The sequence below is a fragment of the Delphinapterus leucas genome, chromosome 11 (genome assembly GCF_059928025.1).
Source record: "Delphinapterus leucas isolate spDelLeu-1000000601 "Yukka" chromosome 11, BTC_Dleu_Yukka2, whole genome shotgun sequence".
Classification (NCBI taxonomy): Eukaryota; Metazoa; Chordata; class Mammalia; order Artiodactyla; family Monodontidae; genus Delphinapterus; species Delphinapterus leucas.
Window position 1 is genome coordinate 11,425,200 of NC_143139.1, and position 522,154 is coordinate 11,947,353.

At 38.5% G+C, this 522,154-nt stretch overlaps 10 protein-coding genes, 2 long non-coding RNA genes and 3 pseudogenes across 21 annotated transcripts; 5 read left to right on the plus strand and 10 right to left on the minus strand.

Moving 5' to 3' along the window:
- Positions 1-45,594: 45,594 nt before the first annotated feature.
- ATF7IP (activating transcription factor 7 interacting protein) lies at positions 45,595-173,352 on the plus strand. Of its 5 annotated transcripts, XM_089920342.1 has the most exons (16): positions 45,595-45,742; positions 73,802-73,863; positions 94,494-96,043; positions 103,239-103,319; positions 111,049-111,194; positions 112,879-113,016; positions 123,439-123,504; positions 144,025-144,098; positions 144,648-144,736; positions 147,563-148,201; positions 153,383-153,447; positions 161,658-161,736; positions 163,315-163,470; positions 165,647-165,829; positions 167,449-167,561; positions 168,752-173,352. In XM_089920342.1, the coding sequence occupies exons 3-16, from the start codon at positions 94,501-94,503 to the stop codon at positions 169,172-169,174; spliced, it is 3,795 nt and encodes a 1,264-aa protein (XP_089776468.1). In that variant the 5' UTR covers positions 45,595-45,742; positions 73,802-73,863; positions 94,494-94,500; the 3' UTR covers positions 169,175-173,352. The 5 variants fall into 5 exon arrangements, with proteins under 5 accessions (XP_089776468.1, XP_022433349.1, XP_022433348.1 ...); XM_022577641.2 differs by lacking the exon at positions 73,802-73,863; XM_022577640.3 differs by lacking the exons at positions 45,595-45,742; positions 73,802-73,863 and adding an exon at positions 59,460-62,969.
- Positions 172,917-241,825, minus strand: PLBD1 (phospholipase B domain containing 1). 2 transcript variants are annotated; one of them, XM_022577648.3, is made up of 11 exons: positions 241,615-241,825; positions 222,959-223,178; positions 210,981-211,064; positions 209,506-209,644; positions 207,231-207,371; positions 206,674-206,818; positions 181,914-182,114; positions 181,666-181,806; positions 177,131-177,316; positions 176,343-176,449; positions 172,917-174,318 (listed from the first exon to the last, which is right to left on the minus strand). In XM_022577648.3, the coding sequence occupies exons 1-11, from the start codon at positions 241,712-241,714 to the stop codon at positions 174,151-174,153; spliced, it is 1,632 nt and encodes a 543-aa protein (XP_022433356.1). In that variant the 5' UTR covers positions 241,715-241,825; the 3' UTR covers positions 172,917-174,150. The 2 variants fall into 2 exon arrangements, with proteins under 2 accessions (XP_022433356.1, XP_089776472.1); XM_089920346.1 differs by lacking the exons at positions 222,959-223,178; positions 241,615-241,825 and adding an exon at positions 220,171-220,511.
- LOC111176792 (hyaluronan synthase 2 pseudogene) lies at positions 225,161-226,581 on the minus strand (annotated as a pseudogene).
- LOC149747956 (hyaluronan synthase 2 pseudogene) lies at positions 226,735-227,610 on the minus strand (annotated as a pseudogene).
- On the plus strand, positions 227,885-294,522 carry LOC149747957 (uncharacterized). The gene is made up of 3 exons (XR_016394876.1): positions 227,885-228,070; positions 285,027-285,132; positions 287,480-294,522. It is a non-coding gene; the product is annotated as an uncharacterized LOC149747957 (long non-coding RNA).
- On the minus strand, positions 272,877-362,727 carry GUCY2C (guanylate cyclase 2C). Of its 5 annotated transcripts, none has more exons than XM_022577646.3 (27): positions 362,555-362,701; positions 350,797-350,909; positions 349,156-349,220; positions 346,129-346,344; positions 343,687-343,808; positions 342,144-342,240; positions 340,018-340,135; positions 337,814-337,946; positions 333,227-333,312; positions 330,769-330,880; positions 324,333-324,414; positions 320,906-321,011; positions 317,650-317,712; positions 316,965-317,036; positions 316,401-316,505; positions 312,429-312,515; positions 311,162-311,294; positions 308,985-309,122; positions 308,095-308,183; positions 305,351-305,442; positions 302,851-303,009; positions 298,684-298,876; positions 294,869-295,043; positions 291,126-291,224; positions 288,798-288,892; positions 287,133-287,209; positions 272,877-273,038 (listed from the first exon to the last, which is right to left on the minus strand). In XM_022577646.3, exons 1-27 carry the CDS (start codon positions 362,580-362,582, stop codon positions 272,960-272,962), a joined length of 2,934 nt encoding a protein of 977 aa, XP_022433354.1. In that variant the 5' UTR covers positions 362,583-362,701; the 3' UTR covers positions 272,877-272,959. The 5 variants fall into 5 exon arrangements, with proteins under 5 accessions (XP_022433354.1, XP_022433352.1, XP_022433355.1 ...); XM_022577644.3 differs by lacking the exon at positions 272,877-273,038 and adding an exon at positions 283,965-286,019; XM_022577647.3 differs by lacking the exon at positions 272,877-273,038 and adding an exon at positions 283,965-286,019 and having other exon boundaries at positions 353,939-362,640.
- On the plus strand, positions 297,345-306,323 carry LOC111176793 (uncharacterized). Its single transcript, XR_002645152.3, has 2 exons — positions 297,345-302,978; positions 306,133-306,323. It is a non-coding gene; the product is annotated as an uncharacterized LOC111176793 (long non-coding RNA).
- A 32,681-nt stretch (positions 362,728-395,408) lies between the features above and the next one.
- H4C16 (H4 histone 16) lies at positions 395,409-398,197 on the minus strand. Its single transcript, XM_089920347.1, has one exon. It carries the CDS (start codon positions 395,725-395,727, stop codon positions 395,416-395,418), a length of 312 nt encoding a protein of 103 aa, XP_089776473.1. The 5' UTR covers positions 395,728-398,197; the 3' UTR covers positions 395,409-395,415.
- H2AJ (H2A.J histone) lies at positions 398,120-398,804 on the plus strand. Its single transcript, XM_022577651.3, has one exon. The coding sequence runs from the start codon at positions 398,245-398,247 to the stop codon at positions 398,632-398,634; it is 390 nt and encodes a 129-aa protein (XP_022433359.1). The 5' UTR covers positions 398,120-398,244; the 3' UTR covers positions 398,635-398,804.
- A 19,198-nt stretch (positions 398,805-418,002) lies between these two features.
- Positions 418,003-433,102, minus strand: WBP11 (WW domain binding protein 11). The gene is made up of 12 exons (XM_022577652.3): positions 432,977-433,102; positions 431,107-431,233; positions 430,558-430,589; positions 429,594-429,687; positions 426,558-426,754; positions 425,513-425,646; positions 425,104-425,303; positions 424,316-424,507; positions 422,226-422,330; positions 421,503-421,793; positions 420,187-420,369; positions 418,003-419,018 (listed from the first exon to the last, which is right to left on the minus strand). Exons 2-12 carry the CDS (start codon positions 431,168-431,170, stop codon positions 418,585-418,587), a joined length of 1,926 nt encoding a protein of 641 aa, XP_022433360.1. The 5' UTR covers positions 431,171-431,233; positions 432,977-433,102; the 3' UTR covers positions 418,003-418,584.
- A 963-nt stretch (positions 433,103-434,065) lies between these two features.
- SMCO3 (single-pass membrane protein with coiled-coil domains 3) lies at positions 434,066-436,540 on the minus strand. The gene has a single exon (XM_022577657.2). It carries the CDS (start codon positions 436,447-436,449, stop codon positions 435,772-435,774), a length of 678 nt encoding a protein of 225 aa, XP_022433365.1. The 5' UTR covers positions 436,450-436,540; the 3' UTR covers positions 434,066-435,771.
- A 9,916-nt stretch (positions 436,541-446,456) lies between these two features.
- On the plus strand, positions 446,457-448,183 carry C11H12orf60 (chromosome 11 C12orf60 homolog). The gene has a single exon (XM_022577654.3). The coding sequence runs from the start codon at positions 447,185-447,187 to the stop codon at positions 447,914-447,916; it is 732 nt and encodes a 243-aa protein (XP_022433362.1). The 5' UTR covers positions 446,457-447,184; the 3' UTR covers positions 447,917-448,183.
- A 2,752-nt stretch (positions 448,184-450,935) lies between these two features.
- Positions 450,936-463,771, minus strand: ART4 (ADP-ribosyltransferase 4 (inactive) (Dombrock blood group)). The gene is made up of 4 exons (XM_089920348.1): positions 461,869-463,771; positions 459,765-459,776; positions 458,730-459,438; positions 450,936-451,560 (listed from the first exon to the last, which is right to left on the minus strand). The coding sequence occupies exons 1-4, from the start codon at positions 462,037-462,039 to the stop codon at positions 451,469-451,471; spliced, it is 984 nt and encodes a 327-aa protein (XP_089776474.1). The 5' UTR covers positions 462,040-463,771; the 3' UTR covers positions 450,936-451,468.
- Positions 463,772-492,054: 28,283 nt separating this feature from the next.
- On the minus strand, positions 492,055-495,292 carry MGP (matrix Gla protein). Its single transcript, XM_022577074.3, has 4 exons — positions 495,130-495,292; positions 493,646-493,678; positions 492,841-492,916; positions 492,055-492,431 (listed from the first exon to the last, which is right to left on the minus strand). Exons 1-4 carry the CDS (start codon positions 495,188-495,190, stop codon positions 492,290-492,292), a joined length of 312 nt encoding a protein of 103 aa, XP_022432782.1. The 5' UTR covers positions 495,191-495,292; the 3' UTR covers positions 492,055-492,289.
- A 9,167-nt stretch (positions 495,293-504,459) lies between these two features.
- Positions 504,460-505,398, minus strand: LOC111176557 (mitochondrial intermembrane space import and assembly protein 40 pseudogene; annotated as a pseudogene).
- Positions 505,399-522,154: the final 16,756 nt, after the last annotated feature.

Below are 522,154 nucleotides of genomic sequence, written 5' to 3' on the forward strand. Positions count from 1 at the left end.
TGGCTGACATAAAATGAGCTGGCTTGCTGAAATAGAAATTACAGAGGGGAGGAGGACAGATAAGGCAATTCAGATGAGATTTTTTAATCTCACTGTTTTAATATGACATATTGGTTTTTAAAAAAGTACTATATTTTTGTTTGACTGGAATGAGAGTTTGTGTGGAAGATAAGGTGCTAAAGGCAACTGGAGCTCAACAGTGAGGGATTGTGAATAGCAGGCTGATGACTTTTGGAAACTTATCCTGTTGGTAGGGTGTTTCATCAAGGAGGGGAGTAAGTATCATAAATGGTATTTTAGGAAGAGCAGACTGACAGCAGAATGTAATTTGAATAAGAATAGGAAAATCAGAGAAGCTATTAGGGAGTGTCAAAGTATTACTTTATTTTAGTTTTTTAATTGTCATTCTCATTTAATATTGTTCTTGAGGTATTAGCCCAAGGAAGCATTCAAAAGGAAATTAACAGGGCTTCCCTGGTGGCGCAGTGGTTGAGAGTCTGCCTGCCGATGCAGGGAACACGGGTTCGTGCCCCGGTCCGGGAAGATCCCATATGCCGCAGAGCGGCTAGGCCCGTGAGCCATGGCCACTGAGCCTGCGTGTCTGGAGCCTGTGCTCCGCAACGGGAGAGGCCGCAACAGTGAGAGGCCCGCGTACGGCAAAAAAAAAAAAAAAAAAAAAAGGAAATTAACAGATATAAAATAGGAAAGAAGGTAAAGTTATCATTATATTCAAACAATATGATTACACATCTGGAGCACCCAAATAAATTGTATTACAAAAAATAAGAGAATTTCATACAATATCTGGGTACAAAATAAATATACAGAATCAAAAATCTTCATGTATACAAACAACAAGCAGTTAACAGATATGGAAATGGGGAACTCCCATTTACATTAGAAACAAAAAAGGAAAAAGAAAAAACCTAGTTACCAACATAGCAAGAATGTGAAATATTTATTGAAGAAAACTTTAAAATATTACTGGAAGATACAAAAATAAACTTTAATAAATATAAAGGCATACCATGAACTTGGATAGGAAGACTTAACATCATAAAATATAAAGGTCCTAAAAATATATATATATATATATATATATATGTAAAGGCCCTTAAACTAATCTATAAATTTAACATGATGAATAAAATCACCAGTGAGTTTTGGTGGAAGAGGATATGGAATTAGATAAGCTGGTTTTAAAGTTCACATGAAATATGAACAAACTTGGACAGCCAGGAAACTTCTGAAGAAGAAGGCAATGAGGTGGGACTAACTCTACTAGATATTAAAAGCTAATATAAAGCTACAATAATTCAAACAGTGTGGTACATTAAATGGACAGACAAATTTATGGATCAGTCTAGGGAGTCCAGAGATAGAACTAAATATTTGTGAGAATTTAGTATATGCTAAGAGATGTGGGGAAAAAGAAAGTAGATGATATACCAGATCTGTCTCTCCATGGGAGCACAGAGGAAAAGGCCATGTGAAGACACAGCCAGAAGGTAGCCATCTGCAAGCCAAGGAGAGAGGCCTCAGTAGAAACCAACCTTGTTGCCTCCTCAATCTTGGATTTCTAGCCTCCAGAAAATAAATTTCCATTGTTTAAGCCACCCAGTCTGTGGTATTTTGTTACGGCAGCCTGAGCTGACTAATCCACCGGTGTTCAATGCAGTTCAGTAAGTGGTATATACTGAGTACCCACTGTGTGCTTGGCACTGCCATGCATGCTGTGAATTCAAAAATGACTGAGACATGGTCCTTGCCCTTGGGACCTGCCCTGTCTTTGAAGAGCTCATGGTCAGGTTAGGGACACTTATCTACTAATAATTTGAATGTCATATGGTAAGGTTAGAGGTCAACCCAGGATGTAATGAGAGCTTAAATGAACCAGTAACCTCTAAGGAGAGGATCTATAAGTGATGAAGGAAGGCATCAGTTGTGTCTGAACTGATTTTTGAAATGGTTAGGTCAGCAAAGAGGGAAGGAAGCGTTTTCCCAGGAGAGGAAATAGAATGCTCAAAAGCCTGGAGAGGAGATACAGGATGGTGTGGGTGGAGAACTATGATGCCACAGCTCCTTCCATGTGGAATGTGGAAAGCAGAGCATGTCCCTCTCTCCCATTTTGGAATCTTTGGTCAGGATGGATATTGGGGGAATTTCTTCTCTTAGTTTTTGAAGCTGGCAGGATAATACAGCTTTCTAAAACAGGACCAGGACTAGTGTGCACAAGCAGGAAATTCATCCTAAGTCTGCTCCTTCCTGACTTTTGCCCTGGAGCAGGAGTGTGGTGAGGATGGGGCAACTGCAGGTTGGCAGTTATGGATTAGAGCAGGACACTGCAAACTTTTTCTGTAAAGGGCCAGATAATATATTTTTTTCACTTAGTTATCATTTTTTGTAATAGTTTTGCCCGGCCAGATAATATTTCAGACTTTGAGAACTATATGGTCTCTTTCTGCAACTGCTCGACTCTGCCAATATAGCAGAATGCCAATCTACTGACGCTGGGTTGTGGTGAAGGAAAGTACAGCGTTTATTGCAGGGTGACAAGGAGAATGGGCAGCTAGTGTTCAAAACACTCATTCCCTAATGGCTTTCAGCGCAACATTAGGGTGAGGGTCCCAGGGTGTGTGATCAGCTCCTGGACATTCTTCTGATTGGTTAGTGGTGAGGTAACAGGGTGAAGTTTCAGGAATCTCAGTCATCAAATCTCTGGCTCCAGCCAGTCTATGGTTTAGCATTTACGGTCAGCAGTTTCCATCTGGTAGGGGTCCTGGTTTCAGTCTTTGCTGAAGTTATGGTCACTGAAACTCAGCCAGTTCTGGTCCTGCATTGGGTGCGTAGGCGGGGGGAGGGTGGTGAGAGCAAGCTGAGAAGGGTGGGTCACACAGGGCAGAGCGCACAGCCTCCCCATGTAGGGTCAAAGGCAGCGCTGTCGCTCTGGTGACGGTTTCCCAGCTCCGTGCCACCAGGAGCTAAGCCTTCTTCAGGAGAAATACAGGGCCAAGAAGCTTAGGCCATGTTGGTCATCACGTCCTTCTCTAGGGGTGTGCCCTTCTCTGTGGTCGAAGGGTTGTCTGAGACTGAGGAGAACGCTGGGGAGTCTGAGGATACCTATATTCTGTGGCCCATTTTCCAGCAAAGGCGGGAAGCAGACGGGTTGTGGCTGGGCCCACCTGTGAGACTGCTGCTTCCCGCAGGCAGAGCTTGCCTGATAGCGTGCGCGTCCAAAGTATAATTTTAAAAGAGCATAATTTCTTAAGATATGACTTTTATACAAATATAGAATGAACACGTGTCAATGATTATTATTTAACTCATTAATGAGTTATTTAACTCATTAATGAGTTAAATGGTAAGTTAGTTCAAAGAAGAATTAGAATAATGGAGGATATATAACAGTCCATCTGAAAAGTCATACAGAAATGCATTTGTTAGGTTTGGGAATAAATTTTGGAGTGTTTTTGGGTTTTTTTGTTTGTTTTGTTTTTTTTGTTTGTTTTCGTATGGGAAAGAAATAATTTGCATCTTTCCCTGAAAAAATTTACAACTTAATGAGCAACTTCACAAAGTCTGGGGTCTAATCAAGTATTAAGTCACACAAAAGCATATTCCCTAGAAAATTAAATAATCCTGGATGGGGGGGCTGGGGAAGTTTGTTAGACATTAAAGGGACATGCAGTCATTTTTTAATCTTGTTTCTGAGTTTTGGATAATTTTTCTCAATAGTCCTCCTTACGATCATAAAAAAATTCTGAAAATTAGACTTGATAACACACATTTTTAAAAGCTGGACTCGTATTGCAACCTGATTCATTTATGTGTATGGTTTCCACAGATTAAGAACCCCACCAGTTTCTTCATGGTAGGCTTTTCACACCTAATGAAATGAGATTCATTCTGTAAAATATACTCCAGTATAGACCTGATAGGACAATTGATTTAACTGTATCTTCATAGAAAGTAGGACAGATTCTTATTGAATGTATGCAAATTATTATGTTGGCAAGAAAAATAAAGTGACTCAGCAGAAGTATTTATTCTTGAATGCCAAGGCATCAGGGAGAACAAAACACCATTTAAAGAATGTTTAATTTCAGTTTGCAAAAGCATAGTCTGCAGGGGGTGGGGGTGGGGGGGTGGGATGAACTGGGAAATTGGGATTGACATATATACACTAATATGTATAAAATAGATAACAAAATAAAAAGCATAGCCTACTATATTTAGGGTTGGAGATAGAATTTGAAGAAAGAGAAAAAGGGCTTCCTGATATATCTATCAGAAAATAGAACACTATGAGTAATACAATATACTCCCCACCCCAAATAAATGTCCATTATTATTATTAGTTTTTTCTCATCAGTTCACTCAGTTCTATGTAGATCTTGGGTTACTAGGTTTTCACAAAGTCATGACTTTTGATCTGAAAATCACAGTTCAGTCCTCCAGCACAGTATGACAAGGTATAAATAACGCTGGCTCAGAAGCCAATACTGATGAGTCTATTCATTGTTGACAGAGTACCTGGTACAGTCCTGTTCATGAGGCTCTAAAGCTGTCCTTTGCTGAAGATTCAATTTGTGCTAGGAGTTTATGGCAAGGCTCTTAGACAAGCATGAGAGGAAAGCAGAAACCACATGTTGATAATGCTGAATGGCTCTGATTAATAACACTAGCCAATAAAATGGAGAAAAAAATTCTTTATAGGATAAAATACATAACAATTTTATTAAATATTTATCAGTGTTTTCCTGAAGATAACATATTAGGGGCAGTAAGAACACTGACAAATCTTCCTCCAGATAAAGTATACACAGTATCTGAAACATATTTATATTAATAATATTTTACCTGTTCAAAATTAATCAAGTGAAAGGCACTCAACAGCACTACTCAGGAAAATGCAAATCAAAACCACAATGAGATATCACCTCACACCTGTTAGGATGGCTATTACCAAAGACAAAAGATAATAAGTGTTGGCAAGGATGTGGAGAGAAGAAACCCCTGTACACTGTTGGTAGGAATGTAAATTGGTGCAGCCACTATGGAAAACAGTATGGAAGTTCCTCAGAAAATTAAAAATAGACCTACCATATGATTCAGAAATCATTTTTCTTGATATATAGATAGATAGATAGATAGATAGATAGATATAGAATGAAATCAGCATCTCAAAGAGATATCTGTGATCTCATGCTCATTACAGCATTATTCACAATAAGCAAAATACGGAAACAATTTGTGTCTATCAACAGATAACTGAATAAAAAAACTGGCATATGCACATACACACACAAAATAGACTATTATTCAGCCTTAAAAAATTAAGAAATCTTGCCATTTCAACAGTACTATACAACATGGATGAACCTGGAGGACATTATGCTAAGACAAAGAAAGAAGCTAGACACAGAGAGAAAAATACCGCATGATTGCACTGATAAGTGGAATCTAAAAAAGTCAAAATTTCAGAAGCAGAGAGTAGAATGGTAGTTACCAGGGGCAGGGAGGTAGGGGGCAGGGGGGAGATGTAGTCAATGGATAACAAGTTTTTGTTGTACAGGATGAATTAGTTCTAGAGATATAATGTATTACATGGTGACTATAGTTAATAATACTGTATTGCATACTTGAAATTTGCTAAGCAAGTAGATATCAGGTATTTATAATACACACACACACACACACACACACACACATAAAAGTAACTGTGTGAGGAGGTGGATATCTTAATTAGCTTGCTGTTGTAATAATTTTATTATGTATTGTATATCAAAACATCATGTTGTACACCTTAAATATACACAATTTTAATTTTAAAAATGTTTAACTACAATTAAACAAGGAAAGTTATGTTTCTATATTGACTGGGAAGTTCTTTCTATGCACCTTTTAAAATAGTGTTGAAATAATTAAAAAATATAGAGCATACCAAACAAACTTCATTTTCAGCTTTTTATTTTTTTTTAATAAGGTAACAGAACAAATCATTTTGATCACCAAGGGGATCTCTGGAAAACCCCTAAGTGTAAAAGATATCTTAAGTTTTATCCCTAAATTTAAGTTCTAATTTTGGATGGAAAAAAATAAAAAAAATATAAGAGGAGATATGGTCATGATTAAGATAGGATCATATATGCCTTAGAACAATAAATGGTTAGAGCTTAGCTGTCTATTAATCAAAATGTCAATAAGGTAATTTAAAAAACATACCAGAGAGTAACACAATTACAAGGAACCTTAGCTTTTTCAGAAGTGAAACCCTGAAAAATAAAGTACAGTAGAAGGCACAGAACATTATTTTAGTGAGAAAACAAATCTTTTCTATATGAGCAGAAAGTAAAATATAATGTTCTATTTTTGCAGAAATAGAAAAAATTCCATCCTAAAATTTACATGGAATCTCAAGGGACTTCGAATAGCCAAAACAATCTGAAAAAGAACATAATTGGAGGTCTCACACACTTCCAGATTTCAAAACTTATTACAAAGCTACAGTAATCAAAACAGTGTGGTCTTGGCATAAAGACATATAAGAAACAATAGAATAGACAACTCAGAAATAAACCCTCACATATTTGCTCAAATGATTTTTGACAAGGATGCTAAGCCACTCAATAGAGAAAGGACAGTCTTTTCATCAAATAGTGTTGAGGAAACTGGATATGCAAAAGAATGAAGTTACACCATACACAAAAATTGACTCAAAAAGAATCAAAGATCTGAGAGCTAGAACTGTATAACTCTTAGAAGAATATATGGGGAAAAAGCTCATGACGTTGGATTTGGCCATAATTTCATGCATATATACCAAAACATAGACAACAAAAGAAAAAATAAATTGGACTACATCAGAATTTTAAACATCTGTGCACCAAAGGAAACAACAGAATGAAAAGGCAACCAATGTAATAAGAGAAAATATTTGCAAATCATATATCTGATTAGTAAATACCCTGGATATATAAAGAATTCCTACAACACAAAACCAGCCATAACAAAGCAAATAACTCAAAAAATAGGCAAAGGACTTGAAAAGACATTTCTCCAAATAAGATACACAAATGGCCAACAAGCATATGAAAAGACACTCAACATCACTAATCATTAGAGAAATGTAAATGAAAAAATAAAAGCCACTGAGATATCACCTTACACCTATTAGGATGGTTGCTATCAGAAATAAACAAAAAACTGAAAATAACCAATCTTAGCAAGGATGCGGAGAAATTCGAATCTTTGTGTTGGTTGGAAGGTAAAAAGGTACAGCTGCTATGGAAAACAGTATGGTGGTTCCTCAAAAACAGTTATGATATAATCCAGCAATACCACTTCTGGGTATATATCCCAAAGAATTGAAAGCAGGATCTTGAAGAGAAGTTTGTCCACTCATGTTCACAGCAACATTATTCACAACAGCCAAAATGTGGAAGCAACCTAAATATTCACTGATGGTGGAATTGATAAACTAATGTGGTATATACATACAATGAAATATTATTTAGCCTGGAAAAGGAAGGGAATTCCGACATATGCAACAACATGAATTATGCTAAGTGAAATAAGCCAGTGACAAAAAGACAAATGCTGTATGATTTCACTTATATGAGGTATCTAGAGTAGTCAAATTCATAGAAACAATAATTAGAATGGTGATTGCCAGGAGGTGGGGAAAAGGCAGAAGGAGGGACTTTTAATGGGTTTCAGTTTTGCATAATGAAAAAGTTCTGAAGATTGGTTACACAAAAATATGATATATTTAACACTACTAAACTACACACTTAAATATGGTTGATGAGGGACTTCCCTGGTGGTGCAGTGGTTAAGAATCTACTTGCCAATGCAGGGGACACGGGTTTGAGCCCTGGTCGGGGAAGATTCCATGTGCCACAGAGCAACTAAGCCCATGCACCACAACTACTGAGCCTGAGCTCTAGAGCCCATGAGCCACAACTACTGAGCCCGTGTGCCACAACTACTGAAGCCTACGTGCCTAGAGCTTGTGCTCCACAACAAAGACAAGCCACCACAACGAAGAGTAGCCCCCGCTCACCACAACCAGAGAAAGTTGCACACAGCAATGAAGACCCAAGGCCGCCAAGAAATAAATAAACAAATAAATAAATTTATTTAAAAAAATGGCTGATGGTAAATTTTATGTTATGTGTATTTATCACAATTAAAATTTTAAAACATTAAATAACATTTTACTACCTCTCTATCTGCCAAGACTAAACTTTGCCATTTTAATAGAAAGAAAACCAAATTCTACGTTCATTAATATTTGGCAGAAAATGAGTAATAAGCTCTTTTAAAAATTTTGTTTATGGATAGGTACATCAAAAGTGAGGAAACAGGCTTCCCTGGTGGCGCAGTGGTTGAGAGTCTGCCTGCCGATGCAGGGGACACGGGTTCGTGCCCCGGGCTGGAAAGATCCCACGTGCCGCGGAGGGGCTTGGCCCATGAGCCATGGCCGCTGAGCCTGCGCATCCGGAGCCTGTGCTCCACAACGGGAGAGGCCACAACAGTGAGAGGCCCGCGTACTGCAAAAAAAAAAAAAAAAAACCTGAGCAAACTTTGCAGAACTTTTTAAAAAATTTTCATTTTATTTTTTTATACAGCAGGTTCTTATTAGTCATCAATTTTGTACACATCAGTGTATACATGTCAATCCCAATAGCCCAATTCATACCACCACCACCACCACCCCCCGCCACTTCTTCTCTCTTGGTGTCCATACGTTTGTTCTCTACATCTGTGTCTCAATTTCTGCCCTGCAAACTGGTTCATCTGTACCATTTTTCTAGGTTCCACATACATGCATTAATATACGATATTTGTTTTTCTCTTTCTGACTTACTTCACTGTGTACGACAGTTTCTAGTTCCATCCACGTCTCAACACATGACCAAATTTCGTTCCTTTTTATGGCTGAGTAATATTCCATTGTATATATGTGCCACATCTTCTTTATCCATTCATCCGATGATGGGCACTTAAGTTGTTTCCATCTCCGGGCTATTGTAAATAGAGCTGCAATGAACATTTTGGTACATGACTCTTTTTGAATTTTGGTTTTCTCAGGGTATATGACCAGTAGTGGAATTTCTGGGTCATATGGTAGTTCTATTTGTAGTTTTTTAAGGAACCTCCATACTGTTCTCCATAGTAGCTGTATCAATTTACATTCCCACCAACAGTGCAAGAGGGTTCCCTTTTCTCCACACCCTCTCCAGCATTTGTTGTTTGTAGATTTTCTGATGATGCCCATTCTTACTGGTGTGAGGTGATACCTCATTGTAGTTTTGATTTGTATTTCTCTAATAATCAGTGATGTTGAGCAGCTTTTCATGTACTTCTTGGCCATCTGTATGTCTTCTTTGGAGAAATGTCTATTTAGGTCTTCTGCCCATTTTTGGATTGGGTTGTTTGCTTTTTTAATATTGAGCTGCATGAGCTGTTTATATATTTTGGAGATTAAGCCTTTGTCCATTGATTCATTTGGAAATATTTTCTCCCATTCTGAGGGTTGTCTTTTCGTCTTGTTTATGGTTTCCTTTGCTGTGCAAAAGCTTTAAAGTTTCATTAGGTCCCATTTGTTTATTTTTGGTTTTGTTTCCATTACTCTAGGAGGTGGATCAAAAAAGATCTTGCTGTGATTTATGTCAAAGAGTGTTCTCCTATGTTTTCCTCTAAGAGTTTTATAGTGTCCGGTCTTACATTTAGATCTCTAATCCATTCTGAGTTTATTTTTGTGTATGGTGTTAGGGAGTGTTATAATTTCATTCTTTTACATGTAGCTGTCCAGTTTTCCCAGCACCACTTATTGAAGAGACTGTCTTTTCTCCATTGTGTGTCCTTGCCTCCTTTGTCATACATTAGTTGACCATAGGTGCATGGTTTTATCTCTGGGCTTTCTATCCTGTTGCATTGATCTATGTTTCTGTTTTTGTGCCAGTACCATATTGTCTTGATTACTGTAACTTTATAGTATAGTCTGAAGTCAGGGAGTCTGATTCCTCCAGCTCCGTTTTTTTCCCTCAAGACTCCTTTGGCTATTCAGGGTCTTTTGTGTCTGCATACAAATTTTAAGATTTTTTTTCTAGTTCCATAAAAAATGCCATTGGTAATCTGATAGGGATTGCACTGAATCTGTAGATTGCTTTGGGTAGTATAGTCATTTTCACAATATTGATTCTTCCAATCCAAGAACATGGTATATCTCTCTGTCTACTGGTATTTTCTTTAATTTCTTTCATCAGTGTCTTATAGTTTTCTGCATACGGGTCTTTTGTCTCCCTAGGTAGGTTTATTCCTAGGTATTTTATTCTTTTTGTTGCAATGGTAAATGGGAGTGTTTCCTTAATTTATGTTTCAGATTTTTCGTCATTAGTGTATAGGAATGCAAGAGATTTCTATGCATTAATTTTGTATCCTGCAACTTTACCAAATTCATTGATTAGCTCTAGTATTTTTCTGGTGGCATCTTTAGGATTCTCTATGTATAGTATCATGTCATCTGCAAACAGTGACAGTTTTACTTTTCCAATTTGTATTCCTTTTATTTCTTTTTCTTCTCTGATTGCCATGGCTAGGACTTCCAAAACTATGTTGAATAACAGTGGCCAGAGTGGACAACCTTGTCTTGTTCCTGATCTTACAGGAAATGCTTTCAGTTTTTCACCATTGAGAATGATGTTTGCTGTGGGTTTGTTGTATATGGCCTTTATTATGTTGAGGTAGGTTCCCTCTGTGCCCACTTTCTGGAGAGCTTTTATCATAAATGAGTGTTGAATTTTGTCAAAAGCTTTTTCTATATCTATTGAGATGATCATATGGTTTTTATTCTTCAGTTTGTTAATATGGTGTATCACATTGATTTATTTGTGTATATTGAAGAATCCTTGCATCCCTCGGATAAATCCCACTTGATCATGGTGTATAATCCTGTTAATGTGTTGTTGGATTCTGTTTGCTAGTATTTTGTTGAGGATTCTTGCATCTTTATTCATCAGTGATATCGGTCTGTAATTTTCTTTTTTTGTAGTATCGTCTGGTTTTGGTATCAGGGTGATGGTGGCCTCATAGAATGGGTTTGGGAGTGTTCCTTCCTCTGCAATTTTTTAGAGGAGTTTCAGAAGGATGGGTGTTAGCTATTCTCTAAATGTTTGATAGAATTCGCCTATGAAGCCATCTGGTCCTGGACTTTTGTTTGTTGGAAGATTTTTAATCACAGTTTCAATTTCATTACTTGTGATTGGTCTGTTCATATTTTCTATTTCTTCCTGGTTCAGTCTTGGAAGGTTATACCTTTCTAAGAATTTGTCCATTTCTTCCAGGTTGTCCATTTTATTGGCATAGAGTTGCTTGTAGTATTCTTTTATGATGCTTTTTATTTCTGTGGTGTTTGTTGTAACTTCTCCTTTTTCATTTCTAATTTTATTGATTTGAGTCCTCTCCCTCTTTTTTTTGATGATCTGGGTAATGGTTTATCAATTTTGTTTATCTTCTCAAAGAAGCAGCTTTTAGTTTTATTGATCTTTGCTATTGTTTTCTTTGTTTCTATTTCATTTACTTCTGCTCTGATCTTTATGATTTCTTTCCTTCTGCTAACTTTGGGCTTTGTTTGTTCTTTCTCTAGTTCCTTTAGGTGTAAGGTTAGATTGTTTATTTGAGATTTTTCTTGTTTCTTGAGGTAGGCTTGTATAGCTATAAACTTCCCTCTTAGACCTGCTTTTGTTGCATCCCATAGGTTTTGGATCGTCGTGTTTTCATTGTCATTTGTCTCTAGGTATTTTTTGATTTCCTTTTTGATTTCTTCAGTGGTCTCTTGGTTATTTTGTAACATATCGTTTAGCCTCCATGTGTTTGTTTTTTTTACGTTTTTTTCCCCTGTATTTTAAAAAACATATTCATTACTGTTTTTCAGACTCATTCCTTCTTTTCAGATATTGCAGGCATTAGAAGCCACAGAAAATAAAGTCCACATTCTGCATATCATTTACAATTTTCTATAATCATTTAAGTTTCATCATTAGCTCTCTTTTTATAGTCTCAATCAACAAGGGACATTAGCCCAAAACTATTCGCAATTTCCCTTGATAAATAAAATACAACCCATTACCTTGCATACCTGGTTATATTTCTCTGCCACTATTGCCTCTAGAATCGTGCACCAGTTATTAAGTTACTGTCTTCTAGCTCCAAACCCACCATTCCATATTTTGCACTGTGATAGTAAAGCTAAGATTCTTCATACAACATATCTGCTTTGCCAGATGGCTCCATTTTATGCTCTCTCCATAAGGGATGTTAGAGGGAGACTGCAAGGCTAGAGGACTGCGTCCTGTCTGCGTCCTGTCTCCTTGTGGTTCCTATAAGCATCGCCCTGGCAGTGCTTCTTCACCATGGCAGCAGCAGTTCCTTCTTGTAGCAGCAGTTGAATATAGTTTGCAGTTTTTCCACCAGCGGCCGGATGAACTTTAGTGTGCCTCCAATACCCTTAGAGACACCAGCAGTGACTGATGCCCCCTCAGGACCTATCTGATTCCTCAGAAGTCTAGGTTTTAGCGTCACGAGAACTTTCCTCTATATTTCTAAGTTTTAATCATTCCAACTGCTTCTCTTTGTTGCTTTAGTACTAAGGAAGGGTGTTTGCTGCTTATTGCAAATTGCTACTTCCATGATATGCACAGTGGTCAGTCACCGACAGACCTTGAAAGAAGTGACATCGGTCGCTGACCATATTTACATAGTGATTTTTGTGTTAAAAGATGAACTGAATCATCTTAAAAATTTTAAGAGTTTTTTGAGCAAAAACTGATTTGAATCGGGCAGCGTGCAATTTAGCAGGTAAAAAGGAGATCCGAGGACCTGTATTTGATGAAAGACTTTATAAGCAGGAGAGAGCAGAAGCAAGGAATTTATACTTGGCAAAAAAGCAAGTTGGTTATGGCGAAGTTGCTTTCCTTTAGAGGATCACAGGGGTCTATCAGATTAGTAACCAGTGCTGATGAGGTAATTCCTAATTGACTGGTTTAAGATTCCATTTCTGGGAGAGCAGAAACTGTAACCCGAGGTTTATTAGCATAAGCAACTCCATTTGGGGTCTGTTGTCTTGTTTTTTAATAAGACCTATAGCAAAGTTTTTACTTTATGCAATTACTTACAATTAATATACCATGATAATTGAAATTTGAAACATGTTATTGGGGGATTGGTGTTATTTAACTAAATGATGGTGTTATAAGTTGAATGATGATCCTAAAAAATAATTTGAAGTCATAACCCCTTGTATTTTAGAATGTGACCTTATTTGGAAATAAGAGTTTTTGCAGATGTAATTGATTAAGATGAGGTCATACTGAAATTAGTCCAGTATGACTGGTGTCCTTATAAGAAGATGACGTGAAGATAGGAGGGAAGAAAATCATGTGAAGATGGAGGCAGAGGTTGGAGTTATGCAGCTGTAAACCAAGGGACACCTGGGGCTACCAGAAGTGGAAGAGGCAAGGAATGACGGAGCTGCAACATCAGACTTCTGGCTTCCAGAATAAATTTCTGTTGTTTTAAGCCACCCAGTTTATAGTACTTTGTTACAGCAGCCCTAGGAAACTAATACACATTGTAACTATATTGGAAAAGCTACATTTCTCCTCCTGGGTCTTTCTCCTTTACTTTCACACAGAACATATCATTTCTGACACTTCTGGTCACCAAATGTTTGGGTTTTGTTTGTTTGTTTGTTTTTTCTTTTTTCCCCACACCAAGCAATTCTGCAACACCAGCTGGGTGTTGTCCTGCATTTTAGCTTAATTCTGACACTATGGCCCTGGAGATAGTATCACATCCCATAGGTTCACCACATAGGCATGATCGATCATTGACTCCGTTTTCAGCCTTTCTCTGTTCTCAAGAGAATGAGGTGGGGTGGGACAGAGCTGACAATTCCAAGTTTCTAATCATGGCTTGGTCTTTCCAGTGACCAGCCCTCACCTGGGAGTCATCACATTAGAACAAAAGACACTTATCACCCAGGAAATTACAAGTGTTTCAGGAGCCCTGTGCCAGGAACTGGGGGACAGAGACCAATACATATTTTCTACTCTCTCACAGTAACTAAAATTATAAAATGATACAGATGGTAAAATAAAATGTGGTAACTAAAATTCATGCATGTCAGAACTGTGCAAAGTGGGGACTACCTGTAGCCTTAATTACCCATATTGCATATACATTTTAAACAAATTAACTAACTGCTATTTCACAAAAAGACCCAGGAGATAGGATATTGATACTTGTCATATGTAAGCATTTTAGCACGTCATTGGAGCGTATCTATGATGACCCTCATAACCACATACACACATCACTTAAACACTTTCTTAAGATTGCAAAAATGAACACTTACAGCTGTTTAATAATGTATAAACATAAGAATGAAAAGCATATATGAAAATACATGTATGCTTTATATATACATGCATGCTTAATATAATATATATATATATATTTTATATAATGACCAATTCTCAGTATTCTATCATATTTAGAAATTTTCCAGGTAATCAAAGATGAACCTTTAATTAGCCAATATTAGCATCTTAAAATTAACTAGGGATCTTGGAGATTTTGTTTAAGTTGACATGCTATGGAACATAATTACTATTGATATGAAGAACTTTATTAGAACTATAATTCAATTTAATTGAATATATAATTTTACATATTTCATAATCTTAAATTCTTATATTATACTCTCTATTGATTAAATCAAGAAGACAGTTTTTTTTTAAAACCAAAACTATTAAACTAGTCCCATATGTCCAAGGACTCACCATAGTCCTGTGAACTTGGATTTTTATATATAAATGCATCTGAGTTAGAAGTTTTCAATGAGAAGATTTGTTTCTTCTTGAAAGGCCAATACATTTAGAGTCTTAGAAATTCAGGGGTTTTCCCCTGGAATTCTTATGCTCTTTATAGGTTGTAAGATTTTTTTAGTCTCTATAAACCAACAAAATTGGAGCTCCTTTAACTTTAGAGGCTTTATAATCTAATTTGTGAACAGATTCCAAAAGTAATATATTACCTTGTACTCATGCAATGGGATGTGTATGCTATTTTTAATAACAGTCATAAAGACACACTGAGAGCCCGAAGATTCTCTTCTACAACCTTACCCATGGGCAAAAAGTAAACCCAGAACACAAAAACTCACCAGTCCACATAGCCAAAGACACGTTTTCTTTCCAGTGGGCACAAAACATTTGCTTAATTCATTTGGATTCACAAATCGTCAAATAAGTGAGCAAAATGACGAATAAGGCAAAATTCTCCGCCATATCCCATTAAACAAAGAATAGATTCCCACCAAATCAATAGAGATCACCAAAGACTCATATCATAAAATCAGATTTCTAATCCTTGTTGCTACCAATGGGAAACAATTTATCAGCTATGTGCACACCAAAACTGGAACCAAACCTGGCCAAGAACCAAAAATAAAAACAAAACAGGGCTTCCCGGGTGGCGCAGTGGTTGGGAGCCTGCCTGCCGATGCAGGGGACACGGGTTCGAGCCCTGGTCTGGGAGGATCCCACATGCCGCGGAGCAACTGGGCCCATGAGCCACAACTACTGAGCCTGCGTATCTGGAGCCTGTGCTCCGCAACAGGAGAGGCCGCGACAGTGAGGCCCGCGCACCGCGATGAAGAGTGGCCCCTGCTCGCTGCAAACAGAGAAAGCCCTCGCACAGAAACGAAGACCCAATGCAGCCAAATAAATAAATAAATAACGAATTAAAACAAACAAACAAAAAAACAAAACAAAACAGAGTCGCACAAAAAAGGAGATACAGGAGAGTCAATGAAAGTAAAATTATATTGCTGCCTAGAATTCACTCCAAAGGCCAAAAAGAGAAATGCCTTGAGTATTCCATGTGGTATACTTCCTCAGTTTCACTGGCTGTAGTTGGGTGAGTCCAGGTTGGCATCTAGGTGGAATAGCTTCCATAACTGTGAAAGTATAATTTTATTTCTAAAACGTTTAAAACGACTCAACCACACATAGAATGACACCATCAACAATTTTCATTAATGAGGGGACTAGCAGGATTGTAAAGTTGATTTAAAGGAGAATTAGAGAAATTAAGGACTATTAAAACCTTCAAGAAAGACATACAGAAAAAAATTTGTTACATTTGGTACAAAAGTGATTCAAATCCGACTGGTCCATAATGCTATAACCTATGATGATATCTTTTTATACAACATTTATTACTTATATATCTGCCAGAAAAAAAAAAAAATCTGCATGGTGATATGTACCTCTACAGTCCTAAACCATAGTACTTAATCTTAGAACTAGAGACAACCTGTTAACAGGATGAAGTATAACATTGAAAGGACATACATTAACCTTTTGCTTTAGTTCCAAGTGTTGGATAAATTTTCTTAACAAGAATGAGAGTAAAGTGAAAAAAATTAGTTCAAATTTACTTCATCTCTAGACTTTCATTTATTTCTCAGTTACTTCTGCCACATTTTTGCATTTTGCTGCGATCCCAAGCCAGGGGGCCCTGCAGGTCACCTAAAACTGCTTTCACTGAGAATTTTTCCCTAATTTATTAGCAAAAGCAAGAATTCTAATACCTTTACTTTCCTTTTAAGCAAATAAATGCTAATATTTCTTTAATAGGAACACTTTTAGCTGAGTTTCTAAAAATGGAGAAATGGAGTTTGAAGCAGATCAAGTTCTAATATAACTTCCACATTTCAGGCCGCCTCACAAATAATTATGAATAATTTTTTTACATTTATTTATGCCTGTATAATATGCAAAACTTACTTTTGGCTCTTCCACTCAATTACAACTTAGTTATATGTTTTGAGGTATTTATTCTGTGGTCTACTCCAAGACCTTATGTCTGTTGCATAGAACAGGGGTTTAAGAAAGCAGCATAACTCCTTCTAGCTTGTGATCTTAGATAAATACATTAACTCTTTTTGCCTCACTTTCTTTATCTGGTTTTATGTTGAAAGGAAATATAAATTCTTTCCCGATATTTTACTGGTTCTTCACTGCCCCAACCAATTCATCAATCAAGATTCAATTACCTACCCATCTCTCTATCCATTAGGATTCAATTGATAAGAGAAGGCCAACCAGGCAATGGTTCTTATTGTACATAAGACTTACCTAAAAAGCTTGTTAAAATGAAGATTCCTGGCCTTGTACTCAGATATTCTGATTCTATAGAACTGAGATCAGCTCAGGAGTCTGAATTTTTACTCAAGACCTCCCAGGGAATTCTTAAGCACAAGGTCCTTAGAACACATTTTGAAAATAGGCTTTGAAAGCTAATTTTCCATACCAACTGATATGGAGGCAAAACCCAAAATACAATTGGTAACTACAGTGTTAGGAGAAATTGGGGTTGACCTAGACCAAGTGGCAACTATTAAGAAAATAAAACGGGTGTAGTGGTCCAGGCACAGCAATCGCAGAAGTTAAAAGAAAAGCAGTGGGTAATTAGACACTGTAATATGAGTCCTGCCAAAAGATGCCTCACTCCAGATATCAATGGTTTTAACTTTAGAGCAGTGGGATTTGCAAGAAAAATCTGACAACCAGCTTACTAAGAGGTTGCTTAATGTGTACTTCAGAAAAACACTAGACATAACAAAGAATCGTTTAAACCACAGTAATAGAATTACAGGCAGTTGGGCAGTTCTCTGACAAGTTTAAAAGTGAAATATCTGAATATATGTGAGATGAGAAACCCCACAGAAAGGATGATATAACATCACATAGCGGGAGAGGGCAAATAGCAAAACTTTTTGATATTGGCTGTGACCTAACATACCAAGTTCTTAGGACCCAGGACATCACTAATTCCACTTGTCAGAATGTGGGCTTAGAGACATGAGAGTTGGCAATGAATTTGTTGCCCAGTTGGCTCAGTCAGATTCTGAACTCATTCTTGCTTAAAACATGACGGCTAATTATTTAGCTGGATGATACGACCCATATTGTGATTGTCAATCATCCTTGGCCTTGTTCTTGCTCAATGGGCCCATAAGCAAAGCAGCAATGGTGGCAGTGAAGGAGGCCATCATGCGTTTATCACCTGGACTTCACTTCACCAAGGCTAATTCATCTGCTAGCACTGCTAAGGATTTAATTGGCAAGCCACAGTGATCAGTGAACAATTAAGAGGAAAATAGAGAGAGAGCCCATCCATGCTTTAAGGGGAAGCAGTCTACCTGATTATAAGTCAACTTCATCAAGCTCTCCTGACAAGTAGAGGACAATGTCTTGTTCTCACCTAGACTCACTCTGGTTGTGTATTCAGTTCCACAGTTATAGTGACATCATATATAAAGTTATTGGATGCATTATGCATCATTATGACACTCCATCCACATTGTCTCAGACAGTTCTTCACAGCAAAAGAAATGAGGCTGAAGCCCAGAGTATTTATTGTTATCATAATTTGTTGTGCCCACACGTTGGCTTTAGAAGAAAGAAGAATATTTTATTGAAAATCCAACCAGGGTATCAAATTGGGAACCTCATTTTGAAAAGTTAGAGTCCTGTCTTGTAGAATGTGATAAATGTACTGAACCAGTGACCAACAAAGATACTTTCTCTCCTATAATGAAGAATGAATCTAGGAAACAAGCAGTGTACTTGAGAGTGGCACTGCTCATGATGGCACCTAATAATTGTTTCAGAATTTTTGTTTCCTGAGCTTGAAACAATGGACTTCTCAGCTCTCAAGCCTTAGTGACCAAGGAGATGGGATGTAGTAATAGTGGAAATAAGTTTGAAGAAGAAGCTACCATCTGGCTAATTCAGGCTCCTTATGACACCAAAGCAAGAGACAGAAAAGGGGGTAATGACTTTAGCTGGATGATGGATCATGATTATAAAGGAGAAATGAAGAGTACAGCAAGAATCCTGGGGAACTCCTGGGGACATCTCCACTCACTGTTATCTAGTGGTACCAGAGTACCAGAGACATGCACAGGCAGGATCACAAATGATTCATTGCTCTCAGAATTAAAGCTTTGAATCACTCAACTGTGGGTTGGGTGAGTAGGCGAGGGAGGAGAGGGAAAGGAGGAGTAGAACCCTACAAGCTGAGGTGCCGCCAGAAGGCAAAGCACACACAGTCTAGGTAAAGGGAGGGGTCAGTTACTAAGCGTCAATACTAGCTAGTGCCTCATGACCAGTTGCAGACATGACAGCTTTAGCCATAGTCTCTACATCATATTTATTATTATTGCTACTTTGTCTTTTTACTAATTGTAATAGAAATAACAAATTTTCCTTCACTATTCCTTTCTTCCTTTGTAACAGAACATTCAGTTTTTATCTAGGTACATGACTACTCAAAATAAAGACTGCTTTTCCTCATCTCTCTTTAAGCTAGGTATGTGCATGTGACCCCAGTCTCACCAGTGGAATATAAGGAGAAATGCTGTTTGTGAAAGTCCTTAAGTGGGGGTAGTAGGGACATACCATTTTCACTTCCTTCTTTTTCCTGCTGACTGAAAGAATGTATGTGTGTCATCTTATTTGAGAATATTCAATTCTTACATTCAGGATAAGACAAACAAATGAGATATTTGAAACTCCTAAGAAGTACTAAGCCTAAACACCAGGTAAGCTAGTAGCCTATGAAATACAGGTGAAACTTGTGGAGGGTGTTAACTACAGGTAATGTGTAAGCACGTAGCTTGTGAGACATAGGCAGAATTTATAAAATGTGTTAAATACAGATTTTAGGTAAGTTAGTAATTTGTAAAACATTTTGAAGTTACATATAATAAATAGAGTATAGGGACTTCCCTGGTGGTCCAGTGCTTAAGACTCCACGTTTCCACTGCAGGGGGAGTGGGTTCCATCCCTGTTGGGGGAACTAAGATCCCACATGCCGCATGGTGTGGCCAAAAAAATGGAGTGTATGACAGGACAAACAAGAATGCTAGTCACAGGTAGAAAGGGGTAAAAAGGTCAAGTCACAAGGTGTAGATACCTCTCTAGGCTAACAGCTAGGCCATCCTTCAGGTGGCTGCTGTGGTAGGCGGAATTGTAAAATGGCCCCCCAAATTTGTGGCCCCTGGTTATCTACACATCTTCACTTAGTTATTCATCAAACATTGATTTAGGTGTTGCTGTGAAGGGATTTTGCTGATGTATTTGAGATCCTCAATCAGTTGACCTTGAGATAGGGGGACTATTCAGGTGGGCCTGACCTATAACTACTAGAGCCCTTTACACACAGGCCTAGGGATCAGAGACGGAAAGCCAGAGATTCAAAGCAAGAGGAATTGATGCACCATTCCTGCCTTGAAGATGGAAGGGGGACACGTTGCCAAGAACGTCAGCAGCCTGCTGGAGCCACGAGCAGCCCCTAGCTCACAGTTGCTGAGGAAAGGGGACCCCAGTCCTGCAACTTCAGGAACTGAATTCTGTCAACAAGAAGAATGAGATTGTAAGTGGTTTTGTCCACAGAGCCTCAGACAAGAACTTAGCCCCGCTGAAACTTGACTTCAGCCTTGTGAGGCCTTGAGCAGAGAACCTAGTCATGCGGTGCCAGACCTCTAACCTACAGAGCTGTGACTACTAAATGGGTATTGTTTTAAGCTGCCAAATTGGTGGTAATTTGAGACACAACAATAGGAAAGGAATACAGCTACTCATTAGTGATATTCATTATGGTATCATTCTGGCCTCACATGTGCTCTACCCTACAAACGTAGATAACACGCATAATTGTTCAGCAGGCTAATTAGGGAGCTACACTGGTAGCCAGGCATACTCACCCATTTCTTGCTGATAGAACACATGAGTGTGTTGATTCCAGACACCTCCTGTCTGCCAAGCTCCCTTGCTCAAATCCTAGCTCTGCTCGTCAAAATCACACCATCAAAGGGGAAGATATGTGTGGTGGAGAGAAAAAGAGAATATATGAACATTATGTAACCCAGGGTTCAGATAATGTGGTCCTTCCATCCCACTTGCATCCTATCTTAAGTGTGCAAAACTGTTATCCCATTTCTTTTTCCTTGTTTTTCATTCTGTTTTAAATTGATTTAATAAACCATATAATTTGAGCATCTTTACTTGGTCTGCAGACCTTTTTGTTTCATGACTTCTGTGATAGCTTGCATGGAGTGTACTTAGAGTCTACTGTTGCATCAAGGTAATTTCCCATAGGACAAATGTGGACATAATGGCTGGCACTCAAGCAGCCATTTTGGTACCATGAGGCAAAAGGTCCATGCTGAGGATGATATTGCTGTCAGATACAAGGAGAAACAATTTAGAAGAAGACTGAATTTCTTATATAATGGAGGGCTGTGACAGCCCTGGATTGCCTACCTCTGGCTATTTTTTATGTGTGCAAGAAATAAACTTCTATCTTTTAAAAGTCAGTATTATTGATTTTCCATCACTCACAGCTGAGCCTGACTTTATGTAGTAATGTTTCATGTTTCCTCCACTATTTCAAATAATTGGTTTTTTAAATGTGGTCTGGGCTTCCCTGGTGGTCCAGTGGTTAAGACTCTACACTTCCATTGCAGGGGGCATGGGTCTGATCCCTGGTCAGGGAAGTTCCGCGTGCCGTGAGGTGTGGCAAAAAATAAAAATAAAAATAAAATGTGGTCCAAAGCCTATCAAAATGATCTGTGCTACTTGTCAAAAAATTTAGTTTCTTAGATGCTTATGTTCTTAGATTCTAAAGACTACGGTAGAGTCCAAGAATCTGCATTAGTGATGAGTGCAGATGGGGTATTCCTATGCCACCAGTATTTGTAAACCACTGATCAACAGGGAATGTTTGTGGTATTTACATTTAGAATTTAGTCCAAAGACTAAAGAATAGCAAGGAGTAAAACTTGGAGAGGTCCCCAAAGGAATCAGAGGGCTAATATTAAATGTCTGGAGATTTCGAACTGAAGGGAAAAACCAACTTTGAAAATTACACCTTGTATTAGTTTAGTGTGGCTGCCATAAAAAAATCACCACAAATTTGGTGGCTTAAAACAAACACACCTTTATTCTCTCATAGTTCTGGGGTTCAGAAGTGCAAAATCAGAGTGTTAGCAGGGTCACACTCCCTCCAAAGGCTCGGGGGGAGATTTGATTCCTTGCCTTGTTTTGCTACTCGTGGTTGCCTGCCATTCCTTGGCATTCCTTGGCTCTTGGCCACATCACTCTGAACCCTGCCTCTGTTTTCACATTGCCTTCTCCTCTGTGTGTCTTTCTAATATCCCTCTACCTCTCTCTTATAAGGATACATTTGATTGTATTTCAGGCCCACCCAGATAACACAGGATAAACTCTTCCTTTGAAGATCCTTAATTTAATCACATCTTTTGCCATACATGGTAATATTCATTCTTTGGTCATATAAGGTAGTATTAACAGGTTCTGGGGGTTAGGAAGTAAATACACCTTTTAGGGGAGGGGACATTTTTTCTCCTACTACACGTCTTAATATCACTTTTTAAAAAAAATTAATTAATTAATTAATTTTTGGCTGTGTTGGGTCTTTGCTGCTGCATGTGGGTTTTCTCTAGTTTCTCTAGTGGCCAGTGGGGGCTACTCTTCATTGTGGTGTGCGGGCTTCTCTTTGCGGTGGCTTCTCTTGTTGTGGAGCACTGGCTCTAGGTGTGCGGGCTTCAGTAGTTGTGGCACGCTGGCTCAGCAGTTGTGGCTTACAGGCTCTAGAGCGCAGGATCAGTAGTTGTGGCACACAGGCTTAGTTGCTCCGCGGCATGTGGGATCTTCCCGGACCAGGGCTCTAACCCGTGTCCCCTGCATTGGCAGGCGGATTCTTGACCACTGTCCCACCAGGGAAGTCCAATATCACTTTTTGATAGAGTAATTAAACCGTGTATTAACAACAATTTGAATACATTTATAGTTTTTCACGCGATAGATCATAAGGAGGCGTTTCATGCATTACACCCAAAAAGTGAAATATACTGGACATAAAGTCATACTAGCTACTACACCCACTACCCTCTTTTAACTCAAGCCCTACTCAGGGAAGCCACCTTGAACTGCATTCCAGGGTTAATGATTAGATCAGGGTAGGTACATGATTGGAGGGAATCTAGTTTATAACCTATGAGATTACCTTAAACATGTGATTGTAAACATCTAAGACAAACACCCTAGCTTCCTCTGTAATTTTGACTAAGGAGTTTGAAATGTGGCGAAGATTACCAGTTAGCAGAGAGATTTGGATTTAATAGTCTGGGGTGGCGGGGCTGAGATTTTTTTCTCTCTCTTTTTTTAATCAGCTTTCTACTAGTTCCTTTGTACTTCATAATTGGAGATCTCAGTTGTATTGAAAAGATTATGGTATATTGAGTCAAGTATTTAAATCTTGTCCTTACCACTTACTAGCTCTGTGGTTGTCACTTAATCTCTCTGATCCCTAATTTCCTCCACTATGAAGGTTATGTCTACCTATCATGGTTGTAAAGACTGCAGGACACAAAATATTTAAAATACCTGGCACAGTACTAGGCACACTGGAAACCCTCAGTAAATGGAATGTACTAAGGGCTTTAAGGCAGTAAAGAAACAGATAAGGTGACTAAAACTACAAACATGGTCAAGTCACAAATTTTAAGGAATTTGACAAAGTTCTCACGGTCTTTTGCATCTCTCTATATGAAATGTTATCAGGAGCCCACTGGATACCTGTACACCAGATTCAGTCTAGCTTAACATATGTAATTTTGTTAAAATTTCTCTTCCTACCATATGTGATTATATCATGATAATAAGGGATAATTAACTTTTGTTCAGAAATCTCTTTATCTCTGGTTAGAAATTTGCATTTCTGACCATCTGTAGATTGCAGGCCCCATGAGACTGTATCCTGGTCCTACTGGGGCATTTCTTGTTTATATATGGTAATGATGTTATATTTCAACACTAATTGACATTAACAAGACTATTTTCATATAGTGGGAAGGTATATTCACATGAGTCTGGCAAAATGGAAGTCTTCAAAGATAGGCAGAGTTCAACATCACTAATTATCAGAGAAATGCAAATCAAAACTACAATGAGTTATAGCCTCATACCTGCTAGAACGACAGTGCACTGTTGCTGGGAATGTGAGTTGGTACAGCCAATATGGAAAACAATATGGAGATTCCTCAAAAAATTAAAAATAGAACTACCATATGATCCAGCAATTCCACTTCTGGGTATTTATCTGAAGAAAACAAAAACACTTGAAAAGATATATGCACCCCATGTTCACTGTAGAATTATTTACAATAGCCAAGATATGCAAACAACCTAAGTGTCCATCCACAGATGAACGATAAAGAAAATTTGGTATGTACAAACAACAGAAAATTATTCGGCCATAACAAAGTATGAAATCTAGCTATTTATGACAACATGAATGGACCTCAAGGGCGTTATGCTAAGTGAAATAAGTCAGACAGAGAAAGACAAATACCATATGATCTCTCCTATATGTGGAAGCTAAAAAACAAAAAGAAAATGAAACTTATAGATATAGGGAACAGATTGCTGGGTGCCAGAGACAGGAGGGTGGAGAGGGTGGGCTAAATGGGTGAAGGGAGTCAAAAAGTACAAACTTCCAGTTTAAAAAAAAAAAATCGATAATCCCTGCCTCCCTTTTCCTCCTTTTGCCATTTGTTTGCTTAAAAAGCTGGTTTATTTGTCATGTAGAATTTCCCATTTTATAGATTTTGCTAATTGCAAACATGTTCTTCTATTCCTTGTATTTCCTGTAAACTTGTTAAATCTAGAAATTTTATTAGATTAGGGTTCAATATTCTTTGGCAAGCATGTGTCAGAGATGATGCTGTATACTTCATATTGTATTGCATCATGAGTCAAATAATGTCCTTTTTTGTGTGGACAAGATTGGCTTTGAGTTCAGGTATTGTTAGCCTAATTCATTCATCATCAAGTTTCCTAACAATATTTCAGCTAATGCCATAGTTTTCAAATTGTAGTCCATAAACTCTGGGGATCTCTGAAATTCTTCCAGGGAGTCTGCAAGGTCAAAAATATTTCAAAATAATAATAGACATTATTTGCTTTTCCTCTTTATATTCTCACAAGTGTACAGCAGAGTTTTTCAGACACTACATGACATTCTTGTGTTTTAAATTTTTCTCAGTTTTTATTTCTAGTGTAATTAATATTGAGATATATAACTTTCAAAAAGAAAACCTCCTTGTGGTGTCCAATAATTTTTAAAAGTGTGAGGCATCCCTGAGAAAAAGTTGGAGAACAACTGAGCCTATGAATTTAGTAGCCATTGATGATTATTCCCTGAATTTATTATTTCATTAGAGGTTGTAAAATATTAATATTAAAATGTAAATCTGATCTTCTCCCTCTTCTGCTTAAATCAGTTCTTCTGCTTGTTCTTCAGTTAAAGTGAAACATCTGAGGGATATGATAGAGTATCCTATTATAGATTGATGATGTCTATTGGTGCTTTTGCACTGAGGAAGTTTCTATTTCTGGACACAAAGCAAGAGATTGATATTCCAGGATTTACCCAGAGAGCCAATACTGGAGAACAGAGAAATTAACAGAGCTTTGTCACAGTTTTTGCTAGAGAAACACAATTGAAGGCATGAGGAGCTAAGATGCCAGTAAGAAGAGAGGAATGGAGAATTGAGGTTGACATGCAGAGAGTTTCCCCTTGTCGTTTGCTAAATTCTTAAGTTGTACAATTCTTAAGCTAAGAAACAAAGTAGAGTGCTTCCAAAAATTAGAGTGGAGAGTTTTGCAATCTCAAGGTACTAAGGAGGTAAAGATTAGAATTTAGAACTTTCTGGGGAAGGGCTCAGGGTAACATATCAGGCATTTCGTTGAAAGCCCTGGAGAAGTATACCATAAGCATAGGGGAAAAAACAAGGGCAGACAAAAATCCTTACCCAAATGATGGCCCCTTGATTAAAGGAGCACCTACTGTCTTCAAAGAAAAAGGAAGGGTAAATCTTCTCTGAAGGAAACAATATCATCTGGAGATTTTACAACTTCTATACATGATATCTAGCATCCAGTCAAAAATTACTAGGTATGTCAAGAGACAAGAACATAAAATAGATAAGTGAAGACAAAATAGAGGACAGAAATAGATCCACAGCTGATCCAGATATTGAAAACAGCAGACAAGAACTTTAATGTGTTCAAGAAAATCACAGTAGAGATGGACAAAACTGATGAAAGAATGGAGAATTTAATCAGAAAACTGGAATCTATATAAGGGAATCAAATGGAATTTCTAATTCTAAACTGTAAAATCTCACCTCAGTGGTAACTGAACTTAACAACTTAATGGAAGGGTCCCACAGTAGATTAGCACAAAAGAGATCATTAGTGAACTGAAAACAGAAAAATTTTCTGAAGCGCAGAAAGAAAAAAAGAATGAAAAATACAGAAAAGAGCATAAGAGAAATGTTAGCACAATGAAAAAGTCTAATATGAATCTAAATGGTGTTTCAGAAGAAGTAAGTGTCTGAAGAAATATTTGAAGAGATAACAGCAGAGAATTTTCCAAAATTCTTCCAATTGTTCTCTTCTCCTTTACTTCTTCCAACTCTCTCATCTCTCTTTTTTTTTTTTGTGGTACGTGGGCCTCTCACTGTTGTGGCCTCTCCCGTTGCAGAGCACAGGCTCCAGACGCACAGGCTCAGTGGCCATGGCTCATGGGCCCAGCTGCTTCGTGGCATGTGGGATCTTTCCGGACCGGGGCATGAACCCGTGTCCCCTGCATTGGCAGGCAGACTCTCAACCACTGCGCCACCAGGGAAGCCCTATTTTAACTGTTTTATATGTCTTTTCCCCTGTTTTCCTTAACACATTCCTAATACTAATTTAAAAGTTATTGTTTGCCAATTCCAACATCTGGGTAATCTATGGTTCTGCTTTTAATGGCTATGTTTTCCCTGTTGACAAGTCACACTTTCCTTCATATTTGCATGTCTCATTTCTTTTTTTTATTGTATGCAGAGCATTAAATATCTAAAAATTTATGGGAACTGAAGTATTATTTTGTCCCAGAGAGTGCATGTATTTTCCACTGTCAGGAAGCTAGACTGAGAAACATTACTTTGATCCAATCAGGATTATGCTCTGTTGGGTTTAGATTACAAGTTTATTTTGTTTGAGTTCACCTCAGGTTTCAAACATCTTGAGGGTGAAATTTGGAGTTCTCTCCTGTGTGTATAACATATTCATTCCTCTGGCAGGACTTTTAGACTAGGCATTGTGAGACTGGCTACATCTTACCTGGAAGCATAACTCCTGCAATTAACAAATTTATTATTGCCTTTGAAAGACAATGTGGAAAATAATTCCAAATAGAAAGACAAAACTCAATCAAAATGCCATCACTTCAATAAAGCTACATCATTATTTTGATGTATTTTCTTACAGAAATTATCCTGGGGCTAGATAGTTTATAATTATTTCATTATTTAATTGAAATTCTAAAAGTTTGAGGTGAGGTTACCTAAAAAATATTTTTTTTTGTCAAATCCTAAAGGAAAATAATATTTATAATGAGACTGCTTGCTTTTAAATTTTGTCCAATTTTCTTTGAGAAGGAGGCATCCACATTTTTGCATTCTTGCAAGATCATTAGGATGGTAAAGTCAATTCATTGTGGCTTCTTAAATTATTATTCTCAGAATTTTTGTTGGGAATTGTGTGCTGTGCCTATAAATAGTTCTTTTAAACAAATCTTTTTAACTAATACCCAAACCTTCTAATTCTGGAGCTATTAATTTTGGTGACTCTCTTAGATAGATAGGTCTATAACTGTCAGTAGCTCTTCTAAAAGGGTAGATAGGTCATATATTTTCTGAACCTTTGCATATCAAAGAATAAAATTTGTTACTTTTCTACATGAAAGACAATTTAAACATAATTTCTAATGGCCCATCCTTTCCCTCCCAAAACTCTTATGATATTGCTCAATTAAGTATTTGGTATTTAATATAACAGAGGAGAAGTCTGATGTTAATTTGATTTTTGTTCTTTGGAATATAGCATATTGTGTCTCCATTTTTCATCCACCCACCAAATACCCACCACGGCATATATACCCTCTTAAGCCCATACCAAGCTGAAGTGAAGCACTGGCCATTGCTCTCTGAAGGTCATCTTAGTCAAATGTGGTGATGAACAGACAAAGAGGTCATATATTGACCTTGACAAGTTCCAGATGGTCCTCACTCTCCTTCACTTCACCTCCAACTTGTCTTCCTATCTGTCAAACCTGTTGATGAGCTACAGACACTTGGTTTAAACACAGAGGCAATAACTAACTACGCAGAGGCAATAGCTTTCCCTTTGCAGTCCCACTTAGGCAGCTATATATGCTTTACTTTTCTGATTAGTTAGTTGGTGACTCTCTGTTCCTTCAACTAGCCTTCTCTGGCTGTTACTTCCCCAGTTCCTACTATAGGTGTAGAAGGTTTAAATCCTATAGTAAATCTCTTATTCCATAAGACTTATTAAGATCTCTGCTTCTCTTACTAAACCCAGCTGATATTGTTGTTGGTACTGAAAATTGTTCCAGGGGAACAGAAACATGATGATGGGACTTTAGAATTGATTCTCTGATCTACCTAAATTCGGGATTAATGACCCTGTTGCCAGTAATAAAATGGTAGCCTATTGCATGAAGTGGCAAAATAGTTACTTAAATTATAACACATGGTCTGCCTATAGAAATAGCTGATATCATAGATTATCTTAGGGGAAAAACAATAGCATTGGTTGATTGCTTCCAGATGCACTATAGAACTTGAAGGAAGAAAATGATGAGTTCAGAACTTTAAATTCCCAGTTTTAGATCCAGGTAAGGAACAAGATGGCTTCTATGACTGCCCTAATTTCTTTTAGCTGCCTTTATTTCTTTTAGCTGCAGAGTGGCAAGGTTTCTGACCAAGCCCAAAGTCTAGTCATGTGGATGGCTAGGTTACAATGCAAATTAAAATTATAACATCAAATGGTCTCTTATATTAATGTTAGAACACTGATTGGAAGGAGTGAGAGAATTGGGGTGGGAACATAGAGGAGACTCAATTTAGGCTAAGAACCCAAATTTTGTCAAGCATCTTTTGCATCAGAAATAGCCTTTTGTATTCTGTCTCTGTAAATTAGCCTTCCCTTGTCTGAAGAACCAGTAATGACCTTTCCTGAATTGGTTGCTTTATAGGGTCCAGTGATCCAGGGTATGGACTTGGAAGGTACCCCTTCCAAGATAAAGTACAAGTTGTTTCATCTGATTCTTCCTACCAGTAAGGATGCCTATTGGGCCTCTTTGGATTTTAGAGACAACATACTCTGATCCACTTACTGGATAAACCAAAAGGCTGCTGGTTTGGTGTGGATCCTGGAAGAATCTCAGCATCAGATTGAGGCTTCTGCACAACCTGCTCTGTCATTTGGGCCATATAACTCAGCAGATGTGATTGTGCTTGTTCTTTCTTTGGTATGGATGGGGATACTGTATGAAGCCTTTGGCAGGCTCCTATAGGATTTTGAAACAGAGCTATGCCATCTTCTGCAGATGACTACTGTCCTTTGAGAAATAGTTCTGTCCTGCTACTGGCCCTAATACAGACTGATAGCTTGACCACAAGCCACTAAGTTACCATGTGACCTCAGCTGCCCATCATGAACTGAGTATTGTATGACACATAAAACCCTAAAATTAAGTATGCACAGCAGCACTCTATCATCAGTCTAGATTGGTCTTGAGAAACTCCTACAGAAAGTAGTTTTATGAGTCTGGTTCCATCTCCTGCTACATTGCCTCTTCTCTCTCTTGCCCCTGTGAATGCACTGAAAATTCCTATAACTAAGAAAAATTTGGGCCTGGTTTAAAGATGGTTCTGAATTATATGCTGGCACCAACTGAAATTGGATGGCTGCAGTCCCACAGCCACACCCTGGGGTGGACCTGAAGAATACTGGTGAAGGAAAAACCTCATTGGGCAGGATTTCAAGTGGTACATTTAGCTGTCTACTGTATCTGGACCAAAGAGTTGGCCAGAAGTATGGATCTACATTCATGGGCATTTGCTGACATCTGGCTGGATGGTCAGGGATGATACAGAATTGGAAGACTGATGACACAGCGTCTGGGGTAGAGGTATGTGAATGGACCTCTCCAAATGAGCACAGGGTATGGAGATATTTGCGTCCCATGTGAATATCACCAAAGGGCAACCTCAACAAAAGAGGATATTTATAATAAGGTAGAAAAGATGACCCATTCTGCAGATGTCAGGGATCATTTTTCCTCAGACATCCCTGTCCTTGTTAAATGGGCTTTTGCACAAAGTGGTCATGTGGTCAGGGATGGAGGTTATGCATAGACTTAGCAACATGAATTTCCACTGACCAAAACCATTGCAGTGAGCCCAAGCTACAACAGTGGAGATCAACAATGACCCTCCTGCTTTAGAACCATTCCTGGAGGATAAGCCAGCCTTGGTAGGAGGATAATTACATTAGATTAATTCCATCATTCAAAGGGTACACACTGTTCTCACTGAAACAGACTATTTCAGACTAATATAATTTGGAAGCATATTTACCTTCCCTGCCTACAGTACTTCTGCCAAAATCACTACAACCTGTGGATTTACAGAATGCCTTCATCATAATATTCCAAAGAATAGCATTTCCAACCAAGGAACTCATTTTACAGCAAATGAAGTATGGTGATAGGCTGATCTCAGAATTCACTAGTCTTACCATGTCCCCATCACCTAAAACAACTGTCCTAATAGAATGGTAGAATGGCCTTTTGCTTTAAAGACTAAGTTGTCTTTTAGAGTAATTGAAAATATTTTCTTTTACCTTCATTTACTGATTTCTGATACTCTTTACTGCTTTATGTTGATCCATGTTTCTCACCTATCTAATATTCTTTCTCCCTGAGAACTTCTTTAACATTTCTTTTAGAGTAGTTCTATTGACAGTGAATTCCCTCAGTTCTGATTTGTCTGAGAACATTTTTATTTCCTCTTCATTTTTAAGGATAACTTTTGCCAGGTATAGAATTATGGGTTGATTTTTTTTTCTTTCAGCACTTGAAAGATGTCACTTTATTGTCTTCTTGCTTGCATAGTCTTTTTTTTAAATTAATTAATTAATTTATTTTTGGCTGCATTGGGTCTTCGTTGCTGCGCGTGGGCTTTCTCTAGTTGTCGCGAGTGGGGGCTACTCTGTGTCATGGTGCGTGGGCTTCTCGTTGTGGTGGCTTCTCTTGTTGTGGAGCATGGGCTCTAGGCACACGGGCTTCAGTAGTTGTGGCACACGGTCTCTAGAGCGCAGGCTCAGTAGCCGTGGCACACAGGCCCAGTATCTCCACCGCATGTGGGATCTTCCCGGACCAGGGCTTGAACCCGTGTCCCCTGCATTGGCAGGCAGATTCTTAACCACTGCGCCACCAGGGAACCCCACTTGCATAGTTTTTGATGAGACATATGTTATAATTCTAAGCCTTGCTCCTCTGTAAGTAATGTATCTTTTTCTCTGGATGCCTTCAAGGTTTTTGTTTGTCTGGTTTGCAGCTCTTTCAATATGTCTAAGTTATGGGGTTTTGGTATTTATCCTACTTGGTTCTCATATGACTTATTGTCTGTCATTAATTTTGGAAAAATTTTGCCCATTATTTAGTCAAATATTCTGCCTTGTTCTTTCTTCTCCTTCTGGGATTATAATTATGTATATATCACACCATTTGATACTATCTCACATCTCTTGGTTATTCTGTTCTGTTTGTTCATTCATTCTTGTTTTTCTTTTTGCATTTTACTTTGGGTAATTTCTGTTGGCTTATCTTCAAGTTTATTGGTTCTTTGCTTACCTATGTCGAGTCTACTGATAAGCTCATTTACAGCATTCTTCACCTCCACTACTGTGTTTTTTGTTTAGCTCTCCCAGCCATATTGTACTGTTATTTTAAAAGTCAAATCATTTTAGCATGAGGTGGTGGGGAAGGGTGGGGGATATAATGTGGAGATTAAGTCATAGCTTTAAGCAGGCACTGTAAACTTGGGTCTTGGGGTATGGATTTCATAAGTGTTCTGTGTCTCTTGCAAATATATACTAGGCCTAGCGTGTCTTCCTGCTCCTCCTATAGGGGTAGAGCATTCTTTTTGTCCTACAGTTAGTTTTTGTTGCTTTTTTCACTGCAAATTAAGGTTTTTGTTCCACAGAGGAGATAGGAGAGACAGGTTTCAGCAGTGGCTGTGTTCCCCTCTCCCAGCCGGCACTGTGAAGCAATCTTTCTCAGGATTCCCCCACTCTTCCTCATGGGAGTGGTTGGATTCCTGGAGGAAAAGCCTGAAAGAGTGTGCAATCCCCTGCATGTCTATGTCCCTCAGAACCCTCACACTCATTTTAGCCCATACCTGGACTTTAGCAATTTGGTAAAAAATTGCTAGCTGCATCTTCTTACTGGCTTAAATGATATCTGGAAGCATCTGCCAAGGTAAAAAAGTGCTCAGACCTTGTTTTTCTCTGTCCCTCTCCAGATTTCAGGTTAGTTGTTTGCCCCATAGCTGCAGTTCTCAAACGGGTTCAAGAAAAGTCATTAATTTGCACAGATAATTTATTTTGCTGTAAGGGTGACACTCTTTTCAGCTTTCTGAGCTAAATCTGGAAGCCAAGAATGGCCTTTTGAAGGCTTAGTTATGATGTCAACTGGGTGGCAACACTTTGTGGGGCCGAGATAATGTTCTCCAGTTTGTGACATATACTCTGATTCAGTGACAGAAGTAGGATTCATGAGTCTCAAAATCAAAGGCTGGATATGCGAGTGCCTCCTTTTGCAATTACACTTAATGTTCCACTAGTGAATTCTTTGCTTCCTATCCCACAACTTTAGGCTCTGCTGATCTGGAGGTATTTGTTCCCAAGTGAAGACTGTTCCACCAGCAAATATATTGATTTTATTAAACTAGAAATTACCTGGTTTTTAGGCAACTCATGCCAGTGAATGATACTGTACTGGTTGGGGGTAATTAATACTATTAAGGAGAAATTAGGTTGTTGCTACATAATGGACATAAAGAGAAGTATGTCTGGAACACAGGAGATACTCTGGGGGTGTCTCTTAGTACACCCATATCCTGTGATAAAATTAATGGGAACACTACAAAAAAACAGTAAAATCAGGACCATTAATGGAACAAACCCTTCAGAAACAAAAGTTTGGATCATCACAGGTAGGGAAACAGAACCATTTGAGGGGAATAGCAACATGTAATGAGTAGTAGAAAAATTCAGTTATAAATACCACTTACAACCGTGTGATCAGCTGTTATCACTTGAAAGCATGTGACCAATTGTTATCCTATTCTAACACTTATTAGTGATTATTCTCCCTTCACTGAACCCAGAATGATGTACTTCTCTAACCAGAAGGAGCAGAAATGTCTGTGGACATACAAAAACAACTATTGTGGGGCTTCCCTGGTGGTGCAGTGGTTGAGAGTCCGCCTGCCGATGCAGGGGACACGGGTTCGTGCCCTGGTCCGGGAAGATCCCACATGCCGTGGAGCGGCTGGGCCCGTGAGCCATGGCCGCTGAGCCTGCGCGTCCGGAGCCTGTGCTCCGCAACGGGAGAGGCCACAACAGTGAGAGGCCCGCGTACGGCAAAAAAACAAAACAAAAAAAACAACAACAACTATTGTGAACTTTAGGAATTTTCATTAGAAGGGATATGGACTGGCTGGCTTTGTGCTTAATATCTCTAATTCAACCTTACAGTCATACAGATTCAAATTACCACATAAATGCTTATGTTATTTTACCTTGGAAACTAAATGTTTATTATTTTAAATTAGGATAATATCTATTATGTATAATTTGTTATAATTTTTAAAAGCACCCTATATAGGGCCCAGCATATAGCATATTATTTTCTTCATTGCTTCCCCTTTCTAAAAATACTTCCTTGGGCTTCCGTGGTGGCACAGTGGTTAAGAATCTGCCTGCCAATGCGGGGTACACGGGTTCGAGCCCTGGTCCGGGAAGATCCCACATGCCATGGAGCAACTAAGCCCGTGTGCCACAACTACTGAGACTGTGTGCCACAACTACTGAAGCCTCCGCGCCTAGAGCCCATGCTCCACAACAAGAGAAGCCATGGCAATGAGAAGCCCGCACACCGCAACAAAGAGTAGCCCTTGCTCCCCACAGCTAGAGAAAGCCCGTGCACAGCAACAAAGATCCAACGCAGACAAAAATAAAATAAAAATTAAAAAAGAAATAAATTAAAAATACTTCCTTGCTGAATGTATGTATTACCCTCTTTAACATCCCTGAAAACCTTCTTTTTCCCCCTCTAGTTTCCTTTCTTCTCCAACAAACTTTAAATACAGGTCTTCCACTTTTTAGAAAAAAATATTAATTTGGGTCTTGTAGACTAGAGCTTCCTAACTGAGGTACCAAGGTACAATGATATGCTAAGGTTCATTGACGTGCCATGTGTGGGTTACAGATGTATAGATACACTGATCCTCTCAGCTATCAGTACAGTCAGCTTGGGTCTGGGGCAGCTGGAACCCCAGTTATCTTTGTTCTTCACAGACCATAAGCAGCTTCTTTCATTTATCACAGTGTTCCTTCCATACAAAAGCAGTACTGTCATTTTAAAATTTATACTGTGACTGAAAACACTATAATTCTACAAAGGGGGATTAGAGAGATTGATTTCAGGAATTAATTTTCTAAAAGTGATTTTATCAGTGCAGATTGAATGAGACCTGGCATATGAAAATTAGGGACAAGATACTTTGATAATTATTCTATATTCTTCAACTCAATATAATTAATCAAGAATACTGCTTAGCATGTATAAAAGGAAAGAACTAGAAAGATTCTGCTTTAAGAAATTCTTCCCACCAAAGGGTAACTGCTGCATACATAATTTACTGCAGTTCTGTCATTTTACTAGTGATTGTAGAAGCTCTATATTTGTTGATAGCTGAACATTTAATAGTTTTTTTTTTTTGTTTTTTTTTTGCGGTACGCGGGCCTCTCACTGTTGTGGCCTCTCCCGTTGTGGAGCACAGGCTCCGGACGCGCAGGCCATGGCTCACGGGCCCACCCGCTCCGCCGCATGTGGGATCTTCCCGGACCGGGGCACGAACCCGTGTCCCCTGCATCGGCAGGTGGACCCTCAACCACTGTGCCACCAGGGAGACCCCATTTAATGGTTTTATTCTTTTTTATTCTATCCTATTTATTCTTTTTATCCTATCCTATCCTATCCTATCCTTTTTATCCTATCCTATCCTATCTTTTTTATCCTATCCTATCCTATCTTTTTATCATATTACCATATTTATCCTTTTATTTGCTGAAGTTATTTATTAACATATTCATTTTAATTTTTACCAAATACAGGTCTATAGTTTAAAAAATCAAATAGTGTTAAAAGTCTTATAGTAAAAAAAGCACTCTACTATTCCTCCTTTCCCTACTCTAACCCTTTCTCCAAAAACAACCACTTACAATTTTGATGCTCTATTCTTCTGTTTTTTTGGCCACATGTTTCTAAGTGACATTCATATATCACTATCTCTTTGTTCACCCATTGACTAATAACCTACTGGTATGGTAGATCAGAATTAACCTCACTTACATCCCATTCCTCCAAACTACCCTTCCCTTTATTCTCTCAATATAGCTAAAGCATTATGAATTGAACATCCAGTATTTACATTATTAAGACCAGGTAAATATTATTTGTTGTTGAACCAAATAGTACCCTATGATTATATATCCTTGTCTAAGTTAATTTTTCTTATGAATAGTAATTGCCCTGCTTTTCATTTTTTGGTAAGCAGTTTTTTATCGAGGATTATCTTACCCCATCTTTTTTTTTTTTTCTTACCCCATCTTTAAACATCCTCTAAAGATAATTTTTCACATGGTTCAATGTATCAGATTATCTAATATTTCCAGTATTTCTCTCTCAAGACCTCTCTCAAGCAGTCTCCTGTCCTGCTCCAATCATGACTTCTTTTCCTTTTTAATGCATCCTCTGAATTTTCTTTGTCTCTCTACTATATTGGGATCTCTTTCCTGGAACCTACTCACTTCTTTTTGGTTAATGTCCTCTTTTTGGTAGATGGCATCCTTGATTAAGATTCCTGTGTAATTGCATATGAGAGGTAAAGTTTTGACATTTTGCATGTCTGAAAATGTCTCTATCCTAGCTTCATATTTGATTGATAGCTTAGTTATAAAATTAAATGTTGAGAAGCAGTTTCACTCAGAAATTTTAAGATAATACTTCAAAATTTTCTCTGGCTTCCAATATAGAAGAAGACTAATATCACTTTTATTTATTTTAATATGTGGCCTATTATCCCCCTACACCCACCCTGACATAAGCTTTTACGATCTTTCCTCTCTTCCCAAGATCTTGACATTTCAAAGTGAAGGGCCTAGGTACATGTTCTATGTTTTGTACTGAATTGCAATGAACACTATGAATTAGGACTCTTGTATCCTTTAGTTCTGGGAAATTCTTTCTTCATATATCTTGAAAACGTCCTCCCCTCTCTTGGATCTTTTCTCTCTCTTTTGAACTATTAGTTAGATGCTGGACCTTCTGGAGCAATCCTTTTTTAAAGAATTCTTTTTCTCCTATTTTCCACTGTTTTTCTTTCTTGAACTTGACAACTTATTCCAAAAACACTTTAATTTTTAAAAGTTTGGTGATGATATTTATAATATCCAAGATAGTGTTTTGTCCTCTGTTCTTTTATTTTTTCTATCATGGGAAAATATACATAACATAAAATTTACAATTTTAACCATTTTTAAGTATACAATTCAGTGGCACTAAATACATCCACAATTTTGTGCAACCATCACCACTATCAATTTCCAGAACATTTATCATCATCCCCAAAGAGAAACTCTGAACTCATTAAATAGTAACTCTCCATTCCCCACTTCCCCAAGTCCCTGGTAACCCTTTATTCTACTTTCTATCTCCATGAATTTGCCAAGTTTAGGTACTTCATATAGGTGGAATTATACAGTATTTGTCCTTTTGTGTCTGGCTTATTTGACTTAGCATAAAGTTTTCAAGGCTTACCTATATTGTAGCATGTATCAGAGTTTCCTTCCTTTTTTATGGGTGAATACTATTCCACTGTATGTATATACCATGTCTTGTTTATCTGTTAACCTGTTGATGGACACTTTTTTTTTCTCCACCATTCATCTGCTGTGACAAATGCTACTATGAACATGGGTGTACAAACATCTCTTTGATTCCCTCTATCCATTCTTTTGGGTTTATATCCCAGGAATGGAATTGCTGGATCCTATGGTAATTCTACGTTTAACTTTTTGAGGAAATGTCAACCTGTTTTCCACAGAGGATATACCATTTTACATTCCCACCAGCAATGCATGAGAGTTCCAATTTCTTCACATTCTTGTCAACCCTTGTTATTATTATTTGTTTGTTTTTGGTGATAGCCCTCCTAATTGCTATAATGTGGTATGTCATTGTGATTTTAATTTGCATTTTCCTAATGATTAATGGTGTTGAGCATCTTTTCACGTGCTCATTGGCTATTTGTATATCTTTTTTGGAGATGTGTCTATTCAAGTCCCTTGCCCATTTTTGAATTGGGTATGGTTGTTGTCATTGTTGTGAGTTATAGGAATTCTTTATAAATTCTAGATTTTCATTCAGATTTTCAAAGATTTTGTCCCATTAGGTGGGTTGTCTTCCTAATCTCTTGATATTGTCCTTTGATGCAAAAAAGTTTTAATTTAAAAACATTGAGAAATAATTGACATATAATATTTCATTAGTTTCAGATATACAACATAATTCAATATTTGTATATCTTGCAAAATGAACACCACAATAAGTCTAGTTAACATCCATCACCACACATAGTTACAAATATCTTCTTATGGTGAGAACTTTTAAGATTTCTCTATTATCAACTTTCAAATACATAATACAGTGTTTTAAACCATAGTCACAAAGCCATACACTACATACACATGACTTATTTATAACTGGAAGTTTGTACCTTTTGACCCCTTTCACTCACCTCCTTACCCCATACCTTTGGCAACTACTTTTTTTTTTTTTTTTTTGTGGTATGCGGGTCTCTCACTGCCGTGGCCTGTCCCGTTGTGGAGCACAGGCTCCGGACGCGCAGGCTCAGCAGCCATGGTTCACGGGCCCAGCTGCTCTGTGGCATGTGGGATCTTCCCGGACCGGGGCACAAATCTGTGTCCCCTGCATTGGCAGGTGGACTCTCAACCACTGCGCCACCAGGGAAGCCCTACTTTGCTTTTTTGTTGTTTTTTAGATTCCACATGTAAGCGAGATCATATGGTATTTGTCTTTCTCTGACTTATTTCACTTAGCCAAATGCTCTCAGGATCCATCCATGTTGTTGCAAATGGCAGGATTTCATTCGTTTTTTTTTTATGGCTGAATAATATTTTGTTCTCTCTATATATACCACATCTTCTTTATTCATTCAGCCATTGATGGGCACTTAGGGTTGCTTCCATATCTTGGCTATTGTAAATAATGTTATAAGGAACATGGGGGTGCATATATCTTCTTGAGTTAGTATTTGAATTTCCTTTGGATAAATACCTAAAAGTGTAATTGCTGGATCATATGGTAGTTCTATTTTTAATTTTTTGAGAAATCTCCATACTGTTTTTCATGGTGGCTGCACCAATTTACATTCCCAGCAACAGTGCACAAGGGTTCCCTTTTTCTCCACAACCTTGTCAACACTTGTTATCTCTTGTCCTTTTGGTAATAGCCATTCTAATAAGAGTGAGGTGATATCTCATTGTGGTCTTGATTTGCATTTCCCTGATGATTAGTGATTTGATCACCTTTTCATGTACCGTTGGCCATTTGTATGTCTTCATGGAAAAATGTCTATTTAGTTATGGTGCCCTTTTTTCAATTGGATTTTTTTTTTTTTTTTTGGCTATCGAGTGTATGAGTTCTTTATATATTTTGAATATTAGCTCATTATCAATTATGAAATTGCAAATATTTTCTCCCATTCTGTAGGTTGCCTTTTCATTTGGTTGATGGTTTCCTTTGCTGTGCAGAAGCTTTTTAGTTTGATATACTCCCACTTATTTATTTTTGCTTTTGTTGCCTTTGCTTTTGGTGTCAAGTCCAAAAAAATCATCACTAAGACTAATGTCAATGAGTTTAAAACCTAGGTTTTTTTCTAGGAGTTTTATGATTTCAGTTCTTACACTTAAGTTTTTAATCTATTTTGAGTTAATTTTTATATATGGTGTAAGACAGTGATCCAGCTTCATTCCTTTGCATGCGGCTATCCAGATTTCCCAACACCATGTATTGAAGAGACTTTCCTTTCCCCATTGTATATTCCTGGCTCCCTTGTTGTAAATTAATTTACTCTATATTTATGGATTTATTTCTGGGATCTCTATTCTGTTCCACTAGCCTATATGTCTGTTTTTATGCCAGTACCATACTATTTTGATCACTATGGCTTTGTAATATAGTTTGAAATCAGGGGCGATGATGCTTCCAGATTTGTTCTTTCTCAAGGTTGCTTTGGTTATTCAGGTGTGTGAGTGTGTGTGTATGTGTGTGATTCTTTGTGACTCTTTAGGGTTTTCTGTATATCATATCATGTCATCTACATAAAACTGTCATAATGACAGTTTTACTGTTTTCTTTCTGATCTGTACGACTTTTATTTCTTTTTCTTGTCTAATTGCTCTGGTTAGGGCTTCCAATACAGTGTTAATAAAAAAGGCCAGAGTGGGCATTCTTGTATTGTTCTTGATCTTAGAGGAAAAGCTTTTAGCTTTTTACCCTTGAGGGTGATAGTAATTGTGGGCTTGTCATATATGGCCTTTATTATGTTGAGGTATGTTCCCTCTACACCCACTTTGTTGAGAGCTTTTATCATAAATAGATGTTGAATTTTGTCAAACATTTTTTCTGCATCTGTTGAGCTGACCATATGATTTTTATCCTTAATTTTTTTAATGTGGTGTATCACATTGATTGATTTGCAGATGTTGAACCATCTTTACATACCTGAAATAAGTTCCACTTTATCATGGTCTATGGTTCTTTTAATGTGTTGTTTGCTTATTGAATTCAGTTTGTTAATATTTTGTTGAAGATTTTGCATCTATGTTCATCAGGGATGTTAGTCTGTTATTTTCTTTGCTGGTGGCATCCTTTTCTGGTTTTGGTATCAGGGTAATGCTGTCCTCCTAAAATGAATTTGAATGTGTTCCTTCTTTTCTATTTTTTTGGAAGATTTTGAAGAGAACTGGAATTAGCTTGCCTTTATATGTTTGGTAGAATTCACCAGTGAAACTATCTGGTCCTGGACTTTTGTTGTTGGAAAATTTTTGATTACTAATTCAACCTCCTTACTAGTTAATTGGTGTGTTCAGATTTTCTATTTCTTCATGCTTCAGTCTTGGTAGGTTGTAATTTCTCCTCTTTCATTTCTGATTTTACTTGTTTGAGTCTTTTGGTGAGTCTAGCTAAAGGTTTGTCAATTTTTTTTATCTTTTCAAAAAACTACCTCTTAGTTTCAGTGATCTTTTAAATATTTTTTTTTTTAGCCTCTATTTTAATTATTTTTGCTCTGATCTCTGTTATTCCCTCCCTTCTACAAACTTTGGGCTTCATTTGTTCATGTTTTTCTAGTTCCTTGTGGTATAAAGTTAGGTTGTATGAAATTTTTCTTGTTTCTTTTAATTAATTTATTTTTAACATCTTTATTGAAGTATAATTGCTTTACAATGTTGTGTTAGTTTCTTGTTTCTTGATGTAGGCATTTATAACTATGAATTTGCCTCTTAGAAAATCCTTTTGTTGCATTCCATAAGTTTTGGTATGTTTTGTTTCCTTTTTCATTTGTCTCAATGTATTTTTTGATTTCTCTTTGATTTCTTTTTTTGACCCATTGCTCAGGAATGAAGTATTTTTATGAAAACAGAATTATTTATAATTCTAGAACTTAGTGTAATTTAGTTGCTAATTTAAAAACTGAATATCATGTTTCATATATGTTCCATCAACATCTACATGTACGGTATACAAATATAAGAATAACATGGATTAGTTAATATTAAATTTTTTCCCCAAATGTTAGGAATACTGCGATAAATTCTGAGTATCTACAGAACCACAAACTGGAACATTCAAAAAAGCAAGAAAATGGAGGTTTGACACTATTGGCAAGTGAATTCACTGTGCAAAAATCTATTAAGTCTGCACTAATAGCAGAGAAGCATCTGAGAAGTTAAAGTTTTTTTCTTACCTATCTTGCTGCTCGAATATTTGCATACTCTAAAGCTGTGTGTGTATCTCTACTCCCTAACCTTCACAACATTCTGATAGTTTCCTTTTGTTTTTGAGGACACAGAGCAAGAAATATGGGGAATCATTCCCCTGAGGCCTTGAAAAGTATTAGGAGAGCAGATATTTAAGATCACAGTTCCCCATGTGGTACTGCTGATTGTCATATTCTGAGTGACAAAGGCATTCATGTGTTCTTTTAAATGTGTGTGTGTATGTTTATTATATGTAGGGGCCTTCTAAAATATGAGGACCCAAACACAGATCCCTCTTGCCCAGCTATAATTACAGTACTAGTTCTAGCCTTTTTATGAATGCCAGGCAATATCTTTTACTTAGGACCCATTTTATCCATTTAGGTCACCTATCTACCTTTGAAGATTTTAAGGTATCCCTTCCCTGCTTTGATGACTTCCTGTATTCGTTTTCTATTGCCAAGTAACAAATTACCACAAATTCAGTAACTTAAAATAATGGCACTTATTATCTCAGTTTGTGTGGGTCAGGAGTTTGAGTCTGACTTAGATGGGTCCTCTGCTCAGAGTCTCATAAGGCTATAATCAAGGTGTTATTTGGGCTGAATTTTCATCTGAGAGCTTGACTGGTAAAGAATCTACTTCCAAATTCATTTGGTTTGTTGGCAGAATTCATTTCCTTATGGCTATATGATTGAGAGTCTTGGCTTTTTTGCTCACTGTTGGCTAATGCCCACCCTCAGGTTCTAGAGGCTATCCAAAGATTCTATAGGACACTTGTAGTAACTTTCCATGTGGGCTTCTTCAACATGGCTGCTTACTTCATCAAACCATTAAAGAGAACCTCTCTCCTCAGGAAAGGCCCAGTTCCTTTTTAAAGGGCTTTTTCCAGTTTAAGTCAGGCCCATCCAAGATAATCTCTCTTTTAGTTATCCATAATCAATTTTTATGAGACCTTAATTACATCTGAAAAATTCATTCACCTTTGCCATATTCTATTGGTTAGAAGTAAGTCATGGGTTCTGTCCACAGTCAAGGGGAGAGGATTATACAGGGTGTGAATGCAAAGGGGTGGAGATCATCTTAGAATTCTTTTTATCACACTTCCTATTCCAGAAAGTTATTTCTTAAGTTTTCCCAGGTCTGCCTACTTAACACCTCAGTAAACTTCTCTGAGAAATGTAGGATAATAATAAGAATTATCAGGTTATGGTTAATTCATTTTCTTTCTTAATGGTAGTATAGGATGTACAGATAGAAACTGCTCAAGCTGATCTATGCCTGTACCATTACTACTCTGACAAGTACTACTACTACTATTACTATGATTACTATTAGCTAACACTTATCAAAGTATTACTATATACCCAGTATTCCTCGAAGTGTTTTACCAGAATTTAATCTTTGTAAAAACCTTACCAGATAAGGGCTATTTTTTTCATGTGCATTTGATATTTCTGGAACCATTTGGTTAGAGAAGTTTAGAACAGGCAGTAAGTAAGAAGTAGAAAAAAATTTTTAATTCAGGTAGTAAATCTTCAGAGCCCATTTTTGTAATCACTAAATTAGACTGTCTCATATTATAGTGCTTAGAAACTTCAGTTGTTCCTTTTTCAAGTTTATACTGTTTTTCAAAAGTTCAGTTTTCCTTGCTCAATTGCTACAACTGAAATTCATTTAAAACTGTTTATTATTTTAGGATTTTTTGCTTTTTGCTTTTGGATTTTTTTTTTTGTGATACTGCTTTACTCCAGCACTTTTTTTCTAGAAGTCTATTCAGCCTGTATATATAAATAAGCCCACAATGGTGGGTAAAATATGGAAATCCTTCAGTACTGATTGGTAAGTAGCCACCCTACCGTGAATACCCCTCCTACCAGCCAGTCTGTCTTGGTGCCCAGCTGAAGAACCCCTGGGTTCTCCACAATCCTACAACTAGAGGATTAACATTTGACAAAATAGGGGGTCTTCAAACCTTCTTGTATTCTAATGGACCAGTGTCTGGTACCACAAGGATTGATAAACATTCTGAATATCATCCCACCTATAAATTGAAGCCATGCCTTTTTCTTTTTTCAGTGTCTTTGCATTTCTGTTTTACCTAATTTGAATTCTCCTTCTTTTGTACCTATTCTGACAGCCACTTTAAGTTCTACATTGTAAGTCAGATCAAGCATCACCTGTTCTGTGAAATTTTCCTATATTCCAAGAGGAAGTTTTAGGTTCTTTTGTTTTACATTTCTTTTATACTTAGTATATACTTAGTATATACCTCTATGATAGTAATGATCTCATAATGTATATCTGTATATATGACTCTTTCCCTACCAGAGGCAGTGTCATTTCCTCTGGGTATCCCCAATGTTTAGAACAGTGTGTGAATAAATAATAAAGGCTGTACTTGTTGAATGAAACAATGAATGATTGGTTAGATTAACCAGCAGGTAGACAGCTAAAGAGACTGTAAACACATGGTTGAGGATATTTAAGGAGATTCAAACACAATAAAACTGTCTAACTGGAGTTTTAGGGAGGCAAGTCTAGAATATGAGCAAGAAAGAAAATTGATCAGTTGGAGTTCATGTTCAATTACTTTCCCTTTGCCATTAGCCAAGACAATTGAGAGTGAACTATTATAAAAATGATTCCTTTCTATTTGCTTATAGAAGACAAAGAGAAACCTAATGAACTCTGTTATTCCTATCCCATTTCTCTTTTTATAGAATGGAACTTTAAATATTGATATTATTTATAATTTGCTGATCATCTATTTTATAATTGAGCACTATGTACTAAATAAATTACAATACATAATTTGTTATAACTGAGCCTCTATTTGTAATTTATTGAGCACCCATGTACTATGTTCTGTGCTAAGGACTTTACAAAGCTTAGCAATTAAGCAATGCAAATCTAATTGTGTTATTTCCTAACTTAAAACCTTTTAAGTGATTCCTCATTGCTTTCACAATGAAGTCCAGCTTTTAGGCAAGAAATCTATTAAATCAGCTCTCATGTTAGAGATTACTTCTTCTAGGAAGGCATTACTGATTCTCCAAGTCTAGATTAGGTGATCCTCCTAAAAGCCACGCAGTATTTCAACTAAGTTGAAAGCCCCAAATTATAGAAATAAGTATTAACCACCCTGCACTAATTTCTTATTACTTACAAAAATTTCCTGTTTACTTTTCTGTCTCCTTCACTGTAGTAGAGATTTCTTGAGGACAGGCACCTAATATAGGTCTGGAACACCGGCATTGCTAAATAAATATTGAACGAATAGATTAATTTAAGGGAGAAATGATGTTAAAAAACGACAACCAAACCTCACCATATATTTGCTAGGCTGCTTTTGCTTTGCAAAACACACTTATATTTATCCTATCATTTAGCCCTCTCAACTGATTTGAATTATAGCCATTATCACCATTTTAGAGAAGAGAAAACTGAGTAACACACTTATTTCAAGGAACAGGCACATAAGCAGGAGTCCTTGGACGTAAGCCCAGATATCCCAACAAATACAGAGGCACCTTTTTCATTACACTCTGTGGCCCTCATGAAGGGTTGGCTCCCTAAATAAAACTGAATAACAGGGATACAACAGGTGGAAGGATATGACTGGAAGCGCTTGCTCTGGCACCGGACCGAAAGAAAAGATGTGTTTGTGCCACTCCCTCGTGACTTACACAGTTTGAAGTATATTTTCTGACTTTTTAATATAAACGATAAACAACCTAACATACTCCAGCCTTTTTCGAAAATCCTTACCTCAGCTCTTTAACTTTCACCTAACTATTTCCTTCCTTCCTTCCTTCCTTCCTCCCTTCCTCCCTTCCTTCCTTCCTGAGGCTCATAGAGGGCGCTCACAAAGCGCTACTCACTGGTTGGGCAAGGCTCCACTCAAAAAACACACCTCACTGCAACTGAAAGGCGCAGCGCCACCACCTCAGACTTCCTTCTCTTTTCCACGGCAGGAGGCGGGGCCAATTTTTCTCATTCAAATAAAAAACCAGAAGATTTGCATGGGGAACGGCCAGTCCGTGAGCCCATTGGCTAAAAGCATGGTGGGCGTGACCAATATTACGACCGCCGAGCCCCGCCTACGATAATTTGCATAACGGCCCCGGCGCGTGCAAGGGAGAAGCGGGTTTGTTTTTGAATCTGCGGAGGCGGCGGCGGCGGCGGCAGCGGCGGCGGCGCGGCGACTGGAGCGCGCGAGACTGAGGCTGCAGCGGAGGGGACGGAGGCGCGGGACGGCTCTGTAGGAAGGAATTTGGTTCCCCCTCCCTCCTCTCCCACCTCGAAAGGTATATGTGAGTCCCAGGGTCTATTATAACCACATTTTGTTAAATTATTATTGTATTTCTTTAGAGTCAAGACCGCATTATGGCGACTGCGGGAGCTGTGTTTGCGCCTGCGCGGTTGCGGAGCTGCGGGCGGGCGCTGCATGGGAGCACGTGATCTTGCGGGGTCGGGCTCTAGCTGCAGTTGTGCAGCTGGCGGGGCGGTGGCTGCGCAAGCGCAATATTCATTTTCAAGATCTAATGTTCTTGTTGGACGCCATTCGGGTTCTAGATTTAATTTTCCTCATTCTTGAGGGGTTTCGTTTTGTTACGCTCGAATTCCTATATTTTAAATGGAAAACATTTCTCTTATGTTGTATTCCCGTACCGACCTCAAACTCCTTTCTTGTATTTCTCCGATTCTCTGAGAAGCTGTGGACTTAATTTTGTGTAAAAATGATTGTCCCCTTGTGGTTCTCGATTTTTATTTCACTTTAAGGGTATTGCTGGATTCAAGTTTATATTTAGGGAGCGGAAGATCAGCACCTAGTGGTGTTCTCACGGGAAGTGCAATTATTTGAACTGCATATTTGCAAATACATTTTTAACCCTATCTTTACCAGTTCTGTTGGAATGTTTTCAAACTAGAAACAATTTGAGTTTTGGAAAAATGAGGGGGAGGGGGCATTGGAAGAATCTGTATAATGTCATTTAAAAAGAAATCTCAATCTCCTTGGGTATTTATTTTTTAAAAAAATATTTGATCCTCAGTCGGTGAAGTTTTAATTTAATCAGTGTGTGCCTCTGATCTTGCTTGCATTTGAGTTTTACATTTTTTCTGTCTCTGATCACTTGTCCATTACTGCTTCAGTTAGATTATTTTTGGTACCTTGACTTTTAAAATTAATCATTTCCTTACCATTTTGTTTGTAATGATATATAAAGTATAGTACTTAAACTTGGTAAATTTTTCTGATAAAGAATTCTACAAAGAACTCCCAACTACACTGAGGCCTTTATGAGGAAATTGTGAATTATTGATAAATCAGTTGATTAAAAAAAAACAAACTGCCATATATACATGTGTGTAAGATACAATTGTGTTAGATTTTTAAAAATTGTATGTTCCTGGTTTTAGTTTCTTAAAGTAGTTATAAGTATGTTACTGATTATTTTACTTTAAAATGGTAGTGTCACTATATTTAAATCTTATATAAACCTCTGGGAGAAGTTTTATACGATTTGATATAATTCTACCATTGTGTAAATTATTTCTTACTGGGCTGAAAACTTGTAAATGGTTGTCATAAATTTCATCTGTGGTTTGTATACACAACAGTTGTTTTCTTGGTTGGTTATGTAACTCTGAGTTTAAGTCAGTCACTTGTCAGATGAAGAAGTGGCTATTGCTTTATAATCTTGGTTGGTTTAGGGACTTTATTGCCTACAAGAACGGTTAAGTATCAAATAGATGTAATTGAAGGGAGTACTTTTGGTTGGTGGAGTTTTAAAAAATGACATCACAAAGGAGATAGAATGAAGTGATGGGAATAATTCTTTTTTTCTCAACAGAAAATTTGTTGATATAATTTTTGAACCCCTGAAGTCTTCTACAGAGAAATATATTTAGAGGGCAGTTGTGTAATCTTTTCCCTTTTATGCTTCCAGGGTAATTACCCAGCACACCGCCTCCACCCTCCAGACATTATTTCAGGTGTTGTAGAGTTGGAAATACATTGTATTTTCTGTATCTACGTCTATGTCTGTGTGTATGTGTTAGGTTAAGAAAAGAACTTTGATCATAGGGCATGGTTCATTCTGCACTTCCAAAAAAGTGAAATATTTTGGTTTATATATTTAAGCTTATGTTTTCATTTGCATATACAAATGATTGCCTCTTAGGTTAATGTGGAAGATCATAAGAGGCACTTGAAACACTGAAGAACATAATGTACTATGTAAATATGTATTGGTAGGACAGTTTTGCTGTTACATTTGTTAGAAAGGCAAATATAGTTCTATAAATTTAAAACTAAGATTAATGAATTGTCTGAACATCTACTGTTTGTTCATTGGTACTCTATCAATAACAAGCATGTTGTGGAATTTCAGTTAATATTAAGACTAGGTTACCGGATGAATACCAAGTTACTGGGAGTCATTTAAAATCTTTTTCACTATAGCACATTTGGAAAGTATTGAAAATTAATTAGAAATAAACACTTTTTTGGTGATTTTTGTGACATTTCCATTTATTGATTGATCAGTTAGTTTATCATTTGGATCATAATTTCATTCCTGCCCTTTTAACTTAGTATTTTATTGTGGATATTTATCCATTTCATTATTCTTTTGAAATTTTTTTTTAATGATTACATAATAGTTATTTTGTGAAAAATCCCAAATAATCAAATGTTCTTGAAATATATTTTTAAATGGCTATGTAATATTGGTGTCTTTAATAAGAATGTACTGTGACTTACTAAATCTTTCTTTCCTTATTGAACATTTTGTTGCCCATTTCTCTATTATAAATAAAGCTGCAGTGAACATCCTTGTACATGAGTCATGATCTACATCTCAATATTTTTTTGAAATTACTGTTACAAAGGACTTTTAAAGTAATTTACAAAACTGATAAAAACTTAGTTTTATTGAAAAGCATTTCCTATACCACCATCAATTTGGTGGTTAGCATTTTTTCTGATAACTAGTGAAATTGAACTTTTAAATATTTAATATATATGCAACTTTCTCATTTTTTGTGACTTTGCTGTTTGAGGTTATTTTGTGTATCTTTTTCTGTGGTAAATGTTAATGTCTTCCTGAGTGCACATATGTGCTTTTTTTTTTTCTGGGGAAAGAGTTACAGTTTTATCAGCTTCTCACAAGAATATGTAATGTAAAATCTAAAAGCAGGTTAACAACCCTGGAACTGGGCCTTGTTTATATAGCAGTACTGCATTGTCTTATTTGCTGTAGTGCTATAGACTATATAAATATATGAAGGGGCAGTAGATATCATTCCTTTTCACAATTTTCTAAGCTAATTTTCCCTCCTTTTGTACATACATTTGGCAAAGTTTAAAAACCAACTATTTGAAGTTTTGTTTAGAATTGCATAAAACCTAAATTAGGGTATGTTTACATCTTTATACTGTTAGTTTTTTTTTTAAATTCAAGAATATGATGCATTTTCTGTAGATCCCACAAAAATGTATTGTTTTTAGGAACTCTGAGAAAAATTGTGGTACTGTTACTTTCTATTAAGGTGTTATCTTACTGGTTTCCTATAATGGTATAATGTTAATAGGGATGACATGGTAGAGGATATAGGACAACATTTCCAGTTTTAATCTGCTTTAGAATATAGCATCATGAAAATAGTGCAAGTATGAAGTTAGAAATGAGAAAAATAGGTTGCCAGGATAGTGTTCTACAGTATTTGAAAACAGAATTTTTCTTGTGTATTTAACGTAGACCTTTTTTTTTTTTCCCAAATTTATTTATTTAATTTATTTTTGGCTGTGTTGGGTCTTCGTTGCTGTGTGTGGGCTTTCTCTAGTTGCGGCGATTGGGGGCTACTCTTCATTGTGGTGCACAGGCTTCTCATTGTGGTGGCTTCTCTTTTTGCATAGCATGGGCTCGGCGCATGGGCTTCAGTAGCTGTAGCATGCAGGCTCAGTAGTTGTGGCTTGCTGGCTCTAGAGTGCAGGCTCAGTAGTTGTGGTGCATGGGCTTAGTTGCTTCGTGGAATGTGGGATCTTCCTGGACCAGGGCTCGAACCCGTGTCCCTTGCATTGGCAGGTGGATTCTTTTTTTTTAACATCTTGATTGGAGTATAATTGCTTTACAATGTTGTGTTGGTTTTTGCTTTATAACAAATTGAATCAGCTACACATATACATATATCCCCATATCTCCTCCTTCTTGCGTCTCCCTCCCACCCTCCCTATCCCACCCCTCTAGGTGGTCACAAAGCACTGAGTTGATCTCTGTGTGCTACGTGGCTGCTTCCCACTAGCTATCTGTTTTACATTTGGTAGTGTATATATGTCCATGCCTCTCTCTCACTTTGTCACAGCTTACCCTTCCCCCTCCCCATGTCCTCAAGTCCATTCTCTATGCCTGTGTCTTTATTCCTGTCCTGCCCCTACGTTCTTCAGAACCATTTTTTTTTAGACTCCATATATATGTGTTAGCATACGGTATTTGTTTTTCTCTTTCCGACTTACTTCACTCTGTATGACAGTCTCTGGGTCCATCCACCTCACTACAGATAACTCAATTGCATTTATTTTGATGGCTGAGTAATATTCCATTGTATATCTGTGCCACATTTTCTTTATCCATGCATCTGTTGATGGACACTTAGGTTGCTTCCATGTCCTGACAATTGTAAATAGAGCTGCTGAACATTGTGGTACATGACTCTTTTTGAATTATGGTTTTCTCAGGGTATATGCCCAGTAGTGGGATTGCTGGGTCGTGTGGTAGTTCTATTTTTAGTTTTTTAAGGAACCTCCATACTGTTCTCCATAGTGGCTGTATCAATTTACATTCCCACCAACAGTGCAAGAGGGTTCCCTTTTCTTCACACCCTCTCCAGTGTTTATTGTTTGTAGATTTTTTGATGATGGCCATTCTGACTGGTGTGAGATGATATCTCATTGTAGTTTTGATTTGCATTTCTCTAATGATTAGTGATGTTGAGCATTCTTTCATGTGTTTGTTGGAAATCTGTATATCTTCTTTGGAGAAATGTGTATTTAGGTCTTCTGGCAGGTGGATTCTTAACCACTGTGCCACTAGGGAAGCCCGACCTTTTTTTTTTTTAAACAGAGAAAATTTGAAAAGTTATCTGATTCATTTTTTGGCCAGTGTGGAGCCTAATAAATAATATATAATTGAGGTAAAAAATTTTCATTTTAGTCTCTTTCGGTAACATTAAATATTCCTCTCCTAAGGATGTTTCCCTAAGTATTAGTATACATTCATTCTCTATTAAATCTATTCTTTGTGCTGATTGCAGTGAAAAGTATAATCTTGATTGATAGTGTATTTTAGTTGTAATCCTACTTTTTAAAAATTATTTTTATATTAGGTACAGGAAAGAATGTCAGATTATTGTAAAAATATTTTTGTTGAATATAGTTAAACTTGAAAAATTGGTGGTTGCATGTAAAGAAGAAATCAAGGAAGTTAAAGATAGAAATCAAATGGTAAAATATTATTGGCTTTATAAAAATAACTCTAGGAAATAGGTAGAAATTGTGTTAAGATATTATTGGCTTTTCTTCAGCATTTTCTTTCTAATGAAAAAATTTTGTCTTTGGATATTTTTCAAGCAAATCCACTTATAGCAGTTTGCATTTTTTAATTTTTTTGTGTATGACCTTTGCCCTTACCTGAGAACTTTTCATACTTCTGATGTATTGTGGTATCAGTGTTTTCAGAGTATAATAATTAGGGACAGGAGAAATGCTACTAGAAAAATGCATATTGATAGGGGCAAGAAGAGATGGCTGGCATCTTGATAGAGAAGAGCTGTCAGATTCCAAGTGTTAGAACAAGAATTAAAAAACTTAGTTTTGAGGTTACTTAATTTGGGAATTGTTATTCTTAAAGACACATTATTTATAGCACGTTCATTATGGTAATAGATGATCTTATTATGATTCTGAATTATAGGAATATTTAATTATGCTAAATTTGTTCAAGAAGACAAAGAGGTGTATGATTTGGTTTAGAAAGATTTCTATTATACTTTTTGTTTTTAAGTTTTGAGGTATATGGAAAATTCATACATTATCATACCAGGTTTTTCAAAGGAGTCACATGTAGAAAGAAGTTTGAGAGTAAAGTTCTTGCTTTTGAGTTCCTAACAGCTGTAGGGCATTATAAATAAAAATAAGGCGATATTTTAACAGTAGATTACAAAAAATATCAAGTAGCTCTGGGGAGCATTGTCCTTGTTAGTTTCTTATAGTATCTAGAAACTACCTATCCATTAGTGGAGCTTCTTTTTTTAAAAATCCTTGCCCATTTGATCTTGTTATGTTCTTTAGAGAGTCCAAGACTAAAAATTACTTCTCAATGTTCTTAGATTGTCATGCAATCTGCAGAGGAATTCAGTGATTTTTTTCTGTTATTTTACTTTTTTCAAAACAGAAGTGAATTCCACAAAATTAAACTGTTTATATATGCTTCAAGTTGTATGGTGGAATCCATCTTGTATTGGAGACACTATGATTGCTGGGCAGCATTTCCAGTTTTTTAAGTGCTGCAAAGTGAGAAAACCAGGGCGCTAGTGTTTATTTATACAGTGTGAACATTTTCAGTTTTGAATTTTGATCTTTGGGTTTTTGAGTCTTTAAGAGAATGACCCGGGCATCTCCTTGGTCACCTTCCAAAAAATGTGGCAGGCCTAAGGGTACAGTTGATACTATCTTCCTGAGAGTCTTTATAATTGGACCTATGTAAACATGAATGTCTGGGAAATGAAGATGACCTTTACCATCAGAAATATTAACTTTACCATCAGAAATATTCACTTATTCATGTCTGCAATTTTTCATTGTTTAGAATATTATTAAGAATTTTGTGTTACTTTTTGTTATACAAAATAACAATTATCAGTTATAGTTCTAGTAACTAGGAATAACTAGATATATTCCCTTTAGTTTGGGAGAGAGACCCCTTTTTATGATGATGATGTGAGGTAGTAGTGTTATTATGTCAAACCGTATAATCCTTTCTCCCTTTCTTTGTTGTTTGTGTAGCCCTGTGTTACTTTGGGAACTATTGTCTTGGTAGGTACCCAGGAATTATGTGTATGGCACTTTTACATTCTAATAAGGAACTTGAATTGTATGTTGGAATAGTGGTTCTGAGAACTGACAGGGCTGTAAAAGGATCTCTCCTTGAGCCAGTAATTGTCCAAGATGATGTCTTCCATTTTGTGGAAAGGTAAACTTAGAAGGTAGGAAGAGTTTCTGCTGTTCTGAGGACCAGGAGCAAAAGAAAAAGATTTTGGTGAAACAATAACGAATGACTTGACTGCTTCAGCTCATTTGCAACTAAGACTTGCCAGCTTAGGAGTGTACCTGACCTGTTACCATTATTAGATTAAATGTCTCAAGAGAAGGAAGAAATGGGGAAGAGTATGGAAAAGAGACTGTTTTTGAACTTCTTTTATTTCCTTTTAGGTAGTCAATGTCAGGAGCTGATTGGATTACAGTAAAGGCTAAACTGCTCTGAGACACTCTGTTACTGTTAAGGATGATGTTTATTTCTCTTGTGTAATAATACAGAGGAAAACTCTTCAGGTTTGTAAGTGGCTTTGGCTTAATGTATGGTTTCCATATGTTGAACATGGTTTCTGGGTTGAACATGGCTGCTTTCACCAGCCAGGGGCAAGGGAGAAAGAACAATGGGAGTGCACGCTCATTGTTTTGAGAGCCTCATCTGGAAGTAGTACTATCATTTAGATTCATGTGTTATGGGTGAGAATTTAATCACTGGAACATACTTAGCTGGGAAATGTAGTATCTGGCTGGACAACCATGTGTTCAGCTAAAATTAGAAAATTTTATAAAAGAAGGAGAGAAATGGGTATTAGAGAACAGTTAGCCTTTTCTGCTACTAGAGGCAGCTGGAGAAGTGGTCTCTAATTAATTCATAATTTGATATTGAAAACTGGTTTTCTGTTTTAAGAATTAGATCCAGTTGTAACTATATATCTTCCTTTAAAATGGAATTTTGAGAGCTTTGTAATCATGATTCCTGACAGATTGTAGTTACTATAAATATTTACCTTATTAGGCAGAGTTTTTCCTCTTTCTGCTTGCTTTTGAAAACATTAAATCATGATTAGTTTTGCAAGAATTCAGTGTACTATCTTTGAATCTTGCCAGTTAACTTACTTTAAAAGGATGAAGGACTGTAGGTAAACTCTGACAATTGTTTGAACTGCTTCTTTTAGTTTCAAAGTTGAGTTTATGATTTCTCAAGATGGAAAATGTGATTTTTGAGGGCCTTGTAATATACACAGGTAAAAACTAACTGTGGTCATAAATTCTTTGCTTACAAGTAAAACTTATCTGATAAGTAAGTAATAAGTAACTAATTAAAAACAGCTCTTTGTAGATGATAAGTGTAACACAATAGATATCTGTGTAAGGCACAGAAAGTGGGACTCTGTTGGGGGGAGGTCAAGGAAAACTTAGAAGAGTTGTATTTAAAAAATTAAAAAAAAAATTATTTATTTATTTGGCTGCACTGGGTCTCTGTTGCGGCACGTGGGATCTTCAGTTGCGGCATGTGGGATCTAGTTCCCTGACCAGGGATCAAACCTGGACCCCCGGCATTGGGAGCTTAGAGTCTTACCACTGGACCACCAGGGAAATCCCAGAAGAGTTGTATTTTAAAAGAAGAATTACAAGGATATTCTTAGTAAAGGGAATAAAGAGGGTATTCAAAATCTCAGAGGTGGGAAAGAAAGTATTACGTTTAGGAGAACATATTCTGATATAAATCCTTGATTTTTGTAAATAAAAAATCATTGATGCCATGGTGCCTACATAATGTACCTAATAAAGGATATTGTTATCCTCAGCTGGAAGTTCTCTAATTTCTCTTTTTACTTTGTATCTCTTTTAAAGGCATTTATTCCTTTCAACTTTTATGTTTATAGTTATTTGTGTAGTACTTTATAAGCTTCCTGCAGTTAGGAATTTTATCTTACCGATGTATCTGGCAAATGTCGCATTTTAAGGACAAACCCTTTCTAATTAGGTATAATAAGACTGCTAATAAAAGTATAAAATTGCGTTCCACAATACCTACCTTAATATTCAATAAATATTTGCTTATTGAAAGAATAGAACCCCTTTGTTTTAGGTGCAAAAAAAAAAAGGGTAAGATGTTCTAGCTCCTTTCATTTAATGCATGATAATCTACACGTCAGAACTTTTAGTTGTTGTTGTTTTAAAATAATTAACCATGAAGTTTACTTAAGCAAGCATCCACTGGGTAAATTGTCAAAAGATTTGACAGGTACTTTGCATCTGGAAAATTATAAATAGTAAAATAACTTGGAAAAAATTCCTCAATCCCATTCATTAAGAAATAGAAAAAATTTAAAAAACACCATTGCTTACCTATTAATAAGAAGTTTCTAAAATATAGTTCTGAAGGACATATGTATGAAATTAATAAGGGTTTGATGAAAAGATGGAATGACATAATTATTTTGAGTTGTGTAATTCTCTTCTCCATCAAACGTATTTTAAGTGATATAATCGTTGGCAGATTAAAAATATGCAAGCAAATTGACAGAAGAAAAAGAAAGAACAAAAGAGAAGACAAAGAATTTTCCTAAAACCAGTTAGTAATATCATGAAGTGGAAAGTATAGTAATTTTGTATTGGAACCTGGCCAATTTGTGTTTCCCAGCAGTATTTCTTACATATAAAATGGTGATACCACCTACCTGGTAGGCTTATTTTGAGAGATTAAATGAGATTAATTATATAAAATGTTAGCATTTGTTCCTGACACACTTTTCATCTCTGACTTCAACCAATTGATGAATCTATTAGTAAGACATGAATATTTACTAAGAGGCAGCTACGTGAAGCTTTAGGGAGCCCTGCAGTACAAGGAGATATATGGAAAATGACAGTATTCTTCCTTACTGGAGTTAGAACTTATATACATTTAAAAAGCAACTTAGAAAAGTAGGTTTAATCATGCCCCTTACTAGTAGGAAAAATATGAATTTAGAAACGTAGTTTATTTGCAAAGGTTTGTGAGAGAGTCCAGCTTTAGGACTTATTCGTTAAATTAAAACAAAAACAAAAAACACCACCAGAGTATTTAAGAATAAAAACCCCTCAAAGATTACTAAGTCTCTGAGCCTCATCATGGTGAAAAAGCAGCCATTTTCTCACATTAATTATTTATCTGCAAGGTTTGTCATAATTCTTCAGACTGTCATTATTGCCAAAGTTAGAGATGAAGTCATTTATTTTGGGAGCTAGATCCACATAGAATTATCCTGTTTTCTTTTTGTAATTTTAGGGTGCAGGGTGATCCCTCACCCCTTTTTTACCCTTCAGCTATGGAACTTGCTGGGCATGCTCACTTAAAATTGAGGCAAAACAAAGTGTCAGTTTTCTTCCATAACCCTTCCCGTGGCCAAGTTTCTGCCCCTTAAGGTACAGATTTGATCATATAAGTTTGTTTAATAATTTTCTGATTCTTTATTTCGATGTTTTGTTTGACTCATTTTTTGAACTAATGACGTATTGTTAAGCATAGAAAGGCTTCTCTTTGTCTGCTTAACAAAACTATGTCCATTTGATATAAGAGTTAAGTTCTATCTAGTTTTATAAAGCATAATAATTTACTTATTTATTTGCTTGATTACAAGATTAGGAACCAAGAGCCATTTAATTTATCTCAATGAAATTTTGCCTGCATTACTTAAAACTGTATGGTATCATGGTTCTCTAAGAGTCCCACATTTGTCAGTGTTCCTTGTCTGTCAGGAAGTGATATTCTTTATTCCTCTTAAAGCTGGGAATCCATAAGTTATGAAAGAGATACTGTATTGATTTCCTGTGAAGACCTAGAAGGCATCATTTCTACATTTGAGATGCAGTCCTTGTTCCCTGTCATAGCTAATTAAAAGAGATTTGTTTTTAAACGTTGCATTTTTCTGTGGTCATGGTTACAAATTTGATTTATCCATTTTATTCTGAAAGGAAGGAAAACAGATTCTCATTGAAACTATGTAAGTGGGTTCATAAAAAGTAGAGAGACTCAGTTATGATACTTTATACAAGATTTAATCATTCTTCTAAGTAGTTTTTAAACAAGGCCAATCAATATATTCAGTATTTTTTTATAGAATTGTTCTTAAAATATTCTCATAGATTATTAACTTAAAACCTGTAGTAAGGTCTTTCATAGGATATTCTGCCGCCCCCCCCCCCCGGAATTCTGAGGGTATTGGATCAAGATACTATTTAAATTACTATTTATACAAAATATATCTTAAATTGAGGGTTAAAGGTAGATTAAGAAGAAAGTATTTTTCTTATATGACCATTAAAAAGAAAATGTTAACCACAATTAAATCATTTCATTTAGTCCTAAATAATTCTTATCCTCCTGATCTAGAGTTAAGTAATCTACTTACACAAAGTTGTCTGCCCTGAACTATAACAGAATTATGGAAATCATGACTCATTCTCTTGATACAGTTATGACAGAGGTCCATCCGTGAAGGTAATTTTATACCAGGATGCCTGTATCCATGAATCTCATCCATGTAATAGTAATAGTTGAGATGATTTGGTACAATCCTTTACTAAGGATTTTTTAATGTTTATTTAGAAGACACTTTTTGTCCGCCTCAGGTACAGTGGCAGCAAGGATCATGACTCATTTTTGTTTCTTGATTTTCATTTTTCCAGGCTAGCCTACTTGCTTTCTATATCTGGTATACCGCTTTCATCCTTAGAATTTTATTCACCATTGTGGGGATTTCTCTCACCCCTCTTCTGTGTAGGACCTTTGTTTTCCATGTGCTATGTCTTTTTATTGACTTATTCTGTCATTAGGGGGAGTGGACCACATTCTCTAGTAGCTTTTTGAGAAAGAATATATAGGAGATATGTTCTTTGAGACTTATGTGTGTCTGAAAATTGTCATTTTATATTTTAATGCTTGATTGATAGTTTGGCTAGGTATACAAAGCTAGGTTGGAAATCATTTTTCTTTAGAATTTTAAAGGCACTGCTCCATTAGCTTTTTGCTTCTGTTACTAGTGAGAAATCTGAAGCCGTGCTTATTTTTGACTTTTTCCCTCAATGGAAGCATGTAGAATCTGTTATTAGTTTCCAGGTGTTCCGAAATTTCACTTTAATTCCTTCATATGGATCTATTTATTATTGTTTGCTGGAATTCATCAGGCCCTTTCAATTTAGCAGCTGTTGCCTTTCAGTCCTGGAATTTTTCTTAAATGATTTCATTGGTGATATTCTCTGCCATTCTATCATTCCAATGTGAATTTTTGGATGGATACTCAAATTTTCTTCTCTCTCTTGTTTACAGCTTTGTCGTTTTGCTCAGGTAGTTTTTTTTTTTTTTTTTCGCGGTACGCGGGCCTCTCACTGTTGTGGCCTCTCCCGTTGCGGAGCACAGGCTCCGGACGTGCAGGCTTAGCGGCCATGGCTCATGGGCCTAGCCACTCTGCAGCATGTGGGATCTTCCCGGACCGGGGCACGAACCCGTGTCCCCTGCATCGGCAGGCGGACTCTCAACCACTGCGCCACCAGGGAAGCCCTCAGGTAGATTTCTTATCATCAGGTCCTTTTATTGAGTTTTTCATTTTTTACTATCATATTCCTAGTTTCTGTTTTGTAATCCTTGCCTGTAGTATTCTATTCTTGACAAATGAATGCAGCATCTTTTGATATATATAGATATTAATTTATTTTTGAAGTTTTCTCCCTGTGTAGTCTGTTGCTTTGTGTTTTTTTTTTATTTCTGTCTTCCATCTTAGACTCTTAGACTTTTCTTAGTTGCCTTTCTCTTCCTTGCCTGACTGTATATAATATGTTGTGGAAGAGTAAAAAGTTGATTAGCATATCTAAATTTGTCAGTTTTGGACTTCATTATAGAGGCTGATCTGGGTGGGCTGTTTTTGGAGAGCTCCCAAGACCTTAAGGCCTTGTGTCTTGTGCTTGTTAACTACCCTCAGAGAGTAGTCTTACATTTTCATACATAGTAAGGATCGGATTGCTAGCATTCTGGGAGATTAATGGAGGAAGAGGATTGGATTCTCTTCAGTGAGTACTCAGTCCGTCTTTTTGGTATGCTACTCTCATTTTTAACTGTGGATATTGTTTTCAGACCTCTGCTAGGATTGGGGAGAGCAGGCATTCAGTGGAATGTGATGAGGGACATTTAGGGTATCTTACTGCTTCACAAACAGCTTTCACTGGTATTCTCTTTTTTAGTCATACAATCCTACTATTTGCTCCCTTCACCCCAATTTCCAAAGTGCTTAGTTCTTCTAGTTTCTATGTCTTTTGAAGTTTCTGCCATGTAAATCAAACTGGTTCTTAATTTATCCCCAATGCAGCTTAGAATATAGTGTTTTGGGAACTGCTGACTTAGTTACCAGTGGTTCTGCTTATTTTCCAGCTCTGCAAATCATGTAGCTATTGTCCCTTTTACTTTTCTCTTTGTTCTTGAGGATTTATGCCTTCAAAAAATACCTCCACTGTAGTTTTAGTGGGATTTGAGGGAGTGAAGTTAGGTGTTTTCAGTTTATCATCTTAGTAACCTTCTAATGTTCCTTTTCTCTTTATATATATATATATATATAAAATGTTGATAGTAACTTGTGTAATTAAAGTGTATTAACTAATGAAAAGTGTATTTACTTTCTACTTAATACACTGAAACCATTTATTTAGGTTCCATGGAATTTTCAATATTCTGCATGTACAAAGTTTTTTTTCTCTTTTTTAAAAAATTTATTTATTTATTTATTTATTTTTGGTTGCATTGGGTCTTCGTTGCTGAGCGCAGGCTTTCTCAAGTTGCTCCAAGTGGGGGCTACTCTTTGTTGTGTGCGGGCTTCTCACTGTGGTGGTTTCTCTCCTTGTGGAGCACGGGCTCTAGGGCACGTGGACTTCAGCAGTTGTGGCTCGCAGGCTCAGTAGTTGTGGTGCCTGGCCTTAGTTGCTCTGTGGCATGTGGGATCTTCCCGGACCAGGGCTCAAACCCATGTTCCCTGCATTGGCAGGCGGGTTCTTAACCACTGCGCCACCAGGGAAGCCCCAGAGTTTTCTAATAGTGTGATATATGATATATAAAAAGTGTAGTAGTTGACTAAACTTAATTCTCCTATAGTTCTTTTTCATTACTACTTGTGTGACCCCTGGCAAATGATTACATTCTCTGGTCGTGAAAAATTTGAGATTATAGCACTGTTATTTTACATGGTCATTGTAAGAGTGAAATGAAAAAATTATATGAAAAGGGCTAGTTTTATTTAGGAAGAGGTAAAACATTGAGTAATCATGGAGATGTTTACCTTACATTAGAAATGCCTTCCAAATGTGTTTGCTTTCACAAATAAGCAATGATTGGGTTTACTGACTAACCCTTCCAAAAACAAATTTCTTTTAATCTATGACATTATATAATCAAGCTGTACTCTTTCTTAGTAATGTTAAAAACTTTTTAAAGTAAATAATATATTTCTATAATTTTTATAGACATTTTTCAGACTTTATTCTAACACATATTAGCTCCTATTGTAGTGCCTCTAAAAACACTTTAAAAACTGAAAAATGCCCTGCAAAAGGTATTTTTTTCCACGTTGGGTTTTGAAGTACAGAGCTGTTTAGGTCAAGACTAAAAACTTAGCTGACTTCTTCTTCTTGCTGGAAAGTAAGAGTTGAGATCCTAAAAATGAAGGTTCCTAAGGATGTAGAATTTTCGGAGATTTTTGTGGTAGAAATGCAAACACAGGGAATTACTTTCAACTCACCATCTATTGAGCAAATAAATACTCTTTCACACTATGAAAGTGAGTGGAAAGTGAATTAAGTTGTTTCTGTCCTTTAAGAACTCATATATAAAGATATAAATAATGAAATATGCTAAGTGTAATGGTGGTATATATAAAAGACCTTTAGAGAGCAAGTACACCTGGTTTGTGGGTTGGGCATAGTAAGGGGAAAGGAGAGCAAGGAAGAGATTGTCAGTGATAAGATAATTTAGGTTGAATCATGAGTAGGGTTTATTGGGTGAACCGGGATAGTCTCTTTGGGATAAAGAGTGAATGAAACATTGGCAGTGACACCGCTTACCTGACTAACAGCCTAACCGTTATTCTTTCCTAAGCTGTTTCCGTGATGCACAGAAACAGAACCAGCGTGGGAAGGGACAGACAAAGCTCCAGTAGGCTTGGGGTGAGTGTAGTCTAGGATGTATCTTAGCTATCAGCACTTCCGTGAAGTTATTTAATTTCTGAGCATGTTTCCTCGATCACGAATTGGAGATAAAACCTATCTTGTAGGGTTAATGTGAGAATTAGTTTAAACAATGTGTATAAAAACGTATATGAAGGCTTGATTTACATTAATGGACTTCCCTACTCCTTTGTCTTCTAAAGCCCCTTGCATGAAATAGGCAATCATTATATTGATTTGACTTACGTGCCTTGGGATAATAGAGAGGATATAGTAAATTAGTAGTAAAATGATTGTAGTGGCTGAAGGAGGATTGGTATAAGGAGGGAACTTAGATTATGTCTCTTATTGTGAAGTCTAAATTGGGTGAAAAGGTAGATCTCATAGCCAATAGCCAGCATCTTAGCTTGCCCGGGAAAGCTTAGACTGAGAAAAAAGTATTTAGTATTTACATTGGAAGGTGTCTGGCGAGACGGGGGAGGCTGAGGGAGGTGTGGGGAGCATCACACGTTTGAAGGTATATTACATAATTTAAACCTTTGTGGAACAGGCTTCCGAAAGAATCTGCTTTTTGAATATCACCTGCTCTGCATCAGGCAGCTCTAAATGTTTTGGTTGGTTGTCTCTCCGTTAACCTTAGCCACATTCTAGTGCTCCAGTAATGTCTATCCTGTTCGAATCTTTCCCAGTTTACCTCTTGCTTTTAACAAATAGATTCAAGCCACCCTCAGAGAATCCATTATATTTTTGAAAAATTAATATGGCTTAGATCAACTATAAACTTTTTTTCCCCTCATACAGTACTTAAAGCAGTTTACGTTATCTGGTTTACCTCAGGGAGAATAAATAAAGACTTGAAAAGCTGAGTATTTTTTTTTTAACTTTTATTATGGAAAAATGTCAAATATATACAGAAATAGAATGAAATAATGAGCTCCATGTGCCCATCACTCAGCTTGAACAATCATCAATTTATGGGGCCAATCTCCGTTTTGCTATACCCCTACCACCCCCTTACACCCTTAATGTGTTTTAATAAATACCTACATCTAGTGGTGGATAGAGACAAAATAGCACAAGGCAGCTAAATTTTAGGATGGTAAACCAAGTAAGACAAAAGGAAAAGATGGATTTCCTAGCTGATGTGAGCTATCAAGCAAACAGGTTCTTTCTGTGCTTTTGTCCTTCTCTTGATGGTTGGTTACTGTTAAAACAAATTTGTCTTCTTAATACACCCACTTTCAGACTGAATTTTACTCTTTTGTTCTTCCTATTTGTTTTTTCCCCCGGGGGTGTCTACATTCTTTATTTTATTTGCTTTTCACCCATGTCAGAATGTTGGGAGGTCTGAGCCGTGGCATGAAATTTAATTTGCCCTGGGACCAACCACTCACCTGGAGATGTCTTTGTGACCATCTGGACTACAGAAGAGAAGAAATTGTTTTTTATCTTTATGGCAGATTACTCAAAATAAGCTTTGTTGCCACTATAGCTCTAATGTCTCTAGTCTTCCCCAGCAGTTATTTAAAATTATTGTCAAGATTCAATAATTTGATTGCAAGCTTTAACCATTCGGCTAGATTTGAGCACTTTGGGGCTTAGATTCTGTGGGAAAAACCTTTAATTAGCCTTCTATAAATGGAAATTGATTATCAGGATTTAAACAACTTAACTTTCTAGAAATTATAAAAATTGGCACTCTTTTCATGTAAAAAGTACTATAAAAGAGTAAAAAAAAAAAAAAGGACCTTGAGCATAGTTTGACTTTTTTTTTTTTCTGGACTGAAATGGAGGCTTTCTTTCAAGCAAATTCCCTGATGTTTGCTGTGTGTGATTTGGCTCTATCTCTGTAACTGCTAATATGTGGCATGGACTTCAAGCTGTCTGGGATCAGGATGTGCCCAAACTCTGTATTGCAAGTCGGGATTCACAGGCATTATGTTACAAAACTGGCTTGCTGCCTTCTCTGTTTGCTGTGTTGTGAGTAGCTGCATTGTTTGTTGCAGTATATGCATTAGCTGTTGTCAGTGTTCAGTTTCCTGCAGGCTGACAAAGTGGGAGGGGCTTTGTTTGATACATAGCTGAGTTTCCACTGTGTGAGTTCTTGAGTGCACACTGGAGCCATCTTAATTACACTTTAGTGCAACTGAGACAGTGCAGCTGTCTCAAAATGGCTGCTAACCTAGTCTTTGTAGCTGCTTAGGCAGCTACTATGCCACTGAGGAGATTTGTCACATGCATCAGGACCAGAGGTAAGAACCACATTACTCTTTATCTCTGAACATTTTAATTAAAAAACATTTGAATTTTACTAAGTTTATATAGGAAGGCGAACTAAGAGCTTGCTTGCTAAGAAGTTGAAATGTTTGCTGATAGAACATTGAAGCCTCTGTTATGGAAACAGTACATAGGATGGTGAGGTCAAAGGTTAAATTCCTGTAATTTCTCACCGTCTTATGTTCTGACATTGCCAGAACAATTGATCACCACAGTAGTGCTTTTCTGGCCCTGATTAACTTAATGTTCCTTTTATGTTGGATATTTTAGTTTGCTTGATATTTATTTGTAGAAATTAAAAACAATATATTATCTCAGTAGATTTTTTTAAAAAGAAGCCATAAGTAAGCCGTGTTTTGCATGAAGATTGTGATTTTTCTGGGGGTGTGTGTGTGTGTGTGTGTGTGTGTGTGTTTTGGAGGTATTGTTTGATAGCTTTTTGGGAAGAATGTTAATTCTCTGGATGTAAATCACAGTTACAAAAATAAATTTTTAACATTGTTAGATTTTTTTTTTTTTTTTTTTTAACTGGGTTTCATTTCTTTCTGATTATGCTGCCTCCTCCCAGCCATCCAATTCTTTCACATTTTTGATGGGGCTAACTTTTCATCCTAACTATTTTTTGCTTAAATTGGCATTCAGATTCAGATTTTGAATTTAGAAATAATTCACATCTTCTAGGTCTGGATACCCTTTTTCTTTGTATCTAATGTATGCTTATACAACAGGGCTGAAGTAAATCTCGGTTTTTTAGTTAAGTGATATGAACTGTTGATGTCCACCTTATCTTAGTTAAAATCTGTGATATATTTAAAAGTAATGACTCAATAATTTTGTAAATTTAGTTTCAAAATTTTCAAAAAGCTTTCTTAACATTGTTCTGAAGTATCAATAGAAAAGTTTATTGAGATATTGTAAGTCCATAGTGACCCAGAAAGTAGGAGAATGAAATTTTTAGTCACATATTATTTCAGATAGCAGAACAGTTAGTTATAATTAAAGCACTGATGTTTGAATCGCAGTACTTAATAAAATTTTTTCTAAATAGTATTGTGCATTCCTCTAGCTTTGTCAATAGAGTATTATGAATATATCCCTGACTAATATGACATAGAACAGTAAGTTTTGATCTTTCTAAATACAGAAACTTTTAAAAGACAGCAACTTTTTGCACCTTAAATTCTTATGAAGGACCCCAGAATATTAAAGGGATATATGTATGGTATTTTATTATTGTGTAATTATTTTATAATGTAAAATTATAACATTTACTTATTAATTTTCTTAATAAAATGAGAACAATTAGGCTGTTACGATGAAAATAAAGGTTTGAAACCAGATCATGTATGACAATTATGATCTTATTATTAGTGTCAGGATCTAGGTCACTTAATTGTAGACATCCAGGCGCTAAGGGACTATGGAATTCAGTTTGAGAAGTATTCTAGAACATATATTCTTCATGTTCTTTTTTGACTTACAAATTTTCATGAAGGTAGTATATAAGTTCTATATTTACATGATTTAACAGTTTAAAATTGCTGCCTTGCCCCAAAATTGTGTTTTTACTTGTTCTTATTTTAAAATTCTTTTAGCAACATTATTGTTTTTCCTAAGTTAATCAGTATTTATTTGTTCAGTGGCCTAAAATGTTTTTGGAATAATTAGCTCAGTTTTATCAACAGCTGTAGTATGCTTATTTTACTTCCATTAACTTATTACTTTGTGACATTGTTAGGACTATTTTATGTGATATAATGGATTCTCATAATCTGAACATTTCTTTATGTAAATGTATATAGGAGCTTGCTCCTGAAAGGGAAAAAGAATGACAAATCCAATATATGTGAGAGGTTCTATCCATCGTGCATTTCACTTCAGTAAGGTTGTGCCCTAGAGTGAGTGTGACATAGGAAAGTGAATGTGCTGTGACTCTAATCACTCTTATTTTTTTTTGCCTCTCATAGTATGAACAGCTCACTGGATTTCAAAAATTGCATACCATGTAAACCAGCTACTTGGTTTGATATTCTTTATTGCTGGAGAGAAACTGGCCAGGTTGAAATTATTGAGCAATTTATGTTAACCTTCAGAGTAGGACCTCAGGGAAATTTTAATGATCCATTCTTCTTGCCTTCTATTGTGGACTGTAATATTTACATCCACCCTCCCCTCCACAAGATGAATCCACTGATTATTACTTATACATGGGGAAACACCAACAGTCTGTGGTTACTCAGGATGTTATTGCTAATTCTTTCAGTGCCATGTTGCATTTTTGCAACTATAAACATAAACTAGACCTCACTGGGATTATTACTTTTGGGGTTGGTGACAGTTTTCAAATTTTCTATGCTGAATTCCAGGTTAGCTATTACGCTGAATAATTGAGGGCATAATAAATCTGGGTGCTGGGTAATTGAGGTGTTATGTTATTATTTTGTCACTTCTTGTCCTCCCCATTTGTTTACCCTTTTTCACAAGCCATTTCACTAGCATAAACCTTTAAGAGAAATGTTGAGGTAGTGAAAAGAACACTGACCAAGAGTTCAAATCAAAATTTGAATTCTGTTTTTGCTACCCTTTTCTTATATTGGCCAACTCATTCCATTTTCTGACTCTCATTTCCTTATGTACAAAATGGAGGAAAAAAATCCTATCTATTTGGCAAGGATATGTTGATGATTAGTTTATATAATGTTTCTGAATAGTACCAGGAAATACTCTACAAATATCTGGCATGCTAATTTTCCAGTAGTATTTGAATGCTCTTCAGTTTCTTTGCTTCTCAGATGTCATATAATTTATCAAATGTGATTGGATCAGGGAATGTGGTATGTTTAGAAAGAATGGGAAATTTCTCATAGAACTCATGCTCAGAAGCAAGAAGTAGCAAGAAGCAGAACTCATGCTTAGAAGCAAGAAGTAATTACCAAGCATCCACTTGGTAATTGATATATTCATGTTTGCACTCCTGGGTTCTACTCTGTTAAATAAATTAGCCATCCTTTGCTGTATGTGGGTAGTGGCAGATGTGTTTATTAAGTAAAGCCAATATAGAATGTTGTCATTACAGAATCAGAGTAGGAGAAATGTTTCAGTTCTAGTCTGGCTGAGTAGTCCAAATATGCAGTGAGAAAATAACTTCTCTAAAGGGATGATGTGAATTTAGGGCCTAGAGTTTTATATGTTTCAGTACAAATGAGAATCTTTACAGTATAGTTCTCTTTCACTGGCCACAAACTGGCAGCCAGCAGACTTCTTTGGTCCTTTAACCACTGCCGTATTCCTCTAGTTAACATTTAAAGTTGTCAGATTTTACACAAAAATCTGCATGTCTCATCTTTCAGAAAATAGAATATTGGGCAGTGCTAGAAATGTATTTTTGCTTGAGAAAAATAACCTACAGTTGAGTAGCTACTGTCTCCTCCAGATAGGGCCTACTCCACACAGCTGGTCCTCTTCATTGATTCTGGGCCCCTGAGAGCTGTTCCTTTTCAATCCCTATTCTACTTACTTGACAGATTGTTGGCAACCTTTAATATCTAAAATACAGCTTCTCATCCAGAAGAAAGTAAACATAAGTAAAATCTAACCTACTTCACTTGGTAGGAGAGATAGCATATATAAAGTCAGCTTACTCTTTAGAGGATATGGCACATTGCTAACGTTTTTCTTGTCCTGATTTTTATATTAGAGTACCATTGGTGGCTGATTGAAGGAGATCCAGTGACATCAGGAAAAACTGACAATTGGTTGAAAGTGAGGCGATTAAAAAAATACAAACTAGAAACATACAAGTTCCTTGAGGTCTTTTAATGTGATAATAAATTCTCATTTCTTTACATGTTATCACTATTAAAGACATCACTATTTGTTGACTTGATGTTCTTAGTGATGATATTGAATAAAAAATGTTAAATTATATTCAAGATGTGCAGTTTCCTGAACAGGTAAATGAAATGAGCTTTATAAAAGATTTTTGCCTAAATTGATTGAGCTAAGAAATTTTAGCACTTAAAATGAGTAAGTTCCTAAAAGAAAGTGTTCTTAACTGCACTAGACTAGATAATTTCAGAGGCTGTTATTTTTGTTAAAATTTCACTTCTGTTTACAAAACATTGACCATCTCAACTATGTGAAGACTACCTTCATGATCTGTGAAACGTTGGCGGTGTATAATAATGATCTGATTTAAATTTGAATTCCACATTTTCCAGAGTAAAAGCCAGCTTCTTAGCATTCATGTAATACCATGACATAGGTAACTCTAGGGAAGTGCTAAAAGAAATTTACTCATTTTTGGAAAATGGCTTTCAAATTAGAGAGAAAGCTTTAGCAAAAATTGAAAAACCGGTCAACTTGCATAGGAAACACTGATGGGCTCCCCTGTTTTCCACTTCTTACACTCCCGAAAGAGAAAGTGATTTGGGAGAAAGCTTAAAGTTTATTCAAAGAAGGGATTTTTAATAAATTGCTCAGGTTAGAACTTTCACTAAGTGTTCTCATTAGTAATTTGTAACAGTCTGTTATTGGACATTAATGTGTGAATATGGAGATGATGAAAATAGTGCTTATTGACTCAACGAATCTTTGAGTTTAATGAAGGAGGGAGTTTTCTTTGAGTTTAATGAAGGGGGGAGTTTAACACCGGAGAAAAGAGTTGCTTCTGCATCTTCCTGAGGGCTTCTACCTTCCCTGCTGAAGTAAACCAGGCACTGCTGCCCAGTGGAGTCATCTGACTGGTGTTTCTTTTGCTGACATACAAGTATCATCGCATGCACAGTGGCAAGTATTAGTATAGAAGTGATAGTTCTGGTGCTGCTAGTGAGTAGTTGTATAGTTTGGATAAATTATTTAAGCTCTTACTGCCATTCTGTGACCATTAAACAAGGGAGGTGGTTAGACTACAGGGAAGAACACGAACTTTGGAGTCAAGGTGAATTCATGTTCTTCCACTCACTAGTTAGAAGTTTATATGAAAAGCGTATAATAGTGCTCAAAGTATAATGGCTATTTACAGTAAGTGCTCAATAGGTCTTATGCATTATTTTTTAATGGGATGAGGCTAGTTGCTTATTTTCAGAACTTTAGCTTTCTTATCTTTAAAATGGGAATAAAGTACCATACAGAGTTGATACTGGGATTTAAATGGGCATAACAAAGTACCTAGTGTATGTGTGATACAAATTAAGTGTGAGTAAGATTGGTTATTTTTCCTCACAAGGTTTCCTCCAGCACAGATTTTTTTTTCTCTGTTTCTTTTTTCAATCATTATGAAATTGGGGGGGAAATCTGGGGTACTGGATACTTTAGAAAAGGATCTTTAGGGAGAGGGGATTGTTAGGGACCTGGCTGATAATACAGTAAAAATGCCTGAGAGCAAGGTGTTTAAATCTCAAATTGAAGACTTTAAAGAACCTAAAGGGGACAAAACAAGCATTCTTATTTGTGCTAGGGCAGCATGATAGAGTGAGAACAAAAATGGACTGTGAATTGATCAATTGATTCAACAAATTTAACAAATATTTATTATGCCCCTGTTATTTGCCAGACACTGTTTTGATTGCAGGCACACAATATCCCTTGCCCTCAAGGAGTGTACATTGGGGCAGGGAAAAAAGGAAGAGAGAAGTAAACATGAGATGCTTAACATGCTGAGAGATTGAGAATGCCGGGGGTAGGATGGGATAAGTAGTGCCTAGGTGAGCCCTACTCAGAATGTGTTCTGTGGATCAGTTCAAGGTCAGTTCTCATCAGTTCATCTGTTCCTGGTTCTCCATTAGATAACTGAAATTAAGAGTGTCTAGGAAAAAAAAAAGTGTCTAGAAATTTCACATCAGTCTAATAAAATAATTTTATATCAGATCAAATAAGAAAAAGGCTTAATTTATATGCCTTTTTTCCCCAAATAATTCATTTTCATTGTATTTTACAAGAATATTGGTATGTAATGGATTGGAAATAAAACATTGGGTCTTTACCATTGTTAGTTTGAGAAACGCTCAGCTAGATTGGTAACTTCCATTGTTGGCACTTAAGCAGAGGCTGTAGAGGATTTGAGCTTCTTATGATTAATTCATTGTGAGGGGATTGTTTAACTTATTTGACTTTCAAAAACAGTATCTAAATACTTGTTATTAACATTATATTTTCTGATGGACTAAAGGATTTTAGGTCCTTTGATTTTAAAGTACTTTTACTCAAATAGTTGGGTGTATAAAGTAGAAAGAGAGAAGGAGGAAGCAAAATTAAAAATGGAAGGAATACAATACTTAGATGATTTCCAACTCTGAGATTTTATGATCAATTGTTGTTTTGGTATAAGACCTTTCCTCCCACAAAGTGTTGCTTATACAGGGTCTACTATGTGAAGTTACACCATCTTATTATGCATTTGTCCCTGTACCTTCATCTGCCGCTGGTGGGGGCACAGATCCTAAGAAGAGAGTATAGTTGTTTGAGGAAATCTACTACTGCTTATCAAAGATAATGTGGGTAACATTTAAGATTATCCACATATTAGAAGTCCACCAATTCCTGTTGATATGTAATTTTATCATTCCCCTATCTAGGGCCTTATTATCCTTACTGTGTAATCGGAAATCTACTACTGCTTATCAAAGATAATGTGGGTAACATTTAAGATTATCCACATATAAGAAGTCCACCAATTCCTGTTGATATGTAACTTTATCATTCCCCTATCTAGGGCCTTATTATCCTTACTGTGTAATAGGGATAATTTAAGACCTATGTTTTAAGACAGCTGAAAATAAGATTAAAAAATAAGGAACATATTTTGGATAACCCAAGTTAGCGTATTAAATACTTTTCATTTTATTACCATTTTAGATGTGGCACTAAACTAGTTTCGCATTTATTATTTGAAAATGAAATTTAATATATTTAAACTCAATAAAGTAGTGGAAAAATAGAAGTGGAGGTATAGAACTATTTATTAGTAGGTCATAAAGTAACTATAAAAAAATTTTAAACAGAGGACTTTCATAGATAATGATTCAACTCTTGCCCAGTCAGATCTGGCCAATTAAAACAATACACAAATGATTTAGGTTCAAAAAAGAATATACCACACAAAATATGTTCTTGTGTAGATATTTGTAATATAACATGCCTGAGTTTTGATATTCAGTGCATGCTTTAGTAGTATTAACTAGTGGTAAATATGTTGAATTATTTAAACATCACAACAGTGATACCTGAAGATGTATTGTCCTGTTATATTTGGTGAAACATAAAGCAATTTGGTTCTAAGAACACATCTATTTAATGATCATTTACTATTTTAGTGATTAGTTAAATTTGAAAGGCAGCTGTAGAGTAGAATGAGGACAGCTTTTAGCTAATATGAATTATAGTTTATATTTTTAATGATTGTTAAAAATAGCGGTCATTGGATTTATGTAATTATAGTGGCCCATGCCACAAATAAACTAAGGCTTTTGAATATCTCTGGGGGTTAAAAATATTTTTGGTGGGGTGGAGGTGGGATTTCAGTTATATAAGAACTACAAGTTGATTTTTTCTTATTACCTGGATTTTAATCATATTAATAAATAGATAACTAGATATATTCTAGAACCAGTCAGTGCCTGTTGGGGAACGAATGGGGGAGGGTTTACTCAGCAGTATTCTTCTCTAGTTTGGTCATGAAATGAGGACTGCTTTATGTAAATTGTTCTTTCTGGCGCCAGCTAGCTGTAACTGCAGTCTGGCTGTACTAGGGCAGCAAATAATATGTGTCATGGATTTTCTGTTTGGAATGTATAAGAATGCAGCCTTTTGGACTGAAAGAGCAGAGTTGATGCATTAGAATAGGAATACTGAGACCTGAACAATTGCCAGTGAATATGTGGAATAGTAAGAAGCTATAAGCCTTTTAAGTTTCTATTCTGCTTTTACAGATTCATGCCTATTGATACTATTGGGTAATATGTGGGAGGTACCTAACTGCACACAGTTGCTGCAGACCTAATAGTTGGCAGCATAGAAAGCCATACAAAAGAATTCTGATTCTAGGCATCTTCACTTGCAACAGTCCTTTGGAAGATGTATGTTAAGTGTTCTGTGAGCTTCATTGACACGCTGTCTGATGTCTTCTGGCTTTTGTGGCTGATGGGATGTTTGCTGCACAAACTACATAACAGATGTGAACCACTGTTTGAAAGGAATTTTAATATGTAGCCAATCTACTGTATTCCTATTATTATTATTATTTTTAATGAATATGTACCAAAAGAGGAATTCAGGCTCAAAAAGGCTGATCTAGAAATCTGCATTAGCTTTTAATGCTTATACAGATGAACTGAGTAGCAGTGGTTAACAGAAGAGGAAATCTTTTTCACAGTATCAAGCTGCCCACAGGTAAGAGATTCAGGTCCTTTTTCTGTGATAACCCTCCTGCCTCCCCTCCCTCCTCAGGCCTTACATCTGTCTCTCACCTTTGGGAAGTGTTTCTTTGTTTGTTTTAGTTTTAGTAATACCAGGATTACTAGACTGTTTAATGTTAATTTTCAGGAGATTCTGAATGTCATATTTGGATTTGATTTTTAAAAAAATATTATTTTCACCTTCTCTAATTTTCCTCAGGTTCGAATTGAAATTAACAGTGGGTGTTATATGTGAACATTACTCATGCATACAATATATTCACATTACATAGAAATCAGTTTTAGGTCTCTCATCATTATAGTCCTGTTACTGTGTTCTCCGTTGTAGTGACACCAACTGGTACATACGGAGCGATGACATTTTGTAACCTTACTAAACTATAAAGTTTTAGTTTAAATGTAGCCCTTTGACTTCATCAAAATCAGAATGCTTATGTTTTTACAAGGGGCTCATTGGCATACATTAGATAATGTATATTTATTTATATATATATATATATATATATATATAAAACATGGTCAAGTTTTCTCTACCACCCTCATCGTTTCCATTTCCACATATTTAAATGTATCACCATTTTACAAAGTGAATTTAAGAATTTAAAACTAACATGAGTGTATTAATTAGAAATTCCATTGAGTCTAATATTTTATTTCTTAAGGTAGGTGAAAGGTACATAGGCATTTGTTATATTATTCTTTTTTTGTATGTCTGAAAAATTGCATACAAAAAATCTCATTGAAATAAAAAACTATATAAAATAAAGAATATATAATCGTTACTGTAAAGATATGAAGATTTATGTTTATAAAGAAATGCATACTGATATCAGTATGGCCAATGATAAAATATGTTACTGATTGATCTAATAATAATTTTAGGGGGATGAGAGTGGGGAGGTGAGGAAGTTGGATGAAACGAAGGATGGTAGTTTAGAGGCTACCACTCTAGTGGTAGTTTAGAGGCTACCACTCTAGTGGTAGTTTAGAGAGGCTAGTTTAGAGAAGTGGAGGAAATGAATTAGATTAGGCAGTTCTCTGCCTTTGCCTTCTCTGGGAGTTAAATAGCAGGTTCTTTCTGCAAACTGAAAGTGTTAGTTTTAGGTGGGACTTCAGTTCTCTAGATTCTGAAAGGTAGCTCGTCATTTGTTACTACTGTGTAGTTGAGTACTTAAAAAAAACTGGAGGCCAGCTGTGATAGAAGGCACACTCATGTTTCAGGGGCATGAACTATTTCCTGTCGCCCTTTGACAATATTGCTTGGGATTTTTAAAATGATTGTTTTGATGTATGTTCTGTTGAAGTATAAAAGTGTATGTTTGTGGGTGTATTTCCTCTAAGTAAACAAATTCACTAGGATTGGAGAAATGCTGATAGTAGAAATATATAAATTTCGATTAATGTGCTTGAGGTTGGATGGAAGAATGAGGTTGGATGTGTTCTCCTGGTGTGGAGAGCATGGTTGGGAAATATTTTCAGACTTTTCTTGAGCCATTGTTTAGGAGAATATTGGGCTGGGAAGATGGTGGAAATAGACTGACTGGTTTATATATATATAGGTAAAGAGGCAAGGAGTTGTTAGACCAAAAAACAGAGGAATTTATTGATTGGTATTAGAGTTGGGGGTCATGGAAGAGAAAGATGATGGAAAGTAAGACAGAGGAGTATTCTGTCTATAGAGAAATAAACCTAAAAGGAAGCAGGTAAGACAAAAAAATAAAGGCCATGAGCATAAAGATGTGTAATCTTTGAGACTGCTGAGGTTGGGTGTGCGTGATCCAAAAATCTGGGGGATAAAATTTGAATTTTTAGTTTTTGTGTTCCTCTTAGGCAACAAAATTTATTTAGCAAGCAGTGTAGACTTATGAAATCTTCAAAGTGAAATGGGCCTAAGTGATCTAGTAGTTCTAACATCACACTTTGCATGGGAGTCTACTGTTTGGTATTTCTGGCAGGTAATTATCTAGTTTCTGCGTCAACCTTTCTAATGACAGAAGAGAGAGGCTCTGATTTCTTAAGGCAGTTCCTTCTTTTGTTGGATATCTGGAAAAAAATTAACATTTGCAGATTTTGAGACAAAATTGGCCTTTCATTGTTTTGTTCCTGCCCTCTACCTTGTGTCTGTCTCTTTCTCTGTGTATCTATCTTTTTTACATGACAGATCTGCACTATTTAAAGAAAGCCATTAAAATTCCCTTGTGTTTTCTAGGCTAAATATCCTCTGTTTTCCAACGTTTCCTCATACACTACATTGTTCTAGGCCCTTCTTTAGCCTGGTCATCCACTTGTTTATCCTGCTGTTCTTAAAAGCCTCTCTTTATCTGTGATGCTCATAAGTAAATGTATTACTAAAAAATATCCCTTTCCTCTGACTGTGTACTTCTCTTCTGCAGTTTAACTTTGCATTGACATTTTTGGCAGCCTCCTCCCACTGTTGAATTTTACTGAGTTTGCGGTAAGTTAAAATCCCTCAGTCTTTTTCATGTATTCCATTGATAACATTTAATATACTTAAATATTTGAACCAAGAGTATTACCTTATATTTGTAGTTATATTTTCTTCATGATTTCTAGTATTGTTTATTATGCTTTCTTTAGATTCTCCTTGCAATATTTTCCCCCTTTTAGTAGTCTTTTCAAAGAACTGGCTTTTGGTTTCATTGATTGCTTGCTGTTTTATTGAGTTTCCCATCATAATTTTCCATTTTTATTGTAATTACTTGCTTTGGGTTTATAACTTTTACTAGCATTTTTGAGTTTGTGCTTTTTTATTAATACGTGCATTTAAGGTTTTCTCCAGAGTATCATTTTAGTTGAATTCCCTGGGTTGTATTTTGTTAATACTTTGTCGTTTTTATTATTTTTACCACTGATTTCCTCCTTAATCCAAAGTTGTTTTGTTTTTCTTTTTTTTTTTAATTTATAAGGAGATAACTTTCCCTCTCATTTCATTATTATCTAAATGTATTATGTTATGGCCAGAGAATGTGGCCTTGTGGGAATTTTTTTTGGGGGGGTGGTCTTGGAATTTATGACTTCCTTGTCACCACATGCACAGTCAATATTAATGTATGTTGGTTTTGTTCATAAAAAATTCATATTCTGGGTTTTTTGATATACAATTCTATTTATTTTTCTGTTTTTCTAGCATGTTAATTGAGAAATGCATTTTTTAATATTACTTTTGATTTTATCTGTAGATTTTAGAAAAAGGTGTGTCTTTGTGGATTTATTAGTCTTTTCCTGAATTTTTAAAAACGTGTTTTTTCTTTATGTTATTCGAAGCGATATTATTTAGATACATCAAAGATAATGTTTCTAGTGGATTGTACCATTTATTAATTAGAAATATCTTTTTTGTCCCATTACTTGATCTTCAATTTGAACTTTTTTTTAATATGTTACATATAGGCTTTATATGTATACTTAACTTTTTTTTTTGTATTTTTGGTTAGCATTTGCCTCATGTATCATTTTTCACCTCTTAGTTCTCAACGTTTTATGCTCTTTTAAGGTATGTCTCTTTTTTATAGCACATATTTGATGATATTTATATTTTACCCAGCTTGAAACCTAAGTTATTTTTAGATGATAGTTCTTTTTATTTTTGTGCCATATTCCACAATCTCTAAGTCCATTAACTCCCATTTTGTAATTATCTTGGATTTTGATTCCAGAATATTTGTTTTAAAGATGGTGGGTCCTCAGTTATTTCGGTCTGCCCATGAGTTTTACTTGTTTTATGGAGCATTGCTGTTTCCCTTATCTGAGTTTCTTCCTAGGGCCTTTTGCTGTCTTGAGTCTGTAGTATATCTTTATATAATTATGTTAGCAATAATCTGTTTCCTCAGACTTTGCTCAGAAGTAATACCTTTAGTTTTTCTATCCTTGTTGATTTTCTGGCAATAGGATTTTAGGCTAAAAATAACTTTTCCCCTGAACTTTGAGGATATTGTTGTTTCTTTTAGCATTCAGTATTGCTGATGACAAGTCTGATGTCAGTTTAATTCTTATTCCTTTGTAGTTAAAAATGATTTTTTAAAAAACTCTAAGATATTAGTATTTATTCATATTGGTTTTCTGAAATCTTAACACAGTATGTCTGAGTGTTAAAAACTTTTTTTTTTCTTATTTTAATTTAGTCTGTTTTGGTAATTAGTAGGCCTTTTCTATGGAAAACTTTTTTTTGGGAGGGGGGATCTGTGAATTTTTTTCTTCTCTCCTTTTTTTCTCAGTTCTTTTTTTCTATAAATCCTCTTTGGTGAAAGTTGTTGCTTCTGGGTGTATCCCCTATGCTTCCTTTCTTTCTGTTTTTCCTTTGTATAATCCTTACCCACCCCCCCACCCTGAATTTTTAATTGATTGTACTCATTTTTGTGTTTGAGTTTCCCTATTTTATGTTGGGTAGATGCTGACCCAAGTGATTGTGAAGGAGGTGGTACTTGCTGCTCATGGCATATGCTGGGAATTTGTGTTTTGAATGGTAGCCTTCCTTCCCTGTCTCTTCTGGGTTTGTGTGGGTCACTACCCTTTCCACATTCATAAATGTCACTGCTGCCCTGGTTTAGCATTAGCATTAAAGAGATTGGGGGAAGTGGAATGAGCTTAACTGTTAAGATAAAAATCACATGAATGTGTTTTCATTTTAAAATTGAAACTGATATAGCAAGTCCAAGTGAAAGTCTATGTATTCTACTGTCTTCTCCCTAAGTGAACTGCTGTAACTAGTTTGGCATTTATCCTTCCAGACTTTGAAATATCACTTGAGATATTTCAGAGATTATATATTGAGATATATAAATGTTTAGAAGTATATTATTTTGCATTTTAAAACATAATTGCATAAAAACTGGAAACACTTATTGACTACTTATATGTCTGAGAACTTTCTACTTACGTTCTCATTTAATCCCCATAACATTTTTATGAGGACAGGCATTATAATAGTCTCAGTTTCGTAGATGAGGATACTGAGGCAAGGAGAGAATAAGTATCTTGGACAGGTAACTTAACAAGGGAGTGATCATACCATATTCAAAGAGGTATGTCTGGTTTCAGTGTTTGTACTGTTAAGTACTGTGAATTCTGTAGCTGCTTGTACACTTAATATTCATGCCTTTAAAAGAGATCTACCACATTCTTTACTTTTCTTAGTGTTCTTTATTCTTTTTTTTTTTGCGGTACGTGGGCCTCTCACTGTTGTGGCCTCTCCCGCTGCGGAGCACAGGCTCCGGATGCGCAGGCCCAGCGGCCATGGCTCACGGGCCCAGCCATTCTGCAGCATGTGGGACCTTCCCGGACCGGGGCACGAACCCGTGTCCCCTGCATCGGCAAGTGGACTCCCAACCACTGCGCCACCAGGGAAGCCCAGTGTTCTTTATTCTTTACTGTGGATGCTGAAGTATTTTTTTTTTTTTTTTAACTATTAGTGATGGCTGTTAAATTTGATTGTTTGCTAGTACAGTGCAGCAGTAGGTATCCTGATACATTACCTTTTTAAAACATATTATTAGTGTATTTAAGATACATCTCAAAGTGTCTTTGGTGTGTCAAAGTGATGCACAGTTCCTGCTTATTTGCTCCTGAAAATAGTTATGACAGTGAAGTCTTCTACCAGCAGTGTATGGTGCTACTCATTGCTGTACATTATTGCTAACAATAAGTAGTTGCCAATCTGATGTAAAAAAAAAAAAAAAAAAAAAAGTATTTTCTCTTTGTTTTGTCTTTCCCTGATTATTTTGAAGTTGAACATTTTTTCTAACTTAATGAGTTACTTGTTTGATTCTTTTTTTACTTTTCTTTTGAATTTTTTGTCCTTTTTATTCACTAATAGATGTTCTTTTTTATTCTGGGAACTAATTCCATACCACTACGCTATTTTTTTTTTTTTTTTAAACTGGGAGCGGCTCCTCTGCCACTGCGCTGTGCAGTAGACCCGCCTCCCAACCCCGGGCCGCAAGCCCCGGCTGTTTGGTGGCGCAGCCTGGAGCTGCCACCTGCAGCCCACCAGCACGTGCGAGGCACCCTGACTGAGTGCAGTGCCTGGTGTGCACGGAAGATCTGAAGATCAGCAGATCAGCACTCACAGAAGACAGGGCGAGCAGAGGAGGGAAGGAAGGTCCAGCTGGGAAGGGCTGGAGTGCAACCCCACTATGTTTTTTATCTTTCACGTATTTCTCAAAACGTGTGGTTACTTGTAGTACTTTTCTGTGCCTTTGATATTTTTCTACATTGAGTCATATACCCAACATAGTTCTAATATTTCACATATTTTCATAGCTTCATGAATCTTTTTCTTATATGTTAATGTTTCTAGATACCTTTTTTTCTTGCTGTTCTGAATTAAATGTTTTCTTCTTTATATCTTTTTTGTTTGAACTCTTACTGTTTTGGTCAGGATTTCTACAACAATAAATGTGTGAATATAGTATTACACTTTCGTTTTTGCCTTTAGTGGAAATGCCTATGGTGTTTTACTACTAAATGTGAAGTTTCCTGTTGGTTTGAAGTAGCCACTATCAGCTAAAGGAGCAGTCTTTATGTTCTTAATTTTCATTTTTATCAGTAAATGAGTCTTGAAACATATTCAGTGCCTTTTTAGGTTCTGTTGAAAAATGACAGTTAATTTTTAGGTTGTTAATACATTTCTGAATATGCTTAAGTTTTTAATTATTAGAGGTGTTTAAAATGGAAAAACAGTGCAGTTTGGGGTAGAAAATTTCTCATTTAGTATTTAACCAGGCCTACAGGGATAGAGTACTTTGATGAGAACCTATAGTTTTTTGTCTCTGGGCCTTCAAGATCGAGCGTAGGAAGTCTCAGTCATTTTCCTACAGACTGGGGCTACTCTTTGCACAGTATATTATTGAGTCAGTTGTTATGCCATTAACAGTGAGGTGGCTAATCACATTTCTTCTGTTCTCCAGTAGAATAGCTCCAGACTCTTTATTCCAACATTTAAAAGATGATAAAACATTTCCTAGAGAAATATAACAAATATTTGAAAATACCAAAATAAGGTCTTTGATTCTGAATTTGTGAACCCTTGAAAAGAGCTTGGTGGTGTATTGCATTTATCATTGTATTTCTTTGGGCTTTTTTTAATCCCCCACCTCCTTTTTTTTCCCCCTTTCTTTCCTTTCTTCTTTTTTAAATTCTGGAGGCTCTAGGCTCAGTTAAATATTTTAATGTGGCAGACAGCCAGATTTCCAGTAGCCCTGAACTCAGCATGTTGCTGTTTCTAAGCAACTACTTGTGAAGTCTTGTGGATGTAACTAACTGAATTATAAATAGGGTTATGAGCAGAAGTGCAATTGAAATTGAGATTGGTAAGAAAGGCATACTCTTTTTTTCCCTTCCATTTAAATTTGAGTTATTCTTTATGCAGAGTCAGTTTTTAGAAATCTGGCTCATAAAACTTGGGTGTACTAACCCTATCAGGAAGACAGTAAGGGCTCTGTAGAGGTCTTATTTGTAATCACACATCTGAAAGCCTTTTTTTGATTATTAGGATTGAATAGTCTATACTGGAGAGATGGTAGTTAATGGAAAATAGAGTACTTCTCCTAAGTTTCATGGTCATTCATGTGGAAAGATGACCACACATAGTATTACTGCCTATATTTTTTTCCCACATTTATGTTAAAATCTACATGTTGTAACAGTTAAATTTTGGCTATATTTTTATACTTTTAATCACATTGTTTCTTTAGTGTCTTAAAAATTGTCCTTTAATAGTGACCATGTAGACATTTGATAAATGCATGAATACACCGAGCTATCTTCGCCATTTCTCAGTAGAGCAGTGGACTTTAGAGTGGAATTTATTAAAATTTTATTTAAGAATCAAAATATAAGTATTCTCGCAGGTCTTCTAATTTGTTTTCCATTTATTCCAGATGGAAAACTTTAGACCTAAAGATTTTAAATGATTTGCCTAACCCAAATCTCTCCAATCTGTGTTTTTTCTGCATTATTCTCTTACTGATACAGATCTAACAGCTTTTTTTTTTTTTTTTGCATTCATCTTTCATCAGTTTATACGAAGTTTAATTGTATTCTGTAATTTAAAGTAGAAACATACAACTGAATTCAGTAACAAGCACAACTAATATGAACAGATTTAGATGAGAGTAGAAGAACATGAGATCTCAGTATGTTTGTGGTTATCAATTGTATGTTCATAGAATGTGTGGAAAACATCAGCTCATTTGGTCTGATGGTTAAGAGGAGAGAGGCTAAGAGAGTTTCCAAAGTATAGTGTTTTTTGGTGAGATCTGCAGATTTTTTTTAGGTTCTGAAAGAGGAAACAAAGTGATAATCCTTGGTTTGGGGTAAAGGAACTCTGTATTTTCTTAAAATACATTACAAACTTTTGATAGTAGCTTCTGATAGCCCAACCTGTATTAACTCAGCTTTTTAGGAACATTTGCCTGAAGCAAGTAGATTATATTCTCACGTATTGTTTGCCAGAAAGATTTCAGACTGGGAACGTAATTTTTCTTTTTTTGCTCCCTGGGGGGTGGGGGGTGCTGGTCCATTCTGAGTTGTATGCCCAGGAGAGATCTTGTTATCAAAAGCATAGCTTTTTTTTTCTGAAATTCTAACTGAAGAAAGATACAGATTTGCAGATAAGATCAGCTCAAAAAGTTGTGGTAAATACAATTTTAGTTAGAGCTGCAAAGGGATAACATACTAGCAATATTGCTTTGCTACAGAAGAGAAAAATTATAGGTACAAAGAAGAATTCGAGTTTCCTCTGGGATATGAAAGAAGATTAGGTTTCTTCTTTTAGTTTAGTTATATTTGTTATTAAAGTTAGACTTCTGTACCCATAGGCTAGGGCCACAAGAACATCTGGTTCTCAGCTGACATTTTAAATTCCTGTGGGTTGTTGGAGGGGAGGGTCTACAGATGGGGCAGAGAATGGAGAGATGGAGGGTGATGTTTCTGGAACGCATCTAAACTTGTCCAGGGCATTTTAGTTGCTGTACTAATTTTTAACACTAAGGTGCCATTGATTATTCAATCCCCCCAAAATTCCTATTGGTGTGTGATAAAATGTTTACTTTGAATAATATTCTGCAAACCTCATGCTTTTTCTGTTCTCTTGAAATGATACTGGCTAGTGTAAGTAAAACTAAAAAGTATTATAACTGCTTTAAATAATACCTAAGAAAATATGAAGTGCTCAGATGTATATCTAAAGGGATATTTGACTTACATATCTGGAATTACAAAATACTTTTTCCCACTTTTTGTGCCTTGTTATCAAATTTTGACCCATTTGTTATATTCTCCCCCACTAATTGTAACTCGTAGGTTAATTCATACTGCTTTCCTTTGTGATGAGGATCATAGTTTATTTGTTCAGATAAGTAAACAAGATTTATGTACATATAATATTTAAGTTATCTTAAAGATGTGAATACAGTTGTAGTTAGATCTGTATATCGAAGTCACGTGAATACAACGTTAAGAAAAGTGAAGACAATAAGCTGTTACTTTTCATTCAGACGAATGTTTAAAATAATAGTATTTATGTTTTTAAAAAGGCATGGTTAAACTTAATTTTAAAATCTAGCTATCTTTAAATGTCTAGATTAAAAGGATATACTACTCAATAGATTGCTCATTTGATGTTTCTTCATCCTTCACAGGAGCTCTTTTTGTTACTTAAAACTGTTCTGCGTTCTTATATGTTTTAGAGACATTGTTTCTAAGCTTTATTAAAATAAGTCCTTTACATGTAATTTTCATAATGAACTTTTTAAGACTTTCCTAGTATCAAATATATGAATTCATTTTTTGACCAAAGAAAACATTTTAAAGTTAATTTACTACATCACTAAAACATACTGATGGAGGGTTTGATGTAAGAAATGTATAGAACATGAAATTTGATAAATAGCATTTGTTTTAATATGGTTTGATTGTCTAACCAGCCTTTCATTTCAGCAGCTATAATTTAAATTTTTGAAATTAAAAAGTTCTTTTTCCTTTTCTCTTTACTTTCTTTTTATTTATTTATTTTTAAATTTGGTCATTCCTCAGTAGCCCATAATCTTCATAGTTATTACATTAGACTGCACATTGTTTGCCATCTTTAGGAATTAAAATTTATCCAAAGTAAATTTGTTATGTACAAGGAAACATGCATACTAAGCATACTTAGGTTGGAAAGTTAGAATGATGAAAAACATTCTTTTATTTGGGTGACAGAATAAGAAAAGTCAAGTGTTGTCAACTTTAATATTATCCCACATTAGACAAAATTGAAAAACCAAAGATAGCAGTATTTTAGATTATGTATTTACATGTTTAACTTTTACTTGACATATACAATAAGATGGTTTGTTTTCCTCACTGACAGGAATTGTTTTAGTTTGATTGAGGAAACAATTATTGAATGTCTACCATATGGAAGACACTACTGTATGTTGGAACAAGTTTGTGTCAAAAATAAATAAGGCATAATCCCCACCCTATTTAGAGATCTGCTTTGATAAATTATTTAATCTTTGTATTTTTAATACACAGTAAATAGTCTTTTACCCTTAAGTAAGATTCTCAAATGATTGCAGGGGAAAAGTGATAGGAAAAAATGCAGTGGTGTTCAGATTTGAGAGATTTTTAGAGGTTTAGAGATGTAAGAACTATGATTAAAGTGCTTAATTTTTCTCCTGACAAAAGAATGCTTAAATATATATGTACATGCACACACATATGTATATAAGTAAAATAATATGGATAATGGCATGTAACTTGAAAGTGTCCCATTAATTTAGCTTAGCATCCATTTTTCTTTAACTGCCACTTAGTAAGAAAAAGTTGCAAGTTTAATATTCTAGATGATGAAATGCAAGGTGCATCTTTTTCCCCCAAGAAAGTAAAGGGTTTTTGCTGGTGGTTTTGCTCTTATAGTCACATCTATTCTGGGATTCATACTCGCATATTGTTTCTATTTTTAGGCTGTTGCCGGGCAGATTAAAAATTTCTCCCCTTATGATTGCCCAATTTCTAGCTTTCTGATTGGTTACATGAACCTGCTTTCTTTAGCCAACCACAGTGACTATGCAAATTGTATTTCAGTTTCTGTTGCAGTGAGAGAACTGATAAGATGGCTGCAGGGGTTTTCCTTTGGGGTATGTTTATTATTTTAGAGGATTTTCATCATTATGTAGTAATAAGCAAAAGTAGATTTCTTTCAAAACGGTATTTTAGTTTTTGAAATGTAAAATCAACTATCTAAACAAGATTTATGAGCCTTGAAAAATGTCTCTCATGTCAGATTAGATTAATTTTAATGGTGCTCTGTATTGCACCCTGTCAGAGGCAGCATTTTGTGTAAGTAGACATATGTTACTTTTTGTTAGTAAATAAGCATTCTGACTCCTCAAAGGAAGGTTGACCTTTGTATGTAAACCTGCTGTATTTGAACATGCCAGCATGTTAGTTTGCAATTCTGTCAGAAATATTCTAGATTACTACCTTTGCTTTATAAAGAATAATTTAGTTTTTTCGCTTAAGAATTATTTTTGATTTTAGTTGTATGTATATAGCCTATTATTCTTTTAGTCAGTATTTACTAAGTGTATACTATATGCCAGACACTGTGTAGCTCATAAATATTATTCCAGGTTACTTACTTTATTTTTTGTTCTTTTGTTAAATGACCTCTGAAGTACGTCATAATGATACCAGCATATTTTAAGATGTTTTCTGACAACGAAGCTTGGGCACTTAAAATGTATTAATCTTATACTAAATACATGATGAGATGTGCCAAAGTGTTTCATTAAACATAGGTATTTCAGTCAATTTATACTAATTATTTCTTTTTTTAAAAAATTAACGTATAGTTGACTTACAATTTTATATATTTCAGGTATAAAACATGATTCGATATTATATGTTACACACCAAAGTTATTACAATATTATTGACTGTATTCTCTGTGCTGTGACATTACTTCCCTGTGACTTATTTATTTTATAACTTGTAGTTTGTACCTCTTGATCCCTTTCACCTGTTTTACCCATCCCCCCATTACCTCCCCTAATAATTATTTCTAGAAAGGTACATGTAAAGTACTGGTAAATACAGTGGCAAGACACTTCATATTGAATAAAGGCAGTATTAATAAAATGTGACAAAGCTTTATGTAACTCCAGAAAGCTCAGTAAGTATATCTCATTTATAAATATTATCATTAATTACGTGTAAGGCCTTTTGATTATAGTGCCAGTTTATAATAAAAGGAAATGCTCCTGCTTCATTTAAGACTTCCTAGTCATTTTGGTAAAGATGGTTAATTGCATTTTCCGTGTGTGGAAGACTTTATTCGTATATGTACCTGGAGTGTTCATTTGCACCATGCTCGGTACTGTTTTTGTTGATAAAATTTGTTTTGTTCGTTTATCTCATATGAGTATCTCATGCCCATTATTACCATCCTGTGAGATAAACATCATAGAATTATGTCCCATTTAGGAAAGGGAAAAAAAGTAATTGGCTTATCTAAGATGAACACATGGAGAACAAGATTGCTGTTATTTTCTGTATATTGCCCTTTATCACTAGTATAATTACACGTATACTTGTTGGCCTAGAAATGTAAATTCCCTAAAGTAGGAACCGGTACTCAGTTCTTTTGGTATAGTTGTTTTGTCCATCATGAAAGTGTGACTCAGTAAAAGTCATAGGTTAAAAATAAATGAAAAAATACTCAACTCTAGTTTGCTATTTAAAAAAAACAGGTTTATTGAGATGTAATTCACATACCATACAATTCACCCATTTAAAGTATATAACTCAGTGGTTTTTGAAATATTCACACACTTGTGCAACCATCACCACAATTAATTTTAGAACATTTTTATTACATTATAAAGAAATCCTGTACGCTTTAGCAGCCATTCCTCATTTCTTCCCCAACCCTCAACCCTAGCCAAGGCTTTGCCTTGAATCAGTAGATCAGTTTCGAGAGTAGTGACATGTTAATATTAAGACTTTTGATTCAAGAGGTTAAGTTATCTTTCTGCTTATTTAGGTCTTCTTTAATTTCTTCAATGTTTTGTAGTTTTTTAGAGTATTAAGTTTTGTACATTTTATTAAATTTATTATTTTTGATGCTATTGTAAATGGAATTGTTTTCTTAATTTCATTCTTAAATTGTTCATTGCAAGTATATACAAATACAACAGATTTTTATTTTTTATTTTATTTTTTTTGTGGTACGCGGGCCTCTCACTGCTGTGGCCTCTCCCGTTGCGGAGCACAGGCTCCGGACGCGCAGGCTCAGTGGCCATGGCTCACGGGCCCAGCCGCTCCGCGGCATGTGGGATTTTCCTGGACCGGGGCACGAACCCGTGTCCCTTGCATCGGCAGGTGGACTCTCAACCACTGCGCCACCAGGGAAGCCCTACAACAGATTTTTTAATATCTTGATCTTATATCTTGCAACCTTCTAGACTCATTTACTGGTTCTAATACAATTTTTAGTGGATTCCTTAGGATTTTCTATGTACAGGATTTTATCATCTGCAAGTTGAGGTAGTTTCACTTTTTTGTTTTCAAGGTGCATGACCTTTATTTCGTTTTCTTGCCTAATTGTCCTGGCTAGAACCTCTAGTCAGTGCCAAATAGAAGTGGTAAGAGCAGACATTTTGTCTTGTTTTTGATCTTAGGGTGAAGGCTTTCTGTCTTTCACTATCAAGTATGATGTTAGCTGTGGGTTTTTCTTAGATGCTCTGTATCAGATTGAGGAAACTCTGTGGTTTGTTGAGTGAGTTCTGTTGTTACTTGCTTGGATGACTTAATGAAAAGTTACTTTTAAAAAATACTTGAATGTTTAAGAACCTCTTGGTAATACTGTTGGAGCTAATATATGAACCAGTCTGCAGGGTGGTAAAATTGAGTGTGTACTGTCAGAACTCATTTACTGTGTGGATGGGCCTTAGCAATTATATTAAATGATTCTTCCATTTTCAAAGAGATAGAGAAGAAAATAGTGGCAAATACAGTATAGTTTATCGCTTAGCATTTTGAACGCTAGAACACTCCCTGGTTGCAAAATTTAAAGGATGAAATGCATAAGAAATGTTCATATGCAATGGAGACAACTGCATGCTGAAATTGGGTGTCTGTTGACCTTACTAAGTTAATTATTATCTGTGTAATGAGATGAATGATAGCAGCATGGTTATTGATGTATTAATTCAGATGTAAAGTTGAATTTGTATAACTTGTCACTTAAATAAATGGGAAAAGAATATGCCTTGGTTTAGGGCCTGACATATAATTACCCCTTGATAAATGTCAGTTCCTTTTATCCCTTTAAGGTGTGTTGTTTCATTAATGAAAAGGGGAATTTATAGAAAAAGTATAAGGTATGCCTGGGAATAATAAACATCAAATTCAAGAGTATGCTTATCTTTGTGTTAAGGAGCTGGGGATGGGGAAGGAGGAGCATGCTATCTGGTAGTGTTACACAGCGGGCTTTGTTTTTAATTTATCTGGATAATGTGTACACATGTGTTCATTATATCAGACTTTATATCTTGCATGTTCACTGTATTTCATAATGAAAAATTAATTATAAAAGAGCATCAGTATAGCTAGACTTTAGTAAAATAATACAAAATTTGAGCTAGAATCAAACTTAGCCACCATCTGGTCTAACCTCAGTTTTACAGTTGAGTGACGTGAAATCTAGAGAGTTTGGGTGATTTATCCTATGACAACTGTTATGGTAATGCTGGAACATGGAGTAGATTCAGTTTTGTTAGTTTAGAAATCTTTGTTGTGCTAAGCTTTTATAATTATGTATTTTTGAGGTGTGGTTGATTATATAGCTCAGTTATTCTTGTTCTGGTAAGATTATATATCCCTGCCTTTTGCCATGTGACACGAAGTCTTTCCCCATGAGAGCTTTTTTCTTCTCTACCCTCTTAATGTCTAACTTGGCTTTAGCCAATGGAATGTGAGTGAAAGTAGTGCTATGTCTAAGAAAGTAAGTACTATGTCTAAGAAAAAGCTTTAAAACCATTGTATACTGTATGGTTCTGTCATTGTGGATTTTCTCTCTGCCACAAGACCTAGAATTGCAGGGGGTGGGGGAACAGTTGCTGCTCCTTCAGCCTATGACTTAGAATGAAGAAGAATCTTAGTTATTAGCCAATAAAATTTTTTTTTTCATACTGCATTATCACCTAGTGAAAGCTGACTGACACAGAAATAAGCTCTCTGTTCTTTCAACTTAGGTTGGGTCAATAAGGAAAGTAGAAGCTATTTCCTGGCATTTGAAGGATTTACATCTTTCAACTTGTCCTAAATCATTCTGGGTGTTGTAATTCACCCAGGTAAAGTGTGAAAAATTTTGGACAAGTGGTTCTTAAATTCCTGAGGAAATAAAATACATGGCCTTCTGTAACTTTACTCATTGCTGGTGGAATTTGGTGAGTGAGATAAGCTAGTGGGTAGGGCTCTGATGGATAACTGGCTAATTTTCTAAGGGGGTGTAATTTGGTAAGTGTGTTCTAAAATTGCATTTGTTGGATCAGGTCAATTAATTTGACTTTGCCTATATAACAGAATGATCCCCAGAATGCACTTGGAGAAGTGATTTTAAGGTATCTTGCATTTTTTCATGTAGACTACCTTAGAATTTCTCAAAAGATCAATATCAGTGAATGCAGCAAGTTAGACTGTAGTGACCATTCTGGTTTGATGTGCATAACCAATATTGATTTGCTCCTGCTTTGTCCAAGGAATTGTTGGTAAAGCAAACTCCCAGTTTCCTAGGGGATATTCCATTACATATTTTTATATCATTAGCTTGATGACAGGCAGAAGGGGTTATTTGTTGTGTCAAATATTATGAACATTCAATACTTTACTGAATTTGTGAGTATTAGGTAAGGAACAGATTTCACCAATTAATGTTTTTTAAAGTGTGGTAGGATAGCTATTGACAGTGTTTTTATGCATGTGAGAGAAGAACCATAGCATAGTAGAAATGAAGAATTGTGAACTATAAGGGACTCTGGATCCTCAAGTAAATATTGCCAGTGCTTTGTGAGTGGCTGGGAGAGAGAAGTTTGGAAACAAGATGAAAATCTTTGTGGGATTTTTAACAGAAGTAGTGATTTTGTTTTACTACAGTTTTAGAAAAATAATTATTGACAGAGATGACAAGATATCCAGTATTTAAGAGAAAAATTTAGCAAGTCTGTATACTAAATTTGAGCAGATAAGTATCAAGAGGATGGATCACTGCACTAGCAGTTTCACCAGTCTTCATTAATGGGCAGTAAACATACGCAGATTGTTAACATTTACCGTGCAACACACTGATTATTCTTTATGGTTTTATTGCCAGGACTATTGCAGAATTCTCAAGTAAAATTTAGGAGTGCAAAGTAAAATCACACAGTTCTCAACTGACAATGGGATTCTTAAAGAACTCAGTAGCAGAGCGTCTACAGAGGCTAGGAATCCTCAGCATAAAGTGATTCTTTAGGAGTAAGCCATTATTAGTCAAGCCTATTGACTAATATTTATTTAAGCCATTTAACAAACTCAGATCTGAATAAAAGTTATTTTCAGCATCCCATTATTCAGAATAATGTTATACTAATGTCAGTTAACAGCATGAATTTAATTGGAGTAACTGTGTCAAAGATAGAAGTGTCAAGTCCACTTAAGTAGCTTTGCTTAACATTTTGCAAATTTTTGCTAAAGTTTTATTTTTAAATACACTTCATCAAGTATCCATACTTTGAATTAACATAGTGTTTACGTGTGTGCGCGCGTTTTGACCCAACAGTCCTGGTACGTACTATTGTTTTGTTTGTTAAGGCAGTTCTTGGAAAGCAGTAGTATAGATCCTTGTTTATTTACTCAGAAAAACCCCACCATAGACCTGTTATTGAAGCAAAGAATCTGGGGGTATATTACGAATATGTGTCAATTTCATCATTCACCTTTAATTTCACACCGTTTGGATTCTTGGTAGAGCACTTGCCCTCATCTGCTTCCCTTGTTGCCGGGCAAGGTACGTGATGCTGATGTCTGATTGGTTTAGGCAACTACGGATTTGAGCCAATCAGACAGTGAATTTCAGTTCTCTCACAGGACTGAAGCATTCAAGCAGCTGCTGATTTATTTTTCCTATGGGGAGACTATATAAACTAAGAGTATGGCTGCAGCAAGCTCCCTCTTGGGTGTGTTTGAAAAATTACATGGTTTATCTGTAATTGAAGGAGAAAAACATGAGGTTTATTTTAAAAACTTGTTTATTACTAAGAAAATTTTATAGGTAGTAAATTTGAGAAAAAAAATTCTGATGACAGATTTCCTATTTTTATTTTATAATTTTACATTTAAAGGACTGTAGAATGATGTAATATAGGAAAAATTTGCCTTTAGTTTACATGAGTATTTACTATGTAATATACACATTTGCTTTATTTCTTCAAAAGGGGAGAGCTCATAACCTTTTTGTAACCTGCTGCCAAGGGCAGTTAAGGAGAAAATAATGTAGTAATTGTACTTACAACACTTAATACAGGTTATCAAGAATCACATTTTAATTTCATTAGGTGAATCAAACTAAATCAGTTCAGTGCAGTAGACAACAAAACACTTTATAATGCTATCCATAGTAAACCTTTTTTGGGTCCAGAACACAATTAATTTTTGGAATTGGAAATCTGTAACAATAGAGGTAGGTGAGTGTGAAAATAATCTTGTTAGTTGTTTGGATTTAAGGTTTTGCTGGATTTTTAGTATAAATGTTTTATAAACATTAAGGACTATGGAATTTTAAAAAGAAATTTACATTTGAATTTTGCAGATTCTAACCCATTGTGTAGAAAAGTATGTTCGTGTTATGCATTGTCCGTGTTTGACTGATTCCCCAGGTGGGGAATGGATTTATATTTCTGGAAACATTCTTTAAATGAAAATAAATAAGATTTATACCTTTTATCTTATTTTAATTTATTTATATGATATAGTTAATGTATATTATGCACTTAGAATTCTTTGCAATTATGTTCTAGATTACTTTTATCAGACAAAGAACCTCACTGAAGTGTTGTGAATCCAGGTTTTAACTATGTTTTTCTGACCTTATTGTCTGTCTCCTGTTGCTGGGCAGGAATCAGAATGCTGGCTACTGATTGGCTGAGTTTGTGACCAGCTCTTGAATAGCCACTTAAATTCTTGAGCTTTTTGAGCAGGCAGACTGTAGGCTAAGACATTGCAGCTTTTGGTAATACTTCTCTTTGTTGTTTCATAGCTATAATCTCTTTGCTAGAAAGAAGAGTGTGAAGGGAGTGGGTGGAGGGGGATGAAGCAGAGAAGAAAATAATGGTTTCACTTGAAGAAGAGGCTCATTGGGCTTTACTTAAAAATAATTTACACAAATTTCAAAAAAAAATTCCAAGCCATAGAGACTTATTTGCAGGTAACACATCCTTCTTGGTTACTTAAATATAAATTCCTTAAGTAAAGGTGAAATCCTTGTTAATGCTGTAGAAAAAGATTCTTTTTTTTTATAGTGATAGTATTTCCCTAGAGTTCTTGAATCTGAATATGTAGAGTAGGACCTAAAAGCACTTTTTTCTTACTGTCTTTCTCATGAAAAAATGTTTTCAGGAGAAAGTAGTTCATCACGTTTTACACATTTACTTCTAGACATGGCAGACATTTTCTGCTGTAAAATATAAATGCTTTTTCCTGTGAAAATAAATTACAGTCTTGTGAGAGCTTCATGATTCTAGTGTTGCCACCTAAAAAAGTAGTCTTTCTTTTGTCAAATAGTTTTGTGAATGGCGTCTCAGTTCCAGATGATAGTATTTAAAATGATCTTTAGAAATGTTTTGTTCCGGTAGTACAGTTATGGAGACTTGTTTTCAGGTAAACACACCCTTCTCTAATGTGTGTCTTTCTTAAATATACATTGCTCATGCAAAATAGATTTTTAAAAACTTAACTGCTGATTGGTTTGCATAGATATGGCTGAACTAGTTTGAACTGGTTGTTCATGCTACGGTTGTTCATGCTACTTCCTTATTGCTTTGTCTGTTATTCATTATACTTAGAACCCATAAAAAATCTTGTAAATGGCTGTAGTGTGCACCCTTGTGGGTATAGGTGGTAGTTATTCTGTAATTCTTTGTATAGGTAGTCCTTTAGTGTACTGAATTGAATGGCAGTTTTGTTGATAAAACCAGCTTGCTTCGATAACATTTATTTTTATTAAATGTAACTTGGTGGTGGCTATTAACATTGAACGTGGTGTTTGCGTGTTGGATTTTCTAATTCATATACAAAAAATCCCAGAAGTATTTAAGAGAAATTTGTTTCAGATTCTCTAGTTTATGCCTAAAGCCATTGTGAATATACATAGACAATTATGATAATAACATTTATTGAGTGCTTACTACCTTCTAGGTGCTTAATGTATAGAATCTCATTTAATCATTATTACAACCTCTGTGTCAGGTACTGATATTCCCTTTTTAAGGTGGCTGAAACTAAACATTGAAAGGCTAGGTAACTTGCCGTCTGTCACATAGTATATCGGAGAGCTAGAATTCAAATCCATGTTTCTGTTTGCAGAGTTCATGTTCTTAATGGGATTACTAAAAATTATGAAAATATACTTTTTTTTAAAAAAGAGGAGTGTTTGCTTTTACTGCAACTGGCAATAACTGCCACTTATGCATAATGGTTGAGAAATGTGGCTGTTATGAGGTCAAAGTCCAAAAGAATTGCAGTTCAGTATTTGAAAATATTTAAAGGGTAACCATACTCCTTGTACTGTAAATTTAATCCTTTTGTATGTTTGGAGTCAGCAAGGAAAAGTGACTAAAAAATTTGCATTTTATCTTTGCAGAAAATTTTTCAGTTAGTGTGAGTTTCAAATGGATGGTAGATGGGAAAAATTTTGAAGTTTAAATTTTAGCTGCAGTTAATAACCCTTAAAATAGTGCCTATGATAATTTTGCGTTGACGTTTCTTCTCAATTTTAAGGTAATTTCTGTAAATTGTTTCACTCAGCTCCATAATTTAAATTAAAAACCTAGAAAGACCAAGAAATATAAGTAATTGGCTTAAAGTAAGAGAATGAATGCAGATTTTATACCACAGTCTACAAGTACTGTGACAAAATGGTTGGTTCTCGGGCTTTATTGGCCTCCAGCAAATAGGCTGGGCCATAGTTTTATGCCTTTCAGCTAGAGGAACAGTGGAACACCAAGAACACACCTGTAATTGAACAAGTTGGGTTTATTATTTGTTGCAGTGAGAGAGAATGTTCACCATGGGGAAACAGCGAGGCATATCAGTAGGAGGATGTTAGAAAAAAACCTGGTAAAAGATTCAGTTATAGTATAGTTGGGGTTTTGGGGGTGGGGGTTGAGGCAGTAGAGCCTTACTCTGTATTAGGTGCTATCAGAAAGCAGGGGCAATTCTATGCTTGTGTATCTCAGCAACTGTTATCTATATAGGGAGGACAAACTACAGCGAGGATAAAGCTGCAATTGATAAAAAAGTGTAGCTATCACTTAGTCAGAGAGGGAGATGTTTAGTATTTTACGGGATGCTGGGTTGCGCAGTGACCTTGTCTAATTTGAATGGTGAAGTCGTTTTATGTCCAACATGATTTAGCTATAAGCATCAAATCAGTTTATAACAACACTGAGCTTTGAGCCTTAGATAAGTTCCCAGACTTCCGAGGCTGCTTTTTTCCCTTCTCCAACCAAAGCAAGTATATCCTAACATCATTCCTACTGGTAATGGTGATGTTAAGTGAATATCCAATGTAAAATTAATATTCTTGATTCTGTATATCTTAGTCCTTAAAGGACGTTTGTTTTATTCCACTATAGACTGGGAACATTGTCTTTCTCTAGGACCAAGTCTTTTGTTTGCCTTACTGCACTGACCAGATGTTAACACAGAAACAATGATAGAGAATATCCTTATCTTAGTTCTGATCTTATTTTACTATTAAGTATGATATCTGCAGTTTTCTTTGTAGATAATCTTTATTAGATTTGAGTTGTTTCCTTCTGTTAGATTTCTGAGAGTTTTAACTATGAGTCAGTGTTGAATTTTGTCAAATGAATGAATATTATGTGTCTGTTGAGATGATCTGTTGTTTATTTTCATCCTATATTCTGTTTTTGTGGTAAATCACACTGCTTGAAAAAAACGTTTTTTCTTAAATAACAGAAATGTATTGTCTTACATTTCTGGAAGTTAGAAGTCTGAAATCAAGGTGTTGACAGGGCCATGCCCCCACTGAGGAAGCTAAGGAAGGGTCTGTTCCACACCTCTCTCCCAGCTGTGGCTTGTGGCTAACTCCGTTTTTCACACAGCGTTCTCCCGTGTGTGTGTGTGTGTGTGTGTGTGTGTGTGTGTCCAGATTTTCCCCTTTTTATAAGGCCACTGATCATACAGAATTAGGGCCCACCCTAAAGACCTTATTTTAACTTGATTATCTCTGCAAAGACCCTATTCAAATAAGGTCACAATTTGAGGAATTAGGGCTTAGGGCTCTAATGTATTTTTATCAAGTGGACATCTTGGTTGGGCCTATAATATTAAGCTATAATGCTTCGTGTCTCACTTGTAAATCTACGTTGCTTAATTTTTTAATATGAAATTGACCTTGTATTTTTTTTTAATGAGCTTCACATGGTCATAGTGTATTACCTTTTAAAGAAACATACTTTTAAGTAACTCACAGATGAAAGAAGAAATCACAATGGAAATTAGAAAATATTTTAATAGAATAACAATGAAAAATATGACACATTAAAATGTAGGATGCAGCTAAAACAGCACTTAGAGGGAAATTTATAGCTTTACATGAATACACTTACAAAAAAAGGGAAAGATTAAAAATTAATGATTAATGTTTAGCATGTTGAGGACCTGCCAGACTGTTTTCCCAAAGCAGTTGCACCATTTTACAATCCCATTGCCATTGCAGGAGAGTTTCAATTTGCCCACATTCTTGCCAACATTCATTATTTTCTTTGATATAGCCATCCTGGTGTGTGTGAGCTGTTGTCTCATTTCGGTTTTGATTTACATTTCTCTGGTGACTAAATGATGTTAAGCATCTTTTCATGTTTCTTGCTTATTGGCTATTTGTGTATCTTTTAGAGAAATGTCTGTTCAAGTCCTTTGCCCATTTTTAAATTGGTTTTTTTGTTGTTACTTTTCAACTGCAACAATATTTTATATTCTATATTTTCCAGATGCAAGTCTCTTATCAGATACATTATTTGCAAATGTATGATTTGTAAATACAGTTGACCCTTGAAAAATGTGGGGGTTAAGGGGGGGCTGACCTTCCGCACAGTTGAAAATCCTCGTATAACTTTATAGTTGTCCCTTCGCATCCACAGATTAAACCAACTGTGGTTCAGGTAGTACTGTAGTATGTATTTATTGAAAAAATTCCAAGTTTAAGAGGACCCATGAAGTTCAAACCTCTGTTGTTCAAGGGTTGACTGTATTTCCTTCTATTGTGTCTTTTCACTTTCTTGATAGTAACCTCTTATTAATGTGTTTACAGTTGTTAATTTAGATATTCCTGGTTGCAAATGTAATCTTTCCTTATGTTCCTTAATTCTCCCTTCTTTTTTTCCCCTTATCTCTATACCTCTCTCCCATTCCCCTACTGCTTTCATTCTCTTATAATTTTATCTTTCCTTTGACAGCTACTTTTTTACTTCATGTATTTTTTTTTAATGCTATCTCCTCCGGACTCTGTGAATCCATTAGCTTACTGAGAATGAAAACTAGAAATTAGTCACTTTTTTCCTAATACTGCCTAGTAATTGATCTCCTGTGAACTGTATCTGCTATCAATTTTATATTATATAAATTCAATAAATGTGAAAATTAACACACAGCAAGGATCATTATGCTTTCTATATGTAATTATTTCAAAATTAGATAAAGGGCTGCTTGCTTATAAGATCAGTTTGCAGTAAGTCTGTAATTAGGTGGCTTTGGTTTCAGTCGTTAAACTCTGTCTTTCTCTTTCTCTTTTTAAAGATTCAAAATGGATAGTATAGAAGAACCTCAGAAAAAAGTCTTTAAGGCTCGAAAAACAATGCGAGTGAGTGATCGTCAACAACTTGAAGCAGTGTACAAGGTCAAAGAAGAACTGTTGAAAACTGATGTCAAGCTGTTAAATGGCAACCATGAAAATGGAGACTTGGACCCAACCTCGCCTTTGGAAAATATGGATTATATTAGTGACAAGGACGAGGTGAATGGCATTGAAGAGCTTTGTTTTGACCCCGAAAAAAGTAAATCAGAATGGAAAGAAACACCCTCTACCTTAAACGTTAATGTAAAAAACAAGCAGGATGATGATTTAAAGTGTGAACCTGTGTCTTCTAATAATATAACTCCTGAACTAGCCTCTAAACTGACTGCTGAACCATCTTCCGCTGAGACAGCCTCTGGTGCACTAGCTGCTAGAGGTCTGGTATCTGGAGATTCTGCCTCTGGAGACTTGGCCTCTGAAGCAGTAACGTCTGGTGATCCCACCTCTGGTGATCCTGCTTCTGTTGATCCTGTCTCTGGTGATCTTGCCTCTGGTGAACTGGTCTCCAGTGAAATGGTCTCCAGTGAACCGGTCTCCAGTGAGCCAGTCTCTGATGAACTGGTCTCCAATGAACCAGTCCCTGTTGAACCAGTCCCTGGTGAATCGGTCTCCACTGAACTGGTCTCCAGTGATTCAGCATCTGATGATCCAGCCTCTGGTGATCATGCTTTTGAATCACTGGCCTCTGGTGATCCAGGCTCTGGTGATCTGGCTTCTGGTGATCCAACTTCTGGTGATCCGGCCTCTGGTGATCCAGCCTCCGATGAACCAATTTCTGATGAACCAACTTCTGAGTCAGTCTTTGATCCCACCTTTGAACCAAATTCTGTACCAGTTTGTGAACCAGTTCCTGAAACTGATAGTACAGAGCCTAGTAGCAATAAAGGTGATGATTTTCTTGAAAAAAATGGAGGTGATGAAAAGTTAGATCAAATTTTCCCATTTGATGAGAAAAATAAAGCTGATAGTAATGTTGATGTTGATGCAGAAGCTCTAGAAACAGATGATACAATTATTTGTTCAGATGTGTCTCCTGAAAAGAAGATAGAAGAAGATGCTATCACAGAATCTGCTCTTGGAGAGGAAGCTATATCTAGCAGTATTGAGATTGACCAAAGTGAAAAGACTGAAGAAGAAAATTCTGCAGACCTTGCAGAAACCATTAGTGAAAATGTTATAAAAGATGACAAAAATGAGAATGTCTTAGAAAATACAGATTCTATGGAGACAGATGAAATCATTCCTATTTTGGAAAAGCTTGCACCTGCTGAAGATGAACTTACTTGCTTTTCTAAAGCTTCTCTCCTTCCAATTGATGAGACACATCCAGATTTGGAAGAAAAGATGGAAGGTTCTTTTGGTTCACCATCTAAACAAGAAAGTAGTGAGAGTTTGCCAAAAGAAGCCTTTTTGGTCCTCTCTGATGAAGAGGATATTTCGGGTGAAAAGGATGAGTCTGAAGTTGTATCACAAAATGAGACATGCTCTCCAGGTTAGCATATTATTTAAATTCTAAAGATTTTGATTAGCTTTGATAAACTGCTTAGTAAAACATTCTCTTAAAGTTTAAATTTCTTTTAGTTACAGAGAAAGTTGAGAATGATGGTGACTAGAATGACCTCTTAACTTCATAGGTTCTTAACTTCACAGAATTTAGAATTACAGAGAACCACTCTGAGAGCAGCATTGTGTGAAGTGCTGAGAAGGGAGATAAAATAAGTAGAAGATTTTGCACTTGCCCGTAAGGGACTTATAGACTGGGAATAGAGATAAGATGGACCAGTTTAACACCATGATATAACAATTTCCAGTACATAATTGATCAAAATCCTAGCAATTGTTCATGCTATCACTCAGCAACCAAATAACTTTGAATCTAAAAGCCTACTAGTTTAATTTATTTGCTTCAAGTGTAACAAATTCCATTTTACAATTAATTTTCCAGTTGAAATCTGATTCTTTTAATATTCTTTGTCCAGGGAATAGCACCACCATTGCTGGAAGCCAAAAACCTAGAGGTCTAATTATATGTTTGATAAAGACTTTATCCATTTGCTTCCTAAGCCTTCTTGATTCTACCTAACGTACTCCCCTCATTTTCTGAATGATCTCTCAGTAACTTAAATCTCTTTTATTTGATTGTGTTCCTCTCTTTCATTAGATCACTATTATTGGGTTGGCCAAAAAGTTAGTTTGGTTAGTGAATACACTGTTCAATAAAATTCTTGGTGAAAATGAAAAATTTGTCCTTTATTTTTAGTTAGAATTGAACAAACTTTTTGGCCAACCCAATACTTTTAGGGTAATTTCAAACTCCTTATATAAAAGCTATATAAACTTCATGATTTGGTCAATGCCTGTCTTTTCCATCTCTTTTATTATTACTAGAGAAAAAAGAGCGAATGAGAAAAATCCTACTTTGCTTTCATGGTCAAACTCAAACATGTGTGAAACTGTTTGAAACTTTGTGAAACTTTCTCAGTTACTTTCAGACTGGTGTGAATACCTTTATGTTCCCATCGTGTCACATTCTCTTAGCCTTAGAGCCCTGTGAGTGGAGTGACCTTGTAATAAGAAAAACAACATCTGGTTTTTAGTTTGTTCAAAGAAAAAAAAAGCCTAGAAGACACAGAGGATTCCCTCCCACCCACCCCCACCCCCAATATATCATACCTACTTTTGGAGACAGAAACTTTTTCTTATTAAAAAATGACTTCATTTCCAAAGAGCATTCATTCATTTATTAAACCTGTATATATAGAAAGGCCAAGCTCTTCTTGGCTTGGGGATTTAAAGATAAAGTTCATTACTCGCCCTGAGGATTCTGACAAGAATTAAATTGCAAGCCATTAAATACATGGTTGTGAATACAGTAGTAATGTTAAATTGGTATGCTGGGAGTTGAGAGGAGAGTAACTTTGAGAATATAGATGTTTTCAGGGAAGCACTTTCCTTTCACTCTCTGTGTAACATAGGGTTTTAAGGAAGATAATCCCTCTTAATTGCAGCTCCATACTACTTGCTCAGGCCCCAAATCTTGGAGCCATTCTTATTTTTTTCATTCATAGTCCATATCCAATCTGTCAGGAAATCCTGTTGGTGCTACTTTCAGAATAGATCTAGAATGCAGTCTCTTCATACCATCTTCACTGCTATCACCCCTGCTTTGAGCCATCATAATCAGGCCAAAAAAATGCTTGGGTCACAGTTAGTGCTCAGTAAATGTTTGTAGAATTAATTAATTGGTAATAGAAGAGTGTTATGGAGGACCTTGCTTACAATGCTAAAGCATACTAACACTGGGGAGCCATTGAATGATTCCAAGCAGAGAAGAATGACACGATGAAATTTACATTTTGGAAAGATAATAAATAACAATGTTTAAGGAGAACTTCACTCATTTTTCAGTAAGAATATAGAGAGTAATATTGGGGTAAGTCCTTAAAAAAATCTTTTGGTAGTGTGTATAAGAAAGTCATGGCAAATTAAGCTTAATTATTTAATGAGTTTATGCATTTTACCTTTATGTCAGAATCTTGGAGATTGGAGACCATCCCTCCCACCCAGTGGTTAAATGCAGAAAGATTAATATTAAGCCATCCCTACCTACTGTATGCTTTGAAAATTCAGAGTTCGGTTTATTTTTGGTTACTTTTAGACTTTTATTTGATTGTATGCTGTTAGAGTAGGTTTAGTGATAGGTTTAATTTCTTAGCTGGTAACTGAACGTTTATTTTCTGTCCCCTGACCCAAAGGAGATTTTGTGTATTGTAAGTTGAAGTATGGTTTCTTCATTGGTTCTTAAACGGTTCTCTGTTCTGTTTATATGGTAGTAGAATCTGTTACATGTCATATTTGCTGTTGTTCATCTGTTGAGGTATTACTTTCTTCAGATTCTTTATTCTTGACTAATTTTTAATGTTTTCAGAACACAGGATTATAAGTCTGGCTTTTCCCTCTAAGTACTAACATTTATGTGCTGTACTAGTAGGAAAACATAAACCTCTGTTATTTCAGACACTTTAGCAAATTTGTCTTAAATATAGCAGTTATGGATATGAGCAGCAGCAAAAAATAATGAAAGATATCTGAAAACAAATGGAAAAGCGATTTCAGGTTTACAAAGATAGATGAAAGACCTAAAAACCTATTGCAGATATTCCTTAGTAGGCCTGAAGACGCTGTCATATGGTTGCTTAATACTGTATAATGCCTGATACTCATTAAATGTTTGCAATCATAGTCTGTTTAAGAAGTCTAGGAAAATAAAAGTTTCTCTTTGGGAACATTCAAACAACACCAGAGGAGGTACACGTATTAGTTACCTTCCATGTATTCTCGATACCATATACTCTCCTCTACTACTGTTCCATCTTTCCTCTCTTTCAGTGCCATTCTTCAAGTTATGTTAACAAAGCTAGCACAGTTTCATCTCCTCCTGTTTGCTCTTTAACTTAATTGAATTGTGATTTCCACGTTCCCAGCCTCTTTCCTAATTGTTCTCAGTGGAGTGACATTGATGCTCATGTTGTTAAATCCAGGGGCATCCTTTATTTGTCTTTATTCTCTCATATTTAGATGACCTCTTAATAACAATTCCTCCCTCTTGAGATTCTCCTTAGCTTTCAGGCTACTGCATTCTCTATTTTCTTCCCTTTTGGCCCTTCTCATTTTGTTTCTTCTGTAGAAACGAGAGGGAGAGCTCTTTTCTACTCGGCTTTTTAAATTTTTTAAACATTGTTTTTTCTTAATATTTTTGAGGAGAAAAATCTGTTTCAAAGTAAATAAGATTTTACCCTAAGCTCTGACATAATTTCCTTCCAAATATTATTTCAGATTTTAAAAATATCTGGTTGTTTTTCCCTTTCATTGGATCCTTAAGATAAATTAGATGAACGTAAATGCTAATGAGGATAATTGCATGGGAATAGAATTTAAGGTTTCTGTCTAATTTTGCTTTAGGTTAATAGTGGTAGAATTGCCATGGTTTACATACTTAAAATTTATTGGTATTTTGTTTTCACTATTTAATGTGTTCAGCTAAAATTCTTTATTATCTCAGCCCATTTATATTCAACTGTGTCTTACGTACTTGGATTTTCTTTATGGAATCTTGTATTCCTGTACATTGTTGTAGAAGTTGCAGATTTTTCTTTTCAGAGTTGAGTGAGATCAAAGATGAAGCAAGTTTTGGAAAGGGGAGTGTGGGAGGAAGATCACTTTCAACTGACGATTGTTGCCTGAGTTAGATATATGTCTGGATTTTAGAGCAGAGGCTTGGACTGTCTAGAAAAAATTAGGGGTAGATACCATATAGACATTAGTCGAAGTTGAGTGACGAGGTGAAATCACCTCAGAGTGAGTATAATTCAGTGAGAGGAGATCCGAGAACTGAGGTCTTTGGCAGTCCTGTATTTAGAGGTTGAAGATATGAGGAAGAACCAGCAAAGGAGACCAAGAAAAAACTTCAGCTAGAAAGAAAATTAGGAGATTTTGTTGTCTTAGAAGTCAAGTAAAGAATGTTTTGAGGAGGAAGGAGTAACTCTATTTGTGTATCAAATGCAGCTGTTTGTTCAGTTAAGATGGAAGAGAAATATTTAATGACCTGGAGATCATTTATGACCTTGACAGGGGGCAGTGCAGTTGAAAGCCTAGTTGATAATTGAGTTTCAGAGAGAAGGGGAGGAGAAGAATTGGAGATAATAAAATGTAAATTACCCCCCAAATTTTGCTTTAAAAGGGAGCACAGAAACTTAACTGTGGAAGATACTATTTAGAGACTTGAATTAGTTAAATAAAGCTTTTAAAAATTTTCTGGAAAAGTCACATTGCCAGTAATGCCACATTTTTCTGATTCCTCTTGTGAGGCTGAGAATCTTACATTTGTATTCCTTATCTATAAATTGCTTGTTCCTCTTCTTTGCCCATTTTTTCTGATGGATATATTGTCTTCAGTTAGTCTGTAGGAATTTTTTGTTTTAAGTATTCTCGTAGAGCCATTAATCTAAGACAGGGGATTGGCAAACTATGACCTATAGGCCTTAACTGTTTTTGGTCAATAAAGGTTTGTTGGAACATAGCCACATCTATTTGTTTACATATTACATATTGTTTATCATCAACTCCCACCATAAGGACAGAATTGAGTAGTGTGTCAGAGACCATAGAGCCTACAAGATGGAAAATACTTCGTTTTGGCCATTTACAGAAAATGTTTGCCAACCCCTGATCCAGGGCAACGGTTTTGTCCGTATTTTCTTGGAATAAAGTTCTATGTAATTCTGAAAATGGGAAACCAACCCCTAATGTAAATTCTGTCTTCTAATCCTCTACAATACAGTTTTTCCACCTTCATTTAATGAATTTTATTAAAGATAACAGTCATTAGAAAGATATTAAATATCTACTTTGTCTCAGCTCTTCCCCAAAGTTTTTAGGGTTACCAAAATTACAAGGTTTGGTACCTGCTCTTAAGGAGCTTACTGTCTAGTCTGGTTGAAAGGAAAGAATACCACAGATAGAACTGTTTGTGAATGTATGCCAACATATGAGGCTATACTCAAGATGGGAGGAATTATAGCAGAAACTGTGAATGAAGACAGATTCTAAAAAAGACAGTCTTAACCCAAGTATTTGGATGAGTTTTAGGAGTCCCAGAAACTACTTGAAATTATATATATATATATAAACACTGTGTACCTGAGCCTCTGATTATTATTCTGAGTTGATGGAGGTTCACTTAGATTCTCTACAGGCTTTGTGAATAACAACAACAAAAAAAATTAAAGAAATATAGGGCCTTACTCCCTTCTGTAGACTCTGTTAGTACCATTTTTTAAAATCCCAACTTCTTTATTATATAAAACTCGAGCCTAAATTTTAATTCTGTTTGTCTATTTCAAACTCCTAATAAGTGTTTTAAGTATTGAGAATCCAGTCATATCTTCTAAACATACCTGGAAAATGGGAATTTGATGATAAGAGGAGTTGTTTGAATAAAATGAAGGAATTGGGAGCTAAGCTTGACATGTCTGTGGGCGGAGAGGGATCTAACATATGCATAAAAGAGCAGACCAAACCATGCCAGTTTGCTTTGCTGTTTTCTGATCTGGCTTGAAGTAACCCTGATTGGAGCCAGGGCTAATTTTGTTCTTTGGGTGGAAGGATGGTTTGCTAAATAAAGACTAAGTAAACCTTCATCTTAAGCAACCCAATTTCTCTGTGTTTCTGGAAACTAGGAAACTATAGGAGTCACCATCCTCAGTATTAAAGGCAGGAAAACTTGGAAAAGTATATATAGGAAAAAATGCTATGTAATGAGTGTGCAGTCTACAGGGGAGCAAAACAAACTTTCATTTCATTGAACTGGTGTTGAGGGATGAGATCTTAAAAAAATTTCTTAATGAGCATAGGGTGGTAAATGGAAAGTTAATTTTTAAATATTCATTTATGTTAAAGTTTAAAAATAGTCTCAGTAATCTCTGTATGTACTGTGTAAACGTCTTTCTTTTGTATTACTGTGTTCACGTTTTACAGCTTTATTGTTTATCTTAATGTGAAAAACATTGTAATAGGTTCATCAATGATCCTAGTCTCTGCCTATTTTCACCTAAAAATTCTTTTAAGTTTTTTTAACCTTGGCTTCTACCATCAGGGCTGTTGAAATTAAAACCCTGGTGTTTGGAGCAGAGATGCCATATCAAAATCTTTATATAGTTCTATATACCCATGATTGTTTATTTAATTGTGGTTGTAGAATATGATGAAATACGGCATGCTTTATTGAAGCTGCAGGGGAGCCACTTGCAGGGATGTAAGGGGGAAAAATAGAAACCCAAACATGTTAGTGACTTGTTCTTCTCCCCTAAATGATTAAGTTAGTTGAGGAGCTATAGATTGATTGACCAAAGACCATTTACGGTGCCTCTGGGATTTTATTTGTTGTAACAATGCAACTGTATGGCTATTTTTAGCAATATTTTTTGGTAGCACTCTTTAGCTGTTAGATTTTATGTGCCTTTTGTGAAAATTACTTAACCTTTCTGAACGTTACTTTCCTCATCTATATATATGATGGCAAAAATACTGTTTATAGTGTAGGATTTTTGGGGGGATATGAACTAATAAATGTCAAGCACCGAGCTAAGTTAGTTGTTGGCACTGGTATCAAAGCAGCTATTACTTTTAAGTAAAACTTTTATTATCTTTAGGATAGCTTTTCCCTATCCGTAACCGTTAAAATAACCTAATGATTCAACCTGTCTGGTCAAAATATTAGGTGTTCTGAGTTCACCAGTAATTTATAATTTTTTTTTGTAATTGCCACAACCACTGTTTTAGTTTTAATAATTGAATGCAAAGGAGTCTGAATGCTTTATAGTAGTTGTTTTCACATTTTATTAATCTATTGATGACAGTAAATTACTAAGATTCTTTGTTTTAAAATCTATATTATTTAATTTTTTTCCATGTTAAGAGTTTATTATGAACTTGCAGAAACATTTAAAGCTAGACTTGTCCACTTATTTCCACCAGTTCATGCTCCCTTTTTATTCCCAATATTTTACATTTTGAGACTCTGATTTCCTAAAATATTATCAACTGGATAATTACACCAAAAGTATAAATTATAATGAACTGTTACAAATTCTGATGGAAGAAAATTTCCTTTTCTATTTTTGTTACAGATGAAGTAGAAAGTAATGAAAAGGACGGCAAACCTGAGGAAGAAGAGCAAGTAATACATGAAGATGAAAGACCTGAGAAAAGTAAGCATGTACAAACAAACCTGAAATAGTTTTAAAAATTGTTTCTGCTTTTAAGGCTGTGGAAAATACTTTTCTGTCCATAAGATGCTTGTAAAATTTTTCAGTTTAAGTAAGCCACAGTTAAATCGTTTTGTTGATGGCTAACTCAAGGATCTTTGAAAGTATTAATTATTTCATGTATTTTATTGTTTATTTATTCTTTCCATTGCTCCATAGAAAGATTTAAGCTTACTATTTAGTAAGTTGCTATCTGAATGTCTTGAGAGAAATTGTTTTAGATTTGCTTTTAGAGCATTGGACCATAGGAATTTTGTCTGGGATGATATAGGCAAATGGAAGTATGTGTCTCAATCTACTTAAAGTTCTTAAGCTGTAAGAGAAGGGGAAACAATGTTACTGAACGTCATTAGGTTTGGTTCTGTAACTCTCCCTGTCATACTGCTCTCCATCTGTGACTATGTAAGTTATTATTTTTTAAAACTTTCAATACTACTACTAGTTAATAATAATAAAAGCAACTGTGTTGATAACACTTTATGTACCAGACACAGTTCTAAATTTTTTCCATCTTCTTTTTTTTTAACTTTTTATTTTATATTGGAGTATTTATTAACAATGTCATGGTAGTTTCAGGTGTACAGCAAAGTGATTCAGTTATACATATACACGTATCCATTCTTTTTCAAATTTTTTTCCCATTTAGATTGTTATATAATACTGAGCAGAGTTCCCTGTGTTATACAGTAGGTCCTTGTTGGCTATCCATTTTAATTATAGCAGTGTGTGCATGTCAGTCCCACACTCCCTAACTATTCCTTCCCTTCACGCTTCCCCCACCCCCCGGTAACAATAAGTTCATTCTCTAAGAATGTGAGTCTGTTTCTGTTTTGTAAATAAGTTCATTTGTGTCATTTCTTTTTAGATTATGTATATAAGTGATATCGTACGATATTTCTCTTTCTCTGTCGTGACTTACTTCACTCAGTATGACCATCTCTAGGTCCACCCATGTTGCTGCAAATGGCGTTATTTCATTCTTTTTAATGGCTGAGTAATATTCCATTGTATATATGTACCGCAGCTTAATTATCCATTCCTCTGTCGATGGAAATTTAGGTGGCTTCCATGTCTTGGCTATTGTAAACAGTGCTGCAATGAACATTGAGGCACATGTATCCTTTTGGACTATGTTTTTCTCCAGATATATGCCCAGGAGTGGGATTGAAGGATCATATGGTGGCCCTAGTTTTAGTTTTCTAACGAAACTCCATACTGTTCTCCATAGTGGCTGTACCAATTTACATTCCCACGAACAGTGTAGCAGGGTTCCCTTCTCTGCGCACCCTCTCCAGCATTTGTTGTTTGTGGATTTTTTTGGTGATAGCCATTTTGAATGGTGTGAGGTGATATCTCATTGTAGTTTTGATTTACATTTCTCTAATAATTAGTAGTGTTGAACATCTTTTCATGTCCTTCTTGGCCATCTGTATGTCTTTGGAGAAATGTCTCTTTAGGTCTCCTGCCCATTTTTTGATTGGGTTGTTTGTTTTGATGATATTAAGCCACATGAGCTGTTTGTATATTTTGGAGACTAATCCCTTGTCAGTCATATCATTTGCAAATATTTTCTCCCCTTCTATGGGTTGTCTTTTCATTGTGTTTATGGTTTCCTTTGCTGTGCAAAAGCTTTTGAGTTTAATTAGGTCCCATTTGTTTATTTTTGGTTTTATTTCCATTACTCTGGGAGACAGATTGAAAAAGATATTGCTATGATTTACGTCAGAGTGTTCTGCCTATGTTCTCCTCTAGGAGTTTTATAGTGTCCGGTCTCACATTTAGGTCTTTAATCCATTTTGAGCTATTTTTGTGTATGGTGTTAAAGAATGTTCTAATTTCATATTTATACATGCAGCTGTCCAGTTTTCCTAGCACTTGAAGAGACTGTCTTTCCTCTGTTGTATAGTCTTACCTCCTTTGTCATAGATTAATTGACCATAGGTGTGTGGGTTTATTTCTGGGCTTTCTATCCTGTTCCATTGATCTATGTGTCTGTTTTTTGTGCCAGTACCATACTGTTTTGATTGCTATAGCTTTGTAGTGTAGTCTGAAGTCAGGGAGCCTGATTCCTCCGGCTCTGTTTTTCTTTGTCAAGATTGCTTTGGCTATTGGGGTCTTTTTTGTCTCCAGACAGATTTTAAGATTTTTTTGTTCTAGTTCTGTGAAAAATGTCATTGGTAATTTGATAGGGATTGCACTGAATCTCTAGATTGCCTTGGGTACTGTAGTTATTTTGACAATATTGACTCTTCCAATCCAAGAACACGGTATATCTTCCCATCTGTTTGTGTCGTCTTCGATTTCTTTCATCAGCGTCTTACAGTTTTTGGAGTACAGGTCTTTTGTCTCCTTAGGTTTATTCCTAGGTACTTTATTCTTTTTGAAGTGATGGTAAATGGGATTGTTTCTTGAATTTCTCTTTCTGTCTTTTGTTGTTAGTGTATAGAAATGCAACAGATATCTGTGTATTAATTTTGTAAACTGCAACTTTACCAAATTCATTGATGAGTTCTAACAGTTTTCTGGTAGCATCTTTGGGATTTTCTACGTATAGTGTCATCTGCAAACAGTGGCAGTTTAACTTCTTCTTTTCCAATTTGGATTCCTTTTATTTCTTTTTCTTCTCTGATTGCTGCGGCTAGGACTTCCAAAACTATGTTGAATAAAAGTGGTGAGAGTGGACATCCTTGTCTTGTTCCTGATCTTAGAGGAAATACTTTTAGCTTTTCACCGTCGGGTAAGATGTTAGCTGTAGGTTTGTCGTATATGGGCTTTATTATGTTGAGGTATATTCTCTGTATGCCCACTTTCTGGAGAGTTTGTTTGTTTGTTTGTTTGTTTGTTTTGCGATACGCGGGCCTCTCACTGCTGTGGCCTCTCCCGCTGCGGAGCGCAGGCCCAGCAGCCACGGCCCGCGGGCCCAGCCGCTCTGTGGCATATGGGATCCTCCCAGACTGGGGCACGAACCCGTATCCCCTGCATCGGCAGGCAGACTCCCAACCACTGCTCCACCAGGGAAGCCCTGGAGAGTTTTTATCATAAATTGGTGTTGAATTTTGTCAAAAGCTTTTTCTGCATCTATTGAGATGATCATATGGTTTTTATTCTTCAGTTTGTTGATGTGGTGTATCACACTGATTGATTTGCGGATATTGAAAAATCCTTGCATCCTTGGATAAACCCCACTTGATCATGGTGTATGGTCCTTTTAATGTATTGTTGGATTCTGATTGCTAGTATTTGGTTTAGGATTTTTGCATCTATATTCATCAGTGATATTGACCTGTAATTTTCTTTTCTTGTGGTATCTTTGTCTGGTTTTGGTATCAGGGTGATGGTGGCCTCATAGTATGAGTTTGGGAGTTCTCTTTCCTCTGCAATTTTTTGGAACATTTTCAGAAGGGTAGCAGTTAGCTCTTCTCTAAATGTTTGATGGAATTCGCCTGTGAAGCCATCAGTTCCTGGACTTTGGTTTGTTGGGAGTTTTTAAATCACAATTTCAGTTTCAGTGCTTGTGATTGGCCTGTCCATATTTTCTGTTTCTTCCTGGTTCAGTCTTGGGAGACTGTATCTTCCTAAGAATTTGTGCATTTCTTCCAGGTTTTCCATTTTATTGGCATACAATTGCTTGTAGTAGTCTCTTATGATCCTTTGTATTCCTGTGGTGTCAGTTGTAACTTCTCCTTTTTCATTTCTAATTTTATTAATTTGAGTGATCTCTCTTTTTTTCTTAATGAGTCTGGCTAAAGGTTTATCAATTTTGTTTATCTTTTCAAAGAACCAGCTTTTAGTTTCATTTATCTTTGCTTGTCTCTATATTTCTGCTCTGATCATTATGATTTCTTTTCTTCTACTAACTTTAGGTTTTGTTTGTTCTTTGTCTGGTTGCTTTAGGTGTAGGGTTAGGTTGTTTATTTGAGATTTTTCTTGTTTCCTGAGGTAAGATTATATTTCTGTAAACTTCCCTCTTAGAAATGCCTTTGCCATATTGCACAGGTTTTGGGTCGTTGTGCTTTCATTTTCACTTGTCTCTAGGTACTTCTTGATTTCCTCTCTGATTTCTTCAGTGATCCAGTGGTTGTTTAGTAGCATATTGTTTAGCCTCCACACGCTTGTGTTTTTTACAGTTTTTTTCTTGTAGTTTATTTCTAATCTCATAGCATTGTCACCAGAAAAGATGCTTGATATGATTTCAATTTTCTTAAATTTACTGAGGCTCCCTTTGTGGCCCAGCGTGTGGTCAGTCCTGGAGAATGTTCCGTGTGCACTTGAGAATGTGTATTCTGCTGCTTTGGGATGGAAAACTCTATAGATATCAGTTAAGTCCATTGGGTCTAATGTGCCTTTTAAGGCCTGTGTTTCCTTATTGATTTTCTTCCTGGATGATCTGTCCATTGATGAAACTGAGGTGTTAAAGTTCCCCAGTATGATTGTGCTACTGTTGATTTCTCCCTTTATAGCTGTTAGTATTTGCCTTATATATTGAGGTGCTCCTATGTTGGGTGCATATATATGTACAATTGGTATGTCTTCTTAGATTGATCCCTTGATCATTATGTAGTGTCCTTCTTTGTCTCTTATAAGAGTCTTTGTTTTAAAGTTTGTTTTGTCTGAAATTAGTATTGCTACTCCAGCTTTCTTTCGATTTCCATTTGCATGGAATGCCTTCTTCCATCCTCTTACTTTCAGTCTGTATGTGTCACTAGGTCTGAAGTGGGTCTCTTGTAGACAGCATATATACAGATCTTGTTTTTGTATCCATTCAGCCAGTCTGTGTCTTTTGGTTGGACCATTTAATCCATTTACATTTAAGGTAATTCTCAATATGTGTGTTCCTATTACCATTTTCTTAATTGTTTTGGGTTTGTTTTTGTAGGTCTTTTTTCTTCCCTTCCTCTTTTGTTCTCTTCTCTTGTGGTTTGATGACCATCCTTTGTGTTGTGTCTGGGTTGCTTTTTCTTTTTTGAGTGCGTACCTATTGTAGTTTTTAGGTTTGCTGTTCCCATGAGGTTTTGATATAGTAGTCTATATATGTAGAAGGTTGTTTTATGTTGCTGGTCTCTTACCCGTCTAGAGGAGTTCTCTTAGCTTTTGCTTTTCTGTAAAGCTTTTGATTTCTCTGTCAAATCTGAATGAGATCCTTGCTGGGTAGAGTATTCTTGATTGTAGATTCTTCCCTTTCATCACTTTAAATATATCGTGTCACTCACTTCTGGCCTGCAGAGTTTCTGCTGTGAAATCAGCTGATAACCTTATGGGAGTTCCCTTGTATGTTATTTGTTGTTTTTCCCTTGTTACTTTTAATATTTTTCCTTTGTCTTTATTTTTTTCCAATTCGATTACTATGTGTCTTGGTGTGTTCCTCTTTGGGTTTATCCTGCCTTGGACTCTCTGTGCTTCTTGGACTTGGGTGACTGTTTACCATGTTAGGGGAAGTTTTCAATTATAATCTCTTCAAATATTTTCTCAGGTCCTTTCTGTCTCTCTTCTCCTCCTGGAATCCCTATAATGAGAATGTTGGTGCATTTAATGTTGTCCTAGAGGTCTCTTAGATTGTCTTCATTTCTCTTTATTCTTTTTTCTTTATTATGTTCCACGGCAGTGATTTCCACCATTCTGTCTTCCAGGTTACTTATCTGTTCTTCTGCCTCAGTTATTCTGCTTTGATTCCTTCTAGTGTATTTTTCATTTCAGTTATTGTATTGTTCATTTCTGTTTCTTCTTTAGTTCTTATAGGTCTTTGTTAAACATTTCTTGCATCTTCTCAATCCTTGCCTCCACTCTCTTCCTGAAGTCCTTGATCATCTTCACTATCATTATTCTGAATTCTTTTTCCAGAAGGTTGCCTATCTCCACTTCAGTTAGTTGTTTTTCTGGGGATTTATCTTGTTCCTTCATCTGGGACATAATCCTCTGCCGTTTCATCTTGTCTACCTTTCTGTGATTGTGGTTTTCATTCCACAGGCTGCAGGACTGTAGTTCTTCTTGCTTCTGCTGTCTGCCCTCTGGTAGATGAGGCTATCTAAGAGGCTTGTGCAGGCTTCCTGATGGGAGGGGCTGGTGGTGGGTAGGGCTGGGTTGTGTCTCTCTGGTGGGCAGAGTTCAGTAAAACTTTAATCTGCTTGTCTGCTGATGGGTGGGGCTGTGTTCCTTTCCTTTTGGTTGTTTGGCCTGAGGTGACCCAGCACTCGAGCCTACAGGCAGTTTGGTGGGGCTAATGGTGCCTCTGGGAGGGCTCATGCCAATGAGTGCTTCCCCAAACTGCTGTTGCCAGTGTCTTTGTCCCTGCAGTGAGCCACTGCCATTCCCCACCTCTGCAGGAGACCCTCCAGTGCTAGCAGGCAGGTCTGGCCCAGTCTCCTGTGGGATCACTGCTCTTTTCTCTTGGGTCCTGATGTGCACAAGGCTCTCAGTGTGCCCTCCAAGAGTGGAGTTTCTGGTTCCCCCAGTCCTGTGGAGGTCCTGCAATTAAATCCCGCTGGCCCTCAAAGCCAGACCCTCTGGGGCCTCCTCTTCCCGTTGCCAGACCCCCAGCTTGGGAAGCTTGACATGGGGCTCAGAACTTTCACTCCAGTGGGAGAACTGTGGTACGGTTGTTCTCCAGTGTGTGGGTCACCCACCTGGTGGGTATGGGACTTGATTCTGTCACGATTGTGTCCCTCCTGTTGTCTCGCCATGGCTTCCCCTTTGTCTTTGGATGTAGGGTATCTTTTTCTGGTAGGTTCAAGTGTTTCTTTGTCAATGGTTGCTCTGCAGTTAGTTGTGATTCCAGTGTTCTTGTAAGAAGGGATGAGCATACCTCCTTCTACTGTGCCATCTTGACCTTATCTCTCTGTGACTATGTAAGTTCTGATACAAGGGAAATCGTAGAATAGAATTGGATTTTAATAATAGGCTCATAGATAGTGTGGAGATTTTAATATTTTAATATTTCCCTGTTTCTATATTGAAAAAGAAACCATATAAAATATGTTATGATCTCATGAGTGTTACCAATATTTGAAACAAATTTTCTAAGTGAAGGTCTTTGAATGTCTGTTCTTTACCAAATTTACCTTTATAATGACATTAATTTTATTATTTTTATATATTTGAAATTTATTAGGATATGTTAAGAATAACTAATACTATTTTCCTAAGGCTGGTGATTAAGAAAGAATTTTTCCTAAACTTACTGAGGAAGAAAATTTACTGAGGATGAAGAATTAAATAATTAAAGCTATGCACAGTTAGTAGAAGCATGTGATGTGAGAATAAATACTGAGAAATCTGTGACTTGTGAATGAATACTGTATTTTGTCAGAGAATTCAAATACACTAGAGAATTTACTGAAAGGAATGAATTTGAGATGATTTCTTCTCATCCCATATTGTTAGTTGAGCTTCCATCTTAATACGAAGATTTCAAGGAAAAAACGTTCTTTGTTCATGTTGTTTGTACATTTACTTATTTAGTGTTGGGAGGTTCTTATTTAGCATATTGAAAATCATTTCAAGTTTAAGGTAAAAGCTATCTATTTACTTTTCTGATCACAAAAACAATTCATAAAATAATTTATTGAGAGTGCTATTTTGATAGCTAGAAATAATATCTTCCTGAGGATGGAGAAGAGGCATTAAGGTCTACGTATAATAAAAACAGCTGACTGGTCATTATGCTTTTTCTTCTCAGGTGAATTTTTTAGAAGAAAACGTTCTAAGTCAGAGGACATGGACAATGTACAGTCCAAACGCCGTCGATATATGGAAGAAGAATATGAGGCAGAGTTTCAAGTAAAGATTACAGCCAAAGGAGATATAAACCAGAAGCTACAAAAGGTGTTAGAGATTATAAGTTAAAACTATATTAAACAAAAAACACCGCCATCTTTATTCTACTAGATTTTTGACATTACTCTGTATTTTACTGAAATATTCAGCTTTTTCATAGAAAGAAAGAACTTGAAGAAATTGATTAAGCTTATTACCCTTAATAATTTAATTCTAAAATTCCTTATGACTCTTTTGAAGCTAAATAGTTTTTTTGTTTTGTTTTGTTTTTTTAGATATGGTAGTAATTTTCAAAATGGGAGAGAAATTATGGCTTCTTTTCTTTTCTTTTTTTTTTTTTTTTTTTTTTTTTTGCGGTACGCGGGCCTCCCACTGCTGTGGCCTCTTCCGTTGCGGAGCACAGGCTCTGGACGCACAGGCTCAGCGACCATGGCTCACGGGCCCAGCCGCTCCGCGGCATGTGGGATCTTCCCGGACCAGGGCACGAACCCGTGTCCCCTGCATCGGCAGGCGGACTCTCAACCACTGCGCCACCAGGGAAGCCCATGGCTTCTTTTCTTATTTGCTTTAGTAACAAAACTGAATACCAGTTTTCAGCTTTTATTTTTTCTTCTATATTGAACTTTATTCTAATGGAAACATTAGAGTCTTATATGTTAACATTTTAGTTTTTATAAGTTTTGTCATAAGCTGGTTTCATGGCTGTAAGTCCCTATGTTCTAAAATCTTTGTTATGTACCTTAGGCTTAGTATTAAAAATGGTATGGACAAGGCTTTCGAATGACTAGGGAAAGGGAATGTTTAAAGTACAGACTTTGGAAACTTCCCCCTATATGTGTTAGATTAGAGATAGAAATAATGAAAATATAAAGTAGTATATGTTTTAAGATGTGTTCACAAATATTGATGACAAATACCTTTTTAAGAGAAGAATAGAAGACTCAGGTGAAAATTTTTCAAGGTCTTATCGATTTAATGGTGAAATTATAAATAATCTGGGCCAGTGTTCCTCTACTCAGATAAAGTATAAATATCCCCATTAGAGAAAGGAACAGAGAGGCAGTACAAAAGTGGCTTTTTTTTCCTCCCAGTGTCTTTTTTCTTTTAACCATATGGTGATAATAATGCTTGTTTAGTCTTTCTTATAGAGCTATTAGAAATATGAAGATAGCTATGAGAAAGCATTTTGAAATATACTTCTGTGTATACTGAGGGTTTACTCCTCTAGAGCAGTGTAATTTGGAGATGGTCTGTGGGCTGCACCATGTGCCCTGTTTGTTATGGGTCCATAATGAGATAAATATGGAAGTTGCGAGTAGGCATTTAGAAATGTTTTATAGGAATTTCATAGTGCAGTGACATTCTTAGTGTCTCACAAAAGTATCGTTTGTAACAGATTAGAAAATTTAAAACCTGCTCCTTACCTTCAACTGGTTTCTTTTAAATCACAGTAGAGGGTGTGGGAAGAAAATATTAAAACTTCAATTTCAAAATGTTTTAAAAATTTCACCCTCTGGAAATTTTCTATTTTTAGTACATTTTATTGTGTTATAGTAGATATTATATATGTAGAAGTGGAGGATTTCAGCAGATAGCATTGTGTTATGGATGCCAGTATGTTTTTTAAAATTAATATATTAGTACTATCTTATTAGTACTTCAGAATATTTACTGTTTGCTGCTTGCTTGAAATTCCTTTTTTGCTATAACAAAGGAATATGTATTTTTTTAGGTTGTACAGTGGTTGCTGGAAGAAAAATTGTGTGCGCTACAGTGTGGTGTATTTGATAAGACATTGGCAGAATTGAAAACACGAGTGGAAAAGATTGAGTGTAACAAGAGGCATAAAACAGTTTTAACTGAACTGCAGGTTTGTACACTGACTTGAATTGCATATCCGTGTGTCATCATTTTTATAACTTACTTTCTGGGATATGTTTTTGAAGTTGACAATAAAGCATATTTAACTTTTAAGTATTAGAAATAAAAGGAGCCTCTATTAGTTTGCTAGGGCTACCATTAACAAAAAGTACCATAAACTGGATGCCTTAAACAACAGAAATGTATTGTCTCATAGTTTTTGAGGCTGAAAGTCCAAGATTAAGCTGTCGTCAGGATTGGTTCTGAGGGCTGTGAGGAAGAATCTGTTCCTTATGTCTACTCTAGCTATAGATGGTTTACTGACAGTCTTTGGCATTCCTTGTCTTGTAGAAGTATCACCCTGATTTCTGGCTTCATCTTCACATGGTGCTCTCTCTGTATGTTTGTTTCCAAATTTTCCCTTTTTACAAGGATACTAGTCATATTGGATTAGGACACACCCTATTCCAGTATGACCTCATCTTAACTACAGTTGACTCTTGAACAATGTGAAGGTTAGAGGTGCTGTCCCCACCCCCTGCAGTTGAAAATCTGTACACTGGTATCTGCTTCAAAAAATGAAGGAGTTGGGCTTCCCTGGTGGCGCAGTGGTTGAGAGCCCACCTGCCGATGCAGGGGACGCGGGTTCGTGCCCCGGTCCGGGAAGATCCCACATGCTGCGCAGCGGCTGGGCCCGTGAGCCATGGCTGCTGAGCCTGCGCGTCCGGAGCCTGTGCTCCGCAACGGGAGAGGCCACAACAGTGAGAGGCCCGCATACCGCAAAAAAAAAAAAAAAATGAAGGAGTTGATAAATGACTCACCCAAGGCAGTAGCTGAAACACTTCAGATAGAATCGGAACTCAAGCCCTAATTCTTTTGATTTCACATCTGGTGATCTGTAATTGAACACAATCTTTTCCCCACACTTAATTTAAAGATCTGTAAAGTGAAAATATAGGTACTGTATTGATTGAAAAAAAGTCCATGTGTAATTGGACCCACACAGTTCAAATCTATGTTGTTCAAGAGTCAGCTGTAATTACCTCTGTGATGACCCTCTTTCCAAATAAGGTCATGTTCTGAGATACTTGGGGTTCAGACTTTCATATACTTTTGAGATACATAGTTCAACCCATAGCAGAGCTTCAGAAATAATCTAACTTAGTGCATCTTAAATATTTCTTCATTCAGTGAAGAAAGGCTGGCATCATCTAAAATGTCATGAGTACTAAATAATATTTGCTGTGATTCTTTTTAATCTACTTCTCCCATGAATCGTAGTTTTTAAAGATATTAGCTTGTTAATCTATATTTATTAATAATTACTACTTCTAATTTTTTATTAAATACATCTGTATGTTAACATGTACTGCTAGAGCTTCTAATCAGTTGAAATGAGCACACGGTACCATGGTGCAGTAATTCATTTTATTCCAAGACTAAGAAACTGGAAAATTTTATCAGTACATTCATTCTATATAAGCATAGTCTCAGACGCTGACTTGCAAACCACTTATAGAGCCTTTTTTACAAATGAGGGAGAAGTGGTCTGTGAAAATAAAGTCACTTCTTCACAGTTAAAAGCAAATTGCAACCAAATGTGACTAGAATTTAGGTATTATATTTGGCAGCCTACAAGTTATTTTTTTGGTTTTATATTGTTAGTTTTGTTTACAGTGAGACTTTACTACAAAGACTTTATTATTAATAATTTCATAATGTATCATTTAGGACACCACTAGTCCCGTTTCTTACCTTTAGCAGGTCCTTATATAGTGATAGCATTGTCTCATCATTAAACTTTATTTTACTAGTACTGTTAAGAATTTTGAATGAGAAATTGAAAATGTCTGAAGATTTAAGAAAGTAATTTCATTCGTTGTTTGTTATCACTCCCGTGGCTGCATCTATGGTTTTGTGTTTCTAGAACCTGAGATTTTGACTCTTATAGTGTTACTTAAGATGCAAGTCTGCATCTAACATTTAATAAACCTTTGCACTTGGATATTTCTTTGTAGCCTCAGAATCTGAATCTTTCCAACATCAAACCAATCATCTTCTGCACAAATAAGTCCCCCTTCACAATTGTTCCTCTTACTCACAATTCTTGAATTCTTAGAAAAATCTTCAAGGAATATCTTCCCATTGTTCCTGTTATTCACAATTTTTTAGTTCTTGGAAACTGATTCCTCTGTATCACTTCACATATACACAGTGGGTTGCCAAATTACAACTTTTTTTGTTTCTTATAAAAGTCTATGTTTTGCTTCTTCTATCTGCAAGGCCATCATTACCCAATTTCTTGATTATAGTAACAGCCTTTTACATGACCACTTTGGTACTCCTTTTTAAGTCTTTGCTGGTCCTTCTCAAGCATTCTACTTATCTTTCTAAAATACTTCTTGTTCATTCTCTTTTGTATAGTCCAGTTTGCTCAACTGTGTACCAGTTTAAACCTGTATTCATTCTTCGATTTGTAATTTGGATCTCCTAGATTTTGATCCACTTTTCCTGATACCCACCAGTTGCTTCACTGTCCTACAGAGTATTAATGTCCATAGTATTTTTATTTCAGGCCTCTGACTTCATATTGCTTCTCCCATTCATTTATGATCTGCCCTTACCATGCCATTTATTTAAATTTTACTCAGCCCAATTTAGTTCCCATCTCTTTCTTTGTTTATGGAAGTAAAATTCAGATAACAATCATTTTAAAGTTTACACTTCAGTGGCATTTAGTACATACACACTGTTGTATGATCATCATCTCTATCTGGTTCCAAAACATTTTCATCAATCCAGGAGAAGACCTTGTACCCATTGAACAGTCACTTCTCATTTCCCCCTCCCCCTAACCCTCGGGAAGCATGAATCTGCTCTCTGTCTCTACTGAGTTACCTGTGCTGCATATTTCATATGAACAGAATTATACAGTATGTGACTTTTGGTGTCTGGCCTGTTTTTCTTAGCATAATGTTTTTAAGGTTCATATATGTTGAAGCATGTATCAATACTACATTCCTTTTCGTAGCTAAGTAATATTTATATTTCTGTACTATTGAAAATAAGTAGGAATTAATTCAAGATGTTAACTTGTGTGTGTACACACACGCACACACATTTTGTTTATGTATTCTTTGGCTGATGAACATTTGATGGACATTTGGCTGATGAACATTTGATGGGCATTTGGGTTGTTTCCACCTTTTGGATATTGTAAATAATGCTGCTATGAACATTCATATACAAGTATTTGTTTGAATACCTGTTTTCAAATCTTTTGGGCATATACCTAGGAATGGAATTGTGGGTCATATGGTAATTCTTTGTTTAATTTATTGAAGAACATTCAACTTTTTCCCAGATCAGCTACTCCATTTTATATTTTACTCCCCACCAGCAATGTGAGGGTTCCATTTCTCCACATCCTTGCCAACACTTGTTACTGTGTATCTTAAAAATTATTATTATAACATCCTAATGGTGTGAAGTGATATTTTATTGTGGTTTTGGTTTGCATTTTCCTAATGGCTAATGATGTTGAACATCTTTTCCTGTGTTTGTTGAACATGTGCATATCTTCTTTAGAGAAATATTTATTCAAGTTCTTTTTGTTTTGTTTGTTTTGCCCTTCTGTTGTTGAGCTGTAAGAGTTCTTTACATATTTTGGATACTGAACACTTAGAAATACACGATTTATAACTATTGATATTCTTACCCACTGTGTAAGTTTTCTTTTCACTTTCCTTTTTTGATAATGTCCTTTAATGCACAAAAGTTTCAAATTTTGATGAAATCTTGTAGACAGCATAGAGTTGGGTCGTGATTTATTACCCACTTTGCCAGTCTCTGCCTTTTAATTGGAGAGTTTTTGTCTGTTTACATTTAAATTAGTTACTGATAAGGAAAGACTTACTCCTGCCATTTTATTTGTCTTCCACCCTTTTTTCCCTTAATTCCTACATTACTGCCTTCTTCTGTGATTGATTTTTTTCTAGTGAACCATTTTGATTCTTTTTGTTTTTCTCTTTCTGTAAATTTTTTAGCTTTTTCCTTAGTGATTACTCTGGGGATTACACTTAACATCTTGAATTAATACCTGCTTATCTTCAATAGTATACAAAACTGTTCCTTTACAGCCCTGTCCTGCTCAAATCTGTTGAACCTCTCTGGTGAATTTCTTAATTTCAGTTATTGTACTTTCAGCTCTAGAATTTATATTTGTTTTCTTTATATAATGTCTGTTTCTTTATTGATATTCTCTATTTGGTGAGACATTATTTTCCTTTTTTTTTTTTTTTAAAGTTCTTTTTCTGTTGTGTCTTTTAGCTCTTTGAATACATTTAAAACCATCTGTTTAAAGTCTTTGTCTAGTAAGTCCTATGCCTGAGCTATATTTCTGTTAATTCTTTTTTTTTCTGTGAATAAACCATACTTATTTCTTTGTATACCTCCTAATTTTTTTTGTTGTTACTGTTGAAAACTGGATATTTTGAATATTGTAATGTGGCAGTTCAGAAAATCAGGTTTTCCTGTCCTGTCCAGGGTTTGTTGTTGCTGCTTGTTGTGGTTTGTTGTTTGCTTGCTTAGTGAGTTTTCTCAACTATTTTTGGAAAGTATGTATTCATTATTGTGTGTGACCACTAAAGTCTGTGTTTTATTAGCTTAGTGGTCAGCTTGTGTTTTGACAGTTACCTTAAATGCCTGGAGCTTAAAGAAGGAAAAAAATTACTCTCCCAGGTCTTAGCAGATTGCCTGTGTTGGAGCACTCCTTCCACACTTAATCTAGGCCATTTACAACCTGCTTTATCAGACTTGCCTTATCCTTCTCTTCCTGCTTGCACAGACTCTGAAAGCCAGTCAGAGGGTCTTTTCAGCCCATTTCTGAGCGTGCTTTCTGCCCTGGGCATTCAGATATTCTTCTCAATTTCCTGACATGGGTGAGAGCTTTTAAAGCCCCCTTCTGCTGTGTGTCTTTTTTCTGCCCTTTTCTATCCCAGGCTTTTCTTTATATTCTTTGTCCAAATTGTTCTATGCCTCAAGCTGCTGTGCCAATACCAGCACCTTTAAATCTTTTTGGGAAAATCTGTCTGGAATGCTGCCCCAGCCTTGGGAATTACTCAGACTTGGGTGAATCAAAGGCCAGCCTTTGTGCTGGTTCTTGAGGGAGTTACTAGAGAAAATAAGGTGCATATTGCTTCCTGTGGCACTCATAACTTGCTTCAGGTATCCCAGCTGTCATCCTTATAGCTGCTGCTGATCTGGGTGTGGGGAATCATAAAGGACAATTTTAAGAGACCCCAGTGCTGTCATACTGCAAAGTGCAGCTTTATTATTCCCTAAGTCTTCCCTTAGCTATTGTAAGTTTTTGAATAGATTCCAAAAGTTGATTCCAACAATGCTTGCAAGCTAATTAGTTGCTTTGGGGAAGAGACAACCCTGAATTTCCTCACTCAGGCATTTTTGGTGATGTCACTTACTTTTTCAATATTTTAATAATTATTGTTTTCAAGTTCTTCAGCTTAAAGCCTACTTTATCATATGCTTCAGCAGATAACTATGTATTTTATTAAATAATTTACTATTTTTAGGTAGAGCTGACAGTAAACTGTTTGAAAATATTGCAGTGTGTATATAGTACTTCTGTATCTCATATCATAGCAGTAGATGAGTACATCTTCCTGATATGCATATATATATTCGTTTATTATACCTGACTTCCTTTGGCAGAATCCAGTATGAGTTTTATAGCATTCAAAGTCAAAACACAATTGAAAGCAAATAATTAATCACCAGTGGCTTAGTAGGAGGTATTTTGCTTTAAGGAATACATAATTTAATATTATTAATTTTAGTATTAGTGGCTTCTTCTTTTTTTTAACTCTGCAGTTACAAAAAAATAGACTTTTAAAGGACTTGTGATCCTTTGCCATAAGTATAAAAATTTACCATACATTAAAAACTGTGGTAAGACGATAGAATTGAGTAATGTGGACTTTACCTCTAGAAGGAACTCATGAAGGTCTCTATTCTGCTATAATTTTTAATGTATAAATTTCTCTATAGATAAAAGAAGTTAGATTTTTATGGATTTTCAAATTAGTTGCCATTCTTATGTATTTTTTCAATGGACTAGTTCTTGATTAAAGTCATTTTTAAGTTTTAAATAATAGTTCACTGTGTGTTATGACTTTTGTCCATAAAGCCTGTTTGTAATTATTAGCTTATTTTCTGTGTACTAAACATATTTTATAAGAGCTGAAAAAATTGTCAACATTGGAATATATGGAGAATTCATTATATAATTATTTTCTGTGTTAGTTTAGGGATTGTTGCTTTCTGAATCTTGAAAAAGTTTTATGTATTTTCACTTTTTCAGAGATGTCAAATTGTAAGATAAATCCAAACAGTCATGTCCACAAGTTTTATTATTTTTTAAGCAGGAAAACATATAATTTTTAGGTTTATATATCTTTAATGCATTGTCACATTAGAAATGTAGTGATTTCTAAGAGCATCTTAAAATGCTAACCACCATCATTTGTTGTGGGTTCAGTAGTAACTATGTAGTAAAATTAGAAATTATCCACAGATATTTAGCTTTTCTCCTCTCCCAGATGGTACCTTCCCCCAAAACATACTTCCAGGTAATTACAAAGAGGAATTTAAAAATGGACATTCTCAACTCTTTAGGTCAGAACTATAATAATACATTGCATATTAAAACTTGTAAGTTAAAGCTGATGCAGTATTCAAAGGGAAATTTATAACTTTAATTTATTACTAACAAACAGAAAAATAAAAAAGCATTATATGTGCATCTCCTTTGCTAGGGAAAATAGCAATAACAAACTAAAACCCAGAGAAGGAGGAAGGAGTTAATAGAAATAGCAAAAAAGCCGACCCTTTTTGAAGATTGAGCAATAAAGACAAAAGCTTATTGAAAAGCCTTAAAAGTAGATACATTTTTGATCTACAAATAAAAGTACAAATAAACTGTATAAGGATTCAAAAAGGCAAGAAATAAAGATCTAGAGGAGATTCTTTAAGTTAAGAGAACATTATTATATACAACCTTATACCTATGAAGTCCATTTTATCTAAGAAGAAAGTAGAAAGCTGAAAATTATGAGGAACTCTGTTAAAATTGTAGTCACTTGTAGTGAAAGATCTGTTTCTGAAGAAATCATTAGGCCCCAAAAGCCTGGCCGGAAAATTCTGACAAACATTTGAGGAACAGGTAATTCACTTCTCATATAAACACTTCCAGAGTATAGGAAAAGATGAGGCCTCATTTTATGAAGCACACCCAACTGTGGAATTCTGTGGCATTAGAAAAGAACAAATATAGGCCAGTTTTATTTTCCAGCATTGGTTTCTCTCATGAATGTAAGGCTGGTTCAATATTAACCATTATATTTCACTGTACTAACAGAAGAAGGATGTAAATTGTGTGATCATCTCAGTAGATACCAAACAAGGAGGATTTGCTAAAACTGACCAGGTGTTGGAAAAAATAGGAGGGAAGTACCTTAAATCTCGTAAAGATGATCAGAAACCTGTTATAAATATCATATTTAATAGTGGATCTTTGGAAATATTTCCACTAGAGTTGAGAATAGGACAAGGATGCCTTATCTGTGCTGCTATTTTAGAACTTTGGTGACAGGGCAATAAAATAAAACAGGAAAAAGGCATGAGGAGTAATAATGGTAAATGATAAACTGTAATGCTTAGCAGCTAACTGATAAAAGGAAAACATATTCTAGTAGCCTTGCTGTACATCAGCAACAACCAGTGGGAAATTGTAACTAGAAAACGGTTTCACATATGGTAGACATTTAAAAGTAAGAAAATACTTAAGAATAAAACGAAAAACAAAATTTCAAGACCATTATGAAGAAAACGGACGGAAAAAGAAAACATGAGTCAACAGTGATCTACCATGTTCCTGGATAGGAAGACTTGATTCCTCTCAAATCACTATGCAAATTCAGGATACCCAATATTTCAACTGGATTTTTTATGGAAAAACTGTCAACACACTCTGGAATCCAATGTTCCATTGGTTATGATTTATAAAAATGCCATTTTAAGTAGTTTTAACTGAAAATAGCTTTTTCAGTTTTTTCTTTCAGTCTCTCCTCCCACTCGCCTCCCTCAATGAGTAAATCTGTGGCTGCCTAATCCACGAGAGAATTTTGAATAATGAATACCATGTGTCTGTTTATTCACTAGCGTTTTTGAGTGCTAACATTTGTTATTAGGCAAACGATATACGATTACTTTTTTTTTTCCCCACACAGAATTATTTCCTGAGATATTCCTTGGTAAATAACAAAGAAATTCTTGGTTTGTATAGTTTGCTAAACAAGGCCCCAGTGTGTCTGAATCCCAGCAATTTATGCAACTTTTATTTAAACAGGTACCATTGTGCCATTATACAAGAAATGATAGATATGCCTAAGAAACCAAGAGCAAATGAAATAGTAGTAGTAATCAAAGATATAGTAATAGAATATTACCTCCTTCACTAAAAAAGTGACTTGTTTATAGAGTTTTTTAAAAGATTTCACAGAATACTTGCCAGAAAAAGAGACCCAGTCTTAGACATATTATGACAGATATTTTGAATTATAATTTAAAAATTGTAGTTTCCTAGATTAAAACAACACAAAAAGTCTGCTCTTTGATTTCTTTTTTATGATATTAAATGGCAGAAGAAAGCATGTCTGTGTCTAAATTTTGTTATTTTTTTCCTCTGCCAGTAGTTTAAATTTTGAAGTGATAAAAATATTTTTTTAAGAAATATTTGAATATACTATAGATGTATATGACATGAAATTGAAGCTCTCTTTACACTGCCTGCCAATCATAGCCTCTAGAGGTAACCACCGTTAGCTTTGGTGTTTATTCTTCTAGACCTTTCCCCATATATAACATATACAAAATAATGTTTTAAATTTGCTTTCATTTTTAAGGGCAAATAATAATAGTATACATATTATGCAATTTATAGAATACCTACTAGATAGCCTGCCAAAAGAAAAAATGAAAGACATTCTTGTATAAGTTGGAGTACAGAAAACACTTTCTCATATACCTTTCTTGAAAAAATTACTTGAAATATTTTAGTTACAGGAAGGTAAATCCATATTAAGAATTTTAAAAATTGTGCTGTACATGTCCTTGGGTGTTAATAATATGCATAAATAATTAAGTCCTGAGGAAAATCTTCACCTTGGGAGTCATAGGTAATTGATTGCCTAGCCCATATCGGTGGACTTGAATACTTCTTAAGTTTTGGGGTCTTCTTTAGAAGTGACTATTTTGGGAAAAAAGGGTTTAAAAGTAAATAATATTTTCTTTTTATGATATGATTGTATTGGCTAACTGAAATTATCTGGAAGAGCACTTCCTTAGGCAGGCCTCATGAACGCACTCAGAAGTTTAAAATTCTTAAAAATATATTTATCGTAAAATGACAGCAACAGCCACAAGAAAAACAATTGAGTATCATAGCAATGCCTTAGTAAAAGACTTAAAGGAAATAAATACAAAGAAAATATTCATGTGGTGATGGAGTAATTTTTCTATTTTTTTCCTTTCTGCCTCTGGTATTAAATTTTTATGAATATGTATGTGGGCAAAATATGTGATCAGGCAGTGTTTAATAAGCAGTACAAATGATTAATAAAAATCTCACTGACAAATGTTAACACTAAGAAGGTAACATTTTTGTCAGTTTTTTAAAGGTTAACACAATATGAAATTAAATACTTCAAAGAGTAATATCATGTGAACATTTATATACATTGCTATTGAAAGTGTAAATTAACAAAGCCTGTCTGAAAAACATTTAGATAGGAGCCTTAAAAATATACTCTGTCTGTCTCAGGAATTCCACCTCTGTGAATGTAGCTTAAGTAAGTAATCTGAAAGAACAAAATTATTAATTGCATGTTATTTGCCTACAGCAGTTAGTTAAGAAACAATTGAACACATCCAGTAGGAAAGAGACTGTATAACTAATGATTCAATATATCATACATATACTCATATGTACTATCAGTAAGGGATTTATAGATATGCTTACTATACACTTCTCAGTGAGAAAATTAAGTGTGGTTACAACTGTGTTAAAAAATAACAAACGCAAGCACACATATTCAGAAATATACTGGTTTGTGAGCAAACAACCACAGTTCAAGGAGGAAAAAAGCCAATCTTACAAAATTAAGAGTGTTTACGTTTTTGTTATGATTTTCTGTATTTTTCAAATATATGTTTTACAGTCAACTTGCCTTATTTCCTTTGCTGTTAGCTATCTTCTGAGGATCCTATTACCTGTGGGTTTCTTGTTATATATGCATGGGTTTCCTTTTAATACTATAATGCCATTTGATTTCCGTCTCATTTTTGCTCTTTTTAGGCCAAGATAGCCAGGTTAACCAAACGCTTTGGAGCAGCCAAAGAAGATCTTAAGAAAAGACAAGAAGTAAGAATTTCTATTCTTGCATAATTAATATTTAGCCTTAAGTGGTAATATTAGGAAGTGCTGATTTAGGAGGAAACTCTTTATTACAGGTCGGAAATTTGCTTTCATACTGTGCACTTCCTGCATGTTGTTTCCGGAGCTGCTACTCTAGAACTAATTATTAACCGTTTCTAATCCTCACTGTTTTCATACATCAGTACATATTAATCTATTTATATAAGGCATTCTTGAAATTGTATTTTCTATCCATCTTTAAAATTGTGTTTTGGGGATTTGCCTTACCTTGTTTCTCTTTTTACATACAGGCATGCCTTGGAGATATTGCAGGTTCAGTTCCAGATCACTGCAGTAAAGCGATTATTGCAATAAAGCGAGCCCCAAATTTGTAAAAAAATTTTCCGTTAAAAAAAAAGTAAAAGTTATGTTTACGCTACACTATAGTCTATTAAGTGAGCAATGGCATTGTCTAAAAAAACAATGTACATACCTAATTAAGAAATACAAAACAAAAAACGATGAGAGTAATGTCAAAGATCACTGATCACAGCTCACCATAGCAATATAATAATAATATAAAATATTGAAATATTGCAAGAATTACCAAAAAATGTGACACAGAGATGCAAAGTGAGGAAATACTGTTGGAAAAATGGTACCTATAGACTTGCTTGATGCACATTGGCATAAACCTTCAATTTGTAAAAAATGCAGTATCTGCGAAGTGCAGTAAAACAAGGTATGCCTGTATTTGCCAGTATCCTAGTCTAGACTATTATTTCCTCCAAAATGTTTTAGTATACACTGCCTCAAGTAGCCTGGTTCTCCTCTTCCTTTTTTCCCCCATGTAGTTTAGTCCAAGTGTCATAGCATAGCACACAAACTAGTCTGTAGTCACGCTTTTGCTTTTGTTGTTTCCTTAGTTATTCAGTAATATGTATTTTTAGTATAGCACTTGTACATTGCACTATTGTTTTTAGTTGAATTTCTTTCTTTTCCTCCTCTTCCTTTTTTTTTTTTTTAATCATTTGAGCAAGTTACATTTCTTTGTGTCTTGGTATCTTCATTGCCTGGGACATAGTAATTGCCAATAATAATTATTTCAGTAGTAGTCATTATTACTGTAGGATTTTTCTGTCTTGAATCATTTTCATATCTTCTTTACTTGACTTTTTAAAACAAAATTTACTTTGAAATATGATAGATACATAGGAAGTTACAGCAATAATACGTAGACTCCTATGAGCCCTTCACTCAGCTTCCCCCAATGGTGAAATCTTCTATAATTGTAGTACAATATCAAAACCAAGAAATTGTTACAATTCTATTAAATAGTTTTGTAGACCATACCAGTTTCCACCAGTTTTTACACGAATTAATTGTGTGTGTGTGTGTGTGTGTTTCTACGCAGTTTGATCTCATGTATAGATTTATATAACCTGCCACCACCGTCAAGATACAGAACTGTTCCCTCACCATAAAGGGACTCCCTCATGCTGTTCTTTTATAGTTTCAACCTTGCTTTAACCCTACCCTCACTCCCTGTACCCTGGCAACTACTAATCTGTTCTGCATCTCTGTATTCTTTTTTTTTTTTTTCCCAGCACCACTTATTGAAGAGGCTGTCTCTTCTCCATTGTATATTCTTGCCTCCTTTATCAAAGATAAGGTGACCATATGTGCATGGGTTTATCTCTATTCTATTGGTTTTTTTTTTTTTTTTTTTTTTTTGCGGTACACGGGCCTCTCACTGCTGTGGCCTCTCCCGTTGCGGAGCACAGGCTCCGGACACGCAGGTTCAGCCGCCATGGCTCACGGGCCCAGCCGCTCTGCGGCATGTGGGATCTTCCCGGACCTGGGCACGAACCCGTGTCCCCTGCATTGGCAGGCGGACACTCAACCACTGCGCCACCAGAAAAGCCCAACTGATAGTTTTTATCTTTGTTTACACAGGCTATTCTCATCAAACCCTCATTTGTCCACAGCCAAAGATTTTTTAATTATGGTCCTCTTCGATGATGTAATTAATTCTCTGATTTTAAACTCCACTTTCTCAGCTTTGTTTTTTTGTCACAGTATAAAAACTAAGGTGTTTTATTTCTTATATTAGAAAATTGGTATAAATCTTTGTTTAACCTTTATTTTGCTATGCATCAACCAAATATAGGAGTTTGAAATTTTTCCATTGTTTTGTGCAATATGAATTTCCATTTTTTCCTTTCATCCTGTGTCTGAACTAAGCAGTGCTGCCCACCGTGTACTTTTCCAGTGTTTATGCATATCAAATTTGTTCTCAAATCTACTTTCCAAGTCTTGTTTGTTTAGTTAAAGAAGACAGGCAGAGACCTTAAGGAATAAAAATGAAAATATTGCAATCCATGAAAAGTTTGTCTTGAAGGGCTACAACTGGTATGGAAACAAGGACAAATACTGTGTAATTCCTAAAGATTGGAAAAGATTAATTTGGACAGTTAGTATATGTGGCACTTGAAGGAAATGTTAAGGTGTAGTATTCAGTTTTTCAAATTTTGTTCCTTCCTTCTTTAGTTTGTGAACAAGGCCAATTTTAAATTTCAAAACTTGGACATCTTTCTAACTCATTCTTGTTAATGTTTTCTTCTTGTGAGAGAGATTTGTAGAAATTTTAAAGATTTTGTTCTTTCATGTTTAATTCCCTTTAATTATGGTATCCACTGTACTTTTACATCTGTGTGTTGCTGTTTTAAAAATAAGACATATAGAAAGAATGTTTAGAACTTTATCCCCCTTATGAAAATAACTAAACAAACAATGGCACTTCAGATGCTTTTCTTCTATTTAGATTTGTTCCTTGGTCCTTTGATATTAACCAGTTAATAGTGAACCCCACTATTCAGGTTTGTCTTAAAACATTTTCTATTAATTTCGGAAAGAATAGAAAATCCTCATAGGCAGTTTGCTATTAAGACGACACGCATAATCTAATCTATTTTACTCCTCTATGACTGATATCTTTAACTTTCATCCTTTCTAGTTTTTTACTGCAAAATAAATATCAAGATATTTCTCATCTTTTATCTATGAAAATCAATGACATAATTGATTCTCAAATTTTAGATTGAATCTAAATCCTACATTTCAATTTTTTATTAAAAAATATTTTAAATTCTTTTTACTTTAATTATTATAGAAATAGTTAACATAAAATTTACCTTTTTTTTTGGTTGTTGTTCTTTTTTTTTTATTTTTGTGGTACGCGGGCCCCTCACTGCTGCGGCCTTTCCCGTTGCGGAGCACAGGCTCCAGATGTGCAGGCTCAGCGGCCATGGCTCACGGGCCCAGCCGCTCCACAGCACGTGGGATCCTCCCGGACCGGGGCACGAACCCGCGTCCCCTGCATCGGCAGGCGGACTCTCAACCACTGCGCCACCAGGGAAGCCCAAAATTTACCATTTTTAATTCTACAACTCAGTAGTGTTACCTGTGTTAACATTGTTGTGTAACAGATCTCTAGAAATTTTTCATCTTGCAAAACTGAAACTGTACCCATAGAACAACTCCCATTTCCCCTCCCCTTTAACCCCTGGGAACTATTGTTCTACTTTGTTTCCATGATTTTGACTACCCTAGATAGCTCATAAGTGCAGTCATACAGTATTTGTTGTTTTGTGACTACCTTATTTCACAAAACATTATGTCCTCAAGGTTCATCTGTGTTACAGCATGTGACAGGATTTCCTTTTTTTAAGGCTGAATAATACTCCATTGGATGTATATACCACATTTTCTTTATCCATTTATTTATTGATGGATATTTGGGCTGCTTTCAACTCCTGGCTCTTATGAATAATGCTGCAATGAACATTGGTGTGACCTCTTTGACCTCTTTGAGATCAAAGTCTTGGATATATATACCCAGAAGTGAAATTGCTGAGTCATATGGTAATTCTGTGATTATTTTTTTGAGGAGCCTCCAGACTCTTCTTTAGCAGCCACACCATTTTACATTCCTGTCAGCAGGACACAAGGGTTCCAATTTCTGTACATTCTTGTCAACACTTGTTTTTTTCTGTTTTGTGTTAGTGACCACCCTAATGGATGTGAGACTGTATCTCAATGTGGTTTTGATTTGTATTTCTCTGATTAGTGATGCTGAGCATCTTTTCATATGCTTGTTGGTCATTTTGCATATTTTCTTTGGAGAAATGTTTATTCAGGGCCTTTGGCCATTTTAAAATCTGGTTACTTGTATTTTAGTTGTTAAGTTGTAGGAGTTCTTTACATGTTCTGGACATTAACACCTTACCAGATACATGCTTTGCTGTTATTTTCTCCCATTCCATAGGTTTCCTTTTCACTCTGTTGATTGTTTCCTTTCATGTGCAGAAAATTTTGTTTGATGTAATCTTCTTTGTCTTTTTATGCTTTTGTTGCCTTTGCTTTGATCCAAGAAATCGTTGCCAAATGCACTGTCATGAAGCTTCCCCCATGCTTTCTGTTAGGAATTTCATAGTTTTAGGTTTTACATTTAGGTCTTTAATCCATTTGGAATAAATTCTTGTATATGGTTTAATGGTCTAACTTCATTCTTTTGCATTTGGATATCCAGTTTTCACACCAGTTGTTAAAAGACTGTCATTTCCCCATTGTGTAGCCTTGGCACCCTTGTAGAACATCATTTGAGTGTATACATAAGAGTTTATTTCTGGGATCTCTATTCTGTTTCACAGGTTTATGTGTCTGTCTATATTCCAGCACTGAACTGCTTTGATTACTGTAGCTTTTAAAATCAGAAGGTATGAAGCCTTCAGCGTTGTTCTTTTTTCAGATTGTTTTGGCAATTCAGGGTTTCTTGAGATTCCATATGAATTTTAGGATGCTTTTTCCTACTTCTGCAAAAAATGACAGGGATTTTGGTTGGCATTGCATTGAAACTTTTAACCGCTTTGGATAGGATGGACATTTTAACAATATTAAGTCTTTCAATCCCCATGAATATGTCTTTCCGTTTATTTGTGTCTTTTATTTCTTTCAACAAGGTTTTGTAGTTTTCAGTGTAAAGGTCTTTTACTGTCTTGGTTAAGTTTGCTCCTAAATATTTTATTCTTTCTAGTGATATTGTAATGGGATTATTGTCTTAATTTCTTTCTCAGATTGCTCATTGTTTGTATATAGACGTACATCGGATTTCTTTTTTGTTGTTGAGGTATAGTTGATTTACAATATTATATAAATCTCAGGTGTACAACATAGCGAGTCACAATTTTTAAAAGTTATACTCCCTTTATAGTTGTTATGAAATATTGGCTATATTCCCTGAGCTGTACAATATATCCTTGTAGCTTATTTATTTTATACATAATAGTTTGTGCCTTTTAATCTCCTATCCCTATCTTGCCCCTCTCCCCTTTCCTCTCCTCACTGGTGTCCACTAGTTTGTTCTCTATATCTATGAGTCTGTTTCTTTTCTGTTATATTCACTAATTTGTCTTAGTTTTTAGATTCCACATGTAAGTGATTTTTCGTGTTGATTTTCTATCCTGTAGCATTGCTGAATTCATTTATTAGTTCAGACTTTTTCGTGTGTGTGTGGCCTCTTTAGGGTTATCTAAATATAAGATGTCGTCTGTGAACAGTGATACTTTTACTCCTTTTGATTTGGCTGCCTTTTATTTATTTTTCTTGCTTAATTGCTCTTGTGAGGCCCTTCCAGTGCCATGTTGAAGAAATTGGTGAGAGCGGGCAAACTTACCTTGTTCCTTATCTTAGAGGGAAAACTTTCAGTTATTCACCATTGAGTATGATATTAGCTATGGGCTTTTGACATATGGTCTTTTTAATATTGAGGTAGTTTCCTAACTTGTCGAGTGTTTTTATCATGAGAAGGTGTTGAATTTTGTCAAATGCTTTTTCTGCAACAATTGAGAAGATCATGTGGGTTTTTTCCCCTTTATTCTTTTAATGTGGAGTATTACGTTGATTGTTTTTCATATGTTGAGCTATCCTTTTATTCCAGGGATAAATCCTACTTTGCCATGTTGTGTAATTCTTTTTAATGTGCTGATGAATTTTATTTGCTAGCATTTTGTTGAGAATTTTTGTATATATGTTTATCAGGGATATTAGCCTGTAATTTTCTTTTATTTTGGTGTCTTTGGCTTTGGTATCTGGATGATGTGGGCTTCATAAACTGAGTTTGGGAGTGTTCCCTCCACTTCAGTTTTTTGGAAGAGTTGAGAAGGGCTGTTGTTGATTTTCTTTAAATGTCTGGTAAATTCTCCAGTGAAGCCATCTGGTACTTGACTTTTTTGGTTGTTAGGATGTTTTTGATTACTGATTCAATCTCTGTACTTGTTTAGGTCTGTTCAAGTTAATTTCTTCTTGATTCGGTCTTAGTAGTTTGCATATTTCTAGGAAGTTATCCATTTCTTCTAGATTATCCAATTTGTTGCCACAGTGGTGTCTTATGATCCTTCTCTTTCCGTGACATCAGTTATAATGCCTCCTGTTTCATATATGATTTTGTTTATTTATGCCTTCTTTCTTTTTTCTTAGGTAATCTAGATAAGGTTTTACCAATTAAAAATTTTTTTTCTATTGATTTTGTATTGTCTATGTCATTTATTTCTGCTGTAATCTTTATTGTTTCCTTCCTTCTTATAACTTGGAGTTTAGTTTGTTTTTTTCTTTTCTAGTTCCTTGAGGTGTAAAGTTAGGCCGTTGATTTGAGGGTTTTTTTTTTTTTTTTTTTTTGGTAAGCATTTACCACCACAAACTTTTCTCTTAGTACTATGCTGCATCAATTTTCCCATAAATTTAGTATGTTGTGTTTTTGTTTACATATATCTCAGATATTCTCTAGTATCCGTTGTGATTTCTTATTTTACTCACTGGATTTTTAAGTTTTCCACATATTTGTGACTTTTTTCCATTTTCCTTATGATGTTGATTTCAAGTTTTTTTTTTTTTTTTTTTTTTGTGGTATGCGGGCCTCTCACTGTTTTGGCTTTTCCCGTCGCGGAGCACAGGCTCCGGACGCACAGGCTCAGCGGCCATGGCTCACGGGCCCAGCTGCTCCGCGGCATGTGGGATCTTCCCAAACCGGGGCACGAACCCACGTCCCCTGCATCGGCAGGCGGACTCTCAACCACTGCGCCACCAGGGAAGCCCTCAAGTTTTATTCCATTGTGATTCACAAAGATATTTGGTATGGTTTTCATTGTTTTAAATGTGTTTGGCCTTGTTTTGTGACCTAATATATGATCTATACTGGAGAAAGTTCTGTGTGTGCTTGAGAAGAATGTGTGTTGGGTGACAATTTCTACATTTGTCTGTTTGATCTTTAGTCTTGTTCATTTCTAGGGATTCCTTACTGATTTTCTGTCTGGAACATCTATCCATTATATAAAATGATGTTCTGAAGACTCTTACTATTATGGTGTTTCTGGTTTTCTGTAAAAAAAAAAACAATTTTTACATCCTATATTTGGGGGCATAGATGATATGTCCATATATATTTATAAATGTTATATCTGGTCAGTTGACTTTTCATTATGTAGTGTCCTTCTTTGTCTCTTGTAATAGTTTTTGATTTCAAATGCATTTTGTCTTAAATACGTATGGTCACCTCTACTTTGTTTTGCTTATCATTTGAATGGAATATCTTTTTCCTTACTTTTACTTTCAGCCTGTTTGTGTCTTTAGACCTAAAGTGTTCCTCTTGTTGACAGCATATAGCAGGACCTTGGTTTTTTTTGTTTTTGTTTTGTTGTTGTTTTATTGAATCCATTAAGCCAGGGTATATCTTTCTATGGAGAATTTAATCCATTTGGATGTAAAGTAACTATTGTAGGGACAAACTTATTATTGCCATTTTGTTGAATATTTTCTGTTTGTCTTGGAGCTGTTTTGTCTGTCTTCAGTTTTTTCTTACTTCCTGTGTGTTTTGTTTATTTTCTTAATTAGTTAGTGTCAGTGCTTTAATTCATTTCTCATTTTTTTGTGTATCTTCTATAGGTATTTTCTCTGTCATTACCATGGGGATTACATAAAATATCTTAAGTTTACACCTATTTTAAACTAGTAACAACTTCAGTCACATCTTTCCTCCCACTACTTTATGTTATTGGTATCATACATAATATCTTTTTGTATTGTGTATACTTTTTTTTTTTTGCGGTATGCGGGCCTCTCACTGCTGTGGCCTCTCCCGCTGCGGAGCACAGGCTCCGGACGCGCAGGCTCAGCGGCCATGGCTCACGGGCCCAGCCGCTCTGCGGCATGTGGGATCTTCCCGGACCAGGGCACGTCCCCTGCATCGGCAGGCGGACTCTCAACCACTGCACCACCAGGGAAGCCCTGTATTGTGTATACTTTAACATAGATTTACAATTATATTTTATACTTAAATTCTGTACCAGAATTATATGATTTTTGCACCAACTTTACAGTAATGCAGCATTCTGCATTTGTTTGTGTATTTACTCTTACCAGAGAATTTCATATTTTCATTTGCTTTCAAGTTGCTGTAGTGTCCTTTCTTTTTTTTTCTTCAGTAAACATTTAATCTTCTTTCCTACAGCATTTGTGAACATAATTTATGAACTATAACATATATACACACATATATACATATGTATACACACATAGATATATATAATATATATTAGCTTGATGAATTTTTACCAAATAAACATACCAATATTACTGTCACTCAGGTTAAAAACTACATTATTACAGCCCTATAAACTTCCCCATTGCTCTCTCCCAGTCATTACCCTTTCCCGAAAGGTAACCTATTCTGTCTTTATATAAGATTTATGTCAGTGGATTCATAGAGCTTTTAATCTTTTGTGCCTGGATTCTGTCTTTCAACATTATGCTTTTCAGATTTTTATGTGTTGTTTTGAATAGCTGTAGTTAATTCATTTTTAGTCTGAATGTAACACAATTTATTTATCCTGTTTGCTGTTGAGGGAATATGTACTGTTTTCAGTTTCTGGCTATTTCACATAATGTGCCATGAGCATCTGTGCAAGTGTCTGGTGCTCACAAGCACGTATTTCTGTGAGCTGTATAACTTGAAGTGGAAATGCTGGGTCAAAGGATGTGCATATCTTCAGACTGAGTGGATAATGACAAACTTTTCCAAAGTGGTTGCACAGTTTGCATCCATACCAGCAATGCTGGAGAGTTTTCATTATTCTGTATCCCCACAAATACGTGCTATTGTCTGTTTTGGAACAGCAACAACAAATAGCCAATATAATGGCGTGTAATGATATACCACTGTGGTTTTAAAGTGAATTTTCCTAATCACTAATGATGTTGAATAGTATTTATCGTGGTCTGAGTGTGGGTTGGAAGAAGAATTTCCAGAAATGAAGTAATTTAGAAAAGAGTGAGTTTCTTGAGAACAAAGAGCAGAGTTAGTGAGGGGTGCTGCAAATACAGTGGGCCGACTTCCTGATAGATCAGGGAGAGCCGATCCTCTTTGTGAGCTAGTAGCCAACTTTTATAGCCTCAGGACAAAGAAAATTCCTGCCGGCAAGATGGCATTAGGTCATTCTTGTCAGGATGCTCTGAGGTTACTACATGGTGATTATTTTGCTTAATACGGAGTTGGGGGGCTGTCTGGTTTAGATTACGAGAGCCCATGGCAACAGTTGCAGTGGGGGCTTGGTTAATTCTGGAATTTTTGTCCTGTGTCCTTGATACAGGGTGTCCTTGACGTAGGGCTCAACAGTATTTCATAGGTTTATCAGTTATTTGGATGTCCTCTTTTATGCCTTTTGTCAATTACCTAAAACTGGTTGCTGAATGTAAAATGGATGGCTAGTGGGAAGCTATAGCACAGGGAGATCAGCTTGATGCTCCGCGATGACCTAGAGGGGTGGGACAGGGAGGGTGGGAGGGAGACGCAAGAGGGAGGGGACATGGGGACAAATGCATACGCATACCTGACTCACTTTGCCGCACAGCAGAAACCAACACAACACTGCAAAGCAACCACACTCCAACAAAGATACAAAAAAATAAAACTGGTTGCTCTTTTTTCTTATTGATTTACAGTGGTGCTTTATATATTTGAAATATAAGTCCTTTGTCTAATATATGGCTTGCAAACATCTTCTACTTTTCACTCCTAAAGTTGTCTTTTGATAAACGGAATAATGTAGTCTTTATGATCTTTCCTTCTATGCTTATTACTCTTTGTGTTCTGTTTAAGAAAGGTTATAAAGATATGTCTTATGCTATCATCTAGGCACCTTATATTTTTACCTTCCACATTTGGATCTAAGCTATCTGGAATTGACGTGTGTGTGTGTGTGTGTGTGTGTGTGTGTGTGTATCCTATGTGATAGAGATTAAGATTCATATTTTAAAATATGGATGTCTCATTCACCCAAGAAATACTTAATGTAAAGATCATACTTTCCCATCACTCTACCAATGTCATTGTTCTTCAAGATTGCTGTGACTATTGTAGAGCCCTTGAATTTTCATATCAATTTTAGAATCACCTTGTCATTTTCCATTAAAAAATTTCAGGAGAACTTTGAATGGGATTGTATGAGATCTATAGGTCAATATGGAGGAAAATTGACATCTTTGCAACACTGAGTCTTTCATTACTTAATTAGGAAATTTCTCTCTACATCTTTAGTTTCTCTCAGTAATGCTTTTTTGCTTTCTATATTGAGTTTTGAACATCTTTCAGTAGATTTATTTCTTTGTATTCATTTTCTGGGTATAAGTATCATTTAAAAATAGTGTCATGTTAAAAAGTTTCATTTTCAAATTCTTTTTGAATGATATGTAAAAATATAATTTGTTTTGGTATCTCAATGCTTTTGCTAAATTCACTTATTAATTCTAATAGATCACATATATTCTTTTAGGTTTCTGTATTATTATGTCACCTGTGTCATCTTCCGTTCCATATTTTTTTTCTTTTTACATCTTTATTGGAGTATAATTGCTTCACAATGGTGTGCTAGCCTCTGCTGTACAACAAAGTGAATCAGCCACACAAACACACACGTTCCCACATCTCCTCCCTCTTGCGACTCCCTCCCTCCCACCCTCCCAATCCCAGCTCTCCAGGCGGTCACCGAACTGATCTCCCTGTGCTATGCGGCTGCTTCCCACTAGCTATCCACCCTACGTTTGGTAGTGTATATATGTCCATGCCTCTCTCTCGCCTTGTCACAGCTTACCCTTCCCCCTCCCCATATCCTCAAGTCCATTCTCTAGTAGGTCTGTGTCTTTATTCCTGTCTTACCCCTAGGTTCTTCATAACATTTTTTTTTCTTAAATTTCATACATATGTGTTAGCATACGGTATTTGTCTTTCTCTTTCTGACTTACTTCACTCTGTATTACAGACTCTAGGTCCATCCACCTCATTACAAATAGCTCAATTTCGTTTCTTTTTATGGCTGAGTAATATTCCATTGTACATATGTGCCACATCTTCTTTATCCATTTATCCGATGATGGACACTTAGGTTGTTTCCATCTCTGGGCTATTGTAAATAGAGCTGCAATGAACATTTTGGTACATGACTCTTTGAATTATGGTTTTCTCAGGGTATATGCCCAGTAATGGGATTACTCGGTCATATGGTAGTTCTATTTGTAGTTTTTTAAGGAACCTCCATACTGTTCTCCACAGTGGCTGTATCAATTTACATTCCCACCAGCAGTGCAAGAGGCTTCCCTTTTCTCCACACCCTCTCCAGCATTTATTGTTTCTAGATTTTTTGATGATGGCCATTCTGACTGGTGTGAGATGATATCTCATTGTAGTTTTGATTTGCATTTCTCTAATGATTAATGATGTTGAGCATTCTTTCATGTGTTTGTTGGCAGTCTGTATATCTTCTTTGGAGAAATGTCTATTTAGGTCTTCTGCCCATTTTTGGATTGGGTTGTTTGGTTTTTGGTTATTGAGCTGCATGAGCTGCTTATAAATTTTGGAGATTAATCCTTTGTCAGTTGCTTCATTTGCAAATATTTTCTCCCATTCTGAGGGTTGTCTTCTGGTCTTGTTTATGGTTTCCTATGCTGTGCAAAAGCTTTAAAGTTTCATTAGGTCCCATTTGTTTATTTTTGTTTTTATTTCCATTTCTCCAGGAGGCAGGTCAAAAAGAATCTCGCTGTGCTTTATGTCATAGAGTGTTCTGCCTATGTTTTCCTCTAAGAGTTTGATAGTTTCTGGCCTTACATTTTGGTCTTTAATCCATTTTGAGCTTATTTTTGTGTATGGTGTTAGGGAGTAATCTAATCTCATACTTTTACATGTACCTGTCCAGTTTTCCCAGCACCATTTATTGAAGAGGCTGTCCTTTCTCCACTGTACATTCCTGCCTCCTTTATCAAAGATAAGGTGACCATATGTGCGTGGGTTTATCTCTGGGCTTTCTATCCTGTTCTGTTGATCTATGTTTCTGTTTTTGTGCCAGTACCATACTGTTTTGATTACTGTAGCTTCGTAGTATAGTCTGAAGTCAGGGAGTCTGATTCCTCCAGCTCTGTTTTTTGTTCTCAAGATTGCTTTGGCTATTCGGGGTCTTTTGTGTTTCCATACAAATTGTGAAATTTTTTGTTCTAGTTCTGTGAAAAATGCCAGTGGTAGTTTGATAGGGATTGCATTGAATCTGTAGATTGCTTTGGGTAGTAGAGTCATTTTCACAATGTTGATTCTTCCAATCCAAGAACATGGTATATCTCTCCCTCTGTTTGTATCATCTTTAATTTCTTTCATCAGTGTCTTATAATTTTCTGCATACAGGTCTTTTGTCTCCTTAGGTAGGTTTATTCCTAGATATTTTATTCTTTTTGTTGCAATGGTAAATGGGAGTGTTTTCTTGAGTACACTGTAAGATTTTTCATCATTAGTGTATAGGAATGCCAGAGATTTCTGTGCATTAATATTGTATCCTGCTACTTTACCAAATTCATTGATTAGCTCTAGTAGTTTTCTGGTAGCATCTTTAGGATTCTCTATGTATAGTATCATGTCATCTGCAAACAGTGACAGCTTTACTTCTTCTTTTCCGATTTGGATTCCTTTTATTTCCTTTTCTTCTCTGATTGCTGTGGCTAAAACTTCCAAAACTATGTTGAATAAGAGTGGTGAGAGTGGGCAACCTTGTCTTGTTCCTGATCTTAGTGGAAATGCTTTCAGTTTTTCACCATTGAGGATGATGTTGGCTGTGGGTTTGTCGCATATGGCCTTTATTATGTTGAGGAAAGTTCCCTCTGTGCCTACTTTCTGCAGGGTTTTTATCATAAATGGGTGCTGAATTTTGTCGAAAGCTTTCTCTGCATCTATTGAGATGATCATATGGTTTTTCTCCTTCAGTTTGTTAATATGGTGTATCACGTTGATTGATTTGCACATATTGAAGATTCCTTGCATTCCTGGAATAAACCCCACTTGATCATGGTGTATGATCCTTTTAATGCGCTGTTGGATTCTGTTTGCTAGTATTTTGTTGAGAATTTTTGCATGTATGTTCATCAGTGATATTGGCCTGTAGTATTCTTTCTTTGTGACATCCTTGTCTGGTTTTGGTATCAAGGTGATGATGGCCTCGTAGAATGAGTTTGGGAGTGTTCCTCCCTCTGCTATATTCTGGAAGAGTTTGAGAAGGATAGGTGTTAGCTCTTCTCTAAATGTTTGATAGAATTCGCCTGTGAAGCCATCTGGTCCTGGGCTTTTGTTTGTTGGAAGATTTTTAATCACAGTTTCAATTTCAGTGCTTGTGATTGGTCTGTTCATATTTTCTATTTCTTCCTGATTCAGTCTTGGCAGGTTGTGCATTTCTAAGAATTTGTCCATTTCTTCCAGGTTGTCCATTTTATTGGCATAGAGTTGCTTGTAGTAATCTCTCATGAACTTTTGTATTTCTGCAGTGTCAGTTGTTACTTCTCCTTTTTCATTTCTAATTCTATTGATTTGAGTCTTCTCCCTTTTTTTCTTGATGAGTCTGGCTAATGGTTTATCAATTTTGTTTATCTTCTCAAAGAAGCAACTTTTAGTTTTATTGATCTTTGCTATCATTTCCTTCATTTCTTTTTCATTTATTTCTGATCTGATTTTTATGATTTCTTTCCTTCTGCTAAATTTGGGGTTTTTTTGTTCTTCTTTCTCTAATTGCTTTAGGTGCAAGGTTAGGTTGTTTATTCGAGATGTTTCCTGTTTCGTAAGGTAGGATTGTATTGCTATAAACTTCCCTCTTAGAACTGCTTTTGCTGCATCCCATAGATTTTGGGTCGTCGTGTCTCCATTGTCATTTGTTTCTAGGTATTTTTTGATTTCCTCTTTGATTTCTTCAGTGATCATGTCGTTATTAAGTACTGTATTGTTTAGCCTCCATGTGTTTGTATTTTTTACAGATCTTTTCCTGTAATTGATATGTAGTCTCATAGCGTTGTGGTCAGAAAAGATACTTGATACAATTTCAATTTTCTTAAATTTACCAAGGCTTGATTTGTGACCCAAGATATGATCTATCCTGGAGAATGCTCCATGAGCACTTGAGAAAAATGTGTATTCTGTTGTGTTTGGATGGAATGTCCTATAAATATCAATTAAGTCTATCTTGTTTAATGTATCATTTAAAGCTTGTGTCTCCTTATTTATTTTCATTTTGGATGAACTGTCCATTGGTGAAAGTGGGGTGTTGAAGTCCCCTACTATGAATGTGTTACTGTCGATTTCCCCTTTTATGGCTGTTAGTATTTGCCTTATGTATTGAGGAGCTCCTAAGATGGGTGCATAAATATTTACAATTGTTATATCTTCTTCTTGGATCGATCCCTTGATCATTATGTAGTGTCCTTCTTTGTCTCTTCTAATAGTCTTTATTTTAAAGTCTATTTTGTCTGATATGAGAATTGCTACTCCAGCTTTCTTTTGGTTTCCATTTGCATGAAATATCTTTTTCCATCCCCTCACTTTCAGTCTGTATGTGTCTCTAGGTCTGAAGTGGGTCTCTTGTAGACAGCAAATATATGGGTCTTGTTTTTGTATCCATTCAGCCAATCTGTGTCTTTTGGTGGGAGCATTTAGTCCATTTATATTTTAGGTAATTATCGATATGTATGTTCCTATTCCCACTTTCTTAATTGTTTTGGGTTCGTTATTGTAGGTCTTTTCCTTTTGTGTTTCTTGCCTAGAGCAGTTCCTTTAGCAGTTGTTGTCAAGCTGGTTTGGTGGTGCTGAACTCTCTCAGCTTTTGCTTGTCTGTAAAGGTTTTAATTTCTCCATCAAATCTGAATGAGATCCTTGCTGGGTAGAGTAATCTTGGTTGCAGGTTTTTCTCCTTCATCACTTTAAATATGTCCTGTGAGTCCCTTCTGGCTTGCAGAGTTTCTGCTGAAAGATCAACTATTAACCTTATGGGGATTCCCTTGTGTGTCATTTTTTGTTTTTCCCTTGCTGCTTTTAATATGTTTTCTTTGTATTTAATTTTTGACAGTTTGATTAATATGTGTCTTGGCGTATTTCTCCTTGGATGTATCCTGTATGGGACTCTCTGTGCTTCCTGGACTTGATTAACTGTTTCCTTTCCCATATTAGGGAAGTTTTCAACTATAATCTCTTCAAATATTTTCTCAGTCCCTTTCTTTTTCTCTTCTTCTTCTGGAACCCCTATAATTCGAATGTTGGTGCATTTAATGTTGTGCCAGAGGTCTCTGAGACTGTCCTCAGTTCTTTTCATTCTTTTTTCTTTATTCTGCTCTGCAGTAGTTATTTCCACTATTTTATCTTCAGGTGACTTATCCATTCTTCTGCCTCTGTTATTCTGCTATTGATCCCAACTGGAGTATTTTTCATTTCATTTATTGTGTTGTTCATCGTTGTCTGTTTCATCTTTAGTTCTTCTAGGTCCTTGTTAAATGTTTCTTGCATTTTGTCTATTATGTTTCCAAGATTTTGGATCACCTTTACTATCATTATTCTGAATTCTTTTTCTGGTAGACTGCCTATTTCCTCTTCATTTGTTAGGTCTGGTGGGTTTTTATGTTGCTCCTTCATCTGCAGTGTGTTTTTCTGTCTTCTCATTTTGCTTATCTTACTGTGTTTGGGGTCTCCTTTTTGCAAGCTGCAGGTTCGTAGTTCCCGTTGTTTTTGGTGTCTGTCCCCAGTGGCTAAGGTTGATTCAGTGGGTTGTGCAGGCTTCCTGGTGGAGGGGACTAGTGCCCGTGTTGTGCTGGATGAGGCTGGATCTTGTCTTTCTGGTGGGCAGGTCCACGTCTGGTGGTGTGCTTTGGGGTGTCTGTGGACTTATTATGATTTTAGGCAGCCTCTCTGCTAATGGGTGGGGTTGTGTTCCTGTCTTGCTAGTTGTTTGGCATAGGATGTCCAGCACTGTAGCTTGCTGGTTGTTGAGTGAAGCTGGGTGCTGGTGTTGAGATGGAGATCTCTGGGAGATTTTCACCATTCGATATTATGTGGAGCTGGGAGGCCTCTTGTGGACCAGTGTCCTGAAGTTGGCTCTCCCTCCTCAGAGGCACAGCACTGACTCCTGGCTGCTGCACCAAGAGCCTTTCATCCACATGGCTCAGAATAAAAGGGAGAAAAAGTAGAAAGAAAGAATTAGTAGAAGTAGAAAGAGAGAAAGACAGAAAGAAAGAAAAAATGGAGGGTGCAAGGGAGGGAGGAAGGAAGGAAGAAAGGAGGGAAGGAAGGAAAAAAAGAAAGGAGATAAAGTAAAATAAAATAAGATAAAATATAATAAAGTTATTAAAATAAAAAACTAATTATTAAGAGAAAAAAATTTAAAAAACAAACAAAAAAAACGGATGGATAGAACCCTAGGACAAATGGTGGAAGCAAAGCTATACAGAGAAAATGTCACCCAGAAGCATATACATACACACTCACAAAAAGAGAAAAAGGGGAAAAAATCATAAATCTTGCTCTCAAAGTCCACCTCCTCAATTTGGGATGATTCGTTGTCTATTCATGTATTCCACAGATGCACGGTACATCATGTTGATTGTGGAGCTTTAATCCGCTGCTTCTGAGGCTGCTGGGAGAGATTTCCCTTTCTCTTCTTTGTTCTCACAGCTCCCAGGGGCTCATCTTTGGGTTTGGCCCCGCCTCTGCATGTAGGTCACCAGAGGGCATCTGTTCTTCACTCAGACAGGATGGGGTTAAAGGAGCCGCTGATTCGGGGGCTGTGGCTCACTTAGGCCAGGGGGAGGGAGGGGCACGGATGCGGGGTGAGCGTGCGGCAGCAGAGGCCGGCTTGACGTTGCACCAGCGTGAGGCGCGCCATGCGTTCTCCCGGAGGAATTGACCCTGGATCCTGGGACCTTGGCAGTGGCGGGCTGCACAGGCTCCCCGGAAAGGGGGTGTGGATAGTAGGAGTTGTTCCACGTGTAGATGTATTTCTGGTGTATCTGTGGCGAGGAAGGTGATCTCCACGTCTTATCTTCCGCCATCTTCCCAGAAGCCTCCAAGTGTCCTTTCATTTCTACTTGAAGGACTCCTTTTAGCGTTTCTTGTATGGTGGGTTTAGTGGTGATGAATGCCATCAGGTTTTTATTTACTGGGAAAATCTTAATTTTGCCTTCATTTTTGAATGATAGTTTTGCTGGTTATGGTATTCTTGCTTGGCAGTTTTTTTCTTTCAGCACTTTGAATATGTCATTGCACTCCCTTGTGGCCTGCTAGGTTTCTGCTGAGAAAACCATTGATAATCTTATGGGAGCTGCCTTAAATGTGATGGGTTGTTTTTCTCTTGCTACTTTAAAAATCTTTGTGACTTTTGACAGCTTGACTATAATATTTCTTAGTTTAGGTCTCTGAGTTAATTCCAGTTGGAAGTTTTTCACCTTCTTGAATTTGTCAGTTTTTTCCCTCAAATTTGGGAAGTTTCTGGCCATTTTTTAAGTAGGCTTCTCATTCTTGGTCTCCCAAATTTGTATATTGGTCCATTTGATGGTGTCTAATAAATCCCTTATTCTGTCTTTATATTTTTTGTTCTTTTTTCTATTTGGTGGTCTAACTCAGGAATTTCACGTGACTTGTCTTCAGGTTTGCTGATTCTTTATTCTACTTGATAGTCTGGTTTTTTTGTTTGATTGTTTTGTTTTGTGGTATGCGGGCCTCTCATTGTTGTGGCCTCTCCCGTTGCAGAGCACAGGCTCCGGATGCGCAGGCTCAGCGGCCATGGTTCACAGGCCTAGCCGCTCTGCGGCATGTGGGATCTTCCTGGACCGGGGCACAAACCTGTGTCCCCTGCATCGGCAGGCGGACTCTCAACCACTGTGCCACCAGGGAAGCGCTACAGTCTGGTTTTGATCCCCTCTAGTAAAGGTTTCGATTCAGTTATTGCACTCTTCAGCCTCAGAATTTCTGTTGGTTCTATTATAAAGTTTCTTTTTCTTCTTGCATTGTTTTCCTGATTTCATTTCATTTTCTGTCTGTTCTTTCTTATCTCATTGAGCATCTTAGTGTTAGTCATTTTGAATTCTCTGTTGGGTAGTTCATAGATCTGTTTCTTCAGTTTCTGGAATTTTATTTCTTTGATTGATCCATATTTCCCTGTTTTTTTGTATGTCTGGTTCTCTTTTGTTGAAATTAAGGCATTTGAAAAAATAACCTCCCCATCTTTTTGGAATATCTGTATACAGATGAAGACTTTTACTAGTCAGTCTGGGTAGATACTCTGGTGTCCTCTCAAACCTATTTTTAAAGATGCGTTTTCTTGGAGCTTGTGCATGTATCTCGCATCTGAAGAGGTTTATCTCTTTCTACTTGGGAACTTCCCATCCCTCACCTGGTATCTACTTTCCATATTGCAGTCTTGTGCTGCTTTAGCAAGCCATGATTGGAGTTACCCCTGTTGTCTGTCTGTGTTACTGCAATTTTTCTGGTTTGGTACCAAGCCAAGGGGTTCACGTTTGTTCTCATCTAGTCCCCAGCCATCCAGCTTGTGCTGCTTTATCCAAGTCAGGTGAGACTGAAGCCAGTGCCTTATCAGTACCCCAAAAAGCCAGAATATTGCATGCAAATTCCACTCTTCTCTTTCCTTCCCAAAGGAGAGGACAGTTGTTGGGAATTTTTTCTTGATTGCACCACACTGTGCGAGGAACGGGATGGAGTATGGTGGGTAAGAGCAGCAGACTTTCCTACCCACTACCATATGTCTCGTGGGGCCTGCTTTCACTTGGGGTTCTATAATCTCTCGACAGGTTTCTGGACTTCTTACAAGTGAAATCTGTTTCTTACATTGCTAAATCATTGTCTTCATGAGGTAAGGAGGGTATAGGATTTCCAATTCTGCCATCTTGCTGATGTCACCACACTGTAGTGTTTGAGGTCCTCCCTCTGATGACTCTAAGCCCTGTTATACTTATTTATTATGCTTATACTGCTCCTTTTTTGTTTTCCCTGAAATGTTGTTTACCTTCATTTTAACTATTTCGAGTGTACTAATTACTCAAAGACTTGTTAGAAGATGCATTTCTTTCCCCTAAAATTTTTAAACTTTTTCGAGTAATACTACAGTGTTACTTTCATTTGCTTTTCTATTTACTTCAAATGTTTTTGCATCCACAGCCAGGTTAGAACACTTTATCTTAATTCTTTATCTTTTGTCTCCTCTACACAGATAACTAGTACAACACTATACTGTTTGGTTAAAATCGTCCTTTCATCCTATAAAAAGCAGCAGGATATATTTGTTGTTGAGAAGAGCGATGAGCGGCATCTGCTTGATGTGATCCTAAGCACTTACCACCTTTTGTTTAGTATTATATGTATTATTATACTTAATTAACTCTTGAGTGGAATTATTTATTTTTCTCAATTTAAGAAATAAGTGATGATAGTGTCATTAATGATGGAGGCCCAAATAATGGTAATTAGCATATAAATATTAGAATTCTCTTTCTATATTCCCTGTTTTGGGGAGCAGAAAAGGGTTAAATTAGTTTGTTCTGAAGTTTAGAATTGGGACATCTTTTTATGAAATTGTAAATCACATAGTGGCAAGTATTTATTTTTTAAGCAAAAATTGTAAAAATAATTTTGATTTGTGACCTAGGATACCACTTAATTGGCAATCAGTTACTTCTGGGGAAAAATAAATACTTACCTTGTTTGTTGAGTTTCTGCCTGTAATCGTGCCTGAACTGCCTGATATATAGTAGGCATTCACTAGATATTTATTGAATGAGTGTCTAATTATTCTTTACATTCATATTAATGTTTACTGAACCGTTAGAACATATAAGCTACTTTCATATTCTCTATTTTATTTACTCATATCAAAAACTGAGGTTTAAGAATTATTCTATTCACTTTTCATATGACAAGCAGTTGTGTCAATAGACTAAGTAATTTGTGTAAGGGGTTTAACAAGTGGCAATGCCAAGATTTAAATTTTTTTCTCAGTAAGATTTTCCACTATATTAGAGAAATAACAGATAACATATTGACAAGGCATTTAAAGGTCTTATTTTAAAAGATCCCTTGTGAATTGGGTTTTATTTTACCTTGGTATTTTTCTCCCCCAGAATCCACCAAACCCACCTGTATCACCAGGAAAGTCTGTAGTTGATGGCGGCAGCAATAACAGTGTGCCCTACAGGTGAGAATTGTAAACAGTCTATTTATCAAGTTTTTAATTAAGAGAACAAGGTTCTGATTTTCTTTGCAGAAAAGTCTTGGAACGTGATTCTGTGTATTTATGTAGAGATAAGTGTTTGGTACGCTGGATTAAGTATATTTGCTTCCTTTTTGCTTTGTTGTAATTGTTCACCCATGGATATTGATTTTGCTAATTTATTATAAGGCTTTAACCACTTGTATTAAATAGTATTGTCTTAAGTAATTGAGAAATGCTTTCGTCAGGGGTGATAAAATCTAATGTGTGCAGATTTGGACCTACATTTGGCTCTCAGGCTCAAGTACTGAAGACATAGAATGTAGAAGGAAGACTCTCCCCTAACGCTGTAGACCCCAGCATTCCAGAGTCCTTGTGCCAGCTTTGCTTCGCTGCCTTCACTCTCGGTTTAACGCTTGAGTACCCCACGTCTAGCACCCTTTCTTCCGGGGGCCACTGCTTTCTCTGTACATAAATAGATATTCCCTAGAATGGCGCATCAAGTGACCATTTGTGTGTGTATATATTTCATAGAAATGCAAACACCGTGAGACAGATGTTGGAGTCCAAAAGAAATATAAGCGAGAGCACACCACCCTCCTTTCAAACCCCTGTGAATACAGGTAATATTCTTAACACTGAAATACATTTTCTTAGGAATTGAAGGTTTTGGTTCTCTTTTCTTACGTTCTTTTGAGGTTGAAATGGACTAAGAAACTGAGCACGGTTATATAAAACTGAGTGCTAAGCACAAAGTTTGTTTAAAAATCAGGATCGCAGATATGCATGAAAATACAGAAGTTCAGATCTCTACTGTAGTGGTTCTCAAACCTTTGGGTCTTCACATCCCCTTATAATCTTAAAAATTATGAAGAATCCAAAGAGCTTTGTTTATGCGGGTGTACTAATTGATATTTACTATGGTAAAAATTAAAACATAAAAATTTTTAATGTTTATTTATTCTCTTTAAAATGATTACAAACCTATATTATGAACCATAAGTAACATGTTTTGATGAAAAGTAGCTCTTTTCCAAGCTTTAAAAAAATTAGCAAAAAGAGTGTTATTGTGTTAAGTTTTTATAAATCTCTTTTATACCTCACTTAAAACATTAAGATGGCTGAAGATACCTGGATTCTCATACCTGCCTCTGCATTCAATCTGTTGCAATTTGTTGTTATGGTTGAAATATGTGAAGAAAATTCAGCCTCATACCAGTATGTAGTTGGAAAAGGCCTATAGCCCTTTTAGTGAGTTGTGGATATTCTAGTAGTTTCTTACAGGTTAGTTGCAAAGTGGAATCAGAAACGACACCAATAAACTTTTCTAAATTTTTCATTAAAATTCATTTGTCTGTCTTGTGCTTGGATGGATCTTTCACTAATATCATTGATCATTTGGAGAATATTCACTGAGTTTTCTGAGTCTTCCAAATGTTGACACATTTCATTAATAAATTTTTTAAAAAAATCATATTGATTTATTTCACTATCAGTTCTTCTCAGACAAGTCTTTAAAGATTTGGGAAGCTGTCATGCCCTCAGTGGCAGGTAGACGTATTTTCCAAAGTTCTAATTTTATTTTTTTCTTTTTTTTTTGCGGTACGCGGGCCTCTCACTGTTGTGGCCTCTCCCGTTGCGGAGCACAGGCTCCGGACGCGCAGGCTCAGCGGCCATGGCTCACGGGCCCAGCCGCTCCGCGGCATGTGGGATCTTCCCGGACCGGGGCACGAACCCGTGTCCCCTGCATCGGCAGGCGGACTCTCAACCACTGTGACACCAGGGAAGCCCCTAATTTTTGTTTTTTAAAACTCAAATTTTATTATTGCCAATAAATACTGTTGGTCATTTTCTTTGAAGTGACTGCCGTATTTGGTTTATTTTCAAGAAAATATTTGCCAGGTACCCAAGTGTGAATAGCCACAGTATGCTTGTAATTCTTTCAAGTAAAAGTGGTTTTCCATTAAAAAATCCTGTTAGCTCAGCTTACAACTCAGCCAATCTTACAAGCACTTTTCCTTGAGCTGGCCATCCTTATTTGGTATGCAGCAGTAATGCCCTATGTGTACTTCCCATTTCTTCACATAAAATATTAAGACGGACTATACTCAAGAATTGAGATTTAATAGAATTAGTAGTTTTTACTACTTCATAATGAACATTGTTTTATTTATTTATTTATTTATTTATTTTGTGTGGTACGCAGGCCTCTCACTGTTGTGGCCTCTCTCGTTGCGGAGCACAGGCTCCGGACGCGCAGGCTCAGTGGCCATGGCTCACGGGCCCAGCCGCTCTGCGGCATGTGGGATCTTCCCGGACTGGGGCATGAACCCGTGTCCCCTGCATCGGCAGGCGGACTCTCAACCACTGTGCCACCAGGGAAGCCCCATAATGAACATTCTTAAATGAAACTGATTTTGTTTGGCTTTTACTGTGCACATGTGGTGTTAAAGAGTTCAGTGATGGTTTGGTACGACTACCTTGATTTTTATACTGAGACATCAAAAGTTTTACTCACCATTGCTTTTGCTCCATCATTGTAAATATCTACACAGTGAAAAAGTCAAATAATGTTTTCTTATTGTTATGGAAATTGTTTGGACATTTCAAACTTCCTGAAAGGGTCTCAGTAATCCCCAGGTGTCTCCCTAGACTGCACCTTGAGAATTGCTGCTCTAGCATGCCTATGATTTTGGAAAGACTACAAATCATTGAGAAGAAACTTGGTCATTGATTTTAAACCTGTTCAAATGAGAATAAACACAAATGGTTGAACTAAAATGACTATAAAACTACAGTGACAAGCATTTTGATTTTCTCTGCTCTTTGTTATCTGCTCCTTAATTCATCTCCCATCTTCACTGTGCTATTTTCCATATCACATAATGTCAATAGAGTGTTAATAGAGACAGCCTCTCCTCACCAGTTCCTCCCCAGGGAATCCAGTAAAATTTTTGATCCACAGATAGAGGTTTCACATTGTCCAAATGACAAAATACCATCACCAGGTTTACCTGTTATTCATTAATGGTACTCTTTCTAGATTTTCTATTTGAGTTTATGTATTGCCAGTGTTCTAAGGCATTTATAATATATTTAATGTACTTTCAAAATTGTCTATACAATTTTACCTAGTTTTCAATGTTTTTTAGTTGTTTTTCCAACTAGTTACTCTGAAGTAAGTAAAATAATTTTCAGAGACTCCTTTTATACAGAGATAGCAGTCCTCTGCCTTAATCATAAAGCATGTGCTGTTTTCATAATGTACCAAATACAGATGCAAAAATGCTTCTACAGATAATCTAAGAGTTCAAGGATTTAAATCTTGAATTAAAAATTTAATTATGAGAGACTTTCCTGTATATATTGCAATACATCAAATTTGTATTATATTATCTTAGCTGATAAAGATAGCTATTTAAACTGAGACTTCTTTTTTCTTTTTATAGTATCTTCAACCAATCTTGTCACTCCTCCAACAGTTGTCAGTAGTCAACCTAAATTGCAGCCTCCAGTGACGTCGGGTTCTCTGACAGCAACGTCAGTTCTTCCTGCACCCAACACAGCTACAGTAGTTGCTTCTACTCAGGTGCCTAGTGGAAATCCCCAACCTACAATCTCTTTACAGTCTTTACCAGTGATTTTGCATGTACCTGTTGCTGTATCCTCCCAACCTCAGCTCCTACAGAGCCATCCAGGGACTTTAGTGACCAATCAACCATCTGGCAACGTTGAATTCATTTCTGTACAAAGCCCACCTACAATGAGTGGTCTAACCAAAAATCCAGTATCTTTGCCATCCTTGCCAAACCCCACTAAACCAAACAACGTTCCTTCTGTGCCCAGTCCTAGTATTCAAAGGAATTCTCCTGCCGGTGCTGCACCATTAGGAACAACACTTGCTGTACAGGCTGTTCCAACAGCGCACTCTATTGTACAAGCCACAAGGACTTCTTTACCCACAGTAGGCCCATCAGGACTCTATAGTCCATCAAATAATCGAGGCCCTATACAGATGAAAATCCCAATTTCTGCTTTTAGTACTTCATCTCCTGCAGAACAGAGCAGCATGGCCACCACAAGAATTGGTAAGTCAATATGGAGGTTTAATAATAGAAATGCAAGCATGTTAATAGTCTATAGGTAATTGAACGTGTGTGTGTGTGTGTGTGTGTGTGGAAGTGACTAGCATTACTGGAAGAACAGAGTAAATAGAATTTCCACAGAGATTATTTTTAGTAAGTTTTTTGTTACCTAAGAGAAATGATGTTGTTACAGTGGGATGTGAGAGAGAGTTTATTTTGAGTGAGAAGTTAGCATTTGTAATTTATCTTTACTAGTTTTCCTAATCTGTGCGCATTTTTAATTTAGGCTTTGTAGCAAGCATTATGAATTACTTTTCTAATACATTTTTCAGATATATCTGAATAGAGCAAGTATATTTTAAAGGACCTAATTGACATAATAGATGCTAATAAGAAGAAAATAAAAACCACATATCTTCCCTACCCATTTGGAAAAATCCTCTGTGTAATCACACATATCTTGCAAATTTGAGGTTTAAAACTAGGTCTTCCCTCTTTAATTTACTACAGAATGTTTGCTTGCTTTGTGTTTTCTCTTTTATATATTTTTCTGTTATGACGTATGATTTTGTTTGCATATGTATATATACTTTGAAGTATTGCAAAAAGGAGACCTTGATTGCTCCTGTTTTTAAAATCTGTAAAACTCTATGTCTTCCTTGTTCTTCAAAAGCATACATTTTTTATGCATTCTTGAACTTGTTTATTCTTTATTTCTGATTTCACATTTATCCCCACTGCTTTTGGAAAGACAGGAAAGAGAGCCTAGTCATCATGTATATAATGAAATTGCCAATAGTATCTGTCTTACTGATGTAGGAAGTGACCGTGGAATATAAGAAACAGATTATAAAGTACAAAATTACTCTTACAAGTGAGATATACAAGCCTTGTTTTTTTTAATTTCTCATGTAGTCTTCAGTAGTGTACTTGCCCTCTGAGTATATTTTCTCATAAAATAGTGATGGTGTTTCATAGAGTCATTGAGAGAGTAAATGAATGGCAGCTAAAAATTAATATTGGACTGAACCTGAATATCATCATATAATTAACATCTGGGATATAAGAGTAAATCTGACATTTCAAATAGAATTATTAGTACTCAAAATTAAATATTTGCATGGTACAGTACCCATATTTTTTTAGCATTATCTGCTATCACATCCTTATATGCTAAAGGTGCTTACTTTTAATTGAGGTCAGTGATGAGCAAGATTTTGGGGGGTTACTTCATATTTCTCTAATTTATTTTTCTTCCAGTCATTACTGTTTTTTAGTATGTCAGGTGGAAGATGATTATCATGGACATTCTTTTATGAGATTCTGGAGTTTTTCTTCTTTATGAAATTTTGAGCCTAGTTGACATTGTTTCTAATTCATGGTCACAAGATAAGATATATTCTTAAATATAGAACTTTCCCTGAAAGACCATGGCCTGAAAAGAAATAAATAACTTAAAAGATTATTTTGTTTAATGTTATGAATGCAAGTACGCTAAATACTTCTACAATATCAGAATTGTAATTCAGTTTCATTATCCTGTTAACATTGTATGAACATCTGTTGACACAAAAGGTATGTTTTTCCCAAAGTTATCTAGCTTAGTGCGCTTTATTAGTTGTAATGAGTGTTAGTCTGTTTTGTATTTATTTAATTACTTGACTGTCCTTGATTATTTTTGTATATAAAATTAATAGTTTTCCCCATTATTATTAATTAGAACATCACTCTACTTTTGTGATATATACATTTATACTTACACTTAAAATTTTATATTTTAACATATATTTAACACATTTATATGTACTTTAATACATAAATTATATTAAGGAGATCTTCATTTTGAGTTCTATTTAGAATGCTTACCTACTTTTGAAAGTAAATTATTAGATATTAACCAAAGATGTTAATGATAAGCTTTGTTTTTATGTTGTTCATAATGTTAATTAGAATGAGATCCTATGAGATATGTTCTTTGATCATGCATAAATTTAGGGGTGCCATAAATGGCATTAAAGTAGGCATTTAGCTATTGAGGCTTGCCAAAGCCTAAGCTGAAGCCAAATAGCAAATTTTGGCTAAATATGAAGGTTGAACCAAACTTTAATACATCCCTAATGTGATAAAGTAATTAGTTTTAAATCCTATGCTTATGTAGGTTTTATTTACTTAATGAGAACATATACTGTATAACTAGACATGCACTTGTATGTATTTTATATACATATGTCCCCATAGAGTAAGTCAATATTTTTTGTAAAATGTAAAGTAAAAATTGTTCTAAGGACTACTTGGAAATTTAGAGACCAAATTATAGCTTATATCATTTATTCATAAAATATCAAATGCTTGTATTCTAAAATCCTGCAGATACACAGAAATGTACAAAATAGTCCCTATTCTAACCAAGCTCATAATCAAATACGGAACTTGGATATTAAATAAATAATTATCAATGTGATGAGTGTAAAGATATGAAGGTTTCTGTGAGAGGATATGGGAGATCTGGGATGGTATGAGAATGGAGTGAATGGAAAGATGGTGGGAAATAAGGTTTTAAAGGATTTTTACAGAGAGGAAGGAGTGTGACATCCATGAACACTGGCTGCAGTGAGGGGAATGGATTAGAGGGGGAAAAACAGAGTTAGACCAGTTAGGAGGCTCTTGGAGTGATCTGAATGAGAGATGGTGTTGTAAAAATGATTTAAAGGTCTTGCGTTGCATTCATTTTCATACCATTATCCAGCACCTACTGGGGTATACTACTAATTGGCACTCCTGTAAAACCTTTTCATTATTCTGGTAAAAATGCAGTGTTGGTAAAAAGTGACAATATCTTTTCAACATAAAAAGATAGAGATGTTTCCCATATGACAGAAAGAACTTGAGGTACAATTTTTTTTTTTTTTTTTTGCGGTACGCGGGCCTCTCACTGTTGTGGCCTCTCCCGTTACGGAGCACCGGCTCCGGACGCGCAGGCTCAGCGGCCATGGCTCACGGGCCCAGCCGCTCCACGGCAAATGGGATCTTCCCGGACCGGGGCACGAACCCGTGTCCCCTGCATCGGCAGGCGCCCCAACTTTAGATAAATTCTGAAAGTAAAAAGTTACAAATCAATCTATCAAGCAATAAAATTGGCAGGGTGGGGCTTCCTTGGTGGCGCGGTGGTTGAGAGTCCGCCTGCCGATGCAGGGGACACGGGTTCGTGCTCCGGTCTGGGAGGATGCCACATGCCGCGGAGCGGCTGGGCCCGTGAGCCATGGCCGATGAACCTGCGCGTCCGGAGCCGGTGCTCCGCAACGGGAGAGGCCACAACAGTGAGAGGCCCGCGTACCGCAAAAAAAAGAAAACAAAAACAAAAACAAAACCAGAATTTATGTAAAGTAGATATTATAGTAAAAGAAAACAAAAGATGCAGTGAGACTATAAAATGATTAAGAATCAAGAAAACAATCTGTAATAAAGGGGTAGGGGAAGTTAACTGAAAATCTAGAATAAGGAATATTATTACAGCTTTGTGAATAATTAACTCTTTTTCCTGAGACAGTTACGTCAAAGAATCACTCTGGATAACAGAACTCTCATAGTTATTAGTATTTGTGTGTGTGTATGTGTTTGTGTGTGTGTGTGTAAAGAAGTAAAACATTTTATTAAGCAGTCTAAATCTTCTCTGAGTCTTGAGGATAATTGTATGAGGATATTTCAACAGAAAATAAAAATGAAGCTCCCTCACCTACTTTGCTTCTGAATTTACCTTTTATTTTCATTTGAAAGTGAAAATGTCTTTTAAATCCAAATGAATGTATTGACATTGTACATATGTATTAAAAAATTGGTAGTAAATTGATGATGTTTTGGTAATATCATAAGTGTAATTTAATACTCAGCCATGTAGGATCAGTACCCTGGAATTTATTTTTTATTAAGTAGTATTTCAAGAACTTCACAGTCCAGAAGAGAAGCTGATTCATTGTAAATGAAGTAATTTTAAGGTATTAAAGATATGTATATATCTTTTTTAAGTTATACACATCTTAAATTATTTCCCTGCGATATTCCTTAGGTTAGAGTTTTATATATATATATATATATATATATATATATATATTACATATATTCTTCCTACGAAAGGAACTAAGATAATTCAGATAGGGTAGGGAGAAATTGTAAGGGCCTCCTTTTATGTGCCTAGCCTAGAAAACCCTCTTTTTTAATAGGTAGATATTTATCCTGATTTTTTTGACATACAGATTTATATGTAGAAATACATGGTTCTGTCTCCTGTTTCTGTTTTTTTAATATAAATGGTTTACTTTATATGTGTGTTATGAAGATTTACAGATGAAAGGAGTGCCATATTTTGACCAATGTTTTTTTTGACAAAAAAGCAAGGATGGAATGTTTCAACACTAGAAAATTCCTAGTAATATAATTGACCACATTTTACCAAAGAGCAAAACTGATTACTCACCTCAGTAGATGCTCAAGACATTTGATAAAATTTAATACCTTCTCTTTAGAAATTGAGGCAGAAAAACCTACTTGGTTTCTTTTCTGTGCTGTTTTTTCATTCAGCTATCTTTTTTAGAACTATATGGTTGTAGTTCTATACATACAACTTTCATGTGTGTGTGTGTGTGTGTGTACATACATGCATGCACACACATACATATGCCACAAACTCAACACAAGTTAATTGAAAACTGAATAAAGAAAAATCATCTGTGATTGACCTACTGAGATTATCCATGTATATTTCATCAGAATCACTGTAACTATTTTTCTAGTGAATTTATTACATTTTTGCCATGCTATTAAATTTTTTTTCTCCAAAGGTATATAGTATGGAAGGATTATATTTTATTTAACTATTCATGTTTCAGCATTTAAGTTACAGACATCTTAAATTGTTTCCCTGCAATATTCCTTAGGTTAGAGTTAAAATTTCTGGTTAATGAGTATGTGAAGTGTTTTGATCTCTATTACGAATTTGTCCTTCTGAAAGGTTTTGTAGTGGTGGTCTATGAGAGGATCTATTTACATATGTAACATGTTGACAGACAAAAAAAATTGGAGAAAATTAACATGAATTGTTGTATGTAAAGCAACCCATCCTTTCACATTTTGTAGGTGCCTTTAAGAATAGCTCTGAGTTTTGCTTTGTTTTGTTTTTTGACTCCTCAGAAAACCAGACAAACAAAACAATAGATGCTTCTGTTAATAAGAAAGCAGCTGATAGCACATCACAGGTAAGATTTTTCCACTGTTTCAAAATAAAATTCTAATTACAGTCCATAAGAGAACGAATTTCTATCAGTATTCTTTGGTAAAATGAAAATTATTCTAAGTCTGCTTTTTACAACTGTTCAGAAAGTTTTAGTGTCTCTGTGTTGTTTGACAAGAATTGAGTTTTTTTGCTTAGTAGTTTTCTTAGAAATAATATGTTTTTTAAATTAACTAACTGCTTGGATTATATATAATCGGCAGTCTAGTTGTTTTTCTTCATATATTGTGAAGTTTTAAGTCTCCATGTGTAATTTCTTCCTGGCCCATCTTTTTAAGAAGGTCTCACTGGTTTACCTCCCCCGCGGGGGTCCCCCCACCCAGTCCTCTGTCCTGCCATTGCCAGCACACACGGAGACATCATTTTAGTTTCTTCAAAGCTGATCAGAGATAGCTTTTATGGAAAGAAAATCTTGGTCTTTCTGATAGCTTATTAGCACTTTGCCAGTCCTGGTACTTTTTCATGTTAAATTTAAATCACTCAGGAATGGAGTAACTACTTTTTTCCTGTATTAAATTAACAATGTTCATCATACTTCTTTTACTATATTGCTTTAGGTGTAATAGATTTATAGGGAAGTCATTAGGTTGTTGATAGTCTAATTTTATTTTCTTCCTTTACTCTTAATCATATCAAGAAATGCATATATTTTTCCTAGAAAAATAAAAAATCTTGAATAAGTCAGGCATGAATAAATTACATGAATTTTAAAACAAGGGCATAATCTTTAATTTTGACTGTTTTCCTTTAAAATGATGGATTTTTAACCAAAGATAGGTGTACACCATGCTTTATAGAAAGCTATTAGAAATATTTTATTTCTTACAAATTTTAGCAGTCTTTTTATATGATATTAAAGATCAGAGTTTTGATTGCTTCTGAGGATGTCTTGTAGTAGCTGTGTTTTTAATTAAAAGTATATGGAGTACTTTCTAGAAGACCCATGGTATAGGAAATGTTGATATATTCAGTGACTTTTATGTAACATTTATAGGAAGTCTAGCCTTACTTTATAAAGTAAACCTAAAACTAAACAAAGAAATTACAAACAACTTTATTTCCCTCAGTAATTTTTTTTCTTGTTTGTCTGGACATACTAGGTAATGTTTCAAGACACGAAAATGGACATTGTAATGGCTGTGTTTTTATCTTATTAAAAATGATGATTCTTGGGCTTCCCTGGTGGCACAGTGGTTGAGAGTCCGCCTGCTGATGCAGGGGACACGGGTTTGTGCCCCGGTCTGGGAGGACGCCACATGCCGCAGAGCGGCTGGGCCCATGAGCCTGCGCGTCCGGAGCCTGTGCTCCACAATGGGAGAGGCCACAACAAGGAGAGGCCTGCGTACGGCAAAAAAAAAAAAAAAAAAAAGATGATTCTTCTAAAGTTGTACTGTCTAATGTGGTAGCCACTAATCACATGTTCGCCATTTAAATTAAAATTTAATTTAGGCTTAAATTAAAAATTTGCTTCCTATATCACAGTAGCCCCATTTCAAGGCTCAATAGCCAAATATAGGTAGTAACTACCATATTGGAAAACAAAGATACAGAACATTTTCATCATTGCAAAAAGTTATACTGGATTGCTGAAATAAAGTGTATGTAATATTGTAAACATCTAGGTGAAATTAAAATTGATATAAAAGTTTACTTTTAAAATTGTTTACTTAAAAATATCCTTTTTAAATTAAAGAAAAACAACAAAGCAAAATAATATAAAATCCAGTAACACCCAGCTGCTTATTATATTCTAGAAATTCTAAAACATCATGTGTTACTCCCCACTTCACAGGTTTTAGAATCTAAAATGTTTTACTTTACATTGTATTGTATAACTTACATTTTGATGAACCAGTCGATCCAAAAGACGCCTGAAATAGTAAGTGACTGCATCAGGTAGCAAAGAGACAGTGCAACCAAATATTAAGTTCTCAGTGGTTATTTTATTTGGCTTACAGGAAGAGTAATTCAATACCATTGTATGAAAAACACATACAAGTAGCATGACTAGGGAGCTAACCTGCCAAAGTCATGCCTGGTCAAAAAAAGATTTTCAGCTTTGAATGAGTACCAGTTATGGATTTAAATAATAAATATAATATGCAAGCTTTATTATATGATAAGAAACCATTTTAGAAATATATATGTGCTGCCAGTTATAAATTGATGCTTTACTGGCTCTTTTGGGTTACAAATAAAATTTTTGTTGTTGTGCTGAATACCTTGATTAAGGTAACACTATTTATTTTTAAATAAATTTATTCATTTTGTTTATTTATTTTTGGCTGCGTTGGGTCTTCGTTGCTGCGCACAGGCCTTCTCTAGTTGCGGTGAGCCGGGGCTACTCTCCCTTGCATGGACTTCTCATTGCCGTGGCCTCTCCCGTTGCGGAGCACGGGCCCTAGGCGTGCAGGCCTCAGTAGTTGTGGCACGCGGGCTCAGTAGTTGTGGTGCACGGGCTCAGCCGCTCCACAGCACGTGGGATCCTCCGGGACCAGGGCTCGAACCCGCGTCCCCTACATTGGCAGGCGGACTCCCAACCACTGCGCCACCAAGGAAGCCCCAACACTATTGGTTTTTGAAGATATATTAAGAAATTATCGTTAGGTTTTTCCCCTGTATGTTGCTTAGTAGCAAGTAGAATCTGGTATGAAACAGGTAGCTTGTGATTCTTTAGACTGTTAACTTTCTAAGTATACTCTGCCAACTTCTTTTTTCTCTGCCAAATCTTACTTAGTTGTACTTCTGAACACTTTAAGGCTATTATAAATTAGAAGGAATCTGGATGGCTTGTATGGAAATGATCGTTGTTCAGACATAGCTAATTTGAAAATAATTAAATGTGTAAAATATTCTCTTTGTAGTCCTTGAAGATTTCTCTAATGTCCTCCAAATAAGTATTTATTAACATATTCCATATAATGAGTTATTACTACATATTTTATTCATAGATCTCATTTTATACAGTACATTACTAATATATTTCATATGGTGAAAAACATTATTTATTCGAAGTATCATCGTATGTTGTAAAACAGTATAGAAATCTTTTTCTGCCGCATCTGTAGTTTTATATTACTTTTTTGAGGGACTCAAGATCAGCCTCAATTTTGTTTATTTGCTATAAGGACTTATAAGACCTGTGACAGGTTATACTCATGGTTATGGTTTATCACAGCAAAAGGTAGAGAGCAAAAACAGCAGGAAAAATATATGCATCAAGTGGGATTAAGTGCGGTCAGGCTGAGGCCTCCATATTCCCTCCTATCCAGCACTGCACAGGATGTGCTGTCTCTCTGGTTATTAACTGCAGGGACATGTGCCAATAGTCTTTGCCCAGAGAAGACTGACTGAGTATCAGGGTCTGAGCTGACTATACAGCTGCCTCTTTCTTTGTAACCAGCCATGGCAGTCAAAACTCAGGACCTCAACAATGAAACCAGGTGTGCATCGTCAGACTTGATGTCTGTGCAAATCAATCCTGATAAGCCAGTATGACACTGTTTAAGGAGTACATAAGAAAATTATCATTTATTAATGTAAACTTTCTAAGGGTCACATTCCTGGTAGCCAACCAAGCCTGCCTGTAGTTCCCAAGTCCCCTTGGAGAGAGGTGTGTGGAGTGAACAACCAGGTCTTCTGTATTTATAACTTCCCTTGCAATTGTTGAAGTGCCCTGCTCTAGCCTTTCAAATATGTTCTAGTTATTGCCTTTCAAATATGTTCTTGTTATTTGTTTCAGTAAAAAAAAAACAACCAAAAAAACCCCCAAAAACCTACAAAGCCAGTATCTTTGCTGTCTTGAAATTTTCTTAGTGTTCACTTAATGAGAGTGGTCTCATTTTGCGGGAAGGACACATGATTAAGTAACTTTTTAATAAAATAGATTCTTAGTATTAAAAGCTATTTGATACAACTAAGATGTTTTTTAATAGTTTCAAATTGAGTAATTCTGTAATGTGTGTAAATGCAGATATAGGCATGTAATGTCTCTGATTACATAAGTTTTCTTAGAATTGATGGCAGAAAAAATGCGAAGATATATAAATGTGCACCTAGTGGCATAGAAATAATAAGCTCTAGAGTCAGACAGTGCCTCCTGTCACTTAATAATGTGTAAGCCTTGAATAAGTTATCTAACACCTTGATTTCTTACTTATAAAATATGGCTAATGCTGGTCTCAACCTCAGGATTATTGCAAAGATTAAATTTGTTAATGAATGTATTGATAAAACACTTAGCACAGAGCCTGATGGGAATAGTGCCAGCTATCATGACTGTCTTATAATTGCTGTTAATAGTTATTGAAATAATTCAGTTTTATTTCTCAAGAAGAAAATATAACCAGGAAACTACCTGTAGTATGTGATAATAGATGAATTTTATCAGTCAGGTTATGGTAAATAAAAATATAATGTAGGTTAGATCATTGATTATAGATCTTCTCTTCCTATTATATTATACATTATAGAAAAATATGCACCTTATAATAGAGCATCAAAACATGAGTGAAAACAATAAAAGAAATAGACAAATTGACTGTTTTATCGTTATAAGGTTTACCTCTTTATATGTTGTCTAACATTAATGTGATTACAACAGTTTTTTTATGCTTGCTTTTTTTAGTGTGTTTGTGTATTTGTATTTAAAGTGAGTATCTAGGAGAAGAAAACTAGTTATTTCTTGATTTCTTGATATATTATTTCATCTGACAATCCCTAATTTTGATAGGAAATTTCATTCCATTTAGTTAGTATAGTCGTTGATATGGTTGAATTTAGGTCTGCTGTTCTGTAATTTAAAAAATATGTCATCTATTTTTTTGTTTCTGAGTACTTTTTCCCTACTTTTGTTTTGTGTTGATTTTTTAATATTCTATCTTAATTTTTCTGTTGTCTTCCTGTTTTTCTCGTTTTCTACTTTTGAGATTTCTTATTTGCACATCTGTTAATATCGTATTTTCCTTTAATTCTTTGACATATTTTTTTCATTTTTTAAAAATGGAAGTATAGTTGATTTACAGTGTTGTGTTAGATTCTGGTGTATAGCAAAGTGATTCAGTTATACATATGTATATATTCTTTTTCATTATAGATTATTGCAAGATATTGAATATAGTTTCCTGTGCTATACAGTAGGACCTTGTTGTTTATCTGTTTTATATATAGTAGTTTGTATCTGCTAATCCCAAACTCCTAATTTATCCCTCCCCCACTTTTCTCCTTTGGTAACCATAAGTTCGTTTTCTATGTCTGTGAGTCTGTTTCTGTTTCGTAAATAAGTCAATTTGTATCATATTTTAGAGTCCACGTATAAGTGTTATCATATATTTGTCTTTCTGTCTGACTTACTTCCCTTAGTACAATAATCTCTAGGTCCATCCAAGTTGCTGCAAATGGCAATATTTCATTCTTTTTTATGGCTGAGTAGTATTCCATTATATGTATGTATGTATGTATGTATATGTATATATGAGTGTGTGTGTATGTGTGTGTATATATATAGTCCCACATCTTCTTTATCCATTTATCTGTCACTGGACATTTAGGTTGCTTCCATGTCTTGGCTATTGTAAATAGTGCTGCTGTGAACATTGGGGTGCATGTATCTTTCTGAATTAGAGTTTTCTCCAGATATATGCCCAGGAATGGGATGGCCGGATTATGTGGCAACTCTGTTTTCAGTTTTTTAAGGAGCCTCTTTATTTTTCTCCATAGCAGTTGAACCAATTTACATTCCCACCAACAGTGTAGGAGAATTCCCTTTTCTCCATACCCTCTCTAGCATTTACTGTTTGTAGACTTTTCAATGATGGCCATTCTTACCAGTTTGAGGTGATACCTCATTGTAGTTTTGATTTGCATTTCTCTGGTAATTAACAATGTTGAGCATCTTTTCATGTGCCTATTGGCCATCTGTACATCTTCTTTGGAGAAATGTCTATTTAAGTCTTCTACCCATCATTTGATTGGGTTGTTGGAGTTTTAGTTATTGAGTTGTATAAGCTGTTTGTATATTTTGGAAATTAAGCCCTTGTCAGTCATATCGTTTGCAGATATTTTCTCCCAGTCCAAAGGTTGTCTTTTCATTTTGTTTATGGTTTCCTTTGCTGTGCAAAAGCTTATGAGTTTCTTTAGATCCTATTTGTTTATTTTTGCTTTTATTTCTGTTGCCTTGGGAGACTGACCTAAGAAAACATTGCTATGATTTATGTCAGAGAATGTTTTGCCCATGTTCTTGTCTAGGAGTTTTATGGTATCATGTCTTATATTTAAGTCTTTAAGCTATTTTTAGTTTATTTTTGTGTATGGTGTGAGGGAGTGTTCTATCTTCATTGATTTACATGTGGCCGTCCAGCTTTCCCAACATCACTTACTGAAGAGACTGTCTTTTCTCCATTGCATCATTCTTGCCTCCTTTGTCAAAGATTAATTGATTGTAGGTGTGTGGGTTTATTTCTGGGCTCTCTATTCTGACCCATTGATCCATATGTCTGTTTTTATGCCAATACTATGCTGTTTTGATTACTGTAGCTTTGTTTATTGTCTGAAGTTGGGAGTGTTAGGTCTCCAGCTTTGTTTTTTTCCCTGAAGATTGCTTTGGCAATTCTGGGTTTTTTGTGATTCCATATAAATTTTAGGATTTGTTCTAGTAATTCTTTGAGCATATTTTTTAACAGCTGCTTTGAATTCTGCCGAATTCAACATCTGGCTCCACTTGGAGTTATTTTTATTGACTATCTTTTTGTCTTTAGTTGGGTTCTACTTTACTGGTGTTTGCATGTTTGTCTAGTAATTTTTGATGAATTTAAAACTTAATTTTAAAAGTGGACCTTAGTTTGAAAAGTGGACCATATAGATTTGTTGTAGCAAGTGGATTGTTATATTCTTCAAGGGCTTGTTAAGAACTTTTCATTTTGGATTTTTCAGATTTGTGATGTTTGTAAACAAGTCATTTTCTATGAAGTCATTATCAAAGAAAGGTTTATAAGTGTAAGATGTAGAATTACATCATTGTGTTTGGATTTGGCCTGAATATCTAACATCAAAGAATTATTTTCTTTAATCTTGCAAAATTGGAGTTTTATAGATGAAAGCCTTAATCATTTGGAGTTGATATAATATATCATAAAGTAATTACGATTAGCATTTATTAAGCAGTTACCATGTATCATGCCTGGTGTTAAGCTCTTTGTATGCATATTTGCGTTAATCCTTATAATAGACTTCATATCCAAATTTTGGAAATTGAGGAAATGCGCTTTTAACATAAATTCACATAGCTTGTATGTGTTGGAACTAAAAGATGCACTCAGTCTTTTTGACTTGAAGATCTTGGCTCTTTAGGTCTGTTTTGTACTGCTTTCCTTTTTTGTTATTATATAGTTCAAATTTTTTAAAATTACATTTCTAATGATTTTGGGCAGTGGGTGGACTTCAGTCAAATTAGATGGCAGTTGATTATAGCACATCACATCCTATCATACGACAGCATTCTTCAGGGAAAAAATATATTATTTTATGTAACCTAATTCTGGCTTTAAAGTTGCCTTTGGTGTTTTTGTGAATTAACGTTGATAATTTAGTGTAGGATTGGTCAACATTTAAATGTTAGAAAATGGATTGTATGGGACTTCCCTGACAGTCCAGTGGTTGAGACTTCACCTTCCAATGTTGGGGGTGTGGGTTCAATCCCTCGTCGGGGTGATGGGATCCCACATGCCTCGGGGCCAAAAACCAAGGCGTAAAACAGAGGCAATATTGTAACAGACTCAGCAAAGACTTTAAAAATGGTCCACATCAAAAAAAGAAAGAGAAAAAGTTAAAAAAAAAAAAGAGAAAAAAATTTTAAAAAAAGAAAATGAATTGTTTACATTTAATCACTTAACACACTTGATCATCACTTTAATAGCTCTATGCAATTGACAGTGTAATTTTTTAAAAAAAGAATTTATTGTGAAAGGATTTCAAAGTTATTTTTTATGTGGCACATATTTAGCTCATGAGTATCCTTGGGTCATTTATCTGACAAACACTCTTTCTTCAGGTAAAGCCATTTAGGTGTCCAAATTGAAACAGTCTATGCATTATCCTTGTTTCCCCTCAGTATTATTTTATTTTCCTTATGTCTGCCAGAGTTTTCTTTGCAAAATGCAGATGTTTTATTTTTTTCAGAGTGGAAAAGCCACAGGCAACGATTCAGGTGGGGTCATTGATCTGACAATGGATGATGAAGAGAGTGGAGCTTCACAAGGTACTTAAATATAAGTAATCATACTAAGGAATGCTTTGATACCATTTTTCTCTCTTAATCCATTATGTTCAGTGAATACAGATCTCTACCCCATTATTTGTGTCCTTTTTAGAAAGAGGGTTTTTAAGATTAGAATTAAAAAATAGAAATCAAATCTTGAATGTATATGAACAAGGCATAAAGGAAAACAGAGCAACTAGGAGAATATTTGACTTGTGGAACACCTCTCCTTTTATATCTGTTATTTCACTTGATCCTTACAATAACCCTATACTGCTCATTTTAGAGTTGAGGATAGATTCAGAGTGCAAATTAAACCCAAGTCTTTTGACTTTAAATTAAATGTTTTTTCCGTGTGTGTGTGTGTTTTAATGTAGATGTTAAATGAAAGTAATGTTAAAAACCATGCACACCCAGAATTCTTAATATTATTCTGAGTTATAATATTTAGAAATTATATTGGTTAGATATTAACCAGTATTCCCAGTTATTCTTCCACGGTGTTAATAGGTGTTCTGTGATAAAAGTTCATGGTTAAATATGCTTGGAAAACGCCGAGTTAAAATTATATGGATTTTTTCCTTAATACAGATTTCTCCGAGCCTTTGCTATGCTAATTTACAGTGTAAATCTCCAAGAATGATTCAAGCTATAAAGTATTTCTCAAACTTATTTGAGAATAACTGTTCACAGACATATTTTTAAAACTTTGTGGTGGTAATTATATAATACATGTGGAAAATCTAATAGGATCAGGTGCTAATTATTTTACCTTAAAGACATTAAATTTTTTTTAAAAGTAAAGATTTTTAAAAATTACGTTTTAGGGAATAAGATAGTTAAGTTGGTTTTAGGAAAACAAAATTAATTAGCTATACAATTCATTATGTGACATTAAAATCTTTTTTTTTTTTTTTTTTTGTATAAAACTGATGTAAAATTGGAAGATTTGTGCCATCATTTGTCAGGGTTGAATTCATGCCCGTCTGATTATTGTTTAAAAGTTTCAGATTTTCTGTATTGCTTTTACTATTTTTTTTAATAGAGAAATCTTAATGGAAGGAATTTCCTAGAGCACAAAAATAAATACAGGTTATTTTTGAGAAGACACAGGTAAGGCTGGTTCTAGATAAAAAAGTAAAGTAAGCAAAGTTTGTTATCAGTGCTCTTGTCAGTTCCCTTTCTATCACCCCTGCCTCTTGGAGTCTTTCCATTGCCCCACCACTGAGTGTTACTTAAATTCTCCCATCTAAAGTGCATTGTTCTTCATCAACACTCAAGTATTAAAGTAGCAGTTGCTAAAGCCTTAAATTTGTTGTATTGAGTTAGAAGTAGGATTCTTTCGTTTAAAAAAAAAAGTAAAACTGTGTTTTCTTTAAATGTGAATTAGAATCTGTGATAGAGCCAACAGTGAATTGTTTAAGGTCCTGACTTGGTTTTCAAATTGGCAAAAGTACACTTAATTAAAATACAAAGAAATTGTTCTCTTAGGGGTAAATGTGACTGAATGGCAAGGATAAACTTGTATTTCTAATTTTTTTCTATCAATAATCATACTGTCTCACTTTTAATTAACAGACCCTAAAAAGATAAATCACACTCCTGGGTCAACCATGAGCTCTTCTCAGCCTATATCTCGACCACTGCAACCCATCCAGCCAGCACCACCTCTTCAGCCATCTGGGGTGCCAACAAGTGGACCATCTCAGACAACCATACACTTACTACCTACAGGTAAATATGCTGAATCACTAAGCTGAAACTTTAGTTTTGCCTGCAGTGAAATATGACTATGAAATTGAATGGAAAGATTAGACAGAAAATTAGCTCATTTAGGTAAGTACCAATGAGCGTGATGGCTGGATCATACGGGAAGAATATGTTTGGTTTTGTGAGACACTGCCAAAGTGTCTTCCAGAGTGGCTGTACCATTTTGCATTTCTGCCAGCAATGAGTGTGAGGAACTGTTGCTCCACATCCAGCATTTGGTATTGTCAGTGTTTTAGATTTTCACCATTCTAATAGGTTTAGTGGAATCTCATTGGTATTTCATTTGCATCTCCCTAATGACATGTTATGTTGAGTATCTTTTCGTGTGCTTGTTTGCCATCTGTTACCTTCTTTAGTGAGGTGTCTGTTCAGATTCTTTGTCCACTTTTTAATCGTGTTGTTCATTTTCTTATTGTTGATTTTTAGGAGTTCTTTGTATGTTTTGGATAATAGTCCTTTATCAAATATGTGTTTTGCAGATATTCTGTCCCAGTCTGTGGCTTGTCTTCTCATTCCCTTGAGATGAATTGGATTTTAACCCTAATTATGTTAGTAATAAGTTATAAAAACTATAAAGTATTTTAAAAAAAGATTAGACAGAAAATTAAGAATAGTCCTCATTGTTACTTTGAAGGCAATGTATGTTTTTGAATGCAGTATGACTTAATTTCGTGGACAGTCTCAAGTAGCAGCACTGATACAGAATAGTTATAAAGAAGAGTTCAATTATATATGTCTTTGCCACTGTAAACAGCAGAAATGAATATAGTTTCTCTGGAAGGGATGAGTGTAATGATTCATTCTGATTATAACCAAGAAGTTATAATTGACTGATCAAACAAGAATTTTTAAATGATTCTTAACTAGAAATAGTTTTAACTGGCCTAACACTACTGTCAGAACCACTAATATTTTACCTGCTACCTCTCAAGAAATTATAAATCAGACATTTTCAAGATGTCGCCTGTATCTCCTAATCTGTTTGGAAGCCAATCAAGACAGGTTGTCTTCTTCAAAAAATAGCCTATTGCTTAAGAGATTTATCTGCAAAATGCTTATATAAGCACTTTTCTCATTAAGGTATACATTGAGCTCACATGGAATTTGATCCAGTGAAATAAATTAAAATGACAGTCACCTAATTTAGATAATTTAGAAGGAAATGTCATTATGCAAACCCATGAACAATACAGATAGTAAAATGGGGAATAAGGAGATGAAGAGATAAGTATTCCTCCTTGTATACTTTACTTTTTTCCGCTTTTGAAAGACTCACGTTGAAAGTTAGGATATGTAAAGACTAAGCAGTCTCTTTATTATATCCAGTGTTTACCTCCAAATTTATTTTATTATAGAGCCCATTTTTCCATATGAAAGTATATTTATTATTGGTTTTTATTATATAGTTAATATGTGGTCATTTATAAAATGAAATTCTAATTCAGAGAGTTATCAACAAGAAACTGTTAACTCCTGAAATCATTACTGTATTTCTGTGCTGTCAGTGAACATCTAGGACTCATATTTTGATAAATATGTGTTAATATCACTCAAGGCATTAATGCTCTCTGGAACATAAATTAGGAGGAATGCCACAGTAGAGAAGGAAGAAGCCTGTATTTTAATGGGTGTTTTATTGTTTTGAGTAAGAAATGGTTTGGCTCATCTGAAGAAAATGTCAGTTATAATAGCCAGTTTTTTTAAACTGTGGGAACACAGAGTTACTCTCTTGGATTTATACCCATCGGTAGAAGGCCTGGAGGGCCGAAAGTTCCACTCTGCTAAGAATAATTTAACACTGAGGAAGGGAAAATTTACTCTTTTAAATCACTCCTATAAGATCATACTCTCAAGGTCTAAACCCTTTCTTCATCTTCACTTGCTTATTTAATCTAGTTAAACTAGAGTAGGAAGGGCGTTGGACCTGGTTGAGGTACTCTTTTCTTCTAAAGCTTGGATTGTAGTAGTATTAATTTTGATTGGCCCTGTCGTTCTTACCTTTCACGATTACAAAAGGAGTCGCTTGTCTCTAGTTCTCTTTATTATAGTAAATCAGATTTTGTATAAAGTTATCATTTAATACTGTTTACTTAGCATAACATTTACTGCATTTTTAATATATTTTTCTGCTTTTCATTAGCGCCAACCACCGTGAATGTAACACATCGTCCAGTAACTCAGGTGACCACGAGGCTCCCTGTACCAAGAGCTCCTGCAAACCATCAAGTGGTTTATACAGCTCTCCCCGCACCACCAGCTCAGGCTTCCCTGCGAGGAACTGTTATGCAGGCTCCTGCTGTTCGGCAGGTCAATCCCCCAAATAGTAAGAGACTCTTTTCCTGTATATGGCTCCAAGTTACATGTAGTTCTTTAGCACTTAGCTGGAGTAGCTTATATTGACATTAGATTTAGCAAAAAGTGCTAAATATCATATTAAAACTATTATTAATTCATTTTTCTTCCCTTAGGAGAGTTAACCAGAAAAATTGGACTTGTATATTATCTGATATGTGTTCTGGGTGTTGTCTTCAATTTAATTACTTATGGCCTGTACTATCACAGTACCCTATTTGATGTTGGTCTGTACTCTATTAAGAGACACCTTGCCTAGTTAAAGTGGGAATGATCAATTGTGACTTAGCCCAGATGGAGATAATGGTAAAAGATAGCCTCCAATGAGAGAGTCTTAAAGGTATGGAAAGTGGCTGAGAAATAAAAGATGGGAAAATGTTAAAGGTAACTTGTAATTTCCATATGTATATGTATGTGTATATAAATGGAAAAAATATATATATATATTTTTAGTAGTAAAATATATCATACAAACAAGTTTCTGTAAAAGATATATTTAAAATTTAAAGAAAAATGGCAAAATGAACCATGTATGAACTCCCCACCAGCCTAAGAAATAGAGCTTTATCAGTATCCAAAAGTCTACTATATGCCCGCCTTTAATTGCATCCCTCTCCCTTTCTATCAGAGGTAACCATCATCCTTACTTACTTTCTGTTTTTCTGTATGGTTTTGCAATCTATATATGTATCACTAAAAATATTTAGTTTTGCAAAATTTAATAGCAAGGGCAAATCCAGCTGTTTAAAGAAACTTCAGTAATGCCATTATTAGGTGATGGCTTCTAGGAGAAAATAAACTAAGCAGAGTCTTTGGTTCACATTCTGGCTTCAGCTTTCTCAGGTTTACAAGAGCTTTCTCTGGGGAAATCAGTCAACTGTGTCATGAATGAATTCTGGGAAACTGGGCTCACCCCAGTCAGGGTACATGGTGGTACTGAATATATGGCAGGAATATGGTTGAGGCATGGGTGGCTTCTAAATTTTCTGCTTTTGTTGCCCTGATGTATGTCAGAAGAGTTTTCTGTTGGATGAAATGAGTATCCTCAGCTGATCAGCAGGGCATGGAAAGAAAGAGGAACCTCATTAACGCAAGGCAAGGGTAACTTCCCTCTCCTGGAGGCGGCAGCGATCTTTGTGAAGATAGCTTCAAGTTTTCTCTCTTTAGAGTCACACTGCTCCATTCTGACCTGTTTGCCTTGTACATGTCTACAGCTCCAGTGTTTCAGCGTTCTAGGATTTTCGGTTATAGTCCTTTTGGTAGGGACGGCATTTATTTCTCTCCTGTTCACTAGTCTCCTGTTTTCCTCTTTCTTGATTTTCTCTCTCATCTGGGGAGCATATATCCTCCAGTGGCTACTTGAGGAAAAGTTCACAGAGGTAGATTTTATTTTGGTAGCTCGCATATGTGAGAATTTCTTTATCCTCATGCTCAAATAATACTTTAGCTGAGTATAGACTTATGGAAAAATAGAAATATTTTTCCTTTTGAATTTTAAAAACATCACTTTACTGACTTTAAATGTTTAATTCAGTGTTCTACCAAATTTGGAATAGAATTCTAATTTTGTCACTGAATTTTCTTTTATAGGTGTTACAGTTCGAGTGCCTCAAGCAACTACATACGTTGTAAACAATGGATTAACCCTGGGATCAACAGGACCTCAGCTCACAGTGCATCACCGACCACCACAAGTGCACACTGTAAGTGTGGATGCTTGGTTTCACAAAATCCTCACCTGTAAAGCCGTCAAGTATCATTGCAGTTGGTACCTTTTTCTTTAAACTGGTTATATCAAAAGGAAATGACAGGTCTTCTGTGTCTCCAGCAGACGTTTATTGAAGAAAATAGACCTTACCATTGTGAGCAAATGTTTGTAGGGAATGGTGGTTGAGGATTACTGAGTTTGCTTGTGGTGGTGAACAGTGTATAAAAAGAGTCCACATCTGGGGCATGCAAAGTGAAATAGACCATTTTAAACTCATGGTTAAATTAAAAAGAGCATTTTGGAGTATTAAAAAGGATGTTTTAAAAAGTATCTTTTCATGTTCTAACTTTAGTTTTTATTTAATACCTTTATTATAGGTATGGCCGCTAATGTACAGAGGGGTTGAGTAACCAGCCCAAGGTCATACGTCATACATTTTCGTCATCTGGCCTTAACTTACCTTTCCAAATGTGTATGTTCTTCTTCACATACCCGATATCTAAATAAAAGTTAATACTTGTTTTTGCCCATAAATCCCCTCACTTGCCTATCCCCATGCCCTTGCTCATGCTTTTACCTACTGGCAGAAAGGTCTGTGACTATTTCTACATTTCTAAATTCTATCTTTCACAGTCCAATATAAATGTCACCTTTTTCGTGCTGACCAAGGGAAAAAAAATATACATTCAGCGTTAAATGTGCTTACTTATAAGAATACGCTGCTGTTCTTATATGGGAAAGCAGTTTGAAAATGAAAGTAGAGTTGACACTCAAATTTTACATGATAGACTGCCACACATGTTATTTTAAAATGTTATGTTATATTAAAATAAGTATCTGTAGTACAGATCATCAGATCATAAATTATTTTGTTAGAAGTAGATGCTTATTTCAGTTTTTATCAAGATGATGTTCCATCAGCAAGGGCTTTTGTTTCCCAAGGAAAACTCAGTATTTTAGACCTCAAACGTAGAGTGGGAGGAACCTTAGCTCTCATCGTGCGGGGCGTTACTGGTTACAAATCATCAACTAGAACTTGCCAGAAATGGCATGGGGTCTGGTGTCTCCCAGGGTCCTTGGTGTAAGGTGAAGCCCCTCTAAATGTTCTCTAGGATGCTGTGCTCTCCCTTCAGCAGCGGCCCTCTTTGTGGCCATTATAAACTGGCGTGCCTCTTCCTCCTCCAGGAGCCCCCCTCACGCCCTGTGCACCCGGCGCCCTTACCAGAAGCCCCGCAGCCGCAGCGCCTGCCCCCAGAGGCCGCCAGCACATCTCCGCCTCAGAAGCCGCACTTGAAGTTAGCCCGGGTGCAGAGTCAAAACGGCATTGTGCTGTCCTGGAGCGTCCTCGAGGTGGACAGGAGCTGTGCCGCCGTCGACAGCTACCATCTGTATGCTTACCATGAGGAGCCCAGTGCCACTGTGCCCTCCCAGTGGAAGAAGATTGGAGAAGTAAAGGCGCTTCCCTTGCCCATGGCATGCACTCTCACCCAGTTTGTATCTGGAAGCAAATACTACTTTGCAGTACGAGCCAAGGATATTTATGGACGTTTTGGACCTTTCTGTGATCCTCAGTCAACGGATGTGATCTCTTCTTCCCAGAGCAGTTAAACCTTGGGGCCTTTATCTCTTCCTCCTTCTTCAAAAGTTCCACATTTGGGTCTCGCTTTAATCTTGTGCATGATACCCATTGTAAAATCCACACTGTGCAAGATTTCTTGGACAGATGTGTATATACATTACATTTGTTTATAATCAGAATAAACTCAGCCCATAAAGCAGAATCTTTTCCTGAACAATTCACGCTTCAAGGGTTTGAAATGTAAATGTGCACCTTGCTTTAGTTTTGAGGCTGGGGTATATGTGTGGGTGTTTGTGCTTTTCTGTATTTATATGTTTATTGCAGTGGAATCTCCCATTTTCATTCTCAAATTTACCTCTCTTCCAGTGTGAAGTAAGTAGATCAAAGGATTTGAGGTATGTATCTGGCATGATTCTGCTTCTCAGAGATCTGTAGGTTCATAGATAAATGATTTAAACTGAATCTAAATGGAACCCAAAGAAAAAATAAAAAGCAAAATGGTTAAATAGTTTAAAATAGGTTAATTTGAACACAGGAAAGGATCTGTTCATCTTTTCTTTTGTCTCTTCTGGGTTGTCAGTTAGATGAAAAAGATTTGCAATGGGCCCTCCCTTTTCTAATCTGGTTTTTCCATTTATTTTGTGCCTTAAAGATTAATGACAAAAGTAAACAGGGCCATTTGTCCATTATTATTTACTCTTCCCTGACAGCCTTTCACCCTCATTTCTCCTTTATCTCCACCAAACGTAGCACATCTCCCTCAAGTAAATTTTAGACCAAGCCTTTTATAAATAGTCTCATCAGTGACATCACTACATTTAACTCCAAAAATTTGACTTGCTCTTTTCTTCCAAGAATATAAATGCTTTTTATTTTTGCACCACGTTGTGTAAGAAAATTTTCCTTCAAATATATTTTGGTATCTATGTTGCACAAGGTTTTAGAGATGATGAAAGCAATTCTAGTTTACCTTATCACCCAAAGCATAGTATTCTTTCAAAGGAAGTAAATTTCACAAAATACAGTGAGTAAAGTATCAAAGGGAAAGCTCCATTTCTTCTTTATTCTCCTGTCATTCTTCCTGTCTTAATCTTTTAACTTTGTTTTGATGGTGCTAAGTTTTGTCTGATTTACCGTATGTCAGCTCTGGATAGGATTTTTAAAGTATATCCTTTGGAGTCATTTTATGTAACAATTAGATATAACTTCTGTGCATCTCTGTTCTTCTTCAAAGTTTTAATCAAGTTCAGCTTAGGTCATGGATTTTCATTATGAGTGCCAGCTATACGTGGTATCAGGTACATGTTTGAGTGTAGATAGCTTAAGACAGGAGAGGTGGTGTAATTTGGGGTGTGAGAGCGTGGTTGGCCATACGTGGAAAGGAATTTGTGGAGTTTGTGAAACAAATTTTCAAGTCATCTTCCCATATCATATTTGAATTCATACTCCTACCTTCTTAAATAAGTTAGTCATTAATTTTTCCTGGAATTATAAGCAGGAGCTATGGCTTCAATATTAATGCTGCTTTGTTTGCAACTTCGGTGGCTTGTAATAAGGAAGCATTCTAGTTGTAAAGAAACTCTTTAGAGACTTTTACCGGTCAGTGTACTGTCATGTTGGGTGTGAAGTCTGATTGATGCTGAAGAAAGCCTACAGATTGCCAAAAGTAAATCCAAAATCTTCCTTTTGCTTTCAGAAAATGAGACCACAATAAGAATTAAAGTTTCCACTAATTGTATTTGCCAACCATGTAGACGTTACTCATTCTAGTACTAATGATGATGGTAAAGAAGTTGCCAATGTCATGCCAATGAAACTTTAAAGGGAGAAATTGATGATCTTCTAGATGTGTGTGAGCACCTATCTTATATCTGCATGTATATATGTTTTTACCTGCAATGGTTGCAGTGTTGATTATGTGTTCAAGATCACTCCTGTCTACAGAATAGAAAGCCCACGTTCAAAATTGTTCTTTATTGACCGGTTTTGTGGTCACTTGATAATAATTTGCTTACCTAGCCTAGAAAGGTGCCCTTGGTGAACGTTTTTTATTTATATTTACTAATCCTTTTTTTTTTTTAAAGGTTTCATAGCATTATATAATCAGGTGAAGAAAGCCCAGTAGAATGAGAATATTATTTTAGCCTATATTGTGTCATTTCTGTCAGAGAAAAATAAATACTTAAATAGTAACCCTAAAAATAGATTTTCTACAGTAAAATAAAACTTTATTACAGGTGGTGGAGGGAAGGTACAAAGAGAAATTGTGATTATTTGAGGGAAAAGATATTATGAAATGGTCTCCTTCAGTTAGCCTGCCATGGGATTTATAGGCAGCAGCTGTATTGGAGTTACTTATGGGTGCTAGGCTAGAACTCTAGGCTTTTATTTGGGGCAGGTTTTCATGTTGAGGAGTACTTTCTTTTTGTTTGGTTTGTTTCTTTGGGGACAGAGAATGGAGGACTCAACTAGAAATAGCTACTGGTTACAGATTTTTTTAATAGCAGTTCACACTCCATGGTACCTTTTTTTATTTCACAATATCTTTTCACAGAGTGTTATAAATAAACTTGATAATCCCATTTTGGGAATGCAAGTTTGCTACCTTTTTAGCCTGACAATACTTGTGCAAGTATTGCCTTGTTGGAAATCCTGGAAACTTCTGATACTTCAGCCTGAAATATAGGATGTTTATATGACATTGAAAGGTAACTGTGATGTTTGTTACTCTCTACTTTGCACTTTGTCAGAGTAATCTTCACCCTGTTTTAAGTGTAAGCCTCACATTTTAAAATTATGTTCTTGCCAGTAAATTTATAAATTACATACAGAGACATCTGTTGTTAACAGGTAACTTTACGAGGTGACTGTATCCCGCTATTTCTCTGGACTCACTTTTAAAATATGCGGAGAACTGTGTGCTGTTTAACACAGAAGTTTATGAGAGAAGTGAAGGTAGAGCTTTCTTCCTTGAGAAGTGAGTGTTTATTGGGATACCATTTGCCTCACAGAGAGGTGTTCCCCGCTCTCCTGACCCCCATTGCCAGATAGTAAATGAAAGGTTTAATTGAAAACAATGACCTAAAGCAAGGAGCTTGGAATCTTAGGACCATCTGTCAGCAGAACTCCTTAGGTGGGCCGCACCACACAGTTCTCTTGCTGTATTGGATTAAGTGTTAACGTAGTTTTTTTTGTTTGTTTGCTCTTTTGCTTACACTTTCAAAATGATCATTTATGCAGCAAGGTGTTAATACTGCATACACTTTTGTCTTATTCTGCGAATTTTCCAGTACTGTACAAGATTAAGAAAATAATGCCTGTGGTATCCTCCTCTCTTTTATACACTGTGATCTTAGCACAGTAGGTTACGGCAAACACTTCCAAGTGTTCTCCGGGACTTTCCTTCTTGGGCTATTTCAGTATCCTGTGATTTATTCATTACTTTAGCTTTATCATTGGCCTGTTTTATTTTAATTTCCAGAAATACCATGTCCCAGTATTAGATTATTGAAAATAACTCTATCTAAAACCAATGTATGATTCTGCCTGCCTTACTATTTACTGGGCAAATGAGGCTCCCTCCCCTTTTTAAAAATTTTGGGACAAAAAAAAAAAAAAGATTAGAACAATGCCTATAAGGTGTTTTGTTAGTGCGGCAGGTTTATCCAATTCCTAAAACTTATTCCCCTTGAGCCAGCCAGTGGGGAGGAATAGGATGGTACAAATACATGCTTTGTCTTCTGGTCAAATTATTTTATCATGCTAAATAAGTTTTTCATTTTTTTTTATTCGTAGAGTCAGTTAATACCCATCATTTATATTTAATTGCCATCTTTTAAAAAAATTTTGTTTGTAAATAAGGTAACTGGGCAATCAAACACCTTTTGGGAAATCCTGGCTTTAGTGTTTCATCAACCATTTCAAATTTAAATATAAAAATAATTCCTTTGTAGTAAACTTGCATCCTGATTTTTCTTTATTGCAGTTGAAAGTGTAAATAATAAGACAATGTAAGACCTTCCTAATGTCTAATAGAAACTGGGCTGTACCAAGTTGCCCTATTTTTATTAGGTTTCGAAGGTTTTTGTGGGGTTTTTCTTTTTTAAATGTACAGTAGAGTGTTGTCTGTATAAGTGTTAACTGTAGTGGGATTTTGTTCAGCAAGCCTGAAATTTATACTTTGAAATAAACTGCTGGGTTTTTCACATCCTGTGTGCTCTGATTCATTCTGCTTGTTCTCAGCCCTTGTGTTTCTTTGTTTTTTCTTCTGGGAGTCTTTCACCTTGTTGAGAGTCAGTTACAGTGTTCAGTATGGCTCGTTTAACTTAACTTGACAGTACCACGGTACTCAAACCACATATAGTTCTCCAGCTTTGAAAGAAAAGTTTGTTATGCAGAGTTGCTCCCAGATTAGATATGCTGCTTTTAACTAACGGGAGACAACATTAAAGTCTGCTGTATTATGTGCCTGTCCTGCGCCAGAAAAAGACTCAGCTGTTGCTTCCTAATGACCAGAAAAAGAACACTATTGGAGTATTCCTATTGCAGGTCCCACCACCCCCTAGAACTCTGTCATCAAGCACATCCAGGTGGGAGAAGGGGAAACAGCATGAGCAGTACAGGCTGTTAGGGGCCAGGCCTGGAAAGAGTCCACTCGTGAGAACGCCGCCACGTGGCACAGCTGCCCAAGGCAGCCTGGGAGGTGTGGTCTGTGGGGCCAGGCTTAAAAGCAGAGAATGGATTTTGGTGAGCGAGGGAGCAGCTTCTACCATACTTTCTTGTGTATAAGCTTGTGTGCTAAAACGGTATTGTCGTTCATCGTATGTAATTTTTTCTTCTACAGTGCTCTACCCTATAGTAAATGCTTGTTTTAAACATGACAAAATTGACAGTGAAAAATGAAAGTGATAGACTGGATTGAATATATTTTAAGACTAAGTCTGAATGGGAAAACGTAGTTAAAATAGTGCCCTTTGTATCTCATCTCCCTCCATTTCATGTCAAGTTACAGAATTGGTTTCATGGTAATAAAATCAAAGTTGTAGGCCTCTGGCATGCCCTCATGGAGAGTTTTGTTGAAACGGCTCCAGTGAAAAACAGGGAGGCCACCTTGTACTGTGGGCCCACTAATGGCATAGGCTGTGTACGCGGACGCCAGGTGGATATCTGCCACCTGCAAAGAGAGGAGAGGGGGACATTTTAGGAAACCGCTGGGCAAAAGCTAGACTACATCCCTGCTGTACTTGTCGTTCCTGCTCCTCGTCCAAAGTCACAATATTAGCTCCCCTTAAAGTGGAATCTTACAGGCTTCCACACGAACGTTCTTCTGCATCCATCCGGCATTCAAATGTGCACTGACCAGTAGAAGTGTGTTAAGCGAACCGCCAAAAGTGTGAGATCTGGAATCAGGTTACTCATGTTTGGAATTCTAGCTCCAAAACGTATTTTGACTCCGTTTTCTCATTTGTAAAAAACTCTGCTTCATAGAAGAGTTGTCATAAGGATTAATGAGAGCAAATACTTGAAGCAGTGCCTAGACTAGATTAATTCCTCAGTAAAAGTTGTTATGAATCAGGGCACTAACGAGTATTAAAGTAGAAGGAACTCGATGAAAAGTGAGGTCCGTGGTTCTTAAAAGCACTTGAACATTGGGTAGCAGCAGATCTTAAGCCTAGAGGGGAAAGCAGGAAACGTCTCATAACTTCTGGTTTTCCTCATATTCAAAATGGCTCAAGAGAAATGATATTTTTAAAGAATATACTTCAGCAGAGACTTTTTTGATGAAAAATTGGCAGGCTCTTGTCTCCTGAAGAAAGTAAAATTTGGCAGATGGAAGCTTGGCTTGGGCTCTCCCCAGTTCAAGTAATTCTCTTTGTGTGTTCTGGAATGGATATAACGCTTTTCACACACTTTACTGAATGTTTGCAAATGCCATTAAAAAGAAATAAATGCAAAAGCATTCACTGGGGCTTCACGTGTGCCAGGCTCGCTACATCCACTAAATTTTTCTTACACAACATTTTGAGAGTCATTAAGGCTAATGCTTGGCTCAAACTATTCTAAGGCATCTTCTGTTTAGACATTAAGCTGATAGAAAAAATAATGTATGGGGGGGTTGGCATTCTTACAGTTATCAGAGCTTCAGATAGAACAGTTAACTCCGCTTGTAACAGATTTCTTCTAGAATTCAGGACTGGAGATGCAAATGAAAAGACATATGCCCAAGCCGAAAGTGCAAAAGGATGTGGTAGAATGATTCCTTCCACCAACTAAATGGCTAACTCACAACCTTGGACATCCCAAATCCTGGTAAATTTTTAACTAACTAGCTCTCTGAGGGAAAAAGACCCCTATTTGTAGTGTTTGCTGATTTCCATGATGGAAATATTCCACCACTTCAAGCTATCAAGTTGGTGTCAACTATTTTAACAACTGGTTCTCACAAGCCTATATGAGTGGGCTTCAGCCCCACTGCAAACTTTTTATTACCTATATTGTGACACATTACGGCACTTAACAATTCTAGCATAGTGAAAAGTCTTTATTGCTTGAGCATCTGGTCCAATACTTGTTCCTTCAGCTACATTCAATTCCTGTGTAACGTGAAATCACACTGCTCTCAGTATGTTCTTTGGACTTTGGGCCGGTCTGGTAAACCTTAAGACCTCCACAATATCACCATCATCATCATGATGACTGTGTACATTTACAAACAACCCACTAAGTACTGTTGTGAACATTTTATAGCTATTAAGTGTTGATTCTTCACAACAACCCTTGAGGCAAGTACTCTTATTTCCATTTTTTGGATGAGGAAACAGAAGCATAAAAGATTATGTGGTTTACAGCTGAGTGGCCGAGCAGGAACTGGAAGTTAGGCAATAGGACCTACCACCAGAATCTCTGAAAAAGCTGATTCCTGAATTGAGTTTGTGTTTAGAGACATTATTGTGCTTTATGCCACAAAAACCTCTGCAGCTCTGCCTTTGAAAAGGCCTAGGTACTGGTAGAAATTAAATCCAAAAACCAGTAACGACTGGATGGGAGGGGAGTTTGGGGGAGATTGGATACATGTTACCTATGGCCGAGTCACGTTGCTGTGCGCCTGAAACTACTGCAACACTGTTAATTGGCTGTACTCCAGTATAAAACAAAAAGTTAAAGAAAAAAAAACCAAAACCACCAATAGCGTGTTACCTTGGTGTCATAGCAACCTCCAGGACTTGGGCTCAGTGAGTTCAGGTCCTCACGGCAACAGATGGTATTGCAGGGATCGCCGTTACTGTAAGTATCGTTCTTGTAATCTAGGAAACAGTGATGGGGAAAAGCGTGAGCACTGACCATTCTGAGATCCACTTATCCACAGTAAACTGGACCTGTTAAAGCCTAGATGATCAGAGCGTATACCCCAGAGACCTCCTCGGCCCAGCCTGCTCCCATATACAGAAGTCACCTCCGACTTGTACTGGGAAGAGGCAACCGCCAAGTCCCCTGCTCCAGGCTCAGCCTGGTCTCAAGAACCTTGCACAGTGAAGAATTGGATGGAAGAAAGGTAACAGAGGACAAATGTACCTACATTTTTTTTTAACAAAATAGATACAAATCTGACTCGATACTGTTCATCAAAAATAAAGTATTTATGAATAATTGCTGTTTTAGTAGCTGCTTTTCTCCTTGGAAGGAAATCTGTGTTTGGGACGGTAGGGTAAAAAAAAGTACCCTACATGGGTTTTTTCTTCTGTGTTTTACATATAACTTTTTCAGTTAAAAAAAAATGTAGAATCTTCTTCCCTATCATTTTTATAAAAGAGGACAAAATTCTATTTGTTGTGTATATAATATGCATAGTATCAACTGAATACTAAATAATTCAATAACTTCTTATAATTCCTTCTAGTACAGAGATGATAAAATGACATGGATTCTTTATCCATGGGGAAGAAAAGGAGTTTTGAAGAATGATTCTTGAGAAATGTGCTACGTACTGTTGTAGCGCATGATATATTTCATGGATTCCATATCAGTCACTTTCCCTTGGTCACGCCGGAAGATTTTGGCTCGTGAAGCCAGATCGTAAGAGTACTCCAAACCCAGCTTCTTAACCAACATTGGATAGCCGCTCCAGTTGTAGATTTTTTCATGGAAAGGAATGTTGTAGGAGGGCCAGTAGCCTAATTTGGAATGGAAGGGAGGGAAGGGTGGGATGGACAGGGAGGAAGACAGAAGAGAGAGGAAACCAAAGAAATGTTATTCGTGGTACTTTCTTTTGAAAATTGGCACAGCTGTGTAATTACAAAATGATACTACATAGAAAATAATGACTGTGAACCCTGGCAATCAAACAGATCCTTTGACATTTACAGACTCGGTAGACCTCTAGATTATTCCATGAGGGGAAGAAAAGCATCAGGGTTCTTTGGGTTTTCACCCCAAATTCTTAAAGCAGTCTATTAAGCAGAAGATTATCTGAATTCTAGGCTCAGGGTTGAATAACTAGACCTTAGGCAGTTAACCTCATTCCCCCAACCCCTTTTTTTTTAGCAGGAGGGGGGAAAGGAAGAGTTCATAATGTGAGGGGAATGGAGATGGTCTTTACGGTTCCAGTAGGCGTTTAACTCCTCTGACGCTCGACATTCATAAAGGCTCAGCTTCATTCAGAGCTTCAGTGTGCCGAGGACACTAGGCGTCAAACATGTGACACACCTTTAGTCAAATCAACATTTCGGGAACAGCTCAGATTACAGTGGCCTAGGGTATTGCCTATAGGACAGTCAACCTTCAGCATTCGGGGATTAATTCCCACTCCCATATTCTCTTAGCCCTTGTCTGCCTTTTTCCCTTCTTACTGTTTTATAGGATCCCCTACTCGGGGGTGAACTTATTAAGAGAAAACAAATGACAAGACATTCAACCTTGCTGATTCTGGGGCACAGAGCCAGCATCAGGAAGAAGTGAGATAAAGACAACATTGAAAGTGCAGGCTAAAAGTCACATTTATTATTGCAGTGTACCTAGGTTATACAGCTTGGGAGTTAGAGTGCCTGGACCTTAAGCCTGGTCCTGCCATTATTAGGTATGTGACCTTACACGAATTTTTTAACCTCTCTGTGCCTCAGTCTATAAAATGTGAACAATGATAGTACTTACCTTATAAGGATCATTGTGAGTGTTAAATGAGTTCAAACAGATGGAGTAGCTTACAACAGGGTCTGGTACTTGGTAAGCACTAGATGAATATTAACTTTTATAATTATAGTTCTCTATGTGAATAGCTCAAATGAATAGTAAAAATGGCCGCTTTATACTTCACATTTTCATAAAGCTTCATGACTAAAAAAAGATTTAAAATAGAGTATCTTATATAACAACACAATACCTGCTGATGTATAAATATTACATCCCTCCTTCTAAAGGAAGAAACAGAGGTTCAGAGAGGTCGAATGCCTTCCTTCTGACTAAAATCACCCAGGGCTTCTATCGGCGTATCACAGCTGCTTCCAAATACTAGGAGGTTTGCGGGACTTTTTTTTTTTTTTTTTAAATGGCTATATGATATCGCTTAATTATTTAGGAAAATCACGTTTCTTTCTGAGCCTTTCTTCCCTTACAGTAAGATGGTAACAAAGCTACTTATCTGGAAATATGTTAGGAAGGTCAAACAAAGGACTATAAGTAAAAGGTATGTCAAGTATATAGTAGACACTCAATGAATTTAACTCTGTGTTCTTCTTGCCTCTGGGGGAAAACAAAACAAAACCACAGAAAGATCAGCATCAACTTGTCTTAGTCCCAGGGTAGATTTCTTCACGGGATCTAGGAATGGGATTGCAAAGAACCTGAATCTACCAGCATATAATCAGAGGCTTCCTGTTATTATCAGGCTCTTAGAACCAAGTCAGACAGCTAGGTTCTCAGTTTCGAACTGCCATGCCAACCAAGTAGCCACCTAATGATCTGACTTCTCAGGTGGATTTTCCAACAAGAAGAGGAGGTAGGTCCGCTACTTGGTAGCATCTGATCTTCTTGAAGTTTCCACCTTAATTAATTCTGTTTTATGCACATTATATGCATTTAGCTGGCAGGAGCCACCCTGGAGTGAGGCGGTTCCCTCTGGGTGTCATTACAAAATGGATTCGAGGACCTGGGAAATGAAGGACCGGCCCTGATCCCCAGGACCCATACCGTATCTTGGTTCTGTTCCTTCTCATCTCTCAGCTGATCTATTTAAACAGTTTCCTAACTCCCTCCTGTCTTCTCTCTGACCTGTGTGTTCTCCCTTTTCAAAGACTCCAGTTTTCTAAAGGATAAAGGCTAATTTTTAGTTTTTTGAGGAACCTCCATACTGTTCCCCATAGTGGCTGTACCAATTTACATTCCCACCAACAGTGCAAGAGTGTTCCCTTTTCTCCACACCCTCTCCAGCATTTATTGTTTGTAGATTTTTTGATGTTGGACATTCTGACTGGTGTGAGGTGATACCTCATTGTAGTTTTGATTTGCATTTCTCTAATAATTAGTGATGTTCAGCATCTTTTCATGTGCTTTTTTTGGCCATCTGTATGTCTTCTTTGGAGAAATATCTATTTAGGTCTTCTGCCCATTTTTTGATTGGGTTATTTGTTTTTTTGATACTGAGCTGCATGAGCTGTTTGTATATTTTGGAAATTAATCCCTTGTCGGTTGCTTCGTTTGCAAATATTTTCTCCCATTCTGAGGGTTGATTTTTTTGTTTTGCTTATGGTTTCCTTTGCTGTGCAAAAGCTTTTAAGTTTAATTAGGTCTCATTTGTTTATTTTTGTTTTTATTTCCGTTACTCTAGGAGGTGGGTCAAAAAAGATCTTGCTGCGATTTATGTCAAAGAGTGTTCTGCCTATGTTTTCCTCTAAGAGTTTTATAGTGTCCAGTCTTACATTTAGGTCTTTAATCCATTTTGAATTTATTTTTGTGTGTGGTGTTAGGCAGTGTTCTAATTTCATTCTTTTACAAGTAGCTGTCCAGTTTTCCCAGCACCACTTATTGAAGACACTGTTTTTTCTCCATTTTATATTCTTGCCTCCTTTGCCGTAGATTAGGTGACCATAGGTTCATGGGTTTATCTCTGGACTTTGTATAAAGGCTAAACTGACTGCTCATCAGGATCCAAAGGCTGTATTTTCCTCTGACTACCTATCTTCCGTGTCACAGCCTTCTCTCTAGCTGTCTTGGGCTAATAGTTTCTCCTTCACACCACAGTCTTCATGCCTCTAGTTGTTTGACCTTGTCCCCTTGTCAAATTGCTGAGCTCCTTTCTAGCCTGTAAACCTCCACGCAGACATCATCTTCTCTTTCATTTATTTAACAAATATTCAGTGAGGACTTCTTATGTGTGCTGAGCACTATGTTCAATGCAAGATGTTAGGACTTGCTAAGTGTCGGCAATGTGCTCAAGAATCGACAAAAATTATCTCAGTTAATTATCATGACAACCCTGTGAAATTGCAAAGGTCTACACTCCCACATCGCAAAACTCCTGGGGGCCAGATGTGTTTCAGAATTCAGGGTTTTCCAGATTGCAGAACAGCAATGTGTAAATTACAGATGATGTTGCAGTCTCTGTGGGGAGCCCCTCATAATCAAAGACATTGATAACTCTGTAGCCTGATGTATAAATCCTCTCCAGAGGAGAGGAAATAAATAGAGGCCATAAATAGTTCAAGTTAGTTTTTGCTGCCGAGTGAGTTCAGATCAGGTCATACTCGGCTACCACAAGTGAGCTAGGACAAAAGACAAAGGAACAAAGAACTTTTAGAGTTTTGGGATTTTGTAATTACGAGTAAGGGACTAGGGACCTGTACCATTACTGTCAGGTTTTACAGATGAAGAAAGTAAGGCTTGGACAGAGTGGATAAGATTTTGAGGAACAGACCGTCAAATCAAGGCAATGTGACTCCAAAACCAGCACTTCCAACGTCTGGGCTGTGACCCTGCCCTCCAGAACCGCCTTCTCTCATCCCTCCCACTGACAGCGTCACCACCAGGTTTGCTACACCAGAGCGTATCACTGCTGTTTGCTTTCTGGGTTCTAATAGCTTCTTTAGGTGCCTTGCTTCCCTATCAGATTGTGTGTTGGGGATTCTACATCCACGCTTTTCCAGTCCCTGGGCCAGAGTAGCACTCCCATAAATAGTCGCTGAGCTAAAATTTTACTTGGGAACCCAGCAGGGAAGGTAACACTGGAACCGTAAGTAGTCCTAAGATTGTGAATGCCTGGCTTTGTCCCAGTCTACGCATAAGGGTAGATCATGCTGTCACGTAAGAGTTTGAGGCGCAGGTTTTACATGTTGTGCTGAACCTGGTCATTCTTTCCCTGTGTGACTAGCAACGGCATTCCCCTCCTTCCTTCCCCACCATATACTCCCCGCATCATACATTCACACAGCAAGTGTTACCCATCACACACACACACACACACACACACACACAAACACACACACACACACACACACATCAGACTTCCAGACTTCTAGCATGAAGAAAATACCTGTCCGCAGAACATCGGTTTGTTCAGAATATTCTACATATGCAGGAATTTGCTCCACGATGTACAGAGTGCCTTTACCAAGGCTGTAGTTCAGATTTACCTTCTTCAGGTCCAGGACCATGTACTGATTGTTATACGTGCCTGAAATATCGGGAGACATGAAGACAGGGCATGGGTATGGCTTTACTGGTTAACTCCAGATCTAAATGTACGTACATGCCTAAAAGTTATTCTGCGGGGCCACTTACCAGAGTTGTATTTTGAAAAGACCTCTGCCCACTGCTTGCCTCCGTTTGCCATCATATTGGCCACCCGGACTCTTTGCCAGGCCAGGAGAGACTTGGGTACCACGTGCTGCAGTAGGGTTTTATTATACACGCTGTTTGTGGTCTGCAGCAATACCAAACCACTGCTGAGAAGGTAAAAGTCGTCCAGAGACTCCAAAAACCCTACAGGAAACAGGAATATACAAATCAGCATAACACATATGCAAAATATTGAGCCATCAGCGTTAGCACAGAGCTTTGTGTACACAGTGCATTCTGCACTGTCCGTTACTATGATCCTCTCCCAGCTTCGGTTCCCCTCTGTGGGAGTTACTCAACTGCCGTTTCTAAAGGTGCCAGTGGACCTCCATCCCTGGATTTGCCATTGAAAATTTTTGATTTTATGATTTGGGATGACAAGAATACATTAACTCGGGACTATTCCAAGTTTCCAAAATGACGAACAGAGTAGATCCTCACTTGCTAGGATTTTCCAGGAGAACTTTTAATTAGGGGGAGATATTAGCAGGATTCATTGTTGGATAGTAAGAATACGGATGCCTTCTTTCTTTCTCCTTTTCTGTATTTTCCAAATTTTATGTTATGAGTCTACATAATTTTTTTAAGTAGAAAAAGTATCTACATTTATAAAAGTGAACATGGTTTTGACACTCTGGGTCAATGTGTTTTACAAATGTTGGAAAATCAGCAGAGCCACAAGTCTTCTTTTTAAATAAATTTATTTTATTTGTTTGTTTTCATTTTTGGCTATGTTGGGTCTTTGTTGCCGTGCGCGGGCTTCTCATTGCCGTGACTTCTCTTGTTGCGGAGCACAGGCTCTAGGCACGTGGGCTTCAGTAGTTATGGCATGCGGGCTCAGTAGTTGTGGCTCGCAGGCTCTAGAGCGCAGGCTCAGTAGTTGTGGTGCACGGGCTTAGTAGCTCCGCGGCATGTGGGATCTTCCCAGACCAGGGCTTGAACCTGTGTCCCCTGCACTGGCAGGCGGATTCTTAACCACTGTGCCACCAGGGAAGCCCACAAGTCTTTTTAAAAGGCCTATTGTGTGATTTATTTTGTGATGAGTGTGGTAGAGATCAAGGAATATCAGACACAGCTGTAACAACGAGAGAGGCTGTATTGTCGTCAGTAACTAACAGTGATGGACAAACCGGCGGTGCTACATTAAGGTCAGAGAAGAGCCCAGGGAGAGTTAAAAGGAACCAGGGTGGTGAGCTCCTCCAGGGCTTCGCAAACTCCCACCATTTTTATACTACTTTATTATTTTTGCCATGTCTGATTACTACTTGTATTATGCTTTACTTAATATTTCTCCTTACATGAGCTCTCTTTTTAAACTTAAAATACTTAGCCTTATCACATAAAATAATATCCAAGGAACCATGGGTCTAATGTTTTTGGGGCTTTTTCCCCCAAAAACCAGTACATTTAAGCAAATACATTTCTATTAACATGCAAGAAAATACATTTTCAGGAAGTCCCTAATGTCACCTCACTAGAACTATGCATGTCATGCACTGAGCAACACCAATGACGCTCCGAGAGGAGAGGTGATGGGATCTATCCAGGATCACAGAGCCAGCTCCTGGCAGACCTGGGCCTGGAATGCGGGTCCTTGATCCAGTCCAGGGCTCTTCTGCTAAGTCTGAACACCTATGCTCAGCCTCCATGGCGCTCCCTCTTCTGGCTTAATGAAGGCTGGAAGAGGAGAGCTTCATGGAGGAAGTGGATCTGAGTCTTGAAGCTTGTGTAAGTGCTGACCAGGTAGGGAGCAGTGAGCATCCCAGGTGGGGACAACACTATGAGTGAAGGTGCACAGCAGTAGATGTAGCACAGGAGAGCGCGTGTTCTGGGAAGCCGGGCAAAGACAGTCATTCATTCATTCACTCAACAAACGAGCTATTGTGCATTTACTCTAGGCCTGACAGGGATAGGTGGGGTGGGGTAAAATAACGGGATCGCCTAAGACTTCAGAGCGTGTATGCTGGGAGTCAGAAGGCCGGCATTTTAGTTCCCTGCATCGCCACCAACAAATTTAGCACTTCTCCTCTTGCCTCTCTGTTCCTTACTCCCTTCCTCTGATAACCTGGGACTATGTGATGTCATTCACCTCCAATTTTGAATCTGAATTCCTGGAAACTTCTGAGTAGGGAAGTTACATGATGAGAGCAGTGTACAACTAACTCACAATGGGCCTCCACGAGGCCGTCATTAGCCAATACGGAGATCTGCATAAATGACAGAAGGATGCACACTTCAGGTGGTGCAAAGCTTTATGAGGGGATGGCAGCCTTGAATGAAATTTTAATGGGCAACCCCTCTGAGAAGACACAGTCTAGACATAGGAGGCATGACTGACAAGCAAAGTATGAGATGAATTTCAATGACTGCTTTTTTTTTAAAATTTAATTTATTTATTTAGACTGCGTTGGGTTTCACTGCTGTGCGCGGGCTTTCTCTAATTGCGGTGAGCAGGGGCTACTCTTCGTTGCGGTGCCCAGGCTTCTCACTGCGGTGGCTTCTCTTGCTGGGGAGCAAGGGCTCTAGGTGCCAGGGCTTCAGTACTTGTGGCTCGCGGGCTCTAGAGTGCGGGCTCAGTAGTTGCGGCGCACGGGCTTAGTTGCTCCGTGGCACGTGCGATCTTCCCGGACCAGGGCTCGAACCCGTGTCCCCTGCATTGGCAGGCGGATTGTTAACCACTGCGCCACCAGGGAAGCCCCTCAATGACTGTTCATTCAGCTCTTGGGCTGAGGTTGTTCTGCAGTGTTTGAACTGTACAGCCATACTTGGCAGCCTTGAGCAAACTCTGGTTACAAATCTCCACAGGAGAGAACTCTGTATTTCTGGCATGATAAACTTGCTAATTCACTCCTTATTGTAGCAGTCTCTATGGACACAAGAGGGCAGGCGTTCTTTCATATGTGTGAGCGACTAATACTAACATGAAAGGAGCAGTCTTTCATTCAAGAGCAAGACTGTTGAAGACAAAAGAAACGTAGGCCACCCAGAGTTCTGGAACAAAGAAGATAAATTGTCTTACAGAAAACTTTAGTCAAGGAGTTTAATTCTATAGTTTAGAGTTTAAGATTAAAAAAAGGAAAAGACCCAGAGAGGGGACAAAGTCCTGAAACAGTGCATTATAAGAGAAACAAATGTTCCTTGACTATGTAAAGTTGTATTCCTGCTCTTATCTGTCACTAGTAGCTTTGGAAGGCACACTATTTTAGATCAGGGTAAAGTGAAACACTTCACTATGAAAGCCAGCCAGCAAATAACATTTCATAGTAAGCTTCTTGCTAAATTTAATCAAGAAATAAGAGAACCCTTACAGTTAATAAAGCATCTTTCAGGACTTAAAAAATATGTAACCGCTTGAATTGTAAACATGAACAAGGACCACTTTCCTCTGATTCCATTTAGACCTACTGCTTAGTAAAATACAGAAAAGTTTACCCTTATGATCCTATCAAATGTATTTAAAATGTGCCCATTTGGAAGAGTGACATCAACATCATGGGGGGTGTGAGACACTCCCTTTATCTCTCCCCTTCCATCTACGACCAGTAAAACCAGTAAAACTTCCATAACTCAACAAAGGTTCCTCGGCCCAACACAGCAGCATGCTGGAGAGTTCCACACCTCTGTCATCTAAGGGTGGGTGGACTGGAACACATAAAGTAGGTGGAACCAGAGGGACGGTGAAGGCAGTGCCGGCCATCTCCGTGCCCCAGATGGCACTGTCAGCAACACCGGCAGCAGCAAGGAACCGACAACCCTGGAGACAGAAATAGTGACAAGGAGGGCACCAGGCGACACCTCTGACACGGACAGTGCAGGGTGGAAAGTGCTAGCTCTCAAAAATAACCAGCGCGGGTAAGAGAAACCAAAAACTTGTGCTATAGCGCCACCTACTGGGAAACAAAAGAAAGGCATCTAATTACTAACCTATTGAATAGCTACAATCAAGTGAGGAAAAAAAAAAAAAGCTTTACCTAAAGAAGAAACATGTTCACCACTTCAAATGCACTGGCAGAGGAGCACTCATCAAGCCCCATGAAGAACCATGGTAACACAGTACCACAAAAAGAAAATGACAGCCCTCCAGAAACCAAATTTAAAGTCACGGAATGCTGTGATCTGATAGAGAATTCAAAATAGCTGTCATGAAGATACTCAACCAGCTACAAGAAAACTTTGAAAGGCAGTTCAATGACCTCAGGAATGAAATGAATGAACAGAAGGAATACTTTACCAAAGAGATTGAAATTCAAAAAAAGCACCAAATAAGAATTCTGGAGCTGAAGAACTCAATAAATGAGATGAAGGATGCATTAGAAAGCACTGGAAATAGAGCAGACCACATGGAAGAGAGAATTAGTGAGCTTAAAGATTGAAATCTAGAAATGATACAGGGAGAAGAGGAGAGTGAATTAAGATCTAAAAAGTAAAGAAATCCTATAGAACCATCTGACTCTTTTAGGAAGGGCATCATTAGGGTAATGGGTATCCCAGAAGGAAAAGGGAGAGTGAAGAGTGCAGAGGGTTTATTTAAAGAAAGAATAGCTGAGGACTTCCCAAACCTGGGGAGGGAACTGGATGGACAAGTCCACAAAGCCAAGAGACCTTCTTTTTCAATACAAAAAGACCTTCTTCAAGACATGGTATATTAAAACTGTCAAAAGTCAATGACAAAGAATATTCTAAAGGCAGCCAGGGAAAAAAGGATGGTAACCTACAAAAGAATCCCCATCAGTCTATCAGCAGACTTCTCAGCAGAAACTCTGCAGGCCAGGAGAGAGTGGAAGGACATACTCGAAATACTGAAAGATAAAAACCATCACCCAAGAATACTCTATTTAGCAAAGTTATCCTTCAGATATGAAGGAGAAATAAAGATGTTCCCAGACGAACAAAAGCTGACTGAGCTCATCAACATTAGATGTGCCTTAAAAGAAACGTTGAAAGAAGCTCTTCTACCTGAAATGAAAAGGGAAAAGTACTGTACACAAAACTTTGAGTAAAATGGTAAATGGACAGACAGAATAAAAAAATTGCAACTTATTCTATATCAGAATAGGTTATTAAAAACTTAATTACAGCATAAAGATTAAAGGGAAAAAAGCAGTAAAAATAACTCTAGCTACTTTAATTTAGTAACAAACAACACAAAAAGGAATAATTTAAGACAACAAAAATGTAAAAAGGGGAGAGGAAAAGGAGGAAACCCATGTAGGCAAATGAAGATAAGATACTATCAGCAGAAAAAGAACAATTTTATCCATGATAGGTTTCATACAAATCTCATGGTAATCACAAAACATAAATCTAGAGCAGAGAGAGGAAACATAAAAACAAGGGGAAATAGGGAAAAACATCATAGAAAACCACCATACTAAAATGGCAGACAGAAACACAAGGAAAAAGGAACAATGGAGGGAAGCAGCTGCATAGCACAGGGAGATGAGCTCAGGGCTTTGTGACCACCTAGAGGGGTGGGATAGGGAGGGTGGGAGGGAGACGCAAGAGGGAGGAGATATGGGGATATATGTATACGTATAGCTGATTCACTTTGTTATACAGCAGAAACTAACACACCATTATAAAGCAATTATACTCCAATAAAGATCTTAAAAAAAAAAAAAAAAGGAACAATGGAGATACAGAGCGACCAGAAAATAAAAGATAAAATGGCAGTTCTAAGTCCTCATCTATCAACGATCACCTTAAATGTGAATGGATTGACTTTACCAATCAAAAGACACAGAATAACTGGATGGATTAGAAAATAAGACCCAACTATATGCTGCCTCCAGGAGACATATCTCAGCTTTAAAGAGAAACACAGGCTCAAAGTGAAGGAATGGAAGTTGATACTCTAAGCAAATGACAGCCAAAAGAAAGTGGGTGTAGCCATTCTCACATGGGAAAAATAGACTTCAAGGCAAAAATGGTAGCAAGAGACAAAGATGGACATTAAGTAATGGTAAAGCAGACAATTCGTCAAGAAGACATAACAGTTATTACTATATACTGACCTAACATAGGAGCACCAAAATATATAAAGCAATTATTAACATACCTAAAGGGAGACAACAAAATAATAGTAGGTGATTTTAATACCCAACTTACATCAGTGAATAGATCATCTAGACAGAAAGTCAACAAGGAAACAGCAGCCTTAAATGAACCTTAGACCAGACTGATTTGATAGACATATATAAAACATTCTATCCAAATGCAGCCGAATACACATTATTCTCAAGTGCACGTGGAACATTCTCAGGGATAGACCATATGTTGGGATACAAAACAAGTCTCAATAAATTTAGGAAGATTAAAATCATATCAAGCATCTTTTCCAATCAAAATGGTGTGAAACTAGAGATCAACTACAAAAAGTAAGCCAGAAATATCACAAATATGTGGCAACTAGGCAACATGCTACTGAACAATTATTGGGTCAACAAAGATATCAAAGGAGAAATTTTTAAAAATTAGACACAAATGAAAATGGAAATATGGCTTACCAAAATCTATGGGATGAAGCAAAAGCAGTATCAAGAGGGAAGATTCTAGTAATACTGTAAATGGCAATATTTCTTTTTTATGGCTGAGTAACATTCCATCATATATGTGTGCGTGTGTGTGTGTGTATATATATATATATATATGTCCCACATCTTCTTTGTCCATTTATCTGTTTATGGACACTTAGGTTGCTTCCATATCTTGACAATTGTAAATAATGCTGCTATGAACATTGGAGTGCATGTGTATTTTCAAGTTAGTGTTTTAGGTTTTTTTGATATATACCCAGGAATGGAGTTGCTGGGTCATATAGTAGTTCTATTTCTAAGTTTTTAAGAAACCTCCATACTGTTTTCCACAGTGGCTGCACCAATTACATTCCCACCAACAATGTACAAGGGTTCCCTTTCTCCACATCCTCACCAACATTTGTCATTTGTGTTCTTTTTGATGATGCCATTCTGACAGGTGTGAGGTAATATCTCATTGTGGTTTTAATTGCATTTCTCTGATGATTGATGATTTTGAGCATCTTTTCATCTGCCTGTTGGCCATCTGTATGTCTTGTTGGAAAAACATCTATTCAAGTCTTCTGCCCATTTTTAATCAAGTTGGGTTTTTTTTAATGTTGAGTTATATGAGCTGTTTATATATTTTGGATATTAACTCCTTATCAGTCATATCATTTGCAAATATTTTCTCCCATTCAGTAGGTTGTCTTTTTGTTTTGTCAGTGGTTTCCTTTGCTGTGCAAAAGTTTAATGCGGTTCCATTTGTTTATTTTTGCTTTTGTTTCCCTTCCCTGAGGAGACAGATCCAAAAAATATTGCTACAGTTTATGTCAAAGAGTGTCCTGCCTATGTTTTTTCCTAGTACTTTTATGGTTTCCAGTGTTACATTTAGGTCTTTAATCCATTTTGAGTTTATTTTCCTATATGGTGTTAGAGAATGTTCTAATTTCATTCTTTTGCATGTAGCTGTCAAGTTTTTCCAGCACCATTTATTATAGAGATTGTCTTTTCTCCATTGTATATTCTTGCCTCCTTTGTTGTGGATTAACTGACCATCAGTGTGTGGGTTTATTTCTGGACTCTCTATTCTGTATCACTGATTCATGTATCTGTTTTTTTTGTGTGCCAATACCATACTGTTTTGATAACTGTAGCTTTGTAGTATAGTCCGAAGTCAGGGCGCATGATTCCTCCAGCCCTGTTCTTCTTTCTCAAGATTATTTTGGCTATTCAGGGTCTTGTGTGTTTCCATACAAATTTTTGAATTATTTGTTCTGGTTCTGTGAAAAATACCTTTGGTATTTTGATAGGGATTACATTCAATCTGTAGATTGCCTTGGGTAGTATGGTCATTTCAATATTAATTCTTCCAACCCATGAACATGGTATATCTTTCCATGTGTTTGTGTGGTCTTCAATTTCTTTCATCAGTGTCACAGTTTTCTGAGTACAGGTCTTTTTATCTCCTTAGATAGGTTTATTCCTAGGTATTTTATTCTTTTTGATGCTATTGTACATGGAATTGTTCCCTTAATTTCTCTTTCTGACAGTTTGTTGTTAGTATATAGAAATACAACAGATTTCTGTATATGAATTTTGCATCCTGCAACTTTATCAAATTCACTGTTGAGCTCTAGTAGTTTTTTAGTAGCATCTTTATAATTTTCTGTGTATAATATCATGCCATCTGCAAACAGTGACAATTTTACTTCTTGCTTTCCAATTTGGATTCCTTTTATTTATTTTTCTTGTCTGATTGCTGTGTCTAGGACTTCCAATATTATGTTGAATAAAAGTGGTAAGAGTGGGCATCCTTGTCTTGTTCCTGATCTTAGAGGACATGCTTTCAGCTTTTCACCATTGAATATGATGTTAGCTGTGGGTTTGTCATATATGGCCCTTATTATGTTGAGGTATGTTCCCTCTATGCCCACTTTCTGGAGGGTTTTTATCATAATGGATGTTGAATTTTGTCAAAAGCTTTTTCTGCATCCACTCTTGCCACTCTTATTCAACATAATATTGCAAGCCCTAGCCAGATCAATTAAGCAAGAAAAAGAAATAAAAGGCATCCAAAATGGAAAGGAAGAAGTAAAACTGTCACTGTTTGCAGATGACATGATACTATGTATAGAAAACCCTAAAGACATCACCTAAAAACGATTAGAAATAATAAATGAATACAGTCAAGTTTCAGGGTACTAAATCAGTATACAAAAATCTGTTGTGCAGAAAGAGAAATTAAGAAATCAATTCCATTTATAATTGCATCAAAAAGAATAAAATTCCTAAGAATAAATTCAAGCATGGAGATGAAAGACGTGTACACTGAAAACTATAAGACATTGTTGAAAGAAGTTGAAGATGACACAAATGGAAAGATATTCTGTGCTCATTGACTGAAAGAATTAACATTATTAAAATGTCCATATTACTTAAAGCAATCTATGGATTCAGTACACTCCTTATCAAAATTCCAATGACATTTTTCACAGAAATGGAACAAAAATCCTAAAATTTATATGGAACTACAAAAGACCCCAGATAGCCAAAACAATCCTGAGAAAAAAGAACAAAACTGGGGATGTCACACTCCTTGATTTCGCATGATATTGCCAGAAAAATACAGAGATCAATGGAAGAGAATTGAGAGCCCAGAAATAAACTCACATATACATGGACAATCAATTTATGACAAAGGAACAAACAACATACAATGGAGAAAGTACAGTCTGTTTAACAAATGGTGTTGGGAAAACTGGACAGCCACATGCAAAAGAATGAAACTAGACCACTGTCTTACATTATACACAAAAATCAACTCACAATGGATTAAGGAGTTGAATGTAAGATCTGAAACCATAAAACTCCTAGAAGAAAACACAGGCAAGATGCTCTTTGATATTGGTTTTAGCAATATCTTTCTGAATATGTCTCCTCAGGAAAGAGGAACAAAAGCAAAAATAAACACATGGGACCTCATCAAACTAAAAAGGTTCTTCACAGCAAAAGAAACCATTAACAAATTGAAAAGACAACCTACCAAATGAGGGAAGATATTTGCAAATCATATATCCAATGACAGGTTAATGTCCAAAATATATAAAGAACTCATACAACTTAACAACAGAAAAACAAACAACCCAATTTAAAAATGGGCAGAGAAGCTAAAAAAGACATTTTTCCAAAGACATACAGATGGCCAACAGGCACATACAAAGAAGTTCAACATCACTCTTATTAGGGAAATGCAAATCAAAATCACAATGAGATATCACCTCATGCCTGTCAAAATCACAATGAGGTATCACCTCATGCCTGTCAGAATGGTTCTCTCCTTCCAGAGCGATGGAGAGAACGTGGAGAAAAGGGAACCCTCATACACTGTTGGTGGGAAGGTAAAGTGGTGCAGCCACAGTGGAAAACAATATGGAAGTTCCTCAAAAAATTAAGAGTAGAACTAACATATGACCCAGCTATTCCACTTCTGGGTATTTATTGAAAGAATATGAAAACACTAATTGGAAAAAGATATATGCGGCCCTATGCTCACTGCAGCATTCTTTACAAATAGCTAACATATGGGGCTTCCTTGGTGGTGCAGTGGTTGAGAGTCTGCCTGCTGATGCAGGGGATGTGGGTTCGTGCCCCGGTCCGGGAGGATCCCACATGCTGCGGAGCGGCTGGGCCCGTGAGCCATGGTTGCTGGGCCTGCGCGTCCGGAGCCTGTGCTCTGCAACAGGAGAAGCCACAACAGTGAGAGGCCCGCATACCAACAACAACAACAACAAAAAAAGCTAACATATGGAAACAACTTAAGTGCCCATAGACACATGAATGGATAAAGAAGATGTGGTGTGTGTGTGTGTGTGTGTGTGTGTGTGTGTGTGTGTGTGTGATGGAATACTACTAAGCCATAAAAAGATGAAATCTTGCCATTTGTGACAGCATGGATGGACGTAGAATGTATTATGCTAAGTGAAGTAAGTCAGATGGAGGAAGACAAATATCATATGATTTCACTCATATGTGGAATACAAAAATAAATGAACAAACCAAACAAAAACAAACAGATAGATACAGTGAACAGAGCAGCAGTTACCAGAGGGGAACGGTGGCAGGGGGATGGCAAAATGGATAAAGGGGGTCAACTGCATGGTGATGAATGGAAGCTAAACCTTTGGGAATAAGCATGCTGTAGTATATACAGAAGTCGAAACATAATACGTAGGTACACAAAAAACTTATATAATGTTATAAACCATTAAAAAATAAAATAAAAAATTTAAAATGTGCTTATTTGCATATCACATGCATTAGCTGCTCCAAACCTCTGAAGACCACACACATTCCTTCCTTCCAAAAGAGTAGATTCAGTGTTGACAAAGGACATAAATGACATACAACTCAGGGTCAGGAGTGTGGATCATGATTGTAAAAATAGCTGTGCTGCATTTCCTCACCCCTCCCTCTATCCATACTCAGCAACGGGACTTTGCAACATCTCCCAGAAAGAGGCATTGTCTGTTTCCCCATCTCTTAAATCTGAGCTGGATCCGGAACTCGCTTCGGCTAACAAAATGCGCCAGTTCTGAGTCTAGGCTTCAGGAGACCTTGCATACTTCTTCTCACCTCTTGTAACCCTGTTACAGCAGTGTAAACCAGCCCAGTCTAATTTAGTCTCTGGGATGGGAGACCACATGCAGGAGGGCCAGCCTCTAGCTGGCCAGTCCCCCAAAGTGCTACAGAGTTCATCCAAGGTCAGCAGAGCTGCACACCCAACCCCAGCCAACCTCAGACGCACGATGTGCCCAGCGGAGACACCAGAAAGAACCATTTAGCTGACGTGTGGACTCAAAAGCAATAATAATCACGTTTCCAGCACAAAATTTGGAGGTTCAGCAGTAGCTAATATAATAATAGTAATCCAATTATACAACATATTTTGTTTTGAAATGTCTTACTGCCATTTGATTTTTAAAAATTTTTTATTTTATTTTGATTCTTTTCTCTCTTTTTTTAAAAAAATTATTTATTTCTGGCTGCGCTGGGTCCTCACTGCTGCCGCGGGCTTTCTCCAGTTGCAGAGAGCGGGAGCTACTCTTCGTTGCGGTGCGCGGTCTTCTCACTGCGGCGGCTTCTCTTGTTGCGGAGCACGGGCTCTAGGTGCGCGGGCTCAGTAGTTGTGGCATGCAGGCTTCATAGCTGTGGCTCGCAGGCTCTAGAGCACAGGCTCAGTAGTTGTGGCGCATGGGCTTAGTCGCTCCGCGGCATGTGAGATCTTCCCGGACCAGGGCTCAAACCCATGTCTCCTGCATTGGCAGGCAGATTCTTAACCACTGCGCCACCAGGGAAGCCCTGCCATTTGATTTTAACACAGATGGATGTGACACTTTGGGAACTCTTTTCTTTCTTTTTTTTTAAAAAGAGAAAAAACAAAATAACATCTTGGCGCCATACTCAGCCTTTCTGCTCAGCTTTTTCCCACAGTTGAAGAGGAACTGTATCACTTCTCAGACCTGTGAAAAGCACCCACCTATGCTGGGCTGTCTGATTTCTCTAAGCCAGTCTGACAGTCAATAAAATTTTATTAAACACTTACTGTATCTCAAGCACTGTGCAATGGGTCTCAGCCCAGAGACTGTATCAGAATTCTCTCAGGACCTTCTTCAAAAGGCATATGTCCAGACTGCCCTCTCTGCCCACCTCTGCTCCCCTCTGAGTCTCCACCAGAACTCCTATGTAAGGTTACTGTCTACAGCTGGAAAGTCTTCCGCTTCCTGCCTAAGAAAAGGCAGCCTGTGCTCTCCTTGTTATCCCAGGACATGAAATCCTCCAGCCGTTTATTCTGTCTACTCTGCAATGGACTCAGTCTTCCTCCTTCCAGAATGGCATTCATTTACTTCTCTTCCTGCCAAGATCCTAACTGGAACCAATCAATTTCCCCTTCACTTTCCAGTAATTATTCTTCTATCAAGTACGTATTTTTTTTTAGCAGATTTCTGCTTAATCCTGCAATAGGAAGGTGATCAATGAAGGATTCATACTATTAGGTATTCAAGCACGTGAAGCCATACTCGGGAGTTTGAATATCCTGCAGTGGTCCAAATAAAAGAATTAGTATAATTCTAATTCTAACATAATAATAATAATCTCTTAAAGATTACAGAAAGTAATTATGAAGAGATGGCTTACGTTTAACCAATATTCTGTTATTATCCACATAAAATTGTTTTTCTTCAATAATAAATTATTTATTTTAGGTTATATTATTTGCTTGTTTACTGTTTCCTTTTCCATCTATCCCATAGCATGTAAGTTCCACCAGGGCAGGAACTTTTCCTGTCTTGTTCACTCTAGCACCAGAAAAGGATTTGACACATAGTAGGTGCTCAATAAATGTTAAATCCAAGGAAGAAAGAGAAGATGGTGGTCACTAACATTTACTGTGTACCTACGACACAGCAGAAACCTTGCTTTAGAAGGATGGATACTATCATTTGATCTTCACAAAAAGAGCACTTAGATGAGCTAATTTAAAAAATATTTAGCTATTTAGAGCTAATAAACAGCATTGTCAGGAATAAATTTAGGACTGAACCTCAACACATGCCTTTTCCACTACAACATTCGCCTGACAGATGTGAGGGAAACAGATAGGTAGTCATGGCAACAGTGACAACACTTATACACAATAGAGCAAATGCATTCAAAGCAATTGGGAAGAGAGTGAATCATGGGGGGTTGCATGTTTAGACAGGGTGGAGTTGGGGAAAATCACCTTATGACCAGTCAGTCAAGAAAAGTGTGGAAAATAAGGTGGGATTTCTGGAAAGATAGAAGGGAGGAAGCTTCCTTAGCTAGGTGGGGAAAGATGTTCAAGACAGCTGTGGCCTGGCAGAAGTCATCAATATCCTGGGATGGTGCCAAAGAGGAATACAAAACAAAAGGAAGGTATTGATACTTAGGAAAGCAGAAATGAAGTGCTACAAAATCTATCTATGGTCCTTTGGAATGGGTGCCCTAGTTCTACTTTTATTTCTTCTCCTCCTTTGGTTCTACTTTTTAAAGGCAGAAGATATGAATCTTGGCATGTGTTAAATCACAGATTGTTTGTATATATTTCAGCCTTATGATCAAAGGAACTAAGATAAAAGAGGTAACATGAAATTAATAAAAGTAATTATACAATCACATTAAAAATGTTTACAACTACAGAGGCAATTTAATAACACATGAAAGTAATAACATTATGGATTATGAAGGAGACTTGACTACATTTTCTTGGGGCTTTGAGACTATTCTTTTATCTCCCTGTGCATCTACTTTCAAGTATTTGAACTTCAAACAGGAGAAGGCTGAGCAAAGTCATGGCTACCCAGACCAGAAAGGCTGCCAGAGTCTGAAAGGATGGGCTTGGACCCAATATGTTAGAATCACCTAGGGTGCTTGTTACAAATGCACCAGCCCAGATCAACTAGATAAGAATTCTTATGGATGGCACTTTAGAATCTGCATTTTTAGCAAGCTCCAGAGGAAATTTTAAGGGGTATGTACATGTGTGTGGGAGGTGATGGGATGCCCAGATGTGATGCAAAGTAGGAACACATGCATGCTTGGTGAAACACACTAAGTGTGTTCCAGAGAGCTCCACTTACAGATAATTAAGCAAGCATGAAGCCTCAGCCTCATAGGCATCATCATTATTTACTGTAACCCTCAATTAAAACACTTTGAATAGGTTCCAGCTTTTGTTCCCACACAAAAGCTCCACCCACCTGGCATCCCAGGAGGTCCTTTGAGTTCATGGCTCTTTTAGTTTTAACCATTTAACTTAGATACAAACAGAACCATTTCTGAAAACAAACACTGGGTATTTTATAGTCAGATATGTTGTGTTTGAACCCCAGTGCCCAACTTCTAAGCTGGGTATTTAACTTCTCTGAACCTGTTTCTTTATTTGAAAAATGCTGATACAATACCCTCCTTGTTAGGTTTTTATGAAAATTAAGTGACATGACACACACCAAATGTGTATTATGCATACACAGAGTGTCAGTTATAATGCCAGGCACATAAATAGAAGCTAAACAAACATTACTTCTTTTCTTTTTATTTCAATAACAAGTTAAGCACAAACGATTTTAAGGTAACTTACTTAAATCTTGGGTGCTGCCCAATGCCCATAAAACTAGTTGGGTCCTATTCATGTCATTCATAATCAGGGTGGCTGCAAAGGATTAGCTTCAAGGTCCAATCCCTGTGCTGAACATACAGGTTTGCATCTGAGATGCCTTGATACCAATTCATGAACATCTCGGACTCTTCTTTTCAAATCAAGGGTATAGAAGGGAGGGCAGGATGAAGAGAAAACAATGAGCTTGTGATATATTCATAGATGACGCTCTCTCAGGCAGCCCCTCCTCACCTCTCACTGCATTTCCCGTCTTTCTCCAGTTTCTACCTGTCCACATCAGAAGGGGTTATCTGTAACCTGTTTCCTTTCTTTTTTCTTCCCATTATCTTTTCCTCCTTCCTTCCTTTTCTCCTTTTCTCCTTCCTTGCATAAATATTTGTTCAGTGATTACAACGTGCAAGGCTCTCTGCTGGCCCTGAGGATGCAGACATGAATACAGAACGTGGGCTCTGAAGAAACTGTGCACAAGGCACCGAGGAAGCTGAAAGGAGGGGTAGCTGACTCAGCCTGAAAATTAGCGAAGGTTTCGACCAGGAGCTCTTGTGATACTTTTGTTAATATGGAAAACATTTGGGTAAAACGTATTAAAAGGCAATAAAAATGCTCATACCAAGGGTGAGTTTTCCAATGGCAGCACAAAGAAATTTGATGATTTCTCCCACAAGTAAAAATGATAAACACTGTATAAAACTATGTAAAATAACTAGTTGAAGGTACTAGAAAATGACCAAAGGCAGGGAAAAACTGAGCACTGATCCTATTAGTTAAGAATATGAGTATGGGGACTTCCTTGGTTGTCCAGTGGCTGAGACTCCACGCTTCCACTGCAGGGTCCACAGGTTCAATCCTGGTGGGGGAACTAAGATCCCGCATGCTGCACAGTGCGGCAAAACAAACAAACAAACAAAAATTTTTTAAAAAAAGAATATGAGTATGTGGCTTCATTGCTTGAGTGCATTCCTTAATCCTCCACTGCCAGCTCTGGTGGTGGGAAACTGCAGCCATAGTGACTTGAGATGGTATTCAAAGTTCAGTGCTGTAGATATCTGAGAATTTAAGGGGGAATTTTTTTTTTTTTTTTGGCTGCATCACACAGCATACGGGATCTTAGTTCCCGGACCAGGGATCGAACCCATGCCCCCTGCAGTGGTAGCAGGGAGTCTTAAGCACTGGACCACCAGGGAAGTCCCAAAGGGGGAAATTTTGAAAGCAAGAGAGAAGTATAGAAGAGCAGAGATCCAAAATCTGAACATAATTTCTGCCTAGTTTCCTGGCTGACCACTAACTATGCAAGAATGTGAGAGATGCCAAAGAGCTTGGGATAAAACCAGAAAGAATTGAGAGATTTACCCTTGTAAGACTGAATTCTTACTGGTGAGATATACAAATCTGCTGCAACTTTGACAGAGGGTGCTCTGCTCTGAGCTCATATACAGCTCAGACTGCTCCAGCTATCAAAGGGCAAGATCCAGAGCTGGAAGAACAAGTGGAAATTTAGAGAAAACCTTAGAAACAAGAAAACCACAGAGAGAGTTAGCTCTAAAATCTCAGCTAGTCCCTGCCAAAACCTCTGGCTCTCTATTAAACTACACTGACTAAACACAAAGTAAGTAGAGAAAAAGAAAATCATAAAGATAAGAATGAAAATCAATGAGGAAGAAAAATAGACAATAGGAAACAAATCAATGAAAAGAAAATCTGGTTATTGGAAAATATCAATAAAATTTATATACCTCTAGCTAGACAGATAAAGAAAAAAGACATAATATCATGAATGATTAAAGGTACTTAGCTACAGATCCTACAGACATTAAAAAGTAAATAAAAATATTATAAATAACTTTATATCAATAAACATGATAAATTAGAGTCAATGGGCAAATTCCTTGAAAGACACAAAATTTCAAAACTGATTCAAGAAGAATTAGAAAACCTGAATAGACCTATATTAATGAAAGAAATTGAACTCATAGTTAAAAACTTTCCAACAGATAAAATTCTATGTCTAGATGGCTTAGTCAATGAATTCTTTAAAACATTTAAAGAAAAAACTAATTGCAGTCCTACACAAACTCTTTCAGAAAACACAGAGGGAAAAAATAATTCCAAACTCAGTTTATAAGAACAAGCTTACCCCAATACCAAAACTATTAAAAGAAAAGGAAGCCACAGTCCAATATGTTTCATGAATACTAGATGAAAAAATCCTTAACAAAATATTAGTACGTTGAATAAAAAATAAATAAAAAAGAATAATATATTATGATTAAGTGGGGTTTATCCCAGGAATGCCAAGTTGATTTAATATCTGAAAATTAATCAGTGGAACTCACCATATTAATACAGGATGAATATCATATGATCATAGATAGAAGCTGAGAACTGCACAAAATGCAGCACTCATTCATGATAAAAACATTAAGCAAAGTAGGAAGAGATGGGATCTTCTTTAACCTTATAAAGGGTATCCAGAAAGCCTACAATTAACATCATACTTAATGGTGAATGACTGAATACTTGTCCCTTTAAGATCAGAAACAAGGCAAAGATTTCCATGCCACTTCTAGTCTACGGTGTCCTGGAGGTCTTACCCAGTACATTCATGAAAGAAAACAAAGACATACAAGGTAAGAGAGAAGTAAAACTGTCTTTATGCAAAGATGGCCTGATTCTGTATCTAGAAAAATCCCAAGAAATCTACAAAAAAGCTATTAGATTGATACATTAACTTAGAAAGTTCTCAAGAGAAAAAGTAAATATACAAAAAAATAATATTTCTATATTGTGGTGGTGGTGTTTAACTTTCCACAAATTCCTTGACAATTTTCCCTTTAAAAGATAGATTCTAATTTCCTTTTCTTGAATGTGGGCTGATCATAATAACTTCCTTCTAATAAATAGAATGTGGTGGAAGTGACAGTATATGACGTCTGAGACAGGTCATAATAGGTATTGCTGTCTCTGCCGTGTTCTTTCAGATCACTTGGTCTGGGGGAAACCGGGAATCCTGTCCTGAGGATACTTGAGCAGTCCTGTGAAGAGGCCCATGGAGGGGAATCAATTTCCCAGCACCATCTTCTTGACCATGGAAGTGAGTCACCTTGGAAGTACATCCTTTAGCTTTAGTTAAGTTACCAGAGATTTCAGTCTCTGAGTCTTCAGCTAAAACTCCAGATATAGTGAAGTAGAGACAAGCTCTCCTCACTGGGCCCTATCTAAGTTCCTTATCCATAGAGACTATGAGATACTAAATGGTTATTGTCATTTCAAGTCACTAATTTTGGGGGTGATTTGTTATGTAGCGATAGATAACTAATGCATATATACAAGCAATGAACAATTGGAAAAAGGAATAAAAGTAGCATCAAAAATCATTTAGGATTCAAATTAATTTAAGGTATGTAAGACCCATATACTAAAAACTACAAAACATCGCTCAAATTAAAGAAGATCTAAATAAATAAACAATATTTGTGGGTTGGAAGACTCAGTATTACTGACAGGTTGATTATCTCTGATTGACTTAAACCTTCAATGCAATGGAAATCAGTAGATCTTTTTCTTGACATGAACAAATTTTATTTATTTTTTAATACAATTTCTAAAGGTCACATTCCACTTACAGTTATTACAAAATACTGGCTATATTCCCCATGTTGTACAATACATCCTTGTAGCCTATCTTACACCCAATAGTTTGTACCTCCCACTCCCCCTACCCTATAAACCCCTCCCCCACCTCTCCACTGGTAACCACTAGTTTGTTCTCTGTATCTGTGAGTCTGCTTCTTTTTTGTTAAATTCACTAGTTTGTTGTATTTTTTAGATTCCATATAAGTGATATCACATAGTATTTGTCTTTCTCTGTCTGACATAAGTGAAATAATTAACTTAGTGTAACGCCCTCTAAGTCCATCCATGTTGCTGCAAATGGCAAGATTTCATTCTTTATTATGGCTGAGTAATATTCCATTGTATATGTGTGCCACATCTTCTTTATCCATTCATCTGTTGATGGACACTTAGGGTGCTTCCATGTCTTGGCTATTGTAAATAATGGTGCTATGAACATTGGGGTGCATGTATCTTTTCAAGTTAGTGTTATTGTTTTTTTCAGATATATACCCAGGAGTGGAATTCCTGGGTCATATGGTAGTTGTATTTTTAGTTTTCTGAGAAACTTCCATAATGTTTTCCACAGTGGCTGCAGCAATTTACATTCCCACCAACAGTGTACGAGGGTTCCCTTTCTCAACATCCTTGCCAACATTTGTTATTTGTGTTCTTTTTGATGGTAAGTAGATCTCTGCACTGCAGTGTTCATGCAGTGGTAATGCCCACCTTTTCAATGCCGTCATTCCCTATGGGATTCTTGACTGCATAGCCAAAATCAAGAGTTGTCTGTATACAGTATCCTGGCGGAGGACTAGCCAGGGCTTTTATCTTGCTTTGCCCTATCACCTCTTAGGTAAAACAGACCATGGCTATTCAAAACCTTCTTTTTTTGCTTCAATAATACAGGGCCACCTTTCTTAAGAGTATTCAGAGCTTCAGGCAAGTAATTTTTGCAGGGCCCCTGCCTAAATAAACAATTTGATTAAGAAATATATGACGAAATTCAAGGGCCCATGTGAAGTGTAGTGATTTATTAATGAAGATTTAGAATAATGAGAAACATACTAATGTATTTGTCTATCATCCAATCAGTGTATGTGAAGATGCTTTGTAATGTCAAGGTTCTTTATAGTGCGATGCATTATTTCTGGAAAATTTTATATCTCCCTTCATGAGAAAAAAGCAGCAATACTATTATTACTCTCAAAGCCATGACTCTTTGTAACCTGTTTGCACTGAAACAACATAGATTTCTTTGCCTCTGTAGTTCCTTAACACCATTTACTTAATGACTCTGCAACGTTTATCATGTCACCTGTAAATACTGAATTCTAATGACTGTCTCAGAAACCATTACTGTGCTTTGTTAATCATGACCACAATGGCAAGTCTTACCCATAGTATTAAGAAAAATGTGAATGATAGTTCTTTTCCTGGTCATTAATTACATTCAGAATTTTATAGAGTAAACATACATCAACGTATTTCCAACTTTTGTCTGTCTTCTCTCAGACTTCTTATGCTATAATCAGTGCTCTCCTAGAATGTGATCTCTATCCATGCTGCCTACACCCCTACCTTTGATACACTCCCACCCGTGGGTAGGAGAGGTGAGAAGCCTGAGGCAGGAGGCAGAAGAGCAGTCTCAGCTGCTCCACAGACTATCCATCCAACTTGTAACCGACTCGTGAGAGCAGGATGTCACCTCATCAGCTGGAGGCATGAGATCTGTTACAAAGGCCTGGTTGTGTTAGAAAGCAAGGTACGCGGGCCTCTCACTGTTGCAGCCTCTCCCGTTGCGGAGCACAGGCTCCGGACGCGCAGGCTCAGCGGCCATGGCTCACGGGCCCAGCCGCTCCGCGGCATGTGGGATCTTCCCGGACCGGGGCACGAACCCGTGTCCCCTGCATCGGCAGGCGGACTCTCAACCACTGCGCCACCAGGGAAGCCCGAAAGCAAGGTTTTTAAAGCCCTTTTAGGGGCCAGGGCCAGCCCTCCCCACAGCACTGCTGAACACGTGGTGCAGAGCCTGCAGGGGGTGCCGTGACTGCCACAGGGCCCAGTGGGGGAGCATACAGAGTAAAGCTCACTTGTCGCCTCCCCTGCTGCCCTTGGGTAGAAAGGAAGCAGCACTGCAATGAGAACACAGGTGAAAGCAGACGCGTAAGCCCAAGGGTAAGCGTGACCTTTGGCAGCCTAGGGCCTAGTGACAGTTGCAAAAACTGGGGCTCCAGACAAGTGAATAAGCTTTTTACCTGGGAAGTGTTGCCGAGCTGTAGTGAGGCCAAGGGGATGTACAAGGATGGTGTCTCCCAGCTTATGTCTCCTGGCAATGTCCCCTTAGCCTCTAGATGCGTGGGAAACCTGAAGTCTGTCTGAAGCTGAAGCATCAGGCTAAGTAAATAGGTCTTTTTCACAGGGATACTTGGGTTTTATTTCAGCTTGCTGTCTGTGCAGTGCCCTGGGCGTGGTAGCCTGCCAAGAGCTGTCTTTCTGATCGTTACCGTCTTGTGGAGCTCAGGAATGCCAGGGTCCCTGGCCAGCAAGGCCGGGGGATCAAGAGGTGTCCCCTATGTGGACTGAATGTGCTCACTGGCTTTAGCAGGGCAGCTGGAGAGTGGAGGGGATGGGGCCCGCTCACTGGCTTCAGAAAGGCAGTTCTTCAGCCCCAGCCAGGGGGCAGGGGAGTGTCGCAAGCACTGCATGTGCAGACTTCAGCAAGGAAGTAGGACGCTGCAACGGCCACTCACCCCTGCCTGCTTCGCTAGGTAGTGGGAGGGCGTTGTATCCAGGCTCACCCACCTGTGCTAGCACGCTAGGTGGAGAACGCACCAATGGCTTCCGCCAGCGCCTCTGCCTGCAGGACCATTTTGGTTGTCCCCTGCCTCTCCAGCCTTTAGATTGGCAAATGACTCTTCCTCACATGTGGCACTTTCCAAACTGTTGTTATTTTTCTGGGACTTGGGGTGTGTAAGACCACATGCAAATCCTTTACTAGGGGGATCTCAGTTTCCTATAGCACTTTGGTACCCTTGGACATCAGCCCTGTTGGGTTCCTAAGCCAAACGTTTTGGGAGCTCATCATTCTGGTGCGGATCGCAGGGGCTGGGATGCCTGGTGGGCGTCACCAATCCCTTGCTCCTCCTGGAGAAGCACCTGTCTCATGAGATCCCTCCTTATCGCGTGTTGCTGCACACAATAAAGTGGGGTCTTTTGCAAGACCATGTCTCTACCTCTCCTACCTGTCTCAGTGTGGTCCTTTTATTCTCTGTTGTGGGAATCAGTTCATTTCATTTTCAGATCTTTTTCAGAGGGAAATGATCCAAATGTAGCTGTACATTTAGGGTGCCTGTGAGAGCAGGTGAGTTCAGAATCTTCCTGCTCTGCCACCTTGGACCCCACCTTAAATCCTTTCTAGATTAAGATGGAGGTTATTATATTATTTCCTTGAATAACTACCTGTATTTTTACGGAGTCAGCTGGGACTCTCGTGAACACAGAGCATGAGACTGGCTTAGATAAGCCTGGGTGAGCTGGGGTCTGCAAATCCTTTTGCAATATTGATGAATGTATTGTGAAGGATTACTATTGTTCCTCCTATTCTATGCTAGAGTACAGTTTTGGGAGTGCCCTTCCAACAATTCTTATTAGGCAATTATCCCTCAAGGATTCTGGCAAGGACAACAGGAACACTATTACAATATCAATCTTCCATCCGTATATTGACTGACCATCTGCAAAACTTTATGTGGTTTGAGTTGCCTGGACTGTTGCCTCAGGCTTCTACATGTTCTGTGGGAAGCCTCTCTTGTCCTCCTCTCCTGGGCCAGACATTTTGTAATTCTAAAATACAAATCTATTAATGTCACTTTCACTTGTCATTTTAATGGTCTTGCATTGCCCTTCATTCCCTCTCCCTGGCCTTCTCCACACTTTCTCTTGCCCATAGGCCTTTACATGTGCTGTTTGTTCCACAGGGAACATTCTATCACCCCATTATCCCAATTAACCCGGGGAATTTACACTTGCCTTTGTGTCTCAACATAAATTTTACTTTCTCTTAAAAGCTATCTCATCATCCCCAAACTAGGCTTCTCTATTATTACACAAATCACACTTTAGTCATTGCTTTTTTATTTGTGTCTATTTTTCACCAGAATGTAAAGTTTGTTAGAATAGGGGTTGCATTTGTCCTGTTTTTCATCACAAATACTCTGCTTAGCACACTTTAATAGAAAATTGTAGCTGAATAAATTATATCATGACTTGATCTATCGGTTCTGACTCAATAACTCTTAATATCCTTGTCCGTATCAGGAAGAGCCTCCAGGTCCTGCCCCTTTGAATACAAAACTGACACCACGCTCCTAACCCACTCAATTTATCACGGTACTCCTGCACCAAAGAAAAACAACAAGTCACCTAGCTTATTTCTGGCATCAACAGCGCATACACGTGGCATAAAGTTCATGGTATAGCTTAGTTTTATATCTATGCGATGAATTCCATGTGGCTGACCCCATAACTAAACAATTCTTTGTAATATAAATAAAATTCGACATGTTTGCTGTTGAGAACAAAGCAGTCCAGTTAGAGAAATTATGAATGACATTGCTCCACTGGCTCCTGTAAAAACATCTTGGAGTAAAAAAAAAAAAAAAAAAAGAGTCTTTTGTTTTCTCTCAGTTTAATTGCTCTAAAGAGCTCTATTATCTATATATGTCTACTTCTAAATCTATCTATTCTGGAAGATATATATGCAAATATGAGCAAGGTCAAAAGTTTCACAGGAAATCCCTCCACGTCCTTCTCCACCACTACCTTTGGGATTCAAGACTATTAAGACCATGGAAGAACACCATTCTGCAGAGATTTCAAAGCAAAAGTTTCAGGTAACAGCTGGACTTTGCATTCTATCACAAACAAGAGGAAGAGTACGAATATTTGACTGTCTCAGTATCTTGCCGTCGTTACATTTCAGTGCAAAGGAACACAGAAGAATCAAAGCACAGTCGAACTTGGAGAAAGGAGTTCTCAGTCCCCCTCAGTACTAAAACAATTAAGCAAGCTACGACAAAGATGAAATCAAAGTGGTCTCAAAGGAAGGAGCAGGTCACAAGGACAGAAAGACATCACTTTATTCCCCTGGTCAGAATTCCCGATAGGGTGATGTTAATATTATCAAGAACAACAGTGCCAGAAGGGACAATAATACTCTGACACAAATACTCTTACAAAGCTAGATATGACAGGTGGTTGGTATAACCACCCTGTCAGTTGCATATATGTAATTAAAGGTCAAAAGTGTCCACATCACATCTGCATCGGACACTTAGATGTTTGGTAAGAATTTCCCCCTTGCCTTTGCTCATGATGTTTCCTGAAGAGGTTGCAAACCTGCAGTTGAGGGCAATTCCAGCTAGCAGACACATGTTTTGGGGTTTTGTTTTTCAAATCCATATTTCTCTCTTGAGAAGCTAGAGGATATGGAAATACTGATCTCCAGATGGCTGGGTGACAATAGTCAGTGGGAGCCGACTGGCTCCCTGTCAATGGACCATGTGTTTGCTACAATTGTTTCCATTTCTATTTTCTTATACCAGCCCCTTTATTCATTTGCATCATCTTCTGTCTCCTTTAGGTATAGGAGTTTGCAATCCCAACTCTACAAAGATCATCCTTCCCATCCATCTCTACCTGCTCAAATTCTACTCATCGTTCATGGTTCATCTCAAATGTCCACCTTTTTCCTTTACCCAACAATCAGATGTGAGTTGTCCCTATTTTGAATACTCACAACATTTCTTACACTTCTTTTGTAGCCTATACAGTATCCAGTAATAATATTGTTCTTATCTGTATAGTACTTATCTTGTTTGTGTAAGATCTATAAGCTTGTACATTCATTCACCCATCCATTCAGCAAAAATTTATTAAGTACTAGGTGCCACATACTAGGTAAACTGCTGTGGATATCGCAAAGAATAAGAGAAATGGATAAATCACCTATACTCCAATTTAAAGAAAAAAGAAATCATAAAAAAAGAGAAATGGAGACAGGCTCTCAAGGAGATGCTGAGATCAGGATCTACCTCGTTCATCTTTGATTCTACTGCAGAGCCTAGGCAAGTGCCTTGTGCTTAAATACTCAATTGGCATTTGTTGAAGGGAATTTTTGTCAACCCTATTAACATAGTTTATGACATTCTATTAAACACAAGTATTAGAGCTATATTTCATAGCACTCTAAAAACCAATTTTGATTAATGTATGCTAATCACTAAACATTTCTTCTTCCATTCCAGTTAAATCACTAAGGTTTTATCCTGAAACAGTACTCAGAGTACTCAGATGTCTCTCTAAATTTATTTACCTGGGTAACTGCTGAAAGAGAGGCGACTACTCCTGGTGTCTTTATCAATGATGTTGAAGTCCCAGTGTTTATATATCCTGAGCATGGCAGCATACGTGTACCAGCTTGAGTGAGCAAAAAAGATGTTCTCAAATCCAGGAAGAACCTATAGCCAGAATCATAGTGAAGTATACAGATAACTGACTACAAATGTAGGAAGTGTAGAGGGATTATGTCTATTAAGGCGTTTACTGCTGTTTTTGTTACTGGAAAATTAACCTTTAATGTGCACAAAACAGACAGAGTCTGTCCTAGCTTCCGAAATGGAAGACTCTGGATGGTGGGAGTGGCAGGTACATAGAGCATGGGAAAAATGATGGAAGAAACGGGTAACATCACGTACATCCAATTCCCTCCATCAGTTCCTTCTAGTTCTTAACTTCTATGACAGAGGAACCCATGAGCTGATATATAACTATAGCTGGGAGTGATAAGATGTTACCATACTTGGGCGACATATAGAAAAAGTCCATATGGACCAGAAGAAGGATGAAGAGAAAGGCTGTCGCATGTCTCACCTTAATAAGAGCAGAGCAATGTCCCATGTCCCATCTCTTAAAAGCCTCCAGGCCGGAGTTTTTTGTGGGAGAAAGTGAGGGAATCAGGTCCAGCAGATCTCCAACAGCATTCAGGAACTGAATCTGGAACAGGGTTATGGGCTGGGAAAAGAGAGAGACTGCACTTAACATTGATTTCAGACAATCAGATGTCATTGTGAGGGCTCCTGTTGCTAGGTATCCATTACATTATTCCTTTGTGAAGGTTCCCTAATGTAACAGATACACTAGATTTTGTTGTAGTTTATAAAATGATTTTTATTACTTTATAGTTTGTGAGACATTTTAGCCTGTTAGCCACAGATTTGGGGAGTGGGTCCTATGAGAGTAAAATAAACGGAGCCCTCTGCTTGCATTCCTCTACAGCAGGTTTTTTCAGTCTTGGCACTAGTGATATTTGGGGCCAAATAAGTCTTTCTTGTTGGACAGGGGGGCTGGGCATTGTAGGAAGTTTAGCAGCATCCCTGGCCTCTGCCCACTAGATATCAGTAGAACCCTCCCAATTTTGACAACCCAAAATGTCTAGGCATTGCAAAATGTCCTCTGGTGAGAAGTCATCCTTAGCTGAGAAGCACTGCTTTACAGCGAAAATATTCAACTAAGGTGCTTTTGATTTTGATCGTATGTTCAAAACAGGACTAACAGACTTGACAGCATTAAACCTGGAGCAATTATCAGGCTTGAACATGAACTCTGTGTTAACTAGAGAGCACTGCTCCAGCCAGATTCAAACCACCAGAGTCGCCCAGGGCTAGGCATCTACAAACAAATTGGTTTTCGGGCAGAGGTGGTGAGAAGACAAATACACATGACAATTTTAACAAAAGCAAAAGCAAGAAGAAAAACCACCTGATTATTTATTTATATAAACATTCTCTTTGTTCTGTTTTTGAATAAGTAATCCATTCATTATTCAATATTTTTTTAAATTATAAGATCTATAGTGGAAATTCTCTTCATTCCTATCCTCTGTTCACTCAAGACCCACCCTGTCTCCAGCTTACTACCACTTTTATTGGTTTCTTGCGTATCTCTAGACTTCTAAAAATGTCTTACAAATACATTTTTTAACATAAACGATAGCGTGTTATATGTACTTCTCTTCACCTTGATTTTTTTCTCTTAATATCTTTTCATATCTTGGGGACCTTTCCATATTTGATATAAAAATCTTCCTCATTCTTTTAAATAGTATTCCAATGAATGGACGCATTATAATATTTTTAACCAGTATTTTATTGGTAGACTTTCAGGTGGTTTCTAGTCTTTTGCTAATATAAATAATGTAACAATAGTCAGACTTGGACACATCATTTTGTATGTGTGTGAGTCTGTGTGTGGCACAGAGCTCTAGAAATGATTTTGATTTTAACAGATATTTCCAAATTGTATTCATAGGGCTTATTTCAATTATACTATTACAGCCTAACAACATATTAAACAATTAGTTTATTTCCAGTTTGACAGGTGAAAAACAGTATCTCATTGTAGTTTATACTGGCATTTCTTCTACTATGAGCACTGCTGAGCATATGTTTAAAAATCTTTGGATTTATTTTTTGTGAACTGTGAATGTGCTTTATCTGTTTTTCTACCAGGTTATTCTTGTTTACCTACTTTTAAGAGTTCTTTAAGTATTAGAGAGATTAGTTCATTGTCTCCGAGATGAATTGCAATATATCTTTCAGTTTGTAATTTGCTTTTAAATATTTTGCCTTTATTTTAAAAATTAAGAATGATACCATACATATGAAAGAATAAAGATGTATATGCACAGTTTAAGGAAAAATAATAAACTCCTATTACCCACCTCACAGTTTTTTAAAAACAGAATATTATACATAATAATATATAACAATATATAATCATAGAATATTATTGTACATTTTATAAAACTTAGACATTTTTCTTTAACAAACATGTTGTCTAAAACACTTGCTTTATTAGGTTAATTAAATAGCTAGTACATTCATATGGGGCTCTTTAACCTACCCCAGAGTATAGCATGAATGAGACTGAAAGAACACAGAAACAAGCTGGTTTATTTGTGAGTTAACCTGACACTGAGTCAGGTGCTAGCAATGAGATAGATAAGACAGTTCTTTTGTGCAAGAAATTTATTCTCTAGTCCTAATTTGATCTTCTCCTTAATTGGAATGTATCAATAATTTTAAAGATAATTTTCAATATTCTTGCCATACCATATAAATCCTGAGTAGCTTTTAAAAAATCTTACCTTTGTTCCTTCTACTATAGCCCTCTTCGTGGCCCCTACATATAGCCCATCCATTTGTGCCATAACATAGCCTGTGTGTCTCCAAAATGGGTCATCCTTGTAATTTTTGATGTTATCCCGGGCCCACTGATCTTGCTTCCTGGAAGACAAATTAGATTTGTACTAGAGGTCTCCATGGTTGTTCATCCAAAGCTAAATTAAACCCAGGTATTTAGAGATTATATATTCAGATACTTATGTTAGCTAGTATAATTTAAATTCTGGATCTTATAACATTCCAATCACTTTGAAAGGATATCAGAGCAAATCCTAAGTGATTTTTAATTTCTCCCAGGGACTATGACTCTTCCATTATAACTTCCCCCATGCTCTATCTAGAACTATCTAGAAACACAGGTGTAATATTTACTTATCTGTGATACTGAGACCTAAGAAAGTTGAGGATAGACTGGTTCAAATATATCTTATATAAAAATCATGTTTCACTAAATCGGTAAGGACAAGTAGATTAACTTTACGTTGTAGATAGAAGTGATAAACAACAGGAAAAAACAAAAGCTCTTAAGGACAGGGTGGTTTGTATTTGTCTGTATTTCTCTCAGATCATTTTCATAGTTTATGGTTTGCCCTATTCCAGTTGTCGCTAATAACAGCCTCAATGCCTCTGTCCTAGGAAAAAGCCTTTTTTTTTTTAATAGTCCTTTCATTCTCTCTTCTCTTTTTGTTGTCTGCACTTTATGCAGGATGAGTTGATATAAATTTGTATACTAAAAGCTATTTCTGATGTGTTCAGGCTATCTCTAGATCAATTTAAAAATACAGTGCCACTGCTTCATGGGATCTAGCCCAGATGCTCTGTAGGACCTTAGCATCTGACGAAGGGGTTGCTTAGTATATAATTTGGAGGGCCAAACCAAGAGCTACTTTATCCCCAAATTAGTCTCATAGTCTGTCATCCCACAAATATAAAACAGATTTTCTGAATATCGAGAATTATTAGTCTTCAGAAAACTTCACTAAGATGGAAATATTCTCAGAGGATGTTAAGAATTATAACTTTAGATATGAGCTAACTTCCCAGCTGAGTCACCAGGTCCATGAAATGGAAACACCTTTCAGAGGGAGGAGGAAGGACTTCTGCAAGGAGAGAAGCCCCCAGGCGGAAGGGATCCAGGGCTTTGGCTTTGCCTGTCCTGCACTGGTGAGGCCTTCCTCCAGCTGCATCAGCAATTGGTAATGGGACACTCAACCTGACCTCTGAAAGAGCACAAATTAGAAGGCATTTGTCCACAACCAGTTTTCATGCCATCACCAAAAGGTGCTATACTTAACTAGAAGAACTACTCCAGAGTCCTGCCTAAGAGATGGAAAAGAAACTGGTGAAGGAGAAATTGCTGTTTGAAATGACAGATTCAAGCCCTGAAGCCTCAACAGCAATGAGAAGAGGAAAGCTTACGTTAAAGAGGAATACTTACGTTAAAAACTCCTGTACTTTATCCACCACGGAACGTTCCTTAATCAGCTGTGGGTAGAGGTTTGTGAAGTGGTCATACATATGTCTGAAAGGAGAGATGAAAAATTGTTACATTTCCATTTTTCTTCTTGGATTTTCCCATCACAGTAAATTACCCAGTATTTTGGCTAACTGGGATGTTCCCTATGGCAAACCTTCCCTATCTTCTTTTATAAATCAAATGCACAATTTAAAATGGGGAAATATTGGGACTTCCCTGGTGGCGCAATGGTTGAGAATCCTCCTGCCAATGCAGGGAACAAGGGTTCGATCCCTGGTCCGAGAAGATCCCACAGGCCATGGAGCAACTAAGCCCGTGCGCCACAGCTACTGAGACTGTGCTCTAGAGCCAGGTCTCTGCAATAAGAGAAGCCACCGCAATGAGAAGCCCGCGCACTGCAGCAAAGAGTAGCCCCCGCTCGCCGCAACTAGAGAAAGCCCGCGCGCAGCAGCGAAGACCCAGTGCAGCCAAAAATAAATAAATAAATAAATTTTAAAAAAAATAAAAAAATAAAATTGGGAAATATTTCCAGCATATAGAAAAGCACAGAATATAACAAACACCCAAGTATCCACTACCCAACTACATAAAATCATTAGATTTTGCCACATTTGCTTCATATTTTTTAGAAAAGATATAAGATAGAGTTCAACCGCCGACACTAACTGTCCTCCCTTCTCCCCAGAGGCAACTGCAGTCTTGAATGAGTGATTTATTGTTCTCATGTACATTTTTATACCATCTCTCTCTATATATATGTTTAATCATAAATAATGTCTATTATTATTAATCATGTTTCAGGACAACTATAAATAAGATCATACCATCTACCACCCTAACTTGTTTATTTTTCTCCACATGGTATTTTGAAAGAATTATCTGTTATCAACTGCAGCTTATTCTTTTCATGTGTTGACGGTTGGTATTCCCCGTTATGACTATATAAAAATTCATTTATGCCGTCCTATGGTAGGCATTTAACTGCTTTTTAATTTTTCGCTATTACAGTGCAACTTCAAACATTGTTGTAAATGTCTTTTACACATTTGTTTTTCTAGTATGTATGTGTATATATACCTATACATATAAAAGTAGAATTTCTGGGTTGAATATTCTATACACCTATAGTTACTAGATACTGCCAAATTGTTCTCCACAGTGATTGTACCAAATTACGTTCTCCCCAACTACATGTTAGATCTCTCCTTGCTCCTTACCCTCGCCAACACTTGGCACAGTCAGACTTTCAAATTTTCAACAGTCTGTTGTATCTGAAATGATTCTGTGTTTTAATTTCCATTCCCCTCAGCATTACTGGCTATTTGAGATTTTTTAAAACTTATTTAAAAAGTTAAATGTCCCTCATACGCTATACAGTAAACATTTTTGGTGAGCTATAATTGACATACAACATTGTATAATGATTCGATACATTTATATATTGCAATGTGATTATCACCATAGCATCAGCTAACACCTCTACCATGTCACGTAATTGTAATTTCTTTTTGGTGGTAAGAACAATTAAGATCTAATCTCTTAGAAACTCTGAAGTTTATAATATAGTATTGTTGACTATAATCACTATGCTGTGCGTTGGCTCCCCAGGACTTATCTACTAGTTGCAAGTCTGTATCCTTGAACAACATCTCCTCAATTAAACGTTTTTGAATTGATGAAAATAATCCATTTACATCTGTTGTGATTTTCATATACTTGGATTTATTTCTGCATTTACCATCCCTTTTTTTGTCTCTCTTTTATGGTTTCTCTGTTTAAATAATATTTTCATTTTCCTTCTTTTTACTTCTGCTAATTTAGAAGCTTTATATAAAATGTACAATTGACTCTTGAACAACATGGCTTTGTACAGCAAGGGTCCACTTATACATGGATTTTTTCCGCAATTACATACTCTTTGGATATGGAGGGCCAACCATAAGTCTACATGAGGATTTTTGACTGTGCAGGGTTGGGGGTGAGGACTCAGCATCTCTAACCCCAGCATTGTTCAAGGGTCAGCTGCATTTCTATTCCATTAGTGATCATCATTAAAAATTGTGAAAACATTCATTATTATGCATTTTATTATAACATTTAAATGACTTTTTTGGGGGGGCAGTACCACGTGGCATGCAGGATCTTAATTCCTCGACCAAGGATCAACCCGTGCCCACTGCAATGGAAGCATGGAGTCCTACCCACTGGACTGCCAGGGAATTCTTATATAAAATCTAAATGAATTTTCTATTTCTCTCCTCCTCCAAACATACATATTTTAGCAAGCTTTACCCATTGACATCACCCATCATGTTATTGTTCGAAGATTTAGTTTCACCTTTTCAATTAAAAAAATATTAAAATAATTTTTATTGTTTACCTTTTACAATCAAATTTTATTAACTTCTTTGTTTTTTGTGTTAACTATTGTCCTTTATATCCCAAATGTTCCCTCTTACTATATTTGTTAATGTATGTCCTATAATAGTTTAATAGAAGCCTGTGAATGGTAAAATATTTTAACTTATATATCTAAAAATATCCTTATTTTGCCCTTGCTCTTGGATAATTTAAACGGTTTTAAAACTCTGGTTAGTTATTCTTCCTCAGTACTTTAAAAATATCATCCTCATATCTTCTGGGTCTACTGTTGCTAATGAGAGGTATGCTGTCAGTCAAGCTGAGATTCCTTGGTAATCAATGTTTTTCTTTCTGATAGCTTTTAAAATTATTCCCTTTATCCTCAAATTTCTGTAGTTTCATCCTCTGTGTTGTAGCAATTTAATAGGCTGTGTCTTCCAACTAAGGACTCGTGTCTTTCTCAATTTTGATCAGTTCTCACTATTACCCTGTCAACTATTGCTTATCTGCAATTCCCTCCAGTTTCTTTTTCTGGGACTCCTAATAGACATATGTTGGAGTTTCTCAATCAAACTTCTCTGTTTAACAACAGCTTTCTCATTTTTACCCCTTTCTCTTTTGGGGCAGTGTACTGTACAAATCTCTCAATACTAACGTCTGATTCAGAAATTATTTCTCTGAGTTGGTCTAGTCCAGGGTTTGCCCACTTATTGATATTTTAAAAAATTAATTTCGGGCTTCCCTGGTGGCGCAGTGGTTGAGAGTCCGCCTGCCGATGCAGGGGACATGGGTTCGTGCCCCGGTCCAGGAAGATCCCACATGCCGTGGAGCGGCTGGGCCCGTGAGCCATGGCCGCTGAGGCTGCGCGTCCGGAGCCTGTGCTCTGCAATGGGAGAGGCCACAACAGTGAGAGGCCCACTTACCGCAAAAAAAAAAAAAAAAAAAATTAATTTCCATAATTTTCATTTATGATATTTCAAGCAGGTTCTTTTAAAATATCTACCTGTCTTCTTACTTCTTCCTTTTTGTTCTATATATTTTTCAAGTTTTCCTTTATATGTGTGTGTGTGTGTGTGTGTGTGTGTGTATACATATATTTTGTTGTCATTGTTGTGACCTGCAGCTTGAATGATCCTAGCTCCCCAACCAGGGACTGAACCTGCGCCCTCGGCAGTGAAAGCGCAGAGTCCTAACCACTGGACCACCAGGGAATTTCCAAGTTTTCCTTCATTTAAAACTTAGAGTACCTTAAGCATATTTAAAGTCTTTGTTAAACCCATCTACAAAATTAATCTGGAGTGTATTAATGACTTACTTTATTGTTGATTTTGCTTTTTCTTAGCATTCAATTTCTTTGTGCTTTTTAATCTTTTTTTTTTTACATCTTTATTGGAGTATAATTGCTTTACAATGGTGTGTTAGTTTCTGCTTTATAACAAAGTGAATCAGTTATACATATACATATGTTCCCATATTTCTTCCCTCTTGCATCTCCCTCCCTCCCACCCTCCCTATCCCACCCCTCCAGGCGGTCACAAAGCACCGAGCCGATCTCCCTGTGTTATGCGGCTGCTTCCCACTAGCTATCTACCTTACGTTTGGTAGTGTATATATGCCCATGCCTCTCTCTCGCTTTGTCACAGCTTACCCTTCCCCCTCCCCATATCCTCAAGTCCATTCTCTAGTAGGTCTGCGTCTTTATTCCTGTCTTACCCCTAGGTTCTTCATGTGTCCATCATCGGATGAATGGATAAAGAAGATGTGGCACATATATACAATGGAATATTACTCAGCCATATAAAGAAACAAAATTGAGCTATCTGTAGTGAGGTGGATAGACCTAGAGTCTGTCATACAGAGTGAAGTAAGTCAGAAAGAGAAAGACAAATACTGTATGCTAACACACATATATATGGAATTTAAGAAAAAAAAATGTCTTTCTGCTTTTTTGAACTTGGTATTCAGGCATTTTAAGTTATGTGTTTGTTTACATTCTTAAATTCTTCCCCCCCCAACCCCCTTCCTTTCTCCCTCCCTCTTTCTTGCCTCTCATTTTCTTCTAGGTACTTCCATCAGACTCCCTGAGAACCAGGTCTTATAGCGGCTTTGGGGGACTTCTTTCCTATGGAATGCTGCACGTATGTGTCCTGGAACCAGCACATGGATGATTTGGTTCTTTTGCCCACCCCGCCTCCCGTCAAGCTCACTGTTTCTTATAAATCTCTACACCAGAGTGCACATCAGCAGAAGTTATTCTGTGGCCTCCTATGTTCCAAACAGTCCAAAGCAGCAAGGTTACTTCTGCTTCCCAGCCTTGATTCAGCTCCCTCAGGTCACAGAGGCCTTCACCCACCGGCCGGGGTGGCTGTCTCTGCCTGCTTCATGCCAAGGGCCCAGCAGATCCAGACCCCAGCGCTTTTCTGCTTCATTTCTGGTTCAAGAGATCTTTAATCTTGTTTGGGGGGGCCAGCTATATTACCATGATGCTCTCTTTCTATAAATTTTATCTACTATTTGCTCTAAGTTTGGAGCAAAGTGGGTCAAATGGTGAGCCCCTTGCACCCTCTGGACTGGAAGTTTACCTAAAGTCTGAGTTCTGGTTTTTATTTGATGCTTTTTATCGACCTAGAGGTCAGCACTGTAAGCAGGAGGTCACTCGGCTTCCAGAAATGGGAATTTGGCCCCCAGCACTGTGGAACTTTAGATATCTTTATCTAATAGTTTCCAGAACTGAAATTGATGCGAATAGAGTTTTATTGCCAGTGAGGCAAAGAACATTAAAATCCTTTGAAATCTTTTATTTTATGGTCCTTGAATTCAACAAATTTCATGAGTGCTTTTCCTTCAAATTATCTGTAAATATTTTTTAAAAATTGAATTATCATATTTAACTTTTGTTTATATATCTTTTATGCTGCCACACCTATTCTTCTATCAAGTTGGCCCCTTTTCTATCATCTCTAAAACTGAGAGAGAGAACAGCAATAAAGCTAGACAGGTATGTGGCTGACAGGGAAGGGACCCTCTGCCCTGGCCTCATATTTCAGGTGAATGGAATGCAGATACTCCAGGTGAGTGGGATGACTTGATTTAGTTGCTTAGGGAAGCAAAAGCCCTTCAGTTCTCCCTCCGAGGTTGCATGGGGAAGTAGAGATGGCTGCCAGGACTGTCTGGGCTCAGGAGCCGAATGCAGCACCCCTGCACCCCTCCATGAGTTTCAGGGAGCAGCTAAAGGCTTTCTTGTCTGGCCTAGGGTGGAATAAGAGGACATTGGGAGTTGATGGACCTCCTGGGGGCAGAGGACTTATACTTGGGGTGACTACTGCAACCTCGATGGCACTGATTTTGCAACTGGAGACCAGGGAGACCATGGAAGCCTCATCAGATGTCAGGTGGGGAAACACCCCAGCTAAAGACTCAATGAGACTGTTCCACTTCAGTAAACGTGCCAGAGAAGGACACAGGACAACCACTGCTTAAACATCCCCCCCTCCCTCCAAGATGCCTCAGTAACACCAATCCATTCTGGAAAAAAGTGTTTGGAAGAGGACTGGAACATTCTGAATTGACTCAGTTTCAATGATATTTTGTCCCTATAGAAATGACTACGGTAACATTTCCTGCCATGAGGAGGAATGGGCTCTTAAAATTAAAATGATTTAAATGGAAATAAAGTTCTCTGTTTTGGGAAAAAATAATTTGTGGGCTATTGACCTACCAATGCGCACTCAGGTAAAGATACAGAAATTCATACTTTTTACCTAAAGTCTCCATCACTGCACCCTGCCCAGCTCCACCCAGAGTTCCAGATCCTCTCAATTTTTCAGTCTATTTCAATATAGGGCTGTTTCTCAACCGGAGTGATTTTTCCCTCCAAGGGGCATTTGGCAATGTCTGGAGACATATTTTGTTGTCACTATAGGGGGGTGGAAGGTGCAACTGGCATCTAGTGGGTAGAGGCCAGGGATGTCGCTAAACTTCCTACAATGCACAACAAAGGATAATTCAATCCCAAACGTCAAAAGTGCTGCGGCTGAGAAACCCTGAAACAGAGGAACATTCATCCTGACTTGGGGGTGGTTGCTGTGGAGGTCCATATAACGGTAAAGACAGATGTAGATAAAAGAGGGTAACTAGGCCAGAATTACTAATATTTTTTCTTTCTTTTTTGGGGGGGTTGGGGGAGGGGCTAAACTTTTTGATTCTGATATTCAGAGCTGCGGAAGAGAAACCTGCACCTTGAGACCAGAAGTGGAGGCTTCACCTGACCCTGCCCCACCCAGGGGCCCTGAGGAACATAATCCATTCACAGTCCCCTGAGAAGGTTGAGGCCCTTCTCTGATCTTTGAGCCTGGGGCCCTATACCTTTGCGTGCTGGAGCAACACAGGACAGCAGATAAGAGCAGAGGCTTTGAATTCTGAACTCAAAGCTTGATCCACTCCTTGTAGGCTCTACAACCATAAGCAGGATTCCCAACTTCACCGTGCTTCCGAATTCTCATCAAACAGAGCCAAGACCAGTCTCCACGTCAAGGATGTGTTAAGATTTCGTTTCAGCTCCTGTGGTGTGTAAAGTCAGTAAGTTTCCTCCTAAGTTGGCCGAGACTTTGCCCATCTTTCCATCTCTCACACACACTTTGTGACAATCACAAAGACGTATGGACACCTACTTTTCCCTGCGTCTTTTTGCATTATGTTAATACCATATCATTTAGTGCTTGTCAGGTGATCTCTCCTACTCTTTCCTAGTTGTTTCAACTTCCTACTTCCTGGATCTGACACCATATCAGGCTCCTTTAGTATTTCCCATTGTGATTAATCCACTTGTGTGTGTATGTGTGTGCATGTGCAGACTCCGTAGCTGGACAGCTGGTCTCCAATTCTGGCTGCTGCTAACTAGCTTTGTGACTTTCAGCTACTTATTTTACCTCTCTGTGCCCAAGTTTTCTCTCAGTAATATGGGGATAGTAATAATATATACCTCACAGCGTGGCTGCGGATTAAATAATTTAACATATATAAAATGTTTTGAACAATGCCCGGCATATTTTAAATTATATATATATATGTGTACGTGTGTGTATATATATAGAAATATAAGTGCTAGTCGTCATCATCATTATCACTATTTTGTGCTTCATGTTAAGTCCCAAATAATTACCAACTGATGGGTCATTTGATAATTTTGAGGGTGTGACTGTGTCTTACTTATCTTTGCTTTGGCTACAGCCTTGACCTGGAGCCATATTCAGTTTCTAATATCAGAAGGAGCAAGTTGGGGGGTACAGAGGAGATTCTTGAAGTATCTCTTGATGGTAAGACAAACGCCCAAAAAGGTTCCGCCTTTGACTAGTCTCTCTACTTGTGCCATAATCTTGCTAGAACCTCTTTTCATCATAGTTTTACCAACTGTTGTGGCAACACATTACCTTAAAACGAGTGGGGAGAGTACTCAGGAACTCACTCCCCACTGTCTCTCTATCCCCAGAGCTCGGCACAAGGTAGTATAACGAGGGTGTGTCGCATTGAATTGTGGCATCCAAACTGGCTAGGTAATTCCAGAGGGGGTCATTTCTACATGTGCCTCAGCAACACAAGAGATCAGCCACTTTGTTAAAAACTAGAGCAGACCAGGTCCTCACACCCCCATCACCATTCTTTCCAGAAAGGTTTCCTGACTTATTTTATTGACTATCAATGACTATTTATCAGGTTTTACATCATTAGTGAGTCATCAGAGACTCTTAATTTGCAACTGTTAGGGAGCCACCCAGTAGAGTTAAAGAAAAAATGAAGGCAGAAATTCCATTTGGCCAAGGCTGCTAGACAATGCATTACATGGAAATACGTAGCTGACACTTCCGATTCATCTCTCATAAAACTGGAACAACAGGATTCAATTAAACTCCATAAGCGTGTAGTTAAGTAACCACTGTGGGGGGGGGGGGCAGAAGTGCTGTGCCAGGCGCCTGGGGTATATAAAGATGAATAAGATGGGGACCCTGTCCTCAAGGCACTAACAGGTGGTGGAGGGGAGAGATGGGGCTCTGATCCAGTGGAAATGGAATCAGAAAGAGCTTCATCAAGAAGAGAGCATCATATAACCGATTCAATTTGTTGTACAGCAGAAACTAACACAACATCGTAAAGCAATTATACTCCAATAAAGATGTATAAAAAAAGGTCATTTCTAACAGCTATATGATGTAGCATCATATTGACACACAATACAAAATATTGTAATTTCAAAAAAAAGGCATAAAACAAAAAGAAGAGAGCATCTGAGATGGGTCTTGGAGGTTGAGCAGGATTTTTTTTTTTTTTTTTGCAGTACTCAGGCCTCTCACTGTTATGGCCTCTCCCGTTGCGGAGCACAGGCTCCAGACGCGCAGGCTCAGCGGCCATGGCTCACGGGCCCAGCCACTCCGCGGCATGTGGGATCTTCCCGGACCGGGGCACGAACCCGTGTCCCCTGCATAGGCAGGCGGACTCTCAACCACTGCGCCACCAGGGAAGCCCTGAGCAGGATTTTGATAGGTGGAGACGGAAAAGGCAGCATCTGGCTCTCAGGAATCACAGTTCTAAGAGATGCTAGGAAGGGGCTGTGCGGGAGGCTGAAGGGGCATCACAGCAAGCCTCAGGGGCCCCTCCGGAATGCATGTCTGCGTGGTGCATCACGCAGTGAGGGGCTCCTCAGGGGCCGGGGGTGGGGCAGTGGAAGAAGAGGGAGAAGAGAGTGTGAAGAAGAGCAAGACAGCGAGAGAAGCTCCTGAAAATTGCGAATGCCTACCCGAGGCTGTGGCCCTGGTGCATCTGCCTCCACTGCACACGGCGAGATAACCCTGCAGGAGCCGCGCAGGTACACCGCCAGGAGCTTCCGGACACAGGACAGAGGGCGGGCCCGGGACGGTGTCGTAAAAGTGTCGTAAAAGCTCAAAAAAGCAACAAATTGCTGCGTGCTTCGAAGGCAGTGATGGAGGATTTGAGCGTATTTCTTTGTGTTTTGATTTGGTGTCTCGAGCGTTTCATAGGTTGGTAAAAGCAAATTATGTTTTCTGAGGCCGTCAAACCAACGTCCTTATCTGCCTATCTCAGTCGTTCATCGCACTATGTTCGTCCTTTCACACATCTCCCCCCGAGGTGCGGCAGAATATAAGGCACACCACTGCATTTTAAATGTGGTGATGTGGAAAAACGTGGCAGCCCTATACTTCCCACTGCTCTTGGCAGCTGCCTGAGCAGCTCTGCAAGATGAGAGGAAAACAAGGCGGTTCTTTCTTTTGGCCTCTGGCACAAACTCACCTTCTCTGCCCTGGCTCCAAGGCTGTGTCTTGGTACGTGGAATTGTCCTTTGCAAAACAGTCCCCAGCAGTATATGTTTTAAATTGATAAAATGATGTCTGTATGAAGATGCTATTGCTTCTCATACAACTGTCCCTGTGTAGCTGAAAACAAAAAACTCTAGCCTATGACCTGTATTCTTTCTCCGCCATTGGTTTGTGGCTACAGTCACAACTTCCAGAGGGTTGACATTTTAAGCTCTTCTGCTTTGCTTCAGAGAATGCTGGATACCTTTGCTCGGAGGGAGCCCCACTGCCTCTCTGCTCAGTTGAGACAGTGCACGGGGTGCCTGTTGGTGCAGTCCTTCCTGGGTGGCGCCTTGGGTCTGAGAGTCTCAATCACATGAATTCTTCCAGCCTCCCCTCTGCCCTATCTCCCTGCCAGAGGTCTTGTCTCTGTGAGCCCTGATTCTTTACTCCATTTGGCATTTCTCCTTCCTCCAAATTAAACTCTTGGGCAACAGAATGTGTAGTAAGCCTTCACCTCCTAGACCATATCAGAAGAGGAAGGCAGGAAACTGGTAACAACCTCTGTCTCTTCCCTCTTCCCCAACCCATTGCCAGGGGTCTGTTTTAAGCTTGCCGGGTCACATCCCACTATTCTGAGCTTTGAGTGAAGCACAGAGCAGAGCCTTTGAATGCATGCTGATTCAGAAATTCCCCTACTTATTGGACTTTTCAGCAATGCAGTCAGAATGACAGCCTCTGAAAAGGAGCTTCTGGGAAATGCCCTTCTAAAGATGGTTTTGGTTGTATTTCTTTCTTTTTTTTTTTTTACATAGTAGCATTTATTTAGCCGCACAGGTTGTGGTTATGGATAAAGGAACTCAAGGATAGGTCAGTACTTTATATTATGAATAAGGCAGAAATGATAAAGCTACTTCCCAAAGTGAGATGTTAAAACTTAGGTTTTCCTGAGACATAAGAATAACAGAAGGGTCACTTTTGTCAGAAGTCTCCTCGGTCAAACTCCCTGAGCTCTCTAGTACTGATGCCAAAGTCCAAGGAAGACAAGCTTAGGCTCTCAACATTCAATCTATGTTAGCATCTCTAACACAGATTAGAGATGCTCCACTCAAGTTACATAGCTTCCCTTAATAACTCATATGTATCTTATGCATGACTTCATTGAATATATTTACGTTCACACAACTTCAATCTGAATTATTTCTCCAAACTTGCAACTCAATTTCAAGAATGCAGTCAGAAACCAGTGGATCCCGAAATAAAGATTTGTAGGGGAAAAGAAGAAGTTCAGATTTTTACATGTTGAATACAGTTTTAAACATGTTTTTTAAATCGTATTTAGTTTATAAAGTTTTCTACATCTCCAAACTGAGAGTCCCCTATTAAGGGGACTTGTATGGTAAGGTAACAAAAGTTTGGTATAAAAACAAAACCAGGAATTTTTAGTTTAAATTTTAAAAAAGAGCAGCCAGAGTCTGGCAATTACTCATTCAACATTTGATATAATTGCCAGTACTCAGAAACAGATTAAGATCAGCACTGCATTTACTATGGCTAAGATGGTAACAGTGCAAAATAAGGTTTGGTTAAATTGCACTCAACAATCTAGGTCACAGAGCATAAAAGAAGAAAACCACGTCCTCAAGACATTTTATATCAAAGGAAGAATGAGGCTTGTTTAAATGAGTTGCAACTTTCCTTTCCTCAAAGATCTGTTCTCTAAAAAGGATGAGTCATGATTGCATTATTATAAGTACATATTTTGTTACTTCCATAAGACAAGGGAAGAACACAAGAATTAAATAACAATAGAGTTGGAAAGAACATTCATGTTAGACATTAAAATTTCAATTTAAAATCTTCCCCCACTTGAAAGTATTGTTCTAAGATGGTTGAAAATAAATGCTCTTACATTTTATTTTTATTTTGAATTAATCTTCTCTGTTTGTGGTCCTCAAAGAGCCACTCCACCTCCATTTGCTTTCTACCTGACAATAAATGACTAGTAAGATGAAATGACTTAGCAGTCTTTTAAAAGAGTTTCATGAGAGGGAAAGATTTAAAAATGTGTCACAATTGGGGGCTTTGCTCCTTCTAGGCAGGTACGACTACTACAGGTTCAAATGTAATTCTGATAATCTTTCTATCGTATGAGAAAAACCACGGCAAATTTTCAATTCTAGTGTACAACGCCAGGAAGAAAAAACCACTGTTGGGCAAAGAAAAGGACAGAGGTTGCCTGGCAGTTCTCCACCACGACTGGGTACTTACGGGGCAGTGAGGTAACCCTCCAAAAAGCCGGCTGCAAACATGACGATCTCATTGCTCAGGGATCGAGAGCCGTAGCCCGCTCTGATCTCAAGGATGCCCCAGCCTGTGGTGTTCACAGAGTTATTGTAAAAGCCATAGGCATCCCCATTCCTGTCCAGGACATCTCTGACTTGCATTCTCTTCTCGGTAGGCATCCAGTACGCAGTTGCATAGTACACCCCTGGAGAAAAAGAAAAAGGAATAATCATAGGATGTCATTGAACTGAACTGCTGATACATTATTTTTCTTTGTAACCAACAATTCCAGCACATTTGCTTTTAAAGAGTTCTGTTCTATTACAACAGAATTGGGAAATCTGCCACACTATAGTTTGTCCTTGTTACAAGTGGGAAAATACCAGAGCCTTGACCAAGGGGGATGAGCCTAGAGCGCAAAGAACCAGGTCAAAGGTAGGGGCATAGTTGGAGCATCAGAGAGGTGGGTCTAAGTGCTTCATCCTTAGAGATGGGATTTTGGGCAAGGCAGGAGCTGGAGCTCTCACCCACCTCGTCATTCAACCAAGAATAGGGTTCATATCCCTGGTCTGCAACCCTTCCCGTCCCCCTCAATAGTTGGGCCAAAGCATCCATATTCTCTCACTTTCTATCCTATCTCTCCTGCTTAATTCTTTTTTTTTTCCTTATCAAAAATATCTTATTTACAAAAAAATTCAATTATACTGTACATCCTACACTGGAAATACATTGAATAATTGCTAGAATAAATATAGGCAATTAATTCCATGTTTTATGAGAATGAGAGAATTTGACATTTGAATGTTATCAAAGCTTAACTTAGAACATAAATAGTCAAAAAGGCAAACTCAAGTTTTAGTCTCATTTAATGGCATGGTCTGTTTGTTTCTCACAAGCTCTCTAATCAGTGAGAGTCTAAGTTGTAGAACGTTATGTAAGTTTTTGTACTCTGAAGGTAGAATGTGCAGTTTTTTCTTAAGCAGGATGGATGGAATATAGGTGTCTGCATAAAAAGGAAGCACAAAGGCAAGAAACACATGGTTGAATACTTCTCCCCATTTATGCTTCCTCACAATACTTTTTATGCAACTCTTCATGCGTTCAATTGTTTTTAAACACAGGTCTACACAGCACCAGCTACAAGGTAAGATGGGTCATGTCAAAAGTCAAACTGGATAACTAAGACCCCAGAGTAGCTAAATTAACAAGGCTGAGGGTACCTGGTCCATCAATTTTTTATGTGCCAATTCTTTTTGCGGTACGCGGGCCCTCTCACTGTTGTGGCCTCTCCCTTTGCGGAGCACAGGCTCCGGACGCGCAGGCTCAGCGGCCATGGCTCACGGGCCCAGCTGCTCCGCGGCATGTGGGATCTTCCCGGACCGGGGCACGAACCCGTGTCCCCTGCATCGGCAGGCGGACTCTCAACCACTGTGCCACCGGGAAGCCCTGTGCCAATTCTTGATATAACTATTAAGCCTTGATATCATGTCTACTATGTAAACACATTTATGTAGGCCAGGAACTGAAGAGATGAAGCAATTATCTGTATAATTCAGAAAAAAATCTTCCCTAGCAACTTAAAGAGGACATGTGGAGCTTGATTCTGCCAATTTTGAATCTGTATGCCTTAGCCTTATTATAATTTATCCCACCCACCCGTATAAACCTCATACTAACATGTAAAGTGAACTGACAAGCTGGAAAAAAAAAAAAAGGTACGTAAAGTATGTTCAATATATAGACAGGATCCAGTGAATACAGGTCACAGAACAAAATGATGAACTGCTTTGTATTTGTCCAAATTGTACAGATAATTTTTCCCACTTTCCTTTTTACTTAGCCTGGGAAAACACTGTGAGAATCTCCAAAGACTATCTTTAATACCCAGATTTTGTCCACTGCTGGATGCCTAGTGTTTTCTTTTGAGAACTAGCATTCCCTTTTTTTTCAATCTTATGAAAAAATTGTACTTTTCTACCCCTTTGGCCTTGATTTTCAGTGACTTCTTTTTTGTACACATAAGTATGAATTTCTCCTCCCAAAGTGTGACAGGTATATTGGCCTTTTCTAAAGAAATGAAAAAAAGTTAAAATATTGAAAGTTTAAATACTTTTTCACAGAAACAAACTATTCAATTTTAAAGGGAGAGAGAGAGAGAAACATTTTATTCTTTCTATCATGAACAACATAAATCAACCAAGCTTCATATTTTGGGTAGAAATTTTTTAAGTATGAATTTTTTCAGAACCTATTTTATTTTTTTTTAAAAAAAAGGAAGAACAGGTGTATTTTGGCAGAGAAGTAAAATATAAAATATACAAAATTTGTTTTAAAATTGGCATACAAAATTTTAAAACACAGTACAATTATATAAAAATATAGCACAGACAACAGCCTGTAAAATTTCCTTCGGCCTTTCATTTGGTAGAGTTAAACAGAAAACCCTTTCTTAAAAAAAATTAGCATCAACACAGTCCATAAGTTAGGTTGTATATGTTGAAAGAACTTTTCCTTGAGCTTCCAAAATCCTCTTCTTCCATGGTTACCCACGTAAAGCATGACTAGTGAGGTATATAGGGCAAAACACTGTTAGGCGGGTGTACAATAAGGAAAAAGTGCATAAACAAAGAATTCTTCCCATTTTCATAGAAGTATCCGATTAAATGTGAATTCTTCTTCATGTATCATTTTACTTTGGCAGAATTAAAATAAACCCATACAAATGTCTTTGTTCAAGTCCCAGCAGCAGTGATGTGTCTCCTTTGGTGGCATTATCTGATGCCACAACCATACAGTCCCTAGAGGAAGTAAGGTTTTGTGTGTGTCTGCATCTGCAACTACAAACATCAAATGTAAGATCGTACATCAAGCACCATGTCATACTGTTGTCCCTTCTTCCGCCTGCCACAGTTTTTGATGAGAACCACATACAGTGTCAAAGACATGACCCAATAGCATGCATAGAGCAATGTTCCAACAATTAAAACTGTCTGTTTGGATTCTGAGAATGGCTTTTTAGATTCCTTATAAATGGTGAAAATCACACCACCCAGGAGGATTGTATACCAAACTGATACTGGAATGAGTCCTGTGAAATTAACAATGGCTTTCCTTTCCAGATGTGCCCCACCCAGCTTTGCTTATTGTTGCAACTGCGAACATCTTGGCGGGAAGTAAACTTGACATGTATAACACTGAGTAGAGGGACATGAAGACCATGATGATATTTCCTCTAAGGCGGCTGGCAGAAGATGATTTTATGAGACCCACTAACTGGACAGTTAACCACGAAAGGAGGATGTTCCAAATTTTACTCCTGTACAAGAGCTGGATTACTGTGGCAATGAGAAAGAAAGGGAAGAACCCAGTGATGACTGCTTCATAGGTCATCCGCAGGTGATGTTTATGAAACCACATTGCATTGTACAGCCACTCTCGGACGCAGGACTTGCTCCAACAGGTCTGCTGGTTTAACCATCCGAGATACCCCTTAGGTGTCTCAGTAAGGCACTTGGATCGAGCTGTGTATTTTCTTGCATAGCCCAGGCTCAGCACTCGGTTTGTTAGATGCCTGTCATCTCCAAAACTACAATGGCTGCCCATAATTTTTTTTTTTAATATTTATTTGTTTATTATTTATTTTTGGCTCACGCCGTGTCTTTAGTTGCGGCATGCGGGATCCTTAGTTGCAGCATACGTGTGGGATCTAGTTCCCCAACCAGAGACAGAACCCGGGCCCCCTGCATTGGGAGCACAGAGTCCTACCCATTGGACCACCAGGGAAGTCCCCTGACCATAAATTTTTGATTGTACCAGTCTTCCACAAATGCATGCAGTAAGGAGTTTCTGTACATTCCCAGAGGTCCACTGATGCACTGGACACATCCAAAATAAGACTGACAGGCCCTTTCTATGTTAAAAGCCATCCAGTATCTCACACTGCTGAGGAAGGAGATCTAGGAATCATACTTGTTTAAAATCTGGACATCTCCCCTGACACCTCCAACCATGGGATCTTCTAAAACTTTTACTATCTCCACTGATGAGGCAGGGTCAAGCATGGTGTCTGAATCACAAACGTGTACATAATCCACACTTGGTCCCAGTGCTCTGAAAGCCGTGTACATGACTTCTCTTTTTCCACCCCATTTTTGCATGATGCAAATACTCTTGTTGGACAAGACCAGCTGGGTGACATGTTGTGAGCTTTCTTTATGTGACTCATCTGTCTCACCAGGACCCTTCATGTGGAAGTTGTTCTTCCAGATCTAAGTGGCTGATTTGTCCCTGCCCATGACTGCACTGAAGATGTCCATCATGTAAAGATCATCTTTTGAATTTCCTTCTATGACCATGACAACTTTAATTCCAGGGTAGGTTGGCCTTCAGATTGCAAACATTTCCATAACTAGTCTGGATCTTCTTGATATACAGCGATGCAAAGAGTTTTCTCATAGTTTCTGAACTATGAAGAGGCTTTTTTTCCAGGTCTCTCTGACCTTTAAACTATTCTTCATACTTTGCCAGAGTGACCTTTCTAAAATGCAAAACTGATTTGTTTACTTAATTACCCCAAATCTTCAATGGCTTCTACTTCCTAGAATTAAAATTCTTTGACTTACCCTCTTGACATTCATGACCTGCTTTCTGCCTACCTATCTAGTTTCATCCACCACTCCATGCACTTTGTGATCTTGAAACCATTGCACACACAGCTCCAACCTGCCATGAGCTGGTCCAGCACCTCTGACTTTGCATATGCTGTTTCCTATGTCTGACATTTTCTCCCTTGTTAAATACCTAGCAATCTCAAAATTGCTATTTAAGACTCAGGAAGCAACACCCCCTTTGTAGGGACTGACTTGCTCTACAAGCTCCATGTACCTTGAAAGCAGGTCTTCTTCCAGTTTTATCACATTGTAATGTAATTTATATGTCTGCCCCTGCTTCTAGCCTATGAACTCGAGGCCAGAGATTGTTTCCTCAGCACTTGATATGGTGTCTGACCCACAACAGGTGCTCAATAAACATCTGTGAAAGGAAGGAAGACTTAGGAAGAGAGAGAAAAGAAAAAAGAAGAAATGAAGAAAAGAAATGGTATGTAGTACATTTATTTCTCTGCCTAAGAAACCACTGTACAGCTGCTCAGGTTAAAGACAAACTTATTAAGGTCATCAAAGAGGTGGGAGGAGGCCAGAATGACTCAGATTCTAGGCTGTGACTCAGTGGATGGTTGTTGTATCATCACTGAGAGAGGGAGCAGATGGGAAACAGGTCTGGGAGGGAATATGAGTTTAGTTTCGGACACACTAAGTTTTTAGTGGTTAAGATACTATAAAGCTCAGATTAAATATTTATCTATGGTTATCTATTTTCCACATTCAAAACTGACTCAGTATTTTATCTTTTTTGATGCAAAGATTGTCTATGAAAATTAGCACTAAAATTAGAAACTTAATACTAGAGCATCGTGGCACCTTGGCCCAAGAGGGTGATACATTGGGACTTGGTCAAGCTATGCTAATCAGCTAACGCTGGTTATGACCCTTAAAGAATGATCTTGAGCAGGAGAGTCAATTTATTCTGAACTGAGTCACGACCATATTGGTGGGCTTTCTTTAAAAACGGTAACATGGAAGTAATGGCATTGATAAACATAGGCAGGCGCAGAATACATGTCAACAGGCTCCTGGTGATGAATGAGTCTAATTGTTACTAAGTCAATTGACCACAGTTGGACAATTGTTGGCATCATCCATAGATATGTCCTTTCTTCTCCTCCCAAATATAATAAGTATGTTTTCCAAACTGATTTTGGGACACAAATGCCACAGCCTCAGCCCCTCTCCAGCTTTTCTCATGCATTCTCTCCCACCCTCACCTCCAGTGAGCTTTGTAGGAAATGAAAAAGGGCGGCTGTTTCACTGTTACTGGTACTACCTACTTTTCTGACCACAAATAATAAACTTCTGTAAATCTGTGCTTTTTTGACACTCATGTGCCCCCATGCATGGAGAAAAAAACTTTTACCCAGTCCTCAAGAGAATTCAATGAGAAAAATTTACTGCTAACACACTGACCAATTTACTTTTTTTTTTTTTTTTTGCGGTACGCGGGCCTCTCACTGCCGTGGCCTCTCCCGTTGCGGAGCACAGGCTCCGGACGCGCAGGCTCAGCGGCCATGGCTCACGGGCCCAGCCGCTCCACGGCATGTGGGAATCTTCCCGGACCGGGGCACGAACCCGTGTCCCCTGCATCGGCAGGTGGACTCTCAACCACTGCACCACCAGGGAAGCCCCACACTGACCAATTTAGCAAATGCTTTGAGAATTAAGCCAAAATCTGAGTTTCTCCTGCTACCCCTAATTGATGTCCTCCATTCCTCAATGTTTTCTCCATGTATCAACTCTTCCTGGTTGCCCAGTCCCATGCTTTTTTCTGATTTTCTTAAATCCTCGAATAATTTAAGCCTTATGCTTTTCTATTTTTTAAAAAACATCTCCATGTTGTGAGGCGAATGGTGTGGAAAGGGTAATAGCAAAAAGTAGACAAATATCACATAATTCTAATCTTGGTCTAGCTCGATACAAGCTCTGTGAAGGCAGGGGCCTCTTCTGCTTATGACCCCATATCCTGGGGTGCTGTAGCTGGCACAGTAATGTTTCTTTGATGAATCTCGTTTAATTGTGTGTGTTCTTGCCCCAAAAGTGAAATTTATCTGAACATTCACAGAAGTTAATCTAAAATAACTCAAGTCGTATGTCTTCATGCTTGGGTAAGGAGCCTAGAGGACGTTCAGATGCCCAAGGGGCAAGGGCCACGTGTTATTTTCTCTAGAGTCATGAAAATGAGATTTCAACTTTTTCTTTTTTTGGCTGCGTTGGGCCTTCATTGCTGTGCGCGCGCTTTCTCTAGTTGTGGCAAGTGGGAGCTACTCTTCGCTGCGGTGCATAGGCTTCTTATTGTGGTGACTTCTCTTGTTGCAGAGCATGGGCTCTAGAGTGCGGGCTCTGTAGTTGTGGTGCACGGGCTTAGCTGCTCCGTGGCATGTGGGATCTTCCCGGACAAGGGATCAAACCTGTGTCCCCTGCATTGGCAGGAGGATTCTTAACCACTGCGCCATCAGGGAAGTCCCAGATTTAAACATTTTTAACATTAACATCCTTAGAATCAATGCACTTGATAAATATTTGTTGAATGAATGGGAATATTACTTTCTAAAAGCAGAGTATTTTTCTTCTGTAAATAAAGATGAAAGAGGTCCCATCATTTTCCTATTTCTCTCTAAAAACCCAAACACCCAAATTGAATTTCTTTTATTTACCTGTTTATTCTAATATTTTCTATGAGTTAATTGTTTTCAGTTGAAAAATAATTCCTAACCCTGTCTTAGAATTTGTAAAATAATCATAAGTGGCCTGGATCACTCTTTCCCATATTTGGAACCTAAGTTTGCTAGCACCTCATTTATGAAAGAGGAAGTAGTTTTCAACCCTGAGCAATACAATTTTTGCCTGATGTAGTCAGTCAGTTAGAGAAAAAAAGAAACATGAGAAAGCAGAGGCAGAATATGTCAGAGAAAAATATAAAAACAATAAAATTGCAACTTAATCTATCCAGATTGGTTTTAGCTAATAGTTTACTGACTGTGATCCTTGAATTGCTTTTCTCTTTTATGCTCAATGAGCATGGTCATTCAGCATCCCTCTGTGTACCTTGGCTTTGCACCTTTCCTTCTTCGAAAGGGCTTTCAGTAAATTGATACCTGGTTTTTAGATTTGCTTTGTCTCTTCATCGGAGTCATTAAGAAAATAACTGATTCATGAAGAATCAACCTCTAGGCAGCAAAACTGTAAGTAGGTATTTTAGCTCTCACTCCCTCCAGAAATCAGAGCCCGGGATTGTTGATGAAAGGAGAATTATTTGGGGAAGTGCTCCCAGAGAACAGGGGTAGGGGGCCAGGAGAGTGAAACAGGGAGGGAGGGAAAGCAGGAGGGTGCATTTTGAGATGGTCCAAAGAGGTGTGCAGAATAAGCCTCTGAAGATTCCATCCCAGGGATGGAAGAGGGAGCATTTATCCAACTGCTCCCATCCCACATAGGTCAAAGGGAGTGTTAAATGAGGTGTTAAATCCTTCACTCTCAGGTTTGCACATGCTCCAGTGCTAAACAGTTATGATTTCGGAGGAGCTCTGAGGTAGAAAGCAGGGGGCTCCTGCAGTCTGGCTGAGGTGAGGTGCTTCAGCTTATATACGAGAAACTAGAATAAAAGGCAGGTAAGAAGATGTGAGGTGGGATGAATAATGTGCCTGATACACAAGGCAGGTTGAAAGGGATTAGTTTTTTTAAAAAAAAGAGCTTCAAGGAAACAAAATACTAATACATAAAAATGCTGGAGATTTGCTTGGCTCTGGAATGATCTCTTTCCTTCATCTCCTAAAAATGTACCTATTCTTCATTGCTGGCTTAACTCAGAGTTCTTGCCAAAAGTCTTATCAACAGAAAGTCAACTTTGCCCCATTCTGATTCGGCACTCAGCTCACCGCTCATCTAGATCACTCTTCAGTTATATGTATTTGTGTGTATTTGGTCCAATAAATTTCATTACAAACTTCTTAAGAATGAGGGGTAGCATCTTAAATCTCATTGTATTGGCTCCTTTGGGCTTAACACAATGCTTTATTATATGGCCACGTAAATCCCCAACTTTCACACTGGCTGGAGGGTCACCATTGGAGACAGATTCACATCACATCTACAGTATATTAATTCTTAATTTCTAATTGCAGATTAGAATTTTGATATCTTAGGTCTGGTTTGAGTAACTCGACACTACCTTATATTATACCAAGACTGAAGGACAAATTTCAGAGCAAGCCTGTCTCTCTCAATCAAGAGACTTGCACAATTTTCCCCAAGAAGATGATAACATATCTGTTGTCTATACAGACAGAGAGTTTCAAATTTTAGACTCAAGTTTCCTCATAATTTCACTACCTCTATTAGTTTCATTTTTTAACCACATTAAGTAAATTCCTGTTTCACAGTAGTACAAAAAACCTACATAATAACATTATTAATACATTTTCTAGCCACATCTTAAAGCCAAATTATCAAAAGATTGTGAAATATAAGTTGTAGGAGCAACTTGAATCTTCTCTATTAAAAAAAAAAGGTGAAACAAATGCATTTTTTAAAAAAACTCTTAAAATGTTAAACAAAATTAATCCCTTGAGATTCATTCCATTATTGTTGCTACTACCTTTTTTGCTATTTCAATAGTAATGCTTTGAAATTTGGAATCCAACAAAACATAACAGGTGACAAAAGTAAAAATAATGTCTAAATAAGTGTGAAAACTAAAGTTTCTATTTTGCGTGTCAGAACCAAGACCCAAGATGAAGTTCACGTGATAAACAGTTAATATATCATGGAAAGTAAATCACCATGAAATAGTTACTTAAAATGTTCTACCTCAATTTCAATACTGAAAGAAGATCTTTTAAATTTTCTTCCAGAGAAAGTTTTTGATCTTTGCTATCAGATTCAGGACCAGGAAACAAAATTTAATAATAAAGATTCATAAGTACTTCTCCCAGAAATTCTTCTGGAACTTATCTCTTTGAAAAAAAAAGTTTTTTGCTAAGGTCTAATCAATAAACGTGGTGTTACGCTTGTCTCTGCCCTGTCAAAGTCTACAATAAATGTTCAGTCAAAATATGTGTAGGTTAATCTTTATGAGAGAACCTCCCTAAATTTTATCAAAATATTCCAAACTCCATGTGTCCCAAACTAAAGTCACCCTGTTCCCAGTCCTCAAAAAAGTGCCTTTTCCTTTAGTTCTCACCTTGATAAAGGCAAGAAACATCCACCACTTTGATCTGGAAGTCATCCCTCCTGGCCATTTACCAAGTCCTCAGGCTTTTATCTATTTCCTTTTCTTCCCTATGTATCACTTTAGTTGAGGCTCTTCCCATTTCTGGAACTTATCTTGTATACATTCTTATAAGCACCTTAGTATAGAGCTTGGATTGGTTCATGATGGTGGAGTAGAGTGGGCATGCACTCACCCCTTCTTGCAAGAGCACCGGAATCACAACTAACTTCTGAACAACATCAACAGTAAGTCATTGGAACCAACCAAAAAAGATACCCACATCCAGAGACAAAGGAGAAGCCACAGTGAGAGACTCCACTCTTGGAGGGCACACACAAAGGCCTGTGTGCATTTGCACCCAGGAGAAAGGAGCAGTGACCCCATAGGAGACTGAACCAGACCTACCTGCTAGCGTTGGAGGGTCTCCTGTGAGGGGGTTGGGGGGGGACGGCTGTGGCTCACCACAGGGACAAGGACACTGGCACTGACAACAGCACTTCTTGGAAATACTCATTGGCATGAGCCCTCCCGGAGGCTGCCATGCCAAACAGCCTGTAGGCTCCAGTGCTGGGTTGCCTCAGGCCAAACAACCAAGAGGGAAGGAACACAGCCACATCCATCAACAGGCAAGTGGACTAAAGTTTTACTGAGCACATCCCTGCCCACAAGAGCAAGACCCCATAAGGTTAACAGCTGATCTTTCAGCAGAAACTCTGCAAGTCAGAAGGGAGTGGCAGGACATATTTAAAATGATGAAAGGGAAAAACCTACAATCAAGATTACTCTACCCAGCAAGGATCTCATTCAGATTCAACAGAGAAATTAAAACCTTTACAGACAAGCAAAAGCTAAGAGAATTCAGCATCACCAAACCAGCTTTACAACAAATTCTAAAGGAACTGCTCTAGGCAGGAAAACAAGACAAGGAAAAGACCTACAATAACAAACCCAAAACAATTAAGAAAATGGTAATTGGAACATATATATCGATAATTACCTTAAATATAAATGGATTAAATGCTCCAACCAAAAGACACAGACTGGCTGAATGGATACAAAAACAAGACCCATATATATGTTGTCTACAAGAGACCCACTTCAGACCTAAGGACACAGAGACTGAAAGTGGGGATGGAAAAAGATATTCCATGCAAATGGAAATCAAAAGAAAGCTGGAGTAGCAATTCTCATATCAGACAAAATAGACTTTAAAATAAAGACTATTACAAGAGACAAAAAAGGACCCTACGTAATGATCAAGGGATCGATCCAAGAAGAAGATATAACAATTGTAAATACATATGCACCCAACATAGGAGCACCTCAATATATAAGGCAAATACTAAGAGCCATAAAGGGAGAAATCGACAGTAACACAGTAATAGTTGGGGACTTTAACACCCCACCTTCATCAATGGACAGATCGTCCAGACAGAAAACAAATAAGGAAACGTAAGCTTTAAATAACACATTAGACCAGATGGACTTAATTGATATTTATAGAGCATTCCAACCAAAAGCAGCAGGATACACATTCTTCTCAAGTGCACACAGAACATTCTCCAGGATTGACCACATGCTGGGCCACAAAGAGAGCCTTGGTAAATATAAGAAATTTGAGATCATATCAAGCATGTTTTCCAACCACAACACTATGAGATTAGAAATAAACTACAAGAAGAAAAGAAACTGTAAAAAACACAAACATGTGGAGGCTAAACAATATGTTACTAAACAACCAATGGATCACTGAAGAAATCAAGGAGGAAATCAAAAAATACCTAGAGACAAATGAAAGCACAATGACCCAAAACCTAAGGGATGTGGCAAAAGCAGTTATAAGAGGGAAGTTTACAGCAATGCAATCTTACTTCAGGAAACAAGAAAAATCTCAAACAACATAATCTTACACCTAAAGCAACTAGAGAAGAACAAACAAAACTTAAAGTTAGTAGAAGGAAAGAAATCATAAAGACCAGAGCAGAAATAAATGAAATAGAGACGAGCAAAGATCAATGAAACTAAAAGCTGGTTCTTTGAAAAGATAAGCAAAACTGATAAACCTTTAGTAAACTCATTAAGAAAAAAAGGGAGAGGACTCAAATCAATAAAATTAGAAGTGAAAAAGGAGACGTTACAACTGATACCACAGAAATACAAAGGATCATAAGAAACTACTATAAGCAACTGTATGCCAATGAAATGGACAACCTGGAAGAAATGGACAAATTCTTAGATGGTACTGGCACAAAAATAGACATATAGACCAAGACTGAACCAGGAAGAAACAGAAAATATGAACAGGCCAATCACAAGCACTGAAATTGAAACTGTGATTAAAAAACTCCCAAGAAACAAGTCGAGGTCCTGATGGCTTCACAGGCGATTTCTATCAAACATTTAGAGAAGAGCTAACACCTATCCTTCTGAAACTGTTCTGAAAAATGGCAGAGAAAGGAAAATTCCCAAACTCATTCTATGAAGCCACCATCGCCCTGATACCAAAATCAGACAAAGATATCACAAAAAAAGAAAATTACAGGCCAATATCACTGACGAACATAGATGCAAATATCCTCAACAAAATACTAGCAATTCGAATGCACAATTCATTAAAAGGATCATACACCGCAATCAAGTGGGATTTATTCCAGGGAATGCAACAATTTTTCAATATCTGCAAATCAATCAGTGTGATATACCACATTAACAAATTGAAGAAAAACCATATGATCATCTCAATAGATGCAGAAAAAGCTTTTGATAAAAATTCAATATCCGTTTACAATAAAAACTCTCTGGAAAGTGGGCATAGAGGGAACCTACCTCAACATAATAAGGCCATATATGACAAACCCATAGCTAACATCATACTCAACAGTGTAAAGCTGAAAGCATTTCCTCTAAGATCGGGAACAAGACAAGGATGTCCACTCTCACCACTTTTATTCAACATAGTTTTGGAAGTCCTAGCCACAGCAATCAGAGAAGAAAAAGAAATAAAAGGAATCCAAATTGGAAAAGACGTTAAACTGTCACTGTTTGCAGATGACATGACACTAGGCATAGAAAATCCTAAAGACACTACCAGAAAACTACTAGAGTTCATCAATGAATTTGGTAAAGCTGTAGGTTACAAAATTAATACACAGAAATCTGTTGCGCTTTTATACACTAACAATGAAAGACCAGAAAGACAAATTCAAGAAACAATCCCGGGCTTCCCTGGTGGTGCAGTGGTTGAGAGTCCACCTGCCAATGCAGGGGACACGGGTTCATGCCCCGGTCTGGGAAGATCCCACATGCCGCAGAGTGGCTAGGCCTGTGAGCCATGGCCGCTGAGCCTGCGCGCCTGGAGCCTGTGCTCTGCAACGGAAGAGGCCACAACAGTGAGAGGCCCGCATACCACCAAAAAAAAAAGAAACAATCCCATTTACCATCACATCAAAAAGAATAAAATACCTAGGAATAAACCTACCTAAGGAGGCTAAAGACCTGTACTCTGAAAACTATAAGACACTGATAAAAGAAATTGAAGACGACACCAACAGATGGAAAGATATACCGTGTTCTTGGATTGGAAGAATCAATATTGTCCAGATGACTATATTACCTAAGACAATCTACAGATTTATTGCAATCCCTATCAAATTACCAATGGCATTTTTCACAGAACTAGAACAAAAAATCTTAAAATTTGTATGGAGACTCAGAAGACCCCGAATAGCCAAAACAATCTTGAGAAAGAAAAATGGAGCTGGATGAATCAGGCTCCCTCACTTCAGACTACACTACAAAGCTACAGTCATCAAAACAATATGGTACTGGCACAAAAACAGACATATAGATCAATGGAGCAGGATAGAAAGCCCAGAAATAAACCTATGCATCTATGGTCAATTAATCTATGACAAAGGAGGCAAGACTATACAGTGGTGGAAAGACAGTCTCTTCAACAAATGGTGCTGGGAAAACTGGACAGCTACATGTAAAAAAATAAAATCAGATCATTCTTTAACACCATACAAAAAAATAAGCTCAAAATGGATTAAAGACCTAAATGTGAGACCAAACACTATAAAACTCCTAGAGGAAAACATAGGCAGAACACTCTCTGACATATCTTTTTCGATCCATCTCGCAGAGTAATGGGAATAAAAACAAGAATAAACAAATGAGACCTAATTAAACTCAAAAGCTTTTGCACAGCAAAGAAAACCATAAACACAATGAAAAGACAACCCACAGAACAGGAGAAAATATTTGCAAATGATGTGACCGACAAGGGATTAGTCTCCAAAATATACAAACAGCTCATGTGGCTTAATATCATCAAAACAAACAACCCAATCAAAAAATGGGCAGAAGACCTAAATAGGCATTTCTCCAAAGAAGACATACAGATGGCCAAGAGGCACATGAAAAGATGTTCAACATCGCGAAGTTTTAGAGAAATGCAAATCAAAATTACAGTGAGATATCACCTCACACCAGTCAAAATGGCTATTTTCAAAAAGTCCACAAACAATAAATGCTGGAGAGGGTGTGGAGAGAAGGAAACCCTCCTGCACTGTTGGTGGGAATGTAAATTGGTACAGCCGCTATGGAGGTTTCTTAAAAAACTAAAAATAGAGCTACCATATGACCCTGCAATCCCACTCCTGGGCATATATCCAGAGAAAAACATGGTTCGAAAGTATACACACACCCCAATGTTCATTGCAGCACTGTTTACAATAGCCAAGACATGGAAGCAACCTAAATGTCCATCAACAGAGGAATGGATAAAGAAGATGTGGTACATATATACAATGGAATATTACTCAGCCATTAAAAAGAATAAAATAATGCCATTTGCAGCAACATGGACGGACCTAGAGATTGTCTTACTGAGTGAACTAAGTCACAGAGAGAAAGAGAAACATTGTATGATATCGCTTATATGCGGAATGTAAAAAGAAATGATACAAATGAACTTATTTACAGAACAGAATCAGACTTAGAGAATGAAGTTATGGTTACCAGGGGCTAAGGGTGGAAGGAAGGGATAGTGAGGGTGTTTGGGATTGACATATACACACAGCTATATTTAAAACCAGTAACCAGCCAGGATCTACCGTATAGCACAGGGAACTCTGCTCAATGTTATGTGGCAGCCTGGATGGGGGGGTAGTTAGGGGGAGAGTGGATACGTGTATGTCTGAGTCACTTTGCTGTGCACCTGAAACTATCACAACATTGTTAATCAGCTATACTCCAATATAAAATAAAAAGTTCAAAAAAAAAGATACCACATTAAAAAAAACTAGTATAGAAAGAGCACAAGAAAATGTTTGAGTTCACACAGAGCACTGTCTTCTTTTGGATCTAAAACACTAAGACAATGGGAATGAGCTGTAGGAAGACTTAGTGAGTCTCAGAAAGACAGAAAAGTGTTGGGAAATTTTAAAGCAGCCATGGTTAATAAAAATTGCACTGTGGCAAAAATAATCAAGATGATTTCAGACAGTTATAACCCAGGAAAGTGTTTTCTGAAACAGCTGCTTAATGTGCTGGTACGGACCCCAATGTTAGGCCATGATTAAGAAAAAATTCTGTTTTTATAACAATCTTTTTGCAATCCTTTTGCCTTATCAAGAGATCCACGATGCCTTTTTAGAGAAAAGCAATTCCAATAGCTGGCCAATTTTATAGCCCCTACTATGTGCCAGGCACTGTTCCTCACAACAAACTTATGATATAGATATTATTATAATACCCATTTTACAGATGAGGAAATTGAGGCATGGAGAGGTTAGATAACTGACCGAAGGTCATGTGGTTAGTAAGTATTGAAGCCAGGATTCAAACATAGGCAGTCTGGCTCTACAGCTTCTGTTTTGGAAGTCCATCATATCTCTCTAACTTGACTTCCAAGAATGAAGACCTGCCATAGAAAGAGTGAACACATGGAGCAACTTCCTCAGGGAATCTGGAAATAAGAAAGTTCTCAGAGACAAAGGATCAATTGAGATTGGCCTCAGCCATAGGTCTGCTACATCAGTTAAGGAGACTGAACAATTCCCAGGACTGTAAACTCCTCGACAGCCACATAAAGGGATTAGCCTCTTTAGAGAGGCAATCTGTTAGTCTCACGTGGCACTGGTGAGTCATGGGAGAGTGGAAAAGGAGTTGGTGACCAGGTTTTTGGGCAAGCAGTGTCTGGTAAGAAGGACCCATGGGCTGACTGAAGTGTCCAGTCCTAGTGAGATGCAGATGAATCAGGTCCCCAGCCTAAGAATCCCTGATATTGTTTTATCCTGTGTAGTTTGATTGCAGTGAGGATGTGCCTGGAGCAGGCTACACAAATAACCAGTCTGATAAAAATGAACAACAATTAGTATTTTGATGAATAGACGTGTGTTTATCAGGACAAATCAGCTTCCTTGTATCTGATCAGCTCTGGAGAACCGGAAAGAATGAAGTTCTGGAGTCTAGCCCTGCAAGTCCCAGGGCCAGATCTGGAACCAGTTTTACAAGGCACATGCCACCTTACGAGTCTCTTGGCAACCAACCCACCTCTTTCCCTGGTGACAACCTGACTGCACTATACATACGACTTAGAAAAACTGGTAATTCCCTGGTGGTCCAATGGTTAGAACTCCGAGCTTTCACTGCCAAGGGCTCGAGTTCAATCCCTGGTAGGAGCTGCAAGCTATGTAGCAAAAAAGAAAAGAAAAGAAAAATTATACAAGACATCCTAAAAACACATGTGGGGCTTGAAAGTCTGGAAAGATAAAGGCAATGCAATTATATGTCTGAAGTCTTTAATAGTTTGAAATATATGGCTAGGATGAATTGGTAGTTGTTTGCCGATTTCTAGAATAATGAAACTACAACGTAACTTTCAAAAATTAAGGAAGTTGGTTTTGGATAAAGAGGTGTAAGTTAGCAGATATAAAATTCATTCCAGGGGGTTGAAAATACAATCCCTTTAGTGTTTATTGGGCACTCGTGAAATGCTGAGTACTGAGCTGGGCATTTCAGAGAGAACATGGAAAGCAAGGGGTAGCAAAGGCCCCATTTTCTGCCCAAAAGTTGTTGGCAGTCCAGCAGTTGAGGGTAAGATAAAGACCCCAAAAGCTGCACTAGAAAACAGGTTAATATGGGTGGAACAAAGGAAACAGAGATCGCATCTTTTGAGACAGTCGGGGTGGGCATCACCAGTCATTCCTCAATGCCATGATAAGACGTCTTTCTGGATTGCTGGGCACAGTGCCATCAGGATCAGTTGCAGCAGAAGTGCCCTCACTCTTTGCCTTGACTCCCTCCACCTGGCATGGCTTCAGCTTCTTATTTGGGGAACTCAGTTTAAGAAGCTGTTTCTTGTCGGCTGATATTTTCTTGAATAAACGGTGCCCCATCTTCAGAAAAACAAGGTCTCCACCTCACTCCTCAGGCTGCCCCTCACATCTACAGAAACATTTAAAACAATCCCAATAATCCAAAAGAAGAACAGAAAAGGGAGAGAAGATTCCGCCAGCACTCCAGACACACAAGCCATTTCCAGGGCGCTCCCTAGCCTGTCCCAGGTGTGTCCTAATGAGTAGTCTCAATGGGCTAAGGGGTGGCATGGGGACTCCACCACTTCCAGAATGTGCAGGCAAATCACAGGTCAGGAGCCTGGGATTGGTCACTTCTCAGCTCAGAAGCCCAGGCAGCTTCAAAGACTGGAAATATTTAAGAATGATAAGTGGGCAAGTTGCGAAAGCAAAGGCCTTGAAATCTGGACTGCACACACTTGCTGAAGGAAGGTGGAGGAACAAGAACCAGTAGGTGCTTTTAGGAAGGGGTTGCTCTCCCAAACCCCACCCTAGTCTTTCACAAGGTCAGCACAGAAAAGGGATTAGGAAATAAAATGAAATGAATCCCCTCTTAATATTACTTTTCAAGTCTTTCAGGTTTTTTTTTTTAACTTAATGTTGGTTTTACTCATTGGGAATGAAAGTGACAAAGCCCAAACTTTTTTTTTTTTTTTTTTTAGGCAAAGGGTCAGTGTCAATACCTGTAGGAATAAAACAGTTTTAAAACCTGTTTTACTAAGAGGGGAGTAGTCAAGTAAATGGCCTTTTGCATTTCAGCTCTGCCTTCATTGGCTGTGTATCTTTATGCAAATTACTGAAATCTCTCAGTCTCAAACTTTCTCATCTGTATTATGGGGATAATAAGCCTACTTAGGATTGTAGTGAGCATTATATGAAAGAACACACATCCTTCCGCACGCTGCCTGGCACATATCAAACTTGACAATACCAGGCTGCACTTCTCATCATTTTAAACCAAAGTCATTGTCAATTAAGGCAAAAAAAAAAAAAAAAAAAAGTGGCATTCTGGGATCATACCTCTCTATGGTGCGAATAAATATATTCAGATGTCCTTTGGCTGACGCTTTTAGGACCAGCCAAGGCTCAGCAAAGCCAAGAGTCGTGCAGGAGCGAACCGATTTGTCTGCCAGGAATTCTGGCCAGCGCTTCTTAAATTCGCAGAAGCACACACCCTATGCCCTCGTCTGGGGCCATCCCCGAGCTCCAGCAGGGCTGGAGCAACCGCGGCAGAAGCGCGTTCCTTGGCGTCCACCCAGAAACCAGACGGACACACCCGCGGGAAGTAAACTTGACCCGACTCTGGAACTCACCGAGCGGCGCGGGCTCAGCGTGGAGCGCGCGGGCGTCCAGGGCCCCTCCCGGCGCCCCCCTCCCGGGCTGCCCGCGGGGCGCGCTGCTCACCTGCCAGGCCCGACGGCACCACGGCGGCCAGAAGCAGCAGCAGCAGCAGGGCCGGCGGCGAGAGCAGCCCGAGGCTCCCGTCCGGGCTGCGGCGGGACATCGCTCGGCGGCCGCGATCTCCGCTCGGCTGGACCAGGCGGCTGTTGGCAGAGCGGTTCTGCTGCCGGTGGTGGGGCGGAGCGATGCAGAGGTTGGAGCGTCCTTAACTTTCCTCTCTCATGAGCCCGGCCTGTTTGGGGCTTTTAGAGGCGAGGAAGGCTCACGTGGCCTTGGGGACAACCTTCGCCCTGCTGGGCCCCAGTCGGGGAAGGGCGGGACCCTTCTGACCCTCTAGCGCCCTGTGGGCAGGGCTGAGACAGTTCACCTGCTAAACTTCTGGGGCCTGCCGAGGCTACGTGCTGCTTTCCCCTCACTCGTCGGGCGGTTTGGCGGCCCTGGGCTGGAACAAATCAGTTCATGTCCACACGGCTAGCCTCTAGGGCCGACCACTCGTCTGCAGCAGCTGGGAGGAGACCCCCTGGCCGTGGAGAAATGCATACCCCTGCCTACACGCAGCTCCGATTCTTCGCCATTCTGGAGAGGTCTTCACTGGTCCTTCTAACTCCAGGTTAGTGCCCTTCCATCTCAGGCTGTTTAACCTAAATCCGTTGACTGTTGCTCTAGACTTTGGATCGTTTGCTTTTCTCTTCATTGGCTGGATCCACCACTGGCGAGTGATTCAGACGGGTCTGAAACCAGATATATCTCCAAACCCCCTGTGAAGTCCCCATTTCTGTGCAGGATCAGTTGAAAGAGACATTGTGAAGTCGGCAGAGGGTGCCCTGGGTGACATTGTGAAGTAGGCAAAAGGCATTTTATTTATTCAGTAAGCATCTGTTGAGCCCACCTTTTGTGTCAGGTACCAGTGATATAAAGACCATTAACAGCATGTCTATGACAGGCAAGTAGGGATAAAACTGTATAAATAAACAGGTACTGGAAGCTGACGTTATCGCCGCAATAGAGCTCTGCTTAAGGGTCTGTGAGGGAACCCAGCTGGGGGCCTAGACACCCCCTTCTTCTCCATCTTTCTTCCAAGCTTAACTGAAGTGTTAATGGGAAGGGAGGAAAAGAGGCACATTTCCTAGAAGGGGAAACACATTTGTAATCGCTAGAAAAGATACAGAACAATTACATCAACTCTCTGTGCAAAATGTTAAACACGAGTCCTAAGTCATAATTTTGTTTGGTGACAACACCTATCACAGTACTTGGATGATAATATCATGTAATGAATAGACATGAATGAAGGAATTGAGGACACTGTAAAAATTGCAATGTCCATTTTTCTTCAAGTTAGAAAATAATAGTGAAGGAAAATTATGAACATTTTGATTGTGCCATGTCGAGAAGAGAGCTACAATAGGACATTCAAGGAAGTCAGAAAGTAAGTCAGAAAGAGGAAAACAAATATCGTATATTAACGCATACGTGTGGAATCTAGAAAAACGCAAGGCAGAAATAGAGACACAGTTGTAGAGAACAAACATATGGACACCAAAGGAGGGAAAGCGGAGTGGTGGTGGTGGGATGAACTGGGAGATTGGGATTGACATATACACACTAATATGTATAAAATAGATAATTAAAAAAATTTTAAAAGGAAGTTGTGCCATCCCAAATATTTCAGTCATACTACCCTCCACCACCCTCCTTCACCTTATAACCCTTCCAATCCAAGAAGCAAGTGGTTGGATGTGATCACGTGTAAGATGCCTGATGCGAACTACGAGAGACACTCATTCATCTATTATTTAGTCATCAAATACTTGCTGAATTCCACGTTCCAGGCACAGAACAGTAAACAGGACAAAGTCCCTGCCCTCACAGAGCTTGCATTCTAGTGCGGGAAGCAAGTTATACATGTAAACAAATTAAGTGGATCAGGGTTTATCAGCCTCAGTACCATGACATTTTGGACCACGCAATTCTTTGTTGTGGGTGTGGTCCTACGCATCCTCTGGTCTTTATGCACTGGAACCTCCCTCTAAGTTGTGACTATCAAAAACGTCTTCAGTCATTGCCACACATTCCCCTAGGGAGCAAAGTTGCCCTCAGTTGAGAATCACTGAATTCGAGGATGATAAATCTTGCCTTCTTTAAATTGTCAGTTTACATAGCCAGGAGGGAGATGAGCAGCTAAACTCAGCAAAGCTGAAGGGAGGGGGACCAAAGAAGACGTTGACTGTGCAATGTTTTTATCACTTCTGTAGCAGATAGACACGTGCGGTTTGGGCTACTTACCACTCATTACCCAGTTCCTATTACCAATTTTTCATGAATCTGGACCCTATTGGTTTTGGAGTTTCAGTGAACAAGGGAGGAGATATGTTTCCACCAAGAGACACAATAACTGTTTCACTGAATTGGAATTTTAAATTTCTGCCTGGCCTTTATTGGGCTCCTGTGAAAGAAACAGGCAAGAATAGGATTGTAGTGTTGGTCAGAGTGAGTGAGCCTGACAATTGAATGAATATAGCATTGCTACTCAGCAGGAGGGGGCAGTAGAAGGAGCTCAGGAGAGTCCCTTGTATCACCATGTCCTCCTGAAAAGGTTAACTAGAGCGCTGTCACCTCTCCTAGGCCGCCCCTCCAGTGACTCAGGCCCCTCACTCCGATGGGCAAAGAACGCCAACCAGCTGGGATGCTGGCCCAAAGCAAAGGGAACAGGAAAAGAGAAGTCATGAATAACTACAGCTGGGGGACCAGTTGTAGAAACAGAGACAGTGGCCTCCGTCTATGTTTCTTCCCTTGCTGTAACATATATGTGGTGGATTCAAAATTTTACAGTTCCAGAATAAAATGTCCATCATGTAAATTTGGTTTTTTTCCAAAAGGTATGATTGGCTTAGCTTCAAACACTTATCCATTGATGGTAGAAATTTGAGAATACCAAACTTAAGGTTACTCAGTCTCATTTGGGCTAAATTCTAAGCAAACTTCACCTCCTCCTTATTCTTTCCCCCTTTCCTGAGGCTGATCGTCATTTCAGGGGCTTATGTATTGACTGGGCATTGAATAGGAGGCATCTATTCTGTGAGCCATCTTCTTGGCTTGGTGGCCTCCAGTGAGATGAAGTTCATCTCTTCCGTCCTCCTTGTGGTACAACAGTGGCAGGAATCCACTGTTGACATCTGAGGCTCTTGGCCTCAGGTCTGGATTCCTATGTGCTCTGTGTATTAGTTAGGTAATGACAAACTCCCCAAGTTCAATGGATTAATGCAACCAAAATGTATTTCTGACTCATATTCCAGACCAATGTGGGAGTTGCTTAGTTGCTGGCTTTCTTTCGTGTAGAAATGTAAGAATCCAGTGTCCTTTCACCTGTGGTTCCACCATTCTCTAAGGCAGATGTTCTAATCTTTCCTCGCTCATATAGTGCCCCAAGCGTCTCAATAATACATTCTTGGGGCTGCAGGCCCAAAGAAATATCTAACAGTTTCTTTCATTAATTAGTTAGGGCCAAACAATTTAGAAGTAGTAATTTACTCGGTGTCCCAGATGGTACTATGTTTTCCTCAAAGATTTATAATATCTCAGGTGCCCCCTTTAGTTCACTGTGGTATGTCCTACTGATAATATTATTTCCTGTGAATATTTAGTATATCCTAGGTACCCCTTGTGAATTCATTGTGATTGTCAAACTGTATGCAGGAACAATCACTCGGGGTCTTGGAATGTTTTCTTCCAGCCAGAGAAGGGGAAAAAATATGGGAAAATTCTCCTGCTTCATTCCACTGGCGATAACTAGACATACTGCCACACCTAGATGCTGAAGAGGCTGGGAAATGCAGCCTCCAGCTGGGATGTCACCTCTCAGTACGGAAATAAAACACATTTTTTCGGAAGTCAGCCAGCTGTTTTTGGTACTCTTGGCAACCTCTCCAACCAGACTTGGATTCTGCTGGGTCCTCTGGCTCACTATCAGACCCCTCTGAGCCCTGTGGGGGAGTGTGTGGAGTAGGGAGTCAAAGATACTCCGACTTGGTGTGTGTCAGCCAGTCTCCCCAGATGCCACCTTCGGTCATTGCTTGTCTACAACTCAGATGTCATGTAGGAGATGTAACTCCTTGCAAGTTCATGAGCTACATCCTGGAAAGTTTAAACATAACCTCCTCTGCTCTGGTAACTCTAGACCTAACTGGAGTTCCTATTACCAAATGTTCCCACATCCTACCCCACCCATCAAATAGGCAACTCAACCCCTAGAGGAAGGATGGCGCTGGTCCTTGCATCAAACTGCTGTGTATTTCTCTTAACCACTCTTCAAACTCTTTAGTTGCTTGGATAAGAGTTATTATACATCCTTATAAATTATTACCTTACAAACATTTATTATCTACTAAATACCTTATTATATGTCCTTATTCCAATTTATTGTTCTTAAATATACTTTATGGCCTTTTATTTCAACTGTGCCTTTTAAGTATCCAAGCCAAGCTTTTGAATATTTCAAAACATTTTTCTTTCTCAGGTGCACAAACCTTACATTTTAATGGCTTTGAAGATTTTGGTTTGTGTCTACGCAAGACCACAAATTTTACTCTTTGGTCTTTTTGTTTTCTTCTTCCTTGAGCAATAAGCCTCAGCCTCTTAGAATTAACCTAGTAGTGCAAAATTTACTAAGTTAAACATGAATTTCTCAGAAGAAAAGTGTGTAGGGTAATATTTTAGACTACTATTCAACTTCTCTTCTGTGTATTTACTTCTGTAGTTAATTTTCCCTTTCTTTTTTGCTCTTTTCCTCCATTTTTGTGTGTGTAGGTTGTTTTGGTAGTTAAACTGATCATTTGGTACTTGGGGATCAGAATATTGAGTTCAAATTGCTGCAGAACCAAAGAAAAAAATGGACATTCCTCAGAAATCCTGGGCTCAAGCCTGATGCCTGTGGAGCTTGTTTTGGTGACTTATTTTTTTTAATTAATTGATTTATTTATTTTTGGCTGCGTTGGATCTTCTTTGCTGCACGCAGGCTTTCTCTAGTTGCGGCAAGCGGGGTCTGCTGTTTGTTGCCGTGCGCGGGCTTCTCATTGCGGTGGCTTCTCTTTGTTTCGGAGCACAGCCTCTAGGCGCATGGGCTTTAGTAGTTGTAGCACGTGGGCTCAGTAGTTGTGGCTCGCGGGCTCTAGAGTGCAGGTTCAGTAGTTGTGGTGCATGGGTTTAGCTGCTCCACGGCATGTGGGATCTTCCCAGACCAGGGATCAGACCCATGTCCCCTGCATTGGCAGGCGGATTCTTAACAACTGCGCCACCAGGGAAGTCCCTTGATGACTTATAATGCAATTCTGTACTGTCTGCCTATCCTCTCTTCGACTCATTTGCTCGTGCTTTAAAAAAGCTGCAATCCATTATAATTTCCAGACTGCAGGTGTCTTGTAAATTGGGTACAGAAAAGTGGGGCTGCCATTGGTCAGTGATCGTAAGGCCACTAGCATGTCTTGGCTTTGGGACAATGGTATAGGGGTGAGATGTGAATCAAGCATGGGCTGACTGAAGCAGAAGGAGCAGAGGTTAAGAGAGAAGTTTCTGTACAAGTTGAATACTAATTAGATGGTTTATTTTTTTATTTTTTTTTCTACAGATGACAACTATACACTTTTTACCCTGCTGATAGGCATCTTGGTCTCCATCTTTACTTCCAAAGAGGCTGAGAAAGGCACTCCTGAATACTTGTGGGGCCAAGAACATTTTCTGCATTGTTTAAGGGATGTAATCTTTTTTTGCCTGACAGCTCTTTTTTTTTCATGATTTCTCTTTTTCTACCTCTTTTCTAAATTAAATGGCTATATCCTGGAGTAGCTGCCACCAAGTTCCTCAATTTACTTTTCTTCTCCCAGTCTTAATATCTTAGCATTTTCTCCTCATTCTACAGACAGAAGTGCAAATGCCAAATAAAAACAATTAGCAAAACACAACCCCTTCTTAGTGGTGTTTAACCTTGACTACGGATGCAAAATATTCCTGTGTTAAATGTCCCCGATCTTCTTTCAGGTTATAAGGAAGGATTTAAGCCTGAATGGTGTGTAACAGTGAATAAATGAAAAGTGCTTGATCAGTATTTGGTGAGTCGAGTTTGCTATTGATAATTTTCAAACGAAGAAAGTAAGAACACAAATCAGAGGCAGTTAATTCTTGGAAAGTGGCTACAAATTAACATGTAAATATAACCCGGGGTCAAAACTCAAGGTAATGCTACTTGGAAAAGATCCTAATTCAGTCTAGCTGAGTAAATCAGATGAACATCTCCTGGATACAGGGAATTTTGATATAAACTGTGCATATCAATCTTTCAGAAAACTGCAGTTTGAGAGGGGAGTTCTGAGGAGTGTTGCCAAGAGAAATTTGAATACTGTCTCTGTTGAGAAACATACACTGTCTGCTAGCTCTTTCAATGTAAAGATTTCAGTTTAAATCAGAAACAAGAACTAGAACTCCACAACATGGAGTCTGAAAAATATTGCAGACCGAGGGGAAAGGAACATCACCCTGAAAGCTCAGATTTCTAGAAGCTCCCAATTTTAGGCACCCAAAGGAATTTTAGAAAAAAAATTTAGCATATTCTATAGGATATGAGAAAATAGCCTCTCTTTCCCAAGAGAAGAATGTTTATAAAGAAAAACAGGTTGAAAAGAAAATGCATGAGATGAAAGGGGAGATGGATAGAATAAGAAAAGGCTGATAGAAAACTAAAAATTTCATAGTAGAATTGATATTTCCATTGGAGGCTAATAGTAAAGAGGAGGAATTGACACTGTTGAAAATTGAGTCAGTAATTTGAAGGAAAAATTGATGAAGCCCTCCAAAAATTAGAGGGAAAAGATAAAAAGGAAAAGGAATGTCAAGGTGAGAGACGAAAGAATTTAAAGTCCAGCCTAAGAATGATATTCTTACTGAAGATTAAATCAAATTAAATATTGAATAGAATAGAAGCACTGATCAAAACACTATCAAGAAAACTTTCCTGAACTGAATAAACAAACCTTAGTGTTTTTTCCTGATATGATGTGATGGGAGGTGCACAACATCACCTACGTAGTAGTCTTGGCAAAAATGTTTCACCTAAATCAAATCATGGGGATCACATTTGGCTGGGGCTAGCTTCATAGGCACATGACATGTTCAGTCAAATATACCCCACCTCTCAAGCCTAAACCCATCAGTCTATGGGCCCTGGTCCTGGAGGTTAAACCTTTACGTTTTAGGCTTATCAAAACCTTTGCTCAACAAAGGTAAGTCTCTCCCTAGGGGTAACTGCATACCAACTATTAAGAAAATAGTAGTCTCTGAATTGGTACATAAGGGGGAAAAAAAAAAGGAATTGTGAACGTTCCAGTGAAGGGAAAGTGGAAAATGTTACCTGCAAAATAGTAAAAATCAGATTGATGTGGCCGTTGAAGAACCATCTGCAGACTGTTGAGAGAAAACGTTGTGACCGTGAAATTTTATGCTGAGTTAATTTTAGTTCATGTGTTATGGTAGCAAATGTTTAAGGACTCAGAAAATAGAACTTCTATGAATCATTTTTGAAAGAATTACTTTGATATACTTAGAGAAGAATTTAGAGAAGAATCTTTCAGTCAGTTTAATAACTTCAACTCCCCACATTTAGGAATTGAGTGGGTTCTGTATTCTCAGGTGGATTCTTCAACCTAGGCAGCAGCTTGCCCTTCAGTGATTCCATTAGCAAGACTGTGTTTTTTTCTGCTTCCCCTTCTTGCCCAGTGACACAAGGTGTATTTCTCAAGCTGCATTCTTCACAGTACAACCCAGATTGAGTCCTTGCTGTGGTTGATAACTTGTTGGTGCTTTCCTGTTCAGCACTTGCTACCAAATAATTTGGTTGAAACAGTATTTCAACAAGAATTACATAACAGAAACAAAGTTGCATAAAAACCATAATGGCCATTTTCATCACCAAGTAAATTGAGCAATGATTTTCTACATCCTGACAACTCCTCTTGAATAGTGCATCATGTTTTTAAAAATTGGCTATGAAAAGCAAGTGACTCAGGGGCAATCTATCAGCAGTCATGAAGCTCATTCTCTTACTGTTCTTCTAGGGAATGATCAATATTTTTAATTATGCTTAGGCAGTGTGGGTCCTTTGGCTGAGCTAAACTAGGATTCATGTTTGGATGTGTCTGGTGAATGCATGAGTCCACATGTATCCACCTGCCTGAATCGGGTTGTACTGAGGAAGGAAACTGGAAAAGTAGGTTTGTGTGTGGGCAGCTGGGGGAAAGCAGAGCAGGTGGAGAGAAGGATTAGGGGATGGAGAGAAAAGCATGGTGTCTCTTCCATAATTTGCCTGCGCTGTTAACTTGGTTTCAGTTAAGGGGTTTCAGGCAGAAGCAGAAGAAACAGATTTCAAGGAGTTTTTGGATACTTGGGGCCATTAGAGCTTTGTTCTGATGCCAGATGACAGCATGGGCCATGGAGTGGAGAAAAAAAGCACGGCTTCCACTAAGTAAAAACTGCATGGGGAGCCCAACTGCATTGACACTGTTAAGATAAAGTGGATATATATGGAAACCCTACGGTAATGCTATGAAAAGAGTCCCAAAATGAAATAGTTTAATATCACAGACACCCGTTTGCAAGGTTAATGAAATGAATAATGGTGACCGGGGGGAGGAAGGGAATCAATTGCAAATTGTGTGATAACCAAGTTTGTTTTACTGCACGCATGTTTATATATACATTGTTATATACCCAAATGGATATTATTTTTAAATGGGGTTGGGGAAGCGAAGCTGGCTAAGCAAAGGAAAGAAGGGGGAGGGGATACGGGGACATGTGTATGCATATGGCTGTTTGGCTTTGTTGTGCAACAGAAACTAACACAGCATTGTGAAGTAATTATACTCCAATAAAGATGTATAAAAAAATTAGGTGGGCATATTATAATGGATGTCTCTGTATGGTGGGCTTGGGGGTGATTTTTCCCCCCACCTGTCAGTATTTTCCCAAAATTCAATAGCAAGAATATGGCAGCTTTCTCACCTAAACTTTTAATTTTGCAATATCCATAGGAAATATCATTTTATATTAAAAAATATTTGAAGGTGTCTTGACTGAACAAATCCTCTTACTAGATTTGAACTAGAATCAGGAGTTTTAAATTGACTATTGTACACGTTGACACATAAAGTATATTTCAGATCAAGCCTTTTCACTTTGAATAAACGCTTTAACAGTTCCATTCATATAATTTTCGTAGTTGTTGTTATGCTGTTTTTTCAAAGCCTTTCGATGGCCAGAAGCAAAAGCTGGGTGTATGAATCATCTGGGAAGCATTTTCAGAATAATCATGGTTGCTTAATGTCCTGCTATCAATCTGATCTTCTCTGGGCTGGGATTTCAAAAACCTCAGAAGACTTGAACTTCCCCTAGCCTGTGTTGTTGAAAGTTACCAGCCCATATGAGAAAGTTGAAATTTCATAACTTAGCCTTAGCAATATGACTCTATATGCCTTTCCATCTCATTTTATCCTTCCTGGGTGAACCCCCTCCTGCTTGACCACTGGATCTGAAATATCTTGCCCTTTCTTTCTATTTTTGATGAGATTGTTCTCCTAGCTTATCCCTTTCCTCTCTTCCTTTCCAAACAATCTATCATTTAAGGGTCAGCTCTAGGCCCAAATCAGACACCTTCAAATAAGCATTTTGGAACACCTGGTAAAAAGTAAGTTTATGCTAGATACTGTAAGAGTCCCGGTTAGAAAGTTTGTGGCTACTGTCTTGGATTAAGAACTCACTATCTTGTAGTGGGATTTAGGTAAGAGCACAAATCACTACAATGCAAGACAGAATAATACTAAGTGCCATGCAAGTAGGAGTTCTGTAAGTTTCAGAGAGGGAGGAATGAGCTCTACTCTGAAGCTGCTTTCATCTATGTTGAACTTTTCCTTCCCTGAACTATTGTTGCACTTATTATTTATACCACTAATTTTGGCCCTTATTCTCTATTTCATGTGTGTTTTATGTGTTTGTACTTTCCTTAAACACCTTGAAATCAAGGGAAAGTCATAAATGAATTTTGTTTTCCCCCAGAGTAGCCCAAAACAGTAGGGTACCTGGGTTGTATGGAATTGAATTCCAGCTTAGGTGGATTACATAACAGTGTGGAAGACAGTCATGCAATCATTCCACTGGAGTAATGACTTTAAATGCCCCAAGCTTTAAAAAAGAGACTCCACTAAGTCTCTGCAAATAAACAATGAGCTAGGTAAGAGCAATGAGCTTGCTCTTTGATCTCCAAGATTGGTCCCTGGCTCTTCCTCTCAACCACGTTTTGCTTCACTAGCTTCACATATGTATTTACATTCTGAAGCTCTTAAGAGAATGACGCTCTGCCTTTTGAGCCATTATGTTTTCCATCAAGCAACTCTTGTTGACACTAGGATCTGATGGCCTAGGGAATGACTTATTTTTGCTTCCCTTCTTATCCTTCTTACCTCCCTTATTCTTTTTTCTTTTCTTTTGGCTGCACCACGTGAAATACAAGATCTTAGTTCCCCGACCAGGGATCGAACCCGTGCCCCATGCAGTGGAGGTGCAGAGTCTTAACCACTGGACTGCCAGGGAAGTCCCACTTTATACGTTTTAGATATAGGACTTTTACTAGATATTAGATATGCAAAGTTATCTTGCAGTCTATGGCTTGTCTTTTCATTCTTTTAACAGTGCCTCTCAAAGAGCAGAAAGCCTTAATTTTGGTGAAGCCCAATGTTTTCATCTAGAAGTTTTATTTACAAATTAACTTCTGTACACTATGCAAATTTTGTACACTATTACAAATTAACTTTTGTACACTATGCAAAATTTGGTGAATGTGTTTCTTTCCTGCCTCCTTCCCTCCTTTTTCCCCTCCCCCGTCCCTGCTCCCCTGCCTTGTTTGTTCATTTTCTTCCTTGCCAACTCCTTCATCGTGGTTATGCCATTAATTTGTAATACATCTAAGTTCCTTTATCACTGTTGTTATTCCAGTTTTAGTCTGTCCTCCCTCCCTAATCCTGGTTTATAAATTATATATATTTTCTGAGTAGATGAAACCTTTACGTGTTTCTAAAGGTCAGGACATAGAATGTTATACTCAGAGAACTGTCACGCCTCCCCTCCCCTCCCTTTTATCTTGCTCCAATTCCCACATGTTTTTACACTCCATCCCCATCTACCCCCTGTATATAACCAGTATCATTAGGTTTTGGTTAATCCTTCCTGTTTCTTTTTTTATAAATAAGCTGACATACCCATTTTTTCCTTTTTTCTTACTGAAAGATATCATACTAAATACTCTTTTACACTTTGCTTGTTTCACTTAAAAATATATCCATGAGCTATGGGAACATATGTATATGTATAACTGATTCACTTTGTTATAAAGCAAAAACTAACACACCATTGTAAAGCAGTTATACTCCAATAAAGGTGTTAAAAAAATGCAAATCGAAACTACAATGAGATATCATCTCACACCGGTCAGAATGGCCATCATCAAAAAATCTAGAAACAATAAATGCTGGAGAGGGTGTGGAGAAAAGGGAACACTCTTGCACTGTCGGTGGGAATGTAAATTGATACAGCCACTATGGAGAACAGTATGGAGGTTCCTTAAAAATCTAAAAATTGAATTACCATACAACCCAGCAATCCCACTACTGGGCATATACCCTGAGAAAACCATAATTCAAAAAGAGCCATGTACCAAAATGTTCATTGCAGCTCTATTTACAAAAGCCAGGACATGGAAGCAGCCTAAGTGTCCATCAACAGATGAATGGATAAAGAAGATGTGGCACATATATACAATGGAATATTACTCAGCCATAAAAAGAAGTGAAATTGAGTTATTTGTAGTGAGGTGGATGGACCTAGAGTCTGTCATACAGAGTGAAGTAAGTCAGAAAGAGAAAAACAAATACCATATGCTAACACATATATATGGAATCTAAGAAAAAAAAAAAAGATCATGAAGAACCTAATAGATAGCTAGTGGGAAGCAGCTGCACAGCACAGGGAGATCAGCTCGGTGGTTTGTGACCACCTAGAGGGGTGGGATAGGGAGGGTGGGAGGGAGGGAGACGCAAGAGGGAAGAGATATGGGAACATATGTATGTATATGTATAACTGATTCACTTTGTTATAAAGTAGAAACTAACACACCTTTGTAAAGCAATTATACTCCAATAAAGATGTTAAAAAAAAAATATATATATATCCATGGCAGTTCATAGAGACCATTATTTCTTACAGCATTTTCTGGATTACCATAGCTTTTAAAAGAGTTTTCAATGTATGGGCATTTAGGTTATTTCCAATATTTTGCAATTACAGACAAAGGTGCAATGTGCATATCTATTTTCATATTGTTGGAAGTGTATCTTTAGGAGATCCTAGAAGTGGGATTGCTGGGTCAAAAGGTAGGTACATGGGTAGTTTTGTTATACTAACTTGTTTGCCAAATTCCCCACCAAAAGGATGTACCTGTTTGTATTTCCACCACCAAATAAGAAAGTGCCTGCTTCCACAAGGTCTTTTCAACAGAATGTGTACCAATCTGACAGGTGAAAGTTGGTATCTCAGTATTATTTTAACTTACATATCTCTATGAATAAGTTTGAACATTATTTCATGTATTTGAGTCATTTTTATATTTCTTTTTGCTAATTATCTGTTCATAGCTTTTTCTCATTTTGTTATTAGGTTTTTTTGTCATTTGTTCCTCAAATTTTGAGAGGTCTTCATATATTACGGATACTAGATCTTTATTGGTAATACGTGTTGCAAATATTTTTTCCCAGTTTGTAGTTGTTTTTTGGCTTTTTTTATGGTGAATTTTTTGCCATGCAAAATTTTGTATTTTTGCATAGTCACATTTATGAATCTTTAATTTTATTGCCTCTAGATTTTGATAATTTAATAATTTTGATAATTTCAAATTTTTTCCCTATACTAATGTTAAAGAAGAGTTTATCCATGTTTTATTCTAATAGTTGTATGTCTTTGTTTTATACTTTTATTTTCCTCATGCATTTGAAGTTTACTCATATGCATGAGTAAATGTACTCATTTTCATGAGTAAATGTACCATTCATCATGGATATAATTTTTTTTTCCAAGTGGTCTAGCTGTTATCCCAGAATCATTTATTACAAAAGTTCATCTTTATTACGAATGATTTGAGATGCCGTCTTTATCCATACCAATCTCCATATGTACTTGGTTTTATTCTATGCCACTGGCCTGTCTATTCATCTTCCAATTACCACATTGTTTTAATTATAGAGGCTCTATAATATATTTTAATATTTGATTGAGCTAGTCCTCTTTACTTTTGTTTCTTTTTGTGTTGTTTTATCTATGCTTTTTTTTTTTTTTTTTGGCTATGCCACGCTGCATGCAGGATATTAGTTCCCTGACCAAGGATTGAACCTTGGCCCCTTGCAGTTGAAGTGCGGAGTCCTAACCACTGGATTGCCAGAGAATTCCCTGTTTTATCTACTCTTGAATGTTTATTTTTTCATATGAACTTTAATAAAACTTAACTTTAATAAAAACTTATCTAACTCCAAAAAACTTTTGTTGGTATTTTACTGAAATTTGAATTTGTTTATTTTTGTGTTAATTTTATGTTACTTTAGAGAGAACTACTATCCTTATGATGTTGAGTCATCTTATCCAAGACCATGGTTTCTAAGAATAATTTTATTATCTCAATAGCAAGTCATATTGTAACATTCATTCACTAAACACTTATTGTATATTTAACATGTGTCAGGTAATGTGCTTGGTGCCAGAGACAGGGTGGTAAGATAGTTTTAGATTTTATATAACATAGATAAATGAAAGCACAAGTTTCTCCATTAGAGAAACTAGCACACCATTGTAAAGCAATTACACTCCAATAAAGATGTTAAAAGTATATATATACATGTCAAAGTAGCTGAGTCCTTAGATCTTTGATGTTTAATGTGGTGAAGGTTTGCTATGGTTCTATTTTATGTTCATACTTTTCTAAATGAAACTCTTTGCATTGTAATGGTTTGCCTTGAAAAGGCCTGAACTGGCACCTTTGAGTGGCTGGAGCTTCAGCAAGACGACGGTGCATCACTGTGGACCTAATGAGACATTCTTAAAGGCATCATAATTACCAGCTTAACCCAGTTGACAAAATACCTGGATGAATCCAGCTATATGTTTGGTCTGGGTCTCCACTCCACTGTCTGAGCTCTGAAGGAGAAAACCAACCAGCAGAAAAGTTTGGTGCCGTTAAGTATTCAGAAGTCTCAACCTCAAACAGACCCTCAACTCTACCTAGCCAAGCTATTATGGTTGTCAGTTTGCTTTCTCCCTTCAAACTGCTTCAGACTTTCTTCACTCTCTTCCTATTTCCCTTGTTATATCCCTTGTTCTGAGCAGATGGCCCCACCTCCTACTACAGAGAGAAAGTAGAAGTCAGAATGTCATTTTCCCCCTTGCAACCTTACACAAGCACCTGGATTTCCACCCATCTTGTCATTCCAGGCTGTTACAGTAAAGGAGGAATTCTTCCTCTCATCATGTAAGATCAACATCACCACTTGTGTCTGGTCCTTCTGTCTTCTCTTCCCCTTTTACCCCGAATTCAACCTAACGTTATCAAGTGTTTATGCTCTGTTCTCCATCTTTGGCCTCGTTCTTGACTCTTTTGGCAAAACATGTAAACCTGCTCAATGGCCATATTTTACTCTTCTCCTTCATAGCCTAATTTCTTAGGTCATAGGATTTTGTGAGCCTAATTAGAGACAACCTTCATGAATGCAAACAGTATACAGTTACTGAGAAGAGGGAGAGCCTGAAGAAAATATGGGGACAGCTGCAGGCCACCAAAGTGTACCGGGGCTTTGGGGCTACATTTGATCTGTGGGGCTCGTGCCATAGGTGAAACAGAAGACTTGCTGGCCTGTGCTGAACTAGGCAATATAAGCAATACAACATATGTGTAGGTCTGAAATCAGTTTCTTTATTTGAAAATTTAAAATAACAATAGCAACCCTGCAGCGTTGTTTTGAGGATTAAATGAGCTAATGGGTATAAAACTACTTACCATGCTACATGCCCAATGAATGTTACCTGTTATTATTTTTGTAAGTGTAATTATGTTATCAGAGGGGCAGGTTTGTGCAACTAAATATGAAAGCATACATATTCAATATGGAAATAAACATAAAGTAATACAGCTGTCTTTGACCTTCAAGTTTGACTAGTGTTTTAGATATTCATTTATTCATTCATAAAGAAACATATGTATCAGGAACTTTGCTAGACCTTAGGGATTACAAAGAAGAATAAGACAAAATCTCTGCTTTCAATGATCTCACAGTCTCAGAGCAGTCAAGGCATAAACCTGTAATTATAATACAGTGTGGTAAGCTCAGTGACTGATAAACACGGGGTACTTTTGGAAGTTCAAAGAAGGATGTATATAGCTTGGGGTGAGGCGAATCAAAGAAATCTTCCTGATTGAGGTGAAACTAGAGCTGATTCTTAAAGTGAGTAGGTCTGAGCAAAAGAAAGACTAGGCTCCCTTTTATTTCTTTTTCTTCTCTGATTGCCATGGCTAGGACTTCCAAAACTATGTTGAATAACAGTGGTGAGAGTGAACATCCTTGTTTTGTTCCTGATCTTACAGGAAATGCTTTCCATTTTTCACCATTGAGAATGATGGTTGCTATGGGTTTGTCATATATAGCCTTTATTATGTTGAGGTAGATTCCCTCTATGCCCACTTTCTGGAGAGTTTTATCATAAATGGTGTTGAATTTTGTCAGAAGCTTTTTCTGCATCTATTGAGATGATCATGTGGTTTTTATCCTTCAATTTGTTAATATGGTGTATCACATTGATTGATTTGCATATATTGAAGAATCCTTGCATCCCTGGGATAAATCCCACTTGATCATGGTGTATGATCCTGTTAATGTGTTGTTGGATTCTGTTTGCTAGTATTTTGTTTAGGATTTTTGCATCTATATTCATCAGTGATATTAGTCTGTAATTTTCTTTTTTTGTAGTATCTTTGTCTGGTTTTGGTATCAGGGTGATGGTGGCCTCATAGAGTGAGTTTGGGAGTGTTCCTTCCTCTGCAATTTTTTGGAAGAGTTTGAGAAGGATGGGTGTTAGCTATTCTCTAAATGTTTGATAGAATTCACCTGTGAAGCCATCTGGTCCTTGACTTTTGTTTGTTGGAAGATTTTTGATCACAGTTTCAATTGCATTACTTGTGATTGGTCTGTTCATATTTTCTGTTTCTTCCTGGTTCAGTCTTGGAAGGTTATACCTTTCTAAGAATTCATCCATTTCTTCGAGGTTGCCCATTTTATTGGCATATAGTTGCTTGTAGTATTCTTTTATGATGCTTTGTATTTCTGTGGTGTCTGTTGTAACTTCTCCTTTTAAATTTCTAATTTTATTGATTTGAGTGTTCTCCCTCTTTTTCTTGATGAGTCTGGCTAATGGTTTATCAATTTTGTTTATCTTCTCAAAGAAGCAGCTTTTAGTTTTATTGATCCTTGCTATTGTTTTCTTTGTTTCTATTTCATTTATATCTGCTCTGATCTTTATGATTTCTTTCCTTCTACTAACTTTGTGTTGTCTTTGTCCTTCTTTCTCTAGTTCCCTTAGGTATAAGGTTAGACTGTTTATTTGAGAAATAAAAGGAATACAAATCGGAAAAGAAGAAGTAAAACTGTCACTGTTTGCAGATGACATGATACTATACATAGAGAGTCCTAAAGATGCTACCAGAAAACTACTAGAGCTAATCAATGAATTTGGTACAGTTGCAGGATACAAAATTAATGCACAGAAATCTCTGGCATTCCTATACATTAACAACAAAAGATCAGAAAGAGAAATTAAGAAAACAATCCCATTCACCATTGCAACAAAAATAATAAAATACCTAGGAATAAACCTACCTAAGGAGACAAAAGACCTGTATGCAGAAAACTATAAGACACTGGTGAAAGAAATCAAAGATGATACAAACAGATGGAGAGATATACCATGTTCTTGTATTGGAAGAATCAACATCGTGAAAATAACTATACTACCCAAAGCAATCTATGATTCAATGCAATCCTTATCAAACTATCAATGTCATTTTTCACAGAACTAGAACAAAAGCCTTCACAATTTGTATGGAAACACAAAAGACCCCAAATAGCCAAAGCAATCTTGAAAAAGAAAAATGGAGCTGGAGGAATCAGGCTCCCTGACTTCAGACTATACTACAAAGCTACAGTAATCAAGACAGTATGGTACTGTCACAAAAACAGAAATATAGATCAATGGAACAGAATAGAAAGACCAGAGATAAACCCACGCACCTATGGTCAACTAATCTATGGCAAAGGAGGCAAGGATATACAATGTAGAAAAGATAGTCACTTCAATAAGTGGTGCTGGGAAAACTGGACAGCTACATGTAAAAGAATGAAATTAGAACACTCCCTAACACCATACACAAAAATAAACTCAAAATGGATTAAAGACCTAAATGTAAGACCAGACACTATAAAACTCTTAGAGGAAAACATAGGAAAAGCACTCCTGGACACAAATCACAGCAAGATCTTTTTTGACCCACATACTAGAGTAATGGAAACAAAAACAAAAATAAACAAATGGGACCTAGTGAAACTTAAAAGCTTTTGCACAGCAAAGGATACCATAAACAAGATGAAAAGACAACCCTCAGAATGGGAGAAAATATTTGCAGATGAAGCAACTGACAAAGGATTAATCTCCAAAATATACAAACAGCTCATGCAGCTCAATATCAAAAAACAAACTACCCAGTCAAAAATAGGTGGAAGACCTAAATGGACTTTTCTCCAAAGAAGACAAACAGATGGTCACAAGGCACGTGAAAAGCTGCTCAACATCACTAATTATTAGAGAAATTCAAATCAAAACTACCATGAAGTATCACCTCACACCGATTAGAATGGGCATCATCAGAAAATCTATAAACAACAAATGCTGGAGAGGGTGTGGAGAAAAGGGAACCCTCTTGCACTGTTAGTGGGAATGTAAATTGATTCAGCCACTATGGAGAACAGTATGGAATTTCCTTAAAAAAACTAAAAGTAGAATTACCATGTGACCCAGCAATCCCACTACTGGGCATATACCCAGAGAAAACCATATTTCAAAAAGATACATGCACCCCAGTGTTCACTGCAGCACTATTTACAATAGCCAGGTCACGGAAACAACCTAAATGTCCATTGACAGACAAATGGATAAAGATGTGGTACATATATACAATGGAATATTACTCAGCCATAAAAAGGAACAAATTGGGTCATTTGTAGAGATGTGGATGGACCTAGAGACTGGTATATAGAGTGAAGTAAATCAGAAAGAGAAAAACAAATATTGTATATTAGTGTGCATTTGTGGAATCTAGAAAAATGGTACAATTGAACCAGTTTGCAAGGCAGAAATAGAGACACAGATATAGAGAACAAGCGTATGGACACCAAGTGGGGAGGGGGGGGTGGGATGAACTGGGAGATTGATAGATAACTAATGAGAACCTGCTGTATAGCACAGGGAACTCCACTTCGCTGTGCAGGAGAAACTAACACAACATTGTAAAACAACTATACCACAATAAAAAAATAAATAAATAAAACAAAGTAAAAAATAAAAAGAAGAAAGAGGAGGCAGACAGGGGAAAGGTTTTGAAGTTCCTCTGTCCACGCAGTTTACTCAAAAGCACAAGAATTCCATGCTTTATTTAGTTGAAAAAATTGTACTACTAAAAAGTTATTTGAAATTCATTGGCCTATCATTCAAATGATATGTAAAGAATAAGGTATTAAGTGATAATACAAGGATGAGGCAAAACTTTTGTTTCATTGGGAGTGGAACTTAGCAGGAATTGCTGTAGACTGATACAATGTATCTCAAGGAACCTCCTGGCTGGGAGCCCAGATAGGCTACTACCAATGATGAAATTGCCTAAGTGATGTCACATAGTCCTCAGCTTTGAAGGCGCAGGAAGTTGATTGTCAGCTAATAAGAGATGACCAATCTCTTGAGGACTGCTTCAATTTAAAAATAGGAGATGAGGGACTTCCCTAGTGGCGCAGTGGTTAGGAGTCCTCTTGCCAGTGCAGGGGACTCGGGTTCGATCCCTCGTCCAGGAAGATCCCACACGCCATGGAGCAAATAAGCCCGTGTGCCACAACTACTGAGCCTGTGCTCTAGAGCCCGGGGTCCGCAACAAGAGAAGCCACCGCAATGAGAAGCCCGCGCACCACAATGAAGAGTAGCCCCCGCTTGGCACAACTAGAGAAAGCCCATGCGCAGCAGTGAAGACCCAAAGCAGCCAAAAATAAATAAATAAATAAAATAAAAAGAGGAGATGAAAGTAAAAGCTACAATGCATTCATTTATAATAAGAAATAGGAAATTCGTGCCAACTGAAATACCCATGTTGTCGTGACTGGTACACGTGCTCCATATAGGCAGGCTAAGCAGTTGTCTTGAGCTCCTGAAGTCAGAACAAAAAGAATTAGCTAGAGTGGGCAGCTGCCTGGTTCAGAACATGGACTCAATTTCCTGTTCTGATTCTTCAAAACCTCAGTCTGTGTGATTTCTTAGATTTAAAAATTCTCATGATTGCGGTTATTTGAAAGATGAGATCTCGGGAAACAGGGGTAGGTCTTAGGCAGATAAGCATCTAACCAGAATGTATTTTGGAATAGACACAAATACCACCTGCTGAGGTAGCATCATAAGCTGAGGTCATGTTGAGACATCAGGGGAAAGAAATTAGCAAGGGAACATATACCTGCCAAATTATTAGTGCCACGTTGGCTGTGAAAGTGGGATATCTCTGAACCTTTGAGAGCTAGATAAATCATATTAACATAAATTCAGAGTATTATGCATATTATCCATTTACATAAAATAATTAAGTGTGGATGCATAAGTATGGATGTATATATAAAATATTAGGAGTGGTTTTCCTATATAAAGAAACCTATGTGAAAACATGGGTGTTCTTTATTTTCTTTTTGCTTTATCTGTGATTTCAAAATTTTCTAGAATAAAAATGTGCTACTCATGCAATAAAGAAATAGAAAGTTAGAAAAAAGTAGCATGAGAGAAAAAAGACTGAATGTCTCCCATATTCACTGGAACAGCTAATAGTAGTACAGCTTGGATGGTGTTGGATGTGAACAGGTTAAGACCATAGGGAACACTAAGAAGGGTAGTGGAAAGGGGTGTATTTAAAAGCATGTAGAAAGGGCCATGCTGCTGCACAGAAAGGAATTTCTTTTCCATTTGGACTGAAAAACAGGAAGGGACTATTTTTAGTAGGAGTTTTAAATGCCCCTCCTGTTGGCAGAGCCAGCAACAAAAATATTTATCTTGCATAAAGAATGCACACATTATTTTTCGAGCACACTAGAGTCATTTATGGAAATCGAGCACATTCTAGGCTATCAAGCAAGTATCCACAACTTACAAAGAATTAATAGATCACAATAAAATTAAACCAGAATCAATAACACAAAGGTAACAAAAACCTCCCTCAAACATTAAAAAAATTTTAAAATACACATTTAAATAATTCATGGATGACAGAAGAAATCATAAGGGAACTTTGACAATACTTAGAACTCCGTGATACTGAAAATGCTACTTCTCACAACTTGTGGGATGCGGCCTTTTATAATGCATGTTTCTCTCAGCAAAGTTGTGGGGTGGAGCTTCCAATGTGTACTAAGGCATTTAAAGCAGGCCACATCAATTTCATTTTCTACATTATTTATATTTATGTATGGAATGGAACCTAGTATATATTGCTTTGCCAAATTAAAAATGACTTTTAGGGACTTCCCTGGCGGTGGTTAAGACTCTGCGCTTCCACTGCAGGGGTCACAGGTGCTATCCCTGTTAGGGGAACTAAGATCCCGCATGCTGCATGGCATAGCCAAAAAAAAAAAAAAGGATTTTAATATAAGGGCCAATTTACAGACGTTAGTTTGATTTCAATTAGAAGCTGTATGACAATTAAGTGACTGTTGGAATTTTTCCACCGGGAGCCAGGGTCGGGGTGAGTGTTGTCTTAGGACTCACTTCTAAGGAGTGTAGAAGCCTAACAAGGGTGAGTGAGTATGGTTGTATCCCAGATAGCTTCCAGACTTTTTCAACAGGATTCCTTGAGAAAATCTTGCCCTAAAGGGCCAAAGACGCCCTTTGTATGTAATGAGTTAACCTCTCTCATGCATCTAGAATGGAGTTAGTTACGTACCATCTTTGGGGGAATTAAGAAAATAGTCACTCAAATAATTTTCTGCATCCTGTGGTTTAGACGATGAACCCAAGTCGAAAAGGGCTGTGTGACAGTGGAGTAAATCCTGCTCTGGCCCTTCGGGGCCCTCATACCTGGGGTTAGCCCAGAGGATCCTCATCCTGGTTATGAGGCAGGTGACTGGGTAGTCAAGGGGAGCTAGGTGAAAGGGCTAGACCCTGGGCTGATGGCATGCATGCTTGAGAGACGCATCTTTGAGCTCATACCTAAGATTTTTCCCTTGTCCTCAGGGCCACCCTGTGTCCTCCTTCAAAATCCTCTCCTTGGCTTTGGAGCCAAGTTAAAACAATCCAGTTCCTTATATAAAAAAAAAAAAAAAGAAAGAACTCTACAGGACATAGGAAAGAATGATCACTAGTCTAAGATTGAAATTGTAGCAAGAAAACAGAAACTTAGACACAACTCTCAGGGCATCATTTTTTAAAAAATAATAAACATTAGGAAAGTTCTGATTATATCACAAATACCAGTTCTAACAACCACCAGCATCACAATCACCTGAGATCCTTATCAAAAATACAGAGTCCTGGTCTCTATGACATCAGAATTTCTACAGTAAGGCTTGGGAATCTAATTAAAGACGAAGAACCACTGACTTAAGTAGATTTGTTGGGCATGTAGCAAAAGCCTTTACCCAACCCTTGTTAGATCTTAATCAGGAGGCTCCAGAGTGGTTTCCTTTGATATACAGAAGACCTCTGCCATTTGTGGATTCAGTAATCATAGTTTAAATGATCAAAGACAGGTCCCAAATATCCATGACATGTAGTCATTAGGGGTTTCGCTGACGCACAAAGCCTAGAGCAAATGGGAGGAAGTCAGCAGACGGTCCGAAAGACCCAGCACTGCAGCACGACTTTGTAATTCTCTTTGTCGGCATGCATTCTGTAGGAGGCATTCTTTGCTAAAACTTAAATTATGATTTTAAGGATACAGCAAGGTCTCAGGGCGGGCAGGAGCCTTTTCCGATCTGATAGCAAGCCCTTCCCCCATTCTCCAGAAACTTCTTGAAGTTCCCAAGTCTACTACTAATTGTCATACCATTGATTTTTTAATGTAAATCTGGATTCGATTTGCCCTCTGCAGTGTCTGGCTCAGGTGACAGGTCCCTATTTTCAAACATCCTCCTTTTTTGGTGTTTATGAGGCCACCTCTTATTTTCTTTCACTTATTTTCATTGACCTTCTGCTTCCTGCCTCTATAGACAGGGGACCTCAAGTTTCTGTTCTCGTCCTTCATTTTCCACAGAGGTTTCATCTATCTTAGTGACCTTGTTGTGTGCTGGTCTCAGCCTATCAATAACCAATGTTATTGTTGTGGTTCTTATTGTGATCTCAAGACGCCCTTCAGCAATAACCATCAGGAAACTCTGAAAAAAAAGTAAAGGCTCACTGCTTACAGGACCTAGAATTTACACAGCACACCTGGGGCCGCACAGTGCGGTCACGGGTAGAGAAAGAGAGTTGAGAGGCTGGCGTCCTGTTTTTACTGGGTCTAGGGTAGGGGTCCTAGGGCTTTGCAGGCTCACTCTTTATCAGTCACTTTAAAACATAAAAGCAGGAATTTAAAGTGTGAGAAGAGAAAAAACAAGTGGTTCCAATGGTCAGCTACTGAAATCAGGCTCTAAGACAAAGGAGCCTCAGGGCAGGGAGGTGTCTGGCTCTTATCCAGTCATGTGGCTGGCCCTGTGTTTATTCGGGATATCTGCCTTTGAAATGGTTGCCTCAGCAATCAAAGCGTAAGTCAGGCACTGCAGTACAAAGAAGAAAAAAAGAAACATCTGTCAGGGTTTACACTACAGACCTCAACTAATACTTTGCAAATATCTCTCTAAGTTTATAGTAAGTGTCTTGTTATCATTTCCATTCTAGGATTAAGTTCCAATCTGTTCCATCATCTCCTAATTTGTTTATTCAATCATTTAAAAATACCAACAAATACTTTTGGCTTCCTATCATGCGCTTGGGATGTATTTGGGTGAATAAAACAAGGTCACCACCCTGCAAAAGCTCAAAAGCCATACTCAACGTCACGTCTCCGGAGGTAACAGAACTTCTGTGTTCCACCAGGAATGTAATATCTTCCACTCATAGTGGCGCAAAATCTTGGAGTTCCATTTGACTTTTCCCATTTCCTCATCCCCCAGTTCTAATCAGTCACTAAATCCTGTCGATTCTCTATTTGGATTTTCAAATTCTCATTGCTCTCATACCAGGTACATGACTCTGGTAACAGTGTGCTCACAGATGCTGAAAATGAAAGAGGCTTTTTGTTCTCTGCCATTTTATTGCATCTTCCTTGATGTAGACTTATCTTCCTTTGTGTCATTCTCTGATTGCCCATTACTTTATAAAAACCAGGCCAAAGCCATGAATGTAAAGTTCAAGGCCCTCTGTGATTTGACCCCATCTTCTTTTCACGCTCAAGCACTGCTATCACCTCTACTGATTCCTTCAAACTGCTCCTCCCTCAGTCCTCCTCAGCTTAGCAAAGGGCCACTCCTTTCCTACGGTTCCTCAGGACAAATACCTTCAGTTGATTGAATTGACTTTCACTCTTTTATCTTCACTTCTAAACTGTCAGCCAATCCTTCTGGATCTGCCTTCAGAATACACCCAGGATCTGACTACTTCTCATCCTCAATGCTGCCATACTAGGCAGATTGGATCTGGAGAACAGAAAGAAGATATCCAGCCCAGATAAGTATAGAAGAAACTTATCTCTCTAAACTTCTGTATCTGCGTGACAGAAGAGTGAAGGAGGTGTAAGACAAATGTCCTGCCTGCAAGAAACTTTTAGACCAATCAATGATGACTGTATATATATATCTCCAATATGACTAAAGAATAAATACAAGTGCCAAATGAGTAATACTGAGAAGAGAGAGCGAATAATAACCCCAAAGTTTCAATTCTGTCATTGGCTTTGGTATCTGGGCAACCTCTGTCCCAATACTGGCCTGTACTTTCAGTACTTGTGTAATGTGAGGCAAATTGCTCATCTTTATTGCTACAGAGTCTGTAAAGCAAGGATAATGGTTACTTAAGAGGTTGTAGTGGATTAAATTAAAGGATATCCCTAGTACCTATGTTTAACAAACATAGGAAAACTGAAGAAAGCTGGGGTTGCAGACAGAAATAGATGAGTTGGGAAAAGGCCTTTCTTTTTTTTTTTTTTTTAAATAAGTGAATGATCTTTATTTATTCATTTATTTATTTATTTTTGGCTGCACTGGGTCTTTCCTTTCTCTAGTTGCAGTGCGCGGGGGCTACTCTTCGTCGCAGTGGCTTCTCTTGTTGTGGAGCACAGGCTCTAGGCACACGGGCTCAGTAGCTGTGGCTTGGGGGCTCTAGAGTGCAGGCTCAGTAGTTGTGGCGTGCAGGCTCCGTAGCTGTGGCTCACGGGCTCTAGAGCACAGGCTCAGTAGTTGTGGTGCACGGGCTTAGTTGCTCTGCGGCACGTGGGATCTTCCCAGACCAGGAATCGAACCTGTGTCCCCTGCATTGGCAGGCGGATTCTTAACCACTGTGCAACAAGGGAAGTCCCAGAAAAGGCCTTTCTAATTTTGTAAGATCTCTGGAAAAAGGGAAATGGTTATCCCACAGTTTTAGATATCTTGTGGTTAGGAGGTTTTCCCCTTACAACTCCATAGACGGCTACTTCTGCTGAGTATCACCATTCTTCACAGAATGCTATTCAATTTCCCTGCTGGGCTTGACACATTGAGAGACTTTGCAGACAGGCAGCCTTGGTTTCAAGCCCTGTCTCCACCAATTAGTAGTGGCAAGTTGTTGCTTTAAGTCCCCGGAGCCATAGTTTTCTCAGTTACAAAATGCAGTATCGCCATGAAGCTTCATGAGATAGTGTTGATAAAGTACCAGAGGGGCGTTCAAATTTCTATCTGATCTGCCATTCTTATGAGTGGAGCTGGACTTAGGAATCTCATTTTCTTTTACCTTTCTCACCTAAAGCCTAATCATTTCCTATCTCCAGCAGCCAGCACTGTGGTACTTTTCAATGGATTTTACCCTTGTTCCCTGGGCCTTCCTGGTCACAGAAGTCTGGAGCAAGAGAGTCAACAGGAGGAAGGAAAGAACAAGGATCTGCATTCATGTCTCCTGCAGGGATGCTCTCTGGTTCCACACTGGCTTTCATCCAGACTTGTGTCTAAATTTCTCTGCCTTGCGAATGAATAAAGTAAAAGGGGAAGGCTTGTGCCCCCCTTTTGAAATTATATGAGTAGCGCAGGATGTATCTATAGTAGGTCAAATCATGGCCCCCAAGATATGTCCATGTTCTGTGAATGTGACCTTATTTGGCAAAAGAATCTTTGCAGATGTAATTAAATTAAAGATCTTGAGAGGAGATCATTCTGAACTATCTGGAAGGGCCCTAAATTCAATGACAAGCGTCCTTTTAAGAGACAAGAGACAACGAGGATAGACTTGGAGAGAAGAGGAGAAGGCCATGTAAAAACAGAGGCAGAGATTACTCCACCAGAAGCTAGAAGAGATGAGGAACCGTCTCCCTCAGAGACTGCAGAGGAAGCACAACCCCCAAACACCTTAATTTCAGACACCGGTATGTAGAACTCTGAGAGGATAAATTTCTGTTGTTTTCAGCCACCAAGTTTATGGTTTTGTTCCAAGCAGCCCTAGGAATCAATGCAGTACCCATAAATCATAAATAATGAGTATAAGTACTACTGCTACTACTATCTTCCATCTGTTGAGCATCATATTTAAGATAGCAGTTTCTGGGAGCTGCAAGTTAGCTCCTAATTCTATTCCCAAGATGTCCCCCCTCAGCAAGCCTGACAGTGATATAATTAAAAAAAACTATTCGGTCTTTGTCCCCTGTTCCTGGCACAGAGCTCCTAAAACCCTGAGAATTTCCTGAGCAGTTAAGAGTATCTTTTGTATGCTAATGAGATGATCCAAGGCTGGGGGCCCCTCGATAGTTTCAGGATGAGGGCTGGTCACCAGAAAAACCAACCAGGGGATTAGAGGGTTGGAACTTTCAGACTTGCCCCTCCACCTCTGGGGAGAGGAGAGGGACTGGAGATTGAGTCTGGCTGCCATCTGGGTAGCAAGGAGGACCTGGTACAGTCCGTTCTAAGGAGATTCAAGAGTAGTCTCTGTTCTTAGTGATTCTAAATTAGAAGGGTGGGAGAAACATTAGTTTGGAAAGTTGTAGCCAGATGTTTGAGGAAACTAGAAGAATTCAGGATCCAGTCCAGTTTACAGGGAGATAACAAAACCATTAAAGACTAAAATCTGATATCTAAAAAGGCACAAAAATAATTTTTTTTCTACACTTGCCCCCATTTTTAATCAAAGATAATCAAAATAAAACTAATTTATTTGCATTAAACCTCATCTGATTATTTACATGAGTGCAGCAAGACTATAGTGCTTGACCATATAAGCTTTTTAAAGACTGCTTTGCTAGGACTTTTTATAAGGAATAATAGATCGAACTCTTAAAAAATCTCTCCTGGTCAAGTAGCCAATCCAAAGTTCAAGCAGTTCCTTAAAGCTGTCTGGTCATATCTGAGTCTATGCATATCTCTCTCAAATTTGATACTCCAGTCAAAGCCTTGTTGATATAGTCAGTATTTCCAACTGTGTTCTGTTACAAGGAGAACAGATTCATACTGAATTTGGCAAATAACTAACTCTTTTGCCATGAAAAGAATACTTAACAAGTTTGCAAATTCTAGAAGGATTAGGTAGGAAGAAAAAGTAAATGTTTCATCTTTGTTTCCAAAGGCATATCTTACTAAATTCTTGATAGCTTTAAGAGAAAAGAGAGAAAGGTTTCCTTAAATCTGGAAAAGCAAAACATAAAAGAACGAGCAAAATTCGTAAAACTTATAATCATCTTCATCATTTCATTTAGCCTCATGTTATTAATTCTTATTCTGCTTGAATTGTTTTCCCATTAATTCTGGAAATTTTTACCCAGTTCAGTTTTATGATCTTAAAGTGATCAGAAACCTGTATTCTACAGTACCTGTCAGAATACTTTCTATGAATTTTTCTAAAGCTCAAACACCTTTGTAGGAACACTTTTGCAAAATTGTTATAGTAAACAATAATTGCCTGTAAATGACAAAAGGCTTAAAATGCCCATTGTTAAAGATCTGATGAAAGTTCATTATAATGTAATTGACAAGAAAATTTCGTTATTTCTGTGACACATAACATTTCAAGATAACTAGATTTATGACAGATAACATTATGGCAGGACATATTTGAATTTTAGGAATTTTATACAATGTCTAGAACACTTATATTAGTAACATTCACCCACATAATATAACCTAAGGTTGATCATCACTTATTTAACAATGCTTCTCATGTAATTTAATATGCCGGATAAGTCCAATTAGTGTAACATCTCTCTTTCTATAAGGAGAAAGAATGAATCTTTTCAGATGTTCTAACTTGGGTTTTTCTAAGTTGGAAAAACCCAAATTAGTTCAAGGTCAAGAAGACATTATTTAGAATTTGAATTTTGGAAAGTTTGTCAAAAATGTTTTAAAGCACTTGGTCAAATATAAGATCATAGGTCACTGTGAAACTATACTCAGTTATCTACTTAACCAAAGTGACAAAGACTTCAGAGGCAAATAAAGAAAATTATACACTTCTGAGTAAAATTTATCTCTTTTCAATACTGAGAAGATAGGTTTACTTAAGTAATCAAAGATCCAATGATAAAGATAACATGAAGCACAGGAAATTATTTTGATAAAAGACAAAATCTTTGTTTTCTGGGTACGTAACTTAAAAGACAAAGAAAAATCTTTTACAATGTTATTATCAAAAGCAGACCAAAAGTTCAAGAAAACTTTGTAAAAAAGAGAGAGAAAACCAAATTATAATTTTGAACCAGCTTAATTTTGATATGAAAGCTCATTTACTTAATTAAATTTATTTTAATTCATAGACTGTCCTGACTACACCTAAAATTCTTTTTTGAGTATTCCTGTTCCACAAACTTCCAAATTTTCTTTTTGCATACATACATTTTGGATTCATTTTTGTCCTATTTTTTACCTTATTCCCAGCCAGGACAAAATTACTTTCTTTTCCTTTAACAAAATGCATTTCCATTCCTTATACCTAGTTTACTGAAAACACATATCTTTTCTTGTAGCTTCAATCACATATATTAAAATTATTTTTAATCCTTAGAAGCCCTTAATTTTTAGTGAAAGCTAAGAAGTAAGCGATTGTAAATTGTCCTTTATATTAGCATTCTGTGGCCTGGCAAATTTATACTTTTTGTAATTTCTGGAGGCATGCTTTTTTATAGTAAATTTCTCAGCTTGGCACAAAACGTGTTTACTAATAGATCCAAGCATGTCTAATTCCTCTATAAAAAAGGAAACAAAAAGTGAATAAACTTATGTCAGTAATTAATATTTCAGCCTTTTATTTAGAAATGATCTAAATATTCAATGAATTTCCCTCATTTAATTTAACTTAGCAAAGTTCTAAGGTTTTAGGTTATCAGAAAGATTTGGAAAAAATGGCTTAGAAAGTTTACCTAGAAACTCTTATTTATTTAATTTATTTGTTCTCAACATTTAGGTTAAGCTACCCACAAGAACTTCATGGGATATTAGACAGAGTCATCCATCATCCAAAGTTATTTTTCTGGCAGACAAATTTTGTAACAGAGATAATAGGACCTTATTTGATTAGTAAACCCAGGTAGAGTAAAAGTTTTACATTTAACATTGATAACCCTAAAGACATGCTTGCTTTAATTAAACCAGCAAACTTAAACTAGCGTTAATACTGAATATTTTCCCAGATAATGTGAACCTGAAAAACATTTCGGTTAGTCTCTATTATATTTATAAGAATTTTTATGAATATTAAATTTATATAAGCACTTAAGCCAATTAAATAGAGCTCTTTTACAAACTATTAATTTTAGTAATACCATCCAGAGGTAGTAAATGCCACACATCTACAACATATAAACATAGCCAAACACAAAGAGACCTAATAGTTTTCATTTTACTAGTTATTGAAGAAGTTGGATCTAAGTCGTTGGGTTTTTTTTTTTTCTTGATCCTGATCTTCCCCCTTTCATTTTTCTTATGATAAGAATTACTTCCCTGAAGTTTGTGCTTCAACATTTACATCTCAGAGACAGAGGGAAACAATGTCAGTTACAAGCTTTTTAAGATAAATAGGGGAGGTTTGGGGATTGATAAAAAGGAACAGTGAACTTTTGAATTGCCTCTAGAGCTGTCTTCCTAGTTTTGTAAAGATTTGACAGTTGCTCTCAATTCCATAAGAAATTGGGTTGAGGCTTAAATGGTATTATGGATTGATCTACTCATCCAACTGCATTATCTTTAATTTCTTTAGGGGAGAAGGCTTTAAAAAAGTTCCTATCAGGATCTGAATATCAGCTTCTAATCTCTGAGCAACTTTTGACCACAGAGCTACTTAAAAATTCTTTTAACTGCCTTGTCAGTTTTCAGCCAGGACAAACTACATATTTCTAGCAAAATTAAACAACTTCATGGACCCAAAGGCATCCTCAAAGAGGGTGAAAAAGGTACTACTGCCTTCTCAAGATCAAGTCACTCCCAAAGATAGCCAAAAGAAAGAACCAACAGCCTGCATGTCCCAGGGAGGCAGAAAGTCAGGCCAGGCTCTTTGAAAGGTAACTGTTTAATAGTCTTTTCAGCATAGAAAGGCAATTCAGACAGAGGATTGCTAGAATAAGTCCTCAAATAAAGGAGGATAGAGCGGAGCAGTAGGAATTACATCAGTCCTATAGTCTTTTGTTTTAGGTACCTTTTATGTCCTTCCTTTTTTCATTTTAGCCTTTTGCAGTGAATCTTTTAATGGGCTATTTTGGAATTTTGAAACATTTTGGAGGCTTCTTCATACCAATTAAAATATGTATCCCTTGTGTTTAAATGCACTTCTTAAATGATATTATCCAACTGGAACATTCCTCATAGTGGCCACTGTGATTTCCCTGAGGGCTGGCAGCAGTTTGGTAGGACCCTTACCAAATGGCGTTCAACCCACATTTCTGCCCGGCCATATCTAGCCACAGATGGGGTGCAATCCACATTTCTGTCTGGCCATATTTTGGGGCCCCCAACCTGACGGTTACCAAGGCAAGTTCTCAGGACACAAAATTCTAGATTGTCTTTAGCGAGATTTTGACCATTTTTGGTAGATATTTATAGCTTCTTGGACCACAGTTCTTAAGCAGGTATGTAGGAAGGTGGCATGCTTAACTCTTTGGGTTTTAAGGATTCCCTTTTTTTTTTTTTTAAGAGAAAGTTTTGGGTCTTTCAGAGCCAAAATAATACATAAAAGGGATGTGCTCCTGGGTTGGGGATTGTGTGGTGTTTTGCAGGGTACCTCACAGCACAGAAATTTTCTTGAGGTTGGCAGGTGACCTAGTGTTGATCTAACCCATTTTGTGACCAGCTTGTCCTAACACCAGAGTCTTTGGGTTAGGTGGTGAATATTCTAACAGTTTCTATTAAGTGCTCTTCCCATGCTCACCAATTTTGTGATTTTTTTTTTTTTTTACTTCTGAGATTCCCATTAGCTATAGCCTTTACTTAAAATTTTATTCACTCAAGGCTTCACACTGAACCCAGTCCCATTCAAATCAGATCTAGTCTGAATCCAGATCTAGTCCAGTTTTTAAGTCAGACCCAGCCCAACTCTGACCAGTAATTACCTGCAGTTCCCGATGTGGAACTGGGGATCTGGGGACAAAACCAAGGGCTGGGGTTTCCAACCAAATAAGTAACTATGGAAAAAGCCAATTAGATTAGGAGCTCCGTGCAAAGAGGGCAGAGCTGAGAACCAAGAAGGGACTTACCCGTGGGCCTTGGAAACGGTGAGAAAGACAGTGAACTCAAACAGGTCACAGGGTACCACTCCTGTGTTTCTCCTTGTCTTTGAAGCTGTCGAAAGTCTCCCTCAGTCCCGCTGCTGCCATCAAACTATTAAATAACAAAAATACAACTAAGTAAATTTAAGGATCAAAGTGGCTTTATTAAACAATTAATGAAGCAGGCAGTATCCCATCTAGCAAATAGAAGGGAGTTCTGCTAAGCTGTACAAAAGGAAAGATTCTTAAAGGCAGAAAGGGGGAAAATTATTAGCAAAGAATGCATTATTTCAGGCAAGGTCACCTCCTAAAGGGAATGCAAGAGCCTATAGGGAGGATTACCTCACTTAGGGCTGACTAGGTAATTCCAGGTCGACTAGTTGAAGTTTCCTGAGGGGTTGGGACTATAGTTCCAATAGGTTAGGTATTAAGTCTTACTTCGGTGACATGGGCTTAGCACAAATGACTCCATTTGGGGCCTGTTGTTTCTTTTTAACAATAATAAACTGGTAAACATAAAGTGTTTTCTCAAGTTCTGTGAATTGTCCTAGCAAATTATGGACCCTGAGAAGGGAGTCATGGGAACCTCTGGATTACAGCTTCAGTCAGAATATGGGTGGCCCTCTGGGACTTGTGACAGGCAACTGCTGTGGAGACAGTCTTGTGAGACCGAGCCCTTAGCCTGTGGCGTCAGTGCTAAGTTGGTAGCTACTGTCAGAACTGAATTGAATTGTTGGTCACCCAGTTGGTGTCAGAGAATTGGCTGTTGGTGTTGAGAAGAAAAAACTCACATATTAACTTTTGGGTTTTTATTTTCTTAATTACTCTTTTTTTACAGAAGAACTGCATCAGTTTTTCCAAGGTATAGATAAATTCTAGGTCAGTTTTGTTGGCCTCTCCTAATTAACTACAGGAGCATGCATTCCTCCTTCACTTTAGCTGAGCTATGGGTCTGGACTCCTCTCTCAGCAATTTGTCCCAAGAGGGATATACTACTGTGTGCACATCCCTGGAAAGCCTGGGAGGCAGCTGTGACGTTCTAGGTTATTGCTTCTGTGTTTTGGTTTTTTAATACTGAGGAGGATGGGTCCTAGTTAAAAACTTACGTGTGAATTTTTTCAGGCCCGACCGTAGGCAGTTCCATAGGCTCTTCCTGGCAGGCCTCACAGGGAACATTGCCCACCCTACACCAGGCCTGGTGCACAGTCTTGCACTGCTATCTCTGGAGGGAGGTGAAGTCAAGGACTCAGGCCCTCAGGCCACTCGTACTGTTTGCACATTTGCATTCCTGGCCCCGTGCCTTCATTCCTAGGTCTCTTTATCTGAAGCCTTGGCTAGAGAATCCCTCCAGGTATTTCTGTGGAGACCTCCTTATCAGGAGGAGGAAGAGGAAAACTTGAAGACACTTTACCCCATTTTGACCCAGGACCCAGTACTTTTCCACTCCTGGTCCTGCTCCCTTGCCCTCCCTTGACCCCAGAGTCAGTAAGACAGCCAGAGCCTTTTGTTGGAGGCTCCCTCAACGGTGAGATGATGCCATCCGTGCTGGTCCCCCTGACCCTTAACAGGTGTGCTGTTCCATGCGGGAAAATGCAACAGGGGGAGGTGGTGTTTTCTCTGGTCTCAGACTCGTATACCATCTCAGTAAATGATTAGAGGCTTCGCTCTCTTTGTTGGCTTGCTCCTTTAATCAGCTACACAGATAATGAGCAGCTCAGATCTTTCTCCCAGCCTAGCGGGCTCCTGACAAATCTCGGGCCCAGCTGACCTTAAGCCAAAGGATAGTTAAAAAATCAATTTAAATCACAGCTGCATTTCAACAAGCACATGTGAAGTGCCTACTGTACTCCAGGCACTGTGCTAGGCTCTGTGGCTAGAGATGTATGAACCATAGCCCCTGCCTTTGAGGAGATCATGGTCTGAAGGGGCCTAGAAGGTCAGCAGTTCACTTCACGGTGTGGTAAGTGCTGTGGCAGAGGTAAGCACAGGGCGCTTTGGGGGGCGCAGAGGATGGGCACTGAGCGTGGAGGGGATGGGGGAGGTCATAGAAGTCCTGCAACAGGAGATGATACCTGAGAGGAATCTCAAAGCACAAGTGAAGAATGTGGGAGAGATTTCTAGGCAGTGGAATCGGCATAAGCAAAGTCACGATCAGTATCAGCAGTGAACTCATCCACCTGTGTTACTGATTACCTCCTCTATGTCATGCTGCGGGATGGGTTTTTTGTTTGAGTTTGTTTTTTTGCTTTGTTTTTGTTTTGGGTTTTGTTTTTTTTTTTTTAAGGCCTACATAGCCTCCTTCTCACTGGTTGAGACAGGTTGGTGGTGGCCTACGGCATGTCCATATGAAAATGGAGCAGATCATCCTGGAAAACTTGGAGCAATGAGAGAGGTGGCCGTGTTTGGGGAGATGGTATTTTCAGCATGCATATGGCAGAAGCATCTGGTCCTTTGGGGCAAATGGAGTGGGTTTCTGGATTACAGTTCTTAACAGTGCTGGGGAGCAGGGTCCTGTGGTGTTTCGCTGAAACGGTTCTCTGTTGTGACAATCCAGGTTTCATTTTTGCAGACTCCTGGTTTTGTGGCCTCTAAGTCGGCTCCTCCTGCTCTTCCAGAGACTGGGGGAGCTACTGATGAACTCCTTACTTTTAAACTAGCTGGAGTAGACTCTTTTCCCTGTAGCTGAGAAACAGGGCCTTCTCACTGGGGAAGAAGTTTACAAGCAACAAGGCAGAATCAAGGCAGGACACTGTTCCTCTGGAGAAAAAGGCCTCATGGAGGGGACTGGGTGGTGGGATGTAGGACTTCTTACTCCCATGGTAATGCCGAGTCCCGTGGCCAACTTGCTGGTCAGGATTCACAAAAGTTCTCTTCCAAGTGGAGCCTGTAAGTGTCCAAGAGCAGCCTTTGTTCGGATGTCTTCTTATCAGTCAACCCAGGGAGCCAAGGGGGAGGAGACAGAACGGGCCAGGCAGTATCTGCTCTATGTCCAGCTCCTAGAAACCTCTTGGCACTACACTGTATCCACACACTGTCCACCCTTCTTGCTTTATTTAAACAAATGCATCAATACACAGAATCATTAAAGTTTAAAGTACTATACAGATCACTCCTTCAATTCTCTTGGAGTCTGATTGAAATTGAGGTCCAGAGAGGTTCAGAATAATAACTAATATGAATATAGTTCTCTTCTCTTTACAAAGCTGTCATCTATAAAAACTCCTTTGGTCTTCGCAGCAGCCCTAAGGGTTAAGCAACTGGCCGAGAAGCTCTTGGTTTAGTTTGTGGCAAAGCTGAGACTGAAATCTACATTTCTGAATGTACAGTCCTCTCTACTAGGGGCCCTGCAGACCGGTCCTGGTTTGCAATGGCAGATGGACATTGCCATAACATCTAAACGTGTGCTTCTGTGTTTTATAAAAGTATCATTCTCTGGTCAGTTTGAAATGAAAAAGGATCCTTGATCACAGAATCACAGAGTGAGAAATACTGCTCTATATAATGTTTGTTTCTAAGCTGAATGAGTAATTTAGGATCTCTTTAGAAGTTGCAGAAGGTTCTCGCGCAATTCCCACTCTTACCAAACATCTGCCCTATCACAAACCGCAAGATTTGATTATTTATTTCAAAAGAAATATGGAACTGGAGGCGATAACTCATGTCTTTTGTAACAAACGTGAGTTTTGAGTCATGAGTCTGCCCAGATATTAGGACATAAACCAGGAGTGTGTCACTGGTTTCTCTGCTGTGAGCTCTATTTACACTGCGGTCAGGTTAATACATTAAACAATTTGATGGAATAATCTACCCAATGTTAAACTGCAATTATTTAAAGGTGCTAGATAAGATGTGTTTTAACTGGGACTGCATTGTATGATATATGTGTATTTGTAAGCACATACACAAAGTTTTATATTCTATAAAAATACAGAAAAGAAGATAATGGCATTTTTAGCAAACATGAAAACAATGTGCTATTACTGCAAATACAAAGGCTCCATGAGAATTCTAGGCTGAAAAGTCTTCTATTTCTATGATGGTTAACTTATCACCACTTAATAAAACAAGGTCATTTTCAGAACATATTATCCAACATCTGGTCTACCATCTGCTGGCTGAATAAAAATTCATGTGACTCAAGCACAAAAGGAACAATTTCCCACATCATTTCTGTTGTTGTTTTTTTTCTCATTTACAAAAACAAAGGCTATGTGATCATTTAAAAGATGCTCTCAGAAAGACACGTGTAGTTCATTTGTGCAATAGGTAGTTTTCTGAAAAAAATTTGCATGAATTATTTTTTCCTTGTTTTATTAAATCTCATTTTCTATGCATGGGGAACATCTGATTTTTAAACAATTTTATTCTGAGTCTTTCAAAAACATAGGAGTCCCAATTTTTATGGAATACTATCTGTTATTTATTTTTATATTTTTAAAAATTTATTTTTATAGTCGATGTATAACATTATATGTTATAGGTGTACAATGTAGCGATTCACCATTTTTAAAGGTTCTACTCCATTTATAGTTATTATAAAATATTTGCTATATTCCCTGTGTTGTACAATATATCCTTGTAGCTTATTTTATACCTAATAATTTGTACCTCTTAATTCCCTACCCCTATAGTGCCCCTCCCCGTTATTTATTTTTTTAATAATCTAAGCAATTAATGCACATAAAGAATATGAATATAATCAGTGTTTATAATGAGAAACAAATTGCCTGACCTACACTTCTCTTCCTCTAGTCCAATGTCTCTGAGGTTGTCCCTTTTTACTATTTCTGTTTTTAGGTCTTCTGAAGGCATCAGCGTCAATCAAGCCAATATGCCTATACTATTGTTTCTCGTTTTATCAATCCGACATTATCTGACTTCCTGCTAGGATAAACGAAGAGTTGGCTCACCTACAATACTCTCTACCTTGTTCTCCACCTCCTTCCATTATCAATGGTATCAGCGTCTCTATTGCTATAAACTTCCCTCTTAGAACTGGTTTTGCTGCATCCCATAGGTTTTGGGTTGTCATGTTCTCGTTGTCATTTGTTTCTAGGTATTTTTTGATTTCCTCTTTGATTTCGTCAGTGATCTCTTGGTTCTTTAGTAGCGTATTGTTTAGCCTCCATGTGTTTGTGTTTTTTACAGTTTTTTTTCCCTGTAATTGATTTCTAATCTCATAGCATTGTGGTCGGAAAAGATGCTTGGTACGATTTCAATCTTCTTAAATTTACTGAGGCTTGATTTGTGACCCAAGATGTGATCTATCCTGGAGAATGTTCCGTGTGTACTTCAGAAGAAAGTGTATTCTGCTACTTTTGGATGGAATATCCTATATCAATTAAGTCTATCTGGTCTAATGTGTCATTTAAGGCTTGTGTTTCCTTATTAATTTTCTGTCTGGATGACCTATCCATTGGTGTAAGTGGAGTGTGAAAGTCTCCCGCTATTACTGTGTTACTGTCAATTTCCCTTTTTATGGCTGTTAGCATCTGCCTTATGTATTGAGGTGCTCCTATGTTGGGTGCATAAATATTTACAATTGTTATATCTTCTTCTTGTATTGATCCCTTGATAATTATGTAGTGTCCTTCCTTGTGTCTTGTGACAGTCTTTATTTTAAAGTCTATTTTGTCTGATATGAGTGTTGCTACTCCAGCTGTCTTTTGATTTCCATTTGCATGGAATATCTTTTTCCATCCCCATCAGTACCTCTACTGATTATCTCTGTAACTTCAAACATTTTTCATTTCCTAGTCCTTCAACCTAGGATAGAATCTCCTAAGCTAATTCTCATAGGGTCTCACTATTTCCTCCAACTTTATTCCTAGAACTGGTCAAGTATTTTGTAGAATGTCCCTCAATTTGGTTTTGTCTGATGTTTCCTCATGATGAGATTGAGGTTATGCATATTAAGGAAAAATATCACATAGGTGAAGAAACCCTCTCAAGACATTGTATGAGGGGGTACAGGATGTTAATATGTCTTGTTACTGGTGAAGTTAGGTTTAATTATCTGGTTAAGGTGGTGTCAGAGGCTTTTCCACTTTAAATGACTACTTTTCCTTTGTAATAATAAACATTCAAGGGGAGATACTTTGAAACTATACAAACATCCTGTTTGTCCTTAAACTGTCACCCACTAATTTTAGCATTAATTGATGGATCTTGCCTGTAAAAATTATTACTCTGGTGTTCTCATAGCCATTTTCTTTTGTCCTGCATTTTTCTACACTTCTTAATTGGATTATCCTATAAGGAAGTGTTATCTCATCTCCATCATTTATTTGTATATTTAATCACATTTATTTTGGTATGGAATCATGGATATCTACTTTATTCTTTAAGTTTCATTATTTATTTTATTGCTAAATTTCTTCCAGCTTTAACCATTTGGGAGTTCTTTCAGGTTGGCTTCTGTGTCATTTTGACATGCCCCCAACTTTTTTTTGTTTGTTTTTGAGCACTTCATTACCTTCTGTCAACACAAGGTGCTCCAGGTTTATTTTGCATTTTTCCTGCCCTAGTCTTTTTTTTTTTAAGGGTATTTTTCTTTTCTTGGCTGTGCCACATGGCTTGTGGCATCTCAGTTTGCCAACTAGGGATTGAATCCAGGCCATAGCAGTGAAAGCCTGGAATCCTAGCCACTAAGCCACCAGGGAACTCCCTCCTGCCCTAGTCTTAAAATCAGTCACTTCTGCAAGGAGCCCTCATTCCTTCTGGCAATGGTATTTAGAAGCAACAATCTGGACACTAGTTGTGTTCATTGCTATTTGGGTGTCACGACTTCTAGTTCCTACCAGTGGGTTAGTATATAGAACACATGTACATTTATCTATATCTATCTATTTTGTTTTAAAGTCTACTTTGATAAGAGTATGGTACCCCAACTTCCTTTTCATTTCTATTCGTATGGAATATGTTTTTTAATTCCCTCAATTTCAGTCTGTGTTTATCTTTAGCTCTGAAGTGAGTCTCCTGTAGGCAGCATATAGACGGGTCTAATTTTTTAATCCAATCAACCACACTATGTCTTTTGATTGGAGCATATAGTCTGTCAACATTTAAAGTAATGTCGGATAGGTATATACTTATTGCCATTTTGTTACTTGTTTTCTCATTGTTTTTGTAGTTCTCCTCTGTTCTTTCCTTCTTTTAGTCTCTTCCTCTGTGGTTTGGTGACTCCTTTTGTGTTATCTTTGTGTTCCTTTCTCTCTGGTTTTTGTGTATCTATTATAGGTTTTAGATTTGTGGTTCCCGTGGACTTCATATACATTGAACTATAACTATATCTACTAGTTTTAAAATGGTAATCATTTACGTTCATACACATTCTAATAGATCTACATTTTTTACTCTCTTCCCCCATTTTGTGTTTTTGATATCATATTCTACATTTTCATGTTTATCCCTTAACTATTTATTGTAGTTATAGTTGATTTTATAATTTTTGTCTTTTAACCTTCATACTAGCTTATTTAAGTGGTTGATCCACACCCTCTACTATATATTTGCCTTTACCAGTGGAATTTTTCCTTTCCTATGATTTCTTATATTTTGTTGTAGCCTTTTCTTTTTTCACTTAAAGAAGACCCTTTAACATTTCTTTTCTTTTCTTTTTTTTTTGTGGTACGCGGGCCTCTCACTGTTGTGGCCTCTCCCGTTGCGGAGCACAGGTTCTGGACGCGCAGGCTCAGTGGCCATGGCTCACGGGCCCAGCCGCTCCGCGGCACGTGGGATCTTCCCGGACCGGGGCAAAAACCCGTGTCCCCTGCATCGGCAGGCAGACTCTAAACCACTGCGCCACCAGGGAAGCCCCTTTAACACTTCTTTTAAGGTTGGGTTAGTACTGATGAACTCTTTTAGTTTTTGCTTTTCTGAGAAGCTCTTTATCTCTCCAATTCTGAATGATAACCTTGAAGGTATAGTATCTTAAGTTGTAGGTTTTCCCTTTTAAAACTTTAAATATGTCATGCCACTCCCTTCTGGCCTGCAAAGTTTCTGCAGAAAAATCAGTGGTTAGCCTTATGGGGGTTACCTTATATGTGACTCTGTTTTTCTCTTGCTGCCTTTAAAATTCTCTTCAGCTCTTGTCATTTTAATTATGAGATGTCTTATACGGGTCTCTTTGGATTCATCTTGCTTGATGACTCTCTGTGCTTCCTGTACCTGGAAATCTATTTCTTTCCTCAGGTTCAGAGAGTTTTCAGCCACAATTTCATTAAATACACCTTCTACCCCTTGCTCTCTCTCCTCTCCTTCTGGGACCGCTATAATGCTAATGTTAGTATGATTGATTTGTCCCAGAAGTCCCTTAAGCTATCCTTATGTATCCTCATTTTTAAAATTTGTTTTTCTTATTGTATTCTGATTGGGTGATTTCCATTATTCTGTCTTCTAGGTCACTTATGTGTTCTTCTGTATCAACTAATCTGCCGTTAATTCCTTCTAGTATATTTTTCATTTTAGTTATTGTATTCTTCAGTGATGACTGGTTCTTTTTTATACTTTCTAGTTCCTTGTCAAAATTTCCACTGTGTTCATCTATTCTTTTCCCGAGTTCAGTTAGCATTCTTATTACTAATGCTTTGAACTCTTTATCTGGTAAATTATTTATCTCTGCTTCATTTGGGTTTTTTTCTTTCTTGTTCCTTCATTTTAAACAAATTCCTTTGTCTTCTCAATTTGTTTAACTTTCTCTGTCCCCATGAAATTAGTGAAACAGTTACTTATTGTGGTCTTGAAGGGGTGTCCTTGAATGGAGCATCCTGTACAGTCCCTGGTACCCAGTGGCTTTGGTGGGAGAGCTGGATCTGAAATGAGCATGTCTTCCCACAGGTGTGCTGGCAGCCCCACCTTGGTAGGAGGTAGAGCTGGAGCAGCTAGAGCCAGAGGCAGGTGCAAGCTGGAGCTTCTCCTATGCTCAGTGGCTGTTGTCACCCTGTTGGGAGTGGAGTTGGGACCCAAGGGGCTGAAGCAGGAGCCCTGAGGGAGTTGGGTTTTTCCCAGATGTGGTGGTAGTCTCTCCCTTGGTTTGCATCACAGCCAGGGCCTGAGGGTTTGGGGCTGCACTTTTGTGCTGGCTTCACTTTTTCCCTGGTATGTGTGACTTGGTTAGAGGCTGGGTCAGGGCCAGTGAGGCTGTTGCCACACTACTCAGCTGGTTTCGCTCCCGCTGGTTTCGGTGGTCTCCTACCTGGAGCTAGTTCCCCTCCTCCCAAGTGTGGGCAGGAATGTGCGTGCTGGCAATGGCTGCCTCAGCCTTGGTCAGAGGCAGAGCCAGGCCAGGGTTTGAGCTGGCTCTGTTCCCCCTAAGTCTGTGTACTCTCATTGGCAACGGTAGCCTCCACCCTAGTGTTGATTAACGCTAAGATTCTCTCTTGCCCCTTCATCTGCTCCTTCTGAGCTTGGAGCTCCCCCAGAACCCTTCCTACCTTTTCCATCAGTCCTCTTCTACAATTGCTTTGGGCTACTATTCTCTCTTTTAGTCTGATCCCATCTGTTTTCTGTCTTTCAGAATTGTCTCATAATTTCCAGTTCACCGAGGATATTCTTTCCTGTTTCCCAATTCTTTGTAGAAGTAATTTTCTGTCATTCTGGGGGCTTGAGGTGGGAGAGGGTGATTAAAACTAAGGCCAAGTGTGCAATTATAACCTAGTCTCATTACTGATCACTGGAGCTGGAATCTCAGTGTATTATTCTCCACATCTAAATTCTCCTTTGGGAGACTGGCTACATAAATTATCTTGGGCAAATATTAAACCTGACTCTAATTATCTTCTGGGTCTAACTACCAAATTCCAGGAAATATGGAAAATATAAGAACAAATTAAACATAACCATGAATATTCAATCAGCTAAATTCATTGAGGAACTATGTAGGAAAAATGACTCAATTTCTTCCACACATAAATGTCATGGGAAAAAAGTGTGTATGGGTGAAACGGTATAGGTTAAAAGAGACTAAAGTGATGTTTCAGGCATGTGTAAGCATATGGACCTTTATGGATCCCGACTTGAAAAAACTAATGTAAAATATTTTTTTGAAACAGCTAGGGAGATTTTTAATAAAAGGAACCTGCTATTAGTTGATATTAAGAACCTTTCATTAATTTCATTTGCTATGATAATGGTATTTTCGTTATGATTTTTAAAAAACCCTTATCTGCTAGAGCAAGGGTAAAAGCAAACAATAGCTGCAAATAAAAATAAACTTTTATTGGAACACATCCTGCCCATGGCCTTGCATACTGTCTACGGCGACTTTCGTGCTGCAACAGCAGAGGTGGGTAGTTGCAACAGAGAGAGGGCTGCCTGCCAAGTGTGAACTATTTACTGCTTGGCCCTTTACATAAACTGTTTGTCAACTGGTTAAGGGGGGGGGAGGGATAAGTTAGGAGTTTGGGATTAACAGACACACACTACTATATATAAAATAGATAAACGACAAGGACCTATAGCACAGGGAACTATATTTAATATCTTGTAATAACCTATCATGGAAAAGATCTGAAAAAGAATATATATATATGTTTATATACATATATATGTATATATAAAACTGAATCACTTTGCTGTATACCTGAAACACAACATTTTCTATCACTATACTTCCATAAAAAAATTTTTTAAGAAGATGTATTGAGGTATTTATAGGTGAAAGACAGGATATTTGGAAGTTCTTTTAAAACAATCTGGTAAAACAAACAAAGTTCGTAGAAGATAGATGAAACAAGGTTGGGAAAACATTGGTAATTCTTGAAATTGATGATGACTCGATGGGGATTCATAAGCTATTCTCTCTACTTTTGTGTACATTTGAAAAATTCTATAATCAATCCTTGAAAGAAAATCGTCTGAAGTATGCTTATTGCACATGAAAGTCCTGTGTTTGAAATGCTTTAGTTCTGACTAATTAAGCAAGTAGAGAGAGGCGGGAAAAGTTGAAGGTAGAGGTTATATGTTGAAAATCTACTATATGAACCACTGTGCTAGGTTCTTGACAAATTTCATTAAAAAAAATCATTATAACAACTCCTTGAGGTGGATATTATGATTAATGATTTATTAATGAAACAGAGGCTTGGAGACATTAATTAATTTACAGCTAGAAAAGAGCAGAGAAGGAATTTGGCCGGTACTATTCTTAGTCACTGTCATCACTGGTGTTATACATCCACACTGTTAAGTGGTCAAGCCGAGGCCACACATCTGTTTAAAGGTCAAGAAATATTTCACAACCACGTAGAGTCTATAATAGAATACAAACACTGGAGCCTTCAACTGAGAAGTTTTTCATCAATGCCCTGTGAGCATTAAAAACAATTTTCTGGTCGACCTTAGAGTTGCTAAGTTTGCCTGTTGTCAAGGATGCTGCTTGGTCCCCACACCCACTTATCTCTTTCCATTTCTCTCTCTCCTATAAGATTCAAGGTTTGGCAGAGACTGTATGTCTCTACCGCCTACATTAAGCCCAGTCCCTGGAATAAAAGGAGAAGGTCAAATATGTTTCCTGAATGAATGAATGACCAAGAACTTCCATGCCACGACCTCATCCCTGTGTATAAAGTCTCCTTGTGCTGGACACAGAGGCACAGACAGATTATAAACCTCCAGATTCCAAGGAAGGACTCTTGCTGCATATTACGTGTTCAACCTATATATCAGGAGATAATTTATTACTTTTTTTTTTTTTTTTTTTGCGGTACGCGGGCCTCTCACTGTTGTGGTCTCTCCCGTTGCGGAGCACAGGCTCCGGACGCGCAGGCTCAGTGGCCACGGCTCACGGGCGCAGCCGCTCCACAGCATGTGGGATCCTCCTGGACCGGGGCATGAACCTGTGTCCCCTGCATTGGCAGGTGGACTCTCAACCACTGCGCCACCAGGGAAGCCCTATTACTTTTTGATTGTCTGCTTTTCCAGGTGATGGAGAAGACATAACCTGTTTCTTAATCTCTGGGGTGGCTTTTGTGGCAGAGGCCTGGGGAGGCATGATGTGGTTAGAGCAGTTGTTTTAGTGGTTTAGTGCCAGGGTGTAACATGCTTGTTCTTGCCCTTGCTGATACTAGTCTACTCAACCTGACTTTTGTCCTTTCCCCAGAGATTTCAAGCAGACGAGTCATGCTGGAGTGCCATTAGAAGGGGCAAGAGATTGCTGCTGGATGTGAAAGGGGGTTTGAAGAGTTTGAAGTAATGTGTCTTTACAGGTAAACAGGATTTGAATTTAGCCCAGCTCCTATGGTAGAGGGCTAGACACAAAATTACCACATGCACACAGGTAATGATAAACGTCAAGGTTCGTATCCCTGAGCAATGATGCTAGCTTTGCCCTCCTTCAGTGCAGGGGAATTAAGTCAGTTTTTCAGTGAGTGCAAGGCGATGGATGGTGCATTCCAGGAAAAATGGGTGGAAAAGATGGAAACACATCCACAGACCCAGGAAACACTTAACTTTTATTCCTACCTCATATACTGCATATTTTCTGCAAAAATTATGAGTTAAATATAATTTAATGGAGACAAAGTACTTAAAATATAATTGCAACAATTAAAAAAAGAATCCTATCACGAATACAGAAGGAAAAAGAGCCAGTAAACAAAACAAAACAAAAATAGGCGAAATAAGAACAAAATCTCCTCAACTTCGAGATGGTACATTCATTCCTCTTCTTTCCCAGGTCAAAGCTCCCTGGGGTAACTGTTGAGATTGGGCCCCAGAATAAAAGGTAATTATCGCACTGAGGGCATACATCTGATTCACAGAAGCAAGTCTGTGTTCCAGACAGGGCAGCCGAGGCTGAAGAGGTTGCATCTAAGTCTTCTTCCGTTCCACTGAGCTGTCAGGGAAATGGAAGCTTCAGGACACCTGCCCAAGTGCAGCTGGGCTTAGTTTGCCCGAGCCCTTAGACTTCACTGAGGTTTAAAAATGGGTGCTCTCCTTGTCTGTCGTGTTCAGCTGCAAGTATTCCAGGGTGCCCTTCTTGTAGCTGGCTACCCGGGTTGGTTTTCTGTTCCTTATCCCTGAGGCCTGTCTTTTCTGTAAAGAGCTGGCGATCATGTCTACAAACTCGGCTTGCAATCGCTGTTGGTTTTCCCTGGAGAGAGAGTGCGGAGGGAAAACGGATCTTCTCAGCAATTCATACAGACTATCCCTCAGCTCCAGAACCGCCAGTTCCATTCACTGAATACTTGTTGAACACCTATTCTGGGCTGAACACAGGAAGTCCAGAGAACACAAAATGATCCTTGCCTTCCCTTGATGAGCTTAAAGATCTGTCATCCCTGCTCTGTGTAGTTGTAGGAAAAGCAGAATATATTTCGAGCAGGAAATTATTGATATATTTCAATTTCAAAGTGAAACAACATGCTGCGGAATTCGGAGGCACGGTTAGGTTTACACATACCTCTGCAGGGAGGGGAAAGGAAGCCAGGAGGGTGCTAGGACCCTGCCACCACGAAACTCTGAAAACACATTGGTCCCACACCTTCCTAGGAGTGTGGCTTGTCTGGGGAGGGCTCACAACAGGTGGAGGGTTTCAAGAGTTTAGAAGGGACCTGGGGTGCTCTTAATAAGGGGCCAGGTCCCCCGTGACCCAGGGATGATCTGGGTTGTCTTGGCATCTCTACGGTCTTCCCCATGTGTCTGGGTCCTGCGTCTAGGAGTCTGCAAAACAGGGTTTCTCCACCACAGCAAAAGCCATTCCAATGGCCACAGTGACTGATCGCAGTGGCCAAGGTGCAACTGGAAGACCATTTGAGTCATCTTTAGGGGAACCTGAAACCGGTTACTTGGACCTGAAACCTGTCTTCCTCATCTCACGGGGAACACATGCTCCATGTGAAGACCCAGACCCGCAGTCCTGGAGCTGGGGGCGTTCCTGTTTCATCGGGTGACGGCAGAGCACTGCAGGCACAGGAGGCAATGCAGTACAGTGTGTTCCGCTGCTCTACTTTTGTTACGACCAGAGGGGCAGGGAGGGAGCCCTAAACTGTCCTCTGGTCTCCTGAGCAGACCTGAAACCCTCTAGCAGTCAGAGAAGGGAGGTTTCCAAGCTTTGTCACGTGTGTAGTCTCTCACCTTGTATTCATTGCATCACTGCCACTGGCAAAGCACTTGACCACAGTTAAACCGGCTGCACGTAGCACAACTTACAAAGCCAAGACCTCCCCTCCCCCACCCCTCCCCATCACAGCCGCAGGCAGCTTACGCGGTTGGAGGGGTTGGCAGGTTGTACTCCTGGTCCTTCCCCCCGGTCAGCCAGTAGGTGGTCTCAGTTCCTCTTCCCTAGAGAGAAAAGAAAGGTGTGTACCATGGAGACCAAGACAGTCGACTCTAGCCCATCGTTCTGACCCACCGTTCTGACAAGTATCTGTTTCCAAAAGACATTTCACCTCTGAGTTTCTCATCAGTGCCTATATTTTAGGACAGCACCTGTTCCTGATATGATTTGCATTATCTGTAGACCGATCTTTATTTCTAAGTGCCTGTTAAAAAATAAGTCTCTCATCCACCAGACGTGTTTTTTCAAAGTAGAATTTTCTTTTTTCCCAAAAGATATTTCAAAATATCACCACAGCAACAGCACAAGAGCTCTAAATGAAGAAGGAAGGACATCCATCTGCAATCCTGCTACGCCAACGAATCCAACTGGTTTCTGTTGTCTACGTTTTATTCCGGCCCTTTTTGTCCCAAAACTTTGCCACGAAACTTGTGCCACAGTTTCCCCACATTAAGTGTGTAAATTATAAACGCATGTGCATTGTAATAAACATTCACTAAGTACCACTGGCTGGGCCCATCTGGAGGCTATAAAATAAAGGGAAACACAGGCAATTCTGTTTTTGCTAGAGCTTGTATTTGAAAAGGAGACTGGATATTTATATTTTTAAAAATCACTCATTCAAAACAATTGTGGTTTGGGGCTCTGTTTGGACTGTAATAATCCTTAGACCACTTCTGTTTTGGGGGGAACACCCTGCAGAAAATGTATTTACGGAGAATTAAAAAAGCAAGTGTGATGTTTGGACACAACTACCTAAAAGGAGGCTCTCGCAGTTGTCACAGAGTAGAGGCCAGCGGCCCTATGACTAGTAGAGGCAGGTGGTCTTGGCCGATCATTGGCTTCAGACCAACTGTGAGTGCGGTTGCCTTCAACTAGCAGCCGGTGGGCCACCTGGAGACGCGCGGTGGCTCTCGAGGGCTGCTGTTCTAAATGTGCGGGGCAGCATGGCGCATCTGAAACGGGGATTCTTACATCTCCCTGCGCATCACAGTCACATAGAGTATGTGTTTCAAGTACAGATTTCTGATCTACACCCGAGGAGAGTCTGACTCAGCAGGCCTGTGGGGGGAGTCCAGGCATCTGCATTGTAACAAGTGCCCGGGCGATGCTGAGTCAGAATGTGGAGCCACACCTTGAGGTTCACTGGTCCAGAACCGCAGAAAAGTAGAGCAAGAAAGGTGGGCTTAGAGAGTAGCAGCATCTTGCAGTAAAAGCGAGGACATAAGTGGGGAGAGGGGGGCTTTGACTAAAGTAGTCCTGCAATAGACTTAGCTCTTGGGAGTGGAGGGGGAACCGGGGACAAACCTGGATACAGGTGAAAGAAATGGTGAAAGCATTTTATAACGTAGTGGCCATAGTTCAAAACATCAGGAGGGGTCTTTGGAGTAAAGGGATGTTCTGAGTTTATAGTCTTCGGTGGTAGCTTCTCCTACAGGGGAGGGTGGGTGATCATTGCGGGGAGAGCAGGAAAGCACCCTTCATTCTCATGCTCATCAATATACTGAACATTGGATGTCCAGTCTCAAAGGAGGCATCCCCCAGGTGCTGGTGAGAGCTTTTTTCTGGGTGCTGTCTCTGTGGACTCCTTACCTTTAAGTACGTTTCTCCTCTCACTTCATACAGGAACTGGCACTCCGTTCTCTTCAGGATGGATATTGTGGAGCCACTCACATGAATTCTCAAGGCTGGAAATGCAAAATAGATCAATGAAAATCTCACCCGTTTTGAAAGCTATTATATGGCGCCATTTGTTTCCCCTTGAGCCAGAATATTTATTACAGGTGCTCTTGGCAGCTTAGATACTGTAGTAAAAATACTTAAAAATATCATCAGTGAGATAAGAACTATTATCGCACATGGGAAGAGAGAGGGTCCTGAGTGAGGGGGCTCCTTAGGTTGTGCCCCGTAAATTCTCATCCCAGCTCAGAGTGGGAGCCCCTGGGCCTGGCTTTGGATCTAGCCTGTGGTGCTGAGCTTAAAAGGTGGAATTTGCTCTGGTGTCTCCATATACACATTCCAACAAGTAGCTAAAGTGTTGGCGGCAAGGTGAAGATTCTGGAGAGAGTTATAGAGTCTTGATTTTCTCGTATTTTACTCTTCCGGGGTAACGGTTATCCTTCTAACAAACAAGTGGTGAGGGCAATCTCATTCACTGATTGATTACTATATAACACCTTCCCACTCTGGGTGCCACAGACAGTAACAACAGTAAGAATAATGAAAACCCCGTATTGCCTGCCTACCATGTACCAGAGGGCTGCTCAATGCTTAAAACACATCACTTCAACTCCTTCCAGAAACACTTCCAGCAAGGTTGGAATCCCATCCTCAATTTGTATCTTCAACTTTCTGATGCCTAGAAAGGTGAGGTAACTTCCTCCCAAGCTTACACAGACAGTGACTTGTATAGTTATGATTTTAACCCGTCTGTTTGGCCCCAACCTTATTATTTCCTTTACACCGTGATTTTCTAGTTCAAACCAGTATCAGGTTGTCAGTAGACTGCCAAAATACCATACTACCACCAGTGTCTTGTAAGCCCGCACACACATTACCAATGCTTTCTTTCTCTCTTGTATATATTTCTAATATTATCATAGTCATAGGTCTTTATTGAGCATTTACTAGATGTAACACACACTGCCTCTACCTTGCCAGACAAACGCAATATAAGCTTTTGCATATAACAAATACTTATCATTTTCTTTATTAAAGCCAATTCCAAGGAAAACCAAATAAAAGAGGAATAGGAAAGTGAACCAGGGTATATACTCTGTATCTAACCCACTGAATTTCTATTCAGTTTAAGAGAAATCCTGCGTGCAGGAACGAAGACCTGACGTAGCCAAAAATAAATAAAAATAAATAAATTAAAAAAAAAAAGTAAACCTAAAAAAAAATTTAGCCCTGGAATGCATACCATGTCTTTCGTTTTTCCTTATTAAAGGCTCAATCCAGCACTTTGTATAGGCTATGTACATCGGGCAAAGTTCAGTGTTCACAGGAGCTTGACATTAGCTGCCTAAATTTATAGCTGTGGTAGTTTGTTCACAGGGGTGTCAAATTTGAAGTCTGTAGGAAACAGATCTGGGGCCCGAGGACAGATTAGTCTGTAGGACTGTCTGATCAGCAACACCAGTAATATCTCCAATTTCGTTTTGGGTCCTTTTCTCAGCTGATGCCTGTGAGGCCATGTAAATGGCGGCCGCTGCCACAGATATCAGGCTCCTTCCAGGAACCAAGTCCAACGCCACAGCTTTACGGGCTATATGTGTAACTACCATCGTACTTTAAATGTCCTAGGAACTCCCTCCTGTCTGCAGGTAATATAGAGACAAGCAGAAGCTATGGCATCATTAGCCCTTCCCTTCAGGCTCTTCTGTTCATACCCTTGGCCTGAATAGATTTCTGTTAAATGGAATTTCTGTTTAACTTACATGGATCTATGCTAAATTTCATGGCTATTCCAGGTAGAGCATGCCTGAATGCATTGCAAATGAACCCAAATTAATGATAACAGTCTAAAACTGAGTCAAAAAGGAAGAATAAAACAGTTATCAGTAAGGCTTCCCTGGTGGCACAGTGGTTGAGAGTCCGCCTGCCGATGCAGGGGACGCGGGTTCGTGCCCCGGTGTGGGAAGGTCCCACATGCCGCGGAGCGGCTGGCCCGTGAGCCATGGAGCCTGTGCTCCGCAACAGGAGAGGCCACAGCAGTGAGAGGGCCGCGTACCGCAAAAAAAAAAAGTTATCAGTAAACGGCAATTTGTAGCAAGGACTGGATTGACCCAGGCTCACGGCCAGTCAGTGTGAAGAGTCATTCTTCATCTCACTGGAACTTATTCTGCATTTTATCCTACAATTCCCCTCTGCTGGAAGACAGAATCTCTGTCCTCTAAAAAAAGCAGTCTCCCTTCTTACGGAGGCCAGTGGATTCCATCCGCGAGGCTGTGTTGACTGTATCTCCGAACAGGCAATAACGGGGCATCTTGATGCCCACAACTCCAGCAGCACAGGGACCTGAGAGGGACAGAAAGCAAGAGGTGGAGGCAACAGAAGTCACACAGTGGAGTGGGGGGGGGGGGAGGGGCAGGCCTCTTCTCAGGGTCACGACGCGCGATACCTCATTTCATGGAGAAGCGGTTCAAGGTGGGAAATGCGACCTGTGACTTTTGCTTTAAGTCAATGTATTCACTGGGGGAGCACCGTTATTCAAATCACGCTTTCAGAAAGTATTTTGCTCTAGCACAGAGAAGCGCATTGGCAAGAAACAAGGCATCCAGAGATCTAGGCTGCAGAGGTGTAAAGTGCTCCTTGAGATTATATATATATGTGTGTGTGTATATATATATATGTATATATATGTGTATATATGTATGTATACATATGTATATATATATGTATATATATACACACACATATATATAAAGATTTATTTATTTATTTATTTTATTTATTTTCGGCCACACTGGGTCTTAGTTGTGGCACACGGGATCTTTTGTCGCAGCGCGCGGGCTTCTCTCTAGTTATGGCACGTGGGTTTTCTCTCTCTAGTTGTGGCGCGTGGGCTCCAGAGCGCCTGGGCTCTGTAGTTTGCAGCACGCGGGCTCTCTAGTTGAGGTGCGTGAGCTCAGCAGGCTTAGCTGCCCTGCAGCATGTGGGATCTTAGTTCCCTGACCAGGGATCGAACCCGCATCCCCTGCATTGTTAAGGTGGATTCTTTACCACTGGACCACGAGGGAAGTCCCCCTCTTTAATATATTAAATAGAAGGCTCTCAGGAAGGATGAAGACGATCCCACTGCTTGCTTCCCTTCCAGCCACACAGCCCGGAGCTCTGAACTGCTGGAGAGCACAGTACACTCTAAGGCTCAGTGGCCCAAGTTTGTTTTATTTTATTTTTATTTAAGTCAGAGTAGGCTTTTTGGCATTGGTGGCCTGATGATGGAAGACCCAGAAGACAAGGACTTGGCATCTTCTTCCCTGAGCATTTCATGCACCATGTGAATACAGAATGGGGAGCCTGTCGCACAAGGATACTCCAAAAAGAAGAACAAAAGCCAAGGCAAGGCGATGCACAGTGGCATATCAGGTAGGAAAGAAGGGTTTGCTCATGCAAGCATTTGTGTGGAATGACGGAATGCAAGGAGTTAAAATTTTCGAAGTTAAAGATTAACTCAGAAACTGCAAAATCGGGTTTTGGATAGAGGTAACTATTGATTTTATGGTTGGCTGACTGGGTTTTGACCTCTATGAGTTTCTTGATAGATTCATCCTACAAATACTCTGTGTTTATGAACACTGAAAAAATTGAACATTGAGTTGTTCATTGTTTATGCACACTGAAAAAATAAAAATACTGAACCCTCCCCTGTTAGGTTCAATGCAAAAAACAAAACAAGGCACAGAGAAATAAAAAACAAGCAAAAACAGCAGCAGCTACCTGATTAGAAGCTCTCTGAGCTTCCCAGAATCTAAAATATGGCACAAATGAACTTATCTACGAAACAGATACAGACTCACAGACATAGAGAACAACCTGTGGTTGCCAAGGGGAAGGGGGGACGAGGGGAGGGACAGACTGGGAGTTTGGGATTAGCAGATGCAAACTAGTATATGTATGTATAAATGAATCACTTTGCTATACACCAGAAACTAATACATTGTAAATCAACTATACTTCAATAAAATAAATTAAAAAAAAAAAAAAAGGTCTCTGAGCTTCCCAAGGCTGTGTCTTGACTAGTCACTTCAAAAATGGAATGATAAAACTGGGAAGGGCCTGGAGGTGGAAAATGCCTGCAGATGTTATGTTTTGTCTTCAACTATCAATATTTAACTGCAACCTTTTAATTTCTCAGGGATAAACCCGTCCCGGTATATGTGTCTACTATTTACTCTCATTCCAGCCCAATGTGACAGTGCCTGGGCCCTGGCAGTCACTCAGGCATTGAGTAGGTCACAGAGGAAAAGAGAGGGGACCAGGACCCAGAGCTCCATTCTCTCTCCCTGGTTCCATCAGTTCTGCTGCTGTCCCTTCCTCCAGGCCCGACAATTTGTGATGGGTCAGGGAGATGCCGAACAGTTCCCTTATGTGTACATGTAAACATCTACGACAATTTGGTTGTGACATGACTGGGGAAGGCCACAGCTATGTCCCTGGCTGTCAAAGATGTGGCAGCAGTTCTTAACTTCTAGTTACTGTCACTCTGAGACTCTCAGTGATTCATTACTCAACCAAATATTTACTGTCTGACTCTGTGCTAGGCACGGTGGATACAGGATGACTTTTGCAAATGCAGTTGTCTGGCCCTCACCACAAAGCCTGGAGTGACCTCTTGGGTTTTCTCTACCCTGTGTCTTCTGTGAGGCTTGGAGGGCAGATAAAGGGGCAATGACAAGAAATTATAGGGAGATGTGATTTACTTTAACACAAGGAAAGATTGTCTAACAATTACAACTATTTGATAAAGGAGTGAGCTGACTTTGAAAATACTGAGTTTTCAGGGAGTCCTGGGATTATTTGTTCTAAACGTGGTTATATTATTACTTATCTTGGAAACTATAATTTATGCCCTGTAAAAGATTAATCTAGATGACTTCTGAGTTCCTCTACCACTATATTTTGTAATACCATAAGTCCCTACATAGGAACGAGCCCTGTTCCGAGAGCGTGTTAAGTCTAATTTGTTCGTAAGTCCAACAAAGTTAGCCTAGGTAACCAACTAACACAATTGGCTATATAGTACTGTACTGTAATAGGTTTATAATACTTTTCACACAAATAATACATAAAAAACAAACACAAAAAATAAAGAAAACATTTTTAATCTTACAGTACAGTACCTTGAAAAGCACAGTAGTACCAGCGACGTCATCGCTGCTTTTACGCTCACTTCTGGACATCCTGGGCTTGAAATAAAGATACTGCACTACTGTACTCTAAACAGTGCTGTACAGTAAAGGACACAAAAGCACAGCCACTTGTAGAGGATGCACGCATGTGACAACATACGCCAGACATGTGAACTAACTTACATGACTGGACACGCGAACGCATGTTTGCATCTTTAAAAGTTCACAACTTGAAGGTTCGTATGTAGGGGACTTGCTGTATTCGTAACTCATCTTCTCAAATCTCTACATTCAAGGTTGGATAAGTTTCATGGTCTTTAAAGTGATCCATGTACTTTCTGTACCACTGAGGGGTTGGGGGAACATAAACGCCCTTTTATTGTAGGGATCTGAACAGATATGTTTTCCCCCTGTAGATAACATAATCCATTTAAGATACTGTAATATTTTAGTGGAAAAAAAATACACAGAAGTTGGGGGTGGGGGAGAGGGAGGGAATGGGGAAGAGATAAATGACATAGTAAATAGGGTGGCTTGAATAGGAAGTCTGGAGCTTGGTATTTCAGTTTGTGGTTGGTGTTTATCGTTCCATGAGTGCTGTCATGGTTGTCGTTTCCTAGAACTCTCTAGAGACTAATTATAGGTCTAATTATGTCAGGATGTGTAACTCGACTTCGTATTTGGCAGGAGGATTCAAGAGTAAACCTCATGTGAAAATTGATCATGTCTGAAGATCCTTTAACCTTTCTGATTTAGTCGGTGCACAGAAGTACATACGGTTCTCGATTGCTACAATGCTCAACTACATACCAGAGTGAATTCCAATGCGAATCCATATTGGGAGGCCGGGAAGATGCTCTAGCTCAAAGGTCCCCATGAAGCTGAGGATGTCCAAAGCCATCTTGGCGATGTCAATTGCATGCCGGTTGCCATTTCTCTTAGGCAAACCACTAGCCACCATGTAGGCATCACCAATGGTTTCCACCTGTGGAAGTAGTTTCTCATTAGTGAATCTGCCCCTTCTAATGGCACAAGAAATCAAACAGAAGCAGTTAGTCACATAAAAATACAAAAATTTTCGAGAACTCAGTATGAGCATGGCCCTGTACGCTTTTTCTGGGACTAGTTCAAGACCAGTTCTATGCTAATTTCTTCAGGGTTTTTATAGCCTAGTGAAATAGCTGATAAAACAACTATAAAGGATTTTTTAAAATATTTTTTAAATTAATTTTTAAATTAATTTTTGGCTGTGTTGGGTCTTCGTTGCTGCGCACGGGCTTTCCCTAGTTGTGGCGAGCAGGGGCTACTCTTCGTTGCGGTGCACAGGCCTCTCATTGTGGTGGCTTCTCTTGTTGCGGAGCGCGGGTTCTAGGTGCACGGGCTGCAGTAGTTGTGGCGCACGGGCTTAGTTGCTCCGCGGCATGTGGGATCTTACCAGACCAGGGCTCGAACACACGTCGGCTGCATTGGCAGGCAGATTCTTAACCACTGCACCACCAGGGAAGTCCCCACTATAAAGGATTTTAACCATATGAAAGTACTTTATAATAATATGAATCATCCAGATGTAATGACAATTCTATCAATGTTGAAATAATCTGAATGGCTTTATATAATTTTAGGAACACCTCCAAATACCAGAAAAGTCATCTTTGGCTCTTATCATTTTTTATAAACTATTTGACAAAAAATAATTATAAAACTCAAAATGGATTAAAGACCTAAATGTAAAGTCAGACACTATAAAACTCTTAGGGAAAACACAGGCAGAACATTCTATGACATAAATCACAGCAAGATCCTTTCTGACCCACCTCCTAGAGAAATGGAAATAAAAACAAAAATAAACAAATGGGACCTAATGAAACCTAAAAGCTTTTGCACAGCAAAGGAAACCATAAACAAGACGAAAAGACAACCCTCAGAATGGGAGAAAATATTTGCAAACGAAGCAACTGACAGAGGATTAATCTCCAAAATATACAAGAAGCTCATGCAGCTCAATATCAAAAAAACAAACAACCCAATCCAAAAATGGGCAGGAGACCTAAATAGACATTTCTCCAAAGAAGATATACAGACTGCCAACAAACACATGAAAGGATGCTCAACATCACTAATCATTAGAGAAATGCAAGTCAAAACTACAATGAGATATCATCTCACACCAGTCAGAATGGCCATCATCAAAAAATCTACAAACAATAAATGTTGGAGAGGGTGTGGAGAAAAGGGAACCCTCCTGCACTGCTGGTGGGAATGTAAATTGATACAGCCACTACCGAGAACAGTATGGAGGTTCCTTAAAAAACTAAAAATAGAACTACCATACGACCCAGCAATCCCACTACTGGGCATATACCCTGAGAAAACCATAATTCAAAATGAGTCATGTACCACAATGTTCATTGCAGCTCTACTTACAATAGCCAGGACATGGAAGCAACCTAAGTGTCCATCGACAGATGAATGGATAAAGATGTGGCACATATATATGATGGAATATTACTCAGCCATAAAAAGAAACGAAATTGAGTTATTTGTAGCGAGGTGGATGGACCTAGAGTATGTCACACAAAGTGAAGTAAGTGAGAAAGAGAAAAACAAATACTGTATGCTAACACATATATATGGAATCTAAAAAAAAAAAAAAAAGGTTCTGATGAACCTAGGGGCAAGACAGGAATAAAGACACAGATGTAGAGAATGGACTGGAGGGCACCAGGAGGGGTAAGGGTAAGCTGGGATGAAGTGAGACAGTGGCATGGACATATACACACTACCAAATGTGAAGCTAGTGGGAAGCAGCCACATAGCACAGGGAGATCAGCTTGGTGCTTTGTGACCACCTAGAGGGGTGGGATAGGGAGGGTGGGAGGGAGACGCAAGAGGGAGGGGATATGGGGATATATGTATACGTATAGCTGATTCACTTTGTTATAAAGTAGAAACTAACACACCATTGTAAAGCAATTATACTCCAATAAAGATGTTAAAAAAATAAATAATAATAATTATAGGTTCCTCTAAGACATAATACACTTTCTTGTACTATGATTCCAATCACTTTTCTTGCAATAGGTAGTAGACTTATTTATTCTTTGATAAATGTTCTCCCTTTTAATATTTTCATAATCATATACATAGTTCACGTGTGTTGGTTAGTTAACTTCATTTTGCTGAGTATCTCTAAAATGCATAATCGGGCTTCCCTGGTGGTGCAGTGGTTGAGAGTCCGCCTGCCGATGCAGGGGACACGGGTTCGTGCCCCGGTCCGGGAAGATCGCACATGCCACGGAGTGGCTGGGTCCGTGAGCCATGGCCGCTGAGCCTGCGCGTCCGGAGCCTGTGCTCCGCAACGGGAGAGGCCACAACAGTGAGAGGCCCGCATACCGCAAAAGAAAAAAAAAAAATGCATAATCATTTTCTATTCAACGGGAACTCTTGTTAGCATGGCTTTCTGATCTACATAGGGTGAGGACTGGGCTAAGATAAATCCTAAAAGGAAGTCCTCCCTGTGGGTAAAACCATCATAACAGACTGTTACATGAATGACCCCTAAACTTAAGCATACAGAGTTTTAGTCATATTGTTTATCTCAGTAATCTTCAAAATAATCCATTGAGTTAGGTATTATTGTGCCATTTTACAGATAGGTAGATTGAGACTTGCTGAAATTAAATACTATATTTTATGAGGTCATGCAATGAGGTGGGGCAACCTGGGATTTGAATAAAGAGCTCTAATTCTGAAGTTACTTGTTCCACATGCTCTGCTGCTTTTCCAACATGAAAATGTGGGAATGCAATTCTCCTTTACTCTTCCGATTCAGACATTATCAGCCCGGAACTGGCCGGCATCCTGGTCAGGCAACAGATCCAGCTCTGTTCTTTACTCTTCTTCGAACGATGCTTGCTACTTCAGCAACAATGACAAAAGATTCCAATTCTCCTGAGAATAACTCTGGTACCTTCTCTCCTTCATTCATAATCAGCCTAAACACTGCCCATTTTGTGAAGATGACTGAAGAGGAAACCACTTTCCCTAAATTTAACACCCCAAATTCATTCCTGCTGGACTGTATTTTGTGTCTTTCATATTGGTCCTTAAAGTCACAAGGTCATTTCGACTTACAACCCTTCTTATTCTTCCACTTCCCTTCACTTTTAGCTCAGATTCAACCACTAATTCATTAAATCTTAAATTACAAAGGACAAGACCTGAGTAGAGCTGGCCTCTGTATCCACAGGTTCCGCACTGTGGATTCAATGAACCATGAATCAAAAATATTTAAACAAAATTCCAGAAAGTTCCAAAAAGTAAAACTTGAATTTGCCACACTCCAGCAACTATTTATATAGCATCTACATTGTATTAGGTATTATAAGTAATCTACAGATGGTTTAAAGTACATGGGGATGTACATAGGTCATATGCAAATATGCCATTTTATACAAGGGACTTGAGCATCTGGGGATTTGGGGATCCATGGGGGTCCTGGAACCAATCCTGGGGCAGAGGGGCTAGTGGGTAGCGACGGAGGACTGTAATAACAGAAACAACCAATTCTGGATCTGCTGACCTGGGGCTGAACCATCATTCAGCCTATTAGGTGAAGTGGTTACCTTGTACACGTCGTGGTGATCGAGAATGTGGTCAAAATTCTTATAGATGTCGTTGAGCATGTCCACCACTTCCATGGGGGTGCTATACTTGCAGATGGTGGTGAACCCCACAATGTCACTGAAGTAGATTGTAACTTCCTCGTATAGTTCAGGCTCCACTATGCCTTTCTCCTTCAGAGACTTGACCACCAGCCTAGATGAGGAAGCGAAAAACAAGGCCTTCAACTTCAGCAAATTTCTCCTTCCCCTACAGAAATCTTTGAGGCTGTACTAATTGTCCACCAGGAATTCTAAAATTGGGGATTTCCAGTGAATTGTGTGGCTAGGAAGCAAAGATAGTTTGCATAAACCAAATGTATGAATATACTACACACACACGTAACACATGTATTTGACCTCAGATGAATAGGAGGTTCAGTATTAATTTAATACTTGATTATAACACTAATATACATGTACACATAACTGTAATACCTACACAATCCTAATACTTGCTCACTTTTTACCTCTCTATTGATAGCTTCTTCTAGATAGAGCTCTACATCCAGAAGCCGAGAAGGAGAGTGTGTCATTGATGTAAGAGCTTGACTCACGATAGCTATCAGATCTGACTTTCTCATCAGTAAATAGTTTTACTTCCCTGGCATATTTAACACGGCCTTGTTTAATATCACTATGAAGAAATAATGTATTTAAAATGAATTTTGATATATTCTGAACCCGGATTTATTTGAAACATTTTGGAGCAGAATTGGGTCCTTTAAAAAGCAACATCAGTTACCACGTAAACAAGTTAAAATTCTGCTAAAACTGCACAAGTCGAATAGAAGCAACTTAGACTATCTCTGTTGAACAGACCTAAAGGGCAGTATATTAGGCTCAGAATTAAGAGAGAAGAACCACAAGAAGAGATGCCACGCTTCCTTTATGTGCCAAGTTGCCTTTTCATTGAGTAAATGGGGTGGAGGGGTGCTGACATGAGGCTGCGTGTTCCTTGTCTGCCTTTGGGATCACTTGGTAAAGGACCAGAGTATGGACCGCCTGCAAGCTGGGAGGTACGACAGAGGTCATAAAATCCCTTACTTTTCCAGATGAGAAAGCTGAGGCTTAAAAAGAAAGTATGGGGAGTTCCCTGGTGGCCCAGTGGTTAGGACTCCATGCTTTCACTGTCCAGGGCCTGGGTTCAATCCCTGGTTGGGGAACTGAGATCCCACAAGCTGCACGGTGCAGCCAAAAAAACCCAACCAAATAAAAAAGTATGACTTGCTCAAGGTCCCAGAGCCACTGAGGGCAGAGCCAGTGCTGGAACTCAGTAACTCCCATCCTTCAGCCTTGTAATTGCATCACATTCCTGCACAACCCAGGCCTCGGATCCTCGGGGTGATGGGGAAGATTTGGAGGTGTGCTGGCTGTAGTAAAGGAAGAAGGTCTGGCACTTTCCTGGAAAACAGACAGCCAATCAACCACCAGCATTCCCAAAACTCATTTAGAAAACCTTCAGAGCATCAAGGGAGGTCCCTTCAGTTGGTACGATGATGAAATTTGGGAACTTGAAAACCATCCCTGCCGTGTGGCTGGTTAGATTCGCAGGGGCCCGTCTGGGGTGGTGGTTCTTTACGTGCCCCGTAGAAGGGTGCAGATTATTTGGAGGCTACATAGACTAATGATAAGATTGGATATTTCGCCATCTTTGCCCTTCATTTTACTGCTTATAGCTGAAAAGTCATATGAGCTTAGAAAATAGTATGTTACCTGAGAAAGGAACTAATGTTGGTGGATAAATGAAGGAAGGGCTATGACTTAACCTGGTGAACTTTGATAACAGGTTTTTGCTGACACAGTATACAGAGTCTTAGAAGTGCTTCCCACAGGTAGGTAGTTTTTTCCATAGGTAGAAAAAACTTCTATTTTAACCTGTTTCAAAACCCCCAGGAGTACTGTGAAATAAGTGTCTAAGTAGTATCTGGCTCCTACCTGCAACTTATTTACAATTTTGCTGTAATATTTATTTTGGATTCTTCTAGGTGTCATGCATGTATATTTTAGTTTTCTTTCGCAAATATAAAGAACTTGTATATAAATGATCAAAGTGACTTGCCCTGTAGTCATTGTGTATTGCAGCCCTTGCTCTACAATCTTTGGTGATCCAACAGGAACATCTCCCGTCTAGTGGTCAACATGGCACACTGAACCAAGGGTAGGAAAAAAATCCACGGTGCTGAGCCAGCTGTTTCAAACCGTGAGTGTCATTATTGGTTAAAACCATCAAAAAGCTGGGAAGGCAGCTAAATCATCAGGATGTTGTTTTTGTCACAACTCAGCATGAAAGGCCAGGCAAGGACTGATGCATTACATAAAGAACATTCACAGAGCACTAACAGAAACTCCATCTCTAAAGTGAATAATAAGGGCTCCAGCCTATGCCCAGGGTACCAATGCCAGGCTGAGGGCACGTGGGTTCTGCATTAGGCTTTCTTCAGGGCCAGATGGCTGAACAGGGCATGTGTGTAACTCCTACCTCCTCATTCAGGCTTGTAGAAGAGAAACTATTTCTTTATTTAGAAAACAACTCATATGAGCTCAAAATCATTCCTTTATTAATGTAGAGCTGATATGCTCAATGAGCATGGGTTCAAAATAATTAATGCAAGTAATATATAAAAGTCGTAACTACTATGCATAGTAATAACAACGATGGACGTTACAGACACTGTGCTAAGTACCTTATATTGTGCACATTATTTTAGAGGATTCTTTGAGCCAGCCTATGATGGGAAACTGAGGCTTGCAGTGTTTAGGTAACTTGTCCAAGGCTGCAGATCACAAGTAGGTGGTGGAACCATGATTTGAAGTCAGGCCTAGCTGACCTCAGTTTCCATGATTTCACCCAATGCGACACTGCCTCGCTTATGCTTAATCTAAGAGGACAGTTTATCACTCATTGAGCAGAGAGCATTACCTCTCACTTATGACAGTTGTGGGTCCCTTGGTCCAACCTATCTCCCAGCTGTTCACATTTTAATTTCTTGCTTATCTTAATATTTCTTAGTTATTACCTGAGGACCAACACTTATAAAATGTTAAACTGGGATTTCAACCTTAATTTCTTTCTCTTCTGTCATGGTTGTAATATTGTTTCACAAAATAGAGATCAGCCCGTAGATGCCTGTGTGATGAGACACCTGGGGAGAGTGGGACCATACCTTCTCCACTAAAGATGCTCCCACTTCTTGTAATTTGGCCTCTACTTTGAGGCAGACAGAAGAAAGCAAAGAAACTAACAGTACCTGAAAATGCCTTAAAGCTCACAGATTCTGTAGGAAAACTTTAATTTCCATTTTTGGACTGGGGAGAGACAGTGCCTAAGGTCCCACACTTAGCAGAAGTGGCCAAGAGATGCTGGAACCCAGGTCACCTTAACTCTACCGTCCATGCTCCTTCCATGGCACCACACAGCCACTGGAAAACAACCTCTTTCTTCTAGCTATTTAGACAGTGCAAAGGCTTAGCAAGGTACATGAATTTTTAAAAAAATATATTTTCTCATATTTTATTGTACAATATAAACTTGACTAAAATGCACTAAGTAACAACATGTTATATTTAAATCAGCACTAAATTAAAATGTTTGGTGGGAAATAGCATAATTTATTTTAATATACTCCAACTCAGTCTGAAGGTGAGCAGTTTACTTCTGAAGGTTTAGAGATTCTACCTATAGCTTATTATTGAAACAGACAAATTTTTTGGTCTCTTTCTTCACCTTTGATTTTAAAAAATTCTTCTTCTTTAGTTCACAGTGTCATAGAAGTGTAAAATAAGACTGATAGAAACCACTCTAAAACATATGGTTTATATACATAAAAAATTCAATAATGTTGTCACAACCCCTAATACAGTATGATTCTTATTTATTTACTAGCATCCAGAATAGATACATGTTCTGTACATATTAAATTGTTCAAGTATATCTAGAGCAGTGCCTGTGAAAGTGGGGATACGTGCATTTTTAAACACAACAATCTGTTGAAGAATATGCGAAAGGGACCAATCCTATATAAATACAGAGAAAACCAATGCTAGACAAATATGCTTTGGCTTTCAGCCTTAAGGGCTGAGCATGTCTGCGGAGTCTGGAAGATCACGTCCGCGGGAGGACTTCCTTACCTTGGGAGCAACATGAAATTAAGCCTGTCCGCCCTGTCCCTCTCTGCCTTGTACAGCTGTGTCCTTTCTTCCACCAGATGTTCCAGGTTTCGGGAATACAGCTGCAGACGTCGGATCAAGGTATCCATGTAAGTTTCATTTTTTTGGTCATGGAAAAGGCTGTAGGTAGTGATAGATGAAGAGGTCTCCATATTATCAAGAAAACATGAGCATCCATTAAAACAATGGGCAAATATCATAAACAGGTAATTAAACTAAGAAAGAATAAAAATGACCAACAAATGTAGCAAAAATTTTTAACCTGAGGAAGGATCAAAGAAATAGAAATAACATTTAAAAAAAAGAAAAACAAATGTGAGCACAATGGTAATCAATGTAGGTAAGACGGAAGAAAAATATACATTACAGCCTTTCTGGAGGGAAATCTGGTAAAATGTGTCATAAGCTTTAAGAATGCTTATGCCGATCGGCCCATCAACCCTACTTCTAAGAATTATCCGAAGGAAACAATCATGCATGTGCTGAAAGTTAACTACAAAGAAAGCCACAGTATTCTTCACAAGCAAACATTTAAAAATAACCTAAATGTGTAACAAAAAGTGATTAAAATATGAAACGATGGAATATGAATGTATCATTAAACACAAATTAGAATCGTGGTACACACAAAGACGCTACCTCTATATTATTAAGTGAAAACAGCCAGTTTATAAAACAGCAAAAATTATCATCCCATTTTTAATTTTTGAAAACTGGTGGTCATCTATTAAAAACCAGGTGATGTTTTTACTTTCTTGTTTGCTTATTCATATTTTCTAAAATTTTAAAAAGGAGCAACTTGCAATAAAGGGGAATATAAGAAAAGGACCAAGAAAAGTAAAGCTGAGCCTTATGTAGTATCTCCTATACAGACAGAATCAGGGTCCTAGAGCAAAAGCCCTAACTCTGGAGTATTTTGTTAGATCAAGACAACTTAGATGAGATGGCAGCTTCTCGTGACCGTGTGACACGCCTAGGTGCAGAGCCCAGTCGGGAGGCACACTGAGTCCCACACAGCTGTTGTGAAGGGATGAATAGATCATACCATTTCATTATCACAACAATGATTACAAGTTGCCATTTCTGTACTCAAAAAGATGGACTACATCATAATCCCCTTGGTGTGGGGCAGGATGTTTGTTAAAAATTGAGTACTTTTCTGAGTCCTATCACAGACCTATATGACTGGAAACTGCTAGGTTTGGGATTAAGAGAAATATTTAACAAGGTCCCTAGGAGATTCTTACCGGAAACCATTATGGAGTCTAGCTGGGTAGAAAGAGTGAGGGAGCAGGTGTAAGATATGGATTATCTTATTTCATGATGAACTGATTCAATTAAAACAGTTTCCTCAACCTTGGCTGTGTATTTTAATCACTTGAGGAGCTTATTTAAACTCCTGATGCCAGCCTGCACCCAGATCAATTACACCAGACTCTCTAGGGTAGGATTCTGGCATCAGTAGTTTAAAAATCTCCCCAGGTGATTTCAGTGTGCAGCCAAGTTGAGAACCACCATATTAAAGGCTAAATATCAGGGGCCTAGTTTTATCTTCACAAGCTTACATTTCATCTGTCACACACACAGTCTCATCTGCTCTTAGTAACAGGTCTGGGAAGGAATGAAAATAATAAATCATTTATTATTTCCTGCTCCTTTTCCACATATGACGGTTTAGATCAAACAATCAATGATCACACTTTCACTGTCTTCCCTCTACCCCACCTCAGTCCTGGGCTTTATTAAATTAGCTTCACTAAGTATCTGTGTCTTTGACTTGATGAGAACTACAGAAAGAGCTGGAAGGAACTGCAGAAATCATCTTTTTCATTCCAATTTTACCAGCAACAAAATTGATACCCAGTTCGGGTGTTTTGCCCAATGTCCCACAACTAGCTATTATTAGATCCTAGCCTAGAAACTAGATCTCCTAACTCTTACCTCAGAGCTATTTTTCTCACCCTGCACGCTAACCGAAAACATGGGAAATCTAAAGTTCAGTCTTACTGGATAACTGTATGTTACTTTTTTTGATCCTGAATTATAATCCGATTCATGGCTCAAGTGCTTAAGGCCGAAGTTGCTGATCTTAAGATTTTAAAACTGTAAGAAACTTTTTGATCTTCAGAATTATCCAGGGTTTTGTGCAGATTTGTACTAGACTTCTAAATCCTAGTTACCTGCAGAAGGGTCAGGGAACTATATTTTTAACAGATCAGTCGGAATTTATTTTCGAATCAGGCAAGTTTTGCCCTTGAGTACAGTACTTAACGTTTCAAGTGATTATTCCCCCAAGAAAATGGTCTGTTCATCTCCATACCATTTTAATTTTTTGGAGACAGGTATTGTAGTCTGTGATCTTTCATTAGAAAAGACATTCTCATACTTAGCTGCCACAGAATGTCAGCTATTATTAGAAAAATCTGAAATTAGAAGGGAAAAGTAAAAATTTCAGCCCTACCCAAATATCTTGGCCAGTGTATTCTCGATTTTCTTGAAGTCTGGCCTCTTTTCTGGATCTTCCTCCCAGCAGTTTTTGACAAGCAGATAGACCTGGAAGAAAGAAGAGGTGGAAGTGAAGTAAGTTGGAAGGAGAAAGACAAATACCATATGATATCACTTATAGGTAGAATCTAAAATACGGCACAAATGAACCTATCTACAAAACAGAAACAGACTCATAGACATAGAGATCAGACTTGTGGTTGCCAAGGGGAGGGGGGAGGGAGTGGGATGGACTGGGAGTGTAGGGTTAGTAGATGCAAACAATTACATTTAGAATGGATAAACTACAAGGTCCTAGTGTCCCTTCGATCCTAAACTAAGGAAAACGGAGATACTGATTTAGACCAGGTGGGGTTGATGGGAGAGACAAAATGCTTCACGGACGGACGTTTGCAGGCTTTGTGCAGGCTTTGTTTGCAGGCTTTGTGCCCAGGACGAGCTGGGCTCTGTGAGTACGAGGCAAGTGACTCTAAATGAGTGAGGCTCTATGACGTTAGTTTTCAACCATGCCTGACCGTGGAATCGCCTGGGGAGCGTTCACAAAACTTCTTATGATTTTGGGAGATTCTGAATTAACTGGTTTGGGAAGGGGCCTTGTTAGGGTTCTCAGATATAGCAAATAGAAATACAGGACACCCAGTTAAACCTGAATTTCAGATAAACAACGAATAGTTTCTTTAGCATAAGTATGTCCCAGATGTTGCATGGCCAAAGGACACTAATCTATACATTTTTAAGTTCCCCAGGTGATGCAATGCCCAGCTGCGGTGAAGAGAAGCGAGGAAGGGGAGGTACGGAGGGAGAGGGAGACATGAGGAAGCCTGTGAAACCATCTTTCGTTTGATACCACTTGTTTGCAGCTTTTGTGGGATCAAAAAGCATGGTGAAAACCATTTGTTTTAAATAATAAAGTTTGTTCTTCACTCTGACCCCAAACAGGATCACAAATGATACTAGATACAGTCCCTACCTGCGTTCTTTTGCCTGAACGAGAGTCCCTGGGGAGGGACAGGACCACGGTATGGAACCATGGTTGCCTGTACTCACCACTAGGTGATGCTCCTGCCTGGGAAAACGATCTGCTGGCTTATGCCTTAGCAAAGAAGGGACAGAAGAAGCACTGACAAATGGGCTGATACGGCACCGCCCGTGAAACAGCAGATGCTCTTCAGGCATTGCCAAGTCTTGGAGTTTTGGGCCTGTATTCTGTTGGAACCAGCTACTAGATAATGCAGTCGAATTCCTCATATCCAACTCCAGAACCATCCAGCCACACGAGTGAACTGATAAGGAGGATGCTTTGGTGAAAGAGGTTGTAAACGACATGTGGATACACTCAGGCTAGAAAGGAGGGTTTGAGAAGAGAGATGCTGATGTGTGGGGAGGAATCCCAGGATCCAGAAAAGCAGGAGGAAAGGAAGGCATGAGGAGAAGCAAGGATAGAAGCAGATGTAGCTCAGAACCCTGGGTACAACCTGCCTTTAATGCTGCAAAAGAGAGAAAGAAAATGGCCCATTCATGCCCAGCAGAGTCTGGCCATAACCGCATCTGGCAGGTTGCTTGCAAATTAAAGCAAAATATTTTTATCTTTATCCTGCAAGGAACAAAAGTTTAAAAAAAATTTTTAACGACCATAAATATATATATATATATATATATATATATATATATATATATATATTTTTTTTTTTTTTTTGGCGGTACGTGGGCCTCTCACTGCTGTGGCCTCTCCCGTTGCGGAGTACAGGCTCTGGACGCGCAGGCTCAGCGGCCATGGCTCACGGGCACAGCTGCTCCACGGCATGTGGGATCTTCCTGGACTGGGGCATGAACCCGTGTCCCCTGCATCGGCAGGCGGACTCTCAACCACTGCACCACCAGGGAAGCCCCCCGACCATAAATATTTTTTAAACATTTACTTACCATCTTCTGGATTATAAAAGCTCAGATAAAGTTCTAAAAAAAAAATTAGAATTTTTTTTCCCACAGCCCTTAAAGGCCTCTGTGAGGGATTACAAAAAAATTAAGCAGATACAGAGGAAATCTCCATTTTCTTCAGGGGAAGGATAGAAATAGTGAAAGTACATTTCTCTATTGTTTCTAGATGTTGGCGTATTTATTTTTTAACCAGGAGGTAGTATTTATAAGCTTAATATGGGTATCACATGGAATCTTGCTCTTTTAGCTCCTAAAAATCGAGAATGTAATGTGTACTTGAGCTCCTTCCTGAGTTGGGAGTATGGTAGGCTGAGAGCGGCTCTCAAGGGTGTGTCCCAACCCCTGGAACCAGTTACCTTATTTGGAAAAAGGGTCTTTGCAGATATGATTAAGTGAAGGGTCTTGCATGGGGAGATAATCTGGATTATCTTGATGGGCCTGAGGGTAATCACATGTATCCTTCTATAGGAGGGAAGGAGAGGGAGATTAGACAGACAGAAGAGGAGAATGTGGCCTGGAAGCAGAGATTAGAGCATTGTGGCCACAAGCCAAGGAATGTCAGTAGCCACCAGAAGCTCCTGGAAGGAGCAAGGAATGGATTCTCCCCTAGAGCCTCTGGAAGAAGCATGACCTTCTGGCAACTCATTTCACACTTCTGGCCTCCAGAACTGTAAGCGTATACATTTCTGTTGTGTTAATCCACCAAGTCTGTGGTCCTCTTGCAGAGGCCCAGGAAAACTCCATGCAGGGAGATATACTCACTTCCAGCTCTTTTTCCTCTGCTGTTTCCAGGAACAGATCAGGGCGGAAGGGTTTCACTCCGTCGGAATACTCCACTCTGAAAATCTTCTCTGGTGGGGTAGGAAGAATTCAAATTACAAGAAAGAATGCAGCGTGAAGGAATTTTAGCAGCAGCCTCCAGGCTCTGAATTGGTTCACCGTGCCTGGGTGGGTACCCAGTGGGAGCGTGGCAGAGCCTAGGCCAGCACTTGACAGACAGATGTGAATGAATGGATGATCCACCAGGTGAAGGGGTCTCATGCCCCCTTACACCCAGGAGATTACCTTAAGTTAAGGCTACTAACCCTTTAAAACTTAACTCAGAGACCACTGTCTTAGGGAGGCTTCCTCTGACCAAGACCCTAGCCTGTCCTCCCTATATCCCTTAGCCACCTCCATCCCCCAGACAGGTAAGAGCTGGCACGTAATAAGTGCTCAGTAAAGCGAGGACTGGATGAACGGAAGGAGACGTGTCCTCCCTGAGAGGACATGTGACAAAACCATAGATCTGCTCTTAGTAAGAACTAAAATATGTGTTGTCCCGCTAGAGTGATCTAGTTCAGGTGTGAAGCAGACACACGTCTCTTACTGGAATCAGAAGGAAAGCAAGAAATTGTAAGGCGAGATTCTCTAACTCACAAAATTGCGGTAGTGGCAGCTGGCAGTGGTATATTGGCCTATGCTTTTCAGAGCTCTCTAACGTTCGTACTGTCCCTGAATTCCTCCAACTACCCTGTGGAGTGTGGAGGGTAGATGTGATATTGTTTTCGCAGATGAGGGACTGAGATGTGGTCACAGAAACCTCGGGGTCTCAGTCAGCCTAGAATTCCTGCTGGGTCCCAGGGAAGGCCCCCGAAGGGTCAGACTCTCACCCTTCTGGTCCCGACAGCTGAGCGTGTAGAAGGTTTCTCTCCGCAGGATGATCTCCTGGGCGATGATCCCATAGCTGTACACGTCTCCTTTCTGCGAGATGTTGGCTTGGCGCAGGTGTTCCGGGGCAGTCCACAGGTCTGTGCGTTCAGCATTGAGATCGCGAGGTTGAGGCAGGGGTGAGCGGCCCAGAGGTCCCCAACTTGCTTTTATTTTTAAGTCCCTCTACCATACTGATGCTGGTGATGGGGCAGAACACACACTTGCCTTCCAAGCTGACTAGGTAATGCCAGGATTTGGGTGAGGAGATATGGCAACGCCTTCCCTAAAACTGCCTGGATCACAGTTCTGAAAACCCTCAAGGTCTACCTAGACCAGAACCTGGGGTATAGGAAGCGCTCAGTAAATATTTGTGGGGTGAAGGCAGTAGAATGTAAGAGGCTGAGGATTTAATAGCTTACGGAACATATGGCAAAAACCTATGAAAGCCTCTATAAATATTTTAAAACTATATATTTATATATTTTATGTAATATAAAACATTATAAATACATATATTGATGTTTCCTAAAAGAAAATAAAGACAGAACATTTGAACAAAGAGACCATCACTGATATTTTCTGCGTGTGACATACCAGCAGTCACGAAGTCAGCTATTATCCACAGATGTGTTTTCTTTGGTGCTCACAGTATTATTTAAAAAAAGAATGCACACACTTTACTCACGTTTTACTAGTGTGCCTGCTATTCCTAGTGCTTTCCATCAAGTCTACTTCACACGAGTGAAGCACTCCTGTGTCCTGTGTTTGGCTCCTATAGACACTTGGGTTTTGGACCGCTATCACATATCTTATGTATAATAATGAGGGCGTACAATTAATTATCCTCCAACATCCCTTGGAGGTTTTCCAGGATCACCTAGCTCCTTGCAGACTTTTTGAGATTTCTACCTTCAGCATTTTCAATTAAATAAACCTACAGATTCATGTGTTTTCAGTACGGTGATATGCTTAAGATGAAGCACACTTTCCTCATTTAGTTTTCCATCCAACTGTTCACTGCCTTTTTGAATTTGTGTCTTGTGAATTCATGTGGCTTGTGATTCATGAACGACTGATCCTAATGATTAAACTTGTGGGAAGGGAACTAAATCTACTTATGCTAAAATTTCCGATAACCGACCCCACAGATAGGTAGGTATAACTGGATGACGTCCAGAAGGATAGGATTTGGCCTGCAGTTCATCTGATGCTGTGTCAAGGTGAGTCATTTCATGAAGGTGAGTCATTTCATGAAAGAGATTTGCTCACTCCGTGATGAGCACTGCTTGGCACACAGTAGGTCCTCAACAAGCACTTACTAGATTGAGTCCAATGTCCTAGCATCCTTGACATGACTGAAGAAGTGGGGGGCAGAACTCTAATCTTTCCTCCATTAAGGGAAAACTAGAGGATTCCAAAGTAGAATTAGAGGCAGAATTTAGTTTTTGGATCCAGGTAGTATTTTGAGGCATATATGAGTCCTAGCCTTCTGAGGCTGTTTAACCCAGAATTCTAGTAAAGAACAGGTGGATGTTCAACATGAAAAGCCCTTTATACTTTACAAATCACTTTTTTGTGTGTTACTTTTTTGACCCTCATCACAATCCTGAAAGGGATAAGTATGAATATGTTTTACTGATGAGACTTTTTTCTTATCATCATCATTTCTTATCATTATCACAGATAAATGAATGAAGTCTAGAATTGGGAAACGGGTCCTCAGCCTTGTACTCTATCTTCTTGGGCAAACCTCTTAGCCTCTCTGAGCTTCAATTCTGTCTTCTACAAATGAAGAGGGTTCGATCAGACGATTTCTAAGATCTCTTACTGCTCTAACTTCTGTATTTTTTCACGCAGTCCTGCTTCCACAAGCCAATAACTTCTTTATGACTTCTCCCTGATATCAAGGGACACACAGATGAAGGAAATCCACAGAGGAGATTTGTTCAACTCGACAAGCATGCACTGAACACTGAGAAGGGGGTAGTGCTGGAGAATGACCCAGCTGATGCCTCTTACAACTCCAAGTGTTTATTTTCTGATCAGTATCACCATTTCCTGAGCACCTTAAATGGACTTGTGAGAAAAAAAAATTTTTTTAAGTGGGAAACTAGTAAAAATTTCATTCATGACAGACCTTTTCTTGGAGGTAAAATGGAATTGCAGCCAAAGTCAGTTATCTTCACCACCATCCTACTATCCACCACGCAGTTGGTGGATTTCAGACGGCCGTGGACTTCTGTCTTACTGGAATGCAGATATGACATCCCCTGTAGTTTTTCAGATAACAGGAAAACAAAGAGATATGACACTTTTCAGCAGCTCCATTATTTTAAGGAAAGAAATGACGTTTTGAAATTATTTTGGCATGCAGATAGAATCACCATCAACTTTTAAATTTAATTCCATTAAGTTTAACTTTCAAAATGTTGTTAAAGCCCCAATATTTGCCTAAGCACTGCATCTAGTTTTGGAGTCTATTTAGGTGACACAGTAAAAGGCAATTGTCTAAAGACTCTGTTTAGTAGTTGTATATAATATGAAGCAAAGGCTGATCCTATTTTTTTAAAGCGTTTCTGCTTACCACTTATTCTGTGACTTTGAGTATGTCTCTAGTCCTCTGCTACCTCAATGAAAAAATATGAATAAGGCCTTGCCTTCCTGAAGGGAGGGGTGAGGCTAGATTCTATTTCCTAAAGTCTAAACGGTTTCATTCTATTTTGAAATAGAATGTTTCATTCTGCTTTGAAAGAGGAAGCCCTTTTTGAGCTGATGTGCTTCCCCCTGGTGGCCAGAGGTGGTATTGCAGAAACTGGTGTTCGGCCTTGATCCCAGGGATGAAATGTACCAAATAAGGTATTGTGTCACACTTTTTCCAACTGATTCTGATCCTATGTGACTTTCAAGTGATTTAAGACTGTATCACATAGCTTACTCTCGGGACTCGCTTTTCTTCATTCTTGAATGGGGCCCTAGTTACTGGTATCCACTTCCTTTTCATAGCACATCTGGGAAATATACATGTCCAGATTTATTATTGCCTCATGCAAGACGAATGCCTGCCCTTAATATTTTCTCTTATGAAGATGAGGATTCAGTCATCTTCTCTGAGACCTTACGTGATTTTTTTACTTCCAGAAAATCTGTGAAAATGTGTGCCCCAAGCCCAGTGTAGAAAGAATTTAATAATAAAAATAATAATGGCCAACATATATTGAATACCTGCTTGTCAGGTCTTATTCGGAGCACATGCATTGTTTCATAAAATCCTCACGACAACCCTATGACATAGGTACTATTTTTATTATCATTTTACAGATGAAGAGACCAATGCAATAGCTTGCTAGATCTGTTTTCCCAGATTTAACTTTCATAAATGTCTTTTGTGTTTGTGGGTCTCTTACCTTAGCAATGTCATACAGGACAGAGATCTTAAACTCCCAATCCATGAATGTACCATCAGGATAGGAAATTGTGTCATTTAAAACTTCCTGAGCAGGAGAAAAAGAAGAAGATGAGTTGTCTGAAGGAGGCTATTGTGGAAAGACTCTTACAGGCAAATAATGACTTTCTGATCATGAGGCCTTGGGCTCAGGAGCAAGTTGGAACTCCATTGTCCTGGTTTTCCTGAACATGTGTTTCTTTTCTCTCTGATTTAAGAAACATTAGGTGGTTCTTATCCCAAGGAGATGAGCAGGAGATGACCATAGATCCAATATACCGCTTCTTCCACCAGGAGTAAAGGCATGAGCAGGCACCTGCCAGGAGAGTTGGGTGGTGGGCTGAGATACAGGCTCTGTCTCAGCAAAATTACCCTAGTGTTTTTCAACAAGGAATTGCTATTAGGATATTCCTTCATTAGGCTATGTTTTCACTTACATGATCAACTGTATCCATTGGCTTAATACCTCTAAGTGTTTCTTCTGTTTACTAAGTCCTCTGTTGTTAAGACAGAGCGCTTGGACTTTCACGGGAACTGTAGGACCTAGAATTTTGAACTCACAGTATTAACGTGATGATGGTTCTATCAAGATACAGGGTTTTAACTAAGCTGAAAACTATTCTTCACAGTAAAACTCTAAACAGCACCCTAACTGAGAACCTAACAATAGTTTCTTGTTTGGGGAAATAGCTCAGTTTTAACTCAGGTACCGTACCAATAGTTTCCAACAGAGGGTCCAAAGCCATCAGTCATTTCAGATAAGGGGCTGTGGATAGCAGGCCAAGTTAAGGGAGAGGAGTTCTGAGCAGACAGACCCTAAGTAACTCTTTCCTTGAGCACTGACATTTTTTACGTTTTTATTTGTTTACTATCTCTTCTCCTTACGAAAATGTCAATTCTGTGATAATCTTCATTTACTGGTGTATCTGCAACATCTAGTAAGTGTCTGGCACAGAACAGATGTTCGATAATGTTTACTGCATGAATGAATCAACTGTTCCTAAACAAGGTTAGCCAAGGTTGCTGTATATATTTTTTTAATTAATTAATCTTTGGGCTGCGTTGGGTCTTCGTTGCCACGTGTGGGCTCTCTCTAGTTGCGGCGAACTCTTCATCGTGGTGCGTGCGCTTCTCATTGCGGTGGCTTCTCTTGCTGCGGTGCGCAGGCTCTGGGCGCGCGGGCTTCGGTAGTTGTGGTGCGCGGGCTCAGTAGTTGTGGCTTGCGGGCTCTAAAGCGCAGGCTCAGTAGTTGTGGCGCACGGGCTTAGTTGCTCCGCGGCATGTGCGATCTTCCCGGACCAGGGATCGAACCCATGTGCCCTGCATTGGCAGGTGGATTCTTAACCACTGTGCCACCAGGGAAGTCCCGGTTGCTGTATATTTATAAGATGGGAAGTATATTGTTTTTACTCTGTCTAGGGAGAGACTTTCTCATTTGTTTCCCCATAAAAGTAGTCTTCTGATGGGATTTGCCATGGGTTGAAGCCTAAAAGGAATTACATCAGGGAGGGGAATGTAGTTTGCAAAGGCACAGCCTTTGCTTTGAGGTTCACGATACCAAGGAGTGGATAAGTTTCCTGTAGAAGCTTCTGTGTGGTCTGCTCCCAGCATGAGTCAGCAATGCCAGATGGGGGGCCCAGGACCACTCAGGTAATTGAAGTTTCCCACCATAGGGTAGAGAGCCAAAATCACTACGTATATGATATTTAAATGTTGGCTGGGCATTTTAGGGATTAAAAGACGGTGTGAAACCCTTTGAGCAGGCTCTGTTAATTGGAAATTTCTGTTGCACTGAACTCAAATGAGTCAGATATGGTCTAGCCTTTGTATGGAAAACACTGAATTTTGAAAGACCTGAAATTATTATTATTAGAAATGTGTTTATTTTATTATATCAGCAGCAATTTAAACGATCACTTTCAGCATCAATTAAAATGATCATATGGTCTTTCTCCAAAGACCTTTTGATAATGATGCATTAGAGTAATATTTTTTCCATTCGTAGAATTAACCGTATCTAGTTGTATTACACTTTTCGTATACAACTGGCTTAGTTACCAGTACTTTATCTATAATTTTTCATTTACATTCATAAATGTAATTAGTCTTTAATCACATTTAAGTATCAACTTTATGCTAGCCTTGTTGAATGTTAAATGAATTTAGAGGATGTTCATGTTTTTTGTTTAACTTTAGAACAGTATTTACATAGATGATGAGAATTATTCATTGAAGTTTAGAAAAATTAAGCTGAGTCTGGTTTTCTTTGTAATGGGAGTGTTAATTTCTTCTACTGTTACTGACTTCCGTAAGTTTTTACTTTGAGTCAAGTTTTCATGAATATATTGTTTCTGAAGTTTTTCCTTTTTTTTAAGATTTTTTAAACTTAATAGTCATGACATTCTTTCATAATTGAAAGCATCTTTTTCATAGCTTTATTTAATTTTCACTTTTGTGTATTTTTATGTTTGTTTTAGAGACTTAATTAGAAGTATGAGAAGCTTGTATGTTTTGTAGTTTTTTTTAAAAATAAACAACTCATGAACGCACTTTAAAAATTTACCAGTTTTATAGTAATTGAATTGTGAAGGTTTCCTGCCCTTAGGCCATAGTTATTCTTCTAAATTTTGCATTGAATACTTAGATTATTTTAAGAGAGAATAGCATTTAGGGATATAATTGTTTTCTTTGAAGACAGATTTGAGTTTATGCCATACATACATTTTTAAAGCTACATTCTTTTTCTTTTTTTTTTTTTTTTCTCTTTTGGCCACGCCGCGTGCGGCATGCAGGATCCTAGTTCAGGATCCAACTCGTGCCGCCTGCAGTGGAATTGCGGAGTCCTAACCACTGGATTGTCAGGCAACTCCCTCTTGTGTTTTTTTTTTTTTTTAATTGAAGCTTATTGAACAAAAATATTTAAGTTATTAGTTCAGCACTTTTTATTATCTTAAAATTTTATTGAATTATGAATGTTTGGACCTCTTTGAAGCTGCTGTTGCCCCCAATATTAGTATTCTGGCTTTGTTGGGGAAAACATTGAGGTTTTTAAGAGATACTAGGTCGGAAAGGAGCCCATAGGTAGGGTGACCACAATTCCTGGTTTGCTTCGGGCCAGTTGCAGTTTATGTCTGCTGTTAACACATAATTATTTTGGTACCCCCTTTCATTCTCAAAGGATCCTGAGAATGAAATTATATGGTCACCCTACCCAAAGGTATTTAAAAGGCTGAAAGCTCTTGGAACATATGCCTAGAAAGTGCTCAAGGTGAGCAGCAAATATTTCGATGCCCTTTGGAGCAACTGTCCTGGTTTCCTTCCTGCCCCTCCCCTTTTCCTCGACACCTGACTTTGTTTTTTGTATGAATGCTTCTGTGTGTGCCTGCCCTTCTGAGCTAGCCAATGATTTGATATTCTTAGCTCGATAGTTGGTTCTTCCCAAGAACTTGCCTCAGTCCTGTCTTTCTTTTTCTGCTTTGGACTTGTTCAGCCAGAATTCCTGACCCCATCTGGCAACTCCTGGGTCATCCTCAATCCTTCCCAAGGGAGACAATGGTAGGATTTAGACAGCAGAACTAGGACTTATGAACAAGCCTCCTTGCTATCGTAATGACCATCCAGTTTCCTTTTAATACAAAAGCAAGTACGCCAGTAAAATAAAATGAATCAAGAGGCAATCACTATTCCACACCTGTTCTTTGTTTTCTCAAGTCTACACTCCTGAATATTTTTTAGCTAGTTTTCTTATAAAGATATAATATGGATGATTGACAAAATCTGAGTGATCTAGTTTGACAGGCATATGGGCCCATACACTTTTCCTGATAACTCTCTGATATTATCTCACTGAGTGAGCCTTTAAAATCGCTACTAAATATTCTTTTTTGCATATGGTTGGCTAGTTAGGGAATTGGAAACGATCCTGGTTCCTTACCCGGAGGGATCCTCTCTCGCAGTACTCAATCACCCCAAAGATCATGGAATCAAGCTTCACCGTGCCGTAGAACTTGGTTAGGTTGTAATAGTCAATCTGAAGCAACTAAGATAAAACATGTTTATTTACAAAGCAAGTCAGCCAGAAAGGAGCGCCTGAGTAAAAACTAATATATTAATAAAACATGCCGTGTCTCAGATCTCTGGGAAGATGTATTGCTCTTGATACAATGAAGTGTCAGTTCATTTCCTACTGCAGTTGGAATTACATCTTACCCCACAGCCTTTCTTTTGTCGGCAAGGGGACTTGAATACAAACCTTTGAGTACTCTCAAATCACATCAGGACCACCTTCTAGGACATGCCAACATGTTTTACACCATCAAACATCACTCTTCAACATATTTTGGTACAATTTTCAGCGAGTATGGTCACCCATTTCTTGGTCTGAGGGCTTCTCTGTCAGCATCCCCAATAACACCTTGCTCCACCAGGGACCTCAACGCTTGGGGAACACGGGGTGAAGCTATTTCTCACTTAAAGGTTTTAAGGAAGGGACGCGTACCTTGTTCAATTCTATCTTCTGCTTCTCGGTGAAATTGCCATCGTTGTGCTTGAGATCCTTTAGAATCACTCGCTGCAAAGATCCATTGAATTAAGGAGATAATGTAGCATGACCACTCATAGGCATGTTATAATAATTTGCTCACGTGTCTATCTTTCCACAATACTGTAAGCTCTCGAGAGTGGTAACACTTTTATTGCTGTTTATATCCTTGGTAACTAGTGCCTGAGATATGGTAGGCTCAGATGGGAATGTGTCTTAAAAATGACTAAATGAAAAGGAAGGAGGGAAGGAAGGAAGGGAGGGAGGAGGGAGGGAGGGAGGGAGGGAAAGAAGATACAAAACCCCCCTATGGGATTGTCATATTCCCACTGCAATGAGCGGAAATATATACAGGGTTGGCTGGACTGCTCTGAATCTCTTTAATTTTTCCTTTTCCTTCCTTCACTCCCTCCCTCTCAAAAATTCTATTTTTCCTTCAATATACTCATGACTTGTGAGTGTTGTAACCCTTGAAGCAGAGCCCTGCCCACCCCTGTGAAAGTCTCCAGGAACAGCCCTTGGGGTCAGCCCGGGCACCCCGGCCATCGCACTGGCAACATCAGAGCTGGGGCGACGATGAGTCAGAAGGCCCAGCACATACCCCTGATTGAGAGTTCAGAAGAGCAGAGGAGACTAGAGTCACCTTTTTGTCGTACTTGCACTGGCGTAGTCTCTGGATTGTATCACGTCTCTTGTCGTCATCGATCTGGCACAAGGAAAGGCCGATTATTCCAGAAGCTCCATATCTAGTCTCCCCCCACCCCCCGCCGTGAGGGCTGAGAGGCTCTGCGGGGGGGGCTGTATCTGTTGTAGTTGCTCACAGCACTCTGGACGGGCTCAGAAAAGCTGTCATAATTGACTTGTGTTCCCCATCATTCTCACGTTCTCCCTCCAAGGGCATCTTCCTTCCAAGTGTCCGCCAGCTTAACCCTGGGTTTCCCTCCCTTCCTCCTGTGGCTTATTTCAGCCAGCGACTTCCTTTGCTTCTTTCTCTCTCAGCTCCCCCAGCTACTGGGAGCCATTGCCTGTAGCTCCAGACAGACGCTCTTAGGGGAGCACGCTGTGCATCTGAGTTGCGAACTCATGCCTAAATGCCCAAGTGGCAACGCCAGTGAGGACGCTGTGCTGGGGCTTCAGAGGGCAGCCTCAGCAGCTCTGGGCTCAGCCTGGAGTTGCCAGATCATCTGATTTGTCAAAAGAAGCTTGTAATATAGATTTTCTATGCCATTCCAAGATGTTTGTATTTGGTAATTAATGTTTTAAAAAGTTAAATATGGAACGAAACGTAACACACACACACACACGCACGCACCTGCAGGCTAGTATGGCTCTTGGTCTGCCAGTCTAAAGGCAGAAAAAAGATTGAGAACTATTGCATCTTTCCACTTGATTCTCATAAAAACCTGTGTATCATATTTGTTAAAACTTACCTCATAGGGACATTTTGAAAATGTGAGTGAAATAAGTTATATCCAGTTCCAAGCATGATGCCCAGCACAATGCAGATTAATAAATGTCACTTGTCTCCCCTTCTCCTGTTTCTCATTTTATACATGAGGTACAAAAGGGTTACATGATACCACACGTGGCCTAAGAACACATGGAACCCAAGCATGACTTCTTGTCTAGTATTCTTTTCACCCTCTCAGGCCTCGATACGTCATTTAATCCATCTGAGCCTCAGTCCCTTCCTTATCTGGGCAATCCTAAATCAGGGATACCTGGGAATCAACTGAGACAAACTTTGTGACATTTTCTTGCAATCAAAGGCGTTTTATCCTCAAATGAGTCCTCTGCATCTTTACCATTTTTTCCTGTCTGTTGCTCTCCCCTGGGGCTTTGCTGACTTCTCTCCCTCTGGCTGCCTTGGTTTTCTGACCCTCTCTCTTCTAGCCCGGGATGCTTTCTTCATCATCTCGCCCCTTAGTCTTGCTTCCTTATCCAGAGCTCGAACCACCGCCTGTCTGGTTGTGTGGCATTTTCCCCTCTTGCTGACTTTGCCGACGGAAGACCTCTCCATACGGCCAATTCCAAGCCGCCTGCTCCCTAGCTGGGCTGCTCCTCAGAGTGACAGCGACTCCCCAATGCTCTGAATCACTTCTAACCTTCCTCCTTCTTGGTTACTGTCCCCAAGACCTATTCCTTAGCCAACTGATGAATTAACTCATAAAAATTCTGTCATGCCTGACAAGGGGTAGATGGGGCATACTCCTAGGAGTATTTATATTTTAAGAAAACGCGCAGAGACACAATGTTTTAGGCCCAACCCCAAAGAACAAAGTGCAATATTGGGGTTTTGAGGCAGTGGGGGAGGCTTGTGAGGAGTGGAGCCGTGGCTGGACGTGGCAGAGGTGAACCACGTGGGAGCCCATCCTCGTGTCACACCAGAGGCAGGGGACCACTCACTCCTTCTAAAGGTCTCCTCTCCCCTTCCCAGGGTACTGCCGGTAAGTCATTCAGGTCAATAAATTCTCTCTTTGAAAATCCAATAATCTGACGATTGTTTACATTTTACTGTGAATGACCACAAGATCGATTTCATCCTGACACTTGCCTGAGACAGATTGGTCTTTTTTTTTTTAATTTTAGAAATATTTATTTGGTGAGTTAGTTGGTTAACTTTTTGGCCACACTGCACAGCATGCGGGATCTTAGTTCCCTGACCGAGGTTCGAACCCGTGCCCCTTGCAGTGGAACCTCGGAGTCCTAACCACTGGACTGCCGGGCAAGTCCCTGGCCTTTGCCAACAGCACCTTTATTTTTGTGGTTCAGGATGTAACAGGAGCATCACTTTCGAGCGTGGCGCACTTCTGGAGGATGGGAAGACCCAGTCCTTGCACAGCCGTGAGGGGACCTGAGGCACCAGAGTGCAGCGTGCAGGACTTGGGGCGGAATGCCAGGAGCTGGCGGAGAGGCTCCAAGCACAAACCTGACCCATGAAACAATTTTACTTTTGCTGATTCTAGGCAGGGAGGCACCCCAGGTCACACGGTCCTGTTGGCTTGGCCCTGCTCTGAGGGACCCTGCTCACTCCTTCACGTGGAGGTTCTGGAACTCCATCTCCTCTTAGTATGCTTCGGTATAAAACCTCTGATAAGGCTGTACGGTGAATGTTAGGATCGTGGTCTTCACGGTTACACAGACTGGCTTCACGTTGTGGCCACGCTCCTGAATTTCTAGCCCTGTTGCCTCAAAGTGCTCGGGAACGATGAAACGGGTCAATGCCTCTGGCACATAACAAGTGCTCAGGAAATGTTAGCTGTTACCATTTGTAGCAATCTGACTCCCTAGCTGTGTGTGACCCTGCCCTGCTTCTCAACCCTTTGCCCTTCAATTTCCTCATCGGCAAAATTATGATGATAAAGTTCATCTCGTGAGGTCCCTGTGGGGAGCAGGTAAGACCACTTAGGTCCCGCATCAACCTCAGCGGATGGGAGGAGTTATCACGGGGCTGCTGCTGAGATTTCCTGGCTGAGGGAGAACATGGGCAAATATCAGCAGAGACCTCTCTTGTCAGCAACGAGCAAGTAAGTCACACGTCCTCAGTATAAGCAGAGTAGCTCCCCGAGGTTTAGAGGAGCTCAAATGCTCTACCCATTTCCATATCCCTTCCATAAAAAATTCTCACTCTGTGCATTTCTCTTCTGGGTCAGATGAAAGAATGAGTAACACACCATATCTCAGCCTCCACCGAAGTGTTCATTGGTTCAAGTAGCTGACATCTAGTGCAATGAAGAGCCAAGGGAAAGACAGGAAGCTGAGAGTTAGAAAACATCTAAGTCTTGGATTCTGAAACAAATGATCCTGGCCTGGAACATTTCATACCATGTACCAAAGTCTTGTCAAATCCCTGGCGAGTTGCACCAGCCCTTGCATTCACCAGGTAAGGGGCATCTTACCTTTAGGCTGACATGGTTGGTCTCATTGGACTCCAGGGGAAAGATATTTTCAGGAGGAATGTGGAACCACTTTTTCTGACGAAGTGCATGGTCTCTCTTATATTTTCTGTGAAAGGAATAGAACCAGCCAATAGGTTTTTATTAGTATTCATGCCATTCGGTTTCTGAACACTAGGAGAAATCTAGAGCTATGATGCCCTCAGGTGGATACGCGGTGAGTACAGCTGGCCCAATGGTGTGACTCCATGTTCTCCAAACTGGTGAGTGCTGACCTTTTGTGGACCTGTAAGGATTTCTGATGGTCTTCTGTACTCTTTCTTTTTTTTTCCTTTTCATTTCACTTTCTCAGATCCTTCACTAAGGCAACCCTTTATTATAATAAAAAATTTGAACTGGGCTTCCCTGGTGGTGCAGTGGTTGAGAGTCCGCCTGCCGATGCAGGGGACACGGGTTCGTGTCCCAGTCCGGGAAGATCCCACATGCCGCGGAGCGGCTGGGCCCGTGAGCCATGGCCGCTGAGCCTGCGCGTCCGGAGCCTGTGTTCCGCAACGGGAGAGGCCACAACAGTGAGAGACCCGTGTACAGCAAAAAAAAAAAAAAAAATTTCAACTGATGTCACAGAAAGAGTGAGGCGAAAACAGAGGATACATCAGATTCCCAAATAAGCCAGTTCCTCTTCGGCATATGTGCCTTTTAAAAAATCCATTAAGAAAATAGAAAAGCACAGAGAAAAATGTAACAACATGTAACCCAACATTCAAAATGTCAAGAATTTGTGATTGTTTCCCCCAGAGAGTATAGACAAAGCAGCATTCTTGGGTTATAGGAATGCACGCTCACAACTTTACAGACATTGCCAAATTGTTTCCCAAAGCGGTTGCACCAATTTGCCCTCTCACTGTGAAAATTCCCATTTCCTCCGTATTCTTAACAACATTTGGTATTGCTTAACTTTTTTTAACCCTTAGGATGTATGTGAAATGGTGTTTGTTGCTTTTTATTTCATTTTCTTGATTATTAGAGAGATTAAATATCTTTTCAAATATTTTCTAGCTATTTTATAGAGTTGCCTATTCATAATTTTGCCCATTTTTTCTATTGCATTGCCTTTGCCTTATTTATTTACGTGAGTTCCTTATAAATTCTGCAAAACAAATCTTTGGTCCTTTGATGCGTTGCAAATGCCTTCTTGTGGTTTATTGCTTTATTGAGCTCTGCTGTATAAAAAGTTTTGATTTTATTAAGGTCATGGTTATATTATTTTCTCTTTGACTTTTCTTTTTTATCTTGACTGAGAAGTATTTTCCTACTTGAGACATAAAGTCATTTTCTATTAATTTCTTCTGAGTTTGCTTTCTCACATTTAGGTCTGTAATCCATTTACAGTCCATATGGAATGAACTTTATCTTTGTGTATTGTTTCAGGTAGGGCTTTCATTTCATTTGTTTCATGTTGAGAGCCTACTGTTCCAACATCATTTCCCAACTGACTCATAATGTTCCCATCATATGCCAAGTTCTCACACTTGCTCGTGTCAGATTCTAGAATCTGTATTCTTTTCCATTGGCCTATTTGTCCCTGAGTTTGTCTTTGCTTGTGCTCATTTGACAGACTCCTACTCACCTTCTCAAGGTCATTGATGATGACATTGTGAATGTCCCCTAAGTAGAAATGATTATTCTCTTCCTATGCTTCCATCTAACTCTGACTACTCCTCTATTAGATACATATAAAATAGTATATTATTGGCCAAAGATTTTGGTCCTAAGACCTGGTGGCAAGTGGCGTGACTATTAGGGCCTTGAAGGCTCCCAGACTCTCATCTCTGCACTGCAGAAGACTCCTGGGACTCCACAGAGCCAACTGCCATTCATATTGAATTAGAGGATGCTATAAATCATTCACTACTTTTCTTGCATAGCTGTTGGAATGGAAAACTATAAGAATAACATCTGTCTTCCATATCTCCTCATGGACACAGTGCTGCTCTCGCCATTAGGAAGCCCTATCTCTGCCTTCCCTGCTTAGAGGAAACGGAAAATGCCTGTTTCCACCTGTTACTGTTTCTTACTTTGTGATTCATCTTATCTTAAGCTGACGCCCATTTGGACTTGGTGTCTGAGGGACAATAGCCACATCTGTGGTCCTACTATTGGCTGCCTTTACTCTCCTCAAATTTTGGTTTCCTCTTACCTTCAACTAAATGGTCACCATACACTGTAAATCATCTCTTACATTTCTTGGTAATACAGAGTCACAGGAGTCAAGCTCTGCCTTTAGACTGAAGAGGACAATCTACCCACTTTCCTGCAGAAACCTTTAACTGACATGCAACAGACTGGACTCTCATCATGAGAAGGTACAGTGACACACAGACCAAAGCGTGTGATACACAGAGAAAAACTGTTGTCTGGTTTAGTTAGGAAATGGGAATGATCCTGACACTATAATGGGATAGAAAGCTTTGTGTGTTTAACACACACAGATTAGGAGGTAGTGTGGGACTCACTCATTCACTTATATATTCAAGAAATATCTCTGAGTATACAGACTATGTCTCTGGCACTGCACTAGGCTCTTCATATGTCCAGGCTGAGGAGAACCATCATGGAACTGATGGTCAGAAGGACTGAGTTCTACCTTTGGCCCAACACACTACCTGGTGATGTGATTCCAGACAAGCCATTTGGCTTTCTGGGTCTCTCTTTCCTCAGGCTAAAGCAGGAGGTTTGGAATGGATGATTTCTAAAGCCTCTTCTGGCCTGAAAGTACGTAATATAGAGACTCTGAAATTGCCCACAATATACTAATAAAACAGCAGAAATAGCTATTTCTACCTGTAGAATGCCTGGTATATGGTCACGATACGGACCTTATTTCAACTCCTCACAACAGTTCAGATGAGGATACTGAAGCTGAGTAACATTTTTTTTTTTTTGCGGTACGCGGGCCTCTCACCGCCGTGGCCTCTCCCGTTGCGGAGCACAGGCTCCGGACACGCAGGCTCAGCGGCCATGGCTCACGGGCCCAGCCGCTCCACGGCACGTGGGATCTTCCCGGACCAGGACACGAACCCGCGTCCCCTGCATCGGCAGACGGACTCTCAGCCACTGCGCCACCAGGGAAGCCCAGTAACATGTTTAAGTTGCTAATAATATGATTAACACCACACGGTAAAGCCGTGAACTGGTAAAGCCCAGAACTGGGATTTGAGTTCAAACGTCTCTGAGGGCAAAGCTCTAATCCATCCACTGAGTAATATTCTGCCCTTAATGGAGTCTTTGATGCTGAATGCCTTCATGATCTTAGATCTGTCCAGAGAGCTTCTTGTGAATGTATACTATCATCCACAGACGTGCCTTCTCCCTCTCGCCCCCTTCCCTCTCTGAGTGGGGAGCACGGCAGGTTAGAGGGGCTGCAAGGTACCTGAGCACCAGGAGGGCGCCGAGCAGGAGCAGGGCCACGGCCCCCGTGAGAGTGAAGACGGCGACCATCAGCATTTGAGGGCCTGGGGCAGAGAAGACGGTGAAAACGCACCAGTAAGGACCTTTGAAAAGACAATGCGCACACCCCACAAGATTCTAGTTGTGTAATATAACTTGAGGATGGGGAAAAGGAGAGACCTTTTAAGCTATCCGTCTTTTAGAGAAAGACAAACATCATACTATCGATATCACTTATATGTGGAATCTAAAAGAATGATACAAACGAACTTATTTACAAAACAGAAACAGACTCACAGACTTCAAAACAAACAAACAAGCTTAAAAACAAACAAACTTAAAACAGACTTCAAAACAAGCTTAAGTAAAAACAAACTTAAAACAGACTTAAAAACAAATGTAAAAACGGTCACCAAAGGAGAAAAGTGGGAGGGAGAGATAAATTAATTAGAAGTTTAGGATGAACATATACACGCTACTGTATATAAAATAGATAATCAACAAGGGCCTACTGTATAGCACAGGGAACTCTACTCAATATTCTCTTAATAACCTCTATGGGAAAAGAATCTGAAAAAGAATGGATATAGGTATATGCATAACTGAAGCACTTTGCTGTACACCTGAAACTAACACAACACTGTAAATCAACTATACTCCAATATAAAATAAAAATTAAATTAAAAAAAGATATCTGTCTTTTATTAATCTCTTCATTGGTAATACAGATCCTGCATCCTTGGGCTATGAGGAAAACCGTCTGGAATGTGCCCCAAAGTGGCTTAATTTCATCTACCCTTATAGTTTAGACATCTCGTTTCTTACGGGAATCATCAAATGTTACAAGGACATAAAATAGTTTCTGGCACACAAATAATTATGGTGGGAAGACTATCTGATGTCTTTGATACCAATATACCTAAGGAGGATTCATAGAGGAAGAAATAGACAACTGTTTTTCAATACAGAGAACACATCGGAGGAAAAGTAGGACAGTGTGGAGTGAACAGTACATGACAGTATTGCCCACTGGTCCTTTCCAAGCTCAACCGGGTCATTGAGGGAAGTCCATGAAGTACGTAAGGAATGTGATTTATTAGCATGTAGGTGAAGCTGTGTAGAAGGAGGAATTTGAGAGACTCGCAGAAGAGTCAGTGGAGTTCAGGAAAACGTGGATCCAACCCAACGAAGCACTGAAGCAGACTCTGAGTGTGCAGAGGACTAAGCCTAGATTAAGAAGGACAACGACAATAACAAAACTGTACAAGAGGGTCTCCCTGGTGGCATAGTGGTTAAGAATCCGCCTGGCAATGCAGGGGAAGACCCCACATGCCGTGGAGCAACTAAGCCCGTGCGCCACAACTACTGAGCCTACGCTCTAGAGCCTGAGCTCTGCAACAAGAGAAGCCACTGCAATGAGAAGCCCTCGCACTGCAGATAAGAGTAGCCCCGGCTCGCTCGCCACAACTAGAGAAAGCCGTGCACAGCAATGAAGACCCAATGCACCAAAAATAAATTAAAAAAAAAAAAAACTGTACAAGAAAGTCATTGTTCAAACATGCCTCAGCAGATCCTTATTAGAATAGGAAGTTAGAGGGTTCAAGAAGAAATGAAATGGATTCCAAGCAACAGGTAGTGTGTAAGAAGCTGGAAGGTAATAGCAATATGGTGAAGGAGACAGGCTTTTTTTTTCTTTATAGCATAAATAAGAGAGACCCAATCAGAAACTCTAGGGAAGAATGATCAAGGAAGGCGCATCTAAAAATAAAACGAAGTAAAATAGTTTGAGAATTTGGAATTTAAAAAATCCATTTGTGTGTGTGTGTGTGTGTGTGTCACAAAGGAGAGACACTGGAGTTATACAGAAAGAAATGTTATCCTGACATGCTATCTAGCTTTATAAAAATAATAATAATAATGAAAATGTTTAGTAATTTTCAACTGATAGGTAAATGACAGAGGGCTTCATATGGCTACCAAAAAAATATTATCAACCCAGACAAATTAAAGCAAAATACAGGAGAATTTGGGAGGTGGGAAGGAGGTAGAAGAAAGGAAAGTGACACTAACGTCTTCATCTTACAAAGCTGGGAAGCAAGAACTTTTATATATACTTGATAGAACTCGAAGCTTATGCAAAATTAATTAAAATTACAAGGCACCAATAAATGTATTGACAAAAAGATATAACTATATTGAGAAAGCTTAGAGAAAAGTAGGGCTAGTGAAAATGAACTATATCTTCATTTATCAATACAAGAAATAAATAGATAACATCTAAAGCTTATAAAGCAAAAAATATATGCATATTATTTAAAAATATGAAAAAAAACGAAGCAGACGGGACTGCAAAACCAGGGATGCACAGAGGTGGGACCAGGTACACTCACTTTCCATTATGAATATTTCTACTCTTGGCTTTTAAAATCACGTGCATGAATTTTTATACAATAAAAATATAATTAATTAAGGTGTCCCTGGAATGATAAGTGGCCAGATCTTATTCAAGTAGCACCTCAACACCTCACACTGTATTCTCTCTCATGGCACCATAACATAGACCCTTGAGGGCACGGCCGGTGTTCTGTCTGCTCATCCTGATACCTTTAGCACGCAGCACCAGACCTGGTACCTGGTCACGTATCAATAAAAAATTACTGAATAAATAAAAAATTGAATAAAAACTTGGCCCTGCTCATCTCACTCTCTGAGAAGAGGCAAAGAAAAATGCCCAAATAATATATGTAAATAAATTCACATTAAAAAAATCTCTTGTGCTATTAGACTTAGCTTACATGTCACACATATTTTTGAACCATTTTTGTTTCATCACATTATGTCCTTCTAATGAGCTAACCATTTTTTTTTTCTGAGGTAGAGGGTTTAGTAAGGTTCATACTGCAGCACCTTTCTATAAGGGATGAATTGGAAGGAGTTATGCTTTGCTAACTTATAACTTTGCCTCTGCTTGTTATTTTGTTTTCTGCTAAGGGGAAAATTTAACAGTGAAAATGTGAGCCCTGGATTTCTATTCTCGTTAGCGCAGAAATAAATTATTCCCTTGGAGGTGGAGCTGCATTGTGGGCATATTTGACTTTGGTGAATTCCATTTATTACTACAATCACCACTTCCATCCCCATCACCACCACTCTCATAACCCCAACCCCACACAAAAAACAACAGTGAGTACGAGGAATACAATTTCAACAGTGCAGACAATTCTACTCGTCAGTCTACTAAAATTACCCAGCCTCCAGACTACAGCATAAGTTGGAGGGAATACCTGCTGAGTCCTTAGCCCCTCTCAATTCTTCCCTAGTATAAACATCACATTGCATGAAATATAATTATGATATTTAAATATACTACATACTATTTAAATATAGTAATTTTTAATTCAACATACTTGTAAATCACCGTATCACGTTAGTTCTAAGGTTAAGTTTCTGCTGCCCTCTGGTGGCTACTGTGGTTATCACAGCCTATTTAACTAGATAGACGGTGAATGCAGATTGAGTTTTATAACCCCAAGGTCATAGAACATGATCGTTGGAAAGAACTCTGAGATCAGTTAACAAATCTCCTGACTTAACAGAGGAAGATACTCATAGTTAGAGAAGTAAGTGGATGAAATTAACACTGTCTAGATTAGTGCTGAATAGCAGCATATTCATAGTTATCTCATACTGCCTTTCATTCCTCACTTCTTTCCTTCCTCCCTTCATTTCCTCCCTTCTTTCCTTCCTTTCAAGGCACTGTGTCTGAGTAAAGAACGGACCCTACACTTACACGGTGTATGGTGTAAACAAATAAATGAGATATAAGTAATAAGCTAGAAGTCCGGTGTAATAAGGGCAAGATCAATAACCTCCTGAGATGCTAAGAAAAAGCTTAGGAAAGGTGAAATCCAAGTTACACATTGAGGATGAGTGGTTGTTTACTAGTTCTATGGGGGGTGATGGTGACAGATTTTAGTCAGAGGGAGTAGCATCAATAAAGACCCAGGAGCATGAAGCTGCGAGACCCTTTCTTTTAGGAAGTAGGAGGAAGTTGAGAGAGTGGGGAAGAGATTTCAGGTAAGATGAAAAAGAAGGCTGGAGACGTGGGAAGATCAGGGACATTCTGTGCTATAATAAGTCATTTGGACTCTGAAGGCAAAGTGGAGCTGCCAATCGAAGGGTTAGCAGCAGTTGGGTAATGCGACTGGATTTGCGCTGTCCCTCTGGCAGCAGTGGTGGTTGGGTTTGAGGTGGGTAGGAGGTGGGGCTGAGCAGGAAGACAGATGGATGTCATTGGAACCCAGGAGGCAGCTGAGGAAGGCTTGGGTGCAGAACAGGAACCAGATCTGCGTTGTACACTGCTGTGTCCCAGGTGCTTAGAACATTGTCTGGCATTAAGTAAATATTTGTCAGATGAATGAAAAGACAGTGATGGTAGAATCTCCTGATGAAACGTTCTGTTACTTAGTTGGCAGTTGTGTACACAGATGAAAGACCAGGCATGACTATCTTATTTGTGTACTATTTGAAAGACTGAGTTACTTAATTTGTAAAGTCTGAAACTAAATGTAACAGTTAAAGAATGAAAAGCTCTGGCTAACTGAATTTTCTAGTTAACTGAGGATGAAGTAAAGTTGCCCAGGATGAGGCAACGTCCCTGTCGTATGTAATGTAAATATTTAATGTGATCTCGTTTAGGTAAATAAGGAGAACTCTCTCAAAAATCATGTTTTGAGAAGTTCATTATTTTACACAGTACAGACTTTCTGTTAAATAACCAAAATATCTAAAAACTTTTAAAGAAATATATTAAAAATACAAACCCAACTCTGTACAGCACTGAGGGCTATAATTAAGGAAAAAGAAAAATAATTTTAACTCAAAAAATTACAAAAGAAAGAAGCATAGAGTTGCAGGAGCCTGTGAGAAAAGAGATATATTCAAGTTTGGCTTGAATCTAGGAAGCCTGAAGATGGTTCTAGAGATAATTAAAAAGAAAAAAAAAGCTTGCTAAAGAAAACAAATCAACTTTAAAAAGCCATGATGACAGTAAATCATTTAGCAGAATGGGATCCCTACTTCCTACCTCTCTCTTTGCTTCAGTCAACTGCCTCATGTCTATTGACTAAAAACACAGGATTCATTTTTAACCAAATTTGACTCATGGAACACAAGAACTAGAAACACAGTTACAGCTATAATGTAAACAAGCCCATTTAATCAGAACTGTTCTCTTTAGCCAGATCAACCTTTCAGCCAGAGTTTCTGGCTGTAGAGCAGGGCTAGGATAGAAGTATTTCTAGTTTATAATTTTTAATATTTTTAAAAAATGGTAAATTAATAGAGTCATTATGGAAAATTTAGAAAATTAAGAAATACATAAAAAAGCAAAAAGAAAATCTAGGATACTATTACTCGGAGGCTACGACTGTTGACATTTTAGCATACTTTTCTGCAGTCTTATTTCTATACACTGTTTTGCAAAGTTAGACTTTCATTAAATAAAAAAGCTGTATTACTTTACTCATAACTTCCAATGTCATTTACAATTCTTTGTAAATAATTATTTTTAATTGATTGCATGCTGCCCCATTTCTGAATACATTGTAGTTTTCTAAGTCATTTTATTAATAATGTTTCCACCTTTTTTTTTTCTTTTGCATCTTTGGGCATAAATATTTGTTCAAATTTAAACTTTTTTCCTAAAAATTGATTAGTAATATGGAATTACTTACTATTCATTGTGGAAAGCCTTGGCCAAGCCAGCCATGGGCAGAGTGTCCTGAGACCTTGTTGCCCATGAGACACTCAGCTGGCCCTGTCCAGTGACAGTCAGTGTTATACAGTTGCATGGCAAGTTGCATGGGTGAAGCCCTAGCCGTATTAGGGCTTTCATGACATGATGGGACCTCATCTCAGGTAGGAAGGTAACCGTCATTATGACCCAAGTATGTGTCCTCTGAGGAAACGGGGGAGACTTCAGAGGCCACGCTCACTTACCACCCTCAGTCTAATGACATCGAGTATTCCTTGCTGAAATATATATTCCATGAGTTTCCTTCAGTAAAATGTAAATGGAGTGAGACTATGTGTCTCTGTGTTCATTTTGCCAATTGCCAAACCTAGTTTTCTATAGGAAAATTTACGTCAAGGGGTAGGTAGGACACCCTATTAAAGACACCCTATCTTAAAGACAGTTATAGCTAAATTAGAATGGGATATCTTCAGTGTTTTATCAGAACTGTAATATTATTCATTGGACAGAGACGTAAAGTCCATGTTTACAAACCTGGCAAATCTAATACAGACAATAAGCAAAACAAAACAAAAAACACAGGCTAATTTCATAAACCACAGAATTTACTCTCCTTACCAAAAAGACAATTTCAGGAAAAGAAGCTTCATGAAGGATATCTTACCCTGGCCTGGAATATCATTAGGAAGTTTGTGGTTCTTCCAGATGAATGTGGGGCTCTTATCCACTGGGTTAGTCTGGTTTATGTGGGTGTCATAGGTCAAAAGAACCTTGTACTGTGTCGGGGCATGAAAAGAAGAAGGATGAACAGAAAAAGACATTTTAGAATGACTTCTGATCAGATTAACCGTGCTGCCCAATGACATTTGAATTTCATAGCAATGTTTCTCAGTGAAACAAGGTAAATGTTACCAGCCAGGACCTAGTCAGGATCCACTTGGTTCTCACCATGAACATGGATTTAAGCTCCATGTGGGCCGATTAGTTTTCTGTTTCTTTATGACCATATGCTACACCTGCCCAGCAGAGATTCTTTGGGTCTTTCTAGTTCAAGTCTTTCATTTTACTAATGTTAAAATAGAAGCAAGAAAAATTAAATGGCTAGCTCCAAGTCACATGACAAGGGAGGCAGCAGTGTTTTCCACAATATTAAGTTGCTACTAAAAATGATGTCTTGAGAAAATGCACCATAGCTAACATCCATTATCCATATTTATACACGTCAAGGGGCTCCTAGAGAATTCTACATTTCTTAAGTTCTGTCAATTACATAATTTTTGAATCTCTTCTGGCCCTATGCTCTAATGTACTTTCTTAGACACGGCACTCACTAGGTTTCCAAGATAAAAGGTTTCTTTTTCAAGTAATCTGTCAATGGAAACATTAATATATCCTTAAATTACTGCTGCATATATTGAGTCAGTTTTGTAAGAGGCATCTGGAAAATGTTCATCCTTCTAAATTCACCACTGCTCCCGCAAAACATTCTGGACAAAATTTTACATTCTCAAAATTATACTCTTAACTTGAAAACAGAATATAAACTTGCATATACTGAGGATAGAAAATATCCTACATATTAGGGGCTGGTAGATTATATCTCTACTGAGACCTACTCTGGTTATGGAATAACTTATCTATAGCCCTATGTTTTGAGAATTAATCCCTGGTTTCCCCATAGATACATATCATACAGCACAATTGATGGCATTAGATTATTGAAAGGTTCAACTAGACTTGCCTGTGGAGACAGCAAGTGCACAGAACCACATTTTTCATTTTGAAGAGCAATCATAAGGCTGACATAGAATCTCACCGCAGGTATCTGCCTCTCTCCAAGGGAGGCAAAGCCATCATCCCAGGTGCAAATAACTTAGAGGGGCATGTAGTTATCTCAGTAGTTACTACTAGAAACTGAAGTATTGAGCAGATTTCATTTTAAGGTATTCCCATGGTATGATGCCAAATACAGCATTATAGTAAAGGTTCAGTATAAGTAAAACAATGTAACTAAAAACGATGCATTACTTTTCTGAAATGCTGCTACCCCCCGCCCCGAACTTCTAGTTTAACTTTCTCAATCTGAGCATCTTTTCTCTAGCTTTCCACATTTCACATTATAGTTGTCTTTTACAAAGCTGGGTCAATACATACACTCAGTATATGAGTTAGGGATGTCAGAATGCTCATATTGGAAAATTACATGAAAAAATGAAAAACTTTTTCTAGTAGATTCCTGGTTATGTCAGGACCTAACTTCTTAAAGAAGAAAAGGTTTCTACCTACCATTTGGTTGGTTAGAACAGTGGCTTCTAGTTCATGATGGTCACAACTCTGGGTGACATAAAGGCAGGTATTTTTGTTTTTAAATTAAACACTTAGCAGCCATCACCTATGTGCCAGATAAGAAGCTAAGCACAGGAGACATGGAGAAATGAGATCCACCCCTTTCTTCAAAGAACCTACTGTGTAGGTGTGTGAATATATCTATCTGTCTATTTACAGATAGATAGATATGTATTATATATAGTGTGTGTGAATATAAAGCACATATGTAGGTGTGTAAATATCTATCTATAGATATGCACTATGTATATATAGTGTGTGAACATAAAGCATAACATTAGAAGGCTGTTTGTATGTGCCAGAGGGATTACACAATTAATGATTTTCATGAGACTTCAGAAGGAGAGAGAAGAGGTAATGCTTCATTCAAATTTTTAGTTGTGGAAATGAATAAACAATTCTTAGGAAAAAACCATCACCTTCTCATTGGTATCCCATCAACAGTCTGGTCTTTATACCAGTGTTTTCTGGGTGGGTATTTTTTATACAGTAAATAGAGTGGATATTCTGAATAAGAAGTTCTATGGGAGAAAATATTTAAGGAATACGGCCCCAAGGGGGGCATAATCATAAATCTGAAATAAACTAACCTCTAGATTCTAAACATAACTTCTCTAATTCCTTTGCTAGTATTGGGTTGGCCAAAAAGTTTGTTCGGCTTTTCTGTAAGATCTTAGTTACAGAAAACCTTTGGGCCAACCCAATATTTGCCTTCCAGGAGAACCCTCCTCACCTAGTCACTTAACCCCAAGTTGCCGATAAGAAGTCAGACATACTTTGTTGGTGTCCACAGAGGTGTACAGAAGGAGCATAGTATTGTCAATATCCCCACAGTCATCCAAAGTCACTGGACCCACACGCCCTAGAGCAAAATCAGAAAGAGTTAGAGGCCATTGTTGACTTCTTGACTGAAAGACCAGTTACATCCTGACAGAGGGTATAAAATAGATTCAAATTGCTCTATTTTACTGAAAAATTGACCTTAATGATGCAAGCTGAGGGCATCTGGATTGGTTCTTGGCCCTGAGATCTCTGAAGGGTATTTTTATAAGAGATGGTATTTAGTTAGAAGGAAAATTCTTTTTCATTGCATTTAGAATGGTGACACTAAATGTAATCAGTCCGTAGACTTCTCCTGATTATTAGTGACACGTTTTTGTTGAGAGCATTGACTAAACTAGTGGCACAGTGTTTGTCGCTCCATAATCTAACTTAGATTGTAAAAAGGTCAAAATCCCTTCACTACCATGTATGAGCTGCACACACTGAAAAAGTTAATTTGAAAAAGTTAAGTTATTTGAGTCTCAGTTTTCTCAACTATGAAATGATAGCCATATAGGATGAGCCTATGAAATGGCTGTTTAGGTAAAAGAAAAAAATTGATGAAATATCAGCAATTTCACATGGTTCAACATAACAGCTGATACTCATTTTGTGTTCACTAGACCAGGCGCTGTGCTAAGTGCTTTATATGCATTTATCATTTTATTCTTCCCCAAATACCATGACATAGAAGCTGTTACTATCTCCATTTTATTGATGAGAAGTCTGAGGTCAGAAATATTACTAACTTGTTCCAGGTTATAGGTACAGCTAGCAGGTTCACAGAGGTGCAGGCAAAATGGTGGCAGCCACTGCCGCTGCACCTCCCCCATTGTTGAAGCCCTTCCCCCTCTGCTGATTATGACTGTCAAGGGATGTAAAGGGTTGGTGCTCCCCTCAATCCCCCTTCGTTTTTCTCTTTTTCCCCTTTGAGAGACAGACATTGAAGACTAGAATATTCAAGCAACTGCATATATAGGGGAAATTAGAAAGCTACTACACATGCCCAGGGGAAGGCAGAGGCTCAGAAAAGACCTGAGAAGACCTTAAGTTTACACCTCAGGCTGATCCTCAGCAGAGATAGTCTACAACAATAAAAACAAAAAGCAAAACCAAAAAACAGCAAACCCTGGGGAATGAGAAAACTCCCCATTCCCCGTGTGATTTCCAGGATTACCGATTATTAGATTCAAATGTCCAGCTTTCAACAAAAAACACAAAGCATACAAAGAAACAGGAAAGTATGGTTCATTCAAAATAAGAGAAAAAAAAAAACCCAGTGGAAATTATCCCTGAAAAAGACCTGATGGTGGATCTACTAGACAAAGGCCTTAAAACAACTGTCTTAAAGATGCTCAAAGAACTAAAGAAAGGCATGGATAAAGTCAAGAAAATGATGTATGAACAAAATGTAAATAGTAATAAAAAGGTAGAAAACCTAAAAAAGAAACCAGAAAGAAATTCTGGAAATGAAAAGTACAGTAACTGAAATAAAAAATTCACTAGAGGGATCAAAGGCATATTTAGGCCCACAGAAGAAAGAATCAGTGAACTTGAATATAGGACAATGGAAATTATCAAATCTGAGGAGCAGAAATAAAAAGGATTGAAAAGAAGTGAACAGAGTGTAAGGGACCTGTGGGACACCAGCAAGCAGACCAATACATGCATTGTGGAAGTCCCAGAAGGAGAAGACAGAAAAACGAGTAAAGAGACTATTTAAAAAAATAATGGCTGAAAACTTCCCAAATTTGATGAAACACATGAATATAAACATCCGAGAAGCTCAATAAATGCCAAGTAGGATGAATTCAAAGAAATCCATGCCAAGGCACATTATAATCAAATTGTCAAAAGCCAAAGACATAGAATTTTGAAAGCAGCAAGAGAGAAGTGATTCATCACATATAAGAGATGTTCAATAAGATTTATAAGCAGATTTCTCATTATAAACTTTGAAGGCCAGAAGGCAGTGGGCTGATATATTCAAAATGCTAAAAGAAAAAACTGTCAATCAAGAACGCTTTATTCAACAAAGCTGTCCTTCAAAGTGAAAGGAAAGTAAGACATTCTAAGATAAAAGTTGAGAGGGTTTGTTACCTACCACTAGACCTGCCCTGCAAGAAATGTTCAAGGGAGTCTGGCAGGTTAAAATGAAAGAACAATAGACAGTAACTTGAAGCCATGTCAGGAAATAAAGATCTCAGTAAAGGTAAATACACAAGCAATTATAAAATCTAGTATTATTGTAAGAACAATGTGTTACTCCACTTTTTGTTTTCTACATGACTTAAGAGATGAACAGGGCTTCCCTGGTGGCGCAGTGGTTAAGAATCCGCCTGCCACTGCAGGGGACATGGGTTTGAGCCCTGGTCCAGGAAGATACCACATACTGCGGAGCAACAAAGTCCGTGCCCCACAACTACCTAAACTGCACTCTAGAGCCCGCAAGCCACACTACTGAGCCCACGTGCCTAGAGTCTGTGCTCCACAACAAGAGAAGCCACCACAATGAGAAGCCCACACACTGCAACGAAGAGTAGCCCCTGCTCGCCACAACTAGAGAACGCCCGTGCGCAGCAACAAAGACCCAGCACAGTCAAAAAAAAAAAACAAAGGAGAGAGAGAGAGATGGACAGTGGAGAGTGGACTCTCCACTTTCACTAATGGATAGAATAACAAGACAGAAGATAAGTAAGGAAACGGAGGACTTGAACAAAATGATAAACCAACTAGATATAAGAGAAAATACAGAACATTCTACCCAACAACAGAATGCACATTTTTCTCAAGTGCCTGTAGGACATTTTCCAGAATAGACCATATGTTAAGCAACAAATTAAGTCTCAGTAAAATTTAAAAGATAGATATCATAAAAAGTATCTTCTCTGACCACAATGAGCTGAAGTTAGAAATCAATAACAGAAGGAAAACTGAAAAATTCGCCAATTTGTGGAAATTAAACAGCACACACTTAAACAATCAACGGATCAAAGAAGAAATTACAAGGGAAAAATTTTAAGACCTAGAGATAGATGAATATAAAAATACAACACACCAAAACTTATGGGGCACACACAGTGAAAGCAGTGCTAAGGGGAAATTTATAACTATAAATGCTTACATTAAAAAACAACAAAGGTCTCAAATCAACACCCTAACTTTACAACTTAAGGAACTAGTTAAAGAAGAACAAATTAAACCCAAAGCTAGCAGAGGAAGGAAGTTGTAAAGATTAGAGCAGAGATAAATGAAATACAGAAGAGAAAATCAATTGCGGAAATCAATTGAAACCAAAGTTGGTTCTTCAAAAAGTTCAACAAAATTGACAAACCTTTAGCCAGATAGAATAAGGAAAAAAGGAGAAGACTTGAATTACTAAAATCATAAATGAAAGTGGAGACATTACAACCAATTCTAAGGAAATAAAAAGGAATATAAGGCAGTACCATGAGCAACTGTATGCCAAAAAATTTGATAACCTAGTTGAAATGAACAAATTTCTAGAAACACAAAACCTACCAAAGCAAAACCATGAAGAAACAGAAAATCTGAATAGACCGATAACTAGTAAGGACACTGAATCAGTAGTCAAAAATCTCCAGACCCTCTACCCCCTAAGAAAGGGCCCTGAACCTAATGACTTTACCAGTGAATTCTACCAAACATTAAAAAAATAATTAACACCAATCCTTCTCAAACTTTTCCAAAAAACCTGAAGAGAGAGAAACACTGCCTAACTTATTCTACGAGGCCAGAATTACTCTGATACCAAAGCCAGACAATGACACCAAAAGAAAAGAAAACTACACACCAATATCCCTTATGAACATTGATCTAAAAATCCTCAGCAAAATATTTGTAAACAGAATTCAACAGCATATTCAAAGGAGAATACAACATGACAAAATAAGATTAATTCCTGAAATGCAAGGATGGGTCAACATATAAAAATTAATCAATATAATACACTACAAGAGAATGAAGAAAAAAACCACATGATCATATGAATTGATGCAGAAAAAGCATTTTACAAAATTCAATACTTTCATGATAAGACACTCAACACACTAGGAACAGAAGGAAACTACCTCAACATAATAAAAGCCATATATGAAAAACCCACAGCAAACATCATACTCAATGGTGAAAGGACAGAAAGGGAGATATGGAAGGACGAAAATCAAACTGCAGCTACTTCTCTTCTTGCTGGTCTCTAAGCAGAGTCAGGACATCACTGCCCAAAATGCCCTGTGATGAGCTTGTTCATAAGTACAGGGCCTGAGCTACCTGCTCTTTCTTTGATATCCAAAGATTCTCAAGTTCTGAAGCATAAACTGGGGTCTAGTTATAGATTATAGCATCCCCAAGGTTTATGCAATTATGTTTGCCTCCAATTAAGTTAAAAGGTATTTAGCTGTTGATCCATTTATTGCCACACCCTCTCTTTGCTTCCCAAAGTCTGCCCATAGGGCCCATATTTCATCAGATTCCTCTAGAAACTGTTAGGTAAGTGTTGTTTGCTCCTAGGAAACCGGTACCTTCAAAAGTGATGTTCCTGAAAGCATGAGCAAATTTAGGGGTGGTAACTTCTTCTCCATTTTCAAGAAATATCTTCAACATGTGTCCAAAGAGCAAGACTCCATCAAGGTAGGCAGCAGCAAAATCATTTGTCTGAATGAGAAAGGAAAATCTTAAAATGAGTTCCAAGAAAAAAAAAAAGATTCTGGTCTTGAACCTGGAGAAACACATTCTTGGGGTCAGCAGGGTAACTGGAAAGGTAAAGGAATATTAGGGGAATTGTGGGGGTGGTATTAAAGGAAGTTTTGGAAAAACTTTTCTTGGACCGGGTCTCTTTATCATCCCCACGTGACAATTCTGTCTTCTCTTGGGATCAATAAACTGCATACCCTGCCTTTAGGGAAGTATCTAAAAGCAGCTGTGCTTCCTCCTTCCCATGATGAGAAAATATTTTACTTCGACCAGGAAGGACAACATACAGCATTTTCGATTCCTGTAAGGTTTTATATAGAAATAACGCTTTCATTTAAGAGGAAAAGAGAACAGCAACAAAAACAACCTCACTGCCTTTGAGTATCCTGATGGGGTGGGAAGAGTTTTGATTGGGTGATACCATTGAATTTGCTTTGGAGATAGTCCTGATTGGGTGTTAGTTCAAGCCACAAAGGTCTGCCCTGGGGAACATAAGAAGGGGGTCAGAACTTCTCTGCCTTTGCAACAGTTGTGTGGTTGTCTTCACAGAGATGGGCTATGGATCAAAAGTTCTGTGCCCCCCCGAGACCACGCGAGTTCTGTCGGCTCAGACACTTTGGAACTCCCACCTGTGAAGAATCAGACTTTTGCCAGAGCCTAGAAGCTGTGCAAATGATATGTGAATACTACTAGACCCAGAAGTATATTTGCTAGAAAATATAAAAAGGAGAAACTAAAACACTTCTCATTGGTTTCAGTGTCTTTTGTTGAAATCATCCTTTCATGACATGAAAAGAATCAGTTAAGACCCAGCCCCCAAAGGGGTTGCAGCCCCTAATTTTGGCAGGGTTGCAAAACACAGGGCTTAGAACTGCTAGTCTAGGCAAAACTGTGATTCTCTCAAAGGTCCCCAACTTTCCTCACTGCTCGTTGGGCCTTGTCATCCCAAAGTTGTTCAGGGTCCTCAGGACAGACTGCCCCTCCACTTCCCTCTCCAAACCTGCTCTCAACTGTGTCTGAGGGCAGAAAACATCCGATGAATTTAGTCGCGTTAAGGTGCAGTGACTGATAAAACCCAAAGTGGTATTAGAGGCAGGGGTCTTGCATTTAATTGAGACATTAATGATTTTTTAAAATATATTTTTAAAATTTCTTTATTTTCTTCCACTGTGTCTGGTCTTCTTTGCGGCGTGTGGGCTTCTCTCTAGTTGTGGCGTTCGGGCTTTCTCTCTCTAGTTGTGGCGTGTGGGCTCCAGAGCACATGGGCTCTGTCTGCAGTTTTTGTGGCACGTGAGCACACGGACTCTCTAGTTGAGGCATGTGAGCTCAGTAGTTGTGGCGCGTGGGCTTAGTTGCCCCGCGGCACGTGGGATCTCAGTTCCCTGACCTGGGATCAAACCCACGTCCCCAGCATTGGAAGGCGGATTCTTTACCACTGGACCACCAGGGAAGTTCTGAGACATTAATGATTTAATGTCCAATTGGAGGCTCTTTTTCTGGGACAAATGCTAAACCAGACGGGATGCTGGGATAAGAGGAATAAACCAGGCCTCGCCTGGACAAACCTGAACAATGGCCAACCTAATTTTTTAAAAAAAGGACAATGTCTTAACCTAGGAATGTGTATCTCTAGAGGTAGAACTGTGATATCAGGGCCAGCAGAAAGTTGCTTTAAGATGTAGGGGACTTCATTTATCTTTCATTGTTTAATTTCTACCTCCCCTACGTTAGCAGGGCTTCTTCTGATCTTCCCACACTGTCATTTCTGTTCTGATGTTACAGCAGTGTGCACTGTGGTGTTGATCTAGAGCCTAGCACAGTGACCTATAGTAACAGTTTTAGTAGCAGGAATCCTGCTATTGGCCTCAGTTAACATTTGTTGAGTGAATTGGAACAAGTGAAAAAAACGAATTGCTCATTTTAGAATTTGGGTCCCAAATGGAAGAATGATACTTTACCCTTGCCAAAAAAAAAAAAAAAAAAAAAAAAAAATATATATATATATATATATATATATGTATATGAAGCTTACCAGTGATACATTCTTGGAGAAAGAGCTATTTGAGACAGAATTTTCAGGAGGCAGTGTCAGAACAAGAACATTTTTCATATAGTCGGGGGCTGTAACATTGTCCATGAAGTAGTGGTCACTGGAATAAAAAGTACAAGTTTCTCATGAAAATTAGATTCCTCCAAAAATAGAAATGGAGATTCTAAAATTCATACAGCAGGCTTGAAATAGTTTAAAACATCTTTTTTCTGCAAAACGTTCTACTTTTCCCAGATAAGTTTCTTCTACACCTGCTACCTTGAGTAGCAGAAATTAAGCAGCTGTGGTTAACATACACAAATGGAAAGGAAGATCAGAACACAGATACTTATTTGAGGAAGCTTTTTTAGGGGCTCTGGGCACATAAGCTTGTTTTCAAGGCTTAATGACTTTTGGTTTATACCTGGAAACTTTCTTTTCCTTAAGTGCTCATAACACTTTAGAGATTTAGGGATAGGATAGAGAGAAATTTTGTGAATTAAATTTACTTTCCAGATGGTGAAACATAAGCTGAAAAGACTAAGCATTTTCTCTAACACTGTAAGCTTCTTAACATTAGATTATCGGTCCTTGTATCCTCGACTCCTAGACAGTATTTGGTACATTGTGGACCCTCAATACCGTCTGGGATGGCACTGCCCATCATATGGGTCCCAAGCTTCCTAATCATTTTAATGTTTTAATATGCAAATAACCTGACAAGCTTGAACCGCTGTAACTAGGATGACCATCATTTAATAGGCAAACAGTAGGTGAACACATCTATGTACAGAGGACTGTGTTGAATAGTTTGCGCATATTGTCACATCTAATCCTAAAAGCACCCTTATAAAGTAGGCATTTTTATTCTCACTTTACAAATGAGAATCTCAAGATATACTAAGTAATACCCAAGAGGCAAATGAACCAGAAGTGTCAGAGTTAGAATTTGAACCCAAGTTATGTCTACTTTCAAATGAATCTATCTCATGAGCATTCCGAAACAGACCCAGAGGTCCTTAGGGAATAGTGACAAAAGAATGCCAACACTTCGGCAGTTGATTGAGGATTTGCTGAAAATAAAATTACACCAGCCTGGTTACATTGAGGCCTCCTTCCAGAGGGCAAAGCAGCTACTGAAAGCAGCCATCAATGTGGCTGTAGGAATACAATGTTGATCATTTTCCCCTCTTTTTCGTATTCTGCAGCTAAAAGGCTCGGTTGACTAGCTTATCTTTGTGAACAAGATAGGCCTGCAGTTCCTATGCTTCATTTTTCTCAATACTGGGACAAGTGCATTTAGTGTGGGTGAAATGACTAGGCAAATATGATAGAGTGCAGGAATAGCTTCTGGTCTGAATACGGACAGGGAATGATTAATGATCCAATCAGATAAGTGAAGTCATATGAGCTAGCTGATGGGGCAAGGGACACAGGTGTACCAGCAACACCTTTTTTAAGCCTCATCTGACTCAGATATTACCTTTGCACAGTTTGTTTGTGGGGTCTCCAACCATGTTAGAAAATGAGTAGTGAAAAGAGGGAATGTGATAAAAGGTAGTTTCTGTTCTCCAGAATTTTCTCCCCTTAGTTCCAGATAAGTGCAGAGGAAAAGATCACCACCCAATGACTATACCACAGAGGGCAAAGAATAACTGTGTAAATCAAATTCACTTAACGGGAACTTTTCTCTTACCGAAGGTGGCTGAAGGAAAAATAATCTAGGATCAAAGGCCATTAGCAATTGAAGGCATAGATAGGGCCCACGTTCTCAGAAATATGATTGGGATATTAGTTGATTTATTACTGCCTGGAAAAAAAACACCTTAAAATCAGGCTGAAGACCAGGATCTTTGTTGAATGAGCATGCGGGTTTAATGGGGATTTCATAAAACTTTTGTATTTGACATGATAGTGATGTCAAAGGTATACGTCTCTGCTAAAGCTATAATTAATTAAATAAGAATGAGGGTGTGATAAAGAAGAAATGAAACACTGGTTAAAGTATTATCTTCATACAGAATCCCATTTTAGGCTATGCAAAACGTGAGAAAAGAGAATATCTTCCAGAAATCCTTAGAGTATTTCCTTTCTGAAAGGAGGAGAGTTCTTCCAAATATTATACCTACTTGAATAAATCCACTAGAATAATGACAGTGTCTTCAGCCACTGCTCGGTCACCCTTGAGGATGTTGATGGTGTTTGGTGTACCACACATAACAATCACTGCAGGAGAGAGAGCAAGACAGGGAGAAAAATATACAATAGTCTACTCCCAAGCAGGAAGGGAACCAGGGGCCTGAATTTGAACCCAGTAAAGTCCATGCTACATTCGTGTTTTAAGATTAACACCAGTTCCTCCAATTTACTCCCCCACTCCTTTTATTTTTCATTTACAGTCATAGAAGCAGAGGAGAACTGCACGGGATCTTAAAAAGAATCATCTAGTCCTTGCCCTTAATTTTACTGATTTAAGGAGACTGTAGCTAAAATGTCAATGAGATAAAAAAACCGGTGGATGAATAATTCTGATAGTCAAGTATTGGAGTCTGGCTTCGTGCTTATTCCATTACACGAGGCTGGAGTAGTTATAGAAGCTATTTTCAGTGGTAAGTGAAGGGCACTGCCACTTGTAAAGTAGCTGGAAAAGATATAAATTAATGTGAGAATTTATGAAGTCTTCCTAAGCACCTTTCCTTGGGTTTTGGTTGCAGCTTCTTAGCTCAGAAAGTGATTTCAGTGATCGAGTTCCAGTCTGATTCTCTAAGCTCTCCTATCCACTGCAGCCAGATTTCCCAAATGCATGGATTGATGAGTAAGATGAATAAGCTGGGAGACACTTCATTAGATCTGTTCACACACTGTGTTGTCCAGTTGAACTGTAGACACTTTAGGGACATGAATCATCTTATATTTCTTGTTCCCCATATCTTGGTTAACGTTTTGCATATGGTAGGCTCTTAATATGGCAAATGCTTAATTATAACAGCAAAAGATATTTCAAGCGATACCAGGAAATCCTGACAAGCAAGAACATTTCCTCGTAGAAAATTCCACAGTTGATTCCTTTGCTCCTGATATATTCTTATTTGCAAAAAGAATTCTGTGGAAAGTGAAATAAATCACCAAATAACTTAGTATCCCATTGGCCTTTCACACTTGGCCTATAACTGAGAGATCATTAGGCAGGTAAAATACCGACAGAGTAAAGCAAAGTGAGACAATCCTTGCCTACCTGGTAATTTTGCTTAAGGCTACATATCAATAAATACATCCTCTTGGTCACCAGGGGACGAGGGTTCAGAATATTTGAGAATTCGTCACAAATCCAACAATATATTAGATTGTGGTGAACTTAAAAAGCAGTTTACTAATAGTGGATCGTGATATCATTTTTGGCTTATAAAAGCTGGATTTTAGCATCATCATTACTTTCATAATGTTAATATATTTGCTCAACATTACTTTGCTAATTTTGCTCAGAGGATAAGGTCTTAATCAGCAAAAGGAACAGTATAACGGAGGTGCACGCAGCTACAGATCTCTGCAAATATATACAAAATATACAGTAACGATGATAGCTCTGTGGTGGTAGATTTGTCAAAATGACTCATAGGGAGGTGGTGGTTGTGTGGACGTAGCTGGCCAAAAATTATCTTCATGTCTTCTTACCATTGCTTTTCCTGTTCCGGTCCATTAAGATACGCTGAAACTCGTCATCCCTTCTCAGCGTCTCCTTGAAGATAAGTTTCTGAGAAAAATAGGAAACTCCAGCCTCCAGAGCATTGAGGTACCTAGAACAGAAAAAAAGAGAAACTCTAAGAAATCAGCTTAGTTTCTTCATGGCTTTGCATGTTGTTTGCTCACTGTTTACAGATCTGTCCAGGGACTTGTTCACCTAAAATTCATTTCTACCACTAACACAATAGACAATACACAGCGTGATACCAATGGTTAGGACTACGGACATCTAATTTAGGGAAAGTTTTAGGGAATCTTCGTGTATATATACAGATAGTAGACATTTGGCAAACCCCTTATAATGGCTTCTTGTTATTTGCTGAAGGAAGACTATTCTGCTTGTCCCATTATCACAGATAAGTGGAAACTTGTGAATCTATAGTACAAAAATTCAGAGTTGATAGGAATAATTTCTCCTACTGTGTGAAAAGGACTTTTGTGTGCTCTAAGTTCACCCCAAACTTTCTAGGGTGCTGCCTTAGGGCTGATTCTTGTGTGTTCCCAGGGGTACCCTATTTTGGTCCTCTGGATGCTTTGGTGGAGAGCTACTGCAGACTCCTTCAAGAGATTCTTTCTGCCACCTTTGCTGGAGTTGTGTGAGCCTTGTGATTTTATTTTAGCAATGGTACCCAATATCCTGCCCTCCCCACCACCCTTATTCCTCTGAAAAGCTGTGAGAGAAATGATTTCTAACTTGTGTAGGACAGGCAGAATGCACATTCTCTGCTATCATATGTTGCACGGTAATATGACAGCATTTACTTCTCATTTCCCTTCTCCTTATCTGTAAAATGGAGATCATAGTACTTGTTCTCTTTTCTTTAGAGGGTTTATCTTCGTGAAAATATATTTATTGGGACTTCCCTGGTGGTCGAGTAGTAAAGAATCCACCTTACAATGCAGGGCACGTGGGTGTGATCTCTGGTCAGGGAACGAAGATCCCAAATGCTGGGGCAACTAAGCCCGCGTGTCACAACTACTGAGCTTGCACGCCTCAACTAGAGCCTGCGTGCCGCAACTAAGATCCGACGCAGCCAAGAAATAAATAAATAATAAATCTACAACATATAAATATTTATTGCTAGGTCACTTATGCCATTTGGGAAGAATTAGAAAAAAATTTAGTCAACGTATTTACGATTACATAGACACTTTATGTCAATCATACTGAGACAACAAAATAAATCAGATCACTGTTAACTAAAAAACTCTAAGAGAAAATGCAACTTTTTGAAAATATGTTTAAAAAACATTTATTCAGAGTTCTCAAGACATATTAACACACTCCATATGATTCTTTTTTATTAATATGAAACATGAGCTGCACATCCTATAGAATAAACGTTCATTATTCAATTGAATCTGTAGACCTCATATCCTAAGACTGTCAGCCTCAACATCAGACTCTCCTTCTTACACCACTACATTCTAGTAGTTAATAACAATTTGGGTAGAGGTCAGGAAGAAAATTGTGGCCACCTTGAATAACTCCATGCACTCCTTTTAGGAAATAAGTATTAGGTAACTTTTAAAACATGTTCTTGAAAAGACATTTTTCATTTGCTGTACAGCAAAACCAACACAACATTGTAAATCAGCTATACTTTACTCCAATAAAAATTCTTTTAAAAAGAGAGACGTAGATGTAGAGAACGGACATGTTGACGCAGTGGGGAAAGAGGTGGGTGGGACGAATTGGGAGATTAGGTTTGACATAAATACTCTACCATATGTAAAACAGATAGCCAGTGGGAACCTGCTGTATAGCACAGGGAGCTCAGCTCTGTGCTCTGTGATGACCTAGGTGGGAGGGAGGTCCAAAAGGGAGGGGATATAGATATGCATGTAGCTGATTCACTTTGTTGTACAGCAGAAACTAACACAACACTGTAAAGCAATTTTACTCCAATAAAAAAAAAATGGCTTCAAACCAAAAAAAAAAGAAAAAGAAAGTGCTTAGCGCAACGTTTGGCAAAAAGTAAGGACTCAAAGAAAGTTGCTGTTAAAAAAAAAAAACCAGACATTTTTACCTGTTGCTACTGATTTAGATCATGGAATCAGTGAAGTGTTGTACACTTCCAAGTGAAATTTCAATTTGACCTAAAGTTAATGGGTATCTACTTCAGAGAGCTATGCTTAATATACCTAGTTCAAACAGGAGTAACAAACAGCCTTATCTAAATATATCTACAGCTTAAGGGTGAAATCAATTAATGTAAGCTATGTACCACTTGTGTGTAAGAAAGTGGGCTGGTTTCCATTCCCAATGCTACTATTCATGGAAGGCATGTCTGATAATAACTAGTGGCCTGCTGAGAGTTTATGGCTTCTCTCCCTGCTAAGTGCCAGAAAGACATTAATGGTCCTGCTTACCAGAAACAGTCCTCAGACTCGGTACCATTCTTGAAAACATAGGCAGTGTTCCAGGAAAAAGTTTTGAATGGAAAATAATTGACCTTCCAAAAGTCAACCAAGAAGTATGTCAACTTCCTAGCTGGAGACATCAGCCTGGTTAAAGTTTCTTTGTAGTCACACGACAATCCAAAACTTCCAGCTGAAATCATGGGATACTTCAAATCTGTGTCAAGGCTATGCCAAGGGGTGAGAGAGAAACCAGTATCAGGATTAACCTAAGTAGTACAAATAAGATCCCTCTTTAAGCTGTTTCAGCGTGTGGGTATAAATAACAAAAATGAAACAGGGTCATTCAAGCAGGTGTTCCATGGATATAGGTCTGTCCCTCACAGGTGAATCTAAAACAATATTTACGGAACGTATGCTATGTTCTACGCATACTCTGGGTGTTTTCTTGTATATGTGGCTTGGTTACTTCGTTTTATTCTAAAATGAGTTGTCATTGGGTTGTCCTAATGTCTAGGCTAGGACATATGGACTTCGGGGAGTAGGGCAGAGAAAAAATAGAAAATGGGCCACCATAGCTACTACAAATGTTGTAAAGCCCAGAAGATGCCCTCTGCAGCTTCCCTCCATGCATTGCCTTATTGCCAGCTCTTCTACGGACGGCCTTTGAGACAGACATCACCTGAGGACCTTACTGGTTTCCTTGCGCTGCTTGGCCCACGGGTCTGCTTGTGGTCCCTTAAGCATAGCAAGCTTTATTTTCTACCAGGGTCTTTACAGATGCCAGAAATGCTGCTCCCCTCTGTCTTTGCCTGGCTGATACTTACTCGCCCATCAGGTCCTTAATTAAACATCTCTTTATCCATCAGGAGAGCTTTCCTTGATAACTAAGACCAGGAATCATGGGTGAGAACCTGTTGAATACCTGTCTCCTCCACCAGACTGCAAGCGCCACGAAGGTGGGATCACGCCCAGCTTGTTCACCGCAGCATTTCCAGTCTGCCTGCTTTATGTGTAGATGCTTCAGATGTATTTGATAAAGGGAGGAAAATGACCTCCCCTTCCATCTTCGGTGCTCCACTGAAAGGTTTCACTTGGGTGTCCTGCTTGCATTTCAAACTCCTCACGGCCACAGTTAAATTTGTCTCTTAGTTTTGTTTCTCAGAACTGTTCCTTATCCTGATTTTCCCATTTCTTTTAGCGTTTTGATATCTCAAAGCCTTTTCAACAACTACTTTTCATCCCACACTCCAATATCCGATCAGTTATCAAATGCTATTGATTCTACTTTTAAATATCTTTAAGGCGATCCTCCTGTTCCAAGTCGACTGCTTCCTCACTAGTTCAGGATCTCTTCCTCCCCTGCTGCTTTTCCTGTCCTCAGTCTCTCCTGGTGGGCTCCAGCCTTTCCTCTACACTGTTTCCAATTATTCTTCCCCAAAGTTGAGCTGCTTCTGATGGCACTTCCCTGCTGTTTTAGTGGTTTCTGATGCAAATCTAATTAAAAACCCTTCCCTCACTTAGAACTCGTGGCCACCCAAATACGGCCCTATCTCATTTTCCTAGTTTTCTCTCTACTACTCCCCTATACATCTCTTTCACTCCAGTTAATACAGACTTTCACAAATTTTCTACACTTCCCTGATGCTTTGCTTTCACATATGCTTCTCCCTCTGCTGGCTGGGATGCTTATCACATCATCTCTATCCATTACAATTTAACCCATTCTTCAACACTCAACTCATATACCATCTCCTTCATGAAGTCTTTCTCCTCTTGAAGCTTAATTCTCCCAACCAGAGGGACCATTTCCTCTGTGCATCCATAGCACCTTGCTTGTACTTCTCTAAGGGAACCTGTCCCACTCTGCCTTGTATTGGTCATCAGTGTCCTTGTCACCTTCTCTATTTTACTTAATTGTCTCCGCTCTGACACAACAAAAATGCGTCTTTGCACATGGAAGTTCCTCATAAGTGGTGAATCAATGTTCTACTTCTCCTTTCCTTCTGGGCACACTCTCCAGCAATATCAGTGAATGGTCAGGTAAGATGACAGCTGGGAATGAGCACAAGGAAGATGAGGTTCTGTATTCGTCTGCACTTCGGTACAGAAGAGGAGGTCAAATGTGCTTCTGTGGGGTGTCTATTGTCTGTGTGGGTTTGAACGTCTGAGTCTGTTTATACAGCTGGGTGGGAGGTGTGAGAAGCAGACTTTGCAACAGAAATTTCAGAAGTCTAATGTCTACCCTTCAAAACCTATTGCAAGTGTTCCTTCAGCATAGTTTTCTCTGTGTAGACAAAGGGTGATCCTTGATTCACGGGGAGATGAAACAGGTGAAAGAAAGGCATGTGAGAGGGATTTGGATTGGGGGAGAGGTGATCTGGCAGAACAAAGTGTTTTGCAGTGAGGAGAATTACGCTGAGTGAAATGATCGAAAGGGATGAGGGCGATTTTCCCAAAGCCAGGAAGTATTTTCACTCTAAATACAGTGGAAGCTTTTTCTTTTTTTTCTAAGCTGATAAGGGCACTGTGCAGAGTACTTTAGTATGTTATATATATAATCCTCAAATAGTGCTTTGAAATAAGAACCCTGCTACCTTCCCTATTCTTACAGCCCTAAGGAGGGAACGGAGCCCTGTTAATGCCCTAGGGTGCTGTACTTTCCTTTGTGTTTGGGCACATTCTGCCCATACTTCTGGGAAGATTTCCTTTATTCAACTCTCAAAATATCTAAGTTCACTATCTTCCCTGTGTCCTGCCTGGAGTCTAACTTTTCACCTCTACCTTTTTGCTTTTCAAGCTCAGATGTTAGTAACAGAAGCGGAATATCTACTGTCATCCACCCCACACTGAGCAAAGGCAGAGTTACCCGGATGAGGGAATGACAGTTATAGAGAGACTGTAACATACGAGGGCCCTGGCACCCTCAATTGTATTGCCCTGAGTAGACTGCTGTTTGATATATCAGTTAAATCTTGATATGATGTCCTGACTTCAATTCACAGGGGCATGAAAACAACAACAAACCAAACTACTTACTACATCTGGAAGGTGGAATAGGTACACGTGGGCCCCATGAGGACACATCCCATCTGTTTGGTCCTCTGTAGGAGAAAAAAATAACAACCAATTCCTAAAACTAAAAGTATGAATCAATGCACAGGAAAGAACCAGCAAGGGGAAGACTCCCAGAAGGCTAGAAAGCGGGCCTCTCGAGATGTTAGAATGTAGAGCAGAAAGGAGCCGCGTGCATGCCTTGGGCTGGGCGAGGGCCAGCCGAGGGATAAAGGGGTCCGAGAGGGGAGAGGCTGCGGATGGAGGGAAGGGCATCCCACTGAAGGTGAGCTGACTGAACGTGACCCTGGACTCTATCAAGAGGAGGATGTCCAGTGCTGGGAGAGGGACTGGCAGACTGTCACATTAGCAGTTATCTGTAGGTCAAGGGGTGAAGACGCTAGATTTGGAGGTGCTATGCAAGGACAGGGCAAGTTTCGGGTTTAGGGAGAGCTACAAAGCAGGGCTGGAGAGAACAAAACGCAGTGTGGCCGGGTGAGAGACTATAGATCTTGATTCCACTATTTCTCAAGGGGAAACTGGTAAGGAGCATTCCGTTGTTGGTGCTGGAGAATGAGGTGGGACCTCCCACCTCCGGAGCCAGGGAGGAGGCACACCTGTTTATTAAACTCCCCTTGCTCGCTCCTTGCCCTCCCATGATCAAGAATGACCACTTCCTGGGCTCCCCTGGTGGTGCAGTGGTTGAGAGTCCGCCTGCCGATGCAGGGGACGCGGGTTCGTGCCCCGGTCCGGGAAGATACCACATGCCGCGGAACGGCTGGGCCCGTGAGCCATGGCCGCTGAGCCTGCGCATCCGGAGCCTGTGCTCCGCAACGGGAGAGGCCACAACAGTGAGAGGCCCGCGTACCGCAAAAAAAAAAAAAAAAAAAAAAATGACCACTTCCTGACAGGAGTGCGGCCAATCTGGTCGATGTGATGTTACTGATCAGAGCTTCAGAGCCATGGATCTGTGCCCAGTGCTCAGCTTCCTGGATGGCCTTCCCTTAGGTCTCTGTACCAAAGGGACATCTCACACCCTACCTGCCTCTAGAGAGCTTGGACTACTCTTCAGTTCCAGAAAGCTCTGGTTGGGGATGGAGTTGGCAGGAGGAACTAGGCAAGAATCTCTGTCTTCCCATTTCTACAGATTGACATTACAGTTACTACTTTAAAGTTAGGTTTCAGATTCAGCCCTTAAGCACTAAACCTGCGACCGTGTATACGGTGATGACTTGTAACAGGTGTCTGGTGTAAGGCTTTAGAGTATATTTTTTAATGGGGCACCTCAGATTTTTCTTGAGGGACACGAAGGCAAACCAGTTAATACCAACATTTAGATTTGTTAAAAGTTCTAAAAACAGCTGAAAACAAAATAATTCCCCTCCATACCACTGAACGTGTACAGACAGAACATAGCTAAGGTTCTCCCCGCTTTCCTAGATTCCTGGAGGGTGCCTATCACTTGGGAAATAGATGGGGATACAGTCGGAGCACCTGGTCCCCAAATCACTCAGCTGCATAGCTGGAGACGATGTGAGAGATCCTGGCGGGCCAGCGCCAGAGCTCACGCTGTGGCCCTCCTGAGGCAGGAGGGTGTGAGCTGACTCTGCGAAGGCAGGTACTCACTGAAATCGTCCTGAGTAGGTCGAGGCCTTCACAGGTGCTACTCCGGCAGTCACTGGACTTATAAATCATACTTTCCGAATTGATAAAGCTGGCATTCACGGTCACATTTAGGCCTATTATCCAGAAATGAGGGGAAAGAGAAGGCTAGTGTTATTTCTCAGGAAGTTTATACCAGCCATGAGACTTTATTTTTCTACCTCTCTAGAAAGAGGAGATCTAGAGAGGTAAGTTAACTCGCTCAGGGTTACCAGCTGGCAGGTAGTGGAGCTGGGTTTTGAACATAGGGCAGTCTGATTCTGGAACCAATATGCTATAGAACAGTGGTTCTCAAAGGGTGTGCCATAGACCCCTGAGGCACCTTGAGACTCTTTCAGGAGGTCCATGAGGTCGAAACTATTCTATTATTTTAAGACATTCACGGGCATATAGTGAAGTTTTCCAGAGGCTACATAATATGTAGTATGGCAACATTTTAATTGCAGAAGCAGATATGAGAATCCAACCATTTTCTATTAAGACTGATATTAGAGATTTGCTAAAATGTGAATTTCTGCCACTTTTCCCACCTACTTCTATGAGTTTTTGGTTTGAGAAATATGTTTTCTTTAATATGAAATTTTATTTATGTTAACAAATTCTTACAATTGTTATTTTAACTGCATCAATAAGAAAATAGTTTGAACATTTTTCAGTTTTAATTTCCCGTATAATAAACATTGATAAATGTAACATAAACGAAACTCTTTAGAACCCACGATTATCTTTAAGCGTGTAAAAAGGCCTTGAGATGGGAAGTCTGAGAACCACTTCTGTAGAACGTATTGTAGTAAGCCGCTACCTCTCATGATTATGGTGATGTGATGCGTTTCTGCTTACTTTTATCTCCCCAGATCCCAAGTGACTTCTCAAGAAAATACTGAACACGTTTTAGACGATGGGATGGGATGACTTCAAATCAGGCTTCACTTTTGAGATATGCCTGGTAACGTGTTCCGACACCACAGCAACAAACACAATATCAACGTCCTTCCCAAGCACAACAGTAAGAGCAGCAACAATAAAACAACAGCCATTTATTGAGCTCTTGCTATGTATTAGTCAGTGAATTAGGTACTTTATGTGAATCTCCTCATTTAATTCACACCACACCCACAGAAGGAAACTACTATTGATCGTGATTTTACAAGTGAGGGAACTGAGGCTCAGAAAATGTAAGTAACTTGCGGGAGGTCACTGGTGATAAATGGTTGGATAAAAGGCTGGAATATGAACCAAGGTCTGTCCGATTCCAAATCTCTGCTTCTAACCACAGTGTTCCACTACCTTATTTTCACGAGCAATGGGTGGGTAAAGATCTTACAGTGGCGACATGATACACTCTGTGGAATCTGACAGATAGGGGTTTGACTCTCATTTCAAACAGACAACTTGTATGACTGCAGCAAAGTCATTAAACCTCTGCTGTGAAACAGTGTCAGCAGTGTTGATCGTACAGAGCTGTGGCGAGTAAAGAGATTATATATCTTACTTAGCACTTGACAGGTACTCAAAAAACAAGAACACCAAGTTCAGGGAGACCAAGGGAAATAGCTCACATGAGATTGGCAGGGACTCCAATTCAGGTCCTCAGACTTCGAATCAAATGTTCTTTCCACTATACCACACTGCCCAGGTAAATAAGGGGATTTTATTAAATGACCTCCTAGTTCCATTATAGCACTAGATCAGATCCATCCATTTATATCTGAATCCAGTCTCAGAAAGGACTGAAGAAATGTATATTGCACAGAAGACAGTTATTACACATATGTGATATATGATCTATGATACCTATTGCTATTATTACCACAAATTTTAAATAGAGAAAATTAAGACATCCTCTCCTTAGAGCCATAAATAACCATTAAGATGTATGAAATACTCATTGACTCAGTAATTATACTTATGGCAATCTCACCTCAAAGCATGGAAAAAAACTATGTACATAAAAATGTTTATTGTAGTAGTTTTTAAATAATCGTGAGAAATTAAAAACAATGGAATGTCCTACCATAGGGAATGATTACATGATTTGGGAGGATATCTACTCTAAGGGGTATTGGTCATTCATTCACATGATGCTAAGAAGATTATGCAGTTCTAGGAAAGCCACCTGTAGAATCATGTGAAATGAAATAAGAAGGACAGAAAATTGTTTCTGTGCCATAGTGGCCTCAACTATCTTCTTAAAAACAAGAAACTCAGAGGCACATGAAAAGATACTGGAAATATCCAGGTGGCTGGAAATTATCAGGGGTGACTTTTTTCCCTTTATTCTACATCTTTTATCTACTGGTATAGCTTACTTTAATAATTAAGAGATACATGCAAACTAGCATATATAGTATGGATAAACAACAAGGTCCTATTGTAGAGCACAGGGAACTATATTGATCCTGTGATAAACCATAATGGAAAAGAACACACACACACACACACACACAACTGAATGACTTTGCTGTACACCAGAAATTAACACAACATTGTAAATCAACTATACTTCAATAAAACATTTTAAAAAGTAAAATAAAATAAAATAATTTTCTTATATCCCCCCAAAAAAGAGATACAATAAAGAACTTCAACACTGAATTTGATTGCAAATTTATCATATTGACTGTATCTTATAATAACAGCCACCAGAGATGTAAAGAGTGGATAGATGGATTAAGAATCCCAGTGAAAGATTCAGCACCTGGATCTTTACTTAATTCATCTTCTTGACTGGTAACCCTGTGAAATCTCAGACACAGACCAAATCTTGCCTGAGAAGCTACAGAAGGAAACACAGTGCCTTCCTGGTGCTGAGTAGTTTTATCTACTTAAGTCCAGTTAAGTTAACCCAGCTTTAGCTGGGACATTTCACTGCTGTGAGCACCTGGGTCGGGGCCATCCCCAAAGCAGAGTAGATCATGAGTGAACTCATTGAGGTAGGGCTCAAATCCTTCTCTTTGAGGATCTATTGCCTCGAAATAGAAAAGGCCTGTGGGCCAGGCCCTTAAAGAAGGTTGGGTGATCAGGCAAAGAACACAGGTCTTGGCTTAGCAACCCTCTGACCCCAGAGGTGGTAACAGGGAGGAGAATTCTGTTACCATCTTCTTACCAGCTTCAAGCAGACGCTGTCTCACTATTTCCATTCCCGCGTTCACCACATCTCTCAAGTTAACCTGGGACTCTGGGAAGGCCGAGTTGTTTGTCATCAGCACACTGATCTCGTAGCTGCCATTGTGGCAGTTCTGACTCACTTGGGAGTCCCAGAACAAAAGCCCTGGTCGGAGGAGCAGTGACCACAAAGCCAAGGCCAACAGTGGCGTCTTCATGACCTCCCTCACCTCAGCACCATACTCCTTGCTTTACTCTGGGCCTTTCAGGGAAGCAGGAACTCCAACTGAACAGCCTGTCACTGAGTCCCGTGGTCTACTCTTCCCCACGCTCCTTTCTGGTCACCCCACCGGTCACGTGGACCACAGAATACAGCCTCCCTGTCGGCAATTAGCAGCTACATTACAGTAGGAGATAAACCAAAGTTCACTTTGCGTGTTTGCTCACAGAAAGGTCAGAGTTATAAACAAGGAGATTACCTGCGCCTCACCCAATAAAAAAAAAATCACTGGTGACACATCACTGAGAAGAGGGAAAAGAGGAAGAGGGCAGTATTGTGTATACCAAAAACGCTTTGTAAGATGGAAAATAAAGGTCAAAGTGTTTAAGGCAAGCACAAATATGATAGATTATTAGCTTTTAGGTTATAGTTGCATATTGAAACTGAATCCTTCACATTGAAACTGAATCCTTAACTAGGAAGATCTGTGTTTCACTCACCCAGTCAGCAACTATTATTGGGACTTGACGGGGCATTGGAAGGGCACTGGGCATACAGCCATGAATGACATGGATACATTAATGTCTTCATGGAACACATGTCTACTGGTGGGGAAGACAAATATTAAATAAATAATTATGAATAACTAAACTCAACAATGAAAAACAGTGCAGAGTGCTGTGGGAGCACATGGCAGATTAACCTAACCTATTCTGGAAAGTCAAGGACGCGTCCCTGAGAAAGTATCCTTTGAGCCGAGCCTTGGAGGATGAACAGGAGTTAGCTGAATGGAAAGTGAGGGAGAGCATGTGAGGCTGGGACAGAGCTTGTGCAGAGGCCCAGAAGTGGGAGGGGGCATGGATATTTGAGGAACTGAGAGAGATATAGTATGGCTGAAGTGAAGAAAGCTAGTCCAGTGCAGTAAAGGATGCCAGAGGAGTAGGCAAGTGTAGGCCAGGGGGTTTCCTGTGAGCCATTACGAATTTGGAACTTTACCCTAAGAGTCAAGAAAGGGACATGATCAGATAAATTTTGTAAAGAGCACTTAGGCTGCCATGGAAGAAATGACCTAGAGAGAGGCAGGAGTGGGGTCATGGAGCAAATTAAGAGGCTGCTTCTGTGGTTTAGGTGAGAAGTGAAGGGGGCCAGATGAGGGCCGTGGCAGTGGAAGTGGGTTCAAGAGACATCTAAAAGGTAAAATGATAAGAAGACATTTCACTGGACTTGGGGCATTAGAGAGAGGGAGGAGTCAAGAGTGACCCGTTATACACTCAGCTGGGTGGATGGGAAAGCTGTTGACTAAGCTCTAGGATTTTGAAAGCAGCAAGAGAAAAGTGACTCATCACATGAAATGGAACCCCTATAAGACTATCAGTGGATTTCTCAGCCCAAATCTTGTAGGCAAGGAAACAGTGCAATGATATATTCAAAGTACCTGAAAGAAAAAACCCTGCCAACCAAAAATATTATACTGGCAAAATTATCCTCTAAAAATGGAGGAGAGATAGAGTCTTTCCCAGATAAGCAAAAACTAAGATAGCTCATCACCACTAGACCTGCCTTACAGAAATGCTTAAGGAGTTCTTCAAATTGAAATGAAAACATACTAAACAGCAATGCAAAAGCATGTGAGAGCATAAATCTCATGGCAAAGGTAAATATATTAAAAAATGCAGAGTAAAGTAATATTGTAATGGTGGTACCTAAGTTATGTTTAAGCTTAATATAAAAGTTAAATGATAAAAATTTGTTATTGGGCACACAATATAGAAAGTGTGGGGACAGGAGAGTAAAAGTACAGAGTTCTTGTATGCAATTGAAGTTAAGGTGTTATCAACCTAAAATAGATGGCTACAACTACAAGATATTTTATGCATGCCTTGAGCTAACCACAAAGAAAAACTATAGTAGATACAAAAAAGATAAGAGAAAAAACTTGAAAGCAAATCATTACAAGAAAACCATCAAATAGCAAAAGAAGACAGCGAGAGAAAGTAGCCCTACAAATTTTCCCCAGAAGTAACTCTATTTACAGTTTAAAACTGACCAAATACAATGTATGAAATGATAAATTCAATCAATCATGGTGGTCGGCCGCCAAAATTTTTTTTTTAATTTTATTGGAGTATAGTTGATTTACGGTGTTGTGCTACAAAAAAATTTTAATAAAAGCTGGGCTGTTGCCACTCTTCAGGTTAACTTGAATGGCCCTCTAGTGATTTACCATGTCCCAGCTGATCACACCTCTACACTGGGAGTTGCATCCCCCACTGCAGGGCCTACAAGGAGAATGGACTTTTCCTGACGTGAAAGAGATCTTGTGAGTGATCACGGAAAGGCTGCCTCCAGACCTCCTGGGACAGGACAGGAATTGCCTGGTGTAACACTCCCTTGACTTAGCCTTGCCGGTTCTACTGTTCATCCCAGGTGAAAGAAGAAATGCATTCTGGGTACTCAACGAACCAGACATTAATAGAAGGGATTAGTAAAATTGAATGGGACAGTATTCGTGATTCTCCTCATTTTATAGTAGACCAAAACCTGAAAAATAGGCTGGTTCTAGAAATCCACTCAGTGACTGAAAACAACCAGAAATTATGCTTCTTTTACCAGAAGCAGAGGAGAGAAACAGAGTGATAACCAGAAGTGGGGATAGGGTTATGAGAGGATTTTTAAGGGTGAAAGTTAGTTGAGTTATTTAAATGTTGATAAGGAGCTGGTGGAGAGGGAGAGGTGGCAAATATGAGAGAGGAGGCGTAAATGACGATGGCTCCAAGAAAATGAGAGGCAATGGGATTCCAAACATGGCAGAAAGAACAACTCTTCCTTATAAAAGGAAGAACGTGTTGTAGGATGATTGTGTATGTTCCTGAACAGAACTTGGATCCACCCACCTAGATACGCAGCAAAGCCAACCTACTGGGTTGTGGTGAAGGAAAGCTCAGTGTTTACTGCAGGGCACCCAACAAGGAGAATGGGCAGCTAATACTCAAAGACCCAAACTCCCCGATGGTTTTCAGAGAAATGTATTTAAAGGCAGTGTTGGGGTGAGGGTCCCAGGGTGTGTGATCAGCTCATGGACACTTTTCGGATTGGTAGACGGTAAGGTGACAGGGTGGTGTTTCAGTAATCTTGATCATCAATTTTCCAGCTCCAACCAGTCTATGGTCTATGTGTTCAGCGTCAGCAGTTTCCACCTGGTCGGGGGTCTGGTTTCCGTAAGAAATAACTTAAGAATGTGTGTCAGACACTGTTATCTGTTTTTCTCAAGGAGAACTAGGACTTTATGACCCAATCCTTCAATTTTACTTATTGCTTAAGTTGTTATCACCTTCCTTGCTTGACTGCCTTTTCTTAGTTCCCGCTTTTGCCCCTCCTTAAATGATTAATTGCTTGAATCTGTTTTCTGAAACAGGCCAGGGAAAATAAGGTTGTTTTTTTTTTTCTAAAGGTGGGAGTGGGGGAACATGGAAGGGTCTGCAATCATGAAGGCCCTGCAGGGATCTGCTCGGTTTCATATATACACGTATATTTCTAGACTTGTGGGCTGGAAGATGAGATCATTTATGTATGATTGTTTAAATTTATTTTCTGAAGGAGGTGAGTCATTGGCTGAGAATGAAAGGCGAGCTGGGCTAGTCAGAGGCTTAAGAAGGGAGGGACTTGAAAAGTTACTGTGATGAGTGAGAGAAGGGACTGATAAGAGATGTGTCCTAAGGTTGTTTGTCAGTGGTGAGATTAGGAGATGAGTGACTGAAAACTGGCCCTACTCAGCCCAGCTTTATGATTTTCTCTAGCAATGTTTAGCTGCCCAAGAGCAGTACAGGAAAGTGAATGGTTGGGCTTATTCAGGTATGGTTTTTCCAGGTAGGTGCAATGAAAGAACAAATGGATAAAAAAAAAATTGAACAAAGTCAAAAGAGTGGAGAGATGGACTATAAAATCTAAATTGAATAACAACGAAGTGCATGCAGGAGGGGAGTGAGGGAAAGGCATAAAGAAGAAGCTTGAGGGAATTCCCTGGTCGTCCAGTAGTTAGGACTTCATGCTTTCACTGCCCAGGCTGTGAGTTCAATCCCTGGTGAGAGAGCTAAGACCCTGCATGTCACACGGCACGGCCAAAAAAAAAAAAAAAAAAGAAGAGGCTTGAAGGGATGACGGTACAGTAGGCAGGCAGAAGTACAGGTGGAAAGGGGACAGCTGAACAGCTGGAAGGATAGTGTTTGCATTAGAGGGTGGGTTTTCTGAATTACTGATTTGAAAAGTTCAAGGTGGCTGAGGGGGGGAAGGACAATGTTTTTGAACAGAGGAGTTTCAGGAACTCAGAGTCCAGTCTGTTGGACAGGTCACCTCCTGGGTATGAAAATCAACCAGACTGATAGCAGGCCCTTGTTGGGGAGGAATAAACCAGGGAGAATATCCAGGACTTCAGTAACTGACAGTGGTTGATGAAATGGGATAGAGAGTATCCTGGCTAGATGGTACATGCCTCAAGAGAACAGAGGTATTTTTTTTTAATTTTTTAAATTATGAAGTAGATCATACATGTAAACGAATATCTACCATGAATATATACAAATTAAAGGAATAATAAAATGAACACTCATGTACATACATTACAGCCTAAGGTATAAAATGTTACTAGAGCCTTTGTACTCTGTGTGCCCCATCCCTAACACATGACCCCTGCTTCTCCCAACCTAGCCATGAGGTGTACGGAACAGTCTACAAAGAGATACAGGATACTGAGGCATGTGTTGAGCATGGCATAGCAATATGGGGATGAAAAAAGGCTAGAGAAGATATGACACCAAGTACCCATGTTTGGGGGGATGAGTGATGTGGAATAAGGTGGGTTCAATTCTAGTGTCTCCTGGAGGGAGGACGGTAGATGCTCAGACTTCATAGGATTCAGCTTTGATTCAGAAGGAAGGCACTGGGGTTATTTTATGGGGGGGTACGTGGTGATGAGTGACTGAGAGTGGTCAGGAGTGGGTGCCCCTGGATACTTTTAGTGGACGTTAGGAAGAATGGAACAGCAGGCTGCAGAGAGGCACACGGCCATCACATCGGTGATTAACCTTTGCTACAGGTAACGATTTTATATGTTGCACATTTGGTGGCCACTGTGGACTCAAACTTGGTTGTCTGTTAATATGTTGCTATTCCCACTTCCTGTGGTAGGAGAAAGAGTAGACTGTTTTTGTTTTTTGATTTGGCCTGCAAATTGCAAATATGAAAGAAAGCGACGTCAAGGGATGGACGAAGTTGTAACTGTCAGGTGCTTTTAATTCAGATGTGAAGACAGAAGGCAGATGCAGTTCTGGGAACCCTTTGGTTATAGCATGGAACCAGGGAAGATTTTCAGAAGGGAACGAACAAGATGACAGTCCTTTCTGGATCCTTTAAGGCAAACATTATGTGTCTTCTTTATGTTGTAAAACTACCAGCATGTAGATCATGATTAAAGAGAGGCAGGTTCTGCTGGGAAAGTTTCAAGGGTCAAAAACAAATAATGGAACACTGAGTTGGCAGATTTATGAGATATACTCTTCAGTAGAACACAAAAGCCCTAAAGATATGAGAAAAAAAGGGAAATTACTCCTCATGGGAAGGGGCAGCTGAGCAGGTCACCTGCATGTGCCCCTCTTTCGTTTCTGGCAAGATTTTGGGTCTCTTTTGTATGCTTCTCATTAAGATCCCCTGCTCACCTTCAGGCCTATCGGAGTACTCGGCATCTCTACAGTCTATAGCAGTCCTAGGCTTCCTCTCTCCCTATCTCAGTGCAGATGCAAAAGTGAGTTTACGAACTAATGTAACTGATAGAACTAAAACGTGAAAGTATTTTTTTAAATAAGCACAAAAGTAGAGATTCTGATCGGGATTTATTGAGGAAAAATGGCTACAGTAAAGTACTTCTCTTTTTCCAGTGTTATTGAGAAATAATTGACATACATCACTGTATAAGTTTAAGGCATACAGCATGATGGCTTGCTTTACATATATTGTGAGATGATTACCACAATAGGTTCAGCTAATAACCATCTTGCCATATAAATACAATAAAAAGAAAAGAAAGGAGGAAAGAATAAAGGAAAAAAAATTCTCCTTCTGATAAGAACTCGTGGAGTTTATTCTAACAGCTTTCCTATATATCATATAGCAGTGTTAGCTGTAGCCATCATGCTGTACATTAGAGTATTTCTGAACGGATGATTTAATAGACGCACCAGATTAGCTGAAATACACCCTGAATGCCTGCAGCCAGTGGATGTGAATACTTCTGCTCCTTCCAATTAAGTCATCTGCTTACCAAGGGTCCCTTGTGCTTGCGTCCAAATTTGCCAAACATATTTATTAAATTATGTCCTTAATTAAATGTTATGTAATCTGATAAAATACATACAAAAACTCTTGGAAATCTTAAACAAAGCAAATTACTAAGAAAACTGCTGTGGCGAGACTGCTATAAAACACCAGGGAATAACAAAGAAACCTAAAAGAAATTCTGTCCTTAGAGAACTTGTCAATTACCTTAAAACATCAAACACCAGAAGTAGTACAAGATGCACTAGGGGTGTGGTTTACTTAAGAAAGCTGATACAGGGGGGAGGGACAAATTGGGAATTTGGGATTAACAGATACACACTACTATATATAAAATAGATAAACAACAAGGATCTACTGTATAGCACAGGGAACTATATTCAATACCTTGTAATAACCTATAATGGAAAAGAATCTGAAAAAGACACAACTGAATCACTTTGTGTCACAACTGAATCACTTTTCTGTATACCTGAAATATTGTAAATCAACTATACTTCAATAAAAAAAGAAAGAAAGAAAGCTGATACAGAGCTCCAACCTGGCTACTCATGCTTAAAGAATATTACTTGGCCTGACATCAACCAATGGGTGAATAAACAAACATGAATATGTTTTGAGATAAAATAAAACTTTTAAGGTATAAATATATAATTTTTAATGATTCCTAGTTTAACTGTTTATTTCCTGTGAAGGAAATCCTTACTGGTCCTATTCACATAGGATAACACAATGCCAGATGGGTTCAGGTAACTAAAAGGCTATACGGTTTTGCTGACCACTAAAATGGATTTGGTTACGCAAACCTTCTGAGTTAGGCATAGAGAAATATAAATTGCTTTACGTGATAAAATGAGGAAAATGTGAAGTTCCCAGAGCTAATCCAGGAACAAGGGAATGAGGAGGAGAGATGGAAAGAGATAAAGGGAAAGAGATGGGAGCTACATAGAAATAAATGGCCTGTGGGAAAGGCCTAGTGGGATGCGGGCTGAAGACATTTAAGAACAAGGATGTATAAAATAAATAAGAGGTTGCTCGTCTTTTTCTTGAGGAAAAGATGCCTTACTTCATCCATACAACAGATATTTATGGAGCACCCTCTAATCGTTCTCAGCATTGGGGTTACACAAATGGACACATTTCTGCCTTCATGATAGTTGCATTCTAGCGGGAATTTAAAACTGATAAAACTGGGTAACGGTTCCCAAACCTTCAGTCAAGTCTGAGCCAGATACGACTTGCCTAACTTTCGGGAATTATGGAAAGGTGCTCATATCTGTGTCTAGATTCATGGGGTAAGAACAGGAGTAGGATGGCTAGGTGACTCTCAGAAGCAGGAGTCTAAAGTCAGAGATGATCATGGTAGTTTAAGACTTCAGGGTTTGATGGAATATTGGGAAGTGTTTTTGAACTTTCTACAAGGATGAGATGAGGGTCAAAGTCATGTTATCTAGATCACAAGGTCGGGTGACCCGACTGACACCCAAATCACTGTTGTACACTAGGGCTGCATATCTAAATTCTAGCACCAGTGCCTGGGCGCTTCAGGCTGACAGGCTTGTTTCTTTTCCTTGTTATGCCTATTTCCTCTTGTCTTCCCCTCTCCCATTCTCAGCTCGGTGCTCTGTGATGACCTAGAGGAGTGGGATGGGGGTGGGGTGGGAGGGAGGCTCAAGAGGGAGGGGATATATGTATTCATATAGCTGATTCACTTTGTTGTACAGCAGAAACTAACACAACATTGTAAAGCAATTATACTCCAATAAAACAAACAAACAACAAAAGAAACTCTATTTAAACCCTGAGCAATGTCTTCCTCTCCCTCCTTCCCCAGCCCATTTTGTACAGTCTTCTCATATGCTCAGGAAAGGCTGGAGTAGGTCATTGTTATACACTTGCAGGGGCAGCTGGAATTCTGTTCAATTTCCTAGTGACTCTTGGATTACCTCCTCTGTCCAGATGGCTAGTTTTATGTACTTACGGAAATATGTGCTGGAGACAGTAGTAATGCATCTTAGCTGCAATAAAGTTCTCCATGCTCTGGAAACAGCTTTGTTTGTTTTCTCTTACCTCTGACACACAGAAGGAAACAGGCCATAGGCTGCCAAGAGTGGTTGGTTGGGTTGATACGTCAATCCTGAAAAAGGAACTCTGTATTCTCCTGTAGAGAAGCTGGACATTACTCTTCCCCACCATGCCAAGGCAGCTGAAGGATTACTTCCTCCTAGTTATACAGGTTAAAATAATAGCTTGGGAAAGAAGGAAAAAAAGTGATCAGTCCCCTGAAGTGTAAACTCCTTACGAACAGAGTAATTATCAATTTTGTTTATTGATGCTTCTTTACAAAGTTGGAAAGGTAAGGCAAGCATTTAAAGAACAGAATTGTATATCTTGAGGTAAAGAAGAGCATCTTTGAGTTTCAGGAGGCAGTTCGATATTCTTATACAAAAAACCAAGACCCACAAAACTTGAAGCTGGATTTGAATAATGTTTCAGCTGTTTGTTAAGCATATGAACTCCAGCAGATTACCTACATTTGCTGATCTTTAGTTTTCTTATTTGTAAGATAAATTTAATTTCTATTCTAGCCAGTAAGCCTGAGCTGTGACCCTTGCTGGAGTTTGGATGTGGGTAGGTGTGCCAGATGATTGATGGGATTTGCGCAAACAACATTCACTCACCTGGAGTTGAAGAGTCACACCATAGGTGATTCATTCCCAGGGAAACAGCCAAACAACAGCTGCCATATTATTCCAGCCTGTCTCCAATCCAGTCCATACATGCAGACCTTAGTTCAAAAGAGAAAAAGACCTGGAATAAAAACCTGGAAGAACCACCTGATAAAGAAGTCAGTAGAATAGTAAGTCATACATATAACTGCCTAGGGCCACTCTAACAGGCTCTATCACACAAAGAAGAGGGATGTCGTACTTCACTTGATCAAAAACTGGCAGCCTGCTCTGGCACTTTGAGAGTCCTCCATGGTGGCTGTCGGGATTGCTGGAGCTGTGGTAGCACCCCGTGGGGGACTTCAATGTGTGAGCAAACTGCACTCACCAGGTGGCAGAATCCACTGGAGACCCTCATGCTCAGTGGGCCCACAGCAGTTCCCGGGACAAACAGACTTATTGGACAATATTCAAGACATGCCTAGCAACTTCTAGATATATTCACAGGAGCACCAGCAAGTGAAAATTAAGTTACTACTGTTGCATGAACTTCGCAGATTCTAGCACAAGGAAGTTTGGTTTAATTAAAGCAGAAAATGGTATTATAAAGTTGCTGGCACCTAGATAGTTATTGTTATTCCTTGATGCCCTTCTCTAAACGGCAGAATCAATTGCTCCTTCCTTTGTGCTACTTTTGTGTATGGTAGGTATATCTTCTCTAACTATAATTGAACGTTTATTTAATTGAAATTAATTGAATTGAAAAAGCAGAGTATATGACAACTTCACTTTATTAGAAAAGAATAGTAGTGGAAAGAAATTTCAGTTGTATTCAAGAAATAATTATGTGGCTAGATGTGATTAGAAAATTGTCCCTAAGACAAATATTTGGAAACTACCACAGGAACAAAAATTTAAACTACATTTCTTTAGATATATTTCTTTATATTTAACAGTGAATCAGCAGGATATATTTGAAAGAAAGAAGTTCTGAAATGTAGAGTGGTAGATATTCCTTTTCACCTTATGTATGAGATTAGGAAAAATGAATTTGTCGAATGCTTAAAACTTGGCAAAATTATTTGAAGGAGGAACAAATGCCTGATGAAATAGGATTAGATGGAAAGGGATAAGAAGATCAGGGGAGAAAAGTCTTATTAATGCTTCATGATTGCAGAAACTGGTCGCCCAAAGACACATCATATCAAATGTATTAGATGCGACCACACTTAATATATTTGATATGTATCATTTTTCTGTAAAAATTTTTTTCTGTAAAAAATTGAAAGGAGTTTTATAGTTTTGCTATCAGTTTTGATTTTTTAGTTATCTTTTTTGAATTTGGAGCCAAGACTTCTTTCTTTTAGGTCTCAAACACCTTTATAGGTTTTTAAAACGCTCAGAGGTCTAGACAGTGACAGACTGTCCCTGATAGGTAAGGATGTAAAATAGACTGTGAGAGAGCTTCCCTGGTGGCGCAGTGGTTGAGAGTCCGCCTGCCGATGCAGAGGACGCGGGTTCGTGTCCCGGTCCGGGAAGATCTCATATGCCGCGGAGCGGCTGGGCCCATGAGCCATGGCCGCTGAGCCTGCGCGTCCGGAGCCTGTGCTCCGCAACGGGAGAGGCCACAGCAGTGAGAGACCCGCGTACCGCAAAAAAAAAAAAAACTGTGAGAAAGAAACCAAGCCCATTTACAGCTGACACCCACAGCATCCCTGTGAAATAAAAGGAGAGACTATTTAACTTAAGGTGTTTATCAGAGAAATGGAGGCCAAGAGTCAACAAAACAAAGTACAAAGCTGTAAATTTGTCGGGAAAGAATATACAATTATATTGAGGATGTGAATGTAGAGGCTAGTGAGAATTCTTGACATAAATTTAGAAAGTTGCAAGGGTAGTTTGAAACACACACGTGAAATCAGCAGGAATGATGACAATGATACTGAAAGTTTGGATTTTGCTACCGAACCAAACTTGGGTCTGCTTGCCTGCACATAAAGTCAACCTACTGGGTTGTGATGAAGGAAAGTGCACTGTGTATTGTAAGGCGCCAGACAAGGAGTCTGGGGCAGCTAATGCTCTAAAAATGCAAACTCCCCAGTGGGTTTCAGGGAGGCATTTTTAAAGACAAGGTGAGGGAGGGAGTCACAGGGTTGTGATCAGCTCATGCAATTCTCTGACTGGTTGACAGGGTGAGGTAACAGGGCAGGGTCACAGGTTTAACATTATCAATCCTCAGGCTCCAATAAGTCTGGGTGCTCATGGTTATCAAGTAGCTAACTTCTTCCATTTGGTGGGAATTTTAGCATCTGTAAAACAACTCAGGAAATGTGCATCAGATAACTGTTACCTAGGTACTTCAGAGAGGAGCTAAAGCAGAGAACCTGAGGGGGAGGGGTCTGTCTCAGGAAGGCCCTTCACACAGCCCCCCCCCAATTCAACACCACAAAGGGGTGGGCTGACACCTGAGCCAACCCTCCAGCCCGACCCCTGGACACACCTTTACCCTCACCCCAGATAAGGAACTAGCTCGCCCCATCCCCTCAGGGAAGCAAGCTAGCAAGGGACTGTTACTTGTTCTCGCTCCCCCCTGCTGCAGCAGGAGCCCCAGTAAAGCCTTGCCTGAACTTCTTGTCTGGCCTGTGATCAATTTCTATTGATTAAGGAAGGCCAAGAACCCTGGATGGTAACATTTGGGTCCAAGGCCGCTTGGGTGGTAAGTAGCAGAGCCAGAATTTGGATCGGTTTTGCCACATTCCAGAAGCCTAGCCTTCTCCACTCTGAGCTTATTAATTGAGACTGGGGGCTGGGGGCTGGTGAGGAGGGCAGGTGGTGAAACATCTGGAGGGCAACGAATTAGACGGACTTAAATACCAAAGAAGTAGTTTATGGAAGCAGAGTGAGGAAATTTTGGAGGGAAATAAAATTTGACACATAAAGGTGTAAAAGAGTATAAAAGGATAATAGGCATAGGAAAGCAAAACAGGTAAAGGGAAAATGGCAAAACCTTGAAAGTGTTTAATTTATAAGGATATGATTTTGTGCCACACAAGGCATTTTGTTTAGTTAGCTTTTATGAAAAAAATTATAAAAATGAACTTCCAGTACTTGCTGTTGGAGGCAGAGGAGAGAAGTAATTTTCCCTCTACTATTCTGAGTTCTTAGCTGAGACCCTTGTAATAAAGGACAGATTAACAAGAGAAAAACAAACAGAAGTTTATTAATATGTATACATGAGGGAGATAAGAGGCACAAATTTCCAGTTGCAAAATACATGATTCACAGACATGATATGTACTGTGCGGGGAATATAGCCAATAACTATGTAATATCTTTGTATGGTGACAGATCATAGCTAGATTTATCATGGTGATCACTTTGAAATGTACAGAAATATTGAATCACTATGTTGTGTAACAGCAAATAACATAGTGTTGGAGGTCAATTATATTTCAAAAACAAACAACAAACTCATAGGAAAAGAGATCAGATTTGTGGTTACTGGAGGGTGGGGGGTGTGTGGGAGGATTAGATGAGAGCAGTCAAAAGGTACAAATCTCCAGTTATGAGATAAATAAGTCCCAGGGATGTAATGTACACTATACTCTTTCATGTATAACATACAGCAGCGGGCGGGGGCTACAAGGAAGAGTAGCCCCCGCCCGCTGCTGTATGTTATACATGAAAGTTGTTAAGAGAACAAATCCTAAGAGTTCTCATCACAAGGAGAAATATTTTTTTCCATTTCTTTAACATTGTATCTATATGAGATGATGGATGTTCACTAAACCTATTGTGATAATAATTTCATGATCTATGTAAGTCGTCATTAAGCTGTACAAATTAAACTTATACAGTGCCATATGTCAATTATATTTCAAAAAAATGGAAGAAAAAATACAATAAAACCTGTTGGAATAGTTAAAAGCAAGTAAATAAATAAATAATAAAGGATCTTTTCAAATCTTCTCTCCCCCAAATACAAAACAAAACATGTATACTTTATGTATACGGGGTAGATTCCCAGGGAAAAATGAGTAACTTATAAAATGGCTTAGAATTCAGACTTAATAGGGAAAGGGGAGGAGGGAGGTAGACCTCTTGGGGAGAGTAAGTGATTTTTAGCAAAGATGAACGGATCTTTAGACGAATAGATGGGAAGTATGTTAGTTTGTGACACAGTCTGTCTGGCTGCGGTGTCCACTTTTATTCTCCTCTCCTGTGACAAGAGTCAATCTTCCCTGGTTGACGAAACTCCCAGGGAGGGGATTTATGACAATTGAACTCCTTTTGAGGATCTGTCTTTAGGCAGATAAAAGGAGTTCAGAGAAAGCCCCTGCTTGTATTTGCTGTTTTTCAAGTGACTACAGCTCAAAATAATCAATATACCAAAGGGGCATTTTTTGGGGGGGTTGCATAGTCTGTTATCTTTCAATGTCTACACTTTCATCCTAAGAAATCTCATCCATGGCTTTATATAATCTCTAGAAGGTGACTGAACTTAAGTTTACATCTTGAACCCTGAACTCTTCCTGAACTAACTCCAGATTCAAATATCTGTCTTGATATTTCTACTGGGATGTGGAATAGAAGCCTCAAACATGGCATGTCTAGAACAGAACTCTAGATTGCATCACCCTGTATCATGTTCCTCTTCCAGTCTTCACCATCCCAGGAAATGGAATCCTCATCTACCCTATTCAATCAAAATCCTAATAGCCATCCTTGATTTTTCTTTGCTTCATCTTCCACATCCAATAGGGTATGCAAATCCTATCAGCTCTGCTGCCACAATATTTCCCAAAAAGGTTCACTCCTTCCCTCTGCATTATTACCACCCTAGTCCAAACCATCATCTCTTGTCTGAGATACTGTCAGAGCCTCCTAACTTGTCTCCCTACTTCGGCTTCTGTCCTCTTAAAATCCATTTCCTACACAACAGCCAACAGATTTTTTAAAAAAACTACTAAATCAGATTATGTATTACTGCTTCCTAAAACTCTCAGTGGCTTGCTGTTATATTTATTATAATAATAATGACCACGTATACTATTTACCAAGAGCCAAACATAATCTAAGTGATTTATATAAATTAACTTAATCATCATAAAAATCTATGATATCAGTTTCTGGGGAAACTTAGGCAAGACTGACTAAGTAACTTGTCTGAGGTCATACACATGCTGAGTGTTGGTTCCGGGATTCAAACCTAAGCAATCTAGCTCTAGAGTCTGTGTTCTTAAGCAGTATATTGTACTGTCTCTCAACAGAACCTGAATTCATAAATTTACATCTCCAGTTCTTAAACTTTTGGATCTCAGGACCCCTTCTTAAAAATTACTGAGGACCCTAAGAGCTTTTGTTTATGGGGTTTTAACTACTGATACTTATTATACTGAAAATAAAAGAGGGCTTCCCTGGTGGCACAAGAATCCACCTGCCAATGCAGGGGACGCGGGTTCGAGCCCTGGTCTGGGAAGATCCCACATGCCGCGGAGCAACTAAGCCTGTGCACCACAACTACTGAGCCTGTGCTCTAGAGCCGCGAGACACAACAGCTGAGCCTGCACACCACAACTACTGAAGCCCATGTGCCTAGAGCCCGTGCTGTGCAACAAGAGAAGCCACCACGATGAGAAGCCCATGCACTGCAACGAAGAGTAGCCCCCGCCCGCTGCAACTAGAGAAAGCCTGTGCACAGCGACGAAGACCTAACCCAGCCAAAAATAAATAAATAAAATAAATTTATTTAAAAAATTATTTATTTTAAATAATAATGTTAAACCCATGACATGTTAACATAAATGCATTTTTTTTGTTGGTGTAGACACTAGGGAAAACGGTATGGGAGTTCCTTAAAAAAACTAAAACTAGAGCTACCATATGATCCAGCAATCCCACTCCTGGGCACATGTCCGGAAAAGATGAAAACTCTAAGTCAGAAACATACATGCACTCCAATGTTCATAGCAGCACTGTCTGCAATATCCAAGACACGGAAACAACTCAAGTGTCCATCAACAGATGATTGGTTTAAGAAGATGGAATATTACTCAGCCATAAAAAAGAACGAAATATTGCCATTTGCAGCAACATGGATGGACCTAGAGAATATCATACTAAGTGAAGTTAGAGAAAAACAAATATTATATGATATAACTTGTATGTGGAATCTTAAAAATAACACAAATGAACTGATATACAAAACAGAAACAGACACACAGACACAGAAAACAAACTTACAGTTACCAAAGGGGAAAGGGGAAGGGATAAATTAGGAATATGGGATTACAAACTACTACACATGCAATAGATAAGCAAGAATTTACTGTACAGCACAGGGAACTATATTCAATATCTTGTAATAACCTATAATGAAAAGAATTTGAAAAACGATATATATAATTGAATTACTTTGCTGTACACCTGAAATAACACAAGATTGTAAATCAATTATACTTCAATAAAAATATATTTTCATGAAAAAAATCTGTATTTTCTTAAAATAAAAGCTGATGTATAGAGTGATTTTGTGTTGCATTTTTGCAGATCTCCTTGATGTCTCTTTAATAAAAGACAGCTGGATTCTTATATTTGCTTCTGCATTCAGTCTGTTTTAATTTGTTGTTTTGGTTGAAGTATATGAAGAAAATCTGGCCTCACATAGATATGCAGCTGAAAAAGGGGGGGGGGGGCGGAGGTATTTTCATAACCTTTTCAGATATCCTTTGATTTTATACCCAAACTGGACAAGTGATAGTTTCTCAAAGGTTAGTTGAAATTTGAGATCTGGAACCATATCAAGGAAATTTCATACCCTGATATATTAAAATCTATTGAGCTATCACGCACTTTGATTGAATCTTTCACACATGCATGATTTTTAACATCATGAATCAGTTAATTTGGAAAATACTGTTTCACTGAGTTCTGCAGAGTTTTCAAATTTTAACACATCGCATGATACAGCATCAAAATATCGCATTTGTCGTATCACTGTTGGTCTCATTAGAAAAGTCAAGTATCAAGAAGATGCCAAGCTCATGGTAGCAGATACAAGTTTTCCAAAATTTTAATTTTTACTTGTATGCATGACTTTTTATCATTGGTAACAAATACTGTCAGTTGTGTTCCTTGAAGTGACAGTCTCACTTGGCTTACTTTTTGAGAAAATGTCTGCAAACATTCAAATCTGAATAACCATCATTTGTCTTTCAAGTAAAAATGGTTTCCATAAAGAGGTGACTAGTTCAGCTTGCAACTCAGTCATGCAAATGATATGTGATGGATGAAGAATATAATGAATACTAGTATAGTCTGGGTATCACCACCTTGATGTGCTGAGGTTATAGTAGTTTTACCCACCATTGCTTCTGAACTATTAACACTAATGTCAACAAAGAGAAAAAGGCAAATAAAATGTTAGTATTCTTTTGAAAATAGTTTAACTCTGTGACCCTTTAAAGTGCCTTTACCCAAGGAGACTACGGACCATACTTTGAGAACCACTGTTTTACATGGTAATTGTCTTGCCAAGTTGCATGTCTCCTCACCTATCCCGCTCTGCCTTGCTAAGTTCCACTCACTTAAGGACATCTGCATCAACTGTTCCCTCTGCTAGGAACTCTCTGACACTGCTATCTTTATTGTTATCAGATTTCAGCTCAAATGGCACCTCCTTAAGACACTTCTTGTGATTAACCAGTTTAAAAGACACCTCACTCCCCTAGTCATTCTCTATTATGTTACTCTGCTTTACTTTCTTTATAAAAGTTATCATCATTTGATATTATCTTGTTTATTAATTAATTTGCCTCCCCCATTAGAACTTAAGGTGTAGGAATTCAAGGAATTGAGCTGTCTTATTCATTTCTGTATCTCCATCTCCTAGAATTGTACAGTCAAAGTTTAATAAATATTTTAAAAGACCTTGAGGAATTAAAAGAAAAAGTAGATATTGCAGTAATTTGAAAAGCACAAAGCATTATAAGGTGGTTTATAAGTTTTCAATATTAATCTCCCAATGACTATTAACTCCTGACACTTTTCGTAGTTTATAATCAACTTTAATGTTCTCTCCACACCAATATAGAACTTGTATTCTTTTATTTTCCCCTTCCCATTATTACACTTGGATGGAATGCAAAATATTTTAGGATATAGATGAAATTAGAAAGGCACTTGAAATATTCTTTTAAAAAAAAAAATTTCTTCCACAGTACTTTTAGAGCATAGTGTGTGTAAAGGTTAATATCTATGAACATGGTCAATTTGGGGTATTAGACATCTTTAGTATACTGAGTCTTTTTATTCAGGAACATGCTCGGTCCCTTTACTTACATCTTTATTGATGCATCTAAATGAAGTTTTACTATTTTCAACATAAGTTTACTGTACACTATTAGAATTATTCATAACTACTACATATTTATATATGTTTGTTGTTATTGCAAGTAAATTGTAAGTTGTGTTTTTAAAATCTCATTGTTTATAGATAGAAATTTAGATTTTTTTGTATTGATCTCATATTGGCAACCTTGCTAAGTTCTTTTATTACATACTAAGTCTGTAGATTAAAGTTTTTTATATACGAAAGCACATCATTTACTAAATGATTTTTTTCTCTTTTTACTGTGTTGTTCCTAATAGATCTCGGAAGACTGTGCACATTAGTTTGCCTAGGTGGGCTGGTAAGATAGTTTTTATACACTTATTTTCTCTCTTTTCTTACCTACTGTTTTCACCTAGCAGTACATATCTTGTTATATTTCCTATTTTAAAGATAATGATTTTTAACATTTCGCCATTAAGTATGAAATTCACTGTAGGAATTTAGTTTTTATTTTTTAGACTCTTTTATCATGTTAATGACATTTCCTTCTATTTCTAGGTTCCCAAGTTTCTAATCATAAACGATGTTTTAGTTGTATTGTCTTTATCTATTGAGATGATCAAATGTTTTTTTTCTACTTTTATTTTTTCATGAGGAAATTATATCATTAATTTCTTCATGAAAAATATTTATCATATTGAACTATTCCTGGAATAGTTGAATCCTGAAATAAACCCAATTTGGTCATGATATATATTTATTTCTTATTTATACATTGCTAGATTTGGTTTGCTATTATTTCATTTGGATTTTTGCATCTATGTTTTGAGTGATATTGGTCTGTAATTTATCTTTATAATATGAGAAAGTACTGCCTTTGCCAGGTTTTGGTGTCAATCTCGTAACATGAGTTGAGGAGTACTGTTTCTTTTTTTTATTCTTTGGAAGAGTTTGTATTGAATATAAGGTTGAAATAATCTGTTCTTGAATATTTAGGAGGGTGAGATTTTTAAAAACAACACAAAAAAGTGAAAATCACAATGGGAAAGCTAGTTTTTTTCTCCTACACTAGAATTAAGAACTTCTATTCATCAAGTGCACTATAAAAAAGAGTAAAAATAATTGTAGCATGAATAATTGCCAAAGGGTTAACATGTGCAGATTACCTTAAGACACCTACAAATCAGTAAGAAACAATCAAATATAAAAATGATCTACACAATTTAATTCTAATCGTTGTCCCCTCTATTCTGTTCTACCAACCTTATGCAGGTAACAATTTTTAATTTTGCTTTAATCATTCCAGCTTTTTAAAAGCATAGATGAATATATATTATTTTTTAACCTTTTTTCTTGTCTACTGACATCATTTAATGACAAAACTCTTAGAACTATGCTCATACCTGTACATAGAGATCTTCATTCTTATTTTTTAAATAACTGCATAATATTTCATCATGTAGATTTTTTATTGTTTATTTAGGCAGTCTCATTTTATTGAACATGATTTTTTCCCAATCCTTGGCTACAAATATTGCTCAAATGGGTAATCTGTATACATTATTTTATAGCTGTATAATTGTATCTGAGAAATAGATTCCCAGAAGGGAGATATTTGGGTCAAAGAGTAAATGCAAGCTATAGTTTCTGTGTATATTGCTAGATTTACCCACTTTGGCCTTTCATGTGAGGCACTCCCACCTGTAATATGTGAGGCTACCTGGTTCTTCACAGCCCCTCATACAGAATGTGTTGTTAAACTTTTAGACTTTGGGTTACTTAATAGGTGAGAAATGATATTTCAGATTTCTAATTACATTGCTCTTATTAGGAGTTAAATTAAGAATTGTTTTATAAGTTTAAAGACATTTTTCAAGAGCTATACAATTTTAGGGTGACAGTACTTTGAAGATACATTCTGCCATCTTCTGGCTTCCACTGTTCCTATTAAGAAGTCATCCGTCTAATCATGAATCCTTTGTCTCTTCTTTCTAGAGGTTTTTAAAGTCTTCTTGTCTTCTGGCTTCTACAGTTCTACCAAAAAGTTTCTAGGTTGATATTTATTTTTATTTTTCTATTTGGGATTTATTGATATTCCTGATTATGAGGATTGGTTTCTTTGATCACTTCTGGATAGTGCCAACTACTAGCTCTTCAAATACTGCCTCATTCTCATTCTTTCTCTTCTTGCCTTTTGAAAGTTCTATTAGACAGAGATGGACCTTCTCACTTCACCTTCTATGTTTCTTTATACCTCTCTCATAGTGTCTTATTTTTCCCTATCTGTTCTGCATTCTGGATCATTTCTTCAGATTTATCTCCCAGCTCTCCAACTTTTTTTTCAGCTATGCCAAAGAAGATGCTTAACCTTCCCATTAAGAGTTTAAATTTAGGAGCTGTATCTTTCATTTCTAAATAAGTTTTACCTGTTTTCTAATCTACTACGTACGTTTTAGAAGTTTATCTCTTTAATAATGGTTTCTTTTGTAACATAATAAATTCACTTATTGCGTGCTCTGTAACTGCTAAATCCAATATCTGCGTTCTCTGTGGCCTGATCCTGCCATTGTTTCTTCTGACACTTGTTTATGTAGCTGTTTGTGTGTGGTAGTGTTTTCTACTGGTATCTCATTTTGGGGGGAAATTTATCTCTGTAACATTTTCGGGGCTTATGTGTTAAACGTGTTAACCCAGGGATTATTTTGCTCTTGCTTTCATCAGTTGTCTTAGGGGTATTCCTAATCAGAAACATTTTTAAAATGTTCTTACTTTACTTTATTTTTTAAAATTAGACTTTTTATTTTGAGGTAGTTGAAGACTTACATGCAATTCTAAGAAATAACAGAGATCCCATGGATCCTTTACCCAGTTTATCTAATGGTAACATCTTGCAAAACTATGATACAATATCACACCCAGGATATTGACACTGATAGAGTGAAGAATCTCTCAAGTTATTCTTTCATAGCCATACCCATTTCCCTCCTACCATCCCCATGAGGACCTCTAGCAACCACTGACTGATATGTTCTCAATTTCTATATACTTCTTTCAAAAATGTTATATAAATGGAAATACACAGTATATAACCTTTGGGGACTGGCTTTTTTTCACTCAGTATAATATGGAAATTCCTCAGGTTGTTGTGTACTTTAGTAGTTTATTCTTTTTTATTGCTGAATAGTATTCCATGGTATAGATGTACTGTAGCTTGTTTAGCTGTTCATTCATTTAAAGACAGCTGGGTTGTTCCAGTTTTGGACTGTTACAAATAAAGCTTCTGTGAACAATCATGTACAGGTTTTTCCGTGGATATAAATGCTCATTTCTCTGGGATAAATGCCAGTGAGTACAATTTCTGGGCAGCATGGTAGCTGCATATTTAGTTTTGTAAGAAACTGCTCAGCTGTTTTCTAGAGTACTGTACCATTAAATTCCCACCAGCAATCTATTAGTGATCCAGTTTCTCTGTATTCTCATGAGCAGAGAATGTTAGTGTTGTCACTATTTTTTTTTTTTTTTTTTGCGGTACGCGGGCCTCTCACTGTTGTGGCCTCCCCGTTGCGGAGCACAGGCTCCGGACGCACAGGCTCAGCGGCCATGGCTCACGGGCCCAGCCGCTGCACGGCATGTGGGATCTTCCCGGACCGGGGCACGAACCCATGTCCCCTGCATCGGCAGGCGGACTCTCAACCACTGAGCCACCAGGGAAGCCCACTGTGGTCACTATTTTTAATTTTAGCCATTCTAACTGGTGTATAGTGATAGTTCATTGTGGTTTTAATTTTCATCTCCCTAATAGGTATTGATGTTGAACATCTTTTCATGTGCATATTTGTTATTTGCATATCTCCTTTGGTGATATGTATGTTTATGTCTTTTGCCCATGACTGTCTATTCTTTTACAGTTGAATTTTGCGAGTTCTTTATATATTTTTACATACTACTCTTCTGTCCAATAGGTGGTTTGCAAACATTTTCCCCAGTCTGTAGTTTATTTTTTCATCCTCTTTTCAAAGGGTCTTTCACAGAAAAAGTTTTTAGTTTTAAGTCCAGTTTATGGAACTCTTTTATGGATAATGCTTTTGTGCCAAGTCTAAGATTTCTTTGCTTAGCCTTAGATCCCAAAGATCTTCCCCTAGTTTAAAAAAGTTTTATAGGGGCTTCCCTGGTGGCGCAGTGGTTGAGAGTCCGCCTGCTGATGCAGGGGACACGGGTTCGTGCCCTGGTCCGGGAGGATCCCACATACCGCGGAGAGGCTGGGCCCGTGAGCCATGGCCGCTGAGCCTGCGCGTCCGGAGCCTGTGCTCCGCAACGGGAGAGGCCACAGCGGTGAGAGGCCTGCATACCGCAAAAAAAAAAAAAAGTTTTATAGTTTTAAATTTACATTTAAGTCTATAATCCATTTTGAGTTAATTATTTTAAGTGAGACTGAGATGGAGGGTCGTTATTCATTCATTCGCTCATTCATTCATTCCTTTATTTGCCTATGGATGTCCAATTGCTTCAGTATCATTTGTTGGAAAGGCTATCTTTCCTCCGTTGCATTGCTTTTGCAGAAAGAGAAAAACAAATACTCTATGCTAACAAATATATATGGAATCTAAAAAAAAAAAAGGGTTCTGAAGAACCTAGGGGCAGGACAGGAATAAAGATGTAGTCGTAGAGAATGGACTTGAGGACACGGGGAGGGGTAAGGGTAAGCTGTGCTCACGAAGTGAGAGAGTGGCACTGACATATATACACTACCAAATGTAAAATAGATAGCTAGTGGGAAGCAGCTGCATAGCACAGGGAGATCAGCTCGGTGCTTTGTGACCACCTAGAGAGGTGGGATAGAGACGCAAGAGGGAGGGGATATGGAGATATATGTGTACATATAGCTGATTCCCTTTGTTATACAGCAGCAACTAACACAACCATGTAAAGCAATTATACCTCAATAAAGCTGTTAAAAAAATCATACTTGTGCAGACTTAGTTTTGGATTCTCTGTTCAGTTGTAGTGATGTATAGATTTATCTTTCTGCCTTTAACAAAGTCTTTATGACTGTACCTATATAATAAGTCTTGAAATCAGGTAGACTGATTCTTCCTACTTTTCTTCTTTTTCAAAATTGTTTTAACTGTTCAAGTTTCCTGTGCCTTTCCACATAAATTTTAAGATAATATTGTTTATGCCTTCAAAAAATCTTGCCACTATTTTGATACAAATTGCACTAATCCTGTATATCAACTTTGGAAGAACTGACATTTTTACTATGTTGCATATTCCAGTCCATGAACGTGTATCTCAATTTATTTCGATTGTATTTGATTTCTTTCCCCAGAGTTTTCTAGTTTTCAGCATACAAGTAATATATGTGCTTTGTTAGATTTCAAAGCATTTCATTTTCTGAGTGATTAGAAATGGTGTTATATTCAAAATTTTGGTGTCCATGTATTCATTACTTGTACATAGAAATACAAGTAATATTGATTTTGAATAGTGTAACTTTGACCTTGCTTTGTTTTCAGTCTTGGGGAAGAGAAGGGGAGAATTCAGTATTTCATCATCAAGTGTAATGTTAACTATAGTTTTGTTGTAGATGATTTTTGTCAAATTGAGGCAGTTTCCTTTTATTCCTTATTTTCTGAGAATTTTTATCATAATGGATCTTGAATATTGTCAAATGATTTTTCTGCATCTATTAATAATATTATGCAATTTTCTGTTGATATGATAGATTACATTAATGTTCAAATATTGAACCATCATTTTTTCCTTAGAATATACCTAATTAATTATGTAGAATTCTTCTTCTATATTGTTGAATTATATTTGCTAATATTTTAATAAGGAATTTTGCCTCTATATTCATGAGGGATATTGGTCTGCAATTTTCTTCCTTCCTTTTCTTCCTTCCTTTCTTTCTTCCCTCCTTTCCCTCCTTCTCTCCCCCCCTCCTTTCTCCATTTCTTTCTTTCTTTCTCAGGATAATATTAGGCTTATAAAATAAGTCAAAAAGTATTTCCTTCTCTTCTATTATCTAGAAGAGATTGTTTAGAATTGGCATTAATTCTTTTAATGTTTTGTATAATTCTTGAGTGAAACCATCTGGGCCTGGAGATATTTCTTTTGGGGGACTTTTTTAAAGTGTAAATTCAAGTTCCTTAATAGTTATAGGTCCGGGCTTCCCTGATGGCGCAGCGGTTAAGAATCTGCCTGCCAATGCAGGGGACATGGGTTTCAGCCCTGGTCTGGGAAGATCCCACATGCCACAGAGCAACTAAGCCCATGCACCACACGTACTGAGCCTGCACTCTAGAGCCCATGAGCCACAATTACTGAGCCCACACACCACAACTACTGAAGCCTGCGCACCTAGAGCCCATGTTCTGCAATGAGAGAAGCCACCGCAATGAGAAGCCCATGCACCACAACGAAGAGTAGCCCCTGCTCGCCGCCGCAGCTAGAGAAAGCCTGCATGCAGCAACAAAGACCCAATGCAGTCAAAAATAAATAAATAAAATAAATAAATTTATAAAAATAGTTATAGGTCTATTAGCATTATCTATTTCATTTTGGATAATTTGTGATAGTTTGTACTTTTTGAGGAATTGACCCATTTCATTTGTCAAGTTCATGTGTATAGAGTTTGTTCCCTTACCATGATTCTAGTGTGTGCAGTCTGTAGTGCTAACCCTATTTTATTCTTGATATTGGTAATTTGTGTCTTTTCTCTTTTTTTTTTATCAGTCTTGCTAGAAGTTTATCAATTTTATTGATCTTTAAAAATATCCATGGGGAATTCCCTGGCGCTCCAGTGGTTAAGACTCAGGCTTTCAGTGTGTGGACCCAGGTTCGATCCCTGGTTGGGGAACTAAGATCCCACAAGCCACGTGGTGTGGCCAAAGTTAAAAAATTAAAAATTAAAAAAATAAAAATTTTTTAAAAACTCATGGTTACATTGACTTTCTGTACTGTCTTTCTGTTTCCAATTTCATTGATTTCTGCTCTTATCCTTAATATTTTCTTATATTTGTCTCCTTCGGATTTTCTTCACCCTTTTTCTAGGTGAGAGCTTAGATTATTGATTTGAGGTTCTTCCCCTTTTCTAATAGTTTATTTAATTTTATAAATTTCCCTTTTAGCAATGCTTTAGCTAAATCCAATAAACTTTGATATATTTTCATTTTCTTTCAATTCAATGCCCTTTTTATTTCCTTTCAGGTTTCCTTTTTGAAGAGAACCATGAAGTATGTTGTTTAATTTTCAAACATTTGTAGAGTTTCCTGTTTTCCTTCTGCTGTTGATTTTTAGTTTGATTCCATGATGGCAAGAGAACATGCTCTGTATGATTTAAATTTTAAAAAATGTTTGTTTTATGGCCCAAGATATGGTCTATCTTAGTACATGTTCCTTGGGCACTTGAAAAGAATGTGTATTTTGCTATTTTGGGGAGGACTGTTTTATAAATGTTGATAAGATTCTGTTGCTTGATGGTGTTGTTGACTTCTATATCCTTGCTGGTCTTCTGTCTAGTTGTTCTATCAATTATTGAAAAAGGGGTGCTGAAATTTCCAGGTATAATTGTAGATTTGTCTATTTTTCCTTTCCCTTCTATTTGTTTTTGCTACACATATTTTGCAGTTCTGCTATTAGATACATACACATTTAGGATTGATATGTCTTCTTGGTGGATTGACCCTTTTATTATTACATTATATCCCTCTGGCTCTGGTGGGTTTTGTTTTGTTTCTCTGAATTCCGCTTTATCTGATTTTAATATAGACACATATGCTTTCTTTATTTTTATTTATTTTTATTATTATTATTTTTTTTTTTTTTGCGGTACGCGGGCCTCTCACTGTTGTGGCCTCTCCCGTTGCGGAGCACAGGCTCTGGACGCGCAGGCTCAGCAGCCATGGCTCACGGGCCCAGCCACTCCGTGGCACGTGGGATCTTCCTGGACCAGGGCACGAACCCGCGTCCCCTGCATCGGCAGGCGGACTCTCAACCACTGCACCACCAGGGAAGCCCATATATGCTTTCTTTAGATTAAAGTTTGTGTGATATAAATTTTTACATCCTTTTACTTTAAACTTGCCTATATCTTTATATTTGAAATGAGTTTCTTATAGACATCATATAGCTGGGTCATGTTTTCAAGTCCACTCTGCCAAGATTACTTTTAATTTGTTTACTTGGACCATTTACATTTAATGTAATTATTGATATGTTAGGGAATAAGTCCACCATTTTTTATGTTTGTTTTCTACTTGTTCTCTGTTTTTGTTGTTTCATTTTTATTGTCTTCCTGTGGGTTATCTGAACATTTTGTAGAATTCTATTTTGGTTTATTTGTAATGTTTTTGAGTGTATCTCTCTATATAATTTTTTAAATGGTTGCTCTAGGTGTTATAGACACACATAACTTATCACAGTCTACTGGTGCCATCATTTGACCAGTTCAAATAAAGTACAGAATCCTGACCCTCCTTTACCCTCCCCATTCATAATATAATCTTATTAAATATTTACTCTACATATATTTAGAATCACACCAGATACATGTTAAATTTTTGTCTCAATCATCAAACATAATTTAAGAAGCCCAAAGAAGGGAGTCTATTGTTAATTATTCATATTTTTGCTTATCACATTCTTTCTTCCTTTGTGATGTTCTGTGATTCCTTCTTTCATTGTTTCCTTTAAGTTTAGAGAAGTTCTTTGAGCCATTATTTTAGAGTGGGTCTGCTGGTGACAAATTCTGTTAGTTTTCCTTAATGAGAATGTCTTGATTTACCCTTCATTCCTAAAGTGCATTTTTGCTATATACAGAATTCTGGGTTGTCAGTTCTTTTCTTTCAGCATGTTAAAATTGTTGTGGCACTTCCTTCTGGCTTTCACAATTTCTGATGAGAAATGTGCTATCATTGGAATAGTTTTCCTCTTATATATAAGCTGTCACTTCTCTCTCACTGCCTTCAAGAATTTTTGTCCTTAGTGTTTGGAAGTTTGACTTTAATGGGCCTTGGTAGGATTTGGGGGGTTTTATAGTCCTTGGAGTTTACTCATGTTGTTGAATCTAAGTTTATGTCTTTTGCCACATTTGGGACATTTCAGACATTATTTCTTGGAATACTTTTGCAGCCCTCCTTTCTCTTCTCCTTTGACATTCTAATGACAAAAATGTTGGATCTTTTGTTATATTCCCACAAGTTTGTTTCTTGTTCTGTTTTCTTCCTATTATTCAGATTGGGTAATTTCTATCGTTCCATCTTCAAGTTCACTAATTCTTTCCTCTTTCCTCTACATTTTGATTTTGTGCCTATCCACTGAGTTTTTATTTAAATTAATTTATTTTATAGTTCTAAATTTTACATTGGATTCTTTTAACAGACTTTATTTTTTTACGGCAATTTTAGATTCACAGCAAAATTGAGCAGAAAATACAGAGTTCCCATATATTCATGGCCACCACACAGCATGCAGAGTCTTGTCCACTATTGACCTCACAGCATCATCACCACAGAGTGGTACATTTGTTACAATTGGTGAGCCTAATTTACATTGTTATTACCCAAAGTCTACAGGTTACAGTTCACTCTTGATGCTGTACATTCTATGGGTTTAGATATTGACAAGTATCCACCAACATAGTGTCATACAGAATAGTTTCACGGCTCCAACAAATCATCTGTATAATTCTTTTTCCTATCTTCTATTTCTTTGAAGAAATTTTATTTTTTCATTTGTTTCGAGTGTGTTCGTAACCTCTCATTAAAGCATTTTTATGATGGCTGCTTTAAAATATTTGACAGATGATTCTAACATCTCTATCATTTCGATGTTGGCATCTATTGATTATCTTTTCATTCAGTTTGAGGCCTTTCTGGTTCTTGGTATAACGTGATTTTCTATTGAAATTTGGACATTTGGATAATATAGTATGAGACTCTGAATTTTATTTTAACCTTCCGTTTTATCTGGCTTCTTTGGACATCACTCTGGCAGGGAAAGGGAGAGACATAGCCTCATTACTGCCAGGTAGAGATAGGAGTCTAGGTTATTCACTCATGCCTTCTTACAGCCCAGCAAGGGTGGAAATCTGAGCTCCTTTTCTGGTAGAGGTGGGGTGAGACTACAGTTTTTCTTTGGTATTTGGCTGGAGAGAGTTGTAATTGTCTAAAAGTTTTCTGTCTTGTTAAGCTTCCCTTTCCTCCAGCTAGAGAGAGCAGGCTTTTGTTGGGCTTGTTTTGTCTGCATTTGTTAGTGTTTCCAGTTTTCTAACTTCTGCAGTTCCAAGACTGGGATCTACAGGCCAAGAAGAAAACCCAGAAAACTCACCACTTTGTTGTTCATTGGATTCTGAGTTCCCTTGTCAATCTGTCTTTTTCTCTCCACCTTTTAGAGTCTTCTTTTATTTGCTTTATATATAGTGTCCAGGGTTTTGGTGTACTTAGCAGGAGGAACATGGCAAACTACATTTACCCTACTATTTTGGAAGTGGAAATCTACTATTGAATGTTGTCTTTAATTTTCTTCCTTTACACCATGACTAGATTGGCTCCCAGATCCTTTAACTGAGCAATAAACAGTTAAAGACCAGAGATGGCAGGAGTTGCCCAAGTTTGTGAGGGAAAGAGAAAGGTGGTTAGCCTTAAATGGCATTATTGGCCCAGTGCAAAGCTGTTCTGTGAGTATGAGGGTCACAGAAAAGAAAGAGGATAATAAGGAAAGTGTACAATGAATATTTATCTGTATATCTTCTTTACAATGTGGGAGGAGTGCTTGAACTGTGAGTAATGCAATTAAGTCTCTTCTTTTGTCAAGAAACTGTATTAGTCTAATTTATATATGAAACAGAAAACTATTTTGCACACAAAATGAATTTTGTATTACTAGTGCAACAATATTGCAAAAATTAGAAGATAAAAGTAAAGAGAAGACAATTTCATACTTAGGTATCTAAGATTCTGTAAGCTTTTCCAGAATCAAATTAAGGTAAGTAATTAAAGCTTTGATTTCATAGCAAAGTATTTTGCGGAAAGTTATTTAAATAATTTACATCCATTATTTTTTAACTATCAAAACAATTCAGTCAAGGTAAGAACAAGCCCAGCTTAGTTTATGTCAAAATTGATGGATTAAAAATTAATAAAATTTACTAAAGTGAGATATCCATTAGAGATTAGCTCATGAAAATATTTAATACAGAATAAACTGCCACACGGGTAAAAAAAAGTATCTTATTTTTCACTGTAACATGTCACACTTCCTTTCACTTTCCTTTGGCAGCAGAATAAAGCTGAAGAGGGGGTGGTATCGGTAAGTAATATAGAAGATATGACAAAGACTGCTGGAAATACTCCCACCTGCTGGAAGAAGGAGGAAAATGCCAGACCTTTAAAAGCTGCCACTGAAATTTGATCTCTGCTGCTAAAGACATCTATGATTATAAGGCCCATCCCTCCTTTTTCCTGGCAGAACCACAATTTGTACAACTATCTGCTAATCCTCATGCTAACATGAGCTTCTGGGAGGCTTGGCTCCTCCCCTGCTCCAGGAGGTGACTCCTAATTAACTGATTCAGTTGCAATGGTCCCATTGCCTTTGTAATGAGCTTAGGCATGGCCATGTGACTTTATTCTGGCAAGTGAGACATGTGGGAAGGTTTTTTAGGGATCTCTGAAAAGGTTTCTTTGCTCTTAAAATGGAGTTATGAGTTAAGAGATGGTCTTCATCTAACTCAAGACTCCAAATGCTGTCTATATGCTGATAACACCTAAATACATATATTTCTAACCTTGACTTCTCCCCTAACCTCAAGAATTTTATATATAACTGCTCACTTGACATTTCCACCTGGATGTCTAATACATATTTTAAATTTCTCATGTCCAAAACTGCACTACCGTTTTCCTCAGCTCCTCTCTCCAGTCTTGCTCCTCCCCAAGTCGTTCTCATCTCAGTAATTATAACTCTACTCCTCTACCACTCTACTTTCTCAGGCCCTCCTTTTTTTTGTTGTTAATAATAATACCACTTTAAAAAATTTATTAGTTAATTAATTAACTTTTGGCTGCATTGGGTCTTCATTGCTGCACGTGGCTTTCTCTAGTTGCGGTGAGCAGGGACTACTCTTTTGTTGTGGTGCGTGGGCTTCTCATTGCGGTGGCTTCTCTGGTTGCGGAGCATGGGCTCTAGGTGCATGGGCTTCGGCAGTGTGGCATGCGGGCTCAGCAGTTGTGGCAGGCTCTAGAGCACAGGCTAAGTAGTTGCGGCACACAGGCTTAGTTACTCCGTGGCATGTGGGATCTTCCCAGACCAGGGCTCGAACCCATGTCCCCTGCATTGGCGGGTGGATTCTTAACAACTGTGCCACCAGGGAAGTTCTCTCAGGCCCTCCTTGATTCTTCTTTTTCTTTTATATCCTACATCCAATTCCTCTCTAATTTCCAATATGTTGGCTCTACCTTCAAAATACATTTAGAATCAAATTACTGCCATTGGTCCAAACTATCATCATCTCTTGTATTCTTGCCTCCTACAGTTTATATTCCTCACCACCAACAAACTAGCTCTTTTAAATTATAAGTCAGATCATATTACTTCTCAGCTTAAGATCCTCCAGTGGATCCCCATCTCATTCAGAATAAAGGGCAATGCCCTTCCAGTATCTTAAGGCAACAGATCCTCTGACCGCATCTCCTCCCAGTCTTCCTTTAGTCAACTCTGCTTGACCTTCACTGGCCATCTGGGTATTCCTTGAACATACAAGGCATGTATTATGGTCTGAATATTTGTGACCTCCAAAATTCATATGTTGGTGCTCTACCTCTCAATATCATGATTTTTGAAGATGAGGCCTATGGGAGGAAAGTGAGGTTAGATGAGGTCATGAGGATGGGGCACTCATGATGGGATTAGTGCCCTTATAAGAAGAGACACCAGAGAATTTGCTCTCTGTCTTTCCCCATGCATGCACAATGTCCTTCTAGAATTCAAAACTTGGATATATACTTGGCATTTAATGTGCATTACTTTCAAATTAATCTCCAACTAAAACCATGGCTTCATTTGTTTCTTCCTGGCAACAGTCTCTTTGGTTGGTGACTGAAGCAAATTTCACTGAAAAACCCCAATTCACCACACACCAGGAAGTAGTCTTTCAGTGGGTCTGAATATATGTAACTTTATCAAAGACAATGGCTTTCTGAAAAGATCTAGACAGATTGAAGGTGCTGTACTGGGTTTTATCTTTCCTATGAGATAGTATTGGAGATAATATTGAAATATTAATATGCACTGGTAGAGGTAATTAATGACCAAGCAGAAATTAAAATTCCTTATAAACAGTTCACAGATAACAATAAAAGGGAAATTTTATATGCTTCTGGGTAATTACTACATTACTCTCACTAAAATTATAAATTGCTGTTTCTCAAAATGGATCTTAAAAAAAAGTTAACAAAGTACTATGAGTATATGGTATCAAATCAAATAGAAAAAAAATGTTACGATGTCCTTACAGATATCTCAGGCCCACTTCACATAGGAATTTTAAGTTCGATCTCCTTTTTTGTAAGCTGAGAATATTATTGCTTCTATCATTTCCTCTATGGTTCCTTCATATCTTTCACTCCAACAGTGTAAAAGTTATATTGTCCAGATTGCTAACAGTTACATTCTACTCTGCAAAGACCAAGGGAAAAAAAGCCTGCCATGTGACTAGCATAAGAAACTAGGTTCTGCTATCCATTTTGCATGAAGCCAAATAAAAATTCTAACTCTATGCCTCTGGAACTAGAAAAAGAAGAGCAAACTGAGCCCAAAATTAGCAGGAGGAAGGAAATAATAAAGATTAGGGCAAAAATAAATGTAACTGAGAACAGAAAAACAACAGAAAAGATGAACCAAACTGAGAGCTGGTTCTTTGAAAAGATAAAGAAAATTGACACACCCTTAGCTAGACTAACCAAGGAATAAAGAGAGACAACCCAAATCAACAGAATTATAAATGAAAAAGGAGACATTACAAATGATACCACAGAAATGCAAAGGATCATAAGAGACTACTGTGAATAACTATATGCCAACAAAATGGACAACATAGAAGAAGTGAAAAAATTCTTAGAAACATACAACCTACCAAGACAGAATCAGGAAGAAACAGAAAATCTGAATAAACCAATTACTAGTAAGGATATTGACTGCATAATCAAAAATCCCCCAATGAGAATGAAAGAAAAGAACTATACGATTATCTCAATTGAGGCAGAAAAAGCATTTGACAAAATACAGCAACTGTTTATGATAAAAACAATCAACAAATTAGGTGCAGAAGGAACATATCTCAACAAAGTAAAGGCCATACATGAGAAGCCTAGAGCAAACATCATACTCAGTGGTGAAAGGTTAAAGTCCTAGCTAGAGCAATCAGGCAAGAAAATAAAATTAAAGTTATCAGAATTGGGAAAGAAGAAATAAAATTTTTTCTACTTGCAGATGAAGACGCAACCAAAAAACTGTTAGAATTAATAAATGAATTCAGTAAAGCTGCAGAATATAAAATGAACATAGAAAAATCAGTAGCGTTTCTATACACAAACAACAAATTTTCTGAAAAAGAAATAAAGAAGTTAATCCTATTTACAATAGAATCAGAAACAATATAATACTTAGGAATAAATTTAACCAAGGAGGTAAAAGAATTCTATTTTGAAAACTGTAAGACACTGATGAAAGACATCAAAGAGGACACAGATAAATAGAAAGGTATCCCACATTCATGGACTGGAAGAATTAATATTGTTAAAATGTCAATACTACCAAAAGCCATCTATAGATTTGGTGCGATCTCTATCAAAATTCCAATGCCATTTTTTACAGAAATAGAAAAAAAACCTCCTAAAATTTATATGGAACCACAAAAGATCACAAATAGCCAAAGGAATCCTGAGAAAGAAGAACAAAGCAGGAGGCTTTTCCTGATTTCAAGCTATCCTATAATACTGTAGTAATTAAAACAGTATGGTACTGGCATAAAAACAGACAAACAGACCAATGGAAAAGAACTGAGAGCCAGATATAAACCCAAGCATAAATGGTTAACTAATATTTAACTAGGGATTCAAGAATACTCAGTGGAGAAATGATAATCTCTTTAATAAATGTTGCTGGGAAAACTGGGTATTCATGTAAAAAAATGAAAATTGATCCCTATCTTATACCACTCCCCCAAATTAACATGAAATGGATTAAAGACTTAAATGTAAGATCTGAATCCATGAAACTCCTAGAAGGAAATGTAGGAAAAAAGCTCCTTAACATGGGTGTTGGTCATGAGTTTTTTTGTAAATCACACCTAATGGGCAAAAAATAAACAAGTGGAACTGCATCAAACTAAAAAGCTGCACAGCAAAAGTAACTCTCAACAAAGTGAAGAAAACCTACAGAATGGGAAAAATATTTGTAAACCGTATATCTCAGAAAGGGTTAAAATCCAAAATACATAAAGAGCTCATAAAGCTGAAAAGCAAAAAAGCAACTAATTCAAATAAAAAAAGTCAAAAACCTGAATAGACATTTTTCCAAAGATACACAAATGGCCAACTGGTACATGAAAAGATGTTCAACATCACTAGTCACTAAGAAAATGCAAATTAAAACCACAATGAGATATCACCTCACGCCTGTTAGAATGGCTGTCATAAAAAAGACAAGAGATAACAAATGTTGGTGTGGACGTGAAGAAAAGGGTACCCTAGTGCATTGTTGGTGTGATTGGAGCAGCCACTATAAAAAACCACTATAAAAAGCCACTATAAAAAACAATATGGAGTATCCTCAAAAAATTAAAAATAGAACTACCATACAATTCAGCAATTCCACTTCTTGGAATATATCCAAAGGAAATGAAAACACTAACTTGAAAAGATATCTGCACCAATGTTCATAGTAGCATTACTGAAATAGCCAATATACGGAAATAACCTAAGTGTCCATTGATGGATGAATGGATAAAGAATGGAATATTATTCAGCCATAAAGAACAGTGAAATCCTACCACATGTGACAACATGGATGAACCTTGAAGGCATTATGCTAAGTGAAATAAGTCAGACAGGAAAAACAAATACTGAATGGTCTCACTTATATGTGGAATTTAAAAAACAAGAAAAACCAAACATACCAAACTTATAGAAAACAGAAAAAGAGATCAGGGATTAGGTCTGTGGCTATAGAAGAGGGGTGGTGGGAGGCAGAATTAGAGGAAGGTGGTCAAAAGGTACAAACTTCTAGTTATAAGATAAATAAGTACTAGGAATATCATGTACAACATGATGACTATAGTTAACGCTGCCGGATGATATACAGTTATTCCTTGAATAACATGGGTTTAAAATGCACAGGTCCACTTACACATGAATGTTTTTCAATAAATACATATTACAGTACTATGATCTGTGGATGGTTAAATCCACAAATTTGGAACCGAATGAGGAGGCCGACTGTAAAGTTATAGGAGGATTTTCAACTGCACGGGGGTTGGTGCTTCCAACCTCTGAGTTGTTCAAAGTCAACTGCAAAGGAAAGTTGTTAGCAGACTAAATCCTAAGAGCTCTCATCGTGAGGAGGATTTCTTTTCTTTTTATTGTATCTATATGAGATGATGGTTCTTAACTAAACTTGTGGTGATCATTTCACAATATAGGCAAATCAAACCATTGGTGATGTATGTCAATTATTTCTCAATAAAACTGAGAAAAAGAAATAAATCGACACAATCCAGAACAACATCAAAAAAGCTCAGGAAAGATATGGATAAAGCCATGTTTGATCACACCACGATAAAATATTTAATCATCATTTTTTCTTATTTTAAAAATAATATGTTCACCTCAGAAAAATTTTAAATATGTTTATATTATACATGTTTGGTGGCCTCTGCTTTAAGATGGGACAATTCAGAGTTATAATTCCCTCTCCAGAAACTCTTGTGGATCAGACCAAGGCTAGACTTTACCTGCCCTTGGAAACAACTTCCTTTCCTACCTGGCTTCCACTGTGCCCTCACGTTTTCTTGAAAAGCACTCCCTCAGTAAATCATTTGTACCCAAGCCCTGTCTTAGGCTCTGCTTCAGGGAAAGCAGTTCCCTAATGTGAAGAATAAGTTGAGTCAGTAGATTGAAAAGGAGTTACCACAGTAATGGAACACGAGAACAAAATAGCTTCAAACATACCCTGGTAAAATGACTGAACTCCAAGGATAAAAATAAAATGTCACAAATAATAAATGAATAAAGGCCAGTGAACGAGCATGGGACTTCTTAGCTGCACATTGGAAGCTGATGGACCATGGAACATTATCCAGACTTCTGAGAAAAAAAAAAGAGCTACAACTTAAGGGTCTATATATCATTTAGATAACATTTACCAGTCAGGGTGAAGGAAAGATATTCCTAGAGCTGCAAAATTTCATAGACTCAATTACCCACATACCTCACCTAAGGAAAATTCTTCAAAAAGGACTACTCAATTGAAAAATAAATCAGGGGACTTCCCTGGCGGTCCAGTGGTTAGGACTCCATGCTTCCACTGCAGGAGGCATGGGTTCAATCCCTGATTGGGGAAGATCCTGCATGGCGTAGCCAAAAGTAAAAGAAAAAAAAAAAAAGAAAAAGAAAAAGAAATCAGAATAGAGACTTCAAAATCAGGGAAGATGAAGAAGAGAACAAATAGTAGTGAACTATGATTCCTGCAATGTACATATAATTAAGTCTGAGTAGATAATGATACAGTGATTGGGAATTTGTAATATAAATGCTAAATAACGATTCTTGAAAAAAAAAAGGCACTCTGCAAGAGAAATCAAAATAGTCTAGAATTAAAGTGCTAAATCATCTCAACAAATCTTTGGAGTTGACAGGGGATATAAAGAAGAGAATAGGGCTTCCCTGGTGGCTCAGTGGTTGAGAGTCTGCCTGCCGATGCAGGGGGCACGGGTTCGTGCCCCGGCCTGGGAAGTGCGATGATTACTCCCACACTCCAAGTAGAAAAAGAGGAGGAAAAGGGAACTACAAAGGATCTCTCATCTGAGTTACCCTCCTTTTTAGTCAGGTTTCCCAGAAGCTCCACCCACAGCTTCCACCAGCCATACGGCCCTCCTCTCACCACAGGGGCCTTGGAAATACAGTTTTTCTCCTGAGTGCATTATCACTCCCCCCAAAATTTAGGTTCTGGTATTAAGAACAAACGGGAGAATGGATAATGGATGTCTGCCAGTGATGTCTGCCACAGTGTTGTGATAAAACCAGTAGAAATAGCAAAAAGGAACAGCAATAGAAAAACAAAAAGATGGAAAGAAAGAATCATGTTTATAGTTGTTTAAATGTGACAATGGACTGGATTCTATTAAAAGCTAACTGTCAGATTAAGTTAAAAATATAAAACCACTATAAGTTGCAGAGAAACAAAACTATAAGAAAATTATTTCCTAAAAAGGCTGAACTCAGGCAGCACCTTCCTCCAGTTTCTTTATCTTATTCTTCAGTGAATAAACAAGAGTTTAGGGCTTCCCTGGTGGTGCAGTGGTTAAGAATCCGCCTGCCAATGCAGGGGACACGGGTTCGAGCCCTGGTCTGGGAAGATTCCACATGCCGCAGAGCAACTAAGTCCGCGAGCCACAACTACTGAGCCCATGTGCCACAACTACTGACCCTGTGCTCTAGAGCCTGCGAATCACAACTACTGAGCCCACGTGCCACAACTACTGAAGCCTGGGAGCCTAGAGCCCGTGCTCCACAAGAGAAACCACCGCAATGAGAAGCCCATGCACTGCAACAAAAGGGTAGCCCCTGCTCGCTGCAACTAGAGAAAGCCCGCACACAGCAATGAAAATCCAATGCAGACAAAAATAAATAAATAAAATAAATAACAAAACAAAACAAAAACCGAAGAGTTTAGCAGCAATGACTATGACAATGAAGATGAGTAAAGGTGATGCAGAATTGCAGGTATTTATTTGAAAATATAAAAGTATCTTTTTTTTTTTTGCGGTACGCGGGCCTCTCACTGCCGTGGCGTCTCCCGTTGCAGAGCACAGGCTCCGGACGCGCAGGCCCAGCGGCCATGGCCCACGGGCCCAGCCATTCCGCGGCACGCGGGATCCTCCCGGACCGGGGCACGAACCCGCGTCCCCTGCATCGGCAGGCGGACTCTCAACCACTGCGCCACCAGGGAAGCCCAAAAGTATCTCTTTTTTATATATCTATAATGCCTAATTCAAAGGTTTAGCAAATTGTAAGATTAATATAAAATTTATCTCTAAGATAGCTTGCTTTTAATCAAGCTTCATATATCCCATAAGAAAGTATTAGAAACCAAGTACTTATTGTTATGCACGATTATAATCTTCAAGATAGTAAAGCAGTTGTTCGGATTTTGGGACATTATTATTTGAGTGAGCTCAAGGAAAAGAGTTTTGTGAAAGATAACCTTAGAATACAAAATATGTAGGTATCTATGTATGTAAGTACAAAAATATTTAGGTAGAATTCTGGATTTGATAATAAGCAAACTTATTCTTATTATCAGAATATAATCATTATCATAATGTTTAATGCCAGTTATTAAAGAATTTCTTAAGGGTAAACATCAGCTACAATTTTTGTTTATTAGTTTTTAATATTCCACATATGATATTTAAGGTAGCCCTTCTCTCCACCTGTCAGGTCACTTTGCTGACCAATAAAAATGGTTAAAGAATCTGAAAAGATAACCAAAACATAACCCCCAGCGCAGGTCAAGGCAAATGGTTTACTAATAAATTTAAGGGACAGATAATTGTCATGGTATAAAATCTTTTCAGAAAATGAAAATATATGGAAAACAACTCATTTTAGGAAGATATGTTAACATATTATCAAATAGATAATTTTCCCAAAACATTAATAAGTGCCTATGAGTATTCCAAATTCTAGGTCCGAGGTTCTAGGGGTACACAGATGAAGCAGGTTCTTGCTTTCAAGGAGTTCACAGACTAGTCAGGCAAAACACATAAATTCAAATGCTGTAGTTAATGAAATCTACTTACAGCAGTTTGGCAATCTACACAATCTGAATGAACCTTCTAGCACAAACGCTGCATTATTATGGCCAGAAGAAAATAAGGAAAATCAAAGAACAAAAAATAAAAAATAAAAGGACAGTGAAATAACAACTGAAGGTGAGAGGTAAGCAAGCATCCACTCTAGGGTTGCAATGGAGAATAAATCTGTAAGGAGGCGAAGTAGAATATGAGCCTCTTCAACAAGCTGGGACACCCACAGGGCGCTAAAATGGTCACAGGTTGATAGCAGCATCCAGCCCAAAGGAGAAGAAAATGTTAATTTTCTGTGGAAGGCAGTAATGCTCAGTTAGTTCCTCAGGACTCCCACAGGTGATCTTCAACCATATATTAGTTTAGAATATATATTTGCCAAATAAATAAAGTCACAAGTCTTCATGTATTGTAGACCACCATGAATTGACTGTGTTTATCAGTTCACTCTGACTGCCAAATTATATCACACCGTAATTTATTCATCCAGTCTCCTGTCCATGTGCAGCTGGTTTGTTTTTGCTACTGTGAAGAGCTCTACCAAGAACTTTAGTGAACATGCACCATGTACATAAGTGCTATCATTTCCCTCGGGTAAATATCCAGGAGTGGAATTGCTGGTTCAGCATAAATGTGAATCTATTTTCAAGTTCACAAGACAATGACAAAGTTTTGTTTCAAAAATAGTTGCATCACTTTATACTCCTACTAGTGTTATAAGAAATTCTGTGCAACACTATTGTCATTTTAAAATTTTTTACCCATCTAGTGAATGAAAAATTGCATTTCACTGTGGTCTTGATTTGCAATTCCCTGATGACTCATCAAACTGAACATCTCTTTCTATGCTTATTGGCCATGTTTTTCCACTGTCTTTTGCTCATTTTTCTATTGGCTTGTTTGGACTTGGTTTCAATTTATATCCAACTGTTTACCTGGTCCATCACATTATTCTCAGGCAACAGGACAAATTAAATATCCAACATTAGAAGGTTTCCCAAATACATCATGCCTAGAAATTACTCTGGCAGTTGTTCACGCTGTTTGCTCCCCAAGCTTGCTGTGCTCTTCTCCTTCCCCAAAGGGCCTTCAGCTCAGCACAAATGTTACCTGATCTTTGAAGACACCCCTAGTCCTGATAAAATTTGTTCTGTACACCAAGAGCATTTCATTCATGCCACTCCATTATAGCAAACCACATGTGTACCACATAGATGTCTTCCCCTTCCCTCGCTCTTTACTTGGAAAATAGAAGCTTCTTGATGGCTTATTTATCTCTGAATCTTCAAAAGTTAACAGTTCTTGGGACAAAAGAGGCATTAAATGTTCCAATTCAGAAGAGATGACTTTGCTACAGGCTCTAATTTCAACAGCATTTCATTCACATTGTAAGAAAAGCCTTATAGAACAGCTTTAAATTAAGTTCTTCAACAAACGTGTAGGAAGGCATTTTATTAGTCAACTTCAGAAAATCTCAGTCAGTTCTAATTTCAGATATCTTGCATTCTCAAATCATGTGACCCAGTTTTGGTTTGGAAAATGATTACTTCAGGACTGGACACTACCATAGGACTCATACTCACAGACAGAAACAAAAGATTTCTCATGTTCAAATAATTTGGTTATATTTTATAAAGTACATAAAACAAAACCAAAAAAGCTGTGCTACAAGGGAAAATAAAGTTCTACTAGACAGGTTCAAAAAAATTGAGGCCACCATCAAAAATATAAACAAAAAATTAATTCCAAATAACTTAAATACTTAAAGAATAAATATTTTAAATTATCCTATGAATACCTATTTTCATGCTCCACTGCAGTCCCACCTTCATCCTCAATAATCTGATTCACACTAAATTGGGGATTTAATAGGTGCATTACCTGTCTACTCAAATGCACTCATTCGCTCACTCAACAAATACAACGGCACAGAAGTGTGCCAGACCCTGCTGCTTCTTTTTAAGTAACTCAGGGGTTTTTTCACTTGAATTAAAGAAAGTTGAACTTATGGGACTGTCTCACTGCCCCAGAAATTTAATTAATACCAGCACCATGGATACACTTGAGTATGGAGTAGAAGAAACCACTTAGAAGTGAAATGTCAGCAAATAGGGACGAGAGCCTCCCTGGCAGAGTCAGTAGCACGTAAAGGTTAACGTCAAAGGGTGCAGCATCCAACAGGGCTGGGTTCAAATCCTGGCTCAGTTCTGCCCCCAACCCCGTATCAGTTTCCTCATCTGTAAAATGGTAATTAATAATTAATAATTCGTAAAGTTGCTGGGGAATCAAATGCAATCATGGAATACAATTTGTCCCAAAGTGTCTGATATTCAATAAATGATATGATGCCAGCCTCTGCTGAGGGAATACAAGAAATGTTTCCCTGGCTAGAGTACATATGAGATATATTGATATATCGCTTAAAATGAGATACACATACATCGCTGTCAAGGCTGGGAAATTACCCCAAAGCCAATCCAGTCAACCACCTCTAGGAAGCTAAGTGATTTCACGATGTCTAGACAAGTCGGAGCTGGGGGAGATCAGTTAAGGTGCATGGGATCACACCGCATTTGGGGGTCTTAAGCCCCTTCCCCATTTCCCTCATATAAACAGGTTAGGAGTGACAGAGCCAGGAGTCGAGCGAGGCCCTTTAATGACTTCGGTTCCCGCCTCTCCCCGCTGGCGGCCCCTGCCTGCTGCACGCAGGTGGGGCCCCGTCTCCAGCTCCGCCGGCGACCCAGAAAAGCGCCCGCAAACGGACCGCTCCTTGCTCTCCCGGGAGGGATTACTGCGTAGGACTCCACGACTAAACAGCTCTCTCGCCACACCCTTTTCACTGAACCCCTTAGAACCCAACTCGCCTCCTCTCTCCTCTCCTCAGCCCCGCCCGCGATTCGGAAAACGACTTTTACTAGGAAGTGAGGGTTTATCTCCCGGCTGCTACCGGGCCACACGACCCTCTCTCCCGAGCAACAGCAGCGCATGGATGCTGGGCAGGACGCTGCCCTGCGCCCCGGCCACGCTGCCGGCTAACTCCTGGATTCCCACCGCTAGGAGTTCAAGCACCGCCGCCGGGTACTCCGGAGTCGGGACGCTCACCTGCTCGGCGCGTCTATCTTTGTGCAGCTGACCCACGGCTAGCGCAGGGGCCGAGGGCTCAGGCCCAGGCTTGGACTTCGCCCACACGCAGCCACCCTGCATTCAGCGCCTGAGCTGGGTTACCCCTTACTCACAAAGTCAGTGAAAAAATAAAATATTCACACCCGGCAGACTCCGGCGCGCCACACTACGCCTGCACCTCGAGCTTTCCTATTGGACGCCGCGACATCCGCGGTCTCAGAGACGGGGCGGGTCGACCAGCGAGAACCCGGGTAGCACCAGCGAGAACCGCCCCCTCTGACGCCTCCTATCCAATCGGAGGAGGATAGCCGGCTCACCCTATTTGCATACAAGCCATTCTATATACGCTCAGGGCCCGAAGCCTCCCCCGCTAAGAAGCGTGTACCACTTCCAAGACGTGGGTTTGGAGAGCTAGCTATGCCTACTTTTCCCAAAAGGAATCCAAAGTCGGCAGTCCGGCTCTGAAACAGAGAGCAAAATCACTACTGCCCTGCGCCGCATTTCCCAGGCTACGTTCTAAGCGCGGACGCTAGGTTCCCGGCTCGAGCTCTGCTGCTCACACCTCCCCAAGCCTCAAGCCTAACCCCAATTAACGCTTCATTTGAAGCACCTATCTGCACATTCACACGGCAGTTTAAGCACTACCAACTCTTTTCTTGACGTTTTGAGGGCCCTAAAAAGGGCCTTTTGGGATCTGGAGATAAGCCGCAGGCACACCTCAGCCGCCGAAGCCGTAAAGGGTGCGGCCCTGGCGTTTCAGCGCATACACCACATCCATGGCCGTGACCGTCTTGCGCTTGGCGTGCTCCGTGTAAGTCACCGCATCACGGATCACGTTCTCCAGGAACACTTTGAGCACTCCCCGGGTCTCCTCATAGATGAGGCCAGAGATGCGCTTCACACCACCACGGCGAGCCAGACGGCGAATGGCGGGCTTCGTAATTCCCTGGATGTTGTCCCGTAAGACCTTCCGGTGGCGCTTAGCGCCTCCCTTACCCAGCCCTTTGCCACCTTTACCTCGGCCGGACATCTTTCACAACAAAACGGCTAAAACCAAACATCAAGCTGCTAGTAGTTCTGCGAGCTGTGAACCTGGGCTTATAGTTCCTTCTAGCGGACCTGTTTGAAAACCTCAAGAAAGTGGGCGGAGCTATAGGCTCCAGGAGATTTCTTTCTTTTTTTTTTTTTTTAAATTCCCTCCCTATAGAGCTTCCCTGGTGGCGCAGTCGTTCAGAGTCCGCCTGCCGATTCAAGGAACACCGGTTCGTGCCCCGGTCCGGGAAGATCCCACACGCCGCGGAGCGGCTGGGCCCGTGAGTCATAGGCCGCTGAGCCTGCGCGTCCGGAGCCTGTGCTACGCAACGGGAGAGGCCACAACAGTGAGAGGCCCGCGTACCGAAAAAAAAAAAAAAAAAATTCCCTCCCTATAAAATTTCTTGTTTGCTTATTTTGCCATGAAATTGAGGAAAGACTCGATAAAATTTATTTTGCCTTTTCTCTCTCTCTCTCTGTAGGGCGCTTATTTTGCCATGAAATTGAGGAAAGACTCGATAAAATTTATTTTGCCTTTTCTCTCTCTCTCTCTGTAGGGCGCGGGAATTCTAATTTTATAGTTTTCAAACGGAATGCTTACTCTTATAATACCATTCCCAGACTAACGTGAAAATCAATAGGAACCAGGAATGCTTTACTACATGTTAAATTTAAAAGCAGTTGCTTTACACCTGTGGATCTTTTTAAGTCACTAGTTGGGGTAGAGAAAATCTTTTAAAGGTTCTTTTTTCTCTTTTGGGGGCCCCGTGGAGAAAGAACTAAAATCCTTTCAAAAAGTCTAACCTTACCCATTCCCCCCAATCCCCCCAGACTTTTCCCTTGAAGATTCTTCTGCACAGTTGGCAGACTTTACTGCCTCTGCCGCCTCCAGCCGAAGCGCGTTTTTTGCTTTTCAATCAAATAACTATTTCTGTGATTATTTAGTTAAAATACTGTAATCTTATTTCATTAAAACCCGAGGTTCTCACTTAAAAATTCAAAGTTCCTGTAAAATAATGTATGCCATGATCGTGGCTTTAAATAGTGATTTATACTGCAGATCCCCAATTAGGAGGCTCTCCATTCTTTTCTTAAGAGAATCCCTGAGCAAAAACGAAACTTTTGAGTAGTGTCGCCCCTCTAGGAGATAGGACTGTCTGTCTTCCCAAAAGGGTTTACTGCGATAAAAGGCAGCAGTATTTAGAGGATGATTCATAACTCTTTCCCAGGTACTTAACACCTTGAGGAACAAATATTTTAGTAAACTGTGCTCCCTGTCCCTAGTCCTGACGAATAAGCTTTTCCAGCAGGAAAGCTTTATGGTAAATATTTATATATACCTAAATGCTTATTATTTACCTATCCTTACCCATCTCCATAGCACAAAAAAGTTACTGTTATTGTTGTTAAAGAAGAATTAAAAGAGCTCTCAGAACACTCTCTGGATGGCTGAAAAAAAAATCCTAAATAGTCAAATTATACCACATGATTTTAATCCTTGACTCAAAGAAGAAAAGTCTTGAAGAATCAGGATTCTTGTAATGGTAAAATAGGTTGGCTTTTAAATATTTACTAAGAAATCAAGGTTAGAACATTTTCAAGTTAGAGATCTCTCTTGTTTACAAGAATAAAAAGTGTCCATAATAATAATAAGTTAAAAATTGGGGGGCATACCCTGCGACCTCAAGTGCTAGAGGCATTTCTTGCTTCAGGCCTTGTACTTTAGAGTAGCTCTCCTTCCGGATTTTTCTTTTCCTTACCATGGTTTCTTAATTTTTTAAAACTTTTTTTAAAATTAATTAATTTATTTTTGGCTGCATTGGGTCTTTGTTGCTGCGTGCAGGCTTTTTTATCTAGTTGCGGTGAGCAGGGGCCACTCTTTGTTGCCGTGAGCGAGCTTCTCATTGCAGTGGCTTCTTTTATTGTGGAGCATGGACTCTAAGAGCATGGGCTTCAGTAGTTGTGGCATGCGGGCTCCGTAGTTATGGCTTGCAGGTTCCGTAGTTGTGGCACACGGCCTTAGTTGCTTTGTGGCATGTGGGATCTTCCCCGACCAGAGCTAGAACCTGCGTCTCTTGCATTAGCAGGCGGATTCTCAACCACTACACCACTAGGGAAACCCGGTTACTTAATTCTTAAGACGTTATTTTCCTGGGAGTGAGCGAGGACGTTGAAACCTCAGGATCCTGTAAGTTCAACTGAACCCCTAAAGGCGGAGCAGTCGGGCCCAGGGTATTCATATGGAAGGTTATGTAAATGAGGGTTAGCAGTTTTTCTTTTGATTGGAGCAAGCTGGAGAAGGCGGTCCTTCTGCCAGCGCTCTAATTGGGAGAAGAGCCTGCCTGTCATTGGTCACCGGAGCCGAGGTTGTTGCCGCGCCCAATGGGAAGGCTCTGCCTAGTGTCAGCAAAGTGTTGGTGGAGGCAGTTCAGATGTGGTACGTTGCCCTCCCATTCTAGGAACTGGACCGCTGGGTTTTATTTCCCCTAGCTGGAGTTTTAGGCGAGAGACAAACATGTCTGGTCGCGGAAAGCAGGGCGGCAAAGTGCGGGCAAAGGCCAAGTCCCGGTCCTCTCGCGCGGGCCTGCAGTTCCCGGTGGGCCGAGTGCACCGACTGCTGCGCAAAGGTAACTACGCAGAGCGAGTGGGAGCCGGGGCGCCGGTGTACCTGGCAGCGGTGTTGGAGTACCTGACGGCGGAGATCCTGGAGTTGGCTGGCAACGCCGCGCGGGACAACAAGAAGACCAGGATAATCCCTCGCCACCTGCAACTCGCCATCCGCAATGACGAGGAGCTAAACAAGCTGCTGGGGAAAGTGACCATCGCCCAGGGCGGCGTCCTACCCAACATCCAGGCCGTGCTGCTGCCCAAGAAGACGGAGAGTCAGAAGGCGAAGAGCAAGTGACCCTGACGCCGCCACAGGAGAGCTGGCTTCCTCAGCAAAGGCTCTTTCCATAGCCACCCCGCAGTGTTTTTGAATACGGTTGATGTTATGGAGGGCCGGCGCGATCTAGTGGGGAGGTGGGCGGCGAGGGGCCCATTAGGGTCGGGGGCCAATAAAGTCGGTGAAAGTTGTCTGGTCGAGAGAACTGTGTAATCGCGGGGGCCTGCCGGGTGACCCAGGGGGCAACCGGGAGGCCTTTGGAGGAGGTACTGGTGGGTCGGCCTGAGCCACTTTCTGGGCTGCTTTGGTCCGCAGGTCACCCTCAAGGCGGGCAAGGGAGACCAGAAGGGACCCACTGGCCTGGAGGTGGGCAGAGTTGGGAACTCTCCCTCCTCGCCTGAAGGCGGAGGAGAGACAGAGTAGGTGCGAATGCGGCTGGGGGAATTATTTTTACTTTCCCTTCCCAGGGCCTTTGCTCCCCTGCCCTGTTTGGGCAGTTCAGGAACCTGTTCTAGGAGGGAGACGGTGGCTTCGAGCTGGTCTTGGGCAGGAAGTTGTCTCTCCGCCCATACTTTTCAAAAGGTAAAATAACTTGCTGTCTTGGAAGTGTGGCTCTGATGACACGGTGTCAACAGATTTTTCTTGGCCTGACAGCTGTTGTGTTTTCGGTATCAGATATTTTTATGAACACGCTTATGTTCACATTTCTTTAAAATGAAGAATACGGAAGCATGAGTGTGTAATGTGTAATACGGGAGCATGAGTCACGAGGTTGGAAGTTTGTTCCCCTGACACTCATGTTGCAGAACAGTGCAGCACCTTTAGTCATGAGTTACATATGCTTATGAGCTTTAAAAATGATTTTCTCAAGTTTCTAGCTTCATAATGGTCTTATCTCCACCACATTAGATTCCTGTGGAAATGTAATTGGTTTGATTTTGCTTTATAACAACAAATCACCCTCTTGATGTCCCTTATGTTCTACCACTGGCCTGAAGTAATGACCTCATTCCAACAATGCCTGTTGGGGTTGTGTTGCTTAATGGCCCAGTAATGCTTTAATAAATATGTGAGATGTGAGAAAAGGCAAGGACAAATGATTTCAGACCAGGAATTTGAAAGTTACACACTAGCAATCCAATCTGTCCTTAACTGACCCTTCCATTTCACCCTTTTCTACAAGCTTTGTCCTGGCCCTCATGCTCCACAAAATAAGATCCCCGTTTAGATTTCACGTCTTTGGATTCATCTTTCCTGTGAGTCAGAGTTGAAGTCTTCTTGAAAAGAAAAAATAAGACGAGGATGTCTTCATCCTTGGTAGTATTGTAGTTGGCCCGTTTTCTCACATGGACTGTCTTTATTTCTTCCCCAGTATTTATTGAGCATGTCTATATGCCATGCACAGTACTAGGTGATGCGTGATGGGGGTATAGCTGTAGATGACACCAACTGGATTTTGACTCTTAAAGCTCACTTATTTGTTCAGTGTCCTGAAGATAGGACACTGAACAAATAAGTTACTATCAGAGAAAGAGTTCCCCATCAGCTTCCACTAGTACTTGTGTCTCTCTGTTGCTTGTGGAATGAATGTCGGGATTACTTCTCCCATGTGATCAAGATTGAAGTATACCAAGGTCAGGCCACACATACCCCTGTTCGGAGACCTAAAGTAATGACCTCATTCCAGCAATGCCTATTGGGGTTGTGTTGATTAATGGCACAGTAATGCTTTAATAAATATGTGAAATGTGAGAAAATACCAAGGGTATGTACCCAGGGCAGTTTCCAAGGTGTCCAGCTGTTTACTCCATTACCACCTTCTATTCAGAAGGCTTCCTCATATGTAAAATAATAGTCATAATACCTATTTTGATGACTGAGATTGTTCCATTATTGCATGCCAGATATTAGATGCTCAGTAAATTGAAAGAAGTACCATTTTCTACAGGGATATAGGCTTACCTTTATAGGTTAGGGAATAGGTAACTGCAGTTAATATGATTTTGTTGTTTTTAATGCCCAATTATTAGGAATAGTTCTCATTGTTACCACTTTGTGGAGTGATGGGCAGTGGAGGGAAAAAAAGTGTATATCAGGTGCTGGTTTTGACACTTATGTCTTAATTTCCTAAAAAATTTGAGGCACGTGAAAGATTATTACCAAATGGTAAAGAAATTAGGATAGGACATGTATAAGATAAACTTTTCTTTTCCCTCTAAAGATTCACAGGAGTCTAATCCTGTTACCTGAAGATAAAAACAGGCCAGATACAAGGTACAGTGATGACCCCCATCCTCATTCTACCTCGACCACCACTGTCCCAGAGATTCTTAGGCTCCCCTTAAATGCTTCCCCTGCTGCAAGCTTCAATCAGTCCCTCACCATTTCTGTTTTTGAGGGGTTTTTAAACCTGAATAGTTTATTGGCAGTTAAAAATGCATATCCCTAAAAAAAAAAAAATGCATACCCCTTGCCAAATCAGTTCAGCCTGTGGATCTTTGATGCACAAACAGTTCTTGCCAATATATGATTGTTAACTTAAAAGGCCAATATTTTTTCAAGCACGAGACCTGATGAAAGAAGATTTAGGACAAAAACTGGTGGGACCTGAATTCTTGTCCTTAGTAGATTTCTGATCCATAGTTGTGTGTGTATACACACATGCGCTTTCTTGTGGAGATAAGCCATTCAGCGTGGCAGGCTGTGACTTGGCCAGGATTTGTTCATTCTTTGTTTTTTCCTGCAGGGCCAGTCTTGCCTTTGTGTCCCTGAGAACAGGTCTGTTTAGTTTTGTCTGCCTGGAATCAAAAGGTTTAGTCTGGCCCCATAATTGGTGATAACTATACGCAAACTCTTCACAAATCTCCTTCCGATGGTTGAAAGGTCATATACTATGGTGTTTAAGAACTTTTACTCTCTGGAATGAGACCTGGGCTCAAATCCACTCACCTCCTTAGTAGGTGGGTGATTTTGGAAATGTTACTCAATCTCTTTAAATCTCAGTTTCATCTATTAATTGGGCATGATAATAGAGTTACATCAGTGGCTCTGGGGGAAGAGTTAATGAGATAATGTAAATTAAGGCACTGAGCTTCCCATATAGAAATGTGCTCAATGAATAGTAACCATTAGTATGTGAAACTGGATTTAGAGCAAGTAGCAGTAGTCACGGGACCTATTGAAGTTAGTAAACATCTGGCATTCTAGCAATTCTGTGACTTCTCGTCTAGCTCACTATAAAAACAAGCTTAATGGCTGTTTTACTAGCTATAAGACATCTACAATCCAGTCTATAACAGAAAAGAGAGTCGTAAATAGTGAAATGAACCTTGTGAACCTGAATTTGTATTTTTCCCCCCTTGAAGGACAACCTAGTTTGGAATTAGTAGCTTGTTAAATGCACCCACTCAGATTAAAAATGGAACCTGTTCGTTCAACAATTTATTGAGCATATGTTACATGTTACATCTATGATTGATAACTGGCTGTCAAGAAAAATGATTATCATATAATTAGAAAGATGATTATAATCTAGCATGCTACACGTTAAGAAAGGGAGATGCTCAGGGTATTATAGTAACAGAGAAGAGGCACCTGTGTTTCTCGGCCTGGTGGGGAGAGTGGCACCTGAGATGGGTCTAGTGCAAAAGTGAGCCTGACACGACAGAGTGTTCTAGGCAGAGGGACAGCACGCGCAAAAGCATGGGGGTCAAAAGGCAATATACCTGCGGCTGGGGAATCCAGGGGAGAAGGTCTGGCCTGGAGATAAGAATCTGGGAGTCATGATTAACAATGGTCTTCTTGGGTAAATTAATCCAGAGGGAATATAAGTCTAGAGAATGTAGGGAAAGGTGTATAAGTGAATCTCTGACAGGGCGTGTGGGATCTGTGAGGTCTAATCTGTCGAGGAAGAGCAGCCTTTCAGAAGATGATAGGACACAGACTGAAGGAGAGAGCGTAAAGGGATGGAGATTTTTCACAATTTGGATCGCTGTGCTCCCAGACACTTCATAATTTGTCTTTATTTTGACATGTAAGTAGAATATGTTCTTTAAAAGTTATTACGTTGTCCTACCCAGGGAACGCTGGCAAGCTGGCTTACTTTACCAGTGGCACTGGAATGGAGATGCATTTTCCCCTTTGCATTTTCACATTGCATATACAGAAATTAGAGGGATATATATATATATCGTGACAGCAAAAACATTTTATTTTATTTTATTTTTTATTTTTTAAAGTTTTGGCTGTGCCGAGCGGCATGTGGGATCTTAGTTCTCTGACAAGGGATTGAACCTGTGGCCCCTGCCTTGGAAGTGTGGAGTCCTAACTCCTGGACTGCCAGGGAAGTCCAAAAACATTTTTTTACAAAAGCCGAGAAGAATATTGGCAAAGAACCATTTGAGAATACATCTTTTGTTATCATCCCATATATTTGAATACAGGTTTTTACATATTTTAATTTTAATCAATGTTTTAAGTTTCAGTTTTAAAGAAGTTATAGAAATGGTGGCAACTTTTTTTTCTTTTTGACTTATAGTTGATTTACAATGTTGTGTTAGAGCAACTTATTAATTCATAAAGCCAATGTAGGTATTTTAGAATGACTAAAGCAGGAGAAATTTGACCCTGACAAACTTAGTTAATGTTTAAGTGTTTAGTTTCCCAAGAGAGGGAAATGGAGAGTAAGAGGAACAAAACAAAACAAAATGAAAAAAGAAAGGAAGCTGGCTGGCTTCAGGCAGATATGAAATTATCACTGTAAAGCTTTATTTTGTTTTCTCTACAGGGAGAGGAAAGGAAGTTTAGGTGTTGAAAAACACATTTTAACATACATATATATATATATACACACAAAAAAGGTTAACAGTGGGTTTGGATAGTAACTGGGGTCTTTGATAATTTTATCAAGCCATGCAATTAAAAAGCAAGCACTGCCTAACTCCAAATGATGGAAACAAAGGAGGGATAAGCCCTACGCTAAACAAAATTATCTTTCTTTTAGGCAAACCAGACAAGCAAAGTGCTCGTAAGGGTTTACTTGCTTTCTGTTTTAAAGTACTTGTCAAATGAACTCTCTTGTTCATGTCAAAAGCCCAGGGGTCCCAGATGTTCACACTATTACTGAGTTGAGAGTCCTGGTCCAAGTAATGAGCACTTTAGTTGAATCCATAGTTTTGTCTTTGCCCTTCAGCCAAAGACCACCAGGAACATACCTGTAGTTTAACAAGTTGGGTTTATTGTTCTTTGTAGCAGGGAGCACACATACTGGGGAGATGTGAGGTGTCTAATATATTAGAAAGGATTTGTTATAGGGCTCGGGTTTGTGTAGAGGATGTAGGTCTGGGGCTTTGCCCAGGATTCCATACTGTGTAGGGAACAGAGGTAAGTCTTTGATTTGGTAGCTTAATACAGCTAATCAGGTACAAGGAAGGAAGTGAGGCTAAAGCTGTAATAGGTGAAGATGCTAATGCATATGGACCAACACAGGGGGCTGTTTGGTCATTTTTGTGGTTTGGACAATGCTTATGTTTTTGTGTTCATATATGGTACAGAGATCTCTTGGTTTTGTTTTGATTTTTCACAGTAGAATGGCCTTGTGTGTTGTTGGTGTCATGTGAAATGGTTTATGTTCCACGTAATACCATGGTACAGCTATGTCAGGCCAACTCCTAGTAACGCCAGGGTCTAGCCAATAGTCCAGGCCAGTTTCAAGCTGTCATGGGCTGTTTTCCCCTCTCTCAATAGCTAAAGAAAAAAGCATGATCCTGAGAAGAGTACTTGCTGAGCAGTGGAGGTAGACAGAGACATCCAAGGCGAATGTTGGCAGTGTCCAAGCACCACGCAAAAGAGGGAACCACTGTCTGTGGGTATTTCAGTCCCACATTCATGTACTTTAAACATCCAAATCCTCTGACACCATCCCCTTGCTTTCACGTTCATCAAGGAACGTTCTCTCTTGAATTTATCTTTTTGCGTGTCTTCACATAGGGTAAAAATGTCCTGGTATTTTTCACATGCTAGTTCATGTATCAATATTTCTAATAATAAATTGTTTTAAATTTTATTTATATGTACTTTATATATATATAATTATACATAATTTTAATACATTTAAATGTATATATTAAGTAAATGCCATGACCTCACTTTTCTCCCCTCTTCCAATATCCTGTTTCCCATTGTCGGGCCCAAACAGAATCCAGTCAGTTATTCTGATTTGAACTTATGCCAGGAAAAAAAGCATTCAAACCAATAAAAATCTAGGCATTTATTTATAAGCTTGCTAAGTCTTGGTTTTCTCATGCATAAAGGTGGGATAATAATATCTTTTCCTTATCATAAAGCATTTAGTGTCTAGTGTATGGTAAGAGCTCAATAAATTACTGCTGTTGTTGTGATTATTACCTTATATTTTCTACTTCGATTTTCTCTTTCCCTTTTGTGTTCCCCTGTCTCTCAGTGTTTATGGTATATATCCCCTACCTGCCTTCTAAACTTCACACTTCACCTGCCTACTTAAGATCGCCATAGGTTATCTCACTGGGGTCTCAACCTCAGCCGTTCCAAACTGGACCAATTCCCTTCATTCCACACCGGCCTCTCCCAGTCCACTACCTAGGTTTGAATTTCTGCTCCCCTAGTTGTGTAACTCTGGGAAAGTTATCTAATCATTCTTCACCTCAACAGACACATCTGTAAAATGTGTACTAGCTACCCCACAGGGTTGTAGTAAGGATTAAATAAATTAATACATGTAAAGCACTTCTGAAAATGCCTGGCACACAGTAACGTTCCATAAACGTTAGCTGCTGGAGTCATCTTCTTCCTGCTGTTCTTCATCATCACCCTCAATAAGGCAGCTTCACAGCCTTTATTCGCTGGACACTGCCAGGCAACCAAAGCCCTAAGCTGGAGACCCCACGTTCTTGTTTCTCTTTCTGCCTCATCCCCTACATCAGATTGGTTATCCAGTCTTGTGCTTTCTTCCTCTGGAACAGACCTCTCGACTCCTCCCCTCGACCCTCCCACGGTGGTCTGGCACTCTTCCTCTCTCCCCTACAGTGGGGAAAGATGCATCTTCCCACCTGGGGTCTGTCACCTTGCAGCCAATCTGTCCTCTCCATCTCAGCCATAGGTCTCATTCTGAAAAGCAAATGTCATTCTAACAAACATGTATGTACCATGCGCCAAACACTATTCTGGGAGTTTTATAATATTAACACATTTGTTTTCTGTATTCGGTGACTTCTCTGTCTTTTATATATTATTTATTCAACACATCCTCTGTTGAATATTTATTCAGGTGCTAAGTCAGCCAGGATCCTGTCTGGAAACAGATGGCTTTGCCCAAATGTGATTTTAGGACAGTTTAATGAAGGCACTGCTTACTGTGATGCAGGGAAAGCACATGGAAGGGCTGGCGACCGCTGGGCTCCACCACCCTCGGCTGATGGAGTGAAGGGGTGTGGTCACCAGACCTAGTAGGAGAAGGCCCGCATGACAGGGAGAGTCAGGAAAAGCTAACCCAAGGCAACCATGCGGGGAGGGGCCAGGGGAGTGATTACCATGACCTCACTCTCCTCCCTTCCTCCCACACGGTGCTTATTCCCCAGCCTAAATGGATGCCAGAAGGTAAGAAACCCCATTAAGGCAGTTTCTACACTTCATCCTCCTTAGGGGCGTAGAAGCGGGTGGAATCGTGTAAACGGGGGATCCGGACCCTTAGTTATACAAATATAACATGAGCAGGCATCCACTGCTATGGGGAGGAATGTCACCGGACCTTTGCTAGCACCACAAAGTTTATCCCCCTGACAAAAACCCTTGATACACAGTGTTCTAGCAAGAGCAAACAGGACAGATGGAATCCCTGTGTTCCTGAAGCTTCCATAAAAGTAGACCTTAAAGGAAGTCTATAAAATTCATAGATTCCAGCCTATTCTTCTGCCGTGTTTTCATATATATGCCACTTGCCAGCCATACCAAAGTACTTCCTGTCTCTTCCAGCGGCAGGGGGTTAGGAGTGCAGGGAACTCACACCCACTTTTTGCTTTGGGAAAGAACTAGTTCATGCTTAAATCTCACTGCAAAGAAGGCTGGAAAACGTAAAAGAGCACACGGAATCCTTTAGTGAGTACCACTGTCTCTGTCAGAGTTTCTGAGTATTTTTTGCTTACTTCCTAGTTCTTAGCTTTTGTTCTACATAACAAACCCCTAACATAGATGGCCAGTCAATTGCAGTCCTCTTGAGATTTTTTTAAGAACAAAATGACACACAGAAATTTTATCATCAGCTAATACGCATAAGCTAACGGCCTAACCACCCGCCAGAAGGAGCTTGAGAAACATTCCATAGATTTTTGTTAAAGAAATTTGTGCCAATAATTTTACAACTAGGTTGTGAAAGTGGAAGTAAAAAGACTGAATTTTCCTTATGCTCTCGTGTGCCAGTTATAAATTTATTGCCTCAGGTCTCCAAATTCCAACTTTATACGGGCTCTGTGGTAGTGCTTGGAGTTCCTCTGGGCCTGCCTTCCTTACAGAAGCGTGATGCTAGGCTCTGTGGGGAGAGGGCACTGAGGGCCTTGGCAGGAGGGAAGGATGACTCCTGCTGGCTCAGGCTGCTGCCCGGTCGTGGTGGGTAAGCAGTGAGGGGGTGAGGACACTGGGTGGCTTCTACTCCAGCCTCGTGCCCAGAATGCACATTCCCTGCACAACCTCCAGCCCTGACTCGCCCTGGGGACCACCTTCCCATGGCCCTCCCTAGGGGGAAACCACACATGCTGGGCCTCCAGCCTTCACTGGTGCCCTGACTCCCTCACAGACCCACCTGTCCAGAGTTTCTCTCTCCTGGGTCCCTCCCCACGTGGCTGTGGAGTGTGACCGGCCACCTGCCTGTATGGCAGGTTTCACACTTCAGAGGCAGGGTTGAGTAGTTGTGGCAGAGACTTTGTAGTTCCCAAAGCCCCAAATATCTATGGAAAGTTTGCTGATCCCTGTTCTGGTCTATCAGTGGAAACAAACACACAAAAATAAAAAATAATAAACACAAAGCATCTTTTAAAACAACTTCTGTTTCTCTATTTGGTTTTTCTCCATAAAAGTGGTACTTTCATGTTATTCTTTACTTCTTTATGTTAACCCTCAAGTTTTTAAAATGAACATGTATTTTTATGGATAAACTCAGTACAAATATGGATTTAGAAATACCTCCTCCTGTGATTTGGGTTACTCTGTAATAAGAATGGTCTTAGGAACAAATGTTGGATTTGTACTCTGCCTGTATTTTAATTCCCTCCTCACACAAGAAAGCCAACAGCTGTTATTAGAAGGTATGGGTTCGTCTTACAATAAGTCCCTAAATATGGCAACCTTTATCAACATTGAAGAAAGCCAGGCCTTCATGAAAATAATATGGCCTTTTCATTTGTGGGTGGTACATTTCATAAAACAGGCAAGATTTCAGAGCTATACTAATGTTCTTTTTTCCCCTCTCCCTACCTGAACTTTGGCTGTCACCTTCCTTCTTTCTTTACGTCACTCCCCAGTTTATTGGGGTCAAGGTTGCTGGGTGCAATGATAATGAATAATGTAGTTAATTGTGTTCTTCTTTGGACTCTAATTTTTCTTGAGATTCAATGGATATAAACACTACTGCGTTCTAATTTTCCTCACAAAATATTGTTACAAAAAGTCCTGAAAACACTTTTTGCATTTCATAGCATTTTTAAAGTGTTAATTTTCCTACATATCAGTTATTTATCTCCTGCACGTGTGGTATAATTCTTACTAAATATGGATTCATTATGGTAGATGACAATAGAAAACATCTTATTTTTAGGCTTCAGATGGCTAAAAAGGGGAAATACTCTGAATAGGATAACAGATCAAGGAAAAACATGTATTTGGGGGGCCATGGTTTTTTCTTTGAAAACTTTTTTTCTCTAAGGAAAATGTTTTCTCTATTTGGTTGCAGCATCATTAAGGTAAGCAGTTGATACTTAGTATTTTTAAATGTTCAGAGAAAACATTTTCATTTTTTAAAAATAACTATAAAAAGGTAACATAAATATTATAAAGGTCTGATGAGTATGTCTTCGCCAGCACATGGCACATGCAGACCTCAGATTATTTTTTTCCAAATTGTTTATTAGTGCAGGTTAAAAAAAAGAAATTCTTTAAAAAAATTAGCATTGGTAAATACTGTATTCAAAGGATGAGACAGAAGTAACATAGACATTGATGTTTATCTCCTGGAATTTCCATAAGAGCCATGATAGTAGAGACCTCATCTGATTTTCTTACTACTGCTTTCCTAGCACCTAGCTCGCAGCAGGCGCGCAATAACAATCTGTGGAATGAATAGTTTGTACTCCCTCACGCCTCCCCAAACCCTCAGGTACCTCATACCATCAATTATCCTCTCATTCTGCAACCTCTGTCTCTACTGGCTATTGACCCTCAGCAAAACGAACAGGCCGATTAAGGAAAACCCCTCTGCTCACCCAGTCCTGGCCACTTGCCCTGTCCTCCCTACTTTTCCTTCACAGCCAACTACAAGGCCTTCTTAGAGATAAAAGAACTGGAGTAGGTATTTATTCTGGTCTCACAGAAGTCCCAGCTCCCAACTTTACCAAAAGTCCTTATTTCCAGGAATGTAAAGAAAAGCTTCCCCACAGCTCATTTATACCTTCCTGAACCCAGGACCTGGATGTGTAAAGTTATCTACAGCTTTGCTCAGGAACAGCTTTGAGCTCCAGAAGTCCTGTGATAAGGCCTGTCCTCCAAACTGATTCTGGCTGAGGAACATTCCCAGGTATTAGACCTGCTCCAGTTTGCATTCAGGACAAAACAGAAACGTGCAGTTCTACATGGGGTGGTGACTGTGGCATCTTCTGTGATCTGAAGAATGACTTGAATGCAGTAAAAAGTAGTTTAATACTAAAAAATGTCTCCCAGCTAAATATAAATAGGGAGATATTTTAATAAAGAGCACAAACTAGAATATGCAAAATGAGAATTGCAACTAGACCTTAGATGTCACCTCGGGCTTTATGCTGATTCCATGCCATGTGATGATCCTTAATTCACACTTTATAGTACCTTAAAGGAATTTCAAGATGATGTTAAGGAGTGATTAATGTGTAATAAAGTGATACTTGGATAAAGAAAAGGTTATATTTATCCATATACCTGACTGAAGATTTATATCAGGCTTACATTTCACAGCAGTGATCTAACCAGAACAAACATTTTTATAAAACCATGATGTAAATGACAAATGCCTAGCCAGAATCTCCCTAGAATCAGAACCGCTGATTCTCCTTTCTTGCAGATGCAGCTAACACATGAAATGTGCCAGATTTTACCAGCTAAAAGAATTTTCAGAAGATAAAACTAGCAATATTAGGAAATGACTTTTATGATAAACTGTTATATACACAGCTTCCTTAATGCGAAATAGAAATCTCACCAAGAAAAAACACAAATTTCAAGCAAGAACACTGTTGCACACCAAATACCAAGGAGTAATTGTTTATGCTTAAAGTATTGATTTGATGATGTAATTGTGTTCCACCTTTGCATCTAAACAAAGACTCGATTCACCTGCTGACCCACATTGATTATACTAAAAAAAAATAATAATAGTTCCAAAGTCGTCTATAGACTGCTTTGGCAGGACTTGCTTTAATCTGAAAGAATAAATAACTTCCCAAAGTCACATAGACAAAAGATCTCAGAATAAAAATTTTAAATCCATCAAAGAAATCAGTTGTAAAAAAATAAAAGGCTTATTGTATTATTGTACTACCTTTTTAGGATATCACCAATTTTCAATGGTATGGGATTCACGCGAAAGGCGTTTAAGATACAATGGAGAGGGCGGAGTCAAGATGGTGCACTAAGAGGACGCGGAATTCTTGTCTCCGTGCAACTAGGGCACCTACCTGGCACCGGTGGGGGACCACGGACACCTAAGGGGATGGGAGGAACCCCCAGCGACTGGGTAGGACATGGGGCATGCAGGTGGTGAAGGGGGAGGAGAAGTGGAGGTAGGACGGGACTGGCCCCTTGAGGGACAGCTGGGGGAGGGGAAGGGATCCTACACCCAAAGGGGGAAATTGGGGGACCACTGGGAGGGCAGAGGATCAAAAGGGAGTGTGGCCAGATTTCCCCTGCCCACTTGGGCCCCCAGGAGCCTGCTGAGATCCTGGGCCTGATCCTCTGCCCATCGAGGCCCCCTCCAGCCACGCGGGTCCTGAGGGAGTGGGAGGGCAGGAAGGGGGAGCAAAAGTAAAGGCTGGACCTCTGGGACCAGCACCCCTGAGGGGTGGCTGGGGGAGGGGAGGAGTTCCTACATCCAGTGGGACCCACTCACGGTTAGGGGTCCAGCGGGGACAGGGGAGACCCTGGGGGAGGTGGAGGAGTAGGGGCACAGAGGAACAGAAGGGAACTTGGCCAGTGCTTTCCCTGTCCACTTAGGCACCAGGAAGCCTGTTGGACTCCCAGCCTAATCCTCTGCCCTTGGAGCCTCCCTCCTGGGGTGCAGAACCCAAGCCCCGCCCCTACACACCCACCCAGGGCCCCACCCCTACACTCGGAGACCCCCTGTGAGACCCCTGCCAACGCGCTGGGCCTAAACCCCACCCACACACCCTCACCCAGGGCCTTAGATCCAAACTCGGGAACTCCACAATCCAGAGGCCCTCCTTCCGAAGTGCTGCCTCTCCCCTTCTGCGTAGGTCCTAAGCAGAGGCCCCGCCCCACACCTGAACATTGCCCCGCCTAGGCCCCCCGCCACACGCTCAAACGTCACTCCCCCACCCACCTAGGTCCAACCCCACCCTAAACGCTGCCCCTGCATAAGTTCCACCCGTGCCTAAACTCTGGCCCCACAGCCAAGGCTTTTTTTTTTTTCCTTTTCTTTTTTCCACTTTTAGATTGGGGTTCTGTTTTACCTTGTTTTTTCATTGTTGTTGGTTCTTTTATATTTTTATTTTTCCTAATAAATCTTTTATTTTTCTAATTTTATTTTATTCTTTATACTTTGTTATCGTTCTCTCCTTTGGGCTTGTCCTCCCACCCCCCTTTTTTTTTCTTTTTTCTGTTGTGGTTTTATTTTACCTTGTTGCCATTGTTTCAATTATGTTTTTATATTTCCTAATATATTTTTTATCATTCTAATTTTATTTTGTTTTTTATTCTTTGATATTGTACTGCCCCTTTTTTCTTTTTTCTTTTTGCCACGCCATGCAGCTTGCGGGATCTTGGTTCCCAGGCTGGAGGTTGGTCCTGAGCTTCTGTGGTCGGAACTCTGAGTCCAAACCATTGGACTAACAGAAAACCTCAGACCCCAGGGAATATTAATTGGAGTGAGGCCTCCCGAAGGTCCTAATTTCAGCACCAAGACCTGGCTCTATCCAACAGCCTGCAAACTCCAGTGCTGGATGCCTCAGGCCAAACAACCAGTAAGATAGGAATACAGCCCCACCCATCAAAAAAAGAAAAAAAAAAAAGAACGACAAAAAACTATGTTACAGACTAAGGAGCAAGGTAAAAACCTACAAGACCAAATAAATGAAGATGAAATAGGCAATCTTCCTGAAAAAGAATTCAGAGTAGCGATAGTTAAGATGATCCAAAAATCTCAGAAACAGAATGGAGAAAATACAAGAAACATTTAACAAGGTTCTAGAAGAAATAAAGAGCAAACAAACAGTGATGAACAACACAATAACTGAAATTAAAAATACTCTAGAAGGAATCAATAGCAGAATAACTAAGGCAGAAGAACGGATAAGTGACCTGGAAGAAAAAAATGGTGGAAATAACTGCCAGGGAGCAGAATAAAGAAAAAAGAATGAAAAGAATTGAGGAGAGTCTCAGAGACCTCAGGGACAACATTAAACGCACCAACATTTGAATTATAGGGGCCCCAGAAGAAGAAGAGAAAAAGAAAGGGACTGAGAAAATATTTGAAGAGATTATAGTTGAAAACTTCCCTCACATGGGAAAGGAAATAGTCAATCAAGTCCAGGAAGCACAGAGAGTCCCATACAGGATAAACCCAAAGAGAAACATGCTGAGACACATATTAATCAAAATATCAAAAATTATATACAAAGAAAAAATATTAAAAGCGGCAAGGGAAAAGCAACAACTAACATAAAAGGGAATCCCCATAAGGTTAACAGCTGATCTTTCAGCAGAAACTGCAAGCCAGAAGGGAGTGGCAGGACATATTTAAAGTGATGAAAGGGAAAAACTTACAACCAAGATTACTCTACCCAGCAAGGATCTCATTCAGATTTGACAGAGAAATTAAAACCTTACAGACAAGCAAAAGCTAAGAGAATTCAGCATCACCAAACCAGCTTTACAACAAATGCTAAAGGAACTGCTCTAGGCAGGAAACACAAGAGAAGGAAAAGACCTACAATGACAAACCCAAAACAATTGAGAAAATGGTAGTAGGAACATACATATCGATAATTACCTTAAATGTAAATGGATTAAATGTTCTAACCAAAAGACACAGATTGGCTGAATGGATACAAAACCAAGACCCATATATATGCTGTCTACAAGAGACCTACTTCAGACCTAGGGACACATACAGACTGAAAGTGAGGGGTTATAAAAAGATATTACATGCAAATGGAAATCAAAAGAAAGCTGGAGTAGCAATTCTCATATCAGACGAAATAGACTTTAAAATAAAGACTATTACAAGAGACAAAGAAGGACACTACATAATGATCAAGGGATCAATCCGAGAAGAAGATATAACAATTGTAAATATTTAAGCACCCAACATAGCAGCACCTCAATATATAAGGCAAATGCTAACAGCCGTAAAAGGGGAAATCGACAGTAACACAATAATGGTAGGGGATTTTAACAACCCACTTTCACCAATGGACAGATCAACCAAAATGAAGATACATAAGGAAACAATAGCTTTAAATGACACATTAAACAAGATGGACTTAATTGATATTTATAGGACATTCCATCCAAAAACAACAGAATATACTTTCTTCTCAAGTGCTAATGGAACATTCTCCAGGATAGACTGTATCTTGGGTCACAAATCAAGCCTTGGTAAATTTAAGAAAATTGACATTTTATCAAGTATCTTTTCTGACCACTCTATGAGACTAGATATCAATTACAGGAAAAAAAAACTAAAAAATACAAACACATGGAGGCTAAACAACCCGCTACTAAATAACCAAGAGATCACTGAAGAAATCAAAGAGGCAATCAAAAAATCCCTAGAAACAAATGGCAATGAAAACACGATGATGCAAAACCTATGGGATGCAGCAAAAGTGGTTCTAAGAGGGAACTTTATAGCAATACAATCCTATCTCAAGAAACAAGAAAAATCTCAAATAAACGACCTAAACTTACACCTAAAGCAATTAGAGAAAGAAGAACAAAAACCCCCCAAAATTAGCAGAAGGAAAGAAATCATAAAGATCAGATGAGAAATAAATGAAAAAGAAATGAAGGAAACAACAGCAAAGATCTATAAAACTAAAAGTCCATTCTTTGAGAAGTAAACAAAATTGATAAAGCATTAGCCAGACTCATCAAGAAAAAAAGGGAGAAGACTCAAATCAATAGAATTAGAAATGAAAAAGGAGAAGTAACAACTGACACTGCAGAAATACATAGGATCATGAGAGATTACTACAAGCAACTATATGCCAATAAAACAGACAACCTGGAAGAAATGGACAAATCCTTAGAAAAATACAACCTTGCAAGACCAAACCAGTAAGAAATCAAAAATATAAACAGACCAATCACAAGCACTGAAATTGAAACTGTGATTACAAATCTTCCAACAAACAAAAGCCCAGGACCAGATGGCTTCATATGCAAATTCTATGAAACATTTAGAGAAGCGCTAACACCTATCCTTCTCAAACTCTTCCAAAATATAGCAGAGGGAGAACACTCCCAACTCATTCTACGAAGCCACCATCACCCTGATACCAAAACCAGACAAAGATGTCACACAAAAAAACTACAGGCTGATATCACAAGTGAGCATAGATGCAAAAATCCTCAACAAAATACTAGCAAACAGAATCCAGTAGCACATTAAACGGATCATACACCATGATCAAGTGGGGTTTATCCCAGGAATGCAAGGATTCTTCAGTATATGCAAATCAATCAATGTGATACACCATATTAACAAATTGAAAGATAAAAACCATATGATCATCTCAACAGATGCAGAAAAAGCTTTCGACAAAATTCAACACCCATTTATGATGAAAACTCTCCAGAAAGTAGGCATAGAGGAACCTACCTCAACGTAATAAAGGCCATATATGACAAACCCACAGCCAACATCATTCTCAATGGTGATAAACTGAAACCATTTCCTCTAAGATCAGGAACAAGACAAGGTTGCCCACTCTCACCACTCTTGTTCAACATAGTTTTGGAAGTTTTAGCCACAGCAATCAGAGAAGAAAAAGAAATAAAAGGAATCCAAATCAGAAAAGAAGTAAAACTGTCACTGTTTGCAGATGACATGATACTATACATAAAGAATCCTAAAGATGCTACCAGAAAACTACTAGAGCTAATCAATGAATTTGGTAGAGTAGCAGGATACAAAATTAATGTACAGAAATCTCTTGCATTCCTATACACTAATGATGAAAAATCTGAAAGAGAAATTAAGGAAACACTCCCATTTACCATTGCAACAAAAAGAATAAAACACCTAGAAATAAACCTACGGAGACAACCTGTATGCAGAAAACTGTAAGACACTGATGAAAGAAATTGAAGATGATACAAAAAGATGGAAAGATATACTATGTTCTTGGATTGGAAGAATCAACATTGTGAAAATGACTATACTACCCAAGCAATCTACAGATTCAGTGCAATCTCTATCAAACTACCAATGGCATTTTTCACAGAACTAGAACAAAAATTTTCACCATTTGTATGGAAACAGAAAAGACCCTGAATAGCCAAAGCAATCTTGAGAAAGAAAAACGGAGCTGGAGGAATCAGGCTCCCTCACTTCAGACTATACTACAAAGCTACCATAATCAAAACAGTATGGTACTGGCAGAAAAACAGAAAAATAGATCAATGGAACAGGATAGAAAGCCCAGAGATAAACCCATGAACATAGGTCACCTTATCTTTGATCAAAGAGGCAAGAGTGTATAATGGAGAAAAGACAGCCTCTTCAATAAGTGGTGCTGGGAAAACTGGACAGCTACATGTAAAAGCATGAAATTAGAACACTTTCTAACACCACACACAAAAATAAACTCAAAATCGATTAAAGACCTAAATGTAAGGACAGACACTATAAAATTCTTAGTGGAAAACATAGGCAGAACACTCTTTGACATAAATTGCAGCAAGATCTTTTTTGACCCACCTCCTAGAGAAATGGAAATAAAAACAAAAATAAGCAAATGGGACCGAAAGAAACTTAAAAGCTTTTACACAACAAAGGAAACCATAAACACAACGAAAATACAACTCTAAGAATGGGAGAAAATATTTGCAGACGAAGCAACTGACAAAGGATTAATCTCCAAAATATACAAGCAGCTCATGCAGCTCAATATCAAGAAAACAAACAACCCAATCCAAAAATGGGCGGAAGACCTAAATAGACATTCTCCAAAGAAGATATACAGATTGCCAACAAACACATGAAAGGATGCTCAACGTCACTAATCATTAGAGAAATGCAAATGAAAACCACAATGAGGTATCACCTCACACCGGTCGGAATGGCTATCACCAAAAAATCTACAATTAATGCTGGAGAGGGTGTGGAGAAAATGGAAACCTCTTGCACTGTTGGCGGGAATGTAAACTGATACAGCCACTATGGAGAACATATGGAGAGTCCTTAAAAAACTAAAAATGGAACTACCATATGACCCAGCAAGCCCACTACTGAGCATATTCCATGAGAAAACCATAATTCAAAGAGTCATGTACCACAATGTTCATTGCAGCACTATTTACAATAGCCAGGACATGGAAACAACCTAAGTGTCCATCAACAGATGAACGGATAAAGATGTGGCACATATATACAGTGGAATATTATTCAGCCATGAAAAGAAACAAAATTGAGTCACTTGTAGGGAGGTGAATGGACCTAGAGTCTGTCATACAGAGTGAAGTAAGTCAGAAAGAGAAAAACAAATGCTGCATGCTAACACATATATATGGAATCTAAAAAAAAAAAAAAGGTTCTCATGAACCTAGGGGCAGAACAGGAAAAAAGATGCAGACGTAGAGAATGGACTTGAGGACACGGGGAGTGGGAAGGGTAAGCTGGGACGAAGTGAGAGCGTAGTGTTGATATATACACACTACCAAATGTAAAACAGCTAGTGGGAAGCAGCCACATAGCACAGGGAGATCAGCTCGGTGCTTTGTGACCACCTAGAGGGGTGGGATAGGGAGGGTGGGAGGGAGACGCAAGGGGGAGGGGATATGGGGATATATGTATGCGTATGGCTGATTCACGTTGTTATACAGCGGAAACTAGCACAACATTGTGAAGCAATTATACTCCAATAATGATGTTTAAAAAAAATAAAAGAATTGACACTATATATTAGAAGCTAAAATCAATAAAAGCAAAAAACTGGGGTGACTACTAAGTGGACAGAAAAAAAAAAGAAAAAAAGATACAATGGGAAAGTAAGACCAGGTATGTCTAGCCTAAACGCAATGCATAGATTGTCTCACTGTGTGTATACATATGGTGTGTGTCTTTGTGTATGAAATACACACTATGGGTGCCTGGATAAATCACACGAGCCCTTTAGTTCCAATACCTTCCTCTGTAAAATGGGGAAAATACCTCCCCAGGATTACTGGATAGGTATTAGTTATTAAAACACTTTGTAAAGAAAGCATCGATGCAAATTAAAAGTGTTAAACATTCTCATTCATTTTCTGTGCTTCTAATAATAAAGGCTCATATAAATGACAAATTCAAAAAAGAAAAAGTAGCAGCCTTTTCTGGCTGATAGTTTAGAAATGATTTAAAAGAACCTTTTGCCATTCACTAGTATCAGTTCACAGAGCTCTGGAGAAGAAAGTAATCTTTGAGAAGAAGACTCATCTTTTTAGCAATATATAAACCCTCTCAATTTCTCCAAAGCTAATATATAATAAACCTAAAGGAAAATAATTATCTCTTCTTCATCCTTTAAAATTTAAAACTTAACACGTTAACCACATTTTCAATAAAATTCTCATTCCATACCAGAAATGGTAGTTCCTTAAACCCGTTTTAAATACTTGCTTCTTTTCTGCCCATAAAACAGATATTATGTTTATACGTTATCAGTAACACAAAGGATGTCTTGGTGTAGAACATTTATTTATTTATTCCATGAAACACTTAAAGTTTAGGTCAGTGGGAAATAATTTTAATCAAAGAATTGTACATTTTCTTCCCACATATCTTGCTTTGTATTAGGAAATGACATTGTGACCCATTTCACTACAATTTTACAAAATATTTACAAGAAAACATTAAAAATAACTCAAACATGAAAGGCAAGATGGGGTGAAATAAACTGGATTTTTAGAAATCTCTACTCCAGTGCCCACAGCACACGAGAATCAAAACAAATAAGTAACAAAGATCCCCTTGATGACAAGTTTCCAAGGAACTGGAGTAGGGGAAGAAGTGGGATGAAAATGGTGGTATGAAAGGGGATGGATGTTAGCAGCACTGCTTCAATAACCAATCTATTTTGAATGAAATACCCTCTTTTATATGCAGTAAATTCTGAACAAGGCTAAACTTTAGGATATTCCTTGAACTGAAATTAAAAATACCCTGACAGTGAAAGTGGCTCTTTCACCTAAGTTGAATAAGGGCCTCTCTCTCCATGAACCACTGATGTGAAAAGAAGCCTGTTCTAGCATCAAAAGCTGTCACAGCAGCCCTTCCATCTCTTTCATGAATGCTTCATAAACATCATCCTTAGTTTGTACTGAGACGGGAACAGATGGACCAGATTTGGGGGCTGCTTTGGCAAGAGGCACAGCAGAATCATCCTCTGACTTTCTCTGGGGAGTAGCAGTAGCCCCTTTATTCTCCCGACGTACCCTCAGTGCAGTGGGCACAAATCGAGTAATCTCTGCCTTGGGATTAGTGATCTGTGGCTTGGCACTGATGGTTGCTGTGGCTTTCTTCTCAATGGTGGCTGCACTTGTATCATCCGCCTTGGGTCGCTGAATCAAGTTGGGTGGAGCACTTAAAACCCCCGGGTTCGGCAAAGGAGCTGGTGGGAAAAGCCCAGGTGGGGCAGGTCCAAGTGGAGGCACCAAAGGTGGGCGCATCATGCCAGGACGAGGTGGAGGGATACCTAAATGAAGGAGAAAATGGGCAGATGAATACCACAAGGATAAAATTTAACTACTATTAAGGATGTTAAAAACATAGGTTGACAATTTTTTTAAATGGAAAATTTATAGAAAATAAATCATGTTGTTTGCTATTTGAAACTCAGGAATATATTCTGATAGTAAAGAATATCTTTTATAAAACAGTATTCACCTTCTGTTTGTATCCCTGTACTTATGTTTTTTCCTCTCTCAATAATGTACTCCTTTAAACTTATCAAGTAAAATTAACAATATCAACTGGTTTCAAATATGATCTCAAATTGTCAAATCTGAAATTTGACAGCCCAAGATTCTATTCTACCTGTAGATCGCAGATGCTATCAGAACGAAGGTTGGGGATTTGATTCCCATCCGTTATTTACTGATTTGCACAACACTCCTCCCCCTCAAAAGGTAACTCAATGGATAGGAAATATAATTTTAACCCTGGGATGAGAAAATCTAATCGCAAAATGTCACCATTACTGGAAAAGAATTCACATCTTATTGTTGGCTCAGACATACCATCATCATTTACCAGGAAGTGCAGATTTAATTTCTCCAAATGCCTCTTTTAAGATTGTGATTATAAAATAACAAATTTCATCAAACCTAAGATGCTATTGCTTATACAGACTCATAATTATTCCAAATACCACTGAGAGAGAAAAAAAAAGTTCAAGTCCAAGCTGAGGAGCTTAAAAGAAGACCTTCACATTAAACTGAGACAGTCAGTGTAGTAAACCATACATACCTGTCACATCTAAGATCACAAGGAAATTTGCATATCTAACCTTGATACTAGGTAAAGAGAATGGAAAAAAACATATCCCTTGTGATTGTAAACTCAGTTGATACTCATGCAGATGTATGGCATGACTTCACAATTCTAAGTGTAGTCCTAAAAAAAAAGTCTTAAATGAAGAATTTAATCCAAAGTGTTCTCTGGCTGGAAAAAGTCCCTCATGTGATAGGTAGAATCAAAGGCAAATACCATCTGGAAGAACTCAACTTCAATCTACGCCAAAAGCAAATAAAAACCACCATTTTAAGATACCCCTTGATTTCAGGATATTGAAATGTGAAAATGTCTTAGAGCAAATGAGATATATAGTAGACAAGTTTTTGTCATAGAAATCAATGCCTCACCTGGAGGTGCAGGGGGAGGTAGCCTGGGTGGGGGTCCCCGAGGAGGAGGGCCAGGAGGCAGACCTGGAGGTGGACCAGGGGGAGGGCCAGGGGGTCGACCTGGTGGTGGTCCTGGAGGTAAAAGTCGGGGTAAAGGCCCTCGGAGCCCTGGCATTCCGGGTGGTCTCAGGAATGGAGGAGCTCCTAAAAAGAGAAAAGTGATTAGTTAATGTCAAACAAATATATTTGAAGTAGTAACTGTGGTATAAGGTGACTGAGATTTAGTTTAACTTATCACTTTAACCTGAAATCAGGTAACTTCAACATTTTTTATGGACCATTTCTCTTTATTTCCCAGCACTGACAAAATCACAGCTCTGCTGGGCTGGAAATATATGAGGATGAGACTTCTTAAATGGTTCCAACATAAGCTGAAAATGGAATATAGAGCAGGGTGCTTTAAGGATCCCCTGAAACTCATTAAGATATACAGACAAAGACCACTGAGAATGTCATAAGAAAGGTAATTTTGCTTTGCACCAGTCAGAAGAGGATGAACTCAACTGAAGATTTAATTGGCTGACTACAGGATGAAGGACTAAAATCATAATTAGCCAACAAGTTTTACATGTTGTTTCAAATTGTAAATAAACTTTTTTAAACTTTTAAGCCAAAGACTTGATTAACACTGATGACTCTGTCTCTAACTATAATGATTACACTGATATCCAAAAACTCCCAACCAAAGGATACACAACAGTATTTACTGTGCTCTAGTCCTGCTTGCTACCAACTCAGAACTGGGTCAACTTGTCATATTAAAAAGTAATACTGGGCTTCCCTGGTGGCGCAGTGGTTGAGAGTCCGCCTGTGGATGCAGGGGACGTGGGTTTGTGCCCCGGTCCGGGAAGATCCCACGTGCCGCGAAGCGGCTGGGCCTGTGAGCCATGGCCGCTGAGCCTGCGCGTCCGGAGCCTGTGCTCCGCAACGGGAGAGGCCACAACAGTGAGAGGCCCGTGTACCGCAAAACAAACCAAAAAAAAACTAATACTAAAGAAACTCCCAGTTACATACTCCAGGTTTCTGCCGACTAAAATCAGAACTAACCCTGAAAAAGGAAGAGCTTTGGAGAAAAAGATGGCTGTCAGAAGTACTATGACTTGCAAACAATGTTGTAGGAATGAGCAAGTTGTGCTTATCCTTTGAGAATCTTGATTTCTTAGGGAATTACACTAGGAGGAAACAAGAAATCATCAACACTAATGATGTAAGTTTTTTGAAATAACTTCATTTTAACCACATTTAGACTTATTTATTTACAACGTGTAAGTGCTTACCTGGAGGTGGTCCAGGAGGAAGGCCTGTAGGTGGTCCAGGTGGCCGTAAAGGTGGAGCAGGTGGTGGTCCAAGAGGAGGTGGTCCTGGCATGGGAGGTGCTTGTATCTGAGAAGGAGGAACAGACTGTGGAGGAGCCTGCTGCTGTGAAGAAGCAGAAGATGTGCCATCAGACAGAGACTCCTCCTTATGCTGTTTCTGTGACTGCTTTTCTGCTTCAGAATCATCAGAATCTGCATCATCGTCTTCTGAAAATTCCTCTACTTCTCGGCCCTCCTCAGGGATTTCCTGACCTGAAAGAAATTTTAAACCAGGCACATGGAGTTGACTCATTTCTTACAGCCTGTAAAACAGCGATGCCTGAAACACATGCTCAATTAATGCTTTCCTAAAATCAACAATCAAGTCTTCTTCAATAAAATACTTAGATAACGCAAGAATAAAATAGTATTCTACTTATCCATGCTAGTGTAGCAGAGTGGAATGAGCCCAAGTTTTAGAACAAGACAGACCTGAACTTAAATGCCAGTCCAACTACTTACTAGTCATGTAACTTTGGGCAGCTGAACCTTGACTTTTGAAAAAGGATTATGTCTCCAAACCTTGACTTTTGAAAAACAAGGATTTATTACTTGATTGCTGACATATTAAATAGGAAAATATATGTAAAGCAACCGGCAGGAGGAAATACCAAAAGGTGATTCACTGTTCTTTCCCTGCCTTACCTGCCATTCGAAGCATCATGGCTTGAAGAGGAGTCAGCTCCTTCATGTTCTTCTTCTTCTTCCTCCTTGATTTCCCAGGCATATCTGCAAATCGCACACTCAGACCTAAAGGGTCAGAGAAGGGAGAATGGAGTGGATTGGGATCAACAAAATTCAGTTTATGCTTACTATAAGACAAACGCTATAAAGTACTAGATATAATTGTTTCCCACTACTTGGCAGAGAGACATAGCCATATTAAAGATAGTAAATCAAATGCCAACTGATGGTAAATATATGCTACAGTGATTTCAAAGTTACAAGTTTAAAAAATTTAAAGAATACTATTAACATCTTTATGCCAATAAAATCAAACACCCAGATTAAAATAATAGATGATTTTCTAGAAAAATATAAATTACTTATAATTGGTCAAAGAAGTGATAAGATCAGAACATAAAAAATTAAAATGGTAGTCAAAGATCAAGCCCCTCAAAGGCACCTGGCCCAAATAATTTTACGAGAAAAGTCAGCCAAACGTTAAGTTACAGAAATTTACTGTAAAAGGGCACAGGAAAAGATGGAATGCTACCCACAACTTGAAGCTAGCATAACCCTAATACCAAAACTAACCTGCTGGCCAACATAAAATACAAGCAAATTGAATTCAATAGTGTTTTAAAAGAAAAATACATCATAAACATGCAGCATTGGTCCCAGAAATGCAAAATGGTTTAACATTAGGAAAGCCATGAATATAATTCATTACAATAAACAACTGAAAGAAAAATAATAACATCCCAACAGATACTTACGAAGTATTTATAATAAAAACTCTTAGCAAACTTAGACTAGAAGGAACCTTCTTAACCTGACAAGGGCTCTCCACTAGACACCTAAACATGCTAAATGGTGCAGTATTAGGAGCATTCTTATTCTTAGACGGTAAACATTTACAGGAGGATAGAAGTTCCACGTGGGCAGGGCTTCAGTATTATTTACTCTGTATCCTTAGTGTCTAGAAAAATGCCTTGCATATAGTAGAAACTCAATTATTAGCTGAATGTCAAATTATAGTTAGGATAACCATTTCCAGCACATGTGCACTGATGAATATACATAAGAAAAACTAACTAGTAAAAACAAACAAAAAAAACTAGTTGGCTGAAAAAAAGGAAAATGAGGCAAATGATCGCAGTCTAGAGAAAAAAAGAACTGCTGTGGCTCTAGCAACTTTCTATTGATATTTTAAAGTACTAGTTCCTACCTTAAGTGTCCTCTATCATTTTTCATTACCAGCTCTATCCACCCCTTTTAACTAGCTTTCTGGTTTGCAATAATGATTCTTAAGAAATATCAGGAGAAAAATTTATCATTATTAATACTAATATCAGTAGTATTACTAATATATACTGTGTTGCAGCCTGCAAAAACAATTACCAAAGAAGCTCCAAGACTACTGAAATGTGACAAACTATACATTTTGTAAATTTTCTTGATGAATGCCATAGCTTCTTTCTAAAAGTATATGTAACTCAGTCTGAATTTATCATAATCAAACAAACACATAACACACATTATAAGTATGACATGTTTCCATTAAATCATGACTCCACTCACAGGTGTACCTTTATGTTAACTATGGTTCTCGTTCATGTAAGATAATGTAAGAGCACATGTAAGAGCACAGAAAATTTAAAGGGCTTTGAATGTAGATATTTAAACAGACTCATTAAAAACAACCACGTGGTTTTCTTGATACAATTATGTGGTTATTCTCTCTTTCCTATACATATCCATGACAGAACATCTTTATGCTGTTGAATAGCTAAGAATAGCTATCTTTTTCCCCAAAAGTGGACTTTACCACATAGGCTTTTTTTTTTTTAATTACATATACTGCTTAGATTTTTTTTTCCCCCCATAATTATCCATCTAGTACTTACTATGTGTCAACAACTTTGAGATTTTAGAAATATAAAGATGAATAAAGCATTGATCCCTCCTTTCAAGGACCTCACAATTACCTTCACAGATCCATTAACAAATCAGGACCTTCAGCTTGTGTGCTTCTTATTGATCAATATCATGGAATTTTCATCTGCACATACCTGACTTCTTTTCTTCATTGTTTTCTCTCTCATTATCATCACGGTGCACAAATTCATCCCCTTCACTTTCTCCATCTGATCTGTCAGTGTCACTGTCATCAGTACTGTCGTCATGCTTATCCTGATCCATGTCTTCAGGATAGCCGTCATCTTCACTGGTGCTGGAAACATCATCATCATGACCCCGTTGAGCTGAAAAGGGAGGAGGAAGCCGGGAACAAGTTATACATGTGGATCCTCCACTACATGGTACCCCCAAATACAGAAAATCAGGCTATTTAACTCAAAATAATTTGTTTTAAAAATTTCTATGTATGATCTCAGCTATTCATATAGTCTGACAATATTTTCACTTGACAATCGTTTTAAATTCTTTTTGATAATGTAAGATTTTTTTCTAAAAGGTTCAAATTTGAAAACAAATTCTACTTAGAAGGTTATATACAGACATGCACATACACAATCATTGTGACTGTATACAATGATGCTCTAGTCTGATAATGATAAAGCTAAAAGGGAAACGGGTATCCAAGTTATCCAAGTCTCAAGGAATTGATGGTAAGAGAGTGACATCTTCAAGAAGTCTAATTTAAAACACAACAAACATTTCCATACTTCCTTATGCATGCTGCTTTTACTTGGGTAGATTCTATGATTTATCCATCTGTTGGTATGTACATGCTATCCTCATTTATTTCCCAAGCTCTGAGGGTGGTGAACAAGATGGTTCCACAGCCAACATAAAAAATGATAGTGGAAAGGTTCTAAGAGCAAAAGGAACTCCTTACCAAGTTCGGGACTATATAACATGTCTTCATCTCGCCTACGAGGGGGAAGATCTAGGGCAAAGCCCACTTTACGGCCATACATTTGCAAGACTTGAGGAGGAGGTGGACCAGGGGGAGGACCAGGAGGCTTCCTGCCAGGGGGCAAACGTGGAACACCATGTCCAAGAAGAGGAAGTATAGAAACTGCCCGAGTTGGAGGTCTGTAAAGAAAATGTACAGTAATCACATTAATGAGGTATCTACTTCCTCTTCTGAGCAATTTTCAAAGGATTTCTCGTTTCATATCTAATCAAATGAGGAACTGCTTACATCCCCACTGTCCTTTATTTCCCACTGCATTAATTTTGGCACAGCACAGTCAAGAGACGCTTCTACTACACGCTGTTTGACTCTGTTACCACTTCCTTACCCATAGGCTGAAGTCTTCTTAAGGATGGAGGGCGGCTGGGCGCCAGGAAGTGGAATGTCCTGGATCAGGATGTTGGAAGGAGCATGCGGCATATCTGGCAAAGGAATGCTCTCCACCTCCACATGCTGCGCATTCTGAAACAGGGAGAATCTTTCAATAGATAAGAGTAATCCCCAAACTCAACACTAAAAATTCAACATCAGCTGTTTCAGAACCTGGATTTGCTTTCCACCTAACACAAATATCATGAAAAACAAGAATACAAAGCTGCAAGTCAACATTGCTAAAGACTGCCAATCAACTGAAACTTCGGAATAGTATATATTCAGTGGTAGAGCGTGGGCTCTAAAATTAGTCTGCCTTTGCTGAATTTCTGTCACATATGAGCTGTATGACTTAAGCAAGTTACCTTAGCTTCCTTATCTGTAAAATGGGACCCATACTACCTACTTTACCAAAATTATACCATTTGGTTTTTTTTTTACATTTTTATTTTGAGGCAAAATTTACAATGCAATGTACAAATCCAATGAGTTTTGACAAATGCATATACCTCATACTCCCTCCCAATCAATCCCTAACACTGTCCCAAGGCAACCACTGATACAAAATCTTTCCTCCATAAATTAGTTTTGCCTGGTGTTCAGTGGAATCATAACCATGAAGAAAGGATCGCATGTTTTTGAGATTTATCCATTCAAAAAATTTGTTTAAATCTCATGTTGTTTTGAGTATCAGTTGATCATTCCTTTTTATCATTGAGTAGTATTCAATTTTATGAATATATAACAGTTTATCCATTATCTTCTTAATGGACAGCTGGGCTGTTTCCACTCTTCAGCTATTACTGTATTGGCAGGTAGGTCAGTTTCTCTTGTATAAATACACAGATTTATATTTGCTGGCTCATGGGGTAGGTGTATGTTTAGTTGACAAGAAACTGCCAAGAGGAGGTGGTTCAACACGATCAGGTATCCCATGAACAACTTTAAGAGCGGATCTAAACATAAAGTTTTAGTTTAGCTCTGAAAAGAAACTTGATTACCTTGACAGCATCAAAATATTGGCTAAGTTGAGCCCTCTTCTGTTCATATTCTACTTCTAGCTTTCTCAATTCTTTGTAAATATCTGGATTCTCTTTCTCATAGAGTCGTAAAATACGTTCAAAGGTTTCACGTAGCTTTTTACGCTTGTCTTTCAGCACTTTCTCATTTAACTGTGGCTGTTGCACTGGGTTAAACTCTGAGAGAAAAGAGCAGATTATGAAATTAAATACAAAAAAGTCACTTTGTCTAGGTATCAATAGGCTATATCATTTAATGAAAATCTCCTTATATGTTAAAACTTTTCAAAAGGATCCAGACACCAGATATATTCTTGTCAAAAGAAATGCACTATTTATTAAAATTCCACCCCTTTAAGAAGGCCATTAATTTTACTTTCTTTTCTAAGAAATGTCACCTAATTGACTTTATCATCATTGTAATAAAAATCAATTTTCACTCCTCTATGCTAACAACCTGATATAGTGAAGCTTCAGTCAGACAAACCTGGGTTTACATGCTACACTGGCTCTGTCATTTAATTCTGAGATCTCTGGCATTTTACTTGAATTCTCTGATCTTCAGCTTCTTCATCTGGAAAATGGAGACATCAACTACTTCACAATCAAGCTCTGATGATCAAATGAGAACACAAATAAAATATCCAGTGGTGTCTGGCTTACCACTCAACTATTACTTTTATATGGGTTAGTATTCCTTGTCTAGCTACCATATAAGCCTTTCTCTCCCATGTGTTCAACATGGGGCTTAATTTCAGGTCCCTAAAAGGGACCAAGAGAGATTAGCACAGGACTCCCAGGCCTGCCTAGTCAACCATACCTGCCTCCCTCCATCCCCCTTGCCAGTAACTGACTCAGAGATTAATCGGCATACGATCCAAATTGGGACCAGATCCTCCTCTGAGATTTTAAATATGGGAGAGAGAAGCTCTCACAAGCAGGAATGAAATAAAACTAGAGCAGTCTATGGCCTCATCTCTCAACCACCACTAATTCCACACACATATTCCACCTTCTATACCAAGAAATTCACTAGCAGTATGCTGACAGAGAGTGGTCAGACAGATGGACAGTCTTGCTAATGATATCTGGGTTTTTGAGACAAGCTTCCCTCCAGGGTTTCCCAATTATGGGAGTCAAGGTATACTTTTTTCTGCTTAGTTTGTATTGAGTTTTATAAACTGTAATTAGAGCTCTGATGAATAGTGTTCCTTCCTTTTTCTTAAAAGAATCACAAGCTTAATTGTCATCTTTCTTAAATCCTATTAACTATTAACCTTGATGACTTACTCAAAACCAGAAGTATGGCCTCAAACCACACTATTCCTAGTGTGATTAACGAAAGTGCTAAATGCTTGACTTTAAATCCCAGCTCTGCCACTTCCTAACAGTATAACCTTGAGAAAGGTACATAACGTCTCTGTGCCTGAGTTTCCTCATCTGTAAAATAGGGGCAATACACCTACCCAAAACAGTTGTCATGAAGATTAAATGAAAACGTGGGGAAAAAACCTAGTATGTAGCAAGGTAAGAGCTCAATAAACCTCAGTTATTACTATACAATTTGGGGTCATTCAGTAGGTAATATCCTGACATCCTAGGGCTAGGAATTGTCCCTACCAATATTTAGAACAGGCAACAAGTGGAATCAGTTATAGCTGAACTGGGAAAGACGCGAGATGACACAGCCTGACCCAGAACTCTTGCCCAGGCTGGCTGCAGAGGCTCTGCCACATTATTTCAGAAAGCTTGTAATACCATAACCCCGCATAACTGGATTTTTTTGAACCCCATTTAATGCATCATTGAGAAGTTCCACTGTATCTCTTTTACTCACTATCTCTGTTTTTTAGGCAAACCACCAAACTTGTTTGGAAACCTTTGTAAACAAAACTTGTAAAGATCACTTTAACATGCAATTAAAAAAAAAAACGGCAGGGGGCAGAAGACAGAATTGGCAAAAATTTGACAGCTGAAAAGCATGGAGTTAGCTAGACTATTTTATTTTTGGATGTTTGAAAGCTACTAAAAAAAAAGGAAAATGAAAAACTCCATGTTCTAAAGTTAAGAGAATGGGCTGAATATGGAATCCATTTTGTGACTCGTCCTCTGTATTAATTATAGCTACCTAACGCCACTTTGCACCATTCTGATTCCTACTTTTACTTAATTGTATAATGTTCTGTTAAAAATACTTTCTAGGATTTTTTCCCTCACATACCTGCAAGTATAAAGTATATAAATAAGGGAAGTAAAGGTTAATTAAATATGTTATAGGATCTTTGGAACTTGGTAAAACTGCATTCTATTGTGAAGAGGTTTTGGTTAAACTAAAGAAACTTTTTTGTGAGTTAGGATAAAACTTCCAATGGCAGCATCACAGATGATTCTCAAGCAACTCAGATACAAGAAAAGACAACATGCAATTATTTCATGTGATTCCAGTCATGACAAAGCAGTGATATTGAAGATGCACATGAGACTGGATAAAATTATTCTGTTAAGTGTGAAAAAGGAAGAAATCCTAATACGATAGTTTTTAAAATTTGATTTTAAGTATTTGATTTCTTCTATATCCTTACTAAGTGGTCAATTATCTTTGCATCTTCTCATTGGAAAAGATGGGAAATTGACTTATATTCACGGTGGCCCAATATTTAGATTTAAATGGTAGTTGCCAATATTAAAATACAAAACAAAAAAACCCCAAAGTGATTTCAAAATCCAGACTTAGTATTCTCTTAAAAAAATGAGCAAGCCAAACTGGGCTTTTGTTAACTTATAAAAAACAATTAGCTAAAGCTAAAGAATGGCTTCCCTCTTATTCTAGGTGAGCTTTCCGGTTTGTAATAGCCCCTCACCCCACTGTTCTTCTAACTCTAAAACTAAATCTAAGCATCACATGCCATGAGCTTTTCTATATTTCTTGTGTCTGTGCTGTTTCACTCATTACCTGCCTGCCTCCATGTATCAGACTATTATCCCTGTTGTAAAATCCAGCCCTTTATAAATTCTTACCCATTTCATCCAATTTTTCCATGTCCCGGATAATTTGTTTGGGATCCTTCATCTTTAAAACTGCAGCTCGTACCATCATGCGCTGTTTTTTGTTCTTAGAAAAATGAAAAAAGAGCAGAATTTAAAGAAGCTGAACACTCCTGAGTTTTCGTTTCAATTTGTTTCAACAATCCATGTAAACTGAAGTTGAACTTCTCCTTGGTTTCTGATCACTTGTTTCAACCACCAGAAACAGAGTTATGTAATTAATTTCTTACTCCCCAAAATGTTTCAACTTCAGACAAAAAGATAAATGTTATTTATTAGAAGTGTTTTCTTAGGCAAGTATTTCTTTTTAACCTTGTGAGACTTTTAGCAGTTACTTAAGTATTTTAAGGGTTTTTTTCCTTAAAACAAAGTTTGTAGCTAAATTCTAAAATTATACATTAGAGAAAAATTTTGCAGAAATTTAATGTCAGCAGTGAAACAAGAATAAACAGTTGAAAACTATTAAAAAACTAGGTTCTCTCAATGTGTTACGGTATGATACTAAAAAGTAAACCCTTTCTTATTCTGGGGAAGCTTTTTGCCACAAACTCAACAACTACATAGTCAAGAAAATGGATGTACAAAGCTATTTATCATCACATTTACTTCCATTCACTAACTCAGTGGCTTCTAACAAAGCAGTATGTTATAATAAATAGCAAAAGAGAATTATTTTTTTAAGTATGTATTTAAGTCACTGGGAAGGGTAATCAAATAAACCATGTTACAGTAACCCATCATGAGCTCATCTACAAAATTATTTCAGTTCAGTTTCTAAGTATAGTATTTTGGCTTAGTAAATCTTACGGTTTGTTATGAGAAGCATAAAATATCTTTTCTGGAAAATAACTGGAAATGTTTTCTAAATCCACTCATCTCAAATAACAAGATGTGCCAAACTACATTTATATCTAACAGGATGCTTCTGAAATCGTACCTTCTTTAATTCTCTCTTCCGAGCTTCTTTTCCTTAAGAGAGGGAGAGAGAAAGAATATAAAACTTTAAAATCCTGAACGTTAGCATTTTCTCCAATTTAATACAGATTACTGTCGGAGGTTGCCTCGTGCACTGCAGGATATTTAGCAGCATTCTTGCCTCTACCCACTAGATGCCAATAGCACCCTTCCAATTATGTCAACCAAAAATGTCTCAAGACATTTTTAAGTTCCTTAAAAAATAACCATGACTCTGAAAAGATGTCATAAAATACTAAATAAGAACTTGCAAAAAATTTGTTCAAAATTCCAAATACAAAGAGAATTGCCAATTCTACTTTGCAAGTCAATCAAATTAGAAACACGGGTACTAATTTTTTTTCATGCTTAAAAGTTTTAATCATGTGCCCACTAGAACACTAGATAACTATACAACTGACACCTCCTAACACTGCTGATCTTATAATTAAGAAATAATAAAGTACACTCCCTAAAGCTTACAGTTTTTACCACCCCTCTTCTTCATCATTCCACATTAATGGACACTTACTGGCTTGGTCTGTGGGGTTCATAAATTTTCCACTCTTGGTGGATGATGTAGATCTCCGTCCCATGTTGACAATTTGTGTGGTTTACTTGCTTGTTTAAAAAACAAAACAAAAACAAAACCTAAAAACCTGCAAAGACAAAAAAATAGCTTATTTTTCCTAGATTTACAAAATTTCTTCCTTTTTATATTCATAAAATTTTCTTCCTACCAATCTCTGAAAAGAAACTTATTATTAAGACCTTGTTCTTTCCCTAGTTTTGACTTTTGTGTGCAGGAAAGACAGCCTCAACTTCTCTAACCACAAAAAATTAGATTCCTATTATTATTTATAACATAATGGTAATGGGTCTGAAGACCGCTATGAATATCATTAAGTCGTCAATTAACTTTCTTTTCTGGATCACAGCACTGACTCGTCAATTGAAAAAAATCAATCAAAAAATGCCTCAACAATATGACAAACCATGTAGATAAGAAGCCATTAGTTCTTTTCCTATATCCTCTCTTTATTTACATGTAGGGTGAAAAAGGAATAAAAAGGGAACAGGGTAATGACCTGGGCTCAACGACAAATAGCTCAGCCTTGCCTCTCTCCACGGTTTCTTGGCATGTATTCCCATCATCTCTAAGACGGTAAGAACTCATTAATTTAAGCCTATTTAATTCAGATTTAGTTCTAATTCAGAAGTAATTCCTGACGCTCAAGCAGAAGCTTAAACCATAACTAAAAACACAAATATTCAAAATAAAGTAGTGATATTATATGAGAGATCTTCTAAAAACATCAACATTAAGATATTTTATTAATAATGCCTACTTGACTCCTGATTTGTATTTTTTAAGGTAAACGAAAGGGATAACTGTGTTTGAGGGAACCTATTTTATAAATCAACATTTTAATTAACCGAAACACTATTATATCCCTTCTTCCTGTCATTCCAAATGAATGAGGTTTAGCTTTTTGATACCTGCTCTTTCCAATAATAAAGGGTGATAAATTTCCTTCTTTTTGAAAGCAGACATTTTTCAAGGGTGGGAAAGGTAAGATCATGAGGTAGATTTTTTAGCAGACCACAGAATTACACCTTCCCTTCATGAAGATTCTGTCAGGCAAGTTTATTGGTGAATGCGTCTTTCAGCAACTGTTCAACTGCCTTGCTTTCTGCTAAAAGCTTCCAAGCTGTTCCAGTGGCAACTGATTTGCCCTGTCAAGGGTTTCCTTCTCAGAAAAACCGGGAGCGAGGGAGAAGGAAGCGGAAACAAGCAAAATTAGCAGAAATAGAAGCTCTTACATCTTTGATGGCCTGGATCTTTTCTGCCTCCCTCTTTCAATTACCCTCAGGCCCGTGTTTTTAACCCTCCTCTCCCACACCTGAAACCTAGAATAGATACGAAGTACAGAAAATTTTTACAGAAGACACTGGAGTCTTAGTCTGCATGCACAGACTACTTTTCTATCTCAAAGCAGAGGCGATAGGGAAATCGGGTCACGGGGCTGTTCAGGGGAACTCTCAACAGTCAAAGAGGCTACAAAGGGACGGAGCCCAGGTCCACCATAGGAGCCAACAGCATTAGCAACTGCCAGAACCACAGCGACAGTTGACCCTGCCTCGAGGGGCAGGACATCAAGCCTAAGGCAACCAACGGGGCAACGTCAGGAGGCGGCGCTGACCGACCCAGGCGAAGTCAGCCGTTTGACCGCTGGACGCTGCGCCGCCCCAGGGGATCCCCTAGTCCGCGATCGCGGAGACCCCAACTGCTGAGAGGAAGAGCAGGGCGGAAGGGCCTGGTGTCCCTGAGGCAACCGCGTGGGCCCCGGGAAGAGACGGGAAAGATGAAAAAACGGAGCGGAACGATCCCGCACACTCACACTTCTGCTGGGCTCCTGGGACTGTGAGAAGCGGGTAGGGGACGATTCTCGGCCTCTTTGACTTCGTAGGGCCCTTCACCTGTGCCTCTCAGTCAGCCCCCCAGCCCCCGCCATCTTGAAACCTCGCGCCCCTCCGCCATCCTTACGTCACTTCCTGTCCCTACGGGCCGAAGATCTCAGCGTTTCTTCGCCCTGGAACCATAGAGAGTAACCAAGAACTCCAGGACCAGAGTGTCTTCCGCTGCAATACAGTACCGAATTGGTTGGTTATAGACGAAAAGCCCGCCTTCACTACGCAGTACAAGAGCTTCATGTTGATTGACACTTACCTAGCCCAATAAGAATATGAAAATGAAGCGGGGGGGGGGGATATATGATTGGCTGATGGGACCACTGTCCTACCTCGCCGCAGGCATTCCGACCTAATTTCCGGGAGCTCTATTTATTGAGACGCCAGAGGCCTGCGGATAACTGATAGGGAAATGTTTAGCGCTGTGCCTGTCACCTTGAATTGTGTATTGTAGGTTTTTTGTTTCCTTCATGACGTAAGCGCGTGCGATCTTTCGGGAGTTTCCGTTAGAAAACGAATCCCCGGAAGATACACTTCGCTAGCGTGCCGTGCGCTTGGAAGTTCAGTAGTTGTTCTTACACGAAGAATATTTGTAGACCTAAGCAATTCAGTGCCCGTGTTAGAATCCCAGAGTGCTAATCTACAGGATTAGTGTTTTTGAAGAGGAAATATGGGGATATTTGTACAATCAGTTTTAAATTTACGAGTGTGGAGGTTGGTTTATATTGGCTCTTTTAGTTTCTGGTCTTTTCACCCACCAAAAGTCCTTTATGATGTCACCAAAGGGGATTATTCCCTTAGCTCTAATCTTCGTCCTTTCCTTATCTTTTATCTGCTCTTTAAGACTCTTTTCCCCCTAAAGGTGAGTTTAAACATTAAAAAAAATCAGTACTATCACTTATAGGAAAATGTTAGATTCTTACTATCAGTTATAAATATTCCAAAATCTTGACGGAGATATGTATTAATTTTTAGAAAATATTTAAATGTGGGCTTAACTGATAAGATTGATCCCTTACCTGAATTAACCTTTGTTTGAGAAAATTCTTGATTTGGTTTTAGACTGAATTCTGAGTCCACAAGAGCAGTAACAAGATACAAGTTTATGAATCAGGTAATAAAAACAAAATAAAATTTAATTTTGAAGATGAACTAAATTGTGACATTTTGCACATTTATAAAAGCAATGACAAGGTAAAGAAAAGACTACATTTGAAATACTACAGTATTTCATGTAGCTTTTTAAGTTTTAAGATATGTTGAGCTTTTAAAATTTAAAGACATTTCTTGTACTTGGATGCAAGAATCAACTGTAACGAACATTTTTGCATGAATGACTTTTTTTTTTTTGCATCTTTATTGGAGTATAACTGCTTTACAATGGTGTGTTAGTTTCTGCTTTACAACAAAGTGAATCAGTTATACATATACATATGTTCCCATATCTCCTCCCTCTTGCGTCTCCTTCCCTCCCACCCTCCCCATCCCACCCCCCCACCCCAGGTGGTCACAAAGCACTGAGCTGATCTCCCTGTGCCATGCGGCTGCTTCCCACTAGCTATCTATTTTACGTTTGGTAGTGTATATATGTGCATGCCACTCTCTCGCTTTGTCAACATGAATGACTTTTAAAATAAATTTGTAAGTAGAACCTAGGAGTCTCAATGGGGAGTAATTGGTTGGTGAAGTATTTAGAAAACAAACACTTGGCATCTTCAGAAATTCAACTGAACCATTAGGCCTCTGTAGCCTTGGGATTTTCCTGAAATTAGATAATTAATGAAATGGATCACCTAAAGTTTTATATAGCAAGGGAAGCTTTCTGCTAGTATTGAAAATAAAATTTCGCTTTTTTTAAAACTCATAAAGTAATAAATTACAACTTTCCTTTAAATGACAATTCTTAAAACAGTAAGTAGCAGTTTCTTCTCCTGCATACTAAATTCATTTATATACCTGGGATTTGCTTGTTTGCTTGTTTTGAAAATGTTCCAGAGTGTTCAGGCATTCACTTGAGGGATATTTAATCATCACACCACAGTTGGTCAGGGTTGATTGCAACTATAGAAACAACTTTTATCTTTTATAGTTTTAACTTTTCCCTCTTAAAGTTCCATCCAGATTGCAGTGTGTAATTAGTAGAAGTTTACAGAACGATTGCCTCCTTTCATCGTTGACATAAATTGCTACAAACCGTATTTCAGTCTCTTCCAACTTACAGATAATTGGATTTAAACTGATGGTCAAAATTACGGTAGTATTTCTATTCCATTGGAAGGCTCAGTGTTTGCATGTGGGCAGAAGTTACTAAGTATGTCCCTTAGAACTAAATGATGTCTGAGCTGGTGGTAGAAGTGAAAGTCTGTGCATTTAATGCAAATTTGAAGGATTTTGACTGGGAATTAGAAAAGGAAAAGGTAACCCCTACACCTGCTGCTCTACAATAGCATTCACCCTAATGTTGATCTGTAGAGCACAGTGAGAAGACATACCAGGATGTAATCTTTTACTCACAGGGTCTAGCACCAACTGATCCAGGCATTCATCGTTGATAGAAGACTCTCTAGAGTCATCTAGTTTTAGCATCTTTGAGTCCTCTTTCTGAGTTGTTTATGGTATTTATGTCTATTTGGAAGCTTATGGAAAATGAGCCTAATCAAAGAAGCAAAACACTATTACTGAGAAAGAAGCAGAAAAATACTCCAGTGGCAAATAAAGTAACTGTTTATTTCATTTGGTGTTTCACTGTGTTGGTGACCTCAATAATGGCATGATGATATTTTTCTGAGGCTGACTTGAATTCCACCAGATGCTTCTCATAACTTTTGATGGCTTCTTGAAGCTGTGTTTTCTCCACTGCTCCCAGGATGGCACGGAAGATCATATCTATGCCAAGGCCAAGAACAGCAACTCCTATGCTACCAAGGAGAGAAGCACCAATTTGAGCTAACACAGTGACCAACTTGTTAATTATGCCGGTTGTGATGTTTGAGCCCACGAGTTTAACAGCCACTGCACTGGCAGCAGAAGTAGCTTCTCCCAGGATGACTGAAATAACCTTTTGTACTATTGCAATTTTCTCGGTTTCTTTTTCCTTAATATCCTGAAGTTTTCTATAAAGGGTTGGCTCTAGTTTATCTTTTAGTGCTTCATCAACCTTTTGCAATTCTTTTTGGATTTTCTTCATGGCTTGGATGATGATATCACAGTTTTCTTTGATGGTCGCATCTCTTTTCATTTCAATGGAGGCCAGCCTGCACCCTAAGTGCGTATTTAAAACCCCAATCAGCTTATTGGTGGCATGGAAGCTGTCAGATAAGCAGTCAAGGAGCTCCTGGTGAAGACGATTTACTTCTTGTCGCCTTTTTGGGTTCTCTGGGTAGAGGAAGTCACTTTGAGCCATATTTCAAATATGATCTCTGAAAAATACAATAGTAAATCTTTACTAGAAATCTTGAAAAATATCTGCTGGATGTATAGATTTGACCAGGAAATCTTTTACTTTATGAATAGCAAAGTAGTATGCTATCTAAGGAATTTCTCAGGAAACTCAACAAGTTCTTCAAAACAAGTTTTTGAAACTTGGAGTCAGTGTATGAAAATACGGGTGACATAATGCAACTTGTTGATGCATTAATTATGGCATTAGATCTTGTGGAGGGGGGAGATCCTAGATAGGAAAGATTTGTGTTTATCTAGCATCTGATTATTAATAAATGTGATTATTTCCAAGTAATATTTAATAACATATTTGAAATGGTTAGCTCTTGATTACCAGTGACCCTTAATTTCCTCAAACTCTAGTCACCACATTGAATAGACCAACCAGACTGATTTTTCTAATATTTGGAATTAAATTAGTAGGATCAGAAGAATATTAAGATCTCTCAGTTTACAGGGCAATAATTGCTAATTTTGTTTGTATACTCTGTTATCTTAATTTACAATATTCAAAACACTCTTTATGTCTTTACAGGTCAATTATTTGCTCTCCAAACCTAAGAGGCATCCAAAGGCAACACATATAACATTAGAATGTTTACCAAAAAATCCTCGTGATAACAGTTTATTTTCAAGATTCCTTAGATTAAAATCTCACTTGGAGAGACAGTGGGCATCATGGAAGGGACAGGGCAGTTCTGACTATCTCTCTGGTTCTCCATTGGCAAAGCTTATAAATTAAATTATTTAGAATTGTCTATATTACACTTGACCGTTATTCAGATACGCTAGAGTTAGTCTCAGAAAGAAGATAATGTCATTTCACAAAGGTATTAGGGAATAAGTAGCAAGAGTACATCACAGAATGAATAAAATAAGCCTGGTGTTTGTAGCCTGCTTGTGTCTGTACTTTGGGCTCAGAGAAAGAAGGAATAAGCTACACCCTTCTGAGTGAACTTGGGTGAGAGTTTGAAGCTAGTGAGAACAATGTTCCTCAGTATGCACACCTGGAATAGGCTTACTATGTGCCTGACACTTGAATATTTCATTTGAATTCTTGGGAGAAAAGAAGGAGAAAAATGGAGTCCTTTATACCTGTGTGGGATCTGGCTCCTCCTCTCTTTGTGTAAACAACATGCTAATTAATCTGGGCCCTATCTTTCTAGGACCACTGTTCTTAGCCTAGATATTGGGAACCTCAGAAGCATGGGGGGAAGGAATGAAGATGTTTTCTCTCAAGAAAGTAAACATGAACATAACCTATCCTCCAAGTTATAAAGATACAGTTTGGAAATGGAAAGGGGAAAAATTTTGAAAATGGATTAGGAACATAATTTTTGCTCTTAATTTTAGGAAAATGCACTAGTACCCCTGGTGGAATAAATTGTATCAATGGTCAGAAATTCATTTTTATCTTTGATTTAGATACAGTACACACACACACACACACACACACACACGTGACAGATACAAATGTCCACAAATTAGAATATATCTCAATTCCATTTAAAGAAATTGTTTGTTAAAGGACTATTAAATATTCCACAAACTCACCATTGGGTTGCAAACTGCAATTTGATAACCACAAATTGGGACTTTGATTTCCGCTTTTTTCTCCTAGAAATTTTACGTTAAACTGTTTTCTTTTTTGGTTCCTAGTTTTCAGATCTTATCATGAAGTGAAAACTCCAGTTTCTGACTTTGAATTTAGAAGATCACCAACTACATCCCCATCCAGATATTTAGGTGAGAGGAGTCTTTCTTACCCTGAAAAAGTGGGAAATTTCTCTAAAAGCTGTCATATGCCATTATCTGAAGGCATAGCTTTTAGAAAAGATGTGTGGTTCTATTTACCTCAGGATAAACACATGGAGAGATGAACCTTCCTCCTTGATGGGAGGTTGAATGTTTCCAAGTGGTCACTTCCTTCCTAATTAATTCATTGTTTTAACACAACTTGACAAATTAATCATAAAATACATCTGAAAGACTAAATAGGTGAGACTACTTACTTTTTTCAGGATAAGTAATGTTGGGACTTTTTCCTCCTCAAACATTAAAACAGTATAAAAACACAATATTAACAAGTATTGTATAGGTGCAAGAGTAGGTGGAATCATGGAACAAAATAGTCCCCAAAGAAGACCCTTCTATACATTTGACTTAACGTATAATAAATGTAGAATCCCAAATCAATAGAAATTAGTATTCCATAAATGATCCTGGCATAATGGGCTAGCTTGTGGGGGATTAAACATTAATTAAAAAATATCAGTGTAACATATGTAAAAAAGATCAAATGATAAAATAGCTAGAAGAAAACAGATAATTTTCAAATGTATATGAAGGGCTTTATAAGCGTAAAACCAATGGGAAAAAGTCAGACAAAAATTTGACTAAAAGATGACCACGTAAGAAGGACTGAAAGCAAACTGGTTAAAATACAGGAAATATTAAAAAGTATTGGTTTCTAACTAGTCTTGTTATTAATACAGAAAACAGTCAGGTAAACATGCAAACAACTCTGAACAGACAGTAAAAGAAGAAATAGTAGTAATTAGTTGATGAAAAGTTTCAGTCTTACCAGAAATCAGATACAGTACTTTTTCAGCTACAAAAGTAGTATTTTCTTTCCTTTACATACTCAAGCCCTTGCACATGCTCTTTTATACCCTTCTTCCTAGGTTGCAGATATCCATAATTTTGTGCCAATAACAAGTCTGAGTAAGAGATATCATGATGTGCTCAGAATTATTTTTCACATCTAACGAAAAGAGACTTATTTTTCTGAGTCAGGCTTACCTTCTTTTTTTTCTTCCTTGGGGAAAGAGACTGAGGGCTCCTTATGCAAAGAGATCTTCAGCAGCCCTGCCACCATACCTGCCCCAGTACTGAATACAGCTTAAAATTACTTCCATCCCAACAGTGAGATAAATGCTAGAGAATTAGGTGGAGGAGAGGTGGGGTTTGAAGGTGAAACCAATTAATTATGTTTGGGACAAGTGAAATTTGAAGAGCCCGATGAAGGAAGTAATTTAATAATTCAGTAGCAATTTACCTAATGGAGAGTAGTACTTTACTATTTATTATAAGGTAGTATGCTAGGCTCTGTAGAGCATACAGAAATGAAAGAGACATGATCCCTGCTTTCGTGAAATTTCTAATCTAGTTAGGAAGTTAAGACAGATTTAAAACTACAACGTCAAGTTGAAAGCACTACGTCATACAAAATTATAGATAGAGGTGGTGCTTGCCTTGTGCAAATTCAAATTTTAAAGAACTCACACTTTGAAGTAAGACAGAGAAAGATAAATATCGTATGATATCACTTATATGTGGAATCTAAAAATTTGGTACAAATGAACTTATTTACGAAACAGAAGTAGAGCCACAGATGTAGAAAACAATCTTATGGTTACCAGGGGAAAGCGGGGGATGGGGAGAGGGATAAACTGGGAGATTGGGATGGACATATATACACTACTCTATATAAAATAGATAACTAATAAGCATCTACTGTATAGTACAGGGAACTCTACTCAATACTCTGTAATAACCTATATTGATAAAGAATCTAAAAAAGACTGGATATATGTGTACATATAACCGATTCACTTTGCTGTACAGCAGAAAGTAACACAACATTGTAAATCAACCAGACTCCAATAAAAATTAAGCAAACGAAAAACAAAACAAAAGAACTCATACTTTAATAATATTTACACTGGGGCCATGTGGAGACAGTCCATCATCTAGGGAGGGTTAACAATTTGTACCTTTCCAATTGACACTCTTAAATATGTGCTTGATACTTAGAGGAGAGGTTATACACCGCATGAAAAATCTTAGTTGGCAATGTGCAGCATTTCAACTATTGCCCATGACAATTTAGTTCTGATGCTCGAATTGCTTACTTGTCTCAGCAAAACAAAAAAGGTCTGCAGTTAGTTGGAGTCACCCTTCTTAAAGATCACAGTTGTTACTTAGGCATGCCTCAAGTGGTGTCTTACCAGTGATATACAGTACTGTAGCTGAGAGTTCTGGGCTATACACTGTCCTCTATCTTACTGCATTTTCAGGGCAGATCTTTTAAATATTGACGTGAAAGTTCAGTCTTTTAAAATCATTTTAAAGTCATTTTAAAAAATGACTTATAAGATGGGCATCAGCAGGTAGCTAAGTGGTGTACTTAATCCAGCTCTGATCACCTGCATCTTTTGTATGGCAGATGTGAACTTTTACACTATTTGTTATAACATGATAATGCTCCCTGTTAGTGATGGGCAGTTACCATCCACTTCTGTACAGCCGAATTTGTGTGGCTATTTGAGCATTTTATTGTAGTGGTTCATGAAATAAGTTCTAAAGAGCCCTGGGGCAGCCTGATGGGGAATTGTTAGCCAGCAGGTGGAGTGCTTGGTCTCTGGCACGCCAGTTTCACCCCAGCCTTTGCTGAAGCACCTATGCTTTCTTTGCTGCTCTATTTGGGCTGTGGGTGGGAAAAGTTTGTGTGATGAGCGAGTTCTTTTGCTACAATAAAGTTCGGAAATCACACGTATTTTGGCTTTGTTATTTTATTTAAAAAAAGGAAGTAAACAAATCTGGAAGCACTGATACTTGATCTGCTCATCTTAGGAACTTGGAATGAAAACAAAGACTAGCTTCAGATGGATTCTTATTGGACGTAACTCATCAGTATTGTTGAAATAAGAAGTAAACACTCATGATTAAAGAGCATGTAAGAAATGGGAGAAATATACTGATGATTGTATCTAAAAGGTAAAGTTTATTCAGTGATACTATACAGTTCTTTTAGTTTTTCAGGAAAGGAGCCACCTTGCAAAATAAAAATGTATTGATTATCACATATGTAAGTAAAAATTTCTCAGGATACTTTTGTGAATAACAGTACTGCATTGACTGTCAAGTGCTATAGGAATTTAAAGAGAAAATTTGATATGGAGGTCATTAGAGGAAGATTCATGGAGGAAGTGACAGGTGATTGTGCATTGATAGATGGTAGAATTATAACATGATGAAATTAAAAGATTTGATAAACCAAAGTATTTTAAAATAAAAAGTTTATAGCAATGATATATAAACACTTTAATATGTAGGAGGAAAAACACCTATAAACCTACCATCTTGTTTTTCTTTTATTATTCCTTTCCAAAGTTTATTTAAATGCATAAGTATTTTTATCAAGTTGTAATAATAAGAAATAAAATTTCATCTTATATTAATTTACTTAAACACTTCCCTTATTTCTAGTTTTATAATTATTTTATTGGTTATATAAAATATATTTATATTTTATAAAGTATTTCACATATCTTTACCATAATTTAACAAATTCTTAATTGTTTCACTGTCTTAATATAAGTATTTTAATACACATAGTTCTTTTTTCCCTCTTCAATTATCTGGATTATTTCCTCAGGATAAATTTCCAGAGGAAATTCAGATTATATAAATATACAATTTATGTAATCAATAGGAATAAAAATTTATATTACTTTTGATATGTATTGCAAATGCATTCCAAAAACTTTTACACTGACATCAAAAATAAATTTTTACAGCAGGACACTGGGTGTGTTTCAAAGTCAAAGACAATTCTGTTAAATATTATTGGTTTGAGGAGCATAAGGTCAAATTGAAGAGTTCTTGCCATTGTGGAAATCCATCCTGAAAAAGTTAATGATGAAATGATACTGAGGTTTGCTTCCAAATAATCTAGAAGGTAGATTGGAGTAGCTTCATAGAAGTAATAAGATCAAACTTGTTTTGATAATTTTTGAAGCTGGGTTATGGGGGTGTGGGAGTTTATTATATTATTTTCTTTACTTCTGTGTATGTTTGAACTTTTCCCATAATAACAATTAAAAACAGAAAGAAAGAAAGAAAAAAAGAAAAACCATGACCCTGTCCAAGCTTCTGATGTTTGGTCATTAGTGCTCTCTAAGGTTTTACCTTTCTCCAATGTGTCTCTTGTCCTCACTACCCATATTGGGTCCAGCTATCCTGCAAGGTTCACTTATCTGGGAGTGTGGGTATAGGGTATGGTAAAGTCAGAAGCATTTCAGGAGAAAATAACAGCTACTAACTAGTTCTGAGCTTCCTTCTTTAATTTAAATCAAAACCATGGCCTTTCATTAAAAAAAACAAGGTTGATCATGGTGTGATGACACTCTGATATAAAGTCTTTAAAAGAATATTTCTGACCAGAAAGCAGAATATCTAGGTCATTCACCAGCATTTATCAAATGTTCACTTGAGAAACCTCTGCCATATGCCTTGAGTAGACAATGTTCCTTGCCCTCAGGAAGATAACAGTCTATTTGGAGACACACAGCAAAGGCCCAGTGATATTTAAATGTAATATAACTTATGAAGGAGCATAAGTGCTATACATTAACTAGAATTAGATCACACATTCATATTTTCACAGATACTGAATGCTTAAATTAATGTTAAAGACATAAAAGGAAATGTTACATTCCATGTAAACAATACACATTCACAAAGGGGTCATTTCATCCTTATTCTTTTGTAAAATTGATGTCTTTACTACTATATCATCCCCTCTGACTTAATTATATAAGCTGTTATTTTTCTTCTTTCTTGGTGTCTTCAGAGACATAAATGATCACCAGGAACATGTCATGGGATCCGCTTAAAAAAAGTTGTTTTGTTGCTTTATTATAGTTATGACTAGGATTCAAGCCTGACCTGTTACTGCAAACGCCCTTTAATATGGAGAAACAGAGTATTATATCAATACTGATAGAAATACCCATATTGCTTACCTTGCTGTGTTTCTGAGTTCAGTGGTCCCAGCAGTTGTTGGGGAGTATTGCTGCAGTGCTTTTTCATCTGGTTTCAACTGGATGTTTCTAATGGAATGTGATGACTTACAGGCTTTGCTAGTCTCTGCTGGGTCCCTCTGCCTGTCTGGTTCATCGACTGTTTCTGCATGGTTTAGTTCTCAGAATTCTTTTATTTTCTATATTACTATAAAATTGGTATATATTAAGTTTATTAATTATAAGTAATAATTATAATAATTATTATAATAATTATAAGTAATTAGTAGTGCAATGGTAAAACATTAAAATTTTTGTTCTTTAATGGACTTTTTTGTTGTTGAAAAGTGCTATCCAACTGAGCTAATTCAATTCAGTAGACAAGATGCCTCTTTGATTGAAGCTCTCAGATTTGGGTTCCCATCATGTCAACTTTTCCAGACATTAAACTTCCTTTAGCTTTTGTTGCATTTTGTACCTGTTGCTGATTGATCTAAGTTCTCAAGAGATATAGATACAGATATTTTCAGCCAAATGTGTTTTTTTTGTGTGTGCTCTTCTTTCCTGGCTGGTTCTCTGCTCTTTATCACTATCTCTCTTGTCATCTTGGTTAATTGTCTTGACAATATAAAAACCTTAAAGATCAATTTGACTCCTTTCCCTTAAATCAGAGTCTCCCATGCTTCTTTCTCTAGATTCTGTCCTAATCCCCACTGATTCCCCTACAGCAAAGACACATCAGAAGCAAGAAAATCACTCAGCCTCTAGTGATTTGTAATTTACTAGTTTGTAATTTATGGATTGGCATAAAAGGACTATGAGATACTAAATGTAAAATACTTGGCACAGTGCCTGTTTTATGGCAAAAACTTACTAAATGATAGCTATTCTTATGTTAACAACAAAAATTCCTGTTGTTATTGAGTGGGTAGAGGATTGGGAACCAAGATGCCAGCTAGGAGACTTGGATTGTAAAATCTAAAGGTGCTGCCCTATAGTTCTAAAGAAGGACCAAGTGAGGTGTAGTAGATTACTTTTGTCCCTCTGGGCCATTTTGCATTTGACATAGCCTAGGGACCCACCATGTAGGAACATGGGAAAAAAGGGAAAAAAGTATTGTGGCCAGTGTAGTCGAAGTATGTATGGATGGATAAGTAGGATTTCAATAGATGTGTTAGGAGGTGGGGTATGAAGGAGATGATGCAGGTGAAGGGAAAACTGTGAACAAAAAACTGTGGAGCATTTTCAGGGAACAAAATTAACCCACTATGCTGGTGGCACAGAGTATATGTGGGAGCAGTGAAGGGAATGCAAGTAGTGGAAACTTGAGAGCAGTTTGTTGATGGCCTTAGATGCCATGCTAGGAAATTGTATTTTATTCTCTAGGCAATACTGAACCATCGAAGGTTTTTGGTTATGGGATAATATTAGGAGGTTTGGATTTCAGGAAAGTCAGTTTATACAAACTGGATTAGTGGGTATGGACAATAAAACATGGGTTACCAACTCCAATGCCTGTAGTAACTGGACAAGATATGTAAGTAATTGAAACACTTAGTGTAAGACAATAGGATATAGAGGGTGAATGTCTAGTCTAAAGGAGACAACCTCAGCTCTAGGAAATTTCTCCAACTCAGGAAAAGGACTTAATGCTGCCAGTTAATTTCATTTTTTCAATAATCAGTAGAAATCCAGATTTCTATGTTTCAATTTTTAAATTTGCAACTGATAAAAAATTTGAGAATACACTGTGGTAGGTCAAACAAAGCATATCTGCTGGTTAGATTTTGCCTGTGGATTGCCAGTTTGTGACCCCTTGACAAAAATATTGAGATAAAATGTGAGACCATTAAAGTTGTCTAGATGAGAGTTAACTGGAGTAGTAGTTATGGGAATGGAAGGAAGGGGATGGATTGAAATAAGTTCAAAGGGAGTTAACAAATTTTAGGGACTGATTTAATATGGGGAAGAGAAAAGGAAAAGGGATTTGAGCCTCAATAATGAGGCAAAGATTAAGAGGAGAAAGTGTTTTCTGAGGAGGTGAGAGCAGTTTTGGATAATTGTGTGGCACATACTGGTGCAGTCACTATGTGGAGATGACCAGTAGGTAGTTGGAAATATAGATCTGGAGATCAGGAGAATTGCTGAACCTACGCCATGAAGTTTAGGAGTCATCTGCATACAGATGGCATTTGTAGTTATTGGATCTTGAAAGGAGAAAGTGTACAATATAATGGGGGCCAAAAACACAGCCTTGTGGCACTTAGGAGACTGGAAAGGCATTGGTGGTATAAGGAAGAGAGACCTATAAAATAAATATATGCTTAGAGAGGATATAGAAGGACCAGAGTTATACAGCATCATGGAACCCTCAAGAGGAAAAAATCTTGAAGTAGGAAGAGGTATTCAGCAATTTTAATAACGCAGAGAACTCAAGATGGTTAAGGCCTGGAAATAGGCCAAGAGATTTGATAATTAGAACTTATTGATGCCCTACAGGAAAATAGTGAGGGATAGAATAAATTACAATGACGTAAAGAATCTCTCTCTTGAGAAATTTGAGAATTAAAGGAAGGAGTGAGATGGAATCATTACTTGAAGAGAAATCAGAGTCAAACTTTTTTTTTTAAACTGAATAGGGCAGTTGTTTTTGTTTTTTTGCTGCGCCATGTGGCTTGCAGGATCTCAATTTCCTGACCAGGGATTGAACACAGGCCACAGCAGTGAAAGCCTGGAATCCTAACCAACTGAATAGGGAACTGAGTATGTACATAGTTAAAGGAGAAGGAAAAATAAAGAGGGAGTGATGGAGGATGCAAGATGTATTAGTCAGCTTGGGCTGTCGTAACAAAATACCATAAACTGGGGGCTTGGACAGCAGAAGTTTTATTTTCTCACAGCTCTGGAGTCTGGGAAATATAAGATCAAAGTACCAGCCCATTCAGTTTTTGGTGAGGGCTCTCTTCCTGATTTGCAGGCAGTCACCTTCTTGCTGCATCCTCACAAGGTGGAGAGAGTGAGGGAGGGAGCTCTCTGGTGTCTCCTCTTACAAGGACACTAATCCTATCGTACCAGAGCCCTGCCCTTATTACTTCATTAACTTTAATTACCTCGTAAAGGACCTGCCTCCAATTACAGTCATACTGGAAATCAGGGTGTCAACACATGAATTTTGGGAGGACTTCAGTTCACAGCACAAGAGAAAAGGGGAGATGATTGATAGAGCAGAATTCTAGAGGAAATACCAAAAGAAGATTGTGAACATTGGTTAGAGACATTAACATTTTTCTCTATTGCAGAAGAAGACAAGTTTTAATGAAAGTACATAAAGGACAGGACAGACATTGGGAGTTTGTATTAGATGGCCTTGATCTTCTTTGGAATATTGCATTCTCTACCTCCTCAGTCTGCTGTTATCCACCTTTCAGAGTTACTTGATAGTTTATATATTCTGTCTGTGATTTTTAGTTGTCATCAGTGGGAATGATTGGATGGAGTGTGCTTGCTCTATCTTAACTGAAACCAGAGCCCCTCTATGTAATTTTTAATGTTTTATCCAATCTTTTTCACTAGATTGGATGGGTATTGAGGGTAATACCTGAGAATACTGTCATTCCATATGTTAGCATATCTAATTCAGGATCTACCATGCAATATTTGATATGTGGTTTAAATTTAATGAAACCCCCCGATTCTACTCTGTTTTAACTATTTTTTATTAAAGCACAAGATCATTTCTGTTTTGAAGCTTGTATAGCTTTCCAACCTTTGATAAGAGTTATTCTCATGTTTGGATTATACTTTCAGTCTCTTTATGGTTGACAAATATACTTTTAGTTTTCATTTGGATTACTACTTGTTTTACAGTGCTGAAACATTTCTGCTGAAGAAATGTCTTCAGGGTCAGAAAAGGATAAAGAGAGGCTTGTTCAAGCTGCCAAAACGTTCCTCTTTCACATGCACGATCTTGTTTCCTTCACAAATGCACTCACTGAATTGTTTAACAGCAGTATGAACACTCAGATCTTCTTAATGTCTGTGAAAGAAGATGGTAATGTTAAGGATGTCTTTGAACAGATGCTCAAAACTTTTAAGGAGATGCAATCTGCAGTGGTGGCAAAGCAGGACAGAATGCAATGTGAACCTTTATGTTCCAAGATTGCAACAGCTATGTGCTCTATGCTTGAGAAGAGTAGCAGTGTAAAGGAGTTGCAACAGTCAGCCAAAGGAATGTTCAAAAATGTCCATACACCGGTCATTGCCTCTGTGCTGAATAATGGTAACATCCCTGAGAGTTTGGAATCTTCTCTTTCACTCTTGATGAAATATCCCATCATGAATCTTCAGTTAAGTGATGTCTATAGAAAAGACACCAAAGAGCAATCAGATGATACCACATCTGAGAAAAGCCCAAGTCCTGGTCCATCCAAAGCCACTACAATAGACACCTTGAAAAAGTTGCAGGATGCACTAAACACTGAGAATGCCAAGGATACCATCGAGCCAGCTGCAGATCAGATGGAGCAAATTGTCAAAACCATGAGACCAATCTTAGCGATCCTCCAAAAAGCCATAAAAACTATGGAAACCAAGGTTTCTGTGTTTAAGAAAGCCAAGGACTAGTAGGAGTGCAACAGTAGTGCTCATTTCTGTCAGAAAACCAATTCAAATCCTGTGAGCTTTTATAGTACTTTCTAAGACCTTGGATGCCAGACATGTGGTCTGTTGGGACATGAGTTTGAAGAACAGTCACCTGGCAAACTATTTTCCTCAAGTTTTGCTTTATTCAAATAAAAATAAATAGTCAAAGAAACCCTGCTTGAAATGGCAGTTACTGAAAAGAATATATTGTTCAAAAAAATCAAGTATGGTATTATATTTGAGGATGTTTCTAAACATTGTATTTCATCTTAAAGCATAATTGAAATAACCCTCAACTAATTCCCATTCTTAGTAATTCTATTTCTAGTTCCTACAGTGCGAGTTCCAGGTAAATGTATACACTATCACTAAATAATCTGGTTCAGGACTAGGAAACAAAACTTTTGCATTTTTGTAATTTTGCAATTTTGCATTTTGCAATTTCTGTACACTTCATTGGCTTGCCTATCGTAAGCCATCATTAAATACTTTTGATATGATTTATCCAGAAGTAAATAAGAATAATGAATGAGGAGTAATAGCATTTTCTTGCCTATGTGAATAAGACCAGAACAGATGAGTTATTCTTTGTCTCCTACTGAAGTCTTATGATTAGGAGATAATAGACGTTGAAAAATGGAAATGCTCTAACATTTTACACAGAAAAAGACCTAGTGCTTGTTACTTGACCGTAATAGAAGTAGGATTTCTGAGATGTGCTTGTATTGGGGAAAAACGTTAGACAAATCCATTTGCCTACCAAAAAGTCTTGAGCTCTCATGAACTGCAAATGAGGGTATGCTCTCAAGATTGCCATATTTCAAAAACAAACAACCCAATCAAAAAATGGGTGGAAGACCTAAATAGACATTTCTCCAAAGAAGACATACAGATGGCCAAGAGGCACATGAAAAGTTGCTCAACATCACTAATTATTAGAGAAATGCAAATCAAAACTACAATGAGGTATCACCTCACACTGGTCAGAATGGCCATCATCAAAAACCTACAAACAATAAATGCTGGAGAGGGTGTGGATAAAAGGGAACCCTCTTACACTGTTGATGGGAATGTAAATTGATACAGCCACTGGGCAGAACAGTATGGCGCTTCCTTAAAAAACTAAAAATAGAATTACCATCTGACCCAGCAATCCCACTACTGGGCATATACCCTGAGAACACCATAATTCAAAAAGACACATGTACCCCAATGTTCATTGCAGCACTACTTACAATAGCCAGGATGTGGAAACAACCTAAGTGTTCATCAACAGATGAATGGATAAAGAAGATGTGGTACATATATACAATGGAATATTACTCAGCCATCAAAAGGAACGAAATTGGGTCATTTGTAGAGATGTGGTGGACCTAGAGTTGGTCATAGAGTGAAGTAAGTCGGAGAAAAACAAGTATCGTATCATTAACGCATATATGTGGAATCTAGAAAATGGTACAAATGAACCTATTTGCAGGGCAGGAATAGAGGCACAGATGTAGAGAACAGATGGGTGGACACAGGAGGGAAGGGAAGAGTAGGATGAATTGAGAGATTAGGATTGACATATATACGCTACCATGTGTAAAATAGATAGCTAGCGGGAACCTGCTGTATAGCACAGGGAGCTCAGCTCGGTGCTCTGTGATGATCTAGATGGGTGGGATGGGGTGGGGAGGGAGGTCCAAGAGGGAGGGGATATATGTATACATATAGCTGATTCACTTCAGTGTACAGCAGAAACTAACACAACATTGTAAAGTGATTTCACTCCAGTTAAAAAAAAGATTGCCATATTTCACATGATACCTAATAGAAACTTCGTTAAGAATAAGAAAGACAATAACTCTAGCTTTCTTTTTTCTTTTTAAGAAGTATGGAATTTACTACTTACTTTAAAAGCAGTTAACTCTAGTTCTCTATTGGAATTTTCCTTTCTGAGAATACCTAAGATTTTTCCTCATTTAAACTTTTTTTTTCTTTTTTGACGGTACGTGGGCCTCTCACTGTTGTGACCTCTTCCGCTGCGGAGCACAGGCTCCGGACGCGCAGGCTCAGCGGCCATGGCTCACGGGCCCAGCCGCTCCGCGGCATGTGGGATCTTCCCGGACCAGGGCACGAATCCGTGTTCCCTGCATCGGCAGGCGGACTCTCAACCACTGCGCCACCAGGGAAGCGCTAAACATTTTTTCGTTTAAAAATTTAAATCCTATTTTCTCTTTAAAAAAATGCTTGCTTCTTATCTAAATCTCAGAGGAGCTAAGTAGCCTGGACTTTCAGAATTCAAAGGTATGGAACTAGCTCTCATCTTCACCCCATTTAGCCCAATTAGTAGGGTCTTTAGAGACCTAGCAATCCCCCATCACCCCACTTATCTTGTCTACTACCTGAAAGAAAAGTCGGAGAACATCCCCAGCTGTGAAGTTCGATGATTTATACTTCTTTTTAACTGTTTGCACATAATGGGGACTCAATATATCTCTGATATTTCCTTGGTAATTAGATTTTTTTTTCTCCTTTATCTCCACATACATACACTTCTTTTCCTAACAAATGTGCTTAAATTTGTGATGAAGGCTTAAAATCTAATTTGCCATAAAGTCCTCTGTGAATTAACATATGAGTTTAAATTCTAACTTTTGTAATATTTTAGAAGAAACCTGTGTGCAACACCCCATTACTGGCAGTGAATGAGACTCCACTAACATCTTTCATTAACTTTCCCTTTTGTTTCTTGGGTTTCTACATTGGTGTGGTCTTGAATGCTGATAAAAATCTCTAAAAACTTTTTTAAAATAACAAAATTGCTTGACATCAGGGAAAAAAAAATCTCTAAAGAAATTTCACACCTTTAGTATGCCTCTGGGGCTCAACACTTTCTCATTTGATGAATTTGTCCTTTGCTTTCTAACTCAAGAGTCTCTGATTTGTTCCTAATATTTAGGATCATTAAATTAAAAAATAAGGGAAAATCATTGTATTCATCATAACACTCCTTCAATTGTTTGAGACAGAAAATTTAATTCAAATTATTGAAGCAAAAATATAATTTATGTAATGAAAAAGCCCATGGTATCCAGTTTCAGGCACAGTTGGATTTAGGGGCACATAGACTCTCGCCAAGATTCACTTTCTTTTCATTTCTCAGCTCTTCTTTCATTGTGTTAGCTCCGTTCTCAGGAAGACAGGGGCTCTCTTCTCAGTGGCAAGATAGCTGCTAGCGATTCTAGACTCATATTCTGCTTTCACTATTCTCCACTCAAAATAAAAAGTGGCCCCCACCCCACACCCAGCCCCAATCCCAATAAAGGACCCTGATTATGTCTCACAGGCTCAGACTGAGTCATTTCTATCCAACATGAATCTCTGTATCCATGAAGAAGAAATATACCTACAGGTCTACCCATAGGTAGTGGACTGAGCCAGCTCTGAATCAGTTGATAGCTGGGCGGAATAATTCTCTACGGGGATTCAGGGTGCCCTGACTGGAATAAAGCAAAAGGGTACAGGGAAGGCAAAAACCACAACCTTTTTTTATGCTCTACTTTTGGAAGAGATGATGACACAGGTCAAAAATGAGAGAGAAGCAATAACTACGGGAATAGGGATGCACTTTTTGCTGGAAGCTGTGAAAACAAAAAAACATAAGAAGAGTTAGAGATGTTTTAGGTAGCAGAGATTTTTTTAAAAAACCACCTCATTTCTCCTTTGGTTCACTTTTTAAACTTAGAAAATTCCTAACAAAAATAGTTGAAGGTAGCACTTTTTAAAAAATTAATTAATTTATTTTTTATACAGCAGGCTCTTATTAGTTATCTATTTTATACATATTAGTGTATACATGTCAATCCCAGTCTCCCAGTTCATCCCACCCGTCCCGCCACTTTCCCCTCTTGGTGTCCATATGTTTGTTCTCTACATCTGTGTCTGTATTTCTGCCTTGCAAACCAGTTCATCTGTACCACTTTTCTAGATTCCACATATATGCTTTAATATATGATATTTGTTTTTCTCTTTCTGACTTACTTCACTCTGTTTGACAGTCTCTAGGTCCATCCACGTCTCTACAAATGACCCAATTTCGTTCCTTTTTATGGCTGAGTAATATTCCATTGTATATATGTGCCACATCCTCTTTATCCGTTCCTCTGTCGATGGGCATTTAGGTTGCTTCCATGTCCTGGCTATTGTAAATAGTGTGAAGCTATAGCCACTTAAAGAAAACATTCTCTAACTGACAGCTTGCTTATTCTGCAGATGATAAAACAGGTACCAAGAGGTTACGAGGTGTACCTCAGGGTACCCAGCAAGTTGGGGGTAGACATCTCCGGATTTCCCATCTTTATCATCATCCGCAGCAGAATTAGTACCGTTACCATCATCCCCATCTTAATTATCACCATCTGTATCACCATTATGAAAGTGAACATTGATTAAAGGCTTATTCTGTGCTGGGATCATTTTAAGCACTTGCTATAAATTAACTCATTTAATCCACACAAAAACTATGAGGCATTTATCCTCATTTTTTAGTTGATAAAACTGTGACACAGAGATGTGAAGAAACTTGTCAAACATCACGCGTCTAGTAAGTAGTGTAGGCAGCCATCAAACTTAGGCAGTCTGGCTCAACTCTGTATTTTTAACCACTGTATTATCTCTCCATATATTGCATGTACATTCATCAAATTTTTTATTACAAGGCGAGCAAAAACAATTCACACAGTCCTGTTTGGTGTGTGTGTGTGTGTGTGTGTGTGTATACTGCCTACACGTACACACTCTTCATGGGAAAGGTTAGCAGCCACTAAGATGTGGCTGATGGAAGAAACACTGAAATATAAAAAATTATTGTCAGGTGTAACTACTAACTGGGAGTACAATGGGATAAGGATATAGAATGAGAAGGAAGATGTAAACCTTTAAAAAAATGGTCTAGGGCTTCCCTGGTGGTGCAGTGGTTAGGAGTCTGCCTGCCAATGCAGGGGACACGGGTTCAAGCCCTGGTCCAGGAAGATCCAACGTGCCGTGGAGCGGCTAAGCCTGTGTGCCACGGCTGCTGGGCCTGCGCTCTAGAGCCTGCGAGCCACAACTACTGAGCCCGCGTGCCTAGAGCCTGTGCTCCGTCACAAAAGAAGCCACTGCAATGAGAAGCCCGTGCACCGCGGTGAGGAGTAGCCCCCGCTCGCCACAACTAGAGAGGGCCCATGTGCAGCAACGAAGACCCAATGCAGCCAAAAATTAAATAAATAAAATAAATAAGTAAAATTTTAAAAATGCTCTAAAGAGTGGAATCTCCTTTTCAACCAGCCTTTGCTGATTATTTAGCATATAAAAGACATTTGAGGTAGAAAATCATTCAACTCTATGATTGCCTCAATTGTTTGATGACCATATAGTTTGATAGGATGATCAGATGATGGGGAAATACTTTTCCATTGCTTCCACATAATATATAAGATCCCTTGAGTTTTCTGGAATTTCTATTTGGAAAATTACCAACAGTAATTTTCAAAACCCCACTTTTCTTATATAAGAAAAATTAATAATGCATACTTATTTCTAAGCTTTTGTCAAAGTTTGTGTTAAAATTGTATTATCTGAATTCTCACAGGGACCTAGGAACAATCAATACCACTTTAGCAGGTCACTCCTTAGAATGATTCTTAAGCATTTTCTGTTTTGTTTTCTCTTCATTGAGGCTAGAGATCACAAGGACCTCTAACCCCACCCTTTCTCACTTCTTCGTGGGATAAGATTCTACTGAAGAGTTGTCAGCAACTGATTGACAAGGAAACAATATAACAGAGAAAGATTATGATTTGAGGGTGTGATTGGCTTTGGTATTGAAGCTCTACCCCTAGATGCTTGACTGTGATCATTTTTGTTACTTTCACTGGGCCTCAGTTTTCTCATCTGTAAAATGAGAGCACCTCCAGGTTTTTGGAAATACTATGATCACCACTACTACTCTTCACTTTGCTTCACTGTGATTATGCTAATGTTCAAGTAAGAGACAAAAATAGAGACATTACTATGTGGTAATCATACTCATCCTTCAAAACCACCTCTTAAGCACCCTTCATAATAACTAGGATATTAAAAATAGCTTATTTTAATTTTATTTTCTCAGGTTAAAGTAACTTTTCTTTCCTAACTCTCTTGATACTTTTTCTCTACCTCTCATATGGTCATTATCATTTCTACCTCACATTATTATTATTATTATTTTCACACAGGCAGACAATATATTTAGAAGAATAAATGAAAAAAATCTGTGAATTAAATTAATTACAATCTACAAAATTTCTCATTTCAGAACAACTCACATTAACTTTACTTTTGTATTTGTCTTTACTCTTCTTCTAGACTATTCAATGCTTTTTATTCTCTCTGTCCCTAGGACAGTACTTTTCAAATTGGAGGTTGTGATTCCATTAATGGTTTGTGACATCAGTTCAGTAGGTCATGGCCATCAATCTTTAATAATGTAATAAAATAGGTTAAGATGAAAAACACTAGTTAAATGCATGTGAAAAGATCAACTATTATCTTGTTATATATACATTTGTGTGAACATATTTGTATATTTATATGAATGTGAAGTGTGTTTATAATGTCAATAGTCAGAGCACAGAAGATTGAAGCCAATTTTAGGTTGTCAATAACATTTTTGAATGACAAAATAAATCTCCTGAAAGTGACCTACAGAGAAAATTGTCCTGGACTTTTTGTCAGAAAAAATGGGAAACGGTCTCACTTTTGTTATTTATAACCTGCTTGAATAATCTTACAGAAACCATTTAACCTTTCTAATCCTCAGCGCTCACATCATTATAGGGGGGTCAATAGCCCAAAGTACAGGTGGTTGTAAGAATTAAACAGATAATGTGTGTGAAAGCCTTTTGTAAACTAAATTTCTATACAAATACCATTTTATTGGTGTATTATAACCTGAATTTGGTCACCTCTGCCTTAGGTATACAGTCTGGGGAGAAATGCATACTTATTATGCCTTTTATCTCATGAAGTCTGAATCTGTGAGTTAGATTGTTCAGAAATACGTATTCAATCTCTTGAAAAAAAGCAAAAAATAAAAGGTAAAAGTGACATGCAGTATATCGAGTTAATCTTATTTGGTGGTAAATGTTACCTATAACCTCCTTCCGTCAAAATTTAGAGTGATGAGAGTTATTCTTTTAGAATATTGTCTATGGGACGTCCCTGGCAGTCCAGTGGTTAAGACTCCGTGCTTCCACTGAAGGGGTCCCGGGTCCGATTCCTGGTGGGGGAACTAAGACCCCGCAAGCCGCATGGCGTGGCCAAAAAAAAATGTGCTTCTTCTGTCTCTTCCTTTCTTTCTATTCTAACTGTCAATATTACTGAAGTAGACATTTGTGCCATTAAACTGTTATCCCAGCTCCATGTGCAAAGTACTTTCCCAGAATTTTTCAATTGTGTTTGAGAGGGTGGGTAACAAGTGCTATCACAACATTCCCTCCAGGCAAGTATTGCCCCCATATTATAAATGAAGAAACAGGCTCAGAGTTGTCATTTGCACAAGGCCACAGAGCTACTAACATATGCCCAGCTCTCACTGGTTCCACCATCTCTGCTCTACCCATCATGCCCTGTGGTCTCCAGATTCATCCAATTACTCATTCTTTCATCCATTCGTCTGAGACAGACACGCTACCTCAAGGTAAGTGTGATGCCACAGATTGGGAAAATTACTTTGGGATAACTGAAACCCAGAGTAAAAGAAAATAGGAAACAGTAAGTTAATAAAATAAAGACTTATAATAGTAATAGTAGCCAAACGGTTTTGATTACTTACTTACATGTGTCACATACGGTTCTAAGAGCTTTTGCATGCGTTCCTTCATTTTCTCTTCACCGGAATCTTACAAGGTAAGTTTTATTTTTAAAAATTATTCCCATTTACATATAAAGAAACTGAGGCACAGAGGGACTAAGCCATTTGCCTGTATTCTCACTGCTAGTAACTGGCAAGATTAACATGTAAAACCACACTGACCACAAACAATTGACTACATTTTTTTCTAGAAGCATGCTTAAGAATTTTAATTATGTGAAACATTTTCGCAAATAAACCCCTCTTCTTTGTGACTCCAATGATACAGAACAGAGCATGTATTTGTGTGTCTACAGATTTTTGGCACAGATTATGTTGCTGAAAGAAGCAACAGTTAAGGACAAATAACTAACATAACATATTTTAAGTCTTCCACTGGGCCTGAAAACATGTTTCTATGGTAACAAGTATAGGTCATGTGAGGGGTGAGAGAAGAATTAGAAGAGAAAGCTATTAGTTTAGAATGCCTTAAACAATTTTTCTTTTGCCAACTCACTCCCGTCAATGAGTTATGCTACCAATTTGACCTTTTGACTCTTTGAAGGCCACAGATTCCTAGGAACTCTTTGAACTTGAGAACTTCAGTTACAACTTAATGGAAGCAATTTTGAAATGCATTGGAGGACTGGGGAAGCTCTCCTCTTTCATCTACTGTCTCTTCATCGGGAGAACTGCAGTGTCCCTGGCTGACCCATTTTAAACGGCTTCATGTTGTTTTTCACATATTGCGTCTGTCAGATTAAAAGGGAACCGGAGAGGAAACATAAGTCACTGGCTCATAGGGACTTTTGGGGACATAGAGTAGTTTGTGGCTTCTGCTGGTGAAAAAATCGAAAGGAGAAGAAACAGTTTCCTGAGAGGATTCCAGTTTCATGAGAAATTAGATTCTGTGAATTCCCCAGGCTGAGGTTAATGGTTAGTCCAGGTGATTGGTCAGAAGTCAAGTGGGCAGCAGCAGCCATCTAGAAAAACAGGGCTGGGGAGACCACTGACCTTACTCCCTCCCAGTGAAGGACTCTCAGATAAGAAAAACATGCCACCTCCCTTCTCCCGTTGTTCATGTTTGCATCAATCTAATACTGCTCCAGGATGTTGGAATAAGCAGAGTGTTACTTATCAGTTAATGGAAATGACTGTCTCTGGCCTTACAGATAGGCCAGAGTGAGCAGGACCTTGACCTCAGTGTGGATGCCAGTTTGAGGACATTTGCAACACTGCAGCCCTGATGTGTTGAAAAACGCTGACAGGCTGAATGATTAACAGCAGCAGTGATGATGGAGTAGAGGAAGATTCGGGAATATTTCAAAGGTAGACCCTCTAGCTGGGTTGCAGTTGACTTTGAGTGTAAATGAATGCACATGTGGATAAGGACAGTCTTCCTCTTTCTGAATCAAACAGGGTACGGCATTTGCTACCGAATTTGCACAGCATTTGCTCCGTCAAACGACTGTGGCTGACAACATACAAAGATAAAATGGGATCAGCCACATGTTTTTCTAAAAAGAGACTAACACGTATTTTTATTGTGATAACTCTAATTTCTCCTGCTTTGGTTCATTTTTCACAATATCATCAAGGCTCTTGCTACAATACTGATCTGATTGATACTCCATTCCTTACAGACTTCTAATGGTTTCTCACTACTTACAGCATGGAGTTTGAAAGTCCTTGGCATGGAATACAAGAGTTTTTTTTAAACAATCTGGCCCCGTCAGAACTCTCCAGCCCCTATCAGTGTCCTACTTCCTTTCTACTCTTGGCCTCTTCCTCTGTCCTACACACCCTACATTCCAGCCATGCAGAATTTCAAAATTTCCCTGAAGATACCAGGCTGTTTGAAATCTCTGTGATTCAGTATATGCTTTTTCTGCTTGAAATGACTTTTTCTCTCTTTTTTCACTGAAAACCCCCATTCCTACTTCAAGTCCCAAGTGGTCTCCTATTGTGAAGGCTTCTCACTTTCCCCAGAGAGAACGAGCGTCTTCCTTCACCGAGCAACCATAACCATTGCTTAAACATCTGGTGTATACTTAGTGCTTTTGTGTGTAGACATTTGTTCATATTTCCGCTTCTCATTAGACTAAAAATCCTCCTAGGATAGTAATTTTGCTTTTTTCATTTTGTATCGCCTGGGCCCTCCTATCTCAGTTCCTGGAACAGAGAAGACGATGAAAAGATAGGAGTGGATGAGTAAATCACACCTCCTGCTTTATTTTTAGCACTTCTTTTTCATGAAATGACCATGACAAAAAATGAGCTTGAGGGAGAAGGTAAAATGTTATGTTTTATGCACTACCTTTTCCAGTAGAGATATTTACTCTCTCTGTCTAGAATGCCCTGTGTATCTGGGCCATTGCAAAGCACATTTTCCTACAGGTAGTTGAGGAGAAAGAAGAGAGGAGAAACCAAGAAACAAGGTGAGTTTTCTCTAATCTGCCAATTCCACCATTACTGAAGGCCAATATCCATGTTTTTGGCCTTTTTCCCCCAAGCTCACTCAGAAAAACAACTTTTATAAAAGAATAGGGATGTAGAAAACACATTTATGGTTACCAGGAGGGAAAATGGGAGGAGGGATAAATTGGGAGATTGGGATTGATGTATACACCTACTATATATAAAATAGATAACTAATAAGGACCTACTATATAGCACAGGGAACTCTCTACTCAATACTCTCTAGTGACCTCTATGGGAAAAGAATCTAAAAAAGAGTGGATCTATGTATATGTACAACTGATTCACTTTGCTGTACACCTGAAACTAACACAACATTGTAAATCAACTATACTCCAACAAAAATTAAAAAAAGAAAAAAAATTAAAATAAATAAATAAATATTTCTTTGAAAAGATTAAAAAGTAAATGGTGGCCTGCAATCCTGGTAAGAGTGGATTCAATTTGGATCAATAACAATACCTTTTAGCAGCTGACAGTTATACGCACTCTGGGTCCCAGTTGACTGCAATTGCAACCAATTTCCTCTTGGGTGGTAGCTCGTATTTACAACTTCAAACAGCTCATACGGAGGGACCAGGACCTCCTTTTTGAGAGAGAAGTCTTGTACAGGTGCCCCCAGGCAGGTCAATATGGTAAATAGAGTTTGGTCCCCAAACTTCTGTGCCTCTTCTCTCAGGAAAGAGGTGGAGAGGAATTGGCCAAAGCGAATGGTGGCACCCATGGGGGCTTCCAAGTAAACGCCCTTCACCTCATGGTGCACCTCATAACACAGAGAGTCATTCCTTGTGACAATCTCTTTCCTCAGCAGCTGGATTGCCGTGGTCAGGTAGTAGTGTAGATATTTGAAATGGAATGAATGTTTATATTGCTGGGGAGGCCCAGCAGCACTGGCCATGGCTCTGGAGAAGTCTGAACGAACACTGTCGTTCGACGAATAAATCAAGATGGCCACAGCATGTGTAACAGTCATGTTCTCAGGGAGAGCTTTTCCTTGTCTCAACCAGGTTAAGTGTGCACGTTGCCAGACCCTGTGGTAATTCCTATGAGATTCTATTTCTTTCGTAAAGTAATCCCCTTGAATCAGGTCCTCCATGACTTGTTGGCTGCAGCCTTGGTACTGATCATCAAAGGAACTCAGTGCCAAGTCAAAGTCAATTTTAACTGCGAGCTATAAGGAAAGAAAAATCTTGATTTTAATTTTTCAGATTCGATGGTGAATCTTGTTGACCTGAAGTAAATAGCGTGCCAGGTATTTCTCCAGCAAAGATAGGTCTATTCAGGGTCAGCAGAGAGTTGCAATTCAGGTTCTGCGACTGCGGTGCGCCATGTACAAGTCCTTACAGGGCAAGGGAAGAAGAATGCTTTCGTAGAGAAGAAAAGGAAGATGGGAGGGTATAGTAAACAGAGAGTTCATGGCTTTACATTCGCCCAGCCCTTGCCAGGAAAGAAGAGGTGTCTTTCTTCTTCCTGTTAGACCCTGCTATGCCGCAGGGCATGAGAGCTCCCCTTTCTGGTCTCCCGACTCTATTTAATGGAGGTTTCTGTTTTTTAAATTTTTACGGTGTGGTAGCAGATTTGCTACACTGTATAAGACCGAGTTGTCTGCTCAAAATCAGTATTTGCTGAAGTAAGTTTCGCTCGTAACCATTACACTGATCCAGTCCTTCCTGTATCTGTGACCCATGCTAGATGTTGAATTTGGTTTGACAAATATTACTGAAAGCACAAAAAAACCTCATCTCCCCACGGAGGAAGTGACCCTTTTTGTATCAGTGAAAAGTCTTTTTGCATATTGAGTATTTTGAAGAAAAAAATAATCAAAGTTTAATTATACTATGTTTCCTCTCCTAGCCACTTCACATTCTCACACAGGTGTTATAAGTAATACCTCTTTTATGAATACCTAAAACCTATATTAAGCCTTTGGCTTTGAGTTAAGAAAAGACTTAAGTGATGAGTAATGCCGGGTTCTCCAAGGGGGCCCCCAGTAAATGACAACCCTCTCCTCTGCTCAGGACTTGAAGTACGAAGGCTAAAATATAATTTTTACTACTGAATGAGAACATGTTGGAGCACCCATCTTTAGGTCTGATGGCTGGTGGGCTTGTTAAGGGTAAACTCCAAAATGAGCTGACTTGCCCACTTAGCTGCAGGCAGTATTGGATTGCAACCTGTCCAGGTGAGATTCTTGCCATGGGAGGAACACAGAACTCATGCCTTTTGCCATTGGGTTAATTCCCAGGAGGAAGAAGAGCAAACACAGCATATCCAGTTATTCTTCCTGACGTTACCGCATATCCAGTTATTCTTCCTGACGTTACCAGTCAAGTAATGTCTGTCCACCTCCAGGGGAGCGATGTGAGGAGAGGGTTGGACAGAGGTCAGTGGGGTTCCTGGTAAAGTCCTTCTTCTTAGAAATCAGGAGTGGGAAAAAGACATTTTCTCATGGGTAGCCAACGGAATATTACTTATTGATACCCAGTGCATATTAAATTACAGTTAGAGATTTGAAGACAAGTTCATTAAGTATCATCCGTCCATAATTGAGAGCCATATTTTTCAGTTATCTAAATTTCAAGGTGTTTCCTTCTGGGCAAAGAAATGATACTTTCCTAATAAGCAGTACTTACTAAGGAACACATTAAGAGATAAAATTCCATCCAGTGAATGTCAACAGTGTTGTAGCTGGAACTCAAAAGCATACCATTTTGTATTTTTACTATGTTATTTATGGTGAGACGTCATCTAGTTGTGTGTAAACTGGAACAAAATTTTAAGACTGCTTAAATGATCTTAACCGATAATTCTTTAGAGCAGATTTGCAAATAGTTCTACAGAATCTATTTAAGCCAAAACAAAATAAAAAATATCTTCTATCAAACCTTGTAAACTCCAAAACTTTAATCTATTACTAGATATCAAATGGGTATTCTGTCTTCTTTTTTTTTTTTTTAAAGTTGAGAGTTATGTTTTATTCAGTGGGAATTTTTAGGACTTCAAGCCCGGGAGATGGCATCTCAAGTAACCCCGAGAGAACCGCTCTAAGGAGGCGAGGGGGGAGCTAGGATATATAGGAGTTTTGTAACAAAGGGCAGGTACTCGGAACATCAAAAGATTACTGTTAATTAAAGAAAACCAGACATTAAAATTAAGGAATTTAGTGCTTTTCTATGTATGGGAAGATGCAAGAGTCTGGGCCCACTGAAACTGTTTTCTCTTAACATTAGGTTATTTTTCATTATAGAGAATTTTATAATACCTCTTTTGAGTTGATCCGTATGATACAGGATAAAGCCAAATAGACTTGGTTGATTTTGCATTATTTGTCCTACAGAAGCAATGTTTTACTTAAATTTTATGGAGAATCAAGAAAAAAATGCTATGCCTCTAGCTTCTGTGATGCCAAATCTGTAAACTGTAAAGAACTCCACAATTTTAAATAATCGTTTTCAACACTTTTTGCCAGCATTACACGTTAGTTAAAATGTCTAAGTGAAATTACATCCCAAGGGACTAAAGGTCATCTAAAGGTTGCACCAGGAGAATGCTCCATTGGAGCCCTGATCATAAAGAGATCACCTCCTCCGTGGTAACTCACCGTGGGTCTCTGCAGACTTGAGCACAGCAGCAGGAGAGGAAGTTGCCCTCTTAGGAGCCAGATTCTCACCTCAGGGGCTGCAGTATTTGGAAGAAGACTCCTCCTGCATTTGTTGGTCAAAGGGCAGCATTTGTTGGTGTTAAAAGCACTTCTTCGCCCTTGCAGCTTCATCCTGAAATCAGTTCTCAGGGTGCTCCTTTGGGGTTTTCTTGGGGTGAGTCTCAGCAAGAACCTTCCTCGCCTATGTCTATGTTGAGACTTCTGTTGACCACCACCAGCTAGCAGTTTCCAAGGGAAGAAATCAACTCGAACTCACTTGCAAAGCTGAAATCTGTTGAATAGCCAGACTTGTGCACCAAATAAGGAATTCTGAAGTGAACTCAAATTAGTTTCCAACTTAAAAAAAATCCTGATCTAGTCTCTATGCAGAGAAATTCCAAAGTCTTGTTACGGGTCTGGCTCACCAGCTTAACCTTAACTTTCTTAAGAAAGCAGGAAGGGGCTTCCCTGGTGGCACAGTGGTTAAGAATCCCCCTGCCAATGCAGGGGACACGGGTTCGAGACCTGGTCAGGGAAGATCCCACGTGCCGCGGAGCAACAAATCTCTTGCGCCACTACTGAAGCCCCACGCCTAGAGCCCGTGCGCACCGCAACAACGAGTAGCCCCCGCTCTCCGCAACTGGAGAAAACCCACATGCAGCAACGAAGACCCCAGGCAGCCAAAAATGAATAAGTAAATAAATAAAAGAAAAAAAAGGCAGCAGGCAAAGGCATGCACTGTATGGTGTTTGGGGCCAAGTGGTTTTATCTTGAGCTGCAGCCTTTGAGTGATATGACTGGCTCGTGCAGGTCCCTGGGAAGATACCACCTCAAGGTGGGCCTACGCTGGGCTCATCTGGTACTGCTGATAGGCCCTGCCCAGAAGGGACTGCCACAAAGCAAAACAGTAGGGTTACTGCCAAAAAGAAAGCTCTCTTTGCTGCTTTCCCACTGCACGTTTGAAATCGTCCACTCTAGAAATTATACCTGTTCAGATGACAGATCTTCTATGTTTTCTCTTCTAAAGGCATCAGATTCTCAATCCACACTATTTCAGTCTGGAGCGAATCCAAATGACTACTGTCAGAAGACAGCCTCTGAGCAGCTGACAGCACTCAAAAGTAGGTGACATCGACCAAGAACAGGTTCCAGGGTGCTGAGTTCATTCAGTATAAATGTCCTATGAAACCCTCTCTCTTAGACACTTCCCTTTCTAGTCTGAACGTCCTTCCTCTGTTCCCAGTCCTTGGGGTAATTGTTTTTCTTGCAAATCTTTCCCACTTAACACTTTCATTATTTAACTGTGAAGGGAAATGAAATCCTGTTCTTGGAAATTCTGGTATTTTTTTCAGCAGCAGTAAATATTTTTAAACTAAATTTTCTGATAATCACAGCAGTTATGTCTCATAACAAAAGTTCAGAATATCTAGAAAAGTATAAAGGAGGAAACCAAATTACCCATAACCCATCATCTGGGGAAAGGTACTATTTAGATTTAGATTTTGGTTTTACACACACACACACACACACACACACATTCTAGGACTGAAATAATGTGTGCAATTTTGCATGCTGTTTTTTTCCCTTATTTTTTTTCTTCTACATCTTATGTTTCCTTTTTTAAAAAATTGAGGTATAGTTGATTTCTCTTAATGTTTTAATGTAAGCATGTCCGCATGTAACTTAATACTTACTGAAAACATGTTTTTTTATGGCTGTACAATATTCTACCATCAGTAAATATGGGGTGGATCCATGGACTATACTGTCACTAAAACAGATTGGTGAATAGGACACGGACTCTTGAGAAAGACACATCAGGTCAATTCCTGGCTCTCCTACTTGATGTTTGACCTCATGCAAGGTACTAAGCTTCTCTGTTCCTCAGTTTCCTCATTTGATTTTTTGTTTTGTTTTGTTTTTTCGGTCTCACCGTGCAGCATGCAGGACCTTAGTTCCCTGACCAGGGATCGAACCCGGGCCCCCTGCAGTGGAAGCCCGGAGTCTTAACTACTGACCAGGGAAGTCCCTCCTCATTTGTTAAGGGGAGATAATAATAGTACTTACCTCTCTGAATGCTTTGATACATTTATACCCCTTTAACAGCACCTGGCACTGAGAAATTTTTTAATAAATAAAAACATTATTATTTGTACCAAAGTTTATTGAATACATGTATTACATTTAGCCTGTTTTCAACTTTGTACTATTATAAACAATGACTTATGAACATGTTTTGGACACAAATCTTTGTGTGCTTTTCTTCTTGCAACTTTAAGACACAATTTAGAGATGTGATCACTTACCAATGAAATGTATATAGTTTTGGACGTCATTGAAAACATGAGTAGTGTATGAAAATATCCCTTTAAGATTTTAATAATTCTTAAGATTCCTTGTATCAACTGTTAATTTGGGATATTGAGGTTTCATGAAGAGAACTAAAATTAGAGTCCAAAAACTTGGATTATGGGTCTAGTTCTACAGGTTGGTAGCTGAGTTTACTTAAAAAAAAAAAACAACCCTGCAAGCTGTACTGAGCTTCAGTTTCCTTAACCTTGTGGAGTTGTCAAAAATAAATAATGTGATAATAATTACCTTTTCTGGAGAGCGTACTGTGCTTCAAGACCTTTTGGTATGTTATCTTAACCCACAGCACAGCTATAAGGAAGAGATATTTTAACCTCCACTTTATGGGTGTATTTGCTGAAACTCCGTGAGGGCAAATAACTTGTCAGTGATCGCAAGCTGTTTCCTCTTACCTCCATGGCCCACTGTCTCCAAAAATTCTACAGGGCTGTAAGTGCCATTTTTTTTTTTTTTTTGGCCGTCCCGCGTGTCTTGCCGGATCTTAGTTCCCCAACCAGTGATTGAACGCGGGCCCTCGGCAGTGAAAGCGCCCAGTCCTAACCACTGGACGGCCAGGGAACTTCCCTTTTAACTGTCATTTTATTATTATTGTCTGTAAGGGTTTTGTTGATTTTCCTAATGTGACTGCCGCTTCCAAAATAAGACCACTAGGGGGCAGCAGGAACCTTTCTAACCTTTTTGTACAGCTGGAATTTAAAGATTGGGAAGGGGAGGAGGGAGGGGTGAGGGGGAAGGGAGGGAGGGAGGAAGAGCGAGACAGAGACAGAAACAGAGAAAAGAGACTGAGACAGAAGAAGGGAAAGAGGGAGGGAAGCAAGAGAACACCAACAATAATATCTGGGGTAGGGAAAGGCCACAGGTCTGGTGTGTGAGTGTGTGTATATTTTTGATTAAAATAAAGTTTTCTGACAATGTTTAGTCATTGAAAAAATCATCTTTTGTCTTGAGGGCTATTTTATTAAAGTTCCCATGAGAAAATTTCATATTAGTTAATTTAGAGCTTGATGTTCACCCAGTTACCATTTTCTTAATGATGCCCAGTTCTTCAAAATCTGCTGTCTTGATGGGTAAAAGGGATATGCGTCTTGAAGTTGTACAGAACTGTGTTGGTGTTTTGCTTCCATGATTTCCCAGCTTTTGTGAATCTGAATAAGTAATGTCAGTTCTCCGTCTCAGCTTCTTTATATATAAAAGCCGAGATGACAACACCACTCTTGCAGGGTCGTGTTGGCAATGAAATTGAGATACTCTGTAAAATATCATGGAATGGATCCATGAACTATACTGTCTCAGAAGCAGATTGACTGATAAGTAATAGAACATGAGTCCTTGAGAAAGATACTTCGGCTCAATCCCGTGTTCTATCACTTCCTTAACGTTTGACCCGGGCAAGTATTTTACCTTTCTGCTCTGCAGTTTCCTGATGCCACTGACACTTAGCAGGTGCTCAAAGCATGTTGGCTACTCAGATATTTGAAGACCAACAACTCATAGGGTGTTTAACAAAGTGAAAGTTAATTTCTATCACATTTTTTATAAACAGCCGTTTAAGAAAATGTTCTGCTGATTTTCTAGAATACATTCTGAACATTCTAGACTAGTTTTCTAAAGCTACTTTCGGAGCATGGGTTGAAGGAGTCACTAGAGAGCCTTTGAGGGGAGGTTGGGGGGCATGTATCTTTTGCCACTGGCCTCAAGGTTTGGAAATGGCTCTTGGTATTCCTTGTTTGGGTCTTACTGAACGCCTTTGGACCTGAGTTAATTTAATGGAGGCACTGCCAGAAGTCCGTGTTATCCAAAGGAAAGTAGTTTGACAGTGGTCTCAAAATTAGGTAGTCAGGATGGTTTTAACATTTTAACTCATCTGTTCTCTTTTACCCTCAAACTCTTATCGAAGTGAGCAAAACTCCTTCAATTATTTCATATTTTTTATAAATTTTTATTTACATAAAATTTTCAACTTAGAGAAACATGGCAAGTTTCTGTGCAAGGAACATATGTATATCCAAGGAACTCCCATGCCCTATTGTAACTGAGCAGGACCCTACTGGGGCTTTCCTGGTACAGACCCGTGCCCCATATTTTCTGCTGTAGCTCCTCTTTAAAGTAGCCAGATAATAGTATCTCATGCATATTTCCTGAGTTTTTCAGATGCTAGAAACCACCACCAAATGGAAGAAATTAACTACTTGATGATCATGAGAATGTAGCCCCCAGACCTACTGGCACCTAAGGATTGATAAGGTTAACTGCCCTGTTACCTCACCATCAACCAATCAGAGAACGGTACATGAGCTGATCACATACTCTGGGACACCCCTCCTTCACCCGGCCTTTAAAAAGACTTTGCTGAGCTGTGCCAAAGCGAGAGAGAGGCAGGGACATATATACAGTACAAAACGTAAGGTAGATAGCTAGTGGGAAGCAGCCGCATAGCACAGGGATATCAGCTCGGTGCTTTGTGACTGCCTGGAGGGGCGGGATAGGGAGGGAAGGAGGGAGGAAGATGCAAGAGGGAAGAGATATGGGAACATATGTATATGTATAACTGATTCACTTTGTTATAAAGCAGAAACTAACACACCATTGTAAAGCAATTATACCCCAATAAAGATGTTAAAAAAAAAAAAAAGTCTTTGCTGAAACTCTTCAAGGAGTTTGGGGTCTTTTTAAGACATGAGCCGTTCCCCTTGCAAGGCCCTGCCATAAACATTTCTCTGCTCCAAACTCTAACGTTTTGGTTTGTCTGGGCTCTGTGGGTCAGGCACACGAACTGCGTTCATACTCCCCACATTCATCGATGGCTGATATTATATTTTGCCCCACTGGCTCTATCATTTTCTCTTTTTTTCTAAACCACTTGAGAATAATTTGCAGACATCATGCCCTTTGTTAATCGATAAACTGAGGCATATTAAAACATTTTAGGAGTTTGAGCAAAAATCAACTCAGATTGGGCAGTTGCCAAACAGAAGTGGTTAGGGGTGCTCCACTGAGAGGAGCTGGGCAGAGACAGAGAGAGAAAAGATGAAAGCAAGGCAAGGCAATTGCTTGATTGGCTGTAGCTTAGCATCGGTCATATTTGGAAAAGCCTCATTGGCTGTTTGTGATGAGTAGTCCTTGGGTTTTGATTTCTCCACCTTGAGGCCAGTACAGACTTAGGTTTTGGCTTGTTTGCATAGGCTGCCAAGGTACTAGCACCACCTCAGTCTCATGGCCTCTTTGTTTAATTAATTTAACACCTGTAGAGGCAGAAATTTCTCCCTTCCTCCCTTATAGGGTCTTTGGCTGGTCATCTGAAAATTAAACTGATGTAAGTAAGACAAAGTAACAGGAGAAAAACAAATTTAATTTTGTACGTGTGGGATTCCCATAAAAAATATGAAATCCAATGGCAGTCAGGTAATTGAGGCTTGTATGCCATTCTGGCTAAGGAATGGGATATGGCCCTGGGGCTTCAAAGGGGAGGAGGGCAAATCACGGGAAGATGAGAAGCGCAGATGTTTGCTACTTAGATGTTTGCGCTGCCAAAGAGATAAAAAGTTATCTCTGGTGATAGCTCTCTTTCTGTCAGGGCCCTATTTAAATTCTTTCAGTCAGTGAAGAGAGGTAAAAGGTTTCCTCGAGTCTGCCGGTCGTGGTTGCCTTCAGTTCAAAATAACCCACATGCCAAAGTGACACATTTTGGGGAGAACTATTTTGCACACTTTACCCTTAAATACCTCAGAATTTATTTCCCAATGACAAGGACATTCACTTACACAACCACAGTACAGTTACCAATAGCAAGAAATTTAAGATTTGTGCAATACTATTCTGTAATCCAGAGTCCATATACAAGTTTCATCAACTGTTCCTATAATGCTCTTTATAGCTGTTTTCCAAGATCACAATTTGCACTTAGTTGTCAAGTCTTTTTGGTCTCTATAAACTGGAACATTTGCTCAGTATTTATTTTGTTTTTTGACCTTGACATTTTCGAAATGGTTATTTTGTATTTTGTTTTTTTGTAGAACGTCTCTCAATTGAGGTTTGTCTGTTATTTCCTGATGATTAGATTCAGGTTATGCGGTTTTGGCAGGGAAATCACAGAAGTGGTGAACTGTTCTCAGGAGACACTAGCATCCATTGTTTCAATATATTTTATAACAATTGTTCAATTGCTCCATTATGAAGCAAGTTATCTAACCTTTCTCATTTCCACTTTTTTTTTTTTTTTTTTTAAAGCATAGTACCTTAGTGTTGGGACAGAACTTTGTAATCGTCTTTCACCCAGGGTGAATCTCCTTCTCAACATTCTTGACAGAGTAACTTCTGCCATTTACATTCCTGTGATACTGTGATTTATAATAAATATATATTTGGTCTGGTCTACGGTTACTGGCACACAGCTCCTAAAACCTTTGGAATTTCCTAAGTGATAAGACCTATGAAGCATCTTTTGTTTCCAGTTCCTGAAATAGCTCCAGAGCCATAAAGGTGAAATGGGTGTCTTTTTTAATTGAGATATAGTTTATGTACAATATTATATGTTTTGGGTGTACGACATAGAGATTCATAATTTTTAAAGGTTATATTCTACTTATAGTTATAAAATACTGTGTTGTACAACATATTCTTGTAGTGTATTTATTTTATACAAAATTTTGAAGACCTAGTTGGGATTGAAGGTATTGAAAGTTAGTTCCATTTCTAGGGAGGGTCCATGATCCCAGATAACTCTTTTTTTTTTGGGGGGGGCCTCTCACTGTTGTGGCCTCTCCCGTTACGGAGCACAGGCTCCGGACGCGCGGGCTCTGCGGCCATGGCTCACGGGCCCAGCCGCTCCGCGGCACGTGGGATCTTTCCGGACCAGGGCACGAACCCGTGTCCCCTGCATCGGCAGGCGGACTCTCAACCACTGCGCCACCAGGGAAGCCCCCAGCTAACTCTTGAGAGCAGTTCCTGGATGGACAGAGTGGCAACAGAGAGGACCTGCAACCAACACCAGGACCCTGGGCCCTGGGTCCCTCCGAGGGGCCCATATGAGGCAGCATGTGTGGCAGTAGGGAAAAGGGCAGTTCTGGGCTTTTCAGAGGTGGAATGAGGGAGTTCATCTGTGGGAAGCTGAGGATGGCAGAACCGGGAGAAAGAGCAGGAAAGGGCAGCACTGAGACATGAGCAGCTAAGCAGTTTCATTTCAGTGAGGTTTCAGACATTTCTATTTAGGGTGTTAACTGAAAAACACACCGCACAACCTAAGAGTTGAGAATAATGTTTTATTTGGCGGACTTACAGAGGACTTAAGCCCAGGAGACAGTCTCCTCAGATTGCTCTGAGGGACCACTCCAAAGAGTTAAGGGAAGAGCCAGGATATATAGGAGCCTTTGCCAAAAAAAAAAAACACCAGGTAGTCGGATCATCAAAAGATTACTGCTAATTAAAGAAAACCAGATATCTCAAGTTAATGAATTTAGTGCTTTTCTATGTGTGGGAAGGTGCAAGAGTCTGGGTTTACTGAAATTGTTCCTTTGATTTGCACCTTAACTATCTAGGGCCAGAATCCTGTTTTCTCCATCCTGAATCCCCTCAGGGTGCACCGTCGGGGGTTGCTGCAGAGGCTGACCGCTTGATGGCGTCAACATGCTTTGTTTAGTGATATGGCAGGACATTCTTTGTCTACAGGGGTTTAAAAAGTGTGCGTGTGTGTGTGTGTGTGCGCATGTATGTGTGTGATAACATGATATTTTGGGCAAGTATTTTCCATGATATAAAGTTTTCTCTTGAGCTGTGTTCCTTCATTTTCTGCACGTTCCCCACTTCAGCACGCGTTTTGTTTGTTTGTTTGTTTTGCGGTACACGGGCCACTCACCGCCATGGCCTCTCCCGTTGCGGAGCACAGGCTCCGGATGCGTAGGCTCAGCGGCCATGGCTCATGGGCCCAGCCGCTCTGCGGCATGTGGGATCCTCCCGGACCGGGGCACGAACCCGTGTCCCCTGCATCGACAGGCGGACTCCCAACCACTGCGCCACCAGGGAAGCCCTAGCACGCGTTTTGATGGAAGTATTGCTTGTTTCTCATGTATATCAAACTTGCTAAGTAGACTGAGGTTTCTGACCTACAATAGCAACCCTCTGCATTCCATGGATTAGTAGTTGTAAATTTAGTTCCACACTCACGTTAGCTCCCAGACTCCTTAGAAATTAAGATACTTCTCTTTTGGTATAACAGTTTTATATTCAATAATTTTTTCTTTACACCTGTTCATTAAGGTGCAATGAATCAGAGGGCTTTTACCAAGTTTACATCTGTTTCCTGTGTGGTCGGCCCTTTCCTTTTACTTCCTGTATGACATGTCTCTACTACTCAAGGCAGAAGGGTGTAATTCAGGGAGGATGAACTTTACTCTTCCCTGATGGTCACAGTGAGTAAGTGCTTCCTGTGGCTCAGAAGTCTGCCTCCTGAAGTTTTCTTTTAACCTATAACCCCACCAAAGATAAAGGCTCTTATCCAGTCTCCTATTACTCTGGGATCACAAACCACTCCCTAGAAATATAATTAACTTCCAGTACTCTCAGTCTTGACGGCATCTGGAAAAATTTGAGGCTTTTGTCCTCTACTAAAAATCAATGGCCTTTCTCCTCCACCCAGGTAACCCTTCTCAGAGAGGTGAAATCTGGGTTTCCTGTCCGTTGCTGGTCTTTGAGAGGTGGGAAGAGTAAGCTATTTTGTCATGGATGATGATGAGAATAAAAAATCATCCATGCTACAGCCATTTTCCTCCTAGGTTCTATGAATATTTAAAGTCAAATCTATTTCACCAATTTAAAGATGAATTTTCTTTGAAAAACTCCAATCTTCTACTTGAAAAGTTAATATTATAATCATAATATTAATCTTATTCTATAAAATTCATAACTCCGTCCTTATGCTAACAGAAATTTGCTCTCCCCCTGCTCTAAGACATGTTACAAATCTTCTTACATTAACAATGAAGGGTACAAACATACATCACATTTCTCAATCATTAGTTTTTTGTTTGACTAGAGGGGAAAATGTTTGTCTACCTTACCCCAAATGTAATAGCATATCAAATAACACATATTATTACATCAGTTTCATCTAATCCCAATCCATTCACTATTGTTTTAAATAACTTCTCATCTCTGGGGGCCAAATCCCACACACACCCCCTCCACTGCCTCTGTTCTTTTCTAGTATTTGAAGATGCTGTCTGTTCTTTCAGGTTTCCCTTTCCAGACTTAACATTCTGACTCGACTGTTCCTCAGACTATCATCCTGGCCATCTTCCTCTTTCTAAATTCCAGTAAGTCAATGACTCCTGTAAATATGGCAATAGGACACCACACATGTATCTAATCAATGGGGCTAAAGGCTTCTTTTGTTCTGAATGCTTTCTTTCACTGATGCAACCTAAGGTGGAGCAGCTTTTCTGTGTAACTATGTCAATTTTTTTCACTTGCTGAATTTGTACATATTAGAAATCATAGAGTCATACGGACTTGAACTTCTATTATGAAGTCAGATATCACTGATCCTGTGCAACTGTAAATTTGAAGTAGATTTAGCAAGCTCACTTTAATTAATTAATTTATTTAATGATGCTAGCTGATAAAAAACACTTATGGAGCAGACAGTCTTCCACAAGCCACTATTCATTATGAGTGCAAGCTCACTTTTAGGACCTTACATTTATGCATCCTTAGCCACTTTATTTTAACTTGTCAATGCCGTCACAAATCCTGATTCTAAGACAAAGTATTACAGCAATAGCTCGTGGTTTAGTTTCATGCAAAAACTGGAATGCCATTCTTTTCATACCTTCATTAAAACATTAATTAAAATATTAAAAATAGCACAGGGTTAAGTAGAGATTCCTGGGCATAACAATAGGAATTTCCTTTTAGGTTAAAAATGATACATTTTAAGGTTTTTTTTAGTGATGGATCAACCGGTTGTTCAACCAGGTTTGAACACACCTAATTCTGCCCATGTCTTAACCAGGGATCGCAACTTGTCAGTTGAGTTCGAAAGATGTTTTTGACTTAAATAATTGAGGCGGGTCATGCATTCTTCATTTAGCCATAATTCGTACCTTTCAGTCTTAGACTAGCTTAATAATATATGTTACCTATTTACCTAGACTCTTCAGACGTTTGTAGCCCTATCTGAATCATTCCACTTAGGGTAAAGAAACCTTAAAAGAATGTCATCACCATGCTAAAAATGAGAAAAGAAACCCCAGACATCTACAAAATCATAAAATTTCTGGAATCCATGAAACAGCCAGGGTCACAAGACAGAAGAGGCACCGTTCTCGAGCTCTTTTCTAAGCCTCCACTGGGTGTTCATGAAAAAGATTGGGGGCAGGGCAAGAGAACAGAGAAATTGCCCCCCTTGGTGATGAAAACAGGTACAAAACTTCTCTTATTTGAAGCAAAGCCATCTGCCTCTAGTGGACAGGCCAGGAAACCTGTCTGTCTCAGGAGCCTGTGGTGATACAAAGAGAGGTCTACAAGCATTGGGAAGGGCTGGAAACTCTCTCCATGCCAGAACACCCTTATAGATACCAGGCAGAGCTGGTCTGCCCTGGTGGGGGGATGAGTGGGTATGAGTGCTGAGATAGTCCCATCCCAGAGGTCAGGTGCAAGAGTCCTTCTGAGTGTGAGGCTGTACCAGAGCTGGGAAACCCTTCCCCTACCTCACCAGGAGCCTAGCAGCAAGTAGCAAACCACAGCTGGTCACTGCATGGAGAGAGACAAGCCCCAGGTCCCGGGAGTGCAGGATCACAGGGCCTGCTCAAAACTGAGAGCAGAACAGAAACACTGAGGAAACCCCTCAGGCACCTCAGACCCCAGAGGAAGCACAGGCTAACAGCAGCTCACCCCTGGAGGATGCGAAGTCTACGGTACACTGAAGGCAACTAGAGCAAAACAAAACTCAGATACAGCTCAACTACTGACTACGGTGACATATTCCCAATGTTAAAGCCTGACAGATGTGTGTCTATTCAGGGCACAAATACAACTGACCTCTGTCTTCATTGTTTTTTCTACACCTAGCGTCTAGCATTCAACCCAAAATTATGACACACACACATAAAACCAAGAAAAACAATCCAATGTCAAGAGACAAAGCAATCCACAGAAACAAACTTAGAGATGATCCAGACGGTGGAGCTATTAGATAAGGACAAGAATGTAACTATGATTAAGAGGTTTAAGACACGCTAAACGTTTGTCAAATGCTTTCTTGAAATCTAAATATAACACATCTCAACCCCCTTAATTCAGCTGCCATCTTAGAAGTCTCTCTCTATATTTGGGTCCGTTTTTCTCTGAACCTCTTGAAACCTACTTTGTTAGAACCTGGTCTATGTAGTTTATTAAAGCAGATTTCTTCATGCTAATCATCTTGTTTGTCTGGCTTAATTCTCTAATTTCCCTCACCACTTGGTTCAGGTACTCCTCAAATATTCTCTATATAACTTTAAAAAATGTATTGATTTGATCTGATTGTCGTCACTTCTGCCTTTTCTTCTCTTTGTCTCCCAAATCACTTGACATACTGGATGTCTCGTGGTTTCTCTATTTTTTAGCTTATGCCACAGGTTTGCTTAATTCTCTCTTGGGTCCTCCTGAAACTTTTTTAGCCTTTTAAGCTTTGCTATAACTTCCCTCCCGTTCCTGTTATCTTTTCTTATGTATTTCGTAGCTATTACTGTGGATCACATCACTATAACAATTATAGTTCATTCATTTTAATATATTTAATTTGTTCTAGAAGTTGACATCATTGTATTGTCAAATTATTTTACAGGTTCCATGAAGCTGAGTAGAGAGAGGAACTTCTGTTTTAGATGAGCCTTTGAAATTTCCAAGTGAGCCCAAGTGGTCCCCAAGTTTCCCATATATTTAACAGCTAAATGTGTTAGGAGCTAAGTATACCTTTGCTTAACTGTATATGCTTTGGAGGAAACGGGCAGTGTTTTAAGGGTTTGCTTTGTCTTCTTTTCTGAATAATAGATTTCTATTCAGTATGTTGTTATTGTTGTTATTAAAGGCTTTTTTTTTTTCTAAAAAAAAAAAGTTGTGTGCCTTGTGTTTTTAATGGCTTGGACGACTCTGTGCTGACCCTTCTCTGTCCTGAACAGCGATAAAAAATTTTGTTTTCTCCTCCTCTTTAGTGCTATTTTTAGCCTGGTGCACCCACTGGTTTCTACTAATAAGTAAAGGCCTGTGGGTCTATCATCCTTAGAAAATCATATTACCACCCTAATTTAATATGCAGTTCAGATCAAACAAATGCTCAAGCAGCATTTTCAGAGTGTAAGCTTCATGAGGGCAAATCATATCTTTTGCTCACCGCTCTATCACTTAGGCTGTCACCTGAATAGGCCCTCAATGAATTATTTTTGTTGAGTACATTTTTTTTTTGTATGTGTGAATGAAGTATGTGGCATACTCTGCTTGCCAAATACCATGCCAACCATTTTCTAATATATTCTTACTTAATCCTCCCCATGATTTTGTGAGTAGGTATTTTAGTCCCTTTTTTACAGATGAACATGTTGAGACTCAGATAGGTATTGTAACTTGTCCAACATTGCTTAGCTAGAGCAAAGCAAACAAGATTCAAATCAGGTCTCCTGACTCTCAGTCAATGAGTATTTACACTAAACGCACTAAGAAAGCTGAACGTGGCCCTCTAAAACACCACCACCACCACCTACATTTACTGAATACTTTCTATGAACCAGATATTGTGCCAAGTTCTGTATATGTTTGGTCTCACTTAATTCCCTCAGTTGCCCTTTTTGGTAATAGTATTATCATTATTTCAAGTTTACTAAGGATCTGAGGTTTGAAGTAATCAAAGGAACTTTTAGCCTTCTTCCTAGTTTCTGTTATGTCTTATCTCCAGATCCTTTGTTGGGGTGACGGCAGTGGAGAGGTGTTTGGTCCTTACTCTCCCGATGTGAGTTTATGACCCTTTGCATTCTGAATCTTATTTTCCTGAAGTGGTGATACAAGCCTGTTTTTTTTCCCTAACTAGCAGATTTTTCTGTTTGATTCTTGTCCATATGAAATATGGTACCCAGAGTCTCCTTTCTGACTCAGCTTACCTCTCTGAACATCACAGGGTTTGTCAAGTTCACAAACCCTGATGGGCAGAGTTTGGGATTCTCTGACCTAGTCCTGATGAATTCTGGACACAGTTTTAACACCTCTTGGCCAGCCCTGTAGTCTTGATGTTTAAGTTCATCATCTCATTCAAGTCCCATCTGATCAAAGGACACAGTGTTTAAGAGACAGGCACGTGTGGGCTTCAACACTGATTCTACTTTTTCTGATCTGATGACATTGAGCAAATTACTTATCCTCTCTGAGTCTTAGCTTACGCTTTTGGAAAATGGAGTTACTCCTATCCACCTGAAATGGTCACTATTAGGACAGAATGAACAAAGTGTGTAAAGTGTCTGGGACAGTGTCTATTATAGACATAATAGACAGTGTCTATTACAGTGTCTATTATATAGGGAGAGCTCAGTGAATGGCAATTACTACTACAGCTTGTATTGCTACAATTATTATTGTTTAGAGGGAGGTTGTCTAGATACAAATTGATATCTTTATTGTTCTTAACACTATAGACGAATCATCGGATCAAGCCAGTCAAAATCATCTATCTGCACAATAATTTTCTGACAAATGGACCTCAGTTTTCACATACCCATGTTTTCAGCTGTATTTAATCAGTTGACTGCTTAGCAAAGACCTTGGGGAGATGGGTGGAGGCAAAAGGAACTTAAGTATCAGAAGAGGGGTCTTCAGTGTTCTTTTAAATTATATAATTCCTTTAAGTTGCAACTGCTCAACATTTTACTATTGTTCTCTTCTCTTAAGTAACCATGAATGTTTCAGGGACTATTATTTTTTTTCTTATAGAAGAAATATGTACATTTTGCAAATAGATACTTTGTAGTTTCAGTAACTAGTATAAGTATTTAGTATATTTGATTGTAAAACTGCTAATTGATAGACACCATATCATTGTTCCCATGTAGGGAGCAATAAGAATATTTCAACTGAGATATAACGTAGGTTTTCTGTACCTGGCATACAGCTTCATTGCCTGATTAATAGTTTTTTCCCCTTCATTTAAAAAATATGCCTTTAAATGTTGTTTCAGGAGGGAAGATCTATGGGTAAAACCCTAATTACTGTCAAGGAAGACATAATTTCCCAGCCAACTTCATATAACCACACAGCTCGACATTCATGTAAGTCGTGTACAAAAGCAGGACTGTACTGTAATATTGAAAAGGAAAGTCTTGGTCAAGCTGGTGCCTCTGGATTTTGACTGTAGTTACATAAACATTGACATTAGGTGACTAATGGCCGGGAAAACAGCTACTCACACCAAAAGTTCAGGGTTGGCGTTGTTCACTTACTGGCCTAGTGAGACAACTTACTATAATTCTCTCAGTGATTTGAATTGTGAGGTTTCGGAGCCAGCTGGGGAAGAAGATTTGGGCAACTAAGCCATGATCTTCTCTACCAGCTCACGTGTGCCTGATAGTTCCTAAATTAATAGAGCTAGGATTTCAGACTATAGGGATACATCTCAAAAAGCAATGATCTATGGAGAGAATGATACATTGACTTTCATGTGTCAAGGTACATGAGACTGACCACAGATTATTTCCTGACAGGAGATTTTTGATTGGGGTGCGGTTAAAGGGGCTGACACAGGGTCACCCTTTACCTAGAAAACACTAACGAAAACCAAAGTATTTTAGGATTTTACCTTGAGTTGGTCCTTTGTGTGCTGAAGAGTCTTTCATTCTCAGGTTTAGAAGTATTGAAATTATTAGAAAACACAGAAATATATGAATTAGTACATTTTCATATCTTTGTGTATAGTGTAGAGAAAACTCCCATTTTAAAGACTGGAGTTAGACATTTTTTAAAAAAGGGAACTGCTTTATGATCTGCTAAAAAGTGGTTGACGAGTATATATTTTTACAAGTTCTATATAGAGAAGTATGAAATACTGTCTATAAAAATATCTAACGGGTCAAGAATTCTTTTTATGAATGTTTTTCCCACTCATATACTAAATTTGCACTCAGCAGTTTAAAAATTTTCATTATCCAATTTGATTCTAATAATAGGACATAAAGCAGGTAGAACAGACATTATTAGCCTTTTTTTTCCAGGTGTGAGTCAAATAGGCTAGATGACCTTGTTAAGTTACACATAACTAGTATATGTGAGGACTAGACATAAGACCCACATCTACTGTTTACTGTTTTTAAGCCCAGATTCATTTCTACTACAATGCATGGACCATAGCAAAATAAAATGTGCTATACATGTTTTTATTAGTTTAATTACGTTTAAGATTATGAGACACGAGATGCTTAGAGAATAATAGACATTCTTTCCTTCCTTGTCAAACTCTTAACTGTCACCTCCTGCATTTGACCACATTTTTTTTTTTTTTTCGGTACGCGGGCCTCTCACTGTTGGGGCCTCTCCCGTTGCGGAGCACAGGCTCCGGACGCGCAGGCTCAGTGGCCATGACTCACGGGCCCAGCCGCTCCGCGGCATGTGGGATCCTCCCGGACCGGAGCACGAACCCGTGTCCCCTGCATCGGCAGGCGGACTCTCAACCACTGCGCCACCGGGGAAGCCCCTGACCACATTTAATTTACAACCCATGGTGAGGTTATAAGGAGACCTAAAGAATTAAATCAGTCATCTGAAAAATAAAATACAAGCTCCAAATATGGCTACCTCATAGACATGTTATCTGTGCGTATTAACGAAGAGTCATGATACAAATCAAGATACAATGGCAAATAGTTACTTAATTTTATTTCTCTGATTATTCACCAATCTAATAGGTCGACTATAATCATTTCCGTATTTGACTAACGTCACATGCTCAGTATCTGTCCTAGAGCACTTTCCTTCCTTCGGCCTGTTTTTTTGTATCTTCTACTGTATAATCCTCTCCCTTTTCTGAACAAAATGAAGGCTAACAGCTGGTTTTATGGAGATAAGTATTGACTTCATGTATCTCTCCTTTTTGAGAACAGGTAAAAATCATAAAATATTAAGGTTTGAAGGTTCATCTGGTCTAAGTGACAATCCACTTCAGGAGTCTCCTTATCGTTGTCCCTGTCAAGTGATATTATTCCCATGTTTAAATATGTCCCATGATGAGAAGCTCACTCCACAGCCGTTTTCAAATTTGAACATTTCCCTTAGATTTTGCATTCTTTGAACAAAAATTTTCTCCCTGTCTTCTTTTCCCCTTTGTTCATAGTCCTACCCTTAGGATAACGTATACGTCTTTTCTGTTCCCACATGCTGTATCTTCACCTTTGTACTTAGATGTAATACATAGCTTCTCTGCTCCAAACCAAACAGCAGTCACTTCTTCAAGCATTGGTCATATAGCTTAAAGTCTCTTTTTTTGGTTTGTTTGTTTATTCTCCTCTAGACATAGTGCTCTTGATTTCCAGAGCTCATCTCTGGGCTGTAAAATAGAGCTATAAAATGAGCCAGGATATGGGCTTCCCTGGTGGCGCAGTGGTTGAGAGTCCGCCTGCCGATGCAGAGGACACGGGTTTGTGCCCCGGTCCGGGAAGATCCCACATGCCGTGGAGCGGCTGGGCCCGTGAGCCATGGCCGCTGAGCCTGCGCGTCCGGAGCCTGTGCTCCGCAACGGGAGAGGCCACAACAGTGAGAGGCCCGCGTACCGCCAAAAAAAAAAAACAAAAAACAGCCAGGATAAAGACAGCCATTTGGATTTAAGGGACATATATATCTGAGTTTTCTAAAGGGGAGGGGTGGGTCCCTTGAGATTATGGTGGGAGGAAAGGTCAAGCAAAGGAGGGAGTCTACTCTTCTAATTTAGGCATTCTTTGGTTCTAGTGACTGGGATGGAAGAGGACGTGAAGAGGTATACTGAAAAGAAATCCCAATTAAGCTTAGAGAGGTACAGAGAAGTACGAAAGTTCTTAAAAACCTAGAGGCTTATAAATATGCTTACTGGAAAAACTGTAGTATATGCAGGGCTAATTCTAGAGCTTGAGTATCTAAATACCTAGTTTATCCATTAAGATCTTATTTAGCCTCTGCAAGAACTATCTGTTTGTCTTTAATATGAAAGTGATAAATCATGTCACTGCTCAAAATTCTAAGGTATGTGTATACCAGGCGTGCACAAACCTGAATTGTGACTTTGAAGCCTTCAAGTGGCAGCATTTAGAACCCCAGTTCAGCTTGTGGAAAACCATGGAAATATTTTGGTTTGGCTTGAAGCCTTCTTTACATCTTCCAGGTCACTGAGTGCAAAGGAAAAAAAACCCAACACTGTACATATTTTTGAAGCACAGGTTCATTTTCTCCTCTTGCAAAGCTGAAATGGAATTATTTGATTTTGTCCAAGGGACCTAGTTTGTTCTGTGACAGGAGACTGACGATTGTGGAAAATGCTTTCTAGACTGATTTCCAACATGTGACTGTGATTATCAAGGAAGTCTTATCAGAAACTGAAAGCTGACTGCAAAGGAGCTTTTCCTTCTCAACACTTTTTCTGGCATTAGGGCTGGGCCTTCTCTTTATGCTGTTGAAAGTTTAGTCAGTTTGCAAACATTGTCCAACCCTAGTTTTGCCTTTGCAAAAAGACTCCCAAAGCTTCTTGCCTGTAATGAATAAGGGGTTATCCAGTTATTGAAAATTGAGTTCCAGTGCTGGTTTTGCTTTTATCCCAAAGATGACTTTAGCCTATCAAATTTTTAGTTTTAACACCTCTTGATTATGGATTATAATTCCTGTTTTGCCTACAACCCACAGATGCTGTTAGTACCAGTAGAGATAATGTATGTATGTGAAAGCATTTAAAATAGATCGGTTTATAAAAATGGGAAATTAGTACCATACATCCAGGCCTTCTAGGGAAGAAGTAAGGGCAGAGCCTGTATGGAGAAGACCTTCAATTGAGTTTGCACTGAGATTGCTTCTCCTTTTTCTTTCATTACACACACACACACACACACACACACACACACAGAGGCACATGTGTGCAAATACAGTTTCTATTATAAGTCTGCATTCATAGCTGACATTCTAGAGGTTAGGACTTGCATGCTTCTCCTTCAAACCAATCCTGACTAATTTATAGATACTGGGAAAAGGCAGGGGCTCCAGAAACTAGTAATTCCTAGGCATCCAGATAATCTTCAGGTTCCCCTTTATATAGAGAATCCCTCAGGGACCAAGTTGGTCTGGCCCTCTTTTTCCTTATACTCTTAGTTTATAGCTTGAGAAAACTGCTTAGCGGTTCAGCTGGCGAAGAAGGGCTTTTACTTGTCAATAGACCAGGTTATTACTCGATAATATGATTTAAGAGGTACTCTGGGGGTAATAACCCAAAGCACCTTGTTCGGGAGCTTGTCTTGCTGCCTTTAAGGACACTATTTGAGACTAATTGTTTTGGGACTCAACATAGTCCTCTCCAAATTCTATTTTTAACATGCAGACATCTCTTTGGAAAGACAAATGTAAACTTGTTTGGGCCAGTAGTGGGAGGGAGTAGACAGAAAAAGAAAAACTGGAAAGGAAAAGTATGGATGCTTGAGACAATATTTTCCTTCTTTGTCACAGTTCTATCTCAGACTGACCTGGTCTCAGGTCATCCAATGCAAAGCACGTTAGTAAATACCTAATATGGACTTAAAACTCTGGGGTGGGAGGAGTGAGTAAGGCCTAGCCTGGGAAATCCTCGAAATTGCCCTTCATCCAGGAGACTTCATCTGACTCATTGTAAACTTTTAATGAAATTTCTTTGTCTTCTGTCCTCTTGGCCCAGTTAGCTGGGTTTAGACTGGGTTATATATTAGCTAATCATTATGTAGCACCTGATGGCTCAGTTAGGCATTTTGAACGATAAGGGAATAAAGCAGACTGGACCAAGTGAGCACATGTAATTAACTTATTGGCTCCCTAAATCTGCATTGGGGCCTCCAATATTGCAGGCTAAACTAATGGGGATACATGTGTCACAGTGGGTGATACAATTAACTTTGAATTTTAATGCCCAGCACTCTTTCCTTGTGTTGCCTTCCCAGACGTTCCCTCACCCTTCCCACTTTGGCTCTTTCTTCCTGACCAATCTGTTGCTAATTCCCATTGGTGAACACATTTTATTCAAAGACATAGATGAAGACATACTCATTAAATATTCAGGCATGTCAAATCTCGAAGAAAGAGCTAACAAAATAAATGACAAAATTATCTCTGCTATTGAATCCAACAAGATGACATTTTTTTCTTTTAACTTTTTTTTTTTTTTTTTTTTGCGGTACGCGGGCCTCTCACTGTTGTGGCCTCTCCCGTTGCAGAGCACAGGCTCCGGACACGCAGGCTCAGTGGCCATGGCTCACGGGCCCAGCCGCTCCGCGGCATGTGGGATCCTCCCGGACCGGGGCACGAACCCGTGTCCCCTGCATCGGCAGGCGGACTCTCAACCACTGCGCCACCAGGGAAGCCCTGTAATAATTTTTAATGGAGTATAGTTTATAAAAATATTGAATCACTATGCTGTACACCTGAAACTAACATAATATTGTAAATCAACTATACTTCAAAAAATCACATAATCATCTCAATAGATGTAGAAAAAGCATTTTGCAAAATTCAGCACCTTTTCATGATAAAAACTTTGAACAAACTAGGAATAGAAGGAATATACCTCAACATAATAAAGACCATATATGACAATCCCAAAATGAATATTATACTCAATGGTGAAAACCTGAAATATTTTCCTCTGAGATCAGAAACAAGGCAAGAATGCCCACTCTCACCGCTTCTATTCAACATAATACTGGAAGTCCTAACCAGAGCAATTATGTTGAACAAAGAAATAAAAGGCATACAAATCAGGAAGGAAGAAGCAAAATGCTTCTAGTTTGTAGAGAACATGGTCTTATATTAGGAAACAAAGACTCCTTAAAACACCTGTTACCGCTAATAAACAATTTCAGTAAGTTTGCAGGATATGAAGTCAACATATAAAAATCGGTTGTTTCTACACACTAACAACAAACTATCTGAAAAGGAAAATAGGAAAGCATTTCTACTTACAATAGCACCAAAAAGAATAAAATATTTAGGAATAAACCTGAAGTAAAAGACTCATACACTGAAAACTATAAAACATTGATGAGAGAAATTAAGAAGACACAAATGGAAAGTCATCTCATGTTCGTGAGGAAAGATTAATATTGTGAAAAAGTCCATAGTACCCAAAGCAATCTACAGATCAATGCAATCCTTAACAAAATCTCAATGGGAATGCACAATGGGAAAAGGATTGTCTCTTCAAAAAATGATGTTTGGGAAACTAGATATCCACACACAAAAGAATGAAATTAGACCCTTATATTACACTATACACAAAAATCAACTCAAAATGGGTTAAAGAGTTAAATTTATGACTTAAAATCATAAAACTCCTAGAAGAAAACATAGAGAGAAGTCTTTATGACATTGCTCTTGGTAATGATTTCATGGATATGACACTAAAACAGAGGTACCCAAAACAAATATAGGCAATTGTGACTACATCAAACTAAAAAGTTTCTGTACAATAAGGGAAAAATCAACAGAGTGAAAAGGCTACCTAGGGAATGGGAGAAAGTGCTCACAAATCATATTTCTGATAAGAGGTCAGTCTCCAAAATATATAAGGAATACCTAGAACTCAGTAGCAAATAAATAAATAAATACCTGATTTAAACAAATGGGCAAAGGTCTTGAATAGATATTTCTCCAAATAAGACATATCTGGCCAACAGATAAAGGAAAAGATACTGATACTAATCATCAAGGAAGTACAAATCAAAAGTACACAGAGCTATCACCTCGTAACTGTCAGGATGGTAATTATCAGAAAGACAAGAGATAAGTGTTGGTGAAGTTGTACAGAAATTGAAATTCTTGCACACTGTTGGTGGAATGCAAAATAGTGCAGCTGTTATAAAAAACAGTATGGCAGCTCCTCAAAAAATTAAATACAGAACTGTCATATGATCTAGCAATCCCACCTCTACATCCAAAAGAATGAAATCAGGATATTACAGAGATAATTGTTCTCTCATGTTCATTGCAGTGCTACTCACAATAGCCAAGATGTAGAAACAAGCAAAACGTCCACTGACAGATGAATGGATAAAGAAAATGTGGTATGCAATGGAATAGTATTCAACCTTAAAAAAGAAGGAATTCTACAATGTGCAGCAACATGAATGAATCTTTCAACATTATGCTTGGTGAAATAGGTCAGTCACAGAAAGAAATATACTGCATTATTCCACTTATATGCAGTATCTGAGATAGTTGAATTTGTAGAATTGAAGAGTGGATGGTGATTGTCAGGAGGTGGGTGGTGGGATGAAGAGTGACACATCAAGGGACATAAAGTTTCAGTTAAGCAAGATAAATAAGCTCTAAAGATCTGCTGTACAACATTGTACCTTAGTCCACAATAATAATGTATTGAACACTTAAAATAGTTGAGACGGTGCATCTGATATTAAATTGCTTACCGCAATAATAAAGCAATATAAAAGAAATTGTATAGCTTTGCTGTCTTAGAATTAGGGCAAATGGAACGTGTAACATTGGGTCATTGGTAACATTTTGCTTGGTAAATGAAATAAAGAGAAGAATTAAGGCCAAAATGTTTAAAGTGATTCAATATAAGAAAAGTTTCTATCCTAACATTTAGTTATCCAAAAATGTACGAGTACATCATGTGACCTAGAGAATTTTGTAACACTAGAGTTTTAAGTGCAAGCTGCATGATCATCTGTTACTGTATGGCCATATTGTATGGCATAGAGCAGGTACATGATAGCTGTTTGTTAAATGTTAAATTCATACTAGCCATGCTACAGAAGGAAAGAGTGAGAGGTTGGGCTTGACTAAATTCTAAAATAGTTGTGCAAGATGTTGATCAATGCCTTCTGAAAAGAATATTCTGTTGTCAAATTATCTCGTGAACCCCGGTGTTAAATAGACTCAGGTTCCTTTATTGATGGACCACGCATCATATGTGAGGGCTTCATATATTAAATCATACCTCTCTCTTTCACTCTCCAGATATATATATATCCCCAAAATGAGATATATAAAGTCCATAGAACTTATTTGAGCATAAAACAACTTTTGGCAGGATGCGGACGGGAACATTGTTCTTTAGAACACACGTTTGGGAAACTGGTCTAAATTTGCTTCATTTTTCTTCCAACTCTTAATTCCAGTTTAGATTTTCAGAGAGATGGGTGCTATTCATCCATATGCTTCAACTAAACTTCGTAGCTCCAGCCACCTTTTCCTGGCTACTGTGGCTATTTTACAGAAATGTACTTATCAGTTTAGTGAAAAATTTACCTCCTCTTTCTCAGCTCTAAAATGTCTTCTTTGGTATAATCTCATGTTTGAGGACTAATTCACTCATATGAGTAAGTCACAGCACTTGAGATTTTCCCTGAGTACTTTTGTAATACAAAATGATTACTCTTTAGAAACCTTTCCAAGACTCCTTATAAGAAGGAAAATTCTCTCTTGGGATGTTTAAACACATGCACCCAAATACGTGCAGATTACTTTCCTACTTTATTACAGGTTTGTTGTCAAAAGAGTGGTTATCATCACTAGGTGAAATAGGTAGAGACAAATCTTGTATACTCCTTTCTCCAAAGTACAGGAATCAGAGTGTTTCTAGGTAAACACCATAAAAATCTCCTGTACGAACTGAGAAAGAGGAACATTTCTTTAACAGTATTTTCAAAGCTTAACCTCACGTTTTAACAACCCCAGATGACTTACGTTTCTGGCTTTCTTGTTTGTTGGTTAGCTTTCCATGTTTGAATTCACAGAAATGAGAGAGGGAAAACCTCCCCACAGGTCACCCAGTTCATTTCTCTAAAGAAATTAACAGATAAATCTCATAATGCAGTCATAAGGAGTTTGGTGGGCAGTGGGGAGCTACATTTTAAAATCAGAAAAATTGGGGCCAATTTCAATCCTAGGATGAATTTAAAGCCCACCAAGAGGTTTCCATATCCTCCCTCTGCTTTATATGTGTGTGTGTGTGTGTGTGTGTGTGTGTGTGTGCGTGCGTGCATATTCATAGACTGAGCAATTGAGCCATGACACATTCTGACTGTTTAACAGTGAGGTAGCAGGAGAAGGGAAGATAAGAAAGAAGTAGTCACAAGACTGAAAAATGTCAGCGTCAGGGGAGAGGGGCTAAGGCCTTTATGCCCTTGCATTGACCAGTTTTGAATGGGGACTGTTTCTAGAAAGGGGCAAGCTGCTCTTTTCAGCTCAGGGCAATTTTAGGACAGAGACTCAGCTACCTGCAAGCCATCAGCTGCCAGCATCTGAGGGAATGAGTGCCTCAGCCCTGAAGAAGGGATCTGGGGGAAGCACTGCAGCATCAGTTACAGTCCACACTTGCACTGTTACATCCACTTGCTTCATGCAATATGTTCTAGGAACAGCTTCTCCAGGATTTTGGTTGGTCCCTTTTCCAGGAAAAATTTACAACAGATAGATTCTAGTCACACTTTCCTGGATACTTGGCTGTTTTATGGAAATGTATTTCCCCAGTTTTAGTGTAACAGCTATCTCCTCTTTCCTAGCTTTGTAATTTCTCCTCTGGTATATTCACATGTTTGAAGTATAATTTGCTCCTGGAGCAAGTTAGTATACTTGTGAAGGTTAGTGTAGTGAAGGCTACAGCCCCTGCTCCTGCAGTTGGTCACAAGACCACTACTAATACTCGTATTCCTCTTTAACGGCCCATTCTAGATTCCCTCACTCTTAGTTAGCACACCTGGTGGTTTAGGTGTCTAAGTTGGTAAGTGAAATAGACCCTCATTCCTGAGAGCTGATCACCATGCCCTTCTCAGACCATGGCTGATATACTTGTCCATTTACTGTTACGAATGGGCAGAGGAATATCAAGATATATTACAATGGCTTACCTGGATAGCAAATGTGTTTTTCCCTTCTTAGATTCAGAAGCCCTGTCTTCTCCTAAAGAATATGCTCAACCATCTCCTTTAGGAAAGATGACTCCTTTACTTGCTAACTGGTCTTTTATCATGAAAAGCCTGAAGTGACCAGGGAGCAGCTAGAACTTAAATGGGACTCTTCCAATGTCCCTGGTGAAATTGTTCCCTCTGTATGAACCAGGATTTCCAGGCCCACAGATATTAGAATTTTAAGGATAGAAAATATAAATTCCTCATGTGAGTTACAAAATACGATACATAGAGCCACTTCTGCTTTCATACCTTAGTTCTCAGACCCATGTATTCTTCCTGTTGGAAACATACCACTATATAATGCTTGGTAGTTTAAGGTGTATAACACATCCTGCATAAAGACGCCCCATTCTTTTAGGGAAAGCAGAGTAGATTAATATGTTCTGGTCTGAATTAACTTCAATTGCCAGGGATTCTTACTGGGGGAGGGGTCATGGAAGCAGGTTTATCTGGTGATAGAGAGGTAACAATGTCTGGGTTCCAGAGAAGGACCATCTAGGATGAAATAGAACCCTAATTCACAAATAAAAAACCAGAGGCAATCTAGGCAAAGTTTCAGGGTTCCAAATCAAAATGAGTTTAGGATAGAATTTACTCTCATTAGAGTTCTGCATTATGACAAGGAACTAGGCCAGAAGCAGTAGGATTGAGAAACTGAAGGAAAGTCTACTAATGATGGATAATCAAAATACTGAAGAACTCGGGTGTAGAACGTCAGATTACTTGCAGATTTCTATTATTAAAAAGGTAGATGTATAGATGAAAATAGTGCTTGAACATACTACAACTCCTGCTATATAAGCACATAACTCTAACTGCATTCTAATGTGGATATTTTATTATTACATAAAAGTATGGGTGTAAGAATTCCAAACCCAGTTGAGCATGAAAGCTAAGATCATGATTTTCCTTAAATCAGAATGAACTTCCCTGGCCTAATCTTCTGAAACTGCATGCTCTGTCAGCATAGGTAGAAGAGAGGAAGAAGGGAGTGAGTACAAACAGCCCAGTGCTATCCATAGTTTTTGGTTATAAGTCCTGCTGGCTGCCTTCAAGAGGGACTGTCTTGTTATTTCTTAGTATCCAGAGTATAGTGCATTACAGTAATAGTAATAGTACCATAGAAAATAACAGTAGAAATGGCTAACACTTATTAAGCACTTACCATATGCTAGACAGTGTTCTGTGTACTTTATATATAACCATTTATTTAATGTTTACGACTCTAAGGTGGGAACTAGAATTATCTTTTTTACAGATAAGGAAACTGAGGCCCAGCAAGGTTAATTAACTTAACCAAGAATTTCACAGTTCAAAGTGGTAGAGCTGGGAGGCGTACTGTCAAAGTCCTTATTCTCAAATGCTATGCCAAAATCCTAAATTGCTTTTATGGGAAGGGAGCAGAGCATCCTGGCTGTGTTTAAACACTCTTTGGTTCCCAGGATGTACTACTCCATGAAAGGCCTTACCAAGACCATTAATGGGGAAACAAAAATAAGACCTGTGACCTATCACTTCATGTGTCTTAGCTCTAGACAAACCAGAATATTTCATAAAAGGAATAGAACTGAGAAGGTAGATAAAATTCTGACTAAGGCGGAAACTACATTAAAAATAGCTTCATCAGATGGGGAAGTAGGAGATTGTTACATATATATGGATCATTTATAAATAACCCTTTAAAAAATTGGCTTAGGGAATTAGATTTTATGAGGTCAGGACAAGTGAATTTCTCAAGAGAATAGAATTACCTGCCCTTGCAATAGTCATTTAGTCTCTAAGATCTCAAATTACTCAGTGTAAAAGAAGGGAGTTGAATTAGGTTATTGCTGAACTCCTTGCAAGCTCAAAAACTATGAATCTAGTGTTGTATAGTAAATAAAACAAGAGGTCTGGAGCTGAAGGACCCTGGTCTCCCAATTTACTATCTGAATGTCTGTCATAGGTCTGGTTCCTGGGAAATAAACTTTAAGACTTGGAAGTCTGTATACAGATGGTTTATTGGGGAGTACTCTTGAGTATAACAGGAGAGGGGAGAGGGAAGTAGGAGCAGGCAGAATGAGCATTTGAATTCTTATGCAATTGCAATAAATGCTTCAGCCAAGTCTATGGGGGACTCTGAGGCTGGGATGACCGTTTGGAGTAGTTGTGCCTGATAATGGATTTTAGGCCAATAATAAGTCTCAGGGATGGGGTTTACCTTCTTTCTGGAAACAAATAAAGAATCAGACAAAACATATAAAGCAATGGTTTTCAAGGCCTTGGACATCAAGCAATGAAAGAGAGTGATCCCTAGGAGATGGGAAACAAACGAAATGGTCCTGTGATTGCCACAGCTTATTATCTTAAGAGAATTTCCAGGCCATGGTTCAGGGAGGTGAGACCAAGATGGAATCTAGTGGACATTATGAGGTGAAATGGAGTTGTAAGTCCTGGGAGAATATGGTGGTTATAGTTCACATGACAAAGTACTGGAGAGGAGAGAGTGTCTCTGGATATCTGTGGAGAGAACCCCTCATGTAGGTAGCAGAAAACTGATTGGCACATACATGTGGGGAAATGACCATCCAAGTGGAACAGAGGGAACAGTGGTTGGCACTAACTCAGGGCTGAGATTATTGTCTATTCCTACCACCCAATCATGGGATATTGGGTGCAGTATTCAGAAGGTCTTGCCTCAGTTTGGGGGAAATAATTTTCCCTAGACTAAATGCTGCATTGGTCTCACTTTAAAAACAAAACTTAAAATGATCAAGCTTTCCCCAAGTGATTTAACTGCATCCTAGAACAAAGTTCAAGAATACTTACAGAAATACAGGGATATCTTGTACAGTTTGCAATGTCTGGTGCCAAATAAAAGAATAACAGGAGTTCAAAGAAGTAGGAAATTATGATCCATAAAAAGTAGAATAATTAATCAAAATCAACCTGGAAGTGACTCAGTTATTGAAATTAGCAGATAAGGACATTAAAATAGTTATCATAACAGTATCCAAGATGTTAAAAATGTTGAGACATGGAGAATCCGAAAACACCCATATCAAACTTCTGGAGATGAAAACTATAATGACTGAGATGAAAAATACACTGAATGGGATTAACAGTAAATTAGATATTGCTGAAGATAACGTTGGTAAACTTGTAAATACATTAAAAGAAACAGTCAAAAATGAAACACACAGAGAAAAAACTACTTATAAAAATGAAAATAACATCAGGAAGCTATGGAACAACTTCAAGTGACCTAACTTGCATGTCATTGCAGTCTCCAAAGGAGAAGAGGAGTGAGGGAGGGAAAATATTTGAAGAAATAATGAGTGAAAATTTTCTAAACTTAATTCATTTCAAGAAGCTCAATAAACTCCAAGAACAAGAAAAATAAGGAAAACCACACCAAGATGCATCATAACTAATTTAGTCAAAACCAATGATAAAGAGAAAAACCTTAGAAGCAGCCAGAGATAAAAGACACAGTGCATACAGAGATATAAAGATAGGAATGGCAACAGATTTTATATCAGAAACACTGTAAGCTAGAGGACGGTGGAACAATATCTTACAGGAATTAGAAGAAAAACTGGCAGCATAGGTTTCAATATACAGTGAAAATATCTTTCAAATATGAAGGCAGATTTTTAAAACTTAAAGAATCCAGCAGACCTGCACTATGAGAAATGTTAAAGGAAGTCCTTCAGACAGGAAGAAAATGACACCAGATGGAAATATGGATGCACAAAAGAATGAGGTCACTGGAAATGGAAATTACATGGGTAAACGTATGAGATATTTTTGTATTATCTAAACCTCTTAGAAAATAATTGACTGCTTAAAACAAAAGTAATAAAAAAGTATTGTAGGATCTATAACATAGGTAGAAGTAAAATGATAATCACACTGTTTAGACTCTTTACATATGAGATTATTGAGATAGGTTTAAGTCTATTATCTTGCCGTTTGTTTTCAATTTGTCCCTTTTGTTGTTTTGCTCCCCTTTTCCTCTATTTTTTTTTCTTCCTTTTGGATTACTTGACCTTGATGCAAAAGAGATGGGAAACAGATAAGGTAAGCCCTACAATTGTCCCAACTTCTTAGAGAGTTTTCAGGCCATGGGACAGAAAATGAAACCCTGAGAGAATGTTATGGCCTTCCTAACTGCTGCCAGTATATCTGGTGACCATGTGAATAATGCCTCAGTTTGAGTGGCATGCCACTGCATTTACTACAGTGTCTTCAGAAAGTTACATCTCCAAGTTTCAGTTTTACCATCTGATACGTATTACTCATCTTCTGCATTTTTCTAAAATCTGATGAGTTACTGCATGCAATACAGCTTAGGAAATTGTAGAACACCCATCATTATATTAATACGATGATGGGTTAAATTATATGACACACATTATTGTGATGAATCTAACAGTTTCAGAATTGGCTGATCACTCCCAGGCATGACTAGTCAGTCTGGTTTTTTAGCTTTCATTGAATGCCCTTTGTGAATAGACATAGCACCAGGGCTATAGAGAGAAAAGAAATTGCAGTTACAGTGCCTGTGCTCAAAGAATTTACCGTACTGTTAGACAAACAAATACACATAAAAAGAAATTTAATCAAAACGTGAATTGAATAATATCATTGTACTTGAATCCTTACATAAATTCTTTTTTTAATTTTAATTTTTGTTGAAGTATAGTTGATTGACAATGTGTGTGCCAGTCTCTGCTGTACAGCAAAGTGACTTTAAATACATTCTTGAAGCGCTGGATACTGGCTTGCGAAGTGTGATGGGAGCTGGGTGGACTTAACCATCACTGATTTCATAAAGTACTTGAATCTTAAGCTGGGTTTTGAAGGCATAGAAAGATGCTCCACTAAAGAGGTGGGTCTACCAGAAGGAACGGATGTAGGGGTGGACATGCAGCAGTCCTCATGACAGAGGCGAACAAGGTCTGAATTGGGATTGAGAAATCCTGGGCTCTGTCCCCAACTACCAAGCAGGAGACTCTGGAGCCTCCTCATTGGCAAACCAGGCTTAAGGGAGCTCTAACATTTTGTATGGCTCCAAAATTCCATGACCGAATCTTGTAAAAATGTCTGGTCATTTTGAAAGCACACATATTTTCTTGACTCAAGTAAGAGTCAAGACTGTAGCATCTTAGGGTATGATAACATTCAGGTGAGGGTGATGAGCCAAGGTACAGAGTCTGGAATCCACATGGAAGGAATTTAGGAGTCATTTAAAGTTTGGGAGCAGGGGACTTCCCTGGCGGTCCAGTGGTTAAGACTCTGCACTTCCAATGCAAGTGGCGCGGGTTCAATCCCTGGTGGAGGAGCTAAGATCCCACACGCTGCACGGCAGCCAAGGAAAAGAGTTTGGGAGCAGGAAAATCATATGACTGATCATCTATGATGTTTGAAAATCCTGGAAAACGTATAATAGGAAGCAGTGATTCACTGATCCCAAGGTAGAGAGAGTCTAGACAAGTTATGGGTGAGTGAGTGTCTTCTAGGATTTGTTCCTCCTATGCACTTATGCTTCTAATCAACATTAGAACACGATTAGCAGAATCTACTGCTCTGGGCTAGGTGGGCCTTGATTGAACTATTTCAGGATTTTCCCAGAATAAATCAGACTCACAAAATGTAAGTATCCAACCAGAAGTTTATTATGGAATAATCACACATCTTAACTTCCCTTTGACCTTCACTCCACTGCACTTTCATTACTTTTCAACTGGGGGCAGGAAAGAGGAGTGCAGCCAGACAAGAACATTTAAGGAACAATTAAGCAATTCGTATGTGTCTATATAGTTCAGTGATACTACTGCAAGGGAATACAAAACCAGGCACCAGGCTCTGGAAAGAAGCTTTTTCCAATCTCATTTGGCCCCTGGGCGCTGCCGGAAATAACGATTGTAGGCAGCATTGTATCCATAAACCAAGGCATAGCGTTCGCAAAGTTTGAAGTCATCACAAGCTTCCCTGTTGATCTCATATGCAGGTTTGCTGTGTTCTCGGATTCTAGAAAGTGAAAGAAAAGAGGCCCAAATTGAGAGGCATAAAGAAAGTGGAGAAATGAGAAAAAGGAAAAGAAAAAAAAAGAATAAGAAAATATCGTAGAGAGATCTCATTCATCCCCCAATATGAAGAGATACTTGTAGAACAGGGAGGAAAGGTGGAACAGGGATTTTCTCTTTTAATGGAAATAGAAATTTTCTCTCTGTCCTCCTTTTCCTTCTCCCCCCCTCTCCTTTCTGGGCCTTTCACAAAATAGTCTTCTAGAAATTCAGTTGTTTTCTGTACATTGTTTTTAAATTCTTTGATTTGGGAATATAATTAGAAATAATATATATGATGGAAAAAAACCCATTTCTCACTCCATTCAGATCTGGGAAAGATGACCCCTCCCCCATCAAGCTTTGTCACCTACCTCTCTTGGGCTTTCACCCTCCATCTCTGTTGCGGGGATATAAAGATATTAGCATTTCTCCTGTTAATGAAGGGATCTTAAAACAGAAAATAGTGCAGTCTTAGGAAGACAGGTATTGAAAATATTTCCATGAATATTCTCTGACAAAAACATATTTGAAAGCTCATTCATTCATGCATTGCTTGTAACTAGAGATCTGCGAAAATTAAATGGGTAGATAGAGCAGATTTCATAAACTACCTGATCAAATACCTGATCTTGATATTCCTACTCACTGTGTTTTTTATTCCTGTGAGGAGAAATTCTCCCTGTCCTGAGGCCTTGTTAAGCATAATTTTAGATTTCCAGTAAATGAACAGTTTAAGCATCATAAAAATAATGAACAAATTAAAGATGAGAGTGATATGCTATTTATTCCTATACTCAGTCTTCATAAGTTGATATTTGATAGCTTCCAACTGCTGATGCCTGTGGTCTCCCAGCAGACTCGGCCTCCAATTCTGTACTTTGTCATTACTCCTGTTTTCCATCTGTGTGGTTGTTGTGGTACCAACTTAAAATTTCCAAATGAGATTTTATGGCTCCTAAGTATGTTGAAAGCATACTTGCCATCTTACACTATTTCAAACTTAAAAAATTGCTCATCTGGTGATTTTTATAGTTGAATTTTTAAATTTACTTTAGTTTTCCAAAAGAGACCCTCTTTTCCCTCCCTGTTAAATATATTACCTTTTTGTCTATTTAAGAATTGGGAGAGATTCTTCAATACATGAGATTTCAATAAGGAAGTCAAATATTCACTTACTGATTTCATAGGATTCCATGCTTTCGTGAGATTCTGGAATTTAAAAAAAAGACCCATTTTATTGTTACCTTTCACACACCACAACAGTCTAAATATAGGGAAGGAAGGGGAGGGAAGAACCCAAAAGATGGGAGAAATATATTTAGCAGTGTGGTTATTATAAATTTCAGGCATGTAGGATTTATGAGTTGTTTCTCTAGCTCTGTCCTTGCTGGGATATCTCTACTCTTTAGTTTTTCCGGTGTTGAAGGAGCTAGTGCCCGTGGTATTGCCTAAAATTTCCCAGGGGCTATGAAGTCTTTAGTCTTGAGAAATAAGACAATTTAAGCGCTGCACACAAGGCTCCAGAGAGCCTTCCTTGATTAATTTGGGACCTCTCTGAAAGCAAGGCCAAGGAAGGGACAAAGGGCCTAGAAAACAGGCAAGTTTCTCCAAGCAGGCTGGGCAGATGCCTCAGCTTGGCTTTCCCAAGACAAGTGTCTAAGAGGTTCTGAAAGCCTCTTAAGAACCTGTGTTAAATTGACAGCCACAGAAACCACTGGCTTCAGCTGACATCTCACACTGGGCACAATGCCAGTTCAGAGAAAGAACTCAGCTGATGCCAAAGCAACAGTTTTCTTCTTTCTACCACTCTCCTGGGCACAGCAGGTAAATCTGGCAATAAGAAGCTCACGTTTGCAAGCCAGTGAATATGCTTGAAAAGTTAAAAAGAAGGTGAAAAAACCAAATCTTCTGACACAGAAAACTGGTGAATAATTTCAAGAAGAGGAAGCAAAATACAGATGGTTATTAATATAATTGAGCTCAGGAATACCTGGAATACCCAGATAATTGAAGCATAAGACTGAACGATCTAAAAATAATTTTGTTTCAGATTTCCTTTCATTAACTTTGAACACACACAGAGATATTTAACAACACATAGAAACCAAGCAAAATTTGTCTTTTAGCAATAGAAACGAAGAAATCGATTTTTCTCTGAGGTTCTTTAAATGTAAAACTTTACTTTTAAATTCATCCACTGAAGAAATATCGGAAGTTCGTAAGACTGTCTTGCTGTTAGAGAGAGCTGTACATAAAACTTCATGTGAAAACTGAATCTCTTAAAGGTGAGTGATTCAGCCGATACCCTTAACCAACTGTTATCAAAGTCTAAACAAACATCCTTAAAAAAATGAGAGCTCAGGGGCTGGGAAGTTGATGTCTTCTTTCTGAGACAGCAGAATTTCCAAGTGTAGAGTGACTTACCATAGAAAGAACTTGCCTGCTAAGTTACTTACAATAGTCCGGATATTGAGGATATAAAAAAGACTCGATGGAACAGGTCAGTGTGCAAAGGTCTTGGGAAATGTTAGATTCATAGTCCTCTAAGATTATAATAGAGAAAGGGGGAAGAAAAGGAGGAGGGAGAGGAAAAATCCATGTAAACTGAAGTCAGAGGCAGAAAAGAAAAAAACAAAGAAATGGCAGGAGAAAGTTCTCACCATAACAGAGAGCTGCCACAGCCAAGGCAGCCAGGATGGAGAGAAGGAGTAGACTCCTCATGGCGTCTCCGGGTCGCTCTCACTGTCTTGTGAAGCAGCGGTGGAGAGAGAGGCTCCTCCAGGCTGCTGGTGAAAGGCTGTGGAGTTTTTGTAAGAATCAGAGCAGCTGAAAGGGGAGGAACCAGTGGGAGGGAGCCGGAGAAGGTGGGGACTGGTTGGCACTCAACTAGCCCTGGGACTTTTCCCAAATATTCGTTCCTTACAGATATTATCTGCTCCGGGTGAGCAGTTTTCCCTCATTTCTGGACCCCACTGTGCTACAGCGGCTGCTGCTCTGGTACACAAGTTGTGGCCACCCCATGTCTGGGTCATAGCTGGCACAGGTCCACGGAGAAGGGAGTCGCCACAGACACATGTTTGCCTTCCTAATTCCTTCTCTGGTCTGCCCTCCTGGCTCTGACTTTGGGTCTTTCAGGTTTGGTCCGTAAACAGAGCCATAGTGTTCTGTTTGCTCCCCTGATGGATGGATGAGAGGTTCTGGGGGAGAAAGGACTTCACTTTCTATGCTGGCACTAATTTAGAATTATTTTTCCAGTAGGGTTAAACTCTTAATCCTAACCAATTGGGTGTTCGCCTGATGATATAGCCTGATGCATTTTTCCAGGTGCTCAGGACAGAGATGGCCAGGGACCCCCTGAGTTCTGTTTCCTCAGTTGGCTCCGTGTAACAACTTGCCCATCCAGTTTTGTGAGTTGAGCTCACACCTGTGCCCTGATGCTCTCTCAGGCTGGATATCACTCATGTAAAGTGCAGCAAGGATATGAGCGTACCCATCTTGCATTTTCTGAAGGCACTGTCTTGATAATGAACTAATTCAATATGCTTTTAGTGAGTGGCCGATGAGATGCAAGGTACTCTGCTAGGTGATGCGGGTGACCTAGAGACAACCAAGACAGTCCCTAAGGAGGTAAGTAAGAGCTACTTACTATTAGCTTTGCTCTTTAGCTCTCCTGTGTCCTCCAACACAGATTTTCACAAACACACACCTCCATCCTGTATCCTCCAACACAGATTTTCACAAACACACACCTCCACTGTATCATCAGAACCAGCAGCACTGTTTCTTTTCTTTTAGGAGGAAGATTGCAATTTGGTGTCTCCGGTTGTCTTGTAGACAGAGGTCTTTTATTTTTTAACCTCTTGGACAATCAGAAAACATTTTCTATCAGATGTGTCTCTGTTGCCTGGGTACCAAAGAGTCTTCTTGGCAGAAAAATAGACTTGCATCACAGGGCAGCAGATTGTAGAAGAGGTAAAGTTGCAGGACCTCTAACTTGGGCTGGATCAGCGAAAGGGCTGGGATGAGGGTGGGTGGGTGTACTTTTCAATAAAAAAAGATTTATTTCTAAGAGCGGTGATGAGCAAGTAGGTGGAGCCTCATGCCTCATTCTTTTTGTCTTATTGGGATGGACTTACCCTCCCAAACCCCAACCTGTGAAGAGCTTTTATAAATAATAAAGGATTTCCTGTCAAAGGAAAAACTCAGTTGTAGTCTGAAGGATTACTGAGTTCTAAGGGACCAATAAAATTCAGGTTTTCCCTCCAGATTTTTTCATATTGAGATATATTCTTTGGGATAAAATCTTAAAAAAATCCTCAGAAAGAAGGCAATGTATGATCATCTTTGATAAATTCAACCATCACAATTTATACTCACAAGATTGGGGGTGGTTTTCCTCTTTGAATCACAAATTTGCTCTCAGTGTTGGCTTCTGTGCCCTTTTTCCAAGATAAATCATCCAGGTCATTATATTTGCAAAAGCCAGTTTACTACATGGCATGGTTCATATAGCATTTTATACGTACTCAACTTAATCACTAACCCCCAATCATTATAATTTGAAACAAGTTTAATTCCAATGTTTCACCCTAAAAAGAGTAGGCTACTCACCTCTCACCCCCAGCCCATCTCCAGAATTAAAAAGGATTCTCTCTTCTCCAGCTACAAACACGTGCTTCGTAACGTACACTAGCTCTATCTTTCTCCAGTCGGTTCTAGCAGTCCCCTCTACTCCCAAATGCAGATGGCATCTGTGCTCTGTCAGCCTCCTGACCTCACAATTGTTTATTTTTACAATCGCTAAGTCCAAACTTGAAAATCTTACATTTCTCTGTCCAATTTAAGCTTCACCTTTTTCACAAGTTATCTTAAATACTGCTTCCACTGGTTTTCCTAAACATTTACGCATCTCTCTTTATCATCTTGCTTTTTGTAAGGCTAACACTTTCTTTTGGAAACTATCTCTCACGAGTCTCTTATCTTTCCTTTCCACTGTTTCCATCTATGCCTGGGTTCTCTTACGCTCAATCCCATTTATATATGATTTGTAAAAATGATTAACATGTGTGAGAATTCAGACCTCTTCCTTTTCTCTCCTCCTGTATCACTCTGAGTCTCAAAGACAATTTTGTATGTGTCAACTCCAGCCATGTATTCTTTTTTAACATCTTTATTGGAGTGTAATTGCTTTATAATTGTGTGTTAGTTTTTGCTGTATAACAAAGTGAGTCAGCTATACGTATACATATATCCCCATATCTCCTCCTTCTTGCATCTCCCTCCCACCCTCCCTATCCCACCTCTCTATTTGGACGCAAAGCACCGAGCTGATCTCCCTGCTATGCGGCTGCTTCCCACTAGCTATCTATTTTATATTTGGTAGTGTATATATGTCAATGCCACTCTCTCACTTTGTCCCAGCTTACCTTTCCCCCTCCCCGTGTCCTCAAGTACATTCTCTACGTCTGCGTCTGTATTCCTGTCCTGCCCCTAGGTTCTTCATAACCTTTTTTTTTTTTTTTTTTTTAGATTCCATATATATGTGTTATCATACGGTATTTGTTTTTCTCTTTCTGACTTACTTCACTCTGTATGACACTCTCTAGGTTCATCCACCTCACTAAAAATAACTCAATTTCGGTTCTTCTTATGGCTGAGTAATATTCCACTGTATATATGTTTCACATCTTCTTTATCCATTCATCTGTTGATGGACACTTAGGTTGCTTCCCTGTCCTGGCTATTGTAAATAGAGCTGCAATGAACTCTGTGGTAGATGACTCTTTTTGAATTATGGTTTTCTCTGGGTATATGCCCAGTAGTGGCATTGCTGGGTTGTATGGCAGTTCTATTTTTAGGTTTTAAGGAACCTCCATACTGTTCTCCATAGTGGCTGTATCAATTTACATTCCTACCAACAAAAGGGTTCCATTTTCTCCACACCCTCTCCAGCATTTATTGTTTGTAAATTTTTTGATAATGGCAATTCTGACCACTGTGAGGTGATACCTCATTGTACTTTTGATTTGCATTTCTCTAATGATTAATGATGTTGAGCATCCTTTCATGTGTTTGTTGGCAATCTGTATATCTTCTTCGGAGAAATGTCTCTTTAGGTTTTCTGCCCATTTTTGGATTGGGTTGTTTGTTTTTTTGATATTGAGCTGCATGAGCTGCTTGTATATTTTGGAGATTAATCCTCTGTCAGTTGCTTCGTTTGCAAATATTTTCTCCCATTCTGAGGGTTGTCTTTTCGTCTTGTTTATGGTTTCCTTTGCTGTGCAAAAGCTTTGAAGTTTCATTAGGTTCCATTTGCTTATTTTTGTTTTTATTTCCATTTCTCTAGGAGGTGGGTCAAAAAGGATCTGCTGTGATTTATGTAATAGAGTATTCTGCCTATGTTTTGCTCTAAGTGTCTGGCCTTACATTCAGGTCTTTAATCCATTTTGAGTTTATTTTTGTGTATGGTGTTAGGGAGTGTTCTAATTTCATTCTTTTACATGTAGCTCTCCAGTTTTCCCAGCACCACTTATTGAAGAGGCTGTCTTTTCTCCACTGTATATTCTTGCCTCCTTTATCAAAGATAAGGGGACCATATGAGCATGGGTTTATCTCTGGGCTTTCTATCTTGTTCCTTTGATCTATTTTTCTGTTTTTTTGTGCCAGTACTACACTGTCTTGATTACTGTAGCTTTGTAGTATAGTCTGAAGTGAGGGAGCCTGATTCCTCCAGCTCCGTTTTTCTTTCTCAAGATTGCTTTGGCTATTCGGGGTCTTTTGTGTTTCCACACAAGTTGTGAATTTTTTTTGTTCTAGTTCCATGAAAAATGCCATTGGTAATTTAATAGGGATTGCACTGAATCTGTAGATTGCTTTGGGTAGTATAGTCATTTTCACAATGTTGATTCTTACAGTCCAAGAACATGGTATATCTCTCCATCTGTTTGTATCATCTTTAATTTCTCTCATCAGTGTCTTATAGTTTTCTGCATACATGTCTTTTGTCTCCTTAGGTAGGTTTATTCCAAGGTATTTTATTCTTTTTTGTTGCAATGGTAAATGGGAGTGCTTCCTTAATTTCTCTTTCAGATTTTTATCATTAGTGTATAGGAATGCAAGAGATTTCTGTGCATTAATTTTGTATCCTGCTACTTTACCAGATTCATTGATTAGCTCCAGTAGTTTTCTGGCAGCATCTTTAGGATTCTTTATGTATAGTATCATATCATCTGCAAACAGTGACAGTTTTACTTCTTTTCCGATTTAGATTCTTTTATTTCTTTTTCTTCTCTTATTGCTGTGGCTAAAACTTCCAAAACTATGTTGAATAATAGTGGTGAGAGTGGGCAACCTTGTCTTGTTCCTAATCTTAGTGGAAATGGTTTCAGTTTTTCACCATAGAGAATGATGTTGGCAGCTTGTTTGTCATATATGGGCTTTATTATGTTGAGATAAGTTCCCTCTATGCCCACTTTCTGGAGGGTTTTTATCATAAATGGGTGTTGAATTTTGTTGAAAGTTTTTCTGCATCTATTGAGATGACCATATGGTTTTTATCCTTCAATTTTTTAATATGGTTTATCACATTGATTGATTTGTATATGTTGAAGAATCCTTGCATTCCTGGGATAAACCCCACTTGATCATGGTGTATGATCTGTTTAATGGGCTGTTGGATTCTGTTTGCTAGTATTTTGTGGAGGAGTTTTGCATCTATGTTCATCAGTGATATTGTTCTTCTTTGTCTCTTGTAAAAGTCTTTATTTTAAAGTCTGTTTTGTCTAATATGAGAATTGCTACTCCAGCTTTCTTTTGATTTCCATTTACATGGAATATCTTTTTCCATCCTCTCACTTTCAGTCTGTATGTGTCACTAGGTCTGAAGTGGGTCTCTTGTAGACAGTATATATACGGGTCTTGTTTTTGTATCCATTCAGCCATTCTATGTCTTTTGGTTGGAGTGTTTAATTTATTTACATTTAATGCAATTATTTATATGTATGTTCCTATTACTATTTTCTTAATTGTTTTGAGTTTGCTATTGTAGGTCTTTTTCTTCTCTTGTGTTTCCTGCCTAGAGAAGTTCCTGTAACATTTGTTGTAAAGCTTGTTTGGTGGTGCTGAATTCTCTTAGTTTTTGCTTGAATCTGAATGAGATCTTTGCTGGGTAGAGTATCCTTGGTTGTAGGTTCTTCCCTTTCATCACTTTAAATATGTCCTGCCACACCCTTCTGGCTTGCAGAGTTTCAGCTGAGAAATCAGCTGTTAAGCTTATGGGCAATCTCATGTATATTATTTGTTGCTTTTCCCTTGTTGCTTTTAATATTTTTTCTTTGTATTTAATTAATTAAAAATTTTTTAAAAAAATTTTTGATAGTTTGATTAATATGTGTCTTGGCATGTTTCTCCTTGGATTTATCCTGTATTGGACTCTCTGTGTTTCCTGGAGTTGATTGACTATTTCCTTTCCCATATTAGGGAAGTTTTCAAGTATAATCTCTTCAAATATTTTCTCAGTCCCTTTCTTTTTCTATTCTTCTTCTGGGACCCCTATAATTCAAATGTTAGTGCATTTAATGTTGTTCCAGAGGTCTCTGAGACTGTCCTCAATTCTTCTTCTTCTTTTTTTTTTTTTTTGTGGTACGTGGGCCTCTCACTGTTGTGGCCTCTCCCATTACAGATCACAGGCTCTGGACGCACAGGCTCAGTGGCCATTATTCATGGGCCCAGCCACTCCGCGGCATGTGGGATCTTCCCAGACTGGGGCACGAACCCCTGCATTGGCAGGTGGACTCTCAACCACTCCGCCACCAGGGAAGCCCTGCCCTCAATTCTTTTCATTCTTTTTTCTTTATTCTGCTCTGTGGTAGTTATATCCACTATTTTATCTTCCAGCTCACTTACCAGTTCTTCTGCCTCAGTTATTCTGCTATTGATTCCTTCTAGAAAATTTTTAATTTCATTTATTGTGTTTTTCATCATTGTTTGTTTGCTCTTTAGTCCTTCTAGGTCCTTGTTAAATATTTCTTGTATTTTCTCCATTCTATTTTCAAGATTTTGGATCATCTTTACTATCATTACTCCGAATTCTTTTTCAGGTAGACTGCCTATTTCCTCTTCATTTGTTTGGTCTGGTGGGTTTTTACTTTCCTCCTTAATTTGCTGTGTATTCCTCTATCTTCTCATTTTGCTTAAGTTACTGCATTTGTGGTCTCCTTTTCACAGGTTGCACGTTCATACTTTCTGTTGTTTTTGGTGTCTGCCCCCAGGGGGTAAGTTTGGTTCAGTGGGTTGTGTAAACTTCCTGGTGGAGGAGACTGGGTCTTGTCTTCTGGTGAATGAGGCTGGATCTTGTCTTTCTGGTGGGCAGGACTGCATTTGGTGCTGTGTTTTGGGGTGTTTGTGAACTATTATGATTTTAGGCAGCCTCTCTGCTAATGGCTGGGGTTGTGTTCCTGTCTTGTTAGTTGCTTGGCATGGGGTGTCCAGCACTGGAACTTGCTGGTCACTGAGTGGAGCTGGGTCTTAGCATTGAGATGGAGATCTCTGGGAAAGCTTTTGCTGTTTTATATTACAAGGGGCTGGGAGGTCTCTGGTGGACCGGTGTCCTCAACTCGGCTCTCCCACCTACAAGGCTCAGGCTTGACACCTGGCCGGAGCACCAAGACCCTGTCAGCCACAGGGCATGTTTTGTCAAACTGTATATGATCTGGACTTCCCTCGGGCTCTCTCCAGCCATGTATTCTTATGTAGAGGAGTTGAACTAACCCGATGGGTCCTTTTATCTTTGGCTGCAATGGGTCTTCGTTGCTGCACACGGGCTTTCTTTAGTTGCATTGAGGAGGGACTACTCTTCCTTGTGGTGCGTGGGCTTCTCATTGTGGTGTCTTCTCTTGTTGTGGAGCATGGGCTCTAGGCACAGGGGCTTCAGTAGTTGTGGCATGTGGGCCTAGTTGCTCTGTGACATGTTGGATCTTCCCGGACCAGGGCTCGTGGTTCTGTGTCCCCTGCATTGGCAGGTGGATTCCTAACCACTGTGCCAGCAGGGAATCCCTCGATGGGTCCTTTGTATCAAAAAAGGCCAACATCAACTCATCAGACAGAAGAGAGAGAAAAAATGGTGGTAGATAAAAAGTGGAGGGAGAGAAATGGGAAGAGCTTTGTAGACTTGGTTTGTTGGATGGGGGAGTTTTAGGTAGAGATTTGAGCTGTGGATAGAAAAGCTTTCAGACAGTTGTAGGATGTGAGACGTTGAGAATAAGACATGGGAAAAGACAAGTCAGAATGGCTTTAGTTATGAATTGTATTGTTTTAGATAGTAAAAGATTGAGAATAGCCAAAAAATTTTGAAATCGTTTTTAATTAATGTTGTCTACTAGTTTGTATTTTTAAAATTTGTGTATCTTGTAAAGACTAGACCACATGAAGCTTTAACTTACATTTAGATTTTAGGTAATTATGAAAAACATTTATATAGATATTTCCCCCTTACTACTCAAGAAATGTATTCTTTTTAAAAATTTTATTTATTTATTTTTGGCTGTGTTGGCTCTTCATTGTTGCGCGCAGGCTTTCTCTAGTTGTGGCAAGAGGACGCTGCTCTTCGTTGGGGTGCATGGGCTTCTCATTGGGTGGCTTCTCTTGTTGTGGAGCACGGGCTCTAGGTGCTCGGGCTTCAGCAGTTGTGGCACACGGGCTCAGTAGTTGTGGCTCACAGTCTTAGTTGCTCCATGGCACGTGGGATCTGCCCGGACCAGGGCTCGAACCCATGTCCCCTGCATTGGCAGGTGGATTCTTAACCACTGTGCCACCAGGGAAGTCCAAGAAAAGTATTCTTTCATGAAAAGAATATTTGAAGACACCCCCAGAAGTGACAACAAAGATATGAGAGAGACAGTGATATGATTACCAGGGTTTTTTTTAGCTTGTACAGGAATTTCCTCATGCGAGATGGGCAGTATGGTATAACCCAGGCAACAGAAGCTATAGAGAAATACAAGATCTCCTATTCCACCTGTCTCAGGAGGAAAAGCCAAGCATGGCCACACCTTTCAGAGCCAGAAGTAGCCTCATGTTTTTAGTCATCCATCATCCATCCATCCATCCATCCATCCATCCATGAATCTGTCTTACAAATTTATTGAGCAATTACTATGTGCCAACACTAAGCTGGAAATATAGTGGAGAAAAATACAGGTATGGATCCTACTCTCATGAATAAAGTGTGTTCTTAGATCACAAATTTAATCAGTGGCCCTTCTCTATAGACATTTGTTTAGGCAGCCAGCTGGCCCTAGAGAAGACCAAATGATGTGTTTTCTCATTGGACTGACATTTTTTTCTTCAGGTAAAAATCACGTTTTCCTTTTAATTGACACCGTTTCCTCTCTTGGGTGCTACTTTGGTAATGATTAGGTCCCCACCTCTCAAGAACATTGTATCTGAACAGGCTGAGACAGAGCCAGTGTGAACACAGACCCCAAACCTGGGCTTTCGGAATAACAAGATCAGAAAAAATCAGCCTTTCTCTTCACTTACAAAGGAGTCACTCAGAGGGTCCAAAGCTCTGTTTTCCAAACGTAGAAAACCTGGAGCTCAATGCAAACTGGAAACCAAAATATATCAGAAATGAAGCATAGTGCTTCGTCAAATCCTCAAGGTCTGATCTTCCTGCCTCTTCTACAAGGAATGGCCCGACTCCAGTATTTTTAAAGGAAGATGTTTTGTTTCTATTTTACTTTCCAACTGGGTATCAAATCTACTAAAAGGGATACAATGAATCAGAATAAGTCCGCTCACTCACAAGACACTTCCAGATAATGATTATTGGTTGCAGAGTTTATTCAGCACATTATTTCAAAGTGGCAAAATTCAGGACAATCTGAGAAGAGAATTCAAAAGCGGCAGCTACATTTGCTGATAGGTTCATGCGAGACACACATTCATACAACCCATTTTTCAGTGTATATGTCAAGGGGCCAAGACTCCGGATCAGCACAATAAGTTATTTTGTCCATTACAGTGCACAGCACAACAGAGGCAGGGACACTTTCTCAGAGATGTTCACACGCTCTGAAGGAGGCCGGAGCCCAGCGCCCCGGGCCCTCATTAGCTGGACCCCTCCTCTTCTTTGGTTACGGTGGCCTCAGAGGCAGCCGTTTCCTCTAATCGATCCGCTGGCTTCTCCTCTTCCTCCTGGGGATAGAGGTCCGGGTACTTCTGCATGTGCTCCTGCATGGCGCGGAGCTGGTCTACACAGTCCGACCCCTTGACATCCTCTGTGCTGCAGTGGAAGCAGGAAAAGCCCACCTTGAACTGTTCCCCACGCGGGCCGCTGGCCATCCCCCCATGGCACGGGCAGTTCCAGCTGATGTTGTCTCCGTGGGGCAGCATCCATCCGCGCTCCTCGTACGGATCATTGGGGTCGTCGGCCGCCAGCTCCGCGTTCCTTGGAGTTTCATGGTCTTCTTTGGTTACAAATATGCTTCGATCCTTCGCTTCCTGCTGGCTGTAGGCCGTGGTGCAGCCCGGCGCCCCGACCTCACGGCGATTGCGGACGTGGCCTCACGCCGTGACCTCTCCGCTGCGGGGCGGGTGGCTTTGGAGCGACATTTTTATGGGCACTCAGCAGTACTTTTGTTTGCAGAACATTGCAAAAAACACTGATGAGAAGCTCAGACTTCAGGGAGAGAATGAAGGAGGAGGAAGGTTGGCAGAGCTGCCAGGAATTACTGTGGGGAGAAGCTTCTCAGAATGGTATGTCCTGGAATATACACCGAAAGAGTTATCCCTTTTCTATAGTATTTCTGTGACTAAAATAATGGTACAGTAATAATGAAGCTAATATATATCCCCACCAATTCCACATCTTCTGCTCTCTGTCCTTTCTTATCCTTTCTGTAAGTTTTTTTCAGACTGCTACTAGGCATGTTGTCTTTGAGAAATTTTCTTGGCTCCTGTTAGATTTTTTTCTTTCAGTTCCATGAGATTCAGCTTTATTTACAAAATGTTGGTTTTATGAGTTCATATTATTCTTTTACTGGCAGCTCTAAAACCCTTTCTCTTGCCAGTAAAGGGAAAAAGTCAAAGAAGAGTTAGGAAGCAACATCTCTGAAGATAAAGAACAGAAATCACTTTCTAGGACATCAAAAGGCAATGAATTGAGAAACACCTAGCCAATTTCATGAGACAGTGCCGACCTCTTAGCTCTGTTCTAAGGGAAGCCCCTTGCATGGATTCTACATCTCAGATTTATTAATCCACATAGCTTCCCATCCATCAAATCCCTCTCTTTTTCTTAATTTGTCTTAGCTGAACTAAATGAAAATCAATCTTTGTTGAACTCAAGTTTGGGAGAGCATCTAGGGAAGCCGGGGCACAAACTTCTGGGGAAAGGCGAAGTCTGGAGGTTAGCTGAGCTCTTGGTTCAGAACAGCTGTAATTTTTCTATTCTTCCTGTATAGATAATTTCCTCTACCTTTTTCTTTTCTATTAAAAGCTTCATTTAAAAAAATATGATAGCAGATATCAAATAAAATTATACAACTATCCAAGTAATATTGTTATATCATACATCGTCTTTGCTACATACTAAGTACTGTGATAATCACTTTTTATTCACTGTGTTCTTTACTTCTCATAATAATCCTACATATTGAGTATAATTATTCACATATTATATATGAGAAACTTAAGGCTCAAAGAGGTTACATATATATATATATATTTTTTTTTAATGAAAGCTTCTTTAGTTATTTATTTTTGGCTGTGTTGGGTCTTCGTTTCTGTGCGAGGGCTTTCTCTAGTTGCGGCGAGCGGGGGCCACTCTTCATCACGGTGCGCGGGTCTCTTACTGTCACGGCCTCTGTTGTTGCGGAGCACAAACTCCAGACGCACAGGTTCAGTAGTTGTGGCTCACGGGCCTAGTTGCTCCACGGCATGTGGGATCTTCCCAGACCAGGGCTCGAACCCGTGTCGCCTGTATTGGCAGGCAGATTCTCAACCACTGCGCCACCAGGGAAGCTCCAGAGGTTACATATTCAATCCAAGGTCACACAGCAATTAAATGGCAAAGACGGGATTCAAACACAGGGCTGTTTGATTTAGAAGAGTATGATTTTAACCACTGATACAATCATACAGTATTCCCTAATGTTCTGATACTTACTTAAATAATTCTGTGACTGTGTCTACAGGGATCCTTGAGTTCCCAGTTTCAGTGCTAAAGATAAAATTAAACAAAGATATACATACTTAACATAATGATTTATTCAATGTCCTTTAAAATATGAGAATAGAGGGCTTCCCTGGTGGCGCAGTGGTTGAGAGTCCGCCTGCCGATGCAGCGGACACAGGTTCGTGCCCCGGTCCGGGAAGATCCCACATGTCGCGGAGCGGCTGGGCCCGTGAGCCATGGCCGCTGAGCCTGCACGTCCGGAGCCTGTGCTCCGCAACGGGAGAGGCCACAACAGTGAGACGCCCGCGTACCGCAAAAAAAAAAAAAAAAGACAATAGAAATTAAGGATTTGCATATTGCCACTTAATCCCAGATAGTTAAATGACTTATAAAATCAGAGAAAGGGATGCATTAGGTATTGGAACCTAAGTCCCTCATTTCTTTATCCAGCACTCTGCACACTAAATTGTCTTGTCCAAACAAGCTCCAACTCAAATATGTTGCTTCCTAAAACCTTTCATCTCACTTCAGGAATCACCAAGTCTCACTTCAGGAATCACCAAGTCTCATCCCAGTCTATGAACAATCATGTTTGCTGACTGTCATCTGGTTTGGTATAAGAATACAGACTCCATGGTGTCTACAAAGCCAACTTCTACAGTTACTTAGACCCCAAGCAAAACTGGAAATCTGGGCTTAATTTACAAGATGCTCCTTCAACTCAAAGCAAAATAGAGAACAGGTTCTGCGTCTCCTATCTTTTCGGGCCTTATAAAACTTGACTCACAGGACTGTTGGATGGATTAAATAGGACAACACATGTAGAGTACCTCCATTAATCACTGGCATGTAATGTCATGGAGTACACACACACACACACACACACACACACACACACACAATGTTATTTCCAAAAAGATAGGTTTAACTCCATTGGTTTAGTGTTATTTTGGTTTTCCCCCAATAGTCAAGGAATAGATTGTTAAGAATGACCAAAGCAGAGGAGAGTAGACAAAAAGTGGGAGTGATTGAATCAGCAAGGTCTCGTCCAATGGAAACTAAATTGGAAGCTGAAAGAGCTCAATTTAGTTCTGACACTGCCATGCAATGCCTATGTGACTTTTGAAAAAATCGTTTAATTCTCTTTCTAAACATGTGTTGAAATAGACTGCTATAATTGTGTGCTTCTAGATTATTTCATCCTTGGAATAGATAAACAAGATAGAGAAATAATTATATAATCCAGGGTTTGAGGGAACACTGTGTTCTTAATGCGATTTTGAAAGTGGTTCTTCCAGGGCTGACTGGTGTTTGGGTGTCCACCCCTGAGCTTGAAAACCACTAGCAAGATGCCTTGCAAAAATTTCACTCAAATCACCACCTCCCAGCTGGCCCTCTCTGCTGTCATTTCCCAGTGCTGTCAAATAACTTCATTCATTCAAGTTGGACATTGATACGCTTTGAAATCCTTGGGACAAAAAAAAACAATCTTTTTAGCCGGGGTTTGGTCAGTGGAGAAAAATCTCATGGCAGAGATCTGAAACTCTACAGTTCCTCTCCTTTGTTTCATCATCTAGTCACTGCAAACCCTGGAAATAGGATGAAATTCAGAAAAAGTTGGAAGAGGACAGAAAGGAAAAATTTCCAGGTTAGTAGTAGGGAGAATATAGTGCAGAACACGTCTGCTGATCAAGGTAAAAGTGAACAGACTGTGAAATAAGAGATTGTTTCCACATCTGACTCCTCCCTGTTAGAATTGTGATGGAAAATGCTGCAGTGAAATGTGGGTTGGGATGACCTGTGGAAATGTAATTTAGCCTGCCCACTGCTGTTCACTTGAACAGTCCTGTAACCAGTGCTTGTCTGAATCTTGGTGGCATCATCCCTGACTCTGATTCTTCCAATTTATCATTCTCCCTGTTTCCTGTCTTTCTTGTAACCTTACATTATTTCTTTCCTGCCACTATGAAATTTTAAAAGAGATTTTTATTTTGTTGAGGGGATAAGGGGATTTTTCATTGGAGTGCTTTCTCTGGCTTTTGGTAGGAGATAAATGAGTGCAAGTAAGAATGGGATCAAAAGGAAGGGAAGAGAAACTAAAGGGAACAAGATGTAATTTTTGGTTTTGTTTTGTTTTGAGAGAGCAACAGAAGGGCAGGAGAAATGGATATGGGGTGGGGACCGGGATGAGTAAGGAGGAGAGTCTGGCGTGAACACTTGCTCTCCCACCAGACTGCGAGGTTTTTGAGGTTACCCGCTGGACCTTTTCATTTTTTTTAATTTATTTTTTATACAGCAGGTTCTTATTAGTTATCTATTTTATACATATTAGCGTATATATGTCAATCCCAGTCTCCCAATTCATCCCCCCCACCACCAACTTTCCCTCCTTGGTGTCCATACATTTGTTCTCTACATCTGTGTCTCTATTTCTGCCTTGCAAACCAGTTCATCTATACCATTTTTCTAGATTTCACATATATGTGTTAATATACGATATTTGTTTTTCTCTTTCTGACTGACTTCACTCTGTATGACAGTCTCTAGGTCCATCCACCTCTCTACAAATGATCCAATTTCATTCCTTTTCATGGCTGAGTAATATTCCATTGTATATATGTACCACATCTTCTTTATCCATTTGTCTGTCGATGGGCATTTAGGTTGCTTCCATGACCTTAGCCACTGGATCTTATTCATCTTTCTAACATACAACAGCTGCCCAGTGCTTGAATTGAGTCAGTAGCCTATCCCTTTTATATCCCCAATTCTCTAGTGACATAGTAGATAGTGGAAAAGAGCATGCGTTTTGTAGTCAGCAGGACTGAATTTGAATTCTGCTCTGTCACTTAGTGATCTCTGCCATTTCTCTGATTCTCATTTTCTTTATCTGAAAAAAATGGGAGTGCTGATGGAAAGTAGTTTATAAAGTTGTAGTGAGGATTAAATAAGATAATGCATGTGAGCATCTAGCAGGCACAGTGTTGGCATATGGTAAATGTTCCATGAAAGTGGTTCTTACTATTCTTGCTGATTAGTGATGTGACCCTGGATAAGTCATTTCCTCACTGTAGCATGTGAAGGATGACAATTGTTACATAAAGTGTTGTAAAGATTTAATGAGATAATCCTTGTAAACTACCCAGTAAGTGTCTGTAATATAGTAGTTGCTCATTAAATGTTAGTTCCCTTCCTTATATTCCCAGCTGTCTGTCCCATTCTTTTCTTTCACTTTTCCTCTGAATGTAACCAGTTCTCTAGCCAAACTGAACAACTTGTTCTAAGATGTCCTTCAGTGTTTGTCATCACATCTTTGCTCATTTAATTGCATAATCTCTTTTTCTGCATTCCTGTCTCTGTCTATTGCAACCTTGGGCATCTTTTAAGGCTTATCTCAAATACCACCTGCTTCACTATGTATTACATAAGTAAGCTTCCCAACTAGGTTATCTCTCCTTCCCTAAACACTCCCTTAGCATTCTGTTTTATTTCTTTAGTAGTGCACACCTTCTTCCTCTTTGAATTACAGGCATTTCTGTTCTCCGTATGTGCCACACACCCTTTCCTCAGCTATTGATGGTACAATCACAGGTCTCTTCCCCTTCTCACCCCAGGCACATTTATCCACCAGGGTCCAACTGACTATCTAGGAAACTGTCATCTATGGAAAGACTGGATTCTTTCTTGCTGAAAGAAGGAAAAGACTCTCTTGTTGAATTCACATATTGAGTTAAATGCCTCTGATGTGTCCTCATAGTAACCCTAGGACACCCTTTCATAAATCACACCCGGTTTCACTGCAAAATACTGAAATTGTCTGTTTACATGACAATGAATTTTAAGCTCCTCAAAGGGAAGTCAGGGCTTGTATTCTATTCATCTTTGTAGCCCTAGTCCCGTATACATTGTCTTACCTGAAAACCTTGTTCAGTGCTTGAAAACTGTAAGAGCTCAGTGAAGTTACCCTTAACAATCCGCTCCCGCAGTCTATCATAACACACACTAAATATCTCTTTGCTGTTTAGTTGAAGGATAAATTTAATTCCTTGCGAAGATAGGAAATTGCTATAATCTGAAACACAAAATAATTATAAGTATGCTCAAAGAAGGGAAAAATACTATTTCACTTGTATTTTTTCTACCTTTGGCTTATATGGTAATCCAACTATTAAATTAGCTGATTATCCACTTTGTGAAGTAGCAATGTTCCTGAAAAGTTTTCAGATGATAACATTGTAAAATCAAATTATAGTGTAAGTACAGGAAAAACTGTCCTTTCTCTTCAAAGAAAATCACTTGAGTAGCAAGAATTCCTCTGGAAGAGTAAAACAAGAAATGTTCCCTTACTGTGTGTGGGATGTAAATTTTCCCCTTGCGGGTTTTTCTTTCCGTGTAGATTTTTACACATGGATCTGCTGGAGTGAACCTGTATATACAAGTTGAGGTCATAGAAAGAAACTGACTCCATGTACAGCACCAAACGTTTGCAGATTACAGATATAAGAATTTCAGTGGGGCTTCCCTGGTGGCTCAGTGGTTGAGAATCCGCCTGCCAAAGCAGGGGACATGGGTTTGAGCCTGGTCTGGGAAGATGCCGCATGCTGCAGAGCAACTAAGCCTGTGCGCCACAACTACTGAGCCTGTGCCCTAGAACCCGTGAGCCACAACTAATGAGCCCGTGGGCCACAACTAATGAAGCTCACATGCTTTGAGCCTGTGCTCTGCAACAAGAGAAGCCACCGCAATGAGAAGCCCGCACACCACCACGAAGAGTAGCCCTCACTCGCAACTAGAGAAAGCCCATGTGCAGCAACGAAGACTCAACACAGCCAAAAAAAAAAAAAAAAAATCAATCAATCAATCAATCAATCAATTTATATAAAAAAAAGAATTTCAATGGACAGAAAACAAGAATATAGGAAGATGGCCAAAAGGCCATCATTAATTAAATAATTAAATTAACTACTTTTTTCATTAAGTTAAAAAATGAATAATATTTATTAAACAGTTTCATTTCTTTCTTGTCTTCGCTTTTTTTCTGGTTCACCAAAACAAGCCTCTCATCTATGCCAACTATCTTAAAACAAAGCACAATTTTTGTTAGAAAAGGAAAAATGTGAATGTCTTATCTAGAAGTAATATACAAAAAGTTCATTCACAAAAAAGAGAGACTAAGGCTATCTCCTCTCTCTCTACGTGCAATTTTTTTTACGCTCACTGAACATTTGCTGAATAGCTGAAAGGAAGAAAATTTTGTGCCATTTTCACCTTTCCCAGAAGTTGTGCTGTATTTCTTGGAATGAATTTCAGTCTTCAGATGACATATGAACTTTCTCACAAGGTCAGCAGCCAGAGGTGGAGGATTTGTGGAGATACACATTTTGAAGCCAAAGATTCTTGGGAACGAGAAATAACTCGAATACAGATATTGGCTGTTCTCTATACCGTGGAATCCTGAGAAGAGCAGGGCTTAAATACTTAATATGTTGGTGCCAGGAATAAATCAAATGGACAATGGTGCAAAAGTAAAAATGTTCCTGCAACAATTGGAGGTCAGTTGGCAACTTTAACTTGGACTTCTCAGCCTTACATCTCAGCCTTACACTTGGTCTTCATATTGTGCTTTGTACCTAAACTCACCCCTTTGAGGGCCAGGCACAGTTCCTCTGGCTGAGATTTTTCCTGTGTGTGCTCAAGGAGAAGTAAAAAAACGGACTCACTGCTCCTCATGCCAGCGTGTCTTTCTGTTGCACGAAAAGAAAGCAACCACATGGACTGCCATGAAGAGATTTGGCAAGCCTGGCTTGTAGGGTTGATTTCCATATCGTGTAAGATTAGAATTAATTATTCAAACAAGGGCAGTTAAAGAACCCTCAGGCATTTTGAATGTTCTGAAAAAAAAAAGCTCAAGAAAGGAAAAGATACTGGAGCATTTCAGTGAATATCTAAATAAATTTATACAGGCCATGGCATATAACTTATTATTTAAACTATCTAATCTAGGACTTAAATGATACTTTAAAGAAAAAATTCCCACTAGTGACATGCACAAAAATTGATTAAAAAAATAGAATATATGCATACAAAAGAAGCAATTCTTAGTATTCTTCTTTTAGGATAAAAAGTATGCAAACAACTGAGCAAGTCTATAATAAAAATCCATAATAAATGTATGTCAATACAAAATATAGTCTAAAATATTATTTTGATAAAGAGAATATAGTTTATCTTTATAAAGTTCTTATGGGGACGCTTGGAACTGTCAACTGACTTTTCCAAAAAGATATCATGGCTTGGATGCCTTGGGTTTTACCTGACTTCAAACAGTTCTCTGTGTGCATGTTTATATGTGAGTGTAGATATAATTTGTATTGGATTATATATCATTTATATTAGATTATAAGTATCTAAAGAGTGAAGATTATGTATTCTAATATACATAATATCTGTATTCTAATATAACACATGATGCATTGCTTGGCAAATAGTAAGCACTTAATAATTATTTGCTAGATAGAATTTATAAAAACAAGTTAACATATTACTGACAAGGCAGTTTCTAAGAACAATAATGATAATTCATTCATTTGCTAATTTTTCTACGGGACTATTTTTTTTTCACACACACACACACACACACACACACACACACTGTATTTTATTTTTACAAGAGATAAATAAACTGACACCAAGCATTGTAAATGGATGACCACAAGAAAAGCAACAATGATTGCAATTACCAAACATGAAACACACTCATACTACCTCATAATATTGACATTCAGTCCAGTAATCCTCCACTGTAACAGCTCCTTTACTTTGCAGAGAAAATTGATTTCTACAAGACTTTTAAACTACTACTTACTTTATTCCAGATACTGTTTTTTTCTTTTGATTTTCTCTTGTTAACTTTTTAAAAAAAATTTTTATTGGAGTATAGTTGATTTACAGTATTGTGTTAGTTTCAGGTGTACAGCAAAGTGAATCAGTTATACATATATCCACTCTTTCTTTTGTTTGTTTAGATTCTTTTCCCATATAGGCCCTTACAGAGTATTGAGTAGAGTTTCCTGTGCTATACAGCAGGTTCTTATTAGTTACCTATTTTATACATGATAGTAGTGTGTATATGTCAGTCCCAATCTCCCAGTTTATCCCTCACCCACTTACCCCCTCATAACCATAAGCTTTTCTACATCCGTGACTCTGCTTCTGTTTTGTAAATAAGTTCATTTGTGCCCTTTGTTTAGATTCCACATATAAGCGATATCATATGATATTTGCCTTTCTGTGCAGATACTGTATTAATTGGAATTCATATCTGTCCTCAAGAAAATTATACTCTATAGAGAGGATGATATATAAACAAATAATTATAAATACTGTGAGAAAGTCTTAGTTATGTAAAAAGTTTTGTGCTGTAGAAAATAGTCTTAATAAGATGGTAATTCTAGTTAATGTAAATGGGCCAAACTCACCAATTAACATACAGACTATTAAAATAGATTTTTAAAAAGAAGTCTAATAATATGTGTTCTCTCAGAGAGAGACACATTAAAAATATAAATATATATATATAATGAAGGAAAAGTACAGTGAGTTGAGAAAGTACATGACAGAGGATCCAGGCTTAGTTTAGCGGGTTAGGAAAAAATTTCTTGAAGAAGAATATTTGATCTGCAATTTGAGGTATAAAAAGAGTTAAATGTATAAAGGGGGTAGTAAGAACAGGAAGAGAAAGAGTCTTACAGGCTCAATACAAGTTTTAAGGTGCAATTAGGCTTCGTCGGTTTTTTTGTTTTTTGGCGGTACGCGGGCCTCTCACTGTTGTGGCCTCTCCCGTTGCGGAGCACAGGCTCCGGACGCGCAGGCTCAGCGGCCATGGCTCACAGGCCCAGCCGCTCCGCATCATGTGGGATCTTCCCGGACCGGGGCACGAACCCGTGTCCTCTGCATCGGCCGGCGGACTCTCAACCACTGCGCCACCAGGGAAGCCCAGGCTTTGTGTTTTTAAAGGCACAAGATCTTAAGTGTTCTCATTACACACACACACACACACACACACACACACACACACACCACACAAAAGGTAACTATGTGAGGTGATAAGTGAGTTAATTAACTTGACTATTGTAATCACTTCACACATTATATACCTTAAAAAATCATATTGTATAACCTAAATATATACAATTTTTATTTGTCAATCGTACCTCAATAAAACTGAAAAAAAAAAAAAAAAACGACATAAGACCAGGTTGGGGAATTAGGCAGGACCATGTGAAAATGCCAAAGATCTAACTTCTTTGAACCTTAAAGGTAATTGAAAACCACTGAAAAAGTTTAAGAAGGAGAAGAGTGATATAATTATATTGTGTTTAAAAAAAATGAGTTTGGCTGCAGTGAAGAGAACAGATTGGAAAGAGGTAAGAGTTAACACAGGGAGATCAATTTGGGGGGCCATTGTTGTAGTCCATGTGCTAGAGTGATGGGAGCTTAAACAAAGACGATGTTGAAAAGGAAGAGGGATATGAAAGTCTTTTCGAAGGTGATGTTGAAACAATGAATGCAGAGGTAAAGGTGTGGTGTCAGAGACGGCTCCTTTGCTTCTGCTTTGCGCAATCGGTGCTAATTTACAGCAGTTTGTAGTTTGTGGGAGAAATCAAAATGGATATGGTGAGTTGAGGTGCTTTTGTGATATCTAGGTAGAAATATAGAGAAAGTGGTTGGTGTTCAGTGTCTGATTTGAACTGGAAATACAAATCTGAGGGTCATCAGCCCATGCAAATAAACTGGTTACATTTATTTTTCAAAATAAATGAAAATATACCTTTTCCTAAACAGGTTCCCACCTGTCTTCCTCCACAGAAGGAACGGCTTGGTACTCAGGGATGGATGAAGGGGATGAGTCCTTAGGGGTAAGCGACTGTCATTTCCTTTTGCTTACTATTTTTCAACTCCTTTACCAGGAACAATAATAAGCCAAATAATGATAGTAATAATACTAAAACCAAACAATATATTGCACAATCTCAACAAAATTGAGTTATACATAGTGAATTTAAACCAAATAAGCTCACTGGGATGATTTGCTCAGAGTAGGCGATCAATACGCATTTGTTGTTTGACCAAGTCACCCAGAAAGTATTGCTAAATCACTTTTATAATGATGGCTTATAATTGAGTTTGTTGTAAGAACCATGACTCTGGCCATAACTACTTCTACACTCTCCTTTAAGAAGACAAGAGAAAGCCCTTCCCAATCTGGAGGGGATGACTTTGGCTACCATAGTTCAGTGACAACATAACCTCAGACCCAAAGTTTCAGTCTGTCACTTAGCCTTTGGTAGGCCATGGGACTTCACAGCTAATATAATTTGGCTAACACGAAGTGTTTTATAAGACAGGCAACATGGAAAGAACTCGGTAATTTTGCCAAAGTTTTTAACCACTCACCTTCCCAAATACTGCCTCAGTCAAATTAATTTACAAAGATCTTGTATTTTTCGTGTCTTTTTCCATCCCCTCTCTAGGGACCAAGGACTTGGCAAGAACCTTAGCTCTAATAGCCCCATGGGATCAGGCTGAACAGTCATCTGGAAGGACCAGAAAAAGACACCAAGTTCAAATTATTAGCAAGGAAAGGAAGTCAAGGGGTAAAACCAGAGGGACAATGTATTATACCTTGGGTCCTAGGGTAGAGTTTAGGGATGTGTAGACAGGAAATGTGGCCAGAAATTAAGAGATCAGTAATAGGTCTCCTAACCTAGTGCAAGGAGACAAGAATATGGAAAAAGGTCCAGAATGTAGTTGTGAATAAGCAAGGGTGTAGGAGTTTCTTTTATTGGGGCTGGGAGGATGGGGGCATTTCAAAGCTCAGGATCATCTCAGACACCTGGGTCCTTTTGCATCACACGCCTCCTTTCTTTTGGATTGCTCCCCTCTCCCTTTGCCTACCTAAATCCTTTCTATTTTCTGTGGACCAGCTCAGGTCCTATATCTTGTGTAACCATTGATACAATATTTAATTGGCCTGAGAACTAGTGGGCAAAAGTCTACTTGGGTGAAAATCTATTTCCTAATAAAAATGCCAAGTCATAATAGTATGTTTGTTTTAGGAGGTAGATGTTGCCATCTTTTATGTGCCTTAAAGAATTTTGCCCACTTTTCCCCAGAACTTTCAGTGAGCTTTTCTCTTCTTTTGCTACTGAGAAATTGCTATTTTCAGGAAATAATTACTGAAGATGTTTTAGTACATTAAATTTAATGCATCATATACTTATTGTGGGTTAGGAAGCATGTTTTACTTACATTGCCTCATACACTTTTTAAGAAAAATAATATCTATTATTTATGAAGTCCAAAATATATTCCAGATATTTCACCTTTTTTATTTCTAATTTTCATAAAACCCTTCCAGATATGCATGTTATCTCCATTTTGGGTTTAGAAAGGCTAATTTGCTCAGAGGTTGAACCAGTAAATGTTGAGGCTGAGATCAGAGCTCAGGTTTGAGTTCTCTCCTCTACTCCAGGCTGTCTTGGAATAGTTGTCGACTTGATTAATCTGAATCCTTGATTACATAGTTTATGTCCCTCATCTCCTAGAGCTTCTGTGGCCATCTCCAGAGCCAGCCTTCACAGGAGCCAGAGAGAGAGAGAGAGACCCACATTTTGTGCCTCCTCATTTCAAATGAGAAAAGCTTCAGTTTCTTTCTTTTTTTTTTTTTTTTGGTTTTCTTCTTCTTTCTTTTATGCCTTCACTATTCTTTGTCCTTTTACTTGTTCATAAACACTCATTTATTTTTAAAAGTGAGTTTTCAATCCTACTTCCTATCTCCCTGATGTATTTTTCTATCAGTAAATCCCTGGTCTAATCTGAAAAATTTCCAAAGGCTCTTTAGGTAACTAGCTAAATTCCAAAAAGTTAATTTGTTCAGCTGGGGCTGCTAATTTGTGTGGCCTTCCTATGGGGGGTGGGGGAACATACATACAGTTTCTTAGAGTAGAAAACCAATAGATTCCAGCAAATTTATTCTTGGAAGAAACCAAGCTAATCTGTGTGCCCCAGACAGCTCTGAGTCTTCTGACGGTCATGGTCATGTGCTCGTACATTATCAGGTCAGCATAAACATGGTGGTGGAAAGAAACTATTGAAAACAGGTTTAGGGATGTATCCCAGGGATCAAAACTATGTACTGAGTTCTCAGTGTGTGCTATATGCTTTGTAAAGATGTATATATATATATAATATACCATATATAAGAAATATATTTTAAAAATTATATATATATATAATATATAATAAATTATGGCAGTAGTATGTGATCAATGCTGTATTATTCAGGGCCTGTACCGTGTGCTAGGGGAGCCCAGAGAGACCCATTTGACTGGGGCCCTTGATGACTTGATGAGGGGCCGCCCACAGGGAAGGTGCGGTGGGCATTCTAGGTAAAATGAACAGCTAGTACATAGCACAAACCAGGGAAAGAAAGGAAAAACAAAGAAAGTTTGTGAAGTGTGTGACATCTGCTTACTCTGGAATATTTCTCAAGTATGACAATCAGTGCTTGCTCTGTGTCAAGCCCTTAACTCGTGTTATTTCATTTAATCCTCAGCTAGGAAGTTAGTTCTGTTATTATTCCCATTTTACATTGTAGAAACTGAGGCACAGAGAAATCAGTAACCTTGAGAAAGTTCATGCTTTTATTACACCATTAATAAGTAGTAGGATCAGGCTGTCTGACTCCAGAGGCTGTGTGCTTAACCCCATGTTATACTCCCTCCTACCAGGCCCTTCCAAGTGTTTGTTGAACTAGAATTAATATTAGTGTGGTTCCTTCTCTGGGTCACTTGTGTGCTTCACTAATCAGAAACCCCTATATTTTAATAGCACTTCACAAAATCTCCTGAGGAGAAACAAAAAGGAGCAGACCCCAAAAGGAAATGAAAACCCTTAAAGGTGGAAGAGAGAGAGCTGAAAACAGACTCAATCCTGGATTTAGTTATAGGTCTGAATACCGTGGTGGGACAGGAAGTGATAAAGGTTAAATCCTTAGTTAACACTAGAAGGGCAGTGAGTGCCAAAAAACATGGAAGGCAAGATTCAGACAAAACATGTCTCCTTCACGGGGATTAATGCACCAACTTTTATAAAAGGAGGATAAAGGATCCTACTAGGGTTCAGGTAATTCGTTTTTTTTTTTGTCATGTGCAGCTTGTATGACTGTCAGCTGCCTTTAGGAACTTCATATATTCTTGGCTTTATTATTCACAGAGGTGATCTACATGGATCTGAGGCAATGTTGGAGCTTTGGATTCCAAGGGCTTTGAGCGAGCAGATTTGCGAGAAAAGAGTGAAAAGGAAACAAGGAGGAGGATGTTTATTTTTCATAAAGAAGCCCTGCCCTCACTTCCTGAACTCAGACCACTCTAGACTTTTTTCCATTTTGCGCAATGTTTGCAACACGGAATAAATTTATTAAAACCAAACAAACTAGGCATTGAATTTTGGCATTGAGACTCAGACAGAAATAGAATCAGCTGCTTTTGAGTCTAGTCTAATGATTGATTTACAAACCAGTGGTAGATTAAGGCTGTGCTGGAATGAACTGAACCAAAGTTAGTTTCATTCTGAGGGGACGATAGGGAGGCAATATGTCTGTCCTGGCGCCCCGGACAGGAACTAGATAGTCTGTCGGTTCTGCCCTCCTTTTCCTTCAATTTTCAAAACTGAAAATGTTAGTTCAAGGAACCCTTACAATCACTTTTCCCACCACCTTATTTTATTTTATTTTATTTTTGCGGTCTGCGGGCCTCTCACTGTTGTGGCCTCTCCCGTTGCGGAGCACAGGCTCCGGACGCGCAGGCTCAGCGGCCATGGCTCACGGGCCCAGCCGCTCTGCGGCATGTGGGATCTTCCTGGACCGGGGCACGAACCCGTGTCCCCTGCATCGGCAGGCGGACACTCAACCACTGCGCCACCAGGGAAGCCCTCCCGCCACCTTATTTTGCGTGGCGGAAACTGGGACTCAGAGAAGTAAGATGTCTTCCCCTTCTGAGCATGGGATCAAACAATACATCACACAGTTACCAGACAGTACCTACAAAGGGGGATTTTCCGTTTGGGCTCTTCTGGGTTGAAAACCCAATGTGGGAACAATTCAGTTTGCACACAGGTGAGCGCACATTCTGAGTCAACTCTTTATTAATTGATAGACTCTGCGTTTAAGGATTCTCCTGTTTTCTCCCCTCTACTTCTCAGCCATTCGAGCCTGCCTTTTATGGTGCATCTGGACAAGGGTGTGTGCGTGTTTGTGCAGGACTAGTTCACTGGAGTTTCTTAGTCCGGGCCAAAGTCAATGTGTATTTTTATATCTCAGAATGCTTTCCATTCTTCATCTCATTTTATCCCGACTGTATACTTGTAAGGAGATAGAAGGTTACGATGAACTCCATTTTACATGCAGGGAAAATGAGACCAAGAGATGTTCTCAAGATGACAAGCTGAATTTAATGGGCAAGTCCAGATTCAGACCCAAATGTCTCCTCTCTCACCTCAGTTTTCCTAACAGCAGGCCTCTTTCCCACCATTCCCTCCCATTAATATGAATTAGAAAAGTGTCTGATAAAGGAAGACTGGAAGGTACGTATGCTCCTATGCTCATTTTCACAAAAGATGCTTCTGGTTAATTTGTCCAATATGTTGGGCTAATTTTAAAGAGCGTTTGGATTCTTAAGAGTCACTTCTTTTTTGGACTTTGTTATTGTAAAATTTAACTTTCCATGTCTACACTAAAAGAGACAGATCCTTTCACATGCTTCTTTGTGGACAGTCCATGCCCAACCCTTCTAGTGGAAAATCATTTTACTGTGACAGATGATAAAAGACTAGATGTCTTAAAAACAAAACCCATGACAGTCTTTTAAGAGCTGAGCAGAGGAGTAACTCTGATGGAAGGCACAGCTGCTTGGAGAGGTGACTTTTTCCTTAACGAGATTCCTATTCCCTTGGAGTTTCTTCCCTTTCATACAACTGTGACCACTTCGATCAGATCTTAAAGGCTCGATCTCTCCATAGGAAGAAAAAAAATGAAATCTTTTATCTTGTTGGATTTTTGAGTATCTGTTTATTTAAGGATAAATTGAAACATGGTCAAGAATTTGTGGAGGTGCCTGAGAAATTAATATTGGCTTCACAAATGAAAGAGCCTTTGCTGTGGTTTGGGTCCTATTCCATTTTTGGTGACTAAGAGCTGTAACTATTATATGGTCTGTTCTAAATGCATCCCTTTTAAGATCTTGCTTGATGGTTATCACATCTTTCCTCATTCATTCTTTACTTATCTAGCAACCAAATCCTTTTAAGTTTATTCTTAAAATTTTATCTCTTCTTGGAACTTGAGAAAGTTGTGTTTAAAACCGGATGTCTTGAAAACTATGTGAAAATTGTGTTTGTGACTTTTCGGAAATGGCTTTTGCTAAGATACTAAAATGTAACCAGAATCACACAATTAGAAAATGGTGACTTTCTCCCTGAGGAAACGCTGATGAACTTGAATATTTTGTAATTTAGCAAATTGGAAAATGAGACGGTGGAAGGAGAAATAGAGGGTCATAAGTTGATGACAATTCTAAAACTGTCACCCTTAGTAAGTTGCCATTTTAACACCTGGTCTAGCTTCCATAATTATATCCAGCCTCAACCTCACTGACTGCCATCCTTTTCCAAATACTAGCTGGCCCCAACACAGCAATAGTTCTCTGACCCTTTAGCCCTTGCCTTACAAATCAACATCCTATCATTGGCGAATAACCATTCTTGCATTTCACAATCATGTAATTACCTTACCACAAACCACCTGCCTGCCCACAAACACCTAACATTTCCACTTACTGACTGACTTAGCCTCTTCCCCTCTCCAGCCCTGGTATATTACTAGTGGTGTGAAGGGAAAAGAGCAGGTGGAGTGAGTGGAATGAGTCAATCCAAGTAATTATTTCCCATTTTTATTCTGTGGCATGTTTGTTTGCCTAAGTGCAGTGGAGTGCCCTCTGGGACCAGTAAGATTCTCATGATCATGGTGATAAAAGTGGAGAGTGGAGGACCAGGCCAGAACTTTCAATATACTGTTCAGTATGTATCTGCTTCTTCCTGGATACTTCGTTCCCTGACTATGCCCCTTTGTGCTATCCCCTCCTACTAACTCAACCTGCCTCAACATCTCTCCCATGTCATCACCCGGAGCAACATCCTAGGAAGAGGTAAAGATAGAGGGAGGAGTAGAGACAGAGACCATGAATTGTAGGAAAGTCATAAAGGATGGACATCAGGGTTGGTAATTATTAACAAGAAAGTGAACATACCAGAGGGGGAATGAGGAGCAGGAAGTGGCGACAGGAAGGTAAGGCACCATTGACTCTGAACATAAGGGAAAAGATATTTAATAAGTGATATGATAATGTTTATGAAATTGAGTTGGTATAAATAAGCAGTATGGTCAGAATTGA

Coding starts and splice junctions, on each gene's coding strand:
- SMCO3 (XM_022577657.2), bottom strand. CDS start 436,449: ATGGCTCAAAGTGACTTCCTCTACCCAGAGAACCCAAAAAGGCGACAA.
- GUCY2C (XM_022577647.3), bottom strand. CDS start 354,155: ATGAAGACGCCACTGTTGGCCTTGGCTTTGTGGTCACTGCTCCTCCGA. Junction 295,044..298,683: donor ATCACCACGACGTGTACAAG/GTAACCACTTCA, acceptor CTACTTCCACAG/GTGGAAACCATTGGTGATGC. Junction 288,893..291,125: donor GATGGAATCCACTGGCCTCC/GTAAGAAGGGAG, acceptor TTGCATTTCCAG/CCTTGAGAATTCATGTGAGT.
- ART4 (XM_089920348.1), bottom strand. CDS start 462,039: ATGAAGCTGCAAGGGCGAAGAAGTGCTTTTAACACCAACAAATGCTGC. Junction 451,561..458,729: donor TAACTGTCAGCTGCTAAAAG/GTATTGTTATTG, acceptor TTGTTTTCACAG/CTTCCAGCAAAAAGTGCATC.
- ATF7IP (XM_022577640.3), top strand. Junction 113,017..123,438: donor CAGTTTTAACTGAACTGCAG/GTTTGTACACTG, acceptor TGCTCTTTTTAG/GCCAAGATAGCCAGGTTAAC. Junction 123,505..144,024: donor ATCTTAAGAAAAGACAAGAA/GTAAGAATTTCT, acceptor TTTCTCCCCCAG/AATCCACCAAACCCACCTGT.
- MGP (XM_022577074.3), bottom strand. CDS start 495,190: ATGAGGAGTCTACTCCTTCTCTCCATCCTGGCTGCCTTGGCTGTGGCA. Junction 493,679..495,129: donor TGTGGCAGCTCTCTGTTATG/GTGAGAACTTTC, acceptor TTTAAATTCCAG/AATCTCACGAAAGCATGGAA. Junction 492,432..492,840: donor AGGGTGAAAGCCCAAGAGAG/GTAGGTGACAAA, acceptor TTCACTTTCTAG/AATCCGAGAACACAGCAAAC.
- WBP11 (XM_022577652.3), bottom strand. CDS start 431,170: ATGGGACGGAGATCTACATCATCCACCAAGAGTGGAAAATTTATGAAC. Junction 426,755..429,593: donor GGAAAAATTGGATGAAATGG/GTAAGAATTTAT, acceptor CTTTTCTCTCAG/AGTTTAACCCAGTGCAACAG. Junction 419,019..420,186: donor ACCTCCCCCTGCACCTCCAG/GTGAGGCATTGA, acceptor TCCTTCATTTAG/GTATCCCTCCACCTCGTCCT.
- C11H12orf60 (XM_022577654.3), top strand. CDS start 447,185: ATGTCTTCAGGGTCAGAAAAGGATAAAGAGAGGCTTGTTCAAGCTGCC.
- PLBD1 (XM_022577648.3), bottom strand. CDS start 241,714: ATGTCCCGCCGCAGCCCGGACGGGAGCCTCGGGCTGCTCTCGCCGCCG. Junction 177,317..181,665: donor AACCGATGTTCTGCGGACAG/GTATTTTCTTCA, acceptor ATTCCAAATTAG/GCTACTGGCCCTCCTACAAC. Junction 174,319..176,342: donor GAGGTTGCTATGACACCAAG/GTAACACGCTAT, acceptor CTCTCTTTGCAG/GTGGCAGATATCCACCTGGC.
- H2AJ (XM_022577651.3), top strand. CDS start 398,245: ATGTCTGGTCGCGGAAAGCAGGGCGGCAAAGTGCGGGCAAAGGCCAAG.
- H4C16 (XM_089920347.1), bottom strand. CDS start 395,727: ATGTCCGGCCGAGGTAAAGGTGGCAAAGGGCTGGGTAAGGGAGGCGCT.